Here is a 481457-nt window from a genome sequence, read left to right on the forward strand (position 1 = left end):
GTGGGCAGTCTAATGTCAGAGACATTGTTTGTAAACATCATGTTATACTCCGAGACACTATCCTCAACATTTCTTTTTTTTTTTTAAGATTTTATTTATTTATTCAACAGAGATAGAGACAGCCAGCGAGAGAGGGAACACAAGCAGGGGGAGTGGGAGAGGAAGAAGCAGGCTCATAGCAGAGGAGCCTGATGTGGGGCTCGATCCCATCAACGCTGGGATCACGCCCTGAGCTGAAGGCAGACGCCTAACCGCTGGGCCACCCAGGCACCCCAACATTTCTATACACCTTACAAATATGCTTACTGCTCAAGTCTATGGCACTCCAAAACAAGCTGTCTCATTCCTGATACTTTCTATCTCCTAGAAGACTTAGAACACATCTGTGTTGGTCGTTACTCTTCTGGACCAAACCCACACCTCAAGGAGCTCTTTGAGCCCCAGTAGGTACAGGAGTGTCCGCCTGGGACACCTTATCGCCAGTTCGTAGTTTGGTCCAGGAACACCTCATTGAGCCATGTCAGCTGGACACATTGAAAGATGTGTGTGCCCAGGACACTAGGCGTCTCCTTTGTGACCCAGGCTTCTAAAGTACTTGTTAAGATATACATCCAAGTATGAGATGCACCATTTGTCCCCCAGGGAAGACACCCAACAAGACCTTCCATTTTGGTGACTAGAACATAACAAGGACAGATTTTACTTTAAAAAGAAGAAATACCCTAAAACCTAAAACACGAGAAAACTTTATGAAGTGTGAGCATTGTTTCTGAAAGTTCAACACTCACAAGCTTTTCAGATATCATCGATTCCACCATAGTATTATTTTCAATCCCACTAAATGGAAATTCTCTTAACTGAAAGTGTTTCCATCCATGGCATTTATTCATGACCTATTGTTCACCTTAAACTTTTTGGAGGCAGCAGAGAGGAAAGAGTGATCAGTGTCTGTATTTTCAGAGCCAAAAACAATATAAAAAATATGAAGAATGTTACAGTATGGATACATCTTGGAAACTTCATGAAATGCTAATTCTCCTAGGAATGTCCAATGTGATAGTCAGATCATCCTCCAACTGCCCCTTCCCTAGAGCCCCATCAGGAATGACAAGAGGAAAAACAGAGGAGCATACTTACCCATATGTCTAAAAAGCCTAACTTGGGTTTACCTTTCAAGGTTGGCTTTATGGATGGTGTAATTTCATCCATATCCCCCAAACCATCTCCCATCTGCTCCAGAATGTCTGAATCCCCTTAATAGAGAACAAAGACTTTCATTTCACAGTTAGAGATAAAAGGCTTAGAATGAAAATGTCTGGTTGATGTAAGACCAAGACTAAAACTAACTCACATGACACTGTAGTCAGGCAGGCAAGCAGCAAGGAAAAAGGAAATTGACCAATATAGGAGACATTCACAGTCTTTGGCAGAGGAAAAAGGTTAAGGAATAAATAAGTGGGCTCCTGAAAGAAGAAGGGGATTGAGGGAATGGTTGAAGGAAAGGGGGACTAGGTAACTGTTAGTGAGTTCACAGCTCCCATCCAGGGCCAGTGAATAGGGCTAGTTTTGAGTCCCAACCCCATCTTAGCTGTTCTAAGTAATAGCAACAGACAGATGAATCTGAAATGAATTTGAATCTGAAAGGCATAATTCCTATGCCTCCATGTGGAGAATCAGAACCCTTTGTTGAACAGATAAATGCCTTGTACTTAAGAGCAAAGTGAGTTAGTGGTACATAGTTGTAATTCTGTCTCTATTTCTGAAACAACGTCATGACATTAGCCTGATTGATTAGCATGACATTTGCCTAAGAGCATCTAAGGGGTTTTATTTAGGTATCTGCAGACCCTTTTCTACAATCCAGCATCTGTTCACCGACCTACCTTTTCTCCTACTTTAATAGGCATAGTACCTCTCCCAATCTCTAATGATTCACCCTGGAATCTTAGATGTGACTAAGTAAAAGTCATCAGTCAATTGTAAATATTTCCAAAATAGTAAAAGTGCTAAGTACAAACCAGTACTGATCTAAATCCAACATACAAATTCACTTGTTTAATCCCCTTGCGAAGGTGACAACAAGGTAGGTAACATTGTTATCCACAACTGCATTTTACAGATGAGAAAGTCAAGGCACAGAGAGATTGATGAATTTGGCAGAGCTCACACAGGAAGTGGCCCAGCTGGGATGTGAATTGAGTACACAGACTTCAGAGTCTTGCTCCTAGCCACTGTGCCAAGCTACAGCCGTGCTGCTCTGGCAGCTGGAAACCACTTGGATAGCTTCTTATAAAAGACAAGGAAGATTCATTCAATCACCCTGATTGGAAACCCATGACAGAACTTGCACAGAGGAATTGTTTGTGCTGTCTTAGTAATCACCACCTCAGGGACACATGGGGTGGCTCAGTTAGTTAAGCGTCTGCCTTCGGCTCAGGTCATGATCTCAGGGTCCTAGGATCGAGTCCCACATGGGGCTTTCTGCTCATCAGGGAGTCTGCTTCTCCCTCTCCCTCTGCCACTCCCCCTGCTTGTACTCTCTCACTCTCTCTGTCAAATAAATAAATAAAAAATCTTCAAAAAAAATAATAATCACCACTTCACAGATTTGAGCAAAAGCTTTCCCTCAACAAAACTAAGAAACAAAACTAAAAAAACTGGGTTTGATATCAATGTTTTGCCAGGTAGAGACAAAAAAGCTACTGGGAAACTTACCCACAGTCTCATTCTTGCTTGAAACAGTTTTCCCACGAGGTAGAAATATTTTCAATAAATCACTGATTCTGCATTCAAGCTGCTCACTTTCCATGCAGAGAAGAATTAAGCTAATATCTACCATAAGCAAGATAAAATCTCAAATACCATTTTCTAGTTACAAAGTGTAGAAACGATCTCTGTTAGCCCAGATTTTGCTGCACATGCTAAACAATAGGGGGTCGCCAGCAATCCTGTGAAGACAACGGGATTCCATTTATTTAGCACCAAACAGCTGAAGCACTGCGTATATTTGTTGGGTGATTACTGTCGAGCAATCCAACTCCCCTTATGAATTAAAGAAGCTTTATATGACTTCCTGTCTAAATGGATTAATGGTTTACTACTCGTTACAAGCCGAGGTAGTACTTAAGTTTCCTCAGAGCTAATGACGGGGCAGTGCCCACAGTTTTATTCCCCACCAATCACTGCTCAGTCATCTCTTTCAAGGAAGATTCTAACCAATAAGAAGAAGCCTACGATTCTGGGCTGAAAGCTAAGTGCCCCATATATGCCTGGGTGATGTTGAAACAGGTATCGCTTCCTGAGAAGAAGGCTCCTTCTGCTGGGGGTAAGTTAAACATTTCTGGGTGGGGGAAAAAAAAATCACACTTCATATTATGTCATAAAGTAGATTCTGAGGAGTGGAGTAAAGGCAAAGGATGTCAAGGACTATGATAAGGAGTGGTATATTCTATAAAAACTAAAGAGATGACAGTTTCACTTGCAAGTTGAAGTTAAGATTCTTTTTTTTTTTTTTTTCATTCAGAGAAATAGCCTAAGAACTTCAGGAGAGAGGCATGTTTTTGTCTGTATTTGTCTGTTTTTCTAAAAAGCCAAAATTTAAGGCATCAATAAAGAAATATTATTCTAATTAAAGAATGTTCTAAGATGGGCTCGTGGATTATAAAGCGATTATATAGTCTATCTCATGGTCAAATATAAGCTTCTCAATAATTTGAGACTATTTCATTAAAGGGAATCAATAGGGCATGATTATTTTACCTAAATATAGCATACAACTTTATTAAGGACTGAGATTTATTTCCTTACCCTGAATATTCATATATTTTTAAAGATTCCATGATAGCATTTGTAAGACATACAAATGTATGGGCAAATGCAAGGCTAGTAAAAGATCCAAGAATTTACAGAGCTATCTTCTTCACAGGATGTATTTTTATAAACTAATAGCATGTATTGTTTAGAAGTTTTAAAATTATTTTTAAAATTTTATAATCATCATATAATAAAATCATTATCACATAATATGTACTCATATCAATAATAAAATGCTTTGCAGTTTCAACATTTAGTACCGTCAATGAACTATGTTTCAGACTAGGAATACTCTCATCAGCTCTTACTGTACTCAGTTGGCAGAGTTATATCTTTCCTAAAATCATATTAAATCCAACTGCACTGAGTCTAAGTAAATACTGCAAACACAGATAACAGTTTAATGACTGCATTGAAAATTCTGTTTGCTGAAGCAGTTCCCCAGTTATTTATTATGGGGTTTAATTGCTCAGCTGACTAAAGTTCTTGGACAGGTGGTTTTTAATGAAACAAATTTAAAATTCTATGTCTTGTGACATAAAACTTCCCTCATAGCCCCAACCCTACTTAAATGTATTTATATTTCTTGAAACAAGTTTACTTTTCTTTTTCAATGGCAGCTTTGAAGAACATTCTGAAGATTGCATAGGAGACAATGCATCAAGAATCCACTTATTGAGTCCTTCTAAAACAAAAGCCAGGAGCTCCCTAATGTAAACACGTAGTGTTTATTTTCGGGAGGAAAGACATAGATCAAAAAAAAAAAAAAAGAAAGAAAGGCAACCATAAAGTAGACAGCTTAGTCCAAAAAAAAAAATCCACTTTGGAAGATGTCTCTGAACAACTCTTCCACTGTATTTCTGGATTCAGTGCCCGGTAATAGCAATCGCTTTCAAGTTAATGTCGTAAATGAGAGCCATGAAAGCAGTGCAGCTGTGGATGACAATGCTGACCCTCCACATTATGAGGAAACCTCTTTTGGGGATGAAACCCAGAACAGATTCAGAATCAGCTTTAGGCCTGGGAATCGGGAATGCTATGACAATTTCCTCCAAAATGGAGAAAATGCTAAAACAGATGCCAGTTTTCATGCTTATGATTCTCACACAAATACATACTACCTACAAACCTTTGGCCACAACACCGTGGATGCCGTTCCCAAGATTGAGTACTATCGCAACACAGGTAGCATCAGCGGGCCCAAGGTCAACCGACCCAGCCTGCTTGATCTTCACGAGCAACTTGCAAAGGTAAGTTTCCAGGCACAGGCAAGTATCCTCCCTTACTCCTTCAGGCGATCTCCTGCTCTTTAACAATGCTCTGAATGTCACAGTGCCTGGTGGAGAGGTCTATTCCGAACCACCCTTCTTCCTGACACGACTGTCCTTATTTCCCAATAACTAGAAAATACACACGAATGTTCACAGGCTGAGCACAGAGAATGAAAGAATTAGCTCTGAAAGTTATGCAATTTGTTGTATCTTGTTTACAGCTATCGTCTAGTCAATGCACACTTGGTTAATCATGTCAAGCTAAATACTAAGCTGGTTTTACCTTACTATTAATGTCTCCACTACAGTTGTAAAAAAAGAAAAACTCACGGGCGCTCACTGTAGTTGATACTGTAGTGCCAGCCTTTAGAGCACATGGGTAGTTTATATTCTTTAAAGACAGAGCAAAGATTCATAAGATTCAGCATTTTATCCTTTCCCATTCAAAACTTTGCCTGAGGCTCCCGAATGCACGTAAGCATGTAAAAGTAACTAAATTAAATTTAAGTACAGAAGCAACAGACGTGGCTAAACTTTTCATTATTTAAGGAATATAGCCAGGGTTCCCAAATCTGCTAGAAGCATGAGGCAGCACTTTTTCTTTTTTCTTTTTTTTTTTTAAAGATTTTATTTATTTATTCGACAGAGATAGAGACAGCCAGCAAGAGAGTGAACACAAGCAGGGGGAGTGGGAGAGAAAGAAGCAGGCTCATAGCGGAGGAGCCTGACGTGGGGCTCGATCCCATAACGCCGGGATCACGCCCTGAGCCGAAGGCAGACGCTTAACTGCTGTGCCACCCAGGCGCCCCGAGGCAGCACTTTTTCTAATCTTGAAGCACATCAGTTATAAACGCAATAGATTCGTTCTACACCTTGCTCTAAAATAGGCTGAAGCACTTTGTCTTCCTACTCTTCTGGAACACAGTTCGGAATGAATATCATTCTTTATGGTTTTAACTACTTGTTTAAAAGAATAATGAGCTGTCACATATCCGAATGCAGTTTACTTTTGCTCAAGTTTTGAGGTAAAAGAAAAAATTGACTCAAACAATTCCTTTCCTATTCATTCATTCAACATTGTTTTTAATCAAATGATTACCCACTCTGGGGAGTCTAGGACTATTGCTCTCAAGAAAGATGCTAATTAAGGTTAAAATTCCCCTTTGGTTTCTGTTCATTCTTCTTTCCACAAGGATACCCATCTCTAAAACTTACTCCCCTTGGCTACACAGAGTCCCTGACTCTGCATCCTACCACCAGAGACTGAGAGACTTCCTGAAGGGAGCCTATGCTGTGAACTCTGTGCCCTTCTCCCTTCTCCCCACCAAGCCTTACTTGTCCCAGGTACCATATTGGCAACACTCCACTGAACGGCTTGTTTCTTTAGAGGTATAAGATTTAGACTGTATCTGGGATATTTGACGTTTTCATCAAAAGAAGTTAGCAATGTGACAATGTGAGAAAAAAATGGCAGCCCCCATTAAGAATTTTGAGATGAGGGTTGATTTGAAGCTCCTGAAATCAGACTGAGGTGTCGCTTTGCTCTGCGTAGGAAGGAGGAAAGAAGAAAAGAGAAAGGGGAGAAGGAAAAGAGGGAGAAGTTGATTGCAGAAGAGAGCACAAGTTTTCAAGATATGGGAAGAGCAGGAAAAGAAATTTAGGGCATTATAAAGAGGTTTCAATTTATTCTGAAGAAGTAAAATGAGCCGAAGTTCTCTTTAAAAAGACCTGAAATTCTCTCCCACCATAACCAACCTCATGACACATGATAATTTTTAAAGCTGCATCCTTCATAAAATTGCCATCAAAATTTAAATACTCTCATTCACGTTCCTCCCCCAATTTACAACAAAACAAAATAAAACCCTAATTCCGTTAAAAAGGAGATGGAGCAAACTCACATTGTTCTTTGGACTGATGTTGAGAGAAACATAGCTTATTTACGATTCCCAAAGCCACAGTTTATGTGAATCTTTACATTAGGGGAGAAAGACTCTCAGGGAACAACGGTCGGGTTGGTTGTTCAAAAGCCATCTGAATGAACGTGGCAGAAATGCAGTAGCTGTGTTTGACAGATTGCACAGCTGTTCGCCATATCACGTTCTTTTTGAAAAGATCAAATGAGACAGAGGACTTAACTTTGACTTCCAGCACTTTTTTCTCAGCTACAAAGGAATAACAAATTAAATAGTTTAAAAATTAAGTTTAGGCCCGGGGTGCTTGGGTGGCACAGTCCATTAAGCATCAGACTCAGTTTAGGCTCAGGCCCTGATCTCAGGATCATGAGACTGAGCCTGTGTTAGACTCTGCACTTGGCACAGAATCTGCTTGAGATTCCCTCTCCCTCTCTCTCTGCCCCCCCTGCTGGTGCTCTCTCTCTCTAAAATAAATAAATAAATCTTTAAAAAAATATATTAGGTTTAGGCCCAATGCCCTGAATCATCATTCTGAGTGAATAATTTAGTAATAAGGCACTCTTTTTACGAATTTGACCCTTACTGACCAAGATACTTCAACTTGCTTCAATCGTACAGAAATAGCCACAGAGCCAAATTGGGAGCAGGATTCAAATACAACCACGGAATCCACATTCTAGGGCCCAGTTCACTTCTCCACGTGTTCTACTTCTGTGCTATCCTTCACTATCAGACATGAACAATGCAGGCCTTCTTCAATTCATCTCTTTCTTCCTTGTCAGTGAATTTGATTCTATTTCCCCTGCTTAAAAGCTTAAAAGCATATATGAAGACCTATAGTGGAATGTAGCTATGCTGCTCCCTGCTTGTGGTCCTTGACATTTTTATGGTGGTCCCTCAAACTACAACTAGGAACGATCAACAGAGTAAGCATTGTATAAGCATACTCAGACACATCACAGATTTCGTATGCAAAAAATTATAAATGATAATGTTTACTTCAACGATTTAAAAGTGGGAAGCAATTGACATAGTACCAGTGACATTTTTTTGTATCCATGATTCTAATGCTTTAAAAAGCCACATAGGAATGATACATTCACACGACATGACAGAACATATTTAGATAGAAACTATTTGGAGTCTGTGCAAATCCCAGTTATAACTTCCAACTCAGAAAAAAAATTACACAAAAAGGTTTTCCTAATAGTTGAAATAAAAAATAGATTTGAAAGACATTATTTCAAATCTCTACCTTAACTGAAACTCTAGGAGTGATACATATTGACAAAATTTGTAATCCCAATGATTTGAGATCATAGTTGAAGAAATCTTTTCATTTTCTATGTATTAAAGAGCTAAATGTCTGTACGGGTGGCTATGAATTGTGGATTTCCAAAAACTCTAGTCAAAAGCAGGGAAATAATGACTCCATCCTTTATTTTCTCTGCAATATTATACAAGCTACATAACTTCAACTGATATTGTAGGATGTTTGGGAATACGAGTTTATACGCATGTAAAGTCTAGTACATTGCCTACAATGGTTAGCAACTCAATAAATGGTTGTTGATGATGATGGTAATTTTTATATTAGCTGATTTTTATTTAAAAAAGTAAAATATACACTGATAAAATATTTCACAAGTACTAAAAAATGTATAATGAAATGTCTCTTGTCTAATATAGATTTTCAGTTATTCTCTGTAGGACAATCATTACTGGCAGTTTCTTATAAATCCTCCCAGAAATTTTCTATGCCTATACAAACATACAAATAGATCTATAAGTATCTATATTTCTATCTATCTAATTATTTGTCTGTAGTTTTTTTCAAACACATATTGAAACATACTTTACACATTGTCCTGCACTCCACTGTTCTCACTAAATAATATACATTGGAGTTCTTTCCATTTCAAAACATGTATAATGATTGTTGGACATCTGGCAAAGATTAATCTAGTATTTTTACTCTGCAAAAATATTCTACTCTTAGTGTCCAGTATAATCCTGTGGCCACCTTTTTATACACAGTTCCTAACTACAGGGCTAACTAAAATGAAACTCCTTTCAGCCTTACCAACCACCATTGTTGTTAGCGTTTCAGAAAAATATAATAATATAGAAATCAGGAATATATATAGCCTTTCTATCAAAGTCAGCATTCTCATATCATTGAAATAACTGTCTATGAAGAGTATAAAATACTATAAAAACTAAGATAGATTATTTTTAAGGAAACCAACCATTTACAAACTCAAAACAAAAACAATGGAATGACTTCACATTGGGGCTATTAGGCTGTTATCGACAAAAAGTAATTTGCGAATAAAAACCAATACACACACTCTGGTGTAAAAACAAACTTTTTATTGAGAGTTTTTTATGTATCAGACGGAGCGCTCACACTTGGCAAATTCTCATTCAATCCTTAGAACAATCCTTCAGGGTACGTACTGTTATTATTGCTATTTTATAGATAGCAAAGATTTTATAAAATCTTATGGATCCTTTGGAAGAGAAAACAAAAACTGAAGTCAATACGCTTCCAAGGTCAAGAAGCCAAGGTCATGTGTCAAATAAGCTGAACCCACATCTGCATGACTCTAGAGTCCGTGTGCTTTATCAGTACTTTCCATCCTCAGCCTGCTCTCCCACAGCGCTGCCTCAGCTCACTTGACAGCTACAGGAAATAGTGGAAGAATTCAGGCTCAAAGAAGAAATTGCCTCTCAGTTGCGATGGGCAGAACAGGAGATTCCGTTTCCTTTCTTGGGGTCTGCGCCAAAAGATCGTGTTGCTTCTCCTACAGAATTAATTGTAGGTCTCAATCATTGTCATTGTCATCATCAAAAGCATTTATTAGCCTTTTGTTTATAAGAGCTGCTGTGTAAAGTGAGTTAAAGAGATCTGACCTCTACTCTCCAGAATTTTATTTTGTATGTCAAATGGCATTGTTATGGGTAGAAATAAAGGACATGTAGTCAAATATGCAAACATTAAACCACATAAACCAAGGTATAAATGCTTATATTCTGTAAAAAGACAAATAAAAGTGTACAAATGCATTCTCTAGAAAATAACATTTTCTACCGTGCTTTGAAGTTCAAATTTGGAACTTTAGCACTCAAATTGGGGGTATCCAAAATTAGAAATATCATCAAGCCAAATAAAATAGACATGAAAATTGAGGCAATAAATTTCTTGAAGGTCAGTAAGGACCAGTGGCCACCCCTAAAATATTTGTTGGAGTGAAAATCTGCAACTAAAGACTCATTCTAATATTTGCCAGAAGTTTTAGTTGTAGTCTTTAGTATTTAGTGAGTAGAGTAGGAGTTCCCTTGAAGTATATGTGGAAAATAATAAGAATCTTTTGGTTTTATTTTCTTATGCTGTTTATTACACACATAGCTTCCTTTTGGCCTCAGTTATTAAAAATATAAGTCAATTTGTGTGTGAGCTATGTGTTTTCAGGTACAGTAAAATTACTGTGATTGTAAATTGTGACCATTGATAGTGATCTAGAGGCATGGTTTATAGAAACTGTTAAAACAAGGGGAAAAAAGTCTCATTTTCGTAATTTAAAATACTCCCCTTTATTGCCAAGGGCTAGTAAAGTACGACCATAATAACATTGATCAATAAGATATAGACATGTGATTAGACTCATGCTTTTAATTCTGAAATGAACCTTAGGAATTATCTGATTCTTACTGGGATTGGTTTAAAAAAAAAAAAATCCCAGGGTTGAAGAGATAGAAGTAGAATAATATTGGCCATATGTTGATAATTGTTGAAGCTGAGTGATAGGCACATGAGAGCTATTTATTCTCCCTACTACACCATATATTTAAATATTTCAATAATAAAAGAAAGTTTAAAACAACTGGGAGGGAATCATGTAGTCCTAAATATTTATGGAGCCATTTCTCTATGATGGGCCATCCAGAAATTAAAGGGTGAAACCTAAAAACATGTGTAATAGCAAATATTACCCAGTTAGAATTCGAAGAATAAATATATTTATTTATTTCTTCTTCGATGACAGCTAGAAAGGTATTTGTCATTTTTCTGGGGTCTGAAAAATCACACATTTTACATTAAATAAAAAAATTTATGTGACTGAAGCCTCACTAGTTTATCAATATTGAAAGGGAGAGATGGCCTTTCTTTCTTTCTTTCTTTCTTTCTTTCTTTCTTTCTTTCTTTCTTTCTTTCTTTCTTTCTTTCTTTCTAATGCACTTCATTTTACTTTCTCCGAATACTTAATGCACAGGTAAAACTTTTGGTAAATAACTAATCATTCCCTAAAGCTATGCAATTTAAAATGCATTTACGAAAGGTGGTGGGTCATCATTTATGGTAATGGAGTGTGAACAAACAAATTAATTCAAACTATGAGGGAAAAAACTGGTTTCAAGCAGCAATCATAAAACTTTTAGTCTTTGAGACTTTGGTCTCAAGAACGTGCCCCCGCCAGAAGCCTGCCAGCCACCAGGTATAGCTCACAGCCATCAAGGGCCCACAGACCCTCGACCCAAGTCTTTTCAGTACTTTGATGAAATTGACTTTATAATTGCTGTATGGGCTTACAAAGGAGGCATTTATTAAACAGTGAAACCAAGTTCTGCTTTGCCATGTTAGAAGAGAAGATGACAAACATAGAAAAATGATTTTGCCTTAGAGTAAATGACTTCAAAGTAAGATTTTCAGAAAACCCATTGGATTTTTCCTCCTTGGCAGTATCCAGGAAAGGTTAAGTAACTTGCTGGAGGACACACCCTGAATTAATTGCAGAGCTGAAACCAGATTCCAAGTCTCCTAGTTTATATGGTACAGTGATTTTTCAGCTCCCGTAAGAGAGGAAGCAATGGAAATGGCTTCTGTACTTACAAATGTACTACAGTCCTTTATAGTCAAGAGAAGAAATACACATTTAAAGGTTTTTCCCCTCTATGGCATAAATATATGAAAAACTTTGAAACTCTAGCAGGTTGAACATATTCACCTAAGAAAGAGTTGAACATCCTACATTGATTCTATTTTTGAATAGTTTTAAAAAATTATTGCCTTCCTAACTTCCGCATATGATGAGTTCCCTGACATGCCCTCATAGAATATTCCTTTTGCTTCATATTGTGATGTCCTAGTGATAAATTGAAGAACTGTTAAACTGTGCCCAGAAAAGCATCTACCAGATAGAAATGTCCATTTAAGGGGACATTTTAAATATCTTATTCATCCTTTAGTCTATTTTGTAAGATTTTTTTTTTTTTTAAACAATCATTGGTATTCTCATTAATTCAGATGTAAGGGTCACAGTTACCTCCGGAGTTCAGCCAGGAGCAAAGCAATTTCCTGGACCAAACCCTCAAGTTCAGGTTTAATCAGAAAACAGAGGTTTTATTCCCAAGATTGCCTTTAAAAAGCAAGTGACTAGGGCTCTGTCTCTCGGGAGCCCCAATTAACCGAGGAAAAGGAAATTGCCTTCTCCCTGAATGAGTAGCTGCTGATAGTCTGGCCATGAGTTCTTCATTAACTAGAATATTGACAATTTTAAACGTTTTTTTCAAATCAAGTCAAATAAATGAATTTCTTAACCAAATAATCTCTTCAACATTCATGGGCATTTTAACACATTCCTCAATTCTGTGTTCTCATTGATTTTCTAGTTACGGAAAATGAAAAGTTACATCTGAATCACTCAGCTGCCTTATGAGTATAGAATCCGTTCAGAGAAAAAAAATAGAATTTTTAATTGCCTGGAGAGAAGCCTCAAATGTTTCATCCATCTGTAATTGACTACGATGTACGGACAGGTGCTCTCCAATGGGAGAGCCCCAGCCACATGCCACTCTTGAGCCCTTGCAACATGGCTGGTGCAAATTGAGATGTGCTATCAGTGTAAACTACACACCAGCTCTCAAAGACATAGTGTGAAAAAAAAAGTAAAATATCTCATTAATATTTTTATTGATTTCATGTTGAAATAATATTTTATAGAAGTCTATTAAGTAAAATATGCTATTAAATACATTATTAAAACAGTCCATGATCGGGTTCCTCCTCCACGGTGGTAATGAATGATTGCAAGTAAGAATATGGTATTGTAGAAAAGTTAAGTACATTTTTAAAATTTAAGGGTCCAAATCTGAACCCAAGTTATTTTATTAATTTCATTTTACTTTTTTAAAAGGAGCTACTGGAAATCTTTGAATCACATACGTGACTTGCTTCTCTAGCTGGTATCTATGACCAGTTTCTGCCCTGCTCATTCAGCCTCAATTTCTGTGGACTTTGTTTATCCGTATCTTAACATTGATGTGAACATGCAAGGTCAGCTTTCAATTATTTGAGCAAATAGGGACTGAGGATACTTAGAATTAAGATATTCTTCACGTAATTGAAGACTATATTTTATTTTATTTTTAAAGATTTTATTTATTTATTCGACAGAGATAGAGACAGCCAGCAAGAGAGGGAACACAAGCAGGGGGAGTGGGAGAGGAAGAAGCAGGCTCATAACGGAAGAGCCTGATGTGGGGCTCGATCCCATAACGCCGGGATCACGCCCTGAGCCAAAGGCAGATGCTTAACCACTGTGCCACCCAGGCGCCCCTGAAGACTATATCTTAACTGTTAATTTCACTCAGTTTTACCCCCAGTGCTCTAGGAAAATAGTTAGATGATGGGACCTGAGATTCATTCTCTTCCCACTCCCTTTTTTAATGTGGGTTACACAGAGGAAACAATGAGAAATGAAATACCCTCTAGGGATGGAAGAGAAAAGAAATAGGTGGCAAGAATGGATAAGAAACGAGGTCATCTGTTCTTAGGAGATCTAAAAGTCTAAAGACTAAAAGTTTTATGATTGCTGCCTGAAAGAGATCGGGTGGCCTGAAAATCCACTTTATGGATTCAATACTATTTTTTGATGACCTGCTGTATGGTAGGCTCTTGGTTGGCATTGAGGAGAAGTAGCCCACATCCTCCAGTTAATATACCACGACTTACCACATTGAATTGCACTGGTTACCCAAGTGTCATACTAGTCTGGAAAAAAACCTTGTGGGAAAACAAAGTTGGAAGAAATCCTTATTTACATAGAGAAGTAGAAGAACATGGAGACAAGAAGTCAGTCACTTGGAGCAAACAGCCCAAATTAGAAGCAGCTTACGGTGGGTATGCTAATGATACATCAAAGCCCAAAGAAGCAATAAACCTTGAGCATAGCAAGGACAAGAACTTTGATCACCTTCAAATAAAGTCCTTTTAATAAATACCGAATACCTATTTCCCACCAGTCCCATTTTAGAGGGGAAAAATTTGTCCTTGTCCGAGCCTTCTTAGCAAGTGATGTGGGAACACAATATCCCAGCCTTAAACCAATTTAGACCACTTAAATAGAATAAAGTTGCTCTTTAATCACGATAATTAAGCGCTGAATCTAAAAGACGTCCCCAGTGGTTTCCACCCCTTACTGGAAAAGACTGTTTTTGGGGAACTCAGTGGGTAACTCAGTCTAACCATTAGAGTCAGGTAGGTGCCAGATGGGCTAAATTAAGTGGGTGCATCTGAAATTAAAATTATTCAAAGTCCTATCTAAAAGAGAAATTAGAGTTGCTCTTAACTGGAGAGAAACAGAGCTATTTCCTTCTCCTATTAAATTCAGATTATCCTACTGACAAGGAAGGTCTTCAAAATCAGGTCACAAAAACCACTAACTAAGCTTTTGACATTTTTTATACAACTTACTTCTTATTTCTACTCAGCCTACCTTTTTAGTAGTCAGTCACTCATGAGACTTCCTACCCTCTGTACAATACTACCAGCACATCCAGCAATTTTCAGGCAAAGACATATCGAATCTGAAAGAAACGTCGTCTATAGGAATAGCATTCTTGTCGCCAGATAGTATCTCTAAATCTTTTTAGAACTGTAACCCTTTTCTTCTTGTTTTTAAAGAAAGCGCTTCTCCGTGTTCTTTCATTCAGTCTTCTTAAAGATGATGATTAGAGAAGTTTCATTATCATTATTTGAAGTGAATAAAGTAAAGCCCAGGGAGGTTAATGGGAAGAAGTCCAGTGAGTCCACATCAATGACCTTAACCTCTTACCACCACGCCTCGAAGACCCCCATTCACTTTGATAGGCTTTCCACCCTGCCTTTACTTTCTTTTTCTCTCCTTTGTTCTTTTTGTATTCTAAACGTACCCAAATCTAACCGGTTTCTTTTAGGTAATATTTTCACCAGTAGAAAAACTGCCCAAGCTCCTTTTCCACCCTAGCAGTCTTGCTGGGCCTGAAATCACTCACAAAACGAACCCATCAGCTCCCCGGGGCAAAAAAATAATTACCGTATTCAAAGGCTAGACGGTGTTTCCTTTTTGAGTGTGTCTAAAATTTGATGTCAATTGTTTTTTTTTTTTAAAGATTTTATTTATTTATTCGACAGAGATAGAGACAGCCAGCAAGAGAGCGAACACAAGCAGGGGGAGTGGGAGAGGAAGAAGCAGGCTCATAGCGGAGGAGCCTGGTGTGGGGCTCGATCCCAGATCGCCGGGATCACGCCCTGAGCCGAAGGCAGATGCTTAACCGCTGTGCCACCCAGGCACCCCTGATGTCAATTGTTTTGATTTGCCTTTGAAAGTTTTATGGGTCCCTGTGTTGACCAAATATTGTTTTTACTACCTGTAAAAATGCAGAACATAGCCGTGGCGCCGGGTTCGGCTGACAGGGTCGCTAACGGTGATGGGATGCCTGGAGATGAAGAAGCTGAACCCAAGGAAGGGGAGGATAAAGCCGGCGCCGTGAAGTTTGGATGGGTGAAAGGTGTGCTGGTGAGAAAGCTCCTATGCTTCCAAATGGAATCCATTCGTTCAGAGTCCTCGGGCACTCGGTGTTAGCAAAGCCTGGAGAGCAGAGTTACAGAGAGGGCTGGGTTTTGTCCCATTGTCATGTCTCACGTCCCTTTCAATGCTCCGTCAACCCACAGGTAAGATGCATGCTGAACATCTGGGGTGTCATGCTGTTCATTCGCCTGTCCTGGATCGTTGGAGAAGCTGGAATTGGTAAGCATGTTTCCCCGCGCCCCGTCTATAGTTTTCAATGTCAACGATAAACTCCATAAGCAACTTGTTTTGACCATTAATGCTGAAGGTGAGATGAAGGTCACAGAAATAATCTGCCCTCCGGCTCTTTTACTTTGCCTCTTTGACAGTGTTTGTCAGAGAGGAAAGGTGAAGCGTTAACTTGTGGGAGACTGGAATTTTCCAGCTCGCTAGCTAACCAGATAAATACTCAAGCAAATATTTCTATCTTTTCATTGCATTTTAGATGTACAGAAATACAGATATATATATTCATATATAAATATGAACATATGAATATATACGAATAGTACTATTCATATTTGGGGACATACTGACATTTGTGCATCCCCCCTTATGATTATTGGCAAAATTTCGCTCAACAAAAATAGCTTGTGGGGAAAGTGGTAACAATGTGACTGGACTAATGCTGAATGAGTTGAACATTTTCCAAAGAGAATAATTGTGTCACTTTCACGTACCGGTGGTAAGAAAACAAAGGTTAATAAAATATTGCCAGATAGAGGCTTAAAAATAATAGATAAAATGACTAAGATAACATATATAACTATTACTAATTTTTCTAATGGAAAATGCATGATGTTGCAATTCTTTTGAGTGATTATAGATGATATTTTATTTAAGATATCATTTCCCGTGGCAAGGCTTTTTTTAATCGAGAGTATATTGGCAAAATTTATATGAAAAATCTATTTGAATTTTATCAAAGTGCCTGATTTAATGAATGATCAAAATTAATGATGTTCTACTCTGTATATGGGAAATACATGATAGAGCCACTTTTGGAGAAGACCTTATAAATCATTAGTATCAAGAACGTAGAGGTTCAGAAGTGCTCTTAGATACTGCTCCAGAATGTATCTCAATTCACATTTAAAGGTGCTTGGTGATTATTTATTGCCTTTGCCCCCCAAAACATATGGAGCATCACCAGAAGACTGACTCCCACCAAGAAAGGGCTGATCTGTAAATTCAAACAGGGGAACCCGTTCCCATCATTCGTCCACGTTTCCTGTTTGGCAACTGCTGGGTTGTTGACAAAGGGCTGCTTGCCAGCTTTATGATGCGTATCAGATGAATGCTGATAGCCGCAGGGTCCAAAATAAGTATATGCAGTTCCATGGAAAATCTGCATCTTAATATTGCCAAGTGTTTGCTCTAGGGTTTCATGCAAAATTAGTTTTTTAAGGGCAGTTTAGTAACTCATTGAGATCATCAAGCAACATTAGTTTGTTTGGAGGTGTGAGAGTAGCCAAGGGCAAGAGTAATTCTTTCTAATGCAACTTATTTAACATCCATGTGTTTGGGCAATAATCTGAACTTTAATCAGATCTTACATTATTCTTCTCAGGTTCGTGCTTATTGCAAAATCGCAAAATACGAAGAACCCTATCTTGTGCTAAACCATATTATACTTTCAGACATCAGTATTGTTTTAATAAGGACGTTTTATTTAAGTAGTCATACCCTACTTTCAATGGGTGTCTAGCGGGTTTTCCTTTGAATGAAGGTTGGTTTGCCGCTGTTGTTTTAGTTCTCCGAAAGCAGACGTTAGTGAGTTGTAGAAACTTATTACCACCCTTGCTCAGTTTCCCTGGCCTTTGCTGTGAACTTAAAGCTAAATGAGTTATGTCACCTTCTGGGTCCTATTTGGAGCCCCCTTATTGGGTCAGGAAAGAAGCGCATCCAAGTAGTAGTGGGGATAGTTTGGGGAAGAAACCTGAATACACTTGCAAGAGGAGATCCTGGGAACAAAGCCAGAAGGAAGCTGGAGCCACGAGTCACAGTAGCTACAGCCCTCGGGTAACCATTCTAAGGCCATGAGTTTGGGCTATTTTTTCCCCAAAAGCAAATGGTAGAATAAGCCACTAATGCCATTGACTTGTCCTTCTCTGTCTCGGAGACTTTGGCTGGGGCAAGATAGTTTCAAATAAACATCAGGCATGGAAGAAGGGTATGAAACAGGTATGACCTAAAGCAAGTCATTTACACTCCATGAGTTTCATTTTCTCAACTGAAAATGAAGGAGCTGGATTGTTTCCCAATCAATTCTTTGAAGATAAATGTAAAGAACCTTGCTGTCTCGGCAGACACAAACTGAGATAGGCTAGGGCCAGTGCAGTAGTCTTCAGACTGTGGGGTGCCTAAGAATGACCTGGGAAGTTGGTGACAAAACCACAGAGTCCTAGCATTCACTTTGAAAGATTCCAACTCAGTGGGTCTGGGCATTTTTAATAAACACTTCACGTCTTTCCCGAAGTGGGTGGTTCAAGGACCTCGCTTGGAGAAAACTATAAACTAAATGTTCTCGAAGCTGCCTCTTACCCTGGGATTTTATGTTTGATTGTGAGAAAAAAGCAAATCTCTTGCTGTTTAAATGTATAAAAACTTTGTTCCAGGATTTCAAATGGTTTACAGAAATATATACGATGCAAAAGAACCAATAAGTATTGTTGGGAAAAAAGAAGCAAAGGGAAAATAAGGGTAGGGAAATAATCAGAGTAGGTTTAATGTCCTGAAATGCAAACTGTATGGTTCTGTATAGTTCTTGGGGTGAGCTAAACATTTGACATCGAAGGTCCTCAAAACAAAATCAGAAGCAAAATAGTGTGCAAAAGAGGAAATTACCTGTAAGGGTGCAAAGAACTGAGGCCACATGGTGACGTAGACGTGATGTTCACCACAGGATGCCTGCAGTAGATGCGAAGAATTTAGTGCAACTATTTCTTACAACACCAAACTTTAAGTGTCTGTAGGGACGGAAGCACTACGGTCCAAGTTCCGTCTCATGCCTACAGTTGGCCTCTTCCTGCTGCCCTTCAAACTGTAAAATAGCCTCGAGACTTCTTTTAGAGCCAGGATATAGCTGGGAGCATCAAGAGAGGTAGCCTCCAATGCCTTGTTTCCATTTCCGTCTGTCCTTCCTCTCCTTCTACTTCCCCTTCTCCCAGGGCATGGCCAGAGGGATCGCAGCCTCTCTAGACGACTACTGTTCTAATTATCCCTGGAACAAGAGAGCCTGCCAACAACAATTATGAAGCATCCACTTGATGTGGGGGAGCACACCAAACAGACCCAGGGGAGAGCATTCTGGCTACAGCCAGGGTGATTTAGTGCCTGTGACCCCAAACTTCTTTCTGTAACACTGACAACAGACAGCCTAACAAGAGAAAACGATCGGAAGCTTATTAACTTTACACATCGTGTATACACGTGAGAAGACTCGGTGATGAGTAATTCAAAGGAGTGGGCTTACGCAGCATTTTAACAAGAGAGCAGGACTTTTTTAAGAGAAGTCACAAGACAAAAGGAAAGGACTGAGTTTCTAGGCTGGCAGATCGCGGAAAGGCAGACTAACGTGGGGGGACCAACAGAAAAGAAGTGTGTCATGGTTTCCTGTGGTGTGACTCCAGCTGATAAGGGTCTAGAGTTGGCTCTGATAATTAACTTCTGTCCTTCCTGGTATAGAGGAAAGTGGAGCCACTTTACGAACTTATGTCTAGTTTTTAGGCAAATAGGGGGAAGTATCTGCTTTTTTTTCCTGTTGCCTGTAGCTCACACTAATTTTTCTGCTAAAGTGGTACATTTTGGGTGGCAGATGCTGCTAGCCTTCAGTATCCTCCTGACTGTGTGTTTCCTGAAGCTGAAAGCAGCCTTCCTTTCTCTGAATTCCAGGTTACCACCTTCTCCCTCCTAGAATCATTGACCTTCTGCCCTGTAGAATCCTTGAGGGCAGCTTTTTTCATTTCGTTTTATTTGTTCCTTGCATTTCTCTTGCTACCTGACACCTGGCTGGATGTATAGTAGGCTTTCAATAAACAACGACGCTTATAACTATTGTGGACATGGACCAAAAAGCAGGGCCACTCCTGTGTACCGGGTTCTACTCACTGTGCTAGCCACTTTCCACATGTATTCTTTCTAATTCCATTGCCGTTTTTGGCTCAGAGAATAAGTAACTTGCCAGAGGTCACGTAGCCCATAAATGAATGTAGTTCCATTTGTTTCTTCCCACTTTACGTACCTGCCGGATGAACAATTTGTTATATTGTATGTCATTTTCCACTCCCACACAACCCAATGGACATAAAAAGATATTTACATGGAAGGATGAACATTTACTCTCCAGTTATATGAGCCGCTTGGAATTGTATGGGCCAATTATTATGTTTGTAGGTGTCTAGAACAGCATAAAAAGTGGGGTTCCCATTGAATTTTGACCAGCCATCGTTCAGTTGTGGGCAATTCTCACTGCACATCTTAGCTGTTCGGTTTCTAGGATCTGTGCCGCTAAAGGCAGAAAACGTCAAAGCTGAGCAGTTACTCTGGTGATTTCCAGGCCAACTCGTTAATTCCGATGCGGTCCTTCGGTGATTACCCCAGATGTGCCGGCTTTTATGTAAACGATCTAATGGATTGTTCCACTGTTTAACTGCCTTTATTTCTCCTCTCTCAACTGAGGTCTTGGTGTGATTATCATCGGCTTAGCCGTGACAGTGACTGGTATCACTGGTTTATCCACCTCTGCTATTGCCACAAATGGATATGTCAGAGGAGGTAATTAAACTTGTGACCCGCACGATCGTTTGTAAGGTAAAGGCAACACAGTTCACCACTGACCTTTCTGGAGTGCTTTCAAAGGTAATCCAAGTTGGTTCCTTTTTTTCTCCTCCAGGCAAGAGAGATGCAAGAAAAATGGGGAAGAATTTAACCTTCGTCAAACCCCCAATTTTCTCATGCAGGTTCCTCTCAAGCAAGAGAGAAGGTCAAATGTCATGTTTTCTCTTTTCACAGCCAGGGTAGTTTCTCTCCCAGGACACCCGCCTAAGTCAACTTTTCCTTTCCAGGGCCGCATTTTAGATTGTGTTTACTTTTGGAAACCATCCTTCATCATAATGAGCGGGCCTCGGACTTGATCTTTATGCCAGGCAAACCTGTTTCTCCCGAGCACAGAGCAACTCTACTGGGGCCCAAGGCATGGACGTGAAAACTTAAAACTGGGGCAGTATAGTTTGCAGCAATAGGGAATCCAAGTAAGAAAAGTAAAACGTACTATCTTTTATCTTTCATTGCTAACAGGTCTTGGAGTTCTCATAATTCTTCTTTCCACCATGGTAACTTCTATTACTGGGTTGTCAACTTCTGCAATAGCGACTAACGGGTTTGTTCGTGGAGGTAACATTTCTAAGATACCTAATGCCCTCATCGCTTGCCACGGGTAGGAAAAGTTTTTATATACTTCTTTTTGACTGGAGCAAGCAAGGAGCCGCCTGTTCTTGACGCCTGGTAAACTGTGTAAGTGAGCCGAATGCAGAAGGAAACCACAGGTACCGTGAGTTCAGCCCTGGTCCGCGCCACTCAGCTGCGGGATCGCCTCTAATGGCCATCTCGGGCACATGGCAGCTCATGGTTTGCAGGTGTTCACATTCCTCCGGGGAATGTTTTCTTTTTCAGGCCAGTCTGCAAGCCCCTTGCCGGTGTCTCTGGGGAAATAATTCCTGGACGTGGCTTCAGTTTTAAAGTTTAGTACATTTCAGGTGTGTTTCCGAGATCTTCATGGACTGGGATCTTTTAGAACATTTCAGGTTTTTCATGGGGAGACGGAGCCTTCTGTGACAAGACTCAGACTGCTGCCTCCTCGGCCTCCTCAAGGGCTGGTGACTTCTTGACCTACCGGAGCCAAACACCTTTCTTGGGGGATTTTGCAGGTCTCGGAGTCATCATCATTGGCCTGAGTGTGGTGGTGACAACACTCACAGGTATTTCTATGTCCGCTATTTGCACAAACGGAGTAGTAAGAGGAGGTAAGCCGTTCGTTTACTTATGACTACAAGCTTCGGTTACAGAGTAATGTCTATAGTTGGTTTAATGTGGGAAGTAAAATTTGCATATTCATGACTAGTCCCCAAAGCCTTAAAGCAAAATGAACTAACCCAAATTTAAACATCAAGGCAAAATTCTCTCAATTAAAATTAAGAGATCTCCAGAAGGTTTTCTTTGACCCATTTCCTGTGATTAAACATGTTTATGGAGAGTGACCAGGTGTCTAGAAAGAAGGCATAAATAATTACAGTAAAATATATGGTTTCTTTGTGCCTTGGCTGGGCCCTGCTGGCCCTCTCCCAGGCCCACTCAGCACCCCAGCTGACATTTCCCACTTAGTAAGCGCTCAGAGTTCACCCCAACACGACGCTGCCAGTGGCCCACAGGCCTGAGAAGATCCTTTAAAAGAAAATAGAAACAACTAAACAGAACAAAGAATTACTTTTAAATCATCCAGGAATAAGCAGGTCTAGGCTGAAAATGAAGAGGGTGAGATTTATCATTGTTGCTCTAATTCCTCGTCCTCCCTCTCCCATTCTCTTTGGCTCCTGGGGCCGCAACATGGGTACCTCATCCAGGTTTCCCTACCCAGGGCCTTCTTTTTATTTTTTTATTTTAATGTTTTTTATTGTATTATGTAGTCACCATACTGCCCAGGGCCCTCTAAGAGCACCCTTCCTCCCACAGACACACCTCCTCTCCCAGCTTCCCCTCTCCCTCTCTCATTTTGACCAAGCCGAAGTAACTGGCTAGCTCATTTGTTTAATGTCGTCTGGACAAAGGAGATAATGGGGATTTGCTCCACCCAGATAATTGCTACATTTCTAAGGAGAGCTTTGACCCTTTAACCCAAGGAGTTACTACCGTGGGGGAAATTCCTTTTCAGTAAAGATAGGTGTTGTTTTGTTTTGTTTTGTTCTGAGATGTGTTGTTTAGTGTCATTCCCCTACCAATTCCGCCCACCTCTAAGACTGGCTCAGTACAGGAAGTCATTAGTTTCCTGTGGTCTGGCACAGTGTCTGGCTACCTAGGCCTCTCACCACCCGGGCTTTTTTACCTGCTCTCACTACCGTCTAGGAGTAACCAGGGCGGCTCAGTCTTTCATGTGCACAGAAAGAAATTGACGGCCACGTAGAGAACTATCTTTTCAAAGTCCAAAGGAGAAGCAATTGTTCCAAACCCTCCCTACCTTTCTTCCATTCGCCACCCCCATACACATATGAGTATTTGGCAATAATCATGCCTTCTTGAGCTAAAAACATAAAGAACCAATTCCAATTTATAGAGTGGATAATAATGTAGCACTATACAGATACCTTTTCTTTTTTAAGATTTATTTATTTATTTGGAGGGGAAGGGAAGAGGGAGAGAGAAACTTAAGCAGACTCCGAGCTGAGAGCAGAGCCCAACGTGGGGCTCAATCCCAAGACCCTGAGACCAGGACCTGAGCCGAAACCAAAAGTTGGAGCTCAGTCGACTGCACCACCCGGTGGCCCTATATACAGATAACTTTTTATGCAGCAAATATATACCAGAAAAGTATACCAGAAAGGAAGTTAGGATGGCAATGATAATCAAACTTCACCTACTTCATCTTCTGCCTAGGCCCGCCTGTTCCTGGAAATTTCAAATATAAAATTTTACTTTGGTTACGTTATGGATTTGAACTCGCCACTGAGTTCTTTTAGAAGGCAAAGCATTTTGTTTTGGTAAAGTTTCCTGTAGTCTTATTTGAAACATTTGTACACAATTGGGTTTCCATAAATCAGAAGTTACTAAGGATAATTCTATTGTGTTTTATTATCGTTCTCAGAGTACAAAGAAAGCCTGGCTAACTTATTAAAGTGATACAAGATTCTTAAAATTATTAGGAAGTTGCAATTTTTTATTAGAATAAAAATTATGCAAAATTATTTGGTCGTAGAACTTACGCAGGTCCCGTAGCAGTTCCTCAGAGTAAAGCATGTTCATTTTTTGTTTTAGGTGGGGCCTACTACCTTATTTCCAGAAGCTTAGGGCCCGAGTTCGGTGGGTCTATAGGCTTGATCTTTGCTTTTGCCAATGCAGTGGCTGTTGCTATGTATGTGGTGGGATTTGCTGAAACAGTGGTAGATCTTCTTAAGGTAATTAAAAGTTTTTCTTTTCTTCAGCCAAGTAAGATAATTTGGTTCAATTTGCCTTTTCAGGGCACGAGGGGATATCATTATGGCAAGATGAGAGGAAATAGATTTATTCTGTAGAATGTGGAAGCTGGATACAGTTGAAAGAGCTCTAAGCTTAGCATCAGAACTACCTCGGAATCCTGGCTCTCATATTTATCACCTGAGAGATTCTGGGCCAGTCCCTTTGGTCACCTGAACGTTGTTTCTCAAATCTATCATAGGGGCTAATAATACTGTTCTATGTGTTTCATAGAAATGAGGTATAGAACAGATGAAATAATGTACATGAAATACTGTGTAAAATATGAAACGAAAGATAATGGGTGCTATTATCAGCAGCAAGATTACTACTGTGGTTATAGATTTCCAAAGGGAAAGACAGTTCAAACATTAGAGCAACTCACTGCAGAAAACTAAGCATTTCCTAGTTTAGGCACGACTAGTCAGTCTGTCTGTGAGCATGTTAACTAGCTGGTACGTGAACTAACTTCTCCTTTCATGGTAGTGATAGCATTCCCTGAATTCGATTAGTAACAGTATCTTTATTTGAAAATTAGGTGAGTAAAGGAGTGGATTATACAGTTCATAAACTATGTGATCTTCAAGAAATGTGTGATCTGGTTTATGGAGTTTGTTGTTTAATTGAATAACGCTTATTTTCCGATATTCACATTGAAAACCACTCATTTTGATTTCTCTAAGATTCCCCCTGACACACAAAAATAGTCATTCTTCTGAAACAAAACATTGTATTTACATGTGCACATACTTACCTCAGTGCCACAATAGCTTTAAAAGCTGTGACTAGAATGAGCATCTAGAATTTCCAGCTCCTAGCCTTGGCTACCCACGGCCTATTATTATAGGACAAAAGAATGCCAATCTCTGATTTAGGAGCACCTCGTTTTTCTATTATTCCATATGGTCATTAGCGCACAGTATTTCTTCTTCTTCTTTTTTTTAAAGATTTTATTTATTTATTCGACAGACAGAGACAGCCAGCGAGAGAGGGAACACAAGCAGGGGGAGTGGGAGAGGAAGAAGCAGGCTCATAGCGGAGGAGCCTGATGTGGGGCTCGATCCCATAACACCGGGATCACGCCCTGGGTCGAAGGCAGACGCTTAACCGCTGTGCCACCCAGGCGCCCCCCACAGTATTTCGTCTTACTGTTCAATTCTACAATACGACATACAGACCAGAAAAAGCTCTGTCTCTAACCATTTTAGTGCTTTTTGCTGTTGTTCCAGGAGAGCAATTCAATGATGGTGGATCCAACCAACGACATCCGGATAATAGGCTCCATCACAGTGGTGATCCTTTTAGGAATTTCAGTAGCTGGAATGGAATGGGAAGCAAAGGTGATTTTCTGAAAATAATGTTATCAACCACTGCTGCTCGGGTCTTGACCAAATTGCAGGAATAGAACAAACCCCATATTCAAAAGGAATTGCTATTATTACTTGCTATGGCGAAGGTTGCACGTTAGCACTGGGGGAGCCCCAAGCCCTCCAAACACAAGGTCCAGGCAGTCATGACTCCCCACTCATATGTCACATGATTGGGCCTGCACTTTGTCCTTCTTTGTGCTGTCATCATCGTGACAGAGACACCACGGTTGCTGCCATCTTCACACCCAGACCTCTTAAGATCATAGCAACAGTCCATGCTAGAAACCTGTGTGTCTCAGTCCCACCCCTGGTGTCCCATTTTCCAGCTGACTGTGGGTGCTGAAGCCCATAGGAAATGGGCTTCTCCCACATGTGATGGGAGTGGGAATAGAGTCAGAAACTATCACTCTCCCCCGAGACGAGGTACTTCGGGAGTAAGTCCTGGAACTAGACAATATCTGAATTTAACTAGGAGGAATACAGTAAATTTCTGAATGACAGGAGCGTGTCTTTTATCTGATTTATAACTCTACAGTGACTGGTATAATTGCAACTGGTTTTAAGTGCCTGGAGATACGGTACCTCGACCTCAAGAGGTCACCAAAGATTGAAAAGTGGCCAAACCCACCCACCTCCATGAGGCAATGAGAAACATTCCTATACAGTGTTTATTTGTGGATTATGCATTCACACATTAAACAAAAATTAATTCAGTGCTTATTATGTGCTGGGCATTCTGCTAGATACCGGATATTCAGTGATGACCCAAACAGGCACAATCCTGCCCCTAGTTGAACATATGGTCCATGGGGATATGAATAATGATCAAGTAGATAAACAAGTAAATATAGAATGGTAAATTGTGAAGGTGCTATAAACAGGGCACTCAGATAGAAAATAAGGGCGCTCTACTTATAAGGACAGCCAGCGAGAGAGGGAACACAAGCAGGGGGAGTGGGAGAGCTCTGTTGCCACAGCACCTGGATTTGAATCTGGTTTACATCTGTATGACCTTGAGAAAGTTGCCTAACCTCTCTGTGCCTCAGTTTCTTTATCTTTAAAATGATGATAACAATATTACCTACTTTGTTATTGGTGGTATTATTCATCTGAAAGAATACTGGTAAAGTGAAATCTGTCTGTTTTTGTTTTTTTAAGATTTTATTTATTAATTCGACGAAGATAGAGACAGCCAGCGAGAGAGGGAACACAAGCAGGAGGAGTGGGAGAGGAAGAAGCAGGCTCCCAGCGGAGGAGCCCGATGTGGGACTCGATCCCGAAATTCCGGGATAACGCCCTGAGCCGAAGGCAGAAGCTTAACTGCTGTGCCACCCAGGCGCCCCCTGTCTGTTATTGTTAAGCCCTCAGTGAATGTTAGCTGTTCTTATTTAGATTCAGTAGTCAAGAAAGTCCTCTCTAAGTGACTAAGACTTAAAGGAAGAGAAGAAGGAAATAGTTAAGTAAAGAGCAGGGAGAAGTGCATTCCCTACAGAGGGAACAGCATATGGGAATGCCAAGAAATAGACCCTTGAAATGTCCGCAGGGGGAGAAGGGGGATAAAGAAAGACAATTTGATTGGTCAATATTGCAAACCGCTTGTGCTGGGCGCACACTGGTGGCCCAACATCAGGTGCACGAGGCATCATGGGAACTCTATGAATTCTTGTGTTATTAATGCAACTCCTGTTGCATTTCCTGGGAAAGGAAAGAATCCATAGGCACTCTGCCTAGAAAAGAAATAATTCTATCAGCGATAAAACTTTGAGCTCCATTTATATTCCTAAGGGCACTGCAGTAAGTTACTCACCTAGTACTTGGAATGTTCAAGTCCCCAAGCACGTGCTCCCTTTAAAAATGTAACTTCTACACTCAGGTCAGATAAGGCTTGTTAAGATGCCATTCTATAAGATACACTATTACTTACTCTGGGTAGTAGTTTTTTTTTTTTTTTTAAGATTTTATTTATTTATTTAACAGAGATAGCCAGCGAGAGAGGGAACACAAGCAGGGGGAGTGGGAGAGGAAGAAGCAGGCTCATAGCGGAAGAGCCTGATGTGGGGCTCGATCCCATAACGCCGGGATGACGCCCTGAGCTGAAGGCAGACGCTTAACCGCTGTGCCACCCAGGCGCCCCTCTGCGTAGTAGTTTTAATCAGAATAACCGGATAGAGTCTTTGTCCAGTGGACTTTCAGTGGACATGACTTTTGTAATTATGTAAAAAGTTGTTAAGTAATTCTAAGTTGGTCTCCTTTTACTTTGCCATTCCAGGCTCAGGTGATACTTTTGGTCATTCTCCTCATTGCTATTGCAAACTTCTTCATCGGAACCGTCATTCCATCCAACAACGAGAAGAAGTCCAGAGGTTTCTTTAACTACCAAGGTACGTCTGACAAAGGAGTTGCTTTGCAATCAATGGTTCTCCACTGCCCGCCTCCATCACCACCCCTGTGACCCCCAAGGCAACCATTTGAATCCCAGTGTGATCCAGGGAAGAGCCTGGGTTTGGACTCAGGAGATCCAGAGTAAGTCTCAACCCTGATGCTTAGCAGCTAGACCGGTCGCCGAACATGTTTGGGGCTCAAATTTCCCTGCTGAAGTGTGGGTGATAACAGCTTCCTGAGGGGATTTTCGAGAAGTAAATAAAATAGTGAATGCAAGAGTGCTTTGAAAACCTTCAAGGGTGGGACAAATCGTTGTTTCCGTCAAATAGTAGAAGTAGAGTTGTACGTGCAAGGAAAGAGAACATAGTTTGGACAATTTGTTCAACCCTTGAGAACGCTAAAGCCAAACATGGCCATTTTCCTGTTAGACTTTTTCTTTCTTTCTTTCTTTCTTTCTTTCTTTCTTTCTTTCTTTCTTTCTTTCTTTCTTTCTTTCTTTCTTTCTTTCTTTTTAAGATTTTACTTTTAAGTAATCTCTACACCCAACATGGGGCTCAGACTCACAATCTGAAAATCAAGAGTCATACGCACCACCTCCGGAGCCAGCCAGGTGCCCCCCTGATAAACTTTTCTGCACCTCGCTTATCTCTAGCATTACTTAGTTACGTATCACTGTCCGGTTTTCAAGCACAAACGATTGTAGGAGTTGGCATGGCATCCTGAGCGGATGTCACCAAGCATGAAATTCTACTCCACGTATGCACACCTTCCTAGTTTTCCACTCAAGCTTACTCAAGAATCCACTGCTGAAACTTAAAAAATATTTCCCTTCTTCATTTATTCAGTTGTTAGTGTCTGTTTTCTTTTGGTATCAGATCACCTCTTTCTTCCTGATTCTTTTTCTTTGTAAATTTTGTCTTGTTTGCTTTGCATGTCAACACCCTTTTCCTTTCTGTGCTTTTCCCTCCTTCTAGCTCCTACTGTATTTTTTCTGATGACTTAAATTTTCTTTCCTTGTTTTTGCATCATCCCAGATTCTTTTGTTTGCGTTTTTCTTCCCTCCTGTTCTGTGTTTCTTCGACATTGTTCCCTTCTCATTTAAGTAATTTGTTGAGACCCCACGGGATAGTATTATTTTATGACTAAAGTTCCTTGCTAGTATTATTCTCCTATATAGGAAAATTTGGTATAGAATTTAAAATCTACTGGGAGCAAGGAGTGGGAAAGTTGGGGTGCCTGGGTGGCACAGTCGTTAAGCGTCTGCCTTTGGCTCAGGGCGTGATCCCGGAGTTCTGGGATTGAGCCCCACATCAGGCTCCTCCGCTATGAGCCTGCTTCTTCCTCTCCCACTCCCCCTGCTTGTGTTCCCTCTCTCGCTGGCTGTCTCTATCTCTGTCGAATAAATAAATAAAATCTTAAAAAAAAATAGAAAAAAAAAGTTCATTAAAAAAAGGGGGTGGGAAAGTTAGAACATAAGTAGCAAAATTTTAAGATAGTTTCACCCACAAGTTGCTCCTACAATTTAAAAAAATAAGCATAGAAAAACTGTGTTGGGGCGCCTGGGTGGCACAGCGGTTAAGCGTCTGCCTTCGGCTCAGAGCGTGATCCCGGCGTTATGGGATCGAGCCCCACATCAGGCTCTTCCACTATGAGCCTGCTTCTTCCTCTCCCATTCCCCCTGCTTGTGTTCCCTCTCTCGCTGGCTGTCTCTATCTCTGTCAAATAAATAAATAAAATCTTAAAAAAAAAAAAAAGAAAAACTGTGTGTTGGTAAGAGTATTTATTCACATAAGAAAGAAGTTGTGTATGAGGAGGGCAGTGTATGTGTGGTATATTTGTGAATACGCCAGCATGGTCATGGGAAAAATTCTCCATTTCCCTCTTTTTCAGTCTTCTAGATTCAAAACAGTCAGGAGGCCTGGGTCTCTGTGGGCACAAAAAATTTTTCAAAGCTGTTCTAGAGACCCAAAGCCTTGTGATACATACATATACTGTTGGCAAATATTGACACGAGGCTCATCAAGAGTATGCCAACATCTTCAAACTCATTCCATTTAGAATATAGGGACCTTGATACATTGAATATAGGGACCTTGATACATATAGAATATACATTGAATATAGGGACCTTGATACATATAGAATATAGGGACCATGATACATTGATAGAAGCTAAAGGTAACTGTATCTCCTTTTCTGTAAAGAAAGTCTGCATGATAATATTCTCATTATTTGTGTTGCAGCATCAATATTTGCGGAAAATTTTGGGCCAAGCTTCACGAAAGGTGAAGGCTTCTTCTCTGTCTTTGCCATTTTTTTCCCAGCAGCTACTGGAATTCTTGCTGGTGCCAACATCTCGGGAGACTTAGAGGTATGTTGTTTGGCTCTGCTTTTGTAATCCCGGGAAGCGGTGGTGCTGTTGGTGAGCCCCGCGAGCTATAGAGGTCAACAGTGACCATAGTTCTCTACTGACGGTAAAACCAAAATTTCTGGAAGGGTCCCCAGTATTTCAAAGTTCTCTCTTTTAATGCCAAAATTTTTAATGCCAGACCATTCTACTTCAGATAGTCCATTCCAAAGTTTTATTCAGTGATATGGGAAGGATAGAGAATATTAACAGTGTATAACATTTCCAACAAAATGAATATAGCTCAGTGAAAAAAATATCGGCACCAACCTTTCTTTTTTTAAACACCTAAGGAACAAAACCACATAACATCCAGGAAAAAGAAAACAAAACTAAACACCCCACTCACTCCCCCCAAAAATCAATTTATTAGTGAATTTTTATGTCATTAAATTCAGAGATACATTCACTCGTTTAATTGGTATTTATTTAGCACTGCATTCATATTACTTTATGTTCAGTACTGTAAGGAGCGCTATGTTAGAATATTGGTTTGAATGTTTTATAAAAGACTGGTAGCAGTGACCTAAACAAAATAGAAGTTTATTTTTCTAGTGGATAAAAATCTGAGCTCATAGGCCATGCAGTGGAATAAGGAAAGTCTACTCCAAATGGTAGCCTAGGATCCCATATGACCTCTCTTGATTTACCACTCCCTTAGGATTTGCCCTTACCTGCAAGGTCCAAGATGACTGGTCACTTCCAAGATCATGTTCCAGCCCACAGGAAGAGGAGTAAGGAATAGAGGGCAAGCAATTCCTGGAGCTTGCATGTATTACTTCTGCTGCCATTCCATTGGCCAGAATTTAGTCTCTGTGACCTTGCCTAGTTACAAAGAGGGCTGGGAAATGTAGTCTCTATCTGGGCAGCCATGTGCCTAGAATCTTGGGGAATTCTTGTTTCAAAAGGAGGAAGGTGGGAATGGATATTAGGGGAGAGTAAAGAGTCCCTACCGTATACAAAAAAGAAGACACAAGTTTCACCTCAATACATTCATAAACAAATTTGGAAGACAAGAAATATTTGTAAGAGACATGAAGAGACATGTATAAGTGAAAATCATATGTACTGTCTAAATAAATTGTGAGATAAACATAATAAACAGATAATTGTTAAGTCCGGGATGATTTCCTCAGGGACGTTACTTTGAAGTGTGAACTTAGAGCAAAAGCTCAGTGCTGACTATTGGTGAGAAAATATAAGGGTATTCCAGGTAGAGAAGACAAAAGAACAGTCAGGCAAGGAGATACAGGAACCACTAAGGGATCCCTCACAGTTTACCTGGAGAAGCCCTGACGAGGCCGGATGACCTTATAAGGGGAAATCTCCATTGGTGGGACCGGAGCAAGAGGTGCTTACCCTGGGATGTAAGTCCGTGAGAGTGGGGACCTGGCTTTGGTTCTATTCACTGATGCCTCCTCACAGCTAGGAAGCTATCAATAAATATTTATTGAGTGAATGAATAAAGGCACTTCCATTTGTCATATTAGGGACCACAGTGCTATGTTAAATTCTTGAGCTGAGATCTGGCATAAAATAGATTAGGCGAAGGCTCAGAAAACTAAATAACTTGTTCAAAATGATTCTAGTAGTTAAGTTTCACCGCTTAACGAAACTTAGCTATGGAGGTGGAGCTGCCGGCTTTTCAGGTTTGGAAGTGTCAGAGGTCACTGATCGAAAGTTTTGCAAACTGTAAACACACATTTAAATGAAAGAATATTGTTCTTTCCTTAGAAACAAGTTCGTATTAGATACTTAGTCGTCAGTTCAGCTCAGCCGACACTTACAGAATGCCTGCTGACGCCAGGCACTGGGGAAGCAAGGAAGAGCTCAGTCCTCCCTTCCAGTTGCTCACGGTCTAAGGCGAAGACAGACTTAATCCCTCTGATTTCATGAGAAGCAGGAACAGAATCATGTGCAAGATGCAAGATTAGGATGTGGTCGACGCTCAAAAAACAATAACCTAACAGATTGCTTGTGTATTCTGTCTTAAGAAAAAACATATAACATCTAATAAAGAAAGGTGAAGGAAGGTTAGATTTTTAGGTTACAGCTGGGGAGATGGAAATTAACATTTAGAGTGAAACCTAAGAATTTGTCAAAGTCCTGGTCTCTGTTTAGGGGAAGGGGAGCCAGAGCAGACAGTGTGAATATATGATCCTACATTGAGATACTGACATCCTAATTTATATTGGGTCAAGTCTGACCCTCATGTAAATTCTGAGTAAGTAATTTCAGAGTTTGTAGCAGGCAGTTCTACGTAATAACTAAGTTTTCATGTTTGAGGTACATGACTCCCTTCCGCCTTCACACCTCTTATCTTTATATATATTTCCTTTCTTCTCATTTAATTTAATCTTCCCATTTCACTCAGATTACAAGAAATAGTTAATAAAATAAAACTTGAAACTAACCTTGAATTGGGAGATTAAGGGGGGCCCATTTCAGCCACAGTTACCTTCTTCTTCCTTCGATGTGCTGTTCAACTGCACGCATTAGGCAAAATCACTTTTGCAGACAATGGTTTGGAAGAGGAGGCTAGTTATGTATGCAGCAGAACCACCCTATATGCAAATATTCCTAGAAGAGTGGGAAGGAATCAATGACCACAGAGTGGCTCCATAGGGCTGACTTACCCCCATTAAGGGCAGATTCGCTTGTATAGTAATTTCCAGCTGTTGGGGTGGAAATTTATCATAAGTTGGCCTCTCTGATGGATTTGATCAGCAGATTTAAGTTAAAAACAGAAACAAAAAAGCTCAAACTTTGACTGCATCTATGGCTTATTTGTATTGATACATCTCAGGTCCTCTGCTGGGGGAACTAATATCTACTGAGATTGTGCCTCCCTCGATTCAATATTTATTGACTCCTACTATATGCCAGGCACTGTCTTGTATAAGCAAGAATACATTGAAATCTTCATTTAATAATCCCTGTTAAGCTGAATTCAATTATTAAGCAGTTATGCTGCTTGGAAATTGATTATGCTATGATTTAGCCCCATTGTAGGATATAAAATGGTATATTATATATGATGTGAGCTCAGCCCAGTGAATTTATATACATGCATAAGGAAAAGAAAAGCCCATTTTCTGGTATTAGCTTAAATTTGCCTCTTTCTTTATGCCTACTTATGGAAATTAACGATCTCTCACTGCAGTCATTCCTGAACTAGATTCCAAACGGGAAATTTGAGGGATTGGAGAACTTAGTAGATCATCCTTTTTGCTTCAAAGTTATTTTTTTTTAAGGCAAGCCTAAGCTCAGTACAAAACTATACCCACACACGGATATTTTCAAGGTGCATCAATGTGTAGGGCGTGTTTGTGTCTTTCCCCTAATGCTTTAAGATTTGATATACCCGCATGAAATTCACAGGAGATAAAGGGGAGGGCGATGCATTAATGAGTGAGCTAACTGGTCTACTTTTCTATAAGAACTCTGTCCTGGACAGTTAGAGATCTCTTCTATTCAGCGCAAAGTTCTAGAAATTTCTTTATTTACCCCGAACACCTGTTATTTGTCCAAAAAGAACTCAGGCTTACCCCGAACACCTGTTATTTGTCCAAAAAAAACTCAGGCTTACCACTTTGCCATTGCTTAATCTTTTCTTCCGAACCTGCCTCAGGAAGGGTAGCCCAAACATTTGAAATACGGTAACAGCGCCAAGTCATTTCTGTTTCTTACACCACCCTGTCTCTTCATCCCACCGTGTTATTTCTTCAAAGGATCCCCAAGATGCCATCCCCAGAGGAACCATGCTGGCCATTTTCATCACCACCGTCGCCTACATAGGAGTTGCTATTTGTGTAGGTAAGTTGTATGTCTCTGGTGTCAGAATGCCAGAATTACAAGGAGTCTGATTGTCCTTCATGTCCAGTGAGCTTTTAGTGCATCGTAAGTAGAAAGTTTTTTCAAAAGACAACATTTTTAATTCCCTTCCTGGGTGCTTTAGGGGTTCGAATGCAGGTAAGCTGTAATACAGGTGTCTCTGGGTCAGGGCTAGGGTAGAGTTCATTGGACTGTCATTCTACCTGAACACAAAGAGAATCCCAGTTGGCTACACTAGGTGATAATCCCACTGCCAAAGAAGCCACCACTCCCAGCATCCACCTCCCTTGCCCTGGGAGGCAGGTGAGAAACAGAGCAAGAGAAAAGAAGCCAGAAACAAAACAAAAACAAAAACAAAAGCCTTAGGTATGTATGAAAGGCATAGAATTGATGGCTCTATCTCCTCCTTGCACAACTGTCCTTAATAGGGAAATGTCACTGTCACCAGTTGGCAAGAAATCAGAACAAGACTCAGCTGCCAGCAGGGTGGGTGGTCAGCCCCCACATTGCTCAGGAAGCAGAAAATACGGGGCTGCACCTGCTGTTCCTAAGCTGACTTGCGTTCCACCTGCTACCTGCAGCCACACCTCCTCCTGGCTGGGGGTCACCTCCTGCTTATGCCATAGTAGGAGAGGAAGAAACGTGGAACATTCGGAGAAGAAAACTCTTTTCTGTGCACACTAGGGAATATAGCTCCCCACTGCTGAAGCCCGAATGACCATTTTACCGAAGGGCACATCCCAATTGTACTCTGCTTAAAGGAAATTGGGGAGTGCATTTATCTTACCTTGGTTTCTGGAGAGAAAAGCAAAGACAGTTAACTTAGATTCTCGTTTCTCTCACTGTCTCTTATTTGAGGAAATTGGATAATGTTAGCTATATTGCTGTGGCATTTCCAAGTTTAGTTACATGTAAAAAGATTTTATTCCAATACTTTAGAAAATTGACACATTTTTAAATGACATTGAAATCACCTTAAGGAAAATTTCCCAAATGGTTTCCTATCTCATACAATGTAAAAATGAAGGAATGAGTAAAGTTATAGACCTGATTTCAGAGATTCTTCCAGTTTTTGCCTGGGGGAAAATTCTGTTTCTGTATTTTTCCCTGGCGAGGAGAATAGTCATGGGGTCCATGGCCTGTCATTAGTGCAAGTTATGGCTCATGGCTTGGCTTCATGGAAATTGAGGGAGTTGTATTATGCAGAAGCCAAAATATATGATTCCAAAAAGTCAGCTCCACAGAAATGAACAATGCAAAAGGTAAAATCTGGAGCAGATGGTTTTGCTTGGTAACCAACATTCATAATTTCAACTGTTTAAGCAGAGGCTAGGAGGCCTCAAGGCTATGTAAGCAGGATTCCTGTACTGATTATCTTAAATGACTCTTCCAACTCGAAGATCCTATTGTTTTTAAGTCTTTTACAGATTCACAGGATATGAATTCCATGGATAAAACTGAGGGTTCCCATTAGTACCTGTCACTGGGACCTCTCTTAAAGTTATTAGCAAGGAATGAAAACTCAGACCAGCCGAAGTTTGAAAAGCAAAGTGAACAGTTTTATTGGGATTTAGTTTGTGAAATATTTATCCTGAAGGTAATTCAGAAAAGTTCCTACATATTTCCCACATATATTCATATATTTCAGTAGTCCTATCAAATACATAGTGGCAGAGATTATGGTTACAAACTTCATAAGGAAAGTCTGTTTAAAAATATATATATATATATCTAGGATCTTTAAAAAGTTCATAACTCCATTTCTAGGAATCTATCCCAGAGAAATATTTCGAAATAGAGAAGAAAAAAATTGTGCACAAAGATGTTCATCATAGAATGTTTATAATGTAAAATAACAGAAATAGCAAAATGGATAAAAGTAATGGAATAAACTGATATTTGATAGAATATTATTTGACCATTAATATTACCAAGGAAATCTCAATATTTTATCCCCATTTTCTTTATTATTTAAACCCTTAAAATTCTATAGAAAGTGGAATTATAACTGTTTAAAAAATTATGCAAGGACTACCATCAGTTGAAAACAAGGGCTCAGTTCTCTTAATTGTCGGAATTCAATAATGCCATCCCTTAGTTCTCTCACAGATGAGGAAATAAATCCTTCTACCTGAAAAATACCTAGTCAGTAACACCAAGCCAGCTATATGATTTAAATATTATGTGCAAAGCACTGCCGTGAGCATTTCAGAAAGTCAGGGATGGAGAGTTCCAACCCCCAAGTGTCTGTATTACAAAGTTGTAGGTGAGAGCTTGGACCTAAACTCCCCAAGGCAGTGGTAGTGGCAGACTGTCAGAGACAGGGGGCGCTCTCGAGCCTCTGAGGATGGGAACCTCCAGGCACCATGTCCCCAGGATGGGAAGAGAGGATGGCAGTAGACCTACTCAGACTCAAAGTAAGCTATGTTTTCGGGAGAAAACCCCATGGAGCAGAACCCTTTTAAAGAACTGATGAGCCACGGTTGTTTCCCCAGGGGCCTGTGTGGTCCGAGACGCCACCGGGAACATGAATGACACCATCATTTCTGGAATGAACTGCAATGGTTCAGCAGCCTGTGGGTTGGGCTATGACTTCTCAAGATGTCGACATGAACCATGTCAATATGGGCTGATGAACAATTTCCAGGTTTGAAGAGAAAAAAAAATGTGTATTGCTATTGTTTTCATTTGTAGAATGTCACATGTAGAATAATGAAACTTCTGACTTTGAAACTCATTGATTATTGGTCCATTTGAATTCAGCAAGGAACAATTCATGCATGACGGAAGGGAGCCCTGTAGACATTACTGGGCGGCAAATCCTGGGGTCACATTTACTGTGGTGGGGAGAGAATAGGTGGTTGTATGAATTGCATCACCAGGGAAAGATGATCACCTGACATATTGCATCTTCTAATCATTGGTGCAAGATTTCATGGTAGCAAAAAGGAGAGACTTAGAGTGTTAGTATTTGGAATGTACTTTGTGCGTGGATCTCAGTTTTGGGAAAGCCCCTGATATGGTCCTGGAGTGACTGGAAAACAAGGCCAAGAGGGAAATTGTGACTGGCAGACGGGGAGGTAAATGAGGGGGATGGAACAAGGGAAGTTGGGAAAACTTGGAACTTGAAACATCAATTTGTCCGAATGATTGGCGAGCGGAGGGAGAGGTAAATTTGTCATGAAGGCTTCATTCATCTATTTTAACAACCAGCCAAGAGAAATTAACTCAGCTGAAGTTATTATTCCAAAACATGGCTTAAATTGATAGAATCTCATGATGTCTCAGATCTAGAATTATATTTAATGAGCACAGAGAAAGCAAAGGTTTGAAAAGGCTCTATGTGCAGGAGGAAGAAAGGCAAAAGCTTTTCAAAAGACTGGTAAACAGCTGAGCCCTCCCCAAACCTTATTAAAATACCACTTTCTGCTCAATAGAATTTCCCATCATCAAAGAGACATATGCCCACAACGAAGGGGGGAAATGTCAAAGTCCTTGAAACCGTTTCCTTCTTTAGTCTTTCCAGTATCTTCTGGATGTATTGTGGTGAGCATTTCCTATTTTTATAAACAACGACAAAATGGCCATTTCCATTAAAAAAAAAAAAAAAAACCAAATACTAAAGAACTTGAGAATGAAGCAGGGGCGGGAACCCGGTCAGAAGCAATTAGCTTATAAAGGAGATTCCAAATCACGGAAAGTGGAAGGGAAACATTTGCACGAGATGTTGGCTTTGTTTGTTTGTTTTTGAACTGTCTGTTGGATGAGTCTCCTCACTCGAACGTCTTTTCTCAAGGTCATGAGCATGGTGTCCGGGTTTGGCCCCCTCATCACGGCTGGTATCTTTTCTGCAACGCTCTCCTCAGCCTTGGCCTCCCTCGTCAGCGCACCCAAAGTGTTCCAGGTGATACGGGCCAAGAGCACGTTGCTTCTCCCTACGTCTGTTTCCACTGGTGGTGGATCAAGCTGAAATATTCGTTCTCACCAGCAATCATTGTCCATCATTTTCTGAAACAGTTTAACGTTTGCATCTGGTTCGAATGCTGTCTGCCACGCAGTGGAGATCGAGTGAAATAATACAAAGAATGATAGAGTGCAGTGTTGACTTGTGCCCATGCTGTGTATCACTTCATCTTTCTCCGAATCTTCTTGTTTGAATCACCTAGGGAGAATGACTGGGCATAGATATAAATGACGAATTTCTCCTCTTCTTTTTCCATTAGGCTCTGTGCAAGGACAACATCTACAAAGCCCTGCAGTTCTTTGCAAAAGGATATGGAAAAAACAATGAACCCCTGAGGGGATACTTCCTCACTTTCATTATAGCCATGGCGTTCATTCTCATTGGTTCGTAGTTTTCTTGTGCTTACTGGAAGCTAAAGAATTCTGATTACTGATAGGGTTTTCCTGTAGCTTGAAGAATTACCTGTTTTCTGTTTAATATCCCTATTGGGAATACTGGAGTCTGTTTAAGAAGGAAATGAGGAATCCTTGTGTGTAGAGGGCCTTTGAGGACTTGAGGTAGACTTTGGACTTTAATCTCTTCTTTCAATCTGAATGTTGGAAATCCATTCAGCTAAGTGCAACCGAATCCTTCCTCCAAGCTGCCCGGTATCCTCTCCTTCCAAAGCTTTCCCCAGCTGCCACCTGTCTCTACATCTCCTGGCCTGGCAGCTAGCAGGAGAATTGAAGTGTCGTTTACAAAACGTGGTCCAGTGACCGCCTATATCAGAATCAGAATCACTTGGGGTTTGTTAACGTGCTGGTTTTTTCAGACCCAGCCCTGGAGTAGAATCCGGGTCCCTGGGGATAAGGAATCTGCATGTATACAAGCTCCTCAAGAGATTTGTAGACCACTGAGGTTAGAAAACCACTTGCCCAGACTATCATCTCGGCTCCCTCTCCCTGAGCAATAGAGAAACAGCTGCATAATCGTGGAGAGCACATTTATCAGCGTTAGCCTGCACATTCCTCATTCCTTGCTAAGGTGCCACCTTTGCTGGTGAACATATCAGAGGAAAAGAAGCCAAAGGCAAGGCCGTGGTAGCTCTATCTAGAAGGGCAGAGCCTTCCTCAGCGCAGTGGGGCCAAACAATAAAGGCTCCTCATCATCATAAACTCAGAAAGTGACTGGAATGCCTGAATCCTCATAAGATTTCTACAAGGTTGAAGAGGGGGACGATACGACTGTGTTTGGTAGATTTTTTTTTTAATTAAACAAAAAGCGATTATGTGCAGAAATGTTTCCATGACATAAAGACCTCAGATCATTGCCCTACAATGCATTTGTGTGATTAAATAGCCAAAATTTAAAAAATTGTATAAATTAAATATTATCCTTAAAAATTACTCCGAACAACATAGATGAGCTTCATGGCACAAGCTTCACGGCGGCTATTTTTGCCTACTTCCTTGCTGGCATCCATGATCTAGAATCATACCCAGCTGCCACCTGCATCTGCATCCCTGAGGTTGATAAATGAGAATGTTTCTAAATTATTTCTTATACAGCAAACCATTCGGCTAGGATTAAATTATACTGGATCTTTAGCTACTGGGGTAAACATTTTTTTGGCAAACGTTGAGAGCCAGAACTCTCTAGAAATGTTAAGAAAAGGGCAAAGGACTAGCAAGAGTTCTGAGAGTCAGGGAGAGCAAGTTGGGCATAGATATTTCCAATTAGGCGTTGCGGGTGCCCCGGTATTTAACTAATCTGTCGCCCTGCAGAGCTTTTCGCTTGTATCCACAGCAGAGAAAGAGTGCAGGATTTGGGACCTCTGGTAGAGCGGCAGGGGAGTTTATCATCTGTCCAGTGGCCAAACCCTCTACCCACTCCCATTTGAATATTTGCTAGGTTGAGGTCTTGTCTATTGTCTATTTTCTCATTGGGAGGTTTTTCTTGCTCCTTGCTTTATGGAAACCCTGACTGAGAACATATCTTTAAATGAATGCAATCCCAAAGAGAAATCACTAACTTCTTAAACTTTGACAGAAGCTAGCTACGTTTTCAATTTCCAAATAAAGTCGAGCTTCCAGGCTCTGACAGCTGTTCAGCCCCTGGTCTCATCACTCACACGGACATGCTCACTTCTGCTTCGTTCACAGCCGAGCTGAACACCATCGCCCCCATCATCTCCAACTTCTTCCTGGCCTCATACGCACTTATTAATTTCTCCTGCTTCCATGCCTCGTATGCCAAATCTCCGGGTAAGTTGACTCTTGGAAGCTAAAAGAAGCCTAGGCAGACAGTTAGTTTGTCTCAATAAGATGAAATAAGTCCGTGAAAAGTGCTCAATCTGTGTTTATATGTATCTTTATATCCTAGTGGGCAGCGTAATCCACTTTATTTTGGTGAGTTGGGGAGGGGGGTGATTTCTGAAATAGAAAAAGAATCATTTGAGCAATGGCCTTTTTGACCAACCGTAAAGTCAATTTTCTCCTGCGGCAATAAATTATTCATTGCAAGAGAAACCACATTTATTTCAGCAGTCGAAAAACACCACTATTTATTTCCAGGGTGAAAGTGACCACAGAAGTGGAATAAATGTATATATTTGAAACTTCCTTACTATCAATTTGTTTCCTGCCCATGGTGCAGAAGAGAAGAATGAGTAGTTCCCATAATTACCTGCTGAGTCACAGTCAATGCAGATTCGTGCTGAAGCCAGTGACATCCCTGCCCTCCGCAGACTGTGGTCGAAGGAGGTGCAGAATTTCACACCAAAGAACCTTCCCTATCTCGCCACCTCTCACCTCTTCCTCGCTTTCATTGGCTATTAGAATTCCTTCTCCCTTTCCACTAGAATAGATACTCATCACTATTGACCTTCAGAAAGTTCTTCACCACGAGGGCCTTTATCAGGGATATAAACACATTTCCACTCTGTTAGGGCCTGCTGTGGTCTCGAGCCTCCTTCAGAAAACCTGCTGCCAGCAAGACAAAATATGGATGGAAGGGGAGCTTCCACCCAAGGCCACTAGGCTCCAGAAGATAACGGAGGAATTTTTATTTCTGTTGTGCTGTCTTCTTTTAAGCAGAGAACAGAAAGTTCTAGTTAGTGAATACAAGTCATAGAAATGTGAGCTTCTGTGTCATGTTATGTTCATCTTTGAAAAACGAGGTGAAATAATAGAGTAGGTAAGGGAAAGAGTGGAAGGGAAGGAACGAAAGAGGACGAGAGAAAAAGAGAGAGAAGAAAAATAGCAGACCACATAGAGACAGGTCGATACACAAACCCATGAAATGACACCCACAATGCCCCTGTGACACACACACAGCCCAACTCAGAAAAATAAGGGCGTTTCCAGCGATGTTCTCAAAGTGCTATTTCCATCTTGTGGCCATTTCAGAAATTGCTCCTGAAGACTTGGAAAGCTCTGTTGTATTTTGGCAACTCCCAATTGAAAGCGTACTTCCCCCACCGTTCAAAGGCCCTTCAAGTCAGAGCTTCCCCAGCCTGACCCTGCTGTCCCCCCCGCTTCTGCATGGCAGGGAACTCATAGAACACGGGCGCTCCCATGCATGTATGCACCATGTGAAATGCAAAATCTTATTAATGCATCAGGTGTAAGAAGACATTGCCGAAAAATGTCTCCGTCTTTTCCCATAGATGATTATTTCTGAAAAGGCAAGTGCTGTCCTCTTAAGGTAAAGCCAGAGCTAGCAGGAAGTTCGTGGCTTGACTTTCGATGATGCTCTGCCTTCTCCGTGGGAACAATAAGCCCATTGTCTTCACTTCCTCTTTTCTTGGGGCCACCAAGGAGTTTCCCCCCTCCTTCCCACTAGACCCCCGCTCTTTTCATCTCTCCTGCCTCCTTTCAGCTCCTGATGGTAGAGATAGTAGAGGCTTAAGGTCTCACAGTTGGGGAAGACAACTGGGACATGCAGGGCATACGAAGAGGCCATAAGTGACACGTTTTCTGTATTTCACAGCGTTCTTATTTGGTATACCTTCCTCAGCCAGACGCCCGAGATCACAGAAAACTAATAACAGAATTGGGAGCTTGACCTGAAAGTTCTGATTTTTATGCTAGGAAAAACTGTTGCCTGCATGCTAATCCTAGGCGGTGGTATAAAGCAGGAGTGTGGAAGTTTTTCTTATGCACCGAGATTGTTTTTTTCAGGATGGAGACCTGCATACGGAATTTACAACATGTGGGTGTCTCTTTTTGGAGCTATTTTGTGCTGTGCAGTTATGTTTGTGATCAACTGGTGGGCCGCTGTCATCACCTACGTCATCGAGTTCTTCCTCTATATCTACGTGACTTATAAGAAGCCAGGTAAGATAAGGACTGTGTGCGAGGAGATCTTGGAAGTGCTCTCTAACTCACCATTCACTCAACAAACGTTTATGGAGCAGCCCCTGTGTGCTTGGGTGTGCCATGTGAACGGTGGATATTAATAATGAAATACAGCATAATAATGGTTAACCATGTTGAGCACCTGTGATACACCATGCACTCGCTGAATCCTCACAAGAAGGCTGTACATTAGGTATTATTCGACCCATTTTACAGGTGAAGAAACTGGAGTTCAAAGAGTTGACCACTTGCCAAGGTAACAGGATATGATGGAGCTGACATTTTAAGTAGAGTATATGATACCAACCCCCCCCACACACTTTCCATTATATCTCCTTCTAAAAATCCTGATAAATAAGATATAGTCCCTGTCCTCAAGGGGATCACGGACCCACACACAAGCGACTAACCATAAAGCAATAAAGTGAGTACCATGCAATGTCATAAGAAAATTACTGAGAAGAGGAGAGGGAGTGATTAGCTCTGATTAAACTTGTCCAGGAAGACTCTTCTGCTTCATGGCTTGTATTCCCAGGGCCAACACTCAGTAGATACTTAATAAACATTTGTTAAATGAGCAAATAAGCTATTTAAAAAAAAAAAAAAAAGGACAAGAGACTAGGGATTGGTTAATCAGAAAGAGCCAGAGAAGATTATTCTGGGCAGAAGGAAAAGCATGAGTGGTGTTAGGAGGCGTGCAAGGACATGGCATATGTAGGAAACTTCAAGGCTTGTAACGTGGATGGAGTTCTTGGGTGCTAAGGAGAAGGGGCATGCGATGAGCCTGGAAGAGTAGGTTGGGGCCAGATAAATAAGAAACATAAAAGTCATGCTAAGGAATCTGTGAACAACAAGAGGCTGCCATTGATCACTCAATTATACCTGAGCTTTGGATGTTAACTTTAGAATCAACAAGAAGGATGGACTGAGCTGGGAGAGTCTAGAGAACACAGAGTGTGGTACAGGGAGGCCCAGTCTCAGGAGCTGGACAGCCCCAAGCCACCCTATATGTCCCTTACCCGTACTGCACAGGAAAGTAGAGAAGAAAATAGAGAAGAAGGGAGAAAGCAACTACCTTGGAGGGATTTTTTGTTGTTGTTTTTCTTTATTACTTTATGCATCAGGCATAACTTACGTATGGTAAAATTCATCCCCTTCAGACGTACAGTCTATGGGTTTTGACAAACTTAAACATTCTTGTAACCACTGTCACAATCAAGACAGAGGACATTTCCATCATCGCTAAAAGTTCCCGTTACACTCCTAGGTAGTCGATCTCTTCCCCTCAGCTTAGCCCCTGGTAACCACTGTTCTGATTTCTGTCACTATACCTTTGCCTTTTCAGAATATTATATACAGTAAGTAGCCTTTGTGTGTGCTTCTTTTCACTTAACATGATGTTTTTAGATGCATCCATGTTGTGACATGTGTAAGTCGTTTGTTCATTTGTGTTGAGTAGTATTTCATTGTATGAATATATCTCAAAGTTTTAAAAAATATATTTGCCAGCTAATGGACATCTGGGTTGTTTCCAGCTTGGGATGATTAAATGCAAAGCTGTTATAAACATGCACACACAGGACTTTAATGTGGACCTCTATTTTCATTTCTCTAGGAGTGGGATATCTAAGAGTGGGATTTCTGATTATATAATAAGAGTATCTCTATCTCTATGTTGATATCTATATATATCTTCATAAGAAATTTCCAAACTGTTTTCCACAAAAGCAGTGTTATCTTCTACTCCTACCAGCAATGAATGAAAGTCCTCATTGCTCCACATCCTTGTCAGTACTTAGTATTGTCAGTTGGTTAAAAAAAAGTTCTAATAGTTGTAGAGTACTATCATTTTGCTTTGCTTTGCATTTTCCTAATGACTAATGATGACCATCTTATTTTCCATCCATATATCTTCTTCAGTCAAATGCTTTTTAAATCTTTTGCCCATTTTTTTGAGTTGTTTTCTTATTATTTAGTTATAAGAGTTCTTTATGTATTCTAGATGCAAATCCTTTAGCAGTATGTGTTTTGCAGATATTTTCTACAGGACTATAACTTGCCTTTTCATTTTCCTTACAGTTTGTTTTGAAGAGCAGATATTCTGAATTTCTATGAAGTCTAATTTATCATTTTTTGCTTTTATGATTTGGTTTTTTGCTTCTAATCTAAGATATCTTTCCCTAATCCAAGGCCACAAATTCTTTTTTTTTTTTTTAAGATTTTATTTATTTATTTGACAGAGAGACAGCCAGCGAGAGAGGGAACACAAGCAGTGGGAGTGGGAGAGGAAGAAGCAGGCTCATAGCGGAGAAGCCCGATGTGGGGCTCGATCCCAGAACACCGGGATCACACCCTGAGCCGAAGGCAGACGCCTAACGCCTGCGCCACCCAGGCGCCCTGAAGGCCACAAATTCTTCTAGAAGTTTAAAGCTTTAGATTTTAAATCTATGTCCATTATCCAATTTGAGTTAATTTATATATATGGTGTGAGGAATGGTTCAAGGTTCATTTTTTACTTACAAATATCTAATTGACTGGTAGGATTTTTATTAGAATAAAATAGCCTAAGGTATGCTAAATACCTGATGCATAGTCAACACTTAGGCAATATTAATCCTTTTTGTCTCCAGATAATTATTCCCCACCATTTCCCTGACTCTTCCAAGCAAGACTAGGGAGATGACTCAATCTCCCATTTGGAGTAAGTCTGTATATTCCCACCAGGGACTTCCTAATGGGAGGTTCCATCTAATATTTCATTTATTTTTTTTTTTCAAAAACGGCTAGAAAAAAAAAAGGTAGAAGATGGTAATACTTACGTCCCTCATTACGAAGATTAGGTGGTAAAAGATCAAATTAAAATGCTTGCTGAACCCTCTTCATGGATACCCAAAAAAGTAAGAATTCCTGAGTTATTCAGTTTTACTATTCAAAATAGGAAGATTGCTGCACACGATCCTTGTCTACAGAAATGCCTCTTTTCAATTCAAGAATTTGTGAAGACCTTTTGAATTTATTTAGTGGCGAACCATTTTCCCAAGTCTATCCACTTGCAATGTGGTTATCACATAGCCTCTCCCACCAAGCAAAATTTCTGGGGCTGCAGCTTTAGAGTCTGATCCTTACCCGGAAAGAGCGATCTCGCTTCTAAGAATTCATGAAGTGTTCATAGAAGGACACAATGCTCGTTCTAGGAAATACTGCATTGTGTTTTCTCTAATTTGGGCACTTCTCACTGATGACATAGCCAAGGAAAATCATAGAGGGCAATGGCTTATATAAGTATTCACAGTATACAGAGGGAAGGTCAATACTTTAATGCTACATCCTCTGTTGTCCGTAGATGTGAACTGGGGCTCCTCCACACAGGCCCTTTCCTATGTCAGCGCGCTGGACAACGCCCTGGAATTAACTACCGTGGAAGACCATGTGAAAAATTTCAGGTAAAGTTGGCTTCTCAGGCATCCTGGTGTCGTTCCACGTTAGAGGTGGCTTTCCTTTAGGGGAGACAGGTGTATTAGAGTGTTGATACACTTTCTGGGTTCATTCTAAGACTAGGGAGTCGTATAAAACTGCCTCATTTTCATGACAACCTCTCCGTGAACGAGTGCTTCTTCTCCTCCACTCTGAGCTACGCGCATTCCCAGCTGTAAACCATCGTAATGCTGGGTGTCACTGTCCACGAACAGAGATCGAGAGGGGATCTCAGGGGTGATTTCAGAGAGATGCCCCCAAATATCTTAATCCTTGGTACTGTCTCCATTCAGCTTAAGGTTCTGTGGCTTACTGAATTCTCGTAGGAAAAGTAACATTTTAACACTTCATTAATTATATCTTATTTTGAATGGGACCCCCCCCTCCAAAAAATACACAAACTTTGCAGGGAAGATAAAGGAAAGCAGCATGAAGATACCAGCTGGAGAGTGACAGGTTGTATTGGGGATTTAGGATAGGGTAGTGCCTGGAGAGAAAAAGACAGGGGGAACCCAAGAGCACGTTTTCCTTACTTCATATTTTTGCTATCACTAATGAACTGAGAATACAAAGATGGCAAGATGAACAGGTAGGATGATTCAGGAATTCTGATGAGAAACCCAAGAAATATTTAGGGGAGAGGTGGTCCCATTTTGCCAAACCCTCCATTCCTGCCTTTGCCATGGGGTTGTTCTGTCATAGGCTTCTTGCAATGGCCAGTTCTCACATCTCCTTTTCTCCCTTTCCAGGCCCCAGTGCATTGTCTTAACAGGGGGACCTATGACGAGACCTGCTCTCTTGGACATTACTCATGCCTTTACCAAGAACAGTGGCCTTTGCATCTGCTGTGAGGTCTTTGTGGTAAGAGCCACTTCGTCCGGGGAAGGTGCTTTCCTCCCTGCTCACCTCGTGTTGTTTTAGGCGAGCCAGGCGGGTACAGGCAGCAATAGGAAAATGGCAAGGCAGTTTGGACAAGGGCCCTTTTCCTTGATTCATAGAGCAAGGACTAGCAAGGGCCGTGATCCTGAATTTAAACGAGTGGATAAAAAGTGTTTCAGATTTCATAGGAGACCAACTAAAAGTGATAAATATTTCCAAATGATGGCCTTTGAGACAAGAAAAAGAGAACTGGCTCTGAAATAAAATGAAGGTATTTGGGGTGGTAACTGTCCACAGAAATATAAAAGGATGGAACGAGCCAGAGAGTGCTATTATATAGATTAACCGATGAGGAGAAAAGCAGACATAATGTCCTCAAATGACAGCACATAGAATTTAGATTAAATATTTGGATAAAATTGATGATACTACAGATATCTAGGGAATTAAACCAAGTTTCCCGTGTCTTGAATAAACATTCAGAGATGAATGAATTCCTTTTTTTCAGGAAGTATGTGGTAGACTAATGGTAACTTACTGGTGGTTTTCCCAGGAGGCATTCAAAGTAGGTGCTAAGACTTTAACCATAATTATTGACCAATCGCCAATCTCTAAAGTGAGGAGAAAGCTTTAAAATTATAACAAAATAGTAAGGCTAGGTCCTCCAAACCAGTCTATCTCTGCTGTATTACCGTAACAATCTCACTCTCTCTGTCTCTGTCTGTCTCTCTCACACGCACACACACACCACTCAAAATCCGTAGCTGCTACAATGTATTTTTTTTAGTACATACCTATTCCTCGAAGCATTTTCCTACAATTTTTCTTATTTGACCTATATTACAGCCTAGTGAGGCAGAAAGGAAAAAGAATCTCTGTTTTCCTTTCACTGGTTGGAAAAGTGAGATTTAAGAAAATTAAATTCTTGCACAGGGTCACGTGACAAGAAAGTGCCAGAACCAGGATGTCAATCCAGGGCCCCCGACTGTGCTGTGTTACCTCATGAGGAGAAAATCTTAGCAGACCTGTGTGCCTGGGAGTGCTGATAAAATCAGGTGCCACTACCCAAACTTCCAGTACCTGCCAGGGAATAGGGCTGACAGGAAGCCTTGCAATTATGGGGCCATTCGGCTGTGCCATCATGCGCAGACAAATTTACCACACATCATCACGACCAGCACTTAAGCCTCTTCTCACACTTGGCAATACTCTAAATGCTATATGAAGCGATTGGTCATATTCTCCTTCCTCTCAGTGCTTATATGCTAGTAACTGAGACAATATAATTCAACACAATTATCCGGAAGGGAGTGGAAGGAACCCTACTGACTGCATGAGATTGACAGGTTAAGTAATGACCAACTGTGACTCCAGAGGATTTTTAAAAATCTTATCAAACACCCTTCTCTCATATTATCAACTTTGGTGCCCTGGATTACTGAATTTCATTTTGGCCAATATAATACAGGAGCTGGTTTTGATGGAATAAGCAGTTTGGGGTGTTTTTCTTCTCCAGCAATTTAGAGAAAACTTAGTTTAGCAGGCAATAAAATATCTGTAGGACAGGAGGAATGAACTGAGAGTATAAAGAGTCATATATTGGCAAAGGGAGAAAAGGTCTTTTCGCGGAGACAGGAGATATTGCTTTTAATTAACCCTTTGCTGCTTTCACTCTAATAAAAGAGCGTGATTGTGAAATATCATACGACGGAGGAACCTATGTCTGCGCCTCTGATGGCCCCTTGTTGGACGTGTATATTGGACCACATTGTACATCACTGTGCTGGTCTCGGAGTAAGGCCCGCGAGTTATGCTCCCAGGTTCTGAGGTTCTCCTGGGGACGGGAAATAGTTACTGCCTCAGTTAATCACTTTCCAGTTAGTTACTCTCTGTGCCCCTGGGGCTGCAGATCCGTCAGCATTTTCCAACTCTAGGCTCAGTCGTCAATCAGCTTTGTAAAGAAACAGATGGAAGGGGGCGTGGGGGAAGTCAGCTGCATACCCTTAGAAAACTTTTTCCAAGAGCGCGGTCGTTGGTATTGGGCCAACCTTACTGGAAGGTTAAATAGGAGTGACGATCTTGAGAGGTGACGAGGCAGGTCTTAACTCTGGGAAGCTGGTGCTCACGGCCTTCTGAGACACACGGTCAAGTTCTGAATCACTCTTTGCCACCTGTTAGCTGTGAGTCCCTTAGGTACAGAATTTAGTCTTTCTGGGCTTCAGTTTTCTCTCTTTCTTTATAAAATGGGAATCATAATAATAACAGCACCTACGTTGTAGAGCCGTTGTGAGAATTCTATCAGGTGAGCTTTTCAGGGCTTGGCACAGCACCTCTCAAATAGTAATTTCCTCAACTAATTGTGCTTGTTACTGTTGGAACTGCTATTTCATCACCATTATTTTTGATACAGCGTAGTTGCCGTTTTCACTCCAAAAATAGATCCCTTTCAACAAAAACCAGAAACATCCTTTCTTAGGGAAACCAGATCCCGACACTGGATCTTGGACTTTTTTAGGCGTGCGACGTGATCACAATAGAACCGTGAGCTATGGGGCGCCTGGGTGGCACAGCGGTTAAGCGTCTGCCTTCGGCTCAGGGCGTGATCCCGGCGTTATGGGATCGAGCCCCACATCAGGCTTCTCCGGTATGAGCCTGCTTCTTCCTCTCCCACTCCCCCTGCTTGTGTTCCCTCTCTCGCTGGCTGTCTCTATCTCTGTCGAATGAATAAATAAAATCTTTAAAAAAAAAAAAAAAAAGAACCGTGAACTACGTATTCCCGCTGATTAATCAAAGGACGGCAGGCTCTGTGCTCCGTCCCTCTGGTGGCCTTCGGTTATTTCGGTGCTAACTTGAAATGAGGTTACACTGCAAGAAAGGAGCCAGACCCAGAGCTCACTGGAATTTCATTGCTGGTGGGTAGATGGAAAGCATGTGGCTACAGCTGCCATTTTCTATAGCAAAGGTGTTTTTAAAGGACTAGACATCATAGCCCTCAGAGCCGCTGAAATTGAATGGAAAGAGTTATTCTTTTTGCTGGACCCCAAGCCCCCACTGTGTCCTTCCAACTCTCCCACTAACTCTTATACTCACCCATCAGAGCCTCTTCTCCTTCTTGCTTCTTTCCTACCCAGCCTGAACATTTCAGAAGTACCCTTTGTCATTCAGATATGGGCACCTTCCTTTTTAAGGAACCCAGCTTACAATATTGTCTACTCTTCTCCTTCGAATTACCATGGGATAAATCATCAACATACTTAGATCCCAAGAGGCTTTATATTGAACAAAAGTAATTTTCTTCTTCTTCTGTGCTTCGTTGCTATCATCAAGGAAAGATCAGAAGGAGTAGGACTCCACCTTTCTAGTATCTTCTCAGATTGTCAAGCATGGTCCAGTTTGGGGGCTTTAGCCACAGGCAGGTATTAAGTCAGAAGTTGCAATCTCCCCCGATTCTACCCTCTGTACCATGACGTAAAAACACACTGCTTTTCTTTGTCCATCAGTTTCCTCATTTATTTATAGGTGTCAGGAAGACAATAAAACCAACCATTGCAATAACTTAGTCTGGGCTTATGGAGCCTTCTTTCTCTGGCTACGCTATGTTTGGTTCTAAAAATCGTAAGGTGCCAGCTCACATTTCTCTTCCCCATGTGGGAAGGCATCGTCCACGCATCAGTAGTCCCTCACTCATATACTTCTCAGTTTTAGTTTAGAGTCAGGGTATTTTTTATTAAAACAAATCAAAGACAAATATACCTTAAAGATGGAGACTTGATCCAATTGATCGGAGACGTAGAATGCAAATCAGATAAAGCTTTATTGTCCCCCAAATGCAACACTTACCTCTTTTCTAAATTTTGCTTGTCTTAAAATTGCAAAAGGCTTTCCAGTGTGCAGTGGCATCTTGTATTAAGTACATTTTTTTTTTTTTGTCCTGGTGGCTGAAACATAAAGATTTTTTTTTAGATTGCTTCTATTTTTTTTATTTTGAAACATTAAGAAACATATTAGGTTGAATCATATGAAATTTACATTTTTGTCAGTCAAAACTGTGGAACACTGGCAATGTCATATGATTAAACGATATAAAATTAAATGACACCCATATTCCATGTATTTCAATTAATGACTGTTAACATTTTTGTCAGAGATGTTCCTACTCACCCTTAAAATGAAATAGACCATCATCGCTCAAGTCCCTGGTATAACCCTTCGCTCATGGCCCCGTCCCTCTCCAAAGGCAACGTTCTCTGAGGCTTACTGGTATTCTCCTACTCATTTCACCGAAGCGTACCAAGATGTAGATCTATTTTGATGAACGTTTCCTCCTCTTTCACATCCTTTAAACCTTGATAGTCCTGTTCTTTCCTCTCACGGTAAAGGACATGACAGTTTTTGACCAGCTCCGTCACGTAGATCCCCTTTTAGCAAAATTTCACCCTTACTGTTTCTCTTTCTCTTTTTTCTTAAAATTTATAAAATACCTTCATAAAACCTAAAGCTCTATTTGAATTCAAAGATGCTCTTCGGAAAACTCGGGGAACGCAGCCGCCTTCTGCGCTGTTGAAGCACGGACGACCCAGGGGAAACGACGATTCTCATTTTCTTCTTCTATTTTCAACCTCTCCTTAATCTCAGTGTGCACAGCCACCAAGTGGATGCATTTTTCGAGATGAGTCTATTCTTCCTTAGTCATCGAGTCTCTGTCACAACGTGCATAAGATAGTGGCATGGCCCAGCGCAGGAAAAACGAAATGACCTATGAATGGGCACTAGGCGCAGGGTGAGATGAAATACGGACCAAATCAGAAAGGAAAATTTCTCGTTCCCACCATTCCAACCAGAGCGGCAACGAAAGCAAAGACGGAGCAGTAAGACTCTCAGTGTCTTGAAAAATGAAAGCTGGAAAGCACATTGCTTTCCAATTTCTCTATTGGATCCTAATGGTATTGGAACTCCTTTGCAAATTCTTTTCATAATACTCATTTATTCGAAGCAGTATCACATCAGCTACTTCTCCAGACTAAATAATTAGAATCTCTTTACCCTTTTCTCAATCAATGTCGAAGTTATTATATATACAAGATTTTTAGAGCTTCTTTGTTCAAATCCTGAATTAAGTTATGCATCCATATTTCAGATCCTCACTGAGCTAATCTCTGTAATATTTTAATTGAGTGGTAAAACCCATTTTGGTGACTATGATATATTTGAATTGTGAATAATTATATTCCAGTATGTCTTCCCTCTTTGTTAGTTTGTTTTTCCCTACCACATTTGTATTGCAGCCTTGCCTCACATTAATAAGTGTGCTGCAAAGATATTATAATCGCTTTTAGCAAAGAGAGATGCTGTCTGAAATATTTTTATGACTTCTCAATATGGCAAATTTAGGCATTAAAGTAAATCTTTCTGTCACAATTAATGCTTAATCTGGATTTTTGTAGCAATAATAGACATACATTAGACTGTATTTATTTAAATAAATGCCACTTTCCCCAGGGGTTCGTAGTCATTGTGGTACAACTCAATATACTGATGGCCCAATACGTTTTCTAGCTATTGGTTATTCTTCTGTCTCGGGGTTACCATTGAACTTCCCTGAATAAAATATTTCTTCTTTCTTTGCAATTGAAGAGTCTAGAATGCCCAAGGAGAACAAATGGTTCAAAATGCATTGACATTCTAGAACCCTGAGCACAATCTGATCCATAATGGCCTGTTTCTTGAGGTTAGGTCTTCTGGTTTAATAACTCCCGTCCCCTATAACTTGACCTACCCTATCTTCATTGAAGGCTCTTGTATTTTAACTTTATTGTAAGTCATCCAAACTGTTTTTGAAAAGTCTTTTGGAAAGCTGGCAGGTTCTAGAAAATATACTGGTAAAAACAAGTACATAAAGAATCTGATCCAATTCAAATAGAACATTAAAATGGACATGACCACAGATCATGTAGTGTTGTGGAATGGCAACAGAGTACGTGTCACATGTGTAATTTAAAATTTTCTAGTGGCCATTGAAAAAAGTAAAAGGAGACAAGAACAGTTAATTTTAATAGATTTTATTTAATGTCATGCATCCTAAATGTTATTATTTTAATATGCACACTACAAAAATATTAATATTTTACATTCCTATTTTTTTGCATCCTAAGGCTGCAAAATCCAGTGTGTGTTTTCCATTTCCAGTACATCTCAATGTGGACCAGACACATTTCAAATGCTTAACAGCAAATGGATAAGGCCTATCATACTGGATGGTGATGAACTGGACAATGCCCTTATTTTTATAGATGTAAAACCCACACCAAGATAGGACACATGGCAGCGGCGTGTCAGCCAGTCAGTGTGAGAGCCAGATCTACACCCAGCGCTCCGGCTTCCAGCTGAGCTCTCTGTCATAGAGCAAACACAGTGGGCGAAATAGGTCTAGGGCTTCAGCGAGATCGTAGGTGCTCATTTACGATAATAAAAATCATCCAGCTTTGGATGAGTACCTACTCTCTTCCAGACACCAGACTAGGCACTTTATCCTTACTATTCAAAACAACCTTGCAGGATAGAGATTTTACCCCTGTTTTCAGAAAAATCTATCAGAGCTCAGAAATAATCAGTCACTTACGAAGTGGCCAAGCTTAGATTTGAAACCAGTTCTGCAGACCACAAAGCCTGGCATCTTTCTCAAACATCTCAAGCCCTTCCTCTCCCATCTAAGCCCCTCTAAGACTGTGACCCTAAGCATGGCCTGAAAGCCAGTAGCATCCATGTCACCTGGGGGTTTGTTAGGCATGCAGAATCTTAAGCCTCATTCCAGACTTCCACACTGCATTTCATTAAGATTCCAGGTGGCTTGTAAGAAATCTAAGACAATTCAACAACATACCTAATCTCTCCATGAGCTGAAAGAATCTTCCTAGGAAAATAGTAGATTTGTACCTTCTCAGCCATATTATATAGATCATCAGAAACACTTTTTGGGTTTGATTTGAAACTTGCAAAGAAAAGAGCTAGCTCGGACCTTCAGGGAAGAAGGAAAAGAATGAAAATTTTAGGTAAATTGAGTTTCCAGAACTCAAATCTTAAAATTATAAGCTGTTTCATCTACCACCATGACACCTGCCCCCTTCTCTCTTAAGCTCTCCAATCCGTCCTATGCCGTAGGTATGTAAACTTCTGTTCCCACCAAGTTCATTGAGTGAGAGGGAAATCTTAATTTATTTGGATGGGAGTAAGTCAACATTCACAAGGAAAAGTGATGCAAGGGTGTTTTTGCCACATACAGAAAGCAATGAATGGGCCTACTAGAATTGTCAAGATGTGGTAGCTTGTGGCAGGACTTACAACCTACCATGTCCTGGCTCCTAGGAGCTTGGTTCATTTCTTCCAACGGGGCTCTAGCTGAGATTTCCTTAGCGTTCCTAAACATGCCTCTTGCTGTTGAGTCAAAGGCTGGCTGTGTATTTATCCTGAATTTCTTCAGTCACATTTGCAGTATTTCTTTCCTGTGCTATGACGTCCTCAGCTCTTTCTTGCATTGGCATGAGGCAGTTCATTAAGCAGGTGTTAATGCATCTGGACGTTCTGGGTGGCAAGTGAATGATGGGAGCAGCACAGGCCCAGGCCAAGAGGTTGAATCTGCGTGAACCCTGTTTAGTGAGGTGTTTTCCCCTCTTTCCCATTTTTTAACTCGGTGGGGCATTGCTGGCTATTTTTGTCCTTTAGAAAACAACAGCAGCGCAATGGGTAATAGCTGGGCTTCTAACCAATATTTCATCGTGTCGTACAGGGACCGCGCAAGCTGTGTGTGAAAGAGATGAACAGTGGCATGGCAAAAAAGCAGGCCTGGCTTATAAAGAACAAAATCAAGGCTTTTTATGCTGCAGTGGCTGCAGATTGTTTCAGAGATGGTGTCCGAAGTCTCCTTCAGGTAAGGGCGGCGTTGAGGGAATGAGCTCGGAGGCAAAAGACAATTAGCACTCCCCTGTTAATGAATCTCCCAAAGTGCAAGGCTCCAGCTAAGGGCACAGCCCCAGAGATCCATGCAGATGGTTAAGGAATTCATTTTGAATTCCTGAGGAGAGGCAAAGCTAAAACAAAAGCAGAGAGTTTCTATTACAATGAACTATGGACGATACGCTGGAAATGGAAAATGAGGTTGCCTTTGGCCACCAGCATACATTCTGTCCCCACACTTATTGAAATGCAAATTTGTTCTGATGGTTGACGACGTTCAGGATCCTATTAAAACTTCAAACTATTTTTTTGCATCTCATACGGCATACAGCAGCGCTCGAGTCAGGCATTCTGCTCCTTTCTTCTTCTGCAAATGGCGTGAGGGCAAGCTGCTAGATTCGACTAAATAAATGCGTGGTGATCTGGGCGTAAAATCTCCCTATTCCCCCAAATTATTTCCAGAATGTTGAATAAAATGTAATAATCTCTGTGGCTCCACGCTAAAGCCCACAGTTCTATCTTTTCTCCCTTATTCTTACCTTTTTCCTCCCCTTCCTTAATAAGTACATAGACTCTTTGCCGAGTTCTGATCATAACTTAGAATGGTCAAGTGTCCTTAAAACAATCCAAGAGACTCCGAGAAACTGTAGGTAGGGCTTGGCTTTCGAATCATTTGGCTTTAATATGGTTGGAAAGCCCTGATTCTCCATATACCAAATTACACATATTCACTTTCCGAGTTACCATTTCCAGCAGTGTCAAAGTTCAGAACAGCGTCCAGGAACTCCGATGCTTGTGCACGCAGGAAAGAAAAAATACTGATTAAACTGTAACATTTTGGAGAGTAAGACTATTTGGTGCATTCCTGTCTCTAATATTCCTGAGGAACTCTTGCAAAGTAGCTGCACATTACGGAGAAACCATTTCTGAAAGACCTATTACCCCCAGTGAGCATCTTTTCATCTGTTACGAATTTGCTAAGCCATGGAAATAGGCGCCATTTTAAGAGGTTGAGTTTTTGTAGTGAGTTACTTTTCAGTAGCTCTTTGGTGAAATATGTTGAGAAGGTTACACATTTCAGGTAAAATTATCACAAAAGATTGGTAAATAAAATTTTCAGTGAGGAATGGGTGGACTGACATGGAATAAGCAGGGAGAGAAAAGACAGGTCTGGAAAACGATTGTTATATGAATCTGGAAGAAACTGTAAAAAAATTTTTTTTGACAATGCAGAAAGCTTGTTCATTTTGAATTTGCTCAAACAAAAGTGGAATACAGAGGGATCAGGACAAAAGGGCAGGACGGGGCGGTGTTAAAGGGAAAGACTGGGGCCATTACGCCATTTTGGATAAAGCCTCCTATGCATCTAAGAATTAATGGCATGAGAATGACAACATCCCCAAACTGTAGTCACAGAAAAGACGAGCTGCGTCCTGCCAAGCACCAAATGAGAGCTCTAAGGAGTTGTCCTGCTACCTGTACAATTCTAGGAGAAACACAACAAATGTGGAGGCAAGAACCCTCCCACTGATGCCCATCTCCTCCTGCTTGCTACCATCCCCTTTAACATGTCCCACTCTGGTCACTGATTTCACTCTTCCTGTGACCCAGAGAGTCGTTTCTTCACTCCCGCTGCTCTCCTTTCTATGCTTGTCAACCTCGAATCAATCTGTAAGACCTGGAACAGATGTCACCTCTCCCTTGAAGCCAGCCATGAACCCACAGCTGGAATTCAAGGTTTCTTCCGTTATGCTTCCATACGAGTTCCTACTGCATGTGCGCTTGAATTATAATTATCTGTGTATATCCTGCCTCCTTCACATCATTCTGCGCTCTTTAGGGCCAAAGAAGAGGCCTCACTGCTCTACCATAACACTTTGCAATTAACAGGTGCTCAATAACATTGCTGAGTGAGGTTTAATTAACCGGAAGCCATATCCTGCCATCTAACGGGGGGGGGGGGGGGAGTGAAACCTGAAGTGGAAGACGACTATGCACGATACTGTCCTGCGAGAGGATTAGGTTTTGGAGACATAGCTCACTTCCTCTTCACGCAATACTGTAAGTCGAAGTTTCAGTGATCCTTGCATCTAAGCATTTTGCAAGCATGGATTTTACTGCTAATGACATTATGGATAAAACAGGTGGAAATGAGCTTTGAATCACTAAGTTACAACACGCATGCCAACGGTTAAGCCGACCCTCACTTGATTTTAAATTATTGAACCATTTTAATGAGTGTGTCAGAAGAAATGCAAATGACTGCTAATTTAGAAAAGCTACATTTCTATCATCTAAAATCCATTTATGGCTGAGATGATTTAGAACTAATCTTTCTATTTTATGCTTGGGTACGGGCATGAAGGACATGCACTAAAATGTAATCTCGTCTTCAGAATCTTCCGGACATTACTTCGGTGCTCTTGTGGACATTATTTTTCATTTGCAGTGGTAGTTTCCTGGTATGGAGAGGATTGCCCATGTGTTTATCTCCTCTGTTTAGGCCTCGGGCTTAGGAAGAATGAAACCAAACACTCTGGTGATTGGATATAAAAAGAACTGGAGGAAAGCTCCCTTGACAGAGATTGAGAACTATGTGGGAATCATACAGTAAGTGATGCCTTTCGAGACGTGTTCTTGTTTACAAAGCGCTAACCTGGGCAGGACATAACAGCGCTGTTCTACCAGATTAAACTGCCGAAAAGACGACGTTCCCCAGGTCCCCTGAGTTCTCTACCAAAGTGAAAAAAACACTGCCACTAGTAGAACTGCGTGGAATCATAGTGTCAGAGGAGGCAGGGTGGAGGGAACTCGATATCAAAAAAAAAAAAAATACATAGGGAACATACATATTAAATGCATTCTCCCAAATTGTGATCCCCAAAGGTATGAAGCCTGGATACCACCTGCTACGGTGTGGCCCTTCCTAACATAGGGAAACCTATTCACAAGATTAAGAGCAAAGGACTGCTAGGTGAGGAAAGAAATGGTCTTTCAAAACACCGGGAATCTTGGGTTGGCTGGTGTGCCCAGTTCAGTCATTGTCATCTCCCGAGCCTCGGGTCAGGAGTTTATTACCCAAGAGCCTCGGCTCCCCCTTTGCTGATATGAGGCTGTCATGTATCAGTGCCTCTGTGTTGGTTTAAGAACAAAAAGTGAGTTTAAAAGGGGACGTGACATCTCCTATCTAAATACTGGGGAAGTCTTGGGACAAGGGCAATAATGATAGTCCGGAAAAGACTAGCAGGTAGCCGGTGTCCTCGACATGCATTATCCCATTCAATTCTCACAAGAAGTCTTTGTAGTACTAATACTGTTTCCGTTTTATAAGTAGAGGTACGATGTTAAAAATTAAGAAACCTGCAGAAAATGACAGTATTGTGACAGAGCGGGAATTCCAACTATTCCAACTACTCCAGAACTCTCGAACTGCAAGTTTAGGCTCGTGACCACAATGTTCTGCTGCCTTCGAAAGTACATGGAGAGCCAAAGTATTATCTGGCTTGGTTCCTTCTTCTGAATACGAGAAAACAAATTCTTCCCATACGGAAAGGCTCAGAGTGTCCTCAGTGACCATTCTAGAAAACGGAGCCTTTCTTCAGGCTTGATAATATTTAAGCGGATTTGTCTCACTGGGGGGGCAATGTTAGCTATTCCAACAGCCATCTTTTGTCAACAGCTCTGAAAATGGAAGATTTCCTGTGCGGAGTCTGGCTTTGCTCTGATTCCACACCTCGGGGCAGAGAGTGTGCCCTGAGAAGTCCTGCTGCACTTTAAAAATCCGTAATACACAGGAAAGAAATCCTCACCCCTTCCAAACAAGCATATACACACGCGGTGCTTCTCATACGAGGCTATGTCGCTGGCCCTGCTAGAAAAAGCATCACAATTGTCATTATCTGGGGGAGATCTGGGGAACATTACAAAAGCATTCTAGTATCAGTTGATTGAAAAGAAGTATAAGAAGATAATTTTCATCTTCTGAAATTTATATGTGTTACTGACCAAACAGAAATTCACTCCATAATCTTCCTAACATAGGGAAAATGTGTATTAAATCTAACATAGGGAACACATGTAAATGCATTCTCCCAAATTGTGATCCCTAAAGGTATGAAGCCTGGATACCACCTGCTACTGTGGCCCCCGTCGGTGCCCTGGGTTCAGTAGGTTAAGGCCAAAGCAGGTGATCAGAATTTTACCAAGCTCAGCAACCAGCATTTTGATATATTTAAAATCACAGTCCATTGCTGGTCACCCTTGGAAATAGATCAGATCTGCTCTCTGTAATCCAGATTCTTCAGGAAAATGTCGTCTTTACCATTGCGGGGAGAAGAGGGGGTGGAGAGGAAAGAAATTTAATCCTCATCTTTGGAAGAAAAGGGCTGGAGCAAACAGGAAGACATATGTAAACCTTTAGTCACTAAGCATCCATTAGTTGATACAAAATTATCTGGGGTTGTCTTCCAACCTCCCCACCATCCCAAACATTCTAGAAATTCAAAGGGACCAAAATAATCAAACCTGGTAATATGAGGCCAAGGAGACTTCTGGTTTTTATACCAAATTAATAATTGGTCTTCTCGGTAGTAAAGTTCAATGTTAAGGTGGCTCGAATTTGTACCAGTATAACACTTAGCTGGCTTAGTAAAATTAAATGACTTTACTATCATAGCAGTGAGGCCAATATGGAAGGAAGACAATCATACATCCATACTGATTATATTTCCTTTTCTATTTTTTTTTCTTTTTCTTTTGTTTTGTTTTATGACTTAAAGCATGGTATTATTGTTACCATAGGGGTATTATTACCATAATATAGTATTTTCTCATTTTTCTTTGAATAAAAGATTTTAAGTGTTTAGGTATGTCTTAATTTTAATTAGAATATGTACTAGTTTTCACTGGCTGCTGTAAAAAAAATTACCTCAAACTTAGTGGTTTAAAACAACACAAATTTCATAGCCTACAGATGTGTAGGCTAAAAGTCTGACACTAATTCCCTGGGCTAAAATCAAGGTGTGGGCTAGCCTCTATTCTCTTCTGGAAGCTCTAGCAAAGAATCCCCAGCCTTGCCTTTGTAAATTCTAGAGGCAGCCCACTGCACAGGGCCCTCTTCTTCCATCTTCAAAGCTCTTGATGGGTCAAATCCTTCCCATTATTACTCTGAGCGCCTCTCCTACTTCCAGAATACTCTTTAAGGATCCTGGTGATGACCCTGGGCCCTGACAGATAATCTAGGCTAATCTCCTCATCTCAAGGTCCCTAGCTTAATCACATCTGCAATTCTTCTTATTATCAGTACAAATCCTCGGGATTAAAGGAGTCTTTTCAATCAGTAACCATTTTGCTTCCACTTTCAGTGATGCGTTTGACTTTGAGATTGGTGTGGTCATAGTCAGAATCAGCCACGGATTTGACATCTCTCAGGTTCTTCAAGTGCAAGGTATGTACTTTCTTTATTCAAACGACAAATATTTATTGAGCACCTACTCCATGCCTGGCCTTTTTCTAAGTGCTGGGGATAGAGTAGTGTACAATACAGACAAACCCCCCAGTGATGGAGCTTGCTTATTCTTGTGCTGACCTGAAGTGTCCACTTCCCCAGTGCTTTCCCCATTGCTAACACAAAAGGCCTTTGTCCTGCTAAACAGAACTAGAGAATAATCCAGGACAGTCATAAATTACTCTTCTTATCACAAAACCACAAAGCCAGCATCGCTGAAAATAAACCCCTTTGGTGAAGTAACTGCCAAATTAATTTCTGCAAGATGTTTGAGAAAATAAAGATTAATTCTTTCCTTGAAAAAGCACGTATTCTGTTTTTAAGAGTCTATGATCTGGTTTGCAGCTAACATGGAAATGAGCCTGAATGTATCATGCTGTGAATCACTCATCCAAGTCCAAGGCAGAAACACTAATTCAGATTAGTGATTCTGCTTTTCCCTATAGAGGATTTATTACACTTGTTTAATTGTAAGAGTTTAAACATACCCTCTTACGTATGAAATAAAGGGCACATCTAAAGAGTCATTGAAATATTAGGACAGGGCATTCATTCATGACTTCTCTCTTTAGACGAACTTCAAAATAGAATCCATTGATGCCTGACACTAAAACGAAGGAGTATTTTCTTGGGTATCTCATGTACCAGGCATGGTGTGAAGGACAGTGCTGGGTAAACCAAGGCTAATAAAAGTCTGTATCCTCAAGAGACTCACAGCCCAGAAATCGGAATGGGTATATCATTCATGTGCTGATAAGAATATTAATAGAGTATAATGGGAAAGAGAGAGGAGCGTCTTACTCCAAGAAGTCTTTCTGGAGGAAAGACTCATTCCTCTACTAGGAATGAGTAGAGTTAACTAGGTGATATTGGGCGAGAGAGAAATGAATGAGTTTGGGGAACATCATTTCCAGCAAAGAGGAAAGCATCAGCAAAGGTGTGGATACATGAGATTATGGAAAAATAGGCTACCCAAAGCAGATTCACGTTACTGAAGTAGAAAGTATGAAGCAGACAATAGTGAAATTTGAGGCTGCTGATAGAAGATCCCGATTTTAAAAGCCTCATTTACCATATTAAGAAGTGTGGGCATATTCTGCAGACAGTGAGGAACGATTGAAGAGATTTAAGTGGGGGGAAATGGACTCAAAGGGGACTAGAATGGAAACAGGGAGACAAATAAAAAATCAAAAGGATTTCTACGATAATCAAAGGCAGAGAAGGCGACAGCCTGAACTAGAGCCAGGGATGGAGACAAAAGGACAGGAGTGCTTTGGAGGCACAGAGAGCAACATCTGGGGGCTGGTTGGATGTGTGGGATATGAGAGAGGGAGGAACGAAAAAAGACCCATTGGCTGACTACATGAATGGTGGTGTTGTCTGTGGAAATGGGAAATACGGAGGAAGAGTAGGTTTAAATAATCTCCTGTGGGAAATTCTACCAGAAAGATCCAACAGGCAGTTAAACAGTCCTGGTCTTAAAGGAGAAGTGTGAGCTGGAGATGCAGATTTAGGAGATGTTATGGGCCAAACTATTTTCTATGAATTCTATGGCGAAGTCCTAACCTCAGAATGTGACTGTATTTGGAGACAGGGTCCTTGAAGAGGTAAGTCAGATAAAATAAGATCACTAGGGTAGCCCTTAATCCAATATGGCTGGTGTCACTATGAAAAGAGAAGATTAGGACACAGAGAAGCACAGAGGAAAGGGAGAAGACAACCATCTACAGTCCAAGGAATGAGGCTTCAGAATGAAACCACCCTGCCAACACCTTGATCTTGGACGTCTAGTGTCCAGAACTGTGAGAGAATAAATGTCTGTTGTTTAAGCACCCAGTCTGCGGTATGTGTTATGGCACGCCGAGTAGACTGATACAGAAGGTATCCTAGTTTAGGTGAAAATTGAAACAACAACACTGGAAAAAATCATCCAAAGAGTGCATGTAGTCAAGAGCCCTAAGACACAGGGAAGGAGCCCCAAAGAAGAGCAGGAAAGGAGCGTTCAGAAAGGTAAAGGAATCAGGAGTCTGTGGTGTCACGGAAGCCATGGGAGCAGCGGGCTCAAAATAAGAATCACCACTATTGTCAAATACAGCAGGACCTACCAGTAAGATTGTGAATGAAATGCAACTGACAAGGCACAGGTAATCTTAGTGAATCTAGTATCTGTAGAGCAGGTGGACAGGATCCAGATTGTGGTGGGTTGAGGACGAAGTATGAGATGACCAAGCAGAGAATATGGGTGTGGCCCTCCCCACCTTGAGAAGTTTGGATGCAACGGAGAGGAATGAGATTGAGGAGATTTACCATAGGAAGACCCCTCGACCTTAGAATGGAAAAGAGGGGGATGTTTTCAGACTGAGGCAATGGACCCAAGAGAATGTGGGAGATTGAAGGTGAAGGTATTAAAAAAAGGGGGGCAACCCATGGAGTAAGATTCTGGAGGAACAGGATGAATCAAGGGAAGGGCACGGATGGAAGAGGGGGCTTGAAACAAACAAATAAAAATGCTTCATCCTCTAAAATTAGAGCAAAAGAGGTGAGGATTGATGAGGAGTGTAGATTTGTAAGGGTGGAGTGGTAGATTGAGGATTTTGCACAGTGCTCTCAATTCTCCTTGAAGGTGGAGCAGTCCCGCTGGTTGTCTAGTTTTTGTCTAGTGGCGTTTGGTCTCCAGGTAGAGGAGACTCAGGATTTTGCGGGATCGGTTCAGCAGAAAGGAAAAGCCTGCAAGAGATCTGAGAGTGCCGGTGCCTGACGGTCCAGATTCTATTTGGCCATGTAGGGTTGACTTCGTCATAACAGAAGGCAGTGTGAGAGGATTCGGTGAACTTCCTGATGCAGCCAATCTGGTGTGTTGTAAGGGAGCAGAAAGAAGACAAAATTGGAGATCAAGTGTTTACATAGGCTAGAGAACCACTGTGTGATATGTATACTCCGTGATTATGTAGGAAGAGCTTAAGAAATAAGACTGAGAGTCTATCCAGTGCAAAACCGTAGCAAAGAGGATACTCTGGTGCCTTCAGGCTTCCTTTTTTATGCCCCTATTCTCTTTTATGGACATTTTACATCTCCAGATGGATATTCTAATTCCCACTCAGTGTTCATGATTCATTTATAGTTCTTTCCAGTAGAACTCAATACGTTAGCAGCAACAACAGCTAGCATTTTTTTAAACTAAGTCTCCATGCCCAACATGGGGTTAAACTCACAACCCCAGGATCAATAGTCGCACGCTCTGCGCCCAGCCAGGAGCCCTTAACCATTTTTGAGCATTTTTATGTGCCATGTATATGCTTCATTTTCACATATAACACTTGTCATCCCAACTACCCTATAGAGAAAGCACTATCTTTGTCCTCATTTTACAGCTAATGAATTGAGGTTTACCCAAGATTCACAAGGGTAGCAATTGGTAGAAGTAAAATTCAGACCTATGTCTGTTTGAAACCAACATTCTATCCTGTAAGAAGGAGATCTAGAGAGGACAATGACTAAGGTAAGGAGAGCCAATGGTGAAATCTGAGATATGGGAGTAGAACAATTCCTTTGTGTGGGGGTGGGGTGGTGCCTGTCTATGATAAGACAGACATGACGTTAAGGACAATTACAAAAATCGAATATTAAGAGACCTGTTCTGTTGCTAACTTTCTACATTTTGCTTTAACTTGTTTGCCTTTTGTGCTATAATGTTTTCCCATCTAAAAAATGAGAATACAAAATACAGTTTGCACTTCGATTATACGTTTGCTTTATATGTTATGTTGATCTCTTCGAGCCGAGAGATGTGGTGTAGCTGGAAAATACTGCTCCCACCTTTACTGTTCCTTCCGCCAAAATGCACCATCAATTCAGTCCTGTAAGGCAATACAGCAAGCAAATTTCGTAGTATTTCTGAAAGAATCCTGGCAGTGAACTGCATCCCCTTTAATTTCCCAAGGGATGTATCCAATTTATATCAACTTGGATGTTTGAAATCTTTCTGATTCTTAGTCAAGAAAGGGAAAATAGAGTTCGATGCTAATAAAATAATTATAAGTACCGATTATCTAGGGTAAACAAAAAAACAGTATTATACAAATACATGAAGAATGTGCAGGAGAACAACAGCATAATGATAGAAATGAACTTTATGCCACGTTTCCATGCATTGTTTTGAAGTTTCTGTAATTCATGGCGCCACCCTCATATTAGATTTTGAACTGGAAGAAATAAGCTTGTGTTTCATTATATTATACCGTAAGATAGGGCTTAATAAGAGCCTGATAAATCTTACGTATTGCATTCCACTATGTTAATGATTATCATCATAGCTTTTCCAACACAGGCACCACAGTGTCATCACAGATTATAATTTAAAGGAAATATTAGCAATTCAGAGTGCCCATATACTGTAGTTAATAAAGCAGTGAATAGAAATCAGCTTTATAGGTAATTTACCACCTAATGACAATTATTTCTATGCTGTGTCACAGGCTTACGTGAGGAGAATAACTTTTGTATATAAATAAGATCGATGCTCGTAACATTCTAACTTGTGTACCGCAGCGACTCTTCCAATACCGATGGCTGATAGTTTCTCTTAATAAATTAATTTATTGCCTGACAACACCAAAAATGCACTATTTCATATTGTTCACTTCCCAGAGGTACTTAGCAAGTTTGCCAACTACAACAAAGAGTCCAAATTGTACTGGTAGGAATACAGTGATGAAACGTGATCTGCAATATATTGCGGTCAAGTGTTCCGTGTAAGTACTACACGATTTATGACCATCTCAGAGCACGGGGATTCTGGTGTGTCTGATGGAGTGGCTTAGCAAAATAAAGACAGATGGCAGTGTAGTAAATAATTACTTGATTGGAAGACGACCACTGCAGGATGGCTTCCTGCCTTCAATTTAGCCAGCCTTCACCTAGGGTAAGTCACATTGATTCATGTAAGCATTTACAGCTTTGAGCTGATTGACCCAGGAAAGAATCATAATTTAATAATTAATAAAGAGAAAGGTTGCTGTGAAATGGGAGGGGACATGATTCCTTGGTGGGTTTCCCTGCTCCCTCTTCTGCGGTCAGATAATTGACTGCTCTCCATCCTTGGGATTCAAAGTGAATCGTAATGCCTATTTCTAAAAAACATCTTCAAAAAAAAAAAAAAAAAAAAGACCGGGGATAGAACATTTGAGGCAATCTTGATAAGTAAGTTGAATTTCAAACTATGGTCACTCCAGTTGGTTACCATACAATCAGTTTATAAAACACTGGAGAATGGGGAACGGTTCTTCAAGTGGTTTTGGTATTTGTATGAAGAAGGCTCAGGGTTCTTACCATGAGAACTGTTTGAGGGTACGTCTGAATAATTGGTTAGAAACCCACTCAACTGAGAGAACAGAAAGGTCTAAGCTTTTTCTTCCCCCATGAGAACTTCAGGGATTCCCTTATTCTCGGAATGAGAGACAGGCAGGGCTTTTGTTCTCTCTCTCCCTCTCTCTTTCTAGCACTGTGGTTTTGTAAATCAGGATAGACTATAGAATTATCTGCTATGGAAGCTTCAAGTTCCCACCTGAGGCCCAGGTGGTGGATCTTTCCAGGGAAAGGATCCCTTCCCTTGCCTCTCATTCTTCTGCTCAGTCCTGCCTGTCCTACCTTCCGTCACATTCCATCTTGCTTTGTACCATCAGCCCCTTTTAGGCCCTCTTTTTATAATTCTGTATACGGCATTAATCCTGCTTCTTTTCAACACTGTCTTTTTACGCCCCCCTCCACGCGGTACTTTACACGTGCTCATCCCTGACAACTATCCTTTTGTTTTCCTTTCTTTAGAGAGATACTTTCAAATGCATTGAACTGTGTTGAATAGCACTGACTTGTTCTTTAATTCCGACAGACTGTTCTTGAGTGTTTGTCATGGTGGTAGGCACGAGTAGGGAGGCGTGGGCGCAACTAAGAATGTGAGAAGTCTAAGCATAGGCTCTGAAATCAGTCAGACCTGGTTTCAAATTCCAGCTCAAAGCTTTTTGGCTGTGTAGCCTTAGTCAAATTACTCATCTTCTCTGTTTCACTTTTCACATTTTCGGATGGAAATCGTTATAGCACCTAGCTCACAGATTTACTGTCTTGGATTAAAGGATATTATGGCCACAAAATGTTTGGCATTGTCCGTGACACAAAAGAAACCCCCGACAAATGGGGGGCAATGAAATATGACAGAAGCTACCCTCCAGGAATTTGCAGTCCAGAGGGCGTAAAGTAAACATGTGTCTTAAAACTCTATTCCCTACACAGGTGTAGTTACTGGAATAAAGGTTGAAGCAGAGTATCATGGAAACGTAAAGCCATATAAAAATTTCGCCATTGGGGAAATTAGGGGATGGCTTCTTCAAAAAAATGCAGAGTGTGTATTTCTTCAGCAGGCAGATATTGGCAGTCAGAGCATATCGCTGAGGAAGGATGGTAACAAGGGAGATGCTAGAATTGGAAGCAGGAGCTTGCATCCCCAGCTGTGCAACCTTGAATGGTCTGAGCCCGTTTCCTTCTCAGTAAAATGGGGAGAATGCCGCCAGCTCTGCCTGGATCCCAGGACTGGCGTTGGGATCAAATAAGATCTTTGTGGAAAGGGCTTTGTGAATCCGGAACATCACACGTGCAGTTGCGATGGAATGAGTAATTGTTACGGTCAGCCTCGTGGAAATAGGCTGATGCCTATCCATCCTTACTCCCTGGGCTCACCGCCTTGTGGCCAGTGGTATGCTTTTGCAAGTCGGCTAGCCAGGACTCTAGTTGAAAGAAATGTTTTGACGAAGTCTACTCTGGACTTGTATGCATACAGAGGCGAGCAGTACACCAGATAGATCATTCAGAACAGATCATCAGACCGTCACTTCTGCTTAGCACTTAGGAAACGATAGATCGCACAGGAGGAGGCCTTAGATCACCCACAAAGTGTATAATTATGAATTAGCTCTAATAAGAATTTGCAAAATCACGGTGCAAGGCATGAGACCACTGGGTGGATGTGAAAATCCAAGATGGCCAAGCAAGCAGATCTTAGCCCATGGAACAGACCTCTCTCTGCTGGCCTCCGTCTGTTGTCTTTGAGGGGACTGCTGAATCTTTCGCATTCCGGTGAAGTCTGGTTTTGTCTCTGGGGCCTGGGATTTTGCAGTCTGCTCTGTCCAGGATGGGCTGTGTACATACCTTTGAGCAAATAGTTGGAGTAGCTCCCGGCTCACTCAGCCAGCTGACTCTGTGTCAAAGGAGGATTTATCTTTTTTCCTCCTTTGTCCAAACTCGAGGACAAAGAACGTGGCAACTAGCGCCTCATCACGGGGTGTGCGGGAGCCTGCCAAAAAAGGAAAGCAAAAGAGGCCCTTCCCCAGCGTGGCCCTTGCCACTGCCCCCCCCAAAGAAGCTGGCAAATATACATCTTCCGGACGACCGCAAACAGGAGGTTACCCCACAGCTGGACCCCTGCCGCATCCCAAACAGTAGATAATAGTTCGGGGGCCATCCCCCGGGGCCAGTGATATCTCCGAGGCGGTTGCTGCCCTGGGACAGCCTGTCATCAGTACCTGTGTCTTGAGGGTCCTCCCTTTAAAATGACATGTGGGAGGAGCCATCATTCGGGGGAGCTAACATTACACCGTATGCCCGAGAGTGTTTAGGTTCGCCTGACGATGAAGTGTTGGAGATTAATGGAACAACCCTGAGAGAAGAGTAACGAGCAGAAAGCAAAATGTCTTCAGAGTGGGAAGCGTGCAGGGTCTGGAGCGAAGCCGGCCTCTTTGCATTTGAACCCTGTTATTTTCTGGGTGACCTCAGACAAATTACTTAACATTTCTGAGCCTCAGTTTCTTCACCTACAAAAGGAGAGTAATAATAGTAACTCTTTCGGAGTCCTTTGGGAAGGAATAATATGCAGCACAGTCCCGGGCACCCAGAGAGTGTGCAATAAATAGTAACTGCTAAAATAACTCCCAGGCTTCTCAGAATACTCAGTTGGCTTTGCATGACTAAGCCCGTTTCCAGGGGCTGCATAAATACACTGCCTATAGGACACACTCGTTGCTTTGTTCTTTAAGGCGCCGCAAAGCACCGTGCAGAAACTGTTGTTTGTTCTTTTTGCAAAGCTGGGAGAGTTGGAAAGGGGAAGGGTTACAATTTTCCATTTCACAGATAGGAAATCAGAGGCATAGGAAAAGTAAATGACTCGCTTCGTGTCGCACAAAGCCCGCCGCAGAGCTGTCATCGGCCACGACCTCCCCTGCAATGCAGCCTGTGTTCACCTTTCAAAAGTCAGGGGTAAGCCACTCCTGTCTGAGCTTTAATGCCATCAGTCTAATTTCTCAGATTTTCTATAGTTGCTGATCTGGAGAACCTTTGAAGCTTTGGGGAAATCACATGGGTGATTTGACCTTAAATCTCATGCCACTGGCAAAAGATTAATTGCTAAGACCTGGAAAGAGGCCAGACAATTCTGTGGAGCTGAATAACAGCACCGTCTAGGGATGTGACTGTCCTGACAGATTTAGTTAGTACATAATTGATAAATCTAGAGTTTGCATAGCTTCGCTTCCCAGATAGATAAGGCAACAGGCTCCAAGGGCTGACATTTACAGAAGCCCTACCAGTGTTTTGTAACACTGAAGCTAGGTTTTCTACTCTGTTCCTCAGAACATTGCTCGCTTTCTAAGTCTCTGTTCCCAGCAAGCAAAAAGATGAGGGGATCTAACAAGAGGCCACCTTGCCCACTGTAAGCAAGAATGCCTATCATTCTTGAGCACTGTCCCCTGACTGCTTTCAAAGTCTTACTCACCCTGATCCAATGTGGGTTGACGTCAGAGAGGGATGCAAGGTGTTACATAGCAGTTAGGAATTTTTCGTCACAATCAGAATCCAGAAAAGCTAAAAGACAGCCAGATGCAACACCAAAGCTTGGATAGTGGGTCTCAGGGCCTGGACAGGAAGCTGCACGGCCTGACTCTTGCCCCAGATTTGAGTGTCGTGAGACCCTTCTTAGCAATTTGAACTCCGACAGGCACACAGAAACCTCAACTTTTCTTTCTTTCACTTTGGTCACTCATTCCAGAAAGTATGTTGCTTATCAGAAAGAATTGTTGAGGCGCCTGGGTGGCCCAGTCGGTCAAGCGTTTAACTTTTGATTTCAGCTCAGGTCGTGGTCTCAGGGTCGTGAGGGCTCTGCGCTGGGTGTGAAGCCTGTCTAAGATTCTCTCCCTCTCCCTCTGCTCCCTCCCTGCCCACCCCCCCCCGTGTGTGTTCTCTCTCTCTCTCAAAAAAAAAAAAGAATTATTAGTGGACGTTTTTCACTGTAATTTCTATTCGGAGCCCATACAGCTTCATATAAGGTTTGGTGACCTTTCCGTAATTACTGCTGTCTAGTTTTATGCTGCAATTCAGGAGGCATTGTCGTGTGCCTGATACGTACCCGGTGTACTTTGGTAATTTTGGCACTTCCGCTTGTCAGATATCCAACCCAGTAGTTTAGGTCAGCAAATCAGTGGCGTGCAGTGCTCGAGATCTCACGTACAGAGGATCTGGCTTTTTAGGTTTTGCCGGAAGTGAAGGAAGATGTCATTAAATAGACTCCCTTACCTTCGCAAATAAAAACCGAGTGACTTCATGGATTATGACAACACACAGAGCTACTTTCCTGAGCTAGTTATTACTTTCCGAATACAATTTGCTGATATTTATTACTTTTTAATAACCATTTGGAAAAAATCATACGATGTATAATAATTTTATTGCATAGACACCACTTTTTTTAATTTTATTTTTATTTTAATCTTAGTTAACATACGGTGCAATATTGGTTTCTGGAGTAGAAGTGGTTCATCACCTATGTACAACACCCAGTGCTCATCCAAAGTGCCCTCCTTAATACCCATCACCCATCCAGCCCATCCCCCACGCACGTCCCTCCATCAACCCTCGGTTTGTTCTCTATCATTAAGAGTCTCCTATGGTTTGTTTCCTTCTCTCCTTTTCCCCCCCTTCCTATATGCTCATCTGTTTTCATTCTTAAAGTTCACATGTGAGTGAGATCATATGGTATTTGTCTTTCTCTGACTGACTTATTTCACTTAGTATAATACACTCTAGCTCCATCCACGTTGTTGCAAATGCGACACCATTTTTTATATTAAAATAGTTTATAAGGTTGCTCCTAGAAACTTGGTCACTCTGAGTTAATTAAGTGATTTTTGTCTTCCTGCATTAGATGAATTAGAGAAATTGGAACAGGAAAGGCTAGCTTTGGAAGCCACTATCAAAGATAACGAATGTGAAGAAGGAAGTGGTGGCATCCGAGGCTTATTTAAAAAAGCTAGCAAGTTGAACATTACTAAGCCAGCTCCTAAGAAAGGTAAGTACTTTTAAAATTCACAAGAAAGTTACAAAATGAGCCATTGCTTGAGTATCGATAGGGATCAGAAGTCAGCATCTAAGATGTTGGGAGCATTGTGTTAATGAAGGACTGAAAGACGCTTCTTTCAAGAAAGTAGCACAGATGAAATGTATAAGTTATTTATCAGTAACAATAAGCCTTTTGTGCCATCTCACTGTAAAAACTTAATTTTAAAATAATAGTATTTGGTATGGGAGTCCTATAATGCTTACACCGATTTGAGTGCCATAAAATGGACATTTCTTAGTTAAGATGGAAAGGAGATAGAAATTTAAGAACCAATACCCAAATGGATTTATCTATACACACACACACACACACACACACGCACGCACCCCTTAATGCCCCTTACAGACATTTCAGGAGACGAAAAGTTGACTAGGACAGGTAAATGAGAACCCTAATTTTGAAAAAGCATCTATCTTTAACATGAACCAGAATCCTGGGCTTGGAGCTTCACGGATGCTAATTACCTGTAGATTTCAGCTGAGTGGTACACTTACGTTTGAATATCCAGTATGCACCCCAGGAATGGGAGAGAATGAGAGCTTTTTATAAAACTTATAAACAGATGATTCAAACGTCTGACTTTTTTTGAAAATTGAAAATTGCTTTCTTTCCAAAACACCGCAGGTTTTTTAATGAGGTCCACAACGACCTCTGCTGGTAGAAAATTAGAATGTTAACATACACAAATAATCCTATGCTTATTGAAGTCACTTGGTGTGAGCCCCAGAAAAGATCATTCCTCTGGGACGGTCTTCAAGTCAAACAGCAAGATCCAAAATGAGACTTAGCAGGCTTCTGGTCTAGTTTAATGGGACCCAACCTTTCAAAGAGGTCCTTCAGTGAGGCCCTCTAACACCTTGGGAAAGTTTTGGTTCTGTTTGTTTTCCTACTGTAGTCCAAGGACAAAGCTTCACCTGCAATACAATATTTTTACGTATTTCCATAGACTAACATGAAATATAAACACTGCCCCTCTTCAAATACTAGAAGTACCCTCGGGTTCCTGGAATATTCCATGGGCTATAGGATAGCCTATTAAGAGTCCCCCACCTTAACATGACATTGTCTAGGAAAATGATGTGTTTGAATCTAAAGTTGGAGGTACACCAGGACCTTCAGGGTGTAAATATTAGAATAAGACCATCTGGATGGTAACTGTCTTCTTTCCATTTCAATTATTTGGTTTATTCATGAGAAATGTTAACTATTCATTGAATCTGCTCTACCAGTCAATCATTCAATGTTAGTTACAGTCTGGAAAAGCAATGGAAAATTCAGAAGTCATAGCGCAATACTGTTCTTTAGCTGATGAGGGAGGACGGAAGCATGAGTGTTCTTATTAATGAAAAGAGACTTATTATTTATTCTGGAAGCCTGTTTCTGTATGACAAATCTTTTGGCAAAAGTCAAACACGTGTCATTGCTCACAAAAGCAAAATGATGTTACGTTTTATTTCCAACACCTCAAATTTCAAATGCAGCCCTAAAGGAGGCCCCTTCACCGCTCTGGGGTTTCACTGGTTGACAACTCTTCGGAGTTCTAGATCAGGACAAACCCCACCTCCAGGCACTAATGCCTGAGTCCTCTGGGAGCTTTGATTTGCATGTAAGTGGGGGCAGGGTTTGGTCCATTTTGTAAAGATATTTACTTTCTCCCTCAGCAGTCCTGGGGAGATAGAAGCCATGTAAGATAATCGCTTCAGAACCGACAGGCCCTAAACATGGCAACGGCAAAAGACAGAACAAAGCATCTTCAGAACCTCTCAGATCAGAGAGGAAGGTCTGAAGCAGCTGTCAGCTCTACTCTAAGCACTTTGCTGACACCATCTCTTTGAAATGGAGCAATGAAGTCACAACTTTAAAAGGTGTGGAAATGAGAAATATCGATGGTGTAGCAAAGAAAACCTCTACTGGCAAAAAGGAGCCAGGGTCCTGCTCAAACACTGGCCTAGTTCCCTAATATACTTTCACTGGACCCTTGATAGCGTGGAAAGTGCATTTAAAAAAAAAACAACCAAGTACTTTCTGTGCACCCTTATCTCTACCTCAAGTAAAGGAATTTTGTCTCTCCCTATTTCCTGGCTTTTCCATCTCATTCACAGAGATTCAAAGAGCTCAGTGGCTTTCCCTTCTCTTACAAGGCTCCTTGAAAACAGAAAAGCAAGCCAAGCTGACATTAGGCTGACATTAGGACCAAAGGGTCATAGAGTCAAGATGCATCTGGTCCCTAGCCACCTTTATAATCCAGACATTCATGGAATTTACACCAATTGCGCTCAAATGAATGCTCTAATGAAGAAATACTTCTGATTCTATTGCTTATCTCTAGAAAACCAATCACCACACTTTCTACTTTCAAGTAAATTTGAAAATAGGATTAAGTTGCGTTATAGCTGGAATTTTGAAAAATGGGGATATCTTGGCTATTCTGTCAGGTCGTTTAGCATTGTTACCTGCCGAGATAATAACCCCGCCCCGAGATTACTGGAGACCTGAAAATAGTCTACTGCTTTGTCATGACAACTGTAATCATGAAACCAGTATCAAATTCTTTTGAGCTATTAAAGGTGATCTAATTTACTGTGGGACTTGACCTTTATCACCCCTTTTCCTAGCTCACTGTTTGCCCATAAAGATGAAAAAGCTTACAGATTCATGACCCTTCCTCTATTTTCCGGAGTAGATTTATTGGCACGTTCTTCTGTTTCTTTCCTCAAAAGACAAGTAGGTCTACTACGTTTTCTTTCGTTACAGACAGCAGCGTGAACACAATCCAGTCGATGCATGTTGGGGAGTTCAACCAGAAGCTGGTAGAAGCCAGCACCCAATTTAAACAGAAGCAAGGAAAAGGCACAATTGATGTGTGGTGGTTGTTTGACGATGGAGGTAAAGACAGTTCCAGAATGTACACTGGGGAGCAGAATCACTATGTTGATCGAGTTAACAAACTGCGGGGGAAGGTACATGAAAACGATATCAGTTGAAGGAGAATATTTCTGTGTCTTCCCAAGATTTTTAATTATTTAGGAGCAATGAATGTGGGAATGAATAAAGATGTAAAGCTATTCGTTTCCTTTCAGCAGGATCTATTCATTCTTTCTGTCATAATTTATTCTCTTTTCAGGGTTAACACTCCTTATCCCCTATATCTTGACTCTCAGAAAAAAGTGGAAAGACTGTAAATTAAGAATCTATGTTGGAGGGAAGATCAACCGCATTGAAGAAGAAAAAATTGCGTAAGTAACTCATCCCTCCTGTGTTAGAGGACTTTGGATGTCTGCTGCTTTAATGCTTTAATTTTAGGAACTTCAAGTGTTTTTGAGACCCAAGAGATTTAAAGACAAAACCGTCATAAGGGGCCTCATGTTTCCTTGGTTTTCTGGTCATTAAATTATCTGCGTACTTCTTGTAAGCACTGTCTTCACGTCCCTTGATCCCTTGCCACAAATGCTTTCGAAAAGGAATTTGACACAGAAACCCCATCTCAAGTCTTGAACGGGACTATCATTATCTTGTATAATGTTTGCTTTGATTTGACCAGTGAATGGATCCAAGAAAGGAAAAGCCCGAAGGAATTTGTGTCCAGTAGCTTCCCTGGGCTGGGTCAAACCTGTTGATTTGTGGTGGGCATTCTAGCACAGTACACTTGAAAAATAGGACCAGGAGACTGAACCTGGTCCTTGTCCCAGCCCTGCCCTCAACGAGCTGCAGGACTTTGCAACAGTCACCACGGCCCAGACCTGGGTCTCCAGTTTCTCATCTGTAGCCTGGAACAGTTTAAATGGATGACGGTTGAACACTCTTATAATTAAAAAAATAAATCAGTCTCCAGAGTGTAAATTTGCATCTTAGTCATTGATTTAGTCATGGAGAGCCTGATGTGCAGTTGTGGAAGCAGCAAGCACGTTAGGAATGCCGTGCAGCCAAAGGTCTCTGGTGGAAATCTGGAGAGCGACCTTCAGCAGCCCTGGGTCCCTCATGGCAGGCCTAAGTCCCAAGCCCTTCCAGAAATCACGAAATAATGACAGGCTTTTACTCTGTAATTTTTCACATTTTCCCTTCCATCTGGGAGGATTATAATACACACACACACATTATATTATATATATTCATATATAATATAAACTGTATGTATTAAATATATATATATATATATTTAATTCCCCTTAAAGAGAGTCCTATTATAATGGAAACTAACATGATGGCTATAATAATTTATATTTTCTTAAAGCCTCCAGTAACTTACTGGGGCAAGTGATGAAATTTAAAAGCGGTTCGTGGATTAGATGATAGCATGGCATCAATGTTAAATTTCCTGATTTCAAAAAGTGTACTTTGTTCGTATACGAGAGTGTTCGTATTCTTAGGAAATACTGAAGTATTTATAGGTAAAGGGGCCTGACAGCTGCAGCTGGGCAGGGGGTAGGTGAGTAGAAAGCAAGAAGGAAAGAAGGAAGATGTCGATAGACGCTGCTGTGTAGAAAGAGAAAAAGGTGTTACATTAAATGGGGCAAGGTATGAACAATTGGTGAGTCTGGGATTTGTGTGTGTATGTGTGTGTGTGTGTGTGTGTGTGTGTGTGTGTGTGTGTGTGTGCTGTCCTTGCAATTTTTCTGTAACTTTGAAATTGTATCAAAAATTTCAGTTGCCAGGGAAAGAACCTCCAATATGTAATGATATATCATAATTATTGGTTTGTCAGTACGTTGTCGGTAACTGTAAAAATTCTCAACAAGATCGTAGTCAATAATATGAAAACTGGTTCTCTTTTCCCCCAAATGGTAAGGAAGCATGTACAGCTCTATATTATCTTCCCTGAAATGTGAATGCGGAAGCGGCTTTGCTCTTCCTAGGGTCTGCACCTGCATGAATTTGTCTTTGCCTTCAGTGGAATAGCTTGGTCCACATTTAGTATACGGTGAAGGACATTGAACTAAACATAGCCTTTGTCTGAATGTGAAGCTGAAATAAGTCGTGAACTCTTTGCCTGAAAATAGTTACATATGCAATGATGAAGTATCTCTCTCTTATATTTCCAGAATGGCTTCTCTTCTGAGCAAGTTTAGGATAAAATTTGCAGATATCCATATCATTGGTGACATCAACATTAAGCCAAACAAAGAGAGGTATGAAGCATTAACAAGATCCATTGTTTGCCCCTGGTACTCTCTCATTTTCTTTTGTGCTGATTATTAAAGGGTAAAAATGTTATCTATCGACTGCAGTGACCTCCTAATAAGATATAATAAAAAGGGACTTCGAATAACCATGCAGAACGATCGAATAAATTATAATGGAAGGAAACGGTTTTACGGTAAAGCTGAGCCTGAGAGGGGAGAATTGTTGAAACACAGGCTAGTCAGCATGTTAGGATTGCCTGTCTTGTTCTTGGCTTGTATGGTGGCCAGAGCAGACTGTTCTGGACTGGGCACTCAGGGCAAGTTTTCTTTATTTAAAGTGACTGCTGGGGTGGCTGGGTGGCGCGGTCGGTTAAGCGTCCGCTCTTGATTTCAGCTCAGGTCATGATCTCAGGGTTGTGAGATTGAGCCCCGCCCTGTGCTTGTTCAGCGGGGAGTCTACTTGACATTTTTCTTTGTCTCCTTCTCTCTCTCGGCCCGTCCCCTCCCTCTAAAATAAATAAATAAATCTTAAAAATTTTTTATTTTTTAAAGTCACTGGTGGTGCGTCCTGTGGATGGGGAGCTGTGATAGGGAAGCTAGAAACAGAGTGAGTCTTCCTGGCACAATGACAGAACCGACCCTCCATGGCCATTTTCACTTTTAGGCACTAAAGACCCAACACTTAGAGCTATGGAATTTGGGGCGGGGGGGGGTATAAATTCAGATAAAACTATCTGAAGCCTGGCAAGGAAATGTATTGGCTCCAAAATTTTTTAAATGCCGAAATTGAAATAATTGTTTGAATGTCTTCAAATCACACATCATTTTAATCCTCGTTAATTGTTAAATTTGTCAAGTCCATGATATTGGAAAACAGCTTGTAGGTTAGATCCTCACAGGAATTCCCAGAGGTGCAAGAAGATGGTCTGGAAATTATAGCCGATATTAACTTTACTTCTTAGAGTGATAACTTACCAATTATAAGATTTTGCAATTGTTGACAGTCCAAAATCATATTTACTGTCGCACCTGGATGCGATTTAATACACGTGAGTTGGTGTGGAGTGGGGCCTTCGAGGTTGAGAGACACAGGGGCACAAGGATCTCAGTGTGGCTTCTGCTCTCCCTGGACTGCCGGACCTGGTCTCACTTCTCTTCGCCGTCATTTCTGCTTCCTCCTGCAGCTCCTGAGAGCTTCCAATTCCACACTCAAATCTCCTTGTTCTTCCCTTCTTTTGATTCAGTGCTATCCTGTATGAGCTTAATACCTAACAGAAGATCATCCAGATTTAAGATGCAATCTTATTGGGGCGCCTGGGTGGCACAGCGGTTAAGCGTCTGCCTTCGGCTCAGGGCGTGATCCCGGCGTTCTGGGATCGAGCCCCACATCAGGCTCCTCCGCTGTGAGCCTGCTTCTTCCTCTCCCACTCCCCCTGCTTGTGTTCCCTCTCTCACTGGCTGTCTCTGACTCTGTCGAATAAATAAATAAAATCTTTAAAAAAAAAAAAAAAGATGCAATCTTATTGACCACACAGCGACCTTGAACTTCATGTCATTTGAGTGTATGCATGATTCCTCCAAGGCTACACGTCAGTCAAAACGACTTTACAAAACATCCTCATTGTGATAAGAAAGCTGTGATCGACAGAGTTCACCTGGGTTATTACTATGCAATATTTCTTCACATCGTATAAACCACTAATGCCTTACATTCCTATATTTCTACAGTTTTAAGTACTTTAAAAGGAAATTAAGATGAGTTTATAATACTCCTCGGTAAAAGTAATTAACATTCTGCTATGAGCTGGGTGGTCGTGTAGTAATCTCTGGTAGCCTTCCACATTTCATTTGAAGAATTTTAATTCCTAACTCATTGCCTCTTTGGCATTTGCAGTGATGCGATCAAACAGGCTCCTCTTATGTCTCTAATTGGCGGAAAGGCCTTCTATTTCATAACACAGCAGGTACAATGATTTCCTAGCATGTGCCCCCTCGTAAGAGGCCGGAGCCTGCCAGAGCTCTGCAAGCGCAGGGCCATTTACTGTTGTCTGGAGGGTAGTCATGGCGTCCCTACTGACTTCAGATTTTCTAGGAGCCCTGGCTCAGTGCTGGGCACAAATTAGTCATCTACATCTCGTAGCCGAATTCTTCTTGCTGTTGTTTGTCTTAACAGCAGCTAAGGACTGTGTGTGCTTGCTGATTCATTTGTTCCTATATCCTTTGCCTCTTTATGGATCGACCTGGCTTTCTCTACACAAGTTTCTTTCCCTTTCTTTCATGCTAGTCTCTGCCCAGATGCCACGGTTCCCCCCTGCATTCCTGTCCTATCTGTCCTATCACCAAGGATAGGACATACCTCTTCCACTAGTGCCTCTCCATTGTCTGAGTGCCCATCATAGGCTAGACACAATTTCTTTGACTAACCCTGAACTTTGGGCCATGTTTTTCTCTTTTCAGGCAGCCAACATTATGGAGAGGAGTAAAAAACGAAGGACCAGGCATTTTTGCTTTTGTCCTGGTATCTAACTTGGCTTTTAGACACTATTTTAATTGGCTGTTTCTTACATATCCTCATCATCCTGCAATGAAGAGATCTATTTCCCTTTCTCAGGAAAAAAATGATTAGATCTCACAATTTGGGGGATTTTTTTTTTTTGATAGTTCAAGGTCTTGAGGAAGATGCCAAAAAACAAAATCCATTTTTACTGGAATAAAAGAATCTTTGCGGCTAACGTACCCTGGTGTGAAGACAAAATAGCACCAAGAAGAGAGGTGCTGGAAGTGCCATTCTCCTGCCTTCGGCTCTCCACTGTCACTGATACCATATTGCTTTGTAAGAGAGTCACGCGTCTGGTGTCGGCAATGATGACCGAATATATAAAGGCAACCCTATTTTATTTTATTTATTTTTTTAAAGATTTTATTTATTTATTCATTCGACAGAGATAGAGACAGCCAGCGAGAGAGGGAACACAAGCAGGGGGAGTGGGAGAGGAAGAAGCAGGCTCACAGTGGAGGATCCTGATGTGGGGCTCGATCCCATAACGCCAGGATCACGCCCTGAGCCGAAGGCAGACACTCAACCGCCGTGCCACCCAGGCGCCCTGGCAACCCTATTTTAAAACAGAGAATGATCACTCAGTAAATCTCACAGATGGCCATTGGTAGCACATCTGGTACCTTTGTGATAATTTTTTTATTAAGTGTTTTTATTTTAATTCCACTCTAGTTAACCGTGTGATATTAGTTTCAGGTGTCCAGTATAGTGATTCAACAATTCTATGCATTACTCAGTGCTCATTGTGCTAAGTGTGCTCTTAATCCCCTTCACCTATTTCACCCATCCCCCCACCCCCCTCCCCTCTGATAACCATCAGGCTTTTCTCTATAGTTAAGAATCGATTTCTTAGTTTATTTCTCTCTCTTTTTCCTTTGTCCATTTGTTTTGTTTCTTAAATTCCACATAGGAGTGAAATCGTATGGTATTTGTCTTTCTCTGTTTTATTTCACATAGCATTACACTCTCTAGCTCCGTCCCTGTTGCTGCAAGTGACAAGATTTCATTCTTTTTTATGGCTGAGTAATAGATTGTATATATTATATATGTAATACAATATATATTCTAAATATAATATATTGTATAATATATTGTATATTGTGTGTGTGTGTATATATATATATATACACACACACACACACACCCCACATCATCTTTATCCATTCATCAGTCAATGGACACTTGGGCTGCTACTTCGATAATTTGGCTATTGTAAATAATGCTGCAATAAACATAGGGATGCATGTATACTTTTGAGTTAGTGTTTTTGTATGCTTTGGGTAAATACCCAGTAGTGCAATTACTAGATCATAGGGTAGTTTTAGCTTAAATTTTTTGAGGAACCCACCCCGTATTATTTTCCAGGGTAGCGGCACCAGTTTGCATTCCCACCAACAGTTCACAATGGTCCTTTTTCTCCATATCCTCATCACACTTGCTGTTTCTTGTGTTGTTGATTTTAGCCATTCCGAAGGGCGTGAGGTGATATCTCATTGTGGTTTTGATTTGCATTTCCCTGATGACGACCGATGTTGAGCATCTTTTCATGTGTCCATCTGTATGTCTTCTTTGGAGAAATGTCTGTTCATGTCTTCTGCACATTTTTTAATTGGATAATTTGTTTTTGGGGTGTTGAGTTGTGTAAGTTCTTTATTTTTTGATACTAACCCTTTATCAGATATGTCATTTGCAAATATCTTCTTCCCTTCAGTAGGTGGTTTTGTTGATTATTTCCTTCACTGTGCACAAGCTTTTTATTTTGATGTGGTATCAATAGTTGATTTTTGCTTTTACGTCCCCTGCCTTAAGAGACGTATTTAAAAAAGTGTTGCTATGGCCGATGTCAGAGAAATTACTGCCTGTGTTCTCTTCTAGGATTTTTATGGTTTCAGATCTCACCTTGACATCTTTAATCTATTTTGAGTTTATTTTTTGTGTATGATCTAAGAAAGTGGTCCAGCTTTATTCTTTTGCATGTAGTTGCCCAGTTTTCCCAACACCATTTGTTGAAGAGACTGTCTTTTTCCCATTGCATATTCTTGCCCCCTTTGTTACAGATTAATTGACTAGATAATCATGGGTTTATTTCTGGGCTTTCTATCCCGTTCCATTGATCTATTTTTGTGCCAGTACCATACTGTTTTGATTACTACAGCTTTGCAGTTTAACTTGAAATCTAGACTTGTGATATCTCTAGCTTTGTTTTTCTTTTTCCAGATTGTTTTGGCTATTTGGGGTTTTCGTGGTTCTATACAAATTTTAGGATTAGTTTTTTGAGTATTGTGAAAAATGCTGTTGGTATTTTCACAGGGATTGCATTAAATATGTAGATTGCTCTAAGTAGTATAGACATTTTAACAATATTTGTTCTTCCGATTTATGAGCATGAAATATCTTTCCATTTGTTTGTGTCATCTTCAATTTCTTTCATTAATGTTTTATACTTTTCAGTACACGTGTTTCACCTCCTCGATTAAGTTTATTCCCAGATATTTTATTATTTTTGGTGCAATTGTAAAAGGGATTGCTTTCTTAATTTCCCTTTCTGTCGCTTCCCAATTAGTGTATAGAAATGCAATGGATTTCTGCACATTGATTTTTGAATCCTGTGACCTTACTGAATTCATTTATCGGTTCTAGTAGTTTTGGATGGAATTTTTAGGGTATTTGATATGTGGTATCATGTCAGCTGCAAGTACTGAAAGTTTACTTCTTCCTTACCAATTTGAATGACTTTTGTTTCTTTTTCTTGTCTGATTGCTATGGCTAGGACTTTCAGTGCTGTGTTGAATAAAAGTGGTAGGAGTGGACATCCTTGTGTTGTGCCTGATCTTAGGGGGAAGTTATCAGTTTTTCACCATTGAGTATGATGAGCTGTAGATTCTTCATATATGGCCTTTATTATGTTGAGGTATATTCCCTCTAACCTACTTTGTTGAGGCCTTTGTGATGATTTTTAAAAGGCAATTCCTCTGCGTTGAATTAGAGAAAGAAGACTCTTCCTCTGGGCTGATGCAAGCCCCGTCCCAGGGTCCAATGCTTAGAGCACCAGTTCAATTTCAGCTCTTCTTGGCCAGGCAGCCCCTACCTGCCATTAACAATTATCTCCTCATCGTTGTTTTTTCTTGGTCATCAGGTGACACAAAATGTCAAAAATAGTTTGTCAACTATTTCCATGTTGGAGGCTAATGTTAAATGTACCTAAATTGCCTCTAATAAATCTTTCAACTACTCATAAAACATCAGTAAGTGTTGATGGAGATATTTTACCATAGACACATCATAAATACGGCTGGGCAAGGGTGAAAGGGAGTGCAAAAGCAAAGCTAATGAGAAAATAATTGAGCCTGGAGAAACTGAAAATCTCTTGTGGTTAAATTTCATTTTTTATTGAATATACTGAATTAAGAGTCATAGGCCAAAAAGACAACAATCTTTATACAGAAATTAAAGAGAAAGTAGAAGTAATTAACTGGATAACTTAAAGACACTAGAGTGGTGGGACACCGGGGTGGTCCAGTCCATTAAGCAGCCAACTCTTGATTTTGGCTCAGGTCATAATCTCAGGGTCATGTGATCCAGCCCTGTGCAGGGCTCTGTGCTCAGCACAGAGTCTGCTTGTCCCTCTCCCTCCCCCTCAGCCCTTTCTCCTTGCAATCTCTCTCTCAAATAAATAAATAAAATCTTAAAAAAAAAAAAAAGATACTGGAGTGGTCACAAAACAACTAATACATTAATTTGAGAAAGGAAATCTTACAGGAACTTAGGGAAAAAATTTTTTACAATTATAAAAATTTTTTTTTTAAAGATTTTATTTATTTATTCATTCAACAGAGATAGAGACAGCCAGTGAGAGAGGGAACACAAGCAGGGGGAGTGGGAGAGGAAGAAGCAGGCTCATAGCGGAAGAGCCTGATGTGGGGCTCGATCCCAGAACGCTGGGATCATGCCCTGAGCCGAAGGCAGACGCTTAACCGCTGTGCCACCCAGGCGCCCCACAATTATAAAATTTTTAAACTTTGTTATCATGAAGAACAAGGATGGGGAAGGCAGGGCGGGTATAAGTTAATTTTTAAATTGAATCAATTGTCATTTATATTTATTATCATGGTCTATTTGGCCTATTCTAGAGTCAACTTGGCCTATTCTAGAGTCAATTAAAAAACATTTATATGAAAAATAAGATTTAATGAGAATCAGGATAGAAATCTTGAGCCACCTTTGCATCACCTAGCTAGGAAAATGAAAAATGGCCTGTTCAGGGATGAACCTTAAGATGAAGTCAAAGATGAGCATAGACAAAGAACAGTAAGAGTTGAGGGAAAATAAATAGGCAAATACATTCCCATTATAACCTATTATGTCACTTAGCGTGTTTCAGTGCAAGGAAAAGAAAACTTACAATGACTTAAATAATAAAATTACTGGCAAACATAACTGAAAAATCCAATTATGTTCTGGCTTTCACGCAAAGCTTGATGTAGAAGGTTAATTTTATATATAATCAAGGACTAATTCTTTCCTATTACCTCTACTCTACCTTCCATTATGAAATCTTCAATCAAGGTCGATTTAGGTCATAAAAACAATATGACAGCAACCAGGACTACATACTTGCTCATTTATGTTCAGTGGGAGAGAAAGTTTGTCTCTTCTGTAGTCATTGAAGCCAGGTCATGGGCTCCAGTTTGTGCCAACCTAAGCCACTGAGCCACTTACTTGGTCAGTGGAATGCTAGGTGCCTCTTGGTCAAGCTTGCCTGGGCTGTGTGGCTACCCTGGCCAAACACTCTGGCAGATGGAATAGAATTGTGCTGATTAGCTGATGCTGGGAATGGAGTCACTCCCACCCAAACTACAGTGGATGCTGGGGAGACAACGAACAAACTCCACTCTATTTCCGTTTCTTAGGGAACTATTTTTGAACTGGTCTTTCTAATAAGCACCTGGGCTGAGATGCAAAGAAAACTTTTATCCCGATCAAAATAAGTATATGTAGGGGCGCCTGGGTGGCTCAGTCCTTAAGCGTCTGCCTTCGGCTCAGGGCGTGATCCCAGTGTTCTGGGATCGAGCCCCACATCAGGCTTCTCCGCTACGAGCCTGCTTCTTCCTCTCCCACTCCCCCTGCTGTGTTCCCTCTCTCACTGGCTGTCTCTCTCTGTCAAATTAATAAATAAAATCTTTTTTTAAAAATAAGTATATGTAGAGCTTAAACAGAGAGCCTCTCAATAGCTAACCTCAGTCCCGCGGTTGTTCAGTAAAATCAACGCCTTGGTTTTACAGGGCACTCTACACTTTCAGAGCACTGTCACCCAAATCATCATCGAACCATCACACCAATCTTCAGGCCAGTTCTGAGCAGCCATTACCTCCTTTTATAGGCAAGGTTATCCAGGTCCAGGAGGACAATGGAAGAGCCAGCACAAGAACCAAGGCTCTCCTAGTCTGGCACCTTTCCATTGCACAGATTACTGCCAAAGGTCTCTGAAGGCTTGGCCCTGTTGGAAGGAGTAGCAAATGAAAGTATTATATAGTTGAAAGAATAATAGGGCATATCAGTGGTTCCCCGTTGCTGTCCAGCATTCTAAATAAATCAAAGTGTCAGAAATCTACTACTTTAAGTATCTCTTCAATTCCTTAACAAAGGCACTGGTAGGCTCCTTTATGATATCTGCACTTTGATCTGCAAATCCTGAATCAGGGCAACCGATGAGATCATTGAACATGTGCCATCATATTTTAATTCCTTAGATTCCAGTTACTCCTCACTCCAAAGTTACCGAGTTATAAGTAAGCCACATTATACAAAACCAAAAGACATTGTTTATATCTGGCATCGTCTTCTAGTCGCACACTGAAGACAACTGTTTTCATAAACTATAAGCTTTGTTCTGTACTACTGTTCAAAAAAAATCTTTGAGGTTCTTATGAAAGACAAGAAGGAGATTTTCTAGTACTTTTTAAAATGTTCCACAGCTGTGAGATCCTGCCGCTAGTTTTCTACTCAATGCCTTCTTCTTAATTGCTCTAAAATGGCCTCAGATTTGTAGACATTAAGATATTATTGATTTTTGTTCTTTCCTCTAACACGCACCTGAAAAATAGTCATTTAAAAATCTCAGGCAGCAACAGTAGTCATCAGAAGGACGAAGGCTGCTTTTTTTGCAGCAAACATCCAAATTGCTCTATAACCATTGAATTTGCTATTCTTCTAGCAGCCCACCGATGGCCCCCGCCAGCACGGGGTGGGCCATGTGGACTAAAGGAGAGGGCAGGCCTAGCCAACTCCCGTCCCAAGCAACCTAGTTCATCTTCCACATTAATTCGTGAATGTCTCCTGTCTGTCCAACAAGCAGATGGAAACTCATTTAAGCGCGTGGAAACTTATTTATGGGCTAAAGTGTCTCCATTACAATGGTGCCTTTGACTATATCGTGTCGAAAATGTATCTGCAGAATAATTACTACCTGTGTGTTGGTGCGTTTATATTGACGATCTAATACACAGCAGGCTAACAAGGCTTCAACATGTTAAGGCCTTTCCTTGCGTAGGGAGGCAATACTATATCCATGGCTTTACTCACAGTAAGTCCCCTGCAAAGATAATTCTTAAAAGATTTGCATGACATTCAGCTCTGATTCTGCAGCCAGAGAGCCAGTCGTACCTGGAGTATCTCTGAAATAATGAGCTAGTTTCCCACTGTGAGCCCTCCTTTATAATTCCAATTTCAGCTGGAAAGTCTTTGAAGAGATGATTGAACCATATCGTCTCCATGAAAGCTGCAAAGATTTAACAACTGCTGAGAAATTAAAGAGAGAAACCCCGTGGAAAATTACAGATGCAGAGCTGGAAGCAGTCAAGGAAAAGGTAAGGGCTTGTCTTCCTTAATTTTTACTTTACTGTCTAACTAGCTGAAAAAGAAAACAGTAGTTGATTCAAAGATCAAGGAGTAATGTAACCGTTATAGAATTTCATTATTCAGGATCTAGGGTTTCTGCATTTTTCAAATGCTTTTCAATCATATTACTGGTTCGGAGAATTTAGAAACTGGTTTTCATTTCTTAATATGAAATCAATTCTTTTTTTAAAAGATTTTTAAAAAACCCCAGATTATTGATATATATTGTGAAGTCTCCTTTCAAATTTAATTTTATAGAACAGGAGACAGATCCATGGGTCTAAAATAATTTAAGTCAATATATGTGCAAAGTAGATAAAGGTAATTGACTCACAATTCAACACAGTAACAAAGAATTTTAACCTGATGAGGTTATGAAAACTAACAAAGTGATCTGGGAAAATATGTAATTGGAACAATGATTATGAAAGTTGGATCAGGCACAAGTTGTAGGAGGGATATAATAAATAAACAAACATTAGGAGCTGAACTTGAAACAATTTAGAACAAGAGATACTAAAGCCTTTCAAATTTAGTGAAGAAAATACTGAGCTAAGATTTATGAACTGTGTATAATAAACTGCCCAGTTCTTTGTTTGTTTGCTTGCTTGTTGGTTTACTGGGGAGGTTGGGAAGACATTTTTTTTTTTTTAAGAGAGGGAGAGAGAGAGCTGGCAGAAGGGCAGAGGGAGAGAGCGAATCTTAAGCAGGCTCCATGCTCAGCACAGAGCCCAGTGTGGGGCTCGATCTCACGGCTCTGAGATCTTGAGCTGAGCCCAAATCAAGAGTCGTTATATCAGCGGAGCCACGCAGGTGCCCCTAATTTCACATTTTAATTTAAATTCCAGTTACTTAACACACAGTATGTTATCAGTTTCAGGTGTAGAATTTAGTGATTCATCACTTCCATACAACTCCCGGTGCTCCTCACAAGTGCCCTCCTTAGAGCCCATCACACACTTTGCCCATGCCCACCCACCCACCTCCCTCCAGCAACCCTCAGTTTATTCTCTATAAAGAGTCTGCTTTTTGGTTTTCCTCTCTCTCATTTTTTTTAACAAAGATTGTTCACATAATTGAGCAAATCATACATCTAAGCCTTGGTTTCCGAACCAATGAAACACAGTAAGTATTATTGTCATCACTGCAAAATTGTTGATGTAGTTATTTTTCCAGGTGAGTCTTGGATGACTTTTTAGTTGAAACCAGTCCCTTGTGCTGATAAAATATTCGAAGAACCTAAACAACGTAGACTAGGATTTAATTTATGTTCTTAGGATATCAAATTGCTATCCAGATTACTTCTTCCACCTCAAACCTGTTCCCAGATCTGACCGTTCTCACCTTCCCTTTACTATTATCCGTGTTTCCTGCTCGCTTGTTTTTTCCCTTAGAATTTAATAATCTAGCACAACAAGCACCTGGTCTTATTCTTTATATTTCTAGAATTTCTCGTGAGTTTTTAAAAATTAGTTTCCAGACCTGAAGGAAATAATTGTAATTGTTTTTTAAGTGAGGTTTTTCTACTTCTCCATAACTTGAGGTAAGGAGACAGATTCTCATCTGTAATTCTGGTAGAACTGCCCTCAACAAAATCTGAATGTTGTCCACAGAGTTACCGCCAAGTTCGCCTAAACGAACTCTTACAGGAGCACTCGAGAGCCGCTAATCTCATCGTCCTGTGAGTATCACTGCAGTCATTTAAGAATGTTACAGAGGAATCTTAGGTAAATGGGCTAATCGACTTAAAAAGTCTTGACTATTCAGGTGGAAAGTTTAAAAAATTGGAACATGTGGGATTTTAGACAGTGAAGGAAAATAAATGCCACCTGGGACCCTGCCACTTGGACTTTGTGTCTGGTGCACCCCACCCATAGAATCTCGGCTCCCCCTTCAGAGCATGCCCCGGGAATCCCCTGCCTAACAAGCCTCAAGTGAGCCACTGAGGCTCATGGGCTCCTTCCCAGCGTGGTGCTCCTGGGGTAGAGAGCCAGCCGACAGCAAGTTCAGCGGGCTCCCCGCTGTGTCGAAAGAGGCCAAGGTAGGAGAAAAAGGGAGGGGATTCTTCCATTTCCACTCTTGCCCTTCACCCTACAAATGTTAGAGGTGTACCTGTTGGAAGTAGGAAAGTTTACGTAACGATTGACAGCTAAACATGAAAAACAGCTATTTCACACTGATGCCTCGTGACATGATTCCTATGTATGAAGAGTAATATGTCTTCAAGGTCTGCACAGGTCTGCCACCTGAGACCTAGAACCGTCTCCCGAATTGGGAAAGAGGTTTCACCTAGCTGTTTTCTGAGGTTTCTGCCAAATATAAGAGCTTTAAACTATTGGGAAAATCGTTTCCATCGGAAAAGGAGGAGAGAGATTGATCAAATTTTCTATTTAAAGAGGAGTGAAATTTATAGTTATGTTTGGTTTACTCTACAATGCCTAAGCCTATTTTTCTGGCTTACAGATAATTTGTCTTATCTGAGAAATACATCAGTTGAATACCTATATTCGAAATAATTTGAGTGCTTTCACGTGTGGGAGGAGGGTTACCAAAGTTTCAGGCCACTGGTTATGAAATAGTTCAGATGACTAGTGATGTTACTGCCTGTAGTAATTGTCACTTTTAAAATTTTTCTTCCATGCTGTCAGGAGCCTTCCAGTGGCAAGAAAAGGATTTATATCAGATTGGTTGTACATGGCTTGGTTGGAAATCCTCGCGAAGAACCTCCCTCCTGTTTTACTAGTTAGAGGAAACCACAAAAATGTCCTGACATTTTACTCTTAATACATGAAAGATTAGAACACGTCTTAACTTAATGTACGAATAATTAAAGAAACAGGTCTAGTGCTTTGTGTTGTAAATCTGATCTATGGATATGCAAACCTCTGAGACAGTCGGACAGGATTCCATATAAACCATGTCATTATTTTTTTTATTAGTTACTGGGGGCTATTTTTTTCTATCAGCTTAAGACAATGCCACCCCCCAAAAACACATCTTTATTGTTGCTGTTGTTGTTGATAAACAAGGAAATTAAGGAAACCATGCTGGCTTCTCCTGAAAATCACGAACTTGGTTGTAAGCTTCTCCAGGCAACCCTAATCTTGTGTTCGCTGCTAGACCTCAGTAGAGGCCTCAGCCCCACAGCAGGTGCTCATTAAATGCTTATTGACAGGCTGGTAGAGTAACGGTACGTGGTTATCAAAGAGAAAGACCGGCTAGGCAGAACCGCCATTATGCTTGGCCTTCTGAGAGGCTTATACGTACAAAGAAGATTTGAAAATCAATAACTGAAAACTTTAAGAAGTACTTGAGTCTACAAAATGTTTAAAGCAGTGACCTAAATAAGGTTATTTAATGTAACACAGCATATATACTTAGAGTGACCTGAGCGAACATTGATAACATAGGGCTTCGATTTGCTGCTGACTGAAGAGTACGTCAGCTGGATTAGAAGGCCACAACATTCCAATTCGATGAACTAGATTCCTTTTTTAACATATAAACTTTGTTTTGCCTGTGAAATAGTTTGAAATCTCCATCATAGTATTACTTTGAATATTTGTTTCTAATGAAGTGGTTAGCACAGATGAGATCTTCGTAGATACCTAATTGAAAACCGAACACCACAAATCTTCAAGCCATTATAAAGAAATATATCCTGAATCATATACTTAGTTACTCTATATACTGATTGTATGGATTGAAAGGAATAACTAACATGTGAAGGGAGAAACTGACAAAGTTACAAAATTGTGTGTTGTATACAAGGTACAAGTATTGATTTTTGTCATTTTTGTTAATATTCCTATAATACTTAATCACATTGAAAAACCAACAAATTTCTTTTCTGATGGATGACTTGATTTTTTTTTTCTTAACATGTTTTGACTGTTTATTCTAACTGATAAAATACAAGGGAAACAATGAACCTGAAATAAAAGCCCTGAAATTTGCTTGCTTCGGCCCAGGTCATGTTTTTACCTTTAAGTCAGTAAGATCACAGTGCAATGGCACATCAGATGTGAGCATTAAAAAATCAGTTGCCTCGTCTGACACTTGCCTAAAACTGGCAATCAAGATTCGGAATTCCAAGCCCAACTCAGCTCAGGAGGATGACAAGGGAGGAAAGGGGAAACAGTCCGTAAAACTGAAGCAGCAGGCTAGCCTCTCCCCAAATCCCGGACCATGTGCCTCCCTGAGCCCCAGATTAAACCACCTCTCTTGAGCCCTATATACCTGAAATCCAAAGACTAGACTAGATGTGGTCCCGGTGATCAGGGGAAGGAACACCCAGCTTCATCCGGACCTGACAATTCTCGGAAACTTCAGAGGGTCTCCGGGAAAGGTGGGAAGTCATAGGACTTCTGTACTAGGAAAGTCTGGCTCTTGTATCCTTGAGAGGCTGTCGTACACTGGGTTCCTTGGAAAACAGACTCTAAAAGAGCATTTAACATGGAGCATGTTTATTAAGGAGTGCCTTTGGGATCAATGCCTGTGCAAGGGAGGGAGGGGAAGGAAGCAGGAAGGGAGAAGGACAAGGTAAGGAGCGATGTGGGCCCAAGGACAGCCTCAGCTGACCGCACAGGGAGCTCTGGAGACAGAAAGCTCCTTCAGAGTAGTCCCAAGCAGGGCTGAGAAGGCCCAGCCTCTATACTCCCGCATCCATCCATCACTGGATTGTGCTGCCCAGGGAGGGTGTGCCCTTGGGTGAGGCAGAGCTCTGCAGCGGAGGCATCCCCGGGGGGCCTGAGAGCTGAAGTCTGCCTGCTGATCGCACTCCCAGCTGCTGGGGCCATGAGTCCTTCATTAAACAGGGTCTGGTGGGACATCACCATGCCCGCCACAGCGGTCATAGAAAGTAGTGGTCTAAAATAAAACAAGACAAAAATACCCCAAAAAACCAAAAATCTTGGACTAGCCTGAGTTCAAATTTTAGTCTCACCATTTATTAGTGGTTTGACCTTAAACTGGTTATTTAATTTCCTGCAGGCTCATGGCAAGAGAGTGACTGAAGTGATGTATGTCCCTAGGTTCTGGGTTAACGAGGGAGTGGGACATGGCCGGAGAGAAGAGGGACAGGTGGCAGTAGGGACTGGCGGTTTTGAGGTCCAGAGCAGCTGTACTGGGAACAGGTTAGGGTCACAGGAAATTGAATGGTTGGAGGCTGTGGTCAGACGTCAGCAGATTCTTGTAGCCCTCGGTGTCCTGCCCTTGTCCCTTGCTTCACCCAACTCAACTAAGCCAACCACTCATCACCTCAGTGTCTACCCTCAGCTTTCAGAGCAGGACGGAGAAAGTTGCACGATCATGTGCGTTGGTGTCAAACTTCCTCTGCCCTCTCGCTTCGTTTCCATTTCCCACCAGCATCCCTTCTACTTCCTCACATTGACTTCTCAAAATCTCCAGCACTTTTTCAGTTGATTACCCTGCCACTATCCCTACCACATATCCATGCGCAATAGACATAAAGCTTTCTTATCAAAATAGGACCATCCTGAGAGCGTTGTCTTATAAGTTCTCTTAATACCCAATTCTAGAAATCTTTATTTGGAAGCTTTAAAAAAAAAGTGTGGATTCTTGGGACCCATAGGCCTGCTAAATTAGAATCTGGGAGAGGGACCAATGATCTGCAAGGCTTCGGAAACCTCCTCTAGGCAGTCTCTGCTATTCCTGTGACCTGACTGCCACCACAGGCTGATGTCCCTCAAATATACATTTCTCACCCACATCTCCCCAGGGTCTCAGATCCAAATAGTCAACTACTTATGTTCACAGTGTTTCTCTTTGTAAGTCCTACAGATGCAGGAAGACCAGACTTCTGTTCAAAAAGAAAAAAAAATAGCACCCAAAACACACAACTAGAACAAAGGCTTGCTCCATTGTCTATCAGCTCCCCCCTGAAATGACCAAAGAAACATAAAAATAGGAAAGCCCTACATCACAGTAGGAAACTAAGGAAGGATGCCATCCGTATGCTAACATTTAAAAAAAAAAACAATCAAGCTATAGTTTACTTGGGACCGATCAAAGGATCGGTCAGCTTGCAACCAATAGTCCAGAGAAGAAAAATCACCGGAAGACCCTGAAAGAGTTCCACCAACCTCCTCCCGCAGTTTGCATCTGGAGAGGAGAAGCTGGAGATAGCACAGAGAATAGCACCGAGTGGGATCTGTTTTGCTGGATACAGAGAGTATTCAGAAAAGACCACCCAGAGGGCCCCCCCCAGCACTTGAAGCAGTCATGGCTATCGTCATGGGGCATCTCATGAATGCCCTTGAAAGCTACCAGAAAGATACGTGCTTGCCATCGAGGCTGAGCCAAAGAGAAAAATCAACTTTCAGTCCACAGCTTCTCCTAACGCGAAGAAGAAAATGCACAGAGGTGGACAATCCTGGCCCTTGATCTCTGTCTTCTGGTCTCTGTTCTCAGCTGCTGGGTTACGAACCTGGCAACTGTAAGGTGCTATCAAGCAGGCCTCTGGCTCAGATGAAATAGGAAGGTTGTCCCAGTAACCGGGTGGTGTGGTAGAGGTCCCTGTGGCCAGCACAAGTCCCGCCACATCTGCTTGTCATGAGCGCGGTTTAAAAGACTCAGTGCCTCCTGGGGTCCTTGCTGACTGGGTATTGCCGCCCGGGTCACCTAGACATGTATTTCTAATGCTTTCTTCTGCAGAGATTTAGGGACACGCTGACATAAGGATGAGATCTGTCTGGGCTCCACAAGAGGAGAAGAGGAGAAATTTCTCTTTGGGTGTGACTCACTTTAGTGCTACTCTGTCCCAACTGCTGACAGATCATGACACCCCCATCAATGGCAGGAACGGCCCAGAAGTCAGCCCCTTGCTCCAGCCCCAGCGTGTGGCCCAGGGGCTCTTGCAGAGGCCCCAGCTCTCCCACACCCCAGCAGCCCGTCACCAGGTGCAGTCTCCTCTCCGCAGTGAGCCGTGGCCAATCTTACTTACCTCTTTTAGGATTTCTGATGTTGAAACAATGATCTCAACCTTCCTTTTTGGGCAGAAAAAGTGTTTTCAAAAATATACAAGATTCCTTCTCATCTATGACACCATCCTAAACACACCATTATTTTAGTTTCCACTAAGGAAGAAAAATATCTTATATATTAATTATTATATATTAATTATATTTTAATTGAGATACCTTTTTAAGGCTCATGTAAGTATAGCATTTTAAATCATATGCCATTCTTATGCATATAAAAATAAGGGAAACAGAAGTAAAATAAGTTTGGTTCCACTTCAGGGTCTTACTCTTTTATTCATCTTTCCACTCAGAGTTGATGTCCCCATTTTTCCACATCACAAGACTTCAGTGCCACCAGGAGAGCTAGCAATGCAGTTCTTACAAGGGAAAACCAATAGACACTGTTTTGTTATGGCATTAATATTTTGGATAACTATAAATCTAAGTGTGATTGTTTAAAAAATAACTTAAACGTGTCTTCTAATGGAATTTAAAACATTATGTGTAAATTTGAATACATAAAGAGCACAACAACTGGGAAAAAATGTATAAGAGAAAAGTCAAAATTCTCATTAGAAAAGAGAAATCGTGTCATAGGCTCATACACTAGAATAGAAAATCACACATACAAGAAATAAACAGAAACCATAAATGTGTTTATCTTTCTTAATAAAGACTCTCAAATTTAATGAAAATAAAATCAACCTCTATTCAATCTGCCAGCACCATATTCTAAATTATCTATCAAAGAGGCTAAAAACAAAAGAATAAACAGAAATATACAGAAACATTTAAACAAGAAAGTAGAGTTGACAATATTATTCAAAGTTTAAGACTAAAAGAATTAGGAAGAAAAAGAGAGGATCATTTTACACTTCCAAAAAATATGTAGCCACAAGGTAGCCATAGTAATAATGGAGCTTTATGTCAATAAATAGCATAACACTGATGTAAATAATATAAGAGTTGTTGGAAACAAAAAGAGAAAGTCACAGAAAGTCAATTTTCTTGGGAAACAGTTCACCTATATCATAACCTTTGACAGACCAAGGATAGAATTCAAACTACATTTAAAAATGGATTTAATAGGTACTATCGTACTTATGCACAGACGATACACTGCCTTTTAGAAATCTATAGGGTGTTTATAAAAACAAATTATATGTTAGATAATCAGTAAATGCCAAATATGGAAATAGTAAATATATTTTTATCACAATCCAACTAACATTATTTACAAATATGTAAACAGCGACATCAAAAACCTTACTCATTGGGAAAAGAAAATTCTTCTAAATTCTATTCAAAAAAAGAAATAATGCAATTTTAGAATATTAGCCAAAAACATTGATAATTGCACATAACAAAATGTATGCTGGGAAAGTGGGACTGGAAGGCAGATTTATACCTATGAATAGATTCATTCATAAACAAGAAAAAATGAAAGTTAACATTCAACTCAAGAAGTTAGAAGTTGTGCCAAGTAACTACAGGAGAGCATGAAGAAAAAATTAAGGAAGAAAAGCAGGGAAGTAAAATCAAAAGCTCAGGGTCTGGAGTCAGAGAGAGAGGAGCTGAGTCTCAGTTTCCCTACTTAGTAGTGGAGGGAACACCACCAGCCTCTTGAATAATCCATTCTCTCATGTGTAACTTGAGGATTATTAAAAAATCTACCCTGGAGGGTTGTCGCGAAGAGAAGAGATCATGTGTATAAATAGCTGAGCCCTTGATGGTAAATACTTACCTGAGTGTTAGACGTTATTATTTTCAGAAAAGACAAAAACAGTACAGCTGATAAACTCAAGTGCTGTTTGTTGCTATTATTGCTAAAACAAACAAACAAAAAGAACATCGAAGCATAAAAGATAAAAATGCATCCAAATTTACAAATGGGCGAGAGACTATTGGTACAACTTTGAAGAAGAATGCTCTTTAAAACTCTAGCCTGATAATTTTTTTTAATTCCAGTGAAATATATCAATTTCCAGTAAAATTTACATTGTTTATGAAAATTAACATAAGACAAAATACCTGGCAAAATCTAATACTTTGGAATAAAATTCAAAGATTGTCAAACAATTAGCTGCAGAAAGGTATCAACCCAAAGGATTTTTTTCTAGGTGACGCCGTTTAAATTTCCGAAGAAAAGATCATTACAATCCTATTTAAGCTGTTGCAGAATGGAGCAAGATGAAGGTCTTTCTCTTCCTCAGTTATTCTGGGACACTCTCATGAACTCAATACCAAAAGATGACAGACCATAAAGACTGGAAAGGACAAATAACTTTCTTGTATGAATAAACATGGAAAAATCCCCCCCAAAACACTAACAACTCAATTTTATCAATATATTCAAGTAATAATTCGCCATAATCAGGAATACAGATATACCTTATGTCAGAAAATCAGTTAAATTAATCACACTTTGTGAGCGTTAGCTACCATTTATTTATGCATACATATTTGAATATTTCGTTATTACAGCGTAGAATTCCTCTAGAAGAATGCTCAGATAACTGGTAGAGTCGACGCTGAAGAAGAAAACAAGATGAATGAAGGACAGGTGTGTGAGAGAGCGATCTGATCTTTACTATATCATACTGACTACACAAAAATAATATTTTAAAATGAAATCCAGAATGAATGGAATTGTTGAGTCACTATCCTGTACACCGAAAACTAATATAACACTGTATGCTAACCACACTGGAATTAAAATATTAGAAATGAAATCCATAAATAACTAAACTATTTGCCTGCCAGGTTGTATTTAATTAACTCATGTTGCAGTGACATATATCTTGAGGGTCCTATGTAACAAGCTTTAAAAAGTTTTATAAAGCACAAAAATAGGGGGCGCCTGGGTGGCTTAGTCGTTAAGCATCTGCCTTCAGCCCAGGGCGTGATCCCGGCGTTCCGGGATCGAGTCCCACATCAGGCTCCTCTGCTGGGAGCCTGCTTCTTCCTCTCCCACTCCCCCTGCTTGTGTTCCCTCTCTCGCTGGCTGTCTCCATCTCTGTCAAATAAATAAATAAAATCTTAAAAAAAAAAAAAAGCATAAAAATATGTAAGGTATCATACCATCATTAGATTCTGTTGCATTTATCTGTAAGTAAGCAACAAAACATCACTGCAAAAAATTTTTGATCCCACCTCCTACCAAGTTTAGTTTATTTATTTATTTATTTATTTATTTATTTATTTATTTTTAATGTGAGATCTTTTTTAAAAAAGAACTTATGATTCTCTCCTGGGTGAAAACAGTGATAGAGAAATGGTTGGCTTGGACTTACCACTCACTATAACCCTGCCAATTTTATTTACTGAAGCTTAGAAGAGGACAAGTATAATCTTAATAAATTCTTGGGTTTTATTTCCTGGACTGAATAAAACTCAGAATTGATATTATCCATAGTAGGATGAGGTCATTATAATAAAGTGGTTAAGTTTGTATGAACCCATGCATGGTAAGTGTAGTAGGCTCTTTTACTATTTTAAACACAAAATCCAGCTAGGATGCTGTCTTTATTTTCTGTTCCTCTATAATAAACTGTCACAAATTTATCGGGTTAAAACAATACCCATTTATTATCTCATAGCTCCCGTGGGTGGAAAGTACAGACCTAGCTTAACTGAGTCCTCTCTGCTCAGGGTTTCCCAACACTGCAGTCAAGGCGTTGGCGGGGGCTGTGGTCTCATCTGAGGTTCAAGGTCCTTCAGATTCACATGGTTGTTGGCTAAATTAATTTCCTTGCAACTGCAGAACTCATGGCAGCTAGCTTCTTCAAGGCTGGCAGGGGAGAAAACCTCTTCCCTCTAGACCCTTTTTTAAAGGGCTCACCTCATTAAGCCAGACCTGGGTCAATCTCCCTTTACATGAAGTTAAAGCTGGCTGATTGGAAACTTTAATTACATATTCAAAATCCCTTCACGTTTAAAAAAACGAAAATTCCTTCACCTTTGCCAAACATATAAGGTAACCTAATCACTGGAGTGCTGTCCCCTCATACTCACAGGTCTTGCCCAAACTCAAGAGAAGGAGCTGACACAGGGTGACCACGAAGGGGCCATCTTAGAATTCCAGCACAAATGTTATCTCACATTTCTGAAGATATATGTATCAGCCACTAAGAGCTGAGTTGACAGTTAGATAATAAGTTAAAAATGCCCTGAGTTGTCTCCAAATAAAAGCTTGCTATCTATGCATAATGAATTATGCCCATTTTTTAGGAAATCTAGTGCCACAAAAATCAGTTATAAAGCTGAAAAAGACCTCAGAGATCCTCTAGCACTAAATCCAGCTTCTCGGACAGAATATTCATGCACAGGGGCGCCTGGGTGGCACAGCGGTTAAAAAAGCATCTGCCTTCGGCTCAGGGCGTGATCCCGGCGTTCCAGGATCGAGCCCCACGTCAGGCTCCTCCTCTATGAGCCTGCTTCTTCCTCTCCCACTCCCCCTGCTTGTGTTCCCTCTCTCGCTGGCTGTCTCTATCTCTGTCAAATAAATAAATAAAATCTTTAAAAAAAAAAAAAAAGAATATTCATGCACAATTCTGATTACATGGTTTTTCCAGTGTTTTCCAGCACGTTAAATGAGCAGCGAGTAAACAACAAATGTCAGCAGAGATAATGCAGCAAAACATCAAAAACACTTTTTTAAGAGGAAAATACACACCTCAAAAACATGGCAGGCTGAGATCATTAAGTGTAGCAGACACAGACCCTCCATACCTCACGGGAGCCTGAGGACATCATCACTTGTGAGAGGACAGCCTTATGGCAGAAAAGTTGGATTTTGTTGCACGTACTCCGGTTGAGACAGTAAGAATAGGTGCGCTGCATCCTCAGAAAAATTCTCCTTCATATAGTTGATGTCAGGGGATAGCTAAGCTTCAGTTATCTGGAAAATTAATTTACATGGAATGACTGCAGTGAAGCAGAATGCATGGCGCTCTGGCATAAGACTTAAAGAGTGTCTTTTCAGGTTGGGTAGCCCAAGATTAGGAATGTGGAAAGGGAACTCAGAGGTTGAGGCCAAGATCCAGGTTATGAATGTCATTGCTTCAGAGAAGGTGAGGGCAATGACATCTGGAGCAAAGAGCCTTTGCTTGCTTTCTCAGCCCGGATGACCTCTCAGCGGAGGGCTGTTTGGGGCCAAAGCTAAACACTTGACTTATTGGAAAAAGACACGCCAAGCTGTGGACCCAACTGCAGAGCCCTGGGCGCCACAGCATGGGCCTCTATTCTGATGCGGCCCTTTCCCCAAACTGGTGGCTTTCCTAAGCTTCTGAATACAGTTCACCTGCTCTTCTGGATGCCCAAGAAGTCAAGAAAAGGAGTTATTTCAACAGATGGACTTTGCTGTTACTATTTCCAAAGCAATTATATACTTGGATTTTCTAATTCTCCTATTGTACTTATCTCCCAACGAAGGAGAGGTAGAAACATTCTCAAGGAAGGTGGGAGGTTCAGGAAAGAAAGCAATGACAGGTCTCGAAAGGTATGCAACTAGTCAGCCACTAAGGCAGCGCATTGGACAGAGATGACCGCCAGTTCCATGGTTTCCTAATGCTCACAGGAACATTTATGAAATGAATTCTCTTTTGAAAAAATATTACTTCTGCATTTTGGACTTAATTTGTCCCAAACAGAGCTCTTGACCTTCCTTCCCAAAGCTGCTCATTTAGCACTCTTCCAGATCTCAATAAATGGCAACCCCATCCTTGCCATGAATCTTGGTTTTATCGTTGACTTCTCTCTCTCACCTCACATCAGACCCACTTTCAGAATATACCCAGAATCTAGCCACTTCTCACCATCATCACTGTGACCTCCCTGATCCATGCTACCACTGTCCTTTCTCCCCTGGATCACTGAGCAGCCTCCTAGGGGGTGTTCCTGCATCAGGTCTTGATCATTTCCTGTCTCATTCCGCATAGCAGCCCAAATAATCTTGTTAAATGAAAGAGAGTATGTCACTCCTCTTATCAAAATCTTCCAATGGCTTCCCATTTCACTCTGTGGAAAAGCCACAGTCCTTACAGAAGCTTACAAGGCCCTACAACTGCACGCTGCTCCCCACTCCTGTAATCTCATCGCCTACAACTGTAAGACCCTCTGTCACTCTCTTTGGACCACACCGGCCATCTTACAGGTGAGTTTATGCCTCAGGATCTGAGTGTTTGCTGTGCCCCTTGCCTGGAATGCCCTTCTCCAGGATATCACTTCCTAGAAGTGTGGTTAAGGGCCCCCTCCCCCCACCAACTCTACACCTGGCACATAGTATATTCTCACTGAGGCCTTTCCTGGTCACTCTTTTATAAATCACAAGCCTACATTCCACATCTTACTCTCCCGCTTTACTCTTCTCCCTAATACTCAGAACTGTTTATTTCAACCACTTCTACTTACTGTCAGACTTATTTTTGTCTGTTCTGTTCCCTGCCGTGTCCCCAAAGTCTAGACTAATTCTGCACATGAAACACATTCAACAAATATTTGTTGAAAGGATGAATGAATGCAGGGCACTGAGAGAAACAGGAAGTATAAATCCCAAGCTCCCTTGGGGTTTGGTCTCTGACTAGCTGTGGAGCCTCACCCCACCCCACTCAGAACCCATCCCACACCAGCTGTGACTCACATTTCACACACACACCTCTGTGTGTCTCTGAGAACATGTGGGTCCTCCTGTCTGGGATTTCTGACTCTCTTTTGTTATTTTTATCCTTGCTTTTTTTTTTTTTTTTTACTACCAATGAGGTAATTACTAGACAGTTTTTCCTGAGTTTATTGGCCATCTGGTATTTCTTCTTTGGCCAATTCAACAAAAATGTTCTAAAGATATAAGGATACATTGTTCTAAGCTCTTCAAATATAAGACAACCATGTTCCCTGTCCTCAAGACATTTATGGTCTTGATAGACAAGCAAACAAATACACAAAATAATTATGGACTATGGAAAATACCAGAAAGAAATAAAGAGGAAACTGTGACAGAGAATAATGGGAAGGCAGCACTTGATCAGGGAGGGCATCTACAAAAAAATATTTAAGAGTGAGAAGGTGCTGACAGTGTTGAACATCACCTGAATTCTATGCTCCTGGAAGACAGTGATGGTTAAGAAATCTCCCAACCTTTTTATCCCCCTCAAATCTCCTACCCTTTTGTATTCTAGAAAATGGCTCACTACAATGAACCAACATTCCTCAAATGGCTTAGATAAGACTTGCTGTCTACCCTTTTTCGTAAGTCCCCTAAGACTGTGACAAGAGCAAACCTAAACCATTCCCCTTTTGCCTACATCTGCTGACAAAGTCAGACATAGACTCTCTGTTTTTTGGCTCCTGAATAATTAGCTGATATTAGAATTATCTCCCTAAAACTAGGTAGACACAGAAATAAACATTTCCTGTTCCCTGTTTCAACTCCCTATAAAGATCCAAGGCACCACGGTGCTAGGATACAGTATAGCAGGCTAATAATGACTCCTGAAAGATATGTAGGTCTTAATCCCTAGAATCTATAAACGTTACCATCTTTGAAAAAGGGGGGCTTGAAGATGTGATTAAGGAGCTCAAGATGGGGCAATTATCCTGGATTATCTGGGTCAACCTTATATATAATCACAAATGTCCCTGTAAGAGGGATGCAGAAGACTTGACCACAGACAGAAGGTAGCCACGTGACAGAAGCAGAGAGAATCAGAATCAGAGAGAAGTTGCTACACCACTGGTTATAGAGATAGAGGAAGGGACCACAAGCCAAGAAATTCAGCCCTAGATGTGGGAAAAAGCAAGGAAACCGATTCTCCCCTAGACTCTCCAGAGGCAGCACAGCCCTGTCCATACCTCAGTTTTAGCCATTAAGATTTATTTTGGAGGGGCGCCTGGGTGACACAGCGGTTAAGCGTCTGCCTTCGGCTCAGGGCGTGATCCCGGCGTTATGGGATCGAGCCCCACATCAGGCTCCTCCGCTATGAGCCTGCTTCTTCCTCTCCCACTCCCCCTGCTTGTGTTCGCTCTCTCGCTGGCTGTCTCTATCTCTGTCAAATAAATAAATAAAATCTTTTGAAAAAAAAAAGATTTATTTTGGAATTCTGGCCTCCAGAACTGTAATCTCTTAACTTTCTATCATTTTAAGCCACTAATTTTGTGATAATTTGTTACAGCAACCATACAAAACTGATACACACTCTAATCTTTGGATCTGGGGTGCTTTCCCTATTGCAACAGACTGAATAAAATCCATCTCCTTCCTTACTCAGTTTTTGTCTTTGATCGTGTTAACCACACAAAGAGCAAAGTACAGAACAGTCTGGGCAGAGAGAATAATATGGACAAAGATCCTCAGGCCAAAGAGAAGTCAGTGTGTTCTAGAACCTAGGAGATGAATACGACTCAAGATGAAGTTGAGTAAGAGCCTGACCATACAGGGCCTTGGCCCATGGAAGGGAATTTGGATTTCACATTTGCGATGGGAAACCTTTAGAAGATTTTGAGCGTAAAGAGTAGAAGTAGAGAGATCTCTTAGCAGTTCTGGTAAGAGATGATGGTGGCCCCAGAATGTGAGAAGAATTTAAATACAGGACTGGAGAAACCAGAGTCTGTCTCTGTAAGGGTTGCAATATGAAACAGAGCGCAGTCAAATCAGGATAATTTGAGCAGAGTTTTCTAAAGGGGCTCTTTTTTTATTGGGGGGTGGGGAGGCATGTGACACAGAGAAGAGATGGAGGCTCTTGGGGTGAGGGGGAGGCCGGGACTTCCCTGTGGTGAATGGAGGGTGGTGGGACTGATCCTGATGGCCACACACACACACAGGTCAGCCGACCTGTGACGGCAGACATGTGTGGTCCCACATAGAAGGCAGTCCTCAGGTGCTCACGCCAGGGGTGCTAGAGCCTAGCTACTGGGCTTCTGGGCCGGTGTGGGACTCCTGTCTGGAGAGGGTATTTATAAAGGTGTGGGCCAAGTTGTGGGAAATCAAAACTACAAAGGAGAGTGTGGTACCCTGAGGCTTAAAACAGTGCCGGTCCTGAAGGGAAGGGGAGAAAGTAGTTTCCAGAGCTTAGAAGAAGGGGCAACCTTGGCAAGAGCAGTGGTCTTCAGTGGAGGGACATGGCCATCCAGAGGGGACCCAGAATTTACCCTCTCCTCTCCCTCTGACCTGCTGCTGGGGCTCTCTGTTGTCAAACCCCAAGGCAAGCCAGAAGACAAGAGAGCTCACCGATGAGGTCCAAAGAGCTCATCCTCCTGGGGCAGAGAGCAGAGAGGGACAGAGAGGGGGTCTGGAGGGGAAAAGAAAGATGTAGTAAAAACATTCCAATTAGTCCAATTTATTGAAAGAAAATGCGGAGACTTGGATTTCTTACATTATTTCCTTAATACTCAGTGTCACCTAGCCCATGCCTATAGGCACAAAAACAATGCTCTTTTACCTTCCTGACTTTTCTTTGAACATTTACAACTACCCTTTTGTCCTAAAGGCAATCAGGAAGGACAGTGATTAAAACGCTTATAAGGATTAATAATGCTAGCTTCAAAGTTCAGCGAAAAACCTCTTTTGATCAGAGTGTAAAATTTGACAAAATGTTGCTACGTGAAAACTGGATAATATCCACTAAAGACTGAAGAGAATTGAGTTTGTGCAGCCTAGTAAGTAAAGGTTGTTTCAGAGGGGCAGAATATTGAATCACAATCAACTGAAACCTTAGCAAGCCTAATTCATACATCTCTCTGCATGGATACCCATATTTTACCATTGTTTCTTTCTTTTTTTTTTTTGTTATTACTCTGGAAGATAATCCAATTTGCATTGCACATTTCCTCACAGAAATTTTGAATCTTATGAATATAAAAATCATGGACTTGGCCCAATTTTATTTTAATCAGTTTTTCTGTTTCCTAAGTCAGGATTAACTTCCCAGGATATATACAGAGATTTAGTAGCAAGAGCGACAGTGTGCACATTAAAATATGGAGAATTTCAGCAGCAATTTGAGTTATGGTAATTACCGGCTTTGTTTACACAGACATAGATGAAAAGCATAACCTTTTTGTTCCTGTCTTTTTTTTTTTTTTTTTTTAATTTGGAAAAACTGTGTGCTACCAACAGAAAAATCATACAACAGTTGTTTAATGTCATGGAGGAAATCAGGTGCAACCAACAAGACCTGAGAAATAGAGAGATCAAAACTGTCTGCCGTAGTGTTTTAACCATGTACCCTTCTCCTGGAGCCACCCGCACTGCTATAGGAAGGCCTTCCTGCTCGCTTTCTGCTCAGAATGATTGTCACACGTTCGCTTGTCCCAAACCAACCATCCAGTGGGTTTCCACTCACACTGGAACTGTCCAGTGTGGCCCTAACATCGTCTTCTTTTTCCACATTCATTCTCCACACCTGCTCCCTGGACCCATTTGCTTCAACCAGGAAATGGGCCTAACCAAAATGGGGCCCATGCTGGGGAAGAGGAGCAGAAGGAGGCAGATGGTGCCCAGCAACTAGGAGTCAACAGGAAAGGCACCAGTGCTCTCAGGGAGGGTGAGAAAATAAACCCATCCTTAAGAACACTCAAGAACGGACCAGGCCTGCGTTTTTAAGGCTTTTTGATACCAGATCTAGAAGCTTCCCCAAGACACCCATGCTTTTGTGACTACCAAGTTGTTCCTGTTAAAGGCAGCAGGCAGACAGAACTTTACATATCTTAGAATGATTAAAAAGGGATAAAATTACCCAAATGACTAGTGCTTGATCTCAATATCTTCTTCTCCCTCTTCCATTTGCATTTGTATACCAAATTGACTTATGGGCCATTGACCCAACTGAGGGTAAATCTTATTGATTGCTTAAAATATCTGTCCTGGTGGTTTATGGTAAACATAGTAATGGCCCCCAAAGACATCCACACCTTGATCCCTAGAACCCAAGGAGATTATATATTTGTGTGTGTGTGTGTGTGTGTGTGTGTGTGTGTGTATATAAATATATATATATGTATATTTTTTTTTTCAAGATTTTATTTAGAGAGACAAAGACAGTGGCAGTGAGCACGCGTGAGGAGGAGAGGGAGAAGCAGACTTCCCAAGCAGGGAGCCTGATGCAGGCCTCAATCCCAGGACCCTGGAATCATGACCTGAGCCAAAGGCAGATGCTTAACTGACTGAGCCACCCAGGCGCCCCTAACCCAAGATTATATTACCTTATATGGCAAAAGGGATTTGCAGATGTGATTAAGATTATTGCCCTTGAGATAGATTATTCTGGATTATCTGGGTAGGCCCAATCTAATCACACAAGTCTTTAAAAGCAAAGAATCTTTCCCAGCTGTAATCAGAGAACTAGAGAAACAACAGCATAAGAAGAACTCAATCTGTTGTCACTGTCTTTCAAGGTGAAGGATGGAGGTCAGCCTCGAGAAGCTGGGAAAGGCAAGCAAATGGATTCTCCCTTGGAGACGCTAAAAAGGATTGCAGCGGTGCCAACACCTTGACTTTAGCTCAGTGAGACATGTGGCAGACTTTCGACTTAAAACTATAAGATAATACATTTGCATTGTTTAAGCCACCACGGTAATTTGCTAAGCAGCAGAAGACTTATGCCGTCTTCATCACCTCAAGCTCAGAGTAGCACGATATAAAATTGCCAATTTCTCCAGCCTCTCTAGTCTCCAAGTCATCTTAGAAACTCCTGTTCCACCAAACCCTCGTCAAATGTCACTCTACTCACTAAACTCCCCGGTTCCAAAGGCTACAGGTGGCAGTTGTTTCCAACTAAGCTCCTCTGTATGTCAGATCGGAGGTGTGTCCTCTGGACCTGCCACAGGTCAGGCTGGAAGATTAGGAGTATTGCTGAAGATGACCTGAAAAGATTCCCTGGAGACAGTGGTCAGAATTTTCCAGGGGTTTCATCGCTAAACCTGTTTAATGAAAGGGATACACTGGACAGTTTGCAGTCTCACTGTATTGGCCAGTTATGCTGCCCTGTTGACAAAAAGTGTCCGTGTGCTGGAGTGAAACCACCTCGGCTACTCTGGCCAGAGTGGATCAAGGAATTAATCTCTGAACCAGGAAACTAGTCAGTAGGGGGGTTACATTATAAAACACGATAAGGCTAATTTTCCAGTCCCATCAGATGCTCTTCAAAGATGAAAGAGGGAGATGTCATTTGAAAGAGGTCATATGAGCCAGGAGAGACAGTTGAAGTCTAGAGGTGACTTAGTTGTTAAAAAGCTTTCTAGTTTAGTCCATATAATCCCCCTTCCCCTGGCCCTTTCCCCTTTGTCTAGTCTTACAAGTCAAACTGTCAAATATATCAAGTTTTGTATTGTTCAAATTTTCAGTTTACATACTACCGTAAGTTTCAGCCTTTTAGGTCTACTTAATGGTTGGGGCACCTTTTGTGACTTGCTTGAATGGTCTCCATTTGGTTTATCCAAGAAACAAGCACTATTCTGAAGGCAGGCTGGGCTACAATGATTCGTAGTAAAATTATACTACAAATGTATTGCTAAGAGCAAAGGACTGTATATTTAAAGTAATGAAGTCTCTATCAAAACAATCCAGAGTACAGGGATTTGGGTGAAGCTCGTGATACTGGTTAAATGTAGAGGAATTCTTTCTAGCATGTCTTGATCCAGCAGATTCCCTAGATATAAATCTCCTAACACAGTGGTCCTTAACCAGAGGTGGCCAACAAGAATCACCCTGGAGATTCCGAGTAGTCCATTTGCAGTACGGTTAGGACATGGGCATTTGACCAAGGTTTCTGGGTGATTTTCATGTGTATCCTGGCTCTCAAGCTATCTGCTTTTATTTTCTTTACTTCCTGAAAACTCAGTGATGTTTTAAAATGTCATAATAACAGTCCTTCTCTGGGCTGTAGTTACAGAAATTTTACCTTCTTGGACTTCTACACACACTGGCATAATTCGGAGTCAGCTTTTCATGATGATTATGTTAAGAGATTGGGCATTCAGTGTATTAGTGAAAAGTGCAGTTCTGAGTTTGTATGTTAACTCTTCTGATCCCTTTGAACTTTTGTAGACCACGCAGCAGCCACTTGTGAATTTAGTCCAAAGTAGTTTTGTAGCAATGAATGCATATTTTTTTAACTATCTGCTACCTCCTTATCTGTTTATTGAACTGCCACTCAATGTACTGTTGATCTCCTGAGCTACTTATATGTTTCAGACCCATGTGCTGCTCTTATGAAATTGAAAGACTACATTTATTTGATTTTTGTATTCTTCCTAAGAGCCTGGCAGGAATATTCTTGTGGGTTCAGAAGTTATATGCTAGTTTAGTGTTTTCAAATTGGGCCATAGATACTCCCAGGGACACACAATATATTCTAGGAGGTATTCTGGACCAAAGGACAAACTTCCAGATAGTTAACACACATATGTACTTTTTATTGAAACTGATCTGCTGGTATACTACTTCTTCTTCCCCAACTCCCTTATTTCAATTGCCCTTCTCTAAAAGATACGTACACATTTCAATCATCCTCAGCCTTATTCTGGTGTAAAAAACTCTGAGCTTGAACCAAAGAACTTCTGTATTTTGGTACTGGGACCCAAAGTATGGCTTCTGCCTTTTCTTGGCTTACACAGGTTTCTGGTAAAGGTGAACCGTGGCATGCTAAATGAAGTATTGTTGCCCATGGTGGAGTGTTCTGAATCCGAATACAGCAGAACCATGCAGTTATGGGGAATTATGATAATTTTCCTTTAATGTTCTCACCTCTTCCATTCGTGCATGATTGTCAAAGAATGCACTACCCCTGAGGAAGAGTTCAAGGGTTTTGTTCTGACAAAAACTGAGAAAGTTCATCTACTGGAGAACCTCTCCACAGGAAGTTTGGGCAAAAGGACAGTGATCCCAGAAGGAGATCTGAGATGCAGAAAGAAAAGCAAAGAAAGTGATACAAGTCTGGGTAAACATTTTTTAAAATGACTCTAAAAATAGTGATAATAGTAATATTTATTGATATTCAAAGAAAAAGTATACTTAAAGCACTAGGCAATAATTGAATCTATGTCAAAAGAAGGGTTAATGAATGGGGTTAAAGCCTTCGAAGGTCCTTATGTTATCCGGGAGAAAGACAGAAATTTTGTTTTAGATTTTAAACACTGATGAATTAAGCACGCATGTCTTATCTAAAACAAATAGAATCAGAGAGCAAAATCCCTAAAGTAGTAAAGGGAAATGTGAAATAGTAAAATAATTAAATTAATTAAAATAAAATTAATAATAATAAAATTGGAAAGAAGGATAAAAAGAAACAGAACATCTGAAAGGAACCCAAATTAAGATAGATTCAAGTCCACCATGGAGCTTACATGCTAGAGGAGAAAACATACCACTGGCAAGTGAAAGGAATAAATATGTAATAGCACGTAACAGTACACGCTGTGAAGAAAAACCAAATAAGGTAAAGCAGCATGTGGTACCCATGAGGAAACTCTTTTTAGATAAGGGAAGATCTGACAGAAAGAGAAAGAGGAAGCAAGACTCCAAGCCTTTTTTTTTAATTTTAAGATTTTATTTATTTGAGAGCGAGAGAGCACAAGCAGGGGGACAGTCAGGGGGAGGGGGAGGGGACAGGGAGGAGCAGAGGGAAGCACAGTCTCCGCTGAGCAGGGAGCCAGAGGTTTCAGGTTCGATCTCAGGACCCTGGGTTCATGACCAGAGCCAAAGGCTGATGCTTAATTGATTGAGCCACCCAGACACCCCTCCAAGGCTTTTTATCTTGGGTAAGAAGAGAGGTTGAGAAGAGAGGAGACAGCCAGTGAGGTAAGAGGAAAACCAGAGTACAGCCTGGTGAGGAAGTGTCTCAACAAGGAGGGCATGATCCACTGTGAAAATAGGAATGCCTGGTTAATTTACTACCCACATCTTCCCCAGCCCTGGGGAACACGGCCAGTAGCAGGCTCAGCATCAGGAAGAGTTCATCACAGACTGGGCAGGCACAATTAAACCTACAGAGCACAGCAGCTAAGTGTAAGGACTCTGGGGCCAGACTACCTCAGGCTGAATGTTGGCTCCATCTCTTTCTGGTCATGAGCTGTGTGATCGTGGGCAAATCATTTAACCTGTGACTTGGTCTTCCCATCTGTAATATGGGGATAATAACAGCACTTGCTTCCCTGGTTGTCACGATTAGTTGAGTTAATATTCATAAAGTACTTAAAATATACTTGACAGAAAGTAACCATCACATTAAGTCTTTGTTAAAAAGAAATCTCCCTATAATGGTAAAGACAGGAAGGACAACTTGGCTCCTAAAGTACCGGCTTGCATTCTCAACAGGTTCAAGTTGGCACTAGACTTATGTAATTGAATTAATCAGCATGACTGATAGGATAATTATATTCTGATAAAAAAACAGCAGGAAATAAACTATGGTTGGAACATGTCTAGTTCTTTGCTGTAGAGTACTGAATTTAGGATGTATTTTCATATCAAGTTATATTTCAGTTGTCATAAGAGTGTACTATTAAATGCTTACTGGTTCAGAGCGCTAACCTATTACTCTTTTGCAGCTGGATTATACCCTTTTCTCCTTCCAATCTAAAATAAACTCAGATGAAAAGTGACAGTAATAAACACTTTATCCGCATTAAGAGAAGAAATAGAATCCTTTCTTGGTAGTAGGTATTACAAAGAGTCAAACAAATAACTTTTGTATAACACACTGAAGTAGGTGCTTTGAAGGGTTCAGACAAGTTTCTGGCTCTTATTAATGTGAAAGATAAAATGCGTAAAATGAGGCGATTACACAATGGGAGTATATGGCTAATGAATGATATGGGAAGGATTTTCAGAGATAAGACACGGCAGAGCTCACTACTGGTTGTAAAAAAGTTTCATGAATGAAGTGAGGTTTTTATTTGGGTCTGGGTAAAGGGAGTCATTACAATGATTATATTTTAGGATTTGCAAGGACTCAATTTATCTCTGATGTGAGCTTCCTTAAGTAACTGCTAGAGGAAGTGCTTCAGCAAAATGAAGGAATAAACTAAAAGGAAGACACTGGATTCGTAAAACCAAGGCTTCAGTGTAAGAGAAGGGCAAAGGGAAGTGCTGGGATGATAGCTATTGAGCAGGACTAGAGAGTCACATGCACAGATTGGAGCAAGAGAACAGAGGAGGGAGGGAGAGGGGAAATGGAATGGATGGGGGATTTGATATGTTTCGTGTTTCATTTGATGTGACAGATGGGAGGTATCTGGATTCCCTGGAGCATTTGGGAAAAAACAAAAACAAAAAACAAGCAATAGGTGAATCAAAACCACCACTACCAACAAAGACAAGTGGGAGAACATCCTTACTAACTTGAGGACAGTGTTAAAAAATAATCATATCACGTTACTCATCTTAACAGTGAATAATATTTACAGTCATGATAAGTACTGCTCACTTAACCAAAAATTATTACAAAGCTATTTGCAGAATGGGGTGGAAAGAACAGTTAAGAGACTTAATCCTCAACTACCCTAATTCTGAAGATAGTTTCTATGCCATTAAAAAAATAGCAACATATAATTTAGAAATAGGGAGGTGCACTCCAGGAAGAGCCAAAAAAAGTTGAAAGTATTTCCCCGAGGAGGGAGATTTGGGGGACGGTTCTGGTGGAGGGGTAGGCCAGTATTTATTTCATTGCAGGCCTTGAAAAGGCATTATACAGAAAAGCAAAACAAAACACATTGTTTAAAAATTAAATTAAAGGACATGGGGCACCTGGGTGGCTCAGTCAGTTAAGCAACCGACTCTTCATTTTGGCTCAAGTCATGATCTCAGGATTGCCAGGCCAATCCCTGCATTGGGCTCCACACTGGGTGTGCAGCCTGCTTAAGCTTTTCTCTCTCTCCCTCTGCCCCTTCTCTCTCTATCTCTCCTAAAGAAAAAAAAAAAATTAAAGGGGTGGACAGGAAAATCAAGATTTTGCGAAGTGATTCTACACAGGGGCCTGATAGATCTCTTTCATTCATACAACAAACATTTATCAAGCATTCTCCTGAACCAGGTGCTAAACTAGGCCCCAGGAATACGACAGTGAATGAAGACATGGTCCCTGCCCTCTGGAGCCTAGTTTACTAGAGCAAATAGACAATGCGATAGATAGGTAGGTAGGTAGGTAGGTAAATAAATAAATAAATAAATAAATAAATAAATAATGAAAGAAGTACAGATTGTAATAATACATGGTGTGATTAGAAAAGATTATTGTGATAGAAAATGGTAGTGAGGTCCTTCCCTGACAAAGTTAACTGAAGATTTCCTTCTGAGATGAGCTGGCACAAAACAAGGAAGGATATGTGTAGACCCCCAGGCAGGAAAGTCCGGTGGGTCCAGAAACTTGTTAGAAAGCCACTGCCGCCAGAAGCACCAGAGGTGAGCAGGAGGATGGCTCTGATGAGTTTGGAGACCCAGAAGGGCCCACCCAGACCATATTGCCATAGGCAAGCTAAGGGAGTCCTCAGTTGGTAGATGTTTTGTTTGTTTGGTTAGTTTTGTTTTTAGTAAGGCAGGGCCCAACTGAAGACCCTGAGATCAAGACCCCAGCAGAAATCAAGAGTCAGATGCTTAACCTTAGGCATCACCCAGGTACCCCATCAGGTTGGTAGATGTTTAAAGGCATCGGAAGAGAGTATAAATAGTGTATAATCCATAACCTCATCCAGAGGAATTCCAACATTTAAAATGAGCCAGTAAGAAACTGCAGAGGTGGGCCTCCATAAGGCACAGCAGGAAAGTCTGGAAACTTCCTCAACAATACCTTAACATTTTTGTCATTTTCCAAAAACTGCCCTGTAGTTCGCATTTATTTTGATAAGCTGCGTTATATTTTGGTTTTCAGCTTTTTGCATCAGTTCTGGAAATGACTGGACATATTTATATCCTAGAAAACCCAATTTACGATTACCTAGAAAGTTTTTTACTCGTCCCTACTGTTATTCCAGGGTAGCTCAGGATCTTTGTTCGAATCATAGCCACGGGGGGTCCCTCTCCTCTGTGCTTCTGTGGGTCCTATGAAACAGCGCTAGCAACTGAGCTGTTGTTGGGATCTTCCTGAGACCATGCCCCCGCCCCCCCCTTTAAAGGTAAATGGCATTCGGTGCACTGCGGGTGCTCTTAGGAAATGGGACACGCTGCCTTGCCCACAGCCTAGGACGCATCACTGCGCGCGGCGACTACCACCTGCATCGTGATGCGGTTCCGCTGCTTTGGGGGTCCCTGAGATTAGAACCTGAGGAGCCATGGCCGAGCGCGGCGCCGCCCCAGGTAACTCAGCAGGGCGCAGGGGCCAGGCCCTGAGCCTAGAGGATAGTCTTGGAAAACAGGGGCCACAAAAAAGATGCGGGTCTCAGGAGCGAGGCAGAGACGCCGTTCCTGGGGGTCCAGCGCCTGCGCCAGCCGGAGGGAGGCCCACGCGCCGCCTCCGTGCGCTCCTCGTCAGACGGCAGCCGTTACTGCTTCCGAGGTCATCCTACCCAGACGCGTCTTTAGAGAGCAGACGCGGCGCGCGCCTGCGGGAGCGGACAAGCCAACCAGCGCCCATACCTCGAGACAAATGACTCCCCTGTGCCCTCGCCCCGCGCTCCGCCACCATTTCTTTACGTCCCTGTTCCGCCCAGGGTTTAAAGACGCGTGCAGCGCCGGGCGGAGAGCTGAAGCCGCGGGGCCTCTCTTCCGGCCGCTGTCCAGCACTCGCAGCCTGAGCCGGGGCTGCCGCGGTACCAGACATGTCCGGGCCCAGGCTGGAAGGACACGCTGCCTAGAAGGGCGTGGGGAGGCTGGGAGCCCGGCCGACCCTCCCCGCAGCCGCTGGGGGAGGAGGGGAAGGAGGGGGAGGAGGCGGGGGGCGGATCCGACCAGCAAGCCCTCCGGCTCTGGGCGGGGTGGGCACGCGGAGGGCGCGCAGCCCCTATTCGCGCGCGCGCGAGTCCATTAGGGCCCCTAAAGGGGGAAAGTGGTTGCTTTCTGTTGTGTGAGCGGGAGGCCCCCGAAGCTGTCCCAGCACAAGTTGGCCCTGTACCCGAGCTGGAAAAGCTTGAGAAGGCGCAGTGGTTTCCTATCCCAAATCCGTTTTCCAAGAGGGGTTTCCAGCCCCAAATTTGAATCTCGCCTCCCCTCTGTGCCAGAATTGTGGGCTCGTCCAGGAGCGAGGCGGGGCGAGGAGTTGCTGGCGGGAGATTTAAATTCTGGTGGGCGCGCTAATTCTGTATCCGCTTGTTCCCTCCGCTGCTGTGTTTTCTCACGTTCTGTCCTGCCATGCCCTGCTCTGAAGCGACACCCGCCATCTCCCCCAGCAAGCGGCCCCGGCCTGCGGAGGGCAGCATGCGGCTCCGCTTTGTCCGGCTCTCGGAGCACGCCACCGCCCCCACCAAGGGGTCGGCTCGGGCTGCGGGCTACGACCTGTACAGGTGAGCGGGGACTTCGGCCGCCTTCTCCCCGCGTCATCTCTTCCCCACGCAGAGAGGGTCCGGCTGTGCAGTTCTAGAGCTCTCAGTCATGTTCGCTTATATTCCTGCCGTCTGCTGCCACAGCTTGAAACTTTAACCTAAAAGATTACAGAAACCGTTTTTGCATATATTGATAGGGTTTTGGAATATCGGTGAGGTTCAGTGGCGTAGAGTCCGGACTATGAAAGAATTCTTGAGATGTCTTTGGTGCAGAATGGTGGTTTGTTAAAGCAAGAGGATAGGACCCATAGGCAGAAAGAGCTGCTGCCCCAGGGTTTTGAGGGGTGGCTGATTATATACTATGGGGTTGGGGGAGGTGTGGAGAAAGAGAGGTTTCAAAAGGACTTTCATATGTTAAAGACTCACCGGGTACCTGAGGCCTTGCCATTGTCAAGTTAAGGTTTTTCCCTAGAGCAAGGCATTAGCATTAAGATAGTTGGAGATTCCTGGAAGAATGTCAGGATTGTCCCACCCAGGAGTGGGGGATGGAGGGAGGTTATGCTTTGTCATCAGCCAGCCCTCTGCTACCTCATCAATATGAAAGATTTTTGTCTTTTTCTAGCGTTGAAAATTTTAGCTTTCTTCTTTAGCATAAATTCAGTAAGGATTTGGGGCTAGTGTGCAGAATGGTAACTACATATAAATGTCCACCAAGCCATTATTTGTTTTGCAACATTTATTGTACCCTCTCCAAGTGGAAGGTAGCGACCAATAAGGCCCACCTTGGCTTCAAAGCATGGCCTGAGGGTGATGCAGTGCACAATAGAGAAGCCATGGGGGAAGTTCAAGTGCTGAGTGAAAATACCTGGGGAGGCTTAATGAAGGGTGCTTCTGCCGTAAAGGAATCATGAAATTTCACTGGATGTCGGTATTTAAGTTATCCCAAGGACTGGGAATGTCACTAATCCTGCCACCTTTCCATTGGTTCAGCACTTTTTACCTCTACTAAAAACTACGTGTGCGATTTTATTTAATTCTCACAACGATCCTGAAGTAGGTAAGTGTTACTTAACCTTTTTACAGGTGAGGGACTTTGTGAAGAGCTGAATTGATTGCCCAAGGGTAATACGATTTCTGACCCTTAGTTCACTGCTTTCCCCCGCCCGCCCTTGACTACTGTGTGCCGGTCATAGAACCATTAAGATGGGTGAACAGTGATACTAGGGGAAATGAGTGTTTACTACATGACTAAATCTTTAGGATTTATTGTAAAGCATCCCAGATAATTCTAACATAAAAACTACTGGTCTAAGTCTTACAGGTATAGGAGAAGGGGAGAAAGGAGTGTGTGATGATAGTAATGAAGAAAGGAAAGAAAAAGTGAGGTATGGTCTGTTGTAGCTAAAAGGGGCGTAATCAGTCCCTTAGTTTTCATGGATAAAAGTGGAGTGATGCTTACCATGTCTGGGCATTGTTGTGAGTCATATGAGAGACTGAGCTTTAAGATACTTAAAATATCCTCCTAATGAACAAAGATGACTGTATATGGAAATAGACATGGAAATAGCTTCTCTCTTTAATAAATTAAAGTCTGATTATTGAAAGAGAGGAAATGCCAATGAAAGAAGTGAAAATGTAATATTGCTTTACTAGTCTTCATTAAGGTCTCCAAAGTAACGCACAGTCTTGCTCATTGTCAAATCTCCCATTTCTGTCCCGAAGGGGGCTACAGTAGTAGCCACAGTAGCAGCATATGCTGGGTGGATCTGGATCTTAGAGAATCAGGTCCTCAGCAGTGGCCTTCTCCAGGGCCTCTTCACAGTGGGCAGCTCTGTCCCCCCGCCAGTGAGGTTCACTGTGTCTGCTTGGTAAGGCCAGCAGAACAGATAGACTCCCCCTCCTCTCATGGTGTCCACCCACTTTCCCCTTCCCTCTGCGGGTCTTCCCTAATCATTGTATTGTTGTGAGAATAAAATGAGTTCTATAAAGCATTTAGGACTGTACCTGGCACAGAGTAAGGGCTTAGTAAATGTTAGCTATTAGCAAGTATTTGCCCTTCTTTCTTGGTTCTTTTTCAGAGGGGAATGGTCCACAGATAGCTATAGGTTTGATGTGTCTGTGGGAGCGGGTGAGTTCAGCATCTTCCTACACTACCATCTTTGCACATCTGCCCCTGGTTTTTTTCTTTCTCTTCCTCTTTTTATATCATGTTAGTGAAGCATACATCTTTTAAAAGTCTGCCTTTCTGCCCCCTCCTGCTAATATGCACTGCAGTTTCCCAACAGAATTTTGTCCAGGAGAGAACCAGATTACATGTGGATAATCTCTTAAACCAAAAAAATTCACCGGAATGACTGTATCTCAAGCAGCACCGTTTTAATAATGGACTAAAAGGAAATGTCTACCACTACCTTCTAAATAAATTTTTATTTTTAAGTAATCTCTACACCCAACGTGGGGCTCCAACTCACAACCCTGAGATCAAGAGTCACACACTTGGGGCCCCCCGGTGGCTCAGTTGGTTAAGCATCCGACCCTTGACAGCTTAGGTCATGACATCAGGGTTGTGAGTTCAAGCCCCCTGTTAAGATTCTTTCCCTCCTCCTCTCCCCTCTTCCCCCCCACTTGTCTATCTCTCTCTCCCTCTCTTTTTTTTTTTTTTTAAAGATTTTATTTATTTATTTGACAGAGAGAGAGACAGCCAGCGAGAGAGGGAACACAAGCAAGGGGAGTGGGAGAGGAAGAAGCAGGCTCCTAGCGGAGGAGCCTGATGTGGGGCTCAATCCCATAACGCCGGAATCACGCCCTGAGCCGAAGGCAGACGCTTAACCGCTGTGCCACCCAGGCGCCCCCTCTCTCTCCCTCTCTTAAAAAAAAAAAAAAAAAAAAAAAAAAAATTGCACGCTCCACCTCCACCGACTGAGCCAGGTGGACACCCCTAAACTTCTTTTTTAATCTGAATTGGAAATTTGGAGTACTGAACTCTTAGATGGGTTATTGAAATTTAAGATTGCATGAATTATTTTGTGATTATTTTATGAGATGTATTTAAAGCAATTCCGTATACTTAGTCACAAGGAAGAAAATATAAAAGCAATTTTACGCATCAGTACTGGTTATTTTCTTTCATTATTTTCCTAGTGCCTATGATTATACACTACCACCTATGGAGAAAGCCCTGGTGAAAACGGACATTCAGGTAGCTCTTCCTTCTGGGTGCTATGGAAGAGTAGGTAAGTGATTGAAGACATCGTGACAATTTGTCAGGCTCTTCCTTTATGATCTGTTCCTTCGTCTTAGTCTCACTTAGGGTATAAATGAGGGAAGGGATATTGATTGGCATGTGTCCTAAAATAAGTGCCAACTGTGATGGCAAATACAGCCATTTGAAAACTACATTTTGTTCACGAATCTGCTTTTTGCGTGCGCACACACACACTCACGCTCACACACACTCTCCCACCCTCTCCTTCTTTTTTTTTCTGATTCCTTGAGCTCGTAGGAGGCTCACATTGGCCCAGGAGTTTTTCTGTCAACTCCTCACTGAGAAACTGAAAATACAGATGACTTTTAACTGGAGCTCCCCCTTCAAGGATCAGATTGCATCTGAGCTCAGGTGTCTTTGTGAAGACGATGATGAGAATGACTAATACTTGTTATATAAGAAAATAGAGTGAGGCTTGGGCTAATGATACACAGCATCTCTTATCCTGAGAGTAAAACTCCTGACTCCTGTTCACCCGAGTCCATCAGACCGTTAAGCCTTTCCCGCTTTGGCTGTCCTTCCATGGGGTCTGTTGGGGTCAGGGATACCCTTCAGGGCACTAGAGGGGAGCGAACTCCTTAGAGGGGGAGGAGCTATGACAAAACGAAGAGCAAGTGCCCTGTCACTGGAGAGAGTTCAACACTTTCTTCAGATGCATCATCACTTTCTAATTTCAGAGTAAATGTAAAGGAACAAATGGCACTGTGGGTGGGGAGGGGCTAGACCTCCACTTTCCTGTTAGCCCTGAGTGTGAGAGCCGCTAAGACTTGGGCCTTTTGAAGAAAAACGAAATGGGCTCTTTCTTCATCTCCTTTTGGCAGCACTTCATTTTGAGAATATTTTGGGGGGTGGGGATCAGGAGATGGAATGAAATAAAAGGAAGAGCAGGAAGAAGCAGCATTTATTGACAAAGTGCCTTGATTTAAGCTATTCTGGAATAGAAAACTAGAAGCCAGACTAATTAAAGGTAGGCCTGGTGCTCGAGTCAGCAAGTCTAAGGTATACAGTTTGCTTTTTATGTTTTCATTTGAGAATAAACAACATTGGAATTGAATTTTTAAGGTTTAGTTTTTGACCATGTGCCTGACTGATACCAGGCCTTTTATCTTACTCAGGTTCATTTGTTTTTACAGACACCTCATTTGGCATTTGAATCATGAGTAAGATTCCCAAGTTCTAGGCCAAACTCTGCTACTCATTGGTTAAATTTATGCCTGTCTCTCTCCTCTGCCCTCTTCCCATCTAGACTGCATCATGCTCAGATCTCCCATCTTAAAACACAAGTCTCCTTCCTCAGTCCTGTGTCGCTGCCAGCTACGGTCCTCCCTTTGTGGCCAGACTGCATGACAGCGTTGTCCGCGGTTGCCCCCACTTGCTCGCCTCTCAGTCTACCCCCGCGGTCCACTGCCACGGTCCGGTGCCACGCCACCGCAGATCCTCAATGGACTGGAGTCGTGTGGGAGTGGTTTAAGCTGCTTTTGAATTAAACTTTTTCAAAAAAAAATTCTTTCCTACTTTCATAATACAGTATAATAAATATATTCTTGAATCCAGAACCATCTGCTAAAGTTAAGGTGAAGAGGTAGATGTCCTAGGAGATGAGAGCGGCTTAAATTGTGTAAATTACATCCAGTATCACCCCTCCCCCTGCAAGGAAGCCAACTTCTCCTTTTTTTGTTTTTCAGCTCCCCGTTCTGGCTTGGCTGCGAAACACTTCATTGACGTAGGAGGTAATACGTTTACCTTTTTATTCTGTATATGTACGTGTGTGTGTTTGCTTGGCCCTTCCTTGAGAGTAGTAATCAAATGACAGATTTTTTTTTTTTTTTTTTTTAAAGATTTTATTTATTCATTCGACAGAGAGAGAGACAGCCAGCGAGAGAGGGAACACAAGCAGGGGGAGTGGGAGAGGAAGAAGCAGGCTCATAGCGGAGGAGCCTGATGTGGGGCTCGATCCCACAACGCTGGGATCACGCCCTGAGCTGAAGGCAGACGCTTAACCGCTGTGCCACCCAGGCGCCCCAAATGACAGATTTTTACCTTCAAGAAAAGGAAATGATTTTTGTTGTGTTTTGTCTCTTCAGAAATTTCCACCTCTGAAATAATCATGATGCAGTTTCAGATATTATTTGATTATGTCTAGTTTTAAAATGACCATGATGTGAAATGCATGTTATTTTACTAATAGGCTAACTAGACATTATCCGATGGATAGGATTTTTGCCTTGGCTTAGTGATAATCTGCATTTAGTCCAAAAATGACTCTGTTCTTAGAAGGAAGGTAGTTTTATAAGGATAGGAAAAGCTTTTATGTCATTTTTAAAGCAAGTATGTTTTGCTTAAATAACTAACAAATTAAGCAGCAATAAGAAATTATTTAAGCAGAAGGTTATAGAAAATGCAGGTCAGTCTGTAAGAATTTTCGTACCTGTATAAGAGAGCCGTCCACATTTGGCAAAATAGAAAAAGGGGTCCTCCCTAAGTGAGAAGAGAAAACACTATGCTTCCCTATCTACATTTGTTGTCAAACAAGTACTGTAACTCATTTCCCTTATGATAAAGCCTTACTCATGTCTCCCAAAGTCAATAACTTCGTCATGTTGCCCCTTTCATGCAGAGCTCCAGTCTCTGCTGGCCCTCTTGCTATAGGCTCCCTAACCACCCTCACCGTAAGGAAATTCTCACCCTTCTAGGATGGTTTCCTTACGTTGGAGCTCCCCCTTTCCAGGGGAGACCTCACTGACCTTTGTCCTGACTTGCATTCCCATCTTAATGAGCAGAGTGCTTCACCTAACTAGACATCTTGGCCCTCCAATTAGTGGGTCTGCTAGATTTCTCCAAATCCCGCCATTTTTCAAAGCTACTTTTTAACAGATGAAGAACTGGCTCAGAGAGGAGCCCAAGCTGACATGTTAAACCCTGGAATCTTCATTCCTGATTCCAGTCCCTCTGTTGTTTACACTGCAATTAAGTGCTGGGTATCACCTCACCCCATCCCTGCTCCAACCAAGCACTGTCCTGAATTAGCTCACTGTGAACCTGCCTGGCAGGCCCTTAGTGAGGAAGGAGGCCTGTCGGCCGGCTTGTCTCTGGCCTGCCCCTCAGTCTGCCCTTGGAGTCACTAGGTGGCGCTGTGGGGCAAGCCAGGATCCCCAAAGGAGTCCTTTCTTTTAGGGACTGAAGAGGAGCCAAGTTTGACACAGCAGGGATGAACAGCCTGCTTGGGTTGAGAATTGCCTGGGCTAAGTTATGCTTGCTTTCCAAAAATACTTTCACAGCGTCAAGTATGGTAATTTAGGACTGTAACTTCAGGATATAAAAGATTGCATATATTTTTAAAGAAATTTCAAACGGTTGTGAAAGGAACATGGGCTTTGGAGTAACAACCAGACTTGGGTCCCAGCTTTGTCATTAATTAGCTAGTTATTACTTTCTGCGCCTCGGCTTGCTCCTCCATAAAATGAAAATTAGTGTGCCTGCCTCACCAGGATAGGAGGATTGAGGGATACTATATGCAGAGCATCTCACGCTGTTTGATACATACTAGACCCTGTAAGAAATACTTCTTGTCCCCTAGAGATCTCATAGATTTTTTTTTTAATGTGGCAACTTTCTTTTTTCTGACTTTGTTACTAATTTTTGCTCTGTTTAAAACAACCTTCTGAAAAACATTCACGTAAAAGAAATGGAAAGTTAGTTTGCCTGGTGGTTGGTGTGGTATTATTCATAAAATGACAGGGCGGTGTGTTCTTGGATGTAGAGTATCTTAAAAATGTCTCTCAGGCACACGTTTATCGTAGTTGGCCAGAGTTTTTACTTCAGAAGAGAGATGTCGTTCGAAATCCCAGGCTGTAAATAAGGGTCAAAGGGAAAAGTTGAGTACGCAGGAATCTGTTCAGAATTCACATCTGGTAGGTGTGGGTAGTTTTCACTAAAGAAGGTTTCCAACAAATGACATGCCAAAGTCTTGACACAGTAAAACTTTTGCCTGAAGTCAGTTAATTACTCTGCCAGTTCCAATGTATGATTTTTCCAGTGATAACTTCAAAATACTTTCTGCTTTCTCATGAAGAGAAATATCCCTGATGCTTATGTTCCTTATGTAGAAAAAGAATGTCTTGGGTTTTTCTCGAAGGTCAGATTGCCTTTGAGTAATAAATAATCTTGGAACAATTGGATTTTTCATACTGTTGGCATTCATGCTAAAAAAAAAAAAGTATTATTGAGCGTCCTTTTTTTTCTGCTATATATTTTAATTGACTTCAAACAACTTCATTTCTTTTGGTTAAAAGACTTTTCACATCTCTAGGTGTCAAGCATAAAATCTTGGTAGGTGTCTGGCTTTACAGAATTCAAGACACCCAACCATTTTGAGTTTGATCAGACTACTTTATAGATATATAACAAAGGCCTTTACAAGAAGGGAGTGTTTTTATATGGGAGAAGATGCCGTAAAGTAAAAATACTTGCAGGTCATAGGTGAAAGAGTTAAATACCCAAACAAATACGGGAAATATCGTAAACAAGATATGGAAGAGGCCATACAAATGTGCAACAAACATACAGAGGAAAAGCATTCTAGCCTCATTAGTCATCAGGGAAATGCAAAGTAAAGCCATGAGATACCATTTTTCACTTATCACATTGGCCAGACTTTTTTTTTTTTTTTTTTTTTTTTAATTGCTGCCGTCTGGGGGTGTCTGTGTGGCTCAGTGGGTTAAGCGTCCAACTCTTGGTTTCGGCTCAGGTCATGATCTCAGGGTCGTGAGATCAGGCCCTGTGACGGGCTCCGGGCTCCATGCTCAGCAGAGTCTGCTTGAAATTCTCTCTCCTTTTCCCCTTGCGCCTCCCCCATCCACACACACGCTCTCTCTCAGATAAATAAATCTTAAAAAAAAAAATTGCTGTTATTTGGTACTGGCAAGGACTTTGGAAATGGGTATTCTTAAATATCGCCGATAGAAGTTTGAATTGCTACACATTTTTTGCAAAGTAATCTAGAAATATCTGTTAAAATTTAAAATGTACACACCCTTTGGTCAGGAAAGTGCTTTTTGGAAACTTTTTAATGAGACTGGAAATCACTAATACACAAGGACATCTGACATCTAATATACAAGAAAGTAATGTGTCAAGTCCATTACTGTAACATTGGCTACCTGAGGGACAGTAGGGGAACATGATTAGGTTTATTTTACATGTATGTATACTATTCGGGTAATCTAACATTTTTCTTAAAAAGTAGAAACGAAGAGTTCAGAAGTCGGTCCACATTGTCTCCATTGAACCCCTTCCAGACAAATGAGTGCTAGCCTGTGCTTGAGATCTCCAGCTCGGAGAGTCCATGGGCTTTTGGGGTCATTCGTTCTAGCCAGCGTGGAATAGCATGTTCTCCGCAGGGGTTTCTCTACTGAATCCGATCCAGGCTGTTCCTACAGCCGGAACTTTCTGTATATAGATAATATAGAAAACAGCTGGTCCCATCGTTCTACCAATTACACAGTAAGGACTAATTTAATGGTCAAGTGGCAGTGGGGAAAGAAGCCAGGCTTCAGAATTCTTTGAATTGGTCAAGGTTTTGTTTTGTGTAGCTAGAAAAGAAGAGTGTTTCCTTCAGTCTAGACGTGCTATGAACCACCTCTGCTGCCTTTCTGCTACTTACCTACCCCTCCTTCTCACTGTTAAAAATTACTTACCTTTAATTCAGACTTCAGAACACTTGTTGTGTAAGAATGCTTCGATTCAGTTTCGTTTATCCCTAGTAAATCATTCATAAAGCACAGGGACTCATTTATATGCCTATAATCCCCTGGAAAAATCTAAAATGCTGGTTTTTCTGAGTATTTTTCCCCCTGTAAGAAAATCGAAGGGGAATGCTTACCTTTGTTCTTAAAAAAAAAAAAAAATTTTTTTTTTTCAGTTGACATTCAAATAATTATGAGTCTGGCCAACCAGCTTTAATAACCCATTGAGCTACATTCCTGATTCTTTTTCTTTTTCTTTTTTTTCTTAAATAAGAGTTTTGTGTGTTTGGTTTTTAGGAGGTGGGGTGTTACTAATATGCAAGCTGTAACATGGAATTACATTTAATTAGGGTCCCGTGAATTCTGTCCGTCATTTTACAAACTGAGGGGAAGGAATGAACATGTATAAAAGGAAATTGGCAGTGGGGAGGATGAGGAGGAAGAGAAGTGAGTCCTAATAGGGGATTTTGTTTCGGGGTAATGAAAATGGTTCCCCAAACCGATTGTACTGATGGTTGCATAATTCTGAATACGCTAAAAACCGTTGAGTTGTGAATTAGTCTCAGTTTCGAAAGAGGAAGCGGGAAGGCCTGCTACACCTGCATCATCTGTGCTTGTGTTTTGGGAAACATTTCAAGTTCTTGGCTCCAAGTTAAATTCTAACGAGCCTGGTAAATGTACCTCTCTGGGCCAAGGCAGGGCCCTGGCTCAAGTCCTCTCCTGCAAAGAGTGGTTGTCCCTGTGTTCATAACCTCAAACAGGTACTGATGACACACGGTGTTATGGAAAAGTGTACTCCTTGTGAAGCTGATGTGCTAATGTCTTCTGAGAGATCACGTTCTAAGAAAGGATGGTGGCTCTGATTAAAAGGAGAGGTGGAGTACGAACGGAAGGATTCACCTTCATTTTTATTATAAAATGAACGTTCGGATATGTGCTAGACTGTGGCTTAACAATGTCAGCATTGACTTACTCCACTGCCGATCTTCAGGCTGTTTGACTTTTTATTTATGACCCAATCATATTTCAGTCTGGATATTAGTGGGAAGCTGCCACCAGGAAAAGCCTTTAAAACTCAGGTTGTAGTTTTCTTCTAGTCTCTTTAGCAGGTGTGCAGTGGATGACCAGTGGCTTTGGAGTGAGCAATTCAGGATGACCCATCTGAGGTGCTAAGGACCTACTCCCAGTTTAGGATGGGAAATGGTCACCGTATGTGAGGGTGACAGGTGGGAAAAGGAGGGCCGTTCTATAAATTCTATGTATTTGCATTTTAGTGAGACTCATTGCTTAGTTTTGAGACTTTACCTAGTTCCAAAGCAAGATTCACTTACGCATTTGTAAGGATTAAAACCTTGGAGCTGGGGCGCCTGGGTAGCACAGCGGTTAAGCGTCTGCCTTCGGCTCAGGGCGTGATCCCGGCGTTGTGGGATCGAGCCCCACATCGGGCTCTTCCGCTATGAGCCTGCTTCTTCCTCTCCCACTCCCCCTGCTTGTGTTCCCTCTCTCGCTGGCTGTCTCTATCTCTGTCGAATAAATAAATAAAATCTTAAAAATAAATAAATAAAAAAATAAAACCCTGGAGCTACATAAGGATGATTTCAAGGTAATCCTACACCCTCAGTGTTTTGGTAGCATACACCGTGCTCATGTTATTTTTCTTTTCCTTAGCTGGCGTCATAGATGAAGATTATAGAGGAAATGTGGGTGTTGTACTCTTTAATTTTGGCAAAGAAAAGTTTGAAGGTACGTTAAAGGCGTATAATCACATAAATGCAGGGAGTGTTCTGAGGGTCTAGATAACACATGCTCTCTCCTCTAATTCTCACTGTACAGGCAAGATATAGAGAATGCATCAATAAAATATCAGTAATAAACTTTTTTCCTTTCAAGTCAAAAAGGGTGATCGGATTGCACAGCTCATTTGTGAACGGATTTTTTATCCAGAAATAGAGGAAGTTCAGGTAAGTATCATAAAAACTGAGCAGGGAATAAATGATGTAACATCTTCAGTGAAGGGAAAAGTACAATTTCGAGGGTTCATATGCTATTTGTAACTAAACAGTAATACATATAATAGTCCTATTTAAAGCAAAATTAAAAGCTTAGTTTTAGAATTTCGTGAAATGTTTTTCATAGCTACTATATAGCATTGCTTTGGGTAATAAATCATTTAAATATACCCTGAAATTCTATTTCTCTAGCTTTTTTGAAAATTGCCCAATATTTTATTTATGGAGCTTTTTAAAAATTTAATTTTCTTTTTGTAATCTCCTTTTTGAAAGGATGGTAGAGCAAGAATAAAAGTCTTAGAGGTTAGAAGCTAGAGAGAACGGAAAGAGAACTGAAATTAACTACCTGGCGACCACCTTTATGTCTTTGCAGGTTTTAGATGACACTGAGAGGGGTTCAGGAGGTTTTGGTTCCACTGGGAAGAACTAACATTTGTGCCAAGAATAGAAAATGAGAAAACATACTTTTTTCTTAAAGAGTTTTTGCTTGTGGTGTTTTGCATATCTGTAAACATAATAGGCTTAGCTTCTAAAACTGTTTGGTTCTCATAGGATTAAGGAAAAGATACCTCTGTTGGGTTCCCATAAGACCTCAATTCCTTATGTTTTTACACATCTGATTGTTGTATAAATCTGTGTGGTGACCTAATACAAACTCTTTATTTTTTAATCAAATGTATATCAGTTACAGATCCAGAAAACCCTGTATTATTTAATTCACTAAATGCTTCCTCTTCAACTTATTTAATTGCTTTGTAAATCATAAGCAGTGCCTTTTATTCAATAAATTTGAATTCTTTTACAGATACAAATTATTGTATAAAGTGAACCAAAAAGATAATAAAAAAGAAGTTGAAGTTATTCCTTGTTCGTCCCTTCTCTTCATTGCTCTCAAAAATGTTGTTGATCTTGGGGTTACCTGGGTGGCTCAGTCAGGTAAGCGCTGCCTTCGGCTCAGGTCGTGATGCCGGGGTCCTGGGATCGAGCCCCGGGTCAGACTCCCGGCTCAGTGGGGAGCCTCCTTCCCTGCTTGTGCTCTCTCTCTGTCAAAGAAATAAAGTCATTAAAAAAAGTGTTTTTGATCTTAAGATTCTTTGTGACATTGGGGAGAAGAGAATCCTCAGGTTATTTTTAAATTATTATTATTTGGCGGGGGGCGGGGGGCGGAGAGAATCGTAAGCAGGCTCCATACTCAGCACGGAGCTGACATCGGGCTTGATCTCACGACCCTGAGATCATGACCTGAGCTGAAACCAAGAGTTGGACGCTTAACCGACTGCGCCATCCAGGTGCCCCTATTATTATTTTTTAATCATCCTTTTGGTAGGCCCCGGTTTGGCTGGGTAGAGCTATGTTTGTGAAAGGAGGTGGAACCTGGGGATTTCCAGATGGTTTGTTCTTCCAATTTCATTCCATCAAATAAAGTGTACAAGTTGTGTGAGTTTCCCTCAGTAGAATAGTGATAATAGGCCATAGCCAAGAAAAGAGGTGATTCAATAGGGATAAAATACATAATGGGGTGTGTTGAGGCCACTGGGTTTGTCCGTCCCGGGTACTTTTGAGTCCTATGTGTAAGCAGCAGGTCACTGCAGGTTGGGGCTGCGTCCGTGCTTCAGCTTGATGGACACTGTTGGCAACCTTGCGGGCGTGTTTCCTGTGCTGTACGCCCAGACCCCTTTGCACCAGGCCTTTGGGTGTCAGCTAGGCTTTGCCGGACAGATGTCCTAGGGTCGGAGTCACGAGACATCGTTTTGTGAGTGCAGGCCACGCAGATGGGGTGTTTCTGGAGCTGGCAGCTCTCAGCTGCCCGGTTCTTGGAAGCATAGGCTAGACTTTGTTTCTTCCGTCCTCCCAGTGATTCTTTAGGCCATGTTATATATAACCTGCCATGTAGTATTTTCCAGCTGTGGGTCACAATTCATTAGTGAGTCATGAAATCAACTCCTCGAATGCATTTTTAAAAATTAAATAGAGAGACAGCAGAGGACAACACATGTCAGACGGGTAAATATTGTGAACATTGTTTGAATTACGTATTTGTGTGTTCATGTGTATACTGGGTCATGATATAAATTATTTCTGCAGTCAATAAAATTTAAATAAATCTCTTTCTGCTAAACTAGTGGATTCTATTCTCTGAACCCTGACCAATACATAGTAACAGCTGAGTAAGAACAAATGGTGTGATGTGACTGCCAAGGGATTCGGGCTTAGCTTCACTGTTCATTCCCACTTACTGAAAGTTGGCTTTACTTCTACAAACTGCTTTTTGTTTTTCTCCGTGCATACCTGTGAGAGTAGATAAAACACTCTTACAGACGACAAAAATAGGCACAGAGCTTCTTAGTGTTAGAGCTAACGACCACTATTAAAACTCGGGTCCTGTGTCTTCAAAGCCCATGTTCTTTGCAGCATCTTCAGTCTTCCAAGCGGTAGAATACAGAATGGAAGAGAGCTAATGACAGTCCTCTAAGTTGTTCGTACCAGGCGTCTGGTTCCCTCTGGGCACCCATACTTAAGGGGAGTTGTTCAGATCTGAAGCTGCTTTGAAAGTTAGAGACTTGGAACCATGTTCATGAGGGATAGATGGAAGATTCGGGGAGGGGGGCGAGGTGCTTGGAGAAAAAGTTTGTGTGTTGGGCGTGGGGGGACTATGGAAGGAGGGGGGGCTAGAGAAGGTCCCTGGGGTATGATAGATCTTCAATTTTAAAGACTCAGAAAGGGAATTAGGTTTGTCCTATGTGAACCGGGAGACTGGAACTAAGATCAGTGCATTTAATCTATAGAAGATGGTGGCTACAAGAGAAAATACGTATTGGTCCCTGCCCCCAGTTCCTGGCATGGAGCTCACAAGCCCTTGTCATTTCCTAAGTGAGACAAGCACTAGGATCATTTCTTGTTCTAGTATTGGTCTTTGACCCCAGGTGCTGACACAGAACTCCTGAAACCCTCGTCATTTCCTGGGTGATGACTGTCTTGGTCAAATGAGGTGACTCTGGGTGGCTTCCTATGGCTCCTGGGTGAGGGCTGGTCACCAGAAAGACCAAGCCATGATTAGAAGCTTAGAACTTCCAGCCCGCCGCCCCCGCCCCCCCCGAGAAGGGAGATGGGCTGGAACTGGAATTAATAATGGATCATGCCCGTGTGATGGGGCCTCCATAAAATCCCAAAAGTAAGAGGTTAGAAGAGCTTCCGGGTTGGTGATGACGTGGAGGTGCTGGGAGAGTGGCGCGCCTGGAGAGGGCGGCGAAGCTCCGAGACCCTTCCCACATACCTTGCCCTCATCTCTTCCATCTGGATCTTCGATCACGTCGTTTAACCAACTGGTAGAACGTGTTCCCAGAATTCTGTGAGACACTCCAGCAAATCGAACTGGGGAGGGGGTCGCTGGAACTCCAGAGCGTAGCTGGTTGCTCAGCAGCATGGGTGACAGCCTGGGCTTGTGATGCATCTGAAGTGTGTGTGGGGGGCGGCAGTCTCGTGGGACTGAGACCCCTTAACCTGTGGGATCTGATGCTGTCTCTGGGTAGACTGTGTCAGAACTGAGTTAAATTGTAGGACACCCTGCTGGTATTAGGGAGAATTGTTGGGTGTGTGGAAAACCCCTCCACACATTTAGTGACCCGAAGTGAGGTGTTTAATGTGAGTAGTAAAGGTGACAAACAGGGAAGAAAGACATAGGACGGCAGCCCTGGGTTGTTCCCTACATAGGAAGGAAACGATTTGCGTTTTTTTCTTTACAGGGCATAAGGGCAGACTCCTGGAACTTGGCTAAGTTGAAATGAAAAAAAGCGAAGAACCTACGCAAGAGCCGTATCCTACCGGTCAGTTGGGTTGGGCTCACTGGCGACTAATTTTATATGCTACATTGTGAAGTTTGGATATTTTACACTGTCTTTACTTTGTTTTATTGTGAAATACAACATCCAGAAAAGTGTATAAAACAAAAGTGTACCAGATAGTGAATCATTACAAGATAGAACACCTGAATAGTAGTCTGGACCGGTTTTCCAGGAGGTGAAAGCCCTATGCTAATCAAGCTTGGTTCCCAAGCTCGCATCAGATTCGCTTGATTCCAACCCGGTGGATTCAGTTGGCAGGAGAAGGGAAACCCGGGTAGCGCCCATTTATAAGGGCATGTTCTTTCTCCCCAGCAGAAAGGCAACCAAATTTTTTTTTACCGATGGCCAAAGACAAGCCTCGTTTTCACACGTAGGACTGCACCTTACGATCTTTAGATGAACTACAAATTGAATAGTAACCACACTCTCGGTTCACTGACTTCCCAGGCAGAAGCCTCTTCCTTGACGATTCTGCCTCACTCCGTCATGGTGCCCACTGTCCAGTCCCGTGCTCGGTGCCGGACACTCAGAAGAGAATCAGGGAGACACCCGCAAGCATCCGCTGCTCCACCAGCTAACGCCCCTGGGTGGTATCAGCAGACAAAGCCGCGTACTAGTTAGTACTTGAACCATCGGCCTCGGTGGATAGGGAGGCCAAGACCCAAGACTGGGGTTTCAGAGCACCTTCCCTCCACAGAACTTTCTGCCACGGGACCCTCTCCATCCCCCCCCTTGCAGGACATACCAGATAATTATTTCCTCAAATTCATTTTCCATCTTATCGGTGGAAGAACGGTGGAGTGTGGTGAAGTGAATATATCGGGGTTGGCAGTTAATGGCGTGGTTAGGGGAGTAGTGAGGCCAAGCTGTCATTTAGAGCATTCTCAGCAGGGCTCCTACTGCCAGCATCTTGCTTGGACCATCCCCAAATCACTCTTAGTCCAGTTTCTTATTTCTTTTCCCTGCAACTTCAACACCCATAATGGTCCCTGTTAGGAGAGTTACCAATAGGTCAAATGTGTCTCTGCTCCCCAACTTCCTTTCCCTCCTGGTAACCCCTGCTGCATGCCTTCAAGGTAGCAGTGGTAAACTGTCGGTCGTAAGAACCACAGATTGCAGAGAACGATAGAAACCATGCACCAAGATTCGATGGTATTTTTAGTAATATTTATAGATTCAGAAAGCATGCCTAGATACAGCGAGAGCTTTACATGCAAAACCCATGCTAAGAGGCATGTAATCATTCTAGTAAAGATGATAGCGTGATCTTTGATCACGCATTTAAAGCCATCGTATCTCTGTTCATTAGTGTAAAATTTACTATTTTATGTAACTGACCCGATCCTGTTAGCTGGGCAATACCCTCTAGTATTGTATCATCATTCCGAGAAGAGAGGTGAGGTGGGGAGAAATAACTTAGCAAAGGTGAAAATAAAATGCCCTTTGCTGAGAAGTTACCTCTCCCTTTGGAGATGGATTATGGACACACTGTTTTGACAGTGCTTTTTCTTTTCCTTACTGAAAAGAATGAGAAAAGGGAAACATAAATGAAGCCGGAATTCTCACTGAGGGAATCTTCTCAGGAATATTGTATAAGAAAAAGAAAGAGAGAGAGAGAAGTAAATTAGAAATGGTCTCCCCTTACTAGCAACTAAACATGATTAAATTGGAAAAAATTTTAAAGATCCAAGAGGTCTCCTAAGGAAAATATCTAATAACTTTTTATGAAAGTAAGATTATAGAGAAAACCTAAGATTGACAAGTTACTAAATTATGTCCTGGTTTGCTCCTAATTTTCAAAAATGGATTTTACAGATAACTAAAGCAACCTCTGGTGGAATAGTAGCAAAATAATGATTATCTCTGGCTTTTGAAATTGCTAGTAATTTTTTCCTTTTTGCATTTTCTCTATTTCAACATTTTAAACATGAAAACTATATTATTTGCTTAAGAAAAGAGCTTAAAATTGTATGGTGAAACATCTTTGTTTAATTTTGATCATATTTACTAGTTTAATGAATATTTTTAATATTGAAAATATATGGGAAGATTATGATTATAAACCACAGGTTTTGAAGAAAAAACATACAAGTTGGTATGATAGAAAGGTGCTAGCTAGCTTTGGTGTGTTTTGGACTCAAGTTTAAGGTCTGCTCCTTTATCAACTAAAAGATCTTGAATAAAGTAACCTTATGGCTGCTCAATTTTTTTAGGGTAAAGTAAGAAGAGTCATTAGGTAATCCTCAGCCCTTCGGGCTCTCATATTGCATTCAGTGAAATTTGGAGTCCAGACTGTATGGCTGTGGCAAACTACTGCCACCTGGTGGCAGTTATCTAAAGTGAGGGGCTTGTATTTAAGGCATAAAATCATCATTCATTCTTTCGTGCTTATACAGTATTTGCCTAGCATCTGTGTGCTGGGCAGGTGCCAGCATCATGGTTCATTCAATATAGTGTTTTTCTAGATGATACTTTCTAGACGTGAGCTGTCACATGCTAGCTGTATGCCTTTAAGGACGTTATTTAACCACTTCTGTGTCTCTGTCTTCAAAATCTGAAAAATAGAGATAATAATATCCACCTTACATGATTAGAAAATCTGGGAGTGGGGGCGCCTGGGTAGCGCAGTCGTTAAAGCGTCTGCCTTCGGCTCAGGGCGTGATCCCGGCGTACTGGGATCGAGTCCCACATCGGGCTCCTCTGCTATGAGCCTGCTTCTTCCTCTCCCGCTCCCCCTGCTTGTGTTCCCTCTCTCGCTGGCTGTCTCTCTGTCACATAAATAAATAAAATCTTTAAAAAAAATAAAAAAAGAAAAGAAAATCTGGGAGTGATGGGTGTAGAGTATCTCACACAGTTTACATCAAAGAATATTTAGTCAATAAATGGTAGCAATTATCCTCAGGGAGGTTACCATCTAGAAAGGGAAGTAAGACAAATATGGAAATCGTTGCAATATGTGATGTGCCTTGAAAATACAAAGAAGGCCCAAGGCACATTCAGCAAAATGGCAAAACCAAAATGCAAACAGACTGGGTACAAAGAACATCTAGGAGTTGCTGATAACTGCCCAGGAATGAGGGGGTTGAGGGTCCTACGTGCCAGGGAAGCAATGGCCAGCCATGGCAGGGTAACATTCCCAGAGCTGAGTCTCAGGAAGATTGATATTAATCTAATGTCTGTGACAATGAGGTTAAGAGACCATCGACAGGATAGGCAGGCACTAAGAACAGAGGACAGGGAGGAAGGATGGATAGAAACAGCACTGAGAAACTATAAAAGCGACGTGGAGAATGAGCCTTTCTAAGCCTTGAGACATTGTTAGATTACAAACGAACTCTCCGAGACTAAGGGAAGCTAAAATGGGCTTGGGGCCGTGAAACCAACCCAACCAGCAGTTGTAGGACGAGACTTCAGGGCTCCTGAGTCAGGATCCCATACTCCTTCTCCACCCAGGGAGGAGTTTAATACAACTTTCCCATCAGGTATGAACACTAAACCAATACGTACAGGTGCCTAGGGAAGAAAGAAACTTTGTGACTATTTTCTAACGCGCCAGCAGCTGGAGGGGAATACTGTGACAAAATACTCTTCTGCAAGTCCATTCACTTTGAGTATTAGAAAGGGCATTATACTTAGAGGGAGATGAAATCCCAAGTGTGTTGCATTTTGAAACCCCTGTGGGATTTATAAGGGCTTAGCTTTCACTTGACATGAATTTTTTTTTTTTTCTGGCACCTTACAGAAGCAGGCCATTTCAGAGGTGATGTTTTGACAAATAGTAGCCTAGCTCATTGACAAATGAGAGGAAGCTCTCAAAAATATACTTTCACTAGAACAAAGGCAAATAATGATATAATCCCCTGCAGCTATGTGTTTGGAATGGAAACATCATATTGTTGGGAATGATAGGAAAAAATAATATTGGAAGAAGACTAATGCTCTCTGAAGGTCCTGTCAGATGGGGGGAGTGTAGAATAATTCCATGATATGTGGAATAATACAGTTCAGAAAAAAAGAAGGTGCCCGTTGCACCGAGACTGGGTTTGATTATCATAGAAGAGATGAAACACTTTTTCATAGTTAGAAAAATCAATATACAGCCGAAGAAGAGAAGCTGTTTGATGATAAGGCAATAAAAACTTCAAAGGGTAACTTAAAAATGTTTCCTAATTCATTTCAGCCTAAACTGACCCCCGAGCCTGTCTCACGCGGTCCGCCAGCTCTCTCACTACAATATGTTAGCCAGTCTCCTTGGAATCATTGCCGGTCTCCTTGGAATGGAAACTGTGTCAAACCCCGGGGGTGAGTGGGAGAAAAAAATGGTGCTGGCAGAAAGAGAGGAAGTATTTTTTCAATTCAGTGCCAGAAGTAAGTGCTGACATCGTCTCCCATGTGTTTGGGGACAATGGCACATACCGCTGGGAACACGTTCAGTTTCCCAAGTCCCTTGCTCGGAGGCGTTTGGCAAGTGGCCGCAGAAGTCATAGCTACTTCCCCCTCCCCATCCCCACATTTCTGAACCCCTTTCCTCCCTCTTGGGCACAACAGACACAGTTTCCCCCTTTGTATTATTACCATGATTATCCAAAGTGAATTCTCTTATTCTGTCTGCACACACACGTTGATGTGAAAACTCTTCTTCCTCAAACAAAATTCGTTTCCTCTCTTCGTAAGCATGCGTTTTTGGGGGGGTGGGGGTTGAACATTAATCTCAGGTGACTTCAGAGCTGCACGAAGCAAAACCTGCATTTTCTAGGCTAAAACAGACAAAATTAAGTGAAAGGAGCCAGTGGCCAGTTGATGCTGATTAAGATGGGAGGGAAACTGGTTAATTACATGGGCTCCAGGCCAGTGTGCCTCCCTCCTCTCCCACCAAGTTCACGGACAGGGTGTTTCAATTTCTCAGGCTTCCAGTGCGTCTCTGCCCAGCCCGCTGGGATCGCTACGTAGCCCTTGGCTACTGCAGTGTAGCCGAGTGGTAGAGAGACATACATTGTTTATTTCTAAAGATAGTTCTATTTATATGTGGCACAATGTCTACATTGAACATCTTTTGGTCAGAGGCAAAAACAATCACCCCATTGCCACATTTTACCTGTGCTTTCTCTCCAAGACTTATTTGTAGGCACAGAATATTATCTTTTAAACTGCTTTGTCCTGATATATTATCTGTGTCAACTTTTGTTAGAATCAACTGCGAGAACTTCAATTAGAATAGAAATCGTAGGAGGAAGGGAACTCACCTTTTAAAACGCTGCATACTCCAGGTAGCATGCTAGCTGCGTCACTTTTGCCTGAGCCAAGTTTGTCATAAAGCCAGGGCAGAATTCCTCTTAGGGCAAAACCTGGTTTCTTTATTTTTAGGGAGTCACGAAGCCATTCTGATGGGACCGTTAAGTATTAGAGTGGGTCCCAGAGCTCAAAGCTTGCTTGGGCAGCCTGAGAAGGAGGAGAGGCAGTGAGACTCAGGTGGGAAGGGGCCCCCAAATGAGGTGGAGGCTAATGGGAGAAGAGACCAGAGTCAGGGAGAAAAACTTGCATCAAGGATCGCCAAGGAACTTGCTCTTTTAAATATTTATTATGCACATTTCCATCATATACACCAGTAGAATGCATGAACCCCATGCAGTCATCACTCAGCTTCAACACTTATCAACTCATAGCAGATTTTGTTTCTTCTATAACCCCACCTACTCCCCCATGCCCAACCCCACTGAATTATTTTGAAACAAATCCCAGACATTGTATCACTGCACCGAGTCCCTTCATCTGTTTGCTGAGCCATCTGTGCTGCAGCTTCCCTCCCCTTACCCCGACTTCAATAAAGCTGATGGCACACACAGCTTTAGTGTCAATGGTGCTGGGGAGGAGGACAGAAAGCCGAAAAGTTTGCATATGGGCCAAGTAGGTAAAGAACAATGCAGTGCTATGAAGTTTGATGCAGAGCGGAGAGTAACAGTGAGTGGAACTCTCTCAAAAAAAAAAAAAAAAAAAAGAGAGCGAGAGCAGAACTCTCAAGAATTCCTGAAATGATTGGGGGAATGGAAGGGAAGGAGGGAATGCTAGATTTTCTACAGGAAGTCAGAGGAGGTCTTCATGCAGGACTCTGTGTGTGTGTTATTATTAAAATGAAAAGTGACTCTAAAAGACCGCAAATCTTGGGGACAGCCAGACAGCTGGCTTTCGGGTTACAGCTGCATATTCCAAGTTTCCTTTCCTTGAAAGGAAAGAAAATACTAAATTTAGACACCATCTTTTAATTCCTCTATAATTTCCCTTTCTGTCTCTTTAACAAATGCAGTCTTTAGACAACCAGTGCAAGGCATTTATTCTCCACGAAGCCTTTTGGACACATGACATCGCTGGGGAGGAGTTGTTAAGCAATCCCAATCCCAATTAAGTTTTCAGCTGCTCTCTTGCTTAAGTCACTGGTCTTTAATAATTTATGAAGAACAAGCCAATGTTACTCATTTATGGAAAATGGACCTAGATACCTGCACAATTCTCCCACGGGGGGAGAGGGGAAGAAAAATGGGGACCATAGTTGGACTAAATACAGATTTGTCAAATTAATAACGCTTTTTAGGTTTATAGATAAACAGAGGAATTGGGGACCTGAAATGTCATCTTAAGAACCGTCTACACAGCTGATAATTGCCCAAACAATCGTCCAACGTTGGCTATACCATGACTTCTTTTTTTTGCACATTTTATGATGTAAGTTACAGGTGAGTTACTTCCAGGTTGGCTTATTTTGAGAATTGCTATTCATATGCTAATGAAAAGAGTTTTTTTTTTTTTTTCTTTGAGATAGGAAAATGGCCACTTCCCTATCTGATAACTCGTCCTTCTGTCTTAGGAAAAGACAGAGGCTTTCACCTGAGAAACAAAAATCATAAGCAATGTTAAGACAATATATTGTTGAGAATACTGCTATTCAGAGGCCTTAGAAAATAATATGCAGATATCCACTAGATGTCACTTGATGTTTGCTTTTTTTATGAAGGTAGCATTTTCTTTTTTAAAAAGGTTTATCTGCAATTATGAATTGACAACTCCCAGTGGGTCCAAACTGGCAGCAGCAAACGAGATGCAGCAATGTTTGAGCGAAAGCAGGCAAAAGTCATTAAATGAGAACAATGATTATAACTTTAAATAAGATTTGGGTGGTTGTGGGGTTTGCATAATCCCTCCTGGCATTCGCAAGGATGAAGGGAAGCCAGCAGCTTTGCCCTCCTGCTGTGTTTAAACAAAAAATGGAAAATTGTAACGAACAGCTAGATTTTTCCTATCTTCCATTTTCTGTTTTCCTCCTCCTCCTCCCTCCCCATTTTTAAGAGAACGCAACTTTTAAAACGATCCCCTTCAATGCAGTTCTTTTGCAGCGTTTTAAGACTGATTTTTCTTTGTTCAAATTTCTACCCACTGAATAAAACCATTTTAATCCGCATTATCTCAGTGAAAACATGCGACCAAAGTCAATGGCGAAGATGTCTAGAAATTTTGCGAGGATTCTCTGGGGATACCCACTTCCCGTACTTGCTAAAAATCTAATAATCAGTTCCAGTAGAGACCATGTATCCTGGGGTTTTGTTTTGTGTAAGGGCTATTTGTTTATTTTTTTAACTGTCATTGTATTTTGGCTTCACGATGGTTAAATAAGTCTCAGTATTACGTAAACTTCTCTGACCCTGCCTATTTCCTGTCTTGTCAAACCTTTCCCTGTAAGAATAACAGTGTTCTTTTACTTGGTAGTGTGCGGCGTGATGTTTTTGGCATGCTCAACCTTTTTGACTTGCAAAAACTTGTGACCTCAAGCGTGAGAGAAGTGAATGCTTGCTTTAGTACCTCACAGGGTCCCAAACGTAAAAAGGGTCCTGTTGCATGCGTGTTAGAGTTGCAAAAGAATTATCAGCATATTTATTCCCCAAACATTACAAATAATAAATGGGAATCAGTTTTTTACTAAGTTACTGAAATTATTAAACCAGAGAATACGCGAACATTTTCTTGCTACTCAACCTACCTAATTCCTCAAATTGACCTAGCCAAACAAAGATGTAGTGCTTTTATTTACTGTGTTTTATCCAAATAGTTCATATTTTAAAAAACATTTTCAAACCAGCATGCACTGCAGGGCAGAGGTGGTATTGCTCTTCCAAGAAGAAGAAGAGAAGAAATGTTTTTGTTGCCTCATCTTTACGAATCCAGACCTAAGTGCTTGTCCAGTGGATTCTATAAATGCAGGAACCACCCAAATCAAGTATCAACCAAGGGGCATTTTTTTTTTAAGGTGGCTATTTGATAGCATTTTTCCTATCTTTTGGTTTATCTTCTATTTTTCAATAATGTAGACGTTACAAGGATAAAAACTGTGGTGAACATCTTTTGCTTTTAAAAATTGGCGACTGCTAAATATTTATCTTGAAATATTGCAAACTAATTGGAACATGAAGAAAGTAGATCGGGTTGATCTGAAGACGTCATAGAATTAACTGTTCTAATCACATAGCAATAAATCTGGTAATTTTCTGAACATCTCAGCTAACAAAAATTTTCTAAATATCTGAAGTAGGTGGGATTTGATAAAAAAATGTTATAAAGCAGTTCTCTGTCTCGTATCTTTGCTCTAGAAATACCATTCTAGTAACGAGTCTGTGATAGGAGTAACGAATCGAGAATTGAGGACCGAAGACACACTCTTCATCCTCGTCTGGACAGCTTTTTTCTCTAAAGGCCTGGAACACAGAGCTTTAAACTCAGTTTAAGACTGTCTTCGTCTTGTCATCAAACTTCCCTCTATTGTTCATTATCATTAGGTAGTCCTTCTTTTCCAGAGCTGAATCTGAAGAGATTTAAATAATATTATCAAAATTTATTGCATTCATACCACACACATATCCTCTCCCATACTGTAGTCCAAAACACTCTTTTATTGTCTTCCTTTTGTAAAAATAAAGACGACATACAGATCTTCTGCAGCTGACAATGGGGTTACTCCCTGAGCCGTCCACCGTAAGTTAGGTGAGCATTCAATTCCCCTAAACTACCAAACATCATCACTAATTAGCCTAGCCTACCTTAGGCATCCTCAGAACACTTTCATTAGCCTACAGTTGGGCAAAATCATAAGCCCAAAGCCTATTTTATAATGAAGTGTTGACTATCTCATAGAATTTATTGAGTACTGTTCAGAAAGTGAGCAACAGAATGGTTGTAAGGGTATCGGTTGTTCGCTCTCCTGACCCTGTGGCTGACCGGGACCCTGCCCAGCATCGCCTGAGAATCGCAGACTGCACATCGCTGGCGGGGGAAGAGATCAGAATTCAGAGTTTCCCAAATTCGTATTGCTTTCACACCATCGTAAAGTTGAAAAATTCCAAGGAAACCATTGTAAGTCAGGGCCATCTGTACAATGGATTTATTACCTTTTCCACTTTTTAATATAAAACTATAATATGCCATAATAAAACGAAAAGGATTTAAAAGTTAAAAACTGGCATGTTTTAAAGAAACCCCCTTCAAGTAAAAAAGATGAAAGCCCAGAATAAAACCCATGAGTTATTGGCAGTCTTTGCTCTACTGTAGGGTCGTTGCGGGTGTGGACTTGGAATTCAGACTGCCTGGGTTCAACCTCAGCTCCATCACCCACTAGCTGTGGATTTGGGCAAGTTAACGATCCTCTCCAACCTGCAATATCCTCTTACAGTAAAATGGGAGCAATGATATGGCTTAGGTTCCTTTTTTGGAAGAGTCAATAAATTCTATTTGCAAAATGCTTAGCTCAGGGCCTGGTCCCTGAGAAGTGTTTCGGATCCACTATCATAATCATTACTACGAAGCTAGATAATAATGTCCTTACAAACTTTGGCCATTTTTATGTCATCCGTTGTATTTATCTGATGAGAACTTTGCAAAGAATTGAGTGATTGGGGTCAAATTTGCTATGTCACTAAAGCGCCCGCAGTACACCTTGAATTTAGTTTGTGATTAGTTTTACCACCTATTTAATACAAACACAAGAATCATTGAGCTTGCTTGTTATAAATTCTTCATATTTCTAATAGCTATAAAATATTTAAAAATTGCTTCGGAGCATCTATTAATCTAGAGAATACTTGGCAAAATAATCGTTAAATATTTACCCATTTAAGAGAGAATACAATGCGATATTAGGCAATATGAAATATATTCATTTGCCACTGTTCTCTCCTTTCTAAAAATTAGTCTAAAATATACCCAGTATTCTTTTTTTTAAATTAAGACTACTGTAGTTTCCTTTCTTTTTTTTTTCTTTTTTCTTTTTTTTTTTAAGATTTTATTTGTTTATTTGAGAAAGGGAGAGAGAGAGAGCACGAAGAGAGGGAGGAGCAGAGGGAGAGGGAGAAGCAGGCTTCCAGCTGAGCAGGGAGCCCAATGCAGGGCTCGATCTCAGGACCCTGGGACCATGATCTGAGCTGAAGGCAGACGCTTAACTGACTGAGCCACCCAGGTGCCCCTATACCTGGTATTCTGCAGAGCATTGACTAGTGACAAATGTAATCCATGCTCACAGAACATGTTCACTACTACCAAAGCTGAGATTGTTTAACATTCTTAATGCCAATAAATTAAAAGGTCATATGATTAATATAAATAACCTGATTAATAATAGAGCAAATTAAGTACTATATGGTTCCACTGTGGCAGCAGTCCGGCCTAAATAAGAATGCTCATCCAATACTGAGCTCCAGTATTTACAACAAACATATTGACCAAAGTAATACAAACAGAATGAAAATGACAAAATTCAGACATCTTAAAATGATCACTCAATCTCTCTTGAACACATATGCACACCAGAATACTGTTTATTCACATTTGTTGAAATTATGGAATCCTTGTGTGTTTTTTCTTCCACTGAGCAGCATTTTCCATCACCAATTGATTGGAGTTTTCAAGGCCAGCGTTATAGATGCAGTTTATTCCCTCCTGGGTTGCAATTTTAATGGACCTCGGATAGATGCAATGGTAAAATAACGTGTCAGTGTTCACACAGGTTGTAATGAAAGGAGCCAAAGGTAGTGTAATCTTCCACTCAATTACACATTTTTACATTTTCAGTGCCTTATACTTACAGCCAAGTGTAAGTATATCAGACTTAAACTACTACACCAAAAATTGAGACAGATCTTACATTATGAACTTGGGTAAGAGTTATTCATGCTCTCGTCATACACTGCCTCCTCCTTCACGCCTCATGCATACTTAAACAAATAGTACCTGCTTTAATCCTCCTGACCACCAGGTAAGGTGGACATTATTATCCTTTTTTGAATATAAATAACTCAATCTAGGAATCTCCGGAGAATCCATCCTGCATGGTTTGACCTTTTGAACAAATCCTTTCAAATGTACAACTACTCCCCAGTTTCTGCTTGATATGCTATGGTTTCCCCCCAGGCTTGAGTTGGTTTAGGCACTTCCTAAGGGTTTGCCTTTTTTTTTCTGAGATCACTAGATCTAGTCAAAAACCCTAAACCCTTTATATCACCATAGCATTACCTTTTCCTACTTTTTATTCTAGTAGGAGAAACATGCTTTCCCTACATACAGCTTATTATGGAAAAGTCCCCATTTGCTTTTCCAAATATCCTGCTCTCCTTGATGTTCTCTCCTGGAGTTTCAACAAAAATTTTAAAAATAAGAATTTTAAGGTAACAATATATAAACTTCAAGATAATCCTAAAATAGTCTACAACTGCCAACACATTCTGAGCTTTCTTACTTTTTAAGTACCTTTCGGGACATTTATGGTTGTTTCTCCATCTATCTCCCCTCCTCCACTTAAGCATCAGCGTGGTTCTAGGGAGGTTGAGTTCGCCTGGGGCTCCAGTGCATCTTATCTCCTGGCCAGTGATTGGTTCAATAGTAGGCACGTGACCTAAGCCTATCCGATGCAAGCAACTTTGAGACTGTTGCTGGGAATTCTCAAAGATGCTCACTCTTTCCCAGCCGACTTCAAAGAGGAAGCTTTAGCCCCAGCAGGAAGTGGCAGCCATCTTAAAACCAAGAAAGATGCCAGCCTCAGGATGGAGCTGACGTCATGGTGTGCAAAGTGGAAAACAACAAAGAATTGGGTACTTGGGGACCTCCTTGATGCAGCCTTGTCTGGTATCTCTCTACTCTGAGCATTTTAGATGATTAAATACATTCCCTTCTTATGGTTTAAGCAACTTCGAGTTGACGTTTTTGGCCACTTGCTGCTCTTAGCCATCTTAACTTACACAGCACTACCTATGTTTTCTCACAATTGGTGACTCTACCAGCCCCGCAGAGCTAGCAGGACCAGCCCCTTCTAGGCACAGGTTGTCTTGTTTTAATGGGACCATGCTCCTTTTAAGAGAACCTGATTTAAAAAAAAAAAAAAACAACACACATTTAAATTGCACAATCAGGATTTAAAATAGTGACCAAAAGTGCTTACGTCTAAAAATTCTCAACCCCGGTCCAATATTATCAGGCTATGAGCTGTGAAAGAGCTAAGCTGATAGAATGTATTTTTCTCATGACTCTTAGTTTGTTTGAAGTAAACACCTGGGGCTGACAGTTTGATGTTCCAGCTTTTTGGATCCCTAAAAGGATTACAGCATGATTTTACAACCTCTCACAAACCCCTCCTCTACCAATGAAAATTGCTAGGTACTATAAATCTGTCTTTACAAAAAATTAATGGGAATCAAAATGTGCTTTGAAATGAGTTATTTGATTTTATGTTAGATCTCTTAGAGTTTTCTGAAATATCTTCTAATTGCTTCAGCATGGTGGTGAAATACTTTATGCATGTAGCTTTAGAAGTCAACGATACAACAAGGTGTACAGTGAAAATAGCAGTCCTCTGCCTACTCTTCTCCATCTTAAGTCAAAACACTTTCAACTGCTTATTTTCTTTGCTTTCATGTTTCCAAATAATATGCATGCAGCTATTTCCTTTTTTTTTTTTTTTAATGTAGGCAGTCTGTACTGGTTTTCTTTTTTCTTTTCTTTTTTTTCTTTAAAAGATTTATTTATTCTAGAGAGAGAGAGAGAGCATGCACGCAAGCAGGGGAGGGGCAGGGGAAGAAGGAGATAAGCAGACTCCCGGCTGAGCGGGGAGCACTATGTGGGGCTCTATCCCAGGACCCTGAGATCATGACCTGAGCCTAAATTAAGGGTCAGACGCTTAACCATCTGAGCCACCCAGGTGCCCCTTTACTAGTTTTCTTCTACAGTTGATGAGAATTCAGCTTTCGCAGCATACTCCTTTGTGGCACACTCCTCCCACCTTGCTTTCCTTCTTCTTATCCTCCCAATGCAATATTTTGGCCAAATTTATGGCTCAGCCACACAATATACTATGGTAGCATATTTTTGTAACTTCATTAATAATAGCCTCTTTTTTTGTTGCTTAATTTTGTGTGCGTTTATCATTAATTTCTCGCCAATTCTTTGATAGACTAGTAAAACTCCCTTGAATGGAAATGAACACAAGATAACCTATCCATTTCTTTTTCTTTTTCCTTTTTTTTCTAGATTCTTCTATCTTTAATCCCTTCTGTCTCTAGCCTCAATCAGCTGTTCAGCTGCCATCCTGGGACTCACCGTCTTCTTAGGAATTCCCTTCCTCTCTGTCCCTTGGGGGATTTTCTATGCCTGGATCCCATAATTTCCTACTTTTGGCTTATGTCCTCATTTTGGTGAATCACAGTCTCCAATAGTTTCTTAAAAATTTTGTTTTGTAGTTAGGGTGCAACAAACATATAGTAAAGTATACTCAACTTGTGTCCAGCCCAATTAATTTTTTTTAAATATTTTATTTATTTATTTGACAGAGAGACAGCCAGCGAGAGAGGGAACACAAGCAGGGGAAGTGAGAGAGGGAGAAGCAGGCTTCCTGCTGAGCAGGGAGCCCGATGTGGGGCTCGATCCCAGGACCCTGGGATCAGGACCTGAGCTGAAGGCAGAAGCTTAATGACCGAGCCACCCAGGCACCCCGCAGCCCAATTAATTTTTGTATACATATACAAATAACCACCATCAAGATGCTGAATATCAGGGCGCCTGGGTGGTTCAGTTGGTTAAGCGTCTGACTTTTGATTTCAACTCAGGTCATGATCTCAAGGTCATCAGATCGAGCCCCATGTTGGGCTCTGCACTGAGCACGGAGTCGGCTTGAGATTTTCTGTCTCCCTCCCCCTCTACCCCTACCCCCACTCGCATGCTCTAAATAAGTAAATATATAAATAAATAAAATCTTAAAAAAAAGAGAGAGAGAGAGAAACTGAATATCTCCGGCACTTGACAGGGTTTGCTCATGTCTCTTCCCTGTCAATACCCTCCACCATCACACTGTCCCCAGTGAGGTAATCACTATTCTGACTTTTATCACCATCGGTTAGTTCTGCCTGTTGTTGAACTTTATGTAAATAAATAGGAAGTATGTACTCTTTTATATCTGACTCTCTCTTGCTCTTTATAATATACGTGGGAGAGTCATCCATGTCGTTGCCTGTACCAGTAGTTTGTTCTTTTGTTTGTTTTTTGCTGTGGTGTGTGGTGTGAATGTAAAGTATTTAGATGTTATAAACACAGCTGCCACGAATAGTCTTGTTCCATCTTTTCGTTGGACACATGCACTCATTTTTCGTGGGTATGTCACCTAGGAGTGGAATTGCTGGGCCATGGGGTAGCCATTAACTTCTTGAGAAATGGTGCAGTTGAAACTATTTATGGTAGGTTGTGTATTAGGTTAGCCTAAACTACACCACAGTAACAATAAGCCTCACATCTTTATGGTTTACTGTATGAAGTCTCTTCTTGCTCACACAAGTCTGCTGAAGGTCAGGCGACCCTCCGGGGCAGTTCTCGTTCATGAGGTAATTGAGTGATACAAAATGCTCCCATCTTATGGCTACACTATCTCAACAGGAGACCTCTTTAGAAAGAGTAGAACTCATGCATCTCCCTTCACTGCTTTGGCCAGGAAATGACATGTCACTTCTGGGTGCACCTACTTGATCAGAACTCACGATCCCAGGGGCGCCTGGGTGGCACAGCGGTTAAGCGTCTGCCGTCGGCTCAGGGCGTGATCCCGGCATTCTGGGATCGAGCCCCACATCAGGCTCCTCCGCTATGAGCCTGCTTCTTCCTCTCCCACTCCCCCTGCTTGTGTTCCCTCTCTCGCTGGCTGTCTCTATCTCTGTTGAATGAATAAATAAAATAAAATCTTAAAAAAAAAAAAAAAAGAACTCACGATCCCACCTCACTTGGAGAGGTCTGGGAAGTATAGTGTTCCGTGTACCAGGAAGGAAAGGAGAAACAAATCTTGGTGAGCATAAGTAATGTCTACGACACTTCACAGATCTGTCAATACCTCTGTTCTAATGTCGTACTGAAATGAAAGTCTGGCCAGGTATTAAATCCTAGGTAGAAAGAACTTATTTTCCTTGCAATTTTGAAGTAGTTTCTCCATGGTCTTTGAGCTCCCCGTGTTACTTTTAAGAAATCCAATGCCATTGTGGTTCTTTATGTGGGAACTGTTTTTCTCTTTAATCCTAGTATATCCTAGTATCTGGACAGTTCCTAATGATATGCTTGGTGTGGATATTTTACTTTCTTATTTTTCATCACTATGTTTTTCCACTGCTTTCTGCAAGGCTTTCTCAACTTCCCATTCTTTTATTGATTTAAAAAAATTCTACTTTTTAGGGGCGCCTGAGTGGCACAGCGGTTAAGCGCCTGCCTTCGGCTCAGGGCGTGATCCCGGCGTTATGGGACCGAGCCCCACATCAGGCTCCTCCGCTATGAGCCTGCTTCTTCCTCTCCCACTCCCCCTGCTTGTGTTCCCTCTCTCGCTGGCTGTCTCTCTCTGTCGAATAAATAAATAAAATCTTAAAAAAATAAAAAATAAAAAATAAAAAAATTCTACTTTTTATTTGTAATTTTTAGATTTTTCTTGCTCACTCATTATTTCCCATCTATTGCATCCTGTAGTTTTATGGATGCAGTAATGGTTAATTAATAAAAGTTTTTTTGAAGTTTTCTTCTCTGGATCACATCTCTTTTCTCCAAGGTTTATTTTCTCCTGTTTATTTGTAGTTGCTTTGCGTTTTTAAATCTTTCATATTAGAGAATTTCCTCATATATCTGGAGATCTTTGGCTGCCTATTTACATGTAGGTGTCAAGGAATAAAAGATTGATTGGAAGCCCTCTGTAGGACTCTGACAGCTGAGCTTTCCTGTAGATCCATGAAGTGGGACCCAGGCATTTTGTTGGGTGATTACCATGTCAGTATTGGTAGGTGTTTTCTTTTTGGGCTGCTCACTTTCTCCACAGGGGAACTTGCCAGTCTCCTCCCTGGGGAGCATAAGCTTGAACGTCAACATTCATGGAGGTAAGGGAAGGAGACTGAAGAAGCTAAGTCCATGGGAGTTGGAGAAGCCTTATGCTTCAGAATAATGGACTTTATTTAATCCTATTTCTGTTTGGCTCCGAGCCATCACTGAGTCTGGAACCATGCTGGTTCAGCATCTCTAGAGAGCAAACATCTTGCTTTTTACCAGAATAGGAGAGAGATAGCTAGCTGTGGGGCACAGGGAAGAGTCTGTAACTTACGCAGATTTCAACAAAACCTTTGTTTTTTGCCCCCTCTCCATTCCCTTCATCTTCCAAATATCAGGGACCATCAATTTGTGACCTCTCCAAAATTTTTTAGAGCAACTTACCCAGCTTCTTCTTATCTTCCCCTTAGATTTTATTAGGTTTTTAGATTTCTCCACTTTGCTCCTCTTCTTTCGGCTTCCCATCTTCTACAATGCAGTTGGCAATTCTTGTCTGGTGTCTCCTCTACAGCGTTTTTGTCTTTGGAGTTTTTACCTTCATTAATTCCCTGTCATTTTCAGTAGGTTGTACAGAGAGTTTATATAAATGCTTACTCTTAATTTTCCATGTTTATTTTGAGTCATAATTATTTTTTAAGGCTAAAATATAATCCTATCACTCCCCTTTCTGAAATCTGTTCATAGAACTGTAACACCTACAGCTTTAATTCTAACCTTATGTTAGCACACAAAATTTTTCATGATTTGACTCGGGAACTTTTCCAGTCTTAACCCAACAATCCAGCATAGCAGGTTATATGCTATTTTTCAAACATGACTGTTTTTTCTTATTTTCAAAGCCATGCACAGACCATTTCCATTACTTAGAAACTACTTTTCTTCCTCCTATGAAACATCTACGTATTTATTGCCTCCCCTATGAAGCGTTCTTTGGCTCCTCCAGACCAAAGTAATTTTCTTCCTATGTGTTCACATAGCACTTAATATACTTGTATAAAATAATTTCTATTTTCCCAACTTTACAATGGACAATTTAGAGGTAGTATTTCCCAGTCCCACGATGGAGGACTGCCCTACATAAATACTATCAGCTCTCAAAGACTGAGATTGTGTCTTCTCCTTTGAATTTTTTAGCACTTGGCAGTGTCTTCCATATCTCAGGCATATGTACTTCAATAGATCTATGACCCACGAGTGAATAAGGAAGAGATAATAGCAGACCCCCTGGGTGTTATAAAACAAGGGCGCCAAAGCACAAACCCTTCACCTGGGAGTCAGCATTTTCAAGTTCTGATTTTTGCCTGACTTGGGCTTGCAGCATATAATCTAGCATAACTCACTCGTCTTTCTGCTCTCAAATGTGCTTCCTTGTAGAATAGGGATCTCTCCCAGAATGGCTTCGCTTTCTGGAGAAGGGCTAAGGAACTCCTTTGAGCTCAAAGCTTTTGGGCCAGCTCTAACAAAGTCATGGGCAAGTCTGTTTCAAACTCTGTAGCTGAATTGTTTCCCAATTGTGCTAGATAAAGTCTTCCTTCCGCATGCCGGGAATGCAAGACCCCCCCCCCCCCCCCACTGGTGAATGTCGTACATCTACACGCTATAAACCACCTGCTACTGGGTCAGTGCTGTCCTCCCTGCGAGTTACCTCCTCTGGCAAATATCACCCAGGCTTTTTACAAGATGCACCCTTTTGCCTGATCTTGTTTGCTCAATGCTGACCTCAGATGAGGCTACACACAAGTCCGCACCCCACAGCTGACTCTCTCTGTAATCACGTCTCAGGCCAGGATTTGTTTTGTAAGAGATCCAGCTGCATGGAAAGTCCCAACAATTGCAAACACTCAGTGGAATCCTCAACATTTGTGGCTGAGACTTTCAGGTGAGAAAACTTGTGAAAGATCGCGCTCTCTCACGGCATTTCACGACCGTGAGCTCGTTCTCAAATGCCTGCCTAGAGACTCTTCGGACAGGCGTGTTCTTCCTTCAGAGCGTTCTTCCAGAGCTTCAGCTCTCTAGCCAGCCGGCCAGGGGATTTTGTTCTTTTTGTTTGCTAGCTTTGGGCAGTTTACCTATTTTGGGTTCACGTTTGCACGCCCGTAAAAATAGTTCCGGTTGCGAGAATCCACCAAGATAGTGTGTGTAAAGCAAGTAGCACACAGTAGGTGTCCCCTTTTGGCATTTCTCCTGTGGGAAGTGTGTCCGAGTTCTCTCTCGTTTTTTTCTTCTCTTCACTCTTTTTTTTTTAAAAGATTTTATTTATTTATTTGACAGAGATAGAGACAGCCAGCGAGAGAGGGAACACAAGCAGGGCGAGTGGGAGAGGAAGAAGCAGGCTCATAGCGGAGGAGCCTGATGTGGGGCTCGATCCCATAACGCCGGGATCACGCCCTGAGCCGAAGGCAGATGCTTAACCGCTATGCCACCCAGGCGCCCCTCTTCACTCTTTTTAAAAAAAAAAAAAAATCTGCTCGCTGGTTGCCCTCTTTCATTCTTTCTTTTCTTCGGGATGCACACTTTTTAGTTTAAACTGTAACTTTCAATGTTTTAAATTTAACAAAATGTGTTATATTTTGGTCAGATCTCTTAACATCTAGTTTGTGACGGTTTCTTTTTCACCTAAGTTTTCTTTCTTCTTTTTGTCTGAAAGTTTGTATTTGTCTTGGTTTGGAGGCTTTAGAGGTAATTCTGGGTGGAGTTTGAGAGACCTTTTCTTGAGGCATTCCTGTTCATGGTTGGAAGGACAGAGAGCCGGAGGAGTTCGCTCACTGGAGAGGTGGTATTCTGGAAGGGGAGTGATGATAGGGAGATGCGAGGGTTAGGAAACAAAGAAGAGTCACAGAAATTCAAAAACAGGAAATGAAGCCCCACGACAGCTCATGGACCTTTCAGTGTTGCCAGGAACCCAAACCACTCTTTTTAGGGGTATTCTCCTCTCCTGTTCTCTCCCTCCTCCTTCCCTTCCCCCACATGTGTTCTGTTCTCTCATTTAGCCCGTGCCCCCTGATGGCCATCCCAGCTGCCTCTCCACGACCTTCTTAAGATTAAGTCAATAGTTGCCCAAACCCAAACATTTCAAGAAGGAAACCTCATTGGACCGTTCTCCTTTTTCACCGGACCCTAGGTCACCGGCCTGCCTACAGTTGGGGTGTCCTTAATCAGAGTCCAACTGCACGTTGTCGGGGGTGCAGCGCCGCTTGGAACCACTGTGCCTTCCTGAATCCGTCCCAGCTGAAGCGTAAGTCTCTTAGGAAACAGTGGGGCTATAGCAGTGCCCTGGATTTGATAAAAATATCAATATTGGGATGCTGATTTGAAGTGAGAATTTTTAAAAATACAACTAATACATAAGAAAACTCTAATATCCTATGATATGAAGCATGCTCGGAAATCTAGTCCTCTAATAAGAATTTGCCCACCTGAGGGATCACTCTCCTTCCTTTGGAAGAATTCCTTTATGGGGAAGTTGTTGGCAAATCATTCTGAAGTGACGTCATCGCCAACTTTAAAACCTCCCAGCTGGTTTCCCGGTCCCTTTAAGAGGGAGCGGCCAAGGGGGGGTGTGCCGGAACTGAGTCAGCATACCTGCCCATAGAGTTTGATGGGAAACCGGCCTTCAAGTGTGTCCCCAGCACACATCCCACACATTGGCACAGTCATGCTTGACAAGGGAGCTCCCGAGGGCAGCAGGCCAAGAGGGGGTCTTGCTCGCTACGCTAGGGACCTGGCATTTACTCATGCATGTGACGGAGCCAAATCATTGACACAGACGTTAGATATATTGTCCGAAATTCTCTCTTCTCAGATGGTGTGTCTCATGTGTCAAATCGTGTCTAAAATTATCCTGCGTACACCCGGGAGAGAGATGTAAAACTCAGGTGCTTTCTGAGTCCTTGTCCTCCCCTCCGTGGTCTGCCAGCGACCCTGTCCCTCTTCATCTCTCCACCCTCCTTTCTCCTCTGCCCCAGGCTCCCACTTCTGCCTGCTCTATGATAATTCCGTGTCCTCTGACTCCCCAAGTGTGACTTTGGAAGTAACCCGCAAGCGTATCTGGGTGGTGGAGCCACATCCCCGTCCGTCATCCGAATCCTCCCGCTGAGAATGTGGGAGAGAGCGGCTTGTAAGGCCCAAACTGTCAAGGTGGCTGCCCCTGGGATGGGACACCCAATTTCCCCTTTTTCTTCTCTAAGTGCGTAATGACAAGTCCCTCAGTTTGAATGACGCGGGGGGCTCTACTCTGCTGCTTCTCCATCCGTTCCCATTTCTCGAAGCCGGCTTTCCTAAAGGGAGGATGACTGGGCACCGGCGGTTTGCTTCTCATTACGAGCATGAAAACTGGGCCTTCTACCCTCATTCCTTACCCCACCATTTTCATTTATTAAATCTGACATGTTACATTTAGCCTTCCTATCAAGTTCAGTGGGTTCTGAAAAGTACCTCTATCATCAATGATAAAGCATTGTTTTACTCCATTTTAGTTTATTAAAAAAAATAACTTGCCCCCAAAGCACAGTAGTTAAGCAAGCTAGGTAACAAATGTGAGACGCAGAAGAGGGTCACTTATTGTTTTTAGCAACTTTTCTCCTTTCTGGCAAGAATTCTATGAAAGAAATGGGTCAGTTTCATACTGCCGTTGAAAAACATCCCCAAGACCATGTTGGTGTTTTAGTCTGTTTTCTACATAAAGAGTGTTTCGTGAAAGACACGCCCAACAAGCATAAGACCAGAGCTTGGGAACCTCGATGTGTTCCAGAAACCAGAGTTCCCACATAACTACATAATATGCTGCTATCAGGTTACAGGCCTGCCACAATTGCCTAATGTAACATTGAGTTCGGGGCGCTGCCGTGGGGAGGTGTCATTACCAGGGGGACGGCTCAGCCTGAGTGGTTGCAGTACTCAGGAACTCACGTGCACGACTCACGGGCAGGCCAGTGCTCCACCTCAATCTTCAACCCCACGGATATCCAGGATTAAACTTCCCAAGGTCTTTCCCTGCTCTCCGAGGTCATATTGCATATCAGCTGCTGTTTCTATGACACAGAGGTCAGGGAAAGGATAGCGTTTAATTGCATTGCTAGTCTTGCTTGCATGACCACGTTTCCATGCTTCCGAAATGTCTTTATTTCAGAATCCCCAGAATGATTTCTGACAACACCTTTGATCTTTCTTTTGCGGTGAAAAACAAAACAAAACAAAAACAAAAAACGGTTGATTTTTCTATAAGAGGTTTGGGATGGTGATGATGATGATGATGGCTTATGATTAAATTTAGTCATTTTCATATACAGTTTGAACCTGTGCCCATTCTTGTTCCTCTTTACCCAGTCCTGGATCCTGGCGTGAAACGAGCCAGGCTCACTAGTAGAATTCATGGAATTCAGGAAGTCTAGCTGGATGACAGGGTTGAATGTCGATTTCACCCGTTTATGAAAGCAACAGGTAGAAATAGAAGACAAGACCCAATTCTGTTTACTGTGGCTGGTGGTGTTTCCAGTTGAACTTAGTGTATCGAGGCTCCCAGGAGGGAAAGGAACTCTGATGTATGTATGAGAAAAACCTGGGATTTCAGTCCTCTACATCTATTTCTAGCTCCTCTTTGCACCACACGCGTTCGCTAATGTGGTCCTGCGTGGCCCCGAGTCCCCACCCTCACAGCCTTGGTGGGCTACCTCCTCTGACCCTAGTTGACCACATCCCTGCGGCTTCTAAATCCGATGTCTTAAGCCTGATCATTACCCCAGCTCCTAGCTCCCTCTGTGTCAGTATGGGTCACGGTTTACCTCTTCGAATGGCAAATTCCTTGGCTGAAAATTATCCAGATGTCCTAGAGAACTAAACGGGCAAGAGGTTAAATAGTCCTGTAAGATGATGGTTTTCAAACATTTTTTCTAAGTAGCAGAATGTCCTTTCTTCAAATTAAATCTTATGGAGATGCCCAATATCTAAAGCGGATGAACGTGTCACTGTGGAGATGTTCCATCACGCCGTCGCGATCATCCTCAGGAACCTTCACGAACTCCAAGCCTCCTCAGGACATGGACTGGAAACCACTAACATACAGGATTCTAAAAGGGAAGAGGAAGCCAAAATGTTTGCGGCTCATTTCAACAGCTGTTTCCCTCAGTAATTATAACTTTATTCCCATGGCCTGCCTCTGAACCTGAGCTTCCTGGATCCCATTCAGAGCCATGGATGGGGGTGACCTATAGTAGAGCTGGCTGCCCGTCCCCTCGCTCGGTTTCTTCTCCAAGATTTTCCCCAACTTCCTGCTCTTGTAAACCCTGTGAGCCTCTCGTCAAAGGATCTAGATTCCAGTTCTAGTTCTGCCCTTTCAGCTGTGCATCCCCGGAGACTTGATTTCGTCCTGGTTGATAGAGATAAAAACACCTACTTTTCCTGTTAGGATGAAAATCAGAGCTAATGGTGTAAAAGAATTGTGTGAACTATGTCTTGCATATACTTTTGAAGTTATATAGAATACATGCACATAGACTGCTGGAGATCAGAGATGGATCGCCAGAGAGATTTGGCCGGACTGCAATCATTCTTCAAACCTTAACAGTTCTGAAGCTACACGTAGAGGACAGAAATTTAGGAGGAAATGACCTGCTTTTTTCCCCAGCGTCCCCTCCCAGTGTTATGGCCACGGAATTGACCTATAAACGGCGGTCCCACATCTCGGCGCGTGCTAGAGGGAAATTTAAGAAAGATGGACCTCTTCTCTGGTAATGTGCCACAGAGCAGAGGATGGTCGCCAGACTCAGGTCTCTGGCAGCACCGGGAGACGGCCTTTCAGGACAACTAGTGTCGCATGTTTGGGCAAGCACACGTGTAGGCTGCAGACAGAGCGAGGCAAGTTTCCGCATCTCTCCTGGGTCAGCAGTGTGAAGTTGCAGTAGAACCCTTGTCTGCCTCAATGAATTTAAGCAGAAGCTCTTAGGATCCTGGAGAGAAGGGTGAAGGGGACTGGCAGTGGCAAAAAGGGACACGTGCTAGGACAGTAATCTAAGTCACGTATTAATCCCGCGGAGCCGTGTTAGCGCTTTCCCACACAGCTGCGAGGCAGCCTCAGCATCTCTCTCACCGCAGCATTATAGGAAAACGCTTCCCAGCGCTGAGAGGAGACATATGAGCCATTTCCGATCTAGATCAATCCCTGCTGCCATCCTCGCCCCACCATCGCCCTGTGACTGAGGAAATGGAAACCCAGGGAGCGGGAGAAGCCTGTCCCCTGAGCTGTGCTGCCTCTGGGGACTCGTCGGGGCTGGAAACCCATCAGCACATCTGCTTTCCAGAGTGTTCCTGTAAGGCATCTTCCCTTCCTTTTACGTCTTCCTTCAAGGCAGAGATGCCGTCTGCTAAGACTTGGGTACACTCACTCTGCCCACGCTGAAGTCACTGAGCACGTGGTCAGATGACTGTGAGGTGAGGTGCAGGGAGGTCCCCAGTTCCACGGAGGGCCATGGCAAGGACAGGAAACCGCAGGGCTTTAGAGGGGAAGGAAAACAGGACGACTCGACACACGGGATTGTCAATGACATGACGGACTGGGGAGGGCGGACAAGTGACTCTTACAATACTGTATAAGGTCGGCAACAACTGCTGGCTCTACCCTTAATATTTTTGATAACTTCTTAGTTTGCTAAGCTTCTTGGTGATTTGGAGTCGTGGTTCAAGCCAGGGGCTGTGCAGCCAGTTTCCGTGAGTCACTGCTCAGAGGGCCCCCGTGTGAGGCTGCTGGACCGGGGCCATGCTCTCTCCTCTCCCAGCCTCTGCCCAGATGGATTGTTGCGTCCCTTCGCTCGTCCACTCCCTGCCTGTCTCCACTCCTGCGCTTGCTTCCCCTTTCCCAGGCCGCGGGTGCCTGCCTTGACCCGCCCTTTGGGTATTTCCTCCCTCCTCGCCCAGAAGAGCTTTTCTCCTCCCCGGCCCCTCTGCTCTCACTCCCCCTCTCTTTGCAATAATCTGTCTCCTTCCATTTGTTCCTTTCCTGAGTTCCACCCTTCCCTAGTCACACCCAGCTGTCGTCTTTTATATTTCTTTCTCTAGCCACTTTGCTCTTTTTATTTATTTTTAAAGATTTTCTTTATTTTTTATTTTTCTTTTATTTATTTTAGAGATAGAGTGTGTGTAGGGGGGAGGAGCAGAGGGAGAGGGACAAGCAGACTCCCTGCTGAGCACAGAGCCCAACATCGATCTCAGGACTGGGAATCATGACCTGAGCCTACACAGCCCCAAAAACCTGTTGGGAAGAAAATACAACCCTAGTACCTACTTGGTTCGGCAGTGAGCCATATTACTCAACATATAAATGCCATGTATTCACTTTTACCTTTTTAAAATTACATAGACAAAGCACACACACCTGGAACTATAGCATAAATAAATGTTAACAGCTTTGGTAATGCAAAGATTATGTCTATAGTTGTAGTTTATTCTGTGAAAAAAGGAATGGAAATGTTGACCAAGGTTGATGGAAGATGAAATAGTGATGTGAATGTGTTATTTACAGTCACAGAGGTAACCAGGGGAAGAACTGAAAGCTGTAATATAAAAGCTCCAAAGGAGGAGGAGGAGGGAAGGTGAGGGATAATACCAAAAAGCTAGATGGGGGCACCTGGGTGGCTCAGTTGAGTAAGCATTGGAGTCTTGATTTCAGCTCAGGTCATGCCGGGTTCGGAGTCAGGCTGCACACTGGGCTTAAGATTCTCTCCCGGGCCCTTCGTCCCTCCCGTGTCTAAAAAAAAAAAAAAAGAAAGAAAGAAAGAAAGAAAGAAAGAAAGAAAGAAAGAAAGAAAAAAAAGAAAAAGCTAAGTCACCATTTTAAGAGTAAACTGGTATCATTTAAAGCTGATAGGTGGAGAAGTAGATATGTATGTTTATGGTCCGGGATTACACGTGGCAGAGCGGCTGCCTCCAGGGCGCGGCATGGGGGTAGGCTGGAAAGGGTGTCTAGAGAACTGCTTTAAAGTTTCCTATTTTTTTTAAAAGAGCTCATTCTCATTTTAATCCAACCTGAAATTAAAATTAAATCCTGCCCCACTGTATGTATTTGTGCCTATTCGGGACAGGGAGTTCTCAGCACCCACCAGGGATTAATTTTTACATTTATATTTGCCACATGCTACATTTTTTTTTCTTACCCCTGTTTCCCTCAGAATAAAATGACTGGGGCGCCTGGGTGGCTCAGCCAGTTAAACATCTGACTTAGGCTCACGTCATGATCCTGGGGGCCTGGAATTGAGCCCCACGTCGGGCTCCCCGCTCAGCAGGGAATCTGCTTCTCCCTCTCCCTCAGCTCCTCCCCCCGCTCATGCTCACTCTAATATATAAATATTTTTTTTAAAAAAGAATAAAATGACTGAGTTGGTGACTTCTGGCACTAGAATGTCATTTCTTAGAAAACAAACATGACTGATTCCAAGGCGGGGTTTTATGACCGACTAGAAAAGCAGTTTTATTTATTTATGTATTTATGTAATTTTTTAAAATTGAAGTGTATGTGACATACGATATTAGTTTCAAGTGATGCAACATTTATAGACACGATGAAGTGATCACCACGATAAATCTAGCTCCCCTCTGTCACCATTCAAAGTTGTTACCTGTTATTAACTATATTCTCTATGTTGTACTTTATATCCTATCTTACCGATTTAATACCTGGAAGTTCATACCTCTTCATCCCCTTCCCCTATTTTACCCATCCCCCAACCTCCCCTCCCATCTGGCAACCACTAGATTGTTCTCTGTGTCTATGAGTCTGTTTCTGTTTTGTTTATTTGTTTAATATTTTTAGATTCCACATAAAAGTGAAATCACACAGTATTTTTTCTTTGTCCAACTTATTTCACTTGTCATAATACCCTCAAAGTCCATTCGTGTTGTTGCAAATGGCCCGAGTAATATACCATTGTGTGTGTGTGTGTGTGTGTGTGTGTACAGCTGTGTGTGTACACACACACACACACACGCACACACCTTCTTCATCCATTTATCTACCGATGGACGCTTGGGTCGCTTCTGTATCTTGGCCTTGTATATAGGCCTGCAGTGAGCATAGAGGTGCATTCCATTTATCTTTGCGAATGAGTGTTTTATTTTCTTATGATAAATACCCAGGAGTGGAATTGCTGGATAGTTCTATTTTTAATTTCTTGAGGAAGTCCCATACTGTTTTCCATAGTGGCTGTTCTGTTTTGCATTCCCACCAACAGGGCATGAAGGTTCCCTTTTTTCCACATTCTCACCAACACTTGTTATTTCTTCTTTTTCATTCTAGCCATTCTGTCAGGTGTGAGGTGATATCTTATTGTGGTTTTGAGTTGTATTTTCCTGATAATGAGTGATGTTGAGCATCTTGTCATGTGCCTGTTGGCCATCTGGATGTCTTCTTTGGAAAAATGTCTATTCAGGTCCTCAACCCACTTTAAATTGGATTATTTTTTGATACTGCGTTGTGTGAATTCCTTATGTATCTTGAATATTAATGCCTTATTTGTTATATCCTTTACAAATATCTTCTCCCATTCAGTAGGTTGCCTTTTGTTTTGTTGTTGGTTTCCTTCACTGTGTAAAAGTTGTCTAGTTTGACGTAGTCCCCTTTGTTTACTTCTGCTTTTGTTGCCCTTGGAAAAGCAGTCTCTTCACTGGGTCCAGTGCGGCTAAAACTGGGCAAGAGGGCCAGAAAGCATTGTCCCAAATGCCCATATGGCTGCATTTTCTCTTTGTGGGCGATGACCCTGAGAACGTTCTGTTCTCACAGATGGCCTCCTTGCTAAAATGTGAAAAGAAAACTGTAAACAGCAATTTGCACCCTGTGGACACACGTTGCTCTGTGCCATAGTACCCCTGCAGCTCTGTCTGCCTAGAGAAGACTATAGGAACCAGTGAGGATGGCTTCCCTCTTCTCACTCCCAGGGACCAACTTGGAAGGGTGGAGGTGAGACTCTCATGCTGGCCAGTGACTGCTAGCCTCAGTTTCGGGTGCCCAGAACAATCCAGGAGCGTCAGAGAGTCCGGCAACCCTCCCGGGCAACTGAAGCTCATAAGTGACCACATTGCATAACACCCCCGCACCGGGTGTGACCAGAACCCAAGTACTGACAGCCGCCTCACCCATGAACTAAGGCAGTGAGCTGGACTGGGCATCAGCACAGCCTTAGGAAGTGAGGGGACAGGCGGAAGACGGGCAGGCACTTTTCAAAACTCTGAAACAAGGATTTAGTCACTGGGACCCTAGTCGCTCTGAAGTATGAACATTGCTTCCATGAACCCCTAACTTCCTCTAAAGGAATTGGTTCTACACGTAGTTCAGTACTTCACAAACCACAGAATGAGGTATGCAGGATTAAGTAACCGGGTCTTGTTCCCTTTGATGCCATCACAAAGTTCTCAGTCACCTCGCGTTGAAGGATACCTGTTGGCCAAAGAACTTGGAACACCACAGACTGCATTTTATATCAAATGACTTCAGACCTTGAAAGTTAAACCCATTCGGAGAGGAGAGGTGAGAAACAAGATATTTAAGAGACTGATTAAAAAAAAAATTCTAAGAGAAATTACGCAGACGAAGTAGGAATCCAGTTTCTAAAAATTAAACTGAATTGGAGCCAAAAAGTAATATATGACTCCGGGGCCTCCCAAGGGCAGGGGCAACCGGGCAGGTGGAATCCCAGAGCGATGGAGTTCCTGCCGATCTGGGGGCCACTCAGAGGAACAGCAGCTCGGGTGAGAGCTCGGCCAGAGAGCAGGACATGCCGGAGTGGCAAGAGGAGGGCGGGTCTGCTCCAGCTGCTCCTCCCCGGCCAGATGGTGGTCTGGCCATGGCACTGGACTCTTGCCCTTGATAATTTAATTTGCAAGTGCAAGTCATGTTTCCCTGGAGAATGACACTCGAGGGTACCACAAGACGCTGTGCAATGTACAGTGTTCAGACTCCAGAAAATTCTCCCTAACATTTCTGGGAAACCTCAAAGAATGTCTTGAGTGGTGCCCTCTGAGCGACAGGATTGTCATCACTGATCACATGCCAGGGCTTGTCCTTCAGCCGCGACCCACCAGCATGGGGCTTGTGAGTGCCCACCCCACCACCTGGATCTCTGTGCCTCGTGTTATGAGCATTGCTACTGGGGGCTACTCTCTGCCACCACCAGTGTTGAAGCTGGCCTCGCGTCTTAGTCCGTTTGGCTGCTATCACAGAAATACCATAGACGGGGTGGTTTACGAACAACAAACATTTGTTTTTCACAATTCTGGGGCAGAGGAAGGCACTGGCAGATTCAGTGTTTCACGAGCGCCTGCTTCCTGATTCCTACCTGGCCATCTTCTCGCCGTGTTCCCATATGGCGAAGGGGGCAAGGAAGCATTTCGAGGTCTCCTTTATGAGGGCACTAATTATATTCATGAGGGGGGAGCCCTCCCAAAGGCCCCACCTCCACATACCATCACAGTGGGGATTAAGTTTCAACATATGAACGGGGGCGGGGGAAACACACATTCAGTCTACAGCACCGTGAGGCTGACCGCTCCCCCTCGCCACTGGGAGACTGCACTGTCCTAACGTGACCCCCCTACAGCTCTGCCTGATGTTCTCAGCATCTTACAAGTACTTCATGCTTAGATTCCCCCTGTCTCTATGTTGACTGAAGCATTTTTGCCGGACGGAGCTTGTGTGCCTGACTCTGTCCTCTTTTCGGGTGGTTCATTCCTAGAAGATTCATCATGCCAGGTTACCAGACAGGCTCAGAAATACCTAACTTCAGCAGGGAACCTGGCTTAGGTTCCAGTGAAAACTACCCTGCTGTTTGTGTTTATTGTGGATCTGGTATGTGCCCAGAACTGTACCTGGTTTTGTGGCAGAAAATAAGAGTACGTTGCTTCTGCCTTCAGAAGCTTAAAAGTATGTTGGGAAAAACCAATATGCACATAATATGGTTAAGTAACAAAGCCAAGTGAAATAGGGGAAATTACTGAAATGCGCATTCAGAAATTGGAAGATTGTGAATCGTCTTGGGAAAGCTTGTAGGGGAACCTACAAGCTTGAGCTGGAACCTAACTAATGCTGTGTTGGTCAGGTGTCTCGGCTGTAAGTGACAGAAACCCAATTCAAATTCCCTTAAAGAAGGACCTGTGCATCCAGAGAGCATCTATCTTCAGGCACAGCTAGATGCAGTAATCAGAAGTTAGTCTTTACTTTCGCTTTGTGTTTAGACAAATAGACTAGGGAAGGTTTTCCTTAACATGACCAAGGCAGCATGTTCGTACATTTTCTTTGTGGATAGGATATTGAATAATAATAACTATGATTTATTGAGCCTTTACTAGGTGTCAGGCACATTTATTTTATAGATGAGGAAAGCAAGCATCAGATACCCTAAGGTATTTTAGGGAGATAATGAAATCCCTCTAACAGAGCTAGCAAGTGGCAGGGCTGATAGTGAAACTTGATACTGTAGTCATCTAACTTCTGAACCCATGTTTTTAACAACTGCACTCTTTTCAGTAAAGGCACCGTTGTGTCTTGTCCATCTTCTTAGCCTCCCTAATGTCTGTCAGTGCCAGCAATGACCATCTGAGAGCTGGATAGCCACTGACTGAGTCCCTTGTTGGTCACTCCCTGCTCTGAGACTCTTGCCAGCTAATAGCTCAGTGAGCATCTGGGACACGTGAGGTGACCACGAAAAACCGTATTGCCATTGTGTCCCATCTTCCTCCGTCAGACACCTGAAGTAGCAGATCTTGCTGTAGCAACCACACGATGACAGCCCCAGTGGAAGGCAGAAAGGGCATCATTGTACCTTCTCTGTGAAGGGATGGGCACTAGTGGCAAGTTGCACTAATGCTGACCCAATTTCTTGGTTTCTTTGAATATCAGGGTCGAGAATAGAGTGACACGGTGAGCCCAGAATGGATGATTTAATAGTCTTAAATTGGAAGAGTAAAAGTGTGGTCTTGAATTTTGGAATAAACTCTCTAAAATGCTTCCCATAGTACCTCACGCAAAGCAGGGGCTCATAATCGTAGGACCGTATTATCATTACTGCTACCAGTACTGCGACTACTGCTGCCGCTCCCCCACCCCCTTCTCCTCCCCTTCTCCTCCTCCTCTTCCTTTCCCTTCACCTCCTCTAATGATTCTACTTTTAATAAAACAGCATAATGATGTTTATAATGAAATACTTCTTAACGATAGTATCAGTCAGGATTCTTTTGATGGCAAGTAACAAAAGACCTACTCAACATGGCATAAGTGTAAAGAGATTATCTAATAAGTCTAGTGGTGAGGCAGTTCCTGGACCAGTGAATGCAGCGCCCAGCTATGTAATAAAGTCCCTAGTTCTTTCCATCTTTGACCTGCCAGGCTAACTGTGTTAGTTTTTGTCCTCATGCTTATCCCCTAATGGTGAGAGATGGTGGAGGCAGCTCCAAGCATCATATTCTCATGCATCCATATTTAAGGTTGGAAGAGAGAGCCCTCCTTCACTGTGCCTCTTTTTAAGAGTGAGAAGAAATTTTCAGAAACTTCTCTGCAGTCTTTACCTTCGTCTCAATGGCCAGAATTATGTTGTATGGCCATTCCCAAAGCAATGACTGGCAAAGGGAAATATAGTCCCCATAACTGGTGTGTGTGGGGGGAGTGGCCTGTACTTCCTAAATCCATGGCACCTTTGATACCTGAACAAAGTCAGGGTTTGATTAATGTGAAAGAAATCAGGGGATGGCCATTGACAGTGTCAGCCGCAAGGATGTGGCTGGAACTGTCCCTCAATGCAAGCAACCTGATTTCAGCCTGAATTTTTCACAAGTCTATGTTTTTTACTCCTTGAGAACAGTAATAGAGTCAAAATGGAATGATTTTGTAGTTGAATAATGTGAAGCAATCCTATATTTTCCCTATAGTTATGTCTCATTTTTATTATGGGAACTTGAGAACTCATCAAGCCAAAAACAAGATCTCCAATGGTTACTGGTCCTCCAGTGACTTTTTTTTAAACCTCTGAATTAAGTTTTTTAAACACTGAATTAAGAAAGCTCAGAATTGACTTCATTAGGTTTGAACATTCTTGTAAGACTAGAAGGTGGAGAGCTAAGAAAGGCATGTCATCAGAAATGTATTCTTTCTGGTCTTTAAATATATTCTTAACAGTTTCAAATGTAAAGGAGGTAGTAGGAAGAGTGAATACCTTTGTTTGATGGAATCGAAATTTAAAAAATTGTAACAGAACTGACCATTGGGCTAAAATAATTAAAACTAATTTTCATGAGAACAAAAGCAAATATAAGTTCCTGAATCAGAGACCACAAAAGCAATTATTAAAATATGAAAAGGTAGTATAGGGGTATGTGTGGGGTGGGAAATCTGATTCTACTTATGAAAAATAACTTATACATTGAGTCAGGAAAGTTTAGTTTATATTGCAATAACAAATAACCCCCAAATCATGTGCGTAATGCAACAAAAGTTTATTTTTTAGTCAAAGTGTGCTGCATGTCCAGGCAATGTGCCAGGGCATCTGTCCTCCGTGTGTTGGCTGAGCATTCCAGCTTGATTTTATCCCTGACACTTCCTAATCAACACATGCGTTGACAATTGCTATGATGGGAAAAAGAGGGCGGAAAGTTGAGAATGAGTACTTAAATATCTCAACTTTGAATTGACATATGGGCCTCTGTTTATTTTTCATTGGTCAAAGATGGTCACATGGTCAGCTGACTTCAAGGGGTGGGGACATGTACTCCTCCTAAGTGCCTGGGGAATAGAGCAGAATTGCCCACTAATGACCAGATGTATCATTAATTTCCCTATCACACAAATTTTAGTGGGAAGTAAATTCATTATGAGTCCAAAATATCATTAGACTGTTAGAATTATGTAAAGAGGCTACATTGATAATAGTAAAATCTCAGAATGATGGAGCTAATAATGGGGTTACTTCCCTTCCCTGGACAGAATATTCATTGAGTATTGTGCTCATTGAGGGGACTATATTTTAAGAGGTCCTCTGGGGGTGTGAGAGAAGAGCAAAATGTTGAATGATCAACAACTCTATGTTCAGACTGGAAAAGTCTTCTGAGGGCGAATAGCCATTCATCCTCAGATATCTTAATATTTGATTTGCTTTAATGGGCCGTGAGTGGTAATTTGCAGGGAGAAGGATTTCTGCTCAATTTAAGAGTCTTTTGCAGTCAAAGCTATATGAATTGTCCCATGGTGAGGGAAGGTCCCTCTCAAGGGTGGGGTCTGAGCATGGAATGAACTTCCTCTGGCACAAAAGGAAGGAAAAGAAAAAATTCAAGCATCATATGGCTCATTGGACTAGATGACCCTTAAAATGCTCCCAGACCCAAATTTGATAATCGGATGGTTCCTAAGTTGCCCATAACTCCCAGCTGGGTGATTGATTGCCCCAGGCCCTCCAAACCACTGACACTTGCTTAGACTTCCTTCTAGGGTCCTGGACCATACATTGTTGGGGCTTGTCTACACAAATAGGAAACCGATGACTATATTCCAAAAGTGAAGGAGATGGGGTGTGATTATGAGCCCTGGGTTGCTGTACTTGATCCAGAATTGTATTCACAAGGCAGTTCCAAGTCATTCCAGAGCTAGCTGCGGAAACACACGACGAGCCACACACCCTATTGTCTTTCTGCAATGAAGCTGGGCTGAACTAATGCAAACCAAATTTGATTTAAACCAACAACAACAACAAAAAAAAAAAATCAGGAAATTCTTGTTAGGCGGAGAATTTTTATGTCGTTCTATCCTTGAGTGAATTTTTAAGCTGAGTTGGAAACTCTGTCAAATAGAGTTTAGAACATCTTTGACAACCCTTGATGTCCATGTTAGCCGGGGTGCACATGACCTATCCAGAGCCGGCCTGCTGAGCCGCCAGGGGTTAACTGCATTCTTCCCTCGGTAACCATTTCCTGACATCTTCCCGATGACACACTCTCACACACACGCTTTTTTTTTTCTTCTTTTTTCAATTCATGAGTTGCACCTTCTTTGTTACTATGGCTGCAAATTGTTGATACTGGATTCCTGGTCAGGTTTTTATTCCTTTTTGTCATTTTTTCCCATGAACTAATCAGCCGCAGTGGAGTTAAAAGTACGAGCTAATGTGAACCTTCCACAGAGCATTTTTATATTCTCCTGCCATTCCCTTCTTACCCTTCGTCAGTTAGAGTTGTTAACATAAGAAAATGAAAATGTTCGGCCTCCTCCCCTTTCCCATCTCCTCGTCCTTCTCCTTTCCCGAGCTTCGGAGGAGGAGGACCATCAGCCACCTCCCATCAGGGCTGTCTGCAGAGTAACACATGTCCTCAATTACTGGGATCAGAAACCAAAGGCACCTCTCGGCTTGGTGATGGATGACTGGTTGGCCTCTGCTTTCTGTTGGATCTGCAGCACGGATGCCACAGTTTGACTGGGTTATTTATCTTGTGGAGGCGACTGTGTTTGGTAGTAATAATACCGGCTCACCTTGATTGATTGCTTGCTGTGTGTCAGCCACCGCTCTCTGAATTTTGTCTGTTTCACTCATTTCATCCTTGCTACAGGCCTGTGAAACAGGTACTATTATTATCCCTATATGAAGAAGAGAGGCACAGAAAGTTTAGGAACGTTCCCAAAGTCACACGGCCAGTAAGTGGTCAAGCTGGATATGAACCAAGACAGTTTAGTTGTAGGGTCTAAGCTCACGAAGCCCTCTGCTAGGACACCAATACCATGAAGTATCACGACTTTATTCAGTTTTGATTTCAGGTGTTTTGTTCTTCTAGGTCTCAATTTCTCATTTATAAAGTATGTCTCCACCGAAATAGAAATAAAGACGACTCAGCCTTAACCCTGAAGGAATAGACAATACTTGATTATGTGCCGGGGGTGGGGATGTATAAACACTTCCCAGTCACATGTGTTCAGTGCCCTACTCCAAGTACCTCCTGGCTGATAAGCCCTTCCTACGAAGGCAGCCTCTCTTTTCCAATTCTTGCACCATTGACAGAAAAGTGAATCTTTTTTTTAAAAAGAACTTTTGAGTGAATATTTAGGTGTAAAAGTGAATGTGGAAAATGTCGCTAGTGCAACCCATTTTGCCAATTTAGATAGAGACCTGGCCCCTACATTTTTATTTTTCCTGTTAGTTGTTTGATGACCTCCTCCACCTACCCCTGTTAGCGGGAGCCCATCGTGTTCTTGTCCACTGTGGTGATGGGCCCCTCGTGAGCCCTGCCCTGGCTCTGGATAGACCTCACCCTTGGGCTTCAAGGTTTAGGCTCTCTTTGGTTACATGCAGAAGATCAACTATTGCTTCCCAAACACAGCAACCACACCAACACGGCTGGTCTGGGATGAGCCAGTAAGATCCTAACCCCAGCTATACTCCTGGAACTAGTTCTTCCCACAAAACAGTAGCCCTGTTTAGTGATCCAGACTCCTTTCTGCACAAGAAGTTCCTCTTTGGGGCTCCTGATGTCACAGTGAATGTTAGGACCATCTCCACCCATGGGAGAGGCTTTGATCCTGCTGAACCCCATATGCTTCTCAATAGTTCTGAGACACGTGTGTGTAACATACCCCTCTCCCTGGAGAGCAGCCGAGTCTGCTTAACTGAGACCATGCAAATGTTACAGGGAAACATCAAGGATCCTGTGTCCTAGGGTGACTTTCCGTATCTACCTAGGCATAAAAACTGTTGGCGGTTTATCTTGCTATTTTTTCTGCTTCATCCTTCTCAGGCTATCAGAACCTTGGGCAGACTCCCGGGTGGATCCAGCCTCTCTGACCCAGTAAGATCGACCCGGTAGAAGTGGAGATGCAGTTCCCCAGAGAGAGGGCATTGCTATTCCCAGAAGAAGAGAGAGCTGCTGGACAGGCAGATGGAAGGGGACCAAGACATATACAAATATATCTGGGCTGGTTGGCTCTGGACTTGGGAGAGGGGGAAGAAAACCTCTTTTCAAATCTAGCTGATCCTGTTCTCGTTGCAGAAAATGAGGTATTGTCCGTCATTTATGTCATTTTTACGGGACAATTAATTTTGAGCTGAATAAAATTTATGATAACTATATGGATTCAGAGTTAGGAGGAAGCTAGGGAATTACTAAACAAAGGTTGGTGTCACTGCCTCAGGATCTCAAATCCTTAAGTACTCCACTGGGAGTAGAGAGCCATCTAGTCCATCAGTTAAGAACATAGAAAAACAAAGCTGGGGGCATCACGTTGCTGGATTTCGAGCTGTACTACAAAGCTGTGATCACAAAGACAGCACGGTACTGGCACAAAAACAGACCCATAGACCAATGGCACAGAATAGAGAACCCAGAAATGGACCCTCGGCTCTTTGGGCAACTAATCTTTGATAAAGCAGGAAAAAACATCTGGTAGAAAAAAAGACAGTCTCTTCAATAAACGGTGCTGGGAAAATTGGACAGCGACATGCAAAAGAATGAAACTTGACCACTCTCTCACATCATACACAAAGATAAACTCCAAATGGATGAAAGGCCTCGATGTGAGACAGGAATCCATCAAAATCCTAGAGGAGAACATAGGCAGCACCCTCTACGACATCGGCCACAGCAACCTTTTTCATGACACATCTCCAAAGGCAAGAGAAACAAAAGATAAAATGAACTTGTGGGACTTCATCAAGATAAAAAGCTTCTGCACAGCCAAGGAAACAGTCAAAAAAACTAAGAGGCAGCCCACAGAATGGGAGAAGATATTTGCAAATGATGCTACAGATAAAAGACTGGTATCCAAGATCTGCAAAGAACTTCTCAAACTCAATACACAAGAAACAAACAAATCATAAAATGGGCAGAAGATATGAACAGACACTTTTCCAATGAAGATATAAAAATGGCTAACAGACACATGAAAAAATGTTCAAAATCATTAGCCATCAGGGAAATTCAAATCAAAACCACACTAAGATACCACCTTACGCCAGTTAGAATGGCAAAAATTGACAAGGCAAGAAACAACAATTGCTGGAGAGGATGTGGAGAAAGGGGATCCCTCCTACATTGTTGGTGGGAATGCAAGTTGGTACAGCCACTTTGGAAAACAGCGTGGAGGTCCTTTAAAAAGTTAAAAATTGAGCTTCCCTAGGACTCAGCCATTGCACTACTGGGTATTTACCCCAAAGATACAGACGTAGTGAAGAGAAGGGCCATATGCACCCCAATGTTCATAGCAGCATTGTCCACAATAGCTAAATCATGGAAGGAACCGAGATGCCCTTCAACAGATGACTGGATTAAGAAGTTGTCTATATATACAGTGGAATATTACTCAGCTATCAGAAAGAACGAGTTCTCAACATTTGCTGCAACATGGACGGCACTGGAGGAGATAATGCTAAGTGAAATAAGTCAAGCAGAGAAAGACAATATGATTTCTCTCATCTATGGAACATAAGAACTAGGAAGATCGGTAGGGGAAGAAAGGGATAAAGAAAGGGGGGGTAATCAGAAGGGGGAATGAAGCATGAGAGACTATGGACTCTGAGAAATAGACTGAGGGCTTCAGAGGGGAGGGGGGAAGGGAGTGGGATAGGCTGGTGATGGGTATTAAGGAGGGCACGTATTGCATGGTGCACTGGGTGTTATACGCAACTAATGAATCATCGAACTTTACATCAGAAACCAGGGATGTACTGTATGGTGACTAACATAATTAAAAAAAAAAAAAGAACATAGAGGTAATTGACATATTGGGCAGTGTCATCTCAGAAATGAGAGGGCACCAAAGTAGCACCAGGAAATACCAAAATTGTTGGATGACCTGAGCTGAAAGGAGAGAACTTACCATCTCTTCATTCTTTTTCTTTTGCCTTCCCCACCTCCCTTCTTTGAATAAGTTGTGAAGGATTAGGAATGCTTGGCAAAAGCATTTCCCTATGGAACAAGGGGAAATTAATATTTTGGGGCTGGGGAGATTGGGGATGTGTAAGCATGAAACCAGGTGTTGATGATTTTCCTGCCAATATGGTGCCTGGTGGTCTCAGTCCATAGAGCGTGTGACTTTTGATCTCGGTGTTGTAAGTTCAAGCCACACGTTGGGTGTGGAGATTACTTAAAAATAAAATCTTTAATAAAAAAATTTGTAATTAAAATCTGGCAGCCACACCAAATAGCTTGCACCCTGTGGGAAAGCCAGCACTGAAAGGTTGGGTGGGATGAGGAGGCCTGATGCAATCACATTCCATTGGACACAAATCCTTTCCTGTGGGTAAATATTGTCCTGGGGTATCATGCTCTGTTCCTAATAAATTTCAATAGGCAAAGACATAGACATATCGCCTAGAAAAGGTCTTCAAATGATAATCGTTCCTGCAAGCCAGGAAATAGAGCTGATTTCCCATTAAAGTAGGTCTGTCTGTTCAGCAGGGTTCCCAGGTCGCTGTCATGGAGAAGTTATTTGCTGATTCATCTTGAAATTGGAGAATTTTCAATTTTCCATTGTACACAGTTCTGTCTCTTCCCAGAGAAGTCTTTTTTTAAAAAAATAATTTTATGTAACATATGTGAACTATGTTTCACTGTTTTATATTCTAACAAGAAATGTTACTTATTCCTAATTCCAATAAAGGGGGGAAATTCACAGTGTTTTGAATGCTTCTCACCTCAAAGTGTAAAATGGCACGAGCCGTGGACAGTTAGGGGCCTGGTGTTTGGAGACAGACCACTGAAAAGTGCATCTTTGATTTAAGGCTTGCCACATTTTGGTAATGCTTTTTTTTTTTTTTTTCCCCACTTAAGAAGTTTAGGTTCTGTTTTTTTGTCATCCCCGGAACTTCATTTACCTGTGCAACCAGAAAAATGAGTTTCAAAAAATTACTTTTTTGTCAATAAGAAAGAAAATGGCTTCCAAGAACTCTTCTGTCACTTGAATCCTTTCTGTTCAGATGTAAGGTTCCACTCTTCCTGCCTTGAGTCCTAGCTTTGGCCATGTGACCGAGTCCCAGGAACCGGGGAGTGCAGAGGACCTCAGAGACTCTCCAAAACACACCTGGTGAAGAGAGCCCGTCCACACCCCATCCCTCCCAATTGGTCACGAAGCCTCTGTTTAAACACCCACCGGTCTCTATTTTGTGAGGCTACTTTCTGGAAGAGATGGACTCATTTTCAAAGATGAGTGGGACAGACAGACTACATACAAAGTCATCTGCACACCAGTCAGGCTTTGTGTTGGCTCTGAGGACCAAGGTCAACCAAACAGATGCGGTCTCTGCCCTCCGGCACCTGTAGGTCACTCCGGGGAGATAGCCATTAAACAAGTAAGTGCACGGATAACTGCTTAAACTACATACAATGATGACAAATGGCATCAAAGACAAGTGAAGTTGGTGGCAAGGACCGATCGTAGGGAGATAGAACCTTGACTGAGGGTCAGATGGAACTCTAAACAGATTTTTCATTCTTTTCCTATCACCCAAATGAAGCCTGGGTACGAAAGTATGGGTTAGAATTTCTTGAAATAACTACTCATTACAAGAGGCGAGAAGTATGAATGAGAGCGTATTGACAAAATCTTCATGTTTTCAATAAGGAGATAGCTAAGTATTTGGTAATATATATCTTTGGCGATATGTGTATTATATATAATAGTGCCTGGGACATAGTACATTCTCAATAAATATTAGCCATATTTATGGTTATTATCTGATGCTTATATAAAAAAATTCATCCACTCACTATCATGAAAGAGAGATCATATATTGAGGCGCATGTAGTAGCAAAGTGTCCTCTCCTTGAACAAATCCAAACCAAGCAGATATAATAATAAAACTGTGCCATCTATGGCTTTACATCACCTTGATGAATTCTCTCCTCCATCTCTCCTCAAACCAAAAGCCTTTGAAGTCTACTTTAGAAGGGGGCCAAGAGGGTACACAACAGACACAACATACTGGAAAGTAGAAGCTTAAGTGGCAGTGGAGGATTCATAGAAAAATCTGGGTGGGGTGGGGATAGGATTCAAGCCTTTTGTACCCAGATCTAGGGGGCAAAAACACCTGATCTGAGTTACTTAAGAGGCGGAGCCCAGAATGCATTGCTGGCTCCCCGTCCCCGTGGTTGGCTGCTAGACGAGGTGCTGGGAATCTTCCACTCCTCTTCTCCTCCCTGCTGTGTTCTTTCTTGGCAATATTCCTTATGGATAAGCCATATGGGCAGCTTTGGATTCCGTATTTGCTTGGGCTTGGTGGTTTGCCACTTACTTCCTGTTAACATTCCTCTACCCTTACCCCGGAATATGGGTCTCTCTCAGAGCCACCTGCTCCTTCTCTTCTCTGTACCCATAGACTCCCGCTCTCTGATTTCTCCATCAGCTGCTTGGCTCTTGCCTGCAACTCAAACCTAACTTCTGTCCAAATATTTTCCATCTGAACTTCTTGTTTGGAGCAGATAGTGTTTCGCCGTGGTAGGCCTTTCCTGGGACAGAAGAGGGTGATCAGGGATGGTGCTGGAAAAGTCAAGTTCATATATCCAAATGGCTTTTAAGTGAGACCTGATAAAGCCCTTCTTCCCATGGGCCTCTGTCCAAAAAGCCTCAGGCCCAGTGCGGAGATGATTACGGCCAAGGAGACTAGTGCTGAGTTTGAGGCCAAAAACCAGCCTAGGAATGGACAGAGGCTCCTAGCTGGCACGCATGCCTTTAGATTCTCACATATTTACTCTCCTGGGTCTTCTTAACCCAGGCTGCTGGCCTAGTAAGAGTGCCAGGCCAGGCCACAGTCCAACGCCAACACGTGTGCTAAACGGCCACACCCCACATGTGGCAGGCTCGTCCGGCTACTCGCAGACTACGTGAGCGTTTGTCTCCTCCAGTGGAGTTCAGATAAGGGCTTTCAGCTTGGCTGCCTCCTCATGATTTTCCCCAGATCCAGGCACTCCACAAACAAACCATTTCCCTACTTAACGAGCCTCTTTCCTTGACTTTGACTTAGATGAATGTACCAACCAGGAGCATTTTAGGGAAGTGGAACAGTGCTGCTTGTGAATAAGAGTGTGAGTTCAAATCCCAGTTCTGCCGTTTTTCAGCTGTGCGACCTTGAGCAATTCCCTTAACGTCGGTCTACCTGTTTCCTCGTGTGTGAAACGGAACTAATAATGCAAAGAGATAACCCATAAATAATAAGGTGGATGATTCTCTGAAAAATTGCTAGTCATACTAAGGGAATAGGATTGATGTTACCTATGGAGAGGGGTCCCCTCTTCACCGTTTCAGGAATGACATCCATAGCTCAATAGAAAGTACGGTGGGTGGCTGAGTTGGGAAACATAACTTTGTGTGTGAACTCTGAGCACTGTGTATAAAGAGCAGAGCTGTGTCCTGGCTCTTGGTGTTTGGCGTCTAAGGGTCCTGAGTTGAGGGGACACGGGCAGAGGACGGCGGAACGTAGCAGGTGCACGTTCTGATAGCCACTGTGCTTTCAGACTTGTTCCCATCGCTGGAAATGCCTCTTTGAATGGATCTGACTCCTGGAATGGGCAGCGGTTACCTCGTGCCGGGTCATCAGTTTCACTGAGCCGCTGTCCGCAGGGGCACTTTGTGGAATCGAAGTCACTTAACAGTGACTGCTGGCAGTGGCAAGCACAGCCGAAGAGAGTGAGGTTCCCTGGCAGACTAGGCAAGGTTTTGGGGTCAAGGCTTTAAGGCAGTACTGACCTGCACTGATGCTCTGGAGGGAAGACTTCCTGGGGTCTTGGAGCTCTTAGACAAACATTTAACGCTCATGTTTGAGAGAACGTGACCTCATTTTCTGTTCCAGGCGGGCGAGTTGGTTACATTTGTAAAGTGGTTAGCGTGCTGCCCGGCACATTTGAAGGGCTCCATACACAATGCTCATGATTATTGAGCACACGTGCCACAGCAGCCAGAGGGCAGAGCCGCGCTCCTTGGCAGCCGGAGCTCCCTGAGGGGAGGGCGGAGGCTTAGGAGCCGGGAGAAGAGAGTGGAATCATTTAGCTGCTGACACATACCCCGTCACTCCAAGGAATCTCCCATTCCGGCACAGAAGTCTGACCCAATTTGCTCAGCCCTTCTCCCGAGACTCTCCGGTTCCAGCCACAGATCTGAGCGCGGAGCATCCTTCCTCTTGGATGGCTGCGGTTGGGAGGCGGAGGGGGTGGCCAGAGCTCGCCCAGGGTTGGGAGCCTTGAGCACTAGCTCATCTCCTCTGACCCTCTCCGGGGGTCAGAAGGCTGTGAGAAAGGGAGGGGAGAGGGCGTGGGGCACCTTGCGTGGTCAGGAAGGCCTCCCCTCCCTTGGAACACACAGCAGCCAGCTCATGGGCTCATCGGGTTGTTTCTCATCCTCAGTCTCAGCGAGAACATGCCCGCGGGACAGCACTTTGCGAGCTGGAAAGTACTTTCCAAATGTACAAGACTTCAGCCTGGCATTCGAAGCTTGGAGCGCAGCACCCTCTGTCAATTCTCCCAAAAGGGGCTTCACCTCACTTAAGTCACATTGGGGTGGAGATGTCATGTTAGCCAGTCTGGTTTACAGGTCTTGGGCTCCGTATTCTTGCCAGGAAGCTTTCCGTATCTGCAAAGAAATAAGACGCATGGAGAGTGACGCGGGCTGGGCCATCCCATGCACGGATTCTCAGAGAATCTGAGAGCTGGGAGCACAGAGGGTGGGCTCCGAGGAGGGAGCTAGGGGAGCAAGGGGACTCAGGAGGTCGTCCTGGACAGCTTTCAGGCATCACCATGGCATCTTCCATCCGGAGGTGCGAACTGAAGGGTAGAAAGGCTTACCCACTCACCCAGACCCACCACCCAAACTGCTGCCTCTTCCTGCCTCACTGGCTCCCTAACTTTTGCTCTGGTGGCCTTTTTACAAGCTCAAAAGAGTTTTACTTCTTATAGTTACTCTTCTTTTCCAGCCTCCAGAGCGAAATCACATTCTAGAAATGCAAATTTCACTTACACATCATGAACTCAGTTGTTTGTTTTCATTTCTTCCATCTTCCTATGGAGTCCTTGATCCAATTGCCCCCTAAGGCACCCACCAACAGGGGTTGTCACCCATTCCAGAGACTTCAAGGTCACACTTGCCCTGGTCACACTTGCTTCACCTTTCATTTCTTCTAACAACAATGTCGTATACCAGCCCTTTTATGCTTAGTTCAGTCTTCCGTAACCTCTTCTATAATCGTGTCTCCTTAGTATTCATATGCAGGGGACCAGGTAAAGGTGAAAAAATGGAGACAAGGAGACAAGTGACCTTTCCTAGGTCATTCAGCCGAGCAGGGAAGAGGATGTCTTGCCTCATGTGTGGTTTTGAGTCCCCTCCCTCCCTTCCATTCTCCCAACCACCACCTTGCCGAGGACTCTTGTCTGGACTCATGCAGGATTTCATCCTTTCACTGAACGACTGAGACGTGAACAGCCCCTGCCCTCATGCCTAAATGCCCAATGAGATAAGTGGGCACTGGCTGAGAGATCAGGAAAGAAAGTCAGTCTTCCAGATCTTTTCCACCACATCCGTGTCCAGGCTTCTCAGTCAATCCTGTACACTCCTGGATTAACGTTCCCAGTATTCCCAAAGCAACCCACTGTATTCCAAACTACTCTAGGCAGCCGTTCTAGCCCCACAACCGCATGGCTGTACTCCCTTTCTGCCCTGCGCGTGCCAGCTGGTCCTGCTGCCCACCCTGTTCCTGCCCACCTCAGGGCCTGCAGTCAGGATATCCTCTCGATGTAAAGGCCCAGCGTGGCCACCGCATCTCCAAGAAGCTCTCGCCAACACCTCTGATGGAAATGATCTTTCACCACTTCCACTATATACTTCCTTACCAGGTTTTAGGACTTCTTTTGTGGAAAAGATAAATGCTACAAGATTTGAGGAATTTACAACTCCTTTTAGGCACTGAAAAGCCCGACAGTAGACAAGGGGAATGGAGGACCTTGGATTACCTACTTCTCAGCACATTTTTTGAAAGCCCACCCTTATTCGTGGGACATTCACAATTCATCTTTTCTGAGTAATTGCCGAGTTCTGGGCAATTGCACCAAGAGCCAAATGCAGCATGCACAACATGGTCCCTAGCCTCCTTGCGTTTGCATTTTCAGAAGTCCCTGGGAAGGCTATGGTCTGTCTTTTCTAAAAAGCACTCCCTAAGCTCTGGGAGCTCAGCCTCTGATCCATGTCACAGCCTGTGACGCGCCTCATAAATACATCTGGTAACATGACTGTTATCTTCCCAACTTTGCATCGACGACTCTGGTTCTTCTCAGCCAGAAATGTCTTCCTCATCCCCACTTTTCAGCACCTTCCTCGGGTTCCCTTCTTTCTGCTCCAACCTTATGATCTCCCATTTCTTTGAACTTCTTTCAGGAACTGTAATTTAGCACCACATAATTTAGCTCTTCCTTGTATGGTTCAGAAGCATGACGTTGGATGGCTTTGGAGTTTGTAGCAGAGATGGCTAGCCAGCCGCCAAAGATAGCTGCTCTCCTTCCATTAGGTCAGGTGGTTTCTGGGACCCAGCTACCCAGTCGGTCAGTTTCCCACCCCCTTGGCATCTTACTGGGGCTATGAAACTAATCATGGTCAGTGAAATAAAAGTGACTTATATTGCTTTTGGGTGGAGGCCGTTTCAGTATCTCACGGCCATCATCACTTGCTCTCGCCCTTCGTTGACACTTTTGGATACTTCCGGATACTGGAAATAGCAGAGCTGCGCTATGGAAGGGGCCTGGATTCCCGAGTGTCCACCTGGAGATTAACCTCCCACAAAAGCCCAGAGAACCAAGAACATTTGCAGACTTGGGGCAAGAAATACCCTTTTATTAGGTTAAACTACTGAGGCCTTCCTTGACTGAAACAGTGATATAAATGTAGGACTGAATTCCATCTCTGCCAGCTATTAGCTGTGTGACGGTGGGAAGATGACTTACCCTTCCCGGGCCTCGGATTCTCCATCCGTAAGAAGGAATCAATACTACCTAACTTTGCAGGATGGTTGTGAGGAATAGTTGAGATATTTCTGAAATGCTTAGGACACTGTAGAACCAAATATTTTCTGCACCTCTGTGTGTATGTAAAAGCTGTCCTACACAGTGGCTTCGTTTGTGTTCATTTTGTCAGTAGATTGTAAGTCCCTTGCGTAATGGCTCAATGTAGTAGACGCTGTCTCTCTTCGCCGTGAAGTCTGGCACAGCGCAGAGCACATAGGAAATCTCAATAAATGTTCACTAAGAGGCAAAAACCATCTTGGTTTAAAACATCAGCAAGACTAATTCATGTGTTACATCTTTGATGATCTTCTCTGGAGGTCACCCACCACGCAGCCCATCACACACCTCTTTTATTCTCTTCTCTGTATGACCCTCCCCTCCATGGCCAGTTTCCTTGGCTTCCCACGGACCCACCCATTAAAGTGTATTTTTGTGTATACTTGTTGCTCAGTATATGAGTAAATGGGTGTATCTGTTTGGATAAAAGTGCTTTTGTGGTTTGCGACCAATGGAGCGGAGGCCCGACGGGGAAGGGAGGGGGCCAATTATTAAGCTCTTTGGAAACAGATAGTGAAGAAACCACACTGGAGGTGACCTTGTTTCATAGTTTTATAAACGAGCCGTAGACACGAGTTGCATGATGAAATCTGCAAGTTGGAGGATGTTGCTAAGCACCCCTGCCTAGTATAAAATACCAAGTGGCTGAGGGTTAACCATCTCATCATATTGGTATGTTGAAACTTTGGGAATTGTGTCAATGCGTTTTTAAGAGGAGGACACATATTTAAAGAATAAGAGCAACGAAGGAATGATGGATTATCTGAAGTCATTTTGAGCCAACACGGTTTCGCGTATCTTAAACAAATAAATCAGGCACTATCCTCCACCATCGAAGATGCGGTTGAAGCTCCTTTTAAATCTGACAGTGTTTGACATACTTCTTACATAAGAATCTATTCCTAACCTCTTCAGACAAAAGCTCCCTAAGAGAAGGAGAGTAAGGCCAGTGTGTTCTGACGATGGCGATTAATGCCCAACCAGTGGGAGGCGAACTTTTTTCCTGAGTCTCATTCAAGAAAAAATTTACGATGTCAGACCTTTGTTTTAAAAGGGGGTAGATGTACACACATACGTGCATCCACGCACAGCATCAGGAAATGTGACGTCTAGAACTATAGCAAAGCAATTTAAAATTATTTCCTGGGGGCGCCTGGGTGGCACAGCGGTTAAGCGTCTGCCTTCGGCTCAGGGCGTGATCCCGGCGTTCTGGGATCGAGCCCCACATCGGGCTCCTCCGCTAGGAGCCTTCTTCTTCCTCTCCCACTCCCCCTGCTTGTGTTCCCTCTCTCGCTGCCTGTCTCTATCTCTGTCAAATAAATAAATAAAATCTTTAAAAAAATTATTTCCTTGATATAGGAATTTCATTTAGGGAGAGCTAAAATTTCCAAAGCGACGTATGTGATTACACATTCCGCGATCTTCTTGAAATCAGGCTTTGGAAGACCTCCTGTGTGAGATGGGAACGGGTCGTGTAGCCTGGAAGCCGGCTGGGAGGCACAGCTGTGCATGTGAATGTGAGGTGTGGATCCGTCACAGGCCGGGAACAGTAAACCACGGGGCAGCCCACCAGGGTGTCACTTTGGGGAGTGTGGTCTGCAGGCTGCAGAAAGGGCTGGGACGGAGGCCAGGTAAGTGAGGCACATTTCTCGCAGGCCCCCCAAACACTCAGTAACCAAGATAAATAATATTTAAAAAGATGCAAATTGCAAACTACAAACCATGAGCTGTTCCCCCGCTTTTGTAAGTAAAGTTTTATTGGAGAAGTATGGGCATGATGTAAGTGTTTATTAGAGGGACAGACTCTCAGACCCCACCCCAGACCTCCAAAATCGTAATCTGTGTTTTAACAAGACCCACAGTTGGTGTATGTGACCATGAAAGTCTGAGAAACATCAAAGATGTAGGAGATTTTAGGGCACGTTGGACTGACACCTGGCTGCTCCAGGCAGGCTCATTTGGTGTCGTCAAGTAGCTATTGTTTAAATACTATTTAACATTTAGTTAGACCTAGGCAGAGATTGATTTTTTCTGAATTAAAATGGATTTCTTCATATTCAACGTAGGGAATTTATTATATGCATTGAATGCACCATAACATTTAAACTTATTTGAAATGATCTCTTATTTCACATTTTTCTTATCTATAATTGGATATTCCCTCACACATGAAGTACATAGCAATATAACTGAGCGTTCTTCTTTGAAATATATTTTGAATTTTCTTTTTCTGACTCCCAAATTGGCAGCAACTTCCTACTTTTCTGGCGTTCTTGTTTTGTCTTCGGTCTTTCTTTTGTGGTTGTCTGAAACTAAAAAGCTTGTGGGAAGCATAGTAAAGTTTTAAATTTAGGTAACAGAATGCATCACCCATTCCTGGCAAATGGCCCCATGTTTTCACGTCAGCATTTCAAGGTTGAGCGATGTGAGCCTGGAGGCGGTAGGTGGGCTGGGTGGTGGCTGGACCCGTCTCCCACCACCTAACTCGTAGGCTCTTCGGAGAAGCTGATCGCTTCTTGAAAAGAAAGTTTCTATTTTTAGGCCAGAGAACTGTCTCCTTCAAAAGAACTAATTTATATTTTCCAGTTTTATAATGTAAAGAGCAGTATGAATAAACTCAAGCTCACTAGACCATATTTCCGGATTTAAATATTTTTAGGGGATTTCCCCAACATTTTGTTATGAACGACTTCACCTTGGAGATGCTGACTCCCTGAGAACGTCCCGGGGTGGAGGCAAGAATTGCCCTCTCGCCCCTAGGCCAGTGCGGGTGACAGTCCTGTGGCCCATTAATGAGTCTAAGCAACTACCTTGCAAGAGACACACTGCGTCGCTGCTTGATTGTTCCCCACTGACGCTGCACCCCAGACTCCAGGGACAAGACACAGTTTGCAGAGCCAGGGAACGCCATGCTTAAGGTTCTTCTGTGATGATGCATGTCCCGTCGACTAGCCGTGTTAATAGTGGATGGGATGCATATCGGAATTACCTGCTGGATTTTCCCAAGTTGCCTGCCTTTTCAATGGGCCTGAAGAGTTAGAGCGGTGCTTCGCAACCTTGGGTGCCACCTGGAGAGCTTTTAAAATTGTTACTATCTGGGTCCCAACTCCAGAGATTCTGAATTGATGGATCTGGCATGCAGCCTGGACTTTGGGATTTAAAAAAAAAAAAAAATCCCTGAGTCATTCTAATGTTGCAGCCAAGGGTGGGAGCCATTGATGTGTGTGTGTGTGTGTGTGTGTGTGTGTGTGTGTAAAATTACCATAATATCAATGCATATATTAATTACCCTGACTAATATAATTATACATATATGCATATATATTCATATTTATGCAGGCATACTTACACTAGTTGGGGTAATTAATGGTTGCTGCTATAACAAATAATCCTAAAATATCAGTGGCTTCATGCAGTAAAGTTTATTTTTTGAGTGTGGACGATTGCATATGTATTTTTTTGCTAGACTTGGAAATGGCATATGTCACTTCTGATATCCCACTGGTTAGAATCCATCACACAGCGCCAATCTAACAGTCTTTGTGTGGGCCCAGGAGGGGAAAAAAATGGTCGGGGAGCATCTAGTCAGTTTCTGCCACGTATCAGTACAATGAAAATGTGTATAGCTTCCTTATCTGACATGGTGTCTATAATGCCCCTATTTATTTATTTAATGGGCTTAGAGTTTTTGTCAACATTTAAAATTAAGTTTTTTTTTTTTAAAGATTTGTATTTATTTATTTGACAGAGATAGAGACAGCCAGCGAGAGAGGGAACACAAGCAGGGGGAGTGGGAGAGGAAGAAGCAGGCTCATAGCGGAGGAGCCTGATGTGGGGCTCGATCCCAGAACGCCGGGATCACGCCCTGAGCCGAAGGCAGACGCTTAACCGCTGTGCCACCCAGGCGCCCCTAAAATTAAGTTTATAAGAGATATTTGTCTTACATTTGTAGAATCAGTCAGCCTCTAACTGCCCTTCCTGTTAACAACGTTCCGTAAGAATCGTCTTGACGGGAGTGCGTGGGGAGACCCCAGGCTATCTAGGTCTGCTTTAATCCAAACAGCTCTGCCTGATTTTATGTGCTAGGCTTCAGGATAAGTTTCATGTAAACTTGGGAATCTAACTCCAACCATAAATTCTACTGAAAATCATCACTTTTCAGCATTACGTTGGGGGAGATATGCTAGAATGGTGGTTTCTAATTTTGGTGATTCATAAAGATCTAGACCTGGGGCCTTGCAGAGGTCAAAGGTGAATTTACTAGGGAATCTTATTTTGCCTCCTGCCTTCTAGGACTGTGGGGAATGGGGACCCCTACACCCTGCAGCTTCCTTCAGGAGCCTGCAAAGTCTAACCATACCCTCACTAAAGAGCAGTGGGGAGAGAGCTGCCCTGTCAGCCCTTGTTTTGAAATTTCAGTGGGTTAGGGACATGGCTTCCTTCATCCTTTGTCTATAGTGCTTCACGCAAGTGGCAAGAGGCAAGTGTTCAAAAAATATTTGTTGAGAAAAACAAAGAAAAAGAAGGAGAGGAAGAGGAGGAGAGACAGCGGAAATGGGTTGTTTTTCTGCATGGGTTTTTCCCTCTCTCGCTTGTATTTTTACTTCTTCCAGTCTCGCTCATTGATCCATTCACCACACATTTAGTGCCCACTGTGTGCCAGGCCTCGAGCTACGAGGACAAAGCAGCATCTTTGCCATCAGAAGTCTCCCATGACACAGGGGAGGCAGCAGTGGGTTACAGGGTCATGATGAACATTTATGAGGGTCCAGGGAAGGGGTGCAGGGAAGAAGGAGGGCCATGCAAGGTGTTGCTCACCTCTCCTGTCTTCCCTGGGTTGCTGGAAGAGCAGAGGGGAACCTAGATCTTGAATCACAAACGGAATTTGTAGCTTCGTAGATTCCTGTTGTGATTTCATATACCGTGTTTGAGTTCCTCTTCATTTGGCATGCACAGTGAATTGAGTACGTGCTGTGTTGTCAGCAAGTGTGGGGGTTTTAATCTCAGTTCTACGTCTATAAGGTGAGAGACTTTATTTTTTTTTTAAGTAGCCTCCACATCCAGTGCGGAGCCCGATGTGGGACTCGATCTCATGACCCTGAGACAAGACCTGACCTGAGATCAAGAGTTGGACACTTAACTGACTGAACCACCCAGGCACCCCAAGGTGAGAGACTTTTGGTAAGACACCTGAATTTGTACACAAGGATAATTACTCAGGATTGAGTCGAGGTTCAGAGGGACATCATTCACAAGGGCATTTTAAACTAGCGGTATTAGAGTAAAAAAAAAGTTATACATACATCTATATCTCTGTATCTCTATCTCACTGTCTGTCTGTCTATCTCTATCTATGATGGAAACGAGGCTCAGAGAGGTCAAGGAGTTCCCCTGGCTGAATAACTTGGAAAGGGAACTGAGATTTGAAGGGGGCTTCCTGACCTCAGATTTCGTGCAGTGTCAGGCCCCCAGGCCAGGTCTGAACTGCGCTCTCGGTGAACCTTATACGCCAAAGAAAGGTCAAAGCTCTGAACCAAGGATCACAGACCCTGGGAGAACAACTGGAGACTGAGAGCTCAGCCTGTAGGGATAGCTGCCCTGGCTTCCCCGTCCCCTCCCCGTGGGAGTGAGGCCGGTGTGGGTGGGCGTGGCCGGAGCTGGCCTGATCAGGAGCCGTCTTCCCGTCTTCCGTCTTCCCCACCGAGCTGGTTCTGCTGCAGACTGACTCCCGGGCTCAGTGCCGGCGGTGAAGGACCCACAGGACAGCCTGCTACGGTCAAACGAGTAGGAAGCAGCAGGCCTCCGGGGAGCTTGCAGTGCTGCCCGAGGCACAGAGTTACTGGATTGGATCAGGACACTGCCCGAGAGAGATGCAGTGAAGACACTGAGGGATAACCTTGGTGCGACCGAAGACAGAAAGGCCAACCGCTGATCCCGCTGGTCTCATGTGGTGACAACAATACACAGCTTTTCGTGCTTTTGAAATCCTGCTCTATCAAGGTCCCATTAATCTTTCCCCACCTCGCAGAGCTGTTGGGGACCCCCGGAGCAGAGCTCACCGTGCAGATACAGCCACATGGGCGTGTGACCGTGTGACCACTTTCTGTCCACGGTTGGTGGGATCTATGGGATGTGCGATTATCACCAGGATGTTTTCAGTATCTCTACTTCGAAGAGAAGAAGAAACTGAAACATTGAGGTTTGACTTAATTTTCTCCCAGAGAGAATTTTACGTTTGAAAGGAAACAGAACGCTTCTGATTTCTGCACGTCAGAGCTCAGCTGCGAGGAACAGCTCCGGCGGACGATGGAAGGTCAGCAGCGACTGCTGCACAGAGCTGTGGCTCTCCCAAGCCTCGCTGCCTTCGAGCAGCTTTTTACTTGCAACCCAAGCTACAGGTTCTCAAAATAGCGAGCGTGAAGCCTGCTGACTGACACTACAACCAAACCACGAGGGGCCAGAGGGAGCAGAGCGGGTAATGCTGCATTTATTTATGAAATGGGACTAGTCACAGGGATTCAAAGTAACAATGGATATTACTTTCTGCGGAAGAAAACAAGAGTGGACAGAATGCAGAGAGCTGAGCTAGCATGAAATCAGACCCACTTCCCTGCTTCATTCGTTTAAAAAGAATGCACCTTCCACTGTCCAATAGTAAAAATGAAATTGACATCCGTTCGTAGAGGTCATGATTCAGGCTTGGCTCGAGGATGCAAAACAGCCCATGTCCTAAAAAGAGGTTTATGATTTTGTGCGCCAGAAAAACCATTTTGGATTCATTAGCAGTTAGCTGAAATAACAGATTTTGTGAAATTGCCAGGTCCTGTCAAATGTATGTCGGGTGTCAAATGTACAAGACCCTCATGTTTATACAGACATTTGTGAGAATGTCAGAACCTTTCATTGAGACCCAGACCTGTCAGTGAGCCCAGTCATGGATACACATGGAAATTTGCAAAATCAAATTCACGGCCTTCTTGTTTCTCTCTAACCCTAAACTCAGAGTACTGAGAATCCATTCCTAACCAGATAGTGTTAGACTCACACTGGGTTTCAAAACGTTTAATGAAGTAAATTGGTTTGCTGCTGCTGCTTTTTTTCTTTTTACAAAGTGTTATTTAAAATTGGCAAGGGGGAAATAACTTTGTCTTCAGCTCTGTATGTGAAAACTAATCCTCCTAGCAACAGTCTTCTAGCAGTTAAAAACAAGGTCCTTGAGCCATGCAATAATGACATTTCCGAAATATCTCAGAGAACTATAGTTAAAATCAGAATAAAGTACATTCTGTGGACAAAGCAGTGATCTAGAAATCTCTGACAGTTTATGGGTGTATAACTCTGAAGTATACTAGTATAGTACCAACCGAATTGTCCTTGAGTTTGGCTCATCTAATTTACAAACATGATTTCTGAAGTTTAACAGTATTTGTGATGGCAACGTCCAAAGCAATTTTGGCTGAGTAAAGTGCTATTTGTTGAACAAAAATGTAGTTGTTTGTGCAAGTTTAAACATTTCACAAGGCCAGCTGAGTTCATTTCAACCATACTTACAAAATAATTATTGGCAAATGAAATGGGCTGGGGGGTAGAGACAAGACGTTTTCAAGCTTCTGAGAGATTTACAAAACCAAGTTCGTCCACCACTGAAAGTAAAATTGAAAGGTCACAGACAATTAAAAGGTACAGGTTTAAATCTCAGGATTCCAAAGGGTTCCAACAAGAGGAATATTTACAATGGAACAATGAGGAAAATGTTTTGTTACAGACAGAAACATGGAAAATATGCTGTTGAAAATTGTTGGCTCTGAAATAAATAAAATCCAGACTGAGACTATTAAAAATATCAAAGTGACCTACCGTGTGCCAACTCTATATTCTTCTGTTGTTTGTTATAAAGAAAATCCATTATTGAATATAATACAGTTCTGGTTAAATTATCAAAGACATTTTCCGAATGCAAACTGTTGTTTACCATGTGCTATATATTCTTGTCTAACAATTTTAGTACACTTCCATCATAGACCCACAGGCGCAGAGTTAGAGGGAAATTTTGAGTCATATTTTAACTTCCTAACCAAGGTACAAATTGCTTCCAAAATAGTCATTTGATTCATTTCTATTTAGCACCTATTACAAGCAAGATTTTTTGGATGGCAAAATAAGAGATACAAAAAAATACTTCAAGATGTGCGTGGCCTGTTAGGTAGAAGAAAGCATCCTTGTCCGCTGGCTGCCATCATGCCTAGCCTGGGACCCTCTGAAGAGTGACAGGGAGCTCACCACATCACAAGGAAGTCCATCCCTCACTGGGTAGCTCGACGGTTAGGAAGGTGTGTGTTCCCCTAACTTCATGGCAACTAACCTTCGTTTTGTCTTCTGGAATAAGATGGAACGGACCCACTCCACCGTCTTTAGTGTAGCTTTTTGAAGCTGTTGAGAGGACTTTCCTTTGTCCTACATGGTTTCTTTCCCCTGCAGGCAGCAATTTTATTTCACCTTTTATTTTCACTACCCTTCACTTTACTGTCCTTGGGGATTGTAAGAATTATTTTATATCAGTTCAGTGAGCTTAACTGTTAAATATTCAATATTGCACTTAAAACTGCATTTTCACATTATGACAGTCCAAAAACAAGAGCTAGATAGCATTCAATTGGATTCAATTTGGGATTATCCTTTTGTAATTAGACGAGCACTGACTAACAACAGATGTTTGGGGGGAAAGGATGGCGCACCTAAGCCTTGCCAACACTGTGTATTTGAGGGGAGAGGGCGTGAGCAATCTTTTATGATGAAACCCATGTGCTCTAAGACAATGACCGAACTTGGTATCTTATAATACTTAAATCTAGTGGTCGAGAAGTCACAGGATTACTTAGGTCATGTTTTAGAAATGAGGCTACAATCTAAATTTCTTCTTGGTGAGAAATAACTCTGATGGCTTTAATGAACAGAACAAGGGGCTAACTCGAACGTGTTAATTGTTTGCTAGCCGTTACACGTTTGGCACCTTTCGGAGCTGTAACTACCACACCCAGGATGATTTAAATTCAGGAAACTTTATTTAGCTTCCAGAACGCCCCCCCCCCCCAAATCCCACATCCATGCAAGAACACAAAGCCAAGGGTACACTAAAAAAAGAGAGACTGTTTTATTGTGACATTTATGACATGGACCCCTTGTTGACAGGAATGACCGAGGGTGATCTTGGCATATTGCACAGGTGTGATGAAGGATGCACAGGTGATCCTCTGGCTGCTGAGGCTGGTTCTTGGTCCTCCCAGACCTCCATGCACGTGTGGGCCAGTCACAGAAATTTCCTTACCACTTGGTGTATACGTTTAACAAGTCTTTGGTCTTAATAAGCACCATTACAAACCCTCACATTAAGGGCATTATTATTCTAGTTTATAAATGTTTCAATGATAAAAAAAGCACGATTACAGTATACACACACTTAATTTACATGTAATGTATTATAACTCATAACTGAGATAAGCTACTGAACTAACTTTGGTTGATTGAAATTAATGAAGTATTTGAACTGAATACTTGTAATTTGGTTTCTAAGTTGTGTAAATATTACAGTGCATTTATAAATCTAGTTTGAGAATTTACTAGCACCAAATAGATATTATAATTGGCCAACCTAGTACTTGTATTTGGAGAAGCAAAGTTTAAAAATTTGAAAATACAGAACAGTCCATCGATGGAAAGCACATTCCTGTACATCTGCTAGAAGGATGGCGTGTCAGCATGAATGGCTGACCCCCAACGAAAATATCGTGTCCCAGTTTTCAAGAATCAACCCAGATGACAAGGTAGCTGTGCTACACACATGAGAAGCCTGAGAAAGTGGTTGTTTTGAACTAGGGTAGTCACCTGTACCTTGCTTTTTGTAATACAAGAATAGTGCTTATTTATAGAAGTTTACTCGGTGAAAGATTGTACCTATGATATGAAGATTCTGATGGGGGGACAATTCCGTTCTACCTATCTATCTTTGTTTTTTAATTATTTGGTCTCTGTATGGTGAATTAATGAAGCAAAATCTGAATTTTCATCTTCAGATTATCACCCAGTTCACCACTGAGGTAGTCTTTGTCATATTTATCTTCTAGCTGATTACGCTCTTTCTGTTTATAAAGTGGAGTACTGCTGATTTGTAATGAGTAGGTTCCAGCCACTGGCTTCTTCTTAGTGAAGTGGAGGTAGCTGATCCCTTCCTTTTGGTTGATTTTAAAGAAGCCATTTTCGTTTCCGGATTCGATCAAGTATTTGTTGTGATTCGTCAGAGTCGTCAGGGCGGGGAGGAGCTCTAGGATTCGGACCTTGTTGCTGATGTGGGAAATATTGAAAGCGAAAACGGCTGTCTTCTCAATGTCCCAACTTGCGAGACTCACGTTGGTGTCTCTCTCAGGCTGGTCCTAGAAAGACACAGGGCAACGTGTTAAATAAAATGTAAATATGCCACTTATTTCTCATCTCAAAGAAAAAGTGACTCGAATCTCCCACTAATACCACCGTCTGCTCATGTTGTATACACCGTGTTGAAAATGCCTATTTTCACAAAACACCGTTTAAATCGCAAATCTGTTAAATTGGCACGTGTTTATAATATTTAAAAAATATTAAACTGCTGTCAAGACGGAAGTCAAGCAGTTGCAGGTCTTCTAATGCAGTGGGTTTCAAAGTGTGGTCCCCAGACCGGCAGCATCGGCGTCCCCTGGGAATCTGTCCGAAACGCAAATTCTCAGCGCCACCTGAGACCTACTGAATCAGAAACCCAGCCCTGGGGTGTCTCCCAGCGTCTCTCCATCTTAACAAGTCTTCCAGATGATTCAGATGCACGCTCAAGTTCGAAACCACTGTTTTCATAGGCTGTTCTCTTCCGCTGGACTTATCTCATTTCCCAAACCACAGTGGATGGGTTGCAGCACCCGTGCTAAGAAAGAACCCGTCTATTTCAATTTTGCTCACTGACGCAAAACCATCCCCTCTGAAGGACACGCCTCTGAACCTACTTCCTGACTCTGATGATCTGCTAATATTCAATGCTTTTCACCTGGCTGCTTGCTGGCCTCTCTGGGACCACATGTGCCGGATTCTCCGGGCCTGGAGCCAGAGGTCTGGGTGAATATCTGTGCATTTCTGAGTTGACTGAAAGGCTGCAGCAGCCGTAGGCAAAGAAAACCAGGCTGCTTGAGCTCCATGTTGTTTTTGTCTAGAATCCAAGTTCCCTCACACTCCACATGGCTCTTTTCAGTGGAGGAGCCTCTAGCTTTCAGAACTTGGCGTCCCCGTGGAGAGAGCACTGTGTCACTTCACTATTCTGCCCACTTGCTGTCCTGGATCTCAGACCTTTCCTTTCAGCAGACTTTGGGTGGGTGTTTGACTTTCTCTTTGGCGAGACAGAGGAAATGAGCAAGTATGTGAAAACCTTCGAATGGCCACTCCCTAAAAGCAGCAAGAAACTCCAGAGAGTCCCACAGACTCTTGTAAAATGCAGCCTAGAGCTCAGGGAATGTCTGGATTTTCTCCCCAGGGAGCTTTTTCACACTTTGGAACATCCTTGGAGGAAACCACAGGCATCTGGAAGGCCCTTCTGCAACAGGAGACATCGGGAGAAACCACCTTCTGACCCACCTCGATGTTGGAGGCATCTGTTTCGTTTGCACTTCTCCGTTTCCTGCCCCGTTTGGGGTAGCCGTTGATCTTACATTCATAGCAAGCCTCCGGGGAGAGAGAATTGTCATCCATTTCACCGCTGGCAGGTGGCTCTGGGCCTCCTCGGCCCATGCCGATTCCAGAAACACAGTGCCTGTGGAGGAAGGAGGGACAGCCCTTTTTCATTAGAACGAGGAGATAAGGGCGGAGGAGGTGTAAGAGTTCCTGTGAAGCATGGACCCCACCTAGTGACATTAAGCCACTGATTATTTGTCCATTAGGTGCTGGCTGGTTCTGAAAGGTACAATGAAGTCCTCTGGGTTTAGGCTCTGAGTCTCAGTTCCCAGGCTTGGTGGATTTCTTTCTACTATCGCTCCAGGTCCTGTGTCGCATACTGATTCACCCTTTCCTTTCTGAACCCGACTGTGGCAGGTGTTTTGCTGCACTTACGCCGGGGAAGGGAACATGGAGTGGAAACGGGGGAAAGATGGGGGTGAGGGGGAGACCACGTGACTTGGAAGGTTAAAGGAAAATGTCTTCCTTTTATGAACCAGAAAGTGAGAAAGGTATGAGCCGCCACCGTCACGCTCCTTGCCCTCTCCCTTCACTGACCCCATCACTGCCGCCTCCCCTCCACCCCCACTGTCACGAGCCTTCACCATTCTAGCTTCTGAGCAATTTCTCCTATTATTTGACCACTCGCTTTGGCTGAAGCTACTGAAGCTGTAAAGAAAGTTCTAGGTAGAACTGAAGTTGACTTAGAAACGAACTGTGAAGACGTGTAACATATAAGATGCAAGTTTCAGAGCTTGCCCAACTGTGGGAAATTGTTTCAAGTCATTCAAAACCACTAGGGCCACTGGCTCTGACTCATGTGAGGCTGGATAAACAAACCCATGCCCAAGAGAGAACTAGTTCAGCTGTTTTTCTTTGCCTTTCAGTTATCAAAGCCAAGTTACAGAGGGAGGCTTGCATGTTTCACAAGTACCTTGTTTTGTTATTCTGCTTACTATTTCATAGGCCTCTTGGAATGTTATTTACCAGGCTCCTCTTTCAAAATGTGTTGAAATATCTGAATGACCCTAAGTCTTTATTTTGGGGCAGGGTCCACTCTAGTGATTCACGGAGAAGCCCAAACTGTTATAAACGGGCAGAGCTCTACTAATGGGTCATAATGAAGACCGATTATTGATCTGTATTAGTTGGCCTATTTTTTATAACCCAGTTTTCTTTACGCCTTTAAGATTCAAAATATAATGCCAATAAGCAGAATCTTTTTTGTGTGTTTTGCAGCCATTTATGGGCTCCTTCTATTTTCTGCAATCCTGCCAGAGCCCAATACATTTCCTTTCCCCTTCTTCTATCTTGCAGCATGAAACGTGCAGAAACAATACAATGGATGAAATGATGAATGCTCACCGTGTGTGTATACATTCACATAATGATTGAGTTATTGGAAGGAAAACCCCAAATTTGTAGGCTTTGGTTCTTTTCTCAGAACTCCTTTCCAGTATTTTCATATCCCTGGAACACCACTTACAAGAAGTGTGACTACAAAGTCCCACTGGCCAGAAGCCAGTTTGGAGTGTCACAATTTTTGCTGGGAAAATGGTTCTGGCATTCAGCTTATAAAGAATGAGTCTACTGAGAGCCAGACACAAACATCTGGGAATTTGTGTCCTATTGCTGGCATTCTGTGTGCTTCCCGTGAAACATTCTTTTACCTTCAAGTCCACACAGACCCAAAAAGAATCGCTTGATGTTTGTGTGTCAAGAAATCAAAGGCCACTCAATTAAGTTAATTTGACATATACACGCATGTGTGTGTGATGGAATGTGTGATTTTGTGGGGTGTGTCTATGTGTATGTGCAGTTGCATATGTGTGTATGTCTATTTCATGTCTGTGTGTTCCTAATTAAAAAGGTAAAAATTGAAATCCTTAACAGGACAGACAAAAGTAGATGGACAGCAGGGACAAAGACCTACATTTGAAAACTTACCACTAAACTTTCAAATTACTGAGTAAAATAAAAATATGTCTTCCTTCTCCAACACTCACACCTACAATGTGGCGAAGTACTCTACCTGGAGAATACAATAATCATTTAACTCCTGTTTCACGCTCTTTTGGTAATTCTTAATGTGAACTTAAGTCGGAGGTGTAACGTATACTTTAAAGCCAGGTATCTTGGTGATTTATCCTAACACATAACGTTCTCTAATGACAAGGCATTTGAAGCCAAGGCCGAATCCTGCTTGCCCCAGGAGAAGGGCGGATCAGCAATGTGCAGTGTGAGTCCTGCTCTGGCCTGGGTCGGCCCCTGCATTTCTGGAGAAATGAAGCCGTGTTCAACAGGAAGATCAAGAGAATGAGACAGAGAAAACATCTACAAAGGTATTTATAATTCGTTTCATAGTCTATGAGTTTGCAGAAATCTTGATGCCTCCTTTCAAATGAAAGAGCCTAAGCCCTTTGCAGAGGTAACTGGAACGAACTCTAGGATTATAAAAAGGCTGATTCTCCTCAGCTAGGAGGGGTCACTGGGAGCTGCCTCTGCTTCATGAGGTCGGGAGCAAGAGCGCCTCCGACCAGGAGCAGGCACAGCCGCGCTTACCCTTGGCCTATCCGGAAGTAACCGGGCGGACAGCCGCACAGGTAGCCGCCCTCCGTGTTGGAGCAGCCGTAGCTGCAGGGCGCCTGCGCAGAGCCACATTCGTTGATGTCTTGGCACCCTCCGCTGAACTGTTCGTACTGGAAGCCGGCGGGGCACATGCACTTGTAGCTGCCCAGCGTGTTGTGACAGGAGGCTCCTCCACAAATGTGTGCGCTGAGGCACTCGTTCTCATCTGCAGGGAAAACCAGAACACACCGCATGTGTGACACTGGCCAGGCATTTCCACTGGGGACTGCCAGCCAGCTGGCCCTCCTTTAGCACTTGGGAAGGTAGGGCAGGCCGAGGTGCCTGGGGTGGGGAGAAGGACTAGAGAGAGAGCGAGCGAGCGAGCTGTGGAAATGGATGTGGCCTCTTGCCACGTGGTGAGCAAACGTGCTCGATGAGGTCAAACGCACCAGGTGGAGTGCATTAGAGGATGGCATTCGGAGCACCGACAGAGTCCAGGTCTCATTTGAAGCCAGCACTAGTATGTTCCGCGCCACACGAGCCTCCCGTGAAGCACGCAGGGCTGGTTCGTAGCTGAGGTTCAAGGTTCGGGGTGGGAGGGAAGGAGTCCTGCAGTTCTCCATGAGCCGGACGGCCGTCTGCACAGCAGGGACCAGCCATACTCTCGGAGACTGCTTTCCCAGTCCTCCTCTTTCAGGACGTGCGGGGCTGGCAAGGGCCACCATCCTGCAGGAAGTGTCTGCCCCACTTGCACTTCCTTTTCAAAAATCTGCAAAAGCCCCCAGGTGCTTGTCCTGGGGATGAATAGTGCCTTCTGGTATGTCTGCTCCCATCTCTGAATGGGCCCCCCCTTATCCAAACCAGCCTCCTGCCCAGAGTGTCTGGGCCGTGTCTAAAGCAAAGTATGGCTGGAAGAGATTCAGTGCAGACTTCACAAGCAATAATTGGAAAAAACCCACAATAGAGACAGATGCTGCAGGACTGGCTACCCACAGGGACCTGCCAAGTCTGACAGTAAAAAGCAGGAAAAAAGAAATCTAACTTTAAAAAATCAACTTGAGGGAGAAAACCTTGAGCATCTCACTATGTCTAATTTATACCTTTTTGAAATCTCGAATATATTTTTGTAGGCCTGCCTTTGTAGGGCAGGCTGGAAGCTTGCTGGTAAAACATTCCTTAATCGCCATAGCCCATTTTCAGACATATGTTCATTTGAATGGACACAGATTGGCCTTCGCCTCACTGAGCAAACGCTTCCAGTGCAAGGGAGGAGGGGAAATGTAACTGTGGTTTATTAGACGCCCATTGCGTGGCAGAGCGCGAGGTGCTTCACGTTTACTTGACCTTCCCAACAACCACGGGCAGTAGGTGTTATAATCCCTGTCTTACAGATGATGAAAGCAAGGCTCCGAGAGCCCGTCTGAGATCTCCCAGCAGCAGCAGCCGGGCAGACATGCACGCCCAGGTCTGTCTGATCGCAGAAGCCACGTGCTTGCCTTCATGCCAGTGTCTCTCAACAGATTCAGCACCATTTAAACGGGTACTTCCTTTGTTTTTTAGTTGGTTTCACCTTTTTAGATTCCTTTATAAAAAACAGAAGTGTTTCTAAGAAAATTTATTTGTATTTATTGATTTTTTTTTTTTTAAGTAGGCTTCACGACCAGCATGGAGCCAGTGTGATGCTTGAACTCATGACCCTGACATTAAGACCTGAGCTGAGATCGAGTCGGACGCTTAACTGACTTGAGCCATGCAGGCGCCCTGAAAATATCTGTTCTAAAATTAGAAAAACAGGTGGGTAAAATGGTGGGGGCAGGGTGGTTGCATATGTATAATATTCTCCCTCTCTCCTTTCCTTCCTTCTCTCTCTCCCTTTCTTCCTCCTTTCCTGTGTGGAAGGAATAGATACACAATAAGAAAGCCATTTGCTGAGCTGCCCTGCTACTGCTCAGTGCCTAGCTACAGATGTGTTTGAGGATTCTTTATATCCAAGGACTCTCAAATATCCACCCAAGGTCATTTAGGCTTCAGGGTTCCTACAACAAAAATAATTAAATATGCCATTGTCTTTTGCTTTTGCCTTTACTTTAAATCACAGATGGAGTGTGTGATAGATACCAGTGGAGACCACGGGCACCAAAGAGTGAATGAGGAACTGAGGGTTATTACTTTGGTGGAAAGACTATCCCTGGGCGGGATGTTTTCTCCTTGTTCCTCCATGTTACCTCTGGACTTTTCACCTCCTCTCCTTTGTCCTGTGCTTTTGGGTTGGGCTCAGCCATTGGTTTCCTGATGGGACTCTGATAGATAAAACCTCTAAGGCCCAGGTCTGTATATGGAGGACAGGACCCATCAATATAAAACACAGATTTATTCTGTATTGTTCCAAAGGACAGAAATAGGTTAGAAGTAGAGGGAGGAACAGTTTATTTTCTATGAAAAAAACATCTCTAAGAATTAAAGTTTTCTATACATAAATTGGGCTATCTTGGGAGAAAGTGAATGCCCTTCAAGATGGTATTCAAGTCAAACGTGGACAACAGGGGAGGCTGGGGAAGGATTTATATTTTAGGAATGAGGTCAGACCAGATAATCTCTAAGGCTCTTTCTAGCTTTGAGCATCTATCTGTGTTACTATAAATATCCATCCCAGTCAAGAACTCTCTCCTCCCCTTTCACATTCTTTTCTATTTTACTTTACTTTGCTTTTTTTTTTTTTTTAACTCCCTGAAAATCTAACAAAGTTTAAATTAAACTTATCTGCCGTAGAGAGCTAGGGTCAAGCAGAATAGGGATTAAGATAAGAAATTGGCAAATGTTCAATGTTTACAGCTTAAAAAGAGTGTCTGCACTCACCCTGTTCATCAGTATACAAGCACGATTTGTTTCCCATGCTTTGTGCTCTCCTGACCTTTTTCATCCTGTGCACTCTGGAGCAAATGGCTCCAAGTACAGTTTTCAAAATCTTTGTTTTACTCTCAGTCAATACTTGAAATTGGGGAGGGTTTTATCCTTTTTATAAAGAGAGACATTTTATTGAAACAGGCTTAGATTCTTCAAAAAACCCTCCTTAAACTTAGACTGAAACCTATCCCCTCTGTCCTCTAAAATCAAAGGTTGCAGCATTAGGCTTGCCTAGCATGTGTTAGCAATGGTGTGAAGGGAGAACCGCTAGGAGAATTCCAAAATGTAGGATGGGCTTTCTTTTACAAATTTTTCTCTAGGTCAACATGGCTTAACTCCAACTGCAGCTGCGAGCTTGATATATTCCACAAAACAATGAGATCCAGTGGCCCCTGACCCCAAGCCCATCCATCTTCTAAGAGTGAAATTCTGGCTGCCCAGGAGTGAGGATCCAGAGAGGGCTGGTCCAAAAGATCTGCTCTGCTCTGCATGGCTCCGGGTAAGCCATTCTGGCCCAAGGCAATGCTCATTCTGGATAGCTATAATTCTTAAGAGTAATGAGCTCAGTTTGGGCTAGTATCTTTTGGGCACTGAAACCCCCCAAACCTCTTCCAACTTCTAAATCAATTTATTCTAGAACTCCCAGCCAGGAGACGATCTTCACGGGGCCAAAGTGGAATCTCCAGGCAATGATGACATGACCTGTCCCCGGACTGAAGGTAGGAAGAGGAGAGGCGGGCTGGTCAGCAAGTGGTGTAGTCTAAACTCTTCCAGCGCTGGCATCATTTTAGCCAACCCTACTCACCCCTCCAAAACTGTGTCTTGAAAAGAATCAAACCAAATGAGAGGGATGCAATTTTGATAAATGAAAACACCCCAAACATATCTTCATTTGGAGTAAAGCAGAGCATTGAGCTGTGGAACAGCACCTGGGAAGCAGTAATCCTTGTGTCTTTGCTAAGGAGGGCTCTGTATCCAAGAGTGTGGCAGCTAGAACAGGTCGCTCCAGCACCAAGCGTACCACGGTGCTGCGTGGATACTTGGTGAATGAAAAGAAATGAGGGAACTCGACCCTTGAAATGCAGCCCTCAATCAGGAAGTTAAGAGCCTAAGGTTCTAGCCCCAGGTGTGTCACAAAGGAACTGGGTTAAGGACAGATTACTTTCTCTTCCTTGGGTTTCCAGGTCCTTCTAGTAAAACCATGAGCTTGGGCTAGATGGATGTGGCATCGCTCTAAACTCACAGTGTTTCAATTCTCTGTTGTGCATTTATTTTTTTAAATTATTTTTTATTTTTTGACTTAAAACGATATTCATTTATTCTCTCAAAGATCTGTAAATTTGAAATCCCGGTGGATGGGGTGCATGGGTGATTTGGTCAGTAAAGCGTGGGACTCTTGATTTCAGCTCAGGTCGTGATCTCAGGGTTGTGAAATCAAGCCCTGGGTTGGGCTCTGCACTCAGGAGGGAGTCTGTTTGAGATTCTCTTTCTCTCCCTCTGCTCTTCCCCCTACTTGCACATGCATGCAGGCGCTCGAAAGAAAGAAAGAAAGAAAGAAAGAAAGAAAGAAAGAAAGAAAGAAAAGAAAGAAAAGAAAGAAAGAAAGAAAGAAAGAAAGAAAGAAAGAAAGAAAGAAGGAAGAAAGAAGAAAGAAAGAAAAAGAAAGAAAGAAAGAAAGGAAAGAGAGAGAGAGAGAGAGAGAAAGAAAGAAAGACAGAAAGAAAGAAAGAAAAGGAAAAGAAGGAAGGAAGGAATCAGGTGGATTTGGCTGGGTTGTCACAAGCCTGACCAGAAGGCCCGAAGGCCAGGTTGTGTTCCTAGCTCATTCGGGTTGTAAGCAGAATCTAATTTCTTGCAACTATGGGTCTGAGCTACTTATTTCCTTACTGGCTGTCTGCTAGGGGACTCTTCCCACTCCCAAAGCCTGCCTGCATTGTTTCTCATGTGCCTCCCTTCATTTTCAAAGAAAAAAGGGCATTCAGGTCTTCCTTAGGCTTTGACTTCCTCTTACTTCCTTTTCTGTCAGCAGCAGAATACTCTACTTTTGAAGGCTCACCTGATTGGGTCAGACCCACCAAAACAATCTTTGTATTTTAAGGTCAATTGATCTGCAGCTGCAATTACACTTGCAAAATCTTTTAAGTACTCAGAAGAGTGTTTGAATAACCAAGGAATGGAGATCTTAGGAAGTGATCTAGAATTCTGCCTAACAAAGCTTCTATGTTTGTTTTCCTTGTCCCTAGAGTTATTATTTCATTATAATGTATTCTGGTCGAGATTTTTTTTTTTTTTAACTCATGAACCAGACTCAGTATTTTCTTTCAGTGAGAAGACTCACAACTTCAATTTTGGGAAAGTCCTGATCTGATGTGCATTTAGAGTTATATTCCCATGACATTATGGAATCAAAAATGACATAATCTCAGTTTAATGAGTCTGTGGGTCTCCCTTAATTTTCAAAAGAATTTAGCAACCTGAAAAAACTACACTCTGCCCCAAAGGCTGCGTAGAGCTGAATGGAGCCACTTCCGCGTCTGCAGGCCAAAAGTCACTCAAAATAGCCTCTGGCTGGCTCATATTTTTCAGCCAGAGGTAGGATTTTGTCGGCCCTCCTGCAAACAGAACTCCAGCGTGGGCCAGTGACAACATGCAGCAGAAGAGCAGGGGGATGCTGAGAGTGAAGGAATTCAAGGGGCATTTCATTTCCGATGTTCTCAAAGTATCTGTTATCATTTTTTTTCTGTTTGCTGTTTTGCAAAGGCTGTAACTTTCCTCTGGTTTCAACCAGGCTAGGGCGATTTTAAATGACTCGTTTAAAGTTTTCAGAAAGCAAGCACTATTTGGACTCACAGAAGCCAGGAGCGATTTGTTTGGGTACCAAGGAAAGACTACTTGCCCACACACTGGTTCCACTGGTAGTGCTGGAGGTAGCCCTGGGGGCAGCTGCACCTGTAGCCCCCGATGATGTTCTGGCAGCCGTGCTGGCAGCGGTGGTTTCCTTCACACTCGTCCACATCTGAAAAGGAAGGGAGAGCCGCCTTGAAGCCACGTGAACATTTGTCTCCGAGTCGTTCTCTGAAGCAACATTTATATGAGTGCCAAAGGGAGAGGCAATTTTACTAAGAAATCTGACCCCGAAAAGATTATTCTACCACCAGAATGTCAAGACTGTGTGCTCCGGAGCTTTTGGTAAGTAAGTGCCAGGAGGAAAACATTCGGATATTCCTGGTAATGTTGACAAATGAAAATGATGAAGAAATTAATGTAAGGCCCAAGACCATTCTAGGGGATAGCTGTGAAAAGCATTTGTGTTAGCTTATTTGTGCCAGGACCAGAAACTAAAAGATGTCAATACAGAAAGGAAATCCTAAAATAATTTAAAATTTTAATTATGTATTATCAAAGGGGTCATTCTTCATATATTTAATCCACCTTAGGGGAATCCTTTTAGGACTCTGGGTCCAATGACTGGAACGTCAATGACTCAAATTCAGGAACCTAGCTATTTTTCTTGACTAGTTCATGCCCTCGTAGGTTATGCTACTCAGCAGAAAAGCCTTGACTATTGAGGAAAGGCACATGGTATAGACATGATCAAGCCTGAGACAAAAGATGGATCTCTAAACTATGACACCTGTGCCGACCCGGCGAAGTATTTCCCACCTGCGGTCGGCTGTTCTCCCTGTGCTGTTCCAAGATCTCGTAGAGGAGGAGGATGAAGAGTCTGAAAGTCACCCAGCCTCCCTCCCCCAGGACCTAGCAGCTGCATCAGGCTGTGGACCCCACCCACCTTCGCAGCTGGCGCCAGTCTGATCCAGTGAGAATCCGCGCTGGCATTCGCAGGTGAAGCTCCCAGGAGTGTTCTGGCAAATACCCTTAGACCCACACAAGTTGATGTCGGAAGTGCATTCGTTGTTATCTAGAAGACGCGGTGAGGGAAAATAATTAAAATTCACTGAAGCTCTCTCTGTGGTGTTTAAAAGGAGGAGAGTGGAATGATTCACTCAGAAAAGGCCAAATAAGGCCAATAACTTTCCACGTACAGGTGTGCACAGGCACACACACGTGCTCACATATGCTGACTTGTCTTATTCCAACAGTAGAGGAACTAGAAAACAATTCCTCAAAGGAATAGCTACATTTCCTATAGGGTATCTTCCTTTTTTTTTTTTTTAATGATTTTTTATTATGTTAGTCACCATACAGTACATCCCCAGTTTCCGATGTAGGGCTCGATGATTCATTACTTGCGTATAACACTCAGTGCACCACGCAATACGTGCCCTCCTTACTACCCATCACCAGCCTATCCCATTCCCCCACCAAGTCAAGCAGAGAAAGACAACTTCCTCTCCCACTTACCGATGCAGGCAGTATGGTGCTGGGTAAATCCAGGAGGACATTTACATGTGAAGCTGCCGATGGTGTTCACACACAGGAACTGGCAGTTGTGCTGCTTGGTGGCACACTCGTCAAGATCTATAAAAAAATGTTAAGATGAGTATCAGGGTCGAACGATACTCCTAGGAAGGAGTTCTGAGTTCTGACCTGTACATGTCAAATAACCCTGGCCGGAATAGACACGCGGCACATGGCTGGAAGGAACCTAGGAGATAAGGGTTTGGAAGATGAAATGTGCTCGCCGTGTAGACCAAAAAATGCAGCTCTTTGGGGGATCCAAGGAAATCCCGATTCCCTTTCGCTAGAGGAATACAGGAATTTATCAACAAAGGCATTTCAAATAAATCGTGACATTTTAAATAAACTATAAAATGAAGTAAAAGATTAGGGATTCTCAAAATTTTCCAAAGCACTGAAAAGATCTATTCAAGTTGAAATGCAAAAAGAAATGTTGAGGCTGGAAATTAATTTGTTTGCCCAGTTCTTTTCTTCTTCTTCTTTATAGTTCTTTTCAATTCACTGTTTTGAATCTGCTCAAATGAGGTGTTCAAACCGATAGAGAGTTCTCTTCTTCAGAGTCTCCTTTGGTTAAAACAAAATTGAGCGATCAAGAAGGAAACAAAGGGGAGAAAAAAAACGTCACTCTGATAAGCTAATAGCACATTTCAAAACAGCCTACAGTATTTATCCAACATTGTTTTCCATATCTCAATAAAATCCTCCCCTTTTACCAGACTTCTTTCGTCATTGCCGGAACTTTTAGGCTCATTCTCAACTCCATTGCTATTTAAAGACCTCAAGAGATAAAAAGTATGTTCCAGCTTTTCGTTGAATTTTAACAACGACAATAACATCAACATCAACAAAATCACGGTGTATTCAGGAACCGATGTACCTTCCTCCCTCCCTCCCTCTCTCCCTTGCTTCCTCGTGGCCTTGTCTGGTCCCCGCATGCAGAGCTGTGCTCGCAGCTGCAGAGGAGAACCTGTGGCTGGCTGGACTAGCATCTAGAGTGAACCTCTACGGAAAGAACCCCCCCAGGCCCCCAGTATTTCTCCCAGCGCTGACTTCTCTTAAAATGCAGCCAATCCTGTGCTCTTTCCACCACCGCGGGGCCTGCTGTTCCGGCTTTACTGGTTTCTGCATTATTGGCAGCTCTGCGCCTCCTGCCAGTGGGGTGGCCTCCCCTTCCTCTGACCCAAGGGGCCTCGCTAGAGCACCGTCCCACGGTTGCTGAAGCTTACCTGCACACAGGTGAGGGAGACAGCGGAGCGATTTCTTAACACTGTCTTCTAACTACAACACCTTCAGAACAGCAACACTTGCTGTTCTCGCCTCCAAGAACATCTCGTCTCTCCTTCTCTCCTCTTATCTGGGTCATGCCCAGCTCTCACGGGGGACGTGCTGGTCCCACATCTCCCCCCGAGCCATCCTTCTCTTTCCTGTCAGTTTCAATAGTACATGTATCTGCACCACTGGGTTTGATCTTTAGTCATACATGCTAAGTATGTGGAAGAATCTAGCCCTCATGAGAACGGGAGAAAGGACTTGTGTCGTGAGGGGATCTGTAAGGGTGGTGGTGCTGCCCTGCGCACGCCTAAAACCATAAAGAGAACATCACTGGTGCATCTGACACATTATGAAAAAAATTGTTACCACTATACATTTAATTCCCATTTTCCGTCTCTTATTGCTAGACATTTTTGAGGATTTTCTGCCCCCACAGGCTGGAAAAATGCTGTAAATTTGTTTTGCTCGGTGCAGATAATATACACACCGAGAGCGATTTTCTCTTTAGTTTGGTTCTCTATTTACAGGAATAAGTCTATGGCTCTGAGTTATAGCCTCACACTGCCCAGAGCTCACTGTGAGCCACAAATGGAGAATAAGTGCTATGTTTGAGGAGAACAAAGCTGTAAACGACTCTTTTATTAAGATAGTCAGAATTTTTAAATAGGTCTCTCAACTTCCTCTCCCCAAATTATATAGGATTTGAGCTGCATAGGGAAACCTCAGGCATTGTTCATTCTGTCATCCTATGTTAAAAGTCTCATAGTTGAGGGTCCTACTTCCCTCTGCTCTCCACTCACACTCCATCCCAGTATTTAACTTCCCTTACTTTCCTTTTTCTCTGTCAAGGCTTCATGGTAGAAATGCTCTAACTCTTCTTCTGCCATCTGGTCTACCTTTCCTTCTCCCAAATCCCTCCTTTTAAAAATTACCCTTAAGTTTCATTTACTTGTGCTATTCACTCAATGTGTGAAGTTCTTACTATTGAGGAAGATGTTTTTAGGAGTAAATTTACACCAACAGACTTTTGCAAAGGATAACTTCTGGTTGAGGAGGGATTTCTACAGAGAGTTCTGTTTCTTAATTCTTTGGGATATTTATGGTTCAAATAAGGTCATGGAGGGCAGGAATGGCCCTCGTTAGCAGAACAAAAACCTAGACAAAGTGTTTACTTAATTAGGCACAGTGTCTTCTAGGCACCAGTTAATCTGAGGCAGGACAATGCCAGAGACCTGGGCTTTAGAGTTACTGAACAGATTGACTACATAGAATAAAGAGAAAGCAGAAAAGAAGTAATCGATTAGGAATCTGTCCCACCTGAGCCTTAGACACTGGCCCCACGGTCTCTGAGACCCTCAAGAGAAGCCCCCATGGATGCCCAAGGGACAGGCAGTGTGGATGGCTGCTGCTGTCACTGCCCCTCCCCTTCCCCTGCAATCTCCCTGGTCTCAGCCTCCATCTATCCATCCACCATACAAGGTGGGTGGCAGGGAGATCCCAGGGAGGCACTAACCCAAGGGAAGCACCTCTTGTCTGTGAAGAGCTTGCCTATGGATTCCTCGAATGCACAGGGAAGACAACAACGTGCCCAGGAGGCAGGTGAGTGGGTGTAGGCAAATTCTACTTTACCTTTGCAGCTCCTTCCATCCTCCTGCAGAATGTAGCCTTTCGGGCAGGAACACTGGAAACTCCCCTCTGTGTTTTTGCAGATAAAATTGCAGGGTTTGGGGGCCTGGTTGCACTCGTTCAGATCTATGATCAAAAAGATACGGTGTGACTGTCCATCTAAAATGCTCAGTACCCACAGGGTCTAACAAAGAACTTAAGCTTTGAGGAAAGAAAAGGTATACTCTGTGTAGTCTTTGATCATTGTCTTATGTTTTCCTATGAAATTACAGAAACTTTTTAGAAGCTCAATTTGAGGATTCTTTATTTTTTCCCATAATGTACAATTTCCACTCAGAATAAACCGGAACATCAAAAACAGAGCACTTACCTACACAGGAAGTTCCAGTTATATCTGGAGTATAGCCATTTTTACACAGGCAATGATAGGATCCTCTGTCATTGACACACTCCCCATTTCGACAAACGTCGTGAATAACCTTGCATTCATCGATATCTGTTAATTTAACAAAAGGAGGTTAAAATAAGAAAGACATTATAAAACGGGCAACATCAATATCTAGGGGTGACCTCACTATAAATACTAATAAACTATCTCATGCACCTAAGAAATTAAAGCAAAGGGACGACAGGATACATTTCGTAGGTCACGGTAATGATACTGAAAGGCGAATGAACAGCTGTGATGGATGACAGTATAATGACTAATCAGGCCAGGGGAACACTTTCATTGGTTTTCTAAATGCATAGTCCCCTCTGGGTCCATGGACACCTATCTCATCCAGACATATTCAGCTCCTTGCCCTGCCTCATGCCATCAAGCCTGCCTCCTGCTGACATCTCACAACTGGCTCATAGCAGGAGACTCTTCTAACAAGAAAATCCCTTTTTTTTTTTTCTAACAGTGCATGTCCAAAATAAGGAGGAAGGTTTCCTTCCATCCTTTTTGCTGTATTTAGAATTAATCCTGAAAAATCTCAAACTGCATAATACTGGGGAAATGGGACCAGACTTCCTTTGGTGAGGGAAGCACTAGGGCTCTGGGGTGGATCCCCAGGGTTGGGTTTTTGCAGCCTGATAAGGAAGAGAGACCCTTAATCACAGCTCCACCCCAGGGAGAAAGAGCTGGTCGCTATGCACTGTTGAGCACTAAAGCCGCTGTCCTTCCACATTGTGACCCATCTATCTCCTTAGTGCCAATACCAAATGAGTTCTTAGCCTTCGATTGCCAAACAATCATTTTATACCAACAGATGTTATCTATCCTAATTCTTTCCTGTTTTCTCTGAAATGCAATTTTGCCTGCCCTTCCTGGTCTCGAGAAGCGAGTCTTTTCCACCATCTCATTTTCCCATCCTTGGAAGAAACATCAGTTGCTTTTGGTCACTCCGTCCCATCCAGTTCTGTTATTCTACCTTTAGCCACATCTTTCTAATATCCACACAAATCTGCTAATTCTCCTTCCTCCCCTCTCACTTCCAGTTCCTTCACAAGGAGCTGGAGAAGTCTCTCTCCCTCGTCGTTTATGAGGCTGGCAACCAGGGCGGCTGCTGCTGCGGAGCACAGCCCGGAGGTCTTCTCCAGAGTGGCCTCGCACACTGCACGGCCTCCTGCGTCTCCCAGCGGAAGCAGCTGGCGCTTTTCCAGAGGCAACTGTGTTTTAATTGCCAGGATATCAGCATTGTCTGTACTTCCTTCATGCAGCATATTTCAGCCAGTTTTACAAGTTAAAATGCATATTAATGGACTAGTCTAGGAATTTAGTGATCGTATATCCCACAGTTTATCTAAAAAATTTACATTCGGAGTAACCAATAACTGACTTATAACTTCTGTTTAAAATTTTGGGGACCCCTTGTGATGCAGAGGCAGGAACCCAAGCACACACAGCTTTGGCCACCTGGCCTCGAACGTCTAAAATACCATAATAAAGGGTTTCGGTTGACATAAACCAGGCAACTCAGCCTAAGCCCGTACTCTAGATTCCATATTCTCAACTGTTTTTCATAAAACAAACAAGCAGATTCCCTGCAAGTATTTTTGGACCATAAGCGAATTACCTGCTCCACTGTTCATAAATCAGAACGAAAGGAAATACCTGCTCCATTGGTCATAAATCCTCGGCCATGGGGGCAGAGTTTTTTGAAGGCCACAGTGCCCTGGAAAGGGCAGATCTCACAGTGGGGGCCCCAGCCTCTCCCGCCATCACAGCAGCACTCAGACTTGGTGACCGGGTTCCTGTTGCTCGAGCCGATCTGACACAAGTTTTGGAGCACCTCCGTGAAGCAGTACCCTTCCCGGTTGTCTGGAAGGGACATTATGTTGCAAAGAGGATTTTAGGGCATTTTATGAGCATAAGAAGGTATTAAGAATTTGGTCAAATATAAAACCCAAAAAGGATGTAACACTTTACCCTGGGTGAGAAGAAGCGAGAAGGGAAAGCTGGAAGCAGCAGTAAGAGAGAAAGGATGACGTCTGGGGGAAACAAGACAAGAAATTCAGTAAGTGGCCCACGCAAGGTTACAACTCTCTCTGCTCCCAGAAATACGGAGGAGTAGTCATGCTATCGAGAGAGAGGAGCAGAAAAACACATGGAAACGGATCCTCAGCACCAAGGGCTTTAAAAGGCAGCGGAGAAAGAAATTCCAAACAAGTGATTCATTGATACATTTAGCAAAGGAAGAATTCAGCTGCAGGCTGGTGCTGAGCCCCAAGGACAATCAGTCATTAGGTCATTTCCAAAATAGGAACCCGCCTCAAATTTTAACAGTTTCTGTTATTTCAGATCAGAGATCTGGTGACAAGCATCCCAGCGTGATGGTCGGGGCTGCGAAAGCATCCCGTCTTGTGTACTCACCAAGGCACTCGTCCTGAGTAGGGCTGGCGGTGAAGCCGTCATTGCACTCGCAAGTGTAGCTGCCCCGGGTGTTGAGGCAGCGCCCGTTCTCGCAGATGCCGGGCTTGGTCTGACACTCATTCTCATCTGTGGGGTTTCGAGGGAAGAGCAAACACAAGAGCAGTCATCCTACCCCTTTGCACAAGGACGGAGTCTTTCTTTTTTAAATTTTGTCCATGAATAGATAACCTTCTCATGTGGTTCCCAATTCAAAAGGTATAAAGGAGTATTCGGCCAAAGTGCCCCTTCCGCCCCTCTTCCTCGGCCACCTAACTCCCGTCCTGGGAGACAACCCTGTGTTACTGCCAGTTTCCCATGTATTCTAGAAATGGATTCGGCACATACAAGCAAATACATTGTGTGTGTGTGTGTACCTCTGTCCTTTAAGAAACATACTTGACGGCATTTTGATATAATTAAACGTAGACGATGGCATTGTGTGTACACATACATTTGTCACTTAATAAAATTATACAGTTTTCTTTATCTGTCCATAAAAAGAATTCCCAAAGGATTGTTTTAAGTGAAGGGAAAAAAAAGGACATCGCACATTAAAGAAATATTATAATACTTCATCAGAATAATGTCTGCGATGGGTCACTTTGACCTGAGAATTGGTCTACACGTAATCTTCCAATTCAACATAGATTACGTAATACTTCAACAATATTATTGAGAAATAATCTAGTCTCCCGGTTTTAAAAAAAAAAGCATTAAAACAAGCTGGAGATTCTTAGAATTATCTGATGATTTTTTAGAAAGATCATAAATAGACTTGCTTAGGTGCACCCCACGCAGAATAGCTCCGAGCCCCGGAGGCAGGGATCTCATTAGGCAGAGTTGGAAGGTGACAGCTACAGTACTGTTGAAACAGGCTAAAACTCCTGATACCCACACCATCCCCAGAACGATTAAATTAGAGCATCTGGGGTGGGACCTGAATTCTCCAAGTGATTCCAGTGGGCAGCTGAGGTTGAGAACCCCCGAGCTAGTGTGTGCTCCTACATCAAATACTTTTTCTGTGCTTTTAAAGTCTGCTCTTCAATTACTGTTTAATTCTGTGTTTTACCGAGTAAGGAGACGATGAGATTCTTAAGCTTCTTGACTGACAACATAAGATTTCTTTTTCTGGCGTCACTGATTATTAAAAATGAAAAAGAAGCATGTGGGAACTTTCTAATAATTTTCCCCGGTATCGACTTCAAACCAGAGGTCGGGAAACTTTTACTCTAAATTGTAGTAATATTATAGTATTACTATATTACATATAATAACTGTTTTAGGTTTTGCAGGCCATATGGTCTCTGTTGCCTTCACTCTATTCAGCTCTGCCATTGTGGCATGAAAGAGCCAAGGACAATGTCTAAATGAATGGTTATAGCTATGCTGCAACATGACTTAATTTACAGAAATAGGCGGCCGGCTGGCAGGCTGGATTTGGCCCTCGGGTTTGCCCATCTCTGGTCTGGAGCTGTGGTTTTCGGTGGAGGAGCCACATTACAATCGCCTAGGAAGTTTGGAAAAATGCCAGTGCCTGGACCCCGCTCTAGACAAGAATGGACTCTCTGGAGGAAGATCCCACTGGTTTCACGCTACTCCTGGTTCAGAGGGACCAGGCACCTGTCATTCAGTGTCAGGGTACTAACAGCAAAGTTGGGACAACAGAAAGACATTCCAATGTGGTAAAGAGAACTTACCCTGAAACAACAAAAAGTATAAGGAGTAAAGGAAAGCAATAGGGGAAACACTTGGTGCCGAATCCTGGCAGCAACATGGGCTAAGCAGGTAGACAAAGGCCTGCTCGGAGGCAGAGAACAACGGTGCGCCTGGAACTCAGAGATAAGCAAGAGGCCAGGGGCTCTCCAAGGGAAACTGTGACATGAGACAAGAGAGGGAAGATGGCTCTGTCCAAGAACACATTGCCCCCAGGGACTCAGACTCCAAGTCCCTTCTGTCCCTTGTCACTCGACTCGCTCGAAGCTCCTTGGGCTGGGACTCGCTTACCTACGCAGCCCTCTCCGTCGGGTCTCCGCTGATAGCCGGGCCCACAGATGCAGATGTAGGTGCCGATGAGGTTCTTGCACTCCATCTGCTTTTCAGCACAGTCGTGTTTGCCCTCTTCACACTCATCCTCATCTGGAAGGAATGTGCGGCGTGAATTATAAAAGAAGCTGCATTAATTTCCTGCCTTTGAAGCGGGAGATGGTATCAAGTAATCGATTTTCATTTACACTTATTTCAGTGTTAACCTGTTTCCTTTTGTACAGTGGGCACTGGCCTCTTAAGATTGGGAAGGAGTCTTCTTACCACCTTTGAACTTGATGAAGAAATTATTCCCTAACTAGCTGATAACCTCTTCAAAGGCAGGAAGTGTGATTGTTAATTCTTTTTGATGAATTCACCTAAAAAGATCTTCTATAAAACTTTCATAATATAATAATTATGACAGCACTATAATTACAATATAGTACAATAAGCCAAAGCTTCCATTATATAACAGCTATAATAACATAGTATGAATTTATGTAATATTAATATATGATTAAGTTATTATTAATATAACTAGAATAATCATTGTATAATGACAACTTCAGTTTGTACACTTCGAGGAAAAGACAAACATTGACAGATATCATATCCTCTCCTGGTTCTTCCTCATCCCTTATTGGTCTATTGCATTTCCCTTTCTTTATCTTTCTCCTTTACGTGGGCTGAGCTGAGAAATTTGGACTTAATCCTGCATGTGATGTAGAGCTCTTCGTTAGGAAATCTGTTCACCTTCAAGAAAAATCCTATTTAAGTCATCTGAAGAGAACAAGTAGCAGCTCATTTAAGACCTTGGAGGAGCAAATGAGTGCTCTTCAAGGAGCCCCGTGATTTACCTAACTTTGTGTAGCACAGCCTAGTCCAGAGCCACAGTAATTGCAGGTATTTGGTAAGCATTTTTAATGGAAATTATTTAACTGAAGTAGATTCCATATGCTACCCCCACTCTTGGAATATAACATCCCTTAGTGATGGGGATTTTTAAAAATATTATTTGACTTAATACTATCATACTACGGGCAATGATGACCCCCATATTGTCCGTGGACTATAGCAGATTTCCCTGATTCCCAGCTTTTCTCTACTGATAGAAGCTTTGGTGAGACGTTTCCCATCATAGATAGAGAGCCCCCCAGTTTAGATGACCTTTAACATGGATGTCTCACCTTTGCACATCCTTCTATCCTCTCTCAGAACATATCCAGCAGGACATTTGCATTCATACGACCCATAAGTGTTTACACACCGGAAAGCACAGAGCAGAGGATTCTGGGCACACTCGTTTATATCTGCAGCAGAAGGGAGCAAGAAAATAATGGATCATGGGCATCAACCAAAAAAAATATCTGTTTTTATCAAAAGTTGAAATGCTTCATTGTCATCAACATGGATGCACCAAGCAATCTCTGGTTTTCAAAGAATCATAAAATGAGTTGGTTATTTTATACTTGGTATAGGCAAGGTGATCGCGGGTCCTGGTTCTCCTAGCACAGTCTCAGTTCTGGCTTATTGTCCTGGTATGATTATTAATGTTATTTGGGTGGATGAGAAATTATAGACCACCCTACATATAGGAGAGCATTTCTGAAATTCTGGCTTTGAAGTCTCAAGCTGACCACTTGCCATTCCCTAAAGTCACATAGAGTGCGAATCAGTTTTACCCCATTCAGTCAAAACAACTGCCAAGTCCATGGCAGTCAGAACAGACGCAGCCCCATCCAATATTGCTAACCACCTCCCCTTCCCCATAGAGAAGAGGCTCCTGTGAAATCACAGTGATTCTTGTGCCCAAGCAAATGGTGTTCTGAATAACTTTACACTTTGGAGAGCTCACACTGATGCCCAAGTTATAACCGTACATAGGAGGGACTTTACCATTAGCAGGTGGAAGGGATTTCTATAGATTCCATAGTTTGGAACCAGCAGAATATGTTTGGGAAAAGCAGGGTTAAAACAGACCGTCTTGATTATCATGTTTCTTTCTAAGTCCAGCGATGCTGACTATCAGGGAGACCCCAGATCATATTTAGTCATGGCCTTTAAAGATTCAGCAACAACTAGGACAGTGGGTATTGATAGGACATGTCTCTAATGAAAAGCTCGCTTTCATACCATTTTTATCCTGTACTATTACCTCACCTTCATTCTCTTCTGTGACCAGTGGTCTCCACTGCCTATCAGAATTACCCAGAGTCTATCAGAATTAGCCAGAGGACTGCTAGACTCCACTCTTCTAGTTTCTGATTCAGGAGGTCTGGGATAAGGCCTGAAAATCTGTATTTCTTACAAGTTCCCAGGTGACGCTGATGTGGCTGATCCAGGGAACACCCTTTGAGATCCACTGTTCTAGATACTTCCTCTCCTTCCCTTCTCTCCATACATCTATCCTACTATCCTACTAGGCATATTGGCAGATGCTTACAGAGTATAGACAAAACCTCTTTTGCTGCGATTGCCCCAGATGGCTATAGGATGTTGGTGGTTATGTCACTGTGCAGGTGTTTCTATGAGTAGAAAAAAGAAAAAGAGAGGGAGCATGGGAGATGAAGAAAGAGAAAGAAGGAGAAAATGGAAAAGAAGAAAGGAGGTAGCAAACAAGACGGGAGTTGCGTCTAAATACTTGTAGTGGGGAGACGCCAACAAGAAATCTGCATATTATACAGCGTAATTTGTGCCATGAACCAAGAGAATGATGGTATGGGCCATGAGGCCTACATGTTTCTTTATTCTGTACACCCTGAGCGGTATTTAATATCAAGAACTATAATCAGCCAACTACTGTCTCCATGATCAGAACATGTAATTCTGCAAAGAGGCTTACCTTCACAAGTCATCATTGGACCAGGCTCAAATCCTTCCTCACAGGTACATTCAAAACCTCCAATCACATTCTTGCAGGTTCCATTTCCACAAGGATTGCCCACAGAACATTCATCAGTATCTGCAAGTGACCAAGAGTGCATTGAAAACATGATGAATGAAGACAAAAATGGGCTTGGACTCAAATAACCCCTCTTACTTTATTGGGGTACTTCGATCTGTGGCATCTTGTCTTATCCTCGGTCTGCCTTTACAAGAAAGGAGTGCACGTGTCTTATCTCCACGGATTTACAGCTGTGAAATTTGACCTGCTAAGTGGCAGTGGCACTAACAGTGACAGTATCTGGGCTTCCAGCCCTCCTGGTGCTTTTCTCCTGAGCTTCTCCCGCCTCCCGTATTATGTACGAAGAGCTAAATCGACCGGAAATAGATGCTCCAAGGGTTAAAACAAGGCTGTTCTCACGAGTCAAAAGTTTTCACTTACATAAAGCTGGAAATACATCTCCGGTCTGGCCTTACATTACATCATTCTCCAAGAAGTCTTAAACATGATGGATTTTTGCCAGATATAAAATAGAAGACAAAGCTTACACAAAACGAGAGACCAGAGGTTAAGCAAAATTAATACACTGGATAAAATCAAGATTCAAGAAGATTTTTTTGTTGTTGTTGATTCTGTTGAAACCAGATGGTTTACATTAAGCAGAAGAAAAGCTAGAAAGAAATATGTTTAGGGTATGATCTCTGTAAACAACCGTGGAGAGAGAACAAGTCTTACCAAGGAGGTCTAAAAAATACCTATGTTCCCAACCCAGCCACCTAGAATCCTGACTGTTCTTCCAATAACATCTCTTGGGGGGAGAGTATCTTCCTTGGGGAAAAGGAAACTTTTGAGAAATAACATTGTTATCTTAGTTCTCTAGGACACGGAATAGTAATGGACTATCTCCAGGGTTACATCTTCTGTTGGGTTCTGCGTCCAACAGTGAAGGCGAGAGGCTGTGGTGGAGAGACTGGGCGAGCAGGCTCATTTAGCACCCACACAGGAGCACTAACTGAAGAGTCTGGAGAGAAAACATCGACAGCTTTGCTTTTGTTCTGCTATGAAGTTGCATTTCACTGTCCAGAATATTACATCTCTTTTGAGTTCATAAAAATCACAGTAGCATTGATTTTTAGAGCTGCAAGGTAATTAGGAATAAGCTGGTCTGTTTGCGTAATATGACATCCTGAGGCCTAGGAAGACTAAGGAACTTGCTTACGCTTCATGGTCATAGTTGTGGGTGAAATTTTAGAGGAACAGACATAATACTTGCATTCAGTTTTGTGTTAGTATGGATGAAGAGGTCAAAGGTCAGGTACAGCCATTCTTTGAAATTTTAATGAGAGAGCAAAAACAAGAGTTTACACTGTGTACGTAGCCTTTCACTTTACTAAATGTAATAAAATCTGGATAAATGTTGTATTTTACATATTGAAAGAATAAAATTATGACCATTAATTTTTTTTAAAAATTTAAAAAAATACATGATAATGTTTTCCTTTCCACCATGTCTTCAGATGTGTCCAGTGTCTTCCCCAATAGAATGTAAGGTCCATGCAAGGAAGAAACATGTTGGCTTGGGTCACAGAGCCTGGGATATGGGGTGTTCAACTAGTACTGAGATGAATGATGCATGAATGAATGCACGAAACTTACTTCTGTCCCAATCCTGATACTTACACTTCCTAGTGTGAATGCTCTATGGCCTAATTTCTAATTTGGAAAATCCCTATGGAAGAAACCGATCTGTTACTCACCTACGCATTCATTCCCTTCCAGAATGTAGCCAAAGGGACACTCGCAGCGGTAGGAGCCATCCGTATTGATGCACTGCCCATGTTTACAGACATCGGGTTCTTTGCACTCATCCATATCTTGTGCAAAGGAGAAAAAAAAATAATGAATAACAAGGTACTTTTTTTTTAAACACAAAGGTGTTTCAGCATCTAATAAATGAAATATCTAATATTATAATACAATATTACCATACAATAATACAATTGGTATCTAATTGAAAAGTAGAGCTTTATTTTACAAGATAAATGTGCAGAACTAAGAACAGCTGGAGGGGCACCTGGGTGCTCAGGTGGTTGAGCACCCAGCTCTTGATTTTGGCTCAGGTCATGATCTTAGGACCGTGAGATCAAGCCCTGTGTCAGGCTTTGCGCTCAGCAGGGAGTCCGCTGGAGATTCCCTTCTCCTTCTCCCTCTACCTCTCCTCCTGCTCATGCTCTCTCTCTCTCAAATAAATAAATCTTAAAAAATAAATAAATAAAAGGAAGAACAGCTGGAGAAAGGGCAGGGAAGAGGCTGGATACGAATATGAAGCAATGCTGAGAATCCAGCACAGGTCACTTACCAACTGCTGAATCATCAGGCCCCACAATGATGCCACTTCCATAGGGACAGATCTGGCGGAAGGCCTCTGCGGTAGAGATGAGCACTTGTTAGTAGACAGACCGATGGCAGTTAGCTACGGGCATCTTCCCACACAACGCGTGGTAGCCAGATTGCCACACACTGCACATATCAGGAAACAATGAACGAGAAAAGCCCCGATACAAGGGAAAGTGAACAAGGCTCCCAGAGCTGGGGTGCCGACTACTTAGGTAGCCCCGATTCATAGCACATTTCAGAAGAAAATAACTACCCAGCTTCTGAGTTAAAATCATCTTAATGAATATTTTAGGTAGACTTACAATTAAATTAAATTGTCTTATCTTTCCTGAAGGCCTACGTACAATCTTTCATATTTCATAGCCAGGCCGCCCTATGAAGGGCCCAAAGAGAAATGCAGATGGTGGACCTACCATCAGGCTCAGTGGGGCACAGCTCACAGGGATCACCCCAACCTTCTCCCTTCAAGGCACAGCAGCATTCCTGTTTGGAGTGATTTCTGGATTTCGGTGATGAACACTTTCCTCCTTCAAACTTTGCATAACAGTAGCTCATTCGCAAATCTGCAGCATAAATCCAGGAGACCCTTTAGATGCTTTCCTCCTACATCATTACTGCGTAACAGTGAATAAGAAACAACCTATCCTGTCAAACGTACTCCCTTTTCATTATAATACGAAGGCTCCGTAACATAAGTGATTATGACAGAAATTGGGCTAGATCTTTAAAGTTGTAGGTGACTTTCGTAGTAAGATCTGATGGATACATCTACGTGGCTTTCACTTTATTTCTCATTTCAGCCAATTTTCCAAAATAACCTGAGGTGAATAACAAAATCCAACACTATCCTATTTCAGAACTGACATCAACAGTGACTTCAGGGTGGGGACATGCAGAAGTGGAATCATCACAGGACCCTGCATTGACAGCTGTGTTTATGTGTTTGGGATGGCATTTAGTGAGTGTACTAGGTTAAGGTAGACCCCCCAGTCCTGGTACTTACTGTGCCATCACACTGTGTTGTTTATTCTGGGTCCCCTAAGGCCGGAAACCAAAATCAAACCCCTGATTCCAGGCATAGAGTAAATAAAGATGTGGCAGTTTTGTGGGCTGGCAAAAATACGACAATAATGGTCACTCGCTGAAGCAGCTACTGATGTAGTTGCCGTCTATGAAATGCACGTGGTGCTTTCTGTAGATTTTACACGTGCGTGTGTGTGAGCGTGCGTGCACACACATACACGAAGGCAAGCTACAGAAGGCTGTTTAGCTCAACAGAGAGAGGGAAGGAAAGAGGAGGACAGGGAGATGGGTGGATAGGAGGCAGGATAACCTTTCTTTGAAAGGATGTATTTCTTTAATAGCAATTATTTTGGGGGGGGGGACAACATGGAAGATGGGATCTAGTTGCTTCAAAATTGTCCAACATTGCTTGACATAATTTTGGAAATGGACTCTTCCATTTCTTATACAGCAAACTGGGTGGCTGTAAAAAACTGAGCTCCTCCAAAAGCCTGGAGTGTTCTCCCTCAAATTTGACATCCAAAGTATTGCAGACTCCTCTCTAGTTACGCAGAGGCTAAAATCTGCAGGTTTTAAGGAAATTTTGTGCAATTCCCCTTTTTTTTTCTTTATGAGCAGGTATGCTCTCTCCTGTCACTGTTTCTCAACCCAAGGTGGCATATTATGACATATGATTACAGCCACCGATGCATTTCTGCTAAGACAATTTCAGAGCTCTTATTCCATGACACAGGAGACAATGCAAGAATAACGGACTTGCCAAAGATCACAGAAGAAAAATTTTCATGCATTAAAGTAAAAATAACAGTCAATCACTCACTCCTATGTACCAGGCTCTAGTAAGTCAAATTCAGTTGGCCTTCTCCCCAACGAATTTGTTCACCTTCTTCAGCCAACTCTTCCAGATACATTTTCTTGCTAGTTCTTACTCTCCTTCCACACCTGTGACAGCTAGGACCTAACAGGTACCTTTCAGTGAACTACTCTTCTGAAAGTCAAGTGTTGTCCTGTGGCATGTCTGCCATCCAAATACTTGCTTTTTAAGATTTAACAGATTATAGTTTCTTGAAGGACACTCTTTGATTTGCTTTATTCTTCAAGTTTATTTTCACATACAATGTTCTGTTTATTATTTATATTATTTATATCTTAAGGTATAATTTAGTGACTACTCACAAAAAATGTCTCAACAAATATGTTAAAATTCAGTTGTCTCTGTTGTCTTCAAGCTTATGTTTCTTTTAAATCTAGATACATTCTCTTTTCCTTTTATCATCAATCGTTCCATAAACCAGCCTTGTCTCCCCACTACCACTCTACCCTCCTGCTTCCTGAAAAAGAAAAAAATCTAGCCATTACACGGGCTCAAACACATGAGGTTTACAGTGAGCCGAAGTGACAAATTCCCTTCACTGGATTTTGTAAGTGGGAGTGGCCCATTTATATCTGTGGCCTGCAGGTACCCAGATCTGTTCACCTGAGTCTTATCACAAAACTGTTCCTTCAAAAACATTATCTGTGGGTCTGTGGAATTTTCTCATTTCATGGGCAGTAGAAGCCTGACTCCTAATTTGTCATCTTATAAGTAAAACCTAGCTTTTCATTCCCTGGCTTCGGGAAAATTTGTGCCCTCTGGGGGATTTACATTTGCTTGTGGTGATGCTCTAGATTTGGTTTATTAGTCAAAGGTGCTCGCAATGGGAAAGAGAGCCATGCTTGCCCACACACTTTAACTAGGACTCACTAGGATGCCTGTTTACCAGTCCATCTGCGAAGAGCCCTTAATGACCTTTGAAATTTCACCAGAACTACAAAAGTCACTTTCCCTGCTCGCATTCCTCAATTCTGGCTCTGCCTCTTGGAGCTGAGCATGTGGCAAGGCTGCTCACCGCTGGGCTGACCCTTCCTGCAGCGCTAGCTTGCCCTGTGACAGGCCAGTGCAAATTGAATTAATAGCCTATGAGTTTCCTCTGGCCTGCCACATCGGCAGATTCACACCTGGTTTCTCACTGCTTTCTTTCCGAACGTGGGCCAAGCCAAAGGCACACAAAAACAAGGGAGTAGGACTTAGAATGTATCTGGCTTGGTCGGTACCATAACAGACTATCTGCTTGAATCAAGAACCACCCCATCCGCAAGCCTGAAATCCACATGGGCTTCTGACAGCGACCAACCTACGAGATCAGACCAACCAGAGAATTCTCAACTTCCCCTTCACACTTCTAATGTTGGGTAACAAAAGGGGCAGTTGAAAGGAAGGCAACAGTTAATCAATAGAATAACAAGAGTAACTGAGAAACTAACAAAGCTTTGTTACCTAGTCAATATGATTGGTTGGGCAGGTATTATTATGGTTGTTTAAAATGAAGAAATTGAACTTCCAAAAGATCAAATGACTTGCCCTAGGCTACAGATGGCAGAGCTGAGACCCCAAAACCCAATTTTGGGGATTCGAAATGCTATCCATTGCCTCTTATTTAGTACACGGAACCAAACCAAACTAAACCAAAACAAAATAACCAAGAAAAAAACCTGCACAATAAAATGACAAACAACAATGGAACACAGAGGGAGAGGGGAGAAATATGTGTGTTTGTGGGGGTTTTTTTGTTCTAAATTCATTAAACTAGTATGTATAAATGGATAGCCACCCACCAGTGCATTGTTTACTAAAATCTAAACAGTTTTCTGGGATATAATATACTGAGTTAGGATTAAGTTCAGGCTCCCTTTTTTTTTTTTTGTTTTTTAAGTTCACAAGTATTAGTCCTGAAAAACAGAATATGTCCCAGCAAGCGTCCAGGTCAAATTTATTTTTCTGTTTTCTTAGAAAATTTGTGACGTGAGGGCTGGGCACTATAACCTGGAAGCATATGGATTAATCTGCATTTTTCTGACTGAGAGCCTAGATTTTGGTCCATATTTATACCGAGTTACCTCTTCAGAGGCAGAGACCAGGGAGCCGAACTTCCCCCAAGGCTTCGCAGAATTCAGTGGCTCATGGCTGATCCCCCACTGACCTATCAGCATCTGTGTTCTTAGAGGGAGAGCTAGGCATAGTGCCAGGGTAGTTGTTATACAAGCAACCAGAACTTGATGGATGAGTTTTCAACCTTAAAAGTAAAAATGAACTTTCTGACATATGGTAATCATTAGACCTCTGGGTGAATGAAAACTCTCCATCTTCTCTTTCACAAAGAATCAAAGCTTTGCCATGTTTAAGAAAACGAAACCACAACAAATAAACACAGAGTAATGAAAGTCTAAAGCCTTGTTCAAAGGCACTTACCTTGGCACCTTCTTCCAGTGGACGACAAGGAGAACCCATCTGGACACAGACATTTGAAGCTGCCTTCAGTGTTACTGCATGTGCCCAGGGCACAGATTTCTGGCTCTTCAACACACTCATCAATATCTGGAAGAATTACATGTGTCAAAGTCAAAACACAATGGAGACACCATCAGATACCAAATGCAAAGTGTGGAAGCACAAAGTGCAAGTGAGTTTCAAAACTCTTCCAATAATGAAGACTTTTCCTGTATCATCATGCTGTGAGTGGACCTCTAGGCTGTGATATCTTTTTAAAAATTAAACTTGAAAATTCTTGTTGTGAAAATGGAATCTGCAAGTGCCTTCTAAGGGATGCAATGAGAAACATCTCTTACCCAGATTCTGTTGCCTGGGTAATTAGAAAAGGTAGAGTAATTTTCTACCACCCTAAGCTAGGAAAGGAACAAGAAACTCCAGGGTCCGACTTCACCACTGCATAGAAAGCACAACCTTGAAATTTTAATTGTGTTGACAATAAGCTAGTGAGAGATCTAGGCCTTTGAACCAAAAATTTATTCCCCTCCATCCATCTGCAGTGTTTTCCCCAACACCCTGTGCTATAGCCCTAAAACTATGAATTTTACAAGAATAGCAGCACTCATGAAAATAATCTTGTGCAGCGTAAACTAAAGATATCACAGAAGACAGGGTTCCTAACTCTCATTTGCAGGTTAATTTTTCTCAAGACACAAAAATGTCTTTCTTGTACAGGCTAGTTTTTCTTTCATCATATAGATAATAGGAATTTGATACACTTATAATTGTGATGTTTCCTTTAGCATATTAATATACCGTAACCCTAGGAAGGGCTGATTTAAGGTGGTCTACAGTGAAGTTTGATGGCTTGGGTAACCATATGCCCTCGTTTTCCTAGGAGAGTCCTTGCTCATGCTTGTTGTCCTGGCCTCATTGCTAATACCGCCCTCCTTAAAACTGTCTTGGTTTGGTCAATAAATTACATGATTACCCTACGTATGGGAAAAGTGTGGCCACTCTTCCCAACAGACTTATCTATCTTTTCCCCTGATTTTCAGCAGGAATTTGTAGTTAAAAAAAAGGTAAGTCTTAACTCTGAGCCATGCTATTTTTATGGAAATACCTTTTTTTTTTCCCAACAAGACATGTATCTCTTATATCATGGGGCTCTTTATTTTTGCATTTGTGGAAAGAGTTCTACCTACCTCAAGATGTATTCGTATTATATGAGTTCCCTCCCACAAGGTCCAACTAAGAGGAAATTAGGAAATTAATTCCATTATCTTGATTTAATATTGTAAATACCACACAATAGGTATTCTCAAAATGTGCAACTCAAAGCGATTATCTTCCTGTTTCGGACAAAACCAGTCTCTTCATCACTCTGATGTCAGTACGTTGCCTTTATACGTTGCTTGTGGTGTGTTCATGCATCGGAGCTGCTGTCGCTGAATGACTGGCTCCATTCCCACGTGCCCTCCGCTCCCACATCCAATCTTTTCTTAAGAGAAAAGCCAACTTTTGTAAAACTGCTGAAGTATTTCTTTTTGTTGTTGTTTTTATCATTGTCTTTAGGCTTCTTTCTCTTATGGTAGGAATTAACCTATAGGTGATGACTTCGTAAGGATGCGGACAAGGATGGTGGAATGGGCAAATTATTCAGTATTCGGGAAGTCGTTTTTCTGTCTATACATTTCCATTCTGTTCACCTTAGGGGAATTTTGCATTACTCATGGAGTAAATAAAGTTGATCTTTAGTAAAAGTAAAATAACACTTAGAATAATTTGCATTTAGGCCTAATTTTGATAAACCGTTTCCATTTAGAATATTGTCACTTTCTCCATGGTATTAAAAGTGGAGAAAATTCTTACTCATTATGGATTACATACAAACCTATTTGAACATGGGAGCATGACTTGGTGACGTCTTAAAAATCCTTTCAGCCTAGTTATTTATAAAGTTCTGGCAATTAATGTCTTCCATTTAATTCAATGACATATGTACTGGGGAATGCAGTACTATAAAATTTGCTGAGAATTTATTTGTAGTAACACGTTTTCACTGCTCTATAGGTCAAAACAACATGCACAAATTATATAGCCACATTCATCCAACCTTGAATGTGGTCACTTAAAGATTTGAGCTGGACTCAGGAAGCTATTTTTAGTTGCAACCTATTGGCACTTAAAAACATGTAATCCAGGACTTTTTACAAGTTGCATAAAAGGACATTGGAAGAAAGTCAGGGTCATATGACCACCCATATGCACAGAGCAAAGCAGTGTCATCAGATATTAGCATGAGAACTGGATGTTCTTGTCTCATCATCTGAGTGCGAGAACGTAAGTCAGACCCTCTGCTCTTGGATTTGTTTCTGATAAAGTATTCCAAAATGGAGACACCGGCACACCATCACATGACTTTGAGAATGCCAGTGCAGGAACAAATGCTGCTGGCTTCTAAACACTGATAGTCCTCTTCCTCCTACCTTCGCACTTGTCATTCTGTAGACTGTATCCAGGTGGACAAATGCATCTGTAGGACCCATCCAAGTTTTGACAGGTGCCTGGTGCACATTTTCCAGGTTCTAGAAGACATTCGTTGATATCTGCAAAGAAAAGGGAAAAAGAAGAGGTTCCCATTGGTGTGATTTCCCTCAAGCAATTAAAATTTCAAGAAGCTGGAATCAAATCAAAGAAATACATGAAACTACCATAGAGAAAAATTAATGAGTCAATAAAAAGAAGCTTTATCAGCTTTAAGAAGTGTGCAGAACAACCATATTTTATGTGATCTATCCCGAATTAAATATTTCCAGAAAAGTGTAGCATGTGAAAAGTCAATGGGAATGAAGATTTTTAAGGGCACCCAAAAGATTGTATAAGAACTTTCCACAAAGCTATTTTAAAGAAAAAAATATATATAAGGAAACAAATTACAGTTGCTTCTGGAACAATTTAACTTTCTGTTAAATTTAACAATTTAACTGTTCCCTGCAAATACAATAACTTAACTTTAAAACGTAACAGAGAAGTGTGTTATTTTACACACACACACACACACACACAGAGTCTGCAGGTAGGATTAGTGTAATTCTACTCTGATCTCTTTCCTTCCAGGCTCTGAAAGACAGAAGGTGATAGGGACTCCAGGATTGTCTCACCTCTGAGAGCCCTGTTTGGAGGACCTCTCAGAGGTAGCACTTACCCACACAGGTCCTGCCATCTGGGGCCACCTCATAGCCTTCATTGCACTGACACTGGAAGGACCCCACCGTATTGATGCATTGGCCATTTCTGCAAAGGTTCCCATTGCCAGTTGCACATTCATCAACATCTGCCAAAAAAATATCCTTTGATATATTCCAAAGAAAATGTCATAATTCCAGCAATGATCAAAACCTTTAAAGGGAAAAATACTTATTCTTAATTTCAGTGGCCTTTGCTGGCTCAGCCAAGCATTGAAAATTCCAATAAGGATCTAGTTTGTAACAATACACCTGGCAATACACTCACCTATCAAGACCTAACAAGATTACACTATTCTATTAATTAGAGATTGGTGATTTATATTAGAACTTTATGTGAGTTTCACCCTGATCTTCCTTTATGTTTCATTTTTAAAAGCTAAAACTGAATTCCTAATACACAATATGGCTGAGGGTTTTATTAAGTATTCTCGTAATCAGAAGTATATAAAATTAGCCTCTAGCATGATATAAAATTTGGATCATTAATCTCACTTATAAATAACATAGCATGTTTTATAGTGAGGATTTTATAGATTCAATAATTGACTTCTTTTAAGAGAGGTTATAGTAAAACATTGAGACAAGTCAGTCCACATTAGTCCTGAATTATGCAATTTCTATACAAAGAATCACTTTTGTACGTTGTAAGACGTCATCAATTCATTTAAAAATGTATTGAATTCACAGTATGGTACATATAAAAATTATTGCTGCTAATGAGGGATTTTAATAAAAGTCATGGCTGTAGTTACTCTCTTTGACATTTACTTAGGACATTATATTTGACAACTCCTTTAACCAAGTGTTGGGCATTAGAGGGCATATATTTAAGAAAACCGGCTGGCACCCCGGAGAGGCTGCTAATTGCAAAGAACGCACATGAAACGGCCTTCCTTCGGTCCCCGCCGGTTTGCATACGCACCTATGCAGTCGTTGTTGTGGGAAAGGATGAAGCCGTGGTTGCAGCGGCAGTTGAAGGACCCGATCGTGTTGCGGCAAGTTCCATTCCCACAGGCGTCTCGCTCACACTCATTTATGTCTAGTGGGAACAATGGGCAGAGAGAAACATGGCCATTAGCAGAAGAAGAGGTGAGTGGTTACCTGGGGGTTAAGGGCCTTGTGGGGTTCACAGTGCGTCCGGCGTAGGCTAAGAACATCTTGATCAGTGGCAGCTCCCTGTGAGCCATCAGGAAGAGCCAAGGATCTGAACCTTGGGAATAAACCGTTTCCTCGGTTGGCATGTGGAAGGAGGCAAGCTAAGGACATGAGAACTGGACAAGAAGTATTTTACTCTATTTACTTCTAGAATTCTCCACCCTTGCCACTTTTCTCAAATATTTTCACTTGGAAATGGAAAATTCTGGGCGCATCTGGGTCTTGATTTGCTGCCACCTTTGGCAAACTGCAGCCTTTCAGATTCTCACTCCAGTTTACCAAGAAGCAGTGAGTCACCTGATATTACCCTGAAATCAGCAACAAAATAAATTAGGTTTCTAACTCACCTGATATTTTTGACATCTCTTCCTTCTTCCCAGTCCACCCCTAAAAGCCCATGACTACTCCCACTACTGGTGACTTATCTCACCCTTCTAAACTGTCCCAAAGTGACGGCACTGAGTTGGGCTCTCCTGATACACTCTTGCGTTATTGTCTTTTTATTGGTCTATGACTTCTCTCTTTGACTATTTTGTAAAGCTATTTTGGCATCTTTTTCGTCTTTGCATTGCGCCACAGCAACTGACATCTTTCTTATAGGGCAGGTGTACATTATATTAAGAAGGAAATAAAAAATTAAAATGAAAGAAAGTTGCTCCTGCTGGTTTGAGGGACTGAGGCAGAGCGAGGAGGGTGAGGGCACAGCGAGGGAGATGCTGGGAGTGAAAGACAACACCTCGGGTTAGCAAAACACAGTGTTTAGACTTAGGATTTCCTTTCCTTGCAAATTTTGGACATGAAGACAAGTTATCTGTGATCCTAAATCAGAAAGCTATTGCTGACCCCGAGGTGATCCAATGTGTGTGCCTGTGGTTGAAGACCGCATTCAGATGAGTCACACTGCCAGCAATCAAGAGCTGCTGCTTTGATTCATTTTTTAGCCAAGCTAGTGAAATTCTTCTGTAGGGCAGGCTCTTTGGTAGAGGGTTCCAGATAATCCAGATGGAAGAGGAAAAAAGACTGTTACGCAGGGTGCCATTGCTATGCAGGGGTAAGTTTCCCAGGAACAGGGAGGGCCGATGGTACTCCTTTAATTTAAAACCTGCTATCTGTTCCGAAGAAGACAAAACTCTATAAGAATATTCCCTAATGGATGAACCCAATTACAGTGAAAGCTAAGCTCTTAAAACATTACTCTATTGATTCTTCTTTTTCCGGCTGTGAAACTGAATCATGTTCATGAAGTCCCCAAAAGACTTAATGGATGTTGCTTGAAAACAGAAAAAGGAAGGAGGAAAAGAGAGAAAATGATTGATTAGTATTTGGTATTTATTCTAAATCAGCATGCTGATTTAGTACTGAACGCAAGGGGGAAGAGATTTAAAGTCTTGAGCTCTTTTTCCCTAGAAAAAGGTGGGTGTTTTTTGCTTTTGTGGGATCCATAAATTTGCCTTTGAAGATCTGGTACAAACTATAGACGCTTCTCAAAAAATGCTCAAACACTCAAAAGCTGCACTGTATTCCAATAAGGCAAACTTTGTAAAATAGGCTTCGTAAAATAATAGGCTATTAACATTAATAAAAAGTATTTTTTGTCTTAACATTTTTCTGTTTTTCCCTTAGTCAAAAGTTTTTCTGGGGCGCCTGGGTGGCACAGCGGTTAAGCGTCTGCCTTCGGCTCAGGGCGTGATCCCGGCGTTGTGGGATCGAGCCCCACATCAGGCTCTTCTGCTATGAGCCTGCTTCTTCCTCTCCCACTCCCCCTGCTTGTGTTCCCGCTCTCGCTGGCTGTCTCTCTGTCAAATAAATAAATAAAATCTTAAAAAAAAAAAAGTTTTTCTGACTTCATAAAATAATAGGCTATTAACATTAATAAAAAATATTTTTTGTCTTAACATTTTTCTGTTTTTCCCTTAGTCAAAAGTTTTTCTGACCTCGCAGCCAAATGAGTATCAAGGAAGAGCTTTATTAGGTTCAGATCGCCACAGACGAAATACCAGAGGATGTTAATGCGACAGTCTGCTTGTGTTTGTATTTTACAAACAGCAAAACTAATACTGGAGGTTTAGTGTTAACTTTTCTATGTGTTTAGATGCAAATGAATTTCTCAATAGGCTATGAGTTAAAAATAAAACAATAATCACACACTCACCCAAACACATGGTTTGATCAGCATTTGTTTTAAAACCAGTGTGGCAAAGGCAATAAAAACTTCCAACTGTGTCAATACACTGTCCATGGCTGCAAATATTGGGGATTTCTTGACATTCATTGCGATCTGTGGATAAAAAGCATCATTAAGTATCTTAGGTAGAGTTTAAGAGACGATATTGCATTAAATAACTTACTTCTAGGTATCATGCTAGGGACTGATCCTAGCCCTAAACCAAGCCGGTGGAACAGACACTGGCATTGTATTTATTTTTACCTCAACATTAGTTAAAACGTACTCTCGTTTACTGGGCACATTCAGAGTACGTTAACAATTCATGAAGGGATGGAAAAAATGTTCTGAAAGGTGAGAAAATTTAGAAGTAGAAAGGGGAAGAAGAATCCATGCTGGGAGATAATCCGTTTGATTACCTGTCTCAGCAATACCATAGACTGTGGAATGAGTTAAGTATTTTGTCTAGTCAAGATTCGGTGCCTCAAGTCAAGGACCCTTCATGGCTTCCTTTGGAAATTCATATCAAAGTCAAACAAATCCCATTGCTAAGATAGGTTTTCCTGATGGACAACCCACACTGTCCCTGTTCAAGTTTCACTTTATTGTTTTGTCTTACTCCTATAACCTTCTGTTCCATCTCACCCAAGTCTTCATGGCTCCTTTTAGCCCTTGACAATTGTAATCATGTTCCTTTTTATTCATATTCATTCAGAGGAAAGCCCTGTCATCTTGCCTATGCCAGTCTTGAAGCTCTAAATTATATTTATCATCAACTGAATTGTTGCTCTCCTGAAATCTGATGATCCGAGGGGCAGAATTTATTAGATGAATCTACAAATGACATAATTACATGCCTACTTACGTCTCTAATTTAATTTTTTTTAAAGCTCTGAAGACTCTATGTTTAGGACACATGTCATCCGAAGAGCACTGTAACATCCTTGTTTTCCTACTGTCATAAAAGAGAGCCAACAGCAGAATGCCAACTTGAGTATGGATTCTGTAAAACACAGCAATTACCCTGCCTCTGTCTGAATAATCCAAACTTGCTGTTGGCCTGTCTTGTCTACCGAGAAGACAGCAACTGGGAATGGGCACTTTTTGCTGCCCAGAGCAGTTGTGCTCATGCCAGGAGAGAAGACCTGCCTCGATTTCATGTGCTCGGGCTGCCATTTTTATGACTACCTCCTTCCAATATGCAGCACATTAGACTTGATGAATCACCATACAGTTTAAAAGTCTCTCAAGTGAGCCTGAATATATTATCTTAATGGAGAAGTTGGGATACAGCCGCTTAGGGGCTCCTGCTAGCTTATCTAGAAGTGCTTGGTAACCGAACAAATTATGATCATTCCCATTGGAGACAATGGGTTTAAAACGAGCAAACTGGATAGGCAGAAGGAATTTAGTTCCATTGCTAAGCTCTATAAAGGGAGCTGGTGTTGAGGAAGGGTGTCTCAGAGCCTACCAGAGTTGGACCAAACCTTGGGTGCTCTCAGGTAGTATTGGGTCTCCAAGTATGCAAGGCACTACGTCTGTGTTATCTCTGGGGCCCCCAGGAAACGGACTACACTAAGGATCTTCCTAGAGAAGGAATTAGGAAAATTCTAATTAGGAATTTTCTTTCCCACGTTGCCATTTCATGTTGGTTTTAAGAAAAGGAAACATGGAGCACGTTGAGGTTCTAATGGTAAAATAGAAAGTTACAATTTTAGAGAACTTAACTGTGACGTTCACTTTATCTGGAGAGCAGAAAACTAGATTTCTATAAGCACTAGGATTTGAGCTCTCAGGAAATTATATCTCTGGGAGAGATAGGAGGTTTAAACAGGGTTTTAGGGGAAAAAACACATCGGACAGAGATCACAAGGAATTCGTGGGGAAGAACATGTCTTTTGCCTTTAGCTGGGCAAGACACTTCAGAAGGGGGCTGCATTTGCTCTAAATATACAGCTCCTCGGGTCGGACTAGTATCCTGGGCTTAGATACCTACTCGCTCTCAACAATGTGGGTAACATGGCCATCTGTGACTTGGGACTTGAAATGATGTACTTATAAATTCAAATAAAAATCCAATGATGGAGAGGAAATTTTGGTTCTTTTTAACTCAAACACAGGACAAGAGGAGAATTTCTGCAGTGTGCTTGAAAAAATGCCATGCATAGGATAGCACTGAAGACATTTTAACAGATTTTAAAAGATATAAATGACGATAATTCCAGAGTGAGGTCTTCAGCCCTAGAGGCTGAATAATTGCAAAACTCAAGTACATTCCCTTTCTTCTGAGGATTCCAGTGAATGAGGGAAAGGGAGCTTTGGCTACAAACAACACTCACTCACAGTACTTATCCCTGGTTAGTGCTGGATGAGTTTTATTTGTGCTAATGTTCTACAAGAAAATATGGCAGGGCTTAAGCCCCAGCAGGCCCTGGTTGGACGTGTTGTCTTGATGTATAAATAGCTCGTCCCACTTCTTGCCTGAGCGTGAAATGGTGTGAAACGATACGTTCTATATTATCAGCAATTCCTTATTTTGATTGGAATTATTCTGCCCAGTTTCAAAGAAATATAAATTAAGAGCAAAATGCAGGGAAGTGGTATAAATGCCAAGTTACACTAGGGTATTGTGACTCATATCAGAGACGTCCCCACTTTTCCTGTCCTGTTTTTTTAATACACGGGTAACAACTGCTTTGTTGACAAAATGCTAAACACTTGCACATGTTCCTTTAAACCCAACAAAACAAGCCTTGATTCTCAAAGTGAGTTTTTGTTCTGCTATTACACCCTCTTCCCACCAAGGTCTAATAAAACAATGCAAAATACCCTACGGAGAACAGTACGCTTCCTACCACTTAATCACTGGTAGGCAAGGAAATCCAAGGAAAATCTGACCACGTTCCCTTGTGTTGTTTCATTCACAAATGCATAAAATATCCAGGAAACTCCTTGGGAAATGAACCATAGCAAAATAACACATTCTTCCTGACCTCCATGCTAAATGTACAATGATTTATAATTACTCGAAACTCACATGAAAATCATTCTGAGGTGTAATTTTGCTTCTGGGCTGAAACACTCTTGTTTTAATTTTGTGCCACTGGCGAGAAGACGCCATCAGACACTTAAAACTTTACCATTCATTTACGCTAACTCATCCTTCTTATTTCTACCGCATCCATGACAAAAGTGAACAATGAAATGATCTATCCTCTAGGGGACAGGTTCTCATTTTACTGCGGGTGACTTATGGCCAATAAAAGGCTGTTGAGGTTTGCTGCCCTCAGTTCTGTTAGATGTTCAGGAGCGAAAGTGGTGCTGTTGGTTCTTTTTGCTTGGTTGATGCAGGTTATTCTAACTCCGCTCAGGAGAGGTTCACTGTCTAGAACTGGGGAGTGTGGCTGGAAAGGTGGACAACGTCCCGCCCTAAGGGGGATTATGTAAAAGGAAACCAAAAAACTATTTGGCCCTGAATACTGGTCAGGGGACTATGTGTGTGTGTATTTGTGGGACGGGGGCTTTGCAGCAGGGCAGGAGATAGGCAAATATGAAATGTGTGTACGCACATGATATAGTTTTTGTTTTGAAAACATCGCCTCTGTAAGTGTTTAGACATTTCAACAATTTTCCTTTTTGCTAGTCTAGCTCTTAGAACTCAGCGGTCCAAACCATAACTCATGTACTCTTCAACCTGACCGTCTCAAAAAACCTGCAGGTGTGTGAAGCGTGATGAAGGGCGGCTGCTGGCGGGCCCAGGCAGCCTGCGGGGAGCCACTCACCGTTGCACTGGCCCGTGGAGGTGAAGCGGTAGCCGGGCTTGCAGTCGCAGCGGAAGCTGCCCGCAGTGTTGATGCACTCGGCATTGCGCTGGCACACGGGGCCGTTCTGACACTCGTCGATATCTCCAAGCAGAAGAGAATTTCATTAGAAGGAGAACAGAATGGGGGGGGGGGGTCAAGGTGATAAAGCCTCTCACAGAAACTAGATTTCTATTTTCTTATCTTGATCACTTCTGTTGAACAGACAAGGGAGCATTGAAGACTTATTTTCTAGTTTTCCTGCCTTGCTAACATTTTTCATAAATGCGAGTACTTGGTTTATGGCCACATATGGACTCTAATGATGCTGAGTCTTAAAAAAAAAAAAAAAAGTCACGAAACTCAGCTGCTGGGACCAGGACTTGGCATGGTCTAGACTATATATCCTAGGAAATGTCGTATTTTGCTCAAAGCCCCCAGGATTTTATGATTCTATCAGGTTGCTTTTGTCCAGAAGGTTCTGGGTTCTGTAAGAAGGCATCTCGAGACGTGTGAGTCACTTGGGATCTTGCTGCAGGGCAGGCTCGGATTCGGTGTGTCTGGGGATGGCTCGAGAGTCTACATTTCCAGTAAGCTCGCAGATGATGCTGATCCACAGACAGCGTGTTGAACCCAGGGCTGCAGAGGCTCCTGCTGAAATTACTGCCACATGGCACTCGAATCGAGGAAACTTAGTATGAGAGGTTGCACGTAAAACTCCTGAGAACAACCCAACTCTCACTATCAGAGAAAAGAACAAATGGGTATTGCGTGCTTCAGAGCTCTGACTATACTCGGGGGGTTATTTGCTTATCTTCGTTTTACCCAGGTAGTTAATCTAGTTCAAGTTCATGGCCCTGGGAGAGTTACTGCACAGTGCAGGCTATGCCATGGGCACAATACATGTTCCCTGCCCCAGCACCTACGAAACAGTCTAACTCCGGCTAAGTGAGAAACGAACAGCCTAGAACACAGATGGAAGCTGGCCCTTGGCACCAGTACTGGGGTTCTACAAAGTGGGCTCAGCCAAAGACGTTCGCACAAGAGGGCGGCAAATACAGCAACTGATGCCTCACAGGTGTACGCTTTTGCGGCGGGGCAACCTCAGGACTACTGTTAGTCAGTGGGAGTTTCTTTCCTACGTTGGGTGGGGTGTGCCTCTCTGGGCAACAGCAGAAGCCTGCCTGCCTTGAGTTACAATGGACCCAAGACCAGCACCACCTCACCGAGCAGGTCTGCCCCGGTCTTACGAGCGTACAGAAACATAGAGGGCAGCCCGTCTCTGGAGAAGCCAAATGGTATCACGGACAAGCACTTCTGTGGGGCATCAGATGCCTTGCTTGGGATTATGTGCATACTTGGGAGGAACAGATGCATGGATGTTCCCTAAATCACTTCGGGAATCCATTCTAATTTCAGGGTTACTGAGGCGTGTATTAAATCAACCTTTGTTTTCTGATTCCGTTTTGGGAAACGGAACCCAAAAGTTGGAGTGCTTTGTAATCTCAATATCCACTGACTGTTACCCTGACAGCAAAGTGTCTTCCGTTGGTACAGCTGTGGGTTTTCAATCTTCTGTGGATAGCAAGGGCTAGGTTGACTTGGCAGTCATGGGGAGCCATGCCTATAGGTTGGGATCTCTAAATGGAAGAGAACAAAAGAGGCCCCAGGAAGGTGGCAGGCATCCTAGGCATGTATGAAAGGGGAAGACTGGCTATGAGGAAGACAGCCAATGTTAGATTATCTGCTCATCTGCTGTGGCCTCCTTTCTTTTCTTCTGCATCACGCTTCCTCTCGTGCTTCCTCTCTAGACACCTGATCCTTGATGGCCTTCCAAAGCACAGGCGCCAGGGCCAAGGCCTGAGATGACTGTCTCCCGAGGAAGGCTGTGAATGGCTCTTACCCCATTCCCCCCCCCCCCCAACCACAGCAGGCAGAGTCAGGGCCATGTGCCCACTTGGCCACAGTAACTGAAAGCCTGGTGAGGAGAATTTAACAAGCATGTGCTGAGGACCATAACTTTACTCATGGTCTGTGAGTTGTCCCTAGTTCAGGGGAAAAAAAAGGTTTTTTAACATTAAAATGTTGACACATGTGCTCTAACACATGCTCTGAGGGGTAATAACCCTTTCTGACATGAACAAAAACTCTGCAAGAGGCCCCAAGTTTAAGTATTAAATAGACAATTATTCCAGCTATCCGAGGGCACATGGTATATTTAATAACCAGTAATGTCCCTTTTACTAAAATGTAAAAGTACACTATCTTCCCCAGATGTAGGGAAAATATGAAGTGCCGTGAGGAATGCACAGAATCACAGTACGTACACATGGCGAGGGGAGGTAATTTGGAAACGAAAAAAGTACCACTTGCACGCATGCCAACATTCTTCATATAAAATCGAATTTGCTGTTCCTGCCATTTGGAATTCTCTCATGCATGGAATATTTGCATTAACCTTGTTTTCACTTGGGAGTAGCACAGGCTCCGTTTGGAAGAGAACACTAATTCTGAGATTCGAGTAAAGATGACCGCCCACCACCCATGCTCACTTTCAAGCAATGTGAAACAAAAGCAATCTACGTGACACACCCAGGAACTCAAGGCTTTCGTATATCAGCTGGGAAATCTAACACATTGTGTGTGTGTGGGGGGGTGGGGAACAGGCTGGGGAATGTACGTCCTGCTTTTTCCACTGGGAGTTAGGGAATTTTTTTTGCATGAAAAATGATGTTCTGCATGGTGCCCTACAGTCCTGCTAGAGCTTGATGGATTTCTGAAATTCCAATGTTGTGAATTTGGCCAAGCCTTTAAGCAGCTCGTCAGCTGGCTCATTTCTGGACATGATATAGTGACATCACTTACCTTCACAAACCAACAACTTGTCATTATAGAAGAAGCCCACTGGGCATTCACATCTGAAGCTGCCAACCATGTTGATACACACTCCATTCTCACAGACCCCTGGGATCTCCCGGCATTCATCAATATCTGGAAAGAGAGCAGCCACGCATGAGTGACGGCATGGTGCATGATCTCTGTGCAGGATAAATGGGCTCTGAAAGCCGGCAGCTTCTAACTCAGTGTTTACGTAAGGTCCAAAACCAAAAAGGAGAAAATGCATGGGTGTTTGGGTGGGGGTGTGTCTGTTGGGGTGGTGGTGATGGAAATGGGGAACATCAAGCAATATCAAATTAAAATAATAAACGGCTTTTCAGACACTCTGGATTTAGTATCTAGATGTAGGGTCTGTCTTTTGGTTTTGTTTCAAGAAATCAGCTTTGTCCAGGTAAGAGCATCTTGGTACCCACTGGGCACTATGTACCAGATGAGTAGAATAAAGGGGCCTCTGAGAATAAGTGGTCTATCTGCCCAAAGTGTGTGGTGGTGTTTGGCTAGCATGGGAAAGGAGAGCTGGTGAAGCACAGAGGAGCCCATGGTCATGGACAACTTGGATCTTTCAAATTCCCCTTCAACACCCCTTTCCTGCTTCACATGGCTTTGAAAAGTGGGTAAGTTAGGTCTGGGAGTATAAGCTGGGCCCCAGGTGATTGTGGGGCCAGCACTGAGGAAGGACTGTTGCCATAGATTGTGGCTTCCTAAGGCCAGGGGCTGGGGCTGGCTGTGACACCACTGTTTTACCAGTCCCTAGCATGCCGTCTGGGTCAATTATAATTTGGCAAATTAAAAACCAGTATCTGGAAGTTGGATTGGTGAGCATTAAGACAGGACCAAAGTAGGATTGACAGCAGAGCCAGAACACAGGCTGCTAAAGCAGGGCTGGCCACTGGCGGGGTGGCCTTCTGGGCAGGTCTCACCTCCTCATGGGCGTGGTGGTCCACTCTCTGTCTGACTCTGCTCTGATAATAGTAGTAGGAGTGTTAACAGTGTCTCACTTGCTATATACCTGGCCTATTTGTCACCATTCAACCTGGATTTACTCACTGAATCATCACAACCACTCTATGAGATGGTCTCCAGGTACCGACTATCAGCACTGTGCAGATGATGGAACTGAGGCCAAGCCAGGGGATGGAACTTGCCGAAGACCACACAGCTAAGAAGAGGCAGAGTCAGGATTTGATACCAGGAATCTGCTAACAGGCTATCCTGCCTCCCTCAGGCTTTTCCACGTCACAGTTTCACAAAACCATAATCCAATTACTTGTTATCCTGGAGGACCCCTCCACCATCCCTCGCTGGAGTCTCACAGAGCGCTTCAGAAGCTGGGAGGGGATGTAAAGCTCTGGTCTTTCCAAACCACTAGGTTTGGAAAAGGTCTGTTACCACGCTGTTGAGATACTTCCATTGACATGTTCTAGTCGGGAGCCTCTGCAAGGTACTCTGTTTGCCTCAGTGGTCAGAAGACAGGCACAGTTGTATGTGGAGCCTGTGAGAGCTGCCACAGTCTCAGAACAATCCCACTCTAAAGCCAGCCTGCTTTGAAGGAGAAATTTGACAGACCGCAGGTTTATTTTAGACCCTTTGCTAAAGGGTTTAATTTTGTTTGAAGGCAAACTGATCTCTTTAATGGAAAAAACAGCTTAGTGTATATTGTTATTTTGAATACAGGTGATTATGTGTTTGAATTTTTCACCCATTTGTCATTCATGTTCTTAAAAGCTTATGCAAAGTAACATCACAACTGTGTACCATTAGCAAACAGAAAAACAATTCAGATGACGTTCTTTTAGTTCAAACATGAAACATTATATTCACATTCATTTATTTTAAATATGAGTGATGTATTATCAAGTTTAACAATAACAGACTGGGTCAAATTTCTAGCCATTGTTAGGCATAAAATAGCAAAAGGATATATTAAAAATTATATTTTCTTTTCCTGTCTGGATCTCATTTGAACCTCAACTTGGAGAAGTTTATATTTTAAGACAAGATTAATAAACTTGCTATAGTTTTAACCCCATACGAATGGGTTCTATATGCCAACAATCTTAAGACCTTTCAGAAGGAGAGTATAAAGCTCAAATAAAACAAAGTTTCTCAGTCATCTAAATATTTTGTCATGGTGGAATTTGGTAACAATAAGTATATTGCTAACTATCACATTTCCAGCTTTCAAGAGCTTGAGGCAAAGCAAGCTGTGAGTCAGGACTGGATTTGGGTCCTGGCTCTGTTATTAATTAGCTGGGTGACCCCAGCCGAGTCCCTTCCCTTCTCTGGGCCTCTGTCCCCTCAGCTGTAAAGCAATGCATTTGGACTACATGATGTCTGAGCCGTCTCCAGCTCGACTGGTGGATGATGTTGATGCTGTTTCGAATCTTTGCCTGCTGCTGCCAACCTTGGAGGGCAGGCCTTGAGGGGGACATGCTGCATCTGTCCATGGAGAACCATTACTGTTAAAGACCACTTATCTTTGGATCAGAGATTCTAGGGAGATGAAAAGATCTGTTTTGGGAAGGGGAAAAACAAAGCAGCGAGGGCCAGGTGTTTCATGCCAATGTCATTTAGCAGCTTTTCCTTCCAAACCATGAAGTTTCTTTGGACGTTGACTAGACTGTGGAGCCATATGGATTTGGCACTAAGGGAGCCAGGCTGATTGCTGGACCAGACCCTTGTTTTCTTAAACAAGGTCATTGGAAAGGCTGATGTGGATTTCAGTTTACTTATTAGAATAAGGTGGAACAAAGCAAGTGGTGATGTTTGCTACTAGACACAACTGCTCAGACTTAAGAGGGGCATCTAAGGATGCATATAAATCACACTGGGGAGAGAGTCTGAGAATGCAATAGCTTTCCGTCTACTTTTATGTTATTTGCTTTTAAACCACAAAGGCCTTGCCTCCGTTGGCCGGACGCTGTGCAATACTTCTGAATCTTGCACAAGCGTCTCTAGCGCTGTAGTGGTCTCTGCTCCAGTTACCGGACGGGGCCTCCGGTTGGAAAGATTTTCTTTTTTTTTAAATTTCACATCTGCAATTCCCAAAGCAGATGACCTGAGGAGATTCCATGTGAGATAAAACCGATCCCCAAAAAGGCTTTATGTGAACAACCTACACATAAAGATTGGTATGCAAAGTCACATTAAACTCATGTCTGAGTCAGAAGGAAAGATTGGGGATTACAGTCAAATCAAACATCAACTGGCCCTACTCCCAGAATCTCTCTCTCTGTTGATGCCTAGGGTTGGTTGAACTAAGCTGGATTGTACTTTTGTGAAAAGGTTTCCAGCCCCCTCACTCACGAGCCACAACTGTTGCCGCCAATCAGGCAGAGCTACGCGGGGTGTTTGCACTTTGTTTCGGACTAAGAATCCGTGTTTCAATAAAGCTAAATGGCATTGTGTAACTATTTTTTCCTTCTAGGAAAAAAAAAAAAAAAAACCAAACTGAGAAAATAAGGGTGTGTTTCCCGTCTTTAAACACAAAGGCAAAAACAGAAAATTCCAACAATGGCACTGTAACTCACCAACAGGTAACCCGGTGTAAATGTCAATGACGAAGCCCGGCCTTTGACTTCCACAAAGTGTAGCAAATTCATCTGCGATGATTAAACAAAGATGGGGAGGGAGGGGCGAGAATAAGTGTCAACAAAGAGCGATGACTGGGCTGAAAGAACTTACTTCGTAAATGTCTTCAAAAATATTTATCTGTATTTTGAAGAATTTCAAATAAGAAATAAATCTGAAAGTTCCCCCAGATGTTGTAACCTTGCCCTTAAGGCAAACACTGAATGAAAAGTGAGCTCATGTTGACGTATTACTGAGGAAGAAGCAGAGGTCTCCACATCAGAGCCCACGCATTCGTATGAGCTTGCCTGTAGGAATTTGGGTTTCCAGAAGGATGTTGTTCAGCTCTGAACCCAGGGACTGGCAAGAGTGCCTCTTTCCACTCGCATTAAGGGATCTAGGATTTGAGGAATGCTTACAAAAGCCATTTCCGAAGCAGATCGGGGGAGACCGTAGCAAATCTAGCCAAGTGCTTGACATCAGGTCTATTAATGACTAATTCAGTTCAAACAACCAGCTTATGTCATTACTTCAATTTGGGGAGCTGGATTTTGGTGCAGCTCTCTCGTTCTTTCTCTCTCCCTCCCCCGACCCTCTATCTTCCTCTCGCGCGCCCAGAATTCATCAGAGTTGATAATAAAGGATGAATGAAGTGTCATCTGCAGTCCCTTTTAACTCGGAGGTCCCGTAATTCCAGATCCCGACTCTAACTGATAAAGCATGGCTTCGATCTAAGCTCAAGGTGGCCATTGCCCTACTGGTCAAACCCGCTGAAAATTATAAAAGGTTTCTGGAAGTGTTTTAATCAAAATGTAGCATGTTCTCTCCCTAGTGCTTTATTTCCTTGATATGTGAGTGCCTGCTTCTAACGAGTACAGTGCCGGCTGACACTGGTCATCCGGACAAACTTCAGGAGCTCCCAAAACGCGTGCAGACTATATACCTAAAGAAAGGCCATGACTCGATTTGGCCAAGATTCAGCATGAAGAAGAAATCTTGCATTTTATATTTAGAAAATACTTAAGTTCTTAAAAACTCAGGTATTTCTGAAAGTAAATGACAGTCTTTATTCGGGGTTTCCAAGGCTGTCTGTAGGGAGAATAATGATCCATTGAGATTAAGAAAAAATTCTAAGACTTCTATTTCTCTTTGTAAAATCTAATTCAAAAATTTTTGTGCATATTTTCTAATAGAACACTTTGTGAAAATAATGCATGCAATAATAAATGCATTTTTCAATCTAACTGAAAAAACACACATATGGACATATACACATGGAGTTTTACATGAAATACACGCACCAAGTACATGTAACCTCCAGCTTTTTTACTAATAGGTATGTGTAATCAACAGATTCGAAGACCATTGGTCAAAAGTAGGGGTTAGCAATTTTTTTCTTAAAGGGCTAAAGAGTAAATATTTTAGGTTTTGCAGGCTGTGCAGTTTCTATTAAAATTGCTCAACCATTCCATGAAAGCTGCCATAGAAAATAAGTAAACAAATTAGTATGGCTGTGTTCTAATGTAATTTTATTTACAGACATGAAAATTTGAAGTTCATATGCTTTTCAGGTCATGACCTACTATTCTTTTGGTATTTTTCAACCATTTAAAAAATGTAAAAACCATTCTTAGCTTTTGGGCCATACAAAAATTGGTGGTGGGCTGGATTTGGTCCATGGGCTGTAGCTTGCCAACCCCTGGTCTAGAGACATCTTGCAGACTGGAGATGACTCTTGGTAATTCTAAGTGACGATGATTATATTATTTCTGGAGTAAACAACGGATGAACTGGTATATTTCACTAAAAAAGAATATTGTGTTTTCTGCATTGTCAGCACCAGACAAGAGATTTAATATCTTCCAGATCACTATGGGGAATGGAGTAGGTACTAGAGAATGTTCTAATCAATACATGCATCACAGTTCATTCACTCTAAATGATGATGTCATCATTTACCAGCTGATATAAGAACCATGCACCAATTCACTTCTTTTACTCCAAGGACATGGGTTAGACTTTTTTAAAACAAATAACATCACAGAGATTTTTCTCTATGAGGATATAAGAAAAAATTTCTCTCAAGAAGAGTTGTGCTTTCGCATGGTGTTAAGTTTGCTTTATAGTCATTGAGACTCTTAGACTTGATTAGCGCTCCCTTTTTATACGAACTGCTAGGAAGTTTGGAGCCAAACTTATTGCTCATCTTTGGCAAGTGTGTAGAAATTCCCAGCTTGGATTTTTGCATATTAGCCTCTCTCCTTGCTCCAAGTTACTTACCCCTGTTCGCCATTTGCCTTAGGCCTTATTTTACATTCAAATCTTTGTGGGCTGCCTTAAATTCTTTTTGGAACAAGACCAATTACAAATAAGTAAGAATAATAAGAATATGGCTCACCTACCTGTCCTACTGCTTTGTGTAACGTTTCCAGTCTTTTAGCTACGTGGTGAACGCCATAACAATAACAATGTTTATATTTTTATGATATGCTGAGTCTATAAGTCTGATGAGTGAACCAGTGTACAAGCTAGAAAGTCTGTTCTGTGACTCAATTTTCAGCCGGAAGGCCCAGAATCAACTGTGAGTTTAAACATTCGCCTTTGTGAGTGGATTTTTGCTTAGGAAGATAAACAATGAACCCTTCTCTTCTCTTGCTGAGACTCATTTCCCCCACAGTCCATGGGTAATTTATCAACCTAGATTTTTGGTAATGGTGCAACTCACCTGTGCTTGGGATGGGACACTGTTCACAGGGCTTATTCCAGGCCCGGCCAATGTTGTAGGAACAGCAGCACATCTTCTTGGTCATATTGAACAAAAGTTCTCCGTCACAGGTCTGGTTGTCAGCATAATAGTTTCTGTAGCACAAACTTCTTCTCATATCTAGAGGGAAGGGGTTGGTGATAGCGTGGGGAAAGCACAACAGATTTCTAGAGGGGTACTCAAGCAGTGCACTTCTTTTGTATTTTATTGCAACTTGACTCTGATGAGAGCAGGAATAGCCTGCCCTTACACAATTTTCTACCCACATATGCTGCCGTAAGAAAGGGGACTTTGAGAAATGTATTCCCTCGTATTTTGTGCCACAGAACGAAGTCATTTTGGAGCTGCAGCATTAATAAACTTTACACGACTCTCCACCCAATCTCTTAGTAACAATTCTCCACTGCTATTTGGCAGCAATTTTCTCATTTCCGACTCATGATGTTTTAATACTGTAGGTCAGTGCTGTAAATATAATTGTATAAAGATACACCCAAAGTCAAACAAAAGAAGTACTATGAAACTGTTGTTTGGGATTTTCCAACATTACATTTTAAAGAAAACTCCCAACCACCCACACAAGGTGGGGGAAAAAAGGCCAAGCTTATGGTTTACAAGGGAGGAGGCTCTTACAAAGACAGTGAAAGGGTGGCAGGCAGCACTCGGTCTGATGAGTAACTAACACTAAGGACCAATTGCTGAGGTTACAAGCTCCTTTTCTCTTCGCAGATGAGGACCAAACATGCATGATTCAGAAAAGCTTGGACTTACCCATGCAGTTATTCCCCCCATTCACTTGCATGTAGTCTGGAGGGCAGATACAGGTGTAGTTGCCCACAGTGTTGTAACATGTTCCTGGACCACAAATTCCAGGGGTTTCACATTCATTCACGTCTGGAATCCAAAGAGAAAGTGACACATGAATATGAAAACTTCACTCTGTGGAATTGTCTGAGACTCAGCGTCCTTATAAATGCTGACAATGGAGGAGAAAATCCCCAGGGGCATTTGGATATCTGGATAAGAAAAATAGATGTTTAATTCATCAGTGTCCTTTGTCTATGCTCATGTGTGTGTTCAGGAAAGGAAGTTCCAGAAAAAGAGGTTTTGCCTTCTGATAGGAGTTCCTAATAAATGAGTCCGTAATATCCTCAAAGGCATGTGGAGATGGAAATGTGGACAAATTATAATTCTCAACTATCCTTCAGAAAGACAGCTAATATTTCATATGTTCTCAAAACCTGTTGTGTGACTCCTGCATATGGATGAAAACCATCTCTCCCACCCCGGTCTATGGTCCAAGGGCTCTGAAAGCCAAAAGTGGCCAATCGTCTCCATCTTTCCAATAACACAGGACGAACAGGAGTGATCGCTTCCATCATAAAACCAAAGAGGCTGCCTTTTTAAGGGAAGCTCATTTCAGTGCATCAGTACAGATGGTAAGTGGTGAAGAACAGGAAGAAGAGGAACTCAGAACTTCCCAGAATTCATAAGTCACTGAAATGAGTCTTCTGCCACTCTAATAAAAATGGCTTTTCTAAAGTGCCCAGAAAATTGCAGACATAAGTGGGACTATGGCCCAAGATACGAAAACTCCACTTTTCTTAGAAAAGGAGGAAGATGTGGGGTATATTGGAAATGATAGCATGTCAGTGACATTAATGCAAGCTGCCCTGTGTGCAGCTGGCTGTGTTCATGTTTAGACCATTGGCTATACTGCTAAGTTCTTAGTTTTACTGGTGACTCTATGCTGGTTTTTGAGGTCGGGTTTCAATAGTTGAGAGAACTCATCATCCTGTAAGGACCACATACCATCACACACTCGGGTATCTTCGTTCAGGTAGTAACCAGTTGGACAGCGGCACTGGAAACTGCCAAATGTGTTGATACATTTCCCGCCTTGGCACAGCCCCGGGAGCTCCTGGCACTCGTCAATGTCTATCAAAATGAAAACAACGGCATTTCTTCAGCATTGTCAATAAACCCAAGGAAGTTCAAAACGTGCATACTTTAAGATCAGGGATACAGAATTACCTTCCAATATAACAGTGATAGGATTGGGCCGAAAACCTTCTCCTCCGGGACAAAGGATTTTGTACTCAGCTATTGAAACAAAAAATCAAATTGAGTTCTTTTGAATTGAAAATTTCTAGAAATTGTGTTCTCAAGAGAAAGACTGACGTATCCAACTGAAAATATTCATTTTCAGGAATCTTTAGCAGTTACTCCACCCATCTTAAGCAAGTTAACAACTTTGTGTATACGTGTTATTTTCAAATGGCTTTTAATCTGTGTGCCAAATAAGTGTAAACCCACTGTCCCTAGTCTTTGGACCCTCCACCCACTCTCCTGGCCTCGTGTTCTTGGGAACTATTTTATTCCCAATCGCTGTCACTCTTTCTTTGTAAAGATTATCTTCCCCTTTTTATTTTCTAACAAACTCCTCCATTTTTATGTTTTGTTCAGGCTTACTTCTTCTGTAAGGCTGTAATTCCTTCCTTAATAATGTTAATCAGCCTGTCTCCAAAACCCTTTGCAAACAGAACCTTGGGAAAATCTCTTCTTTCTTGGTTCCCATCCCACTTTTCCTTCTTTCCTTCTTCCTTCCTTCCTTTCTTTCTCCCTTCCTTTCTTTTTAAAGATTTCATTTCTTTGTTTGAGAGAGAGAGAGAGAAGGAGAGAGAACACAAGCTCGGGGGAGGGGCAGAGGGAGAAGCAGACTTTCCCACTGAGCAGGGAGCCCAATGTGGGGCTTGATTCCAGGACCCTAAGATTATAACCTGAGCCAAAGGCAGATGCTTAACCAACTGAGCCACGGAGGCACCCCTTCCATCCCACTCTTCTCTTTAATGCCTAGAGGTCTTTCTTGCCCCTCTGTTTCTACCAAGGGCAGTACTGATTTCCCTGATTTCCCAAACCAACTTTCTACAGTGTCCTTTGATTCCCGCCATGAATTCTGTCATTCAAGTATTTCACTCAAAAACATTTATTCCAGTGCCATGCACCAGCCGTGTCATACATACAGGAACATGTGAATAAGAATGAACCTAATCTGCTGTGTCTTCCTGGTTAGCTTCGAAAAGAATCGGCTCTTTCATAATCATCACGGTCTTTCCAAATCTGATAATCCCTCTCCTGGCTTTCCGAAATGCTAAGTGTGTATGCCAACATGTATACAGTCCTAGCTCTGATCCAGTTTGGGGGAGTGTGGACCTGCACTGCCCTGCTATTCACTATGTATCAATAGAGCTGACTCTCCTACTTAAACATCTTGGCTTGCTTCTTTCAACATCGATGAAATTAACTACCCCCCTCTTTCATTTGCTCTCTCCTCCTCTTCCTGCAATCATCCACTTTTTTTAAGCCTCCTCTTTCAGGTCACACCCTTCCTTCAAGGACAATTAAAAAACACCCCAAGTCATCGGTACCTCTGCCATTCAGAACTGACTTTCCCTTCTTAAGAGAAGAGAGAAAGAGGTGCCCGCTACGTAAGCATTCATCCCGGTGCCGAGTGCTCAACAGGAATCGCTTCTTTTCATCCTATAACGCCTTCAATGAATGAGGAAACTCAATCTTGCTAAGTCACTTGCCCAAAGTGACATGGGTGGCAAGTGAGAGTCCTAACTGGAAGCAGGCGTGCTCCTTCTCCCGCTCATGGCACGTGTCTGTTCTTTCTTCCCTTATTGAGACCTACACTGAATCATAGCTTTTCTTTCTGGATCGTAGTTAGCTAGACCGTACACTTCCGGAGGGCGGGATCTAGTCTACTTCATCTTTGCACACCCAAAGTACACCCTCTAGGTACTCGACAAATAAGTTTAGAACAAGTGAACAAATGACCCTTCAGCGAGGAAAGAATCCGTAGCTATCCCAATATACACTATTAGCAGCACCACTAACCTTTGCCTAAGAAGCTGTATCTGACTCTGAACCCTAACATAGGAGCCACTTAGAAAAATGAGAAGCCTTTTAGATTTTTTAGAAGACTTCTTTATGTTCATACAATCACATTCTAAAGCTTTCTTTCAAGCCATATCATAAGAATGGAAATAGTCTGCCCTTTCATATTTACTTGACTAATTGCTTCTCTTTCACCCAGGGACACTCCAGTCTGTCCTAGAGCCTTTGAAAATTAGCCAGTAGATGATAGGAGAGGTCAATCAATGTGTTCCTGGAAGGTAAGCCATATTCTATAAGTAACCTAGCCTGGAAAATCTTCCTTAAAATAATGCTATCTACTTCTCACTCAGAAGTGAAATGTGGCCTTCCCCACCTGACCTTTTAGTACGAGTCAACTGGGGACACTTCTGACACCCAAAGTGGGCGTGGGGTCGCTCAACAGGTCTGAGAGTTTTGATCTCCCTTCCCTGACCAAAGAGGAGAGACTGGTGGCAGCTCTCTCCCTCTGTGGCTTCTTTCCTGTGGATCTAGAAAGGAGAGCTGGCCTGAACAGGAGTAATAATAATAAACAGGAGGATGTACACTTACATGTGTTCACAGGAGGGCACAGCTCACAAGGTGTGCCCCAGGCTTTCCCCAAAGAACAACAGCAGGAAGCCTTGGAGACACCAACTCCAATTTCATTGCTACAGGCTGTATCTCCATTGTCTCCTCGAGGTCGAATATCCAGATAGCAATTCCCAGAGCGGGTATCTATTTACCATATATGAACAAAAGAGTGTCAGGAAGATTCTCTCTAGGTGAGGACTGAAAATTCAAATCCATCTCAGAGACTGCTTAAAAACCATAATTTACTTTTACTGGGAAACTGAAAAGTGCCCAAACACATATACTGGGACTTCACCTATAGAAAAAAATAACTGAAAGTATACACCAGATTTAGGAAATGTTGAAATTGTTACATTATTACTTTTTTAAAATTTGAGAGTGAAATGTTCAAGGCTGCTTTAAAAAGAAAAGTACACTTCTCTAAGAAATTTTAAGGTCTGTGTCCGAGCTGAGTAATGTGACAGGTGGGACTGCAACCCAGTCAGCTGGTGTGGTATACACTGGTGTTCTATCCATTCTAACATGCCATGACATTGGCAGGAGGTAGGGTCCTCATTCATTAACATTTGCCTCCACTATATGTCAGTTCTTCATGCTGGAATCATCATAAGCTTCTGTGGTTAAAGGGGTAAGAAACCCTTTGATCTTCATGAGAAATTGACAAAAATCCCAAAGTTCTGAAAATGAAGATTTAGAAATAAATTTATAGTGGACTAGCTTGGAACTAAGTCTGACCTGAAGTGATGTGAAACTATCATCTTTATCTCACTTAGTAATATTAGGAAAAATTGTGAAAGACTTTGGCAACAAAAATTCCTGGGTGTTCTGTCTAAGGCATGTTTTTGGATTATCTATGCTGGTTGCTGTCTTCGAGTTATTTTGTAAAACTGTAAGTTGTAAGAAACTGATAATAATACAAATAATTCCTTCCCATAGAAATGCAAATGAATTGTCCTGTATTATGCAACTGTTTTTTCCCTGTGGTTACCAGCTTTGTATCTATTTGTAAATTCATTCTAGCATTCCTGATTGTGTATGTGTGGTACTTGGAATTCTCCTTTGAACTGGTACATCTTACTGGTTGATACATTAATGAATTTTGTTAAATAATTAAAAAAAAAAGTTTTAAGTTCTTACCAACACAGCCAACTCGAGTTGGGTTCAGCTCAAAGTCGGGGGGACAATCGCACGTATAGCTGCCTGGGGTGTTGACACAGTTCCCACTGATGCATGTGGTTGGATCCAGACACTCGTTAACATCTAAAACCGAACAGCAAGGGGCACAGTTGTCGGCCAGTGTGGGGGCACACATCACCATGAAACGGTAGCACCGAGTCTGGGGCTCCCAACAAGAATTTTAAGAGTTACTAGTTATAATTACACCTAGAAATACAGTCTTCCACTTCTGAAATAAAACCCCTCAGGAAGGAAATATGTCATGGTCTTTGGTCTTTTTCCCCTGGAACACATTTAGCATTCAAATTCGTCATCAGGAGAAAATATAACTTTGGAACTAGGAAAAATATTCCAGTCAAGGTAACTGAAAGCAAAACACTACTGTGACCTCGGTCAACCGAAAATTCAGACACTGGTTTTAAGAAGATATATTTAATATGTGTGGCTTGTTATTTCACCAAATTAGAGCAAGATGTCCCAGGGAACCCTTAAGAGCAGGCAACTTCTGCCACCTCCCCAACCGGGCATGCCTGCCTTCGTGCCGCTGAGTATGAGTGCAGATGCACGCACAAGGCTTAGCATGGTCCTTCCAGCCTGCTAAGAGCCACTCTCCCATCACTGGTGCTGTGTGGAATATTTCCCTTTCAGTTTCTATTCCAAAAATATACACAGAATTCCAGATTTAGGACATGGGTTTTGGCACATTGCACCCTTTTGTCTGTTTTGAACACTCATGAAATACTCAAGAACAGACAAGCTGACTCAGACAGAAGAGAACGGGGAATGAGGCTGATACCTTCTCCTTGGACTTCCCTCCTACCCCACCTCGGACCTGGTAACCCTCCTGTAGGTTCCTCTGCAGACGGTTCATTTGTTCAGATTGCATGTGAACCTGGAGGGACAGGGCAGACTAACGGAGATGAGGTCAGACATGCTGATGGGGCCCCGAGGAAGGAGTATGGGCCATGGAGAGGAAACTTCCTGAGTATGCTAGAGGCTTAGCTTGGTGTCAAAAGTTTTCAGAAAAAACAGGAGAAGAATGCCTGGGGAGGAGTACCGGTCCAAACTTAATTCAGGGACGTGGTTGTGATGGTGCCGATGATGGTCATAATCTGCAGAGCCACTGAATCATAGCTTGTTTAGGTAGCTGGAAAAACCCATTTTCCCCCTGAAATCCTGGGCCTATCCAGAAAGGAACATGTTTCCTCAATATCCTGGAATGGACGGGTGGCCTGGGAAAGAGAATTGCACATGTCTTGCGAAGTCTTAACTCAGTGCCAAAGTGAACCAAGTGACGGTCTACTGAGGGCCTATAGCTTTTCTCATGCTTTTTCTTATGCTCCCCGAGAGTTCCTTGCTCTACAGGAAAATGATCACCCCGCTAGAAATTGGTAGGCGAGTTCTCTGAAACACATTCTTTGGTGACCACAGACAGGCCAGGGTGGCAAGGAGTGGGTGTTACAGTGGAGAAGTGCAAGGAGAAACCTCATGATCCCAGCACAGTGCGTGGCCTTCAAAAGGAAACTCTCTGCAAATGTGCCTAAGGAGAAAAGGAATAGCTGGGAAGCCTTACAGCCAGCGCACCCCTGGAACCCTTCTTCTGCAGCCATGAGCTTGACTGTAAGGCTACAGCCCCTGCTCCTTCAACTGCCTGCCACTCTTCCCTCTGTATCCTCACATGTAACCCGTTCCCGGGAATTTATTCTAGGATTCCTGTTGCTTCATCTCTGCTTTTCTTTTGTGACTCTGAATAATCTTACGAGGTCCCAGTGAGGCCCCAACAGCCAGGTCCCCGGGAAAGCCGAGAGCAGATTCTGACGTGAACGCATGTCTTACCTGTGCAGTTCCCGCCACTTCTGTCCAGTTCGTAGCCTATCTCGCACTCACAGCGGAACAGGCCGGGAAGGTTGTGGCAAGTTCCAAAAACACAGATGTTCGGAAGGGAGCACTCATCGATATCTTGGGGAGGGATGCAAAGGGGGAGAAAGGAAATTTATTTTCGTGCTAAAGGAACTGCCTAATGCCATCACCTGATGTTATTAAGAAAATGAAGACTATCTGACATCAACCTACATGCTTCTCCTGTAGCCTGTTAGACCAGCTGCCACGTAGGTGAAGCCTCTTGGGTGAGAACTCACTTTTTTTCAGCCCCCACTACGTGCCAAGCAGTAGGCTAAGCATTATCTATGTACGGTTTCTGGTGTTTCACACAGGCCCATGTCCCTTTTGTGAAGTAACAGTCCAAAAGGCTATCTGTGACCCAGTTTTTTGGTTGTTCTTATCTACACTGTTACTGTTTTTATCGTGGGTTAAAATTTTACAAACCACAAAGGCTTTGTGGTAACTTTTATGGTCAGTTTTATAATTGTCTGCACGCCCAGAGCTCTGTTGGGTGCTCGCTATTGTTGACGGAGGTCTAAAAACTGCAGATGCTTCTTTCAGGCTCTGGTCCCCACCTCGTGCTAACCGCCTGCTTGTGTAATTGACATGCAGGCACATTCACCGCCTTGAGACTGGCTTTAAATAGCCACAACCCCTCTGCCGGCAATGATTTATACGAAGAACGAACAAACACACACAACCTTCCCTTATAGCATTAAGAGAAGCAAAACTCGGACTGTGACTATTTATGTCACCAGAGGTGGCAGAGTACCTGTTTTGGTTGGATGTTCAGAGTAACAAGAGTAAACAAGGCATTAGGCACATGGTCAAGAGCATAATCTGGTTTCTTGCCTCAGAGGAATTTTATATCGAAGTCTGCATAGTTAATATAAACTGTATAAAGAACACCTAATGGTTCCATAACAAAGAAAAGTATTTACATAGAACTGTATGAGAGAATCAGTATACATGTCATAGCTACAGACTGATTTTGAGTTAATGTCCTATTAACAAGCAACAATTATTAGTTAAGACATTAATCAGGGTCTTGTTTAAACTTCTACTGTCAATGGTTATCATTTGTTTATTTCTACTGAAATCTTTTTAGTTCACTGTAGACACTAATTCTTCTCCATGAGGGATAATGCACTTAAATCTGACAAGTGTGGGGAAAGAGAAGAACCTTGTGTTTCCTAGTGGGAGCCATCCTGAGCCAGCAGGCTCCCAGGATTCTTCTTGTCCGACCAACACCTCAGGAAGACAGAGCCTCGTGCTGAGAGACAGCATGATGTATAACATTATCCCTAGGGGCCCCCTACTGAATGGATTTGCAAAACACTGCCCCATGTTCACATAGAGTAGATATTTAGAGACCATGTGAGACATGCCCAGTACATTATTCTACATATGGAGAAGATTATCTGCTCTGTTATTAACGCTTTTATTTCTAGAAAGCAAACCATAACAGAGATTAAAAGCATATTTAAGGAGAATCCTTCCATGGGACATGATCGGGGGACTGGTACTTTAGCTCCTTCCCCTAGCGATGGGGATAAACGGGTTGCACTGAGCTAACCACACTTGGTTAGCCTCCCTCTCCCATGACCAACGGTGTACTCATGCTGACCACCTGGCCAAGGCTGGATGTGCAGCTTGTGGCCAGAAAGCTGAGATTTCTCTCTGCACAAAGAGAAATGGTCCAGCTGGAGACCCAATACCTCCACAGACTGAACTGACCAGCTCAGATGTGAAGCCAAAACACACCTCAGTTAAAAAAAAAAAAAATCAGGAATGTTTAAATGACCTAACCTTGTCTGGCCCTGCAAGGACCCCGGCAGCTTCCCCGTCAGTTACCTTCACAGGCTTTCCCGTCAGCACTGGGCACAAAGCCCATGTCACATTCACAGCGGTACCCTCCCGGGGCGTTCAGGCACTGGCCATTGCCACACAGGTTGAGGTTCTCCGAGCACTCATCAAGATCTACAGCCAGAAAGACACACAAGTTACTCTTCCTCAGTTAGGAGCTTTCCAGTTCCTCAGGCCTTTCATTTTTTATCATTGTCAACCTCCTGAGTGTAGCGGGGTCTCATCATAGTTTCTATTTGACACCTTTAAACCCATTATTTCCTCTCCTTTGAATGTTAGTATTGAATAGTCCACGAATATGGGGCTCAGATTCGGAATCCTGAATGCTAAATTATCCCTAATGATGTAAAATGAAGACTAAGTCAAATGAAGCATTCGAATTAAAGCCTTCGTGAGCAGGGTTGTGCACAGAAGGACACATCTATGACAGGAAATGATGTGCTGTGATTTGTACCCATTTCTCAGGTTTCTGACTCGGCTCAGATGGGCAGCAAAAGACCTAGAGCATCAGCGATGAAGGAGGCCAAACTTCCTGTCTGCTCGATCTCTACCGAGCTTTGCTAATAACCACAGGCACTAAATATCAAACAGATGAACGATATATGCCTAGTACATGACACTCCGAATATTTTCTAAGGAGTAACAGGGGGGTTATGATGACAAAACTTCACTGGGTTGGACAAAAACAATTTCAAATGTAATAAAAATTTTCAGCGACTTGAAAAAATTCCAGGCAAATCAACTGACTGGACCTTAGTCTCCTTTATGTTTAAATGGCAACTTGTGAGCAAAGTGCTCAGGATACATTCATGCTTTCAAGTCATATGAAATGGATCTCAATATCTTATCATGATCTAGAACGTCTGAACCCCTTCTCCCTACATAGCTTTCTACAGCAAGCTCACCCTCGGGTTTGGTACAGAAAACAAGTCAATGTTTTCAGTGAGAAATAGGCACAAAAATAGAAAGGCTAAGGATCATAAAAGGGAGTGTGATTTTTTTTTAAAGTAATGACATCATTGCGTACGGTGATACCCATATCAACTATGTAACTACATTTAGCTTCTGAGGTCTCCCTAACTGACCTGACTCCAAATTTCCATTCCACGGGGATGTTGTTTCAAATACCTAATCTTCTCTGTTAAAAGTTGACTGTAATGAGCCTGAAGAACGAACAGTCTGAAAGATGGTCCAACACCTGGCTTCTCTGATTGCCATTTCCACAGTTGCTCCCAACACGAGCCTACCTGTACAAGTGAAGCCATCACCCGTGTAGCCTTCTTTACAGAGGCAGCGATAGGAGCCCATGGTGTTCTTGCAGTCCGCATGTTGGCTGCACATGTGTGTCCCGTTGGAGCATTCATCCAGATCTTATGGAAAAAAGTCACATCATTATGAGCAAAAAGCATCACATTTAAAGTCAGTAGTATGCACATTTTTCTTTACAGAATTTTAAATAGTATCATATTTATAATCTACGCAGCTCATGAGAAGCAATTATTTTTCAACCCACCGGTGCACTTGATGCCATCTCCAATCCATCCAGGGCTGCAGCTACATTTGAAGCTTCCTGCCGTGTTGGTACATACAGCATGCCTGTCGCAGTTGTGCGCTCCAATTTCACATTCGTTGATGTCTGGAAAAATCACCAGTGGTTTAAAAAAAGGTTAGCACGGATGCCTTTTTGGTCTTTGAAATAACTTAGCAATAGCAACTAGCAACTTCAAAAGTTGACTCACTTTCACACTTTCCATAATATAACATAGATTGGTTTAGCATTCACATATATAACTCTACATACATTGAACAGCTTTACGTTTTAATTTAGAAAGAAAGGACAATACGATGCTACTTGCTATTAATTTTAATTATCTCCCATTATTTTAAGGTAAGTGTCCAGTCACTGCAAAACAAAATGAACCTCTTTCTCGTTGAAGACCTTAAAAAGCGATTTGCCTAACGTCCTATGGCATTAACACGCATGGTCACATGTTTCTATTCCCAATATTTTTATTAACTATAGAGTAATGGTGTACATTGTTATCATATCTCATACAGACAAAGGAATACAATGTTGGCATACTAGAAAATTTTTTCACTCATATGCTATATATTAAATATAGTTTATTCTTAAATGGAAGTACTAGATTAATTAATTACACTTTATTTTTATAAAGGTTTTACTTTAGGCATTGCTAATTCAAACATTTGCAGGGAATTTTCCTTAAGGCAGTGAGTGAACCATCTTTCCTCTAGCTTCTCAGAGTTCTAGCACGTTGGAGACCCAAGCCTTCTTGTATATTTCATGTAAAACTCAAATCAATCCAATGGAGATTTTTCTGTAAAAGGAGTACCAGATTAAGGTCACATTACTGTCAAAAAGAGACAACAGGCCTAAAACGCAGTCACTTGTGCTAAGCCCCATATCAGCCAACCATGGCTTAATACCTAATCTAATTGCAGCCTCTTCCAGGAATGAAACTTTTAACCAGTTAATCTGGAGTTACCTGGTAACTAAGGTTAGCACTAAGAGGTAATCTACCTGATAGACCTCTCCTGTCCCCATAGGAAGGAGACCTTGACTGAAACAATCTCCTCTTTCCTTGCTTCTCTCCCCCTCTCTACCAGAAAAACCTTCCGTTTTGTACAGCTCCTTGGAGCTCCTTTGTATTTGCCAGATGGGATGCTGCTGGAAGCATAAATCATGGAATAAAGCCAATAAAATCTTCAAATTTTACTCAATTTCATTTTTTAACATTACTAAAAGACCCCAAATTCTTGAAAGTTCTCCATTCTCCAAAATTCCATTTCCAAATTTAGCCAAGACAGATTCTATAATCTAAAAGTGCCATAAAATATAAAGTGAAATGTGTTGTTTTCTGTGATATTGGGACTTATAATAAGAAATAAACAGTTGGTCTTTGTCCCTGATTCTGGTACAGAGCTCTTAAACCCTTGGAATTACTTCAGTGATGAGAGCACAAAAGGTGTCTTTTTATATTGATGAGGTTAATTTTGGACTTCACCTAAGGATGGGGTTCACTGCCAGGAGAATCAAACATGTGATTAGAGGGTTAGAACTTTCAGTTCCACCCCCCTGACCTCCATGGGAGAGAGGCTGGGAGTTGAATCAACAGCCAATGGCCAATGATTTGATCAATCATGCCTATGTTATGAAGCCTCCATAAAACAGAAAAAGATGGGTTCGGAGAGCTTCTGGATTGGTGAACATGCGGAGATTCCAGGAGAATGGCTTGCTCAGAGAGGGCCTCAAAGCTCCAAACCCCTGCCCCATGCCTTGCCCTGTGCATCCCTTCTCTCTGGCTGTTCCTGGGTTATATCCTTTTATAATAAACTGGTAATCTAGCAAGGAAACTGGTTTCCTGGGTTCTGTGATGGGACAGAGGGTGGTGAGAACCTCTGATTTATAGGATTAATAGCCAGTCATTCAAAAGCACAGGTAACAACCTGGACTTGTGATTGGCATCTGAAATGAGGATAGTCTGTAAAACTGAGCCCTTAACCTGTGGCATTTTTCACTATCTCCGGGTAGATATTGTCATCAGAATTGAGTTGAATTTTAAGATACCCTGTTGGTGATCAGAATTGAAATCGGTACCAGAATCTTTATTCCCCAAAATGAATCCATAATGAAAGACAGGTATTTCACTTTATAACAACTGTTTCATTAACTAAGAACTCGGAAATATGGATACTATGACTCTATATGGAAACCAACGTCTAACACAAAACTTAGGTCAAGAAGGATAGTTTGGGCATGTGAAATGTTGCAAGAATTTTCAGTGATCATTTGAAAAGTGGCATGAAAAAGAAACTGGGCAAGCAACTTGTGTTTACCCTTTTGTTTACTTAAGAAGCCCAATTAAATGATTTTTGAAAGTGTTTGGAAACACACTGTTTGCCAAATGTTCCATCTGAAGCCCTGAAATGGTCCTGGGATCTCTGGCTTCTTCATAACTTCTAGAGCAAACACAAAATAAAATAATGACATTTTTCCTACAAAAATACTTCGTAACATCACTAACAATCGTAAAATGAAAACACGCCTGGAAGAAAGTTCTTACAATCACAATGTATTGTATGGGTGAATTTTAATGTAGCCTTGGCAGCCACATGAGTCTATTGAGTTATTAAAGCAGGTCAAGGGAGGCACATACCAGGCAGCTTTAGACTTGTGACTGGAAGCTTTAACCAACTGACTAATTGAGCACGGCACATTCCAAGGAAATGAGGAGGAAGGCCAGCCCAGGGATAATAGTGGTAAGTATGCTCGGGAATTCAAGAAAGTAAGCCTGACCTCACGGGCTCCAAGCAGGACCATTGACACTTCGTCCTCAGGTAATCACTCCCCTCAGAGTTAAGGACCACTTTTGCAGAGTCCTGTCTTCATTTCCCTCCTTTATTTGTCCCGATCTCTGAGTTTGGTAGAAATGATGAGCTTCCACTGCCTAAGTATTGAAGCTTTTTAATGTTATAAAGTCAAGGCATTTTCTAAGTGGAAAAAACTCAGAATTTGACTTTCCTAATTCTCAGTTACTCAGAGGAGAATACCGTGGTCCCCAAGAACATGGGGACTTTCAAGGGCCCCAAGGTCAGTAAGTGGCAGAACTCATTTCTGAGTCCACTTGAACTCATTTTCCCTGTCTGCTGCTCGGCACTTTCCCTTGGGCCATGGCAGCCTAATCGTGCTGATTTCTTCAGTCACATAAGAACTTTACTCTAAGTCCCACTTTCTGGAGTTTTCAAAATCTTTGTATTAACAGACTTACAGAAAATTTCACTAATCTTTTCTACTAAGTACAATTTTCAGAGATGATCATAGCCTGTCAATCTAGCCTGTCAATCTTTTTCTTTCCAAATTTTCTAAGGACCAAATGTACCCTGATTTGCATATGAGTTTTTTTAACCTTTCATACTTAATCTTGCAATTAAGAGCCATTTCTTTGAAAAGGAGTCTCCCTCCCTTTTTTTAATCAATAATATGCTAATATAAATTTATAATGCAAGACAATACATGTAGTTTTACTGCAATGTTTTCAAGGTGAAAAGAAATTCCATCTGCAAGAAGCCATGTATCATAGGCTTTAAGATACCAGGAGATGATACTCAGGAGACAATATTCAAGTCTCCATTTCATGAATATTTGTTTAAGTCATTATCTCAATGACTTCCCGTCAGTATGCAACAAGTGAGTTGGTCCTAAGGTGCAAAGGCACCTTTGAGGAAAAGCTCTTTGCACGTGTGTATATGTGCACGCATACTATTGTCCACTATTATTTATTAATTATTTCTATGGCACACTTGGACCTAAGACTGCACGCACTTCATTATAAAAGCAAACAGAAGGGGAAACTGAGCCATAAGGAAAACAAGCAAACAAAATGCTGTATTCAAACATCTACTCCTCAATAAGTGTGAAGGAAACATAGCACATGCTTGCCAAGAACATCTCTTTCTGTACAAATGTTCTCTTTCCCCCACAAGTTTGCTCCAGACAGAAAATTCCTTTTTTAAGATTAAGAATAAGCCCAAGCCAAGAAAAGCAAGGAAATTCAAATTTAGGGCTGACACTGCAACCTCCTTAACCCCACCAAAGTTTCCTCACAAAGACTCAGAGGTCCTCCTTGCATGGCTGTCTTGATGGGCCAGGGTGTGGTCTGAGCAGACCCCGTGCACAGGTGCTGGGTGTGTCCCCCGACACTCGAGTAAGGGCTTGTGCTCTGAGCTGCTCTGGCCTCCTCTGACAGTCCTACAAGGCGAGGCTCCATCAGCCCCACACACCTGCCCTCCTGCCATGTGGACATCAGTAGCAGCAGAGCTGGCACACCGCGAGATCTCCTTGATGGGGCATTGGAGAAGAGGACATTAGAATAAATGGAGAGGCCAAACATGAAGGCTTGGGTTTCTCAATTTGGACCCAGATGCGAGCCAAGACTATTTAACTGAACACCCACGGAGTTTTCACAGGCTGACAGCCAGTAGAGGACAATTAGCAGTGATAAGAAGCTGGAAGGAAACGGGCACAAATTCTCCCTGAGTCCTGATGGTTTTGAAGTATACGATTCTCTGTCATGGACTAAGACCTATGAGTAACATTTCTCGTGTGAAAAGCAGCAGAGAGTTTGAGAAATGGAATTACCCAGATATGCTGCTATTTTAACTAGAAACAATTCTGATTTTAATGGCGTGCTTGCTCACTAACTGACTGAGTGAGCCCATGATGGGAGGTAGGGTCTTACGAATTAGTTTGTGAAAGCCAGGACCCACCAGAGATGGCACCTAGCAGCAACCTGGTTCTCCTTCTTCCAATTTGTGGTCTGATTACAATGATGTAGAATGAGCAGCAGAAGCCTTGCATGTGGGCCACAGAAAAACTGTAACCCAGCACCCTTAAGCTAGGACAGAAGAGCTATGTTCTAGATTTTAAGCAAATGTACATTCTCTCTCCATTTAATTAAACGTTCTCCTCAGAAACACCCATGATTTGAACAAAGCTGAAGGAGAAAAAAGAAACCCTTAACATCTGTGTGGGCTGGGAATGTAAGTCAGTGGGTGGATTCTGAGTGCTGCTAAAGTGATTGGGAGAAAAAAACATGTTTATTTGTTAAAATGGAAACAATCAGTAATGACAAGGGAGCTGAAATATTTAGACAAAGCTGTAATGGAACCCAGAGGACATTTTTTGAGTTCTCATGAAACAAAGTTCTTCCCTATGAAATACCATACATATTTTTATAATTCCTTTACAGGGTACTCAAATATATATACATATATATATATATATATATATATATATACACACACACACATATATTATATATATTATAAGTATACACATTATGTGTCTGTATATATATTATATATGTAAAAAATATATTTACATATATCATCAAAAACATTGTTCCAGGTTTGTTCTTCACTGCTATTTGTGGTGTGGCTTGCTTATCCCATTAGGCAAGATACATATCTCTATTTACGTTAGTTGCCTGGGACATTATAAACACTTGCCTTTAACATGACTATCACCAGGGTAACCTGACGGTATTCTAAGTTGGGAGTGACACTAATTTCAAACTAAAAGCAGGCTAAAAGAGCCCTAGTTACATGGGATTAAAAATACACCCTGGCTCAGATTTTTTAAAACTTGTTTTCAAGTATACCAACTCACTGCCAACTCCTGTTTGTGTAAGTCATTTCCAATCAAACGTGATCCTTTTGGTTGAATAACAGTATTTACAGAGGACCTCTTTCTCTTCCCTCACTGATGCACCCCCTCTTTCCATACCTCACTGCAGGGGTGCTTACCCAAGAGGAACACTTGCATAACTACAAGGCACCCTGGTGAGTTGTTCAAGCTCGAGAACCAGTGGGAGAACTAGCAATAAAATCCCGAGTTCTACAGCTTCGCGTTAAGAATATCACATGCCGCGCTGCTCTGATATCAACGGGGCTGTGAAACTCTGGTCTTCTCCCGACAGTGCTGGCTGGATTCGATGAAACTGAAAAGTCATTTTAGGCTACCATTTAAAAGTAGAGGGATGTTGGCCCTTAGGAAAGAACAGAGTATTTCTTGGACCTCAAATCTAAGTTTCTGTTCATGCGATTTACCAAAAGACTGCTGTTCGTAATGTAAAACTGGAGTCATCTCATCTACTATGAAGCATAAGGCTCTCATCACCACGGTGCAAACTCAATTATGAAAAACAAGCCTTTTCATATACTGAGTTTAAACTCATTTCAAGCATGTATCAGTAACTAGTAGTATAGACGTTTGCTGAACTAGAAGTTGTGTCTTTACAATGACTGCTGGGTACTGTGTCTGTAGGTCTCATTTTATGATGACAACAATAGCTCCCATTTATTGACCAGCTATTGTGCACCAAGCACTGTGCCAAGGGCACTATACACATCATATCTCATTTATCTAAAATGATATTACTATTGTATAAAATCTTAAGCTTTCTTCATGGTGAAAGGCCTAAAATGATCAGCCTCTGTACATGCCTCTGTTAGCTGGAATTTGGAGCATGAAATTCTAGAGATCCTTTTCTTATAGGGAATGAAGACTGTCCCCTTCGATTAAATTCTCCCTCTGTAAGCCTCTTGGTTCTCTGGGCTGAATTTCAGTGAGGTCAACGGACCCGAACAATGGTATTAGCCTCTATTAGGTAAAATGCAATATGGAACTCTCTTACCTTCCCCTACATCAGTGCCGGACCACCACCCCTTACCTCAAGTCCTGTATTTATCCTGAAAGCTTCCAGTAAAGAATGAGCCACAGACATACTGAGCTAAGCATCCTTTGTACCCCAGAGACCAGTAGTTGCGATTTTAAACGCCGTTCCACTTACTAGAACGGACCCCTAGCCATGCTTCATATGAAGAGTAATATAGTGAGCGTGAAAGCATTCTAGCTTCATGCTTCTCTTTATAATTTGGCTAGAATTTGTCATTTTTGAACCAATAGTAATATTATTGGCATTATCTCGTATATCTATAAATTTGAAACTTAGCATTATTGGACAGTTCGGAATGATAATAAATATCCTTGCAAACTTTCTTGAAAAAATGTTGATATAATTAAGAAAAGGACATTTACCACACTGCCAATCTGCAAATATTTTAATGTTCGTTTCAAGTCGCAAGGGCTTGCCAAACTGGCTTTTGGAATTAAAGTCTGTTATTTGTAAAGAAATTACGCCATTACCTAATTCAAGCTCACCATGATCTCCGTTATGTTTTAAATTATGTTATATCCCATAATCTGTCATATTACTACAAGTCACTATAGTGAAACTGTAATATATTATTCCACATACTTACCATCATGGCCTCAAATTTGAAACCACCAACTAAATACTTAATAACAATATCATCCACACAGAATGACTTCTTTTATTTGATGTTTAATAAAATAAACTTCTCCAAATATTGTGAAAAGATTTTCTTATGGACTATTGGTATTAGGCAAACAAAATTACTAATGGTTTAATTATCACCTCAGAAGATTTGCTAATCCCCAGGAATTATTTGGGCTAAAGCAACTGGATACATCAAAAGCACACTAATTTAAGGAACTGGAAGACTGATGGGAATTGATGAAAAATACGAATTGTAGGTTGTTTCTTTAAAACCTTAGTTATAAAACCTTAAATGAAATGTTGACAAGGCAGGCTTGCTTTAATAAAGGGATAGGAATGTTTAGTAATTAGCATGTTAAGCACTCTGATATAAAAATGTGGTTGAAACCTCATAAAAATATGATATTTACGGTGTTAGTTATAGTGGTAATTCATCCATTATGCCTTTTTTCACAGGTAAAGAAAAAAGCTTGAGCGTAGATCTAAAGTATGACATGTTTCAAAGCAGGGCAGGCTAAGTTAATGAAAAATGGTCCACAAAATGCTTTATAAAGCACTTAAAACGTTAGTAGTTTTAAAACTTGCATTACTCTGGTAGTCATCTCTTAGCCATCAAGCGTTTTTTGTTCAAATTGAAAAAAACATACCTGTACAGCCAGTTTTTCCTTTTTTGCCTGAATATCCCATATCACAGTGGCAGATAAATGAGCCTTTAGTGTTTTCACAGGTTCCACTTAGGCAGATATTCGGATTCAGGTCACATTCATTGACATCTGTAAAATATAGATATTATTAATACATATAACTATTTGTTCGATACCACTGAAAACTTTTTTCCTGAGATAAAACAACGATGACAAATAAATTAGAAAAGGTGAAGTGCTTTCGCATCCCCCCCCCCCCCAAAGTGTCATATTTACAGAGCTCAATTCACACTTGCCTTCTATCCTGCAGGCTAACCAGGCCGCTGGCTCTTTATCTGGGTCAAGTAAGCAAATAAACTGATGGACTCTAGGGTGCTTTTAGAGCCTGTTTATGTGACAGTCTAGAAAACCTTTTAAAGCAGCATATTCTGTTGCAAGATAAAAATTTTAATTCAGTCTGCAACTGCCAACATTTTAGTTTCCAATATTTAAAAGAATAGATGAACTAATAGTCTTGATGCAGATAGTTACAAACTCCACTTCTTTCCCAAATTAAAAATTATCTACTTTTTACGACATGCACTTTAATTTATAGGACTTCAAAAATATTCGGTAAAGGTTTCCTGAAGATAAAAATGTGACAGGATTTAAATATTTTCAATTCTAGACTCTTGTTTCTGGCCAAGATGGAGTAATAGAGATGGAATTTATTTTCCCATGTGAAACACCAGCAAAAGGACCACAGAGGCAACAGAAGATAGTGATGCCTGACAGAAAGAAAACAAGCTAGGTGAGTTCAATGAATGTCCCAGATTACGGTGTAGGGATAGTTTTAAGGCCATGACATAGGGGAGAGGACAGCAGGTATAGTTGGGTAGTCCCAGAGTTGAGGGGAAAATGTTGGAAGTCCTGGAAGCCCAAGGTAGCCAGAGTTCACAGGGCAGAGTAAAGGACAGAAGAAAGCTGCATAGAGAGAGAGCTCTGGGGACCTGCAAAGGGTCCCTGTCACATGTTCAGATCTTAGAAAGATCAATGCAATCATGTAAAGAAACTACTCAAGGCTAGGGGAAGTGCCACCCAAAAGAATTAGCGGGAACAATCATCAGAGCTCACAGAAGGCCTGCAATTGTACCTGTTCCTACTGGTCAGACTGGAAAATCTCATAATTCAGAAGGGTCTTGCCTCAGTCATGGCACAAAATAAGCCTCAGAGTAACCGCTGCTTAAAAGCATAAAAGCAAGACTTTAAAAGGACCCATCTGTTTCCAAATAACTTATCTGGGTTCCAGAATAAAGCCCAAGAATATTTCTAGGGATACAAAAATATCTAGCAACTAGTAAGTCAAAATTTATCATGGATGCCAGCATCCAATCAAAAATTACCAGGCATTCAATGAGGCAGGAAAATATGACCCGTAATGAGGAAGAAAGTCAATTTACTGAAATGACTCAGAACTGACACAGATGATGGAATTAGTAGACAAGGACATTAAAGCAGTTATTATAACTCTATTTCATAGGCTCAAAAAGCTAGAGGATGAGTGGACCTATCAAGTAGAGACAGGGAAGATGTGAAAAATGACCCAAATCAAATTTTTAGAGATGAAATTACAACATCTTAGATTACAAAGATACTGAATGGGATTAGATATTGCGGAAGGAAAGTACAACAGATGTGAAGACATAGCAATAGAGTACGTCAATGCAATCATTCTAGAGTCTACTGCATTCTGGTCAGAAATAAATTTTGTTTGCCTTTAATAAAATACTTAAAAGGCCTAAATTCTAGCCACAGAAGGGCTAAGTGGACAGAAATAACGCACAGACATAAAACAAATGTCCATGTGGGTTGACCAATGGTCAGCTCGGTCCACATAACGTATCTGACAAGAACATCATCTCGCAATCACAAGAAAGTTGCTCTCTGGAATGCTGGCTTTGGAATATTAGTAAGATGCCCCTAAATATCCTTACTTTTCCCATAGGATCCATTTATCAACTTCCCAAACCCATGTTTGTGTAATTTAGCAGTGCTTGTGAATAACCAGACAAAATGGGAAATTCTGTGTTCTTTCCTTACCTACACAAGTCTTCATGTCTTCAGACGCCATGAATCCATCATAACACAAGCACCTGTACTCCCCGGGTATGTTTGTACACTGACCGCCATCACAGATATTGGGGTTATCTTCACACTCATCAATGTCTGCAGAGAAGAAAACCAACAATAGCATGCTGTTAATAGTAGATCTATTATTAGGTGGCGAAAAAGTCAACTGACTCAGGTCAAATAAACTCAGCCTATTTGCATAAGAGAATTAGCTCTCAAATCCAAATGAAGCTTTAAATCATCCCATCAATTTATCCTGGGTAAAAAAAGCAGAGAACCATTTTCAAGAATTAGAACATACTGTTCAGGGTCAAGCTCCACATCGTCTTAGAAATCCATTATTTAATTAGCAATTTTATCCCTGACATGATTTAATCATTTAACAGTGATTGTGAATTTTATTTTATTTTTCTCATTGTCAAATTTAAATGCCTAAGGTCGATCATCCTCTGGTTTACTGATATTGTAAAGGTGAAACTTGCTTATTAAAATAAGCATATCCACCTAGATGCACTTTTAAGAAAAACATTTATATTATTTTCAACATTTGAATTTTATAGTCAAATTTATATCTAAGGTTTTTGGGGGGACATTTTTCTAGATCTGATAAAGTAATTTTGATCCCTAAACCCAAGTTCTCTTCTTAACCGAAACCCAAAATGAAAACCTGTTTCACCCACCTCCTTTCTCGTCTCTCGCTAGAGACATGGCTCTTCCAGCCCAAGATGACACAACAAGAAGTGTGAATTAGAGCAGCAGTTCTCAAGTTTTGGCACATATCCGAATCACTTGGAGAACTTGTGAAAATAGATTATTGGGATCTATCCCCAGAAGTTTCTGATTCAGTAGGTCTGGGTGGGGCCCAAGATTTTGCATTTCTAACACATTCTTGGGTGATGCTGCTGGTCAAGAGCAGCCCTGAAGTGAGCCAAAAGCTCAGATTCTTCAAGACTATATCTTATACTCCATGCGCCAGGAACTGTGCAAAGTGCTATATGCATTCTCCCACACAGGCAATCTGAATCCCGTCTTATAGACGAGGAATCTGATGCTTAGGATCTTTATCAAGGACGCACAGCTAAAATGTGTAACAAAACAAAATTTGAACTCAGGACGGTCTGACTACAAAGTCTGGGCCCTGAACCGCTCTAGGTGTGGACCCGTCATTAAGAATTTCACCTACTCACCGGTGCATGACCTCTGGTCGGGCATTAGTGCAAATCCTGGCTGACAACTACACTCATAGCTGCCTTCAGAGTTTGTACAGAAGGTCTCACAACCACCGTTCATTATGTTGCACTCGTCGATGTCTAAGAAAAAGAAAAAGAAAATCACCTTTCTTTGTGTCTATGATCATAGCACCGGTTTAAAGTTTCCAAAGTAAAACAAAACAAAAACATCCTCGGGCAAATGGAAGTCAATGCATCATTCTATTCCCTCAACGAATATAAAGTACAGACCTACTGGGTGCCAGAGATAAGAATCTAATCGTGAATGAGACAGACCCTATCCCTACCTTCACAATGCTTAGGTTGCAGCCTGGAAGTTAAACTAACAATGAGTTACACGATACACGGGGTGCCCCATGCCAGGTAGGAGAAATGCTAGGGCTAAAGGAACAATCCCAGTTACGATAATGAGCACGTGGACGAAATTCTCTGGGTCCCATATTCAGTTATAAACTTGACATTCAGTGTGATTGGCTGAGGTTCCAATCCTTTTCAAGAACCTGAGTTGGAATTCTGAGTTGTCCTGGGCCATGTTTCAGAAAAATTTGGGCTGATTTATGGCTTTGTAAGACTTGGCAGTTCCACATGATGTACACCCCAAACCAGGCAAAAACTGGCAGTTTTTACAAAGTTTCACTTTGAGTTTGGGCACAATAAACCCAGAGGGCTTTCTGTGCCACTCTTCCCAGCATGCCTAAACCTACAGAGGGCCAGCCACGAAGCAAAATGCTTGTCCCACAAAACCCCATCTTTAAGGAGTGCCAGACCTGGCCTCCATTTCAGTGTAAGGTATGAACAGAACATGGTCTTCTTGCCAATAATTATTCTTTGAAATCTCCTAGCGGATCAAGCCACCTAAGGGCAGATACCGTACCCGCTGTTTTTTGTCTTTCTCACCGAATCCACGCTTCATTAATTGCAGGTGGTTAGCACTCACTTGCTGATTTGCCTGGTTATGCACGTGCATAAACAAAGCCTGTGCTACTGTTCACTCTTCCAAGCAGCATGGCTCTAATCAGACTTGTTAGAGCTAAAACCTTTCAGATCCTTCATTTATATGGTTCTTTAAACAGACAAGGGAGGTGAGATCCAAAGATCGTGAGCCACTATGAAAAGAATTTTACTTACATGAAAACAAGGAAGATGAAGGAAAAGTAACCAGTGATGAAACAGAACTCAGAGAACATTGTTGGGAGTGTTTTTAGAAAGAGACTAAATGAAAGAAAATATAAAAGAAAAGAGAGCACTTACCCACGCAAAACAGCCTGTCGGGGGTTGAATGATAGCCGGGGTTGCAGGCGCACTGATACTTCCCTATGAGGTTCACACAACGGCCATGGGGGCAGAGGTTCGCACTCAGTTCACACTCGTTGATGTCTGTTTGGAAAATAAAAATAGTAAACAGCCAGCCAGAGGCTCTTCTGACTATGGCAGAGACGTGGGCAGAACAACGTCTGAAAGTCTTCCTCCTTACCTATACATGCTGAGATGTTGGGGGACAGCTGATGCCCAGGAGGACATTCGCAGCGGAAACTTCCCTCGGTGTTTAGGCAGACGCCTCCCCGGCATAGGAGAGGATCTCTCTGACACTCATCGATATCTGCAAAATGGTGACAACTCATGTGGAAGACGGTAGTGGTGTCCTGCCCAGGACCCCAAGCCAGTGCACGCCTCAGTGCCCCTAGTTGCTGGGATTCCTGGCTGCTCGGGGCTCACAAGCTCCCTTCTTGGAGAACGGCTGTCCACCTTACTCAGAAATGCCCGAGAGGGAAGAATTACATCCCCCTCAAATGTTGGGGGCTGCCCATGGCTGACAAGGGAGTATACGATCTGGTCTGGCGTGAAGGCGGGATAGCTCTTTGATACCATGAACACTCCAGGATCCCCTGTGCAATTGGGTTAAGGCTAAGAGGCCTCTTCCCCCACCCTAAGTTACTTTCCTCACTTCGTTACAGCTTCTTCCTTAAAAAAATCCCCATCTCGGGCTTCTTTCTAGGGAACCTGATCTAATGCAGCCAGCTTAATCAATCTCTTTTTCTAGAAATGTCGGACAGAAACACTATAATAATGTGACCTCTAACACTGCTAATGTTTGAACTGTTTCTCTTCCCTGGGGTGTCTCTTCCAGGTGTTAAACTCACTTCTCTGGGACCCAATAACTGGTGTCCTAGGCCACTGCCAACCCACAGCAAGAAAGCCCTCATGCTTCCTGCATGTCATCTCCCTCTGCCACAGACTGATTCTGGACATGCTGGTCAGGAGACCCCTGCACTGAGGAGCACGGGGGGCCTGGGAGGGAGGCTCTGAGTCATCACAGCTTCGGGGAATCCCTTTTTGCCCGTGCGGACCAGATGGTCACACTCTTACCCATGCAGTTCTTCATCATCATGAATCCGCTTTCGTAGCCTTCATCACACTTGCATTCAAAGTCCCCAGGGGTGTTCACACACTGGCCACGGCCGCAGAGGTCAGGAGAGATTCGGCATTCGTCGATGTCTGAGTGTAAGCAGTAAGCGGCAGCGCGTGAGTAACAGGACAGTTTTCATTCTTGTGGCAATGTGGGAAAGGGGAAGAGTTCCACAGGGTGCCCCACAATGGGGAGCCCGTCACTGACCTGTGCAGTTCCTTTCTTCAGAGTCAAGAGCAAAGCCACTGTCACACCTGCACTTAAAGCTGCCAATGGTGTTTCTGCACTTGCCATGGGTGCAGAGGCTGGGGATCATCTTGCACTCGTTGATATCTTCAAGAAAAAGAAAATGTGCAGAAAGTTCCTGAGCATCCTGTAAGGAGTTCTCAGTGCCTCTATTTTAAACCCAGGAGGCTGGAGGGTCTTGAATAAAGGTCTGGGGAAAATGCATTTTAAAGAATGTGTAATGATCCATGAAAACTGTGACTTTGTAAACATTTCTAGTCTTTTAAGCCTCTACATTTTAGAAAGCATTATTAGGGAAATAAAGGGTGTGTTTACTTGGATTTCTAGAGCCCAGCACCCTGCCTGATGCATACCAAGCACTTCAGTATTTGCTTGAATGAGTGAACAAATATTCTAAACCATTAGACTCTATACTTAAAGCACACAGAAGATGATTGGAATATATTGCCCCACAGCAACCAATTGAGAGTACAGTGGAATGATACTCCTCTACGCTTTTCAGTGCACCTGAAATATAAGAACCTCAAAAAGGATGTCATTTAAAATGTAAATGATTTGTAAATAAATGCATACTATTTAAAATATTTTCTCAAATATGTATACAATTTTAAAATATTTTCTCAATTAATATTAAGTTTTCATTAATATAATTTAAAGAGTTTCTTGTACACTAGGAGACTGCAAAATGTAATGGGTGATCTCCTTTCAGGGGCCTTTCCAAAGCAAGACCTAAAGCTCAAGAAATACAAGATCATTGCTACAAAGAGTCATGAAAGACAGAAGTAGCAGATTAAATCTCAAGAACAAGTTCTGTGGCAATGGATCGCCACAGCCTTTGGAAGCAAATCATTCACATTCCTTTGAATTTACTTAAGAGACATTTATAAGAAGGTCATCTAGAAACTGTCTCTCTAGACAGAATTTTAATTCCTGGGGCTTCTTGGACTTTATATAAGGATAATTAAGCACTATTTATATACTCATTTCCCATTCTTGTAAGTTGATTTGGTTATGAAGTATAATAACCAGGCCCAGACACAATGGGCAATGAAGACAAAAATCTATACCAGGAACGTAAGCTGGGCCTCTCTGAAAAACTGGAATTCTCAGAAACCAGTCATGATTTTTCCATATGCTAAAGTAAACAAGTTCTGTACCTTGTGCATAAAAAGTTAAATCAATTTTGGAATTAGATTAAATCTGCAACTTCTCATTTTTTACATGAATTTTAGATGATAGCATAATAAACTGAAATAATGTTTGAAATATCAGAAGTCACTGGAATGTGCTTGCCATCAGAATGACTTTCACTGTTTTTGGACAAAGAGGCTCTGCCAACTGGGTTTGTCATGCCATTCCCTCCACTATGGTACACTCAGGCGAGCTGCAGTGACCTGGATTAAACCAGCGGAGAGGAGGGCAAACCCTACAGCTTCAGCAGACAGAATAAAAATTCCCCAAGAAGATGTCCTTTTTGTTGATATCTGGCTTAGGGCAGTATTAAAATCTACTTTAAAACACTTAGCAAGGGGCTAATGGGAGAGGCAACTGGCCTCAGGAAGTCTTGAAAGGTGGGAAAAAGAAACCCGTTCTAGAGGGAACATCCGCTGTCTGTGACTCAGAAAGTGAAGCCCGTCTGCGGAGATGACCAAGGGATGGCTCGCTGATGATATTCGCTGTAATTCTCCTGTTAGCAGAACATCCTACTGGGGTCTAAAAAGAAGAGCCTCAGCCACTGAAACCATGGTACCTTTGAAGAAAGGTTTTCCATTTGTAATTTCTTTGGTGGCAAATCCGGGCCCTCTGGGACAGAGCTCATCGTACTCGGGCGTGTTTCTCACAGGACACTCCTCGCATTCCTCAGTCCCCCAGGCGGCCCCAACGGAACAGCAACAGGCGTCCATGCGGTGGCGGCCAGCAACAGGCAGAGTACATTCCTCGTCCTCGTACCTCAGGAAGCAGGTTTCCAGGCGGATATCTGCCAGACGGAACACAGAGAGGCTGAGGAGAGCTACCTCCTTCCACTGCCCCAAACTGCCGACCAGCCGGGTTAGGCAAAATACAATGTCCACAATAATTTGCTATGTACTTATTGGCTGGAATTAATTATTTTCCTCAAAAGGAGTCCAGGCTTTCTGATGAGTATTCCCACCTAATAAAAGGCTTTCTTTTCTTTGGCAGCTCCTATTTATTTTCACCTCCTATTTCTGGAAACTTTCCTTTCAATTTTAGGCATTTTCTGATAATTCTACATAAAGAACGGTATTCGGAGAAATCCCGCAGTGCTCTTTGGGGAGACGTTTTCTCCCTGTACAGGCAAGCTTACTATCAATACATGCACTCCATCATGCCTTGACCTCCTCTCTAGCTAAAAGGAAACCTACTCTTTCTCATTGGAGAACATCTAAGCTAGCTTCAGCACTTTTTCCTCACATCCACTTCATTTTTGGAGAGGTACAATGTTAAGTTCCAAAATGAAGAATGCCCTATTTGAGACTGAAGAGGAAAAACAGCAAAGAAAAGCCATTTGCTCTGCTTCTCAAGTATTTCTTTCACTTCTACATGTGCTTATGTGTACATTCTTCTGGGTACACGTGGGGACACATCTAATCCCAACGCCAAATTCGTGGAATCATGAGGAAGAGTAGAAGAAGTGATATGCCAGATGTCAAAAGACCTGGAACTTAGTCCTGTTCTGCAACTAAGAAGTTGCTTATTTGAAACAAATTATTAACCCTGACCCTGAATTTCTACATCCATAAAGAGATGTTGCGCCCATCTCTGAGGGGCTACCGTGAAGCTCAGATGAGATTCCGTGTCTGGGAACTGTAAAGTGTAATTAAAACCTAAGCCATTATCTTCCCCCTCTCTCTCCTTCACAAAGTGGTCATTGACCATTCACCTACGTGCCTGATCTTCCTTTAATGTTAGAAAGCTTCTGAAGCCTCCTGGGCAACTTTATATTCAGGTTGCCTCTAATGAGATGGATGGATACTTTTAAAATGGTTTCCAAATTAAACACTGAAGCATCTTTCAACTGAAGAACCTGGAAGAAGGTTCTCATTAAATGCCGATTCCTCCTAAACAAAAAAAGCAGACTCAAAATGAGATTAACTGACATCCGTGGTTACAAAAAGACTCTCCCCTCTGGATTCCAGCTTTTCTACTCCATATTGCTTACATTATAAACCATAAAGTTCTATATTTAAGGTTTGTTAATTCTAATTCATAAATGATCCAAATCCCTTAACCTCATACTACTCTTTTAACCACCTACACTTCACTAAGGATAATCTTCAGAGAAATATGGTTTCAGATACACAAAGCACATTTTCGGAGCCATGGACTCAGAAACAAGTGATCCAAGGTACATATTCCCGGCAGTGAGAAGCCAAAGAAGCAGGGTCAGACTATGTCTACCAGATGCCATACACATGACTGTGGGATCTCCAACCTGCTGCCAGTAAGAGCCCACAAGGCAGCTTTCTGAGAACTCAGGGTCCGGTCTCTTTCCTATCAATGCCACTTGGGCTCTCGCAGTTGGCATGAAGAATCCCACCGTGATTAGAAGTAACAGTGGCCCTGGGCTCCTTTAGGTTCACTATTCAGGAATGTGGCATTCTTCGCTCACACCCACTAGGGTTTCCTGCAAGGACCTGTCCATTTGGCCAATGGCAGGACATGCCTAGCAGGCATGGGCTACAGTTTCTAATCAAGCAAAATTGTTCTCCCCACCATTCACCTTGTATCCTATAGTGGGTGGCATACGGAGGCAGATTTAAGAGTTCTAGAATAATGACTGTGATAGTAATGATTTAAGGAATACTTACACATCAATAAGGAGCTAATGTTTCTCTTCACTAACATGTTCTCTACTCTTTTTATAAAGAATAAATGAAGAACTTGAGTGAGGAAGGCTATTTGTCAAGGAAACTATTATGGGTCCTAATGGAAATGCTGAATTTGGGATATGTATAACTGTACTTGGAACCAAATATTCAGCTTCATCTTACTAACTGAGTTTTTAATAATCTTTAAGAGATGACCATTAGAAAAGTAATGAGCTCAGGATTACCTAGGCAGATCCTCCCTGTGGCATCCAAAGTCATCCCACTGGGACACTGACATTTAAACGATCCTTTAGAGTTCACACATAAGCCGTTTTTGCATACTCCTGGGAATACTTCACACTCATTTATATCTATGAAGAGAAAAAAACCAGGAAGTTAAAATATCTGTGTAACATCATTCTACTTTATTCCATTCATGGAGTCACAATTATTCTCACAACAGAAAAGGCCATTTTGAACCAAATAAGTTCATAAAACCAGTTTGCTTCCAAATAGCTCGTGCAGAATTTCTGGGAAATTGGAATAGCAACAAGACTGAGTCCACCGTTTCCCAAAGGTATGAGTTTCTCCACTGGTCTTGAGGAGTAATTTTTGAATTAGAGAGGTTGGGAGTTGGTAAGAGTTCTTGGGGACAGCTCTGGATACTATGGACATCTCAAGTAAGGCTCCCAGGAGACACATAGTTAGCTTTATGAGACCAGATGTCTGGGAATAACAGAAACCTGGCCTTTCAGAGTAGCAAAGAAGAAATAGCTTAAAGAAAAAAAAAATCCCACTGAGAACAACCTGGGGCCATTAAAAGAGTGTCTTCTGAGAAATGCTGAGATGTCCCCAGAAAGCATATAACTAGTTCTACCTCAGCAAGAGTCTCGGGCTGTTTGCCAGAGCTTTGGTGGTCCCAGTGTGAGTGAGGGAGAGTCAAAAGATGCTCGTGTTCATTCATTCGTCATTCACCCACCCACTCGCAAACGCACCAGTCCTTCCCGGTTTGCTAAATAGAAAGTAGTATGTTCTCCGCACTTAATTTGGAAAAATATTCACCATCAAGTTAATTCAAAGAAAGGTGCTTGCCAATGCCAAAAAAAGGGGAGCATTAGCATACTGTGTCTCCATTTAGAAAAATAACTTTCCAAGCCAGGGATGTTGAAAAAAAATATTTGAAATCTTTCCTTCTGAGAGATGTAAGTGGGGAGGGGGAAATTTACCTTTTTGGGTTTTTTGTTCTGGCCACTTGTACATCAAAATGTGCTGCTGAGGTCAGATAAGTTATTAACAGTGGGTCTGGACCAGAGAAAGGCCAAAGGATTCAGTCATCATTTGGAAAGCAAGAGCTTGGGTGGGGGTTGTAGCGTTCCTCTTTATTTTAGCAGGAAAGAAAAAAAAAACTTCATTTCATTCCACATATGGGACTAATTGCTGTTTTTAAAATTTTTCAGCTGCTGTGTCATGTCAGGTTGTGTTAGTCACCCTGACCTACGTCTATCTGGGACTCCGTGAGAAAGAATCACAACAAACTGGAAACAATCCGTGTAGACTTTCAAAAACTAGACAATAGAGTATGTCCTTCTGAATCCTCCATGACCATGAAACAAACAAACAAACAAAAGCCAGGACAAACCAAGAAAAAAAAAATGGAAATTTTATAGCCTCATCGAAAACTTCCATTTTTCTTTTTCTGATAGTATTTTGAAAGTGCAGTCACTCGAAACCATGGTCAGCCTAAACCATTTTCAGTCACCCTGCCTTGTGGCCATGGTGATCCAACACTGGCAACAGCATATATATGCTTGTGAAATTAACATCTGTTATGTTCTGCAGTTCTCATTATTTTCCTCTCTGCTGCATATTTCTCACTGGGAAGTTACATGACAACTTTATCCAATCCAAGTTCACACAAGCATTCTTCATGCACACCAGAATATATGGCTTATAAATACACATAAATACCTTCACACTGTGTTCCTTTAATTCTTGAATAGCCTTTGCCACATATGGGATCTGTAAAAAAACAAACAAACAAAAAACAAATTTGAGATAACAATATCCAGACTTTGTATGACATAGTATAAGAAACACGAAAGAGGACCTGGACATGAGTTAGGTTTTGTGGCTATGAATAAGTCTAAGATGACAAAGTGTTTCTGCAATTGCATAGATGAAGAAGAAGAATGAAATGTCTCCTTGAATTAAGCTCAATTCCTCTGAGAGGTCCTGAAAGACCCAAAGGTCCCCTAAATATCATGCTAAGGTGATGACTAAAAAGGAAATTGGCTAGATCTCTCTTTTGCTATCAGCTCTACAATAGGAATCACATTATATGATTCCTAGAACATGAACATGGAAAACGAAGTCTAGAATTTGAAGATCTCCTGTCCTGCAGCATTCAGACTATGTATTCATTTACCCAAACACTGAATCAACAAAATCATCGGCACGGCTCTCAAACCTCAGCTTTGCAACAGATTTAGAAGTTAAAGCATGAAAACTGGCTCCTTTACATCAATCCATTTTTTGGAAGATAATCTGTGCCTGTAAGAAGCTCAGGAACCCTAATCATGAGGTTCCAAGAGAGCCCATAGGAGTTGCTGATCTAGGAAAGCAACACCAGGGTAACCAGATCACAGTGTGGTGGTAGGAAACAATAACCTAATCGCCAAATCACATGAAATTACTGTTCTCGACACTTCTCTTAGTTTCCTATTCAGCAATATGTTCCATTGAGGTCATCAGAATTAAATCTAGAATTCCTAGGTGAACCTAAATAAACAAAGTGCTGGGTTTCCCCTTCCCAAGCTAAGTGACCAATGGGATGGGCCCAGAGCCACAGTGCCTGTCTCTCTTACCGACTTGGCATAAGGTGCACGGGCTCCCCCAGGCAGCACCGAGGGAGGAACAGCACTGGGACTTCAAGGTGGCTCCATTGATGTTGATCTCACATCGCCCATCGATGACCGTCTGCCAGCAAGTGCCCTTGATGGTTTCTGCAGGGAGGTGGGAGATGATGTTTAATGGATACTTAATAGAATCTATATCAAAAATTCAAACATGCGTTGGAATTACATCAAGAATTATCACGTGAAACACGTGATAATGGTCACTTACAATTTTGTTCATCCGTACTTAAACTATTTTGCAATAAACTCTTTTGCATTAAAAGTGGACATTAAACACAGTACTGATCAGCAGGATAAATACCTATGCAGATGGTTTTTGTTGGATCCAGAGTACTTTCAGAAGAACACTCACAAATAAAAGAACCTGGGCTGTTCTTGCAGACTCCATTAATGCAAGGACTCGATTCACATTCATCAATGTCTAAAACAAAAGCAGGTCCATGTTACTGCTAAAAAACTAGCCTTGGGCTTGAAAGAATATTTAAACGTTGGCTTCAATTTCTACCATATATTCTTTATTAGATAGTAGAGCTGGCCTAGATGATTTTTTTCTGGACTAGATGGAATGTCAAAAATAATAATTGAGCATATCTCTATAGCACAGAATCTAGCATATGGCTGATTTTTTTTTATTCAGAAAATCTGGAGCAAACATTAAACGTGATCTCCAAATTACTTACTATGTGATATCTTCTTCATCTTTTAAATGATGGCAAATAAAATGCCAACTGTAGGTAAGTACCATCAGTAGCTTTCAAAGTGCATGCAAGTGTCATTTAGGGCCACAGAATCTCAATTACAATGACATAATTGTCTAAAATAGGTAACTCTAACTTACTGTCACGGTTTTTCAGTAGTTTTCAGTTACCAAAAGACATTAAAGTACATAATATGAGAAGAAAACCACAGTTTACCTTCACAGGTTTTTAAGTCAGGTTTGTAGATAAATCCCTTGGGGCAGGTACAGACAAAACTTCCCGGAGTATTTCTACATTGTCCATTGTCACAAAGTAGACTGTTCAATACACATTCATTAATATCTGGAAAACCGAGAAACATGAACTTTTAGAGGAGCTCATTTCTTGCATGCAATTCCTCTGCTTTTTCAGATTAAGTTTTTAAGGTCACATGGCATGATTAACTCAAGCTAACAGGCAAAACTCCTCTACCATTGGTTTTTGCCTAACTTACCTAACTTGAGGAAAATAGAGGTTTCATCTGATTATTTTTACTAGGTGTCTACAAAGTCTAAAGTCACCAGATACTGTGCAATTCACTTTCTTTAACAAGAAGAAACCTGGATTTTCTGGAAATCATTAATCTTCATATAACTGTTTCTTGTGCCAGAATTAAAAGAACTAACCCTATTGATTTAAGGAACTAAATAAATATTTAGAAAGTATGGCCCATCTTTGATATGTGTTAGTTCCAGGATAGATGTTTCTTCTTTAGAATAACGGAAATGGCCTCTGGTTTCTGTTTATAGAGTAGGAAGCAATCTGTAGAATTCATAATTCTCATGAGAATTTCAGACTTGAGATTCAGAGAGCTCGGAAAAACTCCTTACTTTCAGGTGAATAATTGGTCTGTCTGGTGCAAAATCTAAGTTTTGATATGTGTTACTTAGGTAATTCAGGAAGCGTGGAACTTTAACAGCTTATTATATACGGTTGGGCTAAACTAGATCACACAACCCACAGAAGAGGCCACATGTCCACAGGGAATTTTTTACACATCGAGAAATTCTGCTTAGATCATTATTTGACAACCTAGTAGACCTAAAATAAAGGATACACAAATTCAGCGCTGGAGAACCGCTTAGCTTCACAGTAGTAAATCCACTTAAATTAGCAATATACTTAAAAAGTACTTAAAATACGGAAATTTAATAAAATTACATTACTGTATGAGCAAACAACATGGCAAGAATTCTCTCAAAATGACACAGGGAATGCTAACACTTCCCAGAAGTGTTAATATTGCAATCCTTAAGCTTTGATGATGTCAGAAGGATATGGAACCTTAAAGTGAGGAATTGCTGATGAAGATAAAAACTAGCCACGTCCTAACCCTATGGCGGTGGTGGATCTTTGATTCCTCACTTTATATCTCTAAACATAATCTGGACTATGAACATACTTCTGACCTGATGATAATCGGGTCGACTTTGGAGTACATACTAGTGCATTGAAGGAAGAGTCCCTACTGCCTCCCAAACTCTCTCTTTTGCTTCAAATGGGGTGATTTTTGGATGAAGCTAAAATATCTCTGTGTCCTTCTGGGCCTGTACAGATAAATGATGATTTCTGTCTGCCGAAGAGGAAAGGCTCTTACAGAAAAATGAAATAGTAAAACTTGTTTTGAGTTTAACCTAGTTTGAAAATACCATGTGCAGTCAAATCATAACTGTACCCCCAAAAAAGAAGCCCTAAAATTAAGGGTGTGAGAGAAGAAGAATTCATTTCTCGAAAGTCAGTATGTCACTGCACTATAGAATGGACAGTACGTTTTAGAAAATACTAGTCTAGGTGACTGGAGAAAGTTGAAAAAAAAATGGTCCCATGTTGACCATTTTATTCCCCAAGTTTTTTTTTTTTTTTTTTAGTTACTGGCTGGTGCTTTCATTAAGGTTTGTTAAAGCATCAAATATGGTGTTTGCTTGGGGGCACCTGGGTGGCTCAGTTGGTTTAGTGTCTGCCTTTGACTCAAGTCATGATCCCAGGGTCCTGGGATAGAGCCCTGCATCTTGGTCTTAGGGTTTCCCGCTCAGTGGGGAGCCTGCCACTCCCTCTCCTTCTGCCCTCCACACTCATGCTTGCTGCCTCTCATGCTCTGTCTCTCTCTCTCTAAAATAAATAAAATCTTTAAAAAAATATGATGTTTGCTAAACTTAACAGAGAACAGTTATTACTGAAAATAAGCTGGGTTTTCTTTGATTAATAAGTGGTTGGAGAAGAGTTGCTTCTCTCGGTAAAAATAGGGATGCCTTTGTAGACACGTGAGAACAGCTCACAATCTGTATTTTATACATCTAAGGAGCTTCTTTTTTTGGAGTGAACATGATACGTGACTACTTATAAACTATTAGGATTCAGGTATGTAAAGTTTAGTTAATCAAGATATGTATATGCCATGCTGACACCCAAAGTAAAGGCCATGCATTTGCCCAGTCCTTTAGGCTATGTGAAAGCAGTTTCCTCCAAGCAACAAAGAAAGAATGCATGATGCATGAGATGTCTTAGGAAACAGGTGAAACTTCTTACCAACACAGTTCTTCCCAGATGAATCCACTTCATATCCTGAATTGCATATGCATTTGTAAGTCCCACGGAGATTTTCACAAATTCCATTTGGACAGATATCTGGATCTAATGCACATTCATTTATATCTGCACCACCAGAAAAAAGTTCAGTATCAATAACATTCTTAAAATAAAGGTCAAAGAACTGTCAAAAAAAAAATAACATTACAGGAAATGTAACAACTTTAGGACCTGGTAAAAATAAAGTTTCACTTAGATGAGAAAGCTTGATCGCTGTTTCTTACTACAAGATGTTCTGACTCAAATCTTCCTTCCACCAATCCTTGAGAGGAACTTGGCATTTGAGCTGGAACTACGAGATTACCGATCTTTAATCAGGCTGAAGGAGAACCCCTCGCCTTCTTCTGGCTCAAACATGAAGAGGGAAAAGTGGATCACCACAGAGCCCCAGTACCTACAGCTGGTCTCCCTGCCATCAGCCCAACCCTCTTCAATGTACCTTCCACAGTGCCATCACACTTAGCTTAAAAACAAGATGACTGTGTCATTCTCATGGTTCAAACTTTCATAAGTTCAAAAATATCTTCAAGATTAAATTAAAATATGAACGCTGTTTATTTACTTTGAATTTCTCATTCTTCCATGATATAATGCCCTTTTGCTCTGTGTCAGGAATGTCTGGAGCCAGGTCTATTCATTGGTCCAAAGCCCATTCAAACACCACCTGAGCTGGAAAAGCCTCTGCTGCTCAGCCCGGATGAGGCTGGGTCCTCCCTCTTCCATGTGCCCAGACTGAAGAGAGCTCTATAGTCAAGGGTGATGCAGAATGACAATCAGCGGATGGCTAAGTCAGTGTTGACATGTTTGTTCTTCTCCAGGTCCCTATCACAACTTATTTATTCCCCACTAACTCTTTATTCATTATAAATTTCTTTACTACTCCTCTTTCCCCCAAATATCTCCTCTTCACCTTCATCCACACATAATGATGAAATTAATCATGAGAATGAACTGACAACAAATTTTGTCTACCTTTTTTTCCCCAGAACTGTCCCGAATTGAATCATTTGGTTTTGTATTAATAAAATAATCCCTTCATCTTTCCTGTCACCTATTTTTACACTTGTTCCAATTCTCCCTTTTAACTCTAATTCTTTTATGGTACCAATATTTCTCTAGTTCTAAGCCCTACACTTAAATATTTCATTGTCTTCCAACTCCGTTAATTACTATCACTGCTTGCTGCAAAATATAAGATAGCTCCCTATTGCCATCTTATATTGACTGAACACTTGACAGTCAATAAATCATTCAAAATGTGAATGGATAACAATGCAACTGAGCCCGTAACCCTGAATTGTACTTAATTGTGGAAGAGCCAAAGGAGGATCAGAGAGCCTCTTCTCATGAATGAGAGATCACAGTCACTGTATCTTATCTGCAGTCCTCCATCAACCACACTGGGAGAGCACTCACCCCCGAGTACCAAGCCCCACACCCAAACCCAGCAATCCCAGGACCCGGTGTACCACAGTTGCTCTGCCCCTGGGGGTTTCTAGGGGTCCCAGGTACATCATGCGGTGATGGCCAGAGAAGGGGTCAGACCTCCTCAATCTGGTGTAAATGGATCAACTGGGAACCCACAGGAAGGCCCAGCACCGCTCTTCTGCACACGCTGAAGGAAGTGAATTCCAAACAAGTTCTTACCACTGCCTGCTGACGTCATTCCCGGCCCACTGCTGCAGAGTGCCTGATATTCCGCTGCAATAAATTAACAGATAGTAAATGAGTCCGTTGATTGCAGAACAGGCCGATCCTGTACTTGGCTTTGCACACATCATTTCCTCCTAAGTGAGTGGAACTGGCATAAAGTGGTAACAGAAAAGGAGGCATCTCCCGAGAGTCTCACTGGTACACCCGGCTCCCATTTTCAAGGCTCCACATCACTGTGGAGAATGACTTTGAAGGACACAGGCAAGTTATAGCAATTCCTTGTGCAAAGCACTTTCGGAAAAGGTGTTTTTCCTATAATTTGATTTCATTCACCAGGGAACACTTTACACTTACAGTGAAATGTGCCTGTTAAAATGTGGTTTCTTAACTGTTAATAAAACTTTCTCCTACCATCTTGGGAATAATTTTGTTTCTTAGTGTGAACTGGTTTTTCTTTCTTTCTTTTTTTTTTTTAGTACAATCAATTTTCTCATTTCTCTCTGCAAATTCTCTAGCCTCCACTCAGAAGAAAAACAAAAGTATCTGTACTTGCATTTAAGTGTATATTTAAAGTTCGTATTCATCGGGATACTAGATTCATTCTATGTGATAAATCCATAGGCAAAGTATTGCCTAACGTTAAAACTGAGATCTTACGAAGAAATTGAGGTATACAGAATACGTTCCCCAATTCTGATGGAATCAGATTTCTATTTCCTAAAACTGATGCAATGTTTCCAACAATATTTAGAAGAACATAAGAGTGAATGATGAAAATGGAGAACTAATGGGAATCATACTTTATCCAAGGAAAACCAACTGAAGTGTCCCTTTAGTTGCCCACAGTTTCCGGCAACCAGAGTCTCATGGTCAAACGCAAATCATTTGTGCTTAAGTGGCAGGGGAACTGGATATTATAGACGGGCTTTTTTACTGAGGCCAACCCACCTCACTGCGGAAGCAAATAGCTCCTATACTCCTGCGTGCTAGAAAATTGTATTCCTGATGACAGTGGATGCAAAGGAGTTACACAGATTAAAAAAAAAGGAAGGTTGGATCCCTCAGAGCCCCTGCCTTCATGCAAATGAAAATTTGAGAAAAGTGGTGAAATTCCTTAAATTTTAAATCCTGCTAAATGGGACCAAAAAAGGAACAATTGGGAAAGTGGCTGCCATTGTGTGTTTGAAAGCCTGGAACTGGAAACAAAAAGAAATGCATTGTCATTATTCTCTCACATCAGCAATTAATTAAAACACTTTTTGAAATACTGTAAGTAACAAAATAGGAAAAATAATATCATGCCAGTTTTGCAAAAAGCAATTTTACAGTTAGTCCTAAATTAGTTGATGCCCGGCCTAAGGGGAAGCAAATTATTGTCACTGTTCTTTTCCATTTGGGTAGAATCTGGTCCTAGACTATCCTCTGCAATCAGTGAATTCAGGTCAGCATTGGTTTGGAGGCTGATGACAATGCTTATTGGGAGCAAGCCCTTTCCCTCTGTTAGTTTCCCCTTCTAGAAACTGGAGACGAGGAACCCAACTCACATGACATTTCTATGGATTTCACAAGAAAATATGGAGAGTGCTCGACACAGCTCCTCGCACAGCTCATGCATTTAATAAATGGTAGGTGCTGCTGAGGTAATTCAATGTCGTTCCCCAGAGACACTGGTATGGGGACACATGAGAAAATTCCTAATACTTACACTTCTGTGGGCTTACCTGACTGACTCCTGCAAGGAGTAAATATTCAGCAGCCAGGAAGAAATATCTTCAAAGATAGCTCCCTTGGCTTCCTTCCAGAGCACAGAGATGGCCTTTAGATGTGATGTGGTTGGAGTTTCTCATTAAATTGACTAAAGAAGGAATCTTCCCAATATTTTCAGTACCTTTTAAAGTCTCCCCTCTCTCCTGAAATAAGGGATACTCTACACTTAGATCCTTCACAAATTGACATTTTCTTCTACCAAAGAGGTGGAGAAACCAAACGGAATGAAACCATCCACATGCGGACCTCTTCTGTGCAAGTGCTTTCAAATACAAAATAGAAGCTAGTGGGGCCGGGCTTCAGATTTAACCCCCTTAAGCTTTACTGCTTAAAGAAATCTGGTCTCTTTTAGTCACCTTTTTTATAAGATTACTTCATTTTCTGAGGTATCATCAGAATTCTTTGGAGATGTACTTGGTCCAGAGGAAAAGGTAAAAACAAAGAACTCTATGCACCAAGGGTCCTAGATTCTAAGTTTTGGTTCTTCCACTTACTGAAGATGTAAACAGATCACCTATACTCCTGTGCACCAGTTCTCGTGATACTCATTCATCTTGTAAATTCAAAGTATATAGGAAAAGTACTTTGAAAAGTTAAAGTAACATACAAAAAGTATTAATGATATGCAACTATAAAGTTACATGGAGGTATCTTTGTTGGACAGGATTATATTTGATGCTATATAATCGAAATATTATTGTGAGCATGAATTGAACTGATTGGTAATCATACATAAAATGGTAATTTGTGAAGTAATCAGCCAGAAAAAAGCTTCCTTCTTTAAGCGGCATCCCTCACTTCTTTGAAAGTTTTCCATTTAATTTTCTCTAACTTCTCATATTTTACTTTCCAACTCTCTAATTTTAAATATTATCACGTTCAAATAGCAAATATTTAAAAATTGTGAGTTAATCTTTAATTGATTGTATCTAGAGTGGAAATGAACGGGATCTTAGATGAAAATCAACCAATCAGAGCTACATATTTTCAATACTAGATCTAACTCTATTTTGGACACTGAAGAGAAACGGTCACGCTTCCAAATGCTGACAGTTTATTACTTTAGTTTCAATTAACTATTTTTGCCTTACAAGTAGAAATAATTTATAACTGGAGAGGATTACCTAAGATAATTCATTCTGTAGATGAGAAAACTAAGGATCCCTTTTCCATATTATTCTATTTTACAGTTGTTTACTATTATAAGCCATCTCAAATCCTTTTGAAAGTAAGTGAGCAAAATTCCTAAATTAAAAAAAAAAACCTACAATGAACTAAACCCCCTAATTAAGTAATTTGTCTGCCTGTGGCTGGGAAGAATTCTGACTCACCAACCAGTTTTCTTTTCATTATGCCATGTCACTTCAAATTGAGAAAAATACTTTTTCCCTAGGGTTGAATAAAATCATTTAGGAGAAGCACACCTAAATCAACATGAGGGATTTGAACAAAATTCACACACGGCCTTTTGGAAAAAAGTTGGAAATATTCAGGTAATCTGAAAATTATTTACTTTTACAATCTGTAAAATTCTGATTTGTAATAGTTCCTGCAAAATGCAAACACTGTGAAACTACTTTAGAAAACAAGGCAAGTTGCGTGAATTCCAAAGAGCATGAGTATTACTAAGGTGGAGGAGTTGGGATGGGGTTCCAAACGTGCTGCCGATTCCCAATGACCATTAGGACGGGGTGAGTAATGTGTGATCAGATCCTGAGTAGCCCTGCCAAGACCCCAGGAAGGTGTATGATGTGTCTGGAGAGCATAGCATCATCTCTCTCTGTGACTTGCATAAATGCAAGGACTGCAGATGGTGGCTGGAGGCTGACAGTACGAGGGCATTCCCATGACACCACATACCTGAATTCTGCACAGGACACGGCTGGCAAGGTTCCCCAAACGCATACTCGGTGTTGGCACAACAGCATTCAGATTTAGTCACGGCACCAAACAAGGGTTTGACACACTGGCCTCTCTTGTATCCGCCATAGCATGTGCTCCGCATGTGTGTGTCTAAATAGGAAGAAGCATCGGTCATCACACTATCACTTCAAACAGAAGAGAACTCCCCAGGTCAAAGTTGAAGCTGGTTTTATTTAATCATCATTCCTGTTCTAACTCACGGAAGATGCCTCTGGTCTTAGATTTCAACAGAAAAAGACAAAACAAAACAAACTACATTCAGCTTCCACGAACTGGAAACCAATTGCCAGACTCTTTCAGTTTTCTAGAGACTACCATGGGTTACCCAACTGTGAGATTCTTAAGTGCCGAGATTCTATCTCCTTCATTTTGGTCTTCCCCAGACCTGTACAGAGCAAGCACTTAATACAAGTTAAATGAATGATGGATGACTGGTGACTCTCACCCTATGATAAATAAGATCTTTCTTAAGAAGTGTGGCCTACCTCAAAATAAACATGCAATTATTGAATCTTTGAATTAGATATACTTTCAAAAAGGAGGAAGTTTAATCTATAAATGGTTCATTAGATAAGTCTGTAGACTTGGTCTACTAACTAGTGTCATCTTTGCCACCAGGGAGGGAATATACAGCCATGTCCAATTCAAAGGTTTACTGACTACCTTTCTTAAAAATAATTTGGCTAAAATTAATATGTATTTCACAACAAATTTCAAACTTCTTATAAAGCCACATAAAAATATTACATAAAGTCCTTGATTATCCATATTCTCCTCCTCATTTTATACTTCCTTTTGGACATTTAATTTCCTATATGAAAATGTTCACTATGAGGTAATGAGTGTATATAGGCCAATTTCAAAGACAATTATCAACTAAGGAGAGTTGGAGAAAACTGAGGACATCTACATGATTAGAAAAGAACAGGGGGAAGGAGAGATGGGAATTCCTCTGGTTTTCATTTATCTCAGCTCATCTTTCTCTTAGATTAATATCCAATTTATTCAAGAAGAGAACTGATGCTGTTGGTTTGTTCCCCCACAAATATTCTGTCTGTTACAGGAGAGTGTATTTGTTATTGGTGGGATTTATTGGTCGACAGAGGGTAGATTGAGTCATGGCTTTATCTTACCAACACACACGCGTCCATCCAGACCCACGGCCAGTCCAGGAAAGCATTCACATCTGTAGGAGCCATCAGTGTTGACACAGCGCCCATTCATGCAGATTCCAGGTGTTTCACACTCGTTAATATCTGTGGTAGGGAAAAGCTCTTATTAACAATGGAGCGACATTTATATGAAACCAAAACATGTTTATAATTCTTTTACAACACTTGAAAATGGGGAAGATGGAAAAGAATATGCAGCACCAACAATAAAAGCTCATTGAGATGCATTTCATTGTCCTTTGAGAGAAGAGTAACAAAAATTGACATAAACTATGTTTTTTTTTTTACCACAGAGAAAGCTATTTCAATCATATTCTCCTGAGATCTTTTCATCCAAAAAAGAATCACAAAAGCAAAAACATAATTGGAAGAAGAAGGGAAGTGACAGCTACCAGACAAAGGGTCTTACTGAACATTTCACATGGCAATTCTTACAGGACTGTCAGAAATCTAGCTTGATAATAGACTGTAACTTTGACCTGGGCAGGCAGCTGCTCCATTTGGCATCTAACACTCAGACAGGTGTCCATTCCAATATCACTCATGTCTTAGCTCTCTGAGATGACTAGCATGGCATCAAGAGATATAGAACTAAAACCCTGATGGAACACGATAGGAAAGAAATGGAAAATGATCACAGGAGATTTTGATGACTATTTCTGGCCAACAACAGCACTGTATGCAACTGGAACCCAGCAAAGAAAAATCTTTATTAAGTATTACAGATATTTTATAGTATCATATGTATATACTTAGGGAGGTCTGGTAAAAAACTTTATTAGGCACATACTAATAATAGCAAAGATTTTTTCCCTTTAATATAGGGAAGTAGAAATGGTACGAAAATTGTGTTTTGGAAAACATAGAACACTTAAAAGCAAGTCATTTTATAACAACCCCTTTTATAATATATAACTAGTGTATGTAACTATTTCCTTTCTTCTGACCTTAAAAAGGCAAATTGAGATTGAAACACCTCTATATTTTACTTAGCTTGTGTTATTTGGCACAAGATCTATTCAGATGGTCCAAGATTCCATATACAGATTGTATTTTAAAACAGCAGTTATATTTAAATACATGAACTCAAACTGGTTCAGCTGTTCAGGTCACCTTTTTGTTCAAGTTGAGATCTACCATAAAACAGTGACAACTATAGCCTGAAAAGTGACGCACAGGCTTTTTAACGGGGACAGAAATTTAACATAGATCTAGAGGGCATGATTCAATGTGAGTGGCCCCAACTTTCAGAGAGTGATCAGGGAGGCCATGCTGGTCATCAGATTAGTTAACTGCAGAGATTAAATTATCATTGTTTATTCTAGCTTTGAACAGTCACATCTTTGTGGTCTCAGAACTAAGTACTCCGCGCTAAGAGAAAATCTTATCCAATGATGTCAAGAGAAAAGTTACAGAAAAGAAGAAATTCAGCACATGAGAAATTTCTTTTTTCTTTATTCTTAGTCTAATGTGTGTATTTCATCTATTTCACTGGCTGCAGACAGTTGCAAAACCTAGTTTCATCTATGAAGTCATAATGTCGTCTGAAATAATTACATCAGTATTATCTATCTGTCATACTTAACGCTGAAAGAGTGTGACCTGGGTCACCAGTAACCTATAGGCACTGGAAGTGAATCTCAGTATGCCCTGTGTATAGGCAAGAGGAGTATGTGTTCTTGCAAAAGTTCCGCACACAAAGGGGCTTTCACATTTCCTTCTGTTATTTTGTTTGGAAGCCTGATTCCAAATATTCCAGCAATCATTCTCTTCCCCTTTCTTTTTACTTGTGCAGCACTTAATCTGCACAATTTGGCACTTTGTTGTATTCTGTCTTACATTGTAGAATACTTCCACGTGTTAATCTTATCTTCCAAACAATAAGTTCCTCCCAGCACAGGGCTCAGAAGTACAGAAACTTTTTTCCTATTTCAAATTGTAAAAACTTGAATGTTTTCTCTTGCTATGAAGACAGATTAGCACAATATTAAAAGCCGTTGATGTGAAGATCATGGAGAATATAGGTACACAACCAAGGGATAGAAGCTCTTTTAAGCCTAGAGAAAAATGAATGTCTTGCCAACAACTTAATACGAGGCTTTCTTCCATAGCACCTTTACCAAAACTGTCTACCAGGGGCACCTGGAGAAGAGGCATCATAGGATTTTATTCTGTTTTTTTAATCCTGAATAGCTTGACACTCTGCACTTCTCCATCTGAAACTATGAGCAGAAGGCTTTGAGTGCTGTATTTTAGCGGATTTCTTGGACCAGTTTTGGATAAAAGGTTCCTTGAGAAGTATGGTTTTAACTTAGATCATGGACCCAAGGGCAATAATCCCTCATCCCTGACTACATAACATAAGAGACACAAGCACAAATTTATCTCGATGACTCTTCTTAGAACCCCAATTTTCAATAGCACAAATAAAAATCTTCATTTCTGTTTCAATACCTGGAGCAATGCGGTTATTTCAAAAGCTACCAAATTAAACAACGGCTCTTAGTTGGTTTATTTCTTCTGCATAATTCAATTTCCCCTTATGCTTATGTGACTTGATAATGCCTAAATAAATCGTCCATGAAAAACTTTCTGTTTCTTAAGATATCTGGAGGAAATTATGGAGAAGAGATCACTGAAATAAGCATCTGTCCAGATGAAGATGTAAGAGGTAGCAGATGACAGCCGTCAAAAGACCTAACTACCATTATTCCCCAAATACAAGGAAGAGGTAGAATTCAGCTTCTTTAAAAAGATGCTTACATTTTTTGGTGGACCAACTGTTAGTTCAGCTTCTCATTCGCTACATAGCCTTTCAGGTTCCTTTAGAAGACCCCAAACACCCTTTCTGAAATCAGAACAGCCTCTTGAGCATACACCATAGCTCTCTGGGTGGCTGGACTTAAGAAGGAGGTCCACTGAGGTTTCCTAAACCGAATTAGGAGGACTTTAAATGGGGAGAATCAATAAGGAAAAGTGGTACCTCTAAACCATATAGAAAGGAGAAAAGGCAAGGGGAGAATATGACTTTCAAGTTTTATAGCACAAACCTTTGCAATAACGTCCATCTGATGCCAGCTGAAATCCAGGTTTGCAAATACATTTAAAACTGCCATCTTCATTGATACACATTCCATTAAGGCACATGTTCCTTATGCTGCATTCATCCATATCTGAAAAACACAAAAGAGATACATTCTTTTATGACCAGAAGAGTAAGCTTACAGAGGAAGCCAATCTGAATGAATATAATTCTTTGTCTTCACATTTCTTGTTTTTTTGTTTGTTTGTTTTTTATGTGTGATTATAGTCTAAGGCTAATTTTCTTCCAAACTATAGCATACAAGAAGAAGGGTCATATAAAATATGTATTCTTAAGTTCTCAGTTTTTGATCTGTGCATGCAAACTCTAGGGCTAAATTTATTTTATGATATACTGTATATATGCTTATGTATACATGTAGACACATATATGCATGTGTATACAGAAATTAAATTCATATATAATCATATATATCAAACTTCATGTGTGTGTGTGTATGCATATGAAATTTGACTCAGTGAAAGCTACCAGGACTTTTTTTAAAAAAACACCAGTGTACAAACTGAAAAGTGTGTTGAAAGCCTGATAGTTATATTTACTTCACTGATATTACTTCCAATACACTGAAAAATAAAAACAAAAATCAAAACCGAGAAGGATGTAACTTAAAATGTACTTAGGCCACTTCCCAATTCTTCATAAAGTAGAAACCAAAGGACAGCTTGAAGTTTGAAGCAGTTTTAAATAGGGGTAGGAAAAAATGTATTTTTAAAATGCAAGACTGGACTACGGAGTATAGCCATGTTAGCTAACCTTTAGGATTCCTTGATCATAGGGTTATTTCTTTAAATTCATCAATATGTTATTTTATTCAATACTACAGCTGTCTTGAGAGGCACTTGCTCTTCTAGACATGGTGTGTTTTCACTTACAGGCTTTAGTCAGACCAATGTAATTTATGATTTTTTTTCTTTTTTTTAAACAGGATTCTATCCCAACCGAGAATTCTGGCATTAAGTCTTTGAATTGAATCACTGAGATAATATTCTGCCAAAAATGTTTCTAAGAACAATTTTGAAATTCTTTTAATGTATGAATAGATTCTTGGGATCTTTCCCAAAGACGTTGGGAAAGACGATAAGAAGCATTCTTCATTTTTTGCTAAAGGTCTAAGAAGTGGAAACTCATCAATAATGGTCATATTTTCAATTCAGGAAAAAATGGCAGGGGAAAAAGACAAAATGTTTGAAATAGCCCAATTCAAAATGAGGTGATTAATTCAAGAGGCAAGATAGCGGCTTCTCAATAGTCAATGTCTCAAACAAATTTTACATTTCCAGGTACTCAGCAGTGTTTTCTTACTAGACAGACACTTTAAACAGAAGGATTATAAATGTTGAAAGAATATATGGCACAAGTCACCTATACTTCAATTAAAAATTTAAAAAAGAAATAAAGGAGATTAGGTGTGTCCCATTAAAAAAAACAATGTACAAATTCCAATGGCATGAAATTAGGAAGTAATGATCTATGTTATAGAAGTTTCATCATCACCAGGGATCTTTAAAGGACAAACTCTCCTCATATATTTGAAATGTTATTTGACTCACAGAAACGTAATTAAAGATATGAATATTGTTGAAAAGTATGCTCACCTCCCCCATAACAACATGTGAAATATATTTGCTACTTTGACTTTTCACTCCATATTTGGCTTGGTCTTGTTAAATACTTTTTTTTGTTTTTAAGATTTTATTTATTTATTTGTCAGCGAAAGAGAGAGAGAGAGAGAGCACAAACAGGGGGAGTAGCAGGCAGAGGGAGAAGCAGGCTCCCCACTGAGCAAGGAGCCCGATGCAGGACTCGATCCCAGGACCCTGGGACCATAACATGAGCTGAAGGCAGACACTTAGCCAACTGAGCCATCCAGGCGTCCCTTGTTAAAGACTTCTGATATTGAAAACATGATGAGGACGGGGATGAATATTATCCTGCTGCCCTGACTACCATCTTGCTACCACTTACCTTCACAGTTCTTCCCATCTCGTGTCACGTGAAAGCCCGCGTTACACACACAGTGGAAACTGCCGTCCGTGTTGATGCAACGTCCATTATTGCAGATACGGCCATTCTGTAAACATTCGTCGATGTCTACAATTGAAGTTAAAACAGAAGAAATAGCTTTACTTGGTGGATTTACAATTATTTTATATCTCCCTCCCTCCATCTCCAAACCCATGATGGTAGTCTCAGGGTTTAATTACCAAATATTCTTCAACATAAACGTGATATCCAGTAATGTGAGATTTTAGATGACTAACTAGAGTTTGCAAGACATATGACAGAAAAAGAATGCCAATATAAGAGCATTTGATCTAACTCTAATTTCTAATAAGACCCCTTAAATCTCAGTTGTATACACAAAACAGATTCTTCCTCATTTTCCTAGCTAATTTAATGAGCCAGTATATATCATTATTTATATTAAACTTCGGCTGGCATCTTTCAACACATGCTCAAAAAGGCAGATCTCATAGCTACATCAGAACAATAAAACAAAAATCCTATTAAAAAATTTAATTCCATCTGAAAACCAGCAATCACATGAAATGTTTACCTTCCTTATGGCAGTTCTGGTCTAAGTACAGTTTTATTGTTTATATATTCTTAGTTTCTTTTATAACTTCATAAGTATTCTATCTACCAAATAAAATATGGGGGCATTTCCCCTTCTTAATGCTGTATTTCATGCTATGCCAAAGTCAACAACAGAGTTCGATATAGAAGTGTTAACAAAGGACAATAACTCGAATAACCTATATCTGATCTCTCATTTAAAGATCAATGGTTAACTCAAATTGGCCAACATGGTACCCTGGATTATCTGTTCCCCTCTTTCTAGGCTAGATACCTGGATGAACACCAAAGAGGGTGAGTACATGCTGCCTTGCCTACATAGCATACGATCTCTGCCAGGGCCTGTTCCCCAGAAGAGAGAGATCAGGGAACTGTGGAGTTGTGCCTGGGGGCAGAGCTATCTGTGCAGAGCTGAGGCCACATGTGCCTGAGTAGAAGCCCCCGAAACATGCTCTGGACGACAAGAATGTGCATTCATGGCACATTGGTTACTCTGTCTACCCTGCGTCTGCACGGTGTCTTGTGGTTGACCCTCAGACGCACTTTCTTTCTGGGCAGATCCAGCAGTGGTTTCCACACGAGTCATTGGACTAGCTGAGGCAGTCTGGGCTTTTCTTCTGTCTGATCTTTGTGCCAACAACCTACGCTCTTTTTCTCTCTCATTTATTTCTTAATCCTTGCAAAAATCTGACTTGCTCCACACTCCAAAAAATAGTAAAAGCCACATACTCTTGAGCAGAATTTTTTTTTTTTTAAGGATTCTATAATCTCTTGAGGCCCAAGGATAAAATAAACAGTATAAAGAGTTCGGCATTTTCTCTCTAACTTCAGAGCACCATCCGTCTGCCCACTGCCTCACAAGATAAATTGGAAGCCTGCCATTCAAAGTTCTTTACTGGGTCTCTGTCTGCCTCTTCTGTCCCCTTCTCTTCAGCCTGTCATGTACTTCTCCTCAGCTAAGTACACAGTCTTTCTGTTTTGTGGCCACTTTCATCTTCCCCAAAATGTGAATATGTCATCAACTCCTTATGTTTGAGATAAGCTTAGCACGAGCTCTTAAAAAAGACAGTATTTGAGGCTTTTTAGGTAATCCTCAGTCTCCAATAAATTAAGTCTCAGAGTGATAACACCACCACTCGTCTATACTGGCTGGCCCTCGCCCCAGCTGAGTACGTTCAAGAGTCTCTTCTATTTGCGTATTTAATAGTGCAGAATTCTGGACACTGGTGTCAGGTTATTCTCTACTACTGCGAAATGCCTAATACACCATACGTGCTAAGTACTGTCAACAATAGTTATAATATTAAGAGTGTTCTAAACTCAGTTAAACATTCCACTATCTATACTTATATGCAGTACGTAGGCCATTAATAGTAATACTAGCAGGCTGACATACTGCGCCCCAGTTTCTTCTGCTCAACACCGCCATTCACAGGTCGTGTGCTAATAGACCAATACGGCAAGAAATCTCTAAGCCCGACCACATTCAAAGCCTCTGCAACTAGTCACTGATAAAAATAAAAACTATATGTCTTCAACTCATATGAAGAGCTTTTGCTTAAAAAAGAAAAAGGCAAATAAAATTAACTCCTGTTAATAGCTGACATTTTTTTTTAAAGTGATAGAAACCTTTTGCCAAGGGATGTACTGTATGGCGACTAACATAATATAATAAAAAAAAACATAAAAAAAAGAAACCTTTTGACATTTCCTTGTATTTAATTTTAACACAGAATTCTCTTGCTTTTATCTGGCTTTACTGGATCAGTGAAATACCTCATTCTGTGCCAGATTTATAGAGACATAGATATTTGAGTTCCCTGCGGGTTAAAAGCACATCTTATTTCTGTCCCAGAAACTCGATATATCAGTCGTCTGATAAAAGGCATATAGGATGATGTAATAGGCTAATTAATAAACCCGAGGAGAAAATTTTGTGAGCATTGATAGGAGTGCTTCTCAAACCTCAGTGTGCTTATGGATCACTGGGGGGTCTTGTTAAAATACTGACTGTGGTTTAGTAGGCCTGAGGTGGGACCTGAGATTCTGCATTTCCCACCAGCTCCCGGGCAATGCTGCTGTGACCATTGTGGCTCCTTCTTTACACTATAGACCTTTCCACTAAGAAATTAATTCAATACAATTTCACCTGAAACTTTCCTCAGTTTCTGTGTCAACGAAGGAAAACCCCATTCCCTAGCTCCCAGATTAAAAATTGAGAGCAATAGTGATGAGGCAAAAAAGTAGCAAAAATAAGATATTCCCACAGGAACAGGAGCATCCTTTAAAATGATCTGCATGTCCGCCGGCTTTTATGACGCTGTCCTTCAGAGTGACAATACGTGGAATGACGTGCAAAAAGCAACAAGGGCCTATTAGCCTCTCCTGGTGAGGGTTATTCAAACTCCATTAAATTCCTTCGAAGCAAACCTCTTCCTTAGCATACGTGTGTCCTCTTACTTAGTATCTTCCGAGCTCGGACCATACCTCGGCACTCTGTCCGGGTGAGCGTGCTCTGATAGCCTGGTCGGCACTGACAGGTATACGAGCCCTGGTTATTAATACACTCTCCTCCAGCACAAGGGTTTTTCTCACATTCATCAACATCTGCAAAATACAGTATATTTTAGGAAGAAACTAGACAGTAATAACTCATAACTTTAAGATCAGTTTATCGGTCTCCTTTACATGTTAAAACGCTTTCGAGAAATAAATAGCATAACGAAAAGGATCTTTCCTCTTTCTGCTACAACGTACTGTGTCACCAGCCACTGGAAAACCGGTCTAGCCGTTAAAGTGTATTATTTTCCCCGTGTTCTTTCTCAGAGAAAAATGCCAAACATGTAGCAACGTCACACTCCAAGCTAATAAACATTTTCTCTTCCTCGAATCTGGCCTAAGGGATTCAAACAGACTAACATTTCAGAAATAGCTTCTAGGTAGAATTCGGAGTATCTCTTGGAGCTCTCTGTTTCAATAAAAAGGGGGCCTAACCTTATCTAAGCATCCCCTCCTGAGTTCCACTAAGACCATCAGAACGAGACATGAAACAGTTTTCATTTCAAGAGCTGTTCTCACCTACCACAAAGTCCACCCCAAAACCCTCATCCCCAGATGGGCTTCCATTGGTTTTACAGTTGTTTAGAACTATCAGTCTATTTAACAGCAAACTGGTTTATATTCCCCTATTTGTAAAGATGAGGAAACTAAGGCTTTTGGAAGATAACCCACTCATCCAGAGTCACAGGTTTCTTGCTGCAGGTACACTCCCCCACCGTGAGCCGGATGTCCCCTCTTCCAGCCAGCTCCGGATGACCTCTACAGACTGACTGACTCTGTCTCAACGTGTGCTAGAAGGGGATTCGTATCACCAGGCAACCACACAGTGTGAGAAACTAAGAGCTCCTTACTTCTGCCTGATTCATAATTACAGAATTGCATTGTATTAACTGAACTAAGGAAGGAATTGATTTTTAAAAAGTTAGATGGCAACTGGGTGTTCTTTGCCAATTAACAAAGGAATTATTCTTGTGTTACATTTCCTCCTTTTGCTAGCTTACATGACCTGTCAACAGCTCAAAGTTTCTCTCGTCAGTTCTTAATGACTAACTAGAGACAACTGGTGAGTTATCCATTTAAATGAGTAAAAATTTCATAATTTTGGGGACAGTTTTAATGCTTTATTTGAATGGTCAGATTTTTGATAAGATAACTTACGTGAAAGTTATCAGCAACGACTTTAATGTATTTACGATGAAAGTTAAGTTATGAGAGTAGGCAGAATAATGCCCCTCCCCAAATATATTCACATTCTAATCCCCAGAACCTCTGGATATGCTACGCGGCAGAGGGGAATCAAGGTTGTTAATCAGTGGACCCTGTGGGGAGCATCTCCAGGGTTATTCAGATGGACCCTACGTAATCACAAAGGCCCTTAAAAGTGGAAGAGGAAATTGGGAGAACCAAAGAATTAGAGAGAGACTTGCAGATGCTATGTTGCTGGCTTTGAAGATAGAGGGGGGCCATCAGCCAAGGAATACAGACAGCCTCTAGACACTGGAAAAGGCAAAGAAATGGAAACCTCCGAAAGGAACACAGTCCTGCTGACACCTTGATTTTAGCCCACTGAGACCTGTGTTGGACTTCTAACCCACAGAACTACAGATTTATGTTGTTTTAAGCCACTAGGTTTGAGGTGATTTATTACGGTGGCAACAGAAAACCCATCTAGTCATGGGACAGAATGGCCGTAGCCTCTCATGCCAACCCGACCATAGACGTCACATACCGATGCACTCCCCACGGAGGTCCAGCTGGAATCCTTTGTTGCATTCACACCGGTAGCTTCCAGGAGTTGGAATGCAGCGTCCATTTTGACAGAGATAGCGAAACAACTGGCAGTAATCAGTGACATTGACTGGGAGCACCCCTAAAGGAATAACATTAAACCCCATTAAAATAATGGGCAAGATGCTAAATCATAAAGGAAGGAAGACTCTCTTTGGGCACAGGTCATCTGGGCCCAGTAAAGTCTATTTCCATGCCCGCTGGGAGAGATCACCAGTAGCCAGGTCTTGCAGCCTCGCTGTGGCCTGCTCCCTACCTCTTTTCTGCCCCACACTCAAGCCTCCAGTTTGGGTAAATGACAGAGGCAATGAGTTCTTGGTAATTACTTGCAAAACTGCTTTGCATTATATAAAACTCAAAGTGTAATTTTATACCTCCTCTATGACTTCATCCTATGAATAAGATTTAAAGCTCTCCCATAACTCTCCCACAGTTGTCAATAACCAGAGGACATCAATCTGGAGAATATGAAACCTCCTATTTTTCTCTAAGCAATAGGCAAATTGAGAAACTTACATATAACACTATGTAAACCAAACAGTTTATCTAAGAATTGATATACTGATTTAATAACTAAAGCAGCATAAACAACAACAAAACCTCAACCTGATTAATGTAAAAAAAAAATAATAATAATAACCAGATGACTTTTCAATCCTTACTTGGTGGTTCCCGAGACGGGTATGGATATTCCACTGGTGGTCGAGGGACTGGAACTGGAGGTCCAGGAGGAAAGCCAGGAGGAACAGGGTGAACTGGAGGAATGGGGCCAAGGGGTGGGGGAGGATAGCCTGGTCTCTCAGGAATTACCAAAGGGACGGAGCACAGCTTGTTGAAATCCTCTGGAAAAACACGACACAACAGAACACAAAAGTTGAGCCACAGCGTAACTCATATGCCTGTGGAAGTCACCCTTACATTTCAAAGAAACTTTGACTAAAATCAATCATCAAACCACATTAGATCAATTGGAGAGAAGGGAAAAAGCCAACTGACTTCATTCCCATCCTAATAGCTACAGTAGCAACCATACTGGAACAGTAATTCAAAGCCAAAACCAAACTCCCCAGAGTGTATACCACACGCTCTCCCCAAATTTAGGAAGCCTTTACCTATGTCACGATTTACCTCAAGGAAGAATCATTCCCACTTTCTCAATTCAGTCCCATTTGTGGATCCCACAGAGCTCTAAAGAGCACACTAAAAAGCCTGGATTTTATTTTAAGCCACTGGAAGTCTTCAGCAGACTAATGTGGGATGTAATCAACCGAACATTTTCAGAAGATCAGTCTTGCTGACACAAGGAGAATGTGAAGGGACGCAAGGCTATTACAGAAGACCAAGGGCAAGAAAGCATTGGCTGGACAAGGGAGGCAGCGATGGAACTGGGCAGAAGTGGACGAATTTGAAGCATATTTTAGAGATAAGTGCGTAGTGCTTCATGAAGGAGTAAATGTCAGAGCAGAGAGAACAGGAAATCAAGAATGACATAGTCTTCTGTTTTTGCAACTGGGTAGATGTTGGTGACACTTACCAAATGGGAAAAACTGCAATGGGAGCAGGTTTGGTGGGTAGAAGCCATGTTCCATGTTGAATATATGAATTTTGAGATAGGAGATATCCAAGCAGATTTGCCACATAGCAGCTATGTAAGAGTTTGAAGCCTGACAGAGAAGTGAGGGTCTGGATGTAAGTTTTGGACTAATGAGTAGGTGGGTGGTATTTAAAGCCATGAGGATGAACGGGCTCACCTAGGGAAGGTGTGGAAACTGAAGAGAAGGCTGTGCAGAGACAGAGCCCTGCGGAATACCTATTTGTAAAAAGACAACAAAGTGTTGGAGAAGCAGCACCCCATGGGGCAGAAGGAATACCAGGGGGTGGTGGGTCTGTTGTTAATGCTGCACGATGATTCCCTGAACTTGTGCACCTGAATTAATCAAGGATTTCCCTCCGACCTCATATCTAGGCCAATTACTATTTTTCATGTCAGGTCCGTATTAGAAAAAATCATCTTTACCTTTGAGACACGTTTTTTCCTGAGCTTCCAAAAAGGTGTTTTAAGACAGTATCCAGGTTGCCAGGGATGTATTTACTTAACTACTAGCACATTTTCATGTTTCCTGCAGATAGCCACATCTTGTTACAGTTCCTTCTATATGTAAACTAATCATGTGATTTTTTAAAATTTCTTTTTCTCCTTCTTGTCAGAATATTGATAATTTTATCATCACTGCCACACAGGGATTCTTCCACAGATACTTTCAATACTAGTTTTATCCACTAGTAGAAATTAGGCTAATATTACTCTTTTCTTTGTGCACTAAATCTGACTTATTCTAAGGCACTGTAATATGTCTTATAGAAATACATTCACATTCAACCTCATAGGGAAAATCTGCCAATTTACATGTGGTTAAATACACCTAGCTACCATGTACCTTGTTGTTACTTGTTGGTCCATTACTAAAACTTCTTCAATCATATTTGGCATTTCCAACTCAGGTTAACATTATGTATTCAGAGAATTCTATTACTGAATTTTAATTATTATTTATCTGTAATTTTAACCCACACAGATTCTGTAGCACTTGACTGCATCTGGAAAGGATTTATATATTGTTTATGCTTCCCTGAACCAGGATGCTACAATCCCTCTTATGAAACCACAGTGATCCTTCCTACAGAAGTATCACCTGGAGGTGCCATATCTATCATTTCCTGGCTATTTGCTTTCCACCAAATTTCTATCACCAAGACTGTGCATCGTCTTTGAAGTCAACGATCATATCTAACTCATGACTAATTCCCATTCTGAGCCTAGCCCTGCAAATTGCACATAAGAGGAATTCATTAACCATGTGTTGGATTTAACTGGATAGCAATTATATTACGGGACTCATTTTGCTTCCAAGCAATTCAGCCTTTCTTTTTCCTTAGTCTTTTAGGATTTGTATAAAAGAAGTTGAATAGCTTATCAGGATTTCTGCTAATCAGGTTGGTATATGACTTTAAGCATGCCATTAAATTCATCTTAACCTCCGTAGGAAAGTGTATCAGAGTGGGTCCTATACTTTTTTCTACTCTCTTCAGCTCCATAACTTTCCCATGAACCCATTTACATTCAGGATCAGCAAACGGACTAGTTTTGTTCAACTGATGTCCATCTTTCCTATTTCCATTTAATCCAGAGATGATACTGATTTATTTTACACGGTGAAAACCTGACCAGTCCAAAATAATCCTTCATATGTGTGTGTGTGTGTGTGTGTGTGTGTATCACTCTCCATAAGTTAAGAGCCCAGAGTTCTATAGCACTGCTACCAGAACATGTGAGCAAACAGACCCATCTGCAAATTAGCTTTTCTTTGTCAGTCTGCTTTGCCCTGGGCCCTATCTTAGATTGTGGGTATTTCAGTGGTACACGAGAGAGCAGCTCCCTGCAAAGCCACACAGGGAAACAGGGTCTTCCCTCCATGCATCCCAAGGCCAGTCTTCAGGCACTTCAACCTGCTGTCCCTCTGCCATCTATTCAAGGCCTCAGCACAGAAAGCAATCTGCATCAATGCTGCTGATTACTAAATTAGCTATGTATTTAAAAAGCCATTCTCCTAGTAGCCAAGCCACGTGTCTTAGTGGGATGTCATGTACTTCTAAACAGTGACCTACTAAAAGGTCCCCCTAGTGCACTAAGGATGGTGAGTTATAGTTTTAGGTCAAGACACGAAGCAAATCAGACAAAATATATGACTTGTTATATGTTAAAATGTATTGAAAGATTTTTATTGCTTCTTTAATCCACACAGATAATTCTCAGCCATAAACAGAAATTTTATAGTAACATCTGTGAGCAGGTGTAGAACCCAGGATAATGGGAAATTCACATTCTGCGAATAACACTCCGCAGTATTCCATTAACTCTGTGTTTATCCTTCCTCACCTTGATTCGCTCTGCTACAGTTCTCTAAGTCAAACACACGTTCAGGAATCAGATTAAGAAGGAGCTATAACCCCAGTTTTCACTTAGAACTGGTGGGAAAGATGTCACTTAATAAATTGTTCCCTCCACCTGAATGCCTCCTATGAGCCAGATTTTGCTAACTACTGTGGAAGTGGTAAGAAAGCATAAGGAATATGGGACTAGAAGAATGAATGAGACCTCCCAATGAGATTTATCAACTAGTCATAAAGCAATACATGAACACACATTGGCACAAAACAGAGTAGATGGGATTTGTGCCAAAGAACAGTAAATACCTGGAGCCCAAGACAGAAGGCAGAGTTTCCAGCTGTGGTTATCTCGGGACATCCAGGAATTAGGTCCTGTCGGGAATCATGTTAGGATCCTACCGGACAAGAGGGCATGTAACAAGCAAAGTGGCAGGGGGTAGGAAGTAGGGGGAAGAACATGAACTGAGGAGAAGTTTTAGGAAAAAAGGGAAGAGTTGAATTTAGAGATTTTTCAGACTGGCTTCGAGGAAAGCTTGATTGTATAATTTAACTGGAAAAATAAAGCCACCGTAAAGAAGAAGGATTAAAAAGATGAACTGGGGTCAGGTATCAGGATGCTAGATTCTCTGCCAAGTAGTAAAATTTTATTTTTAAGAAATGGAGTGACTTGGGGGCGCCTGGGTGGCACAGCGGTTAAGCATCTGCCTTCGGCTCAGGGCGTGATCCCTATGTTCTGGGATCGAGCCCCACATCAGGCTCCTCTGCTATGAGCCTGCTTCTTCCTCTCCCACTCCCCTGCTTGTGTTCCCTCTCTCACTGGCTGTCTCTCTCTCTGTTAAATAACTAAATAAAATCTTTAAAAAAAAAAAAAAGAAATGGAGTGACTTGGACCACTAGATACCACCTGAATTCATCTTGGGAAAGTTTTTCTGGATTATCTTTCCCTACCTTTTCCCCCGACCATAATTTTTTTAACCAAGCTTCAGATGAATTATGCTTTGGGAAATGTATATGGCAGCTGTGGATTTCATAGAGACGAGTTAGGAGGCCACTGCAATAGGGCAGACAAGAGACAAGGAGCTTTATGTGAAAACGGAAGGAATCTGACGGATGCGAGAGGTATAACAAAGAAAAAAAAAGTCAGTTAAGATTTGGCACCAAGGAAGAGGAAAGTGTCAAACGTTAGGGAAGGAGAAAACATGTATCCAGCATAACTCAGAAAGGCTGAGAAGTGAGTCTGATTCAGTGGAGCTTTTGAGGACTCCTTGAGAGCCAACAGAAATACATGAGAGTAAGAGAGGACAAGCCCTCCTGAGAAGGTTGCTATTCGGCGGTAATAAGCAAGCTCAATAAGAGGCAGTACCAGAAAACGGTATCATTTGTATGGACCTCTGTAGTTTCCCAAGTCATTGTCTGGGGAAATCTCCCTGGGAGTCGTGTCTTTCATTTTCCAGAATCTTGTTCACTTACCTGGACTTCCCCTAGATGTGCCTCACGCACATTGCCACTGGGCTTGTGCGGGGGGAGCTGGGATACGCTGCAGATAACCAGAAGGGCTCTTACCTGTTGCTCTGATGGGACACATCTCAGGGGCGACGGTGACCCCTGGAGACCAGCACCGGCCAGCATCACAGCAGCACTGCATTTTCGTGATGGACTGCGGCAGCTGGTTAGAACAACGCCCATTTGCCAGAGCCGTGTAACAGTATCCCGGGCGAACATCTGAGAGCACAGAGAAACACACCCACACACGCATCACTGAGATGGAAGTCGTCACAACACCTTCCTGCCCCAGCGCCTCTATGCTTCACACTTGGGCTCTGGCAGGATGCACGGACACTCTCGCGCCCTGGAAGCGAAGCAGCGTGTGCTGCTCAGGAACAATGCTCGGTCAGAACTCCCTTCGTCTCACACCTTTCGCCCCTGCGAGCTGGTGCACTTGGCCAAAGTCCCACATTCCATCCCCAAGGTGGGAACGAATGATTACAACCATATGTGCCATAGGAAAAGAGAGACTAAGAAAATCACTGGCAGTGACAGTTAATTAGTTATAAAGACATGTCTCTATACTGAAGGGAGACTGTGTTGTCCTTGGTTTCCACCTACTTAATTCAAGCCACTTTAGGCAAATATTGATATAAATCTATTTTAAAACAACATTAAGTCTGCACTATAGTCTACATTTCTAAAAGATCTTTCTTACTTTTCAGACTGTAACTGTGAGTCAGACTTCTGCGATTTTTTTTTTTAAAGGAGTGAACCACTTTGCAGTCAGAGCCAATGCTTGTTAATCAAGATTTCCTTTTGTCCTGGGGCCCTAACAGATTTTATAAGGCGCTAATTATTTACAAGTTCAAAATGTATATGATTCCAAGTTCTTAGACCTATAAGATGCAATGGTTCCTGAAGCCTTTTTTTTTTTTCTTTTTTGGCAGAAAGGTATCTTCTCAAAGCAACAGAGGAAGACATATCTCTATATACCACTTTTATTGGGTTACATCATGTCTGACTGTCATGACAACATTGACACAATGAAGCACAAGTCTAGGCTATCAAAAAAGGGCCTGTGACATAGTAGAAACCTAACTGCTTCATGGGCCTTTGAGGAAGTACCATGAAATAGGGGACACAGGTGGCTAAGTACAGAATACCTTGATCTCCCTGACATGTTGACGATGTAACTCTCTTTGAGGAACGTATATCACTGCATAGTCCATATATAATAAAGTAAAAAGTAAATAATACTTTAAATATGCTTGTCATTTGAAGAAATATAAGTTGTAAATTCTTTCAAAAAATGACGAATTTTTTTTACAAGTAAAATCTCATCCTTATATTTCCTGTAAGTCTAAACACTAAACCTCAACTTTGATCAGAGAAGGTCACCCCTATGACTGTTTTCACCTACATCATTCTTAAGAACACGAAGCTCTTGGATCTTGAAGGTTGCAATAAATTAATAAAATAAAATGAAATAAAAAATAAGATACTTAGAAACATATAAATTATTAATATCTCATGAAGAAGGCTACAAAAAAAAAAAAAACCCCAAACAAAGAACAAACAAAATTATGGATCAGCTTTAAAGAATACAAGATTATTTCTGAAAAATACTTAAAACCACTAGCAGGTATAAATGTGCTTTCTAGAGATTTTTTGTGGCCCCATTCCTACACCTCCAGTTAGACTACTAGTCTCAGCAGAGAGGCAGAACGAGTTTCCCTCCAGCTTGGTCCAGCGTAAACGGCTGGAGGGAGGAGTGCAGACAAGATAGGCTCTGTGAAGCCACAGGTGGCACCTTCCCTATGAAGAGAAAAGAACAACAGAACTTGCCACTTTCTACTTTTCGTGGCTTTAAAGCCACTAATAATTTATATCCTCAGCGATTAGTAAATGTTTGGGGCATGGAAACCAAAGGCTGTTAAGAGTGGGAAGAAATGTTCAAAACTGGCTTATATCCCAGTTTCAAATGAATTTGGCGGTCAAAACTCAGTATAAACACTTGACCAAAATTTGTATATATAATTTTCCATGTGGGCTATCTTTCAGAGCAAAACTGGGACCTACAGCTGCCAGTCACAAACTCTTCATGGGCTAATGTCTATTATTTTGCACATTAACCATGATACTGTTTTACTGCCCAGCTGGCTGTACTTACATGTTACATCGGTAGGTTAGAAAATTCTTGATCAAAACGGCGAATGTTGGGGCTAAAAATCTTACCAGCCATGTTTGGGCTGCAGGCAGGCTCTGGTATAAAAATGGCACCTGCACCTACGTAAGCATTTTGCTAATTTCCTATGGAAGCTGAGGGGGGAAAATGTTAGGATTTGTAGGAGGTAAGTGGAGGTAAGAGGAAGCATAGACACCTTCCTCTATTTTGAATCTGCTTTGGCCAAGACATCTGGCAGAAAAGGAGTAGAAAGCTTTCCTCCTTTCCCCCCTTCTGAATCCCTTGGCCCCCTTCCTTGCAGAACCCAGGAACTATACCATATCAAAAAATATATATTATGGATTAAACAGGTGTTTGCAGGTCATCCTAGCCCATCAATAGGCCTCTCCTAACCAATCACTAACATCGTTGTGTCCAACCAGGAGCTAAGAGCTGTGAGGCCCAAACTAGGTACAGGATGGTCGTCAGGATTCCTGGGAATTGATGAGACAGAACACACTAACGTGAAAAGACCACCGTACACAAGATATTATAAAGTACCTAAGGAAGATCATAAAACAAACAAACAAAAAAAAGTAAAATAATACTTCAAGAGCTTATAGATCAAAGGGGATACTGGGGACAGGAAGGTCTGAGAGCCTCAGAATGTGTGACCAAAGATGGCAGGTGGAATCTTGTGCTTAGAAGAGATGTATAAGGAGATACGACATACCCCTAGCTACAGGTGGGGTTTTCAATTGGTTAGATTGACTAATTCCAAACAGCCAACTTACCAACAAATCCTAGATTTGTTTAGAAGTTGGAGATTATATGTATTTTCTTTTCACTAGGGATAATTTGGGGAGTCTCTGTGGTTTACCACGGCAGGAGATATCAGCTTTTTAGGGAAGGCAGACATGTCACTTGGGGCATTTTATATAACAAGTTCCTAATTATGGGTACAATAAAGTTCCAAAGAAGAAGAAACTGTACTGGCCTAGGTGTATGCTAAGAAAGGGTTTACTGTGCCCGGTGGTCATTGGGGAGGGAGCAATGAGAGGGTTTGGGGCTGTGGGCTCAGGCCCAAGTTGGGATCCCAGCTCCTTCACTTCTCAGCTGCTTAAACAATTGAACCAAATTACTTATCTGAGCTCTGTAAACCTCAGCTTCTTCCCATCTACAGTGTGGTTGTGAGCACGAAGTCAGATGATTTCCACAAAACACCTCACACGCAGGACGTCACCCCTGAATCCTAGTCCCCCCCACCCCCTTTCTTTGTAAATAGCATGGATATATTTGGCAAAAGACTGATAAAAATGTTAACCATCTGATATGTAAAGGTGTTTTAATCACTTTAATCCAGAGCTCTCTTTGAAAGTTTAAAAAAAAAAATTACCTATTATTTGGCCAGGAAAGAACTTCTGATCTACCTCTCTGCTAAGCATGATCACAGGATGTCAAGTGAGAATTGGGACAGTTTGGGGAGAAAAAGGAGCTCCGTGAATTGCACTGGCCAGTCTTTCCCTGCAGAGCCAGTATGTATGGAGAGATCCTGGAAAATCAGGCAACGAGGGCATCACCGTTGTTTCTAAGGAAAAGTCCAGATACACTTCCCTCACTGGTTGTACTTATTCAAATGTCAACTTAAGAGACAGCCCTCAGCTTTTATTATATGTGACTAAGTACAAAGGAATTCAGAATTTCAAGTGCAACTCCGTTTGGGTCTGAAATTCATGGCTTGTGGTGAGGATGTGAAGCCGAGTGTCTTTGAAAATATGGGCCAGAAACAAACATCAAAAGACAGTGTTCATTTTTCTCCCAGGCCATGTGCCACAGGCTTCCCTAGCTTTGCCCAAATAATAAGGAAGTGCTCATTTTCATATTCAACAAATACTTATGGAGTGTCCATGACATGTAAGGAATCATGCCGAGAACCACCAGGGATATAGGAGGATAGCAGTTACTTAGCCTTTAAGGAGAGCTTATTACTTAATTAGGGAGTTAAAAAACATACAGACATAAAATTTCCCTACAAGACCATTTACGAGAAGCATATCCCAGGTAGGGGAGAAACTGCTTTCAGGTAGGCTGATCTGGGACATCTTCAAAGACAGAGAACCTGAGTAGAAGCATGAAAGGGGTCTTGAGCTGGCAAGAAGAATATCTTGAGTGGTACCACAGGTATGAGTCAAGGCAGGAAGGAATTGAAACAAATGAGCTGGTTGAGGGTGAGAAGCAGGGAGTGTGCTGGTAAGTCAGCAAGGTTGCGAGAGATCAGAGAGTGAAGGTCTTCAACTATTAGGCTGCACACTCCGGACCTTGAACTTTACTCTAGGGAACCGGACTTTGAAGGAAGTCTTAGCAATCGTTAAATCCAGCAGTAATCAAACCTATTTTTTTTTAAACAACAAAATCCCTCCTTTAATTGATACTTTACATAGAAGCTAACACACCACCAGGTAAAAGCAGAGTTGCCTAGAGTGTGTGCATGCGAGGGGCAGGGAGTGGGAGGGAGGGGTCCTTTCCCCCCTCAGCCTCCCCCTTCTCACTGTTTCCCTCTCCCACCCCAGCAGCTCTGGAGACCTCTGCTGTACCTGAAGGATCCACATGACACGGACTGAAAACCACTGATTTCCAAATCCTAATGGAAAACTACCAGAGGTTTTTGAGCAAGAGAGTCATTTAATCAAAGCATTATTTTAGGAAGATAAATCTGACAAGATGGATCGTAGAGAAGCCAGGAAGCAGGGAGACCAATTAAGAGATTATTGCAAAATTTCAGACCTAAATTAACGCAGGTCCCGGAAATGACGGAAGGTTTGACACTCGCGTAACTGCAAAGTTAATTTAAAGACTGAGGATAACTGTATGGGCTCTTGGATCATCCCTTTTTCTGGGAGGTAAAAATCCTAATACAAGACCACAAGGTGCCTCTCTTCTTGAGGAGAGGGCTCGCGTGTTTAATAAGATATAAATGTACAGGGGCGCCTGGGTGGCACAGCGGTTATGCGTCTGCCTTCGGCTCAGGGCGTGATCCCGGCGTTGTGGGATCGAGCCCCACATCAGGCTCCTCCGCTAGGAGCCTGCTTCTTCCTCTCCCTCTCCCCCTGCTTGTGTTCCCCTCTCTCGCTGACTGTCTCTATCTCTGTCGAATATATAAATAAAATCTTTAAAAAAAAAAGATGTAAATGTACATTTTACATCAAGTGAGAAATCATTAGTAGCCCTGAACAAATGTGTTTTGAAAGCTGTTTGTTACGGAACTGATTTACAGAAATAAGCATGCTGTTTAGAATTAAACCTACCTACGCATCTGGTACCGTCAGGAGAGGGGTAAAAACCGGGAGGACATTTGCAAAAGTAACTGCTGACTGTGTTTGTACACTCGCCCCCTTCACAGATTCCAGGGATGGTGCTGCATTCATCAATATCTGGAACATGAAGAAGAGTTTAGTATTCAGAGCACACAGTATAAAACCGTTCCTCATCACAAGGTTCAGATGGAACGCCAGTCAACCCAATCTCTACAGAACAAAAGCTGCATATAAAATAGTTCAGAAAGTAAGTGCTGCTTCTCTCAACACAGGCTTACCCAAGGAACTTACAAAGCTCAAGAGATTAGAGCAAAATAATAGAAACTTCCCCTGTAAAATCTAAAACTATGTACTGTTTTACCAAGTAAGGATAGCATGCTAATATTCCAAATGTCATTTGGTTTAAAATTTTGTTTTCCCTGTTCTCTCCATGTTTCGCATTGAGTGAGGCTCCCTTTATGCTTACTTTATATTCCGCATCAGTTCCTGCATTTCTTCTCAATCTGATTTTCCACAAGCAGATCCTGAAATCCTATAGTGAGGAGCATGTGGTCTGAGTGCTGACCAAGACTCGGCCATTGTGGTGTTCTCAGGGGCACACAAGCGGCCATGATGATGGTTTTCTGTGGGTTTGGTAACTCATGGGGGACACTGGGATGCTCTACCCAGATCCCTCTCAAGGGAGGACTTGTTGCCCTAGCATTAGGGGTGCTATCGATAGACAGCCTTTGGTTCTCAGCTCCTTCTGGGACTGCTTGAGCTGCAGAGAGCCACATCACCTGGAGACTACACCCAGTGACTGATCGTGGAGGAGAGAGAATGGTCTGGTCATCTGCCCCAGTGGTGACAACTCTGAAAACCACTCCAATTCCCAAATAGCCTGGAGGTCAGTGGAGGCCATAATCAGGGTTAGCCCTGAGGGCCTGAGGTCACTGGTCTCCTCCAAGGAAGTAGTAAAGATTCCTTAGGATAAATCCAACCATTTCCTTCAAGGGGAACATTTCAAGACCCAGCTTCAGACCCTGACACTTATCAATAGATGTGGCACCAGTGAGGGGAGAAAAGAAATTAAGACCTTCCTGCTTAGGCTAACAGTAAACTCAGAGCACAGGGTATCTGCATGACCTTGACTCCAAGAGGAGTGGGCTTTCTGCACTCACCTAGAGACAGGTGTGTTTTGACCCAAGCCCCCTGGGAGTATTGCAATGACCAGACTATACTGTTGGCACTCGGAAAGCCCTAAATTTAAAAAAACAAAGACTATTTCTTCTCTAGTTTAAGTACTGCTCTTTACTTGTAAAACAAAATAGAGTTCTGAGTGGACCAGATTCAAGGGTCTTCTGATTCAAGTTCACCCTGTTAGTCAAAAAGGCAACAGTGACATTGTTTATGTGCAGTTTAACCTTTTTAAAAGCAAAATCCTCATTCTTCTATGCTAGGCTAGAGGCTAAAGCAAACAATATTCCCCTGCTTATATTAGAGTCAATGCTAACATAAACAGCATTGTCTTTGTGAAGTTATGTAATGGTAAAGATGTATATTCTATTCCGACAGACAGACATTTTACCGGAGTTGGTGAAAGTCAGGCTGAGAAACAGCCAAGGATGGAGCTTAAGGTTCTAGAACTAACATAATATCAGCATACACATTTTAAGACAGTTTTTTACCATCAATCCTCCTGCATTGATCAGCCACACTCCTACTAAAAACTAGCACGGGGCACCTCGTGGCTCAGTCAGGTAAGTGTCGGACTCTTGATTTCAGCTCAGATCGTGACCTCAGGGTCCTGGGATATAGCCCCTTGTCGGGCTCTGTGCTGAGTGTGGAACCCGCTCAAGATGCTCTCTCTCCTCACCTCTGCTCCTCCCCCAGCACGCACACGCTGTCTCTCTCTCAAACAACAACAAAAAACCCAAACAAGTTCAGCCTAGAGGATTCAACAACCTCATTTAAGGATAGAAGAGGATGTGTTCCTGTAACACAAAGGTATTAAAAAGAACCTATCCTCCTCAAAGTGTCCCTAAGGGTTAATGTCTGGGTCACTGAACTCCTATCAAAGATCATATGAGGAAAGAGTGTCTATTAAAAGAAATATTTTTCTACCTGTTAGTATAAATGACTGCTACCATCCTTATTAATGCCATTTATATCAATAACCAAAGAGGTTATTTAAGTCACAAAATGTATCAGAAAAAGTTATTTCAAAAAACAGAATGAACTGGCAGGACTGAGGAGACACCTTTCCCATGCTGGCTACGTTAGATTTGGCCCCTTTACTGAGATGACAGCAACAACAATAATAATGATGAGAGTTGACAGGTATTGAGCACCAGGCATTGATTAAAGGTTTCATGTGTGTCAACTCATCTAATTGTCACAGTTAGGTATAAGCACAGGACTGATTTCTGTAATCTTGGTGCCCAGGCCTAGCTGTTGCGTTACACTGAGGCCTTCAGAAAACCGGCAAGAGTAAAACTCAAAGTAAGAGCAAGAGGCTCATTTACAAAGTGACGTGGATCCGAGTCTCCAAGTGCCAGGGCTGGGCAGCGGGGAGAAGGGCAGGGATCCCACTTAGGTGCCTGTCCCCCTCAAAGTTCGGTAAGTCAGGAACCACAACATTGCGTGCACCACTCTAGTTTTCACCCAGATAAAGATGAAACCGGACTGGGTTAGATGGCTCAATTTGAAGGAGCTTAAATGGCTGTGAATTCCCTTTACTGTTCTCTCCTCAGTGACACCCCTTTTTCTCCATGTGTCTAGAGCCCTTCTACTTTCCTGAGCCTTTTTGCTTCTCAGTCCTGTTGCTTCAACAACGGTGGGGGTAGCCGTTCTGATTTCGTGACCAGGTTGGGGTGAAGTCCCTCAATAGTAAAAGGCCAGAATAAAGCACTGGAATCGAAACCACTTACACTCGGAAACCCATTCATACCAATCTATTATTTTTCCCACGCTCTTAGCACACTGTATTTATCTCCTTTTAATAGACTTTCAGGGATCCCATGACAAAGAGAATTTGAGATGAGTGGATTTCTTAGCATTTCTGTAAATTAGTCTATATCACGTGCCAGTCATAAAAGTAAATCAGTTTGGTGGGGGGGGGGGGGGGGAACTGGTGGGAAGTAAGGCTTGCCTGGAAAGAGCTGCTTCTGTGCTCTGGATACTTTTCCCTGGATCCTTGGGGCAGGAGGGAGAGGCAGACCTGCTGGGAAGTTGCCATGCCTGTGGTCTCACTGGCCTCTTGCTGTGAGCCCAAGAAGGGACACGAATGGCACGCCCTTTCTCTCCAGCTTTGGTGCCCCTGTTCATCTGTGAGATGAACTTTGCTTTACTGGACACATGAAATCCAGTGTAAAATATGTGACTAAAAAGTAAACAAGCTAATTCTTCAAGTCATGTTGACAAAACATCAGCCATACTATTTTATAGTCATGCCACAGAGGCCAGCTTGTGTGGTTTCCTACTCAGGCAGCACCTGCTATCTGATCATAGCTGGGCACGAATGAGAAACATGAAGATGGAGTCTGGACTGCAGAACTGGAAAGGAGTCCCAGAGATCATCTCCTGTTCAGCTCCTCATTTGAAAGCTGAAGTCACTCACAGCTGGTAACTAACTTATCCAAGATCACACAGAAGATGGGACTAGGGCCGAGTCTACCTCGCTCCTATGCTCTTATGCCTAAACCACAGGGATTTTGTTCAGCAACATGTAGGGAGCTGGCGACCCTGAACAGCGGGAGTCAAGGGCTTACAACCAGCTGCAGAGGACGGAGCCCCGTCTACAGCAATGAGTTAAGTAGCCCCAGGAATTCTCCTTGGTGCTTGAGAGGATAAGAGCCCTAAGAGCAAGTAGCCATCAGATAAATATGTCATTATTTTAGAAAGGAGAAGTCTTAAGGCTTTTGGCCATGTACTAGGGAGTGCACAGACTTAAGAGCTACATTTTTAAAAAGTCCTTTGCATCACGCAGTGCTATTATAATTGCTAAAGGCTGGGCTGGCGATAATCTAAATCCCAAAATATTAGTGGTTAATTAGGAATCCAAGGGACTTCTTCCAGAAATAAAACTTAATCCTTTAATTACACTTTTTATTTCTTAATTTCCTCCCACAGTAACCTATGCAAATATGGCCTTGGTTTCCGAAAAGAAAAGGCTCATGTGTTCTTTTAGTGTGCACACTCGAGAGTCATTGGAAAAATCAACAAGGAAGGTGGGCATGAACTCTGTTTCCCTTTTTCTCAAATCACAGCTATAAATCTCCATCTTTTCTTCTTAAATTTATGAAAATGTAATAATTGTTATTTAATCACTTCAGCTTGTTAATTTACATTTCAAATGAATCTAAATTGCATGTATTGATATAAAACTTGGTTCATGACTTTTTTAAGTTTCAGGGAAGGGGGATATTTTAAGAAGGGAGAATTCTGCAAAAGGAAGATCTCACAAAAAACTGCTCTTTCCATCACTGAGGGAGTGAAGGTTAGCATCTTGTAAATTTACTAAAGCCCATTTTTGATTGAATTGGTTTTTTAAATAAATTACTGTGGGCTTCCAGGTACCCAATCCCTTCCTTTCCAAGTCAAGAGGAAGATGCATTTCAAAAAGCCACTCAAAGTAATGGCAAAGTTGCCAGACTGATTTTCACAAGGGCACAGAATCCCACTGTGGCCTGACCATCTTCCCAGGGCACACAGATGTTCTCTTCATCCTTTCAGTGGTGTGGGCTAGATTTTCTGGAACGCCTTCTATTGACCTCCCTATCAATCATCCTATGCCCAGAGTTACGACATTCCCATAATGAGGCATGGAGCTAGAGAAAAGCAAGGGAGAGCTGAAGGAGGGGACTCAGCTCACCAAGCATTCTTGGAGGACTTTCTCATTATTCTCCTACTCCAGTAAGACAGGGCAACAATGCCCAAACCAGCTTCCAGGCCAGAGTACATGTAGTACTAACAGGACATTTTCTTCCAGTATCAATTTTGCATAAAAAAATAAAAAGGGAGGGGGAAAAACCCCATCATCTGAATTTAATGTAACCGTAGATGGCTAAGGAAAAAAAAAAGGTCTAGCCAAAAGTATGCTGTTTTTATCTTGCTACTGATTTCAATATGCAGCTGGAAAAAAAAATATTTGTGAAAAAGGATTAAGTAATTCTCAGACTGAATTTTTTGTCCATTGGACACACCACCCTAATAGGCTTCTTAGCATTAACAGAAGGATTTTGAATGAGTTTCCTTTCAGTCTGAGTATGGAATCTGTGCATCTTCTGTCTTGTTCACAACCACACAAAGTGATCGATCCTGACCCACATTAACTGACAGGTCTGAGGGAAAGGCAAAGAACATAGGGAAACAATCTTGCTCCAAGCTGGAAGCTATTGAATTCCAGAAAACGATGAGGACTGGACAAATCATATGGACCATACTGCCCTAAATCTTAAAGCTGACTATATCTAAGCTAAATATATCAAGCTGAGAAAGCCTGAAAATATAAGATGCAACCCACTGCTGATGTGGATTTTGCATGCTATTATAAACCTAACAGCTTATTTAATGGCATAAAATGAGACACATACAATGGTACCTGAAAATCCATACTATCATACTTTAAAATTTTCAAAATATTAGGAAATATAATTATTAAATATTAACATTAGAGGCTTAGATCCAGGAAAGGAGACAATATAATATGATACAAGTACCAGAGCGTGAATTAAAAGAAGTAAATTCTAGCACTATCTAAACGACTTCAAATAGGGCACTTAACATAGCCAGCTCCTTAATTTATAACGTGAAAGGGTGCAACTAGGTAAGTTCTTTACCCTGTTCAGTATCAACATTCTCAGCTTCTTAGATCTACAATATAACCTCTAGAATACATTGGGCTGTACAAGTCAACTTTATTGTTCTTTGAAACTTAAAATGTTTTTAAGAAGTCCTACTTCCTTAGAACCTGAGTTTTTCACAGCTACCTCAACTGTGTATATAGCATCTTCAAGAACATATCATCATAAATTCTACGATGACTAATAACTTAAAAACAACTCTCACCCATAAAGATAATTCTAGCAGAGTCAAATTTCAGATTGTTCACTTTCAGGGCAAGTAGATACTAAACTTCTCTTATGTAATTTATGAATCCCACCTCCAATCTGATGCTGTCTTTCCCACATATGATATACTGTGGCTATCTACAAAGAAGATTAACAACCCAGACCCAATCCCAAAAGAATGACTTAGAGCGAACTATTCCTCATTGCTGGGGTTTATTGACACAACAGCAGTGCATGTGTCGAAATGAAACTTTGTATCACACCAGGTAGAGCTGAAAAGGAAGGGAGAAGTTTGCTCTGCTGAGTCTAATGAGCACTACCTGGCTACATTATTGTCAGACATCATATGTGCACTCATCAAAGAAAAGAGACTTTGATGCTGCCTACTTATTTCCCTCTCATGGAAAAAGCAGTTATTATGGCCTTGGATGCAAGTAGCAGTAGTGGTGAATATGAACACATTCTCTCTACACACATTTTCAGGAGCTCAATCTATAAACTAAATGCAAATATATAAATTTATCTCCAGTTATTTTTCTGTTTGATTAACATTAAAAGAATTCCATTTGACAGGCAGAAAAGAAAATACTAAACTTGTACTAGGAGCATAAATATAAGAGTTAATCTCTCAAAAAAAATCAAACATATATTTTAAGTAGAAAAACATCAGAAGATATGTCTTTCTGAATGATATGTAATGATTAAATTTAAATTCGTGTCTCTAGAACTATGTAAAAACATGTGTCTTGAATGTTTTAACCCAAATATTGGTTCAAAAATATTTCATGTTTTAATATTTAATTTGATTCAGATGGATCTCTTATTTTGGGTCTATAAAAGTGGAAAAAGCTGCAGGGTTTTTCTGGTTCAATAGCACAAAGGCATATTATTTCTGGTAAGAATATTATATTTACACATTCACAGGAATGACAAAGACAGAAGGATTTTGGAACAATTTGCAATAAAGCTTGTCATTGATTTGGGTTTTGCCTGCCCTTTCACCCCTTAACTGCAAAGCATGATATTTCTTACCTTCACATTTTTGTGATGCTTCATTAAATTTGTGTCCAGCAGGGCATTTGCACTCAAAAGACCCAACAGTATTAATGCAATTTCCTCCTTGACAGAGCCCGGGGATGGCCTGGCATTCATCCACATCTGTCAGATTTTAGGAGACAGAGAGAGGAGAGGGAGAGATTCATATAAGTCATTGCGGAAGAAAATGTGATAGTTTGTCTACAATTATATTACCATATTTATGTCAGTGAGTTATTTGTCCATCATGATATTCGGAATATGATGAGAGAAACTATTTCTCGCAATTGCTTCATGTAAGATAAATTATTTGAGTGATTTAACTTGGTCAATAATGTTCTATAAGAAGTCACAAATATTGTTAATTTTCCCACCTTTCATCTTCCCTTGTGTAGAGGGGAGTATTTATACTGATTTTTGCGGGTTTTATTGTGCATGCTGCAAATTACAGGGACACAATGGTTAAAAGGCTGACAGTAATAACTAGAGTTATTCAAGAAACCCTTAGAATCAAAAGAACAACACATTTCTATAATAAAACTGTCTCTAAGACTTATATTGAATGGTTCGGTTAAAGCAGAATTTACTTACGATCACTTGGACTACACGAGACAGTGAATGTTTTTATGCAAATGAAATGGGAAATGTTCACCTTCCATTCTGTAGAATTGTCTTGTGCAGTAAAAATTAAACAACCCAGGAAACTGGACTGATACGTGAGAGACACGCTAGATGAATGTGCAGTCTCAGCTGCAGACTCACCTTGCTGGCAGAACAGCCACCAGAGGGAACCTTTTTAAAGGTAAGTCAGTGTCCGTCCCAGCTCAAAACTCAAGCCCATATCTTAGAAGATTCTATCTGCCCCCTCTACTCTCTAACCTCGTCTTCTGGCCTCATCCCTCTCTCACTCCTCTCCTTCCACACTGGCTTCCTTGTCGTTCCTTAAAGATACCAAGGACGCACCTGCCTGGGGTTTTGTAGGAGTGGTCCCTCTACCTGCATTATTCTCCCTCTATAAAGCTGCACAGAGGTTCATGTTGTCCCTCCACCGGTCTCTGTTCCACTCTGGCAGTGGATCTTTCCCTGGCCAATCTAATAGCAACAGCCAGCCCCCCGTCATTCACTACACTACATTTTTTCCACAGAATGAATCACCAGCCGACCTGTTAAATGCTTGTTTGTTTTGTTTCATAAATTCATGGTCTTCAATGCAAATTTCAGAGAGCAGTTTCTTTGTCTGTCTTGTTCACTGCTGTATCCCTGGCACCTAATAACTGTGGTCCCACATGTAGTCCCAAATATGAATCTCCTAGGAATAAAATTAATCATTCCAGGCTCATTATGTTCAGTTAGATTGTAAAAAAAAATACATGTACATTCTTTCCATCTCTTCATATATAACACACAAAAATCTACTTTAGTAAAGGAACCCCCAGAGTGGCAGTCTAACTTTTCTTTCTCTCACTTTGGATATTCTTTTCGAAATCTGGAAACTTAGTGTATTGTCTTGTTTTACTCTTCATTGTATGAAGCAAGAGAGCAATCACCAATTTTTAGATCTCCAATAACCTGTGTTCTTGCGGAAAGTCGGCAGGAAGGAAAAGCTACTAAAGGAGCAACAATTTATTTTGCTATAAAAGTGTCGCTGTCTTAAATGGAATATCCTGGCCCACAAATGAATCACTATATGTGAAGTATAATTAGATTATGTTTTATAGCTGATCTCAATTTTGTCTTAGACCAGAAGTTTCCATTCTCTTGATACGCTGAATAAGTTATTAAAATGCTATTTGAAATTGATGGTACATATAAGCAAAACTTGATAGTCTTGTTGGTCATAATTTTTGGCCGAGAGGAAATATATGAAGGCACTTCTCTGCTGGCCATACCTTCCAAGACTGAAGACAGAATAAGCTCTTTTATGAACCCATTTGCCCCCAGCCCCTCACTTCTGGCCCAAGGCCTGAAAACACCAGCAAAGAGACACAGCCCCAAGCCGATAGCAGAATCACTCGGAAAAAAACACAACCAAACATGAGGAATTTCATTCTCAAAGTGGCAACATGACTGCCATTTTGATTTCATGGGTTTCACAAAATTTCTGATAGAAATCTTTTTATCCCCCCCCCCTCAGATGTCTAATAGCAGAGTCAGGAAGGGACAGAAAGAAAATGCTGATAAAGCCTAGATTGTATAAAATGCATAGCAAAGTCACAGAGCAGTTGCTCTTCCCTTTCCCTCTTCATTCTCTGAACCCCAATTCTCTTCGTGCCTCAGCCTTTGACAAGGACTCATGGACACCACATCTGGCTTTCTGGTCTCTGTTGGTAAGTTCATGGGCAGTAGCTATTTCAGAACACCAAGAACAAGAATTTCTTCCAAAACTCCCTGGGACTGCCTAAGGATGAGAAAAAATAAAGAAGATACCCAAGAAAGGGAGAACTAAACTTACTTTTTATTTCATAAAATCACACTAGACTCCTCTGTAATTCCTTTGTTTCAAAGTGACTTCTTGCTGCTCCTGACATTCAGAAGGACAAGTTGAAGGGCACATAAAGGAGCTGTATGTTATACATAGAAGTCGGGAGCCAGGACCAACAGTGTTTATCACAAGTGGAATTTGTGGAAGTGTAATTTAATGGAGACCCACAGACCTGTGGGATTAAGCTCAAATTCTGTTTTACTGCATATTAGCCTTAGAATTAACATATAGAACAAAACCAAACTAGCATCTGTTTGCCTCAGAAAAGCATACCCTGAATTTTCTGAAAATATTGCAACTTGCTAAAAAAGCCCTGAAGATGTCTAAAGGAAACAGATACAGCCTGGGAGTTTTCAATCCCATCAGTTTAGTGGTGAACTGCCTCCGTTCACTTCCTCCTGTTTCCTGCCAGACATCCAGACAATAAAAGAATTTGTACAGCTGGAAGAACAGGAGTGAAAGCCAAAAAACAGAGTAAGGGCTTCTATGGGAGGCAGGAGAAGAAGCGAGCAGGCGACATCTGGGGATATTTAAAACTGTGAAACAAATCTTAATTTATTTCTGACTTGTAAAAAAAAAAAAAGCATAATGTAGCATGTAAAATGGAGAGAGGAACAATTTTCTTGAGGTCAACTAAGTACAACCTATGAGACAGAGGAACTCCAACAATATCAAACGAAGGGAAAACATTGAGAAAAACAAACTACCTAGTTCACAAATTTTGCTTAGTGTTTACACACAGCACTGCTACGATGCATAGCATTGCTGCAAACAGAACCATACCACCCCCTAGAAACACCGCTGGGGTCGGAGGGGGACTGCTGGCAAGGAAAACTCCAGGGAGACCAGCTGCTCTCTCCTGAGCCACGCTCCTAATGCCTAAGTTGGATATCATGCCGTCAGCGAAATCGTGAAGTTATGTCTCTGACACCGCTTTTCCATTCTTTCCAACTTCACTGGAGAATGGCTCTCCAGAGCAAATAAGATGAATCCATTAATAACTCCATCGGCCAGAGACTTACCTTGACAGGCTCCTGTACGGATATTTGGAATGAAGCCTCGGCGACAGGGGTGGGGCTGGGCGGGGCACATCTCGCAGGGGTGGCCCCAGGCTCTGCCGACTGTGGCACAGCAGAGTGTTTTAGTGCAGACGATCCCGCTGAGCTGTCCCTGGCACATCTGGTTGCTGACCACAGTAAAACAAGGGCCTGTCCTGTAATCTGAAAAGAAAGAAGGAGAATTTCATGAAGGTCCGGAAAAGCAGGAACCATCACGCAGAGGAACAGCTGTGCCGCATCTTGCTTGACTCCCAATTGGGAAACAGTCTTCAGGGATGGAACCGCACATTAGTGATTCTGTGGGAAGCCTTGGGCAGACCATGCTACCGCTCCATGCTCCTCCCCTAGGACACGGGGATAAAAACACCAGTTCCTACCCACTGTAAAGACACCGTTGTAAGGATCAAATGAGATAATGGAAAACACTTTACAACTGTGATGTCCTCTACATACATAACGTTATGATATTCATATACATTCATTCACCAAAAAAAGGATCAGTGGCTACTAGGAATCTGCCCCTGTGCTGTATGTTATACATAGAAGTGGATTGAATTCAATCCATCATTGGATTCATTGAATTCAATATATATTGGATTCAATACATCAATTGATGTAGATGTTTAAATGATTAAAATAGATCAAATCTCTGCCCTCACGGAGCTTACAGTCTATCATTATTCAGGCTGGACAAAGCAAAAAATTTCAAAGTTTGCGAGGAGGCAAGTCATGGCACCTTCTTCCTGGGAGTTCCTTGAACAAAAGAAATGGATTACTCATTTCTTTTGGATTGGGTCCATCTTATTTCAATTACAAAAAACAAGCAAGCAAACAAATAAGCGAGCATTTTAAAATATCTACCCATGCAAAGACATTAGGTATTTAAGAAAAAGAGTAAGGACATGGGTCTGAAATCACTGTAACCCTTGGGCAAAAGTCCATCTTCAAGCAGACGGGGCTAAGCGAAGACCACAGGAGAATTTCCAAGTACTCTCACTGGATACAAAAATCTGCCTCCGTTTTTGTTCTGTTTTGTTTTGTTTTGCTAAAGGGAGAAAGTCAATCTGGATTCAGCAGCCAAAAAACAAGAAAGATTAACATGTACTGAGCACAGAGGACCAAAGTCAGGCTATCCTCCGTCTCTCTATGAGAGACACTGAGACCATAATATCCCTTTCTGTTCTACAGTGACCTTGATGTATAAGGAAGGCTGGGCTGTGGCAAGACCCAGGGGCTTCTACCCACTACCCAAAACTGCATGCTTCCCCATGTCATTTTCAGAAGTGCATAGATAGTTTACTGTGAGTCCAGGGATGGAGTAAATAAATAATAACTGAATAACTCCAGTAAGTTCCTTTCACTACTGAATTCTACGGTTTATGAGAATCACTGTGTATGCTGATGAAACCTCTGGGTTAGGTTTTCATTTTTCACTTTCTTTCCTTTCTTCTTTCTTTCTCAAAGTAGCTCAGGAGACATAGATATGCAGTTTACCAAGGACAACTCTTCGTTTACAGGACCAGCAAGGGCGACCAGGATGGAGCATGACCACATTTGGGCAATAGCTGTATCCAACCTGCAGGCATGCTCTGTTCTGTGTATTCTCTCCTGCTTTCTCTGGTGCAGTTATGACCCCAGCAGCTCCCTATCACTAAACGTTCTTCCTCACTCTTCCTTCTATCTTGCTGGAATGAGCCACCTGTGCTCAACGGCACCACCCTAAGGCCCACGCTGTCCTAATGTCCATGTGGAAAGATGAGCCTTCTGAGGAGTTCCTAAAACAAAACGTCACCCAGTCAAGTTCAGCAAAAGGACTAGGCCCAAATTATGGTAGCACTTGAGAGATGGACAGGATGGCTTAAACGTCGAGTCCCCACACCTCCACATCTCCCTCTCCACGCAAGTGCTTGTCAAAGTGTGCTATGTGTATCGCTGATGGGACGCGAGATGGCTTTAGATCATCTGGTTTTAATTGTCATTTATTAATTCTAATTTGTATTATTAAAAAGTATAACCATAACAGACTTGTGATTTCACAATTATGTTTGCTATGTAATGAGGATGAATAAAAAAAAAAGTTTAATTCAATTTAAAGAAAACTATTAAGTAAATACTAGTTCAGGATACACAAAAAGTCCGAAAAATTGTTTAGATTGTACGTAAACACCACCAGTGTTACCATTCCAAAAGACTAACCTTTTACCTTTGTTCCCCTCAAGTCTCTAATGCTCTGGCCCCACCCACCTTTCCAGCCTCATCTCCTGTCCCTTCCTCAGTTTATTGTCTTTTTACTTTGTTCATGCATTTTTTTACCCTACTATTTTTTAGTTTTATATTGCCAAATTTAGGTATGTTTCAATATTTATATTTTTCACAGTATACCAGATCTATTCAAAATCTGCTATCTTCTTCCATAGTATTGAATTCAAACAAGAACATAAAAATTAAATGTTCTTGAATAAGATCTCCACCCTCATTTCATTCTGTCAAAGAAAAATGACAGCACCATGACAGTTCGCAGCAGAAGTGCTCTTAAACGCAGTAAACGCATGGACAAAGTCAAAGGCTGCAATTGTTCATTATTTGGCTCAATTCTTCCAAATATTACCCATAGGCATTTAATAAATACTTCCCTAACATATGGCATTTTCTTTCTATTTTAATACTTTATTAAATATATTTTTGTGATTTGAAAATAATTATTTCAAATAATAAGGAAAAGGAAGCAACATAAGAAAATAAAAATCACATGTAATTGCACCTAAAGAAATCTTTGATACATATTGGTTATATTATCTTAACCTAATTTTACGTGTGTCTTTTTCTTTTTTTTTTTTTAATGATTTTATTTATTTATCTGACAGAGACAGCCAGCGAGAGAGGGAACACAAGCAGGGGGAGTGGGAGAGAAAGAAGCAGGCTCCCAGTGGAGGAGCCCGACGTGGGGCTCGATCCCAGAACGCTGGGATCACGCCCTGAGCCGAAGGCAGACGCTTAATGACTGCGCCACCCAGGCGCCCCTACATGTGTCTTTTTCTTTATCACAAAATAGGAACTATATTAAATCTATAATTTTGAATCTTAACATTGCCAAAAGCATTTTCCCATGTAACTACTAATCCAAAATATGATTTTAATTGCTACATTAATTGATGTACATGATGGATAATTTTCCATCGAGTTATAACATAATTTATTCAATAATTTCCTTACTGTGTGTCATTTAAATTGCTTCCGATTCTTCATTATTACATACAACATTCACCATACATTACTGATGAACTCCTTGAGGATGAAAAACGTTTGGTCTTATATAACAGCCACCAAGATGTATTTTACTTCTGGGGTGCCTGGGTGGCACAGCGGTTAAGCGTCTGCCTTCGGCTCAGGGTGTGATCCCGGCGTTCTGGGATCGAGCCCCACATCAGGCTCCTCCGCTATGAGCCTGCTTCTTTCTCTCCCACTCCCCCTGCTTGTGTTCACTCTCTCGCTGGCTGTCTCTATCTCTGTCGAATAAATAAATAAAATCTTAAAAAAAAAAAAGATTTATTTTACTTCTGAGACTAGAAAGATCACAGCAACATAATCTTCTATTTGAAAAATAAATAAAAGCTTCTATGTTAGGTAAACAAAGAAAGAAATTTAGGTTTGTTTCTCTTCTTAATTACTGCAAATACTTAAATCAAATAGATTCATGTTGGTGTGTCATTTTCTATCTTTAAAAAAACATAATGGAACGTGAATTTGAATTTATAATCCTCTCTTCGACACTGCTTGGATTTGGTTTTGCTGCTCATTTTGTCAAGGTACCTTACGGAAAGGTCTTGTATATGAATCGCAAAGATTCAGGGTAGGTGCAAACACGTGTTTTGAGAGTGACACCAGCAAAATCAAGGCATACTGCAAAATACTAAGACAATCTGATTCAGTCCTGTCTGACACTGCCTCATGACTTCAGACATGAATTCCTCATTGGAAGACCTCGTAAAAAGAAAATAATCCTTAGACTCTTCCAGGGTCAGCAACTTCCTACCCTCATTTCAATATGAAACACATGGAATAGAAATGGCAACCGTTAATTCTGACAATTTTCATTAGGCATCTCTAGAGGACATAGGGACCCGTCTTTATTAAATACACTGGATATTTTGCAAATAGTTGGAGTATGTGTAACAGAATCTATAGACTTAACCCATTTCCACACTAAATACGTATCACTATGGACAAAGAACCAAACCATTGGCAGTGCAGATTAGTAAGTGGACATAAAATGTATTTGTAGGGCCGCATTTTCAATAAAAATTGCTGAGTGCGGAGGGAGAGGCAAAATCTGGATGAAACCGAATTGGATCTAAAAATCCCTTGGAAGGTAAATGCTCTATTAACGTGGTTTTCAAAGGTCATTCTGATTTGGCAGCATGTGCCTTTTGTCCTGTGCTTCATCAGATTGCCAAAGTTATGCTGGTTTTTGTCCAAGATTTTAACCACAGGAAAAAATCTGCCCACACTCCCAATTCCTTACTGATAATCCAATTATTTACAATTATTCCCATAGCACTTATGTGATACCAGGCTAAATTTACATACTCTTTTTTTCAGATAGTCCCAGCACGAGACCGGGAAGGTGCTTAATTCAGTGCTTGGGTAATGTCTGACTCCTTCCCTCAACGTAAATCGTTACTCCTAATACAACTAAAATACAATATTAAAAATACTTTCTGTTTGCAAATTGCTCCACAATCATTCCCTTATAAGACCGCCATGAACTAGGACAAGAGGCCAAGCCCTTCCCAAATTAAAATGCAATTTTAATTGTTTTTAACTGGCTTACTTTAGTGTGGCTTGTTCATGAGAAATTCTCCATCTACATGTCCCCATTCTGAGTGGTGAGGCTCCAGGACTGTTCCACAGTCCCCACAGATTTAGACTCAAGACTTGGGATCTAACCAACGTGTACATGTAGTTCCGGATCCTCGGCCCCTTTCCAGATCTGCAGCTCAGAATGCTGTGACCCACAGTGTTACTTCACTTTTCCTTTTTTTTTTTTTTATAAAAATTTTTTATTATGTTAGTCACCATACAGTCCACCCCTAGTTTTTGATGTAAAGTTCCATGGTTCATTACTTGCGTATAACACCCAGTGCACCATGCAATTCGTGCCCTCCTTACTACCACCGGCTTATCCCATTCCCCCACCCCCCTCCCCTCTGAAGCCCTCAGTTTGTTTCCCAGAGTCCATAGTCTCTCATGGTTCATTCCCCCTTCTGTTTACCCCCCCCTTTCTTCTTCCCTTTCTTCTCCTACCGATCTTCCTACTTCTTATGTTCCATAGATGAGTGAAACCATATGATAATTGTGTTTCTCTGCTTGACTTCTTTCGCTTAGCATTATCTCCTCCAGTCCCATCCATGTTGCTGCAAATGTTGAGAATACTTCACTTTCATTTGTAATCAGACTTCACCCTGAAGCAAAAGCATCATGCACAGAGAAAGACTATTCTGTGGTACAATGAATTCTTGTCACTCCTGCCCAGTCACTAAACCACAAACTGCAGGGAAGGCACAAGGATATAATTTGGGGCAGTAGGCTCCAATTATTTTAAATCCTTCTTTTCATAAAAATTACAAACAAAAGAATGAGATATCAGTTTATCCATGACAGGGTCACAGCATGCTTCTTCCTTTCAGGTAGGTTGGCCTGGGACACATTAGACTCCTAACATGCGGAATTTCAATACAACCTCCTGAGGAAAGAGTTCAGAGAACTTTCAGTCTGAGGAAAATCAAAGCAAAGAAGTTCTATGATCATAATTAGTCTCATAACCGCTGCCATTTCTTCTAACTCCAATTACTCTTAACCTTAGGACATAACCAAATCACCTGGGGAAGTTTTGCAAAATACTAATGCCTTGGTCTCACCCCGTCCTCCCTCAGCCCTTCTCCTCCCTCCCCCACTCCCACCCCCTGGAACCACAAGCTCACTAAACCAAACAACAAATTAAATTTTAAGAAGGCTAATCACCTTCACTGTCTTAATAGTCAACTGAAATCATGATTCTAAGCTCTCCCCTCCCAGTGTTACAAAGCACATCTATATACATGACATCACTCCACTACCATGAACTCCCACTTCCAACTGCCCTGCCCGGTGCTAGATGTGGTACCTGAGAGAAATGCCAGAGAGATTATCCACCCAGGTTCCAAACACATTGATCAAACTTAGCATCAGTAACACCAAAAGTTAACATTTAATTTCCTCAAGAATTGCACTATCACAGGCCACCTTGAAATACCTCTATGACTCCCGATTTGATTAAATATAAAGTACTAAACATCCTCCATGAAGTTTATGCCAAAAATAGTCAAACCTTAATCAAATGAAGCTTCCAGACCTAACCTGTAGCAGAGAGAACATATGGGGTAGAAGAACAAGACAAATGACACCACAAGAAAACACTCAGAAAACCCGGAATGTGTGATTTTCAAAGGCAACTGCCCTGAACTTTTCCAAAAATAAAAGACCCCCCCAAAATGGTAGAGTGATTATTTAAAGACAGAATAACCAAACCTTAGTTGGATTCTGTTTCAAAAAGAGACACACCAGGGAAATTTTATGTGGGCTGTATATTACATAATATTGTGGAATTGTTCTCTTAGATATGGCCATGGTATTTTGGTATCTATGAGGTAAAGTGTCGTGATATATACAAATTAATTTTCAAATGATTCAACAAAACAAACAGACAACAAATATATAAAAATATATACCTATATGCTATGAATATGTAACTGCATTTATATATATTATACACTAATATTTAATATATGGCACATAATATTAATAATATATATTATATATATACACATATACAAATAAGCACATAGAGAATTATGTGTATAAAAGTGGAAAAATGTGAACAAATATTTAATGTAGGTGGAAGGAATCTGGGTACACTTTACATTATTATTTCAACTTAAATGTAAGTTTGAAATGTTTAATAATAAAAGTTCTAAGGGGGTGAGAATTCCTTCCTGGACTACTTTTACTATGCGATATTGTCTCTTCCATCTCATCCAAGCTACGTATTGTTTTTCTTAAATGACACAATAAATTTCAAATATACTTTCCAATCCATACATTTTTACAAAATACTACACGTAAGATATGAGTGTGAATATGGCCTCCACAATGTTATTTAAAGAATATGACCTTTTGGCAAAATTTACTAAATTACGTTATGCAAAATGTTTACCTTTTAGTAACTGTATCTGAGACACAGCTTCACTGCTAACTAATTAAAAAAAAAACATTTTGGAAACAGGGCACAAGAATAAGCACAAAATTCTTTCTATTAACATTTTGCTGACTTTTACCTTCTTTAATTTATGAAAGTATTACTATTATAAATTTTAATATAAATATCATTCAAAACTACAGAAACAAGGTGATGTACACCTTTTAATTCTAACATGCAGACTAAGTAGTTGACCAAATGCAGCCCATAGTTCTGTGGAATCCGATAATGTGCAGCAGCAACTCAACCACAAAATACTGTGATCACATTTTATTCTGTTCCATGATGAAGAAAACAGTAAGCAATCTTGTCCAGAGAAGAGAATATCTCATGTCTGAATAATCGTTGACCTGACACTATTTGTTCCTTCACTGTACATCCTAAAAGTCATGACTGATTTTCACTTTCCCCCAACATTATCTCCAAAGTACCTTTACTAGAAAAAAAAAATGGGTGGTGAGTGTATAGAAGTCAAATTCTGGGTTGGGTGACATATTTACCATCAAGATAATAAAATTATACAGGGTCTTCATTTTTCATGGTCTGCAAATTGCATGTTAAAGAACCAGCTGGCACTGATTTATGCACGTTGAAAATGGCTCGCATGAATGCCGTGTAAAACCAAACTGCAGTTTCACCACAGAGCATCAACTACTGAACAGCAAGACAAAAACAATAGTATTATATAACAATTTGACTTATTTGTTCTTTTATATTTTCTTCCTAGCCACCAAGTATAAAACATTCCCTACATTCCAAAAGCAAGACTAATAACATAAGAGTAAAGGGCCCTGCGATCAATGATATTAAACATAAAACTTTCCAGGGCCAACATATTCTTAGATCAACTCATGTATCTTAAAAGTGCCTTGTCATATTGCTTAATTTCTAAAATACAAATTCTATCCAAAAGGAATTAAGTTCCTGAAGGATTCCAATGGAATGTTTATTGTTAAAACTGGAAAATCGTTATTATAAATGAGATTTTCACATACAGAGAACAAAGGCCTATACTTGTAAAGGGGCAATAAAAATTAACTGGTGTTATTCCAATGAAGATTCCACTAATATAAGATAGCTAGACTAGCCAAACTTATAGAGACAGAAAGTAGAATGGTGGTTGCCAGGGGCTGAGGAAAGGGAGGAGAGGGGAGTTATTGTTTAATGGGTACAGTTTCAGTTCAAGAAGGTGGAAAGTTCTGGAGACGGATGGTGGTGATGGTTGCACACTATATGAACGCACTTAGTGCCACTGAACTACACATCTAAAGATGGCTAAAATGATAAATCGTGTGTTATGTATATTTTACTACAACTAAAAAATCCTACTGCATAAAATAAAATCGGACATTTTGACTTCAGTGATCAGGTTCAATGAATAAACTTTACAGTTGTAAAATGTAATCAAGAATTACTTCATTCAACAAATATTTATCAAGCTACTGTGCTGTATCAGTAAGCAGCATAAGAAACAGTCCCTGACCACATGGAACTTACCATCTGGCAGGGGAAGCAGTCAGCAAACAGGTGAATACATTTTTTTTATTTAATAATATTTTTTATTATGTTATGTTAGTCACCATACAGTACATCCCTAGTTTTTGATGTAAAGTTCCATGATTCATTACTTGCATATAACACCCAGTGCACCATGCAATACGTGCCCTCCTACAGGTGAATACATTTAAAATCATTTTAGATTTGAGGCTGTGATTTAGTCTACAAATGAAGTAAGCACGCTGCCAGGATAGAGAATAATTGGGGATACCCACCGTGGAAGACTTCTTGGAGAAGGCGGTTATTTATACAGAGGCCTAAAGGATGAGAGCAAGTCAGCTGTGCAAAGTGAGAGTAAGTGCTTCCAAGGTTTAAGACACAGCAAGAGCAGTGGCTCTGATCTGGGAGAGGGCCTGGCTTCTCCAGTAATGAGAGAAGGCCACTATGAGTAGAGCTCAGAGAGCAAGGGGAAAGGGGCATACCATGGGGCTGGAACATTGGGCAGGGACTGGATTACACAGCACACTCCAGGCCATGGTAAAGAGTTTGGATTTGGCTCAAAGCTCAAGAGGAAGCCACTGAAAACGCAACGTGTTATTTTTAACGTGTACTGCGTAGAGGGTTCAAGAGTGGAAATGGGAAGGCTTGCAAGGAGGCTACTGAAGGATCTGAGGAAAGATGGTGGTGGCTAGACAAAGGTGGTGGCACAGAAGTGGAGAGCAGCCAGCAGGTGAGGGGTATCCCTGGGGGGGGGGCAGGGAAGAACCAACAGCACTTAAAGATGGTTTGCATGTGAAGGGTGTGGAAAACTGAAAAGACAAGGATGACTTTGGGTTTCTGGCTCCAGTATCTGGATAAGTGGCCAGCGACTCACCAGAATGGGGAATCTGACAGAAGATTAGGCTCGAACTATCAATAACCAGTATGAAAGGTCTTCACACTTTTACAAAGTACCATGTATAGTACAGGTGATTTGAATGGATGAGGCTGGCCCTGCATAAAACAATATTATCTGCACATCTTGATGCTATAAAACCTATGTATAATGAAATTGAATCTTGGTCTGTGCATTTCAGCTTTTTCACTTAATTTCTTGCCCTTCCCTTCCTCTTTTTGAGAAGCATGTAGTCATATCATATTCACATATTTATGTATAAACTATATGGTTGAAATTCTTCCTTCAAACACGTTTGGCCAATTCTCACAGAAATCCGAGTGTTAAGTACACATGGCTCAGACCAACAATATGTGACGGAATCCTGGCATGTGGGTGGGATTTCCTCCAGAGGAACTTCACTGCTGCTTCTACGAAATGACAGGGCAAGGGAATCCAAGACCACTAGCAGCTTGCTGCCAGCCCTAAGTTCGTTCTACAGGAAATTGATACATACCACACTCCAATGATATTATCAATTCTTAGAGATCTGGTGAAAAACTTAAGGCGAGGACAAAAGTTCAGCTATTTAACCACAACTGAGAAATACCTCATATAAATATGGACTTTCTGTACCATCAAGACAGATATATGACTATGAGATAGTTTAGATACATTGGTTGAGAAGTATTATTTCTAGAACTGGCTTTTTACCAAATATGCATTTGTTTATGGGTACTGATTACACAGGTTGCTCATCCCCTCCACCCTTGTCTCTCTCTTTGTCTCTGACTCTTTCTCTCTCTCTCTCTCTCTCTCACACACACACACACACACACAATCACTGAACTATGACACTATATTATCAAGTAGTTCTCAAGGTGACCTTCCTAGTCTCAGAATTTTTCTTTGGAAGAAAATATCTGATGAATGAAAACTTCCTGAGACTATTTCCAGCTCGGGTCTGGCGCTAAACTCAACTGAAGAAAGACAAGTTGGAAGAAAGTATGAGCATTACTCAGAACACGTGAGTGAACTGTGCTGAAGACAGGCATGGAAGCTGAGGGAATGGGAGAGGCCACAGTTCCAAACCCAGTCAGGTTGGTTTAATTAATCAACAAAAGAAGATTCCTGACAAAAATCTGTGCATGCTCAGATATCAAAACATGGCAGAACACTGATTTTCTGAGAAACCACAGACTAAAAGTATTAGAACCTTAGAACTGCACTTTTGCTGTTATTTCACAGTCATCCATTTTTAAGATCTACCACATGGACTGAGAACATGTTACCAACTGGACAATCATGGTAGCTTCTGGCCTCTTGGCAGCTTCACTGGTAACATACATGTTTGGATGTTCTGGGACACGTATGTTTCGTAGGTGACAACGATTTTAAAGCATCAAATAGCAATTGCACAGCATGCAACATGCTCTTTGGAAGTAAAAATTATGTTCCAGACACCCCAGGTAAGTAATCCGAAGAGCTAAGGAGGAACACTATGCTATACAGGCAAACAGGTCAATCCAGTTGTGTCTAAGTTCTACCTCACGCAGCCAGTGGGAAGACAGCTCGGAAATTTCCATTCTCTAGAACTGGAAAGAAAATCTCAAGTTGCTCCTGAAACTATGAGGTCTACAACTATTAAATCGTGTACTGTCTGAACACTAAAGGGGCACTGTGTCACTCTGTTCTCTCTTACCACTTACTAAAGATTTACATCAACTTGGCCAGACGTTGGGTTTCATCGGAGGCAGCTAGTTAGATATGTGTGGAAAGTGCATATGGTCAGAAAATAATAAGAGACAGCATTAAAAGTGGTTTAACATGCCCCAAGAGGCAAGCCGAACACCACAATTTTCTCCGACTGTGGAAGAAAAAACAACTTGAGCCAGATTTTGGCTCTCTGGAAGTATGAACAGGTCTATATTGTATTCCCTTGGATATTTACGAAGCATGTTAACAATAATTAAAATTGAATTTCCAAACCTTTAAGGGTAAAAGTTAGGAATATAATATCGATGACCTTGAAGAGTGTTATAATTCAATCTACATCACATTCACCATCCTGGGACTTAACTACTGATATTCAAAACCCACAACTCCTGCACGGGGCAAGTGTTCTCAGGTCTTACGCTCATGCAAACATCCTCTACTCAAATGCATGTTCCATTTTCTGCGGTAGTTTTATGGCTAAAAGGGAGTGCCTCGGGGTTATCAGCATTCCAATTTCTCTGGTCCGTAATTCTTAACTTGACGATCGCAGTTAACATTGCACGTAAGTCATGTGTCTGACAGCTGGACACGGTAAAGTGGCCCTAGTCTCTAAGTGCCTGATCCAAGTGGGGCAACCACATCTTCTCTTCAAGAACTGGGACTGGAACTGGGATTGGGAAGTACTGGTCTTCCCCCCTGCAGGGGGCAGGACCCTCAGGTGATGTTACCTCCAGGGTTCTAGGCCAGTAGGTATTTGAAGAAGTACAGAGCAGGTCATTTGTGTGGAGGAAGGACTACGTCTGAGGAGAGGAGCAAGGAGAGAGACCATGTAGCCTCAGGGAGAGGTCGAGAGAGCCTCAATTAAGCTCTGGTGCGCTGCTGCCCTCGAGTTCCTGGGACATCCTGGGAACAAATCTCCCTTTCTGCTTCAACTAGTTTCGTTACTTGCAACCCATTGGATCTGACCCATATACGGTGTGCATTTATACCTTTTTGGAGGAAGAGAGTCCACAGTTTTCATCAGATTCTTAAAAGCATTTGTGGCTCCAAAAAGGCTTAAACCTCTGCACCATTTAATAAGTAATGAATAAGACTGTGGGACTATTTAGGTAACTTGTCCAGATTAGCCAGAAAGAGTTTTATAAAATACGTAACTTGTCATTCTCAAAGAGAAGTGAAAATATAAAACCCTTCCCAGTAGGAACACACGCCCAAACAAACACAGCCCTTTAGCAGCTACCCTCAAACCTCGACTGTAACTCGAGAGGGGCCATATAAGAACAAATAAACTTGCAGACAAGTTACCGCAGCCATATATAAGTCAGTAGCTAATTCTTAGTGACACACAAAGTTCTAGCCGATTTTCCCCAAATGCCAGCAGGCATTTACTAAGGCTTTTACCTTGCCTATTTAAGCAGAATACACCCTAGGGGTAGGATTGAAAGTCAGGCGGCTTAAACAGTCAAGAGGCCTGCTTTTCAGCCTCAGTTTAGCAACTAATCTACTGTGCATCTTGGGCAGACGCTCCAGCTGTCTGATGGACTTTAAGTGGCCAAGCGGTGAACCATTCAGATGCCCTGGTGGCCTCTCTGCTGGCCTGAGCCAGGACACAGCAGCCAGGTTAGGGAGAGAAGGTCACTTTCATCCCCCAAGAAAGGCAGTGTGAGTAGAAAGATGTGTCTGATAGAAGCTCATTTTTCCACCAGACTTGCCCCTCCCATCCTTCTTATTTTGGTGAAGGGCATCGCCATGGCTCAGATCACCTAGTCCACAAACCTAGGAGGAGGTGTTATACAAGTCCTCTCACCCCACACTCAGACAGCCCTGCAAAGCCCGTAAAATTTACCACCCTGACAGCTTCTGAATCTGCCCCTCCTCTATAACCCAACCGTCTCTGCTTTGCCATGGATCCCCATTTCCCCTAACCACATAATAGTGAACTTCACTGGGTTAGAACCTAGGGCACTCCGTGGAATGGTTCCTATGAGCTTCATCTCTTGCCATTCCCCTCGGTGCAGTCCCTGCCTAGTGACACCAAGGGGACTGTAGCTCCTCAACTCATGTCCCTTCTGCTTGATTGCTCTTCCTCCCCCTATTTTGCCAGCAAATCCCTCCTCGGGAAGTCTTACCCTGACCACTCCCCTCTTCCTTCCTCTGTTGTACTAATTAAGCTCCATCAGAATCACTGATTTATATGATTATTTTTCATCAGACTGTGACCCTTAAAGATAAATATTTTATCTCATTAAACTTTGTATCCCTAGGGCTTAGACTAGTTTGTGGGTCCATAATAAGTTCTCAAGAATTTATGAATGAATGAATATGAAAAATTACGTATCTCCCAAGTTAGTCTAAACCCATAATCTTGCGCACTATTCATTCCCTTTGGCCAAGCCATAAGTAACTACTTGTGAGTCCCTGAATCTATCCCATCTGACTCGAATCCTAAAACTACGATGACCAGTGTGGCAGTGAGCAGTTACCCTTGAGTCAGTTTCTTCTGCCCCCCTGGGGTTGCCTTCCCAGGCAGGCAGAATGAGTAGTACATGAAAGCATGTATATAAAATACCTACCAGAGTTCCTATTTTTTCCCCATTTTTTCCCCTTACTCCCACAAATACCATGGTAACAGATTACTGAGATATTCTGATATTCTTTAAAACAGATGATGCCACTGACCCATAGACCACAGGACATGTGTCTGTTCTGCAGGGCCGACAGATTTGCTCTGAATCAGCTCTATTCTCTGGCTTGGCCTCCTCTTGTGAATAATAGTTGGGATTTGCACAATAGAGTAAGAGTAAAGGCTACCATGAAGATCAAGTCAAGCCTGGATTCTTGCTCTGAGCAAGGTGAAAGGCACAGGTGGACAGCTGCCTCACCCCTCTCTACAGTCCCTTTGTCCTTAGCTACCTTCCAGTCAGTAGTAGACATGTGCCCAGGTCTGTCAATAAGATGCGAGTGGAGGCCTACAAGATGGAGAGTCAAGGAAAGCTTTTCATTTTCTGATAAAATGAGACACAGTCACCTGGATTACCCCCTTGTCCTTTATTCTTTTGTCCTTCTAGAAAGATGTGATGCCTGGAAGTCCATCAGCCAACCTGCAGTCATAAGGACAAAAACCCATGCACTAAGGATGGTAAAGCATTAAGAAAGAAGAGCCAATGGTCGGCCCTTGATGACATTTTTGATATCTCCAAATTCATTTGTAACATAAGAAAAATTAATCCCTACTTGTTCAAGCTCCCGTGGTGGGGTTTCTGTTACTTTATCCAAACTCATTCCTAACTGAAACACCAAATACATGGATTTTGTTATCATTTGATATATATGTCAGTGAATGATCCAAGAGTAAGATATTGCATTTCTGAAATTTTTATGTAGCATGTATTTTTAAAATCAAGAGCAAAAAGATCGAGCAAAGCAAATCAAGTGCATAAATAAATTGAACCACGAGAGACTATGGACTCTGGGAAACAAACTGAGGGCTTCAGAGGGGAGGGGGGTGGGGCATTGGGATAGGCCGGTGATGGGTATTAAGGAGGGCACATATTGCATGGTGCACTGGGTGTTATATGCAAATAATGAATCATGGAACATTACATTAAAACCTAAGGATATACTGTATGGTGACGAACATAACATAATAAAAACTTTAAAAGGAAAAACATAAACAAACAAATAAATTTCACCCAAATTCAAAGGAGAATTCCAGATATTATTCCTTCATGAACTCATCTTCTAAAAATCAACTTAATTTTCCTTCCTGGCAACTGGATAAGGTGTCTAATGTTGGGACGTGACTAGCCTCTGCTAACTGGCCTTAACACTCTGCTCTTAATGCATACACATTTTTAAATGAACTAACATAGAAATAGTCACATGCATCGACATGACTGCCAGTTCTCATTTGTGAAGTACATTCCATTTTTTAAAATAGGGTCACCAATACCTTTGTTTCTCTATTTTCGAAAACAGTGGAGCTATTTTTTAATGTGGTATGTCCCACATACTGCCCTTCACTGAAAATAAAGACCACTCTCCCCTCCCCCCCAGGTTCCCAATTGTTATATGTATTTGATTTGTTACCATAACAATCATAAAAATATACACAAACACAGTGGACATCTGGAACTAATGGAATTCTGGAGCTATCGCCAAACAGTGGCAATTTCAAACTATGTGTCAATAAGAATGTACTGAAAAGCAAAGGACGATGTAAATGCCAGGGAGGCCCGTGGGTAGGGAGAGACTGCAAGGGCACTGGACGGTATTACCGCATTTGCATCAACGTGAGGAATTATTCAATCTTTACAAAGGGTAGCAGTGCTGATCCCCTCTGCAGACACAGATGGTCTCTACGACCAATAAAAACAAAGTCTTAGCCTTCTAATCTGTTTTGGCTCAAAGAAGGGGAAGGAAAAGGGTGGTAAATGAACTTTATCACACTTTTCTTTCCATTCCCTGCCCCTAACGCTTGTGTGAGAGGAGCTGGTTTTTTATTTGTTTGTTTTAAATCCCAGATGTTGTTGTTAATGTGAAAAGAAAAGATTCATTCAGACCTTGGAAAGTTTTCTGATGACAAGTCTGATTTGAGAGAAGTGCTTAGCCCCTTAATACAGGAAATTCCATAATTATGAGCTGGTTGTGCTTCGAAAGTTTATGTATAAGATGAGCATTGGAATCTCTCATTTTAGAACTGGAAAGAAGCTTATAGACGAAGGAAAGAAAGCACACAGTGATAGAGCATTGTGCTGGCTACTTTCACATGCTGGCTCACCTAACTCTCACAGCATTTCCGAGGGAGACTCTCCTCCCCCCCATTTTACAGAAGAGGAAACTGAGGCTCAAAGTAAAGTTAAGACACTTGCCCAAGGCCATACACAGGCTAAGTGGCAGAATGAAAATTCTGATTTTGGTGTTCCTCATTCTAAAATCTGTGTTTTCCCCATACTACTCTGCCTTCCTCAAAGAGATCATACAACTTACAAGGGTCAACTAAAACTCAGAGAGGTGAAGTCATCTTCTCAATGTCACAAATCAAATTAACAGCAGATGGAATTAGAACTCAGACTTCTCAAACCTTAGTTCAGGCCCTCGTATTCACACCTCCTCTTCGGTCCCATTTTTCTGTCTTTCTGTATATCAGGATTAAATCCCAACCCTCAAGATTTGAGCAATGTTTGTATTAGCGTCAGTGATCCTACTTCTTCTACTCCTAAATCTGGAGCTATATGTAAACCCTCAGGGCAGTGTTGGAGTGTTTGCATGAAATGCAAATTATTCCAATTTTGTTTTTGAAAATATATCCACCCTAAACCATGAAAACACAAAAGCAACTTTGCTGTCAGTTGAAAAATACATGTGTTAAAATTTACAACAGAGGTAATTAGCTCCAGGAGTTGGGATGGGAAAGTCCAAATAGGTATTAGCATTGTTCTAGTGCTTATGCTAAGTGGTGTATATTCTTCTATTACCTTTGTAACTATCTGCAAACTGAGATGGCTGTATCTTATATACCTATGTGGCCATCGGCAAATTATTTACTCTCTGATCTTAAGTTTTCTTAATTATACATAGGGATAATAATAGGGTGTTTGTAAGAATAATAGGAGAAAAAATACATAAAATATTTAATCTTGAGTCTAATAGTTCTATGACAATGATACCATGAATAGAAGAGATCTTTTCACATAACATGCATCATTTGATTGGTTTCTCCTCCCTCAGAAAGAATCGACCCTCATTTGTGCACTATTCAAACATATGGCCATACTTAATGTGCTATGCTAATTTCATTTATACATGGTATTTACGTTAATTTTATGTAAATTTCACATATTGTTTCTTCACTGTCTTGTTCCTTTCCTTACCACTTTCTCATGTTCTCTCCTTGATCTACGACTAAAGGCTCCCAGCACTGAAAATCTGTGCCCAGTTAAAGGCTGTCATGCTAATCCTAGGTGCTCATTAATGAGAAACGTGCACAATCCCCATTAGCCCAGCTTGAGTTTCTAGAGCTCTGATCCACCTCCCCAGACTCACCCCACCCCACATCTACACACAGGGCAGAAATCTGGGAAAACTATTTGGCATTGTCTATATTGTCCAAGAACATGTCTGGTTATCTCATCCCAGAATGTCTTTCCCCCTTCAAAGACCTCATCCTTCAAGCCCAAACTTAAACACTTCATCTTGGAGGGAGCCTGTCCAACTTCATCAGTCAAAATGAACAACATCTTCTATGGTGCAGTGCCTTTACACTGTCTATTTAGCACTCACACCATTTGGCCCATGGTACAGACAGAAGCAAACAGGTCATAGCCTATTGAATGGTAAATTCCCTAGGAGAAGGGACAGTCCCCCGTTTGCCTCTGACCGCTCAACCTCTATCCCCAAATGCCAGGGACGGAAGACACTCAATATATACGTCTGTCGAACTGAACTTTTAACCAGGTACAAAAATTTTTCTTGCTTCCCTTTGGGTCATGCACAACTACCAACAATTATACACATTCCTTAGATGAGCTTATGTGAAGTTAATTAATTCTCCAACTCAGCAGGATATCAGAACTGAATGTACCCAACTAATCTACATGCTAAGATAATAAACAGGCTTTTGCCTAATGGTGGTCTCTGAAAGAAACTCTGCACTAGCTGTATATCTCAAATATTTCCAAATAGGAGAGTCTAAGCTAAGAGGCTTTTCCAAGGCAGTAATACACCTAAGCTTCTCAAATATCTTATCTCTCAAAGACAATTTTGCTCTACATCATTTCAGGAGAAAATGCAACATCTATGAATTTAATTTTTTACCCTCATAGAACATATTCATGCAAAATTCAACAGCTTAACGTGGTGAGGTTTTAGGTGAGCTCAACAAACTTCAAACGTTAGTGACTCTCTTTTTATATCAGTGGAATCTTGGTGCAGTTGTGGAAGAGTCTTTATAATTCACCTTCAATTTCTAACCATTCGCAGGGTGAAACCACCATGAAATAGTGGTTGGAAAGAAGGATTTAACATCAAGCTTCAACCATGGCAGATTCAAAATCCAGCCAATGCCAGCCAAATATGAGCTCAATAGTGCTCATAAGAAGAGGCTAAGGTTTACAAAACAATCCTCTTTGATGAGTTAAGTACAAGGGAAACAGAAACATATGGGTTAAATTCCCCTTGAAATACCCATGGATTTAAAATTAAGTGGAAAAGTGCTTGGCAAAGCATAAATTCCAAGCATCTGAAATGCAGCTAGAAATCATTTTCTTTGAGACCTTCACAAGAGGGGTTCCCAGAGATCTCTTGCACAAAATGCTGGGTACTTCGTATATCAATGGCAGGTACTTCTCATAGAAAAGATAGTGGTTGAGCTCAGGCTGTGGAAACAGGAGAGCCTGATCTGAATTCCGATCCCACCCATTACCAACACTGTGCTGTTGTATAACCTCAAAGAGCCTCAATTCCTACATATGTCAAGTGGAGGTAATAACAGTCCCTTACAGCGTTGTTGAGGAAGGTTGAGGTAAACTATTGCATGTGAAATAGCTGGAAGTGTCCCAAGTAGATAGTTTTCACCTTAGGAAGGAAGGGCTTGAGGTTCCCAAGCCCAAGACTAAGAGGGAGTTGAGTGCGCACTACAAAACTACAATAGAGAGGACCCGCATTTGGGGCAAAGAGGCAGTGTGGAAGGCAGAAAGATTAATTAGCATGTGGAACCAAAATCTCCATTCATTCAAGAGTTTGTTAATGTTACATGCATCCCTGATTCCTAGGATCAGAAAGGTCCTGACTTTTCTTTCCAGATGAAAAAACTGAGCTGGGGCAGGGAAATGATTTGCCCAAGGTCACACGGCTACCAAAAAGCAGAGCCAGCACTAGAACTCCAGTTTCCTGCCTTCTAGCCCGGTACTATTCTCACTAAATCATGTTACTACTCTGGATGTGGGCCTGATAAATGCTGGTGCCAAGTGGCAATTGGTTTCCCCTCCAGGGGAGCAATGGAAAGGGCAGCAGAGTCCTTTTTCACCTTGGAACATGCCAGAGATGGCGTCAAGAAAGCCAGGTTTAAACCAGGTCAGCCAGAAGGGTTTGTCTAACGCACAGCTGAGCAAGCTCCATTCAAGCCAGGATTCCGTCAGAACAACGGGTGTGTCAGCGACAAAGTTGAGTGAACTAAGCTCAAGCCAAGTATTCATTGAGAAGGCTAGGCAAGATGGGTCTAGGTTGGGGAAGGGAAAAGAAAAGAATCAGGTGAAGGTTTAAGGAAAGGTACCAGACAACTGGGTTTGCATCTACAGCAACTTTCTTCCACTGGGGCTGCTCTGAGCATAATCGGTTATTTGTGGAGGGTCCTTGTAACATTGACCGTCATATGATATGCTTGCGTTTGCAAGGTTCTCACTTGAAAATAAAACGTAACACTCACCTGACACACTATGCCTAAAATACAATTAAGCCACCACCTGGACATGAATTTGCTAGTTTTAAGGCTTTGAGATCTGAATAGCCAGGCTTCCCTTTCAGTGGCTAAGTCACAAGTTAGGATGGTACCCCCCCCCCCATTCAAATATGCTTTCTTATAAGAAAAACTCTTAAATAGGCTGGACACAAATAATAGCACCCCAAGCTCTCAGTGAGGCTAAGTTGGCATCCAACCTCATTTCTCACCTCCCTACTGGAATTCTCTTTGCTCCAAAGAAACCGCTCAAGCTTTGATCTTACCACACATTTCATGTATTTCTATGCACACACCTTTGTTTTGTTCAACTATTTCCCATTCCAAAATATCTCCTCCCAGCTAATCTAAATAACGTAGTTCAGGATATAAAGAATTGTAAATACTTGAGTATCATTTTGAACATTATTTCAACATTCCTCCCATAAGGTTTAGTTTTTTGATATCTTAGTAATTCCAGAAAGGAGGGTTTTAATTATTAGATCTATTCCAAGCTGGGATATAAAACCCTTTCTAAGCAGGTACTCCCTAACGTGTGGTGAAGAGAAGTATAAATTACCTAAGTCATCTTATAGCCCAGTCAAGCAAAGCACAAAGCTATTTTGCTAAAGTAAAAGGTGATTTGGGCACATTGACAATTAGCTTTGGAAATTCTATACCTAATTCTATACCACAGAAGTAGGTAAGGAAATTTTACAAAATGGCAAAAAAAAAAAAAAAAAAAAAGAAAAAAAAGAAAATCCCAAAGAACCCATACAAAGTATCTGGCTACAGTATATACTAATGCAAAAACAGATATATGAATAGCAGAAGGCTGATTCAGAGAGAAGCTTAATAAGAATGGACATCAAATGTATTTTCAAGGAAGCAAAGCCTGTGAGCTGGGTCTGTTTTTCTGATAGCTAGTTTTATAAAAAAACAAAGCCAGGATGATGGTTGATGTGATGTGGGAGCAGCTATAGGTGCTACACAGCTCCGCCTTCCTGGTGAGAGCTTACTCTGCGAGCTTGGAGTACTGCAGAGACACATCCACTTATTTGATTTTCCATAAAGACAGCTGTCTCAGAGCTCTCTGAATTCACACTGGAAATAAGTGCTGATTATCTGAAGTTGAGACTAGGAAAACAGGTGAGTAAAAAGGCCCGCCCTGACTCAACATATGCCCCGAGGGGTTTGGTAAATGCGAAGAGCAGAAACCAGGGTCTACTCAGAAACAAGCTGTACTTAAAGTTACTGGAAATACTGAATACAGAGCACTAGAAAAGGGAATAAGCATTCTGCACTGCAAGCCATTTTCTCTATCTTAGGTATGTGCTCCTTTGACAATTTATTGGCCGGAATAGCGTGGTTCCTTTCGTAACAAAGTGTAGCCACAAATAAATTATGTCTAAGGAATTTTGAGACCCCTTCGAAAGGGAGCTTGATGCAATCCTCAAGGCCCCAGGCACTTTCAGCATCGGCAGAGAGCTCTCCAGGAAGTCTGGTGGGTGGAGGCTGGGTTCCCCCAGACTGAAATCCAAGAACTCTCTCATTAGAGGAGTCTGACTGAGTAAAAGGCCTGCCGAGGACACAGACCAAGGACAGGCAGGCAGACCTCTGTGAGCAGCCAGGGTCCCGAGCAAAGCACAATTTTTACAATCTTGAAAAACTGTCTGCCAACCCAGGCAAGCTATGAACCTTGCCTGCGTCCATGTGAACTAAGGAAACAATGTAAACTCTCCCTGGTTCCCAGAATGACTGGGTAAGTGCTAAGACTTTGAACTGCCAAGAGGTTTCCACAGCATTCAACTACAGAATGGATTTGCTCTGGCCAAGGAGGGACTGAAAGAGATGATGGCAGATAGGAAGGTGAGAATGACAGAGTAAAGTTTTCATATCTAATAGCAGAAAAATAATGAACAAAATTTACTGAAGAGAAACACTGCAAGTACTTTGTCCACAAAACCCTTCTTTTATAGAGACAAAGCCCGTCAAATGGTTTAGTATGCTTGTCATTTGCCTCCAGTCATCTATTATCTGCAAGGGTAAGTTTGTCTATTCCTACTTCATGTATGTAGGAGGCAAAACAAGGTAACAGATGCTATGCAGAAGAGGTGAGGCTCAAACCAAGCCTGCTTGGTATGGGCAGGGGTCAGTTAAATTTCCTCTATAATATATCCTTATCTGAAACCATCCTACATGCATTCCCAATCATAAAGATTAAACAGCCATGAGGTGAAGTTCACATACCTAAAACCAGTAAAGGACCTTGGTTAATGACCTGGCTCTGCCATCTACAAGATGAATGTTCAAATCACTTGACCTCTAAGTTTTGGTTTCCTTATTTATAGAAGCTGGATAATAACATTTTTCTCAGAGAGCTGTGGTGAGGATTAAATGAGATAATACATAACAAATGCTTACCCCACTAGGTGACCAAAGAGCAGTTGCCATTATTATTATTATTATTATTATTATTATTATTATTATTATTATTATTAGAGGAGATGAGAGACTTGGATGTTATTCCCTGGGAACTGGAATTCCCAACCCTCTTGGTAGTTAGGTGCACACTGTATGCTATGTGATATGAGAACTTCTAGTATATTTATAATTTACAATTGATATATACTAGATTTGTAAGTATTCCTTGGTCTTCTTCATATGAGCATGTTCTGATACTCTAATCACAATGGGAGTTCCCACAATTGAAGGCCCATGGCTTCAGGATTTTTTTTTTTTTATTTCTCCAAAATACTTCAACAAAAGTTGCCTGATCCCCGAATAGCTAATATACTCAAAGACTTTAAAGCTGGAAGAGGCCTTAGAAATTGTCCAATCCATGCCACTTCATGTAACAGTAAAAGGAATCCAGTAATGGAAGTTAAACGTCCCACCCTTATGTGACCCTTCCTAAACCAACTAACCTCTCTGAGCCATAATTTCCTCATCCGAACAATAGAGATGGCACCACACCACCCGCCCCACAAGCTTGTCATGAAGGGCTAAATAAAAGAATGTAGTCAGAAACAGTTGGCAAATTGAAAAGCAATGAGTTTTCATCACTATTATTACAGACTAGAAAATAAAATCTCAAGAGGGTAAGTGATTTTCCCAAGGTCATCCAAATTCCCAGGGATGGATGGTCTGTTGCGGAGAGAGGTTTTGAGATCATGGGTATACGTGAGCAATCACAGTGACATATCTTTTCAAGCCAATTAGTGATTTCCTTAAACTAGCTGAATCTGCAGTTTTTCCCTTCCTGGCCTTGACCTTTAGAATGTTCATTACCTTCTGCTACAGGGAGATCTAGATTCCTGAGCATGTGTTCACGTAGCCTGGGTAGAACCAGGCTAAGGTCCTACAGTAAATGCCAGTGCTCTAAAGCTTTATATAATTTTAAAGTTCAGAATAGGCAACACAGTCACAGGATTCAAAACTCAAGAAGTGCAGAGAGTATTCACTTCTCCTTCCTCTTTCACTTCCCTTGTGCCCAGTTCCTCCCACCAAATAGGTAACCAATTTATTAGTGCCCTCAACATTCACCCAGGAAGGTTTTAATGGAAACACAAGCAGATATGAATATATTAAAGGTCAACTCAAGCTTCATCAGATTCAATTCAAAATTTTAAAGCATTACATTTATCTTTTTAGAGACTTCACTAACAATTTCCAATTGGGCCACTGAATCAACAACCCTCCAATGAAAATTTTCTTACTATAACATGATGAAAAAAGAATCTCTACATTAGGGGTTACCTCACCAACTAGAGTCATGTTCTTAGGTTATCAGAATTAATATTTGGGGCACCTGGGTGGCTCAGTTGGTTACACATCCAATTCTTGATTTCAGCTCAGGTCATGATCTCAGGGTTGTGAGATTGAGCTCCACGTAGGGCTCTGTGCTCAGCAGGGAGTGTGCCGGAGAGTCTTTCTCTCTCTCTCTCTCCCTCCACTCCTCCCCTTGCTTGCTCTCTCTCTCTCTCTAAAATAAATCTTAAAAAAAAAAAGAACTAATATTCAAACGGTTGATACAGTTAACCTACTGAGCAGGTGAAAATATGAAGGCAGGTCATTCTGGACAAGCAGCCTGCTTGGTTTAAGCCCAAACTTTAGTGTACATAAGAACAACTGAGGAGCTTATTAAAATGCAAATTCCTGGAACAAAGCCCCAGTGATTCTGATTCCTTTGGGGAATGGGAATCACATTGTTACTAAGCAACCCTAGTAATTCTGATGCAAGTGCCCAGCAGACCACATTTGGGAAACGTTGAACTGGAAGTTAGGGGAATGAGTCTATGTCTGTAGTCCCATCAATTAGGTCCCCTGGTTCGTAACTTGGGTTCACTGGGCCTTCATAGCATCCCCACAAAGGCAGAGCCTGAGTCAGGTGGTCGTAAAATTCCTCCCTAGAGGCCCATGCTGTGATACTATGACATCTCGGGCAACTTTGATGGACAGTAGGGCACAAAGAGACAGGGATACTGTGATGCATCGACTTCGGAGAAACTTTACGTACAGTAGACCCCCTCATCTATGGTTTCACTTTCTACAGCTTCTCTTACCCAAGGTCAGCGTGGTTCAGAAGCACATTCTCCTCTGTCATTAGTAACCTAATGCTACATCACTATTCTCACTTCATCCCATCAAATAAGCATTTTATCATGTGATATCATCACAAGAAGAAGGGTGAGGACAGTACAATATTTTGAGAGAGAAAGACTACATTCACATAACTTATTACAGCATATTGTTATAACTATTCTAGTTTATAATTATTGTTGTTATTCTCTTTTTGTGCCTAATTTTTAAATTAAACTTTATCATATGTATGTATGTATGTATAGGAAAAAAACATAGTATGTATAGGGATTGGTGCTCTCCGTGGTTTCAGGCATCTACTGGAGGGCTTGGAACACAACCCCCACAGATAACACATTTTGTCAAATGGTGGGTGGGCTGTGTATTACAAATGGGGAATTGGGTCAATGTCAGGAGACTCTTTGTGGAACAGCCCTTCATGCTTGGGCATGAATGTTTTGGTTTTTGCCATCAGCAAAGGGAAATATGCGTGCCTTTAAACAAACCCAAGCCTTGGATTCATTAGAAACAGAAACATATTTTTAAAACCAAAGCATTTTCATTTTCAAGGATAAAGTTCTGCTATTTTTAGAGATGGCACTTAGTGATGGCCCACTGGTGGATCACCACTCAAACACTGGCATGCCACCTTGCAAAAAGGCAGAAAATCTCTGCCCATGGTTTGGGGAAAGCATCTTGCCTGCAAGTGGGGGCCCCTAACCTAAATCAGGCAGAGAGCAGCCCACACAAGCCCTATGCTCATAATCTGACTACAGCATTTAAGTTAGAAGGGGAAATTTTACTTTTTTTTTTAAAGATTTTATTTATTTATTTGACAGAGATAGAGACAGCCAGCGAGAGAGGGAACACAAGCAGGGGGAGTGGGAGAGGAAGAAGCAGGCTCATAGCGGAGGAGCCTGACGTGGGGCTCGATCCCATAACGCTGGGATCATGCCCTGAGCCGAAGGCAGACGCTTAACCGCTGTGCCACCCAGGCGCCCCTACTTGTTGTTTTAATAAAGATTTTGAAGACTCTAAAATTCTTAATGAAACATTTAAATCCATGTTCATTAGTTTGTGCTTTCTTTAATGAAGAGGTTGTACTGCATTATAGATGTGTTTTTATCTATTTATAAATTCCTTTAGAATAAGCTTTACCTGGTTAGTTAGCACTACAGTCTTTGGCATATACCAGGTCCTCGATAAATGCTTGAGGAATAAATGAAGGAACAAATGAACCAAGAAGATCTTTTTCTCATAGTCCTGTCCAGAGTTCCTTGATGGACCAAGTTTTATCATCAGTCCTTATTGAGAACCTACTTACTGTATATCAGGCACTTTTATAGGCCCTAAAGATACAGCAGAAAATAGGCAGCCAGCTCCTGCCTTCCTGAAGCTACCTTTCTAGAAGAAGAGATAAAAATCTAGGTAAGTATTTTTTTTTAAATACAGTAATGTGATAACGAGGGATGGGGGAAACATTAGACAGAATGGTGAGAGGAAATAAGGGGTTTAGGACAAATAAATTAATTCACGAGTCTCCAATGTGAAGATTCATTCTTTCAAGTCACCTGTCCTGAATGGAGTGTTTGGGGGCTGGGTGAGCCACATCTATTAAACCTGTTTTGAACAGACCAGGTTTGCAAAGCCACAGACCACCACTGAACAGCTGCAAAGCTGCCTAAGTTCCAAATGTATATTCATTTCCAAAACAGATACAGAATAAAAGCATGTCTAAACCTTGCAAGCAATCAGGCCTTAAACTGTAACAAGTTATCCGTATGTAGCTAGTTCTCTTCTCCCATTCTGCAGGTAATATGCTCCACAGGTATCTGGTACACTTTCCTCAGGGTTATCGCTCTTACATCCTACTGGCCATGTCCTATCTGTCTTCAGAACTCAGTGTGTGTGTGCACACCCTACAATTCGCGTCTCCCTTGTTCTCCAGGAAATGCTGAAAAAGAGGGGCAAAGTGGGAAAGGCACAGAGACCCCTGAATCAAGTACAAGCTTAAAATGCATATCTTTGTGATACATTTCCTCCTGATATATATTTGTAAATGCTCTGGAAAGGAGACTTACAGATGAAGCTTGATATCTTTAGTGAGCCAGCTATGTAAAAACAGTGCTCACAATCTAGAAGGTATCACGCGTGCTCTACACTTCACCCGTTCTCTTTCCGAGCATCTGGATCCTTTTATATACTATATTGTTACAGTGGGTGGTCTGGAAATTTTAGGGAAAGACTGTAATGTTTGGTATGGGAGGCAGGCATACAGAAAGCTCGCAAGTGACACTGTGGCTGCTTTACTATAGAACAATAAACCTGTGATTAGCTGAACTTCGCTCACCCATAATCCTCGTCATCATGCAGACACCAACACCACCCTGGCTATTAAATGATCCCCAGAGGCTTTTTATTGTGTCAGATTATTTGCTGGGCAGCACCCCTTGCAACCAGATCAATAAGGCAAACTTATTAAATCATCTGCAGGGACAGAGAAGCATTTCTGTGATGCAAAGCCAATGGGGTTTTATGTGTGCTTTGTTGTGAGGTCAGAGAAAAGATATTTTTGGAGGGAACAGAGTTGAAGTCTTTGGACTCAGTGTCTTCAGCTGAACTGCTTCAGACGTCCAGCACCTATTTTTTTTCTAGTTACAGCTTTGTCTTCTCAAATACTTATTTTCCACTAATAACACAAAGCTAATTTAGTTAAGTAAAAAGCAAAAACCCCAGGTAGTCCTCACATATCTACAAAATATCTATAGTTGCATAACAACAGAATAAATCCTAGTTTCTCACTGTCCCCTGCGATAGGAAAAGAGATGACTTCTCAGAAAAATCACAGCCACAACGTGGCTTGAACTAATGTAATAACCCAAAATGCTAGTTGTGATATTTAAGGGGATGCCACTTGGAACAGTGGCTACAGGAATGGTGAAGGCCCTCCAGAGACTGATTTCACCTGCGTGTAGGGTCTCACTTTCTCCCCACCATGTCCAAGCATAGGCTGGGCTGCCTCCAGAGGTAACAAGTTTCCCACCACACTGAATGTTCAAAGCACAATAATCATAACCAAAGCTTCCTATGTGCCAGCTACTAGACCAAATACCCAAGATACACAATCTCAGTTAATCCTCTTTAAAGTCCCAGAGGACAGGCACGGCATTATTAACGCCTGTATAGGTGGTAATAATACACTGGGGGTGCCATTTATCAGTCCCCCTGACCACACTTTGGTGAGATGATGACTACAGACTGAGCTCCTCCAGGATAACACTGGAGTCTCAGCGGCCTTATCGCCCCAAACTCACCAAAGTGCCTGGCATCTAGTAGGGGCACAATGTATGTTAAACACATACACAAAAAGTTCTCTTGCTAGAGAAATAAAGTTAGAAATCCCTAGGTTTTGTTAATTTTTTATATTTGTGGTCTCTTAATTTTTAAAAAAATGGCCTTTGTAGAATATTAAAAAAATTGGAAAGCAGAAAATAAAATTCAACTATAACCTCACCACCCAGAAAGAACCACTGTAAAATGTTTTGATCTGTGTCCTTCCTAACATTAATGGATGTGTCTTAGCACATAACACAATCAAGGGTTAGTTAATTAAAAATAAAAAGGTCTGCTGAGCTGACCCCATTATTACTAAATGAATAAAAGGAAATCCACCGAATAAAATATCTTGCAACCAAGCCAAAAATAACAAATACGGTAAGTATATTATTCAAGTGATGTTCATGTGTTAAATGAAAAGAGAAAAGGAAAATTCTAAACTTTCCACTCATCTCCTCAGCAAATAAAAACTCCTATATATTTTAGAGACTTCAAATCTCTTCACCAAAGGAAATGATTGCTTAATGGTATGTAAAACTAAAATAAATTTGTTTTACAGTGTAAGGCCATGGCAAACTTTAACGTAACAAAATCGATACTATTTCTCTTCAAAATTCTAAGTAACTACTTGAAGAAAACCCTGGGGGCAGGAGTGTGTTCTTGAATTGCTGAGTGCCATCTAATGCATAATCTGCATTTGACTGAGGGATTAAAAATTTAATAAAGCAGCTTAGTATCTTAAATCTTTTGGAAGAACTGAAAGAGGGATGTGAACTCTCGCACACCCCGTAAACCATATATATATATTTTTTTACCCAAAGAATATGTTATTCAAGTGCTCTGTACATTAGGTCAATTATTAGTCACTTTCTTTGGATGCTGACCAAGTGTCTCCACCCTTCATTGCAGAGTTTGCTGTAATCATCTGTAGTAAGAATAGCAGAATCACACTAATATGTGCTGAAGACTGAGGATACAGCCCCTGGAGGCTTTGACAACATATTTCTACCACTGATTTAGCACCCTTTCCATTTGCTTTTAAGCAACAGGGGGAAATGTTTCAAGTATCTCAGTAAATAAAATGAAATATAAAGGAAGATGAGATCATTTCAACTTGGCTGAAATTGAAGCCTCTCAGCTATTTTGTGTCAACTTGAATTTCATAATATAAACACCTATTTTACTTGTCTCTCCACCATTGAGGCAAGTCAATTATTTTTTAATTTGATTTCCAACTATAAGGTTAAACTAGACCCCCACCCACTTTTTTGAAGACTTCAACATGGAAAAATCCTTGAATGTTATTAATCTTTCTGTATCATCCAAAATTTAGGAAAGCATGTTTATTGCTAGTTTTTAACATCATGTTAAGAACTGTGGTAAAATAAGATTCGGGGTTCCTGTTTTATTAGATTTATATAAAAAGAAAATGCAAATGCAGCCATAACTTTCCCTTGACATGCATGCTTAATGTCACGGACTGTGAGATCTGGAAGGGACTTCAGAGATCTTCTACTTCAACCCCCTCGATTTATAGATGAGCAGTTCGAGGTTAGAGGCCAAGAAAAACAACTGATTTCTAGAGTATCACGACCACTGAACAACAATCCAACTGTCTGTGAAAAACCAAAATATGTCCCAAAGCAATTTATGACAGGGTTATAAAAAAAAATCACATCTATTTTACAATCTGCATTCTGTTTCAGAGCTTTAGTACTCAAAGTGTGGTCTGTGAACCAGCAGCATCAGCATTACCTAGGAGCTTGAGAGAAATGAAGAATCTCAGGCTCTGTCCCAGACCTACTGGATCAGAATCTGCATCTTTCCAGAATCTTCAGGTGATTGCTGTGCACATTAATGTTTGAGAAGCATAAGTCTACCCAAGTGCTACTCAAAGGTGGCTGACATATTGGTGAGAACTGTTTGTATCCAGAATGTGATGTAGTAAGTACAGAAATTAAGAGTAGTAGTAAGCTTCTTAAAAGTTACTAAGAGAGGGGTGCCTGGGTGGCTCAGTCAGTTGAGCGTCTGCCTTTGGATCCCAGGGTCCTGGGATCAAGCCCCACATGGAGCCCCACATGGAGCCCCATGTCGGGCTCGCTGCTCAGTGGGGAGCCTGCTTCTCCCCCTCCTCCCTGCTTTCTCTCTTGCTATCTCTGTCTCTCTCAAAAATACATATAAAATCTTTAAAAAAAAAAAGAGAAGAGAAAGTTACTAAGATAGTAAATCTTAAATTCTTATCACAAGAAAAAAACATGGTAACTATGCATGGTGAGGGATGTTTACTGGGCTTTTTGTGATCATTTTGCAATATATACAAATATCAAATCATTATGTTGTACACCTATAACCAGTATAAAGCTATATGTCCATTATATTGCAATTTTAAAAAATAATAAGCCTCTAGAAACTGTTGTATCAATTTGACACAATTATTTTATATAAGCTAAATCTATTTTATAAATGAAGTTTGTGTCTGTATATTTTTGTATAATTTTTCTAGTGATATACTTGATTATATTTTATAAAAGTGTTAGTTCACAACAGATTAAAAATGACATTTAGATGAAATTCCACCACAGATAAAGAAACACCACTACACCATCCTTCCCTCCTCTTGACTGTAATTGAAAAAAAAAAAAAAAATCACTTGGCTCACTTCTCAACATATTCTATGAGCCAGTATTACCCTGGTCACAAAGCCAAACAAAGATACCAGAAAAAAAGAACACTACAGACCAATATCCCTTATGAATAGAGACACAAAATCCCTCAACACAATACTAACAAACTGAATCTAACAATATATAAAAAAGATTATCTACTATGACCGAGTAGGATTTATCCCAGGAATGCAAGTTTGGCTTAAAACATCTGAAAAATCAATTGATATAAATGCCATATTAATAAAATGAAGGACAAAAATCATGATCATCTCACTAAATGCAGGAAAAGAATTTGACAAGATTCTTTGTCCATTCATGATAACATTCTTAACAAAATATAAATAATATAAGTGAACTTCCTCAACCTACAGTTAACATCATAAATAACAGTGAAATAATAAATATATTCTTCCTGAGATTAGAAACAAGGCAAGGATGTCTTCTTTTCAATCTGTATTGGGATTTCTAGCCAGTAATGCAAAGAAAAGAAATTAAGAGCATACAGTTTGAAAAGGAAGAAGTAAAATTCTCTCTATTCACCAACAACATAATCTTGTATGTAGGAAATCCTGAAGAATCTACAAAAAAAATTACTATAATAAACAAGTTCAGCAAGGTCATAGAATACAAAATCAGTATAGGAGGAGCAGTCATACTTCCATATACTAACAATGAACAATCTAACAATGAAATTTAAAAAACAATTCCATTTACAATTATATTAAAAATAAAATTTATAGTAATAAATTTAACAACTTAAGTGCAAAATTTTCACACTGAAAACTACAAAACCTTTCTAAAAGAAATTGAAGATTGAAGAGACATTCCATGTTCATGGAATCAAAACCTTAATGCCGTTAAAATAACATTTCTCCACAAATTGATCACAGATTCAATGCAACTTCTATCAAAATCCCGGGACTTTTTGCAGAACTTAACAAGCTGAAGCTAAATATATATGGAAATACAAAGGACCCAGAATAGACAAAACAATTTGGAAAAAGAATAAAGTTGGAGGACTATAAAACTTTCTTATAAAGCTACAGTAATCAATAGACTGTGGTACTAGAGTAAGAATAGACATATAGATGAATGGGACAGAACAGTAAGGCCAGAAATAATCCCAATTATGGTCAATTGATGTTTCAACAAAAGTGCTGAGGAAATCAAGAAAAGAATGGTTTTTCAACAAATGGTACTAAGAAAATTGGATATCCAAATGCCTCCCCTCACAAAATTGATCCTTACTTAACACCATTCACAAAAATTAATTCAAAATGGATCAAAATTTAAATATAAAAGCTAAAACTATGCAGCTGCTAGAAGAAAATATTAAAGAAAAAATTTAGGTTCTTGGGTTAGGCAAGGAGTTCTTACATACAATTCCGAAGGCACAGTTCATTAAAGAAAAAGATGGATAAATGGACACCATCAAAATAAACAACTTATACTTCAAGAGACACCATCAAGAAAATAAAGACAAGCTGTAGACAGAGAAAATATTTGCAATATCTGATAAAGGACTTGCATCAAAACCCACAAGGAACTCTTACAACTCAATAATGAGGAAAAAAAATAGCCCAAATTTAAAATTGGCAAAAGATCTGAATAGGCATTTCACCAAAGAAGATATATGAATAAGCACATGAAAAGGTACTCAACATCATTAGTCACTAGGAAATTATAAATTAAAACTGCAGTAAGACACCATTTCATACTCACTAGAATGGCCATAATGTAAAAGACAATAAAACATGGTGGTAAGAGTATGGAGAAACTAAAACCCTCATACATTGCGGATGAGAGTGTAGAATGGTACAACCACTTTGCACTTGATCTTAGCCAAAAGGCCGAGAAGCGATAGTACAACCACTTTGGAAAACAATTTGGCAGTTCCATAAATAGTTAAACATAAACTTAGCATACAATCCAGCAATTCCATACCCAGGTATCTACCCAAAAGAAATGAATACATACAGTCACATGAAGACCTGTACATGAATATTCATAGCAGAGTTATTACAATAGCCCCAACCTGGAAGCAATCCAAATGTCCATCAACTAACTGGCAAATGGATGAACAAAATGTAGTCTATTCATGCAATGGAATATTTTTAAGCAATAAAAAGGAACAAACTACTCATACGTACTACACATACTACAATGTTAAGCAGAGTAAAGAAAACCAGATAGAAAAGACTATGTATAAGTCTTATGTACATAAGATTCCATTTATATAAGAGGTCCAGAAAAGGCCAATCTACAGAGACATAAAGTAGATTCGTGGTTGCTGGGGTGGGGTTGGGGTGGAAGCAAGGGACTGTCTACAAATAAGCACAAAGGATCTTTTACGGGAATCTTTCAATGGAAATGTTCTAAACGTCCTAAAACACAGATTGTGGTAATAGCTGCATAATTCTAAACTTAAGAAAGTATTGCATTGTACATTTAAGAACGGGTGAATTTTATGGTATGTAAAATAAACCTCCATAAAGTTTTTTAAAAACCCAACTGGTTCATCAATTCTTACTTTTACCTAAAAGACGCACGTATCACCTGATACCTCCACATATTGAACCTTACAAATCTGCGGTCAGATGTTCTAGTTCTTTCTTAGCTATACAGGCTTACCACTCTTTATACAGGCATCTACTCTTTTTGTGTATATGTCGTTTGTTTTACCTATGAGGTAAGTAAGCTTCGTAAATTTGAACCACCTGGGGCAGATAACGAACCCATCTTTAAATATTTTTCCTATATTTCTCAAACTTCGTATTTTCCAAGCTGGTCCTAGAACTGAAAATTTTGTTTTGTGCTTTTGCTACTATAAATGTTGGGAAAACTTTGAGAAAAACAGCGGAGGTGGGACGTGAGATGCTCATATAACTTTAGAATCCTAGGGTGAGAAGGTTCTTGAGGTTGTCCTCATGAACTGCTGGCCTCCCCTATACACCATTTCTTAAATGTTTTCCCATCTCTGTCGAGCACTTTGAGTGATAAGGAGCTCACCACATTTAAACTGCGGAGTTGCAAAACCTGTCTTACCCACAAAGTCTAGCTTATTTTAAAGTCAATTTTTGATCAGTTATTGAATCACTTGCTCCGCACTCATTCCTTTTAAAAACACACAATGTTGTTGCTATCAACAGAATGTTTGTTTACTCTGAAGCAGGGGAGCTAGAAAAGAAAGCTTTTCAGCCAGTAAGAAGGAAGAGCTGGCCCAAGTGTGCTGGTCAGGCCAGGCAAACTGCATCTGCTGGCCAGTCTGCAGGAGATGGGCGAGCAGATCCTGGAGGGGAAGGTGATTGGAAAGGATCCTGCCGCCAGATGAATGACCCTGTGTTTTAGGCCTTCCAGAGTCTAAGGAAAATGGGTTTGTTGAGTAACGCTGAAAGGCAGAGTCACAAGCCCAAATGAAAGGCCAAGAAGACCTAGCATGAACTAGCTGGAGGACAATCAGAAAGTAAGAGCAATGCATCCTTCAGGGACAACTGCCAGATCCCCACTGAGCCACAGAGGGGCAGCATGAGTCGAGGAAGTCCAAGGCTGGCCAACATTTCAGGAACACCCATCTATTTAAGTAATACTTCGAACAAGAGTCAGTCGGACACAAAACAAAACAAAAATACAAGATGAATCCTGGAATGTGTCTAACTACCACTGCATTTATCCCTGGTTTAAACTAGGCATGGCAGAACAATGGTACTTCAGTAGTGTCTGTTCTAAGCCTGCAACAAGTCCAAATTGGACTAACGCATTAAATGTATTTAAAAATCAAACCATAAAAAAATTGAAAGAATATAAATGAAAATATTTATCAAATCTTTGGAAGTAGGGGGGCTCCTTAATCTCAAAGCCATAGATGAAACCATAAGGAAAAGATCCCTGGGTAATATTAAACAAAAATATTTGTATGCTAATAAAAAAGAGAAATATCTGAAAAAATATCTAAAGTAGATAAGATAAAGATTTAAGAACTTAATTCTATAAAGAGGTGATGGCTATTGATAGGGATGAGCAAAAACTTATTTTCTTTCTGATTATTTCAAAAAGAAAGAATGGTAAGAAGAAGGAGAAAGCGGGACTGAAACAATCAGAAGCACATGTTGACCACACTGGCAATAAGTTTCAAGAGCTTCAATAATTCCACTTTCCTCCAAATACAGAAAAAGCTCCATGCACAAAATGTTACACATGGTGATATAGGAAAAAAAAATAAAAAATAAAGGTAGAGCCCAAATGCCCAACAAAATGGGAACACAAGGTTATATGATATTTTTTAAAAGTTTATGTGCAATAAACATATAAGGCAAACTGCATTTATGTCCTGATTGCAAAATAAATGGCTATGTAAAAAAAAATAAAATTAGAAGAAAATAACATCAAGAAAATATTAACCATGATTATATTAGTATGGTAGGTAGTTTTTGACCCTACTTCCCAAATTTTCTTAAATGAGCATATTAAATACTAATAGTAATTGCCCAGGGGCCTATGAGTATTTTTTTTCCAACTACTTTGCACTTTTCTGACTTCAAAAAAAAAAAAATACCTTTCACATTGTGTATTATGGACATGTATTACTTTGAGACCAGGATATTTTTTAAGTAAAGAATTAAAATTTTAAAAGGTCTTCAAGAAAAATTCTGAACATTGTAAATGAAAGATTCTCACTGCTAAGGCTACCAAGTTAATGAAAAGGTAATATGATTTCTGTAAAAAGAAATTATGCATAATTAATATCCATTTTTGTGGTGTGGGGACAGAAAGATTGTAAGTGGAAAGATCAACCAACCATCCTATACAGTAACAAATCAAATTCAAAATTTATAAGACTTTCACAAAATCTCTGAAAAAGCACCAGACCAGAAATGTTAGAAAACTTAAAAAAAAAAAAAAAAGCAACAATTGAATTTGTTAGACAACTAACAAAACATACCAAAGAACCTTCAAACCACAGGGAGCAAAGAGATCCCAGGGGGTAACACTGGGATTGTCTTAATTAGCATTCACTTAAAAATCTGGGAAAGTGTACAGCAAAATCTACACCTTTACAAATGGCCAAGAGCTCTTCTGTATACTGAAATGTAGAGATGAAAAAATACATGACAAATTCATAATGACAGGAGCCTCTGGAGAGAGGAATGGCAAAGGAACCAGGAAGGAAAAAAGGAGAGAGACATCAGCTTTATCTAAAATGTTATGGTTTGTTTCACATAGAAGCAAAATACATAAAATGTTAAAGGAGCTGGGGAGGTAGGGAGGGACCAGGTCAAAAGAGGCCTGTGTGCCAGGGTAAGGAGTGTTGAATACCACCTGAAAACAAAAGTTAACAAAGCATTTCAACTGAAAAAGGAATCTCCTTTGAGATCTATCTTTTGGGATTGTCTCAAATGATTTTTGGAAGTTTGTATTTTTCACATTTATATCTAAGTCTCAGTTATGGTCCAGAATACACAAAGCAATTCAAATTATATGTTGGAAGTGCACAGCTGAGGCTCATATGATGAAGCACATTTATCTCATATGGCACAATGAACGACACCTAATTACATTTCTGTACTAAACATCACTATTACTCATTATATGCTAACAGAATCCAATGAGTCGTAAATTAAACAATGTGGCTTACTATGTAATAAAAATAAAAAGCACAATGCCTATTATTATAAAACAGAAAGCTGTTATAAGGCTAAGAGGATGGAAAGTTAGCTATGAAATAAGCGTCAGCAAATGTAAAATCATCGTTCTAAGGAAAATAATCTCTACTATGCTCCTAAGATATGGCTCTCGATTACACTTTGTGGCCCAACAAGGAGATCTCGGATTCTTGTCAGTCCCTTGAAGTCTGTCATGCTTCCTTTAACCAGATGCCTGGCAAACAACTAAAGAAACTCTGTGAACCAGACTTGAGGCTTCTGACTGATCCAGATCTCTCGGGAAAGGCTTTGCCGGCAAGGCAGCAAGGGCAGCACCATTCAAGGACTCTTCCCTGAGGAGGGCCAGCTGGGCAGACAGGCCAGAATCCACAGCTTTCTAGAAGCTGGCCGTGGTCACTCCTCCCTGCAGAAACCCTGGCGAGGGGTTAGGCCTCTTCAGCCTGCTAGCCCCTCTGCCTTGTCCCGACCACAGGGCTCCCATCCTCATGGTGTGGAGTGTGGGCTGTAGAACTAGGGGATCTTCAAACCCTGGCCCTGGCCCAATCCCCCAGTTATTCATTTAAAACACATTACTGAGTCCTCACTATGGTCAGAAGCACAATATTAGACCTTTAGACACAAAGGTAAATAATATAGAGCCTCTGTCTTGAGTGCACACCCCAGATGAAGAGACCAGTACATCAAGTGAAATGACATGATGGGGGTTCTCATGGAAGTACATATGAGATGTTCCGGAAATGCTGAAGAAGTCATTCTCCTGCAGAAGAGCTAGGGGAAACTTTCACATCTGGTGGATCAGTAAGAATGTGTCAGACAGATGGGACAGAATGAGTAAAGACATGGGGTGGTGAATGCATAATGCACAACATGAACTGTTGGTTGTGACAGCAAGAGATAAAGCCAAAAGGTCTACCAGCTCCAGATTGCAAATGGCCTTCGAGCTCTTGCAAAAAAGAACCTGGACTTTTTCCTAAAGACAGTAGAAGCTGCTCATGAGTAGACGTAGGTTTTAAAATGATCTCTTATTCACTCATTCAACAAATATGTACTAAGCATCTACTTTGTGCAGGCCCCATGTACAGATATATCTATGGCCTAAACATCTCCCATTCTTTTTATTATAAAATAAGAAAAATATAAATGTAGTGAGCTAGAAAATATTCTAAGAAATGCTAACATGATTAAGAACATGAAAAAGGTCAAGAGCATGCAATGGTTTCCATATGACATCAGATCAGGACAATTAGGAGTCTCCCATTTGGAAACTCAAGTAAGACACAAAATAGCATCCAATTTTATGAAAAGTTTATGTTGTGTTATTAATTTAATTTAAATATCAATTTATTTATTTATTTTTGAAGATTTTATTTATTTATTTGAGAGACAGAGAGACAGAAAGAGCACGAGCAGAGGGAAGGGGAGAGGGAGATGTCGATCCCAGGACCCCGAGATCATGACCTGAGCTGAAATCAGATGCTTAACTGAGCCACCCAGGTGCCCCTAAATACCAACTTAAATGACAAATCCACCAGATGTAAAGATATTAATACTAAAACTACTAAAACTTGGAGGTTACAGTAGATCAAATTAACACAGAACTACCACTTTACTCAACAGGTAAGCATTCCTAGAGGTAACCATAAAAACAGGTTCCAGAAGAGAACACTTGCAGATCAGAGATTGGAAATAGCTCGTGTGTAAAGAACAGGGGAGGCAAGAGTATTCTCTCAGAACAGCTCCTGCCCACAATCACAGATAACAAGATTAGTCTGAAAGGGCCATTGTCCTAACAGACTTGACAGCCTTGCAACCGGTAATTACGTTCAAATGAAGTCTCCGCACGCGAAAGAACGTGCTGGCAGGGAAACGAGGACCCTGCTTTAGAGCTCTGCTTCATTCTTAGCCTACGATATCAAATAGGAAGCTAGGAGATAGAAAAGGCACCATGATCAGAGTAAACGATCTCACCTATTTGTCTAAAGTATTCTGACGTCCCAGTATATTTAACCAGTGAAAACACCAAAACACCTTGTAAAGACAATGATTTTTAAATTATTACCTATTTTGCTTACCTCCAAACTCCCTTTGCTCTGGTATCATGTCTGCATTCACAATGAGCTAGCTCCAGTTTCCCTGAAAATGCTGGGGTTTTTTTCTTGTAGGCCAAGTCTTTTTTTTTTTTTTCCTCCCATCAACTCATACAAATCTTTCTAGGTTCTACAAATCCTTAACTTTCCCTTCCTCCAAAAAAATGTTCCTTGAGCTCTCAGTTGATATGCATTTTTTTCCTCCACCCTCATCATACCTCGGGCATACGTCTATCACAACACCATTACCCTGTACTGGACCTCCTTGTTTGCTCATTTACACCCTCGTTTGCATGTCTGGATTTGTGCCCACAGACTGTAAGCTCCAGGCATGCAGGAATCTTGTTTTCTTGGTCTTTGTGCACTGGTACATCCTAATAAGTACTTGCTGGAAGAAGGAAGAGAAGGAGGGAAAGAGGAAGGGATGAAGGAAAGACAGACTAGAATGAATTTTTGGCTTAGAGTTACACCATGCATTCTTTCATTCATTCAGTATATTTTCATTGAAAGCCTACTATGTGTCAGACACCACTCTGGTAGCTGAGGATACAACAATGTTGCTGGGGGGAGTGGCGCAGAAAAGTAATCCCTGTCCTCATGAAGTTCTGTAGCATAGTGGGAAAGCTAGAGCATAAATAGTTATATGATATGTTAGGTAGAAGGAGTGGCCTGGAGAGCCATGAAGCAGAGAAGGTGGATGAGGGGTCCTACAAGAGGAGGTTGCTATGAAAAACAAACCACCATGCTTCCCATTCAATGCCTCACCCTCAACCTTTATTATTTTTATTTTCCTTCTTATAAGGAATGCATGCTTCCTTCTTCAGCCTCTCTTCCAATAGCAATTCTTTTAAAGCTCATAATTTTCAAGTCGTTGTTTTTAACCTCAGTCTTTTTTTCTGATGCCCAGCATCAATTGGGCTATAAATCTGTCATATACTACACTACTAGTTTAGGCCTCTCCAAGTTATAACCCATGTGGTCCAGCCAAGATACAGAGATTCCCAAAAATGCTTTCATCATATCCCAGCTGGAATCTCTTAATTCTTTATTTTCAGGTCTAGCCAGTACCTCCTATGAGCACTTGCAGTACAGGAATAACTAGGTCACAATCATGTTCTCAAGATTTGAATCCCCAATTACAATTCTCCCATGATAAAGGAATCTGTGTACAAATTTATGTGAACCAAGGTTTTTCCATTCTCAATCCAACTAGTATTTTCTCCTGTGTAACTTGAGTCAGGAACTCAGTTCTTGAGATAAAGTATTTTAGGTTTATGAACCACTGATTAATTCCAAGGGAACATTCAAACATCTACCACCACTCTTTCCTGGCCCACTTAAATTATACTTTATTTTTTCTCCCATTTTATCCATTATAATATACTCTGGCATTTTCACAATAAGAATGCAATCAGGAAACAGATGAACTAGCCTCTTAAATAAACAAAGCCTGTACTTTCTTGAATTAAGTGGTCCCAAAAATGCCCATTGCCCCTCCTTCCCTGGAGATTCTACAGTCAACAGTTTTGATTACTCATCAGTGTCATTTTTACTTTAATATTTCATGTGTTGATGACTCTCCATAATGCATGAATTAATGAATAAAAGTTAGGAAGTGAGCTGGCTAATACAGCATGGCCATCCTATTTGCAACCCCTTCCCATAAGGTCTGAGATGGCATACATCACTAAAACTAGTATGTTTATGACATATATTTTGCTGTAAAAGCAGTCTTCATTTGATACCAAATGACTGATTTAGGCAGCTTAACAATTCAAATTTAAAAAATTAAGCTGTTATTATGTAGTTGTTACTAAAATATTATTGCTCTTTATACCAATAAACAAACTTAGAACACACTGTTTACTAGAAGAACTTGAAGGTTAGAGTATATATTTTTGGCCAGGGATGGAGCAGAGAATCAAGAGCCATTCTATTGGTTCAAGTTTTTGAGAAAAAAAAAGAAAATTTAAACCAAACCTTCTAAGGTTGGCAAATGATTCAAATTCATTTTTAGCTCATTTGTTAAAAGAGAAAAATAAGGAAGAAAATTCAAATCTCCAAGGTTAAGAAGCATAGGGTACCTGCCTCCGCATGTGTGCTCAAAAAGTATGTTCACAGAAATAATGACTAAACATTATGGACAAAACAATACCTCTGCTGGTAATAATGTTATTTTTTCAGGCTGTGTGGAAACACGGTGAACTGGACCAACTAAAAGTGTCTGTGGTTTGATGTACCCTTTGTTAATGTTCCATTCCTAGACCTGTGCTCTCCAAAGTGCATCCTGTGATTTATTTTTAAGTGAAAAATGCCAGCTGCAAAAATGCATCTCCAACTTGTTAAAGCTTATAGACACTTACGGTGACTATGTACCTGAGTGGTGAACACAGCTTTGAAGGGAGGGCAGGCAAGGCAAATGCAATGTAAGGACCAGAGATGGCACCCGGAGCACTAGAACGTATTGTTGGGTGTCATGATAAATGCCTGAATGTAGCAATTATATCAGAGAATGAGAAGTTTTTCTTTACATGCTTATAATGAATAATTTTCTGGCAAAAATAAATTCTTAGAAATACCATATTCATTGAACTCTGGGCTAATTCCATGTATGAAGCAAACCAGTCTATTGCTTAATTTTAACAATGGTCTATTGCTTAATTTTAACAATGGCCCTTTTTGATGTGTAGATGGCTAACAGACACATGAAAAGATGCTCAACATCATTCATCATCAGGGAAATACAAATCAAAACCACAATGAGATATCACCTCACACCTGTCAGAATGGCTAAAATTAACAACACAGGGAAAAACAGGTGTTGGCAAGGACAGGGAGAAAGGGGAACCCTCTTACACTGTTAGTGGGAATGCAAACATGTGCAGCCTCTCTGGAAAACACGATGGAGATTCCTCAAAAAGTTGAAAATAAAGCTACCCTATGCTCCAGCAATTACACCACTAGAAATTTACCCAGAGAACACAAAAATACTAATTCAAAGGGATACATGCACCCTGATGTTCAAAGCAGCATTATTTACAATAGCCAAATGATGGAAACAGCCCAAGTGCCTGTTGACTGATGAATGGAAGAAGATGTGGTATATAAACAATGGAATATTACTCGGCCATCAAAAAGAATGAAATCTTACCACTTGCAATGACATAGCTAGAGCTAGAAAATATTATGCTAAGCAAAATAAGTCAGTCCAAGAAAGACAAATACCATATGATTTCACTCATGTGTGGAATTTAAGAAACAAAACAAATGAACATGGTGGGCAGGGGGGGAAGGAAGGCAAACCAAGAAACAGACTCTTAACTATAGAGAACAAACTGAGGGTTATTGGAGGGGGGTGGGTGGGGAATTAGCTAAATGGGTGATGGCTATTAAGAAAGCACTTGTTGTGATGAGTACTGGTGTTGCGTGTAAGTGATGAATCACTAAATTCTACCCCCGAAACTAATATTACACTGTATGTTAACTAACTGGAATTTAAATAAAAATTTGTAGAAAGAATAAAAACAACAACGACAGCTCTACTTTTTTTCTTTTTATATTGGGGTTTCAACTACATACAGTTGAACATATATTTCTACCACCCTCTCAAAAAAGCAGGGGAAGGAAGAGAGTTGGTATTTTTTTCATTTTTTATATTCTATTAAGTCTCAAGTTGCCTGGAGCTAGCTTTCTGAAAGCTATGGATGCTTGGAACAGCTCAGAACATGAACAAGGAGAATACTTCAGCAATCTTCTGACTGAGATGTAGAGTTCTTTTTTAACTATTTTTTTATTATGTTCAGTTAGCCAGCATAGAATACATCATTAGTTTTTGATGCAGCGTTCAACAACACATTAGAGTTCTTTTAACTCTACCTCTTATCTCAGTCCACATGGATCCAGAGAACTACATATGCAAAGAGCATGCTTTGTCCTGTCCCTTCACAAACTGTCAAGGAAAGAAAAATTCAGTTATAAATCAGGTCCTTTCAGGCTCCTTGTCCTAGGAAGTACTCCTAATCAATGAGTACCTCTTCCATACTTAATGAAACCCATGCACATTTAGATCCAATTCATCTGAATGCCCTAAGGGTGGCAAGGTGCATATGTCTTTGAACAACCATCAGGACTAAGAGTTATCATTCATATTAACTTCCTGAAGTTAAAAAAGGAACTCATTAAATAAATTATTTATTTATTCTAAAATCAGTTCTATATTGAGATGAATGATATTCTAAGATGGAATGAATTAAAAGATAACAGGAGAAAAGAGCCCAAATAATAAGAATCAAAGGGTAAATCTGGGATGGATAAAGGAATAAGTTCTTCCTTGTTTCTCAAGACAGTAATTGGCTTGCCCTGTAATTTCTTTAAAATATTTTGGATGAGAATACTTGCTTCGATAGCATAATCTCATGTTAACATTTTACATTTATTTAGTGGAGAGGAAGTTTCTGAAATACGTTTAATATTGTATAGAGTTTGAAGAAGAAACAGGAATCAGTGAATAGCTACAAAATACAAATTTTGAAATTGAAGAGATAATGACATGTTTCTCCTTTTTTTTTTTTTGGCAGTTACTGAAGTTAAAAAAGAAAGCCTTAAATATCCACCATTCTTGTTATTTCTCAATCCAACATCTTATTTTAATTTTCTTTTCCTTCCTTTCCATTTTTTCCTGTTGCTTTTCAGCCAACAGATCCTCAAACCTACCCATACCGTGACGCTATCAAAGAAGAACATACGGCCACTATGCATGCACCATAGCTAAAAGAAAACACAGAGTCTTCTGGACCATTAGTTCCTGAAAATCTAACAAACACGACATTCATATTTCTTGGGGGCAATCGAAAGGCATCTGTTAAAAGTCTGTAGTTTCCTAGAGCTATGAAACATGAAATATATTCCCTGCTTTTTGGAGATCAATCTATCAATCAATAAATCAATCTTTTTCTCTCTCAGCTTCTCCATGGGAGTTCCACATTATATCCCCACTAACATTAGCTTTTCAAGCTTTCTGAGATGCTTCGCATAGTATTATATACTGCCCAAGTGCACTCTCTTAACTGGCTTTTCAATGAGACTTGGCAAGATAATGCTCAGCCTATGGCTGACAAATAACCTTACAGTCAAGACGTTGGATTGGGCCTTTTTGAGCAACTATGGCAAGGCATGGGAAAAAAGAAACAAAATCTACTTAGACCATTCCAGTGATTCTAGACTATGCCAAAAGCCACACACCCGAATTTGAATTTCTTCTGAAAGCCAGGTCTCCTTGTGACCAAATGTTTCTCAGGGGAAGAAAATTGATAGCATATTAATCCATGTCACTTTAGACTATCCAAAGCAATCTATTTTAATTCTTTTCATTCTTATCCCCCTATTTTCAGCCACAGATTAGCTAAAGTTACCATTCTGTCCTATAGAGTTAAATTACAGCTAATTATAATTTCAAAATCAAATACAGTGAGTCAGAGGGGAAGGAAGCTACCCCTTGGAAACAGTGAATAAAACTGCCTGCACTGGTACAGTGGGGCAGACAAGAATCAAATACCGACCCTGATTCAGCTTGAGCTGTCACTGGGTTAAGTTAGTTCAGACATTGTTACGGCAACACTCCTGCAAATCATTCAGTCCACTCTGAACCCAGTCCTATTGTTAAACGTGAGAGGCTTGATGTATGCCAGATCCATTCTTTTATTCAACAAATATTTAGTGAGCATCTATTATGTGTCAGCCATTATTCTAGGCATTGTGATAAAACAGGCAGAAATCCCCGTTCTCATGGAGCTCCTGCTTAGAGAGGAGACCATTCTCCTACTCTAAATCCCCGGTTATTTTTACAAGAACAAAACTGCAAATCCCCTGACATGAGCATGAAGAAAACAAACTGATCATAAAAGAAAACCAATTCTCAGCCCTTCCTGAACACACACTCCTCTACACCTAGTCTAATTTCACGCTTACATAAACTACACCAGAGCAGAGCAATTCATTCATACATCCAGATTCTCTCCGTCTGTGTGTTCACAGGCTCCACTGGGACCACAGTCTCTTCCTATTCCATTCACAGCTCAATTGCAGCTAAACTCCCACAGCCATCACTATATTTGTCTTTGGCCTAGGCAAAAATGTTTTCATCACACAGCATCGGCTTATAATTAAAGACCAGCTCTCCCCAACAAATTGAATCACAAAGATTTGCTTAGTCCCATAAAATTTAGTATTTTAAAACTTGATCTAAAGGCTGAGAGACAGAGAGAATGGAAATAGCCAAGGATCAGCAGGCCAACTGAGAATCAAAGAGGTACATGGGATGGAGAGAAAGGAAGAAAGGTAGAGCTAAAATAAAGATGATTAATAATAGCTAAACGTAATCCTACAGATAACTGTAATTCTAAAATTCAGGCAAATATTTGTTGGAAAATATGGATGCACCACAGCCTGGGCTGAGGTGGAAAACAAAGATCTCTTTCTTTGACACATGCCTTAGATGAGACACAGAGGGTCCTTCCAATCTATTTCCTTGATTATAAAACATGAGTATTCTCCCAAGATTGCTCCAAGGACCAAGTGAGGCTGTGTGTATGTCTATAAAGTACTGCATGTGTGGAAGAGATCACATAACTTTGGCTTTTCTGAGGTATTAACACTTCAGAGAACTAGCTAGCTGACACTGTTCATGGTTTAAAAAGGTCAAGTGGAAAACTATCCATTAAACGTAGAGATGGTACATCACTCATTTCTTACTTGTGTTATGAGAAATAAAATGTGCCTAAAAACTATTCCTTTAGTCATTCATCCAGTCAGTAAATACTTACTAAGTTACTAGGTGTCTAACACTGGAGGTAAAATGATAAACAAGACAGATACAGCCCCTTCTCTCATGGAGCAGAAAAAGTATTTTAAAAACTAGCAAAAAACACCAATGTGTCATTCTTATGTAAAGCCATACACCATGAAGCATGAGTTCATGTTTAGTACACAGTAAGCCTCCAACAATATTTGCTGTTTAATTTGCAATATATATTTTAGACACAGCAAGACTTTATCCATCAAAAGCTGGCAAAACCACATGTGGTATTATAAGAATGACATGACCAAACAGTATGTTGCTAGGTGGTTATTGTTATTGTTCACATAAACCATTACAAATGTATCTAGTGACTGAGGTGGTGGCCATGACTTGTCTAAACAGTAAATGATTTATTGATACCAGAACTACTATTAGGACATCCAAAGGCGTTCCCCGGGGAGAAATCCACTCAATAGCATGAATTATCTCAACGTGCTTGATGCCTCAGCAAACCATTTTCATGGTGTACTTGTTTTATGTATTTTAAATGCATCTAAGTTCCAGTTTAATCACTTCCTAGGGGAATGCTAGGGATGAGAGTTCTAACAGAAACACAAGGATTAGAGGAAAAGCAATATAAGTAACATAAAACTCAAGATTCCCTTGTTTTCAAAGGGTATTGGAAAACCTACAAAAAGCAGTCTCCCACCTTAACTGAGTCAGTATTTGGGGGCTCTTTAGGGCAGATTCTCAGGGATGACCTGAGCCATCAGGCCCCTAACATTACAGCATTATTTACAATAGCCAAGATATAGAAACAACTCAGTGTCCATCAACAGATGAATGGATAAAGAAGATGTGACAAGTATATAAAATGGAATATTACTGAGCCATAAGAAGGAATAAAATCTTGCCATTTGAGACAACCTGGATAGACCTAGAGGGTATTATGCTAAGTGAAATAAGTCAGACAGAGAAAGACAAATGGTTATGATTCCACTTAAATGTGGAATCTAAAAAACAAAACAAATGAATAAACAAACAAAAAGCAGAATCAGACCTGTAAAAATAGAGAACAGGATTTTTTCCAGAGTCTGAGCTCTTAACCAGTTTTCTAGGAATGCTCAAGCAATTGAAAAAACATAACATCTCCTAATCAGGCATCTTAAATTAAAACATTGAAATTATTGTCATGGGATATTGACAAGTTGGAATGAGGGCTCCTTTGGAAGAAAATTTAGTTTTGAAAATAATTTTCCTATCATTTTCTCTCATTCATAAAAAATAAAGAATAACAATCTAGGAGTCATGAGAACATGCTAGCCCTGTGCACACTTCAGGTTGGCTCAGTAAAGGGCTGTAAGGACTTCTCAGAGTCATTGCCTTTTGTTTGGGTTTGTGATAGCTTGTTCTCTTGGCAGTGTGGAAAAACACTGTTGAAAGAAATGAAGCCTAAATAAGGTCTGAAAAGAAATAGCTCTATTCAACTCCAAATTGTGTTTTTTTTTTATTTAAAGAAGTTTCTATGGTGTTTAAGGGTTGTTTTCCTCAAAGAGGGCAATTCAAACTTCTATTACACACTGCTATCCACAGCCAGTTTTATATCATTAAAATGTATGTACGCCTCTGCCTTGTATCTTTCCCGTAGTACAACAAGAAAGTTCCAAAATATTTCCCACTTTGCAAACGAAGCTTACAAATCATTATACAAAGAATGAATCAAAATTTACTTCTGGAGAGCCATGGTTTTGTCTTTGTCTTTTAAAGTTCACTGGTTTGAATTTAAAGAATAAATCACTGGAATCCCTAACAGAAGGTAAGACATTTTCCATTAGGACTTTAGGAAAGAAATGATCCCTAAGAGCTAATGCATATTTATAAAACCATTTTCAATTTGGGTAAAATTTGCCCCCAAACCCGTAAGCCTTCTCTTCCACCTAGTTGAGTGTCCTGAGACAGTGAAGGTCAGCAATGTATCCTATGAGGAGGCAGACAAGAGGGTAAGGGCTCTCCAGGGACAAAGAGAGAAATGGGCCTGTTTTATGATTTGCACCATTAGAACATTCTTTATTTCCTGAGGAAATAAATATCCCAATCTACTGTTTACCTACAAAGCTCTTCTGAAACAGTTCAGAGAAAAGGGATTGCTGCTGAGGGAATAGGGTAGGAAAGTTGGAGAACATTTCCTTTCATGTGTGCCACAGAATAATTCACTTCCCACACATTTCAATTATCAATATCTGTACTCATAGTTCCACATGAAACACAGATGCATTTGTAGGTGCTATTGTTCAGAATACCTTTTTAAAAAATGTTGTAGTAAACAAATATATTTAAGATTTAAATGCTATCACCCATCAACTTCAAGATCCCACAGTTATATTAAGTAAAACAACCAAGATTTAATAAAAACCTACTCTCCTCACAGCACTGGGCTTGGTACTCTATAAGACATCATTTTTGTTCTTTCGTCTACGGTAAGCACCATAGCCCAGCTAGAACACTATACATAAATCGGCATTTTATTAGCCCCCAAACTAGAACGAGATCAGCAAATTTGATAACTTCCAAATCATGGGATCTGATAGGCCAAATTTAATTTAAAAAAATAACTAGTTAAAAAATGTGTGTGTGTATATTCACATATATAATCATGCCTATATATATATATATATATATATATTCATATTTTTAAATTAATGTCATTTATGTTTCATTCAGTGAAGAAAATAATTTTAAGAAAACTTGAAATATTATAACTTATTTATAAGGCCTCCTAAAAGGCATGGAACAGGATTCTAGATGTTTTTATGCTGATATAAGTATCTCAACACAGGAATCAATAAATGGACATAGAAAAAAGTTTCTGACAAGATGAAAAACATGCGCATTCCTTACTTCTTAATAAACATCATTAAAAACCATATATATATCTCCAAAGACAAGGGCTGGGTCGCCCAATTATTTAAAAATATAATGAAGTACAAGAAAAATAAGAATTCATTAGAGGAACAAAAATACTAAAAAGGCTCATGTGGCTTAAAGTGAATGACAAAGACCAAACATTTAATGCGCACATTAACCACCAAGTGGAAGTATGGAGGAGGTCTGGGCTGCCGAGAGAGTGATGTCAGTGAAGTTGCGTGGTAATTGATGGAGTTGGGAGGTGGCGCTCCCTATGGTCAGGAAAGGACTGAAGGAATAAGCCTTAAAGTTGACCTTGAAAGAAAAAAATTTAACCAATCTAGAAAAAGAAGCTCTGGTTTCAAGAATATCTGATACTCCCAGTTCCGGTAAGGAGAACCCTCAAGTGCTGATAAAAACCAAATGGCGTACACGCTGATCACACCAAACCTTTACGAACCAGGTATTTATCCCTACTTAATGGGAGTATCCCACCCACCCCTCGCCTAGGTAATACTTTAGAATGTTTGAAAACCAAATCCCTGGGAATGGGTGTTTTATACTGCACTTGGATTTATGGCCAAATGAATCCTCTTAGGTACACAAAAGGTGAGTTACTGCACGTTGAAAATCTTCCTCCAAGAACCTCTAGACATGGAGTAAACCAATATTCATCTTCAGATAAGGATCATCTATGGATTTAAAATACCTATGCCGAACACAAAGGTGTCAGAGATGTCAAGTGGCTTGCAAAATAACTGCTAAAAGAATCAGAATCTAGATCCTCAGGATAAAGATGCTAAAGGTGTTAATGGAGAAAAGAGGGGGAGGATGGGGATTCTAAAATTCAGGGATTTAGAAGTGCTGCATTAAACTAAGTAAAAACAGTTACCTTCTTGAAGTACTCCCAAGAGCTAACATGCTAAGACACCCACTGCCTCTCCAAAAGAGGACATGGTATAGAATTTCCAAAATGCTATTGACCATGGAAACTTCATTTCATGGCACCCCCATGGGACTAATGTTCTACAAAAAGTACTTTGGCACACCATCCACACCACGAAGTCCCATGTATTTGTCCAATATACATTCATAAACCAAAAACAGCACAGACTCTCTAGAGGCCATAACTACTAGGGAACATAAACACCAAGCGTTCTCAAGGACTCTCAATTGAGCATATAAAATTGGTAAGGGTCTCCAGGCTGCGCTCCATGGGATTAAGCGAAGACATTTTCAGAAATAGAGCAGTCCACCCACTAATTTATAAATACAAAGAATTTTTTGAAATCCCAATACCCTGCCTTATACAGAAATGGTGCAGAAGCCATAGCTCAGTAGAACAGGAAGGTACCACAGAGAGACTTGAAGTAGACTTTCCCTTCTTTGGAGCTGAGCAAGTTGACATCATGCCCCCTCCTCTATTCTCATAGGAGGTCTCTAACACTGAGAAAGCTAGCATAGCAAGGACTTCCTAAGGAAGGACTTGCCCTCCATTCTCCCCTGGTCAATTTCAGTCTCTGCATCTTTATACTATCTCTTCCCTTCCTCTGTAGTATTTCTCATTTACTTTACCTCACTAAATATTTGCCCTGCTTGGTTATTTTACCATTTCCTATATGCATTTCTATCTTTTCAAAAAATGATTTTTAGTCCCTGATGACAAGAAGCATAAATTTCCTTCTGACTCCATCATAGTGCCTAGCTTAGGGCTGAGCTTTTAGGAAATATTTGCTATAGTTGCTATACCTAACTGACATGACGACAAGAGATTTTGCTCATCCACTTATATTTGAACAAAATTCAACTTAGAAATTCCTGAGAAATTAGACTCTAACCTAAAATGTCTAACTTTTTTTAACATCGGTTTATTTTTAAATATCGGTACAGGCTCTGACTCTCTAAGATGCTGCTTTCTTAAAAGTTGAAGAAGAAGCAGTGGAAAGAAGGAAAACTGGAGACCTAATAGAGACCTTAGGGGAAGTGTTGATGTGTAATATTAGAAGCAAAGCTCTACAGCTGAGCTGTCCAATGTGGTAAGCACTAGCTAGATCTGGCTCTTAGCTGGTCCAAACTGAGATGTGGCATAATATGCATCAGGGTTCAAAGTCTCAGTACGGAAAAAAAAAATGCAAAAATATCTCAATAATTTGTAGTGCTGAGTATCTATTAAAATACAACTTTTAGATACACTGGATTAAACAAAATATATTATTAAAACTGGTTTTATCTGTTTCTTTTTACTTTTTCATGTGGCTACTAGAAAAGTTAAAATTCTATATATGGCTCACATTATATTTCTACTGGTCAGTGTTGCAATAGTATTTTGAGTACCCAAGACTGAAAAGTGATCCAACTATTAAGTGTGGCTACTAACTTATAAAAACTAGTTTCATCTTTTTTAAAAGTTCATAAGAGCTTTAAAAAAGAAAAAAAAACATTAAATTTGAAAACAAACTGTCTTGGAAGATGAAACCATGATACCAAATTTTATATCAAATTTCATAACTATTTTTTTCAAATTTAAGAGCTGTATTAAATGATTCATTTTTTTAAAGATTTTATTTATTCATTTGACAGAGAGAGAGAGACAGCCAGTGAGAGAGGGAACACAAGCAGGGGGAGTGGGAGAGGGAGAAGCAGGCTCCCAGCAGAGGAGCCTGATGTGGGGCTCAATCCCAGAACGCTGGAATCATGCCCTGAGCCGAAGGCAGACACTTAACAACTGAGCCACCCAGGCGTTACAATGAACATTTCAGTTGAAGCACCAAGATAAAAGATGCCACATTCTAAGTCAAGTGTGACACGATGATGCAGAATTTGCAAAGGAGGTAATGACAATCTGGTCATAGGGCTCTTAAACCCTCATGCCTAACAGGAATATAAACATGTCTGAGGTAGTCAGAGATGGGAAGGGGATTACTTGGGAGAGAGCTGGACTGTCACTAGCTCTCTAGGAGGCTGGTAGAAGACCACAGTATGATGATAAGTCATGAGAGGGGCTTCAAGGAGACTGCTCAGACTGCAAGATATGTAACCACTGCAGTTTGGAGGACACCGTGGCTTGGGAACCGTCTAATGCCTGGCAACTGGCTGGCCAGATGCTTGATGTGGTTTAAGGGGGAGGTTGCTATCTTGTTGAAGTTGGTCTGCCCTCTGAAAATGTGTTGTGGCAAAAAGCTCATGAGTGTTTTCCACCAGGTAGCTGTGGACTACTTCAAGAGAAAGCTGGTGTGGATTGGGCTTAGATCCCTCTCAGAGGGCTGCCTGGAGTGGAGTGGCAAAGAGGCCCCAGATGGCTGCAGGGACCACTGAACATCCAAGGCTTGAGGAAGGAAATGTAAGCAATCAATAAGAATACAGACATCGTTGCTCACATAAGGGGGCCACAGGGGAGACATTCTGAAAGGGACCAGAAAATGTCACCTATCAGCTGGGGGAAAACTAGCCCATTAAGTGGGCTGAGAGGGACAGTAAGTGGGAGACAAAAATTAAACTGCTTTGTGATGGCCTCCCACCAGTCACAGCAGACACATGTAGCATCCAGAGGCACGGGAGCATACGTTCCCTATGCGCAACCACAAAAGCTGAATGTCTAGCTCAACAGATGCATTTCCTGGAAATGTTCTAGGAAGATCAAGTTTATTCAATGATCCACCAACTGTCAAATATTGCAATACCACTTCAGATGCCTAGTAACATTTAGGGCATTTGGCCCCTGCTATCTACACATGGGTATTTACTTTCCATTTAGAGTAAATCCCAAAGGCAAAGCTCACAAGGGCCTCAACATATTTCAGTAAGAGCTGTTTATTGCCTGTTACCTTTTAGAATAAAGAAATTCATAGTTCACAGAGCTTTGCATTCCAAAGGCACTTTGAGAATGGGAGTTAGCTTGTGGCATTTATTCTGGGGACTTTAATAATAGCCACCTAACATGTAAAATTAGGGCCAGAAATGCAGTGTTAACCATATGTCCAAACAGAGAGACAGAAGGGAAAAAAAGAGTCTAGATTTCATCAGTACTTTCCAGAAAAACTCCAGGAGAAAAAGCACAGGAAAATCAGCTCTTGATTCTGTGAAGCATTCTAGGCAATCCTCTAAGAGTAGGTCATGCTTCTACTTTCTTGTTATAAGGCAAATGTATCCAAAATACACTACCTGGTTACTAGGTATTTGGGTCATTATATGTTAGTCCTTTCCATTCACTAAACACACTACAGGCACTGCTTTCCTGGATTTACAAAATAAAGGCCTGACTGTTTTCAGGATCGTTTTTTTGAAAATTGTTCAATGAAATCATTAAAAACAATCTCTGTGCAAAACCATCATTTTTGTATCATCAGAGAAACTGCACATAATAGAACGAAGGGGAATTACAACCAACCTATGTGCCTTCTGTTCTATTCTTCCACTGTTTTCAAAACAAACAAAAGACCCAAACAAACAAACAAACAAACAAACAAACAAACAAAAACTAAACATCTCTCCTGGCTCCATTAACACTGGAATTCCCTAAAGGAGGCAAGTATGATGAACAAAGATTATTTCACCTTCTCTGGTCACACTTCCTCATGGACTATGAATTATTGCCACACTTTCACTTTTTTAATAACTTTTTTAAAGATTTTATTTATTTAAGCAGGGATTTTATTTATTTAAGCTGAGCAGGGAGCCTGATATGGGACTTGATCTCAGGACCCTGCGATCATGACCTGAGCCAAAGGCAGATGCTTAACCAACTGAGCCACCCAGGAGCCCCACCACACTTTCGTTTTTATTCTACTCATTTGCCCCCCATTGTTCTTTCTTCTTAGAGCTTTCAGTTCTATAATACTTTCCCCTATACTTAATCAAATAATAACCAGCAGAACAGCCAGTAGACTTTCTTGATTTGGCAAAAATCCAAGCATTGTCTTCACGGTTTAGACTTGGGTAGGAATTTAATATTGAACAAATGATTTGGGACAGGGAAGAATTCATGTCCATGCTTACATTCAGACGGTACATAATGAAGATCTCCAGATGGCGTAATGATAGAAAATATCTTGTTATTAGCATTTATGCTTCCAAAAGGGTTCATCTGGCTTGCACAAAGTTTAACATTAAAACATTAATCCAATTCCATGTGCTTTAAGAGTCACACAAGCCAATTCTTTTCACTGCTTTTTTAATCTAAGTCCATTTTTTACCCCAAACAACTAAAGTGTTTGACTATCCTACAGTCACTAAAATGGACCCTTTCTTAGGCTGTTTCTAAAAAATTTAAATGCCTCCCAGAGAGGAGAGCAAAATGTTCACACACTCATTCGAACGTTTTGCTAACTCTGTAAAGATAATTCCAAAAAAGAGTTTCCAAACATGATCTGAAGAATTGTAATATCATAGGACAACTATATCACCTTCCATGGTAACTGCACAAACAACAATATTCATTTTGTATGTTCACATTTCAGAATGTTGGTTCAGTCCTTTGGAGTCAATCTGCATGTACTACAAACAGACAGGAATCATCCCTTCTCCAAGAGTGGGTTATGTTTAAAATATTAAAATCAAGCAAACAGAGAAATAGTCCAAGTCTCCACATTAGATACACCCAAGCAATACTCAAGACTCCTTTCCCTTGGTACTTAAAAGCAACTTAGCTCAACTCTCCCAGGGAGGGAAACTACTTACCTAGATGAATTTCTTGAAGTGCTTTTTTCTTTTCTTTTCTTTTTTAATCTATTACTTCCATGCTAAAACTCATAGTTCTGGATTTCTTTCTATGATTCCTCAGAAAAATTCTCTCTGGTTACTAATGAGCTCTTCCCAGGGAAACCCAAACATAGCACAGTGGTTATGTGCATAGGCTTTTAAGCCAGTCTAGCTGGTTTCAGGTTTTTGATTGCACCTCTTACGAGCTGTCTGACCTTGGGCAAGCTCTTTGACCTCTGCCTCTGTTCACTCCTCTGTAAAGCAGGACTCATTACAGGACTTTACTCACAAGTTTGTTGCAAATTGCCCAAGTAAAATGTTCAGCTCGCTGCCTGGCACACTCCAACTACACAGTACGCTCACCTGTTGCTCCGTCAAAGGCCCTTTTGTGATTCTCATTCTTTCTTGACCCTTTGAAGAGCCTAACAATTGTCAGGCTATTTCTTGAACTGCTTGCCTTTAGTTTCTTTGGCTCAGTGCTCCCCGGTTCTCTTGCTTCTCCTCGTGTTTTCTCAGTATCTACCTTCTGTTCTCTTCTTCCCCAAGCCTATTCATCATTATCCCTTCCTTATCTCCAACTTCAGCTCTATCCCTATTATTCTCTCTTTTATCATTATCTGGAGAAGTCTTATCCCCTCACATGATTCACTGTGTTTAATAGAAGAGCATTTAACAAGATTTTAAGTAGTCAGCATTCTGAGGCAAGACAGCAAGAGAAAATGTGATTCCACATACTCTTGTTGGCAATAACTATGCAATACACAACTAGCTTGTGCTGTCACTGCCAAAATAGGCACTGATCTCATTTTAATACTCTAATAAGAAATCCAAAGAAAGAAAGAAAGAAAGAAAGAAAGAAAGAAAGAAAGAAAGGAAGAAAGAAAGAAAGAAAATTTTAAAATACTATACCACTGAGGGTAGGCAAGATAAGTTTTACAAAGTTGCTCAAGGCCCCAGCAGAGTGAAGGCAAAAATGAAGGGGAGTAGGGGAAGGAGGCTATCCAAAAAACCGTAAGTATAAATTTACACTCTACGTAAATGTAGTAGGAGGTGGCAGACTTAAGTGCCTGCAGGGGCTGAGCAGCAAACTAAATGGAAGCAAACTAAAAATGAATGAAGTGAGCAGAATGCATCACAATAGGGAGTGGTAAAGACTGTGACAAACTGGAACATGTAACTAGACGTATTCACATCCGGTTTTTAAAAAGTAAACACTGCAGGCCAAGCAAATCGTTAAGTTGCTACTTTTCCTCCTTTTAGTACAGAGAGCCAGGCAACAGTATCACTGCCACCTGCCTGATGAGGCTAATAAGCCAAGATATTCTTTAAGAACATTATTTGTTTTACTGGCTAAAAGCTACAAGTGATAAAGCAGGTGAAAGTAAAAAAATAAAATAAAATAAAATAAAAGCTACAAGTGAGACCAATTTGCTTCATGTTCTGGTTGCATTTGTTGAATGAATGTTCTAATTTGCAATTCAAGCGTGGATCCACTGCTTGTCACCACCACAAAGCCAAACACTATGTTCATGGATTATTAAGATTCACTTACTGGCTCAAAGTGATCCAAATACTGCCAGTGTCACCCCCCAAGTGTATTCCACACTCGCACTGGCTGAGGTAGTTACAGTTGTACAGAAGTTCCAGGGTCTGCCGGGAACAAAGCTGCTTACCCTGAGAAGTACTTGTAACTGACACTTGAAATGGTCCTTTCCATGTGTGTTACATCATGATCAGAAGTTGTTTATTTGCTTATTGCCACCTGGTTTTAGTCAAAATATACCTTTCTTTCTGCATCCTTTCCAACTGAAAAATGACAGTCTTGTGGCCCTAAAAGACCAGACTTGTGAAAGACGGGGCCAAATTCAATTAGTCATCAACACTGTAAACTCTGCTTGAAATGAAACCGGTGAAAAGTATCCACAAGTAGGTAAACAGCAATTCTAGGAGACACTTGTTCATATCTGATAATCATATCTCCAGATTTTCTGGTGCTTTAAAATAAGTCCAGCTCAACATTTATTGGCCATTGCTATGCATGAGGCGTTGAACTTGGTGTGGGAATTAAAAAGCTGATGTACTGTATGGTGACTAACATAATATAATAAAAAAACATTTAAAAAAAGATTGCCAGAGAACATAAGACATTAAAAAAATAAAAAATAAAAAGCTGATGAACCCACAGTTGCTGCTGAGGAGCTTATATCCTGGTCGGGGAGAGAGGCATGGGAACCTGCTGTTTCAATATAATGTGGTAAGTACTATCAAAACATGCGTGGAGAGTGTGCTAAGGGAGATTGCAGGAGCACTTGGCTCAGCCTCCTGGAAGGGAGGAAGGAGATTAGTAAAGACCTCCTGGAAGTTCTTTTTAAAAATAAAAAGCCATATTCGAATTAAAACGTAATGCAACAACTAGCCTAGGTAGTTAAACAACTTAATAAACCAGCCTAGGTAATAAACAACTTAATCAATATATTAACCCACCATCAGAAGTCACAGTGAACATTTCCCTATGCTTCAGGATGGATTTGTCCTGACTCGGTCCCACATTTTTATTAATCATTCTTGAAATCACGAGCATGCATTTGAGTAAAGAGGTATATTGCCTCTAGTTCTTTAAAGAGGTAAGCAGATGACTTCCATAAAAGCAGGAAACAGTGAAGACTCTATAAGTAGAAATACAATTCTGGAATCAAAAAGACTCCCCTCTCACATGTGGTGAGGGAAATTGCACCTGTACTTCCCTTCTCCCACTGAAGGTCTGGGCCGGTATTCATGGGTAGAACGAGCAAAGGGTAACAATGAAAGAGAGCCTGCTTCCTCCCCAACCTCCACTACTGCACATGCCTGAAAATCTGCCATTTGGAGACTAATTTTATTTAGATATTCACCACCGTGAAGATCTATGGGACCAAAATACATTTATACCTTAGTGCAAATTTCAGGACAGCATTATCTGAAAGGGAGCAGTTAAAGACACTCCAAATGTAGAGAAATCCTTGAAAAATATGCCAGTCTTGATGAGAAGTACAGTAACTCAATGCATTCACTTCATTTCTTAATCTTGGTCAAAGGTGAAGTCTTTGAAGAAATAAATGTGGAATGCTTAAACATCCTGCCCCCCCTTTATTTTAGACTGTGTGAAACTATGGGCATCAATATTCTTTACAGTAAATCATTAACCACTCTCTTAGAGGTAAAATAGCCTGTAACTTCCTCCTATTCGTGATTTTTCTAAAATAAATTAAACCCAGGATTATCATCTGAGGAACTATTTTCACACACCACTGTCCAAGTTACACACTAGCAATTTTGATCTCAGCAATTCAAATCCCACATCATCTTCACTGAGTAATAATAAGGCCACAGAATGATACTACCTAATCGAAAGAGGTACCTTTATTATTCTGAATACCATTAGAGATATATTATCTCCAAATCAATAAAAATACTTCAGGTTATAAAGAGAAACAGTTTTAAAGGGGAACTCCAGAATGATGCCAAGAGCCCATGCGGCATTCCTCATCAAAACCTTGTAGTGTACTGAACTAAGATACAATATAATCTATCCAGTAATAATAGTAATTGACCTAGGAACTCTAGGTCACCCTTGTAACCCTTGTTACAATTACTACTGACCTACTTACTACCTACTAAAATAGGTATTATTGCTTTATCAGCAAATAACTGAATTTAAATGAACTTGTAAAAATAGAAGCAGAAAATAATTTCTCCCATACCAATCTCAGCTCTTTGTTTTTAACATAACATATATTCAACATCTGCTACTTGAATCTTAGCTTTCCATCTCAGAATACAAAAAAATCTTTATACGACTTTGGATAAAAAGTGATGATTGTAGTTTAAAAGATCCATGAGTATTTTTAATGAGTGTTTTCATGACTATTTGTACAGTTTTGTATGAAATAAAACTCCCAAACCTTCACCATAAAACTAGGAATGATGAGAAAGGGGTATGAATGTAGAGACAGGACAATCGATAAAGCAAAGTTCAGGGGGTTGGAGGAAAAACTCAACAATATTACACATCTAAATATATCTCAGTATTGTATTTGCATTTACAAGTAGGCAAATCAGGTAGGACATCTCTTTTAATTAGGAGCAGCAGTGAGCATCAGACTTAAACACAGAAAACCCACATTCCGATTAAAGCACATTATTAGGCATGTGAACTTAGGCAGATCCCTTGCCCTCCCCGCGCCTTGGTCTTTCTGTATGGAAAAGTGAGGAGTACACACACGTCAGAGGGCTGCACTGAGTATTGGAGAAACCACATAAGTGAAAGCCCAGTTCCTCCGCAATCGACGTTTCTAGTGCATTCTGGAAGCTACGCTTGTATGCCACACAGCCCCCACTAGGTTCTCACAGATCTTTGAGAGTATTTTACTTCACCCTAAATTTTTTTCCTTTCCATACAGATGTTTCGTCTGGAGCCACTTCTCTAATTTACTAGGACAATAATGAGCTCAATCCTTACCCTTGTGGAAAATTCTCTTTTTATCTTAATGCCTACCAACTGGTGCTTATGCATAGGCTCACTAGTGAGTCCTGCAGTCCACTGGCAAGAATTATTGAATAACATGACTAGGCTTAGGGCCACTGTCTTGTCATCACAGGAAACTTCCAAGTGACAAATCAGTAACCCCCTGAAAGCTCAGCAAAATTCATGAAGGAGCGGTATAAACCCAAGGCTGGCTTAAATCAGGAATAGCTTTAGCCACCAGAACATATTTATACTATTCATTAAACAAAAATTACCTCTTTCACACTGGGGTCCAGTAAAGCCGTAAGTGCAGGCACATCGATTCGGGGCCACACACCTGCCTCCATTGAGACAGCCACTCTCACAGACAGCTGGAAGGGAAGGAGACAGAAGCTGAGAGGCTTTACTTACACTCACCATCCCCTGAGGGGACAACAATAAAAAGTCTAAACAATCATCCTGCTATTCGTTTTTAACAAACTGAGGGGTTTAGAGGGGAGGGGGTGGGGGGATGCACTAGCCTGGTGATGGGTATTAAGGAGGGCACATATTGCATGGAGCACTGGGTGTTATACGCAAACAATGAATCATGGAACACTACCTCAAAAACTAAGGTTGTACTGTATGGTGACTAATATGACATAAAAAAAAAACCCAAAAAACCCCAAAAAACAGTTACGCTCCAGGTCCAGCTCTGCCTGTGTTCCTCAGTCAACTCAGGTTAAATTGCCTGGAATAAGTGAGTCTACACCCGTGTCAATGCTGCTAGTTTCCTTCTGGGAAGTATCTGAGCAATGATTTCAGTTCTGTGTCTAAAATGGTGGTTTATAAGAGATGTCACTGGATGAGAACTGCATTTTAGCAAAGCTGACTCTTTTGCTTACGATTTGAGGGCTCCCATGAGGGAGAACATTGGCCTCTGTCAACGTTACAGAAATACAGCATGTTAAATCACACAGTTAACTGCAAACAATAACACGTTAATTCTGACCATATTTATGGACCGTAATGAAGACCCAGCTGACTGTTATAACAGAATCTATTGGTGAGATAAGGCCAGCGATGCTTGAAGGAGGGTCATTCTACTTGCCAGAAAAGGCATTAAAGTAAGAACTGAGAGCTCATGCCCTGAACAACTCTTCTCTGTACAATTTCCTGCAATTCTTTCATGCATGGCCTCTTTCTAGGCATCTTTATCCACAGGTGGTGGGCTCTTCTGAGCCAAATTTGCCAGTATCACTCACTCTTCAATGCCCAGCTCCCATCTCATTCCTCCATGAGGCTTCCCTAATACCTTCTTTTGAGTTAATTCCTCCCTATTTCCTGCACACCTTATCTGTATCCTTGCGGCAGTCGTGGAGTTCAGCCACTCGGATCTCCCTCCCAGAAAACCTATGGTAAGGAACTTCACTGGCCGACAGCCCCCAGCCGCCGCATCTTCAGATCTGCTTCACGATCAGACCGTGGACACAGATCTCCTGGCTGCTGCCACCCAATGACTAAGCTTCGTGGGGTACCAGAGACTGGCCATTTCTGCCCATCATGGAACTCTCCTGATGGGAAAGCTCTGCTCTGGGCTCCCCATCAGCCTGCGCAAGGCTTTCTTAGAGCTGCATTCTAGTCTGAGGCAGCTTCTACACAATCTACAGTCCCCCTCTCCTTGCACAAGGGTGAGACCTGCATCTCTGAATGGTCTGAGTGGTCTGAAGGCCCTCCCCTCCTATGCCTGCTTTCTCCTCCCTTTATTTTTTACAGGTTTTTTCCACAATAAATCTCTTGAATATCCAATTCTGTCTTGGCATTCACTTGGGATCAGAAGACTTGAACTGACACGACCCCTTATAGCCAAAACTATGGCAAGAGCCCATTTCTCATCATAAAATTAGAGAGGCTTATGTATATTAATTGTTCTGATTTGCCTCTTAATTTACAGTCAGGAAGAAGGAAAAGATTTTAAGCAGAAAAGAAATTTTGAGATGGCCTAAGCCAACCATCCCATTGTATAGATTAGGAAAGTGAGGTCTAGGAAAGTTTTTCTAACTCTGCAAGTGTTAACTAAATGACTGTTGTGTGGTAGATCTGGGGCTAAACTCCCTGAAGGAGCACCAAAGGGAAAGGGACGATTCCCAGCAGCTCCTCCTGATTCCCTTTCCAAAAATGCCTTTGACTCCACTCCCTCCCACCAGCTCTATAGCCACAGCCTTGGTACCAGTCTTCCTGCTTCCTGTTTCTTTCTCCTGCAGTTACACCTCTACACTATGGCCACCACAATCTTTCTCACTGTAAACCATTGTAAGTGAAGTGTCTGAGGCCAGCATTTCATAGCATTAAATGCATGGGCCATAAAGTCAGACTGCTTGGGTGCAAATCCCAACTCTGCCAATCCCTCCCCATATAACTTTAGACAAGTTACTGATGTCCCTGTGCCCCATTCTCCTCATCTGTTAGAGGTAAAAAAGCCTCTAACTCAGGAGGCTACAGTTTTATTCAATGAGTTAATGTATGTGCAGAGTTTGAAAATGTGCCTAGCACATGGTAAACGTCCAGTCAATAATTCAACTGAGGAGTGTTCTTGGTTGTTGTCTTCTCACTCCTCTCCCTTGGCTCTGTTGTGGATGCAAACATGGTATGCATCAAGGCACTCAAACCCTGGCCCACGACTTTCATTCTGACCTTATCTCCCTTCCCATCACCTCCCTCAGCAGCACCAAAACACGTGCTATGTCAGACATCTCATCCTACGCCCTGATCTCGTGCTTTGGTCCAAGCTGTGGCAGCTGTATGACAGGCCCATCTCCCATCATCTGACAAGTGAACTCCACTCCATCCTTCAAGACTCAGCTTAAGGGTCTTCCACACTGGGCAGCTGTCCTGTGTCTCCTCTCTTCATACTGCTGTTGTGGGCTACCCAAAGCTCCGTCGTTATTCTTACCACACTGCAGTGCATGGACAGTCACGGGGGCATTATATAAGTTTTGGTTTATTTTTAATAACATTATTCATCATAGCAAATATATATACAATGGCAAAGACAGGAAACAATACAAATAAATGCTCATCGTTAAAGATGCATTAAATAAATAATAAACCATCTACGTAATGGAGTATTCTGCAACCATTAAGACATTTAAAATGTTTAATAACGTGGAACATACTTCTAATAAAATATTAAGAAGGAGTATGAGACATTATGCATACAATAAGATCTCATGTACCAAATATGCATTAAAAGATGAGAGGGTAATATCTAGAATGACAAGATCATGGAGAATTTTATTGTTTTGTCTTTTTGAACTTTTCCAAGTTTTCTGTGGGGTGTATATATTCATCATAGTGTAATAAAAAGTAAGCTTTCTTAAAGGAATTTTCTTCTGCAGGGACTGACTGAGAGTAGACACACAATAAACAGGGTTCATGAATGAACTGGCAAACTAAACACCATGTGGTAAGTATTACGGTAGCAGAATCTAGGTTGGGAAACTAGAGAGATGCAGATACCATTAATCGAGAAAAAGGACATGTTTGGGGAGAAAGATGAGGCTGAGTTTTGAAATACTTTGAGATGCTTCTTAAAAAGCCAGGTGGACATATTCAGCAGTCAAATGGAAGATATACATCTGGAAAAAACAAGAATTCTGCACCTTGGGTTCTGATCATACGGTAAGGGGATGAGGTAAGCAGGGCTGCTGAAGATAAATGAGAAAAAAAGAAGTCAAACCAGCACTCCCAAGATTTCAATCAGAAATTTGGTGCAGGGGCGCCTGGGTGGCTCAGTTGGTTAAGCATCTGCCTTCAGCTCAGGTCATGATCCCAGGGTCCTGGGCTTGAGCCCCACATCGGGCTCCCTGCTTGGCAGGGAGCCTGCTTCTCCCTCTCCCCCTACCTGTGGCTCCCCCTGCTTGTGTGCATTCTCTCTGTCAAATAAATAAATGAAATCTTGAAAGAAAGAAAGAAAAAGAAAGAAAGAAAGAAAGAAAGAAAGAAAGAAAGAAAGAAAGAAAGAAAGAAAAGAAAAGAAAAGAAAAGAAAAGAAAAGAAAAGAAAAGAAAGAAAGAAAGAAAGAAAGAAAGAAAGAAAGAAAGAAAGAAAGAAAAAAGAAATCTGGTGTAAAGTGCATTAGGTGAGTGATCTGACCATCCATAAGACTCACCGGACATCTGTAAAAATGCCACATCCCAGACAACCAAAGAGGATTAATCCATCAGCACTGATCCCTGTATTCTTTTTGTCTACGTATCTGTCTAGACATTTGTCTACATAGTTGAGCATGTAGGATACTTGTAAGTACGGTTTACTTACGTTGTCCACAGTGGGTCCCTATGTATCCTTTCTGGCACAGACAGTGATCATCACTACAGCTACCTCCGTTCATACAGCGGATGTTACAGTGTTGGACTTGAAAAGAAAAAAAAAAAAGAATGATTTACTTTTGCAGTTTAAGTAGGTAGATTGCAACACTTCACAGAAATTGACTTGTAGTAATCTGGAGAGAAAATAAAATGGGTTCTCAAGATACACATACTTGTGCAGAAATAACCTGATTGACAACACTGAACGTGCTACTTTTTGTGAGTATAAAATCGATTACAATGCAATTGTTTCTTTGATATTTACTTTAATGGTGCTAAATGACTTGCCTAATTTTGCAGGACTTCCCACTCAATGTCATTTCTCTAATTTATACCAACAAGAAAATAATGCCTTGAGCAACCACATGAGACAAGATTACAACGGCAATAGTTTTCCTGTTACAAGATTTAGAGTCCCACTGTAGGTGGCCAGGAAAATGGTCTGAGTGAGAAATTCCAAGGAATTTTGTTAAAAGAAATTCTGGAGGCAGCAAAAAGAAGAAAAATACCTACAAGAGCATTTAATAACAAGGCTGCCTGATAATGGAGGAGGCCAGCTTTGGCTCAGAAAGAGCTGCTTGCTTAAACTTTAACCTTAAACTAAATAAGACCCACGGTGTTTGAAATCTACTTTGTGTCACATTGTCACCTACCGAAGTGTGACTTCGGAGGTCGGGGCAAAAGGACCGTGGGGGGCAGCCTTGGACGTGAGACGAGACACTAGAAGAAACTGGAGTAATAGACGCATGTGAGGGGGCTCCTTTCTCTAGTATGTAGGCTGTCTTTAGTTGAATAATTTAGGATGCTAAAACAAAGTGTTCAGAATCCCAGGCTGTCCCTTCGTCCTCTGGAAACAATAACTACCCTACTTGGAGAAGACAAGAGGCTTGACTGAATTTGTCATTAATCCTTGTTGACGCATCCCTGCACAGGGAGACCAGGATTGGGCACTGGAAGTTGGCTTACTTCAACCTGTCCTCCAAGCTGTGGGAGAAATTTCCTATAGAAAAAGGCTCCACAATTTTACATAGGGAGAAGACAGCCCCTCCTTCTGTGTAAGAACAGCAATCAGCTGCTCAGCCTTGCTCTTAGGCTCAGTCTTCCTGGAGCATAGGGGACAAATCTGCTATGAGTAGAGAGAAGACGCCTCGCAGCAGCCATCTTCTTTGGTAGCCCTGGTTAGGATTCTCTTGAGTGGCTGTGGACCTCAGGAGAAAGGGCCATTTTCATAAGGAGCTACACAAATCTCAGCATGACAATGGGGAAGAGATGTCAGAACTGAATACTTTCTATGCCCTCATGGAGGACCAAAGAGTTAATTGAGTCAAGCTGAAAGTGACACACTTTCTCAAGAACATGTCTAGAGATAGGCTCCCTATCTCTAGTATGCTAAGAACTTGCTCCCTTTCTCAGCATGTCCACGGGCCTTTCAGGGCTCCTCTGCATACTTCTAGTATGCCCTGTGGCTCAGTCCCCGTTCAACTTATCATTCATTCATTCATTCATTCACTCAACAAATATTCCTGAGTATTCACTCAACAAATATTCCTGAGTGTCTACTGTGTGCCATGCAAAATGCCAAAGACATTGTTCTAGTCTCTTGGTGGAATCTCCTCTTTAACCTGATCTTTTCCCCTTACCCTTAATCCCCAACATACGTCGCACACAGCTGTTACCAAATACTGAAACCCTACCTATCTCTAAGACCCACCGCAAATGTATTTTCTTTTCTTTAATCTTTTCTGATTTCTCTTCTCTCTTCCTTCTTCCACTAGATATGAGCCCTCTTTTCTCTGACTCCAGAGTACTTTATTCTCTTTTGAAATGTATATTATATAACCTAACCTATTTTTTTAAGTTATTTCTCCTATCCCCAACCCATTTGTCTAAAAGCTTCATTTGAGTGGAAAGCATCATGCTTATTAATTACACCCCCTAAGTGCCTAGAGTGGTACCTTGCCTACTTGCAGGTGTGGTTTAAAACTTTACTAAGGTAATTTCCATTTACTTAACTCACACCACCAGATAATGACATCAAAAGCTATCCTCAAAAACTAAGACTGAGAAATTGCCCATTATGCCCTAAGCTATTATACAGCTCTAAGTATGTTGCTATTAAAAATATTTTATCTTCATTTCCCCATCTATAAAAGCAGAAATAAATCCCTTGTTGGAGCATTGTTATAGAAGTCAAGCAACCCAGGAAACTGATTAGAACAGTTATTTTAGGCTCCTCTGATTCTATTAAAATGTCTCAGCCAAAATGCTTTCGAATTAAAAAACTATCTACAAATATACAAAAGGAACGATTTGGTGAAAATTTGGATAATATTCTAAGTAGGTCAGGAAAAGGTGTATAGTTGCTTTAAAATGTGAAGTTAAACTTAGCTTCGTCCTATCTTAGAAAAACAGAGAGGATTGGGAAAAGCACAGGAAATGATGTCATGTGTCAAGCAGCATAGGAACTCAACCCACAAACTGATTTCAATTAAAGCGGTTCATGCCAAGAGCTAATTTCCATTCCCACATGAGCAACAAAGCCATTTAGCTACTTTGAGATAAAAAGCTAACAGTATTTCAAATAGTGACTTTACATTATTTGTTCAAATTGAAAAATAGAATGAATTCTTTCAGGAAAAATGATAAGTTTACATTTAAGTGCAATATGATAAAAATTTATCTGATATGCTTTTATATTTTTTCTACCCTTTCAGGTAAACCTTTTCCAGGTCTAAAATATTTCCATGAAATATTAGGTCTCCTTTAAAAAAATAAAAACCTTGGTCAGACTTGTGAAACAGTAAAGCATAGTTAGTCCAGTGGTTCCAATAAACCAATGACTATGAATCTTTGGGATGGGGGATCACCCCTAACAACAGATAATTGGATCTTAACCATCTGTTTTGCCACAAATACGTTTGCCAAAGAAATTTCACATTCTTTGTGAGTCTTCGATGCTCAGGGGAGAAACATACTTCTTTAGAATAATCACTCAGGATTTCTGTGCGGAAATAAAGGAACTAGATATACAGCTTCACTACAGCAAGAACAAGAGAGTATACGTACATAAATTGGCTTTATTTTTTTGAGTCCTGCCATTAGTGCATATTGTAAATTTACACTGATTTGAACAAGCATCCCAGATGTCCGATGATTACAAGACCAAGTTCTATATCTCTAGAAAAAGCCAAAGCTGCACTTAAACCCATAAGGATTCTGTAAGTTTGTTACATGCTCTAAATACTTCAAGTCAGAATATATTCCTAAACTCAATCTGTGTTAAATTTTACCAGAAACTGACAATACTAGGGGAGTTCAAGTGTCAGCGCCCAAGCTGCTACATGCAGGTAATTCTGAGAGTCCTAAGACCTGATGAGGACTTCCCCTTGAAAACGAGCAAACAGGCTCAAAGGGTTTCAAGCAAGGCTCAACATTCTAGAACTAGCAGAAAATGTTGCCATTTACCTGTATTTATATAGGATTCTAAGTAAATGTTATGTTTTTTTTCCAGATTCAGTCAATCATTTTGGTCATTCGATAAATACCGAATATCTTTCATTTGCCAGACACCAGGACGAGAAGAAGAAACTCCCTTTAGCCCAGTACAAATTAGTTCCTAAAATGATGCACCAGAAGAGAACAATTTGAGCATGCTACGGGAATGAAAGAGATGCAGGGCTAAGGAACCATTTTCTTTGGGATGCATGAGGTTGGAAATGATTCTACAGACCTGCCATTGTCTTGGCAAGCACAAGGGACAGGAAGAACATTGAGAAGAATTTGCAAATAAGCATCTATACGGCAAGCATGCAATTTTAATTTAGGCTAGGAAAAGCACAGAGACAAATTAGAGAGCGAGACTAACTCCTGGACTTTACACCTGAGACAGGTCCACAGGGGCAAGGAGAGTCACTGAAGGACAAAAATAGTTTCCATTCAGAGAGGTAACAGCAATGACATTTTTCCCTAAGTGCATAAATGTCCTGTGGTGCCTAAAGATGTACCACTCAGAAGAGCAACTTCACTGAACTACCCGAAACAAAAGCAAAAACAAAACCCTAGCATAGCTGGAAAAAGTTCAGAGAAAGGTTAAATGATAGCAGTGATAAAGGCACTTTCATTGAGAACAGATTAGAAAGCGAAGGACTCAACTATTTCTAAAGTCTGAGCAGGTTCCACCCACTCCTCTCCTCCCTGTTCATATAAATTCCACACTTCCCTGAAAAACCTTTCCAAGGGTCACTTCTTCTAGACTAGCGATAACACCACCTTCCTATCCTGAGTGTCCTCACACTTTCAGCATGTGGTTGTTCCAAACTTGCTCACACACTGCTCTAGAATTGTTCCCCTGGCCGCCTTCTACCCTCGGAGCTTGGATTTGTGTTGGGAATACAAGCTCCTTCCAAATCTCACTGAACTGAAGTACACTGAAAATGAAAAAAAAATTTTCAAAGTGTAAGGGATTCCACATAGGGAAGATGTTAATACTCCCCAAACTGACTGACAGGCTTACTTACTATAGTTCCTATCAAAATCCTAGAAATATTTTTTTTGTAGATATAGACAAGATTAATCTAAAATATATATGGAAAGGCAAAGGAACTAGAACAGCTAAAATGATTTTGAAAAAGAAGAATAAATTGAAAAGAATTACTCTACTCAATTTTTAAGACTTTTCATATAGCTGCAGTAATCAAGACTATAGTATTGGAGAAGGGATAGATTTACAGATCAACAGAATGAAACGAAGACCCAGAAATAGTCCTATCCAAATATGATTTTTGACAAAGGTGCAAAAGTAATTCAATGGGTGAAGGATAATCTTTTCAAAAACAGATGGTGCTGGACATCTATAAGTATCGAAAGAATCTAGAACTCAACCTCATACCCCATTTAAAAAAAAAAAGGGTCTCAACGTTAAATCACAGATATAAATGTAGAATGTAAAACTATGTAACTTTTTTTTTTTAATTGGAGAAAATCTTCAGGATCTAGGGGTAGGGAAAGAGCTCTTAGAGTTGATACTAAAAGCATGATCCATTAAAGGAAAAATTGAAAAAGGGGATTTTCATCAAATTTTAAAATATTTGCTCTGTAAAAACTAAGAACATGAAAGAGCAAGTTACAGAGTGGGAGAAAACGTTTGCATCTCATATATCTAACAAAGGACTAGGAGTTAGAACATACAAAGAACTCTCAAAATAGCAAACGATCAAATTAGAATCTGGGCAAAAGACATAAAGAGAAATTTCACTGAAGAAGATACACAGGTGGCAAATAAGCACAGGCAAAGAGGTTCAACATCATAAATCAGGCCAAAAATGCAAATTAAAATCACAATGAGATATAACAACTACATACCTATCAGAATAGTTAAAATTAAAAATAGTGAAAACACCAAAACCTGGTAAGGATGCAGAGAAACTAGATCATTCATGCACCGCTAGTGAGAATATAAAAGGAAACAGCCACTCCAAAAACAGTCTGGAAGTTTCTTAAAACACTAAACATGCAACTACCATACTACCCATCAATTCCATTCCTGGGCTTTTATCTCAGAGAAATGAAGAACTTATGTTCACATAAAAACCTGTACATGAGGGGTATCTGGGTGGCTTAGTCAGTTAAGCATCCACCTCTTGGTTTCAGCTCAGGTCATGATCTCAGGGTCATGGGATCGAGCCCCACATCAGACTCCACGCTCAGCGTGGAATCTGCTTAAGATTCTCTCCCTCTCCCTCTGTCCCTTCCCTGCTCACACACTCTCTCTCTCTAAAATAAATAAATAGAATATTTTTAAAACCCCCCAAAACCTGTACACGAATGCTCAGAGCAGCTCTAGTAACAAAAAAACTGGAGACAGACTGGATGTCCCTCCACTGGTGAATGGCTAAACAAACTGTGGTACATCCACAGCAGGTATTACTAGTCAACAACAAAAGGGAACAGACAGTTGATACATGCGATGACGTGGATGACTCTCCAGAGAATTACGTTGAGTGGAAGAAGTCAATCCCAAAATGTTCCCTGTCATGTGATTCCATTTATATAACATTCTTGAAATGACAAAATCGTAGAAATGGAGAACAGATTAGTGGTTGCCAGGATTAAGGGGAGCATAGGGACAGGAGGAAAATGCCTATAAAAGGGCAACATGAGGGATCCTTGTAGTGACAGACCTCTTCCGTATCTTGACTGTATCAATGTCAATATCCTGGTGGTGATATCGTGCTATAGTTTCACAGGATGTTAACATGGGAAAACTGGATGAAGGGTACCCAGGATCTCTCTGTATTATTTCTTACAGCTGAATATGAATCTATAATTATCTTAAAAAGAAGTTTAGTTTTTAAAATCCTTTAAAAAGGCATGGAAAATAAAACATGATGAGTATGAAATTGATTTACAAACTCAAATATAAAATTCAGGGAACAACTTTTATAATAATATATGTTATTAAAGAAGACAATAATATATTTCATATTATATGTATATATTATATATATAGAGAGAGAGACACACACATAATATATATATATATGGATATATTTAAAGAAGAGTTTGAGTAAATTCATGAATCAGTCTACCATAACCTAATTAGGAGAATTAGGATTACTAAGGGTCCATCATCAGTCTCAGAGATGGATGGAGCTGAGAACAGTCCAAATAGAACTAAAATTAAAGTCCAGAAGTCCTGGGGCACCTGGGTTAAACACCCAACCCCACCCTTGATTTTGGTTCAGGTCATGACCTCAAGGTGGTGAGACTGAGCCCCGTGCCGGGCTCAATGTGGAGCCGGCTTAAGATTCTCTCTCTCTCTCTCCCTCTCCCTCTGTCCCTCCTCCCTGCTCTTTCTCTCTCTCTCTCTTTCTCAAAAAAAAAAAAAAAGTCCAGAAAACCCATTTTTCTGACTCTGGTTAGCCAATCTCTTTTGCCCTGGTGCCCCTATTACCAGTGGCAAGAGTTCCAATAGGTTAATAGAAGATCTGTCTTCCTAGTGCCCAAAGGAATTGCTGGCCGGCAGTCTGCACCTTCTGGAAATGCAATCTCCCCTTCAGTCCACTAAGAGATCATTTCCGATTCTCGGAGTCCCAGGACACTCAAAAGTAAAAAACAACCTGAAAGAACAATCCTCCTTTCATTCTTTTCATTTTCAAATGAGAAAAGTAAGACCTCAGAGGCTCTACAACTTTCCCAGGCCTCCTTGATCCCTATCACATAACAAGTATAAAATTTCTCATAGGAAATATTGGTGAAATGATCTAAATTTCTCCCCTTTTGGTAGAACCACGGGTACTAAATGCAGATATTTTGCTGTGTTGAGTTATCCCTCTACTAGCAGGAAAGTTAGCAAAGTGATCTCTCCATATTTATTGTCAACCACACCGTGGCCAGGAAGTTCTATACAACAGAACAGCTATTCCCTAGAACAATACTTCAAAAGATCAGAAATGAATTCTGATTATCGCAGCTACCCTGAATTTAAAATATTCTGCCATCTTCAATTTTGCAAGCTGTTTAGACAAATATTGATTCAGGTAGAGTCCAAGCCAATGATTTTAAAGGCTCCAAGTGCCTCAAAGATCCTGATGAAACCAGACTGTCCTCCTCATACCACTCTTATCCACAAGCTACTCAGGCCCAATGTCCGGGTACCATAGGCGGACCCAAACCTCTTCAGAGAGCATCACCCGTAAGTCTTGGACATCAGTCTCTAACCTAAATCTGGCCCACAGCACCTACCACTATACTGCCGTCTCGAGGCGAGCTTGAAATCTACTAGAACCAACCTGTTAACATCCTATCTTTACATCTGATAATTTTTACTTGACAGAGAAATCAGCAGCAGCTCTATCACACTGAAGACCTTCCCAGCTGGATACCTAGTTTTACCATCCAGCTATATCTTATCCCCTCCAGAGGAGTACACTGTTGTTGGTTGGCTCAAGGGCCAATCTGAGCGATGGGGTCTGTTCCCAACTTGATATCTAGACTCCTTCCCATCCCTTAGGCAGTTCTCAGTAGCAGCCTGATGGAGATGGAGATGTCCAACATGCTCCTGGAAGTGCCACCAGTTGACTTCTCTACCTTTCTCTCTTCCTCCAGCTCAGGTGCCCTTGACTTGTGCAACGAACCTGCTGTTGCTTGGAAGATGCACATTCAAAATGAAGCTGAGATCAAATAAGAAAATGCTATTCTCAGTGCAATAAGCAAATGACTCCCAGCCCGTGGGGAAGTTTCTATCCCAATCCACAACTGACTATATTTAGTAGTAGTAGACTGTGTTTTTTTGGGTTCCACCAGAAGCAGATTCTGAGACAATAACTGAAATGCAAGTAGTCTGGTTTAGAAGTAACCTCAGGAAACACTGGTAGGAGAGTGAGGAGGTGAGACGAGGAAGATGATCAAGATGATTAATACAAGATCAAGCCTATTACCATTGTGTGCAGCTGGGGCTCAGTCCACTAGGCAACTCTGACAGACAGTTCAGAACACACTCCATAGCTCTGTAAACTGAGAGGCAAGGAAGCTGGGGCCCTTATTCAACACTCCCTGTCTGTCACTAGTTAATAGTTGCTTCTAGGGCCACCCGCCCTCCAGCACTTCCACCTCACCTTGCATGAAGACCTGGCATGCTCCCTGTCAAAAATATTTTACAGAGCTCTAAGGCACAGTTACCCATGTTCACCCGTGAATGCCAAGGTACATGAGCAGACACCAAGAGGGTCTATGAGGACTACTTGGCCTACCCTGTTAATCAGCTCCTGAGAGCCATGGCTAATATTAGGACCCTTAACAGGTAATGAACCTCAAACACACTGAAGTTTCTACCTGCAACAGACGAAAGAGAATGCATTTATTCCGCAATACGTTTTTTGAAAACCTTGTCAGAAACGGAACACACTACATGGGGAACTCATTTTCTCACTGGAAATGGGAAATGGAAAAGGAACCTGAGTTTTCTGTTTTAATAATGGTCAAGGTGTTGAGGGGCTGTTTATATAGGTGTGAACATCAACTTTTTTAAAGACCAATAATGACTCACCTTCTTCCCAACCCCTGTATTTCCCCTAATTCATTGCCGAGGACCCCACATTTAAAGAATGACCCCCTCCCCAAAAAAGTATAAAAAACCAATAGAACAAGCAAGCAAAGGCTCTGGAGAATGAACTGTGGGTGTTTATTTGGCATCACAGAAGGAAGTGGTAAAACTGTGAAAGGGAAAATACGTTTGTGCTTCATGAAAAATCACCTCCCAAACTGCCATAATGACTTCTCACATTTCCTCTTGCAAAGGCAGAGGTCTTCAGTTTTTAAAAAGTGTTTAATCAGACTTATATTTCAGTACCACGAGGAAACATGCCTAGTTTTCTTGAGCCAAAAATGTTCATTAAGCAATCATTCCACCGTGCATCTTTTATGGCGTTTACATTGGAGATACAAAGATAGGTAAGGCAGTACCTACAAAGGAGGTCGTAATCTTTACATTACTCATAGTAACTACGTCCCATAGGTGATTTCCTTGTAAAGAACGAAGAAGAAAAATGGGAGGCCAGATTGAGGAAAGCCATTCCAAGTGTTTTGGGCAGAACAGAGAAGGCAGATGTTCTAGTGAAAGAAAATATATATATATATATTGCAGGCAAGAGAAAAGCCAAAAACAAATTTAGGAGAAAATAGGGCATAACCACATAAAAGAATATTATATATAATAACATGTTATACTCACTGGATCTGGAGCCACAGGAAGGAGATATCTGACCAGATGGGCAAGTGCACATATTTGGCCTAGAACAAAATCCATCCCCACAGGAATGCCGACAAATGGCTGTGAATAAAATCAGAGGTCTGTTAGTACATGGCTTCAGAGCATGGTGCTTTACAGGAACCCAACCCTCAAATGAGGAAATCTGGACTCTCCGCTTCCTCGTTACTTTTGCCATCATGACTTATGTGCCCTTAGGTCTCGGGTTTATGCATTTACAAAGCAAATGTGTTGGCCTAAATAAGCTCTGGATGTAAAAGACAATAATTCCCTTCTGCCTATCAGGGCTTCTCAACCTCCCTCTGCTTATACCACGCAGCACCCAATCTATCAAAAGCCCAGGACATCCTATTGAGAGAAAAGAGCACAGGGGCGCCTGGGTGGCACAGTCATTAAGCGTCTGCCTTTGGCTCAGGGCGTGATCCCAGCGTTCTGGGATCAAGCCCCACATCAGGCTCTTCTGCTAGGAGCCTGCTTCTTCCTCTCCCACTCCCCCTGCTTGTGTTCCCTCTCTCACTGGCTGTCCCTCTCTCTCTGTCAAATAAATAAATAAAATCTTTAAGAAAAAAAAAGAGAGAGAGAGAGAGAAAAGAGCACAAACAAAAGTCCTGCACTTAAATAAATTTAAATGCCTACAGGCATTTTGTGTTTATATTAACTTTAACATTTAATGATATAAAAATTGCAGCAGGATTCTTGGGAGCCCATTTTATTATAAATCCTTGTTGCTTAATAATTTTTATAAAAATCCTGAGTCCTGCTAAGACTAATTTTCTTTTTTTTTTTTTTTTAAGATTTTATTTATTTATTTGACAGACAGACAGCCAGCAAGAGAGGGAACACAAGCAGGGAGAGTGGGAGAGGAAGAAGCAGGCTCCCAGTGAAGCAGGGAGCCTGATGCAGGCAGGGCTCGATCCCAGGACTCTGGGATCACGCCCTGAGCCAAAGGTAGACACTTAACGACTGAGCCACCCAGGCGCCCCAAGACTAATTTTCTATATCAGATCCTGCCCACCGGGAACGTATAATCAATGGAGCAACTTTGATCCTACATTTAAGTCCCATTCTCAGTGATACCAACAGTCTGAGAGAAGAAGTTTGGAATCCACTGCCATAGCACTGAGTCTACTATCAAGAAGCTATTCATCCTTTAGAGAAATATTAACACTTTCATGCTACTGAGAGACTAATATACTGGTACCAAATGCTCTGCTGGTGGCCAAGAGAATAAGTTTAAATGGCAAATGATTTATATATATTAGCAGGTCACTACTTTCCATACTCAAAGGCATGATCCCTTCCTCAAATGCCTGCATAACTTTGCAAGAGGCAAGTGAGATGTGCAAGGCTAAAAGTAATACCCATGATGGAAAGTGCATTCAAACATCAAAAAAGCTTAGGATAGAGATTGAAAACTATTAAGAAATAAACTGTCAAAGGATCCTATAAACATCTATTTAAATACCTGAAGACAGCATTTCTCAGAGATTCTATAGAATACCGGAAAGTGTTCTATTGTCAAGTTCATTTAGAAAACTCCAAACACCATTAAATACCTCCTTAGTGATTAAGTTTTGATCCTTCAATAAAGCACAATGAGCCAAATGAATAAGACACTTTTGGTCAAAATCAAGAATTGGGAAATAAATTAACTTTTTGAGGTCACCAAGACAGCGCTGGTTGAAATACTCCATTCTTCTACAGACCACTCTAAGCCAAGAAAGAAAATGGAGTAAGTGATTCCCTAATGTCCTTTCAGCTCTAAATTTCCCCATTACATGGATAGAGTTTCCTGAAAACTGGAAATTACTTCAAAGGTATGATGACAGTAAAAGTTCATAAATGACAGAGCCAAAACCAATTTGCCATAGTATCTCCATTAAATAGCACCTTTTCTGGCACGTGGTCTGTCACTCCACATTTGTGGGAAATGATTGGAATCTGGAGGTTTGCTGTGGCCACTGAGTCAATGGAGGAATATCTGGTACCGTTTGAGTTCTTTTCTCATCTTTCCACTCATCTGCATCCGATGCTCTATCCACTTCCTTTCCTCTCTAAGAGCTAGGTCTGTCTTTGGCCTCGACCACCCAAATTCAGTGTACAAAGTTTGAGTAGGTTTGTGGGAGGCCAACAGAGTTAGAGATTACAATAAGGAAAGCAGCAATGGTATCCTTTTTTCAAAATCCCATCAAAGTAATTACACAGTCTATGAAGCCAGGTCACATGTACCCTTGAGCAAAGTACCCCTGTGGCTCTATTCCCTTTATGTCAGAAATATTCTACAGGAAGTCACTGAACTAAAGTGTAACAGTGGTTTGACCAAATTAGCGTAATTCCCAATCTGGATTCAGAGGAAGTAGGAAAATCTTAGAGCTGGAAGGCTCTGCTATAAACATATTAATGGTATGCAGTTACAAAGAAACAAGTACTAAGAATGACCATGCAACCAAAACAACAAAAGAAGAACATGAAAGAAAGACAGATCGTCTATTTACTTACGGACAATACACTGATTTCCACCAGGTAAGGTTTTCCATCCAGGGCAACAGTAAGCATTATAACGGGATCCACAGACATTGGGTCTGGAAAAAAAAAAAATCCAATCACAAGAATTCCATACTTTAAAAATATATGTATATGACCAAATAAAAGGAAAAAAAAAATCTCTGAGTTACAAGAACAGTATGAAGTTTTGCAGACCAAAAAAAAAAGGTAAACTCATGGGACTTAACACTGGCTTAGTAGTTTGGGACTCTTTAACGTAATGATACCAATAAGGATATCCCTTAATATCCCTTACCCATACACAGAAAAATAAAAACCAGAGATCCCAAATGCAGTGTGTTCTATCACTGCACTGCATAGATATAAAAATCTATGGGGCTAAATGAGTCTAATTTAAACAATAAAATTCCTACCAATCAAGTTAAGAAAGGTCATTATAAAATCTGCATATAAAGTTTTAAATTTCTACTCATTGAAGCTGTGTATTTTTTTTTTACAATGACCCAACTCACCCCTAAAATGTGACCATATTCTTCCTTTCACTAGAATTACGGGAATACAAACTCTGACATTAGTCAGAAAAAATAAATGCCAAAAAATGTAAATATTTCTTTAGCCAAAGTTTAGAAACACAGTAGTTGACACCGGCAGTTACAGGAAAATAAAGTCAATTAACTTTGGGTTTCTTGTTTACAGATATTTCATCAGGTTTCCTGGAGCAAAGCCTCCATTCAGAATCCAAATGATCCATATTTAACAATTTAAGGGAGCCACAGGGTAAGGATCTAAATAGTTCTATACTGGAAACGAAGGCAAGGATTGAACACGCAGCGACCCCAAAGAAACCATTCGTTTCACTATGCCACATCCTAGGGCCTAAACACTGATACTCCTTCGTCAAGTTCAGGGGCTGATGAATAAGGTCAAATGTTTTGCAATCAATTTCACAAACAGTGGCTATTCCAAGGCTCGCTGGTATAAATTCTGCAGTCCCATCAGCATAAACCTTTAACAACAACTGCGTAAATAAAATGTACTTCTGGTTGGGGTGCACACGCACGTTTTCCCTGTTTGTGCAGACCATGTGTAACAGCATGGAAGCTTCCTGCATCTTCTCTGAACTCACTACTTCAAGCACAAGCAGGACAGGGAACCAAGGTAAGGTCTTTGCCCTGTCCTGTGCTCTTCTCACAGCCCCAGAGGACCTGGAGCACTGCAGGGCAAAATGCATACTGCAGACTGACGGATGCCAAAGTCAGAGAGAGAAGTAGGAAGAAAGTTAAAGGAACTCGGGAAAGGGCCCTAAATCCATACCCAACAGCCCCAGGTATCTCCAAAGCTACTCAGAAAATGATTGGATAGAGGCTTACTATGTGCCTGATGCGAAGGGCTCTCTGAGCCTCAGTCGATGTCTCTACACATTGGGATAATGAAGTGTCTGCCTTGGCCACACATCATGTGTGTCTATCTATCAGATGAAATAATGGACATGAACGCAATGCCGCATTATCTTCTGACCTAAATTAGTGACTCAACCAAAGGAACTATAAAAGGTTAAGGAAGAGAGAGTTTATCACAAATTCTAAGCCAGGGTTCTCAATCCTGTGCCCAACCTGTGACAAAGTAGTGCCCCAAACTTCAGTTCAGAGTACCCAGAACTTTCTAGAGCAAGTCAGAATCTTGGCAAGGGGAGTGAGATGAGAAGTTAGGATAGGAGCTAGGGTCGGGGCAGCAATCGAACCTCCCAACTCCATAAAAGTCCTCTATATTGAAAATGATAATCCAAGCCAGAGTCAACCACCTCAAACCTTCCCCAGTAACAGCTCACTACAACAACTCCACTGGATCCAGTCCAACCCCAAGCCAAATCCTGGAATTGCTTCAGAGGACCCCCTGAGCCTTTGTAGGTGTCCTGTGGTCAGAGTAACTATGTTTTCAAACAAAAATCAGGACATATTGTCTGACAAGAATGAGTGTATTTATGAAGTAATAACACACATAACATGGTGAAAAAAACTAAGAAAAAAAAAAGAAGAGTCCAGAACCAATATCTACAAAACAAGATATTCCAAAGATTTTCCAAGGTGTTTGAAAAATCACAGTAATATAAACATTCCTCATTGTTTTTTCAATGTTTACAATCAACCTACAGACAAAACATGGAAGACATTATGATTTACAATGATTACAAAACAAAATGTAAATGTTTTAAACCTGCGCCTGTAAAAGTAATGGTATAGATAATATAAATCAGAAAACAAGCTGGGAAGAAAGGTGTGGAGAGAAATAAAGTAGTTGATCCAAGAAATAGAAGCTGAAGTATATTATATAATGTTTTAAGATAACCAATAACTGTAAGTCATACTATTATTACAAAAAACAAAAAAGCAGGAAGGAAAAGAGAGAGAAAAGGTATCGATATCTCAGTAAACTATGGCCCCATCTTTCATGGCAAGGAGCCAATGGATACTGTGTAAATCTAGAAACAGAGGTACAAGCACAATGCATGGTGTCATGAAGATAAACATGAGAAGAACCAAAACCAGAAATGGTTAAAATTGGTTGCCTCAAGAGATGAAGATCTGGGGAAATGAAGAGAAATCTTTTGCATTCTCACCTAATACTCATTCATAACGCTCATTTTTTAAAATATGTGCTGTTATACTTTGCTCATCCTCTTTTATTTAAAGCAATAACTTTAAAAGTATAAACAACTTCTCTCATAAACGGGGTACTTTCTGCTTCATTGTATGAATGGTTTCGTTCATTCACTGTTCCATTTCATTAGTGATCACATTTTTACTTCACTGCACTACTAAAATTCTACATAATGTCTACTTGTGATTTATTTTTGTTTGCCTGCTGTGTCTTTTTTGAGTTTAATAACTTTATAGTACGTAATATATCATTTCAAGTGTTTCAACCAACCTCCTCAAACAATGACTGTTCTAATGTCGCTGCCATTAAATACTACCAGGTTATGTGGCTTAATGCCAGGTAGTAGAAAGATGCAACATTTCTCCTCTGCTAACTTTGATCTTGAGAACTGCAAACTAACAGCACTCATTCAAACAAGCGGGGTGGCATTTATTCTACCTACACACAGGAAAAACAGCTCTAATTCTAGAAATAAATGAATGTCTTATTTAAGTTGGAAAGCACAAAGATATGTAAAATCTAAAGTAGACACGCTGGATTATTTCCATTATAAAAGATTTTATTCTAAGGTTTCAGCACAAAAAGCATTAACGAAGAAGATAAATCTTTAATGAACTTTTTTGTATGTAAATGAAAATGCAGAATTCTTACCTTTCTCTTCCTTTTCACTTCATCAGCCATACCCACCAACCCACCACCAAAACAAGCCAAAAGTTAAAGCTTAGAGCAAGTGGCAGTAGCATGTGGCAAATCAAAAATAAAATTCAAAGAGAAAATAAATTTATGCTAAGCGCTAGAGATACATTGCTTTATTTCATTCTCATAGCAATGCTTTGAGCTAAGTTCTATTATTATTGTCTTTAACACTAAGGAAACTATGGCTTAGGAAGGTTAAACAAACCAGCAAGGTCCCACAGCTTGAAAGTAAAGAATGGGGATTTAAACTCAGGAAGCCTGACGCCAGAGTATACTCTTTTAACCCCTATGTTAGGAGAGATGCATTTGGGGGCAAGATCGAATTCCACCCAATAGCATTCATGAGAGTATGAGTAAAAAAGCCTACAAAATGTCCATCAATAAACCACCAATTAAGCATAAATTGTTTTTACCTGTATTCTAGTAGTTTGGGGGGCGTGGGGAGGAGGAAAATACATTTAGAGTCCACTTCGGCACTGTGTATTACATTGTTTTAATTGCTAAGTCTTCATCTGTAACTTCTCTTACCAATTGCTTTGAATACAGTGCTCTCCAACAACCCACCTCCAGTCTCTCTGGGGACTAGGTGAGCCTCAGCAGGCTGAATATTCGGATCTGGTTCAGACAGCACTCAGAGATTGTGTGGGCTAGCAAAAGCCCCTCTCAACGGAGCAAACAGCTGGGCTTTGCCATGTCTGACCACATCACTGCAGGAATTGGCCTCTGTGCAAGATGTCTGCAGCGTGTCCACATTCCTTAGCCAGAATCCACTTCTGCAAGTCTGGCCTCCCTTACAGGCAAGATAGCCTTTCTGCTTCCTATCCCAAGTTCAAATTCCCTTTCAGACAAGACTGGGGTAATAAAAACAAGTTCAGGGGGCTCTTATTTCATACACATGTGACGTGATTAAATCCTTGGGCAAGAAGAATACTAAGCATTAGGTTAAGGTTAATGAGGCTGACCCTGCTCCATGTATGTGTTGCCTGCTTTTTTTGAACTGTGAGGGGAAAAATAATGACTTAGTCCTCTTAAGTGTGGAGGGGTATCAAAGGCATATGCCCCCACAAAATAAAGGGTGCCCAACTGTCCATGTAACATGCCTCAAGGTAATATCCTAACATTTCAATGTTCCAGTTTTTAAAAGTAATAATTTTCACTGTCAAAAAATGTGAAAGATCATGAAAAAACTATGATCCACAAATGAGCTACATATATTGTGAACGATACATCATGACTTTAATAGTTTTTTGACAGTTTTTTTGTTATCAAAGTAAAAAGAAAAAAGCAAAAGAAAAACTATGAGTACTATCTGATGAGGGGACCCACTACTACTCCAATAAACTTTGCAAGAGCTGCCCCCTTCCTTAGGTGCCTTTACTCTGGCCCTTCTTGCTAAAGACAGATGTCACATCTACCAGCAGTGATTTGAATACCACATGCGACTATTCCAACCCATCTGCCAGTCACAACATCTCAAGTAATGAAACTTCAAACCCTGGTAAAGAAAACGGCTTCCATGTCCTCCTCAAGCTTCCGTGGGGGCTCTTCAGACCCAGGGACTCCTTTCTGGATTGTCTGGGTCAACAATGGCTGGGACCCGGACAATTCTGGTTCTCTCCTTTGAAGGCATATGCCGGCCAACCTCTCCAACCTACTTCATGAAGTATTAGCCTCCTGATTTTTTGTAAATCTGAAACTGTTCCACAGTGAAAAGTTTCTTAAAAAGTAAAATAATAATACTGCAACCATGAAATTATAAATATACTCTTCCAGGTTTTGATAGTGATTAAGACACAGCCTTTGCTCTCGGAAGAAGACAGGCATGTCTGCAAAGAGTGTCACTACAGCAGTTAAAACACGAACATCAAGGTCAGCCTGGAGAGCTAGAAGTCCAGAACAACGGTGCTTTTGCCCATCATCCATGGTAGGCTCAGCAGAAACCTCTCTGAGCTATGACTTGATGTATCCCACTTGATAAGAGGAATCATTCATTTTATTCCATCCCACTGCTGAAATTCCTCTTAAATTCTCTAATTCCACTAGCAAACCCCTTGCTCATTATTTTATTTCAAGTTTTTATTTAAATTCTGGTTAACATATATAGTAAAATTGGTTCAGCGTAGAATTCAGTGATTCATCACTCACATATAACACTCAGTGATCATCAGAACAGGTCCCTCCTTAGTGCCCATCACCCAGTTAGCCCATCTCTCGTTCACCTCCTTCCGGCAACACTCAGGCAAATCCCTTGTTTCAATCTTGGTGTTTCACTGCTGGCCTGATATCACATTCTTTTTTTCCTGCCTTCCTCCTTCCTCTTTACTTTGTTAGGACAACGCAGCCAAGTATCTCTTCACATTCACCATGTTAAGTTCTGTTCTCCTATGTTCCAAACACAGACCTTCACCCTCCCTAAGATGTGAAACATCTCACTATCAGCTTCAGGTCTCTGCCAGGTAGGTCTAACCGGCCTACCCTCATCTTCACCTACACCTTCAATTACACCCTCCTGTCCCGCTCCTTCCCTTCGTCATCTCAGCTCTCACTCATGCATTCACTTCTCCTCCAGGACACACATGCTAAATCTAGATGCTTCTTCCATGTTTCCTTTTTAGTGTATAATTTCATTTCCCCCTATACTGGTAATCCTTCCTCCTCCTCAATTAATTCCAACCACCTTTCAACCTACCAACACAATTCCAGACATCTCTCTCAAAAACCCACATATGCTATATTGTAATTATATATTTTAAATAATTATATGTCTAGATTCTCACCCCTGAAACCTGCCCCTACCCCCTCTGTTCCAAAACTTCAGGCAGAGAAACAATGTCTGTCATGCCTAGACTATCCTGGAGTCTATTTAGAAATATACAAGATAACATTGATTGAGTGCCTTAGTAAGTACAAAGTACAATTAACAAAGATTCATACTATGTCTCTGATGTCCTAAATAGGTCATCTGTAAATGCCACTAACATGGAAACTATATAATAGAACTATTTCCTTTTTTTTAAGATTTTATTTATTTATTTGACAGAGAGAGAGACAGCCAGCGAGAGAGGGAACACAAGCAGGGGGAGTGGGAGAGAAAGAAGCAGGCTCCCAGCAGAGGAGCCTGATGTGGGGCTTGATCCCAGAACGCCAGGATCACGCCCTGAGCCGAACGCAGACGCCTAATGACTGAGCCACCCAGGCGCCCCTAATGGAACTATTTCTTACAAATTAATCCATTTAAAAGAAAAATCTTTCATACCTATTTGAAAGGCTATCATTAGCTAAACAGTAATGTATAATGGTTTCACGCCTTGGTTATTTTGCTGATGTGCTGATCATTAATTTATTGTGATCAGTGAAGTTATCAATATTTACAGTTCAGGGATCACTATATTTCCTTCAAAAACTCAATGTAGACAAAACACTCAAATATGAATATCTATTTATTTCTTTAGCAAAGGAAAACAAAAAGTCCAAAGCAACAAAACAAAGGTTTTCAGCTCACAGATTGGTGCACGTTTCACTGTGGCAGGTTGTTGCAAATGACCAGGGCCAGAGACGGCGCGAGCCATATGTGGCCAATTCCTAAAGACAACCATCACGAAGGTCTCGGGGCAGCATTGAAAGATCTGCCTGAAGGTGCTACTTGGAGGATCACTTTCCTCACTGCTCAGTGGGGTAACTCACAGCATGGGCACAACAGAGAGGGTGCTGCAACTACAGTTTAATTTGCTCTGCACCCTAAACTGTATTTTTGTGGGGATTTTGTGTTGATCAAAAGCAACAGTCCAAGAACTTAAAAGCCACAGAATTTAGGTCACCATAACAGGGACACACACACACACACACACACACACACACACACAGCCTACGAAAACTGAGGAAACAGAAAGGTGCAAAGATAGTTCCCCAAATCGGGGAGGTCATTTTAGACTGGCAGCCAACTTAAATCCTGTTGGAATCTTTTATAGGTGACTGGAACGTGTGTGTATGTGAGTGTGTGGTTTTCTTAGAAGAAGGAAAGGAAGAGGAAGAAGAGGAAGGAGAGGAAGGCGAAAGAGAAGAATAAGAATTTAAAGCCACAGGGTACACTGTAACAGGAAACTAGATATTGAACCATGAAGACCAGAAGCGTCACTATGCACAGCAGGTCCTAATCCTGCTGATGCACTAAGTACTTTCTGCTTCTGGCCCTCTGGATTAAACAACCCTAGAACACAGAAGCCTGAACAGCTACTAAACCACCCAAGTGGCCTCCAAGCTTCTAAAGGCAATGGCTGGATAACTTGCTATCATAGTCTGCACTGAACCTACCGCTCTCTAAGGAAGGGAGAGCTGTGTCTGGCCGGCTGGCATCACTGAACCCCTGGCTGGTGGTATAAAAGGTGCCCCCATCTACCGTGGGGAGAGATGTATTTGTTTCTCAAGTTGGAACTTTACTATTTGACTCCAAAACGACAAGAAGGGATTGCCTCGAAACAGAAAAATGAGCCTGTTTCAAATTTGTATGTCGCCAGCCATCTGAGAGGGTTTGACCAATGACACCATGAAAACACATGGTGCTTCCAGAAAACTGCTTCCCAGAACTCTGCAACCCCTTGACTTTACCTGTGAGTTCAAGGATTATGGTGACATTTTCTTTGACTGGGCTCTTACTCCATTTACTCAAGCCAAAGTCATGTTGTACTTTTCCAAACGGTAGATGAAATTATAGAAATGACTGCAACTAAAACAAGTAAACTAAGGAGGTGATCCAGAACCTGGCATGGTGAAAGGCCTACTATATTGATTTTACTACTATATTAGTTTATTAGTTTATACTATGTTAGTTTACTACTATAATTAGTAAAATTATGATTTTACTAATTAAAAACCATATGGTGAAAGGCAGAGCCGGGTGGTGTCTGGGGAATTCACTGCTCCCTTCAGTTCCAACTGCTCCCTTCCCTCGTCTTCACCACCAACAGAAAAAAACCATGATTCTCACCACTTCCCAGAAATTCTCAAACCAAGAACTCTGTCCAGGGAGATAATAATATCTTCTGAATGTCCTGGCAATCCCACGAAAGACAGGAAAACCAGCCAATGGGGTCAGGCTTAGGGGAAAGAAAGGGGTCCTTCAGGAACTGGTAGGGCACAGTGACCCCATACTCTAGTTCCGAGGACTGGCAGCTCCCAATTGGACAAACAGGTAGAGCTCCAACATGTCATTTCTCTATTGGTATTTAAAACTCGGAATGGCTTTTCCAATAGAAACAATGTTAATAGGTGGTGGTTTGGGGTCCAGGCTAGTCAAACAGCAGTCTCTATCAGCTAAATAGGCTATTGTAGGCTGGTCTGGGAACCTGACCACAACTTAAAATGTTGTTTCTATGGGAAAACACATTCCACGGCAGGCAACCAGAAGGAAACTTGGCTACTCAAACTCATGGTCCCTGCAGCTACAGTAAGCTGCCCAGTGAGCTGTGAGAACCGAACACCTTAAACCCAGTCCACTCCACAGTCCTGAGAGGGCAGCTGGGATGGGAGCTTGCCCAGCCCCAGGCCCAGTGCCATCCCCCACCCCTGCATGAGACTGTCAGGGCCAACAGGGCAGATCCAGTAAGTCAATAAGTCAGGGATTTAAAAACTGAGTATACACCTGAAACTAGTGTAACATTTTGTGTCGACTATACTCAAATAAAAACAACAACAACTGGGGAGTAATTGGATATTCTAAACCTTAATATACCTGATTTCTTTAGAGACCAGAAGGTTCCACCCCGCCAGCAACTATAACATGAGATCACAGACCAAGAGTTCCGTGAGCCATTTCCAGAAAGACTGGCTTCCAGATGAAGTAAAGAAGCAGGTCAGTTTTGAAGTCTATTTGGTGGCCTCAATCTCATACTCAGGTTACTCAAGCATTTCAGATGCCCTGGAATCCAATAATTACCCTCTCTTTTGCAATGTGAGTTTTCTAAAGATAGAAAATTCAGATCTATCTTTACAACCCAGCACCTAGGAAAAGACCTGAATCTTAAATGGTAAATGAAGGTTTAGGGTTTAAATGTACCCCTGACTGAGACAAAAATGGGGGAGAATTCTGTCAGAGTAGTGAGCATTTAATTTGTTGAAAAGGTAAATGTTTATAAGAAATTTAATAACAAAATAAAGTGATGAAAAAGATAATTACTACTAAGAAATCAATATCATTTCATCTACTTTAATTTTAAAAACTGAAAATGAAAAGTAAAATACATAAGATACCCATAAATAGAATTCACGGGGTCTGAGAGTGAAATTTTTCCATGTTTCAGATGAATCACTTAAAAACATTCTACAGCTACAAACGTTTCAGAAATAGCCAAGCTGGAAGGAGCTGAGATGCCCTTCAACAGACGAATGGATAAAGAAGATGTGGTCCATATATACAGTGGAATATTACTCAGCCATCAGAAAGGATGAATACCCACAATGTGCATCGACATGGATGGAACGGGAGGGGATTATGCTAAGTGAAATAAGTCAAGCAGAGAAAGACAATTCTCATGTGGTTTCACTCATATGTGGAACAAAAGGAATAGCACAGAGGACCATAGGGGAGGGAGAGAAAACTGAATGGGAAGAAATCAGAGAGGGAGACAAATAATGAGAGACTCTGGACTCCGGGAAACAAACTGAGGGTTACAAAAGGGAGGGGGTTGGGGGGACAGGGTAACCGAGTGATGGGTACTAAGGAGGGCACGTGTTGTCATAAGCACTGGGTGTTATGTGCAAATAATGAATCCTTGAACACTACATCAAAAACTAATGAGGTACTATATGTTGGCTAACTGAACATAATAATAAAAAAAAAAGTTTCAGAAACCTTGTGCCTCAAACTTTATTTCATAGGAGTCAACAGGCAATGGGTCTTTTAAAACATTTATCTGCCAAACTACTTCATCAGAACAGAAGCAACATTGTTGCTAAGGAACAAAAAAATAGAAAATAAATCAGTGATAGAATTTAAGTTTCTAAAAAGTCAGAAGGTAGCTGAAAGCATGAAGTCGTTGACATTCTTTCATTGAAATTAACGATTCACAGTATTAGGGATAAAGAACTTGATAACTTTTTTTTAACTTTGCAACTGAGGCAAAGTTGTAAGCATTTATTTCCAAACATTTAAATCTCTGGAAAAAAAAATTTTTTTAAGATTTTATTTATTTATTTGACAGAGAGAGACAGCCAGCGAGAGAGGGAACACAAGCAGGGGGAGTGGAAGAGGAAGAAGCAGGCTCCCAGCGGAGGAGCCTGATGTGGGGCTCCATCCCAGAACGCTGGGATCATGCCCTGAGCCGAAGGCAGACGCTTAACAACTGTGCCACCCAGGTGCCCCAGATCTCTGGAAAATTTTTAACAAGAATAGTCTAACTTAAATTTGAGGAAATTTTACTAAATCAGGAATTTATCTAGTCCATGTGAAGATACACTGTAGACTAAAAATAATAATTAGCAATTTTCAGAGAGCTTTATAATTTACAAAGTGATCATGTGACTCTTCCCCCAAATCCTATCAAGAAAATATATTGCTGTGCCCATTTTCAGATGAGGAAACTGAAATTCAGAGAAGTGAAGTAATTGCTCAAAGGTCACACAATGGAAACATTTCATAAATCACTAATTAAAAACCAAAAGAATTTATTATTAAAACATTCCAAAGTCAGTACTAGAGATTTTTAGATTAGAGATTAGAAAGATGTTTCCATAAATACCCAAACAAGAATGTGTTCATTTATATAAACTAGTTTATGCATAATTTTTTGTATTTTGGTTTTCTTAGATCTGCAAAAACAAACATTTTAATACAGATCTTCCGAAGCATATTAGAAAAAGAAAGCAATGGTAAAAGGAACACATTTAGGAAACATTCCTATAGACTGGGGTTTCTGTTTGGTGAGAATCCTATCTCATTGCCTCTAGCAAAAATATGAGTCAGCTGTTATGTTCAGTGTTTGGGGAGCGGGTGGGTGGGAGGCAAGGTAGAGATTCAAAATGTAGACAATTCAAAACCTACTCAAAGCTGCCACTGGAATATATTTTAGACATGTAATTGAATATGGGTGTGACTTGTCTTTTTAAAAGTCAGTTCAAGCAAAACCGTCAGATCATGCAGGCAACTGTCTGGCCTGGCTCAGGAAGACAACGAGCTGCACAAAGGCCTGGGTGACCCAGACAATGCTCTGAAAAACCTTCCAATTTCAGGTCTCTATGACTTACTTCAGAGGCTGTCGACATGCTGTCCATTACATGGAGAACGTGGCAACTCATATTTCAACTGCCAGCACATCTCCTCCCTGAAATCCAACCCAAAAGATTTCCCTCTCAGCCTTAGTGATGCCAAGCACTGTCCTCTCCAAACTTTCTGAGCTCTGGAGAAGTTGTGACAGTATTCGTGTTGCAAGCTGTAATTAAGCAGACTGGGATCTCAATGCCAGCACAAAACTTCAACATAGTGACAACCTCTAAGAAGGAAAGGATGCTCACTGGATATTTGAGGATATTAAAAAAGTGAACACTAATTTTCAATGTAATAGTGGTACTGTGCTTATGTTTCTTAAAGAGTCCTTATTTTTTAGAGGTACATATTGAGATGTTCACAACAAATTAGTCTTTCATGGTTTTACTTCAAAATAATCTGTGGCAGGGGAAAGAAGTATAAAATAAGATTGACCATTAACTGATAAGGGCTAAACCTGGAGCTTCACAGCATTATTCTCTCTAGTTTTGTCCATATTTGAAATTGTCCACATTAAAGAGTTAAAACAGGGGTGCCTGGGTGGCTCAGTCGTTAAGCGTCTGCCTTCGGCTCAGGACATGATCCCGGTGCTCTGGGATCGAGCCCCACATCAGGCTCCTTCCTCTCCCACTCCCCTTGCTTGTGTTCCCTCTCCCACTGGCTGTCTCTCTGTCAAATAAATAAATAAAATCTTAAAAAAAAAAAAAAGTTAAAACAACTCTGCAGCAGCATGTGGTCAAGCTCATTCTGATAACCATCCTTTCCTACAATGCCACCCTAATAACACACGTTGCTTTCTTTTTTCATTGACTTGAAGACCCAATTTTAACTATTATGCAACTCAACATTCTTGAGTGGGATGGGGATCCCCATTTGGAAATAATAACAGTCCAATCCCAAGATGTTTATTATTTTAAACAAGCAGCAAGAACTAACTGAAATGTTTCTATGCAGCTACTAAAGAAAGTTAATGTTCCTTAGACAAGGAATCCAAGAACAAAAGACTTAACCACACTTGTGCAAATAACTTATCATGTTAGCCCCAGGGGATGGGTTTCCCTGGGCATGACAACTGCTTTTTGACATGATCCATTTTAATAAGTATACCTTGTCTTTCCTTATGAGCAACATAAACCCTTCAGTTAACAAAAGATGAGTTTGAGGGAAAAGGGATTAATTTGTATCTGATTAGTCAAAGGGCTGAATGTTGGCTTTTCGGTTCACAAATGGAAGAATTCTTATAGTCATGGGAAATATGAGACAGAAGGAGAAAATCATTTAACAAGGAATCCTGGTATGTTTCCTGACTCCTCAAAATGTGAGAATGTGTGTTAACCTACTTTCAAGGAGGGGCCCAAATGCAAACGGCAGAGGAGTCAGTCCAAGGTCAAATTAGACTCTATTGTCTAGAGGCGCCTGGGTGGCTCAGCTGGTTAAACATCTGCCTTCAGCTCAGGTCATGATCTCGGGGTCCTGGGATCTGGGACTGAGCCCCAAGTCAGGCTCCCCGCTCAGCAGGGAGTCTGCTTCTCTCTCTCCTTCTGCCTCTCCCCCTTCTCAGGTTCTCTCTCTCTCATATAAATACAAAATCTTAAAAAAAGAAACCCTCAAAAATAAGAAAATAACCCCATTTTAGACTCTGTTGTCTAGAACGGTCAGCTGTTCAAAAATGTCTACACAAAATCAGAACTGCAGACAAAAAAAAAAAAAAAAAAGGAAAAAATGGCTCACATATTCTTGTAAAATTCCTGAAACGTTTTCAAAAGTTTAAAAAGAAAATTTTATTTCATTATTTGGGGTTTCTTTCTTTTCTGGGAAGTTAATAGAGCAGAGTAAGTACCTGGTTGGTTGTTCGTTTGTTTTTGCATTTTCGTTTTTTTATAAATGTTGACTGTATTGGTGATGGTGTGACTTACCCTAAGGAGATGAGAGATATTAGGTAATTTGAACATTTTTAATGACAAACAGAAAAATAACTATTATCTGTTTAAACCATTCCTTATTTAAGGCACTCTTATTTTTATAGCCTGTGAATGAACTTGAAGCAACCACAACTTCCTAGGGTTTATTGCCAATCCGTTAATGAGAGGTTAGTATGTAAGGGTGCAGTGTATAGGAACTCTACCAAAGCACTGCCTAAACTAAGATGATGTATGTTTTTGTTCCATTTTCCCAGATGTTCAATAGTTTAATATCTCTTAAAAGTCAACTCTCACTAGAATTGAAATGGGAATCATTAAAAGAAAATGAAAAAATAAGAAGATTTTCAATTTCTCAAGAGAAATTGGGCACAGAAGAGAAACAACAACAAATAAGAATCCTTTGTACTGAATGAGCATTACGTTGCGGCAGGGCATGAAGCCAAAGGAAGGGAACGCTCAGCTGGAGAGCAAAGGCCGTGGCTCTTCGCAGAGGTGGCCAATGTGAGTCAGCCCAGCCCCAAATCACGTAAGATGGCCTGCCCACAAAGCGCCCAGAGGGAACAGTAATGAGAGAGCGAGTTGAAGGAGTTCTGTGTGGATGGAAAGGGAGCTTTCTCAGTTTGGGTGCAGATGCTGTGTTCAACCATCTAGCACCCCTCTACTTCTTTAAACCCATTCCACATACTCAGGCCTGGCCATCCAAGTGCCCCATTTCTTTGGCCACAGTGATAATAGGCACAGTGACAGGAGCAGCGCCAAAAGACGGGACGAGCAGGAAGAAGACAAGGCCTGTTTGCCAAAGCTACCAGTAAAAAAGTACAAACTTCTCTGGAGGAGTTGAGGGGGCGGTTGGTGGGGGGAGGGGGTGTATAAGTAAGGAATCGCATTCGGTAACTTTATTTCCCAATAAAGGTAACACAATTTGAGGGAAGGGGAAATTAAAAATTAAAATCTTATCAGCACACTATCTTTAGATATAACCAGATCTCCACAGACAAAGTCAGTTTCCATTAAAATTAAATTTTTTAAATGTTTGCAGTTCAAGTTTACTGCCTCTGTTTCTGAAAATAATCAGTTCCAAAATGAGAAAATTGAGACCACGATCTCCCGATACTAACGGTTATCTAACTTTTTGCTTTGGCCATAAAAATCCAGCCTCTTTGTATGGCTCTACCCCCTCTTCATCCTTATCCCTAACAGAATTCTAATCATCCTCATCACCGTAGCTAAACACATCAGGTGCTATACTAGGAACTTGAAATGTATTATCTCCTTGAATCTTAGAACAACCCAGAAAGGCGAGTATTATAATCTCATTTTACAAGTGGAGAAACTGACAGTCAAACAGGTCAAACCACTTGTCTGAGGTTCCTTCCTAACAGGTGGTGAAGCCAGGATTTGCCTCCAGGCATGTCTACGTCCCAGCTTCCAAGCCTCCCTAAAAACATGGCCAATGGTTATTAGTGTTCATTGAAAATGACTCTTCAGTCCTTTAAAATAGAGTCTCACAAGCAATACCACTGTACCCAGCTACCCACAACCAGGCTCAAATAGGAAACAGTGTGAGGTAATTATAACGTATACCCCAGCCACTCGCTCCGGGTTTTTATGACTGCACTGCCAAATCACTCCTAGCCAACTCTTCAGGAAATGTTCAGACACTTTCTCAGATTCCAGCTGAAACATCAACTATGTGGCCCTGGGGAGTACAGAGCGCACAGGGTGGTAATGGGATATAAAATTTGCAAACTTGAGGTCAGTGGCCTAAACTCTGGGGTGTGAAGCAGCAGCAGCCCGTGAAAGATTAAAAACTATGTGTCGACTTGAACGCTGCATATCAAGTCCTTCCTTCCAGAGCACTTGTCCGCATCACCTTGGACATTAACCCCATCCGTAAAAGGAGAGAAACATACTCCAAATGTAGTTCTGCCTCAAACCACTGGAAAGAATATAATCATATCAAGTTCGTTCTGAGAGTTAGACATTAGGTCCAACTCAAACACAGTTAATGCTCAATAAATAGCTGTCATTTGGATAAGGCAGATGTTCCACAAAATTATTGGGATAGATGCTATGGAAGAAAAGACAAGAATTTAAGATTTTTTTCTTCATTGGCATGCTTCTTACATGGAATCTAAATGTATAAATTAGTGGTGTGGATAACTGAGTCAGGCAATTATAAGAGTCTGAGCTTCCACGCCTAGAATTGCCATGGCCTATTCCAGGACATTTGACGCTCTAATTGCCAATTACAAGTATGAGTGTGGTGGTGGTGATGGTGATCGTGGGAGGGGATGTTACCCTTCAGACACTCAGAGAAGATTCCCCCTTCTCATTTTACCACCCATTCCCCGCTACTCTCACTGGCAACTACGTCCCTTGGAAAGCTCCATCGTACTCAATGGCACCTAATATGGAGGCTTCCGCGGACACCAAGGTGGCACTGAAGAGCTAAAACTCTAATGCCCAGCTTCCCACCAGGGTTGACCGCTGAGAGGCCGGTAGCACTGCCTGAGACCAAATAAACAAGAACAAGACAAATGTCCGTGCCCACGTGGTACAGGGGGTTTGCTTATTTGAAGCACAAGTGAGGACTTGGAAATACTAGTCACCCTTTCTAAGAAATGAAGACAAAGTGGAGGTATAATCTTATGCCCAACGACACACTTCTACTTAAATTGTCTTTTGTCACTGTGTGTGGCTCAGCTTCCACACAGTGGAAGAAAATAAGTACCCTGAACACTTCTGAAAGAACTTTTTCTGGGCCTTGGTTTCAGCATCTGTAAGTTTCTGAAGTCTGTCCCACTATAATGCTAATGCATAATATTTTTGTAAAGATAGATGGTCTGACTATAAAGGAAGATCTGAGTCATGATTACATATGCAAAAAAAAAAAAAAAAAACCTCAAATAAGGAGAGTCTCTAAAAGTAATTCATCAAAGGCACCAACCTATTAGGGTCTGATTACACAATCTTATAAATTAGTACCAGTGGGTAGGAGAAATGGTGGACAACAAACCATTACCCATGAGAAGAGGGGGACTCACTAAACTTCACGTGGCACCATATGCACAGGTTCATCACACACTATGGATTCACCTGCTTTTCCAGTGCATTCCTCTAAATGTTGTTGTAGGAATCTTTTCTGACATCCAAGTGTCTTTCTTTTGTGCCCTGACTCCTCCAAAAGCCCTCAGTTCCCTGAAGAGGTTAGTTAAGGCTACAGGTCCCCTGGACTGAGGGGGTAGTCATTTGTATCTGTCAGAACCCATCACCTGCTCTGTCCATCCTAGATCCCTGGCTGATAAGACTCTCCACCCTAGAACTTTCTCCCAATTCTCTCCTCCCACCTCCTTGAATCTTTCTCCTTCCCTCTCCTAATAAAATCCTTACTTTCACTCTCCTTTTCCAACATCCTGAGACTGCCAAGTAAGAATTTAACATTTTACTTAGAATTTATTTTTCTTAATGTTTTAACTCTTATTTGGTATTCCTATTATCCCTATTTTATTTATAGCTCAGCTTCTGAAGTTACTTGCAAAACGAAGAAAAGGAAGATGAGATGATGATGATGAAGAAGAAAAAGGAGAAAATGGTGATGAGAGAGAAGAAAAAGTGGAAGAGGAAGGAGGAAAAGGAGAGGAAACAGAAAAATAAAACAAAAGAAAACAAAGCCCCGTCCCTGGAATACATTCCCTTGATTAATAGAGATATTCCTATTCTTCAGTTCAAAACCATGAACTTAACAGTAGACATAATGTGTCCATAGGGCCCCCATAAATCCTGCCTCCCAACACCAACATCATAAAATGGTTGTACTATATTTGGACTTAGATGTGTTTGGATACTTATATATGAATGTAAGTATGACTGATGGTCTAGGAATTCACAACCCTTCAAAACACTGAACCAAATCACTTGTCTAATGGAGCAGCTCTCCTAACTCGGAGCCTGCTTGCCGTCTGGAATACATCTCCGGCTGGGAATGGTGGACATAGGGAATTTTCCTCTCTCCCTTCCACTCTGAAGGGCTGAATAAATAGACTCAGTGATAATTTCAACAACAACAACCAAAAAAAAAAAAAAGCCACTTGAGGAAGTGGTAAAGTCACAAGAACTTAAAACTAGGATTCGTTACAGTAGAGCATTGGCTCCACAGTCCACTTTGACTGTATTCCTAATCCAGTTTTATCCTATTAACAATGTGGCTACTCCATTTACGGCAGAAATAAAAGAGTTCAGTTCACTACAATACTGACTATTGGCAATTGCATATCTATTTTTATTGATCAATTATAAGCCCTGACTGCCCCAAAATATTTTTGAGGCAAATTACACCAACAAATATATGAGGCTATTAATAGAAGTTGAAAGCAAAATCCCATACAGAAGGAAGGCAAAACACACCAAATATTTAAGTTAATAAATTAAAGTGACTGTGCATTAAACTAGTCTCTGTCTTAGAAGCTAAAGGAAAAAGGGGAGGGGGGGTAAATGTTAGGAGTTTTCTAATTCTTATATTTGAAAAAACAAAATTTGCTAGTTTTTAGGGACTATAATCTTATTCATGGGGTTTGTGAGTCCTTTAAATGTAGGACTGTGGACAAGAACCATGTCCTTAACATTAACCTAACAGATCGTGAAGACACATTGTTCATGTGGCATTTTTCATTCTGAAGTTACAGTAGCAAAATACAATGCAGCATCTTCAATGCAGAAATCGATCTGACTGGATCAAGGTAGAACTGAAACATCTGATTATCCTCAAAAAACTATCCCCTTACTGTAGTAGCTAGTCTCCAAAGGTGTCCCCCTCAAAATGCCTCCCCTCCCTGCAGACACACGCTGCTCCACACAGCAAGAGGTAGGGTTTATTAGTCCATGCCCTTGAATCTGGACAGCCTGTGACTTGCATGGGATTTCAGGTCGTGCCACTCCAGGCTATGTTGGAAGAAAGTCTGGTAGCTTCCACTTTTGCACTCTTGGGATCCTAATGTACATGTACAAAGTGTGGCTATACTGCTGGAGAGTCCATGTGGGGAGGCCGTACGCGGAGAGAGAGACAATCTGAGACATATGGAGGAGACATATGGAGGAGAACCGAGGAACCCAGCCAACACTGATAACACAGGAGCCCATTTGAGCCCTTCCAGCTAGCCGTCAGCCATTTGAGTCAGTCCTGTAGTCAACATATGGGGTTAAAGCATGTGCCCAGGGGTTAAGAGGCTATTGTTCAAAATCCTGCTCCAATAGACACTTAACCTGAGCAAGGCCTGGTAGCTGTACCCAGGGCTCAGTTTCTCCATTTGAAAAAACACTCACTGGCTCCACCCCCAGGGACAGGCCCAGGCAAGAGATTGCATAGGAGAGCTTTAAAACCTGGAAAGTGCCCAGCAGAGCCTGACAAGTGGCTCTTTGCTTCCTTTATTCCCCTCCTCTGTCCATCCATTAAGAATAACCACACCAAAGTAAACAGGGCTGCAGGCGCCAGTCCATGGAACCAGAAATACACGTGAAGAAGTCATCTTGCTCACTCCAGCCCCATCATACATTGTGGGAAGCAGAGACAAGATTCCCCACTGTTCCCTGTCCAAATTCCTGGCCTGCAGAATCGTAAGAAATAATAAAATTGTTGTTGTTTTAAGCCACTAAGTTTGGGGTAATTCGTTACGTAGCAATAAGAAAATCAAAACACTCACAAATGAAAATAGCTTGTTTCCTTGTAGTAGAGGGACTAGGAATGGTTTGTTTCTCTATAGTTTCTCATTCACGGTGTTGTAATGTTTTTAGGTATAATAAGATTTAAGGTACATGGGGGTGGGGGCATCCTAGGTGAACCCTCTGCTTTGTCTCTCCTCTTGACCAACCAAGTGGTCAAGTACTGCTTATGTTACCTCTGGAACACTACTTGAACCTCCTTTTCACCCCCTCCACCGCTCAGGTCACATCCACTCTCACCCTGACTCCTCTATTAGCCTCCCAATCTCCCTGCCTCTGGCCTCCCTACCCTCTAAAACCACACACCTTTCGCCAGAGCTGCAAAGGTCTAATATGTTCCCACCTTAGAATTCTTTTCAAGATCATCATCCTCACCTTTCACAACAATCAGATAGTAATGTTCTGTGTCCTTCAGTCCCTCTCCCACCCCTGAGAGTGTCACGATCTATAGACAGGCACACACAGTTGCATATTGCACAACCTCAGGGGGCACTACATTCCTAGGCTACATTATGAACTGTTCCACTTGGAGCTGTGCAGTGCAAACCCTGCCCAACTGTACTCAGTGGCCCTCAATGCCTTCATACATTTTGCCTCATGCTTTTTCCACTCAAATTTTTCCTTATTTCTCTCCTCTATTTCCTCCAAACTCTAATTTATATCGTTTACCTTACCCAACCAAAATTGGTCAACCAAAAATTGTCTATTGAACAATTACTATGTGCCCAGTTCCTCAGTATCCCTAGTGATAAATAAAACATGAGCTGTGTCTTCAAGTTCTCAGTCCTAGTAGATGGTCACTTATTTATTACATAAACCAGAGATCGGCAAACATTTTTTGTAGTGGCCAAGTAGCAAATAGTTTAGTTTCTCCAACCATACTTTGTCTCAACTACTCCACGCTGCCGCTGCAGTATGAAAACAGAAACAGATAATATATAAACCAATGGGCATGGCTTTGTTTCAGTAAAACCTCATTTACAAGAACAGGCAGCTTGGTCCAGTTTGCCAACCCTAATAGACTTTCACTATGAAGTCTTTTCTGAAGAATCCTATCCCCACAGTGCGGCTTCCCTTGTCATGTGACTGCATTTGCCTTCAAAAGATGTTGAGTTTTTCCCACAGCAGCTATGGGAGAGGATTCTGGGGAAATGAAGATACCAAGAGTATGGGAGAAAGAAATAAACTTACCAGGTGTAAGATTTACTATAATTGGGAAGCAGTAAGATATATTGTTTAAGAGCACAGATTATGAGACCAGATTTCCCAATGCTTACTAGTGTATGTCCCCACAGGAATTACTGAAACTCTGCATCCCTCACTCTCCTCACATATTAAACGGGCAAGCAGGTATAATCTTCCTCATAAAGAAGTAATACATTAAATGAATTAATGTATGTAAAGTATACTACTGAGTGATATATCAGAGCTTGCTAATCTTTACCATCATTATTGCAATTATGTAAAAATTACATTATATTAATGGCTCTGAGGTAAAAAAAAAAATGAAACAGGAAGAATTAAATAACGTGACATGTTGGTAAAAACTTAACACACAGACTGGTTTCCCCTGAAAAGAGAAACATCTCTTGCAACTCTAGTCTGAGAGTAAGTTTTCACACGGGACATGACAACAAGAGATTCTGAATGACATCACGAGGAATGACACGTCCCACTCAGAGACATGGGCAATGCAGAAGGAGGGTACCTGTGATGGTTACCTGCCACTCTCAGTGAAAGTTCAAGGTATAATGCTAAAATATAACATACGTGCCATCCAAAGACCCCACCAACACTGACATTCTATAATTCCTTCTGTGTTTTATTAGTGTCTTTGTAGAAATGTTAGAGAAATTTTCTTGTTTGACTAATATTAGTATATTATTAACCATACTTGGGATGTGTGAACTAGCATGAAGGAAAATTAGGACTTTTAAGCGGAGTTTACCAAAGTCTTAGTCCTGCATTCTTGACCAGTGGAATGAAAAACCAAAGCCATAACTAAAATTACTAGAGAAAGAAAATTTAATATGAGGAATTTGTCTTTAAAACTCAACCTCTGTGCGCCTCAGCTCTTAGCTGTAAAAGCTAATAAAAGACCCATCCCATAGAGATGTTGTGAGCCTCAAATGAGTTATCATATATAAAACGCCTAGAGTAGCACCTGGCACATAAACGTCATCTAAAAGTACCTAACGCTGCTACAATTATTGCTGTTATTTGTTCTTACTTAATCCTACACCCCATGCCATCTGCTACCTTTCCACTGACTCCTGGTTCCCATGATGCATCTGATTCTCCCACCAAATATGAAGCTCCCACAGGCTACAGGCTGGATGTCCCTGGCATTCCACAGAGCTGAATTCGGGCTGGCATTCAATCAAGGCTTCCTGAATTAATGAACTCTTTGAAATCCCATCTAATGATCAGTTAATGTGAAAATGCTTTTGATAGGATTCTTGCCTTTGATGATTTTGTAATCTAATGGGAATATCAAACTTAACAAGGCCTGCCATATAATCCAGGCCTGTTATATTAATTGATTGCAGCTTTCTCAAAAAAAATTTCATGGAAAAAAATTCTAAGTTGCTTGAATAGGCCCATTTGTTGGGTTAGTTTCTAGAAGCTAAGAAATTAGTAGAGTTTATTTCTATCTCAAGAAAACATTTAAAATCTTATTTTCACATTATAAACAAAGGCTAAACTTCAGAAATTGGTTGTTTGGTTTATTGTAAGAAAAAGCAAACGAACTCTCTGTAAATGCTTCTTCAGTATTTTGCTTGATAAGCGTCATTGGCATAATACTCTAATCTTTTTAAGCATCAGCTACACAAGACAACAAAGAATGTTTCAATGTTCTTTAAAATGTCTAATAAGCTTGGAAGGATGTCTGTACATCCATTTCCATCAGCTTCAACCTCATCTCACCGTAGGCTGATGTATGTTTTAATTAATTTGTGATACCAACAACTTAGGCATTTTTGTAAACAACCTCTCTCTTAAATGCTACAAAATGAGTCATATAAATATATACTTTGTCTCCATCTTCTCATTTAAAACGTGCAATTGCTAAAAACTTCCATTTAAGAATATCTTTTGAGGGGGGCACCTGGATGGCTCAGTCAGTTAAGTATCTGCCTTCAGCTCAGGTCATGATCTTGAGGTCCTGAGGACCAGCCCTGCCTCAGGCTCCCTGCTCCACAGGGAGTCTGCTGCTCCCTCTCCCTCTGCCCCTTTTCCCACTCACTCACACATGCTCGCACTCTCTCTCACTCTCTAATAAATAAATAAAATCTTTTTAAAAAAGAGTACCTTTTTTAAAATGATTTTGCAATATTTTAGCCTAATCTTTTCACTAAATACAAGGACAAACCATACCACTGCAGGAGTCTTTTCCCCGTATTTAATTATTAACCTACCTGACTTCAGATGAAGTCTTAAAGTCCTCTTTGTAAAATAAATGGACTTCATAAACTCTACAGAACTTTTTCTGTGTTCCCTGTTAAAGCTCTTTATTTTAATAACAGACTTCTGTGTAATTAATCCCTTGGAGTTTGCCGTCATATAATCTACCCTGTGTACGAACGGTTCCACGTGTATTTTTCTGGTAACAAGACCTCTGGGAAAAATAAACAAATAAACAAAGACCAAAAAGAAAATCACACACAAGGACACAAATTGTGTGAAATATACCCCATCTCATACACTTATAAACCAGGCAACAAGGACAGAAATTCTCACTCCATCTTATCAGAGATTTTGGGAAAAGGGGTTTCACTCCAAAGAATTTTTTCTCTTTGACAGAAAACTGTAATATTTCCTTATTTGGGAGGTAAAGCATTAAGGCTATCTTAAATAAATGATTCCTAACTACTGCTATTCAAGTAGAGCCGTTTGTTTGTTTATTTGTTTGTTTTTCAATTGAATTATATCCCACAGTTTTTGCCTAATCACAGAAGTTAAGAATTCAGCTGAGAAAAATTCCTGTGAACTGAAATTTGAACAGTAGAGCTAAGATTTTATTATTTCTCATAAAGTCATTTCACACATGTTAAGCAGTGCCCAGTCAAAGGAAAACTACTATACATTTATTATTTGAAAACATTTTTGAAACTTGCAAAATTTTCATTTCAAAATACAGAAAAATGCAATTTTTGCAGAGTGAATGGGGACCACACTCATTCCATAAAAAAAGGATTTCCTGTAAAAACAGAAATTGGCAATTTAGTCTAAGAAAACACAGCGAAAGCTGGGAAGAAACTTGAGGATGCTTAAATTTCCACTGTGGAACAACTTCTGCTGCCCAGTGGGAAGGGAAAAAAAAAAAACACCTGCAACAGGATGGGAGGAGAAGACAAGCTAGGACTACACTCCCAGAGAGGGAAAAATGAGGCAGGTCCCTACTTTGTGAAGCAAGGGTGCTGACGGGAAAGGAATATATATCCCAAGAAGGATAATATCAAGGCAAACTCTGCAGTTACCTGTCACATCAGAGAAAGACAAGAAGGCAGTATTTGTGGAAGAGATGAGACCAGTGCACGGCGGACACTGGTGAGTTTAGAGTACCTTTTAACTAGAGGGAATATTAGTGAGGCGCTGAAAGTTGCTGCCACCAACTGGGCATCAGGCAGACTTGGGGTTACAAATCACTTTCACTTCATAAACTGTGCATTTCCATCAAAATGGTAAACAGGTTTTACTATAGTCAGAGAGGTTAGTTTTGAAGCTGGTAATATTTTAACTAGCAAAAAAATAGAAATTTTAAGCAATAACTGGAAAAACGTTACACACAACTGCTTTTCCTGATGATTTATACAGCAGGGCATGGCTAAAAGACTTATTCATGTGAGACTGTAATAGCAATAAGCAGAGAGAATACCTTTTAAATGCTATTCAAATTCAAAATCAGAATTGGTACTTGTTTAAAATCTATGGAAAACCTTTCATTCAGAGAGTCCACATTTATTAATTTGTGCCACATATAAATCTGCACATGTACACACACAGGCATGTAGAATTTGGGAATAGCAAAAAAAAATTAATATAATCAAGAGAGCCATCATTAGGGAACTATTCTAGCCACATTGTGGGATTCTATACACCAAGAAAATGTACACGTTACATCCATAAGAATTAAAAGTTGGATGCATGAAAGATACATAGAAGTGAGCAAAGTTCAGAACAGTATGTACAGTATATTGCATGTATTAAATAGGACACATGCTATACGTACACATACACATGTATATGTATATATTATATGTATTCGCATATACATATAGATGCCTATAATATGTCTACAAAAATATATATGAAAATGGTGTCTGAGAGGTAAGAGGGAAATTTGTTAATTGCATATCCTTTTAAATTATTATATTTTTATCTCCCCATATATATATGTATATATGACCTTATAGATAACATGAGAATTCTAAAAATAAAAACTTTTATATTGTAAAAATTCATTACTATATTAGTATATGATATATTACACTGTAAATGTTTATAATTATTTTTAAAATCTTTATATATATGTAAAATCTTACAGATAATGTGAGTGAGGCACACTCATAATTACTGTTCTACTAATAACACCTTTTTAGGAATAGTTTGCAATAGCGTAACATATGTGTTCGTGACCAAAAACTATGAAGAACACAGAGGTGTTTCCCTATAATCATAAGAAAAGTAAAACCCAAGAGAAATGAATGCTGGTGTAAGTAAAATTAGGGACATTCTGTAAGCAACAAAGTAAAGCTTAGTTTCTGTTTTCACATTGAGTTGGTGCCTCCCGAGGAAACAACACTGGTTGGTGATAGCACACAGAGATGAGACAAATGTCTGGCGGGGCCTAACGTCTCCCTGCAGACTTTCATCCACAAAATTAAATCCCACTTCCACTCTTTCTATAGGGGCAATGCCATCAAGCTTAGCTATTAAGATAATATACATAGCAGAAATATATATTTTTTAAGGAAAAATGCTAGACCAACTCAGGTCCTTTGAAGAACATATGAAAATCAGGGTCTCCGTTCATCTGTTGAACTTGCTTGCATGGGCCTTGCACACAATGAATGTCTGCTGCCTGATCAGAATCAGACTTAACATGATAAGCAAATTTCCTTTCCAACACTGTTGGAGTACTGGATTTATTTTCCACAAAGGCCAAGATGGAACTAAATTAATCATAACTATTTCCTGGGGCCAGAAAATCATGCATATTTAACCACAGCCCAAGCACTTGGCCCTGACCATCACCTTGTCCCTCCCTGGTCTAGACCAAGACTCAAAAACTGGTCCATTCAGTTTACTGCACTTTTTCTTCCTGTACCTGGGCCATACACACACAAATTCTACTCCATATATATGGTTAAAACAGCCTATAACAAAAAGGAATAAAGGAAATGTTCAGCCACAAAATCAGATTGGACACCAACCCCTGGTGACTCAGGATCATATAATCAAGCTACAGAACTACTCAAAAAGGAGCAACAATGAGAATGAAAAGAACTTAATAGAAAACCTCTGTGAATGCATACTGTCTGGGTCCATTTAACAGACTCCTCCAAGGAGATAAAACGGATCATTTACAGTTTATCCTGCTGCCTCTACAGAGGCTTGAATTTAAACAATCTCACAAAGACAGATTTTTCTTTCAATCTGAACAATTTTAAGGAAAATGCATTCTCATCCTTCTTCAATTCAGGGAACTGACAGTCCTTATACAGTCAACCTGCCTAATTTAAATATATCCTGCTGAAACATTTCCTGTAATAGGGACTTGGGAAGCCAGTGAAATGCTCAATTGCATGTACGTAACACATACACCACTGGTTAAAAACACCCCTTTTAGGGCCGGCCACAGAAGCATTACTGCCGCAATGAAATGAAGAGCCCCTTACAACCCGAAAGAACCCAAGTTCTCAAAAAATTTGCCCTGCTTTGCCTCCAGGGTAGACATCAGAAAGGCAGTATCAACCGAAAACTCAGTCCCCAATTTTAATAAGCATAACGCAGAGGAGAGCCAACCCTTGACTCTGTATTCCCTGACTCTGTCATTAGAATTCCTTTCTTTCCTTGCTGCCTTACCAATAGAGCATCTGCAAAGGTGCCCACAAGGCAAGCACTTTCCCCTGAACACAACCGGAATTGGTATGAAAGGAAAGGAAAGGGCTTCTCTCCGTCTCTCAGTCGCAGCTCCTCCCCTTCTTCCTCAAAGAACCCTTCTCGCCTCCAAAATTCGGCCTCGACAATGGCCCAAGATTCCTTTTAACCATGACATAGCCTCTAAAGCAGAAATCTTTAAAGAGCAGAAGCAAAGTGGTGTAGCCTCAAACGGGGCGAGGGCTGGACACCCCTCGCACTTCTAAAGTGCCCCCAGGAGATCTTGTCAAGGATTCTTCCGGTGTGGAGAATAGACCCTGTCAGTTCCCTCTGGATCTTGATACTCGAGAGAATAGGGAAGGTAGACCCACACCAAAGGAGCTGGCCCGTTCCATTACCCTTTAAGCGCGTCGTGTCCTCCGCCACCTCTTCTCTTGGCCCGGCTGGCTCTGGTTTCCTTCACGTTCCCAGCCTCCAAATTGGCGTCCGCCCCATGGCTCGTGTAGGACGCTAAGAGCACGGTAAATCCCAGGACGACCTCCAGCAGCCCTCCTCGCCGCATGATGCCGAGCGGCCGCCGGCTCCCGCCGCCTCTTGCTGCGCCCCGGGCTCAATCCGCGGTCGCCGCTGCACCCTGAAGCGCGCCGCGCCGCCGGGGTCCCGCTCTCCCGCCGCCCGTCCCCCGGGCCGGGCTCCTCCCGCCTTCTCCAGGCGCTGCTCCCACTTCAGGCGGCCCCTGCCAGCTGCAACAGACAAATCGCCGAGGCGGGGGAGACATTCAGGGCATCGGGATGCTGAAGCCTTGGGGTCCCCATTCCCGAGCCCAGCCCGAGCGCCGCCTGAGCGTGGCGCAGTTACTTTGGGTAAGTGAAGACCGTTTGGTCCACAGCTGGCGGAAAAGCCCAGGCCCCCACCGGCCGCGGCTCCAGCCAACCTCTCGGCCTCCCGGACGCCGCCTGAAAAGCGCGCCGCAGAGTACCCATGTCCCGAGAGGTTCTAAACCCCGGGGCCAGTTCGCTAGGTTTATTTTTTTTAATGGCACGAAATGCGCGCAGTGCGCGCTTGAACGCCCCAGCTTCCCTGACTGTCCTCTCCGCCAAGCCGCGGGGCTGGAAGCCCGCCGCGCCGTCCCCGGCCGGCTCCGGGCGCTGCCACCGCCCCCCGAGCATCTGACGCGGAGCCCGGCACCGGGAGTCCCGGGCCAGGAAGCTGTCAGGCAGGGGAGGGCCAGCGCCAGCTGTGGACGTTCCGGGACAGCCCCTCACCCAGTCCCTGTCCCTGCCCTCAGCGCGGCGCAAACGCAAAAGCCTCCGTGGCTGCAGCTCCAGCCCCGGTGGCCGCCCGACCCCTGTCGGGACCCTGGCTGCACCCACTGGAGAAGTAGCGGCTCCGGCTCCCGAGGCGGCGGCGGCTGTTCCTCGGTCTTGGCCGCGGCAGCCGCTGCCCCGCTCCGCCCGCAACTGTCCCAGCTGTGGCCGCCTGTCCGCCTGTGGCACCCACAGTCTCTGCCGCGGCTCCCGCGGCCCCCTCCTTTCCCCACCTCTTCAAGTATCGTCTGCGCAGCGGTTTCTCGCGAGAGAAATACTTTTTTAAAAAAAAGAAAGAAAAAGAAAATGACACCCCCTCCTACATCCCCCTCATCGCCACCCCACCCCTCGGCCCCATCCATCCTCCCTTTCCACTCCCCTTTGCCAGCCGCCGCCTCGGAGCGGGGGCCTCCCTCGCTCGCAGGATTAGCGCAGTTGGGAGGAGGCAGAGGTGATCAGGTTCTGCCCGGCCTGGGATTTTTCGTTTTGGGGTGAGGAGCTGGGGGAATGGGAAGAGGTGGAGTAGCGGTTTAGCTCTCTCTGCCGCTGGGAGGTCTAGACCCGAGATTAGCCTCTCCCGTGATCTGGGAAGCCCGGCGGACGCGGAAAGCTGTGCCACCTGCACCAAGAATGCGCGTTGGAGACGGTGGCCCCAGAGGCCCCGGCGACCCCAGCGCAAGGGGAGAGGCGTCCTCGCTCCCCGCGCCTCCCCGGCGCCGCCTCACTGCGCCTCTCCGGCCAGGCACGCAGCGGAGACCGGAGCCCCGGAGGCTGGGGCAGGGCGCGTCGCGGGCCGCGGCACGGGTAGCTGCAGGGGCTGGTGTGAGGGTGTGGAAGAGGTCTCCACCACTGCCACTTGCCCCTTGGGCGTCGAGTGCCCACTCGAGGCACTGCTCTTCTGAGGCTCAGAGGTCAAGCCACCCGGCTGATCCAAGATGCTGCAAGTGCCTGAGTGGGATCCATCTGACTCAGAGGCCTGTGAATGTTGGAAGCTGAGATTTGGGATGGGGGTGGTGAAGGCATGGTCCTCCTGCCCAGCCTACAGCTAACTAAGATTGGGCTTCTCCTAGACAATTCTAGTTCACTTCCCCAAACACACACACACACACACACACACACACACACGCACGCACACACACACATGCACACACCCCACAGACTGCCTCTCCAGGACAACCAAGGCACAGTAACTTTGGAGAATACAGCATTTATGGCATCCCTATGTGGATAAGGCCCAGTGCTGCTTATACTCTATAAAGGCTTAGGAGGGCAGGAAATCACACCCTGGCCCCAGCTACTGGAACTGGAGACCCCAGAAAATCCCCGTTTAGCAGCCACAGCTGTCAAGCCAGAAGTAAGAGCTCAGCACAAACAGGAATCCTGTTGAAGGGGGCTTTCCTTATTTGCAATTGTTTGTGCCTAGATAATAGGGTATAGGGACCTGGGCAAGTTATTTAACCTCTTTCCAATTGCCAGATGGAAATAATAATGTTGACCACACAGAGTTATCATGGCAATGATGAGTCTGATGAACAATGACAAGTGAAAGATGAAAACAGTGAAAGTGTCAAAAATATGAGCCCATTTAAAGTCATAGTTCTTAGAAGTATGCGGTAGCTTAAGGTCTCACCTGTAAAACTTCTCTTAGCAGATTTATGAATTGGAGGCTTGGTCACACACTCTTGGTTGACATTCATCCAAGATGTAATTTACTTGTGTACCAATTGGTACATGATTGAACCTGGCTCCTTGGTGAGCAAGACAGAAGTGTGTTTTCCCTAACACAACAGATAGTCTATAGGGAAACTTGACTTGAAAAAATAATGACCCAATTGTTAAATGCCAAGAGGAAGGAATATTGGATGCTTGCTTAGAGGATATATAACAGGCATATTTGACTTAGGTTGGGACTGATCAGGAAAGGCTTTCCTTCCCTGGAAGGAAGTGATATTTAACTTACGTCCAAACACGTAACTAGACTTAACTTATGGTAGTGGCTCTCAACCCTGGCCATACAGAATGACCTGGAACCTTAAAAAAAAAAAAAAAAAATCTGACAGCATGAACCAGCCCCCGGAGTTCTGATTTAAATAGCCTTGGGTAGAACCTGGATGTGGGCATTTTTTTTAAAAAAAGCTCTCCATGTACGGAAAGGTAAGAGAGTTGTTCAGACCAGGAAAAGCATCTAAGCAGAGGAATCGTGGCTCAGGAGAAGCAGGGTAGTTGGAGATCCAGGAAGGTCCCACAGTATTCTGGACTGTTCTTCACCCTCTGAGGAATCTGGAAACTCTGCCCGCTTTCCCTACACTCCAGCAGCATGTGAGACACAGTAATCTCTCTTAGACTCTTCCACTCGGAGACATGTTGCACAGCAGCAGCTAAACACAGGCTTTTCTAAGGCTTTTGCCCACAAAACAAAGAGCAAAACTTGGTGCCCCCCCTTCTAACATTTCTGAACATTTCTATTAGAACTCCAAACTGCCTTCCCGGGTTTTACCCCTAAGGGGGAGATTTAGATTAAAGCTCGCTTCTGACCTTTGCCCTTTTTTTCCTCCTCTTTTTCCCTTGGCCCCCTCCTTCAGTAGAGCAAAGACTTTCTATGACCTCTTCATATTGGTTGGGAGCTCTACACCCCACAAACTGCCCTTTTTGGGCAATAGTCTCATGGCTTAACCATAGGACATAAGAGGGGAAAAAAAACCTGATCACTGGAAGAGATATGCACTTTTAAATATGTAAGAAATATGTAAGAAATAGTCCCATTATCTGAAGCAGCATGTTAACAATCACAAAATTTGGTAACAAATACAGAAAATCATGTCTTTGCAATAAGATTTTCTTGATGCCAGCTAATCCAGGAGCCACCTCTCTTTAAACTTATCACAGTTTATAACACTGTTTGTAAAATAAGTCCACAGGCTAGATAGAATTCCCTTGTTCCTCCTCTTCAAAAGATTCTACCCATTGTATCAAATTCCTCCTTGTTCGTGAGGAATTTTTGCTCTCTCTTGTTTAAACTTCATTGCACCTAACTGAATCTTTCAATTAATAAGTATTAATTGTAATATATAATTATAGTATGCTTACTGTGTGTCAGCACTATGACAGGCACTGACAATTAGAATATTTACATATTGTTTGGGTGAGCTATAATTTTTTTTCTGTAATTATTGTACTTATTCTCCCTAGCTGGATTATGGATCCTTAAGGACAAGGCTGTATTCCTTATTCAAGGAAATTTGTACAGTGTCCTGAAAACTGTTACAAAAGATAACTACTTTGTTGGCTGCTGTTTGATCATTTAATCTTCTGGCATTTTTGCTTCCAGACCACTCTCATTAGTCTGTATCTACTGAATAAATATCTGTGTCAGCAGTCTCTGTCTATAAGAAAACTGACTCTGGATAATTTAAACAAACAAAAAATTGCTTAATGTATTATCAGGTTATGAGATGGCTCATTGAACCTGATTCTGGAATAAAATGGAACTAATACAGTTCTGGGTAGAGGCAGCAAAAACAAATGGAGAACCTCTTCCAGGTAATACAGTGTACGTGAATCAATTCCAACCATTTTAGTCCTTCTGCCACCTCTCTTAGGGTTTGAATTCAAAGGCTAGGGTCTAATTGCCTGGCTAGTTTAAGGAACTGGCCCACAATCCTACTCAGGGGATGATGGAGAATCCTGATGCTTGGTCCTAACAAGCATGCCATGGGAGACTGGTTACTCCATAAAGGATGACCACAACACTATTACCCAAAACTGGGGGCATTGATGCTTGTCTGTCTGTCTGTCTGTCTGTCTCTCTCTCTCTCTCTCTCTCTCACACACACACACACACAAAATGTCTGAATGTCCCCTGTACCACCACTTCAAGAGCTTTCAAGGATGTTTAGAGTTTACTGAGATAAAGCATTTCCAAGAGCCTAAGAAGAATACTTTAAAATTAGATTCTAGGTCTCTTATTGAAAACTAAAGCATTACTTTGTAAAATGAGTTAACTAGACTCTCATGAAGCCCCAATTCTCTCCATTGATGGTGGCAAATAGATCCTTCATAATGCAATCAGTCATAGTATCAAAAACTAGCCTTGGGGGCACCTGGGTGGCTCAGTCGTTAAGCGTCTGCCTTTGGCTCAGAGCGTGATCCCAGAGTCCTGGGATTGAGCCCCACATCGGGCTCCTCTGCTGGGAGCCTGCTTCTTCCTCTCCCACTCCCCCTGCCTGTGTTCCCTGTCTTGCTGGCTGTCTCTGTCTCCGTCAAATAAATAAATAAAATCTTTAAAAAAAACCCCAAAACTAGCTTTGGCCTCAGAGTGGAATACCGCTCACATTGTAGAATTTTGAAGTTACAAAAAGAAAATGCATATATGACAGCTACCAGAAACCATACCCACTTATATCAGAAAAACAATACCGAATCACATACATCATCTCATTTAATCGTCACCACAACTTTTATGGTAGATTGAAAAATATAAGCACAATAATTCTTATCATCTTCCATCAAGAAGTGGAGACTGTTGGGCACCTGGGTGACTCAGTCGGTTAAACGTCTGCCTTCAGCTCAGGTTGTGATCCTAGTGTCCTGGGATCAAGCCCCGCATAGGGCTCCCTGCTCGGCAGGGAGTCTGCTTCTCCTTCCCCCACTCTAGTGCTCTCACTCGCTCGTTTTCTCTCTCCCTCTCAAATAAATAAAATCTTTAAAAAAAAAAAAAAGAAGAGGAAGAGGAAGAGGAAAAGGAAGAAGAAGAAGAGGAGGAGGAAGTGGAGACCATTTCCCAACTGTTTCCCTTTGAATCTGAGTTGGTCTTGAGGCTTTCCTTAACCAAGAGATATATGTGGAAGTAACACTGTACGACTTCCAAGGCTAGGCCTTAAGAGGTGTCGAAGCTTCCCTTTCTTTTGCCTTGAGATGTGAGGGTAAACGTTGGCCTGAAGATGTTAGGCCCTAAGATGGCCATGCCTTGAAAAGGTCCAGGATGGGGTAACCTGGGTGGCTCAGTTGGTTAAGCAACTGCCTTCAGCTCAGGTCGTGATCCTGGGGTCCCAGGATTGAGTTCCACGTTGAGCTCCTTGCTCAGCAGGGAGTCTGCCCCTCCCTCTGCCTCTCTTCCCACTTACTCTCTCAATCTCTCTCTCTCTCTCTCTCTCACACACACACACACACATAAATAAATAAAACCTTAAAAAAAAAAAAGAAAGAAAAAGTCCAGGATGAGAAACTATGTCTCAGCTAAGCGGAGACCCTCACCAAGCTGCCAGTTAAACGCAGCTACGCGTGTGAGTCCAGTAGATCAGCAGAAGAATTGCCCAGTGAACGCACAGAATAAAAATATCATTGTAGGTTTAAGCCTCTTAATCATTAGGGTGGTATATTGTATAGGAATAGATAACTAATACAAACTTAGGAGGGAAAATGTTGTCTCGATTTTAATAGATAAATAAATTCACATTCAGGAAAGTCAAGAAACTCGCTTACATTCATAAAGCTAGTACTAGAGGCAGGGCTAGGTTCAGAACCATGCCTTTGACAACAAGTCAAGGGTACTTTCATTTCATCACCACTACCTTGCCCATCTGCCACAAAAATGCCAGTCAAGTTCTAGGGTTCGTGGAGATGGGAGCCACTCCCACTAACCCATAACACATGGTATTACTACAGATAATTCATTCCTTGCGCTTCACTGCAGTCTGAATGTACCCCGCTTCCTATGTGAGAGCTCCATTTGCTCCATGCTACAGTCACTAAGATCTCCCCAGGAAACGAAGGGATCATAACAGCCGCTCTAGTCAACTTCCCTGTGTCTCTGCTTCAGTTTCTAGTTCCTACTCACATCAGGTGAACACAGCAGGTGTTCAGTGAATAGTTGTTGAATGCACAGATGAATACGTTAACTTCCTTTGAAGATGGTGTTACGATGGCAACTTAAAACCTCACCCATTCTCCCTTAGCACTCTGTGTGTTGAGGAAAGCCTTAAGGCTCCCAGCTAGTGATGGAGCCCTGCCACGTCACATTGCCTGGCTGTGCTTTAGGCCTTCTGTCTTGGGAGGTAATAAAAATGAGAGGGTCTTGGCTTTGAAAAAGAACTAAGGTAGAGTTAAGTTGCCTGCTTGCTAGCAGAGTACTTCTATATATGTCCCATTTGTTATTATTATTGTTCTGTTGTTGTTGTTTAGTTCATGTATTCATTTAACCAAATTCAGTTGAAAGTCAGGCACAGTATGCCAGCCATGGCCAGAAGCTGAGGATTTGACTCTGAAGGAGCTGCCGTATCTGCCTGTGAGAATCACAAGGTCTAGAGCATTGGAAGAGACCCCTTTAGTGACAGCTACCCTTTCGTAAGCCTGGGTTATGAAGCACTGTGTTCAGTGGGAAGTTAGTAATGTTCTTCCCATTTTACAGTTTTAGAGAGTTTGAGTTTAGGGAAGGGCGGTTTAAGTTGACATAGATAACTCCTTTTAAGGAAAATTTGTACCTGTTTGTGTCTGTATTTACACTCGGGCTCCTAAAAATTCCTGCTTCGGTGTAAAATTCTGGCTTTGTGAGGGGGAAAAGTGAAAAAGAAAAAAAAAAAACTTTAAAATGTATGCATGCTAGAGAAGGAATGTGATTTTTTTTCATTTTAATTATTTTCAGAGGTTTTATTGTAGAAATATTTGAGCTATTTAAAGAAAAAGGCATTTTTTTGTAAGTATTTTCCCATAATCCCACCACACTCACACAATTGTTTTTATTTTTATTTTTTGCTTCCCTCTCTAGTCTGTGTCCATATGGTGTAATTTACACAGTCTAACCAAGGTGTGTGTGTGTGTGTGTGTGTGTGTGTGTGTGTGTAGTTTTGTGTTCTGCCGAGCAGGGAAGAGAATTTGTTCAGCAGTGCAGTGTTTAATCTTCACATTTTGCAGATGAGGTTCCTGGGTGAGGTTTGCCGAGCTGTACTTCAGGCAGAAAGCATGTACAACTGTTACATTATGTTATTGAAATAATTTTCATTACCTCAATCCCCCAAAGCAAACAGTTCCTCCCCACCCAAAACAAAAGCTCTGCTTCCCAGACTTCATTTCATCTGTGTTTGCCACGAGTTCTGTGACCCACCCTGGTATTCCCTGTCATTTTTTTCTTCCTACCAGACGTAACGGATACCAGCCCCAAAGCAGAGGGGAATAGAGAAAAGGCCGGGACAACAAGAAAGGACAGAACATTGTATCCATCACAAATTAAAAACACCTTCTCTCTCAGCTCCATTCAACAGCATTTGCCAAACACCAGCTCCGTGCTCCACACTACGGTAGACCCCGCAGGAGTCACCATAAAGTGTCAGCACTGGGTCCTCCCGGAAGGGTTACACCCTCTCTCAAGAGAGAGACATCAACTGTCTATAGCAAAGGCCTGCAAACTTTCCATAAAATTATAGTCACTAAATATTTTAGGCTTTGTGGGCAGAGCGCTGAAAGAAAGCAAATTTCCACAAAATTTACTGACAAAAATTAATATTTATGAACACTGAGTTTAAATATCACGTAATATTCACATGAAACAAAATACTAGTCCTCTCGTGAGTTTTTCAATAATTTAAAAGTTCAATAACCATTCTCAGCCTGCAGGCTGTATAAAAACAGGCAGTGGGATGAGATTAGGCCCATGGGCCGCCTTGGTTTGCCAACCCCTGATGAATAAGACAAAAGCATGCACAGAAAACGGCTGGGGATTAGCCTGCAAAATGGGCGGCACCAAGACAGAAGTCGGGGGAGGAGAGAGGTGGGGTGGGGTGCGGTGGGCTTGTCCAGTCAGGAAGACTTAATGGAAGAGATGGGATTTGAGCAGAGCCTTGAAGGGAGGGTAGGATTTGGCTGCCTGAGACAGTCTGGGAGAACATTCCAGCAGAACCGAAGAGCATGAGACAAAGGCACACAGGGAGGAAAGATCATGGGCCAAAGGAGACTATGAGGTGTTTCCCCATCCTTCACTGTGACATACCTCGAGCTCTCCAAGGCTTTGTGACACGCCCTGGTCCGGGTACTGATGGAGGGGAGGGGTCCTATGGGCTTGTGGGAAGAGGGCTTTAAATGACCCTGATTAATCATGTTGTATGAGTATTTACAATATTCATCACCCAAACTTTTTGGAAACACTGAGATCCATCGGATCGGTAGTTTAAAATTGATAGAGGACAAACTAGACTTTATTTTTCTTCATCAGGAGACGGTTCAGGTTTCAATTAGTCACCTATTTTAAGGAATTTCTGTGGACAACCAACTTTTCTCAGGACCTTAATAATATTCTAATCATACCAATAAATGCCACATGCCCTAACCCAAATTTTCATGGCCAATCTCAAGGTTTGAATTGAGTTAGGAATGACAAGTAGCTTTGCTTAGTGACATTTATTTTTTCCTACAGGTTTTTGTTTTTACTTTCAATCTGCATTTTCTCTAAGAAGTTAGTAAATAGTGGATACCTTATGAAAAAAATGTTCTTCCTGGCTGACTTTATCTATCCCAATGATTTCACCTCCTGCTCATAAAATGCTACTAACTCCCAGATCTGTATCTCCAGGCCAGATATCTCCCTAGAGGTTCAAATTTAGCTGCCCAAGTTCCTGCTCGGTCTCCACCTCACCCTCCCACAAGCTGGGCAGCAGCCTCCAAGATCATCCCCAAAGATCTCCACCTCTTGATACTCATGCCCTTGGGTAATCTCCTCCCCTTGAGTGTGGGCTAGACCTAGTGACTCACTTCTAGCAGCTAGAGGGTGGCAGAGGTGTTGAGATGTCACTTGTGATATTAAGTTACAGAAAGACTCCTGGATTCCATCTTGCTTGCCCTTTCCTGTTCTCCTGCTTGCTCACATTGCTGGAAGCAGCTGCTGTGTTCTGAACTGCCCTAGAGAGAGGCCCTGCGGTAACGAACTGAGAGAGCCCAACAGCCAGCAAAGACGTAAGGCCCTCAGTACAACAGTCCTGGATGAACCCACTTCTGCTAACAACAATGGGTGAGCCTGGAAGCCTTCCACTGAGACCACAAGTCCAGCCAACAACTTGATTGCAGCTTCAAGAGACCTAGAGCACAAGGCACACAGCTCAGCAGTGCCTACAGAGACCCACAGAAATGGAGATAATAAACGTGTGGTGCTTGCAGCCACTAAATTTTGAGCTAATTCATTCCAGAGAAATAGATAACTGATATATCAGCAAACTCCCTAAACCTGTTCCTTCCCCTGAATTCTCTATTTCTATTGACAGGACTGCCATGCATCCACTCACCTATGCTGACAATGGGTTTACTAAACACCCTTCATTTGTGTTTCTTATATCTACAAAAGCTCAAATGTTTTTGTATTTTTCAATCACAATCAACATAACTTAGTAAGCTTAAAATTTGACTCCTGGGAGTCCCATCTGGAAATCAAGCCGTTTGTGCGACCTAACATGCTGTAGCAGGAAATGCCTCTATTTCTACATGATTTTCTGCTAGCAACAACATTAATGGCATCATACTAGGTAACTTTCCACAGATAATCAGCCCCTGGGAAGTGTCTAGTGTGATAGAATGGGAGAAAGGAGAGTCTGGGAAACTCTAGAAAACAATGCCTGTAGCTTGCACGTCAACCACAGAAATAGGGATGGGACAAGCATGGGATTAGAAGACCCATGTGGGTCCTGGTCTGGGCTTCACTCCTAATCTGCTGTGTTCTTGGCAACTCGCTTTATTTCTAGGAGCCTCAGTTGCCTCTTCAAGAAAATGAGGGGGATAAATTTCAGCGGAAAGCAGAGCCGTGGGTGTGTTGCTTCAAGATGAACTAAGAAGCTTGTCAAGTTTCAGATTCCCGTCCCTAACACTCACACCATGCTGATTCAGTAGGTCTGAGATGTGGCCTAGGAATCTGTATTTCTAAAGTGACCAGCTCCCTGATGTATATCCAGGTAAAGAAATCCTTAACTTTACCCTCTCAAAGGAAATTTACAATTCTAGTGCTGTAATTGCCAAGTAGTTTCTGTTTTATGCCAGTTCTACTTTGTATGTACTTTATAAAACATACAAAAAATTAAAAATGTATAGGATGACTTTGTGTATGTGCATATATGCATAAAGGGGTTCTATGCACAATTTCCGAGGTGTGTGGGGTCGGGGTTTCCCCACAACACCAAGGAGCAGTTCTTAGACACCAGCTAGGTGTCCCATCATTCAACTCAGTTCTGACACTATTTATTGGTATAGCCTCATATTCCACAGTCTAAGGACTCAGTCTCATGAGGTCGCCCTCCATTTCAGACACCAATCACACGCCCGCTTTGTTATCTGTGCTTCTGACCAACCAACTACAGACAGGAGATTCCCACGACCCCCCTTTTGGGTTACAGGTTAAGGGCTCACTCCTACAAGACTGCCCCTCCCCTTCAGATGCCAATCGCAAGTCCAGGTTGTCACCTGTATCTCTGACCTAACAGCTATCAATCAGACGTTCCCATTACCCTCCTTGGGTATAATTAACCTGCTACAGTAGCTCACAACTCAGAGAAACAGTCTACTTACTAGATGACAGGTTTATTATAAAAACAGATAACTTGGGGACAGCCAGATAGAAGAGATGCGTGGGACAGGGGGCAGAGCTTCTATGCTATTTCAGAGTGCACCACTCTCCCTAAATCTAAACATGTTCACCAGTCTGGAACCTCTCCAAATCCTCTCCATTTTTTGTCTTTTTATGGAAGCTTCATTACATAGGCATGAGTGATTAATTCATTGGCCACTGGTGATTGATTCAACCTCCAGCCCATTTCCTCTCCCCCAGGAATCAGGGGGTGGGACTGGCATTTCTACCCCTCTATTCATGGTTGGTTCCACCAGCTCCCATCCTTAGGTGATTTCTGAAAGTCATCTTATTAACATAAACCCAACTGTGGTGGAAAAGGACCTGTTATGAGTAACAAGACACCCATTTACCTTTTTGGCTCTGAAGCTTTTCAGGAACTGAGGAGAAGAGGCCAAATATTACAAAAGAAGATGCTCCCACTGCTCTCATCACTCAGGAAATTCCGAGAGTTTTGGAAGCAATGAGCCAGGAACTGTGGACAAAGACCAAATATATATATATATAAGAAATATATTTTGGTAACCTGCATGACAAAATATATATTTCCTATAAATCATGAAATCCCACTTTCTCCCATTGTATCTTCTTCCAAAACCCTACTGGATCTCCTTGCATAGTGACAGGGACACATGCACCTTATTGGGATACCCACTGGAGACTATGACAAGTCTATTGGAATTGGGTGAAGAGAGGCACAAAGGTCCAGGAATACCAAAGACAAACAGGTTAGCAGGTGGGTTTCTTATATTCACAGTACTGCTTGGTATTGCATGGAATCATCAGAAGTAAAAGATATTGGCCCAAAAGAACTTACAGGCAAGATGAGAGGGTGTGTGTGTGTGTGTGTGTGTGTGTGTGTGTGTGTGTATGAAGAAGGTGATGAGTTTGATGCTTGTTACGTGTGGCAGTTCTAAAGGCAGCTCAGCTGAGCTGGAGTAGCCAGTAGGCAAAGGAAATGCAGAGGATTGTTTTGGAGAGACTGGGGGTTTAGACTGGTGAGCGCCTGTAAGAAATTATATTTACCAGGTAATTAAAATTGCACTTTCCTATAGAGTTTTGATTCCTAATAAACATGCAAATCGACCTGGAAGGGATAACCCTATTGTTAACCAGCTTTTGTCCTTTGAGTTTCAGATATATTCTTGGGAACAGATTCTGATAGGAATTTCGAGTAACTAAAGAGGAAAGGAGGGATACCCTCTAAATACCAGAAACAAACTCTGCTCCTGGCAAATACGAGGAGAAAAGAGACCTTCAAACCTCCATTTGTGGTCAGAATTTTGGGAATGACTAAGAAACTACACTCATGTATTGCATTTACTTCTGGATGATTTGTGAATGATAAATATTATAACTGCATGTGGATATTCAAATGACATCGATTAAAGAAAGCTTTGCAAATTTTTTTTTATTTTTTTAAGAGAGGACAATTATTTAAAACCTGTCTCCAGTGTTTATAGCAGCATTATCAACAATAACCAAGTTATGAGAAGAGCCCAATGCCCGTTGACTAATAAATGGATAAAGATGTGGTAAATATATATACACAGTGGAATATTACTCAGCCATCAAAAAGAATGAAATCTTGCTATTTGCAACAATGTAATGGAGCTAGAGAGCATTATGCTGAGTGAAATTAGTCAGTCAGAGAAAGACGAAGACCATATGATTTCAGGGGCACCTGGGTGGCTCAGTTGTTAAGCGTCTGCCTTCAGCTCAGGTCATGATCCCAGGGTCCTGGGATCGAGCCCCACATCGGGCTCCCTGCTCGGCAGGAAGCCTGCTTCTCCCTCTCCACTCCCCCCGCTTGTGTTCCCTCTCTCATTGTCTCTCTCTCTCTGTGTCAAATAAATAAAATCTTTAAAAAAAAAAAAAAGACCATATGATTTCACTCATGTGGAATTTAAAAAACAACACAAATGAATATGGGGGGAGGGGGAAGAGAGGCAAACCAAGAAACAGACTCCTAACTATAGAGAACAAACTGAGGGTCCCTGGAGGGGAGGTGGGTTAGGAGATGGGTCAAACAGATGATGGGGATTAAGAAGGGCACTTGTGATGAGCACTGAATGTTGTATGTAAGTGCTGAATCACTAAATTCTACACCTGAAACGAATACATATACTGTATATTAACTAACTGGAATTTAAATAAAAATTTGGAAAAAAAATAAAAATCTTAAAAAATCAAAATAAGGGCGCCTGGATAGCGCAGTCATTAGGCGTCTGCCTTCGGCTCAGGGAGTGATCCTGGCGTTCCGGGATCAAGTTCCACATCGGGCTCCTCGGCTGGGAGCCTGCTTCTTCCTCTCCCACTCCCCCTGCTTGTGTTCCCTCTCTCACTGGCTGTCTCTCTGTCACATAAATAAATAAAATCTTAAAAAAAAAATCAAAATAAAACCTGTTTATAATCTGCAATAACAAATTTACATTTCCAGAGTTAAATATGCAGCTCTTGACTTAAGATTTGAGAATACTTTAGAATTACTCTCTTTATGGCTGGGTGTAGAGATTACTTAAAAACTTTTTTTAATTAAAATTTTTAAAAAATGTGTTTTCTCTTCCAAAGTGGATAATACTATTCTATGCCAAGAGCTTCTCTTCTGCACTTATGCACCCATCCTCCAGTTGCTGGGAATGTTAACTGCTAACAGTGCATAGCTGTATTCATAACTAACATTACCTTGGCCACAGAGAAGCACGCAGCCCAAGGTGACACATCCTTCCCAGGATATAGTCCAATATTTTCCACATTCCTAAAAGCCTGTTATGGATAAGATAAATTCAGCATTCCAAGATAAAAGGAAAGAAGACACAAATTACCACTATCAGGAATAAAAGAGGGGATATTATTAAAAATCCTACAGACATTAAAAGGTAATCATGAATAAATTCATGCCGATGAATTTGACAACGTAAATGAAATGGAAAAATTTCTTGAAAGGCATAAATTATGAAACTGATATGTAAGTAATAGAAAACTTAAAGAGACTTTACAGCTATTAAATAAATTAAATTCACAATTAAAAATATTCCCACAAGGAAAATGTCATGTACAAATAGCTTCATTGGTATATTTTATCAAACATTTATGAGAGAAATATTAACAATCCTACAAAAACTCATTCAGAAAAAAAAAAAAAGAGGAGCAAATACCAAACAAACACATTACAAGAAAATATAGGACAGGTCAATATTCTTTAGAATTGTGGGGACAATAATCTTCAAGAAAATTTTAGTAAATTGAACCAAGCAATATATAGAAGGGAAAATGTATTATGAACAAGTGGAGTTTGTCCCAAGAATGTAAAGTTGGTTTGACATTCAAAGAATCAATGTAGGGGCAACTGGGTGGCTCAGTCAGTTGAGCATCCAACTCTTGATTTAGGCTCAGGTTCTTACCTCAGAGTCATGAGATCAAGCCCCACATTGGGCTCTGCACTCAGCATGGAGCCCGCTTGAGTTTCTCTCCCTGTGCTCCTACCCCCACTCTCTTTCTCTCATAATAAATAAATAAATAAATACATAAATAAATAAATAAATAAATATTTTTGAAAAATCATTGTAAATCTCCATTATTTTTTTAATTATTTTTTTAAAGATTTTATTTATTTATTTGACAGAGATAGAGACAGCCAGCGAGAGAGGGAACACAAACAGGGGGAGTGGGAGAGGAAGAAGCAGGCTCCCAGCAAAGGAGCCTGATGCAGGGCTCGATCCCAGAACGCTGGGATCACCCACACCCTGAGCTGAAGGCAGACGCTTAATGACTGAGCCACCCAGGCGCCCCTGTAAATCTCCATATTAATAGATTAAAAGAGAACACCCATATGCTTGTCTCAAGAGATACAGAAAAAGCATTTAACAAAATTAAACACCAAACTATTATAAAAGCTTTCAGCAAACTAGGAATATAAGGGAATGTCCTGATGAAGGGGATCTATGAAAAAAACGACACTAACATCACCTTTAATGGTGAAAAACAAAATACCATTACCTTTAAATAACAAACAAGGGGAGAATAATTGATCTCACCATTTGTATTCAACATTGTGCTGGGAGTTGCAACCAATGTTATTAGGTAAGAAAAAGAAATGAAAGACATACAGACTGGAGATAGAGAAGTAAAACTGCCACAGACAAAATGATCGTGTATATAAAATATACTAAAAATTCACAAATAAGTGACTACAACAATAAAGTAAATTCAGCAAGGGCACAGGGCACAGGTCATTATACAAAAAGATCATTATAATTCTACTTGCAAACAATAAAATATTGTAAAATGGATTAAAAAAAATTTTTAAACAATGCTGTTGGGAACTCTACCTTTAGTTTGGCTGAATAACCTCTTATTGGACCCTTCTACCATAACAATAAACTCTGGAGGGAAAAAAAAACATAAAAACTAAACAAACAATAATAACAACAAAATTATCTAAATGACTGGAACGTGAACAAAAGCAGGTTCTGGAGGGAAAATGACACCTAAATGAAGAAAATGGCACACGGTGTATATTCTGTTTCTTACAACTCTGAGTCTGAAGACAGACTGCAACCAGCATTGTGTAGGGTGACTAAACCTTTAAGAGAAAAGTCAGTCTTTCAGGACTAAAGAAAAGAATACAAAGTCTGGAGCAACTCAGTTGCAAGAAATGAGAGTGGAATCCCAAAAGGAGAGCACAGAGGTGGGGAGCTACAAATTTTGTGTATATACTCATCCCATATATCTACCAAACCCTTCAATTTGCATAGGTGGACAGACTGCAACCAACGCAGTTAAGGATACAGGAACTGAGCTGCAATTTGAACTACTACCCAAGAGACGGAGTCCATAGTTTGAGCCCAGCAAAGTTAATTGCCTGTTAAATCAAACAAACCACAACTCTCTCTGGAGAAATACAATAAAATTGAAAGTCTTCACAACTTAAAATTCACAGTGTCCAGGATACAATCCAAAATATTCAACACAAAGAAACAGAAAAATGCAAGCAATTTTCAAGAGAAAAGACAATCAGTAGAGATAAACCCTGAGATGTTCCAGATGTTGGAATTAGCAGACAAGAAATTTTAAAGCAGGTATTTTAATTCTGATCAGTGAAGTAAAGGAAAACATGCCCATAATGAAAAGGCAGAGAAATAGAAACTATAACAAAGAACCAAAAAAAAAATTGAAAACTGGTAAATATATATGAAACTAAAAATGTACTGGATGAGGTTAACAACAGAATTGAGATGACAGAGAATAGAGTCAAGAAACTTGAATATTAATCAGTAGAAATTCATCCAATATAAAAATCACAGGAAAAAAGACTGGAAAAAAATTAACAGAGCCTGAAGAATTTACCTTATCAATGTCTAACATGCATGTATTTGAAATTATGTAAGGAGAAGAGAGAGAGAAGAGACCAGAAAAATTTTTGAATAATAGTGACCACAAATTTTCCTATTTTGGAGAAGGTAATATTTACTGATTGAAGGTAATCAGAAAATCTCAAGAAGAATAAATATGAAGAAAACTATGCTGATACTGCTGAAAAGCAAAGATAAAGAGAAAATATATTTTCTAAATTTTCTAAAAGATTTTATTTATTTATATATATCTTTATAATATATTACAGAGAGAGAGAACCTGAGCAGGGGGAGCAGCAGGCAGAGGGAGAGGGAGAAGCAGGCTCCCCGCTGAGCGGGGAGCCTGATGCAGGCCTTGATCCCAGGACCCTGAGATCATGACCTGAGCCGAAGGCAGACGCTTAAATGACTGAGCCACCCAGGTGGCTGAAGAGAAAATCTTAAAAGGAGATACAGAAATGACACATCATGTACCAGGAAACAATGACACAAGTGAATATTGACCTCTTATCAGAAACAATGAAGGCAAGAAAAATATGGAATAATATCTTTAGAGTGCTGAAACAAATAAAATCATTAGTCCCAAAGTCTATATCCACAAAAATACTTCCCGAGGCCAAATAAACACATTTTTGTTAAATAAATCATTTAAAAAACTATCAAAAATATGAAATACTAGGAATAAACTGAATAAAATGTGAAATATCCATACACTAAAATCATAAAATATTACTAAAATAAATTAAAGACCTGAATAAATGGGAAGATATCAATTTATATATTGAAAGACTCCATATTGGTAAGTCAGTGCTTCTTAAGTTGGCCTAGATATGTACAGCCTATAAACATAATCCCAATTAAAATTCTAATAGAGTTTTATTCAAAAATTGAAAGACTGATTCCAAATTTTTAGGGAAAATACAAAGGACTAAGAATAGCCAAAGGAATTTCCTGTTCAGTAATTTTATCAATTGCTGAGAGTGGGGTATTGAAATCCCCAACTCTCCTTTCAGCCTAGTGGTCACTGGCACTGCCTCCTTATTTCTTGTGGCTTCTGGGTGGGCATGCGGACGCAGGTGACCACTGTACTCTGTAGACACTACCCTGGTGTAGAAATCAGAGCACCATGCGCTTCCACTGGGCAGGAAATGGAAGAATAGCTTCCTACTCGGCCCTGCTGACACCCAGTGCAGGGACTGAAGAACACAGTGTGTTTTCGTGGGGTAGGGGAGAGAGGTGTGTATTTTCCATTGGTGTTTGGAGTAGGGCTGGCATTGCCTAAAATATTTTGTTGTTAGGCCATTCTTTTCCCAAACTTTGGCCAGGGGGAACAGAGTTACTTGTTATTTACTTGCCAGGGGAAGGTTGGGAGCTGTTTGTTTCTGTACCTGTTGACTGTCTGGGTTGGAGATTTCTGCAGCTCCTGGTTCAAGATATAGGAGAGGCTGTAGGGAAACCCAGAAACTCACCACCTTATTCTTCCTTAAGTCCTGAGGTCCCTAGGAAGCCCATCTTCTTTTTTCTACCTTCCAGAGACTTCCTAAGCTCATGGTTCTGTTAAATGCACAAGGATTTAACCTAAAGGATACAGATAAAGAATTTTTAGTTGTAAGAGGAAGGAGCTGGGAGGAATGGAGCTACACATTTAGGTGAACCAGTTCATTTGAAACAAATCACAAAGTTAAAGGACTTACACTATAACTAAGTAATCAAGACACTGTGGTCCTGGTGACAGGATAGTTCATGGATCAATGAAATAAATTAGAGAGTCCAGAAGCAGACCCACTTGTATACAAGCCATTGATTTTTTATCTAAGTGCCAAGGTAAATCAATGAAGAAAGGACAGTCTTCTCAATAAATGATGCTGTAAAACTGATAGCCATATGATAAAAGTAAGCTTTGAACTTTATCTAACACTACATAAAAATCTTAAAAGGGACCTATGTAAAAGATAAAAATTTAAAAATTTTAGATTAAAAATATAGAGAAATATATCTGTGATCTTTGGCTAGGCAAAGATCTTTTTAGACAGGGAAAACAAAAGCAAAGGAAAAAAAATGATGAGTTGACTTCATCAAAACTAAAAACATCAAAGACACTATTAAGAAAAGGCAAAGGGAGAAATCGTAACAGATACCTGACATTGGACTTATATCAAAATATATAATGAACTTCTACAACTCAATAAGAAAACAACCCATTTTTTAAAAATGAACACGATATTTAAATTTCACAAAGGATTATATAAATAGCACATGCAAATATGTTCAATATCATTAGTTATCAAAGAAATGCAAATTAGAACCGCAATGAGATCACTATACACTGGAGGACCTAATTAGTTTTATTGATAAGCAACCCTGTGAGACAGGGCTAATCCTGCAGCCAATATGATACATCGACACAGATTTGGGATCTGTAACTTCCAAGACCAACAAGGCCCGAAAGCTCCAAAGAATATAGAAGAAATATCTAGGTAAGCCTCAGTTCCAGATGGCACATACTCCACTCCTTAATCTCTGTAGAGCTTCTAGTGATGAGATATATACAATCCAGCAGCTGAAACAGAAATTAACTGTCCTTTTTAGACCTGCCTACTCCATGGATACCAGAACATAATGTTCTTTTCTCATCACTTCAGCTCTTTTGGCTGCTTCTCAGAAACCAATAAGTAAATGAACATGAAAAAGAAACTATTTTTTTCATATACAGGCTGCCCTCCTTCTCTGAAAGTAGAGTATTCCTATGAAACTTCTCCAAAGCTGAAATGGTGTACAACAAAGAAGCAATCACCATTAACTTATACAGAAAAAAAATTGAGCATTCCCAGACCCAAAAAATAACTTCTTAGGCTTTTCTGATATTTCAGGACACATCTTGCTAGCAGATGCACAAAATAAATTGAGATAAAGCACAGATACTCACAGACACATTTCAAAGCTACGGCAGCTTGATGCTGAGATGCTGGGTGTAGTTCCCAGGAAAGGAGTTTGGCAGTACCACTGTTGCTGCTGGGGGTGTGCTGCCTCTATAATGGCTTACTACAAAGCAAACGCTGAACACTGTTTTTGTTTTTCGCCTTTTTCCATAAAAGCGAAAATCCTAAGGGGTGCCTGGGTAGCTCAGTCTGTTGAGTGACCAACTCTTGGTTTCAGCTCAGGTCATGATTTCATGGGTCATGGGATCAAGCCCCAAGATGGGCTCCATGCTCAGCCGGGGGTGGGGAGGGTCTGCTTGAAGATCCTCTCCTTCTGCCCCTCCACCCAACACTCATGCACTAAAATAAATGAATAAATCTTAAAAAAAAAAAAAAGAGCAAAAATCCTAAGATTTCTTTCAGTTAGTGAAAGTGGGTACTAATGTTGGTCTTTTCTAAAGGTGAAGTGGGGTAATGTAAACTTTCAAAAAGTGGAAGATACCTGTATAGAAGGTAAGACTCAAGAAAATGAGAAGACAAGCCACAAACTAGGAGAAAATATGTCCTATCTGATAGAAGACTGTTATCCAAAATATACAAAAGACTCCTAAAGTTTCACAGCAAGAAAACATACAAACAAATTAAAAAATAGGTGTAAGTCCTGAACAGACATCTCACCAAAGTAGATATACGGATGGCAAATAAGCATATGAAAAGATGCTAAACATCATTTGTCATTAGGGAATTGCAAGTCAAAACAACAGGATACAGCTACCCACCTCTCAGACTGGCCAAAACACTGACAACACCAAATGCTGATACGGATGTGGAGCAACAGGAACTTGCATTCATTGCTGGCAGGAATGTAAAATGGTACAGCCACTTTGGAAGATGTTTTGGCAGTTCCTTACGAAATTAAACATACTCTTACCATACAGTGCAGCAATCATGCTCCACTTGGAACATTACTCCACACAAAAACCTGCACATGAATGTTTACAGCAACTTTATTCATAATGGCCAAAACTTGGAAGCAACCAAATGTCCTTTGGTGGGTGAATGGATAAACCATGGTACATCCAGACAATGGATTATTATTTATCACTAAATTGAAATAAGCTACAAGCCATTGAAAGACATGGAGAAATCTTCAATGTTATTACTGAGTTAAAGAAGTCAATCTGAAAAGGCTATATTCTATAGGATTCGAACTATATGGCATTCTGGAAAAGGCAAAACTATGGAGACAGTAAAAAGATCACTGGTTTCCAGGGTTTAGAGAGGAAAGAGAGATGAATAGGTGGAGCATAGAGGAATTTTAGGGCAGTGAAACTATTCTTTGTGATACTATAATGATGGATACACGTCATTGTACATTTGTCCAGTCCCAGAGAATGTATGACACGAAGAGTGAACCCTCACATAACCTATGGACTTTGGAGAATTATTATGCGGATTATCATTATGTCAATGTAGGCTCATCAATTGTAACAAATATCTCAATTTGGTATAGGATATTGGTAGTAAGAGAGGCTGTGGGGAGTTGGGGGGTTAGGAGGTACATGGAAACTGGGCTTCTCATTCAATTTTCTATGAATCTAAAACTGCTGCCAGGGGCGCCTGGGTGGTGCAGTCGTTAAGCGTCTGCCTTCGGCTCAGGGCGTGATCCCGGCAGTCTGGGATCGAGCCCCACATCAGGCTCCTCTGCTGGGAGCGTGCTTCTTCCTCTCCCACTCCCCTGCTTCTGTTCCCTCTCTTGCTGGCTGTCTCTATCTCTTCAAATAAATAAAAATAAAATCTTAAAAAAAAAAACTGCTGCCAAAAATAAAGTCTTATGGGTACCTGGGTGGCTCAGTCGGTTAAGCGTCCAACTCTTGATATCAGCTCAAGTCTTGATCTCAAGGTCGTGAGTTCAAGCCCTGCATTGAGCTCCACGTTGAGAATGGAGCCTACTAAAAATAAATAAATTACAATAAAATTTTTAAAATCTTTTTTTTTTAATATGCAAGCAAGATAACTATTCCTGATGTACTCTGCCTGGCACATTCTGCTAGTCACTGCAAGGCACATTCCAACAACAGAAGTAAGTAGAACCTAGATGTTGAGTTGTAAGGGCCAAGAAAAGAAATTTTTCCACACTTGTTTCCCTACTCTTCACTTCAGTTTCTCCAACCCTCCATTCTAACTTTTTGTGTCCCCCAAATTCCACATGATTCATTTATTTGTAATTCATAGGGAGAAGTAATATCTTAAACATTAATAAATACCTTTCTTGTATAAGGGTATAGATTCAGCTCCTTTGCTAAGACCAGGTTTTGATAAGGGATCCTTGGCTGAAATATTACAGATAAGCAGAAATGGAAAGAAGAGGGAAGGAGAAAAAGATCACAGAAATAGAAGACTGTATGTACTGAAGACCAATTTTGAGAATTTCACCAAAATAAGACAGAATTTAAATTTAAAAAAAAATTCGTAACTATCTGATTTCAAAGCAGTGCAATTGTTAAAATGAATTTCTGAAAACTGGAGAATGTTATAAAGTTCTCTGCTCTTTCCCCAGATTTCTGATCTTGGATAAATTATTTAACTTCTCTGTGAACCAGTTTTTCCCAGCTGTGAAATAAAGACACTGCTTGCTTACTGCCAAGGCCATTCCTGGAATAAATCATGGTAGTGTGGTCCCACCCTAAATATTCTGATATAGATGAAACCTAATTCAAATGAATATTAAGTGTAGCTTTGAAGGAGATAAGAAATCAGAGAAAGGCAATGTACAGCCTCGGGGGAACACATGAGCACATGGTATTGTCAGGCAGGCACTTCTCATGGGAAACATGTAGGCTGATTATAATACAGTTGGGCTTGTTACTAAAGCAAGGTAAGACACTCCCCACTTCACTCTCTTTACCTTGTCCGCAAGTCATAACCACACCCCTGGTCCTGCACTGATTTGTCCGTTTCCTGAGTCCCTCAGGGTTCTAGACTATTACCAGAACCTTCTATAACTCAAAAATAGATTTATCAACCAAAGGGCAATGTAAAACTTAATTAAAAATATCTAAGCGTTTTTCATAAAAGGTGTCTTCATCAATTTGAGAAGTCACTATTGTTTGGAGTTGGTAATGGAAATACCTTAATTGAAAACTGATTCAGAAATGTGAAAAACCAACATGAGAACATACTTCAGAATGCAAAGGGAGAAAATTTTCAGAGAGAGAGAGATGAGAGAGAAGATAACAAGCACGGAGGACAGGAAAGGGAGATGGATGCCAAAAACTTGTTACTGCTCCCAAGAGAGAAATGAGAAAACCTGGTACAGAAATAACAGCCAAAAATACCACTGAGGAAAATTATCCTGAGCTGAAAAAAGAGGGGAGTGAGCAAATCAAAAGGCTCTACCTTATTCTAGGCTAAATAAATAAATAAGAGGAGGCTTGCTACATCACAGAGAGAACGAGTAAGTAAATACCAGAGAACATGAAGAAGATATGTCCTAGCCAAGTTTCCCCAGAAAGCCACGTGAGACAAAATCCTATTTGTGAGCACTTCAGTGGGGAATGTGAGCCCAGGGAGCAGAAGTGAAAGAGCGGTGATGTAGGGTGTAGGATGCATTTGTTATCTATTGCTCTGTTACAGATGCTCCATTACACTCCAAAAATTCACCATTTAAAAGAACACGTTCATTATCGCACAGTTTCTGTGGATCAGGAATCCAGGAGCAGCTGAGCCCAGTGCCTCTCAGGCAGAGTCCCCTGCAGGGCTGCAACAAGATATCTGCTGGGGCAGTGGTGGGACAAGGTGCAATGAAGGTCCCTTGGGGGTGGATTGGGGGAGGATCTGCTCCATCTTCACTCAGGCGGGTGTTTGCAGCCTTCATGTCCTCACTGGCTATTGGTCGATGACATCTGTTCTTGCCATATGAGCCTCTCCACAGGGCTCACAACACGGCAGGTTGCTTTCTCCAGAACCAAACACCCAGAGGGAGAAAGAGAGCAACAGAGGGCAAACAAGATGGAAGTCAGTCTCTTTATAATCTAGTCTCAGAAGTGACATTCTATCACCATTGCCATATTCTGTTTCTAGAATAGTCACTATGTCCAGCCCACAATCAAGGAGAGAGGATTACCTGAGGGTGTGAATACTATGAGGCAGGACCCCAGGGGGCGTGTAGAGGCTGCCGGACCTAGGAAAGGAAAGGAAAGGAAGGAGCATAGATCCATTAAGTTTTGCCCCACAAGGCAATAACTCTCATTCCTCCAAGTACAGGCTTAGGACGGGCTTTCCTGGGAAGAAAGTGTATGCAGGAGGTGAGAGGTGCATGAAGCAGCCCTGGGACCGCCTTGAGGGAGAGGCTGTGCCACGACATCTGCATGAAGCTGGAGGAGTCTGCATGGAGTGGGTTGCCCCAGACTGGTGAGACCGAGAGATCAGAAGTGCCCTGTAAGAAGCAGGCTCTGTGCCAGACGTAGAGCCTGCTTAAGATTCTCTCTCCCTCTGCCCATCCTCACTCCTGCTTTCTATCTCAGAAACACAGAAAGAGAGAGGGAGAGAGAGAGAAAGAGATCAAGGAAGTAACGGAGGGAGGGAGGGAGGGACTGGATCTTCTAGCTTGAGGACTCAGCATAATCAAATTTCCAGACTGTTATAAATTACCATATCCCAGTTCCCCAATACTTTCCATGACAACAGTGGCTTCAGTAACTGAAGGACAGACAAGATATAAGTGGACATATTGTATTTAATAAGTAGGTAAGCATCACTATTATTTACTCTATTAAATTCTTCTTGGACTTTAACCTGATAGCTCATCTTTGTCATGTCTTCAAAAGCAATACACTTCTTCCTGTTCAATTTTCACCTGGGTATTTATATTACATTGAGAAATGCCATAGGGGCTCCTGGGTGGCTCAGTCAGTTAAGTGTCTGACTCTTCATCTCAGGCTCAAGTCTTAATCTCAGGGTCATGAGTTCAGGCCGTGCACTGGACTCCATGCTGGGTGTGGAGTCTACTAAAAAAAAACAAACTCATAGACTCAAAGAACTTATTAGCTAGAAGAAACTTTAATTAAAATTCATTTACTTTAACTTCTTCTCTCCAGGCAGAACTATCCCTCAACCACTGAAATCAAAATATATATATATGATTTTTTAGAAGATGTCCAGATATACCAATTTTAGATGTCACTTAGTGACTGATTTTAACTATATATCTGTTTCCATAATTTACATATATATATAATTTTAATTACATCTATATATTCCTGAATATATCTGTATCTATACCTACATCTCTCCCTCCCTCCTTCCCCCACCTCCTCTATGAAGAGATTACGTGTTGGTGTTACACCAAGAATGATCTCTTTGAAACAGGTTGAACACTTTTTGCAATCCTTTGAAAAAAGAACATGTTCAACATAAAAACTTAAAGAATTAGACAAATTTATTATGAGTTGTTAATTAGTCTTAAAATAATTATTAGAAGTATTAGATCTTTCCTTTAGAATAAGTGGGCAAGAGTAGAAGCAGGGAAACCAATCAGGAGATTATTGGGGTTGTCCAGGTGAGACAGAGTGGTGGCCTGAACTGGAGTGATGCCAACAGAGATGGAGAGGAGTAGGCACAAAGTATATTGGGGAGATAAAAGCAGTGTGACTTGCTGCTGATAGTTGGCTGTGGGGGACCAGGAGAAAAAGTCAAAGGTGAGTTCTGGGACCAAATGGCCAGATGCCTGGTATCTGCTTCAGAATACCCCCCGAGGGGAAGGGGAGTGTGGGTGGCAGTGGTGGAGAAGGAAGACTGACCATAAACTGATCATTGTGAAGCTGAGTGATGGGTGCATGGGGTTCACTTTGCCATTCTATCCCTTTTCCTTATGCTCTAAATTGTCCATGATAAAAATGTCTTAACATGCCAATCTACCTTTACCTAGTGATTTCAGTTCCAAAAATCAACCCTAAGGAAACATTCAGAACTAAAAAACAGATTTTTTGTATCAGAATATTCACAGGATCCTCATCTCAATATTGAAATATTAAAAACAATCTTGTTGACTAACAAAAGGGTAATAGTTAAACACATGGTGACAGAATCATATGAATTTATTATATGATATTTCTATTAAAAATCATGTCCTTAATAATTTGGAAAATACTGACTATATAATAGAAAGTTAAATATATAAATTCTATATATACACATATATACGTAAATATATATATGCCAAAAGAAAATACACATCAAATTATTATCATTGTAGGGGCGCCTGGGTGGCTCAGTCGGTTGGGCACCCAACTCTCAGTTTGGCTCAGGCTGTGGTCTTGGGGTCTTGGGATCGAGCCCCACACTGGGCTCTGCACTCTGTGGGGAGTCTGCTTGGGATTCGCTCCATTTGCCCCTCCACGCCCATCCCTAATATAAATAAATCTTCAAAAAAATATTATCATTGTAATGAGGGAATTTTGAGTGATCTTTTATTTTCTCATTTATACCATATATGCATTAGAAAGAAGTAAACATTATTTTAAAGGGTAGGAAAAGAATGATTTGTTGGAATTCATCACTCCTAGGCATGACCGTTAAAACCACAATTGATTTTCTTTCATTCTGGAACATTTATTGACTACTTATTATTTGCAAAGCATAGTTATTCTATGCCATTTAGCAGGAAAAATAATTCACATTTCAGATGAGTTCAAAAGAGAGGAGATAAAGTTGGAGAGAGCAAAAAGAAGGAATTTAGTATTTAGGGAGCTCAGAGTAATTTTCTAGAAAGATAATGTGTTCAATTTGGGAACACTCAAGTCCAATAGAGTTAATAGCAATTCCCCACCCATTTCCTTTATTGCCGCTGCTTCAATATGGTCTTAAAACCACAGAAAAACAATATTTCATATGTCCCACTTCAATGAATTCTAACTTCATGATGAAAACTAGGAGAAAAGTAAGCATTGTTCAATGACAGCTGCTACAAAAATGTGTCATCGTTACTTGCAAACCCTGGGAGGCAGAGATATACCCTTTTCTGGGAAAAAAAAATGGGAAAATGAGTAAACATTACAAGAATTTGTCATAAAAGTGCTGAAATTACAATCCAAGTTGGCAAGATTTCTTAGCATTTTCCTTTCCTTTGTGGTCTTCTGGGAAGGCTCAGGGCTTCCTCCACCCTGAGATTGGGGATCTTACCAGCAGGCCTGACCAGGATGAATATGGAAACGGCCAGCTGCCCCAGGGAAGATGACTGGGGAGCCCTGAGACACAGCCACTGATTCCTTGATGGCAACAGGTATCCAAGCGAACTTGAGAACTTTGGATTGCTGGAACCCACAAGTTTTAACCCATTACTGAGGGTTCTGTTTCAATAAGCACAAGGTCTTGCTTTTAAAAATATTAATGGATGAGGGCCTCTAAGGAGTAAGGATTACTTCTTACTCTTACCTCTTTTTGTTTGAATGTGGCAAGTTTTCTTGAGAGGAAAAATTCCTCTTTCTTCCAAGGCAGGTGAGGGGTACATAACTGTTCTTGACACATGGTCATAAGGCTTGTGCCCTTGATGAAGAGTGCACATTCACGAATTCATATTCTCTTTTGTCTGAGCTCTGTGGATACAATACCCTGCACCGAAAAGGCAACAGAGGCCAGGCTGCACCACGTACTTTCCTTCTGTGCCCTCCACATTCTGGGTATTACCTTTCTGTGAGGTAGTGCAGATCCCAAACGCCTAGGAACTTCAATATGTCCATGGGGCTTGTGAAGAAAATCAACTCTATTCTCTTCTGCAGATTTTCCTATGGCCTATGGATTCTCTTGAATTAAAAGGACTATAATTTTTGCTCTGTTGTAAAACAAGATAGAAACTTCTGACTCTTGAAAAACCTACAGATGATTAAAATGGTAAATGAGCCACATGGCATAATTCACAGTTCATGAACTTACTCAATATGAAAAGGGGTCCCTGTTTATAACATTTTTTAAATCGCATTAAAATGACATTAAAAAACAAGAAGTACACTTGAAAGAAATCCAGACTAAATGTACAGATAGCCAAAGAATAACAAATGAAGATATAATGATTTACTACAGTAAGGTATTAAAACATTTAGACTGACTTCTGATTTCTGATGTTGGTATGTTCTGGGACAAGAACTAGAAAGAGTCTGTAAAATAAGTTAATTAGACTTGGATGGCTTTGATATCTAGTGGGACATTCATGATGTATTTTATGTATCTTGCATGTGACACATGATTACGGCATATGAGGTAATGTTACACAATGCATGGTGTGCATGAATTAAGAGAAATATGCAATGCATAATCATTTGGTACACAGATTCTTGACAGTCGATTTATATTCTGAAAAGAACAGATTTTTAGCTCACTGAGTTCAAAGTTGCATACATTGCCAGAGGATAAACAACCATATTCCCATTTCTTTGAAGCAAATTATTTTTCATGTTGACAGGCATAAAGTGACTTCTCTTCTATGTAAATGGTTATAAAACCTTAGCTCTTTGAAAGAAAAAACACCTACCTTGAAGGTGCGCGAACCTCTCTAATATCCCTTAACATTTTTTGTCTCCTTTGAGATCAGGTAAGTAGGGGATTAAAAAAAAAGTGAGGGATTTAATTTAATATAAAAGTAATGGCCAAGAAATCAGAATAAACCCTGTGCCTGAAAACATATAACTGTGTACATAAATAAGGATTTTCAAAGATAGGCTAAACATGGCTAGTTATTTTTTCTTAATAAAAACCAACTTTTATTTATCTTTGACACAAAATGGTGTAAGGGACCATGAAGTGCAATAGCATCCTATTTCACGGGGGAAATGTGGGTAGAGTCTCCCAAAATACAGTCAACCAAAAAGCTTAGGCTTAAAAGCTTGGGCACAAAATTTTATAGTATAGTGTGGTGTGGTCTAGTATAGTACAATAGACTATATGTTACAGCACAGTCTATAGTTCCTCACGAAGAAGCTTTGGTTCATTGGAGAGATGAGCTTAGTATAAGAAACAATGGACAAACCATTTAACAACTAATGTAAATGACTGCTAAATGCCATGGGCAAACTATAGACCTGTGGAAGCCCACAGGAAGAAGGTTCTTCGTTGGCCAGCGAAGGTTCCATGGAGGAAGTAACACTTGAGTTATTCCAAATAACAGGTGTGTGATCCATTTAGGCTAAGGGAGGAAAGAAGAGAAGGCTGTCCTGGCTGAGAATAAAAAGCATGAACATAAACAGAATGAGTTTGTGCATTTGAGGAACGTTAAGAGACTCACCTGACTAAAAGCAGAGTACATGTAGAGGAAAATGGAAAAAGCTGTTGGATCAGTAGAGGGGAGTCATGAAGGGCCTCAGAAATCTGGCAAGGGATTTAGATGTCTGATAGGAGCAGGAGTGGGGAGCTGAAAGCTGTGTTTGAGGTACATTTGTCTGGAGTGCACCTGCAGGAGAGATTGGGGCAGGGGCTGATGTACCCACCCAAGAATGAGCGGGGGGGGGGGGGGGGAGTGACAGTGAAGAGACATGAACAGACATGGGGAATAAGACGAAAGAAGTCAGTAGATAAGCTGAGTGTCAGAGATATCAGAAGTGAGTGAAGACAAGGTTTTACACTGAGAACATGAGAGGAAAAGAAAAAAAAACTGGTATTGATGACAGAGATATCAAAACCAGGATGGATAGCTAGTTGTGGAAAGATCATTTCATTTATAGACATCTTGAGTTTTCACATGGGGATCCAAGAAGTGCCTTTAAACTAGATTTAAGCATGGGTTGAAAATGCTCATTTTCAGCATTCAGAATTCTAAAGTGGGAGCTCAGGCTATGATAATTAAGCCTTGAGGCTCTCTATTGGTTATAGGATTGGAGGGAAAAAAAGAGCCATAGAATCTGAGAAATCATATTTTTGCTCTGCACAGCCATTGTGGACGTGAGGAGAAAAGTGAGTGAAGAAAACGTGTCTCAGACCCTCAGCATCCCTTAAAATGCCATTGAAGTGATTGTCAGGTAACTAAGAAGGTGCTCATAAAACCTTAGATCTTTTTAGGATCCGTCCGGAAAAATCACCTATTGCACAGATAGAATGTAAGCACCGTAAGCACAAGAACTTCTTGATTTGTTCATTCACATACCCTACGCACTAGAATAATGTCTGGTACATGGTATGCAAATATTCAATAAATATTTGTTGAATAAGTGGGCAAATAGGGGAATGAAGAGATCAGGAAGATGAGGTATAATAAAATTGATGTTTTGTCACTTGAGCCATACACATCCTTTGACAGAGGAAACCATGCAGCAAGGTGCATTTCTGCTGCAGAATGACTTGAGGTAAAGGCCTCCCTGAATCTGAGGCCAGTGTTCTGTGGGCAGGGGGATAGCACAGTGAGAGAAGGAGCTTCACTCTGCAGGGCAGGGGATAGGCTCCCTGGGATATTTAAAGTCCTTGCCTTTTCTAACTCCCCAATTATAGATAACAGGCTGTGTGAAGAAAGCCCAGCACAGCCAGGGTGATCTCATACTTAGTAAAATTCCCTGAAGCATGCATAGTCATTGTTTCATTTGAGGCCAATATCTGTAGCCAACATTGCTCCTCCCAGCCCTAAGCTACAGACTGGATCCACTGGGACGCCGCCATCCCAGAAAACATGGTGTTCCAGCCTCACATACTTTCTGCATGTGTGATGCAGGGGTCTCCCTGAAAGGGTGGAGTTTTAGCTACAAGGGGCCCTTTATTCCTAAGCCCAAAGGGGTTCACCTCTTGATCTTGCCGGGTGGTTTTCTATGAGTTAAATTTATAATAAGCTGAGGCTGCCTTTAGTCAGATTTTGGCCTCTTTGGGTTGAGATGACTAAACTTTTGTAATTTCTCACTCCTCTCTGATCTGATGGGTGGTATTCCTGCCAGAAAGGGACAAAGTCGGTCCAAAAGATTCTCTGTTCCCATTAGAAATTTTGTCTGCTGTCTAAAAGCATGAAGGGAGAAGACTCAGGATCAGACGTGTTCAAGATTGGAAGGGATCTAAGAGACCCTCTAGCCCAGGGTTCTAAACTCATGCAAACAGGAGCCGAGTAGATGACAGAGAATGGTGAATGGGAGTGACAGGGTCTGTGTCAAACCAGAGACTTGATGACCCACCCCATGGACTCACATTGAAGGACTTGACAGCCCCATGCTAGCCGGACAAAGCACATCTGTGCACTGATTAGGTCCCTGAGCCATGTCAATCCCTTCATTTTATGTGAGGTACCTGAGGCCCAGAGATGGAGCGAGAACATTTTTCTACAGAAAGAGCACTGCACTGGAAATCATGAGACCTGAAGTTCTAGACCTGTCCGCATACACCAAATGACCTTGAATTAAGGTTGACCTCCTGGAATCTCATTTCCTTGTCTGTAAAATGAAGAATTTCCCTAAGATCTTTTTGTGCTCTAAAATTCTAAGACTCCCCAAGGTCACCTGACTGATTAGTGACAAATCTCTAACTGGAGAGCTCAGATTTCCTGGTAGAGTGTTCTTTCTTTCTTTCTTTTCACTAATGCAAACTGCCTGCCAAGACAAGACAGAAGGAGGAAACAGCAAAAACACCTGGGAACCCATGTTGGCTTCTTATGACATTTGCTCACTGCTTGGGCAGACTGTGAAAACCAAAGGGGAGGGAGACCTGGAACACCTTGGTACCACATGTGGGGCTTTCTTTTTCCTACAGAAGCATGTGCTGAGTGCCTACGTGTCCCAGGCAAGACTTCTGAAGATGGGAGTCTCAGAAGACAGACATATGTCTGCTCCTTCCCAGTGAGTACAGGTCACCCAACACCAAAGGATGGCTCCAACTGGGAAGAGACATGGATCTCTTTGTTTTGTTTCAGTTTCTTGTTTTTGTTTTTTGGGTTTTTTTTTTTTTTAGGGAATTTTTCCTCCTGTTGGAAGGTAGAAAAGTAAAGAGCTGTTTATCAAGGGCCCCTGTTATAGCCCAAGGTAGATCCTCGTTCCACAGCTCTCACTCCCCTGTCCGATCTCACCATTTTACTTTTTTTCCACCTGTGTGGTGGTTCTTATTAGAAATTATCTTGCTGGGGCGCCTGGGTGGCATAGCGGTTGAGCGTCTGCCTTCGGCTCAGGGCGTGGTCCCGGCGTTATGGGATCGAGCCCCACATCAGGCTCCTCTGCTATGAGCCTGCTTCTTCCTCTCCCACTCCCCCTGCTTGTGTTCCCTCTCTCGCTGGCTGTCTCTATCTCTGTCGAATAAATAAATAAAATCTTAAAAAAAAAAAAGAAATTATCTTGCTTACCAATCTGCTTTTTATTCTCTGTATCACCACTTTATTTTTATTTATTTTTTAAAGATTAAAGGACAGTCACTCCACTGGGACAGCCCATTCTGTTACTGTGGCACTTACGAGGAAGCCCAACCTCTTCTTGGTCCAAAATATCCATTTCACAAAAACAAAAGCCACCCCTCACCAGCTCTATGCCAGCTGTCAAAAGACAAAGACCAGGAAGATAAGGGCCCTGTCCTGAACAAGAGAGATCTGGGTTTGAAAACCAGCTCTAAGCTACTTATCTTCTCTAGCCCTTAAACACCTCTTTTGTAGGTTAGGGATAGGACTGTACTTATCCCATGGGGAAGATGGTGGTAAAGATTAAGGACAGTAATGTGAAGGACTTAGTGCAATGCTGGACACAAAGTAAGTGCTCAATAAATTTCAGCTATTACTTTCAGGATCATCATCTTCGTCATTACTTATTCACACCTCACCCCCTTACCACCACTACCACCATTACTTCTCCTCAAGGAACCTACAGGTTGCTTGAGGAAGTAGATCAGTGTGCAGTAAAACACAAATTCATCATGGTAAGTTCTATTATGGCGATCTGCACTAAATATTTTTTCAACTATTAGCCAAAAGCATCCGGAAAATAACTCATCAAACATGTGATGCCCATTTATTTATGCCTTGAACTGCTTTTTCCTGGCCAGACCAGATGGAATTGTTCATGTCCTATAAGATCTCACCACACATAGCAGCATCAGTATCATCAGGAAATCTGTTAGAAATACAACACTTCAGGCTCCACTCTAGGCTTACTGTAGCAGACTCTGCATTTGAACAGAAGCTCCAGTTGCTTCATACGTGCATTAAAAACAGGTTCAAGTGCTTCATCTGTGAGACGGGGAGACAACTATTTGCTCTGCCTGCCTCACTAGGGTTCATGAGAGAACTCAATGAGATGCATAACAAAGCACCTTAGCACAAATCAACTGTGAATTCCCCAGTGCCTCCCAGATTCCTTTACACACACGACTTGTTGAACACTGATGCACTTGCGGGAGGACTATCCCAGCAGGCCGTCCTATTTGATGTCTGAATCAATCATTGAATAGCTATACCTTTGTGCTATCTTTGTCTTATGAACTGCATGTGTTCTCTGTGAAACTCAGGAAATTCCATTAAAATGATTTCTGCCTCCAAGTATATTCATGTTCCTGAGCCTGCCTGGTCCCTGTGTGGTCATCTTTCAGAATTCAATTTGACCCACAGTTATTACTCCTACTCTATTTTATGGAACACTTTCAGCCAGCTACATGATTTAATGGGCTTAAACACATCATTATTGCCATTATTTCATAGCTCACATGCCTAAAATAATACATGACACATTTTTAAATGCATCTGAAGACTTATTTTTAAATTTTATTACCTAGGAATTAATAAAAGCTACTCATTAAATCTTGCCACCCAGGATATCTAAGCCCCGGTTCAAGCTGGCAGTTGGGTGGTCAAAACGCATGTAAGGGAGATATACCCTGAGGTACCATAAGAAGGTTGAAACCAGACATCACAGCAGAAAAGGAAAATTTAAATCTCAGGATAGTCAGTGCCCTCTAAAGTGACCCAACATAAAAACAAATGATCCAATAGTGCAAAGCCCCCAACTGATTTCACAGAGGTGACCAATGCAGGCACTCAATATAAAATGCATTTCAAACTCTCCAGAGAGCCAGTTATGAGTCAGACATTATTAGGGAAATATGAGGAACTGGGAAGCATTAGGAGGCAGCCTAGGAAGGCAAAATGGCAAGGATCTAAGCCAAGGATTCACAAACTCAGAAGTAAGAGTCATGCCTGCAAATGCTTAGGCTGGTACTCACCACTCCATTCAGCCTTCTCTTCATTATAAAATGCTGCAGAAAGAGCAGCAGTAACACAAATGACAGTAAGCCACAGTATATGTCCCATGTTAGGGACACCAACATAACCATCTCCCTCATCGTTTGGGGATGCTCTGTTCTATTACAGCATTCCTCTATTGCCTCTGTGCCTTCCGGTGCAGCTCATTTCACATACAGTTTTCCACCTAGCCTTGTCCTGGATGCCTTTGAGCACCCGATTTAAGACATGCTGGGGTTGACGTCAGGAGCAACTTATCTCTTTGGAGAAGACAGCAAGTATTCTGGCTCTACTGTGACCAGAAGTGGTGCCTAGCTCTTTGTGGCCTGGGACTCAGGAGATGGAAACCAAGACTTGGACCGGGGATCCTGCTAGCCTATTGTCTTCTCTCCTTGAACTGCTCCATTTATTATCTTATGGTCCCTAGAGCTAGACAGGGTATAGAGTTCATTTAGTTCAAACTCTCATTCACATCTAGCTTTACTCTCTGGGGACCACAAACGTATCAAGTCTACCATCTTAAGTCTGAACTCTACCTGCTTTGAACTTCACAGAAAGCTCCGAGTTCTCTTCATAGTCAGCTTTTATGCCAATTCTGAACAGTCAAAGCCATCTTACCTTTACATCAAAGTTTCCATTGCCTCTGGGTTTGTTGCTAACTCTATTTTCATTAGAATCTTTTACATTATCTTTTAATATTATGCTGCCCCAAGAAGCCAAGATATAATGGGAATATAACACAAACTGTCCAGTTAGATGGAGAATGTGATAATGCTTTTGATGCAAATTTTAAATCTATCCCTACAGAAACCACAATAAAGGTTCTTGCCAACAACAGTTCCTCCCTTTCCCTCTGCCTCTTAAATGGCCCTGGTGCTTCCCCAAGTGTCCTCACCCCGTGGCATGGCTTGGCCCCTCCTCTTGGGAACTGTGGGTAATAAACTATCTTTTCTACGGCCATCACTTCCTGATATATTGGTCTTATCATACCCCAGATTTTCTACAAATACACTATATTTAAAAGCATTGGTCAAATTTGAGGCCAAGTTTGGTTGCCAATCAAGGAACTCATCCCAAGAAAGGAGGCAGTCCTGCCCAGAGCTCCCCTGGCAAGGTGCTGAGAAGGGTGTGCACACGCAGAACATCCACACAGCCCATCAGGCCACTGCTGCCATGCTGCTGTCTCACTCCCTGCATTGCACCCACACTCCAGCATCAGGGCTGCTGCAACATGTGTCCTTGTCCGGGCCCTGGCTTACTCTGGCTCCTAAGTGACATTTCATGGCATTCAGAGTATAAGGACCTGAGCCACGTTGGTGTGGAATCCTCTAGAGCCAGGAAGCATTTCTAAAAGAAGAGTATGGCAGGGATGAGGGAGGTCAGGAAGAAACGTGAGCACTGGGACTACAACCTAAGAGAACAAGGCTGGGCTTGTTGTGGAAAGACGTTCCAGACCATCCCCTTCCCTGCCCTCTGCCCCAACACACACACACACACACACACACACACACACACACACACACACACACTTTTCTCTATCCTGTAAGACAATTTCACTAGGGTTTGAATTTGAATGGCAAAGGCCATTTGGCTTTCTCAGACCTTTCTAGTCAGTTATTACACCTTCGGAGAGTCAGGGTCAGGAAGCCTAGATTATGTACCCAACCTTTTTGAAAACCAGAGATGTAGTATGCCTCCTTAGGCCAATCATCTTTCCCTCTAGGTTACTAATTCTCCATCTACATATAACACAGTGTGTCAACTGAGTCAGAGCTGACAAAAGGAAGTCAGGCAGCACCATCTCCTAGAGGTTTTCTATGTGCACACCAACTTCCCAACCAGCATGAGACGTGTGAAGAGATTCTTCCGTAGAACTCCGGGCATGCTTCTTTTTTATTTTTAACTTCTGATTTGAAATAGTTTTAAATGTTAAAAAATTGTAAGAATAGTATCAAGAACACCTATATTCCTTAGATTTACTAATTGCAAACATTTTGGCCAATTTGCTTTAATATTCTCTTTCTCTCTCTTGCTGTATACACATATACTGCCCCCCCCCCGCCAATATAGAAGACTGCTATCAAAACAGACTTGGCAGTCAACCCAGAGATAATGAAAACTTTATGAAAGGGTAGGATGGCTATGACTGCCTGGAATTTGCATATCTCCCCTGTCCTTCATCTCCCAACTAAGTGAGAATGACTCTTAAGCCAGCAAGCATGCCAGCCAGGTAGGTTAGAACTCCTTGGAAGCAAGGTCATAGTGAGGAAAGGTAGGGTTGTCCTCAATCTCTAACTTAAAATATTTAATTTAGAATTCTTGAGGTTTGGCCAGACTGTGGGCTATGTGGAATATGAGCTTTCAAGGAATAGGGAACAGTTGCAGACCTAGCTGATTAAGAAAAATATTTGTATGTGTCAAGGAAAATTCAGTTTCTGCATTGTATTTTAAAGTTAATGCATTTTAGCCACTTTTTTATTATATGTAAGATACATTTTTCAAGAAAGGAAAACCCTTTAGATCTGTTCATAATTTTGAGTCTGTACAGTCTTTTTATATTGGTAGTTCATACCATAAAGCCCTCAAAGAATAGTTAATGGATTAATTTTCACTAGGTTGGTGGGTGAAATCAACCTCTTAAGAGATGGTTATCATTTTAAGAGAATATTTTCCACCTGTACAGTTTAACAACTGTAGTCTCTTATAACAAGCACTCATAGTCACAACACAATAGTCCTTAAATTATTAAAACAAAAATATTTTTGCAAATAGATTTAAATGGAAACCCAACGTTATGATGACAAGTTATAGATTTAACACAAATTCTAAGGTAATTGGTTTATAAGTAATTGCTATCTTTTCTCCATTTAAAGTTTAATGACTAACCTAGCACTTTGATTTTTTAAATTAAGACAATTTTTTTTGAGCAGTTTTAGGTTCATGGCAAAATCAAGAGGAAGGTACAGAGATTTCCCATATGCCCCCTACGCTGACACATGTGGCCTTCCCCACTATCAACATCCCCCCCCCCCCGCCCAAGTGGTATGTTTGTTACAATTGACAAACCTACATTGGACACTTTATCGCCAGAATTCCATAGGTTACATTCCAGTGCACTCTTGGTGTTGTACATTCTATGGCTCTGGACAAACATGTGATGGCATGTAGCCGTCATTGTGGTGTCATACAGAGTATCCTCACTGCCCTAAAAATCATCTGTGCTCCTCTTATTCATCTTTCCTTCCTCTCCACCCCTGGAAACCACTGCTCTTTTAACTCTCTCCATAGTTTTCCCTTTTCCAGAAGGTCATGTTTTGATTTTTTTTTTTTTTAAATATTGCCTCTTGGTCTCTAAAGTTCTTTCTTGAAATAACTTGTGGACCTCTAGTTTTCACTCTAATCAAAGCTGAATTAAATAGATTCGGAACTTTAAAAAATGCTTCTGCTTCTATGTGCAAGATCTATTCTACACATATTAATATGTTCTGGAGAAGCGGAGGTCATTCTTGTTTTAGAAATGAAAAAAGAAACTAAGATTTAGGAAGGCTAACGTGTCCCAAATCACACTACTTGTGAGCAACAGTTTTAGGATTTGAATCCAGATTTTTTACTCCAAAGCTCATTATTTTCTGCTACATGTCCTTTAGCTTCCTTCTCAGGAATGCAACCACTAGATAAACAGTCCATGTCTCCTGAGGCGACGTAATTCATTCCACGTGAACCTGCAGAAACACAGAGCAGTAACTTGGTTTAGCACTGACCATCTTGTTTTGGAAATGTAATCCAGGAGAAATGCTTTCTTCCCTATTTACTATGTGTGTGCTGTCTCGGGCTGCCTCCATCCTTCTCAGTAAGAAGTCTGCTCCAGTTCCCGTGGATGTGTCTCTTCCTCCTTAGGCTGGTAAAATAGAATTCCGTAAACTGAGAACCCCTGGGAAGGCTCCTTAATCTTTTGTAGCAAGGGAATGCTGCACTTCATTCCTGGATGTTCTCTCTATAGATCCAGCTTCTCTGCATAGCTTCTCTTTTGCATAGCTTCAAGGATGTCATCTCTTCTTTTCTTCCTTTAACCAACCCCTTAACCTATTTCCAACTTCCAGGTTCTTTATCAAGAATCCCCCACCCTCACCTCCACCCCTGGCTTCCTACTTAAGTACTTGATCTGTCCTAAGAATCTCTTCCTCTCTTCTAATAAACCAGTATATTGGTTGTATCATAAACATCTCGTCCTCAAGCTCAGTCCCTACGTGATAAGTGACTGGTTCAATGCACAAAAGCAAAGCAACACAAACAAGGTTCTATAGTTTTTTTGTGTGTGTTCAGACTTCTCATGGTTTCTCTTGAAAAATGTTTACTCAAAATTAATAATAAAAATGACTGTTAACTGCTAAATTCGTCATGCAGGGATTTCTAGGAAGTGTCCTAATGAACACTGTCCAAATATTTAACAACAAACCACTCTCTAGCAATTCATTATGTATATTAGTGTGTTAAAAAACCTTTTAAAGTGACTTTAATACATTCTTTCAAAAGTATTTCAGCAAAAAACTTTTGTGGCAATCTATCAACATCCATGCAACGTCAATTTAGGAAATGTTAGTCTAATTGTATGAAAGCCTCTGAGTACATTAAAATATGGAAAATATTTTAAAGGTCCTCTTAGGAACTTAAAGCTGTAGTAATATACAATGATAATTTACAATATAAATATCTAATGGACCTCTGAAGGCAAATAAACTGGCCAGTATTTGTTGAGTGTGGAAAAGAAAGGCAGATCCTATTTTTTGTCTCTTGGAATTCCTAGAAAAAACTGAACGATGAAAACTGATTGTTTGTCACTCAGGAATGCTGTAACCCTAGGCAACTGTCTTTCAGTACTAGAAAGCATATTTATTATGATCAAGTTAAATGCTAATTCTCTATAGGACACACAGAAGGGACCCAAATCAGTGACAAATAAACATGAGTGAATCATTTGCATATTTTAATGTGACAGAATGAGCATGTGAATTTCACAGTAAAAATAAAGATTAAAATAGAATTTTAATAGAGGAAGATGAGGTGGAAAGGCATGATGGGAAGGCCATGCTTGGTAAGTAAAAGCATAGAGATATTTCCAAGGCCATGCACTGGTGAGAGCCCTTTTACTTACTCTATAGAATTCCCAAACTTAATATTATGTCAGCTGACTATATCCAGTGACTACTTATTAGATCAAGTCTTGAAGTTTTATGGTATTTGCCTTATTACAAAACTGACATTTGATAAATCCACCTGGGAGTTAGACTATTCCAGTCGGGGAGGTGGCAGCCAGACCTTGCTTGTTATTCTCATGATTTGATGGCATCATGGAATTCCAGAACATAAATTGTATGATTATTTCCCCAAGGGTTTATTGTCATTGCTGCCTACATTTGCTTTTCCAAAAATTCTGAGCGAGACATCTTTCCTGAGAGCTCCACAGGGCAAAGAAATGAGCAGAACAACCAGCTCAGGGTCCCTCTTGGCAGAAAACTTCTTCTGGTCCAGGGTTTTCCTCTGGTCTAACATTCCATGGGTTCCATGCAAGTCAATTGCACAAAGAAGGCAGCAAAGGAGAAAGAGGCCCAGGAATAGGCAAAGGAATCCAAACTGAGGACACTGTTGCCCAGTGTCCCACAAATGCAGCGACTGCCCTCACACCTGAATTGGAAGCTAGCGAAAATGTCTCCAACCGGCCATGGCAGGCCCAAGTCTGAAACATTTTACTTGAACCAAAGATGCACAATGTAAAAACTTATTTACCACTTCTAACTATTTTCGATTCATTGTATTTGTTCTTTGTTCCTTTTTCCCTTTTCTTTCCTGCCTTCTCTGGTATTAATTGAAGGCTTTATGTAATTCCATTTTATCTCTTTTCTTAACCTATCAATTATACCTCTTTAAAAAGCAATTTTAGCATATGACCTAGAGTTTGTGATATGCATTTACAATTAATCTAAGTCCACCTTTATTTTTTTATTTTTAAGATTTTATTTATTCATAATAAATGAGAGAGAGAGACAGAGCACAAGCAGGGGAAGAGGCAGAGGGAGAGGGAGAAACAGACTCCCCGCTGAGCTGGGAGCCTGACATGGGACTCAATCCCAGGACCTGGAGATCATGACCTGAGCCGAAGACAGATGCTTAACCATCTGAGCCGCCCAGGCGCCCCTAAGTCCACCTTTAAAAATCACTATTGCACTTCACATGTAACACAGGTCCCTTTTAACAAAGTACCCCACTGCCTCCAGCCTGTCCTTTATGACACCCCTATCCTTCATTTCACTTACTGTATGGTATAATTATAAGTGCACTGTTACTATTACTAATTAAAACAAACAGCTATCTTTCGGATCAATTAAGAAAAATAAATAATTTTAATATACCCTTATTTACTCCTTCTCTGATGCTCTTCCTTTCTTTATGTAGATTCCGGTTGCTGACGGTATCAATTTCCTTCTCCCTAAAGAACTTCCTGTAACATTTCTTGCAGGACAGGTCTGTTGGCAATGAATTCCCTCAGTTTTGATTTCCCAAGAAAGCTTTATTTCTCTTTCACTTTTGAAGGATAATTTCACTGGATAGAGAATCTAGGTTGGTAGAGTTTTTTCTTTCATCACTTTAAGTACTTCACTCTTCTTTTGATGGTTTCTGATGAGAAGGCTGTTGTAATTCTTATCCTCGTTCCTCTATAGGTAAGAGTTCTTTTCCTCTCTGTCTGCAGTTTGAATATAATATGTATAAGTGTAGTCATTTGTTACTTATCGCACTTGCTCTCTGGACTTCTGATTCTGTGGTTTGTTGTCTGTAATTAGTTTTGGAAAATTCTTGGCCATTATTAATTCAAATATTTATTCCGTGTTTTTTTTTCCTGATATTCCAGTTACATGTATGTTACACCTTTTGAAATTGTCCCACAGTTTTTGGATATTCTGTTCTGGTTGGGTTTTTGTTTTCCATTCTTTTTTCTCTCTGCACATCAGTTTGAAAACTTTCTATTGCCATCCCCTTTCAATGACTCTCCTTAGCTGTGTCTAGTAACTGGTAAGTCCACAAAAGGCATTCTTCTTTTGATACAATATTTTTGGTTTTTTTTGTTTTTTTTTTTTTATTAATAATGATTTTTTATTATATTATGTTAGTCACCATACAGTACATCCCCAGTTTTCGATGTAAGGCTCGATGATTCATTAGTTGTGTATAACACCCAGTGCACCATGCAATATGTGCCCTCCTTACTACCCATCACCGGTCTATCCCATTCCCCCACCCCCCTCCCCTCTGTAGCCCTCAGTTTGTTTCTCATAGTCCATAGTCTCTCATGTTTCATTCCCCCTTCTGATTACCCCCCCTTTCTTTATCCCTTTCTTCCCCTACTGATCATTCTAGTTCTTATGTTCCATAGATGAGAGAAATCATATGATAGTTGTCTTTCTCTGCTTGACTTATTTCACTAAGCATTATCTCCTCCAGTGCCGTCCATGTTGTAGCAAATGTTGAGAACTCATTCTTTCTGATTGCTGAGTAATATTCCATTGTATATATGGACCACAACTTCTTAATCCAGTCATCTGTTGCAGGGCATCTCCGCTCCTTCCACGATTTAGCTATTGTGGACATTGCTGCTATGAACATTGGGGTGCATATGGCCCTTCTCTTCACTACGTCTGTTGATACAATATTTTTGATTTCAAACATGTCTTTTTGATTCTTCCTTAAAGTTTTCTTCTCTCTGCTTACATTATCCATCTGTTCCTGCATGTTTTCTACTTTTACCATTGTAGTCCTTAATATATTAGTCATGGTTATTTAAAATTTCCTACCTGAGGGATCCCTGGGTGGCTTAGTCGGTTAAGCGTCTGTCTGACTCTTGATCTCAGCTCAGGTCATGATCTCAGGGTCCTGAGATCGAGCCCCACATCAGACTCTGTGCTGTGCATGGGGCCTGCTTAAGATTTTCTTTCTCCCTATCCTTCTCCCCCTCGCCCCCTCTAAAAAAATAAAATGTCCTATCTGATCATTTCAAATCTGTCATATCTTAGTCTTGTTCTGATGCCTGCTTTGTCTCTTCAGATAGTGATTTTTTTTAAACTTTTACCATGCGTTGTAATTTTCTGATGAAAGTATACTACACTGATTAATAGGAACTAAGGTAAACAAGCCCACAGTGTGAGGTTTTTATCTGAGCTGTGTTCAATGTGTACTGTAACTATAGGTGTCAATGGCTTCAAAATCCTCTAGTGCCTCATTTATGTCTCCCCTGGTGTCTTTGGGTTTCCCTAAGAACTCCCACTGGGAGTCTGCATCTTGTGGATCTTTAAGCTATAATCTAGCTGGAGGCACTGGAGCCCCATTGGTGTGATGGCCAGGTGATTAAACTGTCTTTTAGTGGGCCTGCATCTCTGGGCTAGAACCTTCACCAGTGTTGGCTTCCTATCTCCCCCCATCCTGCTTACGTGAGACAGGAAGTGTAGAGGGGGCTATTATCAGAGAAATGCCCTTCCTGGAGGTGGGCTAAGACTATATCGTTTCCCCCACAGAAAGCAGGCTTTTGTGATAGAGGATGCTTAGTCACATTTCATAATAATTGCTTTTCCCTTTTCCCTGCCAGAGCTATGAAGGGATCTTTCTTTGCTCTTTACCATGAGAACATGGTAAGGTTCCTAGAGGTAAACCCATGCAATGCAGAGATGCCCCACCACTTCCTAGACTATAGCCCCGAGGAGGTTTTCACTCTCAAGCTAATACAAAATCAGCCTCCAGCTAATTTGTCAAAATGACCACTTACGTGTCCATACCAGTCTATGATTCTAGTAGTTCTTTCCCAAGTGAGCAGATCTCGGCTATGACTCTAGATTTGCAGGTCTTTCCAGATTTCAGGGTGGTGATTTATTCTGCAACCTCAATTCTCTGATGGGTCCAAGAAATGATGCTAATTTTCAGTTTGTTCAGCTTTTCCTTTTGTAAAGGCAGGAGTGACAACTTTCAAGCTCTTTACATGTCAGAACTAAAACTGAAAATACATGCAGCATTTTAATAAATACTTCAGAGATCCAACAGATCCCAACTGAAGAAATACAGCCTTTTAAAGCACCTTTCAACAATTAACAAGCCCTTTGAGAAACTGATTATAAATAACCATCTTGGTTGTTCAGTAAAGCAAAACCTCTGGGGACCAACACTAAGCTGCCTTGATTCAATGCCTCTGAAATGAGTTCCATAAATATCCTGCAATTCAAACCTTCTTCTCATTCAGAATTGTGTTTTCCACAATTTGTTTTCGTTTAGTGATGACATACTGTACATTTAATTGAAAAGGTATATGTGTATGATTATAGCTCTGCTAAAGTTAATACATCCGGGTAAATATTGGAAGGGAATTCAGACAAATGAAATGGTTGTTGGTGAGGAATTCTTTTTATAAGTAAAAAAATAGGAGCATGTACAGCTGGTGGTAGAGATCACACACACACACACACAGAGTTAAAAGTTAGACTGTCAAAACAAATAATTATTAATATGACATCGTCTTCATAAAAAGTTCAGTATCTTATTGTGGATGGCTTTCCAGTAAATGTTCTGCAAATTTAATTTCATTCTTTGTCCATCGAGCCATTATCTATTTCAATCTTGCTTATAAAACAGGAAAAATATCAAACGAAGCCATAAAGATAGTAAAATTTTTCCATTATATTTGAATCTAGAAATGTGCATTGGTGAGAGGAAATTTGGTGTGGAAATATCCAGTATTAGAGTAAGAGACTCCGAAGAACTACTTAATTGCCTCAGATTGTGCAAAAAACTAGAATTTTAACACTGACAAACAAAAGTCGGTGTTCAAATGAAGAAGACTCCATGGTGGAAGCACAAGCTTTCATTGAATGTGACACACATTTCACATTTCCTGGGGTGTAGAGAAAATAGTTGAATGTTGAAAATATGACTTGGCTCTACGCCCCAGGAGATTAAGCAACAGAGAAATCAGAAACAAACCAGGCCATTAACAAAAAGCACTAGATCCTTATGACAACCCAATGAGAATGTTAAGAGATTGTTAGATTTTCTTTAAATGGAAAATAAAACTATGGTTGGTTTTGATTAAACATGGTTTTTAAGTGCTTGTTTCCAGAAAAGACAATGGGACAGATCTCTTAAGTTAAGAGCCTGATTTGGAAGTGATCTGGAAGCCTGTAGTCATGGTTGGCAAGGGATGCCAGTTGTATTCATATTTGAGCAATTAATTAGTAAACACTGATCAGCTAAATATCTGATGATAGAGGGAAACGTTTTGTTTTTTTTTAAGAAGAAAAAACATCTTTTTATGACTACAAAAGGAGCAAGATTATTTCTTACTTTAGATATGCCTTTAGAATTGACTTGAAATCGTTCTTGCTTTCTTATTTTTTTCAGGCTACATGTGAAGTGATAGATGGAAACAGATACAGTTAAAAGAATGAAAAGGTTTATAGCCATTAAAAATCTCTCAGATGAAACAGAAGCTGAATAGCTATTCTAAGAAAGTCAAATTTAGCTACCTATAGGCCTAGGAACCTTAATCAAACTAAGAATAACTTGGGATGAATTCTTCTGCTCAAGTTTAAGGAAAGAACCAAGTTATAAACAGACAATAATTGTTAACAGATACAGGTTACTACAAAAGGTAGAATTTTTAATATAGCAACTATTGTTTGCTTTATCTTCTGATTTCAAGAGCAGTGCATGCTCAATTAAAACACCTTGAAAACCAGAGAAAACCTCTTCCACAAAGAGGAAGGAATATCTACAATGACCAACCAAAGTTAATTACTGCTGTATTTTTGTGCAGTATCTTTCATTCAAACAGACCTATGCTATTTACCAAAAATATCATAATATAGATACTGCTTTTCTCTTGGCAATGTGTGATGACTATATTTCCATGCCAAAAAATATTTTTCCAGGTCATATTTTAATATCTGTATAGCATTCCATTATATGAATATTCCATAACATATTTAATCAATATATGCCCAATAGACTTTTCCCCCAATTTTGCTATTATAATTAAGTTTGTGGTGAACAGAATGAAAACACATTTAGTATACATCTCTAATTATCTTCTAGATGTGGAATTCCTGGGGCTGAAGGGAGTCATCATATTTTCTTAATTATTTTAAGTAAAATTCTTTTTGAAAAAAAGACTCAGTAATACAATAATATTAAGTTCATGTTCTTTTAACATTATTTCAATAATATAATATTTCACAAAATAGCAGTTTTTAATAACCAAATGGTAGGTTATCTGCAACCAAGGAATGCTTGACGACTTCCCACATTATAGGGCCATTGTTCAAGAATCACCAGGTTGCAATTTATACAAGGATGTGTCATTGCCAATAATTGAGCCTTTTTTATAAACTCAGCCTTCAGCATTCTACTCTTTGACCACCACATAACCATATAGCCAGCTACCTCTCTTTACAACCTCAACTCTGTTAGTTCTCTAGGACTAGGACAGGACATCCAACCTTGGCAGCCTTTGCTTGTCCATAAAGCTTGTTAACTATTATTTCCGCTCTTACCCAGCTTAGACACCTTGAATAATCATTATAACTACTCCTTTACGTTCACCCAACTCCCTTCCCCTTCTGTTCCTCTATAAGTTTTCTGCCTGGAAAAAATTTCTTGTGCTTGCCCGGCTGACCACAATCCTGGCAAATCCAGTTCCCCACCTACTCCCCCAGGCCTGCACCCAAGCATCTGAGGACAGCTGGAGAAAATTCCACCACCATATTGACTTGTCTCCATATGAATTCACAGCCACAAAACTTGAGTGAACCCTCATACTGCCTGGCACATTTCCTGTTCAATTCAATTTCACCCTTTCTCCTCCCTTCTCAAATTCCCAAAACTCTGCTCTCCTCCTAACTCTAATTCGCTAACTTTGGTTATTATTTTACTGAGAGAATAGGAGCAATCAGAGGGGTAAATCTACATGCACCCCCTCCACTAACCTGCATCTATGTCCTTATACATTGTCTCCCTCCCATTTCAAAGGGGGATAATCACACTCCTATTTAAGGCTAATTTTCTTCTCTACTGGATCATTCACATCAACACACATACTGTCATTTCTTCCATATTTAAAAATGAAAAGCGAGTTTTCTTTATCAATATCCTTCTCCAGCCTACTTCTCTGTAAAGTTGGCTCTAGAAAGCCAATCTCTAGAAAGTTGGCTCTGCCTGCTATCTCCACACCCTCTTTTCTTGTTCATCCAATGCTATTATTCCCCTAAACAGCTCTTGCCAAAATTGTCAACAATTTCAAAGTTGTCAGATCCAGTGGTTAACCCTCAATCATCCGACCCATGCTACTCAATCTCTCACAGCATTTGAGGTGGCTGATCCCATACTCCTTCATGAAACACTTCCTTCGCTTGGCTCTGGCCAGGATGCCACACTTTTGGGTCCAGCACTGTTCACTCCGTCTCCACTGTTTTGGCTGGTTCCTCCTGTTTCCAACCTTTAAACACCATGGTGTCCCAGAGTTCAATCCTAGGACCTCTTCTGCCCTCTAACTACATTCCCTCTTCAGATATCTCAGTCAATCCCATCTCTACGTTGACAACTCCCCTGAAATATCTCTAGCCCTCTCCACTCATCTGGATTCTGTATCTTATAAACTTATCTTCAAACTATATTCGGTTCCCAGCTCTTTTCTCCAGCCTCGCCACTACCATATGAATCTAATCCATGTCATACCTCGGGTACTGCCAGAGCTTCCTCTTTTGTCTGGCTTCGAGTCTGCATTGCTGCCTCACTTTATCACAAACTCCATCCAGCTACTGGAGTGATCCTTCTGAAAAGTAATTGAGATCATGTTACTCCTCTGATCAACGTTCTATGTTTCACTTTAAATAAAATTAAAGTCCTTACAAGAGCCTGTAAGACCCTGTATTACCTTATTCTTACCTCTACCATTTCCTCCTCATTCACTCAATTATAGTCACACACAAGTCATACTTGCTGTTCCTCAAACAAGCCAAGTGCACTTCTACTCCAAGGCCTTTATACTTGCTGGTCCTCTGCCTAGAAAGTGCTACCCCACATATCTGCAGAACTCTCTCCCTCATTTTCTTCATGTCCTTGCTCAAATGTCATCATAAAAGCCTACCCTGAGAATCCTAGAAAAAAATACATTATACACACACACATCTGTCACTATCTCCCAATATTGCTCTTATTGGCACTTTATTACTTTTTATACTATATATGTCAAATTTAAATTGTCTATCTCCTCCAGTGAGATAATATCTATACAGAATAAAAGTCTGTCAGAGCAGGAACTTGGTCAATATCCCCAATGTCTACAATTCTGCCTGACACATAGTAAGTACCCAACAAATTTTTTTTAAAAAATGGACAAGCAGAATAACTAGAAATGCTTATGCATTCCAACTGTAAATGCAAGCTTAGAGAGTAAAGGCAAATATTTCCAAGTGATTGCAATCTGAAAAGGAAGTTTTTCTTGGCCATCCACATAAGCTTTTTGCAATGATAGTATATGAATGTGAAATCTTATGCCATGGGCCATCAACCACAGAAAAAATTAAAATAAATTTCAGGCCACAAAGAAGCAGAAAGCAATAATTAAGGGCTAGAAAAAGGATTAGACAATTAGTCACCACTTGCTTTGCCAGAGTGGTTGAGAGCATAGGCTCAGGGGTGAGACAGATCTGGGTTTGAGTCCTCACTGCCATGCACTTGCTCTACCATCTTGAGCAAGTTAGTTACTCTCTCTGAGTTTTCTGATCTGTAAAATATGGCTAAAGCCTCCCAAAGTTGTAAAAATTACATGACATAATGTTCTTAGCATAGTCCCAGGCACATAATAACATTTAATATATGCTGGCTTTATTTGTTTATTATTTTTAATATTATTATACTACTACTCAACTCATCATCCGTTGCACATACACGTCCTTCAACAGAATTCTCTAAGGGGTAAGGGACTGGTTATTGGCTCTACTCACAAGATTCTTCACTCTATGGTTACATAGGTACACCCAGCACAGAATCTACGTACAATACCATCAAGGGGTTCATTAATTCAAGACCTGCTGAGGAGTACGTAAACACTTGTTGAGAATAACTGAACCCACGCTCAGATGAGATCTCTGTACAATGAAGTATACACCCCCCCTTTTGGAATGTGATTCCCACAGGTTTCCTATTCCCCTGCATTAAGAAGCTGGTGACAAGCCTTTGCAGCGAGTCTAGAGGAGCAATCTCTGGCTCTGATGGTCAGAGTCTCTCCTCTGTGGGTTCCATGGTGCTCTTGTTCTATATTACTGGTTGATTTGTGCTAGGATATCTTTTACTTTGCTTCAATTCTCCTGTTAATTTTATTTCTAGCTTATGTACTTCTTCAAGTTTTTTTCTGAGTCTTGAGTCTTCTTATTAATCCCAGGAGTGACTAAGTGATACAAGAGTCCATAATAATCCCTTTCCCTTTATTCATTCAACAGATGTGTAAAAAAGCTACCATGTGACCAACCTCATGCCAAGGTAACAGAAAGCAAGAGAAGCACAGTATCTGACCTCTCCTCTGGAAGCTGAAGTCTAATGAGGAGCACAGATATTGAGTGTGTGTGTGTGTGTGTGTGTGTGTGTGTGTGTAATAAGAGCTATAATAAGTGAATTACATTACAGAGTTCTCTGACTTAAAATACCAGGGAACTGAGGGAGTTATATTTAGGAAATATTTTTCAAGCCTTTTGACCACAACCCACACTAAGAAATAAAATTTACAGTGCAATGCAACACACATACATATGAACACAAAACCAAAACAGACATTTCATGAAACAGCACATTTTTCTATTCCATTTCACTTAATTCTATGCTTTCCCCCCTTGCTCATAAATACCTACTACATTGATTTTATGACCCTTTAATTAGTGATAACCCACAGTTTGAAAAACACTGATCTACAGTGAAAACCAAAACAAGTATCAATTAGCCAACTCTCGATAGAGTAGGGATTGAGAGGAGAAGACACATGTTCCAGGCAAAAAAAATATAATGCACAATGTCCCTGAAATGAATGTATACCAATTTATTTCCTCTCACCCCTAGTGTTGTGATTATGATCAACTGGCAACCAGCTTCTGTTTCCACCTCTTTCTAGGGTGTCTTCCTATACTGCAGAGACTAGGAAATAAAAACTATGTTTCCCAGACTCCCTTGCAGCTAGGTTCTACATTTGAACTAAGCTCTGCAAGTAAGATGCAGTATCATGATTAGGAGGTTGAAATTGAATCAGACCCACCTTGGCTGTAGATTTCAGATGGTTCCAGCTGGAAGCAAGGTCTTAAAGATGTGGCATCTACATGATAGTAGCCAGGTACAGTGTTCTACTGTCTAGTCACTAGTTTTGGCTGCTGAGAGGTAGTTGTGTCTGTGGCTACAGCAGCTTCCCTTGGATTGTGACAATGGCGGTATATTTTTAAACTTAATGGTGGTGGCCTCTGATTTCTACTCCCTTTCAATGATTTTGAAAGCACCTAGTTCCCTGTATTAATCTCTTTTTTCCTAGGATACTTAAGCGTGGGTCAGGTTTCCCAAAAGCAGGCCCTGAGATGAGGATTTATGTGCAAGTGATTTATAAAGGAAGTGCTTCCAGGAGAAACCATTAAGGTGGCAGGGGAAGTGGGACTGGGAAAGGGAAGAAGCCAAGTAAGGGTGTAATTTTAGGCATATTTCCAGTCTTAGGCCAGGTCCCCCGGAGGTATTCAGGGAATAAATTATACCTCAGAGGTTGATCTAAGTTGAGGCAAGGCATCTGGGCTTTCAAACCCTCATAAGGTCTGTCACTGACTATGGGCCAGTATAGGGGATGTCCTATGATCATAGACAAAGTGACTCCAGGAACATGAGGGTAGTCCTCTGGAGAGGTCTCAGTGGTTAAAAGCAAAGGCCTATCGAAAGTGGGGGAAGAGCACACAGAAACATTAAAAGGGATCCACAGGGACCCCTATAGAAGGGACCCCTATAGAAGGTTCATGGAGGACAGGTCCTCTATAGAGTGATTTCTGTAATTTGCACCAAACCCTGACAAATATAATTAGCAACAAAGCTCACAAGTTACTAGTTACTTATGCTCATTGTCATGTAGGTTGTAATTACCTGTGCTAAAAGTGTTATCAAAGTTGAACCTACAACTAAAGCAGGTCTGTTTGTAGAGTTGCCATCATTTATGTAATCATTATGACACAGGCCTTGATTCAGCCCTTTGGACTTTAGATTTGCTACCTCAGATAAAGGAATTTGTTGAAATGCCTTGGCTTTTGGTTATTTTTCATTTTCACAAACATTTAGCAAGAAAAAAGAAAACCATAAAAAAAAAAAAAAAAAAAAACTAACATCTACAGTTGTTAAGGGATCTTAGCATCCTAGCCATGGTGGAAGGATGCAGCCATATTAACCTCCAACTCCAACTTACCAAGCCTGTACACCAGTGGGCCCCCTGGTGGTTTCCTCCATGATTGTTCAAAAAAGTATTTCTTCCTCCAAAAAAGAAATCCGAATAATTTTATTTTGTTTACCTATTTCAGAGTCTTGTCAGGATTTACTGTTATACAATACTTATTTCTCCTAAAGTACTTTTCCTTTATTTATTATTATTTTTTTAAGATTTTATTTATTTATTTGACAGAGAGAGACAGCCAGCGAGAGAGGGAACACAAGCAGGGGAAGTGGGAGAGGAAGAAGCAGGCTCCCAGCGGAGCAGGGAGCCTGATGCGGGGCTCAATCCCAGGACCCTGAGATCATGACCTGAGCCGAAGGCAGACACTTAACTGACTGAGCCACCCGGGTGCCCCAGTACTTTTCCTTCTTTAAATCATCAATCTGACAAGCATGATTTTCCCCATGCTTATTAACAAACAATAACTAATTCCCTTCTCTTCTCCTAACCTTCAATTTTAAAAGCAAAAGAAACTGGATAAAATATTTTTTTTTAATGGCAAAGCTAAAAATAAAAGCAATTGTATTTTTGATAGTGAAAAGAACTGAAATTCCTTTTGATTTTTGGATCAAGTTCACATCAAGTCTTTTGCTTAAAAAGATGTGAATAGAAACAAATATATTAACTGGGATCACAGCATATATCAAGAATACAACTTGAATATAATATAGTAGTTTGAATTTAGGCATAGATATCTTATTTATTGTTGGTAATGGCATTAGAAGGGGTTGACAGGTTACTTGTACCTATGCATCCTAGATCATTAATGCCTGGCTGTTCTCATTATAAACTCTGACTTTCCAGTTAGTCATCCAATTAGGGAACCCCATAGTTTTCTACGCAGGTGACAGAACCCATATGCAGGTCCATTCCATGACTTTTATACCTATTGGTACCTAGTGGCAAAATTGTTGTCTTCCCCCAAGTGATAAAAACTATATTCCATATATTTCCAAGGACTAGGAATGAATAGAAGTGGGGTGGGGGATGGAACAACATACAGGGTATCTTGATCTACACAATCCTGTCTTTGCTCTCTGCATAAAAGGCCACTTACTGGGGGGGGGGGGGGGGGGGAAAGCCTGCTCTCACTTTCTTCTTTAACTAAACTAAACTAAAACAGTAAGAAAACATTATCAACCAAGACTAAGACTACCCAGGATTTCTTTTCTCTTTCTGCTCATGTTGGCAATTCCATTAACGTTTCTTGTGCTCATTTCCCATTATCCCTTTCTTGTTGTGTACTTTTCCTATATAGTATTATATTAACTACCCAAAGAATTTCTAAACACCCAACCTATAAAGAGTCTCACATTCTGATCCATAAACAAAATCAAGGGATTTGTTTTGGTTAAAAATCAAGGGGTTTATTTCCAGAAAGTAATACTATCTCAGGTCATACACACACAAAAGATCTCAAGTTCTCAAAACGATGAAGATCATATTCTTTGATCACAGTGCCATAAAATTGGAAGTTTATAACTGAAGGATAAGTAGAAAAAATCAAAGATACTTAAAAACTAAAAATTCATTTTCTACGTAATTTTTTGGTAAAACAAGAAATAAAAGTAGTTATAACTAACAGTTTAGATACAATAAGATCTAACAAGGATGACAGTGTTACATCGGAAAACATGAGATTCTGCCAACACTGAACTGAGAGGAAAATTCATAGTCTTAATAGCATAAAATAAAAAAATAACAAAAACGAAGTAAGCATTTAACCCCAAAATCCAGAGAAAAAAACAACACAATAAATTCCAGGAAAGTACAAAGAAAACAAGAAGAAATAAGAGAATCATACACTAAAATAGCATTATAGTATATTTAGAAGTGAATTATTTGAAAGGACCAATAAAATAGACAAAATTTTGTCAAAACTAATTAAACATACACTTACAACAGGTAATAAGTAAAAACACTAGGATTAAGAAAGAAGGTATTACTACATATAAGAAGAAATAGAAATTTCATAAGAGAATGCCAAATAAAACTATTGCAATAAAAAACCTATTGTAATAAATTTAAATATCTTGTAAAGGATGACTTTCTAAGGAAATATGATTGTTCCGTTAACTAACACAGCATAACAAACTCAGTATTTTAAGATAATAAACATTTATTATTATTCATGAGTCTGTGTGTCAGCTGGGTGGTTTGCTCATTAGTTTACAGTCAGCTGCAAGTTGATTAGGCAGTGCTGCTAATCTTAATTGGGATATTGCACATGTTTAAAAGATGACTGGCTACAGGCTTGTCTAGGATGATCTTGGATGGGACACTGCAGTTTCCTCCATGTATTCTCTCACAAGCAGGCTAACTTAGGCTTATTCACATAGTGGTGGCAGGGTTCCAAGAACAAAAGTAGAATTACACATGTCCACTTAAGGCCCAAGGTTAGAAATGACACATTGTCCAGGCACCTGGGTGGCTCAGTTGGTTAAGTATCTGACTCTTGGTTTCAGCTCAGGTTTTGATCTCAGGGTCGTGAGATCAAGACCCACATCAGGCTCCATGCTTAGTGGGGAGCCTGCTTGAGATTCTCCCGAGCCCTCTCCTTCTGTCCCTCTCCCCATGCAAATTCTCTCTCTCTAAAATAAAAAGAAAAAAAGAAATGATATATTGTCATTTCTATCAGATTCTATTGGCCAAAGCAAGACATGAGGTCAACCCAGATTCAAGATGCAGAGAAAATAAATCTACATCTTGATGGGAGGAGCTGTAAAACCACACTGCAAAGGACATGAATATGAGAGGGTCATTAATTGTGTCCATCGATGCAATCAACCTACCACAAAAACTGACTGAAGAGAAAATCTGGATATGATTTTGAGGAAGAGAAAATTTCTATGCTACAATACTGGCCTGCGGTGCAGAGAAAGTGGAAAAAACTTTAATTCATTTTATGAAATAGGCATAAGGCGGATACCAATCATGTCAAAGAAAACTAGAGATCAATATCATTTGTGACGATAGATCCGAAAAATATTAAATAAAATATTAGCAAGTAAAATACAGAAGAACACCAAAAAGAAACTCCATGGTCCTGGTTTATTTTAGGAACTCAGAGATAGCTCAATATCTATAATTCTATATCTAGTAATATAATTTATCACATTGTTCAAAGGAAAAATGCATTTCAATCATCTGAATTAAATACTAAAATGAATTTGGTAAGATTCTTTACTTACTAATAAAATAGAAATCAAAGAAATTTATGTAAAGTAGCCTTTTTAAAAATTGTTTCAAGCCAACACTCAAGAGCATGCTTAAACATGTAAAGCACTAGTTAGATAAGATTATAGTTATTGTGTTAAAAAAAAAAAGAAAGAAAAAGGGGATGAGACATTTACAGTTCATTACTAAATACTTTTAGGACATGGTAAGCATATATTAAATGAATTTAAATAAGTGTATTTACTACAGATATTTCAGAGCCTTTAATATATTAATGTGTTTGTAAAATGTATTTGACAACTGAGCTTTTTTTTTTTTTTAAAGAATATCAGAAGGGACTCTGAGAAATACTGCAACAAGGATTCTCTTTTCAAGTAGTTTATAAGGTAAGCATGGATCCTGTCACCATTGTGATTTTAAGTCACTCTAGAAGTGCTAACCAGTAAAATCAGAGAAGCTAACAAAACAGGAGATATATATTTGGAAAAGGAAATGGCAAAATCATTATTATTTACTGATGATTGTCTTTCTGGAAGACCAAGGAAAATAACTGGAAGAATATTAAAACTAATAAGAAACCATCCTTTTACTAATTAATACATAAAAACCAACAAGTTCCTTCTATTCCAATATTAGTTCATTGGAAATTAAAATACAGAACAAAAAATATAAAATATCTAGAAAAGAAACTTAAGGAATATGCAGGACCTATGTAAAGAAAACAAAAGCAATACAACCAGAAAAATTTTCTGAAAAACATAAAAATTAAAAGGACAGATGTAGTATGTCTCAAAGTGAAAAATTCAATGCTGCAAAAATGTCAATTTTACCTAAATTAATCACAAACCCCACAGAATTCCAATGTCATCTTTAAAATGTAACCAAATGATTAAAAATTTCATCTAGAAAAAATACAAATAGTAACCACGCACCAAAGGTAGAAACCATAAAAGAAAAGAACAAAAAACTAGAGCCACCATAAATATTAAAAATGTATACAACATATTGAGGAAAATATTTGTAATACATATGACAAATGGATAAATACCTAAGATATTTTTTAAGATGTGCAAATAAAATAATTGAAACATCCTTCTCAGGTAATTGTAAGAGATCCAGGCTCCTGTTTAATTTTTCTTGAACATTTTAGAAAAGACTTACTCTTTTGTGTGGTTGCTTGCCAACTCCATGCCAAACTCTCACTTGTGTTTTCTTCAAGATGGCCTTACCCATTCCAGAACCGTCTGATATCCACCTGTTTACAGAAAATTCCACATTTTATATATAGTATCTCCTCCCTCAGCCCCACCGCACCCCAGGACAATAATCTTCCCACACAGAAGAGTTTAGGGAAACAGCGCAACAAGGGTATATCACTGCTCTAAATTTAATCTTCTCCGGAGGTATATACCAATATAAGTTGAATATTTGCTTTTTCTTCCTTTTTCTTCCTAAGGTCCTCCAGTGTCAACTCACATATAGACAAATAGAAATTACTATGCACATGTTAGCATCAGTAAGTGAGGAGGAAGTATCATGGAGCAGGTTCATGTCTTGTGGTTTCCTTTATGTATTGGACCAGCTAGGTATAACCTTGACCCTGTTTTCAGGAGTAGCCAGGATTCTAAAGCATTACAGATGAAATACTATAATGTCAGGAATTTGCTTTAAAATGCCCTAGGAAATAAAGATGTGTATTGAGAGGAAAAAATAAATAAAACAACTCATCAGTATAGATGAGTTAACATTTCAAACATTCCCAAAGTCAAACGAGTGGTTTTCAATCTAGTTGCATCTATCAGCTTCATATGACCAAACCGGATGCCTCATTTAGTGGACAGGATGATTACCAATTTCTCTTGGGCAGATCTCAAAGCTCAAAAGGTGACTGGGTCTTCCACTAAAACATCTTAGAACCTGAAGTAAGGTTTGGTCTTGTCACTTCATTCAGATATCAACTCAGGAATCTTCGTATAGTGGGACGTCTTTACAGATGTACAGTCAGCTGCTGATTCAAAAAATTCTGATCGTATTCCCCTCAAGCTCATCTGGAGCATCCTTCAATTCCGATGAGTAAACAAACCCTCTCAGCCTACGTTACAAGACCTGATCAACACAGCCTGTTTTCTATCAGCCGAGACACTGATAAGTGTTTTAAATTTGAGGACTTATCCCCTGTTTTCTCCACCTAATGGGGTTTTTTAAATCATTAAGGCCAAGTCATTACTATTATGAGAATTCCATGAGTTTCATTTTCTAAGTCAGTGGCTATTAAGTGGAAAATATGCTAAGACCCAAAGTCTCCAAATTACTATCTTTATTTCCCCCTTCACTCTAATTTTAACCAGAGGTCATTCTCATTAAAAAGCCTCTGGGGTCTTAAGTAAATGTAAATTTTATACTCCCTGAGAGATCCTTGGCCCTTTCCTGTGGCTGTATTCATGCCAGTCATCCAGCTGCTATCAATTAACATTCCATCAATTTCTCTGTCAGTCTGGGTTAGGCTTGACTGAGTCACAGGTACAGTCTACTTGGCAATATTCTGATCTCACAATGTGCTCACCATAGTAGAGTTAGAACCTTTAATGAAGTTTCATTCAAAAACAAAAACATTTATTGAGTGCTTACTATGTGAAAGGCATTATAAATTTGATTTCATTCCAATGACATGAAACCTCATTGTTCTAATTAGTGATAGCTAAGCTAATTTTCTAAAAAGAGATTAAAATATTATTCATAGGCCAAGAATAATTTTTTGGTGTTTGTTAAAAAAATTACATGAATGACAGAAAGAAAAAGGAAAGGAAGGGCAAGAAAGATAACAAAAAAGTAAAGAAATATAAGACTAAAGAGACAAAAAAGAAAAAATATCAAGGGCAAGTGAAAAGAAACATAGAATGACAAAAAGAAAAATGGAATAATGAAAAAGCAATTAAAAAACAAAGGCAACAAAGAAGAAAGAGAGGGAAAGAGAGAAAAAGTCAAGAAAGAAATCAAGAGTGAAAGAAAGCAAGTTATTTCTATTTCAATATGCTCAACTATATAAACCCTAATTTTTTCCTAGTACGATATACTTTAAAACACTGAATAAAAGGTTATTTATTTATTATTATTACTTTTAACTCACAAGTCATAAAATGAAGAGTCGACATGGCAAGAGAGTTAGAAAAATCCTTAAACGCCCCAGATCACAAGAAGGGATGAACTGGAGGGTAAGCCAGCACTGAAGCCAAAATTTGCTTGAAAAACATCTCAAGCCCTGGTAGCGTATGGGAAAGGGGCAGAGAAGAAAAAACCCAGGACCCATGCAAGGTGAGTCAGATCAGACTCTCCCACATAAAGTAAAACCCCTGGAAGGTAACACTCTTAGTGAGCGAAATAGAAAATCAACATATAAAAGCCCCAAAGAGGGAAATTGTAAAGGATCTTTTTTCATTCTTGCTCCAGGTAAAAGAAAATAGAAATTGTCTCCTGAAATTTCTAACCAAAATCATGGTTTGTGGTTGAATTTCTATTAGGTGCCCCCAAAATTATTTTTTTATTTAAACTTGTCTCAGGTTGTAATGTCTCCCCAGACATTTGGCAGAAGAAAACAGAATTCTTTGCAGAGTAGCAAATCTTAATTAAGCCCAGCTTTGGTGAATCCCTAAGGATGAAGTGTGAAGGCACTTGGGGTCTCATTAAAAAAAAAAAAAAATCACCAAACTCATAAGGAAACAAAATACCATGAGGCAGAGGCAGAACAATACACTTCAGAACTATACCTTTAAAGGGGGGGTAATCAGAAGGGGGAATGAAGCATGAGAGACTATGGACTCTGAGAAACAAACTGAGGGCTTCAGAGGGGAGGGGGGGTGGGGGACTGGGATAGACTGGTGATGGGTAGTAAGGAGGGCACGTATTGCATGGTGCACTGGGTGTTATACACAACTAATGAATCATCGAACTTTACATCAGAAACCAGGGATGTACTGTATGGTGACTAACATAATATAATAAAAAAATTAAAACAAAATAAGAAGAAAGAACTATACCTTTAAAGACTGGTTATGTTAGAATAATCGAAAATTAATATAAAAAAAGATTTGTTTAATATGCTTAAGGAAAATGGAAGGCTATCAAACATTTGGCAAAGAACAAGTTTATCAAAAATAGCTAGAAATCATTTTTTTGAAAAATACATAAAATATTTAGAAACTGAAATTAGAAATTCAGTGACAGGTTAAACAGCAGATTAAACACAGCTGAAAAGAGATTTTGTGAAGTGAATAATAGAGCTGAAGGAATTGATTAGAATGCAACTCTAATAAACAGAGAAATAGAAAATATGAAAAAGAAATCATGAGCCATAGATCATGGTTTGAGAAGTTTGAACTACACCTAAACTAGACTTCCAGAAGGAGATAACGGGAGAAGTAATATTTTGTAGAGCTTATGGCCAAGACTTTTCCAGAATCTATTAAACTCATGAAATGTCATATTCAGGAACCTCCAATGAATCTCAAGCAGAATAAATAAACAAGTCACCTAGCTTCCCTGTAGTGAGACTGTAGAACATTAAAAAGTGCAGCTAGAAAAAAAAAAAAAAAAAAAAAAAAAAGAACAGATTCCTTTCAAAAGAACATGGATTAGACCAAAGGATGATTTCTCAAGAACAATAACAGCAAGACAATGGAATAGTGTCTCAAAGTGTTGAATGAAATTAATCATCAATTTACGAATTCAGAAATCTTCTCTTTTAATACTGAAATAAAAAAGAAAAGGAAGACATTTTCAAACTAAAGAATTAACTTCCAACACATCTTTTTTTTTAAAGATTTTATTTATCTATTGGGGGTGGGAAGCATGAGTAGGGGGAGGGGCAGAGGGAGAAGCAGGCTCCCCGCTGAGCAAGGAGCCCAATGTGGGACTTGATCCCAGGACCCTGGGATCATGACCTGACCTGAAGGCAACCGCTTAACCGACTAAGCCACCCAGGCACCATCCAACATATCTTCACTAAGGGAAATTCTAAAGTGACTGCATCAGGAAGAAAAAAAATCTCAAAAGAAAGTTCTGAATACAAAAAGAAGAACTAATGAGAAAAATAATAAGAATATGGGTAAATCTCAACAAACAATAACTGCATAAACAATAATATATAACTTGTGGAATTACCTTTTAAGTAAATTAAAATTCTGTACACCAAAAAGCATAAAATAGAAAGGTTAAATGTAGAAGGATGAAAGATACCAAGGAAATAGCTGGAATAGCTATATTAATTTTAAATGGACAGGGAAATTTTTACTAAAGATAATAAAGGCCACTAGGTAGCTTTTTTTTTTTTAAGTTTTAATAAACCAGGAAGGAATAAGAATTCTAAATGTGTTTGAACATCATAAGACAGCTTCAAAAAACATAAAGAAAAATGGAAATGGCTACAATGAGAAATGGATGCATTCACTGTTTTATTCAAAGATCTCACATACCTCTTAAGCTAGCAGAATGAGTGAACAAGAAATTGTAAGAACATAAAAAATTTAAACACATTTGTCAGTCTTAATCAAATGATCACAATGGAATGTGGACCTCCAAAATGGATAATATATTTGACAAAAATTGGGAAAATATTGAGTGTGAATCATGCTGATAGAAAAAAAAAAGAGATAATTAACACCTCTTCCTGAGGTCTAATCCTTGCCCTAAATATTAACTAGCAGTCATTCTAGGTAAGAACGAAACTCCTTCAGAGAATCTCAGAATGGAGGGACTTCAGAGTCATCTACTCTAACCCTATGCCTAATATAAAAGTTTCCACAACATACCCCTAAAACCTTAATCTAGCTTCTCTTTAAATTTCTCCATGATGCGGAACTGTGATGGTCCCTGAGAAGCCCTATCATGTCCAGCCCTACCCAGCCTTTCCCCAACTCGCATGTCTGCAAGGGGGTCATTTTTCACAAAGCAATTCAACTGTACCTCGAACTAGTCATTATCTTACAGTCTGTGTCCCAGGATAGGTCTGGCGATGATGTAAACAATTCTACCAAGAACCCAGATCTTAGATCTAGGAGATAAGGCTTACTAAAAGCAGTTGTATACCCATGCAAGGCAATTATGTGGAGTTTCAGAATAACGTAATTAGACTTTGTAAGCCCCCACTCAGAGCTTCCTGCAACCTTGAGGTACCCCAGCTTGGACCAGCGGAATATATATACATCCCCCATTTAGAGTTTTAAAAACTTATACAGAGGGGCGCCTGGGTGGCACAGCGGTTAAGTGTCTGCCTTCGGCTCAGGGTGTGATCCCGGCGTTATGGGATCGAGCCCCACATCAGGCTCCTCCGCTATGAGCCTGCTTCTTCCTCTCCCACTCCCCCTGCTTGTGTTCCCTCCCTCGCTGGCTGTCTCTATCTCTGTCGAATAAATAAATAAATAAATAAATAAATAAATAAATAAATAATCTTAAAAAAAAAAAACTTATACAGAAAAACACATAATGAAAAACAGCACAATTCTGCCCCATCTTTTCCTATTCCCAATTTCAGCAGCAACTTTCAATTACTTTAGCTGTAGTCTGCCAGTATTACCTCCGAATTTCTAAGTAATGTGTTCACACTAATTTTTCTTAATTTTTTAAGTTTTATATTTCATCTCTTTATTTCCAACTATAGAAACTAAGATTTAGCTCCTGTACAACCTGCCTGCCCTTACATTTATATACTTTCCCAGCCTGTAATCTCAGTATAGCTTTTTATTCTTCTTTGCTTAAATCAGTATAAATTGTTTATACTATTATAACAAAATAAATATTATTTAGTGGTGAGTGTATAGTATAAAATCATAACATTAATTTCCACATGCAACTTTCTGTCTTCTCTAGAGGAAATACTGTCTTTTTAAACCTTTTCTCATTTTTTATATACCTTACTACTTCATCCACTATTCTTCAGCAAAACTAAACATACTCTGTCAAGTCTAAACTCATCGGGTACTCTACAAGTTTAGTTTTCCTTAAAGAATGACCTGTCTTGGGTATTTCTATCCTTTTCCATTATTTTCCATTAGCTGCACTCTCGGCTTATTGTACCAGTGGGACTTCCCTTCATAACCATTCTGGGAATTTCCTTTCTTTCCTGGGAATTTCCTTCCTTCTCTTCTGTGATGCATTGTCTCCTCATTCTCTGGGTCCTGTGTCTTCCACTTCCTTCATTTGCCACCTTGTTTTGGTGAAGCACATCCCATCATAGTTTTCCTTTAAAAAAGTAAATTTTAAAAGATATTGCATTATTCATATTGACAGGCTGAGTATTGAAGTATGAATTGAAAACCTTTTTTTCATCATAAGTTTAAAAGCACTATTCCACTGTCTTCTAATTTTATTGCAACTGGGAGGTCTGATGTCCTTCTGGCTCTTGATTCTTATTCTGTGATCTCTGATATGTGAACACTTCTGTGAAAATTCGAAAACTTGTATGTCAAATAATAGAAAAACTATTAATTTAATTTTGACATCTTCATACAATTTAGCCATTAAAATCATATTTTAGAAAAACATGTAATGTTATAATAAGGTCACATTGATAAAATGGTATATGAATGTTTTAAGATATTGAAAGATAATTTGCCAAAATAGCAAAATGACATTTGATGTATGATAAAATTTTGGGAGTCTCCTTTTTTAGTAATTTCTTGTTCTGGACTGAATGCTTGTGTCTCCCCCCCCCCCCCACCCCCAAATTCATATGTTCAATCTTTAACCCCAGGGTGATCTATGTGGAGTTAGGGTCTTTGGGAGGTAATCAGGTTTAGATGAGATCAGGAGGCTAGGATCCCCGTAATGGCATTAGTATTCTTGTAAGAAGAGAGACTAAAGTTCATTCTCTCCACATCACGTGAGAACACAGGGAAAGGCAGCTGTCTGTAAACCAGGAACCAAATCTTCCAGGACCTTAATCTTGGATTTCCCAGTCTCCAGAACGGTGAGAAATAAATGTCTATTGTTTAAGCCACTTAGTCTATGGTATTTTGTTACAGCAACCCAAGCTGAGACATTTCTATGTCAAGTATATTTCTGGAAACTGTATTTTTAGAGTTGGGTTCGGAATAGTGTTTGAATGCCATGAGCAAAGTCCTCTTTAAAACAATAATCATCTTTACATTGAAAAAAATAAAAGAGCATATTAATGCAAATCTTTATAACTGCATTTTAATCTATTTCCAATATTTTTAGTAAACACTTTCTAATGTATGCAAAGTTAAAATAATTTTTCAGTGAACGATATACCTATTATTTAAATTATACCAATAACATTTTATTATACTTGCTTTATCACATGTCTATCTACCCATTCCTCTAGTCATACATTAATCTCTCTTATTTTTTTATGTCTTTCCCAATAAATAGCAGACATTGGTACACTTCTCTCTAAATGTTTCAACATACATGTTATTAACTAGAGCTTAATACTATTTGTAATACTTTTTGAGGTAAAATTCATATACAGTAAAATGTACATATCTAAAATGTACATTCATTGAATTTTGAAAAATGCATACATCTAGTCTTAAATTTCCTTTGTTTTCTTTTGTCCAAAAATGTCTTTATTTGCCTTCATTTCTTGAAGAATATTTTTGTTGACATAGAATTTGGGGCTCACAGGTTATGCTTGCTTTTTTTTCTTACAGTTCTTTAAAGATGTCACTTAACTGTCTTCTGTCATTGTTTCTGAGACTACAGTGCTCATCAAATCATTGTTCCCTTATATGTAATTTTTTTTTTCTGGCTGCTTTCAGGATTTTGTCTTTATCCTTAGTTTTCAGCAGTTTCATTGTTCTCTGACTTGGGATTTGTTGAGCTTTTCTAAACTGTAAATTTATAATTTACACCAAATTGGCAGGATTTGGGCCATTATTTTTAAAAATATTTGTGTCCCATTTGCTTCTTCCTCTCTCTTCTGGGCTTTCAATAATACATGTGTTAAACCTTTTGATATTGTACCACAAATCCCTGAAATTCTATTTCTTTTATTTTTAAGTGTTCTTGCTAACTGTACTTCAGATTAGACAATTCCATTGATGTGTCCTCGAGTTCAGTGGTTCTTTCTTCTCTCATCTCTTTCTGCTGTTAAGCCCACCAGGTAAATTTTATATTTCAGGTAATTCAATTTTCAGTTCAATAATTTGTTTGAGTCTTTTCATGGTTTCTTTCCTTGCTGAAATTTCCTATCTTTTCATTCATTGTAAGCATATTTTCTTTTACATCATTGTGCATAACTATAATAACCGCTTTAAAATTCTTGTCCAATTCTAACAGCTGGATCATATGGGGGTTTGTCTTTGTTTATTATCATTTTCTCTCCAGAATAGATTATAATTTTTTTTTGTTTCTATAATGTTGAGTAATTGTGGATTGCATCCTGGTTGTGAACATTATCTGGTGAGACTGCATTCTGTTACATTCCTCTGAAGAGTATTACTTTTTGGTTTTTTTGTTGTGGTTTAGTAGGTAAGTAATTTATTTGGACTTAAACTCTAAACTCTAGTCTCTTGGGCACTAGCCCAAATCTCAATTTAGTTATTTCGTCCTTAGAATCTGACCCACATATACAGAGTTTAGGAATCAGCAAAGATTTTAACAGAATTTTACCAGAATTTTTGGTTCCCCTCTCTGGCTTTCTCATTGCAAGGATTCTTCCCTCGCTTTCCAGTGGCTTTGGCTGCCTTAAACTCTGTTCTGACTCTTCAGGCCAGAAAAATTATTCATTTTTTGTAGTCATTTATGTTGCCACATATAGCCAAATGTGGTCTGCCTTGAGGATAAAAGCTATAAAAAAACAAAGAAAATTCACACTTTGCCATTTTCTCCTTCCAAATGCCAACTTCTCTCCATAATCTGTTTAATTTTATTCAGGCTTGATTGCCTCCAGGTAGTTGTTTTTTGTTTGTTTTATTTTGCCCATAGTTTATAGTGGTTATCTGTGGGAGAATCAGTCTAGTAAGTGCTTAATCAGACACTCCTGAGATGAATAACCATTGTGGGAAATTATTTTCTTTTAACACGTTCCTATATTGTCCATATTGAACAAGAGTTACTTTAATAAGAAAAGATTTGTTATTAGCAAGGTATCCCAAATTAAAACTTTTCATACAAAACACGTAACTTCAAATTTATACGGAAAATAAAGGGAAGTAGAAATGATTTGGAGAATGATAGTGAACATTTTAGGAGAATGAAGTAGAGCTGAAAATTACACAGCAAGAATTCAGAATATAAAACAGTAAAATCTCTTGGCCGAAGGACACCTCTGAGCAGTTATTGCACCCATTAGCAGCACCAAGAGGAAGCCAAACCAGAGCTTACCTATTCATGATTTTCATCAGGAGGTATTCTTATTAACACTTAGCCTTCCTTTCCCAGTGCAAATCTCTTCCCTCCCAGAGTATCTAGTCAATAACACACTTACTGAATTTGTTTCCAATTTCCTCCAAAGCATAAGTCTTTCCTCATTTGATAAGCATCTGAGTGGACAGGTATAGGCTTTCTATTTCCCCGAGAACCACAGGTTTATATATTCAAAATTGCCACTAGTAATGAAATGATCTATTAGAAATCAACTGTGTGATCTTGGATGAGTCATTTCCCTCTTTTGGCTCTTAGTTTCTTCACCTAAAAATTAGGGAACTGACAAACTTTATTTTTTTTAATCTTTGATATTCTACAAAACTGCACAGAAATTCTACAGAACATGAACATGCTTTAAGTATCTTTTTAAATTCTTCTTTCATTTAAAACCTGCTGTTCTATATCATACTTGGGGTATCGCGTACTATTAAAAAAAAAATCCACTAGAGGGGAGTAAAGCATTAGATGAGAGTATACCACAGCTCAACTTGGGTATCCTGCATAAATTATATTTGCAACTGTTGCCTAATATCTATTGTTTCCAATCAATCCCACTTAATCGCTTTAAAATACAAAGATGTGAGGGAATCACCATTTCCATGTGGAAATCCTCTGCTCTGTGGGATAAAGCCCAAGCCTGGGGCTAGAGAGTCTTTGTACTCTTTAAGGCCACTCACTAATGGAACAAAAGCAGTTCCTTAGAACAAGCACGCCCATTCCATTTCTAGTTTTCTTCTCATTTACAACTGAGTTACAGTGACCAAGGATTCCCTAAACCTTAATTGGAAGAGATGCTTCATCCTGACAACTAATTCTTACTTCAAGGCCAGAGCAACTCCTGTGTTCTCATCCCTTCGGTAGTTCAATATTTAAAGAGACCTCAGAATCTTGTCTGTCTTCCAAGTTCTTTGTACCCTGAAGGCTGAAGAAAAGTTTCCTTCAGTGGGGGTAGAAGATGATTAGAGACCCCTGCCCCATTGGTTTACTACTTTGAAGAAATACAATTTAATATAATTAGTTCGTGTTCTTCTCTTTCAGAGTTAAGTTCTAAAAAGAGATCTGAGCCTCTGGTTCCTATTCTCAGGGAACCAGTCTCAGGGGAAGGGAAGGAGAGACAGAGGCAAGAGAAAGGAGGTGGTGCCCTGGCAGGGCTCCACTGGAGAAATCAGGTCAGAGGGCTAGGTATTAAGAGAACCCAGTCACATACTTGTACTTTGAGTTCTGTATCTTGAGGGTTTCATAATTTTTTAGTTTCCTAGTAGTTGGAGAATGATATAGTATGAAGAGTATTGATTGTAGAGTCAGTTGGACCAATCCTAGATCAATGAATTGACTTCTGTATGACCTGCAGCTATTTATGTAAACTTTCCTAAGTTACAATATATGAAACAGGACTCTGGTTACAAGAGACAGAAATCCAACTCAAATTGGGTTAAGTATACAACATCATCAGGTCTATCTATGTTTTGAGTCCAGAGTCCCTGTATTTCATTCTAATACCACACTGTTTCTTTCACTTGGCTAATGAAGGACCTTAAAACTGACATCATCCCAGAAAGACAACTCTTTCTTTCAACTACTATATATAAAATCCTAGTGAGAGACTCTGATTGCCCTAGCTTGAGTCTTGGCCAGAAAGAAAGATTAATGACCAGGATTGCCAGTTAAAATACAGGATGCCCTGCTAAATTTGAATTTCCAATGAACAACAAACACAGGTTTAGTGTGAGTCTCATGCAATATTTGGGACATACTTATACTAAAAAAGTATTGTCGATCTGAAATTCAAATTTAAATTCTAATTGTCCCATACCTGGTCCTTTGCCATGTATGGTTTGAGAAGCACTCGAGTAGAGAAGACTGCCTTGAGGTGAGCATTCCCTTTAGTTAAGGGACACAGGCAGCCTGGGGTAAACTAAGGGCTGGATCCAGGAATTAAACACTTGGACGTCACTCTTCTTTTCCCAATCTCCTGCAAATGCCATCCACTGGCCAAACCCAACTGGAAGCCAGAAAGGGTTTGGAAGGAAGCACTGTTGATACAGTTCAAATCTGCCAAAACCTGTCAGAACCCCAAGGTAGAACAGGTGGAAAAGGATGAAGGGAGGGTCTGAAGGAGCAAATCAAAGATGTCTAGTATAAGGAAACTTGAAGTTATTTCTGTAACATCTCTGCTTTGGCTTATATCCCAATTCTGGCATGGAAAAGAAAATAGGCATTTTTAGCAGAAGTCTCCTCCCCTTCAATAAATGGCCCTTGAAATATGCTGAAGGGTTGAGGAGCTCTCTGAGGCAGGGTAAAGGGCATACTGAATGTCCTACTTCTGCTTGTACCATTTTAAGGACATTACAAAAGCAGCAGTGGAACAGTAATTAGCTATGAGTTCTTCCAGGATGAATCTGGCCGGCAAGACCTGGGGCATTTGTCCAGCAACCGCCCAGTATATTAACTATTTGTGATGACTTTGTAGTGTTTCAAATTGTTTGGGTTAAACAGTGTTAGCCAGAATTCCCTCTCTAGTATGTTTCTGGATAAGGTAGACTCTAATACATATTTTCTCACAAGAATTGGAGCTACCCTATGATCCAGCAATTGCACTACTGGGTATTTACCCCAAAGATACAGACGTAGTGAAGAGAAGGGCCATATGCACCCCAATGTTCATAGAAGCTTTGTCCACAATAGCTAAATTGTGGAAGGAGCCAAGATGCCCTTCAACAGACGAATGGATAAAGAAGATGTGGTCCATATATACAATGGAATATTACTCAGCCATCAGAAAGAACGATTACCCAACATTTGCAGCAACATGGACGGGACTGGAGGAGATTATGCTAAGTGAAATAAGTCAAGCAGAGAAAGAATTATCATATGGTTTCACTCATTTATGGAACATAAGAAATAGCAGGGAGATTGGTAGGAGAAGGAAGGGAAGAATGAAGGGGGGTAAACAGAAGGGGGAATGAACCACGAGAGACTATGGACTCTGGGAAACAAACCGAGGGCTTCAGAGGGGAGGGGGGTGGGGGATTGGGATAGGCCAGTGATGGGTATTAAGGAGGGCACATATTGCATGGAGCACTGGGTGTTATACGCAAATAATGAATCATGGAATACTACATCAAAAACTAAGGATGATATGGTGACTAACATAATAAAAAATTATTAAAAAAAAAAGAATTGGAGAATGAAAAGAAAATGGTAGCCATTTTGTGGCATTCACATGTCTCCTTCCAGTTATTCTATCAAACACTAATCTAGGTGCTGCTATGAATTTTGCAAATTTAAGTGAAGTCCCTAATGAGAAAATGTAAATTAGGGAGATTATCCTGGGCGGGCCTGACTTAATGGTTTGGAAAGCCTTACAAGAAACAGAGACTTTGCCTGTGGACAATAGCTTTAACCTGTGCCCATGGGGATCTAGCCCCATCTGTGTTCTTCCCTTCTTGATTGCCTATTCTATAGACTTCGGACTTGCTTATCCAGCTTCCACAATTGCATAAGCAAATTCCTTGTAATAAATCTCTTAATATCTACCTACCTACCTATACCTCCTACTGATTCTGCCTCTCTGGTTGAACCCTACTACTTCTAACTTCTTACGGCTGAGCAGGTAGGGATGCAGCGGAAGGCAGTCTTGACTCCAGCCCCTGGGCTACTTCCATCACCCGCTCAGTGTCATCCTCTTCAGACCCCGCCTGTTATTACCCTTACTGTTCAATACATAGGTAGTTCCTCCATTCCAGCTAAAGAAGGAAGAACTCAAAGGTAAGGAAGGGTAGTAGTCAGGGAATCCAGAAAGGGTGGAAAGGATGGAGGTGGAAAGAATGGATGAAAAGAACTGGGAGTGATTTACAGAAGAAGGAAGAGGAAGAAGAGGGTTGGAAAGGCAGGGTGGGTGGTCTGGGAAGATAGCACAGAGCGGAAGATCTGGAGGAAGGGACAGAGTCAGACAGTAAGGAGGAGAGGGTAGCAGGGGACACCTGTGTTTAGCTTTGTCCTTTTTTGATAGGTTGCCTCCATCTTCTCCTTGGGGTAAGGAAGGCTGTCCCCACTAGAAGGTCACCTCACACTTCAGTTATAAATTATCTATGAAAGACCACCCCATACTTACGTGACTGACCATTTTTTATTCAGTTTTCACTACTTTTGACTATTAAAAAAATGCCAATTTGTGGCTCACACACTTGCTTTAAATTTTTTGATGAAAAAGTTAAGGGACAGAATAACAGGTAAAATATGCTACCACTTACGTAAAATAAGGGCTATATGTACTTCTCTACCTGTGTGCACAGATTCAGAGTAACAGTTCTGCTTCAAGGTTAGAGAACTAGGATCTGGGGATCAGAACAGGGAAGAGGCTTTTCAAGCACATCTTCTTATACTGTTTAGCTTACTATTTGTATACATTAACAATTCAAAAACAATATAAACTCACAAATTTTCACCATAGATGTTGATCATTCTATCTGGTACACTGCGAACTGTCTTCAGGTGTTAAGTAAAATGCATAGAGTAGGCAGCCACTGCTAGCCTTCATCTCTTTCCTAAGCCTCTCCAAAGCTTAACCTATTATGACAGCGATGTGATACTCTCCATGGAGGTATTTCCACTTGTGATTCTATCCCTCCTCAGCAAACACACAATTTGTGCCAGTTAATCTAATCTACTGCAGTGATTATGCTCACCATTGGCACAACCATCCACCCCATGTGCCTTATGGAAAAAGGAGAAACTCCAATAACAGACAGAGCCAAGTTTTCTGGATGAACTTAAGTGAGCACTCCAGAACAAAGGGAGTGCATTTTATACCCATTTAAATGGAAAGCAGGCATCTCTGCTTAGGACGTGCATCTTAAGAAAACAAAGCTGCACCCATCGCAGAGGAGGCAGTGTATGAGATACACCGTGGAGGGACTCTCCAGTCTTTCTCCAGTAGAAACTCGCATTATGAGTTTGGAGCTTCAACAATTATCCATGGTCTCTAGGATCATGGCAGCAAAGGGGAATGAGAGTACATCAAATTATTTGACATTTAAAAAAACCCACAGAGAAGCTCTGTGTGATTACAAAGTAACAGATCCGAATGAGAGTGAGATTTGCCAGCTGGAACTATTGAAGAAAGGGCTCTTCGTGGTAAAGCAACTACGTGTCTTGAGAAAACAACTAGTACGTGTTGCAGGCTCAGTGGAATTTGCTTAATAAGTTGCACATTTGTCATTGTAGGTCAGTTCTTTGGGTGCCAGGAGACATAACTTCTTCATTATATAATCAAATATTCGTCCTTGCTGGAAAACGTGCACTGAAGAATGCCAATCACTCTGCCATGTCCAAAAGCCTTTCTCTGGCCAGCTGAGTCTTCTGAATTGAGCCTCCATCATCAGGAACATTTTGAAAGTTAAGTCTGGCATTGAGTTTTGGCCCCTTTGCCACCGACTTTGCACCTTTTCTGGGAGACTATGACCCCATCACTCCAGAAAGGCTGATGGGAAGGGGGAGGAGAGCAGCCGTTTGCTCATGATCTTAGGCAGAGGTGGGAAGTCAGAGGATTCCAAATTTTTCTACTTGCAAGATTCTATCTGGCCATTGAATTCATCAGCTACAACAACATGTTAATTATTCTGAGGGACTTACAGACAAAACATTTTCATTTTTTGAGTTTTGTTTTAATCTTGTGGTGCCTGATGAGGGACAGAACAAATGTTCCCGTTTAGTCCAGAAGGCTGACCTATAGCCTGCACAGTTTCAATTAAAGATCAAATAGGGGCTAGCTGCTACTTTCTTAAAGGGTCTCATGACTGTCTATACACCTCACCGCTAGTGAATATCCAGCTGAATGATAAGCACCAAAGAAATCTTGGGCAAGTTTTAAGAGTAGAAATTCAGACGGGAGGAGTTAAGATGGCGAAGGAGTAGGGGTCCCCTTTTTCAGCTGGTCCCAAGTCGAGCTGGATAGGTACCAGACCATCCTGAGCACCCACGGAATCAGCCTGAGACGCAGGAAGATGCACCTGGATCTCTAAAAATGAACATCTTCAGCACTGACTACTGAGGTACGAAGCGGGGAGCTGTGAATCCGCGCACAGATATCAGAAGATAAACGGAAGGGGGAGGGAGCCTCCACGTTAGGACGCCGGGAAGCGGTAGCCACCTGCACGGGGGAGCGGGCGGACTCGCGGACGGCACCCGCGAGAGAGCAGACTGAGACCGTGAGCCGGGGACCGCAGGCACGCACGACCAGACTAAAAATGGGAGCTCCGGAGTGCTCGCGAACCACACTGAAATGGAGCTCCAGAGCGCGCGCGGGGGGTGGCTGGCGGCCGGCGGTGTTAGAAACACAAAGGACAGAGACACGCCGGCCCTGGAAGTGAGGGCTGCGATGCCGGGTGTGGGGTGCACATCCCGGGATGCTGCAGGGTTGAGCAGCACCAACAGTAACAGAGTTAAAGTGGCCAGAACATCAGTGGAGAACGGTCTGCGATCCCTCTGTTCTGAGACAAGAGGCTGAGATTCGGCCGCTGCTGCTCTGACTCTCAGAAGAGGCACAGCAAACCGCCAGGGAAAGCCGCCAGAGAACAAAAGCCTGGAAACGCCGGCTCACAGGGTGCCCTTCCCCATCCCCCCTCGCAGGGGACACGGAGACTCTACCCAAACAGGGTTGCCTAAGTATCAGAGCGGCAGGCCCCTCCCCCCAAAGGCAGGCTAAAAATCAAGAAGCCCACATCCCTAAGATCCCTATAAAACAAGTGCGCACTGCCTGGGTCCTAGTCAATAATTTGGGCTCTGGACAACCCCGCAACCTGTCCTCATCAGAATGACGAGAAGGAGAAATCCCCCCCAGCAAAGAAAAGACAATGAGTCTGTGGCCTCTGCCACAGAACTAACGAATATGGATATAACCAAATTGTCAGAAATGGAGTTCAGAGTAACAATGGTCAAGATGGTGTGCAGACTTGAAAAAAATATTAATGAAAATATTAACGAGAATATAGAATCTCTAAGGGTGGAAATAAGAGGGAACCTGGCAAAATTTAAAATGCTATGAATCAAATGCAGTCAAAACTAGATGATCTGATGGCCAGGGTCAATGAGGCAGAAGAATAAATCAGCAAATTGGAGGATAGGATGGTAGAAGAGAAAGCTAAAACAGAAACTTGGCTCAAAAAAATCCAACCTCAAGAACGTAGGTTACAGGAGATTACTGACTCAATGAAACGTTCCAATATCAGAATCATCAGCATCCCCGAGGGGTGGAGAAAAAGAGTGGTCTAGAAGAGATATTTGAACATTTGTAGCTGAAAACTTCCCTAATCTACCAAGGGAAACAAGCATTCATGTCCAAGAAGCAGTGAGGACCCCTCCCAAATTCAATGACAAACCTACACCACATCACGTCATAGCGCCATTCGCAAATATTAGATCCAAGGATACAGTATCGAAAGCGGCCAGGGCAAAGAAATTTCTCACGTACCAAGGCAAAAGTATCAGGATTACATCAGACCTGTCTACACAGACCTGGAATGAGAGAACGGGTTGGGGCGGGGGCATTTTTAAAGCTCTTTCAGAGAAAAACATGCAGCCAAGGATCCTTTATTCAGCAAGGCTGTCATTCAGAATGGATGGAGAAATAAGGACCTTCCAGAATCGCTAGTCACTGACCAATTTCGTAACCACGAAACCAGCCCTACAGGAGATATTAAGGGGGGTTCTATAAAGGTAAAAAGGCCCCAAGAGTGATACAGAACAGAAAGTCACAATCGATAGAAACAAAGACTTTACTGGCAACATGGCATCATTAAAATCATCTCTCTCAATAATCAGTCTCAATGTAAATGGCCTAAATGCTCCCATAAACGACACAGGGTTGCAGATTGGATAAAAAGACATGACCCATCCATTTGCTGTCTACAAGAGACTCATTTTGAACCTAAAGATACATCCAGACTGAAAGTAAAGGGATGGAAAACCATTTTTCATGCCAATGGACCTCAAAAGAAAGCTGGGGTAGCAATTCTCATATCAGACAGATTGGATTTTAAAGACTGTAGTTAGAGATACAGAAGGACACTATATTATTCTTAAAGGATGCATCCAACAAGGGGATATGACAATTATAAATATCTATGCCCCCAACAGGGGAGCAGCAAGATACACAAGCCAACTCTTTTTTTTTTAAAAAAAGCTTTTCCTTTTTTTTTTTTTTTTTAACATTTTATTTATTTATTTGACAGAGAGAGAGACAGCCAGCGAGAGAGGGAACACAAGCAGGGGGAGTGGGAGAGGAAGAAGCAGGCTCCCAGCAGAGGAGCCTGATGGGGGTCTTGATCCCAGAATGCTGGGATCACGCCCTGAGCTGAAGGCAGACGCTTAACGACTGAGTCACCCAGGCGCCCCACACAAGCCAACTCTTAACCAGAATAAAGAGACATATAGATAAAAATACATTAATAGTAGGGAACCTCAACACTCCACTATCAGCAATAGATAGATCACCTAAGCAGAAAATCAACAAAGAAACAAGAGCTCTGAATGGACCTCATAGATATATATAGAACACTACACCCCAGAACAAAAGAATACTCATTCTATTTGAATGCATACGGAACATTCTCCAGAATAGATCACGTACTGGGTCACAAAACAGGTCTCAACCGATACCAAAAGACTGAAATTATTCCCTGCATATTCTCAGACCACAATGCTTTGATATTGGAACTCAATCACAGGGAAAAATTTAGAAGAAACTCAAACACTTGGAAACTAAGAACCATCCTGCTCAAGAATGATTCGATAAACCAGGAAATCAAAAATCAATTTAAACAATTTATGGAGACCAACGAGAATGAAAATACAACGGTCCAAAACCTATGGGACACTGCAAAGGCAGTCCTAAGGAGGAAATACATAGCCATCCAAGCCCCACTCAGAAGAACAGAAAAATCTAAAATGCAGTTTTTATATTCTCACCTCAAGAAGCTGGAACAGCAACAGAAGGACAGGCCTAATCCACGCACAAGAAAGCAGTTGATCAAGATTAGAGCAGAGATCAATGAATTAGAAACCAGGAGCACAGTAGAGCAGATCAACAGAACCAGAAGCTGGTTCTTTGAAAGAATAAATAAAATAGATAAGCCACTGGCAAGACTTATCCAAAAGAATAGAGAAAGGACCCAAATTAACAAAATTATGAATGAAAAGGGAGAGGTCACAACCAACACCAATGAAATAGGAAGGATCATTAGAAACTTTTATCAACAGCTTTATGCCAATAAATAAGCAACTTGGAAGAGATGGATGCCTTCCTGGAAACCTATAAACTACCAAGACTGAAACAGGAAGAAATTGATTTTTTAAACAGACCAATTAATTATGAAGAGATTGAAGCAGTGATTAAAAACCTTCCAAAAAACAAAACTCCAGGGACTGATGGATTCCCCAGGGAAATCTACCAAACATTCAAAGACGAAATAATATTTATTTTCCTGAAGCTGTTTCAAAAAATAGAAACAGAAGGAAAACTACCAAACTCATTCTATGAGGCCAGTATTACCTTGATCCCCAAACCAGGCAAAGACCCCATCAAAAAGGAGAATTACAAACCGATTTCCCTGATGAATATGGATGCCAAAATTCTTAACAAGATCCTAGCTAATAGGATCCAACAGTACATTAAAAGGATTATCCATCATGACCAAGTGGGATTCATCCCTGGGATGCAAGGGTGGTTCAACATTCGCAAATCGATCGGTGTCTTAGATTTTATCCAGAAGGAAAAAGCCAAAAATCATATGATTCTCTCAATAGATGTAGAAAAAGCATTTGACAAAATACAGCATCCTTTCCTGATTAAAACCCTTCAGAGTGTAGGGATACAGGGTACATTCCTCAATCTCATAAAAACCATCTATGAAAAGCCTACAGCAAATATCATCCTCAATAGGGATAAGCTGGAAGCCTTTCCCTTAAGATCAGGAACACAACAAGGATGCCCACTCTCGCCATTATTATTCAACATAGTACTAGAAGTCCTGGCAACAGCAATCAGACAACGAAAAGGGATAAAAGGTATCCAAATTGGCAAAGAAGAAGTCAAACTGTCTCTCTTCGCAGATGACATGATACTCTATATAGAAAACCCAAAAGACTCCACCCCCAAACTACTAGAAGTTATAGAGCAATTCAGTAATGTGGCGGGATACAAAATCAATGCTCAGAAATCAGTCGCATTTCTATACACGAACAATGAGACTGAAGAAAGAGAAATTAGGGAATCCATTCCATTTACAATAGCACCAAAAATCATACGTTATCTCGGAATTAACTTAACCAGAGACGTAAAGGATCTATATTCTAGAAACTACAAATCACTCTTGAAAGACATTGAAGAAGACACAAAAAGATGGAAAAATATTCCATACTTATGGATTGGAAGAATTAACATAGTTAAAATGTCCAGGCTACCCAGAGCAATCGACACTTTCAATGCCATCCCGATCAAAATACCAATGACATTTTTCAAAGAACTGGAACAAACAGTCCTTAAATTTGTGTGGAACCAGAAAAGGCCCCAAATCACCAAGGAACTGTTGAAAAGGACAAACAAAGCTGGGGGAATCACACTGCCGGATTTCGAGCTATACTACAAAGCTGTGATCACAAAGACAGCATGGTATTGGCACAAAAACAGACACATAGACCAATGGAACAGAATAGAGAACCCAAAATGGACCCTCGGCTCTTTGGGCAACTAATCTTTGATAAAGCAGGAAAAAACATCCGGTGGAAAAAAGACAGTCTCTTCAATAAATGGTGCTGGGAAAAGTGGACAGCTACATGCAAAAGAATGAAACTTGACCACTCTCTCACACCATACACAAAGATAAACTCCAAATGGATGAAAGACCTCGATGTGAGACAGGAATCCATCAAAATCCTAGAGAACATAGACAGCAACCTCTACATCGGCCATGGCAACTTTTTTCATGACACATCTCCAAAGGCAAGAGAAACAAAAGAAAAAATGAACTTGTGGGACTTCAGCAAGATAAAAAACTTCTGCACAGCCAAGGAAACAGTCAAAAAAACTAAGAGGCAGCCCATAGAATGGGAGAATATATTTGCAAATGATGGTACAGATAAAAGACTGGTATCCAAGATCTACAAAGAACTTCTCAAACTCAATACACAAGAAACAAATAAATCATAAAATGGGCAGAGGATATGAACAGACACTTTTCCAATGAAGACATACAAATGGCTAACAGACACATGAAAAAATGTTCAAAATCATTAGCCATCAGGGAAATTCAAATCAAAACCACACTAAGATACCACCTTACGCCAGTTAGAATGGCAAAAATTGACAAGGCAAGAAACAACAATTGCTGGAGAGGATGTAGAGAAAGGGGATCCCTCCTACATTGTTGGTGGGAATGCAAGTTGGTACAGCCACTCTGGAAAACAGTGTGGAGGTCCCTTAAAAAGTTAAAAATTGAAGGGCGCCTGGGTGGCGCAGTCGTTAAGCGTCTGCCTTCGGCTCAGGGTGTGATCCCGGTTCAGGGATTGAGCCCCGCATCAGGCTCCTCTGCTATGAGCCTGCTTCTTCCTCTCCCACTCCCCCTGCTTGTGTTCCCTCTCTCACTGGCTGTCTCTCTCTCTGTCAAATAAATAAATACTTTAAAAAAAAAAAAGTTAAAAATTGAGCTACCCTATGATCCAGCAATTGCACTACTGGGTATTTACCCCAAAGATACAGACATAGCGAAAAGAAGGGCCATATGCACCCCAATGTTCATAGCAGCATTGTGCACAATAGCTGAATCATGGAAGGAGCCAGATGCCCTTCAACAGATGACTGGATTAAGAAGATGTGGTCCATATATACAATGGAATATTACTCAGCTATCAAAAAGAACGATTTCTCAACATTTGCTGTGACATGGACGGCACTGGAGGAGATAATGCTAAGTGAAATAAGTCAAGCAGAGAAAGACAATTATCATATGGTTTCACTCATTTATGGAACATAAGAAGTAGGAAGATCGGTAGGAGAAGAAAGGGATAAAGAAAGGGGGGTAATCAGAAGGGGGAATGAAGCATGAGAGACTATGGACTCTGGGAAACAAACTGAGGGCTTCAGAGGGGAGGGGGTGGGGGAATGGGATAGGCTGGTGATGGGTAGTAAGGAGGGCACATACTGCATGGTGCACTGGGTGTTATACGCAACTAATGAATCATGGAACTCTACATCAAAAACTGGGGATGTACTGTATGGTGACTAGCATAATAAAATTTTAAATTAAAAAAAAGAGTAGAAATTCAAAGAAGACATTTATGATCTAATACTCCCTGCACATCCCCTTCCCCTTGAACACTAAGCATATAACCACCAGCTTCATACAGCAAAAGTGCAGCTCTTTCTGCCCACAGGTCCTGTCCCTGCGCTACTTAAACTTAACTAAGTTTATATAATGTCTCAAGAATTTTTTCTTGACCATTGCGCTCCACAACCCCACAACACTGCCCATATCCATATGCATCTGGCTCTAAAATTTCTGAAGACTTCTTTTAAGGACAACAAAACTTTTCATTTCTTCTAAGGAGGCCTCTTTGGTTAACCTTACATAATCTGATTTGGGCACGTTCAGCATTTCTACTGGTATCTATTTTTGCTTCTGAGTGGTCAAACAGATGTAAATAATTTTATTTGCTCCAAGGAAAAGACCTTTGAAAATAAACTTCATAGAATATTTATTCAGGAGGAGGTGACTTGAAGGAGATAATTTGCTTTTAATATGTAAGACATCTAGAAAGTAGCTCTCACCTTTGATCTAGAAGTTACACACTCGTCATTGTACATCAGTTCTATTCAGTGTAGCAGATACTATTTAGGAAGGAACATTTTCCAGAAGCCCTCCAGCCCTTCCCTTATATCGCACCGTCCAGAACCGAGTCTTATGCCCACACTAAACCAATCACGGGCAATAGGAATTGGAGCCACTGTGCTTAGCTCATGCTAAACATGAGTTAGCTCTTGAGCTGGAACACAGTTACGAGAGGAGGGAACAGGCGCCGCCTCGTTGCTCTGCCAAAAAGAGGTAGGTGATAACATTGTGTACACAAGCAATAGCCACGTATCCCCATTTTTCAGAGGTGGAATTTGGGCTCACTGTTCAGTGATGTAATAGATTCAAACCATACTTGATTCCAAAGTCTACCCTAATCACTACCTCAGTATTCTCACCTGAGAAAAGTACGGTTTGTACTAACTGGATTTGAGCCATGCAGCGTAGACCTGATCGGATTTTAAAAAGGCATTTCGTTGGGACAGTGCAGCAACTCCTAACTGTTTTTAGTGTGAAGGCCTCTTATCAATGATACAGTAGCATCT

General features: G+C 41.0%; 3 protein-coding genes and 2 long non-coding RNA genes across 10 annotated transcripts; 4 read left to right on the plus strand and 1 right to left on the minus strand.

Annotated features, from left to right (window-relative positions):
- Positions 1 to 3237: 3237 nt before the first annotated feature.
- On the plus strand, positions 3238 to 89182 carry SLC12A1 (solute carrier family 12 member 1). 5 transcript variants are annotated; one of them, XM_087859111.1, is made up of 28 exons: positions 3238 to 3325; positions 4434 to 5063; positions 15706 to 15840; positions 15996 to 16071; positions 21190 to 21285; positions 21819 to 21914; positions 23917 to 24056; positions 25344 to 25454; positions 27754 to 27865; positions 30110 to 30237; positions 34005 to 34089; positions 36603 to 36754; positions 37904 to 38011; positions 38331 to 38454; positions 40213 to 40314; positions 42232 to 42387; positions 45752 to 45851; positions 46632 to 46743; positions 54545 to 54685; positions 57215 to 57321; positions 60075 to 60157; positions 70458 to 70601; positions 73407 to 73538; positions 73777 to 73888; positions 75692 to 75778; positions 85060 to 85195; positions 86840 to 86907; positions 87875 to 89182. In XM_087859111.1, the coding sequence occupies exons 2-28, from the start codon at positions 4644 to 4646 to the stop codon at positions 88008 to 88010; spliced, it is 3399 nt and encodes a 1132-aa protein (XP_087715237.1). In that variant the 5' UTR covers positions 3238 to 3325; positions 4434 to 4643; the 3' UTR covers positions 88011 to 89182. The 5 variants fall into 5 exon arrangements, with proteins under 5 accessions (XP_087715237.1, XP_045668102.2, XP_045668100.2 ...); XM_045812146.2 differs by lacking the exons at positions 21190 to 21285; positions 21819 to 21914 and adding an exon at positions 20572 to 20667; XM_045812144.2 differs by lacking the exon at positions 21819 to 21914.
- Positions 89183 to 110452: 21270 nt separating this feature from the next.
- On the plus strand, positions 110453 to 123203 carry DUT (deoxyuridine triphosphatase). 2 transcript variants are annotated; one of them, XM_045812128.2, is made up of 7 exons: positions 110453 to 110492; positions 111499 to 111634; positions 114755 to 114846; positions 116564 to 116608; positions 122291 to 122365; positions 122513 to 122583; positions 123005 to 123203. In XM_045812128.2, exons 1-7 carry the CDS (start codon positions 110468 to 110470, stop codon positions 123059 to 123061), a joined length of 501 nt encoding a protein of 166 aa, XP_045668084.1. In that variant the 5' UTR covers positions 110453 to 110467; the 3' UTR covers positions 123062 to 123203. The 2 variants fall into 2 exon arrangements, with proteins under 2 accessions (XP_045668084.1, XP_045668083.1); XM_045812127.2 differs by lacking the exon at positions 110453 to 110492 and adding an exon at positions 110699 to 110944.
- Positions 123204 to 125342: 2139 nt separating this feature from the next.
- On the plus strand, positions 125343 to 133301 carry LOC123801863 (uncharacterized). The gene is made up of 3 exons (XR_006782349.2): positions 125343 to 126455; positions 130654 to 130775; positions 133060 to 133301. It is a non-coding gene; the product is annotated as an uncharacterized LOC123801863 (long non-coding RNA).
- Positions 133302 to 175918: 42617 nt separating this feature from the next.
- LOC123801874 (uncharacterized) lies at positions 175919 to 189058 on the plus strand. Its single transcript, XR_006782351.2, has 6 exons — positions 175919 to 176037; positions 184768 to 184933; positions 186551 to 186699; positions 186811 to 186953; positions 188384 to 188562; positions 188701 to 189058. It is a non-coding gene; the product is annotated as an uncharacterized LOC123801874 (long non-coding RNA).
- Positions 179998 to 405164, minus strand: FBN1 (fibrillin 1). The gene is made up of 66 exons (XM_045812176.2): positions 405007 to 405164; positions 404032 to 404376; positions 377273 to 377355; positions 374738 to 374836; positions 364958 to 365053; positions 360934 to 361029; positions 302577 to 302774; positions 299070 to 299195; positions 291979 to 292104; positions 286585 to 286743; positions 281736 to 281915; positions 281015 to 281155; positions 279214 to 279333; positions 276115 to 276240; positions 274097 to 274219; positions 271008 to 271130; positions 269812 to 269964; positions 266179 to 266232; positions 264472 to 264597; positions 262123 to 262248; positions 261510 to 261629; positions 261158 to 261295; positions 260262 to 260312; positions 258539 to 258664; positions 256214 to 256441; positions 254425 to 254550; positions 254178 to 254306; positions 253285 to 253410; positions 253062 to 253187; positions 251769 to 251891; positions 250552 to 250677; positions 248476 to 248601; positions 240460 to 240582; positions 240194 to 240316; positions 238935 to 239060; positions 237036 to 237158; positions 235161 to 235283; positions 234003 to 234167; positions 231549 to 231617; positions 231327 to 231452; positions 230286 to 230408; positions 229476 to 229634; positions 226711 to 226782; positions 223148 to 223273; positions 220265 to 220387; positions 216471 to 216596; positions 214086 to 214202; positions 213121 to 213249; positions 212402 to 212521; positions 209895 to 210020; positions 205996 to 206145; positions 205545 to 205610; positions 204943 to 205059; positions 203144 to 203263; positions 201489 to 201611; positions 200281 to 200412; positions 198238 to 198363; positions 197479 to 197685; positions 195751 to 195876; positions 195384 to 195506; positions 192426 to 192542; positions 191854 to 191982; positions 190960 to 191079; positions 185154 to 185385; positions 182517 to 182691; positions 179998 to 181297 (listed from the first exon to the last, which is right to left on the minus strand). The coding sequence occupies exons 2-66, from the start codon at positions 404193 to 404195 to the stop codon at positions 180908 to 180910; spliced, it is 8616 nt and encodes a 2871-aa protein (XP_045668132.1). The 5' UTR covers positions 404196 to 404376; positions 405007 to 405164; the 3' UTR covers positions 179998 to 180907.
- Positions 405165 to 481457: the final 76293 nt, after the last annotated feature.

Source organism: Ursus americanus, chromosome 36, assembly GCF_024610735.1.
Source record: "Ursus americanus isolate L20-20 chromosome 36, mUrsAme1.1.p, whole genome shotgun sequence".
Taxonomy (NCBI): domain Eukaryota; kingdom Metazoa; phylum Chordata; class Mammalia; order Carnivora; family Ursidae; genus Ursus; species Ursus americanus.

Coding starts and splice junctions, on each gene's coding strand:
- SLC12A1 (XM_087859111.1), top strand. CDS start 4,644: ATGTCTCTGAACAACTCTTCCACTGTATTTCTGGATTCAGTGCCCGGT. Junction 21,286..21,818: donor TAACGGGTTTGTTCGTGGAG/GTAACATTTCTA, acceptor GGGATTTTGCAG/GTCTCGGAGTCATCATCATT. Junction 86,908..87,874: donor GCCGCTAATCTCATCGTCCT/GTGAGTATCACT, acceptor CCATGCTGTCAG/GAGCCTTCCAGTGGCAAGAA.
- DUT (XM_045812127.2), top strand. CDS start 110,782: ATGACTCCCCTGTGCCCTCGCCCCGCGCTCCGCCACCATTTCTTTACG. Junction 110,945..111,498: donor CCTGAGCCGGGGCTGCCGCG/GTACCAGACATG, acceptor CCTGCTCTGAAG/CGACACCCGCCATCTCCCCC. Junction 111,635..114,754: donor GCGGGCTACGACCTGTACAG/GTGAGCGGGGAC, acceptor TTATTTTCCTAG/TGCCTATGATTATACACTAC.
- FBN1 (XM_045812176.2), bottom strand. CDS start 404,195: ATGCGGCGAGGAGGGCTGCTGGAGGTCGTCCTGGGATTTACCGTGCTC. Junction 262,249..264,471: donor ATCTGGGAAGAACTGTGTTG/GTAAGAAGTTTC, acceptor TCGGTTTTCCAG/ATATTAATGAATGTGTATTG. Junction 191,983..192,425: donor GCACCATACTGCCTGCATCG/GTAAGTGGGAGA, acceptor CGCGTCTTCTAG/ATAACAACGAATGCACTTCC.